General features: G+C 41.9%; 11 protein-coding genes across 13 annotated transcripts; 10 read left to right on the forward strand and 1 right to left on the reverse strand.

Moving 5' to 3' along the window:
- The first annotated feature begins 38438 nt into the window (after window positions 1–38438).
- angpt1 (angiopoietin 1) lies at window positions 38439–90107 on the forward strand. The gene is made up of 9 exons (XM_083981647.1): window positions 38439–39294; window positions 60429–60584; window positions 61219–61340; window positions 62563–62795; window positions 70280–70407; window positions 71780–71881; window positions 74859–75025; window positions 85753–85883; window positions 89733–90107. Exons 1-9 carry the CDS (start codon window positions 38860–38862, stop codon window positions 89894–89896), a joined length of 1638 nt encoding a protein of 545 aa, XP_083837773.1. The 5' UTR covers window positions 38439–38859; the 3' UTR covers window positions 89897–90107.
- Window positions 90108–102328: 12221 nt separating this feature from the next.
- On the forward strand, window positions 102329–105273 carry abrab (actin binding Rho activating protein b). Its single transcript, XM_083981721.1, has 2 exons — window positions 102329–103252; window positions 104200–105273. The coding sequence occupies exons 1-2, from the start codon at window positions 102489–102491 to the stop codon at window positions 104681–104683; spliced, it is 1248 nt and encodes a 415-aa protein (XP_083837847.1). The 5' UTR covers window positions 102329–102488; the 3' UTR covers window positions 104684–105273.
- A 3753-nt stretch (window positions 105274–109026) lies between these two features.
- Window positions 109027–110903, forward strand: LOC310993183 (zymogen granule membrane protein 16-like; the record flags this gene model as incomplete). Its single annotated transcript, XM_083981498.1, has 6 exons — window positions 109027–109079; window positions 109193–109224; window positions 109339–109391; window positions 109704–109830; window positions 110151–110439; window positions 110889–110903. Exons 3-6 carry the CDS (start codon window positions 109340–109342, stop codon window positions 110901–110903), a joined length of 483 nt encoding a protein of 160 aa, XP_083837624.1. The 5' UTR covers window positions 109027–109079; window positions 109193–109224; window position 109339.
- Window positions 110904–115594: 4691 nt separating this feature from the next.
- On the forward strand, window positions 115595–119160 carry LOC310993184 (actin-binding Rho-activating protein-like; the record flags this gene model as incomplete). Its single annotated transcript, XM_083981499.1, has 3 exons — window positions 115595–115720; window positions 116893–117641; window positions 118589–119160. 3 exons carry the CDS (start codon window positions 115595–115597, stop codon window positions 119070–119072), a joined length of 1359 nt encoding a protein of 452 aa, XP_083837625.1. The 3' UTR covers window positions 119073–119160.
- Window positions 119161–123431: 4271 nt separating this feature from the next.
- Window positions 123432–131556, forward strand: LOC310993185 (zymogen granule membrane protein 16-like; the record flags this gene model as incomplete). Its single annotated transcript, XM_083981500.1, has 6 exons — window positions 123432–123489; window positions 123612–123647; window positions 123748–123800; window positions 123905–124031; window positions 129944–130244; window positions 131368–131556. The coding sequence occupies exons 3-6, from the start codon at window positions 123749–123751 to the stop codon at window positions 131554–131556; spliced, it is 669 nt and encodes a 222-aa protein (XP_083837626.1). The 5' UTR covers window positions 123432–123489; window positions 123612–123647; window position 123748.
- A 1558-nt stretch (window positions 131557–133114) lies between these two features.
- On the forward strand, window positions 133115–134943 carry LOC310993186 (zymogen granule membrane protein 16-like; the record flags this gene model as incomplete). The annotated part of the gene is made up of 3 exons (XM_083981501.1): window positions 133115–133166; window positions 133864–133990; window positions 134619–134943. The coding sequence occupies 3 exons, from the start codon at window positions 133115–133117 to the stop codon at window positions 134941–134943; spliced, it is 504 nt and encodes a 167-aa protein (XP_083837627.1).
- A 2293-nt stretch (window positions 134944–137236) lies between these two features.
- On the forward strand, window positions 137237–138282 carry LOC310993187 (zymogen granule membrane protein 16-like; the record flags this gene model as incomplete). Its single annotated transcript, XM_083981502.1, has 3 exons — window positions 137237–137288; window positions 137553–137679; window positions 137967–138282. 3 exons carry the CDS (start codon window positions 137237–137239, stop codon window positions 138280–138282), a joined length of 495 nt encoding a protein of 164 aa, XP_083837628.1.
- A 3542-nt stretch (window positions 138283–141824) lies between these two features.
- On the forward strand, window positions 141825–142770 carry LOC310993188 (zymogen granule membrane protein 16-like; the record flags this gene model as incomplete). Its single annotated transcript, XM_083981503.1, has 3 exons — window positions 141825–141876; window positions 142084–142210; window positions 142452–142770. The coding sequence occupies 3 exons, from the start codon at window positions 141825–141827 to the stop codon at window positions 142768–142770; spliced, it is 498 nt and encodes a 165-aa protein (XP_083837629.1).
- Window positions 142771–150493: 7723 nt separating this feature from the next.
- Window positions 150494–249898, forward strand: samd12 (sterile alpha motif domain containing 12; the record flags this gene model as incomplete). The annotated part of the gene is made up of 5 exons (XM_083981727.1): window positions 150494–150601; window positions 170189–170397; window positions 179720–179849; window positions 193090–193230; window positions 249867–249898. The coding sequence occupies exons 1-5, from the start codon at window positions 150589–150591 to the stop codon at window positions 249896–249898; spliced, it is 525 nt and encodes a 174-aa protein (XP_083837853.1). The 5' UTR covers window positions 150494–150588.
- A 35409-nt stretch (window positions 249899–285307) lies between these two features.
- ext1b (exostosin glycosyltransferase 1b) lies at window positions 285308–403769 on the forward strand. Its single transcript, XM_083982007.1, has 11 exons — window positions 285308–287903; window positions 365287–365380; window positions 369515–369622; window positions 372039–372158; window positions 378398–378530; window positions 381507–381625; window positions 386208–386303; window positions 393711–393800; window positions 395839–395999; window positions 397383–397554; window positions 399298–403769. Exons 1-11 carry the CDS (start codon window positions 286960–286962, stop codon window positions 399481–399483), a joined length of 2223 nt encoding a protein of 740 aa, XP_083838133.1. The 5' UTR covers window positions 285308–286959; the 3' UTR covers window positions 399484–403769.
- Window positions 403770–408683: 4914 nt separating this feature from the next.
- On the reverse strand, window positions 408684–451018 carry med30 (mediator complex subunit 30). Of its 3 annotated transcripts, none has more exons than XM_083981933.1 (5): window positions 450955–451018; window positions 449077–449367; window positions 445787–445945; window positions 439980–440087; window positions 408684–409551 (listed from the first exon to the last, which is right to left on the reverse strand). In XM_083981933.1, exons 2-5 carry the CDS (start codon window positions 449269–449271, stop codon window positions 409456–409458), a joined length of 558 nt encoding a protein of 185 aa, XP_083838059.1. In that variant the 5' UTR covers window positions 449272–449367; window positions 450955–451018; the 3' UTR covers window positions 408684–409455. The 3 variants fall into 3 exon arrangements, with proteins under 3 accessions (XP_083838059.1, XP_083838060.1, XP_083838061.1); XM_083981934.1 differs by lacking the exon at window positions 408684–409551 and adding an exon at window positions 412325–412434; XM_083981935.1 differs by lacking the exon at window positions 408684–409551 and adding an exon at window positions 415346–416031.
- Window positions 451019–458094: the final 7076 nt, after the last annotated feature.

Genomic DNA, 458094 nt, shown 5'->3' on the forward strand with positions numbered 1-458094 from the left:
AGTCTGTCTATCTGCTGCTTATTTATATGGAAATGATTTCAAGAGAAGGACACGGCTTGTGGAAGCTCATCAAACCCAGCACAGCCAGTTGTAGTGAGAGATGTCTGTGCTATCGAATCGACCTCATCATTGTTCACTCTGGCTAAATATTACTTTTAGTGAAGTAAATAAAAGGACAAAAGGAGAGAACTTTGTGAGCACAGAAAATGAAGAAGGAGAGGAGAAGAAAGCAAAGCAGATGAGAGGAAAGGAGAATTAGGATGAGGGTTTTTACATAAAACATAGGAATAAAGGACGGCACGGGAGTTCATCTGGCGGTTAGAATTGATTTGGAGATGGACATGTGGAACCTTTAACTCACCCCACAGCCAGACTTCACCACCTTTCCTTCAAATCAAACATGACAGGCTCAACAGCCGTTACTGGAAAAATAAGTGACGCAAGGAAAGAAACAGAAAAGGTACACAGTGAAAAAGGACTTTGTCCAAAGACTCAGCTGTCCGCGTGTTTCCGTACCAGAAAGAAAATTATATGAGTGCACAAGTGTGACACTGACCTTTAGAGATAGACACTTTACGAGGAGATGAGTGAAACAAAGGAGAAAAGAGAAGAAGAAAAGAACTCATGTGAGGATACTCTTGTGTGTGCTGAGCTCTCGCTGTCAGAACTTGTCTCAGTTGGACGACCTCCAGCTCACACAGGCCTGTGGGCTGCAGCGCTCTGCTGTATCTGCGTAGGCCCAGTTTCCTCTTTCTCATGGAAACAACAGACACCATGGGAATTTCCTTGGACAGCAAACATCTTCTATTTAACCTACACAGTGAGCGAGATGGATTTCATTTTCTGAGAAAATCAAACCCTTTCATAGGTATTTGTGGAATTTCATTCTCTCTGCGATTCCCGCTCAGCTTCTCTGTCTTCTTATTGTTCGGGAGATTTTGCCGACATGTATGGTTTACAATGATTGCTATTCTGTGTTGTTTCGTTTCAGGTTTTCACATCCGCACTGTCAGACTGTGTTTGCCTGATTTTCACTTCTCATCCCTCTGCTATCTGAAAGCCAGGCGGGAGAAAATTTTCATCTTTGTATTTCAAACATTCATTTATTGAACCCAGATTTGTCTCTTATCTTGAAATGCAAATTATTCATTCAAGTTTTATAGCAGCATGAGGTCCTGTCACTTCAGCATGCGTCATATCTGTAATGAAGCTAAAATCTTTGATGTTCTGTATAAGAGGCAGACAACAAAAAAGATCCACTTCAGGGACCATAACAAACTCAGCAAACACTCTTCTGACAAGAAAACTAATTGACAAGGCTACGACAAAGAAGTACAAGCTGTAAATTTACCTCAAGCAAACCTCTTGCTAGGTGCAGCATCAGGTTTGACAAATACTGCATTGCTTTCCTGCAGATATCAAAAACGAGTGTTTTCACTCACTTGAACTCATCAAGTAAGTGTCTTTCAGAGAGCCACTCTGAATGGGTTGTTTAACTCCTCTGCAGTGTTGAACTTAAAAGTAATGTCAACTCAAGTCACTCTTGGTCTCTGTTACCTTTTTAATGACCTGAATAATAGAAACTACTACGAACAAATATGAAAAGCAATGCTGCATTGCAGAGATGTACTGAAGCATATTTCCTTGTATAAAATGCACAGAGAAGAGACTGTAAGGTAAAGAAACTCTAAAGAAAGGATCATGGTCTGGTCTATCAGCAGCATAAGAGTTTCTGGGTTTTCATCAGCACTGGTCATTGTGCATGGGAAAAGGCTGAAAGAAACTAGGTCACTGTTGGGTTATAATTTACAAAATGAAGTCTAGACTATTCCTCCGTTACTTTGAAGAAACCCACCTCCTCTGCTACCCACCAAATCTGTGAACCAGAATACTTTGATCTCTGCCAGTCAACAAGTTGGGATAGCAGAAGTCCATGTGCCAGTGTGTGTGTGTGTGTGTGTGTGTGTTCGTGTGCATATCATGTGTGTGTCTGATGGTGGGTAAGCCTCAGCTCTCTCTCATGTGGCCGTCTGCCCCTGACCCCGGCCTGTCTGTCCTAAAAAACCCATCAGACACAAGACGGAGCGCGGCACAAGAGGCGCTCAGTTGCAGCCCGTCTGAAAGCCCCATGCTCGGCACAGGCATCGTATCAAAGCCTGGAGAGCCCACGCTCCAAGCAAAGTTAACTTGGCTGCATCTGAGCTCAAATATTTGAACAGCGCTCGGTGCCACTGGCAGAGCATCACAGGATCATACGTCCGAAACTAAAATGTTAGAAGCAGAGTCGAGGGGTGGAGAGGGGGTCTCAGTGTTGCTAATGTTTATCCACAGGACTTCAGTAGGCTATATTCCAAAAATTATTAAGGTGGCTTGGTAAAGTTTTAAGTTAAATAATAGTTTTTGATTGATAGGTCTGTTTAGATGACGGTGACACATTTTTTCATAACAGTTTGCACCATATTAAAAACATCTGCCTCCTACTACTGTCCTGCTCAGTAACTGGGCTATACAGTATACTCAACTGAATTATGACCTTAATCTGACAATTGAACAGCTTTACCACCATATAAAGAATTAATAGAAAAAAAAGTGCTAGCTGGTGCAGGAACGGCCACATCTAACCTAAGCTAAGATTTAGACTAAATTTGCTTGTTAAATAGCCTACTCTCTGATAACTAAATGATCTCTTATTTGTAATTGCTAACCATACATATTGATTAACTTTGGTAATGTCATTAGTTATATCACAACGAAATCGAAACCCAATTATGATGATGGAGAAAAGCTGTAGCTAACGAGCAACCTAGCAAAGAAGCAGTGACTGATCTCAAGTTTTGAATTTAGTGAAATGAATAGGCTACATTATGATAAGCCACATTTAAATCATACACTTTAAATCATACACAGCAGTTAACTGCAATTATTAATTTATCATATTGGGTTCTCTGTGACAATATTTGGTGTAAAAAAAAAAACCTGAAAACTGAAAGCCTGAAAACTTTAAGCCCTGCTTAACATATTTGTTAACATTTTCTTGCTTTACTATTTCTCCAAGCTCCAAAAACATACAGTACTGTACATCAATTTCACGACTGCCACCTTAACGCTTACTGAGCTGGGGGTGAATGCTTTATGTTTCTAACTGAAATCTTAGGCCCATAGGGCAAGTGTATGCTGAAGCAACTTGCACTAACTTTCACTCACCCATTCAGCTATCAGGTTTCATGTTTGGCATTTGTAAAACCCATAACAGAAGGGGCCATGGCCTCAGTACAGCAGAGTGTAACATTAGACTATTGTGCCCCTTCTTTAAAATAGTAAAATGGCCCATTTTATTGACAGTCACGTTGCTGGGGGTGGGTATAATTTTATCCTCTCTCCTGTTGTGCCACAAGAAAAACAGGTAAATAAAATACAACTCTCCTTCAACCATCTTTTCACCCACTCACCTTCCTCGATGCTCCCTTGGGAACATCAAACACACAAAAGCTTTTCATATGCAGATGCTTTTAAGCGTTATTCTGCATTTTAATATGATTTATGTTTGTCCTTCTGTAACTCTAAATGCAAATTCAACAACACCTGATACACACCATGTTTTGATATCAAGATAAAGCAGCAGACTTTCCATTTGTTGTCAACATATTGTGCATGTATTAACATCACTGTCTGTTTGGACAGAGATGTAAGGCATGTTTTTATGTAGAATACTCTAGTGCCATCTAGTGGTTAAGAGGTACAAATGATTAAATTGTCTCACTTGAACACACACTCACGCAATGCACACTAACACAACCTCTTTCCTCCCTGTTTGCTCCTACTCAGTCTGGTTTGTGTCCCACAATACACCAGGGGATAGTTTGGGACATTTTAGGCCTTGGTTTCCCTGCTTATGGAAGAACAGGCAGGACACAGGCAATCTAAACACCAAACCTACCTCTTTGTGGTGCAACTCCACATGACTTTGAGACATAAAGAAATCCCTTCGGGGTGAGGTAAAAAAGCAGTTTTCTTCAATTCTGCTGAGATATGAAGAGGAAATTGGCACTGTGAGTGTGCATGTGTGTGTGAGGGAGTGTATTTCGACGTGTACTGCCAAGACCTAAGATAAATCATTACTGGACTTAACAGAGACAACCCAATCCTCTGTCTCTACTCTGACCCTGGCACAGCAGATTGTCTTTAGACACAGACACTGCATTTAAGAGTCCGTTAGTGTCTGTCGACCTTGGGTTAATTTTGTCTCTGCTCAAAGTACAGAAAACCTAAAAACCCTGGGAAATACCCATTCCATTTCAAAATTATGTGCACTTCAGAAAGTCTCACATGGTTATTTATTGAAAGACAGAACAGTTTCAATTGACACAATAATCAAAAGCAATTAAACTAATCCACTTAAAAACATTGAATTATATGGTGAGTAGTTTTAGTGCACCTCTGACTTAGAATACAGAAATCGACTTTTCCTTGTTTTGGCTCTGTACCCCAACATCTTGGTTTTCAAGTAAAAACAAAGCAAGTGCTGTCTTTAAAGCAGCTTCAGCCAGTATTTTTACACTACACTGATTAAATCAGCTTTAAGCCCATTGCTTTAGTTGTTTTTGGGCCTGCACCTTCTCTGTTTTGTTTTACTCTTTAGTCTCTAGCAACTTCACTCACAACTAGCTGGTGAGCACAGAGAGACAGTGCTTCAGTAAAGTTAGGGTGTTCACATCCATATTGAGTGAACTGTGTAAGATTTGAGGGAATGTATAAAAACAGCTGCAGTCTTGTCAGATGTGGATGTACCATGGAAAATAGAGCAGATAATCAAAAATTTTGAACTTCAAGTCATTTTTCAATTTAAAATTATGTGGGCTCTTTGGTGAAATGTAAAATAAAATAAAATAAGGAACATCATAACTTCTTTTACATGAAATACTTTAATGTTTAATGTTTAATTTAATGTTTTAAAACTGTTGATATTCAATCATCTATTGATTTGGCCTATCGAAGTTGATGAGCTTTCAGGACATTCTTCACTTTTACCTCACAGTGATAGGCTAGTCTACTTGCCAACAATGAGTACCCGGAAATGTTGAGTACCCCAAAGTTTTATGTTAGAAATAGATAGTATGGGTCCCCAGCATTCAGAAACTGCAGGATGCTAACTTGTATGTAGTGAACAATTAGCATAATTGACATAATTAGCATACATTAGCATAATTGCTATGGGCAATATTTTAACAACTGCTTGGCTGATCTGGGCAATATTAGTGTGCTTTTAGGGGTTACTGATGATGCTGAATCCATTTCTGACATTTTCAAAATTCAAAATGGCTGTCTAAACTGAAAGTGACCAGATTTTGAAATCCATCAAAATCGGCCCACTGGCGGTTAAAATCTGGTCACTTCCGGTTTAGACAGCCATTTTGAATTTTGAAAATGTCAGAAATGGATTCAGCATCATCAATTACCCCTAAAACCACTCCAATATTGCCCAGATCAGCCAAGTCAATTTTGTTGAAATATTGCCCATAGGCTATAGGCAATTATGCTAATTTATGCTAATTATGTCGATTATGCTAATTGTCCAATATATATAAGTTAGCATCCGGCAGTTTCTGAATACTGGGACCCATACTATATTTCTAACATAAAACTTTGGGGTACTCAACATTTCCGGGTTCACAATGGGGCCCTATGGGTAGTAGACTATGAAGTCAGATCTGGGGTTATATTTATGTAACATAACTTAAGTGTTTGGGGTGATGAGTGAGATGCTGGTTTTGGTAACTTGTAAAGAAGCATGCTGAACATAATGTAGCATGCTAGCCAGTAGGCCTATTTGATAAAACAAGTTGATGTATCAGCCAATGCTAAACTGAAATATTGTGTTTGTATTTTTTATTAATTCAATCACTCAGCTCATACTCGCTACAGATGATGACATTCCCTGCATAACTTTATAGGAAGATCAGCAGTTTTATTCTTTTTTTGCTGCTAGCTTAGCTTTTTGATCAATTATAAATGTATTAACTTCTGTAACCAAAAATACTATTATCAGTAGTATTTGTTGTGACTGATATTGCCCTGCTGTAATGTTTTAAAACTGTTGATATTCAATCATCTATTGATACAGGCCTATAATTTACTTGTTTATCTATTTACACGAATAAATGTTTAAAGGTGTACAGAAATGGCCGTTTGTCCTGTTTGTCGCGCCGAGTTGTCACGAGCTGCAACACGAGTTTACCCGAGTGAGGAAAACGAATTTGATTGGTCGTTATCGAGCGGGCGGGATATTCAAAGCTTGGGGCGAGCCCGAGCTCCATGTGTGTGTGCGTGTCTCAGACGTTTGAATGACGGATTACGGATCCAATACCAGTGGCTGGTGAATCGTGTACAGGCTGACGTATAATCCGTGCGCCTGCATTATCCAATGCGGAAAAAAAAATACACACTTTCATCCCGGATTTACTCAAAAATAGAATTTTGCACAAAGTTTGGCCTACAACGTCTGAAAGATGAGTTATCACATTAATTTTATGACCCAAAGTGGGCTCAAATTCAATTTTCTTTTCTGTACACCTTTAATGTGGCCCTTGAACTTAGTTGATTTTGTCACATATATGAATTAAATGCTTAGCCTACTCATTTATTTAACATTTTAATTACATTAAAATGATTAAACCCCTTGAAATCAAGAGGGCTTCGCGACCCCCCCTGGATCTTTGGCGCCCCCCAGGTTGGGAACCACTGATGTAGACGCTTCCTCTAATAAACAACAAGAACTGTACGCTGCCCTCCAGAGTGGCTAGTTTATACACACAGGTACATTTCATGTGATACAAGGCTTGTGCACAGTATATGGATGCATCTGGGCACAAGAACTGGAAGCATAATGAAGCATAAATCCCTCAACAATGCAACAATTTCCCATAATACCCAACACAAAGAAAACCACACATATATATATATACATATACACACACTTCCTCCACAGATGCACACACTCACTTGCACAAAAAAGTTAAACCCCCTAATAGCCCCACATTTACAACACACACCCAAGAGCTTAGCCCCCTAGGCTGCTGAGTGATGAGCCCTCTTCCAGACAGTGTGTCTGGGATTTACCTCCCTAAGCTATGACACAGTTCAGAACTGTGTATGTGTGTGTGTGATCATAAACCCACTTTATCACTGAAACACACAGGGTCCACTCAACCATTACACCATCCTTCAAAATATTGTGATTTTAAGCAGATTCTTACTGAACTTAGCGAGATGAAACATTGATTACGATGTCCATTTACCTATGTCAGGTTGACAAGATTCATGGAGTGACACGGGGTGTGTTTGTTGAAAAAGCAAACTGTGGTGTGGTGTGCAGTGTTATTTCATAGTGACAAGCTCTTTTACATACGTTTTTTTTCTTTCTGTCCAACAGGTGGCACTCATGCTTCACTCTGCCTTATATCCTTTTTTGTGTTGTTGAGAAATCTCCAAGAAACACTTGACCTACATTTACAGCAATTTGTCATGTGAAGAATCTAATTAAAATCAAACCACTCAAGCAGAAAAAAAAAACAGAAAAGATATCTATCATATTATAAAAATGAAATGTTATTCTAGGTTTGTGTTAGATTTCTCAGTTTGTTTTTGTATTCTTCTTGGCCGTATCTTATTCATTCATGGTTTCAAACTTGCTAAGAGTTTATGTGTTTACTTTTCACACACAACGATGTCGGAGGCAATATGATGCAGATGCAGATGGAGAGTGGAGCTACTGTTCGTTACTTGAATGAATAATTTCTCCAGCACAGGACTGCTGTCTAATATTCCCCTGTGTCAAGCCATATCCTACCTGTAATCTCTTCCACAGCTCAGATAAATCAATATATCACTGCCTGGCCTCTGAATGTTGCATTTACTATTCCCACTGCAGCAGTTTAAAATTCACCTCTACCATCCCTTTTTCATGATATATATGGAATTCCCAAACAGACAATATAGAGACAAAGAGAAAAGAGAGGAAAAAAGGTGAGGCAAGATCGAAGATTTATCGACTTGACTATTTTTACGGCTCGTGCAGCGTTGAAGGTTCAGCTGAAGGATGAAGATCATAATAACCCAGTTCCAGCAAAAATGGAGAGAAATCATCTTTCTGTTATTGTGATTTTCTCCCTCAGAAGTTATTCCCCTCACTAAGAGCAGCACTTTTTTTGTCGCTTTGTGTAGATAAAATCGGTCCAATAAATACTTTCCATCCTCCTTAGACCCCTAACCCCAGGGCAGTGGCTATCAGAGGCCTTCCTGACCCATCTGCCCTAAGGGTTTGCTGGACCATGGCTGGGATACACACACTCCTTTGATCATTGCTACACAGCACTCAGACACTGTTAACTTCAGATTAGATTCCCGGCCATTTGCATAATGCCTCCTTCAGTCATTTGCAGAACAGACAGTGACTCAGAGGTGATGTAGACGCCAGGCTGCACAGTAACCATACGATCTTTTAAAAAGCATGAAGGACAGTGGTGGGGCCAATTTGAAAAACAATTTAATTTTTTTTTTTTAAATGTTTACTTGTGTTCATGTTTTCTCCTAAAACTTTAGAGTGGCTATACCACAGCGATCTTGTGTTGCTGTGTTTTCATTTCTGTGTAATGATTTCCATTTCTTACCGCAGCTGTCAACAGTAATTGACATGTAATGGTCAAGAAAAGAGGGGAAAATGAAACATTGATTCTTGATGTGTGAGGAAGTGTGATAAATTACGCTGGAGGCAATTTGACAGCAGGCAGCTTTCCATGCTGAGAAAACTGTAGCCTGAAGGAAAAGAGTCTCAAGGAAGGGAAAACTTCTCACTAAACACAAATATGCATATTCCTCAAAACTATGGAGTATATTAAAACTCAAGTAAAACTACTGACAAAACAATCAAGGACAAGAATTTCACCAATAAGGCCAGCTTTGCACGAGGTGATTGAATTGCAGTTTTCTTGAGCGTCTTAAAACTTATTTTTATTGTGTGACCTCCTATGCCTTTTTCTTCTAATTCCATTGTATTTTTAATTTGTCTGTCCTTTTATGGTTTTTACTTAGGCTATTCTTTTATATTTTATTTACTAATTTTTATTATGTGTTTCCTAACCATTTTGTGCTCTATTTCCTCTATGAAGCACTTTGGTAAACTTCTACATTTAGAAGATGTGCTATATAAATATATAATAAGTGTATTGGATTGGAAACTAATAATTTCACAATGAATTGTTAAAAGGTACAACAATGATCCAACTCATGTCTCTGTCTACCCTGACTAATCAAGCTACACGCTTGTAAAGCACGGTTCAAAGCAGTCTCTGTCCACTCTGTTGCCCTGTGCACCACACTATTATCAGTTGTCTGGTCTGTTTCCTACGACATCCCATCTGAGACACACACACACACACACACACACACACACACACACACACACACACACACACACACACACACACACACACACACACACACACACACACACACACACACACAGGACCCTATGACCTCCTCTCGGTCGCGTGCCTGCAAACTGATGAATTAGAGGGCCTGGACACAGCAGGCTTCACTTACCTCTGACGTTCACTCTGGTTGTGGTGCCTACATTCACCACTGTTAATGCACACCCACTCCCACAGCCGCACCCTCACACTCACACACGCAGACAGGCCAGTGAAACTTAAGTCTGATACTCTGCATCCATTACATCATTTGAAACAGAAATTCCTAATTTTCTCTGTTCCTCTAATCCTCTAATGAGTAATTTGTGCAGGGAGGGACCAGTGTTTCTAATCAGGCTCAGGATCATCGTCATGCAACATATGGATGTGACCCACTATAGTTGACCTATAGCACTCTCTCCTCTTGTTGCTTTCACAGACAGTTTCTCATCGAAAACCACTGAATTATGAAAAGTATATAACTATGTATTGAACTTATATCAGTGACACACTCACAGCGGACAATTTAAAAATAAAAGATTGTTGAGTGATGAGTTAATTCTGTCAGTGCTGGCAGAGGCCACATCCAGGGATAGAGGCCGGCTATTAAGGTCATGTCCAGAATAGAGGTCTCTGCAATTTGTTAGGCTATGTTGAGTTCGCTACGTCCTGAGCAGCTAGGCTATATAATGAAATAATTTATAAACATAAACTCCGGTTGGTGCTGCAAATATTGTGCAACGCTGTGATAATGGGCTCCAAGGGGGTGGATCGGACTACACGCAGGAGTAGCTCACAGTCGGCCATATTGGAACGGGCAACTCGCACAGATACTTGCATTAGTTCAGGTGGGTGATCCTGTCATCTGCACTAAAAAAAAAACGATTCATAACTCTGAAAAATAAATCAGTAGCCTATGTAGCTATTACTTTAACTTTTTGCATAATGTTACTTTTACAAAAAAAGTACATGATTCAAATTATCCGTGATTTTAAGTATGCTGCATCATAACTGCATAAACGTTCATAAAAAATCAAACCGTTTGGAAATCGGACAAAAACTGAGCAAGTTGTGGTCATTATAGCAGATCATGCACCATATAGGCTTAATAATGCTCTGAGGGAGAGAGTGGCCAGTCCCAAGACGGCCGCCGTGTGGCTACGCCATGTCATTGGGCAGCAGTGGCGGGTGAGTCATTTTATCGCTTCTTATATGTATGATGGGCATATATTTTGAATTGTGTCTATGTTATGCCGGATTTTGTTAATAAAAATTGAGATTGAGAAAAAAAAAAAAAAAATGTATGATGGGCTCTATGCACAGCTCCACTACTTCCTGGATTTAATGCTGCTCTTTTGTTTCCTGTTTTACACTTTGGACAACTGATTAATCCAGGTGTGTTTGACCATTGTGACTACTCAGACACACCTGGTTTAATCCGTTTGTGGAGCTGCAACGGTTTTGTGTCGCGTGATATTGTGTGGAGTGAATGATCTTGCCCGTACTACAAAATCTTTCTCACCGCGGTGGTCATTGTGACAACAAACCATGGAGCAACAAACCGGACAGGTAGCTAAATGCACCTACGGCACCCACCGAGGCGTGAAGACTTTACTGCTTCCTGCGTATTTTAGCCTGAAGGTGAAGTCCCACGACGATGTCGCCGAATGCCGCGTCGCTTCAGCACCAGACGTCGGTCACGCTGCGTTTGCTAGCTAAGTTAATTAGCTAAAACGAACTCTAGCTAAGCTAACTAGCTACAACTGTGTTTTGTTTACACTGCAAGATGAAAATGAAAAACTTGTCCTCAAAGCTCAACTTTGTCGAGGGAGAGCGTGAAGAGATGAAGAAAAACAGACAAGAGAAGGTGATTCAAATGAGAGAGGAAGAGCGGGGTAAGTGTAACGTAACAAATTACATTTTGGATTTCCTTTATTGCGCAATTTATTGAGCAATGAAGCTCAACCAAAGTTGCAACTCTAATAATTAAAAAAAGACAAAAGAAGTATACAATATTGTTTTGTCAACAAATGACTTTGCATATTAGCTTGCTCCATTTTAGGTGGAATTTGCATTTCAATAAGAAACCAATTATACCAAGAATTTGTAGCCTGCACTGTCAAATAGTGGAGCAACTATTTTGGTAATCCTTGCAGAAGTAACATGAAAATATTGATGCTACTCTATATGTTTGTGCTATGAAGCTGTAGTGTTATTAGCTAACAGCTAGCCTGGCTAGGGTAAAACCATAGACTGTGTAAACAATCCACCATAATGTTTCAAGGTCACCAAGTCTTTAAGGAAAGTTTGTGAACTGTGAAGCCAGGTTAGCTGCTCTCCCCGGTTTCCAGTCGCAAGTTGGCTGCCATCTGTAGTCATCGTAGGACAAAGATGTGTAGGCCTAAGTGCGTGGTATCAATCTTTTCATCCAGTTCTTAATAAGAAAGCAAATTAATAACAATGTTTAATTATTATGAAGCCCATGTGTGTTCCAGTTTCTCAATCTCCTTTAGAAACCTGTCAACAAGTAGGTAAATACAATTTAAAGGTACAATTCTGCTTTTCCAGTTTCTTTATCCTTTAAAACAAAAGTAACTGTATACATTTTCCTTTGCTTCGTAATGGATTTATCAGCTATGTGTATTTAACATGTAGACTCGATCTCAAGAGTTGAGGTTGGTGTGGTTCGGTGGTATTTCTGGGTGCAGTGTTTTATTGCAGCTATGTTTCCATTGGTGATGACAGATATGGAGTAAATGATTGAATGAGTATGAAACCTCCAGCTTCACCTCGCTCTCTCTCAAATACCCACAGACACACAACAAACTTGTCAATGTTAATTTGACACAAGTGCAAAAAATCTGCAATATGCCAGTGTTTCTGTTGCTTCTCACCCACCAGAGTTGATTTAATGTGGTTGCTAGTTTTGGGCTGCTGCCTCAGACCCTCATCAGTTCTATGGGTGAACAAACAACCTTCCAATCAGCACTTGAAGTAATTGTCTCTAAAAAATCAACACTTATTAAAACCAGAAAACTTGCTTTGCGCAGACCGTCTTACACCTACTTAACACAGCACATTGCAAATCATTACCAGCTGATTATGAGCTGTTGAAATAACTCAGTAATATTTTCCAAGACACTTAAGCATTGTTCAAAGAATCCTAAATCATAGACGGCAAGTCTCCCGGCCCCTGTGAATGTATGCTCGGTAGAAACGTTTTCCTTCCCCAGAGGACAACGTAGATGACAGAAATGTTACTTTGTCCTTCCTGTCCTTATTGGGACACTGTGCAGCATTTTGTACAGGTGCTGCTATGTAGATTGAGCCCTTACAAAGTCAAGTGGTGGTGGAGCGCCTGTAAAAGACACCACTAATCCCTCTATCTGCTTCTGCATTCCTGTCACTGGGCTGAAAGTGAAGTTTAACGTTGAATGTGATTGCTAAGATAAAGCAATCAAGAGTGAACTGAGTTGTGAGTGTGTCTGAGTGTAAATTCATAGTTTTTCTATCAAAATGTGTTTGTATCCATTTTATATGGACCATATGTCCCACATCGCTTGGCAAAATTTGAAATCTACTCCTATTGCTGAATCAAGGACCAAAAATAATACTTTTAAGAGTGTTATTATGTGCCTGCAGACAGAATAGGAGGCAATGGGAATACAAGTTGGCCAAAATATATGTGACTTTTCCCTTGTTTGCCTGAACAGAAGCGAATATTCATTGACACACATTAAGGAATGTTTCAATTTGAGCAAAGAATGAACTCTCATACATGGGTTTTATTCATCTGATGCTCTTTTTAATATGCAGAGATGAGAGGAGAAAGGAGTGAGACTGGAGGGGTATACCAGAATAAAACTGACGTTGACCTGCTGACTTCTAAGACCAGTCAGAGGGTGAGCCGCCACACAAAATACAGGTATGTAATGTAAAAAGTATGTAGCCTATATGTAAAGTATGTAATGTAGCTAATGTTGGTGTAATCAGTGCATTGGACAAATTGGACAAACCTTCCAGTGCTCAAATGTGTGTGAGTAACATCCACCTTGTAAATATTCTACTTACTTTTACTTTCTGTCTGATTAAATCTTATTTTTAACAAAAGCTTATTTGTCATAAGTTTGGCCAAAAAAAACTCAGAATGCTAAGAGTCGGAAAATAAATGAATGAGAAATGACATAAGCTGTATGATCAGAAATAGGCCCAAAAAAACTTTACTCATTGTGCCACCAGAATTTCGTTGCAGTTGAACACTCACTATTGTCTTTTGATGTACCGGTAGATATTTTAGCCTTCATACTGGCCTTCTGTGGCTAATGTGTTGCTAATACGACATTCTCAGTGACTCATTGTAACATAGTTGTTACGTGTTTTACCATTGTTACACTTGTGGACTGACTCGGCCTTTGTTTACTTCCTAATGGGACTTGATGTGGATCTTTAAATGGTGAAACTTAGTTTGTATCACGTGGGACGTTAACACTAATTTGACAGTTAATCAAGATCTGTGAGTCCAGTTTTTTTGTTACACGACTAATTCAGTTTTACCTTTAGTCTAACTTTTATATATGCAGGGCTTAAAGTATTCCGGCCCGTGCCGGATCTCCGGCGTTTGAAAATTTCAGAAAAAAAAAAAAAAAAACACACACACACACAATATTTGGCTGCACACAGAGAAGTTCATGGCTGGAGAAGACAGAGGACAAAGCTAAATGTGTCGTATGCAAGACAACCCTGGCCTGCCTGCGCGTACTGTATGAGCCTGGTGACGTGACTCAGTCACTCGCTGGAGGCAGTGATACGCCAAGTAGCGTCGGGTCTCTTGCCGCTGTTGACGTCGGCACAAACGAACCTGGTGGTACGAGCGGACGTAACGGCGCGCGTTCGATTTCGTTTTTTTTTTTTTTTTTCTCCGTGCATGTCCGCAGCGCAACGCTGCACGGACGTGCCCCCCCCCCCATAACAGAGGAAACGGGCCCTTGAATGGCTGGTCCAGACCCCTAGATTACAATTGTAAGGCAACAAAGCTATAGGACCCTCAGTCAATACTCAATGTGCTTCTTTTTTTCTTTTTTTTTCTTTTTTTAAAATCTGAAACAAATTTTCCCTTCATGTTCTTCTCAGAGTACACCAGAATGCTTCAATGTGTTAAAATCACATTATTTTTTTTTCTGGGGGGGAATGACCATTGTTGTGAGGTCAGACACACCTGGATTTATCAGTTTGTCTGTATGTAATAATGAAGCGGGCTTGAGCTCAGGAAGTAGTGGAAAAAGGATAAAGCCCATTGTCATTAGATCTATTTTTTGACATTTCCACTTTTTATTTTATTTATTTATTTTTTTACACATAGTTTTCATACATTTCATGCATATATTGATGTTTTAGAGGTCTTGTAATGTCATGGTAACTTGTTGCCAAGTCATGGGAAAGTCATGGAAATTTGTTGGTTAAAATGTGTATGAACCCTGTGTACATCACCAAGCACAATGCCAAAAAGTTGTTTTCTAAATTGCCTATAATGTGTAGGCTATGCGTCGGATCCACTGCACCCCCGCTCCTTGGAAAAAAGTTCAGGCTCAGGATTTTTTTTTACTTTAAGGGGCCGTGTCCACCAGACGCGTTTTCAGCGCTCTGGGCGTCTATTTTACATTCAAACCCTATTGAGCTCGGCGCTCACAGTGCTCAGCGCCCTCGGCGGTAAAACGCCCTGGGCGCTTGCTTCTTTTTGTCGCGGCGCTCAGAGCGCTTCGAGTTGAAATCTGTTCAACTTTTAGAACAGCGCTACGCTCGTCAATGTCACTTTTCCCCGCACTGACCAATCAGAATCAAGAAGGGGCGGGACATACGTTACCGACAGCAACACAACCGGAGACGTGGCTCGGTTTATATCATGACCCACACTTGTATTGAAGGTAGGCCGACCTCAGGGTCCATGTCAAAAGCTGCCGCTAATGCTATTGTGTATTTCTGACACTCGTTGTAGTGTTTACATTAAACAAGGCAGGAACACGGAAGTGTCAGAGGACTCGTTTTGTAACCTAGCAACAGCGGCATTCTGACGAGGGCGGACGAGGGAGAGAGAGAGCGCTAAGCGCTGGGAAAGCAGCGCTGAGAGCGCTGTCAGAGCTAAAAACGCGTCTGGTGGACACAGCCCCTAAGCCCTGTATATGACATCTAATCTTTTAGTGATTTGCAATCAGCATCTCTGATTTATTCAGTTTCATCTAGTACTGTTTGCATGCACCACTAGGTAAATTTTCTAAGGTTAAAGCAGAAGTGAGTGGTCCGGTCGTTTTCGCTAATGCTGCGTTCCAGGCAGGCTTTTGAAATCGTAAATTACAGCTTCAAGTCACAACTTACGACTTTGTAGCGTTTCAGGCAACCCACTCGTGTTTTTCCGACCTGTTTTACCGGTGAAAGTCACTATAACGGCCACTCGTAACTTCCGACCGGTGAACTCGTACCAGATCGAACTGGTACCACTTCACGGTCGGAAAAATACGAGTTTCCTTGAACGCACCATAACAGTCCTCGTCGCTACGTCACCACATTCACGGCGTTCCTTGGCTGCACACACAGCCCTGCATGCCGTTCTCTCTCCTCATTGGATAAAAACTGTAGGATACGATAAATGTTTTCTCTTCGGCTCAGAGCAGAGCAGAGGGACTGAGAGACCCGTGTTTCAGTCCAAACACTCTATGTAAGTGATTGCTGTCGGAAGATATAACTATTTAAGACTTATATTAACACAAATATATCACTCACTTCTGCTTTAACTTCTGCCCTCGAACTGTCCTGGCAGTGTGGTTAGTTTGCTACTTAACTGTGGAAATGCACACAAAGGGGAGTCAGAAGACAGATGATGTACATGTGTACTAGCGTGTATGAGTATGACTTCAGTAGAAACAGACCCACCAAACAGAAGGTGATGGGTGACAAAGAGCAGGACTACAGCCATGTATACCCCCTGGTGCTGACCAGCATATGGCTGATATCCTTTTTATGTTCAGTCTTTTATCTTTTATTATATAACTGTAGACAGGGGTTGCAAGATCTGGGGGCATACAGGGGACATGTCCTCGATGGTAGTTAAGGACTCTGTTTGATTATCCCCATGGGGATAAAAACAACTTTTTTAAATTTACTATAGTGGATACATGCTGATTCAGAATGGGACTGGACTTTTAAAGATTTATTGCACATTTCAGTTATACTTGAAGACAATATAGATGTAAATATGTGAAACCAAAAACATGGACCTGTGTAAGACAGCAGGTGAAATAATGTGAACTACTTTTGCCAGATTCAAGGCACAAGTCAGTCATCCTTCAATCATTTGATGAATAGATAGAACAGGGTCTATGCTGAGTAGGTCATGAATTTATTCATTCTCATACAATCTCCATATCTAAAATAAACTCAATAGAAATGAAACCAAAGTTTTCAGAAAATAACTCCTAGAAGAATGACGCACAGTCATTGCGGCGTCACAATATACCTGTATGCTCTTTTACAGGTGTGCAGTCTATTTTTCAGCACCCTCTATGTGCTCATTGTGTGGAGGCTTGAATTCAAGTTCACAGGGGCAAACAGAGGTGAAATTGCTGCAGCTTCAGATTGGCTGCCAGCGCTGAGTGAAGGGATTAGAAAGGTTTATGCTTGGATGAAAGCTGATTTTTTCAGTCTAATAAAAAAACTCAATTTCCAATGCAAAAAAAAAAGGACGGTGAATTATTCTGTTGAATATTATTTGCACTCGAGGCCCTTAAAGTCACTCGCTCCACCGGCTTTGAATTACGGAAAACACTACTTAAAGTTCTATCATTGCAAGCGATCAGATTTGAAAGAAAACCGACTCTAATGAAAACGTAATTTGCAGCTGTCCTCAGTGCTAACAGTGTGACTCACAATGACAATATTTAAAAACATGAAGCCAGAATTTAAAAATGGCCTTCAAAGGGGTGACAAATCACCTACAAGATCTAAGATAGCACACTTTTTCCTCTTTTCCCCTTCGAAATGTCTGGAACTCATTTCTGTCCGTTTTCAGATAAGGACATGAGTAGCACTTTTTCGTGACACTCTGCAGAACGCAGGTTTGAGCCGGTCACACAAAGGGTCCATTCACCTACCAGGGCAGAAATATCCTTTCACCACAGATGCCATCTCTCCAGCCATGTATGGGACACTCAGGAGAGACGTGGCAGTAATAAGCTTGGAAACTTTTTGGCAGCTCACGGCCAGACATAGCTCAGGTATGTGTGGTCAAGAGAAGAGGGAATAAAACAAAACACTGGAGTGAAATGAAGCAGCTCTCTGGACTAAACCGCTAAATTGAGGTCAGATTTATTAAGCCCCACTCAAGGGAGAGCATTGGTTTTCAGATTAATCACATTTACTCATGGTTACATGCGTAGACACACACCACGTTGGCAGAGTCGTGAGACTGGTCTGTGATTAGAGTGGAAATCTTTAGCTAAACCACTTTTCATCGATCACACCGACACCGACCGAGCTTACTGGCACGAGCCCAGCGATTTCTGTCACATTAGAGATGTCAAGTAGACAGTTGTGTGCATCCCGATGCCAAATCAAATACATCATATCATAGGTGGAGTGTGGCATGGTGCTGCGGGCTCCTATCAAGGCTTGTGCAGCAAATTGACCATAATGCCAAGCAGCTGTGAATGTGATTGTATAATTGCAGATAAACAGAGACGTCTCACATGTCTGGATGTCCCAAAGCAACGCACACGGAAGGGCGGTCAACACAATGTGACTTCCTAGATAAATTAGGATAAATTGGTCATTGAAGTCTATTATTTGGGAAACACAAAGGAAGCCCAGCTTAATGAAACATGATGGCTGATAGTGTGTTTTCTATTTACTTTATTTTTATTGAAACCACTGAGAAATGACCTCCAAGTCCCACAGGTGCAGTTTAAACTGATGAGGATGTTGCAGAGGGGGTTCACCGGTCTCAGTTTTACACAAGGCATTAAAGCGGCACTATATCAATATTTGAGAATCAATTAATCTGCAGTGGTCGGATCAGAGCGGATAGGCGTCTGGTATCCGGTTAGTCCCGACCTGCTGGAATAGGTTCCATGTGCTGCACTGAACAGCTGTCAGTGGCCGGTAAAAATAGAGGGTGTAAGAGAATGTAAGGACACTCATGGCCCTCTGTCCTGACACCTTTCAGCAGATATGAAACCAAATTAATTGAGCAGTTCTTCCATGGGCACTTCCAGTGGAAGTGTGTTTATAATCTCCTGACACCTCACTGCCATGAGGCCTAGGGGATGGAGCTGTTCAGGCTGAGCTACTTTCCCATAATGTCAAATGTTACTTTATCTCATCAGACAGCAAAGTGAACATGTAGACATTTGCACACGCATTATGCACAGTTACTGTGATCTGTTATTTTATTACATGATAGAATAATGTGACTGCTTTTTCCACCAAGGGGTAATGTAAGGCTGTACAGTTCGAACTGTTTGTAATGCCGGGTTGTCGGTGGTTATCTTGTTTGCTGAGGTGTAAAAAGGAGGTCTGTCATCAACAATAGATGAAAGTTTCGACTCCCACCTACTGCAAATTTGTCTTATTTACATGTTGTGTCGTCTTAAGCAGATCGACTGACCCAGTGGTACATTAAGCAAACCTGTATTCTTGTTGGAGTTGCAGGTTCACTCTGATGATAGGACCTCCAAACTGTAGCTGCTGATAATCAGTAATGTAGGCTAACTCATGTTTTTTGATCTTGAATTCTTAATATATGGTATTTATTTTCATAATTAAATAATGCATAATTGATCGCATTTACAAGGTTACTCGCCCAAATATGTCACTCACAGAGGTCATTCTGCACAATGTGTACTTGTGATACTTGCATTTACATGGCTTGTAGCTAAATTTGTAATGTCATATTTCTAGTGTGTTGCTTCCACTTGCAGATGATCTGAATATGTTTTCCAACCACGACAGAAGAAAATGGGAGCAACAAATCAAGCTGAAAGGTCTCTTATCTGAGACATGTATTTTGCTTTTGAGATAAAGTTTGCTCACTCTATAATCACAGTGTGTGCCCACAGCGCCGCGCAGGCTGCACATTATCACCACAGCAAAGACCAAATAGCTTGGCGGCGATGCCAGCGTTATGTCACAGTTCTCGGTTTGCAGGCAGATGCTGGACTGCATCTGGTCGTTTATCCGGCTCCAAGGTGACAGGAAGACTGTGGTGATTTCACAAGAGAGTGCCAGTCGCCACACACACACCACACGACCATAAGCTGCACGCACTTTTAGGGAACTTAGGTACAGCTGCACTCACAGATAACCAGTCAAACACAAATATGAGCACGGCGATGGAAACTGAGCTTAATTCAATGTCAATTTGTAGCAAACTCCATCTCATTTACATTTCATATACTATAATGATAAATATGATAAAATCTATTTTCTCGTAATTTCTAAAATCATGGTACATGCTAACAAATGAATCCTGTTCATCTATTATCATTAGTTTATTTTTGTTGGTAAAAAATGTGCTTTATGTCGTTGGCTTCCACTTGCCACAAATGTCTGTATAGTGACAGAGTTGTTCAGTGCACCACAGTATTATATCTGTGGCTCCGCTAATGTTCACCCGATAGTTTTCATGGCTCATGTAGCTTCAGAATAAGTCTCTATGGGCTATGTAGGCTTGCCTTTGAGCAGTTGGCAAAATCTTTCTCTACTTTTAATGTTTTCCTCTTATACCACAAAATTGGCTGTGGAAGACTGAACGTCATTCTGCTGTTTGCAGACTAAATGGCTGTCTGGTGCCAAAAGCACTAGTTTTGGCTACATTAGTACAACATTTACAAACAGAAGAAAAAATCCTGTTAAATTTTGTCTTGGAAACATTCACACTCACTTTGAAATTTTGGATTATTGTTGTTATTGTTTTTACTGTTCTTGCTAAAATACAGGAGCAGCACACAATATTTAACTTATCTCTTCATCCACCCTCATGAATGACACTTCTAGAGTAGATCCAAGGTTAAACTGTCCGTGACATGATGAACAAGTTAGCCGTGTCTTTGCTGTTATTAATCACTGGCTCTCTGCTGAAATCCAAGCCTCCGGGTTAAAGTGGGGCAGACTCATTTAACAAAGATAAAGATTTACTCCCGCTCCTTAATGTGATTCAACATTAGCTTACTTTAGACTTTGTCCTTGGCAGGAACCTTCTCTGTTTATCATCTGCAAGAAGAACATGATGCCAATTTCTTCCCAATAACTCGACAGCTTTGACCCTTTGGACGTCTTGAGAATTCGTCACACTTTCTTACTCAAGTTAAGTATCCACATCAAAAAATATTCATTAGTTATCATCAGAAACTTTCTGAAGTGTATAGACTTTTTTCCCCCTTGTAAACACATGCGTAGCACTGGTCGATTGGATTTCACAGCTTTGTTTTTAGATGTATTTTCTTCTCTCACAATCACCATGGGGGCCAATTCTTGGCGTTTCCTGTGAAGCAGCATGAGAGCTCATCCTCGAACCGGCAGCCTCCTGCAGAGCAAATGTGTTTGCGTACTTTGTGCGGCGTGGGTTAGAGGGACACATATCAAAAATAACACGCACATTAATAATTTGCTGCCCTTTCATGCTGCAATTTTTCTTTGCCCTGGAGCAGAGCTACTGAGACTCAACTAGTGCCCAACATTTTCTTCATCCTATTATTTATATCTTCAGAACCTTGGGGGGGCTTTGAGAAACAACCATGACCTCATGGAAAGTCTTGTTTGCATTTGCTTGGGCAGTTATAAACCTGGAGGATTTGCAATCGTCCTTACCAAACTCCATTGTTACTTTGCTTGTTTAAAGGCTGATGTCAACAGTCATGGCTACGGTAGACATAACTATGATAGAGGACAAAACAGAGTTATGCAAGATAACGAGGAATCTCAGAGACTTTGGCATAACTTAGTTTTGACAACCTTAGCGGTTTAGCTATATTTAGCAAACTTCGTGCTGTGTCACAACGTAACAACTAACCAAATCAGAATGAATGAGAGGGCCACCCACACACTAATTACCTATGCAATTAAAATGACACCGTCGTATTTAAAATGCGAAGAAAACAGTGTGGAAATCGTGAAAGAAAGATATAGCATTTAGATACTTCACATGTAATCATGATTTATTCTCATACTTCCATTGCACTTTGTTGCATTTTATCTTTGATCACTCTTCTGTGTTTACTTTATTTTTTCGTAGCATTTCAGTACCTGCTTTTTCCGGTACCATGAGTACCAGATACACAACTTCACTATTGGTATTGGTATTGGTATCAACTAGTGAAAATCTGGTATCGTGACAAGCCTACTGCAGATATATGGCTCTTTTCAGTACAGTACATGCAGGAGTTCCATTCACTAAAGTAAAAGATGCAATAACATACAGTAAAATAGTCAATATTAGAATTATGTCCTCTGTCCTTTCATGGTGAACACACTCACACATACACTGAACCACCTGGCCAAGGCTCTTCTGGTATGATTTATAGGCCTGTGACCCTTGGCTACCCTTTATTACAGATTGGACAGTGGTTGCTTTTTCCAGCACTCTGCTCCCTTCAGGCTCTTAATCTATTTGCCCTTCACCTTTACAAACAAGGATGTCTGTTTGGACTGCACCAAATTGTCTCCTTTTCTGAATTATTTTCCCCATATTTTTATACAGACATTTCAGAATTGTGATTTTGCACAGATATACCACTTGTTGAACTACTGTGACAACAGACCTAAACAGACATTAAGCTGTAGTTGCTACTTTCCGTGAGTCCATATGATGTATATTTTATCATTAGGTAGTGTATGCAAGGCTTTACATGGTGGTGTACTCACCAATTTGTTGGGGCTACACTGGGCACCAGCAAGCAGCAATGAGTCTGTGGTGCCCACAGCCTTTGTATCGTATAATTGAGGCTTTAATGGTTGGGATTTAAATCCAACACACGATCGCACATGCACCAATGCTTAATTAATGTCTTGAGTTGTCTATTCATTCTATATCAATGGACTCTCCTCTATAGGCTGAGATTGAATCAGGAATGGTTGCAACTCTGATTCAACGAATAGATTTATTTGGGATATTAATGTGACCTTATGATGTTGACATAAAAATAGCATTTGGCTCACTTCTCAACCTCACCCATAACATAGGCAGAGAGGGTGGTACTGGAAATAAGTAAAACTTTAATTGGAATCGTATATTACCTATCTGTGGAATACAGATGTGAACTGTGATCTGTCTGCAGTTTTATTTTAATGGGTCCAACCTGTTGTAAATGAGACTGTATGTCTCCTATATAAAGGGGATTTCTTTCTTATATATTACCTCAACTATAGTATAATATTGCATGGACTATAATAAATCAAAGTTTGAATAGGAGTAGTAGGAGGGAAAGACTGTGTACTGCTCAGCATTGGTCGACACAGTATGAATTTGAGGCATGGAGAGATGATTTTCCAATAAAGGAAACACATTGTGTAAGACTTCAGTCAACCCTTTGTGTCTAATGAGTGAAAAACTATAAAACCCCAAAGGGAATAATGAGCAAAACCACAAAAAATTACGACGCTTTTATTGTCTTACATGAAATGTCACAGAACAGAAAGAATGAAATATGTCAATATGATCAAACAGGGTTGAAAGTTGGACCTATGCTGCAGTCACAGGGAAAGGTGAACAGTCATTGTTGGTTATGGCTACATAATATAACAAGAATTACAACAAGCAGATCTACATAGAAAACCCCCTCTGCACAGAATTTCCATGGCACATGCTGGAGTCAGAATTACAAATTCCAAGCGTGATCTAACATAGCTTTTACACAATCCCTTCCAGAGAGAGCTTTTCACCTCTTTCTGTGAAATGAATGTTTAGCCTTTAGTCATTTTAGATGTTTTTGTAACTTGCACAATACTAAGTGATGCGAGCCAATTTCCCACAAACTAACTTAAATTTTTGAGTGAAAAGCTGTATTCCGCACTTGCGAGGCCAAAATGGAGAAAGCAAGGGTCTGTCAGGCTTTTGTCTTTTTTTATTTTTTATTTTATTTTATTCGGTTTCACTCTTCTTAAATCACAGTGATGACCCCATAATTCTTCAGACGTCAAGAGGTCTATTGCAACTATATCTCTGCCCTGTCTCCCCCCAAAGGTACACACTGACAAGACAATGAGTCACTTGTTAAAAATTGCATTTTTAGACGCTGTTGACAGCCTGCTCTGCAATTTAATTATTATTATTTCATGTCAAAGTCCCTAGATGGACATCATATTACTGGGGTCAAAAGCATGTTCTGTATCAAAGGTAGGAAGGACGGGGTGATTTATGATATTACAAGATGTTCGTATGCTAACGTTGCCAAAGAGCAGGGTCATCAACTTCTCAAGTTGGCCCACCCTGCTGCAGTGTAAAGAGAACTGTAGTCATCACCAGCAACACTGGGATTTACACCTATCCTCCTCCTCATCCTCTTCTGTTTGGACATCCAGCACAGCAAGGTGTTTGCCGGAGGAAAGGCATTTGATGGGCCAATGCTTTAATAAGCCATGGAGTCCATCATTCCAGGCCAATCTCCATACGTGGAGAGCTTTTCTGGCAACACGAGCGCAACATATGAAGGTGTTTAGCACAAAATGTCTCTCTCACCATGGCAGGAGAAGCAGTTGGGAGGAAGAAATAAGACCCTAAAGAAAAAAAAGAACTAGCATGTTAAAAACAGCAGGGGTGGGTGTAGTGTTGAAAGGCTGGCTGGTTTCCAGTGTCCTGTGTGGTGTCGCGTGATAGACAAACCACGGATGATATAAAAGGTTCTGCCCCACACATTCGTTGTTAATTATCTGTGCGGAGGGTGCGGGCGGATACATATATATTCTATCATATTCTATGTTCTCAGATGGATCCCAGAAAGCTTGAAATATAGCATCATTAAGAAGACTTATGACAAATGTTGTGTGGCCAAATATCGTGATGCTTCAATGTATAAGAATATTCATCTATGTTTCACAATGTTCTTTAAAAAAAAAAAAGGTGTCATCATAGTGATAGACTTTCCAATTCCCTCTGTTCTTACTAAACATGGTAACAAATATAGAAAGTTAAAATCATTAAAAAAAAATAGGTTATCCCAGGCTTTGGTTTTATGAATAATCATTCGGCAGATGCATTTTTGACATGCCAAAGCAAAATAAGATAATTTTTGCTTCTTATAAAGTTAGGTTTTTGTAAATGATGTTCAGTATTATCAGTACTTTTTGGAAGGATACTCGTTGAACCTTCGACCTTTCAGACAGCAATTCAGTGGGATGACAACTTTAAGTACAACTTGATGCATCAATGTCGGTAACCTCTTCTATTCTCAGAAAATATTACTCAAGTTCCTTCTGTTGATTAATTTAAAAAGATAAATCATTACTGACTTTTGCCACAAAGGCAATTCTACATCTTTAAAAAAGACAACTGTGGAATTTACTTTGAGAGCAGGACCGCTTAAGAGTTGTTTTTCCCATCTACACCCAACAACCTGGGGCGTGGTAGGTCAGAGGCCTCAAACAAAACATCTTCATAACCACATTTTCAGTGCTGCATATAAAATCCTATGTGGTCTCATACTTTCTGTGGAAACGGACTAATGTTCCACACATCAACCCGTTGGCCTCTGACCAGCGGCTCTGAAAATGTTGTCCAGATAAGAGCACTCTGAAGTCAGAACTGTGACAGTAAGACATCAGCACACCGCAATCACGAATACGAAGCCAAAAAAACGTCACGCTTACTCACACTTAAGAGACTATACTCTGATATTTGATTTAAGCCTTTAAAACATCCTTCTATTCCAATATTAATTGGTACTGTGCAGAAAAGTCCATGGGGATTCAACAGTTCCTATGTTTCCTTCATTAAAGAAAACTTCAACACTCACAAAAGAAACGTATTTGTTCACTTGCCAAGAGTTTCTCCAAATATCCGGCACATAACCTCCCTTGTCAAACTAGAAAGATGCCGTCATTACATTTTGGCTTTTGTCGAGTGTTGATTAATGCATGTGCTGGTAGGTGGATTTTGTGACCCTTCGTCAGAGCCAGATGAGCTGTTTTCACCTGGTTCTAGTCTGTGGTACGCTAAGCTCAGCTGCCAGTGGTAACTTGTTCTGCTCGTCTTCTCAACTAAGAATCAGCAGGAAAATAAATAAGACTTGAAAATAAATGGCCCCCATCTGGTTACTATTTTGTTTAGTAGATTATGAGTGGTATTCTATGAAAATAATTTCAGGATGATGCAGTTTGAACATGTAAAAACAATGGAATGATTAGGCTAACTGAAATCAAGTTTTAAAAGCTTGTCTCCAGTGTTGTCCCCCCCGGGGCTGTTGCACTGTCAGCTGTTTTTATAACTTGTCCTTTTCTCAGTGCAAAGCATGCAGTGGCTCTCACTGGGACACTGTGGGGGTATCGGGGAATATGCCACAGCTGTCTGCCCATCTGTGAAAAGTGGGAAGCACTGTGCACCTCCAGGCCCCTGTTCTGTCAACTGTTAGCCTACTAGGAGCAACAAACAGAGCCAGAGAGAACAGCGAGTTGGTCAAACCCTGGTGTCACAGGGGTCATGTACCATGTGGTGGTGCTTTTGCTCCCCATTTGCTAAATTAGTTTCCATTTATTTTTACTTGGTAATAGCGGCTTTAGTCCGTGACAAGTTCATAGACACATACTCACAATGGCGCTAAGGAGCCTCATTGGTGTGTCCTGGAGGCGAAGCAAGAAGGCCAGTCATTGATTGTGTTTAGTGTTGGCCCCCTGACCCATACAACAAAGTGACATGATGTAAACCATTGTGTGCTTCTGGCTTTATTTGATGTGACAGACCTCTGGTAAACGTATACAAAGCACGGCCGCGTTTATACCACTGCCCCACCTTCCAACTAATTTCCTGACATGAAATCGATAAGGTCAAATTGTCAGCGCAGTGTGACTGCAAATTACTCTGATTTAAGGGAATCAATTTATCAATCATGGCAGCTTAATGAGAGCATTTGTTTCTGATGAGCAGCCAAGGAATTCACCTCCAAGAAGCAACGCACGTGCTCCTCCATGAAAAGTGTGGAGCTGCGGTGGGGAGAGGGGGAGTTGGGTGAAGATCTGGTTTGTAGCACAGTCGATGTTTTTGACAGATCACTGAAACACACCGGCCCCAAACCACCAGGTGAATAACTGCCCGTTTGCTCTGAAAGATGTTAGACACGCTCTTTTGCTATTGGAGCTTCAATAGGCAGCTAATAGCACTGCTTTCTGTGAGGTGTTTAAGGTCCACAGTACACGATGTCACTCGCTCCCCTGACCTCATTGTGTTTCTAATGGTTGAGGCAAGCGTCGCCAGACACTGACGCAATGATGCCTCACAGCCCATTTCCATATTCAGAGAAACTAGAAAAGCATTGCCGCTTCTCTAGGTGTAAATTCTCATTTTACATTTGGCTTGTGTGTTTTCTCTGTTTGCCCCCCCCCCTGTCTTTGTAATTTAAGCTATAAATGTCTCCAGTTATCAGCTGCTCTTGTCAGGCACACCAAGAGGTGCTATCAACAATAGTGATATGTGTTATTTATTTATCCATATCACTTTGACGTTATACACAATCCCACGCACTTGCTAAATCTCAGAGAAGTACTGCATAAGATCAACTGTGTGGCAAGAGACAAAAATGTATTGCTTTGGCTCAATGACATTTAACTTTATGAGTGTGCATAGGGATGTGGTCATATCTGTTGGGTGCTGTTTTCCATATGGTTGTCATAAAAACATGATCTTATAAGCTCAAAACATATCCTTTCAGAGTGTTATAAATCAAATTTTGGCACAGTAGCAGGTTTGGCACCAGTCAGCAGAAAATCACTGTGGCGCTATCACATCTTAAATGGGTGGTCACCATCTGATATTTGTGCAAGGAAAAAGATAACCACCCTAAATGGTAAAAGCATGTAATATCCCACTATCATTTGGGTTCAATGTTTTCATGTCGAATCATGAATCAAGAGCTACGCTGAATGTCATTTTAGAGGCAGATCGGGCTGTAGATATCAATTGGTGACTCACATGTCTCAACCAGACTTAATGAAAGTTTGACATTGTAATAGATTTTTCATGACAGTCGCTAGGTTCATTTGAGATGTCGAAAGATATTTATCACTTATCTGCTTTTTCCTTCAGATTAGCTGCAGAGAACTTGTGTCATAGTCACAATACAGTCTGGCGACATAAACAGAAAAAAAAGAAAAAGAAAAAAACCTTTGTGTTACATTTAGGGGTCATCAGTGTGGTGAAAGGCAATGACAAAACAAAAGCAAAAGTCCTAATTCATTCAAATTACAGCGGGAATGCATGGCTTGATGTGAAAATGAGGGAAAAGGTCAAAACATGGAATTATTCCACTGACAACAAACCTTTTTTTTTTTTTTCAACCAGTCTCCTTAGGTGTGGTGACATTTCTTCATGATGTGAACCAACACAAACACAGAAACATGATGAGACTTCCACAAATGAAAATTATGGAAATATACATTACATATAAAAATATTTTCATATTGCATTCATCAAACGTAGTGTAACTTAAACTCCGGGAACAAGCCTGACTTGATGACAGTACATTGTGCAGTAGGTTACCTGGCTAGTCGATGACACAAATGCTTTACTTTTGATGTAAAATTAACTCAGTGGCTTAAAGACACAACCTTGATGGCAGATTTCTATTATGAAATGAGATTTGCAGAACATAAAAACCAAGCCACACCACTATTGCATTTCATGAAAGTATAAGGAAACAAAACTTTTGTTTACTTTGAAGGTATAGACGTCACTGTATAATTGATCAAGTTAACTGATTAATCAGTTAGCCTGTCAACCCAACCCTGAGTTGTATGACCATCAACAAGCTGCTGATAAATGTGAAGGCTGCAGAGATGGAAAATATAAAGGAGTCACTTTGTGTTGTCATCAGGTGATTCAAATGTAGAGGATGAAATTGAAAACAGACCATTTTGTGGGTGTGTGAAAGAACGAGAGAGGGTGGGAGAAATCGCTCGAGACAGAAAAAGATCAATCCAAAGAAATGCTTTTTCAGACCAACTGTTCTGTTCTCTGTAAGCCACCACCTCAGCAGTGACACACTTGAAACACATAGAAACATGCAAATTAAAAAGTTAAATTGCGAATGAGTAAACATGGCCATGACATAAAATTCAAAGATGCACAGAGTCTGCAACATGTTTTTTTGTTTTGTCTTTGGAAAAAGCTGGAATTATGCTGGCTGCCAGTAATGGCTTTATTAGAAACACAATGTTTTGATCATAGACAGTAATTGATTTTGACAGTGGGAGCGAATTAAACTTTCTCTTGTATCATATCATTTTTCAAAAGGGTGCATTGCATTAGACAACACTTCGCTTAAGTTTTTCCTCTTTAAGATGATTGTAGTTCATCAATGCAGAGGAATTATAAATTGAATGATCAACTGTTATCTGGAAATGAGGAAAATAAATTGAAAACATATAATAACTAGTGAAAACAATCCAGATTTTTTTTCTAGGAAATTTGTCAGCATTCAACTTTGCATAGTGAAGTGTATGTGTACAGTATTGTATAGGACTTCACTGGGGAATATATCTGAGTGTCATCTTAAAAATGAAGGAATACGATGCCATTCCTATGCAAAATGCAACAGAGGGGAACCAGAAAATATGATTGGTCCCAGAATTGGGCCCTGAGGCATGCCGTCTGTTGTAGGAGCTAACTTCTGAATGTTGCATCACCAAAAACAGATGAAGGCAGATGGTAAACAGATTCAGATGCTTCTGGTTTTGTCTGAGAACATGAAGGATAGATTAGATTTAACATGATTGGTCCCATGGGTCTCTGGGGACCATGTGCAGTTCATCTCTCTCTCAAATATTTATGTCTTCTGCACATTAAACATGACAACTTCTTTGTCAGGTTTATGTGCTACTTTCTCTTACACTAGCCAAGTTATTTGTTTCGTATTGCTAACAAAATGTATTTTTGATGCAGCATCAGTTTTCATTACTTCATTGTCCGAAGTATGTTCTCTTCTGTGAGCTGAGGACTTGCTTTGCGTTTGTGACTCACAAAATTATGCTAGGTAACATAAATTTTCCACCATACATGTTCATTTCCTTAAGCATTATTCAAACAGTTGGTGATTGATTTCACAGACCTTCAGCAGTGTTTAGTCTCAGTTTGAAGGAACCTTAACCTTTTTCTTCTGAAATTTAATAAATCAAGCACGTATTCCATTTTCTATTTACTGTAAGTAAGTTGCATTAAGTTTTTATCACTTCATCACACGTAGATAACGCAAGTTTGAAGATGGATGTTGCATCAAGAATAGTATCACAACTATCCATCTTTTCTCAAGAGTTCTCATATTGTACACCTCCTGACACGGCAAAGACTTCTAAAAGACATTCTTTGGCTCTTTACAAGCTAACCTTCAGTCCATTAAAGGATTACCATTGTGACAGAATCGACAAAACCCTGCTCCGTCTGGTGTCGGCTGCATCATACTTCATAATATTCACAAACAGAGCTGTGAGGAGGTGTCGGTGGGGTGGATAAGGAAAGGCACAGAACAACCCTTGTTCACTGGACTTCTTATCAGATCCCTAACCCTCCATCCTTCATACAGTACGTTAGGAGTCAGGTTTGGGGAGTGGGCTCTGAGGTGAAGCTGGAGGTTTAAGCAGCACCTTCCCCATTCATCTCTGCCTGATAGATTGCCATGCATCATCCTAAAAGAAAGGGAGAGAGACATATACCCAAAAGACTTTGAAACACAGGAAGTGGATGTGTGCAAATTGTGTGTGACATCCATTTTCAGCGCCGCTTTACTGCCTATATGTGTGATGTCATTGAATGTGATAGGCGACGTGCAACTGAATAGACCAAAGGCGGCGAGTCTGTATTTATTGCTCTCACATGTATGATCTCACTCAAGTGCAACACACACACACCTACACACTGGCTCAGTATGTGTTGTGTTGATTCCACAGGCAGGTTAAGTCAAGAAAATAACCATGCGCTGATGTCATGCCCTTTTCCCATGTTAGGATGGGGCTGACTGGCCCCATTAGCACAGAAGAAAATACAACATGACAAATGGCAGCAAGCTGGCTGAGCATTAAGATGAAGAGAGCAAACAAGGCTTGCCAGCAGTGAAATTAGCAGAGTAAGTAAGAAGATATAGCTCAGCTTACCGCGTCTCCTCTGATGTATGACACTGGACAATGTAGCCTATCTGAAGCCAACAAAAGGCGTCTCCATCAGTGTCTTCATGATTGATGTCAAACAGTGGTCCAAGTAGCAAGGCTAAATTGGTTATCGCTAATTAAAGCTACGTTTATGCCTCATACCCGTAGCAGATCAAGTTGCATTGTTTCATAATGTTATGGAGCGCTGACAACACACCAAGGCCGCGCAATAGCCGTGGAAACCAGTTGGAGAGTTTTGCTCAGACTGACAGCGAAGCATGTTTCTGTTTATGACCAGTATCTGATCTTGTAACCTTACTCATATCGTGAAGGGAACACGGTGATATCAGCAGACATCAGCTTGTATCAGGTGTCAGCTTGCTGTTGTCCAAAATGCTAAACTTCACTTTATCTGATGTGGCAGAAGAGGATGGAGAACATACAGAGAGAATATTAGCTAAAGGCGGAGGAATGTCATGGGTGACAGTCCTTTTACTTACTAATGTTGGAAACAGACCCTGAGAAAGACTGGAAATCCCAACACCAAACAACTTATTTCCACAACACTGCAAATACAAAGGACGACACACTTTGACGTATTTTGTACAGTTAATACAAAGACCTCAAATTCACAGACATGCATACATACATTATACATTTTGAACCCGCTTTCCGAGTACAGGTAAGGTTAAAATGTCCTGTGCCCTGACATTGAAAGAACTGTATTTATATGTAACCAGAGAGCAGAGGTAACTAGGCAGTTTGGACAGCAGAGCCTTTATAAATAAAGCAAAGCACATAGTGTCTTGCTTCTGTTTGTTAAGGTGGACTGTACCTTTTTTTGTGTCGTGCAGATGCATTACGGTCACTTGTAGGCCAGCTTAGGCAAACTTGGATCAGAACACAAACCTAAAAATCATTAAACATTGCAAATACACACACACCTCTCAAAAGTCAATAGCAGTGACAGAAAGTCTTGGTCCAACATGTTTTGATCAACCCATGACCCATTTCCTGACTTCCATCGACTGCGATAATGTACCTCCTGTCCAATATTTGATTCCTGTGCTTTGTGTATGGATGGGTGTGGTTCTGTACGCACATGTGAGAAAAGACTACTTTTCTTCTTAAGTTGCATTGTTAAGTTCTTAAGTCTTTTCCGTCCAGGTTGTCAGTCCAACGACGCTGATCAATATGAGAAACCTCTGGTGCCTCTATTGCAAAGTTTAACAAATGATAGTATCTGCATTGTGTCTCCTTTTGACTGTATGTTATTTTTGCACGGCTCAGTGCTTTTTGTGTCCTGCTGCAGACCCTACATTGTTCAGTGTTTACACAGCTCTCTAGTGAAAGGACAGAGAGTAGCATACCCACAGTGCCACTGCAGATACCCAGAGTCTGGCCAAACCGTTGTCTGACCTTTGCAACAACCAGGCGTTGCAGCATCAAAGGTCGTTCTTTGTCTCTGCATTTGTTTTCACATGCGGTTGGTCAACCTTATGATTGCGAATTGAAAACATGGCTCAAGTGACATCATGTAAACTTGACTGTGTCAAATTTGAGCTCAGTGTGTAGAAAATTATAGCTCTGTACACAATGGAGACACAAACTAAACTAAAATACACAATGCGTGGAAAGTCATGATGGGACTTTGGAAGAAGGAGGGTAAGAAACATTTACAGGAGTTAGAGGAGTACATAACAATATACAGACAACTTAGACATACACAAATCAAGTTCAACTTGAAATTGATTTTGCTGTAATGATAAATAGGTGAAACATGGAGGAAAAACAGACTACACCACAAATGCTTGTATAAATGGACCCACAGGTCTCATTTCTCTTTTTGCTTTTTTTTCTCTCTTCTATTGTTTTGTCATTTTTTGTTTTGTAGTGCAACCATCATGCCATACCCTCAACTGTTGCACCAGCAGGAGAGCTGATACCGTGACCACGGATGCCCCCCTTTTGGTTCCTCCTGTGCTTGTTCCCTTTGTGTTGAGAGAAAGAAGTGAGTATTAAAAAAAGAAAAAACGCCCCTTGGGTTAAGAACTGAAATCAAAGATATAACATCATAATGACAGACAGAAACCTCCTCACTTTTCCGTTCACCTAGCTCTGAACTTTGCCTTGTGAGTCGAGGATGGGAGGGATTGAGGTGGGATAGGGTTTGGGCATGGCTGCTTTGACAGCAGATAGAGGCCATGCCTGTGGTGAGTACGGACTAGAAGCCTGAGTGGAAAAATGAAGAATGACAGCCACCTTGTGCTAATGGCTTCGTGGTGTCACTCTTCCAACGGTCTCACCCTGATGACATCATTGCTCCAGCCAGGCATGTGTCACAATGGGTTGTTTAGGAAATCCATCAAATCATCTGCCTCTGCAGCAGAAATTAGCCTCATGGTGGGCGTTGATAGCAATGAAACACATTATTTCTCATATTTAGAAGCCTCACAAACTCCATCTGGATGAAAAAACTACTTTGAAAGAATCTCTTATCAGCAGATTTTCTTTTTGTACAAACTAAACTGGGGCTGTATTGTAAATAGTTTGAGCCAAAAGAAAGTAACAAGATTAAATGTCTACAGCAGCGGTGTCAAAGTCAGTTTAGTTCAGGGGCCACATGCAGCGCAATTTGATCTCAACTGTGTAAAATAATAGCATAAAAACCTGTGAAAAATGAGAAGTCTATACATTTTCCCTTTATTTTAGTGCAAGTACATTATTAAAATGTTAACAGTTAATGAACTATCCTTTTTACAAAACTTTATCAACAAACTGAAATTTCTTCTTCTTCATGCATTTTTAACAATATTATGCCTTTTCTGTCTCCTATGTAATTTTCGCACTTGGCAAATTCATCCTGCCGGCCGGATTGGACCCACTGGCAGGCCGGTTTTGGCCTGTGTGCCGTACGTTTGGCCAACAGCCTTAGTAGCACTTGCGACGTACCAACATGCTGATGTTTAGCAGATGTAAGGTTTACCATGTCGGTTTAGCACAAAATCAGCTAATTGGCAGTAACAGCTAACGGAGTTTATTTAAAGTGTTGCACAAAATAATATTTTGACGCATCAGTAATCCATCCAGCGGTTCGTGATAATTCGCTCTGAAACAAAGTGGGGGACTGACAAAACAACTCAACCCGACAAAACGACTCAACCCAACAAACCGACATTGCCATGGTAAAAAAAAAAAAACACCAACACAAAGAATCCTATTTCACTAATCTATTTTCCTCATTGGGGAAATGTTTTCTGGAATTAAGGATTTAACTCCATTCTCCACAGTGCTGCGAAGCAAAACTTATTTTTGCTGTTCCTGCGCTTAACCCTATATCCAGCTGAGTACCTACTTTTCCTCCTAATCCTTTTATGTTTGTCTCTATGAGGAAAACCGTTGGAGGTTGAGCCTCAGTATTATTTTCCAGAAGGATTTCTGTAAGCAGACTTGAAAACTTGAGCCTATTACTCTGTAGGCTTACTACAAAGTTGTTGAAGCAGCTTCAGATTGTAAGCCACTGGTGTAACTCTTAACTCCTTTACACATGCACTCCAGCACATCCACTCATAGAGCCCTTTACAAAACCAAGATCCACTCAAAGTGCACACACATGTACGATTCCTTCGCTGTCACCTCTGAACCGCTGTGTGTGAAAAGTGAAGTCATCACTCAGCCAAATGCTAACGAGGCTATTGTGCATGAGATTAACGTCCCGTCAGACCAGGCTGTGGATCTTTCAGACGGGGCTCAGAATATGACGGGTCCACCCCAAATCTCAAAACAGGAGAATAATACACCAAAGTGACCTGTAAGAGCTTTTTCAAACAGACCTCTCCTCTGGTGTGGATACTGGCTCTGGTTCAGCATTACCATGACACTGTGTTTAAGTGTGTGTGTGTGTGTGTGTGTGACTCTAATCACCATCACCATGACAAACTGTGAAGCTTTAGAGTGAAAGAAACGATGCCATCAGTGTTTTGGCAGGGTTATGCAACCATCTAATCAAATTCAAATTTTCCTAGTTGAAAGAAGCTGGTAAACACTGAGAGTGCCGAAGCTATTCAAGCACATCTGAATGAGTTGCTGAGGTTCGTCTTTATAGTCAGACGGAACGCGTTTCCCTTTCACATCCAGTGACAACTGCATTTATTAACTCACCATGTGTTTTGTTTTCTGGTCCAAAAAAGAAGATCAAATAGATGTCACACAGTGAAATTTAAAAAATCAAATGCAAGGGTAATGTTTTGGTTTCAGAGCCCAGAGAGACGGTTTAACCAATGACTTTGAACCAACACAATACAATAAGACATGTATACATGATGATAGAATTGGTTGCCATGCTCTGTAAAGATAGAATCGTGAGATTAAAATTGATTAATCAACTGTCATGAAAAATAATCAGTTAATTGCTTCAGGCATTTTTTCAGCAAAATATAACCAAACAAGCTTTCTCCAGCCTCTCTGGGGAATTTCTGATTTTCTTGGCAAGTACAGTATCATTTGGTTCAGAGTGCTGATTCACCAAAACAAGACGTTTGAATGTTTCACCCTGAGCTCCAGGAGACTGTGATGAGAACATGAGAACATGAATAATAATCAGCAGTCCACTTAGTATTGAAAATAATCCCTCTCTTTATATCGCAGATATACAATGTAAATGGCCACTGATTGAATTGCATTTCAGAATCACATTTCACTGTTTAAAGCCCAATAGCAATGGTAAATAATGTCATACTAGCTTCTTTACCAAGAAGAACACTTTCTCATTTATGAAAATATAAACATTTTTTCAGCCCCGAGTCTGTTGTACGATCAGGTCAGAGGTCATGTGGTGTTTAACGGTCATCTTCTGAACAAGCCTTTTAGATTACGCCACTGTCTTTATTTAGCATATGCACAGTCCCCTTAACCAAAAGGATGATCGCATCGGTCACAGCAGGAAGGACAGAAAAAGCTGCAAAAAAACCCCTTTGATCCTCTCGTGTTCCCACATCATGCATTCAATTTTACATCACATGCGGAAGGCAGCGTCATTCGGATTGATGTCCAGTCATACAAAACGTCCTCCCAAACTTTTCACAAACCAAACATAAGCCAGATTCCCATGAAGGTCCCACTGCCTCGAGGCCTCTCACAACTGACGTGACCCGCACTGAGCTTGACTGTCACCAGCTAAACGAATATTATATTTTACTTAAGTGGGCGCACATTGGGGACGTATATGTGACAGGAAGCACAGAACACCAACCCCTCTTCCCCAGGGGTAAAAAAAAAAGATTCAGCTGCCAAAATCAGTTTTTCATTTTCTCAATAGTTTTACATTCCAGTAAGAATTCAGATCTGATATTAGAGCTTGTGTCCAACCCCCCCACAAGTTCTGCTGCTTGTCCCAGCGTTGGCTGGACTAGAGCAAAATATGTGTAAATGTAGATTTTGATGTTGCAAAACAGAGGGTTTTGACAAATTTCCCTGGAAAGCATACTGTATACACAAATTGGTAACAAACACTAACTTTATTGTGCCCAGTACACCACAGTACAGCAGATACAGTATCACTGCGGTGAACAGATGTATTGGTGGATTTACTATTTGAAATTGTTATTTTTCGAAAGCAGCCCGTCTGATTTAACACAGAGGTAGCCAACGAAGACTGTGGTAGATTTTATCAGCTGAAGCTAGCTCGCAGTAATTAGCTCTGAGTTAGTTTTAAAACATGAATCATTCGCAGACGACTAAACACAACGCCTCCTCTTGTGATTTCTTTGCCGTGTGAATGTTTTTTTTCTTTTGGTGCATAGCTGTTCATATAAGTGATGTGTAGTTTTAATTTTGCACACTCAAGGTTGCCCAGAGGTAGCAATTATCTCCCACTTAGTTTCCTTTGGACACAGTAACTGGCGCCCAGATTTCAGGACACTAAAGACAAGCGCTGTAGCAGATATTTGCTCATGCTTTGTGTCTTGGCCAGTCTGGGTTATTCAAGGGGTTTGTTATCTTGGGTCTCCTTCTTGCATTCTCCCACACAGAGAGCCCAACTTTTTGTAGCCCCCTGCTATCACTGAATATACACACACTCTATCAAACACGCACACTACTAATACTCACATGCATGATCACAGAGAAATATACAGTACAGCATGTAAGCATGAGCAGGCAGATGGAGGCAGTAAACCCTTGCGCAAACATTCATCACATGCAAATAAAAGCACAAACATGCACGTGCACTGTCGCACAGATTTGGATGTTTGGGACTCAAGAAGAATGTTGAAGTCCGGCCAGAATTCGGACAGCTGCGTCTCCCTGATTCAGAGATTTTAATGGACTGTCCATAACAAGGACTCGGCCTTTGACCCGGGGCCTTTCAGCGCTGTGTTTCCTCACTCTGCTCCTTCCTCTGGCCCGATGATGAAGAGACATTCCATCTTCCAACGCTGACTCTTGGATTTCACTTTTGTTTTCTGAGAGTGAGTGTGATAGACTGTACTGTATATACAATGAATGAAGATAGTGACAGTGCATGTGATGTAGATGTAGTGGGTGGATGAAAGACAGAAAATAAATCATGTACTCCGAGGTTTATTGCAGTCTCACTTCTCAAATCGGTGCTATTGTTCTTGGGCTGCAGTGATGGAAAATTACTATTAATGTAATTCAGTCCCAGCCAATATTCATGTTTAAAAACCTTAGAATGAGAAATACCTAAGGGACACCTGTGGTAACACTGAGAACAGCTTAATACAAGCCCAAGAGTTCAGCTAGAAATTACACATTTATCATTTCACTAGCTCATATATTTGTTCAGTCTCAATGAAATTATAATGTCTTCTTTGTACATCGACCCATGACCCCCTGTAAAACATTACCTCTACAAAATCCCCATGATCAGCTGTCCGTCCCCTCTAGATTATGTCATTATATTATTCATATAACACATTATGCATAAAATGTCCAGTGCTGAACTGTCAAATCAAACATACAGTATTGTAATTTAGCATGATGTTGGACACTCCCCCCACTGACAATGCAGACAACTACATATAAAGGTGATGAATGTAAATACATTAAATGGCTGTAATAGAACAATTGATATCAGATCAGAGAATATGAAGGGTTAAAATTTTAAGGCAGCACCAAAAATACAATGAACAAAAGAGACTGCCTCTATAAAGATCTCACCAGTAATAATGATGGGTCTGTATTGTCAAGAGAGTGAGAAGAAGAAGCTGAGAATTAGATTATAAAATAGCCTGGAGATGTACATCCCCTGCCTGCATGCAATAAAGCACCTGTCAGTGTATAGTGGAAGAAGGAGAGAAGTATCTCAGGGGCAGATAAATTAAACGCATACGTTTAGACAAGTTTTCTGTGTCAACACACACACAGGCAAGAAGGCAGGTCAACCACATGAGCCTGCAGTCAAGAGAAGCCTGTAAACCGATCCTCACAGTCTAAGCACATCCTCTGTGCTGGGGTCCCCTCTCTGCCAGGATCACACACAGGCGCGCACACACACACAAACACACACTCGTCCGTGCACATGCATTCCTCTCCAGGCTCAGCAAGGGGCAGGCGCAGAGTGTGCTCCAAGCTTGGAACGGCTCTTCAGAGTGAGCGTCTCTCTCACTCTCCCCAGTTGTGAAGTCAGACAGCAGAGGAGGAAAGGAAGGCAGAGAGACCGAGGGAGGTCTGACGACACCATCCCAGCTTGCCCGCGGCACCGATTTTAAATGCACAGACTGATAAATGCAAGCACACAGCCTGGTCACATCTGGCTTTGATTTTAACTGGAGGCACATCAAGATTTATATCCACACTGTCATTCTGCAGGAGATGTGTGCCAGGACAAAAACTTAAAGGAGCTTAGCACGTGTAAGTGTCCATGGCAAAAGTGTCGGCAGTAGCTTTCAATGCTGGAGGTCCAGTGTAAGGATGGATGACACATGTTCTGGGCTAACGGTGTTCTTCACCGTTTTCTAAATTGGACTTCAAAGGGAACATCCAGCCAAGTGAAGAAGAAGAAGCAGCTAAAGACGTAAGAACTTAATTCACCTGCACCACTTTTGAAATGATGCTGTGGTACAACTTTGGCCACCACTTGCTCTCGCTGGCAGCGCTTCTGGTGATTGTGAGCTGCGGAGGAGGGGAGCAAAGGAGAGGGACGGATAGCAGCACCAGCAGCACAGGTGGCAGCGGCAGCAGCAGCAGCAGTGGAGGAAGTGGAAGTGGAAGTAGCAGTAGTAGTAGTAGTAGTAGTAGTAATAATAACTACAGCAACAGACGCTTTCACAAGATCCAGCACGGCCAGTGCACCTACACATTCATCCTACCTGAGGGAGATGGAGCCGGAGGAGGCGCCTGCAGGGAGGCGAAAGCCGGTAGCCCGCAGTACAACGCCAACTCTCTCCAGAGGGATGCTCCACCACCTGAGCCAGAGTTTCCCAGCCAGAAGATCCAGCAGCTCGAGCACATTATGGAGAATTATACCCAGTGGCTTCAGAAGGTAAGGAGCAGGTCATGGGATATGAAAATAAATGTCATACAAAAACTTTCATGACTTGAACAAGGAGGATTGGTTCCTCGCCTTGCTGGAAGGGTGGACTGGGAATTTTCCTGTGTTAATGAGATCCATGTAGAAAGAGGTGTCATTTAATTTATCCGTAACATCTCTACATTATGCCGTGTCTATTCCTTTTGAAGTGGTCGCACTGTAGTGCATAGTTTATTGAGATATTTATGTTTCTGCGGGTGTGTGGTCTCTGCAGAGCGTCTGTTTGTGGCTTCACTAGATAACTTGTTTTGGTTTCTGGATGAGGCTCTCAGACCAAAACCGGGCAGTGTTTGCTGTTTTCTCGTAGTCAACGCGTTGTTTGCCAAAGTATCTGTCAGTAGGAGAGTTGACGCGCTTTAGGATGTGAGCAATATGTTAGCAACTCCAAAATAAAATATCAGGGCGATTTTTTCACATGAACAGCATTGAGGGAAAAAACGGATCTGTGTTCTTAAATGAACTCAAAACACATGGCGTTCAATTTGACAAAATTGCTTTATCAGACAGTGAAAAATATGGAGTTGATAATGTAGAAGCCAGCTATCATCACAATTTATACTAACTCTTCTATGTTGTTATGCGACTGTGTACATTATCTGAGCTGAACTTTTTGTTCTGGATGTCAAACAGCTGTCTGATTTTTCTAGCCTCCATAGACATAGAGCACATTGTGTCTCAGCAACCGTCCACCAACCCAAACTATTTTTTCTTACTTTTCTTTCTTATTTTTTCCTGAGTAAATTACCCTATAAAGTAAATTCCACAGATGTCCAGTTGAGTTGCACAGAGCGTCGGTCATAGAGCAGAGGTAGTTACATGTCAGTCACCCTCTGTTCTCCAGTGGGCTGTCTCTTTAATGGCAGGAAGTCAGAAAGAGCCCCCAGAGACACTCAGAGAAGGAAAAGACAGAGAAAGAGAATGCTCCCTTTATTTATTCAAGTCAAGGATGTGTGAGCATAACTGCGAAATCTAGACTCACATGAAAGAAAAAACCATAACCTGTTTGATTTCTCAAAAACACAATCCTCATTATATCTGTGCTGATAGGATGTTTGATTATTTCTGCATGGCAAAATTCCAATATATTTATAGAGCCATGATGTTTACTATGTTCAAATATGGTTCTACTGTAATGTTAATGAGTTGTGAATTCGGAGGCCATCGCTGATATGGTTTGGCAGCTACCCTGCTTTTTTAAGCTTTGAGACTATGTGTCTCCAAAGGGAGAGAGACTATCTCCCTGAAATGAATACATGAATCAAATAAACAAACTTCCAAATTCGTCCGAACGGGCTCTCCTGCTCCTTGACTTCCCACAATATTGCCCTTCTCAAAAAAGATCAGCAGGTCCACTCTGTGATTAATTACTTAAAGCTAATGGTTTATTTTTCGTCTACAGAACAAGGTGGCGTAACGTGAAGCGACTGCATGCACAGATAACACCTGATGGGTTTGATGGATTACAGTGGAACCAGAGGGAGGGGGGAATTAAATCAACCTGAACTTCATCAATACCCCGAGTCTATTCATTAGCAATAAGCGTGTCTGGCCCACTCCGCTGTGGCCTGGTTTTGATTTACTCTCAGAAAGTCAACTTTTCACTCCTCAGGTTGGAGGAAATAGTCATTCCTCATCAATTAACCAGACGCTGGTCAAAGTATGTTACGACGAGTTGTTGATTGAGTTTGGAATTAGGGAAGTGTTGTGTTGGCAGCTACTCCGCCCTCCTGCAAATTCAAGTCCTCTTCCTAAACCATACTCTTCCTAAACCATATATCTCCAAATCTAAGTGAAATATTGTATGTGAGGGATTTTTGAGATTACGGAACAGAATCTGTATAACATCAGTTTATCATTGGACTGTATATCACTGACTTTATCTCAGTTTAGCTGAGGAATTTTGTGTACATGGTGTATGTCAGGGGTTAAGGATCAGTGAGGTGCTGCAAATTTTAAGTAGGTGTCTGGATTAAGTTTTATAAAGCTGGAGAGATTCTTTCCCTACAAAAAAGTCAATTTTATTGATGATATTTTACTTTTTTTACCGTTCAAATCGGAAAAACCTGGGTTTCTGTACAGCTCCCAAAAGCGATCTGTGTGTCAAGCAAGGCCAGGGGGTGAAATAACAGGAGCTTTATCTTTGCTCAGTAGACCTCATCTGTCTGTGATAGTACAAGTGATACTATAAAAACACAACAGCAGCATTGGTGGACTGAAGGTTTGACTAATGAGACCTCTAGAACAACTTTCTCTTCAGATGTAAAAGTGGGAGCAAGTTAAAACGTCTGCCATCACCACTAATACTATCATGCGTCTTTTCTGACACTGCAGGACCACAGGTATTTTTCCTTTTCAAATCCCAAATTCCAATATCAACCAAGGAATATCATATAAAAAAGATTAAAGGATTATATTTTGAAGTATGTGACGGATAGAATTAGATTAACTTCCCTACATGCTTGTAATTAAAAAAGTATTAGATTTTGGAGAAACATAAGCAAAATGTAGGCAACATACAGCATAACAAAGAAATTGGTGCAGGCATTTCAGGGGACGCTTAAACACACAGTGGTAATTCAGGCTAATTACACTGCATGGGGGGGACATCAGGATGCAGTTAACATTTTTCATTGGACAGAAGATTAAGTGTCCCAGCCAGTCTATCTATCTTAATCACACCAGCGTTTTTACTGCTTGTCTAAGAGAAAGCTTGCCCTGATGTTGCTCCAGCCAGCCCTGATGAAAGAGAAGGACGGAGGAGACCGTTCTAGATAGCACCCCCGTGTCTGAGTGCCCAGTCCAGTGTGGGGGGTGGACAGTCAAAGAGTGATGCAGCAAACAGCTGTTGGGGAAGCATTTTAAGTCTGAGATCTTTCCTTCCTCAAACCAGGGTAGAGTATATGGACCCTGATAACATTCCTGACCAGTCAAAGGTTGCTTGTGTTTGTCCAAGGATTACTTCCCTGGCCTGCCTGCAAGGCCGAAGAACCTCCGACAACTTTGGCTCTGATCTCAGAGAAAATGAAGCAGGAAACAAGATATTTCACACATTGAAAGGATAATTACAATAAACTTAATTTGCACAGCACCTTTTATTAAATATTGCTTGTACTGAGTTTTGCAGAATTAAGGGTAAGAAAGCCAACAGCTATAAAATATAAATCAATAAATTAAGAAAACGGCCCACGAAACAGCAAGCAATAAATCACATTAGTAAAACAATATCATGGAAATATGGTTCATAGGAAAGTACTGACAACACTGTGAAATTTTTAGCTGTCACAGACAGAAGTGGAGAAGTCTCAACCTTGAAATCAATCAAAATCGCTGGCCTTACAGTGAACCGTGAGAGTTGGGTTCCATCGAAATGCTGACAGTGGAAAAAATTTAGGACCAAATTCCATTCATTGCTACAACAACCCAATTTTTACAAACCAACCAATCAGAAATGGACATGAAGTGACACAGGAGATGCTGGTGAGTTACAGCGTTACGGCCAAAATCACGTTCATCACAAGTCTACTGAGAAAAATTGCTTCCCCTAAACACTTCTAAATCTAAAACCAGTTTTCAACACATTTCTGTCAGTTAAAAAAAACACTACCCTTCTGGTAGGGAGTGAACTGGTGAACAGTTTGTTGTAGCATGTTCTTGTTTTCAGTAGCAGTTATTCTAGCTGCTGGCTGTTGGTGGGCTGCATCTCTGGTTGGAAATATGAGAGTGGTGATTTGTTGGTTAAGAAAAAGAAAAGGCTGCACACATCTCACTGCATGTCCTGAGAACATCCTCTCTACTTTTCTAATATTTCAAGGACAATGAAATATTGGCACAGTCAGGAGTCCAGTGAGCCAAATTTTGTTTCTTGTTCTCGGGAGTGAAAGTAATAGATCTTCTCGTGTCCCTCCTGGTGGAGACAGTAGAAAGTGGTTGAGAGCAGTGTTTCCTGAGAAGGATAGCCTGTGCCAAACTAAGCTGTTGCACAAAGGGACTGGGAAAAAACTATCATCGTCTTATCCCTGTGAAATTCCCATCATTCTGCCTCTCGACGAACATGACTATGCTGCATAAACAGCGGTTTAAAAGGATATAGTTGACATGTTGGCAGCAGCTTGTTTCCCTTCTATACTGGGAGTTCATACGAGAAAGGGTGAATATGTTTCTCTACTTAATGCTATGAGAGGGCCACACAGCATGCCTGGGGATCCAAGGAGAAACCTATCTATTTTAGGGGTGACTTCCTCTATGAGAGTTTATTTTCACTCATAATGTGGGCCAAGACTAACAATCGGATGATGCAGGAAAAACTGGGAGATGCTCTGAGGAATAAAAAGCTCTTCCTTCCTGACCCCAAAACTTGTAAAAAGGAAACCATGGAAATTGCTTAAGGACGTTACAATAACAGCTTCCAGAAAAGTTGTTGGTTGCACTTGTGATATGACTGAAAGTGAAAGGGGAAGCAGTGTTTTCTGCTTAGCATGCCATGGGAATAGGGGGAAACATTACAGCCATACCACAGCATTTCCTCGAGGACATGAAAACAGAGCCCAACATTGTTAATGTTGATGGCTAAAGGGGCATTTAGTACTTTTGTCACGCTCGATGTGGCAAGCCACTTTGTTTTGAGTCCCACCCCGCACTTTTTTCTTCTCAGAAATCATATTTCAGTGCAACCGGAGGCCCCAGACGTGCTGGAAGTTTGATACAGGGCAGACGGGTATTGTACAACTAGGTATACCTCTGTAAAGCTCAATGAATGAAGCAGTAAATTTGATGGTCATTTTTCTATGCGTCTTGAACCTGTCTAGTTTACCGTATAGCAGCTATAAAGCAAGCATATGTTTCCTTTTTTCATCACTCATTTCAGTGGATCACTCTCTGGTGGGCACTTCATCTGGGATTTATTTTGTTTTAATTACGGGGTTAGACGTTTGGCACGATTTATGGCATCCCCGATGAAAACGGCGTTGCTAACTTGTAGCTTGGCACCTACTGATGCATCTGTGGAATAAATTGAGAGTTTCCTCTTTTATGTTTGTGTTTCCATACACCCATGAGTATATTCACTCCAGTAATGGCGCTAATTTTTCTTCATTTGGTCACTGGGGGTATTATGAATGTGATTGCCCTGCAGTATAATTCAGGTATGGAAGGGATCTTGTTAAGCCTGCAATCATTTTTGGGGGGAAACATTAGAGACACAAAACAGGCTACAGATAAATAAATAAAAAACGGACCATGACACAGAGAAACATTAGCATCAATTTGGAGTGTTGTCTAAAGCCACCTGATGAATGTGATTCCAGTGTTTGCTCCTCTTTTAACTCGTGTCTGGTCTCCAACAGCTCTAGAAGGAAAGACCTGACTCTTCAGCTGCTAAACGCTCCAATATGTTCACCGGCACTAGCTAGATGATACATATTTCTTTGACACTTTACTTGAAGGTATCGTCATAAGAGTGACATGACACTGTCATAAGAGTGACATGACACCATCATGATTCATCATCATCATCATCATCACGTTATCATTAAGTGTCATTGGGTTTTTGTAGGGTTAGGGTTAGGTTTTTTAGGGTTAGAGTTAGGTTTTTTTAGGGTTAGGGTTAACCAAATGACACTTAATGATAACGTTATGACATTGGCATAATGTTTATGACACGTTCATGATGGTGTCATGTCACTCTTATGACAGTGTCATGTCACTCTTATGACAATACCTTCAAGTACCATATTTCTGTCTGATCTATCAGAGCTCAGCTGCCTGTTGAGATTAAACCAACACTGATACACTGAGACTGAAAACCAAGCTTCCCCTTGAAACCAAAACAGTGAGCTGAAAGACACAGAAATGCTCAGTATAGTCGAGGGGAACTGCAGAGCTGACTGATAATTATCTGTGAGTTCATTACTACAGGCGAACCCTTTCACACACACGTGGTCATTTGATCTATTGTGTCAGCTTTAAGGAATTATGATTGTGACTGCTCTGGAGTGTTGTTTTAATGTATGGAGTGAAATTTAGAAAACATGTCTTATAAACTATGAAAAAGCTTCTTTTTTTAAAGGATTGAGTATAAATAATATTATTTTAGGCAGGCAAATGGAAGCCATTAGTACTGAGTGTGTAAGTTGTGGTCAGAAGAGTTGCCAAAAGCACAAGGTTCAAGGCTGTATCTCTGCCACTGCTAAGGTTGAGTGATTATGAGCCAAATATGAGATAGTAACAGCTCAGATAGAACGAAACATTAGACATTATAGTCAATCTGAGTGTACAATTAGTGGGCAAGTAATGTGGTGTTATCACAGCCTGCAGCAAATCACCACTGTGTTTGAACTGAACTTCAGTCACAGAGCCGGCTGTTATCTTTGTTATATTTTTGTTTTATAATGACTCTTGATAAACAGAGCCGATGATAATATTACTCACTCGTATCTGTTGCTATTTATTTTCCTCCAGACTTCAGGTTCATTTAGGTTGTGAGCTGTAAATCAAGGTTTGATGGAGTTCGGGGGAAGTGAATCGGCGTGAAGAAGAAGAAGAGAAAAAAAAGGTTGAGAATTTGAGCTGCTTGCAGTACCACAGGACGTCTACACAGTTTGAATTTACAGTAATGTGTCAGTAATGTTTTTTTTTTACTTCCAGGAAAAGATAACACTGAGAAACAAGCATGTTTTGTATTGTTGATTCTGGCAGCAAGCAAGAGAGTGAGAAATCAGTTTAATGCTCTCACTAAATGATTCATTTTATGTCCTTCCAATTTTAAAATTTGCTGTAAATACCCTTGCATTCATCCTACAGTTAATTCTGTTAAGTCTGTGAGGTGCGTAGAAACAAATCTTGAAGTCTCTCCACATGTTGCCTTTGAGGACCGACTCTCCCCGCAGCATCTCGTTGACTCTCCCCTACAGATGTTGCATTCTGAGTGGGCGTCTTTGTCTCCAGCCTTCCAGAGGTTGCAGAGGACACAACAGTTGCACCTTTTTTTTTTTTTTTTGGCAGTTTAGCCTTGATGAAGCACTGCTGCGATTTCAGATCTAAGCAACAAAAAGAATCACAATGGGCTGCTCGACTCTGGAGAAGAATAAGCCGTAGAATCTGTCAGGGCTGTGGATGACGGGAAGCAAGTAAACGTGAAAGGAGAGAAAGGAGGGAGATAAGGACAGAGTGCAAGATACTGGGTGAAAGATAAACAGTTTCACTCCCTCACAGTGTGGGCTAGATAGATCGTCAAATGACTAATGGTTGGCTCCGTTGTTTTTGTTTTGTTCTGTGGCGCTGGGATAGGAGCCACTTGTTCTTAAAGCTTTCATCACATCCAGGAATTACCTCACTTATTTATTTAATCTTTTTGTCGCTCTGTGTGGGTGAGGGAGGAGAGTTTCTGGGTTACCATAGTGTCATGCATTAACTTACAATTTCAGACCCACACATGTTGATGGTAGACAGGCTGGAGCTATGCAATACGCTGCTGATTACAGCCTGTGTCTGATTTCTGCGGCTGGTTTGGACACTTGGGCGTGTTAGGCTCTCCGTTTATTGGTTAAGACCTGGGATTGGTGCAAAACCGAGATGCAGGCTCTCACACACTCACATATACACCCGCAAATCTGCATACAGTCTGTGTTTTGAAAACAGAAACACGCTCGTAACCCTGTCCAGAGCAGTGTGTTTGCCTCGTCTGGGACCCGAGCCAGGCTTCTCACATTCCCCACAATACCAGGGCCAGAGCTGGCACAGAGAGGTTAGCCTCTGACATTTCTGCTCTGTTTAAAAATAACACCTTCAAAACATAGTACAGTACCAGTCAGACGTCCTCACAAAGTGTTTCATGTTGTCGACCTTTCACCACATTTCTTTTCCATTTTTCTCTTGTAGCTCGTTGCACTTTTGGTGACACCTCAGTCAGTGATGTCAGAGCAGGTGATTATCTGATGGAAAACACCTGTTGGGCTGTGTCTGTGCAGCGTGCTCTGATGGACGGTCAGTCCACGGATCCACCACTGCCACTTCCTTCTCCCTTTCCTTTATAATGATCTGTACATTAGGTCATGGCCTTGACTTTTCCAATTTAAAATGAGAACAACATTATTCATACAATGATACTTTTTCTTTCATTGGAGTTCACTGTTTTATCTCGCTAGAAAAAAGAACAAGTCTGGCTAATTTAAAAGAGGCCACAGATATCCATACATAAGAGTTATAATTACTGTTACAGATCATTTATATTCATGAAATCACCCTTTTGAATTTTAACATACTGACACCTTTAAAAGAAGTAAGTTAAACCTGCATCAAATGATCTTCAGGCCACTCAAAGCACAGAAACAAGCTGAAAAACACAATGTTGAGAAATTATCTGACTGGCAAATGTGCTAGCTTGTTTGCATATCCAGCAGACATACAACAGCATTAGTATTCACTTGAGTTGTGTGTCTGGCCACCTGTTGAATGAAAGGCTATTATTCACTCTATTTGGAGCTCAGCTTTGGTCTCCATCCACTCCTGAAGGAAGTATCTGGTTCTATACTAAGAGCTGCTAAATACACTACTATGTTCAGGTTAGCTTTTTTTGTCTGCCATTTGGTGCTGAATTAGATGTGTGTATTTCTGGAGCTTTGTGGCTGGAAGCTGCAGCTTGCTGGGGCCTAAAATCGTGCAACAAGTGCAGCGGGTGTGAACCAGAACAGTAAAAGAACAGTAAAACAAGGAGCTGAAAGACACTGAAATGTTCCCTGATGCTAAGGAGAACTGGAAGTTCATCGTGTGGGTTTGTTAGTATGGGCCACCAAACACTAGTGTCCTGATCAGTTGTTTAGTAAGTAATAGCTGCTAGCTAGAGGGTCAACATCCAAATACAATAATGTATTGTAATAGGATATTGTCAGATAATATATTGAATTTTGTTTTAACACTGTTTCATGTCTTCTCTCATCATATATTTATAAGGTAGAGCCTTTAATAGCAGTGTTTGGCATTTATGCCAGGAGCACACTGCATCCAAAAAGTCCAAACTTGGCAAGTGATCATGTAATCAATTGTAGTCTGTGACCTTGACTACCCTCAAATCAGACTAACGAACAGACACGCGAGTGTGGACCCTCCACGAAGTCATGAAAGTAATTCTTAACTTAAACTCAAGTTTTATTACCACTGTAGGTTTGAAAGCTGGCTGTTAAATTTGGCTCTTGTTTTTTTTCCACCATTTGGGGATGGAAATATTGAATCCTAAGTACAAGTATTCCCTTCCAAAAGTAAGAGCGTATCACAGTAACAGGCAGACTCACTCCAAAATGTGCTGCTGTATGGTGACTTAACAGGAACTTTCCCATAAATCTGTCATTGATCGCACAGATGAATGTGCGTTTTGCTGTGGGTTTACAACTAAAATACAAATGGTTACAAATGGCTCTTGATGTTTATTTAAATTGACATGTTTGCAGCAGTCTTGAGATGGAGAAGCTAATCCTCCAGAGACCCGCGTGTGTATATTTCTGCATGTGTGAGCGCACGGATGAATGTGTGTCACACTTAGGTCCAGTGCTGCATATATGTGTTTGTGCATGACACTGTTTAAATCACACACATGAGTCTGTGTTTGGATGAGACGACCTTCAGCTTAACTGATGGCCTGTAAAGGATCAAATGCGAGGTTCCTTCTCAGGGTCCACAAGGTGAAGTTGAAGTTCGGACAAAAAGAGAGCCTGTCACATTTTGTCAGTGGCTTTCAAACAGCACTTCCATTATGAGCAGAGATGAATACATCCTAGTGATGCATTGTGTCTGTACTGTCTTCTCTGCACAGTGCAGGACATAACATAACAGTTAACAGTCAATAGTGAGGCCATCTGTGGCTGAGAGTGGAAGCTTTTTAGATGTTGGCAATTTCAAGCAATTTTCCTATGTATAATTGTATACAGGTGCGTTTTCTCCATCAGATTAGATTACTTTATGACTGAATAACTCACAAAAAAAAGCTCATTCTCCTCTATACGCCTCTATGCTTTTCTGTTATATCACATGATCTTCATCAGCAGATGCAGTCTGCTCACTCACCTTCAAAGTATAGATTTCCTCTTTTTATTTTTTAAGTTATGTTGGCTCAAAAGTTGAATTATAAACTTCATCCTCGATCTTGGAAATGGCCTTTACAATACAAAATAAATGAATTAATAAAAATCTCACCAAGGGCCGTTTAGTAACCAGAACTTTCACCTTTGCCAAGAATTACAGGATGGACTACAGGATGAGATTTCAAGGTATTTTGCTTTTGCGTAGTTGTGGCAAGACGACTGACTACTGATCGGAACTCATAATGTGAAGGCCAGGAATTATGCATACTATACACTGCGTATGTTCCAACCTCTTTTTAATAGCCGTCCTCTTTCCTTTGGACTCACTTAACATTTTTCCCAATAAAAATCATCCAAAATAAGTCGCGATGACAAACTGAATTGATAAATTCCCTTGTTTGTTTCAACTAAATATAGATTCATGACTCACAACTATATTTATCTTGCCGCTCTTTAAAACAGGGCTGGATCACAGACGATGCAGATGCAGAAACATGAACATTATCAGCTTTTTCATCCATCATCGGCTGGAGGTCAGACAGCAGCAAATGTTTCTAATGTTGCAGCATGGCAGTGATACAAATAGTGGCTACGGACGAGCTGCACATTATCATTAACAGCAGCATCTATTTCCCCTCCCTCTCCAACAGCCGTGATGAGGTCAGGTCAGACTCAAGCAGTTCCATGTGGAGAAGTTAGTTGAGCTACTGCACCTCGTCTTCCTGCTCATCTCTCTCTTGTTTAGATTGAATGTCAATGTCGGCTCAGCATCACTTAAGGAAAATTTAGGCACATGTAGAAAACACACACACACAAACTATACTGCTTTTAAAGTACCACCATCAGAACTTAAAAGTGCTTCCAGCAGCCTCTCATGTGATAGGCTATATCGCCCAGTGTGTGTTAGCCACTAGCAAAAGCAACAGCGGGAGAGAAGAAAATGAGTCATGAGTATTATAATCTGGATGTGATGAGCGTCAGCCCATCTTTGGTGATTGAAGCAAAGGAAAGCAGAGATTGTAAGAGAGAAGGGGCGGGACGGGGGGAGCAAAACACAGGGAGATAGAGAGATATGGAAAAGGGAGGCAGAAAGAGAAAGTGAGGGAAACCGAAAGGCTGTGGTTGCAACCCTGGACGACTGTGGGGATGGTTTATAAACCGAGGAGTCCTCGCTTAATGTGATATGTGGGATGTTGGAGTGAAAGATAAACATGAATGTGACGTTGAAGGAAACAACCCCTGTCATTAAACACCCATCCATTTTGATTAGAAGAGACGCTCGGCTTGATAGATAGAGGTGCTGGCACTCAAACTGGAACGCTGCATCCATTTTTTTTTTTTATTATTGCCCGGCTGGGAGGTTCAACATACAACAGTACGTCTGGTAATGTCTCTGTCACGCCTGAGGTTAAAGCAAAACATGTCGTTTTGCATCTATTTCCACTGGGTTTTTTGGCATAGGGATCTCCTGCTGTGATGTGCAGAGGGTCCACTGGAATCCTGTCTCAAATATTTGAACGTAAACGCCTAGTCTGTGGGATGGTGGGTTTGTGGAATCTGTGTGTGCGTAAAAGGGGGCAGACTGACATGGGATGTAGGACTGACACAAAAGAAGCCATCATCATCATCACACACACACACACACATTCCTGTCTGGATGTGTCCCAGAGGAAAGATTCAGCATTGGGCACAATATCTGCAGACCGCCCCTCTGCTGGTACTCACTGTTTAAGACCGCTGGATGAATGACCAGGTCTGAGTTTGTTTGGTTGTTTGGTTTTCGTTACGCATTCCCATGTCTTGGGTGAATGCAAGTACTTCCTCTCCCATACGTCCAGATACGCATAATTAATTGGGGTAATTTCGAGGGGCCATTTTGACATTAGAGAGCAGGACTGAAACTGGAGGATTTGTGAAAATATACATTCAAGCATAAGCTCTACTCCACAGTATTTGTTTTCATTTAACATGGAAAGAAGCCACGTGACGTCTCTGATAGTGATCACTGCGTAGGCTTGAGGTATGAGAGACATGAAAGAAATATATAATAACTTAGCACTGTGTTCCAGCCAAGAATGTCTGGGAGGAGGTCAGATGGGTACTATTAGTAGTTTAACTGGACATCACCGTATCCAAGGGCTACAATAAACAGTGTACGATGTCCAGTGAGTGTTACAAAATAATATAAAAATGATGGAATTATATATTATCTTAATTCTGTTTTCAATCACACATTGAAGAAATGGGAAATGGATGATGACTAGGATGAAGTACTCCCCTTATATCAGGGCTGGAGCTGTGTGATTAATCACCAATTTTCTTGAACCCAACTTCAAAGTTCATGTGTATCTAGAAAACCCCACTGATACTGTGATAATACTTCTTTAGTACCTCATATTGGTTTAATCATTACATTCAAAAGTGGTATTTGATAACTGATAAATGTTTTTGTTAAACTTGTGGTGATAATGACAAAGTGATGATGGGTTGAGTATGATTAAAAGTGAAAATATCAGATGTCATCCAAGTTGATCATGTTGACAGTCATCAGTTTATGCTTGCAACCTGAAATGCTTGTTTTGGAGACACTGTTAGCCCTTGACTTTTATCTAGCTAGAACAGACAGGACTGGAAAATTACATTTGAAGGCGAATGGTTGTGCCAATTGCTGCTAACCTTATAAATATTAGGGTTATGAGGGTTACCCTAACCCATAAAACAATCTAGTGCCAAATTACTTAAAAACATGATGCAGGTTTAGTAGATTGTGGCTAATAATTTAAATTTTTGGCTTAATTTGGCTATGTCACAAAAGTGCTCATACATCAAATCTTAAACTGACTATCCGACTAAAAGCTTTGATTTAACCTTGCACTGGGAGGTTGGGTGAACATTTGTTTTACGGGAGTCAACGTGACAATAATGGACTTTGGCTTAAACTCTTTATGATAAATTTTCATGCTTTTATTTATTTTTTATCAATTCTCCACAGAGATCTTAAACGACTTTTGCCCCTTATGCAATAAGGGATTTGAATTATATGTGCTACAGCTGGAATATAGTCGTACAGGAGAGCCAAATCTTCTTTGTCTAGACCAACTTGGAGAATTCATTTCCGGAAGGAATTTTCTATCGTGAAAATAAGCATCTGTCCGACACCACTGCACCAAAATCAACAAAAGTAAAGCAAACATTACTGTTGGATGTGCGCACTTGACAATGCTAAAGAACCTACTGTAAGTTCAAGGCAAAACATTTTGTCCATATCCTTTTTTTTATTGATACAGAGAGAAAGTTCATGCTTTTCATAACACTAAGTAAATTGGCTTTTATCTTACATACAGACATGCAGAAGACTTTCTCCGATTCATCTTGCACTGGGCCTCATAGTTAATCATGCGAGGTATGTCTTGTAGACATAACACTGTCAGAGCTCTTGATTTAAAAAGTACTCTCAAGCTACAAGGCACATTCACTGTGTAGTTCCTGGTAGTGATGGTACGTTGGTCTTTATGTGAGAGAAAGCTAAAAGTAGATCAGGAATATGAAGCAAGTGTCTAGGGAGGAAAAATGACGGTAATAACAGTAAAAGCAGATTGGCGTAACAATGTTTTGAAATATGTCATTTATTTTCCCAAAGGAAACCGCAGCAACATCTCCAGTATTTCTTCATTTCAGATATTTGACGTCATAAATAATTTTTTATTTCTTAATATTGACTCAAGTGAAGCCACAATTCTGCCACTCTGAGTTTGAATAACAGGATTTAGCATTACATTCTTAATAATTTACTCACTCTTTGTTGAATTTTAATCCTCTGCGGATTTCTATTGTTGCAATGTGAAGTAAATTAGCCGTATACGAAGCTCATTAGTCATTTGAAAGGTTCAACACGTCAAAATTCAAGATCACATTTTCCACTCGGTTTTTACAGTCGGTGGTTTATTTGAATTCTCAACACTGAATAATGATTATATAGTTTGTACATATTTGACAAAACGACTGGAAAATCAATTTGGCTAAAAGCATTCGCCCTCCAGTTAGAAATTATGATTTGTTTTTTCAAAGAAACAATCAACCAGGCTTGAAAACCCTGCCATGAGTCAAATATTCTCACATTCTTTTATTTTCTGCCCTGTTGACAAACCATTGTGACAGAAACCTTTGAAGTATGGATAATGGTTTGCTATTTAACCTGCCAAATGATTTTGGGCAATTCAAACTAAGCACCATGATTTATTTAGCGATTTAAACAGAGGATCAGTTGGTTTGTTTTCACGATGTGAACACATTCTTCATTATGTCCTTGGAAATGTGCAACCAAAACGCCGTCGACATCAACACAATAGCATCTTGACAGAAAGACAAAGGGAGAAAGAAAGAGCAATGAAAGATGCAAAGGAGAACAAAAATGAGCCCAAGAACGGCGGATTCTGGCACTAGCGTGGTTGTTTTTCGGATGGCAGCAGTCTTCCTGGCTTAAGGGAGTCCTGGAAATCAACAGTTTGGACAGAGAAACAGAGATGAGGCAGGGGGCTGGACCACCCACCTCATTGCAAAGCCCTGCTCAACCGAATATGATGGAAATTGATCACTAACTAGACTGATCGCAAAGTGGAAGCTCTCCCGTCCTGCACGGTATATAAGCTGGTTGCACTGATGACAATGGCAGATTTATAACTCAAAAATTTTCAGATGTAATTTTTGAAACAATGCGTTCTTGATTGCAGACAGAGGCAGGCAAAAAGCTGGCTTCTCGTTTCTAGCTGGCAGCAGCAGATTTTTCCGTTGGATACAAAAGCGGGCACTCGTTAACGTAAGTTGGTCTTCCTGCCAGATGGTCTGGTTGAGAACACTGACCATCAGACCTTTTATTATCACTAGCTGACTTCTTTGTCTTTATTGGAGTGACGAACGGAATATATGGAGAGAAAATATTTTGAGTCTGAGGACGGAACAATGAGTTTTGCAAAAATTCATGGCACTGAAGTGATTCAGGTGAAGTTAGCTTAAACTTTGTTAGTTTCAAATCAGCCTCCACACGGTGAAAAATACAGGACCATGAATGTTAAGTTGTTTTTTTTTACATAAACTAACCCTACAAACAATTTTGACCTAATCACTTGAGGATCTAAACCTACCTTGGCCATATAGCCTAATGCTAGTTAGCTGTATGCTAATATTGCATCGCAAGTTGATAATCACATTGTTAGTCATTAAATGGTAATAAATGGAAGTAGTAAATTATACTAACTATAAATTAATTTATTTCCACACAAACCACCTCAGTGTGTCAGGTAATCTGATGCTCAACAGGCATGGTGTACCCAATCAGTTTAGCTATGGTATGACAAGAAAACCATAGCACGGGGAGGCTGTTCATTGATTGGTCAATTGATCCAAGCCCCTGTGTCAGAGTCAAGTTTAAGATGCTGTTTTGCCCAGCACAGCATGGGGAATGTCTTTTTCTTATTTCTTTATTTTTCGTCTGCCCTGTTGTCGAATCAATCTCTCTACTGACCTTCAATGAGGTGAAAAGAAATGTGGCAGCAATTGAATAAACACATGGATGTTGACCACCAGGGCAAAAGGTGACAGAGGTCAGCTGTGAGTTCAGACTGAGTTGTTACTCACCTAATCTTGACAGAGTTTAAGACGAAGGAAGGAGTCTTATAACTGTTTCAAGGTGGAATTAAAAACAAACACTGGCTTGTTTGTTTTTTTTGCTGACAAGCTTTCTAAGACACTTACACACGTTCCATCTATCTATAGCATATAATGCTGGAGTGTGACAGTGCAGTAAGGCAGGGTAACACCTCCCAAAGCCCTGCTAAAGTGAAATATAGGCCCAGGTTTCAAAGAGGGGTGTCAGATTCACCTTTTTGTCAGTGGGCGATAAGAAGGTGTAAGTGTATTTGTTGGCATTGGTCCCAAGGTGGCCTGTGATATACAAGGAGGTCCTGATTCGGGGGGGTGGGTAACAGCCCCTGTGCTCTTGTCCATTAAAGTGGTCTGAAATGGATCCAGGCCTGAGCGTAAGGGATGCATCCCAGAAGCCAGACCTCCCCAGTAACACCATCACCATCACCTCCCACCACACACACACACACACTCACGTACAAAGCCGGAGATAAGCAGAGATGTGACAGAGCTCGAGCAGTAAGTGCTTTATACAGTCCAGGCCCAGCGTTTTCTAACTCTGACAGTGTCTCTCAGGACTGTCACGGCTGCTGTTTAGAAAAAGATCAAGACCCCCTTTTGGAATGGAAGTTGCACTGAATGGGAAATGTCAGAAAAGTCGTAAACATTTGCAGTAATCTGTAACAATGATAGTGGGGAGTACCATGTTGAGGGATTATCCTGTTCTTGGTTCTCAAGCGATGCCAATTTAGCGGCCACACTGTGATCATTTACAGAATATGTATGTTGGGGATTTCATGCCTCTTTGACTCTAACGCTCTCCATTAAAAATGGACACATGCAGCGTAGTTCATTCAGTAACCTAAACAGCTGTCCCTCTACATGATGAACAGTCCATTTACTCTTAAAATCTTCATCCTGCGACATACTTTATGACGTACAGCTTGCATCCCAGACAGCCCAAAGCATCTAGTTTAGTGATTAACAGTCAATTGTACCTCATAAACTGTCTAAATGGACCAGTCTGTGAATGTAGAGATGCAGTGAATGGCTCTCCATAGCTGGGATGTCAGAGAGAATCATAGGTTAAGTCACAGGCAGTCCACATTAAGCCAGTCTGTGCCAAACACAGCACCTTAAACCCTTAATGCCCCTGTATAAAGTTGCTCTGAGGAAAATATAAACTTGTGTTTATGTGACTCACTTAGAAAACAGTGGTTTTCTCTAACCAGGGGCTAGATGTAGCAGTTTCTAAAAGCAGAACTTAAGTTTTATTTGACCTCCTGGAATGTTTCTCAAGAATCACGACAAAACAGATTTATTTTTAATTTGATCAAATTAGGGTTTCATTGGAATTCCTCTTTGTTTTGAAAGTGAAATGTTCACACAGAGAGAAACTGACAGAGGTTGTAAAAGTTTTCAACTGAACTTTAAAATCAGACTGTATCACTTCTACTTTTACAACTGAAAATTTAAAATTCACGATAAAACTCAACTTCTGCAGTGCACCCGCTAGGTTTGCAGCTAAAGCCGTACTTGGTCTGGTATTGCCAGGGCTTATGGTGGATAATCTTAGCTGACCCTAGGTAAACATTGCTGTATAAGGGACATGACTGAGTGAGTCTAATGACTTTATAACACCTCTCCATTTCTGCTGCCTTTACAGTCGTAGTATTTAGCTTTATATGTCAGTTTCACCTGGGGCTGCTTTTAAGCGAACGTTTCATTGTCTTGCTTTAAAAATGCTTTGTAAGCAAATGTGAATCAATTATCTCTAAAACATCGTTTTGAGTTTACAAAGTTACCATAGATACTCGAATGGTTACACCTGAATCTGTGGTTAAAGGCATCCTCCATTTTGTTCTTAGTTAAACCCAATGTTGGTGGGCTTCATGTTGGAGTTTACCAAACCGTAAAGTTTACTGGCCTCACAACCTGTTTCTTGTCAGTTCCCATCTGTGAAAAGAATTTATGAGCATCAGCATAAATTACCTCTTGTCATTTCATTGGCTGTATGACTCTGAACTGAAATTAATTGGTACCAGTTTCACCTTAACTATAAATGGTTACAAGTTACATAACGTTACAACATCAGTTGCTGACATTACATTAAAGCAGAAGTAAGCGATCCGGTCGTTTTGGCTAATGCTGCGTTCCAGGCAGGCTTTTGAAACCGTAAGTTACAGCTTCAAGTCACGACTTACGACTTTGTAGCGTTCCAGGCAACCCACAACTCGTGTTTCTCCGACCTGTTTTACTTGTGAAAGTGCACTATAACGGCCACTCGTAACTTCCGACCCGTGAACTCGCACCAGATCAATCTGGTACGACTTCACAGGTCGGAAAAACACGAGTTACGGGCTGCCCTGAACGCACCATAACTTCTTGTCAGCCGACGGAGTTAGCAGCCCCCGCCCTCGTCATGGATCTATTGGTTCTCGTCCCTACGTCACCACATTCACGCGCATCCCTTGGCTGCACACACAGCCCTTCATGCCGTTCTCTCTCCTCATTGGATAAAAATTGTAGGATACAAGAAAAGTTTTCTCCTCGGCTCAGAGCAGAGCAGAGGGACTGAGAGACCCGTGTTTCGGTCCAAACACTCTATGTAAGTGATTGCTGTCGGAAGATATAACTATTTAAGACTTATATTAACACAAAAATATCGCTTACTTCTGCTTTAACCATTGCATTCATATTCTGCACTTAAATTATAATCCCAGTCCCTCTTCCAAATGGCACAAATTTGCATTTCAGTTCTGGCAATGGTGGCAAATATTTGCTTTTGTATCTGACATTAGTTCCTACTGGTTGTCACTGACGGGAAAAGCACAGCATTTAACCAGCGTCAAGGTTCGAAACCATCTAAATAGCCCAACACCCACATAGAGCTATTTTATGACTTCCCAAGTAGTGATTTTACATGATCGGGCTTGTTTGTGTAATCTTGTTCCTCCTTGGTACTTTCCATTTATGACCCCCACCAGATCCAGCCCTGAGTCAGCCACATTCCCTTAGAGACAAACGAAATGAGGTGATTGCTGAGCTTAGGTTTCCTTTGGACATCTGTCCCTTCAGGGGCCTTTTCTCGCAAGGTGACTTCCACTGTGCAAAGCCTGTGGATGTCCTCAAACAGTGGACACAATAACCTCAGCAGATGAGCAAACTGCAGCGCAAAGCCAGTGATGTAAGACGCTCAAAGCAGTGAGGTTTACATTGAGGTTTTGAGCTCAGGCCTAAAAGGATGTAAAAACAACACACCCCATTCGCAGATTTCAAAGATTTTTACATTTCTGGATGGACTGAAAACCATTTCCAAACACAGTCATATTCTATGGTTCATTATCAGGCAGAGTAATCCATCATTACTTGAGCTTTGTGGATTCCAGACTCCTTGTTTTCTTTCCAATTCCTGGGGCCAGACCATTGGAGGTTATGTGGAAAGTGACACTTATATCAGCCTTATGTAGTTCACAGTTAAGGGAAGCTGTATTATGTCTGAAATCCAGCCTGAAAAAATGTTACATTTTGCTTTAGTGCTGTTGCCAAGAAAGGATATTACATTGAAAAGTTAATTCCTCTTGGCAGACCTGTGCAAATAGCTGAGAACAGAATAGCAGAGAGATCCATCTCTGTTCTCTTTTATTCTCCATCAGTCTTGGACTGATTGACTGACTGGACTGAATTCATGTAATATTCATAGAAGCAGTGTGTGTATGTTTTTTGTTTTTTTCTGCAAATTAATGGACATGTATAAAATGATCAAGATGTTATCCAAAATACAGGTAGGAATGTTTTCTGTTATAAAACATGGCTCCAAAACCAATATACATATCAACTATAGTAGAGTATAAATGGTTTGTCCTGTGGCATTTTATCTCAGATCTAATCATTAGATCAAAAGTGAACTGGAAACACTCCAGCATTCATCTGTTCAGATTGGGAAATAGTGGAAAGCCCAGTGAAACTGAAGGTCGTACCAACACTTTGCTGACTTCAGCACAAAGTATGCCGAGCATAGAAGCCATGCTAGCCTGGTCTGTCTGGAGTGTTGATTATTTTGTGTGATGTCTGTCCATATGCACATTCATGGAAACCAAATAACAGTTCAAATCTATGCTACACTGTCCCTTAGACTGAGCCGTGGAGATCTCTGATTATATCACCAGACATCAGGACTAACTTGATAATACTGTAGTCTCGAGAATATCTTGTGAAGTGTTGCTCTGGTCTGCAAAGTCCATTGATTTTTATTGTTATTTTTTTCCAATTTACAATCAAATTTATCAAAGAGTCTCACAGTACAGTACTGTACAAACGCTGTGGACCTGGGGAATATGAAATCAAAAATCTGCAAACTAAAAAAGAAGTTATACTGGCAAAATGTCTTACACAACAGAGAGGGAATCTAACGTCGTATTTCCTTGAACATATGGTACTGATACACGGTGCAAGAGGTTAGAGTGTAAATTGGGAATCTAAAGCATTTCTGTAGCGTAGTGAGTGTGGTGTGTGTGGTGGAGCTCAGTTTCTCAGTGTGTGTAGCCAACAGCTGCAGAATGGGAACCGTTGCTAAGGTTACCAGCACATGTGATGTTGTTCTGTTTGACACAGATTTGTCTTGGCTGATACGTTCACGAGAGATGGCTGCTATAGCCCGATGATGGGCCAAAGCAAAAACCCAGAAAACATCTTTTATAGATCAAGTGTTTGAGAATCTCCCCACTGGCCGATTATTAAATCATCCCAGTGTGTGTTCACACTGCGAACCACCAGATGAACAAGTGGACACTTTAAACCTCATCAAGTTGTGTTTACTGCATTTGCAAAACAACCACACAGCAAAAGCCCTCCTGTATCGAACACAGTAATCACTGGAGGCAACAGATGATGTAAGATCCAGGAAGCCGCAAGGAAACAAAGTACAACAAAATAAACAGGAGTTAGTTGGTTTACTTAAACCTACCAACCGTAGTCCTAGTCTAAATTACCATTTCACTAGACGGACAATGAAGGAATCTGACATCTCTGCACAGATGGTCTATATATTGTAGTTAATCCATTTCAAGAATCTCATCCAACCCCAACCTCTATCTCCATCTTGTCATTTGTTTGCGTTTGGAGATAAGGATGAAAGAGCTCTTTCCAGACGAGCTTCAGTGAATATCTGTTCATCTCTGCCTTTTCCATCCCAAGTTAACCACCTACATCTGGTTGCAGCTGTATTGACCCAAACCCGTTCTATACATGCATGCATGCCACTCAAAATGATTCATTTTTGTGTGATTTCTCTCTTTGATATATAGTGAGATACATACCTCAGGAAACAATGAGTCTAAACTGTTTTGTACAATCTTCTTTTTGTTTTCGGTGCAGATTGAAAACTACATTAAAGAGAGCATGAAGACGGAGATGGCTCAACTGCAGCAGAGCGCCGTCCACAACCACACGGCGGCCATGTTGGAAATGGGCACCAACCTGCTGTCACAGACGGCCGAACAGACGCGCAAGCTGACCGACGTCGAGACACAGGTAATAGACACAAACACACTCATGCTAATGCTCCTGAACACACTTAGGCTAACTTTTTTTCATTCACACACATACGAACACTGAAGAGAGGATCCATCTAACGCTTCATTAACTCAAGACCTTCGACTCTCACACTGTCCCAGAAAGGTTACAACAGAGAAGTACCTACAGTGAATACTGAAGCCATATAAATGCCACCTCCTTTGTCTGAGCTTCAGCTCTTGTTGCCTTTAGTGTTTAAACAGAGGAGTGTGAGGAGGAGGTGGTGATGGAAAGTTGCAAAGTTTAGTGGTCAGTAGATTTTGCTAAAGCACAGAGAGGAAAACAGTTTGCTAAGTTAAAAAAAGATAATCATAACAAAGATGAATATCTCCTAAGTATTACCATGTGTTGGGTGAACACTTGACAAAAAGAAAACAAAGTTGATGGTTTATACTGTATGCACCTCGAACGTGCAGTGTGTTTTTTCCTCCTGTGTCTAGAAATCCTTAAATACAACTCTGTGTGTTTGGGTTTTCCTCTGGGGTTTTGTTGCAGATGTGCTGCTCGGTATTAGCTGCAGCTAACGTAGAAGCGTAATATCATCTCTATTATTATTGTATTCTTTACGTCTGTGTATTTCTTGTCATGGGAGGTCCTGAATCAGACGTCGAGGCTCGAGATCCAGCTGCTGGAAAATTCTCTCTCCACCAACAAGCTGGAGAAACAGTTAATGGTCCAGACCAATGAGATCAGCAAACTGCATGACAAGAACAGGTAAACAGACAACACTTCGCGCAAACAACCCCCCCCACACACACACACACACACTCTCACACACACATACTCGTGCTGGCTCCCATCCATACTGCAGCACACTGAAAAAAGATATTCTGATGACGATGTATCATCATTATTTCTTGTGCAAAAACTACCGCCGCTCTCCGTGGGATTGCATAAATGAAGTAAAAAAAAAAGCTCGCTACCAGCTCTCATTGACTACTGCATAGTTTGTCCATTTTCCAAAACAATTTTCACTTGTATAAACAACATGATAGAGGCTTGTATTTTCTACGATGCTCAGTAAATCAGTCACAAATCCATGAGGCTATGCTTTGCATGTTGGACCACTGAGCAGTTGTTGCAAAATCAAGGAGTTAAAAATGTGGCTTTTGGATTCATTTCCATGTCTCCAAAGCTTGTTCTTTGCAGTGATTGGTCCGGTGGGATTGTTGTAGATGATCTAGTGTTTGAAAGTGATTGGCCCACATTTCTCGTTGCAGCATCCATAGAGACTCTTTGCAGTCACTTTGACAAAAAAAGAAAGCAGAGTCTCTTGTGATTTGGACTTTTCAGTTTTTCTTTTAGGTTGATGGCGTATAGATTTCTGAGAGCAATTTCCCTAAGCTCAAGCAATTATGACATTATTCCATCTTGTGCATGTCCTCTTTTCTTTTTCCTTTACCAAATCTATAATCGAGGGAAAGATATGATTAGTTAATGAATTTGATGTCAGCCCGTATCATCTTTCGGGCATTAGATCGTATAATGGGCGAGCGCAGATGCTGTAAGGGCTTATTCATTTAGCCCACATGAGTCTGTTAAGTGCATGATGAAGGGTATGTTTATACTCGGTACCACATAGCAACCAAACCTACAGACATCAGTGTTTGTGTTTCTGTCGTGTGGAAAGTTCCTGAATCCTGACTGTCTTTACTCGCGTGTCAATCAGAAAGAAGCAGTAGGAACTAAATCTCAAAGGTGGAGGAATTTTATTAATTCAGCTTCAGTTGTTTGTTACATAATTGGAAAATAATTTATATTCACAAGAATTACAAAACAATAGTTCATCTATATAAATCCTGTGAAAACAAATCTCATCCTGGCAGATTTGGATGCCCCGAAGGAAGATAATAATTAACAACTTCTCCATGTCTTCTGTGATTAACTTTTCTTGACCTTTTTTTCCTATCACCCCCCCCACCGCACCCCACCCCAGCCTCCTGGAACAGAAGATGTTAGAGATGGAGGTGCGACACCATGATGAGCTGGAGACGCTGAAGCAGGAGAAGGGAAGCCTTCAGACCCTGGTGGGGAGGCAGAGCGGGGTTATCAGAGAGCTGGAAGCCCAGCTGAGCCGAACCACAGGAAACAGCACGGCGCTGCAGAGACAGCAGCAGGAGATGATGGACACCGTCCACAACCTGCTCAACCTCTGCTCCAAAGACGGAGGTAAGCTAACGGGAATCTAGATCTTATATGTCGAGAGGTTTGGAACTTTTTCTTTCGATTTTTTTTTTTTTTTTTACTTTATTTTTTTATGAAGTCATTTATTTTACAGTATAAAAAGAAGGGGAAAAAAGGCACAGATGGAAAAAGTAAAATATGCTGGGGGAAGATGAATCATAATGACAACATGTGTACATTTTAAGAGATAGAGCTAGGTCCAGGGTTTAGAGACATTTAAGTCCTTTTTGTTCTGTTTGCCCTTTCCTTCATATCAACACAGGGCAAAAGCCTTCTCATTTAGGTTAGGAGAGAGTAAATAGAGTAGGACATAAGGGACAGTGTACTCAAACAAAAACAAAACAAAACACAATTAGTCATATTAGTAATTATTAACTGTGTCCTGTTGGTTTGGAACTTTTTCAAACATCCCGAGTGCAACCACGGTCCTATTGGTCTTATTTAATAGCAATTTTGGCAGCCGTTGGGTGAAAAAGGATGGAGATGTAGAACGTCATAACATATTAGAAATGTAAGTAAATGTTTAACCAAATGGAGAATTCCGATAGCTCTGTTAAGCCACTGAGACTGGATCCAGCAGCTCGAAGCTGGACCAATCAGTGAAATACCAAGAGCGGTTGAGATGATGACAACAACAAGACAAGCAAAGCTGTGTTTTGAAGTTGAGCAAAGAGCCAAGAAACCATGGACAACAATCAGCATGATTCACTCACTGGAAGACTCCTGAAACTTCTCACCTCAAAGTTATCCCGTATTTTATTACAGTGTTGTAGTCGAGGTGTGATTTGATATTTGCAAAATAGCAACAACATTTTAAGCCACACTAGCAGCGCGGCTCTGGGGACGGTTTATTGATTTCTCAGTCTGTCAGTCGTTCAAAAAACTATTGGATGAACTATCATTACATTGTTTTACATTACATTCATAATCTTTGACTTACTTGCACCACCAGGAGGTTGACATTTTGGGGGTTTTGTTTTGTTTTGTTTTGTCAATTGGCATGAAATTGGCCCTCTAGAGAGTGAAACATAATAATTTGTTTTAAAAACAAACTTGATGATTTATGATTAAGTGCGAATTGGCTTATTTTCGTGGGCTAACATGCAAATTGAGATGGTTAACATGACTTCAACTTGTCAGCATGGTACATGTGCACTCCCAAGTACAGCCGCTGCCGTAATCCTGATGATTTTTCCTTGAAGCAGATGTTCGTCATGCCGATGGCTCGGTCCATCCGGGAGAATGAAGGTTTATGTTTATGTTTCACTGGAGGAGAGCACTTGTCAGTCATGTCTCAGTCACTCATAGACTGATCCCAAAGTCGTTCAGCCCCACTAGCGATAACTCACATCCAAGAGAAATGCCTTGTTGACCCTTGCCAGACCACAATGTGCAAAGGAAAGTTTGCGGATTGGCTGCGCGAAGCTTGAACCATGAGGCAGCACTCAACTTGTTTTGGAATACTTACTTCCCCTGGTCAGATGTTACAGCTACAACGTCTTTGATTTTACGATCATCATGAAATTATGATGACACCACTTCTCCAAACCTTACCCCACGCTGAGCGAAGGCAGAGATGCACCGGCTATTAAATTCTGCATCACTGCGAGCAGCACGTAGAAAGAAACATAGTTCTTATCGTAACATGCCGTGCCCCTGTTAAAAGAGGCTTGGTGCCTCATAAAGCAGCGTGGTGCTCTTTTCTTGCAGCAATCGCTTTTCACGCTTTAATTTTATAAAGTCTGTGCATACGGCTTCACTCAAAAGTCAAGCAGGGCTCTGGTTATAAAGTAATAGGCTTATTCTTATTCCTCTGAGTCTCCATCTTCTGTTAACAAGAGACCAGGGGTTTCCCTTTTGGCTCAGCATTTTGACCCGGCAGCAATGCAACCTTTCTTGTACGGTCAAACGCACTGAACTCATTTACCCCCATCTCACGAAAAAATGCAAAACGCACTTGATCCTTAAATGCCAGTGGTCACAGGAGATTTGACATGAATTTCTGTGTTCTCGGGGGTTGGAACCTCATTTCCATTTGTGGATTTGGTGCAGAGACGCCTCGAGACCCCACAGTGCTCCTTGAGGTTTCCCATCAGACAGGAAACAACAAGGCCACGGAGGGATGTAGGAGTCACGCACATGATTAACACATACTTTGCATTCATCAGCCTTCTGCCTTTAGTAATCTAATAGTAATTAGTAATGTTCCATGCAATAAATGTCACGGATGGCCTTTACGCGCTCTCCATCTGTTTAGTCTGGAGTTGTGTTAATTACCAGACATCTTTAGAGACATCTCGGCCTGACTGCTCTTTATGCATCATCTCGACAGTCATCGTGCTGAGATTCAAGTCGGGGCCCTGATTCAACATGTTTGGGTCGCCTTTTTTTTTTTAACCGCCACGGATAATGTGTCAAGTTTGATTTAATTCCCTGTAAATTAGCCTTTAATTTGGCACCATGTCTGCCAGTTTTAGTGTCGCAAAGGTCAGCAGAGCAGGGTAGCTCAGCTCATACCCCCTTTCGGTAATTAGGAGCTGCCTTAACGAGAAGCGATAGAAATGGAACGTGACCGCTGCTGCTCTGTGGTTGGTCTTTTCCTCTTCCATGGTTGTGTTGAAGGTTGAGGCGGGTGCGCAGGTCAGAGGTCTCGCCTCTCCTCACCCCAGCACGAATAAGTCAAACTGTAATGGCTCCTGGGGGACGCCTTGTCCGAAGGAAGTGAAGGAGTAGGTAGATCTCAGTGATCATCTGACGCGCTGCCCCTGTTGTTTCGACAGCATTTGAGACACTGAAGCAGAAAAGCTCTCCTTCTTTTCCTCTCTGTTCAGGGGGGGGGGGGGGGGGGTTGTTTGTTTGGGAAACGGATTAGTGTTTTCATTTGAGGAAAGGGTTAGCGTTTCATGCCATGGAGTGGCGTCTGCATGTGTTAGGCTTTGTTTTGAAAGCTGATCCAGGGCATTTCCTTTTAAAGCATTGACTCAAATCATCTTTGACTTTGCTTTGGGCAAGATGACAGATACTTAGAAAAGGGAGTTCTAACACTAAATCTCTAAAAACGTATTATTATTATTTTCCGTGTCTCCATGTATGGCTTTTCCTACAATTGGGGTCTCCAGTGTGTTTTCAGCCACTGCGGCGTGAACCGAGGGTCGGGAAGATATTTTTTGATGTGGCCAGATGCAGAAGTGGAGCTCTTGTTTAGCTTGTAATCATTACCTAAACCTCATTAGAGTGCAATGAGCCACGTACTGTTATTAACGGTAATTGACCTCAGCTCTGGAACGCTATGTAAAACATTTTCTGGCTGCTAAATATGATTTTTGTTTTACAGTGTTGTATTATCCCACTAAATGAATGACATTCATCATTTTTACAGCTGCTCACAGAGTGGGATTAAGAGTTAAGGTTGGAGTATGTACAGTACAATGTAGCAGGCCGCACTCTATTAAACAAAAATTTACAATCCAGATTAGATATTTAAGTGCCTCACATGATTATTTTCATGCATCACCGACCAGGAGAATGAACCGACACCTATTGTTGCAAAATATGCGCAATTATTTGCTAGTCACCTCCTAAAAGTGTGGATACTTATCACCTTTATTTTCACAGAGGGACTCGAACCATCCAATTATTTGCGTTTGCACACATGGTCTGCAGAAACTGTTAAATGGAGCAGTATGTTGTAGAGGCTTTTAATAAGGCAGTAGATACCAATTGTGGTCATCAGAGATGGTCAGTTATTTCACCTGGTGTTATAAGTCTGAATCAATCCATGGACACTGCAGGGCTGCAGTGTGTCGGACAACTAGAGTGAAAATCTCCCTCAAGAGTTTATACTGTATTACTGTACGTCAAACCAGTGGAGGCCACAGTGAGGAACTGCTATCAGGAAGTGACAAGCTAGTTGGTTAGCATGCTAACTTTAATAAAAAAATAAAAAAAAAAGGCGAAAGTAAACACAGTGGTTTCCACTGCTGGAGACAGCTATTGGTTTGAAATTACAGTGTTTCTTCTAGACTGGTAATTGAACAGCAGGTCTTTAATGCTGTTGGCGATGTAGCAAAAGGAAAACCTTTGCCACAATTCAGGAAGTCTAATGTCCTTTTTATTTCATGGAAGGTGGGAGGTTGGGATGTGTGGGTTGAATGTATACAAAGCACAGGACCTTGACCCCAGAGTCCAGGTTTAACCAGATAAAAATTACTAAAATATTTCATTTGTAACTATAGGGGAGGATTGTCGTGAGTGCATGTTGACTTTTTCAGTGTTTATCTTAAGGCTTTAGCTAAGTCCAAAAAGAGCTGCTTAAACTTAAAGCAGATATCAGCTTCACGGCCGTTTCGGCTAATGCTGCGTTCAAGGCAGGCTTTTGAAACCGTAAGTTACAGCTTCAAGTCACAACTACGACTTGGTAGCGTTCCAGGTAACCCGTAGCTCGTGTTTTTACCATCCTGTTGTCTGTGAAAGTTCCCTATAACGGCCACTCGTAACTTCCGACCCGTGAACTCGTACCAGATCGAACTGGTATGACTTCACAGGAAGGAAAAACACAAAGTACGAGTTTCTTTGAACGCACCATGAGTTAGCAGCCCCCGCCCTTGTCAGGCATCAATTGGTCCTCGTGCTACGTCACCACATTCACGCGCATCCCTTGGCTGCACACACAGCCCTTCATGCCGTTCTCTCTCCTCATTGGATAACACTTGTATCCCACAAGGAAAATTTTCTCCTCGGGTTACAGCAGAGCAGAGTGACGGAGAGACTCGTGTTTAGGCTGAAATACTTCATGTAAGTGATTGCTGACGGAAAATAGGACTATTTAGGACTTATATTAACAAAAACATTCCACTGATATCTGCTTTAACCATAAAAACATACATCACACATGAGTTGCAAGGAGCTCAACAACTAAAATACATGAACAGGCTTTTTTTACAGTTAACATTTATACTTCCTTTTTAAAAAATCTATTCATACAATTTGGTAATGTAGGCAGTGTCTTTTCTTTACATAGCTGCATATGGGAAAAAGTAGTATATACAATAATGAAAGATTTATCTTCCACTAACTCATGAAGCTCACCCTGAAGTTTTCACACAACCAAAATCCTCTTCATAAGCTCAGCAAGGGCCCCACATCATTGCTGTTATGTAAGATATATTGTGGGAATGAACTGGCATAATTTTACAGTACTTTGCATCCTTCATATAAGAATACACCAGAGAAATTAATTGGTTCGTGTATGAATCATTTCAACTCTCTGCGGTATTTAAAGACTGATTATAGTCACATGGGAGCTGTGATGTCCATGGCAGTCCATTTAGCTCCATTATTCACTCTCCGTAGCTCCACTATTTTGGCTCATTTGGCAAGGGTACTGATTTATGCAAACACCCAAGCCCTGCTGGTCTTTTCACATGAACCCCCTACTGAATACGAGTCCCCACTGAACCACAAAATATTTTTCTGTAAATAAATATTGGGACATAAATAATATTTGTAGAGCTGGGCAGCAAGCTGTTCAAGGGGAGCCGCTCCTACACTGGAGCAGCGTCCTGTCCCTCAGAAGACGGTCCTCTTCCACCAGTCTCAAAGAAGATTGTGAAATAATTGTACACACTGTTGCGGATCGAATACCAGAAAGCTCCCCCCCTGGCAGTGATCTCTCTGGCCTTTCAAACGTCCCCCGCTGTATGTCAGCTTGGGGTAAATTACCACCTGACAGGGCCACCCTTTGTAGCATTAGAGTCTGGTGCGCGAGGGCCCACTCCGTCAACCCGTCGCAGCAGGAGATTCTTGTCGCTGACACTCAATACTTTGTCAAAACGCTCCAATAGTACACCCAAATAAGCGCCCTGCTTCCACGGGGGAAGTTCTCCGCTTAGGAGGAGGGATCAGAGCAAAAGGCTAAAGTTTGCTGACACATTTCACTGACATCTTCTTCGACTTAACAACTCCAACAATACAAACAATGGTGTGAAAACTGAGATGAACCCCTCACATGACAGGAGAAAGGGAGGAAGAAAGAGAGGAGAGAGAAAAAAGGGAAAATCGGAAGGAATTTCCATCAATACAACAAGGGCTTGGAAGGTAAATATAAACCACTTGTTATAACAGGAACTTGAAATTTATAGCTTGTAGTATTTTGTCCTTAGCCCCTTGCTTGGTTTCAAAATAGTGCCGCCATAATTATCTGCAGATGGAAATGGATGCAGCTGGTCCGTCAAGACTGAGGCCTTCTCTCGGAGTGAGAAATCACCCAGTCGATGAACTGCCTGTCTCTTGTTAATACACTGGTCGCCCTCAGATTTTATCAGGCGGTTACAAGATACTCACAGTGAGACTTCACCGACCAGCTTCTGCCTCGGACTCCTTTTATGTTTTCTCCTCTGAGATGTGCAGATGTGAAACATGATAAATTGACCTGTTGCGGGGTTTCTTGCGATTTGTAATTTCATAAAACATTATAGAACTTTTCCATACTTGTCTGACATGAGAGGCTGCAGGAGAGGTCACATGTTTTAAGGTATCTTATCCTTGGCACAGTGTTTATTTGAACCGTTCTTTTATGTTTTCACTTTATATTGTGGCACCAACACCTGAGCAATTTTTATAACATCTTTAAAAAATGGAGACTGCAGCAATCTTCCCTGACATTATCTCTTTCTACAAAAACTCAAATAATTTGAATAGTTACAACTATGATCATTTCATGAACATTTGGCATTTCTAATTCTAATGATGAAATGATTGGTACCACTCTGGTGAGCATTTATCACTATGTTCGGGTCAAGATTCAGGAGATGATGAGCTTAGCCTTTGCTTAGCATACTGTATGAGACTGGAGGCAGGGGGAAACAACTAGTCTAGTCCAATAAAAATTTAGAAAAAACAACTCCCCATTTGAGACTCAAGTAAAACCACAGCCTTTTGGTGTTCGATGTGAACTGGTAAAACAACAAGATGTGTGATTTGGTGATATAAGGTAAACAGATATGTTAAACCTTGTATACAGTATAGCCAGGCCAGGTGTTTCCTCCTGCTTCCATTCTATATGCTAAACTCAGCAAACACCTCCTGCATCTTGCTCCATATGTAATACACATACTCACAGGAGAAGCATCAATCATTGTAAGTTAAGCTAAGCTAATAACAACCTGAGTGAAGCTCCAAACCTGACATGAGAGCATTTTCTCAATTCACTTGTGGCAAAAAAGTGAGTGAATGTGCTTATTTCCTATTTCTCATTCTCTTACTTAAAACTAACATCTGTTGTACGGCGAAGACCTTAAACCATTTCAGTCTGCTGGAGAAAAGAGCATGTGTTTCCAATGACTTGGAAACACATTATGCTTATTTTGATATCAACCATAAGTACGTCTCCTATGTTAAATTGGAGATCCACTATTCCATAGAGAAAAGTAGTCTGACACTGTGCTCGTTTCTTTCTTGTCTATCCACAGTTGTTCCTAACAGCACAAAAGCTGCAGAAGAAGAGAAAAAGTTCCGCGACTGTGCCGACCTCTACCAGGCTGGCTTCCATAGGAATGCCATCTACACCATCCAGATCAATGCCCAGGAGACCAAAAAGGTGAGAAACTGTGAAATCAGGATGTGAAAATATCAATCTCATTTTATTTGAGCTAAGGTCAAACTCAGCTTTATTGGTGTGAGCTAAAAACCCTGAGCCTCCACAGGACATCAGCCCCTGATGAGTGTGAGTGACGGGTGCTAGCTGGTGTAGGAATATTGAAAGCTGAAAATACACTTGGCAGTGGAAACAGAGATGTGAAACAGGACACTGAGCTGATCAGGATGGTGACAATGGTTCAAGTGCGTGTGGATATGTGTCTGTTCGTACCCTCTACACTATGTTCTTGATTGTTTGGAGTGATGATTTAAGATGTTAAGGAGGTTGGCAAAAGGTTTGTGTGTGTTGTGTGTGTGTGTGTGTTATGTCTCTCTAACTCAAGCATGGTGCTGCTGATTTTGTTTAAACTATAATTTGGATTTCCTTATTCAATTCAAATTGTTTTTTTCCAAAGCAGATGAAGCAGTTTGTGGGCATACACTGAAACGTGTAACGAACGACTGAAACGATAGTGATTATTGTGTGGACAGCTTCTTCTTAGAGCTCTTTGTACACATACATCCTGTCGCTGTCCTTCAGTATTAGAAAGATCGTCTGTGCTGTCTGTTCAGAAAGTATCAGTTTGCGAAGTAGATACTGTATGAGTAACATGGTAACATTCATACTGACTCCCACTACATGTTTTTACGCATTATTATGGTAAATGCTGAGTGTGTTCGGTGCATTCCCTTTGTGCGCTCTTTTTTTGTGGTACATGTATGCAATGAATGATGAGCTAGTCTCAGGGAAAATGATTCTGTCAGAGGTACTTCCTTAATTATACCCAGGCTGTGTTCATGTGTGTTCAGCTGTGTGGGCTGGCTGAGGTGAGAGACCTTCTCCGCTCCACCCTGGGGTCTCCTCCTCAAAACAAAGAGCAACGCTGCAGACGGAGCACCGGCCCTGCCTTATCAGCTTACACACACTGAGGTCCAAGGTTAAGGGCCACATTATACCCAGGTGTCTGCTGGTATGTGTCCGGCTCGGACCTCCACTTTGATCCCCCAGAAACAAGGCCCTCTGATGAGGAACATCTCTGGGGACTTGGTGAGGGATAAGGAGACGCTGATTATGTTTGAGGAGAACACAGATACATCGCATTCCCAAAGATGATTCATCATGAAAGCTGGGAAAAGGAGTGTCTGGAACCGAATCACTGTCCAGATGACCTCTCATTGTTTTCCAATGCCACCGAGAGTTGCTCTGAATATTGAATTCAATACTTTTGTTCTTAAATTACATCTATTATATTATATTACTGTACCAAAACCTGTATGCCCTTCATAAATGTATGTTTTTCCCACCCTCCCTCTTTTTCTTTTCCATCATGTAGGTGTATTGCAACATGGAGACAGCCGGTGGCGGATGGACGGTCATCCAGCGCAGAGAAGACGGCAGCGTGGACTTCCAGAAAACATGGAAAGAGTACAAGACGGTGAGACATGACATGATGACACGATGAATACTCGAGACACAGACACTCTCCCAGCGTCCAGACACTTTTCCTCATCCATTAGCAATACATTACGAAATCGCGCAGTGAGTAAAACATCCTGTTTCAAAAATACGCTTCTGCAAGTGGGTTATGACAAACAGCGTGCAATCTTTGGCCTTTGAGCATGTTGAAAACAGGAACGCTGGATCCGCTGATCCAAGACCCTTTGGAACGCTTCGGCCAGATGTCATTCCTCCAGCCGCAAATTACTCCCCTGCCGTTTTTTGCATTAGCAATATTGTCCACGGTGAGACAATATTTGCTCCGAAGCATCTGTGACATGCTGTTATTCTTTTCTCCTTTCCAACAGGAAATTATTACCTAAATCTGAAAACAACACATTTGTTTAGTCTCTTTCTCCTGGTGCCCGGTGTTTTCATCTGCTTGTCATCAAGGAAAAAGTCTATGCATATTTGCATTAAGGGTGTTAACATTTCCAAGCTTTGCTGTGTTTGGACGGTAAATTGGGTTTATTATCGTAGCGGTTGCATTGCTGGTGTTTGCGGTGTCACAGTCACCTGTGTATACCTTCCTCCAGCATTCACAGTTTATTGTTTAATGGACTTCAGTGTTCATTCAATCCCCTGTAATATGCTTTCTGTTTAATTATTTTCCCCCTCTGCTCTTGATGGATGTCATGTTTGTGGGATATTACAACTTCCACAGTGAAACTAATTAAAGACAGAACTAACATAATTAATTACAGCCTCATTTCAATGAGGAATCTCCATATCGCCCGTTTTAAAGGAATAATTGTGCAGGTTTTGGGATGAAAAATCAATTTAACCAACCTATCATGAATAGATAATGAAATTAATGAAAGCAAATAGAAGAATAGAGAAGAAAATTCAAGAGGCACAGGTGCACCGACACTCACAGACCCTGCAGTGCTGATCTAACATCACAGTGTTTCTGTTGGTCTCTTTGAAAAGACCTGAGGAGTTCGAAGCCGTTTTATTGTGTTATTAAATTCCTCATTCTTGGTCTCTGGAGCCTTGTGCTCACAGATCTAACACACGTGGAGGATCCGTAAATCTGTCAGTCAAAACTTAGATGCTGTCTCTTTGTGGGTCCACAGAGAGAGTTTTGGCAACAGGGATGTGGTGCACATTTAAAAACAAGATCTAAAGGCCAGCTCATGTTTGTAATTACATTAATAGGAAACCACACAGCCTTTCATCTTATTGAAATTGTCCCCTAACATTGCTCTTGAAGTAAGCAAAGTATGTTGTTCATCTAATTTAGTTAATTAGTTAATTTACATTAACCAGTTGGCTGAGTTCATCAACACTTTCACATCAATTGAAAACTAGTTTCTGGCAACAAGTGAAGAAGCGGAAATAGTTAATTCAGAGAAATGGAAAGGCAGCTGAAATACTTTAAAATGTAAATAATGAAAACCAGTTCAAATATTTAATAATGCAAGGAATTAATATTTTTCCTCGAAGAAATCTTTGCCAAAAATGTAATCAACAGTTGAAAGGGCAGCAAAGCCCAGTTTCTGCTACTCGACCAACTGAAACATTGTGTATTTGATTGTAATGGACCAGTATCCATTGTTATATAGTTGATAACATCCATCTTATAAACAGCTCATGAGAACATGATGTGTGGTGAAGTAGGAATACGTCAGACAGTAAAAGATGGGAACCACTGTATTGGAGAATCGGGTTCTCATGGTAATTCCAGTTTATCTCTGTATTTGTGCAACAGTTTCCGAGATTTACTGTGATCTGTGTTTACGACGACTCTGAAAAACCAAGGGCCCGGTCCAACAATGTGACTAAACGTTTCCTCGTCTTCTCCGAACAGAGTGATGTAGATCAGGTTTGCGTGTCGAGAATCGCGAAAGCACCGGAACTATATAAAGGAAAACTGTCAACATAGCTCGACTCCAAACCTTCGCTCCAGCCAGAGCTCTGGAGATAAACCGCGGTCACAGTAGGAGGCATTGGACTGAGCTGAAAGCCAGTCAGAAGGGAACATCTCATCAGTGAGTGAGATCAATTGTAGAGAAAGGGGGTGGGAGGGGTTGGGGGGTAGAGAAAGCTGTAATGGGCCCCAGTAACTTTCTCTTCCACCCACTCAGCAGGACATGCCTAAGGCCCGAGGAATGCCCCATATTTACTTTCCCTCCCCATTCCACATCACCACACACGCTCAGCACAAACACAGACTTCTCTCTGACTCTGCCTCCACCCTCCCTCCTTCTCAGTCTTTAATGGAGCGGTCCAGACCATCCTGTCAGAGCTGTAATGTCATCCTGCTTCGTGATATTCCCCCATCTGCAATCTGCCGCTCTTGCTGCTGTCAGAAGCATTTTGCCTGTGACCGGCAGCCACTCTGATCAAATACAACTTTTTGCAGTTGTTTGAAGTAGTGTCCCTGCATGCAGTATATATTTTGAGAAAGTAGAATCTAAGTAATAATGACTTTAGCATGTGTGACTTCAGAGGCAGAGGTGGAAAAAGGTGTGTGTCTCTTTCAGCTGGTCCCAATTTACATCCATGTGGACGATAAAGCCAAAAGCGTGCTTATAAAAACCAGCATAAAATATGTTAATATACAATGTGAGTAATGTTTTTGGCTTTAGCGCTGCGGTCTGGACAAATAGGAGGCGGGGGGGATGCTATGACAGGACAGAAACATTTCTCCTGGTGGATAAACAGCCACATTTTTATTTATTATCCTGAACCATTTGTTCTCATCTTATTTCAGATTGACACAAAAATAAATTAGTAAATAAATTAGAAAATTCCTTCACATCGATTCCGCAATCCTCTAGCGTCGAGATTTTATCACTCTTGGAACCAAGAGGAGATGGCAATGAATAATCATCTGGTTTATGATTTACAAAAAAAAGGATTTTCGGCGGTTCTTCCATGCTGATTATTGTGTTTCTTCTCTGTCCCTGCAGGGCTTTGGGAGCGTGTCTGCAGAGCACTGGCTGGGGAACGAGTATGTATACCAGTTGACCAGCCAGAGGCAGTACGCTCTCCGCGTCGAGCTGACAGACTGGGACGGACACCAGGCCTTCTCACTGTACGACCGCTTCCAGATCGGCAGTGAGAAACAAAACTACAGGTAATGATACTCACATATTTTTTCTTTTTGCTTCTTATTTCTGATCTTTTTTCAGTGTTCTGTTTTTAGGCCAAGGAGGATACGGCCAGTAAAAAGAGAAAAAAAAAATTCTTTCTCCATTACAGCTTTTCATTGTAGCTGGTAAACTTAGATCAAAAACATCCTGGGGACTGGATCTGTTGTTCCAGAATCAAATTGCTGCGTATTTGAACCACATGTTAAAGTGATCTTGATTTCAGTATAAAATAATGAATAAAATACTGACTCTGCAAATAAGTGAAAAAATTACTTTTGGCCATATTAGCCAAAGACGGCTTTAAATCTGTATGTATCTTGGCTCAGCGTGAATAACTCAACAGCCCGTGGACAGATTTACTACCTACATTCAGGATCTCCAGAGGATGCATCCCAATGACTTTGGTAATCTCTTGTTCATTCAACACCACCGCGTACAGTAACTGAGATTAATCAGAAATTAACTGAATGAATTCTCCATTGTATGTGATACAACCATTCACACACCGCTGAGTAATCATAACTCGTGGTCATCTTTGATCTAGAGCCTAAAAATATCTAGAAGCTCTAGGAAACTAAGAAGAATAACCCCCAACTGTATTGTTTGTCTAGTGCTGATTAGCTAGCCTGTTAAACTAGCACATTAAACATTCTGTCTCTCAAACATCACCAAGCAAACACATCACTGTGATCATGTGATTATAATGATTGCATAGTGAAGGCAGCACATTAGCAGAGCAGCAGAAGGAAATACTTGAGTATTGTAATAGTATGACCTCTTGTGACCTCGATCACTTCAGATCAGAAGCTTGTCAAAGTGTGTCGTCACTAATGGAAGGAAGGAGGGATGAAGGGAGGACAAAAGAAAAAAAAATACTACAATGGAAGAACAAAATGTCCAAAAGATTATAAACATGGCAGGAACTGTGAGCTCTCCAGACACTTAAATCATGTCGATTCAGTTATGTAAGTGTGGTGAGACTTTTCTCATTGCGAATTCTTTCCAACCCAAATGTATCTCCTGTCATCGTCTACTCGTTGCAAACTTTCCCTTTGATTGACGCTTTGTCCTTGCATGTTGTGGGGGCGAAGGTTTCTGTTTTCTTTTGAGGGGGTTAATGATAACAGGCCTCAAACTATGGCAGATGCTTGGCCCTCTCAGATGTGGAAAACTACTGCAAATTCCACCGATTTCCAAGCATTTGCTGGCTTAGGAGCAGAAGGTCTGACATCTCCAATTCTGCTGTTTTCACTAGACCGTCGGCTCTCTCTGATAAGAGGTCCCTTTCCGTTGCGAAATGTCTCGTGCTTGGCTCCGAGTGACGAGATAAGGAGCAGGATTTTGTAGCTTAGAAGCCTTTACCTCAATCCTTCCATTTCTTGCACCCAAGCTCCAGAGAATACAGCAGAATACAGGTTTGAAGAGTTTCCCTGGAGCTGGGAGGCCGTTAAGCCTGTTGCCATTTCTAATTTTAAGAATTGTCTTGCGATGACAGGGGTTTCATTTTACAAGGTTTTCCGTCTTGAGGGGTATGAACCTGGAGTGGGCTTTGTGGTTTATCCCTAAGGACTTAAGAAATGGATTTCAATCAAGTGGAAGATCTTTTTTGTTTTTTTGTTTTGACGTTGGAAGTCTTCGATCAAACTCCATCTGTTGTTACCCTTAGTCTTAATTTCTGGCTGTGGTCTGACTTATTATTCTTGAGTATAACCAACCTTTTTGAAACTTCCACACACACAGTCATACTTGCTTTTTTGTCATCAATGCCATGTGCCTCGCACATACTTGCAACATCCCACACTTAACCTTTTGTTCTTTTGAATTGGGGAAGAAATAATTGTTTTCCTTCCGCTGAAAGAACCAAAGGGCATCCCTGGCCATCCTAGCCTGTTTTGGATGCAGGCTCTCTCTGTTTAGCAGTCAATTCGACATGCTGAACTCTATAAATAGATTTGTTCTTGAAAAATAGTTGCGGTATGATAATCACGCATTGCTCCTCTGAATCCCGGGCCAAAACAAACCAGATGGCCTGGCCTCAAACACACCGACGCAGCCACATTCTCTGTTCTTTCTGCTTTGGCACCTCCTGCCATTTAAATGTCAAACAATCTGTGACAAGTTGTGCAGATTGCATTTATTGCCCTGAAACACAAGAGGTAGTTGTAAGCGATATGGCTCGATTTTGAGTTAGTTTTGGATTGTTTTCTGTCATCCATGGTGGTTTACTGGAATATAGTCTGCGTCAGCAAAAGTCAGACAAACATTTACAAAGACCTCATATGGTATAGTCAATCTGCTTCTTGCTGTGTGCGCGTGCGTGCATGCGTGTGTTTCTGTTTCACACATACACATCGTAAGACGAAAGAAAGCACATAAACAAAGCCACGGACAGACAAGCGGACCACTTAGACACCAGGGAGAACAACTGAATAGTCCAGCACTGAGCATGACTCACCGTTTATCATCGACAATACCGAGTGAAGCCAGGAAATGTTTGCCTTGCCGCCAGCTTCATGGTTTCATCTGCCTACACTGTAAAAAACGGAAATGACTCCACTTGTAGAGAGGGAGGGTGTGCAATTATTTCTCTATGACATATAGGGTCCTAATCCTTTAAGATTATGTACATGGAATAAACGTCATATTTATTACCAGCAAGCTTAAACTCTTGAGCTGCCATCAATTTTAATAGGTGACATCTAATTCTTTTCGGCTTTGTCCACCATAAAAACGCTGTTCTATCAATACATAATTTAAAATCAGGTGATTAGAATAGTTTGAGAAATATTTTCAAAATAAAGTGGCATATCTGTTCCTGGATAGGTTCCATTTGGTTGATATTTTCATTAAAATTGTAAGAATGAAAACCCATTGAGACTATTTATACTCTCAAATTGCTTTTTTAGTGTCTGGCAATGATGCAGTGGTAGTTAAGGATAGGAATATTCCAGGGGTTATTATAGGTATGTTTGTACTCAGTGTCCCAGGAAACCCATTTAAGCATCAAATTTAACAGCACTGGAAGAATCATTATTTTTCTCAGTCAACACCATTAGACTGTGTTGAGCGCTGTTTTCATGGAGGCCATCCTGCCCTGGGAGAGTTAAGCTCCATGAATCATAACTGATGGCTGGAGGTGACAAAAGATAACAGCTTGTTAATACAGTACTGCCGAGTCCAGCGCTGTTAAATCCGGGGGCTTGGGGCTCCAAGGTTTTACTGAAGATGGGATCTGTCACTGTAAAAAAAATATTCAATGTGAAGTAATTTGTTGATTAATTCATAGCTTATCAATAAAAAAATATTCAAAAACAATTGCACTCAACTTTTCATACTTGATAAAAGGTTATATAGTTGTTGATGCTTCTTAAATCTGAAGGGCTACTAGTCGTCTTTTGGGGGGTAAAGTTGGGTTGACCTAGTTCTCACTGAACCACGACCTCAAATTACGTGAAATTAGCGTTTTGTCATTGTGACCGAGGGCGTCGTAATTGCAGAGGTTACTGTCCCCTATCATCATAGATAATTTGGCTGCTGTGGTACGGCAGAATTGCAGAAATGAAAACAATGAAATCAAATGTAATTTAATGACCTGCAAATATTGTTCTAACAATGGCCATCAGATCAACACTTTTAGGTAATCACCCTCATTTTCAAAGGGAAGAACAAAGCAAAGTGCTGAGTCAGAGATAAAATTACGGCACAGAAAGGGTTGCAATTGCATGTTACACAAAACTAAATTATGTAACAAGAAAACAGTTCCATAAACTGAACTCCAAGAACAGTTGAATTGAGGGCAGATGGACTTGGTTGGAGAAACTTGAAGATCACGAACCTCCGATCCCAGGGGCGTCTTCAGTTCTGCCTCTTGGATCAGAGGTGAAAACCGTTTTAAAGTTATTTAAGCATTTAGATGTTTAGATTTTATACACTGTGCAACTTTTGGTACCAAGGGCCCGGCCATGTCAGTATAGTGAACTTATTCTCTCCAGAAATAAGAATATTAAGTTTCATGCAACCACCTCCGCGGAGTGGAACATGGGTCACTGAGTGTCTGGGCGTGTTTAATGCATCCTAGAACACTAATGCACATGTGAAGATGCATTAAAGTACCCTGGGCACCTGAGAGAACCATCATTTCCAAAGTCATCCACAATGTAAACATTCACTCAGCTGAATATATGCACAGACACAAGTTGAGGTTTTCAGAGGAAAGCATTTCGTACGTACGTTCAAAGCCTCCCGGCTGCAAAAAAAAAAAAACGGTGTTTATTTTTGAACGAGCCATTACATATTTATTCAATATCCCTCCTTGTTCGCACAGCCAAGTTCTTAAATACAGTGATTTCTCCATACTGTGTGGTAATGGGCCGAGTTCCCCACGGGATCAGACAGATCTAGTTTAGATGTTTTTCATGTGGGGATTTAGGAAAGAAATTGGCAGAGGTTTGGGTTCCAAAACACGGTGACTTCTCTCCTTTCCAAGACTCACACTGAGATAATCTCAGATATCTCAAGTTATGTCGACTTGAACTGCATCCATGCAAGCTTCAGGTTCCACAGTTTACAATTAAAAACAAATAATAATAATCAAAATAATAATACATTTCTGATTGCGCACGAAAACATTCCCAACACGAGGTCCACCAAGCTGTCAGCCATAATGCGCTGTATTCATCAGTGGATGGATGGAGGTCTGCTCTGTTGTCACGGAGACAGATCTGTTGACTAAAAATGGCAAGGGTGCGATCATATCAACTACTGAACTCGCAGATGACAGATCAGTCTCTGTGACAACAAAACAAACCGCTGTAAGCAAGCCTTCAGTTCAAATGAAATGTTTCTTGTCAGTTTGGTTGAAGATGAATATTCATGACACACAACAGATTTCCTATAGTTTTCTAAGAAGAGTAGCGCTAACTTAACCAGAGAAATTCTGAAGAGTTACTTATCTAATCTTCATTTCACCTCCTAACAATTTCATCCTTATTTATCATACTTTATCATATCAACTATCACAACACATCTTAACAATTCAACAGTTGTGACACTTTTTTCCCCTTCTCATATTCCACTTTCCCCATTGGTTTCCCTGACATTGTTTATGGTCTTGTCTGCTTGAGTCGCTACAATTGAGTAGAATCACGTGGCCAGTGCTCAGTAGAAAACCTGTTCTGGTTAAACAGTCCATCAATATGCGATAATTCTCAGTAATTTACAGGTCAGAGTGAAACGGCGTCTGGGTCCGGCTGAGGGTTGTGGTCCACCTATTAGTGACCTCTGGTGTATCCTCAGTGGAACTATATGTATATGACACCCAGTGGCAAGAGGGCAACCGAGCAGGCCGCAGTCAGCCAGACACCACTGTGGCCTCGCAGTAGGAAGCGAACCACTGGTCAGGGTGATTAACCTCTGCAATGGGCCAATCAGACTGCAGTTCGGGGGACTAATGACTGCCAGGTGTGTAAAGCATGCACTGGACTCTCAGCTGACTGGGTAGTTGCCTTCATGTAGGGAGATGAAAGAAAACAAGCAGGCTAAGCTCGGAGTGTCAGTGAAAAGATGAAAAGTGACATTTTAGAGGAAATTGCTGCAGCCACTTTCATTTTAGAGTTTTAAGAAGGTTTTGTGCACATTACTGTGATCATTCACAGAAGAGTCACTTAAATTTGATAAAAGAGAGACCACTAACAGGCCGGCATGTTAGCAGATCTATGGCCCCACGCCAGTCTGAACCTGCTGAGCTGTAATCCAACACATCTGTCCTCTGTGTGGGCAGGAGGGGACACATTTTTGAAGAGGACCAACTTTAAGGAAGTCCTCTGGCTGCAGCCGAAAATCTCCTGATAGAATCTAAATGGCAGGCAAGATAAGGGGTGTTTGAATCCTCTAAATCCCAAAGAAAGGTGCTTCAGTGCTTCCTTACTTATCTCTGCAAGCATAGGGAGCACACGGATGGGAGATAATGCTATCCCACAATCCCCTGCAACAGCAACATGGCTAAGTGCAGTGGGATTTTTGGATTTTCTCAGAAATGCAGTCGTCTTTTCCTTTTTTTCCTCATGAATTCTCCTTCACATCCGTCCTTGACCCCATGACATTTTCCATCAACAGCATCAACAAGAGGGAAAGTAACTAGGGAAAGACGTTTGTTGACTCTTGGACCACAGCTTCTATGAAGGCTTCTCTCTCCACATGAAGGCAACTTCAGGGCAGGTGCATTTTTACAAACACAAAGGCTAATTTGTAATTGCTAGCCTTATCATTGTTCTTTCGCAGTAATGCTAAGCCAGTGTTTTATGTGTAACACGTGTAACATGTGTAACATATCAAAAAGCTAACCAGTGGAATGAAGATTTTTAACTCAAAAGGGTTCATTGCTCTGGTAAGATCAGCATATACAGTATAACTGTGAAAAGATGTTTTTTACGATTCTGTGATATAATGTCATTGTAACCTAGTTTTACTTGGAAATGGTTTCAGATAAACACGTCCAAGTCATCTGATTCCTCACCTGACCCCGCAACAAGTCATTTCCCACGTACACAGTTTGCAGCTGTAATGCTCCAGAGCATAGACTCATTACGACTGAAACTGAATCTGTATCAAAGCTTTAAGGCGTCAGTTCACCCAAACGACAAAAAAGAAATATTTTTCTATTCACCCCCAGTGGTCTTTAGTCATGCAAATAGTTTTGGTTTTATTTGCGCTGGTTTTTCATTGCATCTCCACAGGAGACATTTGCAGCCACCACAACACAACAAAGAGTGGAACATCATTCGTGGAGCCTGACACATTTAATAATCACTCTTCTCTAGGAGCAACATCCCAGTTACTCAAGATTAGCGTCAGACTCATGAACAGTTTTCATTGGAAACAGTTTTATCCACATGAGTGTTCTGTCTATTCATTTGTTTGTCCTGGATATCTCTATTATTAGTGTTGAACTATTGACTACTGATTGAAATTTGCCTCACTTCTCGTGTAGTTGTATATTCCAGTAAAAGAGTGGCAGCTGGGGAGCTAAGCTAGTTTACTCAGCTGGCTAACATTGGAACTGTTACTAGTCATTATTGCTACATTATGCAACAGGTTCAATAGCTAGTCCTGTTAATGTAATTGTTGACTGGGGTGCTATTGTGATTTCACTACCTCTGAAATCCAAGTAAAACCTGCAGGTATTTGCAAGATAAAATACCATAAAAGGAAAAACATCTGTGTTGTCAGTGAGTTCACTCTTTGTAAGATGACATGCATTGTTACTACTTTGAATTTGTAAATACATTTAAAGATCACAAACATGCCAGATGGATGTCAGAGGAATGAGATGACACTCCCCAGAGGGGTCATTGAGTAAAACCTAATTATTTCCCTCAGCTCAATATTTTGGTTCCTAATGAGCCTTGACCAATCGCACCACTAAATGACTTTAACAGGAACAATCAGATTAGCATGCACTGCCTGTGAAGTTCCTCATCCGTCTGACCAGATGTCTGTCCCCTGATACATTTCATTAGCATGAATTACAAGACGCCTCCACTCTGTCAGGCTCTGTGTCTCTCTCTCTCTCTCTCTCTCTCTCTCTCTCTCTCTCTCATTCTTAGAAACGGTTCTCAGGAAGAGCATCTCTTCCTCTTGAGTTCATTACTTGGCCCATCTTCGGATTACCCCACTTATCATTTGAGAGCATAATGGACCCTGACAGGAAAAAGTGCAGATGTCAGTCGGGTCCGGGATTATAGGTCTGGTAAATAGGCAGCGCAGGCCGTAAACACAGCCGCAGACTATTTAAAGCAGCCTGTCACAAGTGTCATGCTGAAAATCTCACTTGATGATGTGCCTTGGCGGCCTGTCAGTGCGACTGTGAACGTAAGAGCTTTGGAAAACAGAGTAAATGTGCTGCAAGGTCTGGTCTTTATCAGAGCAGTGGCAGACCTCATCTTTGACATCGCATGTTCTCGTCCTCTGAATCAGGAGTTAGCTGATGGAAGTCATGTTGCCCGTAAGTGATGCAGCGTCTTGGCATTAGGGGTTTACTTTGAACTGCAAGATATTACAAAAAACAACAGTTGTGTAGGAGACACCGGATAAAAACGTCAGCATGTGTCACAGATGACATACTGTACACTGTTTACACACACACACAAAAGTGCTTATAATATACTCACAGGCCCTTATCCAAACCTGCCATGTCCACTAGTCATTTGGTGCCACTGATTAGACACATGACTCACCCTCACATTGTCGGATTACACACACTGGTTTAGTGGGTTTAGTGAATTCCCCACAGAAAACTCTGCAGTCACACTTTTTACTCAGCCATTTACACAGCTGTCCAAATACAGGAGTCTTTGGCGTGAAACAACTCTCTTTCCTGGGCAGTCTGCTGTCTCCCTGTTTGAGACGTTCAACCTGACGCCTCGCAGCCACAGGCTTCACAAAGTGTGGAGGCTGGAGGTGCACGACGTCTCCTTGACGCATCAAATGTTGTTTTTGTATTTGTTACTTTCTCATCGGAAAAAACCCAAACCGGGTGCAAGGTTCACCTACACGCCCATGGTCCCCTGTTGTTGAGGAATGGACTCAGGATATTAGTTTGTCTGCAAGTGAACTGTACGTAATAATAAGAGACCTCATTGGCAGCCTGCTGCGGTCCGGCTCTCTGGATGTGCAATCTCCTCTGCTGGGAGAAAATGAAACTGAGGGAACGTGAAAGAAGCAAAGAAAAAAGAAGGACGGGGGAAAACAAATAAGGGGACGGTGTGTTAGAGCTGTCAGAGGGATGTGACAGCAGTGAGTTCACAGCGCGACACACCCTGGAGAAAACTGCATCCCAGTTCATATTAACTTTCAATTTGAGATTTGAGCACTGAATGTGTGAAGGAATTCGGTTCGGGATTGACTCGTCGTCATCAGCCCTGGGTGGACGACGTGTCGTGTCTTTTAATAATCTATGGAATGAAACCGGCATTAACTTCAGATGGATAATTATATATCAAATGATGGATCTGAGCAGCTGCTGACGTGATTATAGCATCAGTCCATTCACTTTTCTCTGACTGCATCCGCTGTGCCACATGTTTCATATCTGATATACATTTTAAGGATAACACTTTGTGACTTTCTATCATCAGTAACTACATACAGAGAATGATGAGTTTTATTTCTTTCAGTTCCCAATGCCTGAACAGACAATAGCAATAGCACCACCTACAGAAACTCAAACTTTATGAACAAAAAGTAAAGAAAGGACAGCATTCTTTCTCTTTAACTTCATTTTTCTGCAAGAATTATGTACTGAATTTCATAGAAAGCCATGCGCACAATACAAAACTGTTTCCCTTCCCTTTTTTCCCTTATTTATGCACTGATGCAAAAACAACAGAGCCATTGGATTCACACGTTCAGTCACCTGATGAACAATCACATTGAACCCTGCAACTCAATGATTCCCTCCTCACAATGTAATGTAATAATAAGTTTAGTTTTTTTTTATAATAAGACAGAGTGACTGTGTAAAATGAATAAATTACATTAAAAGAGTAATAAATTCAGTTTGATAATGATGGCTTGTTTCGCAGTGAAATTGTAGGAGAGGAAAGTTGGTGGATTATTTTACTGATAATCAGATTAAGTTAAGTTTAGGGAGGTATGACAAGCAGAGTCCAGTGTCTTTGGAAAAGTCCAAGTTCGATGGGCTTCACTTTATTCCAGATGACACAATGAAGGAAATTAATATGTTGTAAACAAGCACACAATGAATACTCATTTAGCAGCAGATACAGAATGCATTTAAAATGATTTATGACGAATTGCAACATGAGTTTGAGACATTATCTCATTTCTGTAGTATCAGCTCTCAAGTAACTTTAAGTGTCTGTAGATCAATATAATTTGATTTAGTTGAACTCCCACACACTCCCTTGTAAAGTTTTTTTTCATGTACATCATTATCACTATTAGCTGATGCTTTGGCTGAGCCGCCCTGACTAGAACACACATATTGTATGTGCTCATGCTATGTAGATTTAAAAAAAAAAAAAAAAAAAAAAAACATTTAGATAGGGTCTGACATAAAATATGTCTGTTCTGGGAGCAGAAAAATGCGGTATTGTATATGTTTTCATGGAGGAAATGTAACGTCATGAAAAGAGGAAGAGCATTAGGGTCTGTTTACTTAAACACATGAAGAGAAGACAAGGAGACATACTGCTTACTTGGGGACCAAAGACCCACTGAGAGCTTGTGCTACCTGCACAGCTGTGGACGGATGATCTGTCCAACAGGCTGCCTATTGTGTGGAGTGTGTTATGAGTGAGTATTTAATGATTTAGTCTGTTGTCGTGGTATAAATTAACACTCTGCGGCCGTGCAGATGGAAATGTGATTCCCAGACATTCTTTATGCTACATGCTCTCTCTCTCTCTCTTTCTCCTACCATCTGTAACTCCCTCTCTTTCCTTCTTTACCTTCTATTCAGTCGGACCAGTTAAAGTTGTTCCAGGTGTTCTATACGTACTCAATCGCAACAAAAACATAAATATCCCTCAGGAGACATTTCTTGCAGCATGTTATGTCTTCTTGCTGTCTTTATTGCTTACACTGCTCACACCACCAGTACCCCCCACCCCCTCCCTTTTTTTCCCCTCCCCTGCCCTGATGTGTTTCCATGTCCTGACTCCTTCCTCTTCCTCCTCCTGATGTCTTTCAGACTGTTCCTGAAAAGCCACAGTGGGACCGCGGGCAGACAGAGCAGTCTAGTAATCCACGGAGCAGACTTCAGCACCAAGGACATGGACAATGACAACTGCCTGTGCAAGTGCGCCCTCATGCTAACAGGAGGTAAGTGCAGGATTAACAGTGTGTTGCAGTACAGTCAGGACGTACATCATATCACCATTACCTCCTGGTTTAAGAATAAGTTCCACAACTTGAGTCTTACTCTTGCTGTTTGGCTATAAAAACAGCAATAATGAATCAGCAGTCAGCTTTTCATCCATAATGTTTAAGGTTCCTCAAACCTAAAGAGTGCCCTCGTGAACAACTGTGCTTCCTTCCCTGCTGGAGGTGCATGATTGGCTGTCCTGTTGCATCGTGTCAGAGACTATATTTGGCCTTTGTCACCTCTCCCCTGTAGTACAGTTGGCCACTTTCTGAATCTGTGTCAAAGTGTCACGTAGGCTAACTTTAGTTTTTCCATGTCGAAAGTTCAGCTAACCTGGGTTAGGTTTGTCAAAACCTGGGTTAGGTTTATTGAAACCGGGTTTAGATTTGTTAAAAAAAAAGGGATTCGGTTTTTTAAACCTGTACTACGTCTTTTTGTTTCTCGCCTCATCTGACTTCTGTCGAACAACGTTATCACAATCCCAAATCACTATGATTTACTTTATGTGTACAATGTTATTATGACCAACTGGAAAATGGCTAAAGCTACAAAAAGCTTGACAAATGATTTGTCTTTACATCACTATGGAGACAATACAGTTTCTTTTGCAAGAAAACAGAGCTGTGGCGTAGCCATTCCAGCTGCTTTTCCCAAAGCAGTTGTCTCTGATTGACTTTATGACCAAACCCTACAAAGTTCACGGCCCAATCATTAGTTCAGGTCGTTATGATCAGAACCTGCTCTTGCAATGGGCTTAAGTGGCCACTTATCCATCTCTCTTCACCTATTAGGCCATACTCTGCATCCCCATCCCCAGTTGCACTGTGGTTGGAAACGAACATAATATAAAAATCCCTGGGCGCGGCACCAAGTGTCAGAGAGATTTAAAATGACTCTGCTTCTCCTGCCGTGTAAGTGGAACCCAGCGACCTTCCCTGTCGCCTCATGGCAGCTCTGTTGCTGCCGAGTCCTGACCTGGTACTAATCAAGCATTTCTGAAAGCAGATTTAGGATCAGCGTTACCTCTTAGGTCATTGTGAATGCGGCGGGGTTAAGGGGAACTGGCGTCTGATCACTGATCAACACTGCGGCTCTTCTTGATTCATAGCCTGCCTACGGTCGTCCACTAAGGAGAAGCATGACAACATGAAGCCTGAGTCAAGGCTGGTCCGAACCCAGCGCTATGCTAGTTAAAATATGTACAGCATATCATCTGATTTATTTCCTACATTTATAAGATCAGGGCTGACATGAGGTGATGTAAGTGTCTGGGATATACAAGAAGAAAATATTTCTCTGCTACATTTATGAGGACAACCACAGCATGCTGAGTTAAGAACACAGAGGAGGATATAAATGCAGACACGCACAGATAATGTATATATTTACCAAGCACCAGAACATACAGAAGGGATAAAGCACTCACGGGAGGAGGTAGGGGGGATCCCTTTATCTGTTTTTCTTCTCTCTTTTTTTCGGCAGAAGGCATCCCCTCTGCTTTTACAAGTCATTAAAAATCTCTAGTCTGGAAAGAGAGAGGACACTGATCATAAAGCGCAAACGATTGCTGCTGTGCACACTAAATATTTATGTCTGTGACGGCGGTTGTCTGGTCTGTGGTTTATCAACAAGAAAGACGTGGTTGGTCAGGACACATTTGCTGTCTTCAACAGTTAAATCAAATGAAAGGTCGGTTTGCTGGTTTCGCAACACACACTTTGTGAAATAACTATCAAGAAAAAGGCGCTGTAAATGTCCAGAAACAAAGGTCACAGGATCCCATCAGAGTATCAGCTGAACTCCTGCAAGCTTTTTTATATGGGAATTATGATTAGTGTTGTGAACTACTGACTGTGTACTGCAGCTTCTTTAACAATAAAGTGACTCGCTGACATCGCTTGACATGATTTTCTATTTAAAGCTGCTTTAATGGTTATTTTTGGACACACGATTGACATAACCTTTTAAGCTGATATGGTAAAGATGTAGCTACGTAGCCTCAGCTCAAGGCAGGCTGCTCCACCATCGCCATCCTGGGAGTGTTTTATTCCCTGTAGAGTTGAGACTTTGGTGAATAAAGCACCCCTTTAGTTATGCTGAACTTGAAGCCTTAATAAAATGTAAACAGATGAGTTATATAAAACTTGTCGCCCATACAGTAACAGGCGAATAACTGTTCAAGAAAACATGTTTTTACTTTTGTTTGTTGTATCGAGGCTGTAAATGTATTAATAGCTACTGTAAAGTTGGTCCTTTTAACATGAGAGTCTATGGGGAGTGACTCACTGTTGGAGACACCCTCAAGTGGCCATTTGAGGAACTGCACTGCCATTTGTGCTTCAGGTTGCCACCAAATATCTTAAGCTGCTCAAAGCCACACTATGTCTACCAGATCTCCTCATTTTGAAACATAGTTTCTGTAGAATTGTTTTGGAAGGAAACCGATGAATGTTGTGGGAATAAACCAAACCAAGGTGTGAACCGAGCTGCGCTGAGTGTGAGCCCTTCAACCAAAACTATGAGATGCTAAAGCAGCCCTTACAGCTGAAGGAAACTGCATCATTTCCTCTGAGCTTCCTCACTTTGGGCAACCAGTTTCATATTACCCACAATCCCTCATTTCATTGGTAATTTAGAAATGTTCACCATTGGTCAGGTGCAGCATCTCCTGTGAAAGCTCTCCAGCCCCGAGGACCGTTCCTCCTTGAATTTCATGTAAAAATTAAAGCAGAGCAAGTGCGATTTCATATTCAGTCCCCACTGGCATCAGCTTTCTGCCATTACAGGCAGTTGTGGAAATGTAAGGAGCTGTCCGCCAGTTTCCGTGTTGTACTGTATGTGTGTGTGTGTGTGTGTGTGTGTGTGTCTTTTGATGAGGCAGCAATCAAATGTGAAATTTATATGAGTGTGATCCATGCCAGCAGCAAGGGCAGAACATTGGCCCTGATTGCTGACAGGCCCGGTGAAATGTCATACTCTAGTCCACATTGGTATTCAGGTCTGTCAGAGGAGTGAGGAGAAGCGCTGCCATTTGTCACTGTGTGACTGACACATGCCATGCCTCGCATTCGTTCTATATCTGACTGTATCAGTGAGGTTGTGTTTACCAGAGCAGATATAAAGCTTTAACGACACATTACCCGGATTGAACAAATTTCATGTCCACTCAGTGTGTGTGCGTCTCATATTGAAATATCAGTGCTGCCTCTCAAAAGGTAGAGACAGTGGATTTAATGTGAAGGTGTTAAACCATTCAGAGCCTTGTAAACAAGCTGTGACATTTCAAAACCAATTCTGAAAGAGACAGGAAGCCAAGTTTGAAGTGTGTTTTAAAATATTTATGAGAGGAAAAAAAAAAGAGAAAAGAACCCCTGTCCCCTGAATCCAAGCACATCTCAGTCTCTAAATAACAGATGCACTTCAGGGAAATCTTGAAATGGGAGGAGAATAAAAGTTTCCCATGCCATCCTGCACTCTGATGTTCCACTGGAGCCGATTCATACGCGCTCTTTGCTTTAAATAGCAAGAGGTACAAAACGTGTTCGGCAACAGGTACTGGCATGCCGGTGAACCCGGTGACAGTAACACATTGAGCAGATAGCAGTGAGATGGTGTCTGAAGCGTTGCCATGGACCAGTGGGAGAGGCCATGGGAACATTTTAACCTTTTTACCAAGGACAAAGTTCATGATTCAGGTGACTTCATCAATGCCTTGATTTTAAGTTGCTTTAGTGACATACAGCTCACACAATCTCACCTCAAGTCTGTACTAAAGCAACACTGTTGTGTTTCTTTGTCCACTTCAGGTTGGTGGTTTGACGCCTGCGGCCCGTCCAACCTTAACGGCATGTACTTCACCCAAGGACAACACATAGGGAAGCTGAACGGTATCAAGTGGCACTACTTCAAGGGCCCCAGCTACTCGCTACGAGCCACGGCCATGATGATCCGCCCACTGGACTTCTCTTAGTCGTTTGACCCCATGAACGTTGGACTTCCAAGCGGCTACGTAGCACATTTACGGGACGCTTCCCATTTCACCCTCTTGTCTCATCTCATTTTCGCTGGCCGCTGGGAGTCATCCAGTAAATTTTTTTTATTCGGCCTGGTTCTTCCCCAGAGCAGCTGATCCTGCTGCGCTACTGTTGCTTCATAACCTTTCCCCTCATTGAACTGAGAAGCAGCTGTGGGGGGTTGTGGAGGGGGGCGGCGGGGGAAGGGGTGTTGTTTGCCTGAACTGATTTCTCTTCCAAAACAAGATTCACACAATTCAAGTGTGACAACTCATACCTGGACTTTGTGCACATTTTGATGAAGTATGATGTCAAATCACGATTCCTCCATTTTTTCCAGGGGACCTGAGTTGAAATAATAACATGGAGGACGTGAACTCTTCTGAATGCAAAGCAGCTACCACAGAGCAGCAGTGACTCTTGACCCTGCAGGACAGAACATATCTGAATGCTTCAAGGAGACGAATGAGACTTCTGGCTTGTTTTTTTTGTTGTTTTCGATTTTTGTATTAAAATGTTGCCTGCAGATTACGGCTCATAAATATTGCAACTGTGTTATATTTTGTGTTTTTAGTACTATTTTTGTTATTCCAACTGTATACAATAGCCAAAGTGAGATAAAAGTGTCTTTTGTACTGTACAGTGTAAACTGAATTTCTATCTGCATCATGTATCAAACACACGTTGAGTTTTTTAAGTGACCTTGAAGTCAAGCGATGACGTGCAGTCGGTAATAGTTACGAGGGTCACTCGCAGTGTTTGCTGGCACGTTACACACTCGTCGTCTTGACAGAGCGTGATTATTTTTAGAGTTCAAGATGTGAGGTTATTATTGGATTAGATTCTGGACTCGGATCCTTTTGCTTTTATTATTGGCTGAGAAACATCTAATACCTGCCAAGGTTCAGATTGTGAGTGATCACCTTACCTCTGCGGAACAGGAAAAACAAGGACATTAATTCAGTAGAATTTAATTAGCAATATGTTACATTTAAAGCTGTGTGTGCATGGGGGGGGGGGGGGGGGGGGGTGAGAAAATGCACGTTTGCATACACAGTACAAGTAAAGAGTGGTATCAGAAAGCAGTATACTCCTGAGTGTAATGATGATGCACTACGTCGTGACCTTTGTATAATCACACACATGTAAATGCTTATATTAAGCTGGTGTCACTCACACTACAACTCACCAGGGAGGAGGTTGAAGTTTTGAACTGTGTCTCATTTCTAACTGCAGATGACTTTGTAAAAACCCCCTGAAGTCTGAAGTGGTCCTGTCTCAGTCTGACCTCTGACCCTGAGACAAACAGCGGATCATTAAGACAAGTTACATCCAAAATATTTTTCACACACGTGTTATTACATTACATGGTATCATACTCCAGCCAGTTCTGTTTCTCATCCATGCAACTTTGAAGAGAAAAAGGAGCTGGAGTTGGATATGAAGCATGAAATGAATGATCCATGTGAATACCTATTTCATAACCTCCAGCTTAAAACAACAGAAACTTCTGTGGGGTATTTAGTAAAGGTACGTGTGGCGAGAAGATGAAGTGTATCTGGAACTTGTATAACTACAATTGACATGTTTATTAGCATACTAAAATTGTATAATTTAACGTGTGTACGTAAATCAGCTTTCCTGAGGAAAGCTATTCATTTATTTCTGTTTGTCCTCTGCCAGAAGTACAATGGTGTTTTGAAGTTGAGCATAAAACATAGGAGTTAAGATAATAACCCTGGAGAAATGTGCCTTTGACAATTCTGCTTTTACCTCATTCAAGTCTAGATTTGCAGATTTATTTAAACATCTTTTTTGTAACGTGGTCAGTGTTGTGTTGCTAGATTAAATAAAGGAGCATGTGATGCACTAATGTTTTCAATCTGCGTTCAGGCTGCACTTTTTCAGCCAAATCGATGCGATGATAGACGTGGGCGTTAAGTCAGCGCTCCAGAATTTGTTAAATCTTTCTTTAAGCAGACACACTATAGCTTCAAAAACAAACGTCCTTTCATGATAACATCTTCAACATCAGACTAAATCTTCCTGCACAGATGCTGCACTGTACCGCGTGTCGTACAAAGCGAGCTTATTGGCACAGAAAGATGTGAGATAAATCACGTAGATAAACAGACATGCTCTCTTCCGTCTTTTCCATGGCCGAAACCAGATGGTGCAAAGATTAGAACTCCCTCTCTTGCCCGTTCGATGGAGTGACTATTGTCTCTCCGGTGGCGACTCTCTTTGCTTGTTCGCTGGTGGCAATGACAGATTGCCAAAGTGTCAAGGGATGCTGTCGGGACTTGTAGTGTCTCTTCATAGCTGGCATTCCTGGGCCTAATCAAAGGTTAAACAAATTACCACAGCCTGCAAACCGCTGTGTGTCCTTCAGCGCCTGCACTGACCCGACACCCTCGCTGGAATGTGTTCTATAGAGAGTCTGAGGCAGCGGAGGGTGAAGTGGGTCTGCACAAGCTGGCAAACACCTATGTGGGTCTTAGGCTTTGTCCTTTGTTGGTTGTAAGGACAGGAGGTACTGAGAGCCACTTCCAAACTCCGGGGAAGTTTTGTCTCCAGTGGACATTCCTGTCATCTCAACATACGGTACGCACATAAGCACATGCACAGTTGCACACACACTCAAACGCACACACCACAAGCTCCTTGACATCCACAGCGACGTATCCCCGCCGAAAATGGATCCTTTCCTGTTCACTGAGGAAGAGCTGAAGGCTGCTGAGCCGATGAGGCTCCCTCTGGGAGGTGGGAGGCCCGAGCTGCACGCAGACGGACAGTGTTGGACCTCGACCAAATCAGATATAAGAGACTACAGTACCTGCTGTATGAACACTCAGGGCGCTTGAATCCCCCATAGAGACCACCTGCTCACGTGGAAATGAATAAAATTATAGAGAAGACCGAGAGAAAGGAAGAAGTAAAAATAGAACACGTCTCATTTCGTATATCAGATATAAACATACTGTAAATCGTGCAGAAAGAAATGTGCACCATCACAAACCGTTACTATTTGATATCTGACAATATTGAACTTGAAGTGAGTAGAAAAGTCAGAGAGACGCAGAGAGGATCTCCTGTGGTGATCAGTGTAACACCAGAGCCAGGAGATGACGGGGAGGATGAGGAGTATCAAGATGGATGGAGTGAACTTTAACAGCTCACAGTATAAACTACCAAAATACCAGCTGTTGACTGTGCTTTGCAGTTGACAGCTATGCTAAATTTGGCAGAATAATCGTCATATCAAAGGAGTGAAATGATAGATTTTCTTTGCATGGACATTTGTTTAATCACACTTAAGATTTTCTGACATTAACTTCCAGTTGCATTGTTGTAGCTGTATCTATTCCATAATGATTATTCCACTAATTAGGTGTTATCAAAAAGCAATTCATCACTGATTAAAAAAGGGAGTACGTGTGAGCTTCATTTGAAATAGAAACTTCCTAATGTTCAAGTAAAAAACATCTCAAACTATAGGCTTCTTGTAGAAGAGCATGAGAAGAGCTGTAAACGGATCAGTAAAATCCTGCACACACTTCTGGTGTGTTGGACTGAAGTCTGGATTTTATGGACCAGTCAGTGCAGAAGTCCACGTACATCCGTTTACCCTTGGTTATGAACCAGATCCGGATGTAGGCAGGTTATGTAAATGTGAGGACTTCTGTGATCTTCAGCCAGGAGGATTTATACTATTTATAAGACGTTTATATTTGACACCTTGGAGGTTGTCCACTTGGCCTCTCCACTGGTTAAACTTTGATTGGTTGAAATCTTTTTTTTTTTTTATCCTTTCCGATCCATAAAAGTCTGACTGCACAACCACGACAGGCAGATCTAAATAAAACCCTAAATCAGGAGATACACACATTTTATTTGAATCTGGTTTCACTTGCTATTGAAGTGGGTATAATATAATACAGCAGAAGTTGCTACAGTGAGTTGCAGTGAGGTAACTGTCACGGAAAGTTTTCCTTTGCTTATTCATGAATTCTTCTTATACTCTGTAGCCTTTTTCAGTTTCTTGACCTTCCCTTAACTAAAGTCCATGGTATCAAATCTTGTTTTATTTGCAATCATCTTTGAATTTTATGTTTATCTTTAACTGTCTCCAGTAAAGGCCTCAAAGGTCAAACGTTATCTTCAACTTCTTGAATATGAGTTGAACTTGCTGCATAGCTCTACAATTACATGCATAGTTAGGATAGAAAAAAGCCCCATGTTTTGGCTTTGTGTGACACTGACATCATTTTGCCTGTGTTAAAATTAATGACGCAGTCTTTAATGTTTTTATGTTGCGGGGCAATCACCAAGAGCAGCAACCGAGGGAACCACAGAACTGGCCCAGAATCAACCACCGATGAGGCAGGGTGTTTTAAAAAGCTGCCACCACGCAAAGAATGGTGCTAAAAGGGCAGCGGGGAATGACCCCATAAATTAATCAAGTACAAGTCACCCTGAAATCATTATATATTTAATGCTGACATCAGTGTGAGCGCTTCCAAGTTTTTCTGCTTCTCACTGCAGTAAACCTGTGATCCCTGCAGGCTTATTAATACTTGAGACTGCAAACTAGCAGAATCTCTGTTTTTCTTCAAATGAACTTTTATTAATTTCCAAATACGCAACTTATCTGAATGCTGATTTCTCAAGACTCGCCAGCTTTTATCCATCATCTTCACTTCTTTAATAAAGATGGCTGCCATTGATTGTCAAATGAACACATATTTTATGACAAGAAAACACTTCAGGTTATTTAGTTTGCAATCATAAAGCAATCTTGAACTTGTCCGATGCTGGTTTTGAGGAGAAAGTCCTGTGGTTTAGCAAACGGAGTAGAATATGAATGTAAACGTGAGCTGAGGTGAGGGAGTCCCTCATCTAGAGACGCTCAAAGGGAGCTTGATATGATTGATGGTCTGTGGGAGTCAGAATGACACTTGGTGTACACATAGGGTGTGAAGCAAAGAAAAGGCTGCAGGCCCCAGCAGGAGCCGTTCAAACTGATAATAACGTGAAGGCTGTTTCATTCGCATGGATTACCTCAGAGCTTAAAAGTATCAGCTGCAAATTTGGATTTTCAGTAAAGGTTGAATCAGCTGATATGGATCCCAGAGAGAATATTAATCACATTTAGACATCCTGGGAAGTTAGCTCAAAAGACCATTTTCCAAAAAAAATCATGCAGTAAAGTGTTATTTCATTTGTCGTTTCCTTTGGCATTTTATTGTGTTATAAATTAGCCAACAAAAAAAACATGGGAAACCAGTATAGATGTCAGAGAGCATGATATGTTGGATAAAGAAACAGCGAATGAATGCACACGTCCTATTTTGGGCTTTTGATTTCAGAGCTCAATGTCCATAACTTTATAAAAGTTAATGTTACAAGTGAGAAGTGTGTGGCCAGTTATTGCTCCAGAGGCTGCTGCGGTCAGAAGTAATGAAGTGTGATCGCTGACTGATGCAGTGCGGGCCAAAAGTAACATGTTTTTATAAGGTCTCTGGTAACAAGGCCGCGTCTCAAAAACAAATAGCCTATATGCTTGACTAATACATTCAATATCTCTAAAATACAGAAGATCCAGCATGTAAGTTCACCGATATTTTTATTTAAAAATTCACCAAGAACTGATTTTCTCAAATAGTATTCATTTCTAATGCTTCTCATTTTGCATGGAAACTGAAAATTAAGTCTATCCATCAAAAATTGAAAAAAAGATTATTGCTTGCATGCAAAATTAACTACCACAACAAAAAACTAATTTGTGCTCAATTGACTGTTAGCTATACATTTACACATCAAGCAGCATACAGTATGTGAGACATCACAATTTCTCACTGTATTTATTGCAATTACACAATACAATAAATAAACCTTTTTAAACTTCCTGCCAAACAAATGAGTGCCCTGCATTTTGTGCTTACGTACCAAATATTAGCACACAAATACCACCAAACTAACACAGTGGGCATGTTAAACATGTTTATACTTTTAGCATGCCAATGATAGCATTTAGCTGAAAGCATCAGTGCAGCCTCACAGAGCGGCCAGCGTCGCTGTAGACTCTTAATGCCATTTGAAGCCATTAGCGGTTATCAGTGACACTCACAGTACAAACACATCTAACATTAAACAGTGCAGTTTAAAGTTTCTACAACTCTAAACACTTGCCACTTGAAAGAGCTCCTGATTTTATCTTCTATCATATTCTTTCCTCTTTTGCTTCCATTGCTCTCCATCATGTAAAACGCTGTCATGCAACCTGTCACATAAATCCAGACCGAGGCCCTTTAACCCTCTCTCAGCCTCTGATGAGTTGGTCTGGCTCCAGCAGAGCTCGTCCTGTCTGTCCCTCTGCAGGGGGCCAGGTCGTCTCTCAGCGTCCTGGCCAGCCCTCACTGACCCTTCTCTGCACCTCACTTTAATTTACTGTCTTTCCCATCTTTATTTATCAGGGCCAAGTGGCACAGCCAAACAATAACATAGAGCCTCTTCGGAAGGAAGTATTAGTGGATTACATAGTGGTTTACTTTCCATAGGCCAGGACACATTTGTGCGGCTCGCCTCCTTGTTGAGGTCAGACTTGGGGAAAGGCAACAACCCTCAGCAGATGCAGCAAAAGTGCAGTTCAATGTAGTTATTTGGATGCTTTGTCAACAGCAATGTGTTTGACAGTCTGAGATGTTATTGTTAATTTGTCCGGAAAAGAAAACACATTAAATCAACCAAACTCCACAGAGAAGAAGTGAAAAAAACATCCTCTGAATCCTGGTTGCAGCTGTTTTATTTAGACTTTTTACCATTCTTACAAATAAACTCCCTGCTGCAGCCTAGATCAGAGTTTTGAGCATCTTCTCCTAAGGATTTTGATCCACTCATTCCAAGTATGTAGAGGAAACTTCGACCAAAGCACAACAAGAATCAGCATCACGCACGAGAGGTCAGCGAAACAGCTTGAGGGTTCGTCACCAGATGCATTCCTGGGCAATTAATGCACAATAATAAGGATGGCCAAAATAAACAAACTCGGAACAAGCAGTGAAAGGTAAACAAAGCAGCAGCAACGGTGCAGATGTCGATAAGCAGCACCAGGAAACACAGGTGCACTCTCTCTGGACTCAGACCTCCACTCGACCACCCGGTTTATTTGCCCCAAATCAACAGAGCAGCCTGCAAATGAGGAAATGTTGCAGCAAACATGCCTTTAACTACTGAAGCCAAATGAAAACCATCTGAAGACGCTGTTCCACTGTTTGCAAAGTCAAATTCAGATGAGTGGATCATTAATTAAATTTTAATGAGCATTTAGTGGCAGATTTTGGATTTATTTTCTAATTTTGTGCTTAATGTTATTATCAGAGAATGCATGCTATAATCCAAAAGCAAAAAAGAGCTCAAATTAATTGCCATCATATCAACAATACTAACTTGTATGATGTGCAATTTATTGTGCACAAACAGTAGAAATGCTTCCATGTTTATGTGGCGTTACCTGATTTAATATATTAATCATCAAGAGCTGCTGAGATCATAATTGCACCAAACTAGACGGCTACTGCTTCAGCACTGAATTCATAGCGACCTCTGGTGGTCAAGAGACACTCTTACATTTACTGTAAAATATCCAGGTTGAATTTAAAAAGAAACAGCTTTTTATTGGTTCAGTCTGTCAGGCTGTTCAGCTATTTAACAATTTAATTAGCTCCTAATTTTTATTTAATGAAACTCTAAAGCTGTGCGTTTTATTGTTTAAAGGCAGGATGGATGATCTTCCTGCAGGTCTCAGCAGATCTGCTGTCACATAAAAAGACGAGCAGCCTCAGAGGTAAAAACCCAGCTATGCTTGAAAAAGGTAGCACTATGGCGCTGAACTAGAAAAGTCTGTCATGGATGTGATGGAAAGACTGCATGTCCCTAATGTGACTCCATATTCATGCAAATAAAAAGAAAGTAACCAGGAGAAGCCCTGAGGCGTTAAAAGGAAAGATGAACAGTGAGAAAGCAAGCATGAAGGAACAAACCCGAACGTTAACATTACAAGTAAACACATAGCTCACTGGTGATTCATAGCCAGAGCTGTGTGGAGTTATTTATCCTATGGCATGATGATGAATCCCACTCTGCCACCATGTTAGATTTTATCCAACACTATTTACAAACAGTGAGCAAAAGGAGTCAGTAGAAAAGAAATGTGCCATCAAAACTCACAATAGAATAAAACATATGACTTAAAAGGATAGTCCACCCAAAATTCAAATTGCACTCATTATCTACTCACCCTCATGTCAACTAAGGGCTGGGAGAAGTTTCAGAGTTATCCGTGGCTTCTCTGAGTTACAGGGGGTCTCGGCGTAGCAGGGAATGTTGCAAATGGATACCACTTTTCTTCATAACAAAAAGACACACCAAAAAACATCCAAATACCTCCATGCTCTTTTTGTTACGAAGAATGGTATCCATTTGCAACCGTTATATGGACATGCACTGCTACCCCCTGTAACTCAGAGAAGGCACGGATAACTCTGAAACTTCTCCCAGCCCTTAGTCGACATGAGGGTGAGTAGATAATGAGTGCAATTTGAATTTTGGGTGAACTATCCCCTTAAAGTCATCTGTCCACCCAAAATTCATTACAGACGAGCCCTATGGAGGTATTTGGATGTTTTTTGGTGTGTCTTTTTGGACAAAGAAAAGTGAGCTCCGTTCGCAACCGTCATATGGACATGCAGTGCTGCGCCAAGCCCCGCTGTAACTCCCAGAAGGCACGGAGGACTCTGAAACTTCTCCCAGCCCTTAGTTGACATGAGGAAATTTGAATTTTGGGTGAATTATCCCTTTAAGTCTGTGATGGTTCGGAGCTCAGGTCTTATGGGGACACTGGGATCAGGCCTCAATCCAGTCCCTCTGTCTTTACCTCCTGCAGTATGTGGCTGGTTTGGCTCAGGAGCTGAAGGACAGGAACAGGAAATGACTAACACCTGAGTAAACTGTAACAAGTCTCTGTTGTCTTCCTCCAATCGGCCAGTCTGGTTTGTTTTGGGTGTGTTTGTTTGATTTGTTTCAACTTTCCTCATGTGTGATTTCCCTTTGGACCAGTTTGAGACAGAGTGGATGTTACATAACGTCAACAATGAGCAGGAAAACACTGTGAGGAAACATACAGTGTCTCATGAGGTGATTTTTTAAAACAGGGAGACGTTGCAACTTCTGAAAGGAGAAGTAACACAGTTGTCTTCTTACCAGTAACAAAAATGAATTCATGAGCAGTGGAACTCACTGTGGCTTACTGTAACTCAACACAGTCAAGGATTTCGTAGCTACAGGGTTATTAGTAGGGCTGGGACGATATGCTTTTCTCCCGATTTGATTATTCTACGATTTTTTGGATGGCGATTCGATTTAAATTGCGATTCTACGATATTGCCGATTCTCTCGATTTTTAGTCTGCATTTTTAACATTTATCTGCACACTCCATTATAAACTGAACTTAAACCCTTTTCAAAACCTGTACTCTCTGTATGTAAAAAAAAAAAAAAAAAAGGCCAACAAATGCACATTGCACAATATTAAAAAAATTCAAAAACAAACAAAAAAAGAAAAAATCAAAAAAAAAAATCGTCCAAAAAGATATCGCGATATTTATGTGAATCGATTTTTTTTCTCCCATACCTAGTTATTAGTGATGGTAGCATTATTATGTTGTAAAATGTGACAAACATTTTTTATTTTTTACTTTTTTTTTATCTTTTTTTAATTGTTCATATAGACACAACAAATGCAGCTAAAGAAGGCACATAAATATAATGTATATGAGAGCTATGTACAATGACCAACAATCACTAATAGAAAATAATAATAACAATAACAATAACAATAACCATAACCATAACAATAATAATAATAATAATAATAATAATAATAATAATAATAATAATAATAATAATAATAAATAGTATAAGAAAACATACCTGTTCCATCCTTCAGCTACAATATTATGTTTCAGGAAGTTACCAATGTCCCAAAGCCTATCAAGTTTGTTCCTTGTGAGACAACTTTAATTGGGTCAGGTTTTAGGGTTAAAAAGCATGTGTGGCCCACATCCAACCCATAACAGTAAAGAGACAAAATAATAAGTCAACACACTACTTACCATAAATCACTCAGTGTTGATCTGAAACGAAAAGGAAACTCTTTTTTCTTTTCTTTTCTTTTTTTATGTTTGGCGGGAGCAAATACTTGACACTGAAATCTAATTCTCCAAATTTTTTCCATTTTTTTCTGCTGTCATCTTTTAGAGCACAAAGACACTGGCATAGCAAGCACATGCTTGACAACAAAAACATTCCTGTCACATAACGAGAAAAAAAACATTGTTAATGTTTATTTTAGTTTAGTTTTTTAGTTTTTCATTTGAAAGTTTTCTCTTGTTTGTGTGTTTTTCTCTTAAATATAGTTTAATTAAATTTTTTATTTTTTATAATAAGGCTACTTCTTCTCACCAAAATTGTATGGTTCAGGTTAGGAGGGTTAGCGTTAGGCCCACCGTTTGGGAACCACTGCTACATTTTAAAACCTATAGACAATATAATAAAAGTCTCACATTCATCTTTAAACTAATAAAAGGTTGAAAAATTAGGAAAACTATTTTCTAATAAATCGCCCAATTATTGTTTTAAAACATGGAAACTGTCTGACATGCTAAGAGACCTTTTTTCATAGCATGTCAGCAGCAAGGATTTCCTTGTAAACAAAACAGGAAATTAGCAGAATTTTCTTATTCTGATGTCAGTGACTGTAAACAAAACAACACAACGCCTTGGTTGCCATCCACACTGTCATATTTTCAATCCTGTAAACTGAAACTGTAATAAGGCAGCTTGTCCTTGTGGGGGAGCACTAAGCCTCCACTCACACCACAACATGAAGCTGTGTTTGTCACCGGGCTGAGAATCTGTCCTGTGCTGATGCTCTATGAGTCACTTCCACTCTCTATGACTGACTACCAACAGCTGCAACTTAACGTCTGTGCCAAGTTCTATATATAAACATCCACCCACCTGCATGCGTGGATACTGAAAATCAACACACATAAAATGACATTCTGTATGTTCACATAAAACGCAGCTCTTAAAACAGCAGTAAACATGTCTGTTCACACTGAATAAAGTGGATATGAATGGTTGTAAATGGCTGTGTGTTGTTCAGAGAGAGGGTGAAGTGTGATCTGACCACCAGCTGTAGCTACTGCAAGACTAAACCCCTTCATGCGTAAGCAGGAGATCCACGTTTCCTCCAGGTGTCACGTTCTTCTTTAGTCAGAAGTTGTGTTTCTCTTCTCACCTCAGATTAAATGTCACCTTGTTTCTGTGATACTCAGTTTCTGTCTCGGCTGTAGCTCCTTTAATTTTGAAAGTTTTGCTGTGAACTCACACTGCTCATCTGTTTTGTGTGTTTTTGAGATCATTAAAATTTTTGGAATTGATCATGAAACAGCAGATTATGTTACTTCAGTTTGGTTCCTTTGTACTTGTGCTTTAGTCTTGTATGGAGGATTTAAATAACACAATTAGTGAAGTATTTACAAGAAGAGTTTTGATTGTGTATGATATGCCAGGTAAGAGGAAGGATATCTGTGTTGTGTGTGTTCCAACTTTTGAGCAACTCTTTTTTCCTTCTCTGAAATGTTGCGTGCATTCATTTGTTTCCTCATCAGCAGCCTCCCTTGTCTCCAGGAAAACAATCAAAGCTGTCGAACCTGTCATGGTTGACCAGTATGGAATGTGACTTGAAGGACATTTACTGAAGAACAGCAATGGCGTGCTGCACTTGCACTTGAGTACTTACTGAGTATTTCCATTTCTGAGTATTTTAATGTTTATATTCCTTTTTTTCCCCCCTCCGCTGCCTTACATCTGTAGTTACTTTTCAAAATAAGAGTTAACAGTATGACCGATTATGAGCATATAATACAAAGTCAGTCTTTTTGCATACATACAAACTACCGGTACCCAAAAGGAGGTTGTTAAAATTTCCAAATGTTAATTACACAAAATGTTTATAGAGTTTATCTGATGTTTTCATTAATAGTTTTATCAGTGTAATACAAGTGCTTTAAAAGATTTGAGGGAAAATCCGTCCAAATATCCCATGGTATGTCATTGATGGTCTTTGCATGTATCTGCACACTCACTGATTAAACTTAGCACTCACAGATCCGCTGCCCCGTCTACCTCCGGTCTCAACTCCACAATCTGTGATGAAACATGAGTGTGTAGGGGTGACCAGTGTCAGGGAAAGACGATCAGGTCCGTGGCCTGGCATGACTCGAATTCTTTCCACCGTCATGTTGGGGTTTGCTCTCCTCATTTTAGAGCTGTAGCTGCGAGTGTGAGGGTAGACAGCAGCCGAGGGAAAAGTTACAATAATATAATAGACAGAAATCCAAGCAGGGAAGGGATTTGTTTATTGTAGCAAACCTGACAGCTCACTTAGTTGTTCCTAAATTTAAACATTGATACAGATTAATTATGTCTGACAAACAGAGCATCAAGGCGTCCCAGAGGAAGCCATCCACCAACAAGAACATCAAGAAGCTCCGTACAATCAGCATGGTGTGCGGCCTGACAAGCAGCTGGCAGAAGTGGGTGACGGAGAATGAGACAAAGCAGGCAAGCGAACCCAGTGGGTGGGCTCCACCTATACCAAGATTACCAACAGAGGAACCTAAAAAGACATGGGTCCCCAAGAAAAATTCTACCTCTCAAAGTAACAAAACTAATTCTGAAGAGGTTCAAAGAACACCAACTCTTCAAAAGAAGGCCGAAGAGGTTACGACCCCAACTGAGCCACCGGTGGAGTCCTGTATCAAAACAAAGCAGGTGGTGAAGACGGTGACCAGCGGCGTTCAGGAGAAAAGTGCAGGCATCGAACTTCTGACTGAGAAGATCAAGGGAGAGGCTGTGCCATCGGGAGAGGAGATTGACAGGCTACTGAAGAAGAAAAGCTCCCCCACCCGCCACAGGAAGTGCTCCAACATGGTATCATCGCTGACCAAAAGCTGGAAGCAGGTGGAGAATGAACACAAGCACGGAGAAGAAGGTGGAAAACCAGGAGAAGCTCACAGCAGTGGTAAAGATGAAGAGGAGCATGGACACCCTGAGACAGAGAAGGAAAGACTGGACATAGAGGATGGTCAAACACAGACAGCAAGTGTTTTAAAAGACACAGAGCAAAGAGACAGTGAAGATGAGTCTGAATCAGCAGTGAAGATTAAAAGACCTCAAGTCCCAATGTAAGTTTAAAATATATTATACGATATTCAGCACTTGTAAATGAAGTGGTCCAGTAAGATAACTTTAAAATTGTATCCATACTCTGAATGAAAATCTATCTGCTATTAAGTGGCCTTGAATATTCCACAACCATCCTCGTTGTTTGGGCACTACTTTCTGCTGGCGGTCACATAATTCAATAGGCTGGCCTTTATAGATATCAAATTACAGTTGTGTGAAAAAACATCCAAGTGTAGAACAGGTTAAAGGGACAGAGGCCTTCATTACTCGTGTTAACATGGGCATCAAAGAAAAGTACAGTAGTATTAGCATGCTATTCCTGCAGTTTATCCCAGCTTACGTGACACTGGATATTGTATCTGTAACTCAAGCAGTAGAAAGTCACAAGCCATTTGTCTTGTATTACTGCAGCAATACTAGTCAGCAGAGGAGGTACAAGCTCAACTCCTGGGCCACAAACAGAGTAACACTGTGATGTATCATTGTATTTGACCTTAATAGGTGATAGATGACCAAAACTTGATGTGAGGCAATATCAACATTAATTTGAGGTACAACACTGATGGCAGCTGATATTGGTATAACGTTTGGTCTTAAGTTGTGCTGTTTAGCAAACAAAATCCAATATCATCCAAATATCTCAAGTCAGCGCAATGAGCAATAGCCAAGAGACACAACATCTGCTACAGTAAATGTCTCTTAAATGTCACAATGCGAATAGGTCAGGGTTGGGTTTTGACATCAACCCAATTTCCATTTCCAAATCCATTTTAATGCATGAACGACATTAGAGTTGTTAGAGTCCCATGTCTTTCAGACATTACATTGATGCCCAGTGTCAGCTGGGTTTCTCCCTGCAATTTTACCATTTTCTTGAAATCCAGTAACCCCAGTTTATTCGTAGGTTGTGCAGATAAGGCTGAAACCTTGTTTTTGTTCCTTCCAGATGCAAAAAGGAAGCTGAAGATGCCAACAAGATCAATGCTCTCTCCAAGAAATACAGCGCCGTGGGAAACCTCAAGAGTCGCTGGCAGAACTGGGCCTCGGAGCACACCGTTAACCAGAAACTTAACCCCTTCAGTGAATACTTTGACTATGATTACTCCATGTCTCTTCGCCTCCAAAAGGGTCAGGACGGTTACGGACGCCCCAAGGATGGTACCAAGACGGCTGAGAGAGCCAAACGTGCCGAGCAACACATCCACCGTGAGATCTCCGACATGTGTTACGTGATCAGGATAATGGCCGATCCGGACCCAGATGGAAAGACCCGTGTCACGTTCGGGCAGCTGTTTGACAGATATGTCAGGATTTCTGATAAGGTGGTAGGGATTCTGATGAGAGCCCGGAAACACGGGAAGGTGGCGTTCGAAGGGGAGATGCTGTGGCAGGGCCAGGATGATGGAGTGATCATTACTCTGCTGGTGTGATATTAACACCTGGGTCAATTATGTACTGGAAATCCTCTTACACCTAATTGACTAGCACTGTGGAACTTGTGAAATAACCTCAGGCATTATCGGGCAGCACTAAGTGGAGGATTTAAAATGCAATTTCGCCTGGGTCTATTCAGCGGACACTTACAGAACAATAAGGGATACAAAGACTACAAAGCCGGGCAGATGTGTTCATGTGGATATCACAAAGAATTTTTTTACAGCTATTTTTTTAGATACTTGAAAAGTCTTCCTGTCAGAGATGTGGATGTCTAAGTTGTAGCTCTCATGGCCATGTTTTGAGAAATCAGAAAAGACTTTGAAGTTTTAATTCACCAGCTCTGGAGGCTCTGCAGAGATAATGTCCCAGCTTTTTGGCTACTTATACTTCCATTAAGAGTAGGGTGCAGATTTTCATACATGCCTCTTTTGCACTTTCTTTATGGCTTATGCTAATGAGATATTTAAGGATGTGTTAATGTACCACATAACAAGTCAGCTTTGCAGTATACTGTAGCACAGTAATTCAAACACGCATTGGATTTCATTGCCTGAATTCCTGCAGCTCAGCATTCATTACACTGTACCGGGCACAATGCAGGGGAACAGAGCACACCACAGCACTTTTACACCTCATGGCCTGTTAGACAGAGGCTCTTATAATTAATGTAAAGGATGACTCATGTGATGGTCTCGGGATGAAAAAAATAAAGTCCTTTTAACAGTCAGTTATTGAATTTTTGAACAATGCACTGGAGTTTGTAAAATTACACAGAACACAACTGATGTTAGGAGTGTGGACAATATGTATGGAAAAAACAAAGTCAAGTTGAAAGCTGAAGGCTAAGCTGTATTTATACTGCATTCTGTGTTTTATCAAGCGTTGTTTTAGTATTATTTGAGGGTAAATATATTATAGATACTAATATGGAGCTTCGGCAAACAGATGCATATCTGCATATCCAGCATTGTCTCGTCTCAATTGGTTTGCTAGGATCTGCAAAGAGCCTGGAGAGGATGATAGTAACATCAAAGAGAAGTAGGACAGGACCATGCCAGCTGCCACTAACCTTAGTTGAGCAAAAATGCCAGGCCGAGCCCTGAGACAGCGACCTATTACATTGCACCGACCGTCGTCTCTTGCTTTGAGCCCAACACTGAGGTGGATGCCAGAAAGCTTGTGGCATCTTAGTATCTCCTCCATGTTCACATTGAAGTGATGGAAAGGACCTTTATCTTCAAGGTTAATTTTATTGTCGTTTGCATGCTTGCTCATGCTTATGCATGAAACGAAATTCTACCCAGGACCAGCACTGTGCAATAAAGGTGAGTTATGAATATAGTACTATATACTATATATTCTATACTACTGTATACTAGATACCACATATACCATATACTATACTATACTATATAGCCTAATATCTACTATGTATACTATACTTCTACTATATACTGGCTATTTTTATTAAATCTTTTTAGAAAATTTTCCAATTTTGCACTGTTGCCTTCCTATATAGGAAAAGTGCAAAATTAATTTATGCATAGTTGCACTTGAATTGTTTAGACTACCTATGCAATTATCTGGAAGAGGTTCAGGGGAAGTTTTAACACGTGATAGGGTAGGTGTAGTTCCTGTATGATTTACTTATCATTTGCAGAAGAGAGCTCTGAGGGAATCCTCCTTCAAGAACTAGTTTCCAGAAAGTTTCCATTCGCAGACACTGATGCATGACCTGAACTGAGATGTGGCGTGTGCAGATGAAACCTTTTGCCAGTCACACATTGTGTTAAGTTGAGATCACAAGCAGCAAGACAAGAAAAGTACAATGGCTATCATTTCCTGCCAGAAACATGACCACATGAAGCAGTCATACGAGAAGTGATCATGCATTTGCTTCCTTGTGGACAGATTCTTGCAGGACTGGAATCTGAGCAAGTATGACTTTCCTGTTGGCGGAGCACCCATGTCAGATTGCACAGATAATGTCTGCATATTTAAGATTTTTTTAGAAGTGGGAAGTTCACGCAATTTAGTACTGCATACTTTCCTTTAAGACAAAAGTAGGTTGGTAAAAGCAAAAGCAAAACTTTTACACACGTTTATTTTAAATGTAATAAGGTTTAGTAAAAGTACAATAAAAGCAGTAAAATTTGATTAAGTAGGACAAGATAAACATGTTGATTCTTGCTAATCCTATATCAGACAGATTCATCATCAACCTGATCACGGATATAATTGCATCCGCATTGACGCACTGTTGTTGTTGTTGTTGTTGTTGTTGTTTTTTCATGCAAACCCATCCACTACATGAATACAGACTGTGTCGCATAGCGTAGTGCCACTTGATGCAGAAGCTTCTTCAACTCTCATGCACACTTAGCTTGTGAGTATTATTTTGGGATTTCCATTGATTTTATTTGCTGCCGGCTGTCTGAGCCTCAGTTTGTTGCATCTAATCCAAGATAGGGCAAGAAGGAGAAATTACTTAAAGTTGGATTTATAAAAGGAAAAAAATACTGGTTATTTATACTTTAATCTTTTCTATCTTGTTTACTGAAGGTGTATTTCCATCACAGCAGAAACTACTGCAAATCAGACAGGTGAGAATTAATCATTTCACTTCTACGAACAGTCAACAACAATGGTTCACAACTGAGATGCAGAGTTATACTATCAAATCATTTTCTTCTTTTTTTGTTTTTTATAGAATGTTGTTTGCTGCTGTCTTTGCTCTTCTTGTGGCCTCTGCTGTAGTTTCCCGTGAGTATCTATTCGCAATATAATTTAACGCAACATGTTGCTGTTGTTGTTGATATATATTATAAAATATTATGAATAATATGATGTTTTCTTGCAGGTAATGGCACATTTCAAATCAGAAGTATCAATGCTATGTGGCCTCTTTAACAAATGCCTTGGAGTTTATATTCTCTGTTTGCAATACGCTGTAGTTGTGTTCACTGGCTTCTGATACTACTCCTTCTCCCCACCAGTGGGCAGTGGAGGTGGTCAGCCATAAAACCTCAATGAAGACATCAGAGGGATCACAGCTGTGAGGGTATGGGACACCTACGGCAGCTATATCAGAGGGTGAATATCAAATACTATTATTTAATACAGTGATTGACTGATGATGATCTGTATGCATCCTCTGTTTTTATTTAATTCAACATTATGAGCATCAAACAATGGAAATCTCCTCTTACATCAAGTAGCTGTCTACTTTCATTCAGTTTCCAGGTTCGCTATGGCACCTTGTGGTCTCCTGTTGTTGGAAACATACAGTATATAATGGTGAACCCCATTTGATGGAGCTGTTTGAAGGCAAAGCCATCGTCCAGGTTTCTGGGAAGTATTCTCACTACCTGCAGTCAGTGGTGTTCATCACTAACAGAGGCCGATCGCTGCAGGCAGGCCAGCCCCGAGGCCACTCCTTCAACATGTACCCCACCAACAGCCAGCCTGAGCTGCTCCTCATCAGTGGCCGGGTCAGTGGATACATCACCTCTATGGGAGGACACTGGGGGATTGTACCAAACGACAACACTGAGTACTGAGAAAGAGAGTTAGTGGCCAACATTTGTCTTTTATTGAGGTTACTGGATATCCAGATAATATCTAATGACATAGGACTCTAAAACAATAAAACTTAGATTGAATCACGGGTTCATCAATTGTTGCAATTGTTTTTCTATTTGAATTATGTATGCAATATTTTGTTATTGTACTTATCTTCTTGTCCTCATGAGGCCAGACAACTTAAAGTGAGAGGTTGGTCTTTACTTTTGTTGAAGATCACTGGGTTTTGAAGTGGCTTCAAAATCTTACTGGAGTTTATAAAAGAAACATGTGGGTTTTGATTCGTTTTTATCCGTTACAATGATGCTCCCTTATAGCAGTTATACATTTTAGTAACTCATTAGTAAGATGGAACAGTAATAATCATTCACCAGATCATGACAGCCAGCATTAATATATGAAAAGCGTATTACAGTAGCCTGTTTATGATGTTGTGTTGTTTCTTATCATTACAGTATGTGGAACTTCCCCTTTTGTTCAATTTTATTCACATCATATGCTTACTCAGTTGGCCTTAGCTTTCATTTTCTCTTTCATCCGCGAACAACCCATTATACCACATGCTTTTCTGATAACTGAATGGAGTTGTCTTATTTGAGAAAAGGAAATCACTATGTTTTTGTGTTTCTTTTGTCAACCAGGAAGAAGAATTGTATCCTTGTGTGACAAAGGCCATTGAGCATGTGCTCAGGAATGTGACAAAACTACTATAAAAGCATGTGTTTGTCCAGGTAGGTACACTTGGCTGTGAGAAGGCAAAGCTCCACACTCAGATACTGAAGCTCTGACAACATTAAAGCACACTCAGTAAGTATCAGCTTATTTCTAACCTGACTTTGTGGATGGTCATGTCTAATTTATGGAAAAACACCTGATACTGAACATTCAAATCTCATTCTCATTTCTTATTTCATCAACAGGTCTCTTGATCATCTTGTAAGGAATTAGACAGGTAAAAATTTTGATTTTCAACATCCACTGTGCTCACCAATAACTTAATGATTGCTGGGTATAAATAATAATTCCTGATCCAACAAATCTCCTTCACTATGAATTTCTTTCACAGAATGCATTACGTTGTCCTCTTCACTCTGCTCACAGCCTGTGTGCTGGTTAATGGTACAGTAAATTTCATTAATTTCACTAGAATTCTGTATGTAAAGTGTACACATGAAAAGTAGCATGTTTTTGCTAAGTTAAGTTAAGGATCTTTATTAACTCTGTAAACATCCCATGCAATTATTTCATTGTATAAAATCGAAAAGAAAAAAAATAGATTAATAATAATAATAATAATAATAATAATAATAATAATAATAATAATAATAATAATAATAATAATAATAATAATAATAATAATAATAATAATAATAATAATAATGATGTTTTTTCCCCCCTATTTTGTTAAGTTTACATGTTTTATCTTTCCAGGTCAGTCTCAGTATTACTCCTACTCCCCAGCCGTGGGGTCAGGAAGTGGCACCTCCTACAGTCTGACAGGAGAGGGCCGTATCACAGCTGTACGGGTGTGGGAGATCTCCAACAACTACATCTATGGGTTAATATCAAATATGTTTTATCTGGTTTTGCTGTTTTTATTATTGGACACATCTGGATAATAATAATAATAATAATAATAAATCAACTATAGGACTGTGTTATTTTGTTTTTATTGTTGGGCAAATTATACTGCATTACAATGGTCAAGGCTGGTGTCATTTTATATTTTTCTTATTGACGCCAAATCAAGAGGCACGATCAACAGTGTCAACAATGAGTAATGCATCCTTTGCTGTCATCTGTTGTGGTGTAATAAGTGTCATACACATTACACATAACTCCTTGATTGTGATCCATTTGTCTGTTTTTCTTCCACAGTATCCAGTTCCGTTATGGCTACATCTGGTCTCGTGTCATTGGCTCCATATCTGGTCAGCCCCAAGAGATCAAGTTGTTTGACGGCGAAGCCATCATCCAGATTTCTGGGAAGTATAACACCTATGTGCAGTCAGTGGTGTTCGTCACTAACAGAGGCCGCTCACTGCAGGCAGGCCAGCCCTCAGGCCACTCCTTCAACATGTACCCCACCAACAGCCAGGCTGAGCTGCGCTTCATCAGTGGCCGAGTCAGTGGATTCATCAGATCTATGGGAGCACACTGGGGGATTGTACCAAACAACAACACTGAGTTAATGGGCCATTAATAGACTTGATAGAATCACAGTCATTATCTGTGGTAACATTTACATGAATACATTTCATTGTACACATTATTAATAGTGTCTGATGTTAGAAGTTTTTCAGTTTGTTATTGAATGATGCTGGTGAACTGTAACATTCGCAATTTGTGAAACACACAAACTACTGAATAAAGTCAAATTAAATGTTCATTGTCACTTGTTGATTCATTATGTGTTAGTAAAAGACAAATAGACAAGTAACCAACCGGTAATAAAAAAAATACAGGATATGCACCTAGTGTAGCTGAAGGTGACATCTCGCTCCCTTCATTAGGTAGGTATAGTCTCTTTGGAATTCATAATGTAATGACGTTAAAGCCTTTAATTTTATATGCAAAAGTCTCTTGTTTCTGCTGATGTCTCTGTGTGACCTACAGTACAACAGCAAATGAGCCCATCGGTGTGAAGATAAGCTATTTCTAAATAGTGTAACTGGGAGGCAGGGGTCGGGTTCATCCATGGATGAAACGATTTACGACACTCAGACCTGGAGACGGCACGCGCAACAGGGCTCAAGACCGTCCCGTCTCCCGGGGACGTAAAAATACAGGTCTATTTGGGAATTATTAACAACCGGGTCACAGTCGGGACGAAGATTATTACATTTATTTTTTTATTTTTTGGCACTGAAAATGCACATATCGTTTTTTAAACAGGCTACTTTTCCAAAGTAATTTGCCTAAAACTGCTGACATGGAGACTCGACATGCAAGCCAGATAAGCGTCTTTACGACAATACGCGCTAGAGCTAATGGGAGATCAGATGCAGTCTTCATTCCGGCAAAACTCTACCGCTTTTGTCCACAGGGGTCACCAAATTCAACACAAAACGTAGCCAGTTTGTTTGTCAATCAATCAATCAATCAATCAATCAATCAATCAATCAATCAATCAATCAATCAAACAATCAATCAATCAATCAATCAATCAATCAATCAATCAATCAATCAATCAACTTTATTTATATAGCACATTTAAAAACCATAGGGGAAGCCAAAGTGCTTTACATTAGGACATACGATAAAAGACATAAGCACATAAACACAAAATCACCCAAACAAACAAACGGACCAGCTCACTGCAGGTGCTTTTGTGACAGATAAAAATTAAAATTAAGGTGAGTTAAAAGCAAGGGAGCAAAAGTGTGTTTTTAAAAGAGATTTAAAGGTCCCATATTATGCTGTTTTTCAACTATTTCACATGGTTCTAAGTTGTCCAACCATATAGTATTCCTAGTGTATTGTCCCCAAATCAATCTGCAGATCTACATCTCAGTAATCTAAAAGTGGCTCTCCAGAGCTCTCCTGAGAACGAGTCATTTCTGTGTCTGCACCTTGAAATGCAAATAAGATGTGTAAACCACGTCCACTCCACAGCCGTCACGGGGAGAGGGTGTGGTTTTCACTACAGGTACATGTGCCAGTGTTGACATTGGGACAGGGGTCTGGCATTGATTTCCGAAAAAAAAAATTAAAAAAATTCTGAGACTGGCATCTTGTCTGAAAAATGTAGGCTAAATGTTCCTTCTTTCTTTTTTTTTCTTTTTTTACTGTGGCAGAAGGAGAAACATGGAGAGACTCCTACTACCATCAGAAAGTTCTGTGTGAAACTGTCAAATAAAAAAACAAGTGAAACTGAGGAGCGCAGTACAAACTGTGCACTGTTGTATGGACTGATGAGAAGTTACCGGATAATATTGACGCGGTTTTGCGCTGGGAGAGGAGACTTCCTCGTTCATATGTCTCTCATTCTGTGATGAGGAGTCGGACCGCTGCGCTGATGAGAAGCGGTATCAGTCCAATATTCTCTGATCCGCGATTTCATTTAATGACAGGCGGCTGTTTTTCAGTCAATGATTTAAAATGATCATCTGGCCGCCGCAGTACTACGGACCGCTCCTCCCGTAGGCCGACTGCTTCATGTCAAATGACGGACGGCGGACGGGGGGAGAGAGAGAGAGAGCGTGTAGCGCTGTACCGGAAAAGTGTCAGTGGGCGGAGCTCACGTTATAAGGAAGTACCGGGAGGTGGAGTCACCTGAGTTCAGCGCATCCTGACGTCAAGTCTGCCAGCACTTTCAATTCGCCCGTTTGGAGACACGATCTCAAAAAAGTGTAGAAATCAATTAAGGAAGTGAACGGACTGTTTTCACCTCCAGGCGTCATAGAAAGGCCACGGGAACACATAGGACCACTACAAAACCTGTAGAAAGTGGATTTTGCATAATATGGGCCCTTTAAAATTGATTCCGTAATACACAGGGAGCCAGTGTAGGGACGCCAGGATGGGAGTGATGTGCTCACGCCTGCGGGTCTGGGTTAGCAGGCGTGCAGCAGAGTTCTGCACAAGCTGCAGCCGGGCGAGGGGCGCCTGGCTGATCCCTATGTACAGAGATTTGCAGTAGCCTAATCAAGACGATTTGTAATAAAAGCATGGATTAATTTTTCCAAGTCAGGTCTTGATAAAATAGGTTTCACCTTCGCTATTTGACGTAACTGATAAAAACTTTTCTGTACTACACCACTGATCTGTTGAGTCAAACTTGACCCCCAGATTAGTGACGCAGTCTTTGAAATACAGTGACAGAGGGCCAAGGTCAACGTTGGGGGGAGAATAACAACTTGGTCCAAACATCATTATTTCAGTTTTATTCTCATTGAGACTCAGAAAATTAAGTGAGAGCCAGGCTTTGATGTCGTTAAGACAGTCAATGAATGGTTGGACTGTGTGAGCATCGCTTTGTGCCAGTGGAACATAGATCTGGCAATCATCAGCATAAAAATGGAATAAAATACTATGTTTTCTAAAAACAGAACCAAGGGGGAGTAAATAAAGAGCAAATAAAAGAGGGCCGAGAATTGAGCCCTGGGGGACCCCATGTGGAAGAGGAGCTGTTGAAGACACAAAGTTGTCAATTTTTACACAAAAGCTTCTGTCCGTTAAGTATGACCGGAACCAGTCAAGGGCGACACCCTTAAAGGGATAGTTCGGGTTTTTTGATATGAATCTATATGGCATCCCCATCATCAGTTACGTGCTGTGACGGTGACTTTCCCTGGACTGTGTCCCGTGAGCGGAGTTCCGGCCTGGTTCGGTGCTGACGAATGTAGTCCGGCTAGTTGGCTGGGGTCACGAAAATAAAGCGTTTTTCTTCTCAAAACAATATGCATTCAAAAGAGTGATACATTTGCATCACAAAACCGTTGTCCACGAAAAAGTCTGACCTCGCAATCGATTGGCGCTATTTTCTCTCCCTCCGTATCACTGCGCGCTGCCGCCTGTAGACGGCTGTGCGCGTTTCTATCAGCTGTTTCACGGAGTTTATTGCTCGGATAGTTCACATAAACATTTCTGATTATGACACAAGTGATGAAGCCATCCCTTGTTTTAGCACAGAGCTAAAGGGAGAGCTTTATGAACCTGATGTGATGCTGAACTTCGTCAGATGGAGTTAGGTAAAGAGGTGGGTGATCGTTGCAGCGCAGTTCATGGTGGAAGATCAGACCTACAAACATACACAGACAGACAGCGTGCATCACCTGCACCGGACGGTGCTGCTGGAAAAAAAAGAAAGAAAAAAAAAAAGAACGGCACTACTCTCCAGCCAGCTGACGTGCAGCTCACCTGCGGCTCACCTGCAGCGGTCAGAGGAGCCTCAGATCTTCCATAACGGACTGCGCTGCATTACTGATCATCACCCTGTCCGTCACAGCTACAGCTGTGGTCTAACTTCAGCTTGTCACTTCCCTGTCCCTCCTCTCTCTGTCTGCTCGTTTTAACTCCATCTGACGAAGTTCAGCATCACATCAGGTTCATAAAGCTCTCCCTTTGGCTCTGTGCTAAAACAAGGGATGGCTTCATCACTTGTGTCATAATCAGAAATGTTTATGTGAACTATCCGAGCAATAAACTCCGTGAAACAGCTGATAGAAACGCGCACAGCCGTCTACAGGCGGCAGCGCGCAGTGATACGGAGGGAGAGAAAATAGCGCCAAGCGATTGCGAGGTCAGACTTTTTCGTGGACAACGGTTTTGTGATGCAAATGTATCACTCTTTTGAATGCATATTGTTTTGAGAAGAAAAACGCTTTATTTTCGTGACCCCAGCCAACTAGCCGGACTACATTCGTCAGCACCGAAACCAGGCCGGAACTCCGCTCACGGGACACAGTCCGGGGAAAGTCACCGTCACAGCACGTAACTGATGATGGGGATGCCATATAGATTCATATCAAAAAACCCGAACTATCCCTTTAACGCCCATGCAGTGCTCGAGGCGAGAGATTAAAATGCTGTGGTCAACAGTGTCAAATGCAGCAGACAAATCTAAAAGCACTAGGACAACAGACTTTCCAGAGTCTGTTGACAAAAGTATATCATTTGACACCTTCAAAAGTGCTGACTCTGTGCTATGGAGGGCTTTGAACCCTGATTGGAATAGCTCAGTGATACCATTTTCTTCTAAGAATGGTAATAACTGGTTGTAGACAACCTTCTCTAAAATTGTAGAAATGTATGAAAGATTGGAGAAAGGCCTGAAGTTGGAACTGAGGGAGGGGTCAAGGCCTGTTTTTTTAAGTAGAGGGCGTACTACTGCATGTTTAAAAACCCCAGGTACTGTACCAGAGGAGAGACTTTCATTAATAATCTCAAGAATGCTCGGTCCAATTGTCATAAGTACCTCTTTAAACAGACGAGGGGGGATGGCATCTGCAGGGGAACCAGATGGCTTCATATGACTAACTGTGTCCTTTAAAATGGAGAGGGACACCGGCTCAAACTGAGAAAATACAGATGTGCAGGGCAAAGGAATCGAAGGGTCATAGGAGGGCTGAGAGATACAGGCTCTTGTAGACACAATTTTATCAGTGAAGAAGTGGAGGAATCTTTCACAGATTTCAGTGGATGTATCAAAACCAATAAACTTGGGAGTATCAAGGACAGTATTTATGGTTTTGAACAGAGCACTGGGATTGTTACAATTAGAAGCAATTATTTCTGAGCGATATTTATTTTTCTCAACTTTTACGGTCCTTTGATAGCACAGCAGGCTCTCTTTAAAAATACCATAGGAAACATGCAACATGTCCTTTTTCCACCTGCGCTCCGCTCTCCTGCACTCTTGTCTGGCAGCACGAGTGACGTCATTCAGCCAGGGCTCGGGCGCAGATTTGGTGCGCCGGCTCTTCAAGGGAGCAATCATGTCCAGTGTTTGTAAACAAGTAGAATGAAAACTCGTTGCCAGCTCCTCGGTGTTCGAGCACATGGAGGCTGTTTTGCTGTGAGCTCACACTGCTCATCTGTTTTGTGTGTTTTTGAGATCATTAAAATTTTTGGAATTGATCATGAAACAGCAGATTATGTTACTTCAGTTTGGTTCCTTTGTACTTGTGCTTTAGTCTTGTATGGAGGATTTAAATAACACAATTAGTGAAGTATTTACAAGAAGAGTTTTGATTGTGTATGATATGCCAGGTAAGAGGAAGGATATCTGTGTTGTGTGTGTTCCAACTTTTGAGCAACTCTTTTTTCCTTCTCTGAAATGTTGCGTGCATTCATTTGTTTTCTCATCAGCAGCCTCCCTTGTCTCCAGGAAAACAATCAAAGCTGTCAAACCTGTCATGGTTGACCATGTGGAATGTGACTTGAAGGACATTTACTGAAGAACAGCAATGGCGTGCTGCACTTGCACTTGAGTACTTACTGAGTATTTCCATTTCTGAGTATTTTAATGTTTATATTTCTTTTTTTTCCCCTTCCACTGCCTTACATCTGTAGTTACTTTTCAAAATAAGAGTTAACAGTATGACCGATTATGAGCATATAATATAAAGTCAGTCTTTTTGCATACATACAAACTACCGGTACCCAAAAGGAGGTTGTTAAAATTTCCAAATGTTAATTACACAAAATGTTTATAGAGTTTATCTGATGTTTTCATTAATAGTTTTATCAGTGTAATACAAGTGCTTTAAAAGATTTGAGGGAAAATCCGTCCAAATATCCCATGGTATGTCATTGATGGTCTTTGCATGTACAGTATCTGCACACTCACTGATTAAACTTAGCACTCACAGATCCGCTGCCCCGTCTACCTCCGGTCTCAACTCCACAATCTGTGATGAAACATGAGTGTGTAGGGGTGACCAGTGTCAGGGAAAGACGATCAGGTCCGTGGCCTGGCATGACTCGAATTCTTTCCACCGTCATGTTGGGGTTTGCTCTCCTCATTTTAGAGCTGTAGCTGCGAGTGTGAGGGTAGACAGCAGCCGAGGGAAAAGTTACAATAATATAATAGGTATAGAAATCCAAGCAGGGAAGGGATTTGTTTATTGTAGCAAACCTGACAGCTCACTTGACAAAACCTTCACCTGACAAACAGAGCATCAAGGCGTCCCAGAGGAAGCCATCCACCAACAAGAACATCAAGAAGCTCCGTACAATCAGCATGGTGTGCGGCCTGACAAGCAGCTGGCAGAAGTGGGTGACGGAGAATGAGACAAAGCAGGCAAGCGAACCCAGTGGGTGGGCTCCACCTATACCAAGATTACCAACAGAGGAACCTAAAAAGACATGGGTCCCCAAGAAAAATTCTACCTCTCAAAGTAACAAAACTAATTCTGAAGAAGTTCAAAGAACACCAACTCTTCAAAAGAAGGCCGAAGAGGTTACGACCCCAACTGAGCCACCGGTGGAGTTCTGTATCAAAACAAAGCAGGCGGTGAAGACGGTGACCAGCAGCGTTCAGGAGAAAAGTGCAGGCATCGAACTTCTGACTGAGAAGATCAAGGGAGAGGCTGTGCCATCGGGAGAGGAGATTGACAGGCTACTGAAGAAGAAAAGCTCCCCCACCCGCCACAGGAAGTGCTCCAACATGGTATCATCGCTGACCAAAAGCTGGAAGCAGGTGGAGAATGAACACAAGCACAGAGAAGAAGGTGGAAAACCAGGAGAAGCTCACAGCAGTGGTAAAGATGAAGAGGAGCATGGATACCCTGAGACAGAGAAGGAAAGACTGGACATAGAGGATGGTCAAACACAGACAGCAAGTGTTTTAAAAGACACAGAGCAAAGAGACAGTGAAGATGAGTCTGAATCAGCAGTGAAGATTAAAAGACCTCAAGTCCCAATGTAAGTTTAAAATATATTATACGATATTCAGCACTTGTAAATGAAGTGGTCCAGTAAGATAACTTTAAAATTGTATCCATACTCTGAATGAAAATCTATCTGCTATTAAGTGGCCTTGAATATTCCACAACCATCCTCGTTGTTTGGGCACTACTTTCTGCTGGCGGTCACATAATTCAATAGGCTGGCCTTTATAGATATCAAATTACAGTTGTGTGAAAAAACATCCAAGTGTAGAACAGGTTAAAGGGACAGAGGCCTTCATTACTCGTGTTAACATGGGCATCAAAGAAAAGTACAGTAGTATTAGCATGCTATTCCTGAAGTTTGCCCCAGCTTAAGTGACACTGGATATTGTATCTGTAACTCAAGCAGTAGAAAGTCACTAGCCATTTGTCTTGTATTACTGCAGCAATACTAGACAGCAGAGGAGGTACAAGCTCAACTCCTGGGCCACAAACAGAGTAACACTGTGATGTATCATTGTATTTGACCTTAATAGGTGATAAATGACCAAAACTTGATGTGAGGCAATATCAACATTAATTTGAGGTACAACACTGATGGCAGCTGATATTGGTATAACGTTTGGTCTTAAGTTGTGCTGTTTAGCAAACAAAATCCAATATCATCCAAATATCTCAAGTCAGCGCAATGAGCAATAGCCATGAGACACAACATCTGCTACAGTAAATGTCTCTTAAATGTCACAATGCGAATAGGTCAGGGTTGGGTTTTGACATCAACCCAATTTCCATTTCCAAATCCATTTTAATGCATGAACGACATTAGAGTTGTTAGAGTCCCATGTCTTTCAGACATTACATTGATGCCCAGTGTCAGCTGGGTTTCTCCCTGCAATTTTACCATTTTCTTGAAATCCAGTAACCCCAGTTTATTCGTAGGTTGTGCAGATAAGGCTGAAACCTTGTTTTTGTTCCTTCCAGATGCAAAAAGGAAGCTGAAGATGCCAACAAGATCAATGCTCTCTCCAAGAAATACAGCGCCGTGGGAAACCTCAAGAGTCGCTGGCAGAACTGGGCCTCAGAGCACACCGTTAACCAGAAACTTAACCCCTTCAGTGAATACTTTGACTATGATTACTCCATGTCTCTTCGCCTCCAAAAGGGTCAGGACGGTTACGGTCGCCCCAAGGATGGTACCAAGACGGCTGAGAGAGCCAAACGTGCCGAGCAACACATCCACCGTGAGATCTCCGACATGTGTTACGTGATCAGGATAATGGCCGATCCGGACCCAGATGGAAAGACCCGTGTCACGTTCGGGCAGCTGTTTGACAGATATGTCAGGATTTCTGATAAGGTGGTAGGGATTCTGATGAGAGCCCGGAAACACGGGAAGGTGGCGTTCGAAGGGGAGATGCTGTGGCAGGGCCAGGATGATGGAGTGATCATTACTCTGCTGGTGTGATATTAACACCTGGGTCAATTATGTACTGGAAATCCTCTTACACCTAATTGACTAGCACTGTGGAACTTGTGAAATAACCTCAGGCATTATCGGGCAGCAAGTGTGTTCATGTGGATATCACAAAGAATGTTTTTACTGCTATTTTTTTAGATACTTGAAAAGTCTTCCTGTCAGAGATGTGGATGTCTAAGTTGTAGCTCTCATGGCCATGTTTTGAGAAATCAGAAAAGACTTTGAAGTTTTAATTCACCAGCTCTGGAGGCTCTGCAGAGATAATGTCCCAGCTTTTTGGCTACTTATACTTCCATTAAGAGTAGGGTGCAGATTTTCATACATGCCTCTTTTGCACTTTCTTTATGGCTTATGCTAATGAGATATTTAAGGATGTGTTAATGTACCACATAACAAGCAGCTTTGCAGTATACTGTAGCACAGTAATTCAAACACGCATTGGATTTCATTGCCTGAATTCCTGCAGCTCAGCATTCATTACACTGTACCGGGCACAATGCAGGGGAACAGAGCACACCACAGCACTTTTACACCTCATGGCCTGTTAGACAGAGGCTCTTATAATTAATGTAAAGGATGACTCATGTGATGGTCTCGGGATGAAAAAAATAAAGTCCTTTTAACAGTCAGTTATTGAATTTTTGAACAATGCACTGGAGTTTGTAAAATTACACAGAACACAACTGATGTTAGGAGTGTGGACAATATGTATGGAAAAAACGTTAATTCAAGTTGAAAGCTGAAGGCTAAGCTGTATTTATACTGCGTTCTGTGTTTTATTAAGCGTTGTTTTAGTATTGGTTGAGGGTAAATATATTATGAATACTAATATAGAGCTTCAGCAAACAGATGCATATCTGCATATCCAGCATTGTCTCAAAAATTGGTTTGCTAGGATCTGCAAAGAGCCTGGAGAGGATGATAGTAACATCAAAGAGAAGTAGGACAGGACCATGCCAGCTGCCACTAACCTTAGTTGAGCAAAATGCCAGGCCGAGCCCTGAGACAGCGACCTATTACATTGCACCGACCCTCGTCTCTTGCTTTGAGCCCAACACTGAGGTGGATGCCAGAAAGCTTGTGGCATCTTAGTATCTCCTTCGTGTTCACATTGAAGTGATGGAGAGGACCTTTATCTTCAAGGTTAATTTTATTGTCGTTTGCATGCTTGCTCATGCTTATGCATGAAACGAAATTCTACCCAGGACCAGCACTGTGCAATAAAGGTGAGTTATGAATATAGTACTATATACTATATATTCTATACTATACTAGATACCACATATACCATATACTATACTATACTATATAGCCTAATATCTACTATGTATACTATACTTCTACTATATACTGGCTATTTTTATTAAATCTTTTTAGAAAACTTTCCAATTTTGCACTGTTGCCTTCCTATATAGGAAAAGTGCAAAATTAATTTATGCATAGTTGCACTTGAATTGTTTAGACTACCTATGCAATTATCTGGAAGAGGTTCAGGGGAAGTTTTAACACGTGATAGGGTAGGTGTAGTTCCTGTATGATTTACTTATCATTTACAGAAGAGAGCTCTGAGGGATTCCTCCTTCAAGAACTAGTTTCCAGAAAGTTTCCATTGGCAGACACTGATGCATGACCTGAACTGACATGTGGTATGTGCAGATGAAACCTTTTGCCAGTCACATATTGTGTTAAGTTGAGATCACAAGCTACAATACAAGAAAAGTACAATGGCTATCATTTCCTGCCAGAAACATGACCACATGAAGCTATACGAGAAGTGATCATGCATTTGCTTCCTTGTGGACAGATTCTTGCAGGACTGGAATCTGAGCAAGTATGACTTTCCTGTTGGCGGAGCACCCATGTCAGATTGCACAGATAATGTCTGCATATTTAAGATTTTTTTTAGAAGTGGGAAGTTCACACAATTTAGCACTGCATACTTTCCTTTAAGACAAAAGTAGGTTGGTTAAAGCAAAAGCAAAACTTTACCCATGTTTATTTTGATTGTAATAAGAAGGTTTTGTGAAAGCCTTGTTGTCAAACTAGCCTTGTTGGCTAACTCTGGCCCACTGACAGTTTTCTTTTAACTCTGTTGATTAGTGGTGCACTGTCCCTATGAAATAAACTAATAAATGAAAATGAAATGAAAAGGTACAATAAAAGCATAGTAAAATTTGATTAAGTAGAAAGTAGGACAAGATAAACATGTTGATTCTTGCTGATTCAAACACTTTACAATTCTAACACGATATCTTTTCATATCAGACAGATTCATCATCAACCTGATAACTAATATATTTAGTTACTGCATCCGCATTGATGCACTGTTTTTGTTGTTGTTTTTTCATGCAAACCCATCCACTACATGAATACAGACTGTGTCGCATAGCGTAGTGCCACTTGATGGAGAAGCTTCTTCAACTCTCATGCACACTTAGTTTGTGAGTATTATTTTGGGATTTTCCATTGATTTTATTTGCTGCCGGCTGTCTGAGCCTCAGTTTGTCACATCTAATCCAAGATAGGGCAAGAGGGAGAAATGTTGTTGTTGTTGTTATATATTATAAAATATTATGAATAATATGATGTTTTCTTGCAGGTAACGGCACATTTCAAATCAGAAGTATCAATGCTATGTGGCCTCTTTAACAAATGCCTTGGAGTTTATATTCTCTGTTTGCAACGCCATACAACCTCAATGAAGACAGAAGGATCACAGCTGTGAGGGTATGGGACACCTATCATAGGGTGAATATCAAATAGTACTACTATTTAATACATTGATTGACTGTATGTATCATCTGTTTTTATTTAATTCAACATCATGAGCATCAAACAATGGAAATCTCTTACATCAAGTAGCTGTCTACTTTCCACATCATTCATCAGTTTCCAGGTTCGCTATGGCACCTTGTGGTCTCCTGTTGTTGGAAACATACAGTATATAATGGTAAACCCCATTTGATGGAGCTGTTTGAAGGCAAAGCCATCGTCCAGGTTTCTGGGAAGTATTCTCACTACCTGCAGTCAGTGGTGTTCATCACTAACAGAGGCCGATCGCTGCAGGCACATGTTGAAGGCCACTCCTTCAACATGTACCCCACCAACAGCCAGGCTGAGCTGTGCTTCATCAGTGGCTGGGTCAGTGGATACATCACCTCTATGGGAGCACACTGGGGGATTGTACCAAACGACAACACTGAGTACTGAGAAAGAGAGCAGGAGTTCAAAGTTAGTGGCCAACTTTTGACTTTTATTGAGGTTATTGGATATCCAGATAATATCCAATGACATACGACTCTAAAACAATAAAACTTAGATTGAATCACGGGTTCATCAATTGTTGCAATTGTTTTTCTATGTATACAGTATTTTGTTATTATACGTATCTTCTTGTCCTCATGAGGCCAGACAACTTTAAGCAGAAGTAAGCAGAATATTTGTGTTAATATAAGTCTTAATATAAATAGTTATATCTTCCGACGGCAATCACTTATATAGAGTGTTTGGTCTGAAACACGGGTCTGTCAGTCACTCTGCTCTGCTGTAAGCCGAGGAGAAAACTTTCCTTGTATCCTACAACCTTTATCCAATGAGGAGAGAGAATGGCATAAAGAGGCGGTCCTCTCTGTGTGTGCAGCCAAGGGATGCGCGTGAATGTGGTGACGTAGGGACGAGGGCGGGGACTGCTAACTCCATCCGCTGACAGGAAGTTACCCAAAACGACCGGATCGCTTACTTCTGCTTTAAAGTGAGTGGTTGGGCTTTACTTCTGTTGAAGATCACTGGGTTTTGAAGTGGCTTCAAAATCTTACTGGAGTTTATGCGAGAAACTTGTGGGTTTTGATTCGTTTTTATCCGTTACAATGATGCTCCCTTATTCCAGTTATACATTTTAGTAACTCATTAGTAAGATGTAACAGTAATAATCATTCACCGGATCATGACAGCCAGCATTAATATATGAAAAGCATATTACAGCCTGTTTATGATGTTGTGTTGTTTCTTATCATTATGTGGAACTTCCCCTTTTATCTTATTTATTTATTTATTTATTTATTTACATCATATGCATTACTTAGTATTCACAGTTGGCCTTAGCTTTCATTTTCTCTTTCATCCCTGCACCTCAAACAACCCATTATACCACATGCTTTTCTGATAACTGAATGGAGTTGTCTTATTTGAGAATAGGAAATCACTATGTTTTTGTGTGTTTCTTTGAAACAACCAGGAAGAAGAATTGTATCTTTGTGTGACAAAGGCCATTGAGCATGTGCTCAGGAATGTGACAAAGCTACTATAAAAGCATGTGTTTGTCCAGGTAGGTACACTTGGCTGTGAGAAGGCAAAGCTCCACACTCAGATACTGAAGCTCTGACAACATTAAAGCACACTCAACTCTGTAAGTATCATCTTATTTCTATCCTGACTTTATGGACGGTCATGTCTAATTTATGGAGAAACACCTGATGTTACTACTGCTGAACATTCAAATCTCATTCTCATTTCTTATGTCATCAAAAGGTCTCTTGATCATCTCATAAGGAATAAATTAGACAGGTAAACATTTTTGATTTTCAACATCCACTGTGCTCAACAATAACTTAATTTTGCTGGGTATAATCCAACATATCTCTCTCACTATGAATTTCTTTGACAGAATGCACTACGTTGTCCTCTTCACTCTGCTCACAGCCTGTGTGCTGGTTAATGGTAAATGTCATTAATTTCACTAGTTTATCTATAATTCTGTATGTAAAGTGTTATGGATAAGGTTAAGTTAATGATCTTTACTACTACTACTTTTATCTTTCCAGGTCAGTCTCAGTATTACTCCTACTCCCCAGCCGTGGGGTCAGGAAGTGGCACCTCCTACAGTCTGACAGGAGAGGGCCGTATCACAGCTGTACGGGTGTGGGAGCGCTACAACAGCTACATCTATGGGTTAATATCAAATATGTTTTATCTGGTTTTGCTGTTTTTATTATTGGACACATTTGGATAATAATAATAACAATAACAATAATAATAATAATCATAATCATAATCATAATAATGACAAGTGTCATACACATTACACATAACTCCTTAATTGTGATCCATTTGTCTGTTTTTCTTCCACAGTATCCAGTTCCGTTATGGCTACATCTGGTCTCGTATCATTGGCTCTGTATCTGGTCAACCCCACGAGATCAAGTTGTTTGACGGCGAAGCCATCATCCAGATTTCTGGGAAGTATGCTTCCTATGTGCAGTCAGTGGTGTTCGTCACTAACAGAGGCCGTTCACTGCAAGTTGGCCAGCCCTCAGGCCACTCCTTCAACATGTACCCCACCAACAGCCAGGCTGAGCTGCGCTTCATCAGTGGCCGAGTCAGTGGATACATCAGATCTATGGGAGCACACTGGGGGATTGTACCAAACAACAACACTGAGTTAATGGGCCATTAATAGACTTGATAGAATCACAGTCATCAATATATTATCTGTGGTAACATTTCCATGAATAAATGTCTGAACAATTGTACACATTATTAATAGTGTCTGATGTTAGCTCTAAGTTTTTCAGTTTGTTATTGAATGATGCGGGTGAACTGTAACATTCCCAATTTGTAAAACACACAAAGTACTGAATAAAGTCAAATTAAATGTTCATTTTCACTTGTTGATTCATTATGTGTTAGTAAAAGACAAATAGACAACCGGTAAAAAAACACAGGATATGCACCTAGTGTGTAGCTGAAGGTGACATCTCGCTCCCTTCATTAGGTAGGTATAGTCTCTTTGGAATTCATAATGTAATGACGTTAAAGCCTTTAATTTTATATGCAAAAGTCTCTTGTTTCTGCTGATGTCTCTGTGTGACCTACAGTACAACAGCAAATGAGCCCATCGGTGTGAAGATAAGCTATTTCTAAATAGTGTAACTGGGAGGCAGGGGTCGGGTTCATCCATGGATGAAATGATTTACGACACTCAGACCTGGAGACGGCACGCGCGACAGGGCTCAAGACTGTCCTGTCTCCCGGGGACGTCAAAATATGTACAGGTCCAGTGGCGTGCACAGGGGGGGGGGGCAGGGGGGGCGGTCGCCCCCCCCCTCGTGGCCCAATTGTTGAAAAACGCGTGCTAAAGTGCCCCCTGGGAGCCAAAACGCGCGTTAAAGTGCCCTCTTGGAAGCCAAAACACGTGCTAAAGTGTCCTCATGGGGGGCAAAACGTGTGTTAAAGTGCCCTCTAGGAGCTAAAACGTGTGCTCAAGTGCCCTCATGGGGGCCAAAACGTGTGCTAAAGTGCCCTCTAGGAGCCAAAACGTGTGCTAAAGTGCCCTCTAGGAGCCAAAACGTGTGCTAAAGAGCCCTCTAGGAGCCACAATGCGTGCTAAAGTGCCCTCTAGGAGCTGAAACGCGTGCTTAAATGCCCTCTTGGGAGCCAAAACGCGTGCTAAAGTGCCCTCATGGTAGCCAAAACGTGTGCTAAAGTGCCCTCATGGTAGCCAAAACGTGTGCTAAAGTGCCCTCTTGGGAGCCAAAACACGTGTTAAAGTGCCCCCTTGGAAGCCAAAATGCGTGCTAAAGTGCTCTCTAGGAGCCAAAACGTGTGCTAAAGTGCCCTCTTGGGGGCCAAAACACGTGTTAAAACAGGCCAAATCGACGTTTTTTTAGTCTTAAGGTATCGATATTAAAACAGGCCAAATCGATGTTAAAAAAGGCCAACATTTTTTCGCCGCCGACCTGTGGTCGCCGGCCAAACGCACCATGTCACTACAGTCTCACTCTTGTCATTTTCTGAAACTTGGCAGCCCTGAAAGTGCCCTCTAGGAGCCACATCTAGGAGCCAAAACATGTGCTAAAGTGGCCTCTTGGGAGCTAAAACACGTGTTAAAGTGCCTTCAGGGAAGCCAAAACGTGTGCTAAAGTGCCCAGTGGCGAGGACGCGCTATTAGGTGCCCCTTTTTTTCCTTTTCGCCCCTGCCCTTCAAAAAGTCTGTGCACGCCACTGTACAGGTCTATTTGGGAATTAATAACAACCAGGTCACAGTCGGGACGAAGATTATTACATTTATTTTTTTATTTTTTGGCACTGAAAATGCACATATCGTTTTTTAAACAGGCTACTTTTCCAAAGTAATTTGCCTAAAACTGCTGACATGGAGACTCGACATGCAAGCCAGATAAGCGTCTTTACGACAATACGCGCTAGAGCTAATGGGAGATCAGATGCAGTCTTCATTCCGGCAAAACTCTACCGCTTTTGTCCACAGGGGTCACCAAATTCAACACAAAACGAAAGTTCTTTGTAGGGGCTTTACTGTAATAAAAGTAAAAAGTAGCCAGTTTGTTTGTCACATTTGATAGGTAATTTATTGTTTAACATTTAGGGAGATATTTATTGTCTATGAGTTGTGGCAGGTATCTGTCATTCATGGACTTCCTGTTTTATTTTTGACATCAGTATTCATTCCTGTGTAGTTTTATCACTTCCTGTCAAGTCCCATTGTTCTGTTCCCAGTAATCACCACACCTGTTTCCCATTCTTGGGCGGACTGTCATTGTTACCTTTGTGTATTTTGCTCTCTCGCGTTTCTTCCGAGCGTTGCCAGTAAGTGTACGACTTGGTTTTGCTTCATTGGTTTTTCTGATTTTTGCTTCAACCTCTTTGGATTTGTTTGCCTGGTATCAGACTCCATCCTTGTATGGCCCTGCCTGTTTACCAAGTAAAGATTTTTGGAATTTCAAACTGTACTGTGTGTGTGTGTGTCCCCACTCTGCTACTGAGTCACCTACTTGTCCCATGTGAATATAATCTGGCCATGACTGACAGCAGAGAGTGGCCTAACTCAGTACCTAACTGTAAACAACAACAGTCTTCTTCTTATTTCAGTAGGGTAAGGTCGACCTCACTGCCCCCACACCAACCTCACGGCTGTGCCATTGACATCCTCCGAGGTGCCACTCTCCCACTCGCTGTACTGGCTGTCCGCCCCAGAGATTTAGGCTATGGAGGAGTACAGTAAATCCAAGGGGCCTTGTGCTGTTAATGATGCTGAAAGGGCGATTGAATCTTGGCATTAACCTTTTGTTTTATTGTGTAACATCACATATAAAAACAGTAAAAATAGATCTTATCTGTACTCATTCCACACACTAAAAACTGTTAGGTTAAAAAATAACCCAATTTTAACCCAACTGCGGGGTCGAATAAGGACCAACTACGTTTTGGGTTATTTCAACCCAAGGAATTGGGTTATTCTTTTTGACCCAATTCAAACCAAAAGTTGGGTTATACTAACCCTACAACATTGGGTTAATTTTAACCCAACTATTGGGTTGAGCAAGCACTTAACTCATTGAGTGCCAACCACGTAATTTCTCGTTTTTCGTTCCCATGCGTTGAGTGCCAAAAACGAGATTTCTCGTTACTGTTATTGTTGTGTCCCCCCCATGGTGGATTTGTGAATAGAACAACAATTGTTGTATATATTTATCTTACACGAGCCCTTAATGCAAGTGTCAGAAGAGCGACAGGCACAAACAGAGCATCTTTCATAAAAGACGCTGTATCTCCTTTTCTAGAAAAAAAGCAGGGATTTTGGTGAAACCCAGCCATGTTTAGCTTGAGTTTTCTCAGGAATGGAGGCACATAGAAACAAATGGTTTGTGGCCATTTGCAGCATAAAGTTTCACCTTTCAAATGAGCCACAGTATGTGTTGGTGGCAATAATATAGAATACACTGTGGTACAATCCCCTCACAAGGCGCTTTCTAAATAAAATGTATTATTATTATTATTATTACTGTGGCTGTACAAAAATTGTCAAAAATGGTCTAAATTGCCGGTACACTTGACTAAAACTTTGGAAAGGAGCGCGGCACTCAATGAGTTACTAATACGCAACCCAATCCATTTCAATCACATAATTAGTAGTTAATATTCTCAGTTGGCCTAAGCTTTCTTTTTCTCTTTCATTACCACAAGTCAATCAACCCATAAAACCACATATTTTTCTGATCACTCAAACACATCAGGGTGTTTACTTTGGCAAATGAAAATCACCATGTGTTTGTGTGTTTCTTTGAATCTATGTCAACCAGGAAGAATAACTGCATCTATGTGTGGCTATAGTGCCATTAAGCATGTGCTCAAGAATTTGACAACGATACTATAAAAGCATATGTCTGTCCAGGTAGGTACACTGCGCTGAGAGGAGGCAAAGCTACACACACAGATGTTGAACATCTGACAACATTAAAGCACACTCAGTAAGTATCAGCTTATTTCTATCCTGACTTTGTGGATGGTCATGTCTAATTTATAAAATATATATATATATTGCTACTAATGAACTTAACCATTTCATTCTCATTTTTTAATTTCATCTTCAACAGGTCTCTTGATCATCTTGCAAGGAATAAATTAGACAGGTAGAAATTCTGATTATTTCATCCACTGTGCTCAATAATAACTCAGTAGTTGCTGGGTATATAACTTATAATTATAATTTCCGATCTAACAAATCTTTCTCATCATACATTTCTTTCACAGAATGCATTACGTTGTCATGTTTAATTTATGAATAAACACCTGGATAAACTGAATCATTTCATTTTCATTTTTTAAATTTCATCATCAACAGGTCTCTTGATCATCTTGCAAGGAATAAATTAGACAGGTAAAAATTCTGATTATTTCAAAATTCACTGTGCTCGATAATAATAGGTAAATAATAATTTATAATCTAACAAATCTCCCTCATTGTGAATTTCTTTCACAGAATGCACTACGCTGTACTCTTCACGCTGCTTACAGCCTGTGTGCTGGCTAATGGTAAATTTCATTATCACACAAGTCACACTTTAACTGTAATATGTAAAGTGGACATATGAAAATTCGCTGTCTAACCCTAACCCTAACCCCCTAACCTTAAATAGTTAAATTAAGGATCTTTACTAACTTTGTGAACGCCCCATGCAATATTTCAATTTTGTGTCAGACAAACAAAATCGAACGGAATAAGATGAAATCAAATTAAATAATAATAACAATAAAAACAACAACAATAATAATAATAAAATAAAAGTTTGTTTCCTATTTTCTTAATTATTATTTTTTTTTATCTTCCCAGCCCAGTCTCAGTATTACTCCTACTCCCCAGCTGTGGGGTCTGGCAGTGGCCGCTCCTACACTCTGACAGGAGAGGGCCGTATCACAGCTGTACGGGTGTGGGAGCGCTACAACAGCTACATCAACGGGTGAATATCAAATATGTTTTATCTGGTTTTGCAGTTTCATTATGTACATATTGGATAATAATAATAATAATAATAATAATAATAATAATAATAATAATAATAATAATAATAATAATAATAATAATAATAATAATACATTTTATTTATAAGTGCTTTTACAAATGCTCAAAGACACTTTACACTTAAAAAATCATAAAATAGAGCAATTCATAATATAATCATATATAATATAATAAACCAATTAAATGATATTATATTTTCATTGTCAGGCAAATGATATGACAAAGGTCAAGCCTGGTGTTGTTTTAAAATGTTTTTCTTATTGTCGCTAAATCAAGAGGCAACAATACATAGTAGAGCTTTTGCTACTATTGTCAGTTGTGGATTTAATATGGAAAAGTGTCATACATGTTACACATAACTACTATATATAATTTAGTTTTGGCATTTTTCATTGTGTACTGGACACATCTGGATAGTGATAATAAATAAACTAATGACTTGGAGTATTTGTTGTGGGGCAAATACTTAAGCCAAGGCTTGTTTTCTTGCTGTTAACAAATAGAGATTAGAAATAGAGAGTGATACCTATTTTTCCTCTCACAGCTTCCAGTTCCGTTATGGCTTCATCTGGTCTCCTGTTGCTGGATACACATATGGTCGACCCCAAGAGATGGAGTTGTTTGACGGTGAAGCCTTCATCCAGATTTCTGGGAAGTATGCTCACTACCTGCAGTCCGTGGTGTTCGTCACTAATAGAGGCAGATCGCTGCGGGCGGGCCAGCCCTACGGCCACTCCTTCAACATGTACCCCAACAACAGCCAGACTGAGCTGCGCTTCATCAGTGGCCGAGTCAGTGGACACTTCAGACCAGCCATCACCTCCATCGGAGCACATTGGGGGATTGTACCAAACAACAACACTGAGTTAGTGGGCCATTAATAGACTTGATTGAATCACAGTCATCAATGTATGCTCTGTAGTAGCATTTCCTTAAATGTCTGAATCATTGTACACATAATTAATAGTGTTTGATATTAGCTCTTGGTTTTTCAGTTTGTTCTTTTTGTATCCTTCCTGATCATATTTTCTTATGATGCTGGTGAACTGTAACATTCCCAATATGTAAAACATACAAACTATTGAATAAAGTCTAATTAAATGATCATTGTGACTTGTTGATTCGTTATGTGTCAGTAAAAAGACAAACTGATAATTAACCATCTGGTACAAAAACACAGGATGGTAATTTTCATACGGTAGAGTAGTTGAATGTGATATCTTGCTCCCTACATTAGTTTTAAGGTTGGTAGGCTGCGGGGCGGCAGTGGCTCAGGTGGTAGAGCAGGTCGTCCAATGATCAGAGGGTTGGCGGTTTGAATCCCGCTCTGTCCCAGTCGCTGTCGTAGTGTCCTTGGGCAAGACACCTTACCCACCTTGCCTCGTGTGAATGTGTATGAATGATCATGGTGGTTGTCGGAGGGGCCGTTTGGCGCGGAATGGCAGCCACACTCAGTATTCATTCCTGTGCTGTTTCATCACTTCCTGCCAGTACAAGCACCCATTCTTTGCCATACGGTCATTGTTAGCAATCAATCAATCAATTTGTTTATTTCGGGCATGTCAATTTAAATCATCATCATCACACTTCATCTTAGTTCAAATAATACAATACACATGGCCGAAAGGGAAAGCGGGAGAAGCAAAAGCTTATCTAGTCCCGCCCCCATTACCCACAGAAGATAGTTAGGATACCCTTCTGTACTTTTCTCACTCGTGTTATTTCCTAGTGTTGACAACAAGTGTACGACTTGATTTTGCTTCATCGGTTTTTCAGATTTCTGCACTGACCCCTTTGGATTTGTTTGCCTGGTATCAGACTACTTCCCTGTGTATTACCCTGCCTGTTTACTGAGTAAAGATTTGGGGGATTTGAAACTGTACTCTGTGTGTGTCCCCACTCTGCTACTGAGTCACGTTGTAATTGTCTCAGGCCCTGTGAATATAATGGCCATGACTGACTCAGCAGAGAGGGACCCTCTTTGCGCTGCCTCACAAGGCAGACGCCTGCAAGAGACGAGCAAACTCTCACAAGATTGTTCAGGGTCTCCAGGAACAACAAGAGACCTTCAGATTCTCCATGGCAGAGAAGCTTCAGCTGCACCCCAGCTGCACAGGAATCTGTAGAGCTTCCCCCACCTGTACTGCCTCGGGCTAACCCACCTGCCCACTACAAACCTCAGTCTCCCCTCATCAAAACGTATGATGGCTAACCTGATACCTGCCAGTCTCTTCTGACTTTATGCTCACTAACTTTTAAAATGTAACCATGTTTCTCCCCTACTGAGTGTTTCAGGGTGGCTTTCAGTCAGTCAGTCAGTAAGACCATCTCACAGGGAGGGCAAGAGGAACACAGGTCCCCTCGGTGTCATTCGCTGGAGGCTTTTTCTAAAGCTCTGGGGAAGATTTTTCTCCTAACCTCCGGACGAAAAGCTGCTCGGTCCTTGCTGACTCTGAGACAGGGCAAGAACTGGGTTTTTTGACTTAATTTGTTGTACATTTCAGGATATCAGACCTCCATCCAGATCTGCCTGCCCTGACAACAACTAAGGGTGCGGCACCCTCAACCAGTCACAAGGAGTCCATGCTGGTCCAGACCAGTCCCAGCCTGGTCAGATGCATGCAAACATGAACTGATGAAGCCTCTTGGATGAGAGGTGAAACGTCTTCCTAGACAAATAATCAAGTCCAGTTGCGTTTGATTTAAATTTCCTTGAGACACTCTGGGAGACTTTACAGTGCAAACAACAATAACTAACATCTGAAATGGACTTCCAGTGTCAGTGCTCATGCTTGTGGAACAATCTCCCATTTATCTTCATATTGAGAATGTGTTGTCTTTTTGCTTTTGTAAGATTATTTCTTTCATGTTGAAATTTTATATACTACATGTTGTGGAACGCCTGGATGAATGGTGCTGTCTATGGTGCTGAAAGGGTGATTGAATCTTAGCATTAACCTTTTTGTTTTATTGTGTAACATAACAACAGAAAACACACATTGCACATGCTACATTTGATTTGACATCCAGCATTTCATATTTCGTATTATTATGTGGAACATCAGAAAAAATGTGGAAAATGTATCGCTGCATCAGCTTGTTTTTGCAGACATCATGGTTGCAATCCATTTCAATCACACAATGTGCATTAGTTAATATTCTCAGTTGGCCTAAGCTTGCATTATCTCTTTTATCACCACACCTGGATCAACCCATGATACCACATTTTTTTCCGATCACTCAAACGTGTCGGTAGTCTACTTTGAGAAAAGGGAGGCACCAAGTTTTTGTGTATTATTGAGGCTATGTCAACCAAGAAGAAGAATCACATCTATGTGCTCAGGAATGTGACAAAGCTACTATAAAAGCATGTGTCTGTCCAAGTAGGAACACTTTGCTGAGAGGAGGCAAAGCTACACACACAGATGTTGAAGCTCTGACAACATTAAAGCACACTCAGTAAGTATCATCTTATTCATATCCTGAATATTTGGATGGTCATGTTTAATTTATGGATAAACACCTGAATAAACTTAACCATTTAATTTTCATTGTTTTAAACTTCATCATCAACAGGTCTCTTGATCATCTTGCAAGGAATAAATTAGACAGGTAAAAATTCAAATTATTTCAAAATTCACTGTGCTCGATAATAATAGGTAAATAATAATTCATGATCTAACAAATCTCCCTCATTGTGAATTTCTTTCACAGAATGCACTACGTTGTCCTCTTCACGCTGCTTACAGCCTGTGTGCTGGCTAATGGTAAATTTCATTATCACACAAGTCACACTTTAACTGTAATATGTAAAGTGGACATATGAAAATTCGCTGTCTAACCCTAACCCTAACCCCCTAACCTTAAAGGGACAACGAGGAGTTTCTATTCGGTTATAAAAAAGTCTCACGTTAATGTGGATGAATCTCCGCTACTCACACTTGTTAATGGCTCCATTTTCGCTAAATATATCGATCTGTCTCTATCGTTATTTTGTTATTATTAGTGGTGGCGGAAATGCTGGTCGAGCCGACCAGCGTTTCCTTCATGGCGAGTTATGAGAATAACGCCGCAGAATCGCCGTTTATGGTCGGAACTACGATGGTATGTGAACCTCTTTGAACCTCTGACTTTAATTTTTGATGAATGAAAACATGAGTCCGTCTTGCGCCGGGTCAAAGAAATGTACGGTGCGCGCGGAGGCTCATAAATGTAGTGTGAAAACGCTTCGCTTTTCCAAAACTCCTCGTTGTCCCTTTAAATAGTTAAATTAAGGATCTTTACTAACTTTGTGAACGCCCCATGCAATATTTCAATTTTGTGTCAGACAAACAAAATCGAATGGAATAAGATGAAATCAAATTAAATAATAATAATAATAACAATAAAAACAACAACAATAATAATAATAAAATAAAAGGTTGTTTCCTATTTTCTTAATTTTTTTTTTTTTTATCTTCCCAGCCCAGTCTCAGTATTACTCCTACTCCCCAGCTGTGGGGTCTGGCAGTGGCCGCTCCTACACTCTGACAGGAGAGGGCCGTATCACAGCTGTACGGGTGTGGGAGCGCTACAACAGCTACATCAACGGGTGAATATCAAATATGTTTTTTCTGGTTTTGCAGTTTCATTATGTACATATTGGATAATAATAATAATAATAATAATAATAATAATAATAATAATAATAATAATAATAATAATAATAATAATAATAATAATAATAATAATAATACATTTTATTTATAAGTGCTTTTGTGCTTTTACAAATGCTCAAAGACACTTTACACTTAAAAAATCATAAAATAGAGCAATTCATAATATAATCATATATAATATAATAAACCAATTAAATGATATTATATTTTCATTGTCAGGCAAATGATATGACAAAGGTCAAGCCTGGTGTTGTTTTAAAATGTTTTTCTTATTGTCGCTAAATCAAGAGGCAACAATACATACTGTAGTAGAGCTTTTGCTACTATTGTCAGTTGTGGATTTAATATGGAAAAGTGTCATACATGTTACACATAACTACTATATATAATTTAGTTTTGGCATTTTTCATTGTGTACTGGACACATCTGGATAGTGATAATAAATAAACTAATGACTTGGAGTATTTGTTGTGGGGCAAATACTTAAGCCAAGGCTTGTTTTCTTGCTGTTAACAAATAGAGATTAGAAATAGAGAGTGATACCTATTTTTCCTCTCACAGCTTCCAGTTCCGTTATGGCTTCGTCTGGTCTCCTGTTGCTGGATACACATATGGTCGACCCCAAGAGATGGAGTTCTTTGACGGTGAAGCCATCATCCAGATTTCTGGGAAGTATGCTCACTACCTGCAGTCTGTGGTGTTCGTCACTAACAGAGGCAGATCGCTGCGGGCGGGCCAGCCCTACGGCCACTCCTTCAACATGTACCCCAACAACAGCCAGACTGAGCTGCGCTTCGTCAGTGGCCGGTTCCATGGAGCCATCACCTCCATTGGAGCACATTGGGGGACTGTACCAGACAGCAACACCGAGTTAACTGGCCATTAATTGGCCTTAAATTAAAACTTTCTAAACATAAAAATCTGATTAGTCAACAATGTATGCTCTGTAGTAGAGTATCTCCATAAATGCCTGAAATCATCAGGTATGAATAGTGTCTGATATTGGCTCTTGGTTTTTCAGTGTGTTGTTCATGTATCCTAATCTTATTTCCTCATGATGCTGTTAAACTGTAACCATGTTGAGAACTGTAAATTTGTAAAATAAATATGAAACATTACAGTGGTGTCCTTCAGTCTCATTGAATGATTTACGGGCTAAAGAAGCTGTTGAAAGCCCCACAATGCACCCTATAACTCCAGGTGGTCACATCTGAGTTGACGACTGTTCTGGTGACTGTAGTTGAGAAATGATTCATTTGTTCCTGAGCTACCGCATCACTTACATACTAAGCAAAGACCGCTGTCAAAGTAGGTAAAGAATAAGTAGAGTTTCCACACACATCTGCACAGGCGTAATAATGCAAGCCAAGCTTGACCTGTACTGTAGGCCTACTTGTCTGCTACAAGCCATATAGTTATTATGGCAATCTCCCATCAAAAAGCCCAAGACTGTCCATAATGCGCATGCAAACCTCCTGCAAAAACGCCATTGTAAATGACAAAGGTGCAAAGTAGCATGGCCTGGTACTCAAACAAGCTTCCCAAGACAGGAGCATGCTGTGGCCAACAGAGGGCAGAGCACATCGTTAAACTTTAATTGGTCAAGCACTGCTTTGTCTTCCTTGTCCTGACCGTGCACCACTAGCACGTACACAGCTCACAGCAATCAGCAAACATCTGTGAGCTTAATGTTGGAGTTACTACACTGGTTGGCCGAGTTTTTGGCTTTTTTGATTGGTTGCTGCAGCTTACGATAAGGACTGTTTCTGAGGAATTTAGCCACAAAATAATTTCCTCAAATAATGGCCGCTCTTTACCTCAGCTGCAAAAGGTAACACCCTTTATCTAATGCAGGTTGGATTGGAGTCAGACCTTCCCTCTGCTTTATGTCTATAATTGAACAAAGCAATGCTTAATTATAATGCCTAATTTTGATCTCTTCTCCTTTCCCCCCATTAAAGTTACACCTCATTCAAACTCACCACTTCTTTTAACTGTTTCAAATAAAAACCCCACTAAGTCTTTTTTTGCTGTGCGGATGTGTTGCAGCTTGCATGTTTACTGTTAAAAACGTATATGAGGATTTGAATATGGGCTTTCTGTTTAATTTGCATATTGAGCATTAGTTAGAACTGGAATCTTCCAGAGAGGAGAATTTTCACCAAATATTTGTGCATTCCAGTGGTTTTCTAGCAGCTGTATCCTTATTTAGGACACTGTTATTTCACATGTTTCCCATATCCTTGTATGAATCACACAGCTAATAATGACACTGAAAGAAAGTTCCTCCAAGAAAACTTTTCTTAACCTTTTTAAAACTCCTGTAAACCAGGTCTGTCATTTCACCTGGAAAAAATATGATGCACCATGATTATACAATAGGTTGCCTACTGGGTAATCAAATACAAACAAATAAGTCTACCTATCTATTCAAGTATTTGACACCAATGTTTAGAATTACAGGAATTAAACACTGCCAGTCACTGCTAGGTATTTAATTACCTGTTCAAAAATGTTTCTGATTTTTCATCTCTCAATTTCCCTCAGAGAATTAGAACCTACATCCTGTTACTGCCAGGTTGAATGCTTCAGCTGGTACAAAGTCACATACCTCTGTCTTTGCAGTCATGTCATCATGGCACATTTTTTCTGATTAATCAAAGACATAGTGATGTTTATCAAGAGATGACAGGAATGCACCTATTTTTTGTTTCTCTGCATGCCTATCAACAAGGAAGAAGATCTGCATCAATGAACGGGAAAGACTGTTTAAAAGAAGCGTATTAATGAGCTGCAGCTGTATAAAATCAAAAGTGTCTGTACAGGACAACACAGTGCACTGAGAGGCTGAAGCTTCACAAGACTGCAGCACACTTGGACACTGCACATGTGTAAGTATCTGCTATCTTTTAAATCCCATTCTGTTTATTGATGTAATTTAATAAGAAATATGTTGATTGTCACATTTCTATCTAATAATATGTTTTAAAAATTCAGCAAAACTAAATATCTGGTGTTACATATACTGACTGAATATTTTTTTCATTTCATCACCTACAGGTGTCTCTTGACCATCTTGCAAGGAATAATCATAATAATAACAGGTAAAAACTGTGTTCTATAATAACTCAATAATTGATAAGTGAAAAAAAGCAGTCCTGATTACTTTCTTTCACAGAATGCACTACGTCTTCATCTTCACTCTACTCACAGCCTTTGTGCTGACTGATGGTAAGATTCATAATTTCTTACAGTTTAATAGTGTGTTGTAGTTTGAACACTCCAGTTTTGATGCATAATAATCTTGTGCATGTATGTTGTCACCTAGACATAAGAATATTATACTAAAAAAACACCATATAGATAATCCATTTAAATACAGTCGTGTTCTTTACCAGATGAAATGAAACAAAATAAATAAGATGATATAAATGGAAATAAAAATCAAAGATTGTTTCTTGTTTTCTTAAGTTTGCCTTTCTTTTGTCTTGCCAGGCGTGTCTCAGTATTACTCCTACTCCCCATCCGTGGGGTCTGGGAGTGGACGCTCTTACACTCTGACAGGAGAGGGCCGTATCACAGCCGTGCGTGTCTGGGAGGCCTACAACTACTACATCAACGGGTCAGTATCTGATATATAAATTAGTTTTGGCATTTTTCATTATGTACATATATAGGACACATAATGATAATAAATAAACTAATGACTTGGTGTATTTGCTGTGGGGCAAATACTTAAGCCAAGGCTTGTTTTCTTGCCGTTAACAAATAGAGGCCACAACTGACAGTAAATAGTACTGTAGATCTGTTGGGATTATTGTCAGTTGTGCATTAATATGGACAAGTGTCATAAACACATTACACACAACTCCCTCATTGTGATACATTTGTCTATTTTTCCTCTCACAGCTTCCAGTTCCGTTATGGCTTCGTCTGGTCTCCTGTTGCTGGATACTCAAATGGTCGACCCCAAGAGATGGAGTTGTTTGACGGCGAAGCCTTCATCCAGATTTCTGGGAAGTATGCTCACTACCTGCGGTCCGTGGTGTTCGTCACTAACAGAGGCAGATCGCTGCGGGCGGGCCAGCCCTACGGCCACTCCTTCAACATGTACCCCGCCAACAGCCAGGCTGAGCTGCGCATCATCAGTGGCCGAGTCCATGGAGCCATCACCTCCATCGGAGCACACTGGGGGACTGTACCAAACAACAACACTAAGTACTGAGGAGGAGAGCAGGACTTCAGAGTTAGTGGCCAACATTTGGCCTTTAAAAAAGTTTTCAAACTTTCTAAACATAAAAATCTTTAGTAGTATTTCCATAAATCTCTGAAATCATCAGGTATACAGTAGTACATTTGTACACATACAGTAAAAGATACTTTCTGATATAGCCGTTGATTTTTCTCTGTGCTGCTGTTGGTGAGTTGTCAATTTTGGTTGTAATGTATGGTGCCGTCAATTGATTTAAAATATTTAATTGCAATGTACTGCATGAGTGTCCATAATTAATCGTAATTATACATATTATACATATTAATTGCATTTTGTACCTCTTGTACCTCGTACTTTAAACATGTTTATTGGACAAATATGCTCGGCTTGCTCGCTTTACACAAATGCAACCTTATCAGACCAAAAACAATCACAAATGTTGTCCATTAATCACATGATTTTATCACTTTAACTTTGACTTATTTCTTTATCATGCCAGTAAACTGTAACAGTTCCAATATACTGTAAAGAACATACAAATTATTGAATAAAGTTAAACTGAATGCCCATTGTTACTTGTTGATTCATTATGTTTCGGTTAAAACAAGGAAAGTAAAGGACAGTAGTGCATTTTAATAGAATAGTGCATAAATAATTTGCATTGACATTTTGCTCCCTACTTTAGTTAAAGGGATATTTCAACATTTTGGCAAATTCGTCTATCGCTATAATCCCTATAGTTTTAGGAGTAGCCTACAGTAGGTTTATTACTTTCAATTGTCGGTACAAGCTGTTTTTAGATCGGCGGGGCAGAGACGTGAGCTGCTCAGCTAACACAACGGAAGCACACGGTATTTCCACGTTTCCCTCATCAAACTAGATACATGATCCAACAACTCTAAAACACTCTTGTGGACAAGTTGTGACCTGCACATTCGCAGTTGTTGGATTGTGTATTTGATGAGTTTGATGAGGGAAAGGCGAAAATACCGTGCGCCGTGCAGAGCTCATGTCTCTGCTCCGCCGATCTAAAAATAGCTTGCACCGACAATTAAAGGTAATGAACCTACTTTAGGGATTATAGGCGAATATGCCAAAATGTTGAAATATCCCTTTGAGAGAGTTTGTGGGTAATGTGTAGCTAATTGTTCACATTTGTGTGTTTATTTCTGTGTGGGAGATATTCACTGTCTGTATGAAGGTAATTTAGTCAGTGGAGATAAAACCAACACTGAGTTTTCTTACGGCCTTGTCTCAGTCAGCAGCATGAACATCCTGTAGCTAGCTGTCATACAATGTAATGGCTCAGTCTGCACTACAGGAATACTGTCATGCTCACTGAGTTTAGACATGTTCTGGACTCTATTCACTTCCTGTTTTATTTTGTTAAGCTCTGTTTCATCCTGGTTTCACTTCCACTTCCTGTTAAGTTTCCCGCCAGTTCTCAGCCACACCTGTTTGCCATCACTTGTCATCCACTCAGTACTTATACATCTTCTAGCATTCCATACCTACATTGGCAGATTGTCAAGGTTCCTCGGTTCTGAGCTCTCTCGCATTCTTCAAGCGTATACCTGTGTTTGACTTCTTGTCTGTATTTTGGACCCTGCTCTTGCCTTGCCCTGTTTGATACTTTCGCCTGTGGTTTTTGGACTGTTTTTTTTTTTTTTTAAGTATATTTTTTGGCTTTTTCGCCTTTATTTGATAGCACAGTGAGATAGACAGGAAAGGGGGAGGCAGAGAGAGGGGGAATGACACGCAGGAAAGGTCCGCCCGGCGCGGGACCCGAACCAGGGACGCCTGCGATGAGGATTGTAGCCTCTACATGGGGCGGCCGCTTTAACCACTGCGCCACGCACCGCCCCTTTTTGGACTGTTTTTGATTCTGCCGTTGTCGAGCCCGTACCATAGACTGTATAAAGAATGGACGTAGCACCCGTGACGTCACCCATTGGTTTGGGGGAGTCTGTTTTGTGCCGCTACTACGGGGGTTTGAACCGCGCCATGTTGGATTCTACTTGCCATATTTGGAGCGGTGCGGCCGTTAGCCGGCCGAGGGCCCGCCCACTGGCCTCGAAGCAGCGGTCTCCGGACCTGTCACTCAACGTTTCCGCGCCCTAATTGGCCAGAACTTTAAACCTAATAACAGTAAAACGGTAGAGTTTAAAAGAAATTCACCCCCCTCAGAGTGTGTGCGGGGGTAGAAACTATCAGTTGAGACCAAAAAACGTAATGGTACCAGGCTTTGATCATGTTTATTGAGGATGTAAAGTCGGCTTTTTTAACATGGGGGTCTATGGAGAATGCTCCCTTCTGGTACCAGCCCCCAGAGGAAGCCGGGGGGATTGCAGTTTTTTGAACGCGGAAGTGAGCTTCACTTCTCAGACCGACAACTGCCCCCTTGGCCCGTACCTGTACTTTACCCGTGGATTGCCTTTCTGTGAATGACCTCTGCTAGTCCTGTAATAAAGTGTGTGTTTGATCTCTGCACTTTGTTACAAATACAGTACAATCATTATAGGTAGAGCAGGAGAAAAAATGGAAATGGAAAAATGGTTTGGGCAGACTACAGTTTGAAAACACACAATTGAAAAGTCCAAGCCCCTTTCTCTCCAAAGCCATGCCTCCAGAGCACAGGAACGTGCAATGCTTGTCCTTTTCTGCTATATTGAGGCGACTGTGTCGTTAAATTTAGCAAGCTGGCATAAGCTCTGGCTCAAGCGTTGTCTTTTCTATACAGTAAATCTTTAAAGAGGGGTATGCGCAGAGGGGGGAGGGAGGGGCAGATTGCAGTTTGATAGACACATCACAATCCAATGAGCTCGTTGGTGGTGTTCAAAATTATTTGATGTTGTTTTTACAGGATTGTCCGTTTTTTTTTGGTTGCAATTGGGGTGTGAAGAGGATTTAAAGCAGTACAGTAAAAAATGCTTCAGAATAAATCTCCTCCCTGACCTTTTAGGACATACATCCTGACAAAGGTCCTGACGCTGGTTCGCATTCCTTCTCCAACCACCTTACAATACAGTATACAGTACATCTCATCATACCACATTTTTTCTGCTCGCTTACATGCAAAGTAATGTTTACTGTCATTCATAAACCCCTTCATCCATTTTAGCCAGCAAGAATATCTGCATTTTTGTATAGGTGAAAAACTTTAAGCCTCTACATCACAGTAGTATAAAATCATAGGTGTCTGTAAAGATCGACACAAAGCACTGAGAGAAACTGAAGCTGCACAAGGCTGCAGCACACTCGGATACTCAACCTGTAAGTATCTGCTTGTCTGATCCCCTGCTGTTTATTAGTGTAATCCACTGAGAAATATGTTGACTGTCACATTTTTATCTAAGAATATGTTAAAAAAAAAAACTTCAGCAAAACAAAATATCAAGTTGTTACAGATAAGTCATCTTTTGTTTCATCACCTACAGGTGTCTCTAAACCGTCTTGCAGGGACTAAATTAAACAGGTGAAACGTCCGTCTTCAATAATAACTCAATAATTGATAAGTGAAAAAAAAAACCTGGTTCATGACTTTCTTTCACAGAATGCACTACGTCGTGCTCTTCACTCTTCTCACAGCCTTTGTGCTGGCTGATGGTAAGTTTCATCATGTGTTACAGTTAAATGTGCTGTAGTTTTTGAATACTTAAGTTTTGATGCATGTGTGCATATGTTGTCAACAATACGTGAATTCAGTTAAATGATCTGGATTTTACTAGCTGAAATTAATCAAAATAATGTAGGTGAATTAAAATAAAGTAAATGACTGTCTCCTGTTTGCTATTTGTTTTTAAATCTCTCCAGCCCAGTCTCAGTATTACCAATACTCCCCATCTGTGGGGTCAGGAAGTGGCACTGCTTATACTCTGACAGGAGAGGGCCCTATCACAGCTGTACGGGTGTGGGAGCACTACAGCAACTACATCCTAGGGTGAATATCATATATATTTTATCTAGTTTTGCAGTTCTCATTATATTGGCCATGTCTGTATAATGACAATAAATAAACTAATGACTTTTATTTGCTGTGGGACAAGTAAAGTAAAGTCAGAAGGGACGTATGAGGGACTAACTTAAAAAACATATTTACAGCAGTTTTTATGAATTAAAGTTGTTGAAACACTACTGTAACTCCCTTATTGTGATACAGTTGTCTGTTTCTCGTTCCTTAGCTTCCAGTTCCGCTTTGGCGTTATCTGGGCTCCTCTTGCTGGCCGCATGTCTGGTGACACCAAGGAGATAGAACTGTATGACGGTGAAGCCATCATCCAGATTTCTGGGAAGTATGCTACCTATGTGCAGTCAGTGGTGTTTGTCACTAACAGAGGCAGATTGCTGCAGGCAGGTCAGCCTGCAGGCCACTCCTTCAACATGTACCCCACCAACAGCCAGGCTGAGCTGCGCATGATCAGTGGCCGGTTCAATTCAGCCGGTATCACCTCCTTTGGAGCACACTGGGGAATTTTACCAAGCAACTTCACTCAGAGCTGAGGAGGAGAGCAGGAATTAATGGTTGGTGGCCAATATCTGGTCTAAAAGAAAAGTTTTCATACTTTCTAAACATCAAAGTCTCTCTCTCTCTGTGTACAGTAGGCTACTTCTGTATTTCCATAATCTGCATGCCCAGTTTGTTCCAATAGAGTTGTTGTCAATCCAGATGTAAACAGTGAGAGAGTTGAAGTTATTATCAATTGGCCTCTAATAAAAGAACAAACATATGGTACCACCATACACATAATTTGTCGTTTCTGATAGCACCTCTTGTTTTGTTTTTTTCTTTGTGCTTCTGGTGGTAAATTGTCATTTTTTGTCATGATGTGTCTTTATCTTATTTGCTTACCAGCTCAGTAAACTGTATCTAACATTATCATCAAGTAAAATGTCAAGCATCACTTGTTGATCCTTTCCTTTTTTTAATTAATTAATTTATTATTATTATTATTATTATTATTTATCGTTATTTTTGGGAGAGGAGGGGGGTGATAGGAAAGCGACACAAAGAGAGGGGGGATGACATGCAGGTGGAATTGAACCAGGGTTGCTGCAGCGAGGACGACTAATGGCCTCTCCATATGGGGCACCAGCTCTGCAGTGAGCTAAACTGTTGAATTGTTGATTCTTAATGTGTTATAAGGAAGAATGTCTGAAGAAACACAAAAATTACCAGTTTTGCTTCCTACTGTGTTTGATCTTTGGGCTTTGATTTTTAATATCTCCCCTTTCCCAGAATGAATGTTCCTAAGTAAAACCCTTGTGGGTACACTTACTGATCTCTCATGGACACTGATGAAGTCTAACACTCCTTCCAAAACAGGACAGTTTATTGCAATACAATATGAGGAGAGGGCTTTTTTAAATCACACATTTAAAGTGGAGGTGAAGCAGCCAGCCAATTTAACATAATTCATTAAATGGATTTCCAGTGTGCTTAAACTTAGACAAACTAACACATGAAACACAAGCATTTAGGAGAAAATGCGAGTTGAAAATTGCATTTTTTAGCTAGTGCGCCGCCATCTTGTCGTTCGACTGTCCGTGACGTCACGGTGTTGGTTGCCTCCGCTGGCTGACAGCCACAGACAGTGAAAGTGAAGGACATAGCTACAGACAGAGACGGTAAAACATGAAACTGTGGAGGCACTGGATTAGAACAGACACAGAGGAGACCTCTACTGTGTTGCTCCTTCTGTGAACTAGTTTTACAGTGTTAAAAACTAGAAAAAAACCCTCTTTTTTTCATTAACTGCCGCTAAGGAGCCGCAGCAGCAGCGGAGCTGTTATCAAGACTCCTCTGCTGATCTGGTGTGATCATTTCTTACAGCATGTTTACATCCAGTCTGGATGTGGTCCAGAGGAAAATTCTGATCAACTCTGAAAGTTGATCATTCACCGGATCAACCAACAACAACCTGACTTTACTCCGACAGTTTTCAGTTTAGCTGCCTCAGCCCGTCCTCCCCCGACCGGCCCACGTTCACACCGTGATAAGCATCAGTCACCGCGGGGAGAGAGAGGCTGGACCCTCCGCTAGTCCGCTCACACACCGAGGGATCACCCCCCCCACACACACACACACACACACACACACACACACACCCCCCCACACAGCAGCAGCGATCTGATGACAATGGTATTAACTGTAATAGCGCCCATCAATAAGAAGGGAAGATCTCTGATCTCATCCTCCACACACCCAGCCCTCAGCAGAAGACTATTCAAACAATAAATATGTCTTACCTTTACAACAGGTGTCCAACACAGTCAGCAGCAGCAGTCATCCAGCTCCAACAGTTTAATAATCCACCGATATTCCCGTTTACATGGCGTTCCTCGCAGCCATAGACTGTAAAAGCTCGCAGCCAGCGCGGTGTTTCATTCATTTGCATTGTGTGAAAAAAAAAAAAAAAAATTAGCGGCGGCAACAGCCGTGTTTCTGATCAACCGGACCTGTGTTGTCCGGTTCCACCGCGTTGTTTAACTTACTCCCAGTGCAACGTTACTCCCACACGGACACGGTCCGCGCGGCTCGGACGCGGTGTGTCGGACTGTCTGGACCTCTGGACCGGTGGTCTGGACTCGGTACCAGCAGCAGAGAGGCTTCACTGTCTCTTCTGTCAGCCTCTCCCCTCTCCTGTCAAGAGCTGAAGCTAAAGCTAACGCTAACGTTAGCTAAAACTTTTTTTTTCACACAATGCAAATGAATGAAGCACCACGCTGGCTGCGAGGAACGCAATGTAAACGGGAATATCGGTGGATTATTAAACTGTTGGAGCTGGATGACTGCTGCTGCTGCTGACTGTTTTGGACACCTGTTGTAAAGGTAAGACTTATTGTTTGAATACCGGTAGTCTTCTGCTGAGGGCTGGGTGTGTGGAGGATGAGATCAGAGATCTTCCCTTCTTATTGATGGGCGCTATTACAGTTAATACCATTGTCATCAGATCGCTGCTGCTGTGTGGGGGGGTGTGTGTGTGTGTGTGTGTGTGTGTGTGTGTGTGGGGGGGGTGATCCCTCGGTGTGTGAGCGGACTAGCGGAGGGTCCAGCCTCTCTCTCCCCGCGGTGACTGATGCTTATCACGGTGTGAACGTGGGCCGGTCGGGGGAGGACGGGCTGAGGCAGCTAAACTGAAAACTGTCGGAGTAAAGTCAGGTTGTTGTTGGTTGATCCGGTGAATGATCAACTTTCAGAGTTGATCAGAATTTTCCTCTGGACCACATCCAGACTGGATGTAAACATGCTGTAAGAAATGATCACACCAGATCAGCAGAGGAGTCTTGATAACAGCTCCGCTGCTGCTGCGGCTCCTTAGCGGCAGTTAATGAAAAAAAGAGGGTTTTTTTCTAGTTTTTAACACTGTAAAACTAGTTCACAGAAGGAGCAACACAGTAGAGGTCTCCTCTGTGTCTGTTCTAATCCAGTGCCTCCACAGTTTCATGTTTTACCGTCTCTGTCTGTAGCTATGTCCTTCACTTTCACTGTCTGTGGCTGTCAGCCAGCGGAGGCAACCAACACCGTGACGTCACGGACAGTCGAACGACAAGATGGCGGCGCACTAGCTAAAAAATGCAATTTTCAACTCGCATTTTCTCCTAAATGCTTGTGTTTCATGTGTTAGTTTGTCTAAGTTTAAGCACACTGGAAATCCATTTAATGAATTATGTTAAATTGGCTGGCTGCTTCACCTCCACTTTAAGCAACCACAAAGTACCAGAGTGCATTCTGTCGTTACAGCTTCCATCACCTGACCGTATTCTGTACATATTTATATTTTTCATATTTACATGTACATATTTAAAATAACTAACGAACTACATATTCACATTATGTAGCCTCATTCAAGTGTGATTTTAGTACATTTTGAGTAGACTTTTGTTGTTTTGACCAAGCAATCACGACCACACCTACTCGGCGCTCCTTGAAATGTAGTAAGCCCATCTTCCACATGTTGTGTCCCAAATCACTAGCTAACAGGTCTGACAAATCCAACTAATTGAGCATTTTCATTAGAACTCCTAATGCTGTGTTCACATGGAGTCCGGTAAACGGCAAATGCCGCTGGACAGAACGGTAAAAACAAACAAACTGTCGGACGGCACGGCACGACGGCAAGATGTGTCACCATGTTGCTATGGCAACGTCAACACACTCGTACTCACACGTCACGTTCGGTTGAGTTTACCGTCGCGGCAGACGGCAAAAGTTAAAATATTTGAACTCGGAACGGCATTGCCGTTTGCGTCGACAGTATTTTTTGCCGGCCTCCCCCAAGTTTTACCATCGTTCTCTCGTCCACTAACACGGAGTCCGGCATGCCGTCTGCCGTTTACCGGACTCCATGTGAACGCAGCATTAGTCTGGTATATGTGGAGTTCCCACTCAGCTACGTCAACCTGAATTGGGAATTCCAACTCGCAAACTCATCAGTTACTGTCGGGTGTGACTTCATTCCAGCTGTGCATTCTGGAATCTGAGGTAAATGGAACTTGGCACTGCGACTAGACACAGGTTGTCAATCAGAGTGTGAAACACAACAGGAGGTGCCCGAGGTTATGACAGAGCATGCAATGCTGTAATTTTCTACATTGTACTGCACATAGGCCACATCATGCCCTCAGCCTTATGTATCCAACCAGAAAACACATACTAGAATTACTATTACCATTGTCTGCATTACTGACAGATTTTTTAATCTCTTAGTCAATAGTTAAATTAGAATATAAATGACACTCTCATAGCAAACAGGCATAATGAGAAGATTATCTTTGCGGTAAGACTGGAGGCATGGGGAAACAAAAAGCCTGTTTACAAGTTGTGGGTTCCTGGAGCGTTGTATGTTTATAGTAAGTAGCCTACCAGTAGCCTACTTCTTGGCATGACCCCATTACTGATTGTTGATAGTCAGCGCCAGAGTCAGTCACTGGTAGGCTGACTTGTTTCCTCAACCTACCAACAACAGTAAACTCTAAATTACCCACTGTGAGCCGTGCAGTGGCGAATCCTAGTTGGGCAGACAGGTTCACCCACACAGGGCCCACATGCCCTTTGCCTTTTGGGGCCCAAATGGCCCAAAGTGGGCATGTTTTCTGGGTTCAGAGCCAAAAACACCTCAGACATTCTGAACATATCTGAAAACTAAATAACAAATCCGGAACAGGCCAGAAAAACACCACAACATGACCAACACCTGTGCGTGAGCTGGCACTGTTAGAATCCACGCTACATACAAGAAATGGACTGAAAAACACAGACAGACTTCCTCATACTGTTGTTTTCCCTAAAATCAGTGACAACAATCAGAAATACAGTGACACACAGGTAAGGCAGAGTGTAGCAGATCCATAGATAGCAGGCCCACTGTAACACTTGGTTTTGTTTATCTGATTCCCACTTGCAATACCTGTAACACTGGTCTCACTGTGGAGATACGCTGACATCACACTTTTACTTTACTAACCTTAATGACCTGTGTTGTTGGGTTTTATTTATGACTTATTTTGTCTCTACATTCTGTCCCCAACAAAGACAGATGTCTCATAATAAAGAGGAAATTGTGCATGCTCAATTAACACAGTGAATAAGAAATAACACACTGCTGTTTTCCTCCTTTCCTAAGACAGAAGGGTGTGCCATGTTAAAACTGTTCCATTTAATTAGCGCAACAAAGAGGATTTACAGGGCTTCACTGTAGCTGTCACTTCATAGCTGCGATAATTATGGCACACAGATTTAGACAAAGTCACTGTAAGAATAAGCAACCGCTTTACTGCCAGCCCTGCCAGCTGAGTTCTGATTCTGATGCACAAAGATCTTATTTATGTCAAGGAGAGCCTGATTGTACTTAGTCTCTGCAAAACAGGAATATACAACATGTTGAACTCACTTTTTCCCGAGGTCACCTGGTGGTGGTGTGGTATATTGATGTGTTGATGAAAAGAAGGGATCACCGCTAACAGTGGTTTTCTAACTTTGCCCAGACCCTGATCCTGATCTTGTGACCTATGACCTATGTTAGCACAACTGGTTTCTGTGCATTTAAAGCAAAATCAGTTTTTTGAAACAAATTACAATAATTTACTTTCTTGCATGGATGGATGCCATTCTTATGCCTCTCTGTCCATACAGAACGAAGCAGCAGACAGTTAGCTTGGCAATAAGCTTAAGGAGCTCCTCTTAGACTAGTTTTATCAAATCCTATAAAAAAATTAACCATTTATAGTAGGCTATATGAAATTTTGAACTGAAAAATATTACATCTGATCACATTGGCCTCAACCTCAACCTTTGACCTTTCATCACCAGTCAGTCAGTTTGTCCCTGAGTTCAAGTGATTGTAGCTAATTCTAAGATATCCCCTTTGAACAATAAAAAAGGAACACATATTGCCTATAGCCTACAGTAACATATTTTGCATGGGCTTATGTGCTGGCAGGTTGTGGTGACTTCTTGTACTCTTTTGAGCACCATGTGGTTGCCTGTCAGACAACCAACTGAGATTGCAGGACAATCACTGGGCCTGTTCAAGAAGTTGCTTAAAGGATAATTACCGTTTTTTACAATCTGGACTTTATTTCTAGCATAAAATGCAATCATTTACTCACCCATTGGTGTCATTACAAGTCGTTATTTCTTCAGTGACATATTCCTTTAAGTAAAACACAATGTGATGTTTTGCAAGTATTAGCTATTTACAGAGGGATTACACTTCTGTCTGAGGACAGAAGCAGCATCTGACCTGGATGATGTCATCTCCGAGCCCTACCCGAGCGCTGCCTGGCTCATTCTGATAATAATTATTCTGCTTCGGCATTCGGGTCCATTTTTAGCACAACTACAGTAGCCAGAGTTTAGTGAGTCCGGGTTGCGGAGAGGAAGCCTGTGGAAACTGAACTTCGTCCAGCTGGTCAGAAACACGTAGAAATTTATCCCGCTAAAGAGATATTGGAGAGATTTAAGTTAAACATAGATTATTCTTGTACTTTCTGTAATGTTGACAAAGAAACAATATTTAATCTGTTTAATCATTGTCATCATTCAAAGAAGTTTTGGAATGATATGCAGGACTTTGTAAATGGAAAAATTACTAATACTATGGCCTACAATTTACTGTGTTTGATGTAATGCTGTATTTTGTTTTCGGTGGGATGGAGAGCAACACTACATAATACAACTTCTAATTATTCTTGGAAAGTTTCATATTCACAAATCAAAATGGTCTGGATCGAAACCCTGCTTTCTTCGTTTCATTGTTGAACTCCAGCAGTATGGCACCCTACTTGAACTGATTAACAACAACAAAACTGAGACGACTCTCAACCTGTTAAAAACTATGCATTTAATTTGACTCTTGAAAGGACCGGCAATGATGTTAAATGCATTTCTGTCATGTGTTTGTTTAACCTCATGTTTACAAATAAAAATTGTGGAAAAAAAAAAGTGGGCGGCGTTCAGAGATGATATCATCCAGGTCAGAGGTGAGGTCAACCTACAGACCCCGGATGTTGATAACAGGTAGCCTCACCCCGGACTCAGAGGCCTCCGACGGAGGGGATTAGCACAAGCATGTCATAACAAAATATTGGTGAAATGAACAAGTTTCGCGGCAGATAACGTGTTATTTAGAGACTGCATTGCGGTACCCGATAGACTCTATGGATACGCGGCTCTCGGCTGGATCTAATTAACGACTCCATGGCACCAAAGTTATCAGGGTGAGTAGGCCTAAATGATCGTATTTTATGCTAGAAATAAGGTCCAGATTGTAAAAAACGATAATTATCATTTATTGGCTTCCTATAGGCCATCATAAAAACAGAACTGATCAAATAGGCTAGTTGTTTCGAGAAATTTTGTTTTGTTTTCGCTGTCGTCTATCTGCAAGGAAGAAACTGCTTGACAAATCTACGACACCGATGTGGATAAGTGAACTTTTGTATTCCCAGTGTTTCATTGTCGTATAATGTGTTTGCATAGGCTACTACAGCACTTTGTTGCACCCTGCATTACCCATGCAGATGTGTGTGGGCTTTATTATGTAGTTTTGCACCTGAGCAGGTTAATGGGGGTGGTTGGGTGGGTAGGGGGGAGGGGTGGGCTTCTTCTCCTCAACTGCCTTCCCAATTGTCGCCTCAGAAAGCGCCAAAGCCTACACTTCCCAGGATCCTTTGAGGCGCGGCAGCAGCTGTGCGCTCCGGCTTGCCCGCAGCAAAGTGGTGATAACACGCCAAACAAGGTACAATGAGAGACCGTTGAGTTTTTTCATTTCGCCTGCTCCCTTTTGCGAGTGATGCCCAAATCTGTGGAGTAGCACAATGGCTGTAGAAGGTAAGGCGCTCCACCCTGCGCTGTCCACGGTGTCATTTCCGTCTCTTTATTTGTTTCGCTTTAGCAGAATGATTAAAAAAAAAAAGACTAGTAGCGACGAGTTTCAGTTACCATGATGATGGAGCTGTGTGGTGCTGCCTGGCTCAGCCCAGACGCAGCCGGGTCAACTGAGGGAGCCTGTGGCTGGCTGATGTTGCAGCCTCTTCGCTCTCTCTCTGCATTACGTCCGCTGCCCTGGTCATCCCACCCCCCCTTGTTCTCCCCCCTGCACATTAGACATGATAACCCGCTGGTGTTCACTGTGCTGCTTCATGCTCACAAACCATAAAGACTCGTGTTAACGCGCAGCCTCTTTCTGTGACTGTGCGCGCGCCCCGGTCGTGAGCTCTGCGACTGGTGGAGACGATGCTGGTTAACAGGTCTGCGACCGCGGAGCGTCCACGTCTCTTTGCATAACCACCTCCGGTGTTGCCGGGTAGCTACTACTGTGTGTGTGTGTGTGTCCTCTGGAGGATACGGGAGCCGCGCAGCGCTGAGATTCAGATCGGGGATTAATCCGTTGAGAAAATTGTTATTATTGTTATTGTCTCCCTGGATTCTGGTTTGTGTTGTTGTGGTGCAACAGAGCGCCGTGTGTGCGCTCGTCCTGCTCCACAACACCAGTCTGGTTTGAGACTGCTCATCTGGCAGCAGGTGGTGTGACATGTGGACCGGGGAAGAAGAAGTCACCCGCTCCTCCCCGTGATTGGCACTGAACAGTTAGTTAAGGTGCTCCCACCGGAGATTAGTGGCGAGGAAAGTGACAAGAGACGAGCCGGTGACACCGGGATGCTCGGCCAATCTCCTCACCTTATCGGGGGCATCTTGTGGATCCAGAATCCAATGAGAGGTATGTTGAAGGGAGGTTGGGGGGGCTGCAAGTGGAGGGGGGTGAAGAGGAGGAGGAGGAGGAGGAGGAGGTGTCACATGCATGCAGTGGGACTGTAGCTGTCTCTGTCAAAGGCTCTTTCAGCCTGCCTTTTTTCTTCCCCTGTCCGTTTGCCCATGCAGGTGTGACTGGTATGAGACTGGCACTCCTACATTCCTGTACCCATAGATCAGGTTATTCATCCCTGACAGTCATTATACAGCTCATTTTATGCAAACACCAGCGTCCACATATGTTGTGCTGCAGCTTGACCTGAGCCGGTCTCCCCTGTTCCTCCTCTGAGATTTATATGTGTGTGTTTGGATGTTGAACTTGTACCAGTCAAATATTAACATTTTATGGCAGAGATTTATCAGAATGAGGATCTGCATGCAGACCATTACTGTTGTTCCGCAGAATACTTCTCATATTTTCCCACATTAAGGGCCAGGAATAGACACATGTGAATCCACCAGCGTTTGTTTTGTTTTTTTCCCCCATGACCTCTTGTGTTTTTCTAGGCTGTTCAGCTGACTTTTGAAATCAATGATCATAGAAATCTTTTTTGTTCTTTAATTCAAGTAAATATTTTACTCATGGAGCACCAGAAAGACTCACATGCCCACAAGAAATGTGTTGCAAGTTGCACCTTTTCTCGCTCTGATGTCGTATCACCTTGATGTCCTGACCTACAGGTGTAAAGAAATTGCCAAATGTTTCAAAGCTTGATATATGTCTTTAATGATTTACAGTGAGAGCAGCAGCAGCAGCAGCAGCAGCAGCTATAGCACTGCCGTCCCCTCCAGCATATCCCCTCGAACAGTCTCATTCATGCATCTCTTGAGATTCATCTTTCAAAGCGAAAGTTGCCTGCAGATGCACACTTTGTTCCAGAGCTGAATACTTTATCTGATATCTGGTTTTATTCCATCTCATCCTCCTTTTCCTCATCCCATCCAGGACGAATGCCTCTTCTTTTAAACAAAATAGTATAATAACTTTATCCCCTCTGTAACCACTAAAATCCAAACTTATGCCACTACTTATCATTGCCATCTAACTGCTTTACATAGGCTCATATTCAGAGCTTACAGAGTTATCACTGCTCTCAGCTGTTACTGTAGGATGCCAGAGATAGTGTAATGCACTTAGAGCACAACCTCTGAAAGCAGAGCATTTCTTTCTGTTCTTTTTTTGTTTTTGTATCTCACTGCCGCATAAATGCAAAACCGTCGGTACTATTTGAGCAGTTCTATAGGGCAGCTCTGTGCATTCAGTGGTGATTCACCGACTTGTGTCACCGCAAGAGATGAATTATGAGTCAGGTCTCTATTCACTGAAGCTGCAATAACTAATATGTTTGCCAGAATTAGTGTTAAAAAAACCTAAAACAAAAAAAGCTGCATCTCTAAATTCACAAGGTCAGATTTTGCATGAGCAGCAATAAAACACCCTATAGTGCAGTCAGTGTGGCTTTGATATAATACTTTGTCCTTGAAGACAGTGGTGACAGTTCTCAGCCAGTGAGAAAAGTAGAATTAACCCACTTGACTTGCGTATCTATTTTCTTTTATGCTTGTACATTGCTGCACTTCAGAGGGAAATATTATATTACTCACCGCTTTATACTGTCCTGTTCTTTGACAGCGATAGTTTCTGGATTGGATTTTTCATAAAAACCATTGCTTATACAGCATACTAACCCTGGTGCCTTAAGAAAATGCACTGTCTAGTCAGGGTGCGCTGTCACATTTCAGATTTATAAGATATATTATTCCTTTCCCATTCATCACTTCACAGCCTCACAGATTTATCTTGTGACCCTTTGTGTGGGACCCTGACACCCCAGCTCTACCTGAAGGTCCATCTCCACCTGCTAAAACCACACAAGACTTACACAATGATGCCTTAGCATTAACAGTCTAATACAATTCATTTTGATAATGCGTCGCTCACATGGACCATTTTTTTCTACAGATGAATCCATTTTACTTTTAATGCTTAAAATATACTTTGCTTTGAAAGCAAATCTTAGTCCTCATGGCGTATTACTGCTTTTATTGCTGTGGCTGTGGACAATCAAATAATCTTTGTGTCCAGTAAAGCACGCGAAACATTATTGAGAATCATCCTGTCTTTGTTGTATTTCTTTCCTCGTCCCACTAAGACGATCCTCACTGACTGGAGATAAAGCTCCAGCTGGACGGAGGACTCTGATCTCCATTTCTAAATTTGCCACAGTTGGCTAAAAAGCCCAGTGATCTAATTAGAACAGTTTTCGCTTATTTTCTCTGTGGTAAAAGCAAAAAGCTGTCCCCGCGGACGGACACGGCTCACTGCAGCATCACACTGCTTTTTAATATCAAAGAGATGTGACGTTGGAGAAAAATCGCAACTCTGCAGTGTCACTGTTTTCTGTTCCAGTGCTCCACCAACCCCTATAAGGGAGAATATAGGTCAGCACTTTAATAATTTACAACACATGAGAAGACAATAAGCTCTTTGAGAACCCAGCACTTTGAAGAGTGTTTTTCCCCCCAAAACCCCACAATACAAGCTCTATTTTGAAAGACATTTTTACTTAATAAGCTCTATGTGTTTGCCAAAGTCTGTCTCTGTGCAAATAATCCTCAATTTTGTAGTGCAGTACTCTGTCCTGGTGATACTTTAAAATAAGCTGGTAAGGACTCTGAAGTGAGGTTTGAAATGGTGTGAACATTCATAACAAGTCTGTTTCAAGGAGCATTTCCATAATCTGGGAGCATCTTTTTTTGTGTTTGTAAAACTGAATACACCTTCCAAGAGAGGAGGGATGATGTATTTGTGTGTAAGGGATTGTGTGGCTTTGCTTTACACAGCTTTTGTACCTGCTGAAGATGTAAGACAAGAGGAAAGAGACTTGAGGATAGTTGCACCATGATGTTGGACAGAGAGTCTCGGTTGCTTCATGAACAGTAGGTGTTCACAGTCCCCAGAGAACGACTAATCTCAGATAAAAAGACACATTCACCTCACTTTTGATCGTACTAATTATGCCCTGCATTCGTACATCATCACTGACAAAGATTTAGATCACTGTGCCGCGAGTCCTCAGCACGGCCGGAGACATCGTCGTCACAAGTCCCGTTGCCTCGTTAACAGCTGACATGGACAAAGCCACAGCTTAATGACTGGTGGTATATTTAGCCTTTACCATACTGACTGTGGAGCTGCATTAGGCTAGAGGAGAACTGGTTCTGAACGGCCTCTCTGGAAGGCTGAGTGAAAAATCCCAGAGATATTGTATTGTTTAAACTTCAGACAGTCTATGGTTGTTCATGTTTAATTGTTTATTAAGGATCCCCATTAGCTGGTACCTTAGTAGCCAGCTAGTCTTCCTGGTGAGAAGTGGTGTACAGAATAAAAAGAGAACTTGAGGGGGGAAGCTCAAATCTTTTATCGCCTGCAGACAGATTGTCGTGTCAGAAAGTTACAGACGTGGTTGGACACATACCTAATCCAATGTCAGAAATGTGCCCTGAGAGGTGTAAGCATAACACAACAACAGTTGTTGTACACCAGGGGTCATTTCTGTGCCACTGTAGGCAGGCTTTGATAAAGACTACATGGCCTGAGGGCGGCTGTGGGCAGCAATCGCTTCATGTAGACACAAACAAACATGTGATTAGAAGCATGGACTGAATGTAGATACACATGCACTCAGAAAAGAGCCAAAGACTGGGGCTGCTGTCCAGCCACAGCAGTGTTTACCCCTGTGGCTGAGGTTGTTCATTCACTCCTTCTTTCTTGCCTCTGTGCATCCGGCCTCCTTGATATGTCCTGCCCTGCTCGGCTTGCCTGTGCACCCATTCAGAAAACTCATTCCACATCCATCCGCGGGATCTAGCCCAGGAATAGCATTAGCAAAATAAACATGTGTACTCCAGTTGGTGGAATAGGATTACATCTTTGTCAAGTTAATCAGGAGTCGCTGTGGTGAAGGAGCATCCTCCCAACCTTACTCAGCAGGAATGGGATTTAGATGACAGAAGATGTTGCAAATGTCACAGGAGAGCAGTGTTGTGTAATCATCCCTTGGGTGGACCTACAGTCATCTTTGATGTACCACACTAAAGTGCTGCTGCCTGGAATTTAGAATGAGAGCTAAGCAGAAAATATAAATAGAAAATCTAAATAGAAGTAGCAGGCACAGGCTTGTCCTTTAGCCATATGAACGTTCACCTCTAAGACTTTTCCCCCCATTAAAAGACTTGCAGAGAGACTCTTGCAGGATTGATATACAGTCATCTGTAAGTACCTGGATGAATCTGCCTAACAAATGCCAAGGGTTTACTCATTACAATTCTATGGGCTCTCTCTCTGGACTGAGTACTCTCAGCTTGTGCAGCTTGCATCACTCTGTCTCGCTGTCAGCTTGAGAGAAAAGCATCCGAGGGAAGGTGATCCAGCTGGGCTCGCTGCTCTGGCGGATACACCTGACAGACACTTTGTTCTCATGCAACATTGGCTTGTTTTTTTTCTTCTTTTCACCCAGACTGTGTGGGAATGGACTCTCATAACCCAAAGCCACTTGCACATGCAACATACCCTCAAAATTGACACAACGGCAACAAATAAAAACCAACAAAAAAGGCACAATGATATACAGTTTATCTTATAATGTTTGTAAGCTTATTTCCCTATTGTATGTATTATTGTTTGCTATGGTGCTGTATCATTGAAGCAAACCTAGAACAATAGGTGTTTTCATTTGCACTAGCCATGGCAGTTAAAAGCACAATTGTTGATTAATAAAAGCTCCATTGTGTTCAACTAAATGCAGATATTTAGTTTTATTTATTTGTGCCTGTAGCTTCTTCATTTTAAAATGTATTGTTGTCCATGAAGTACTGTAGCTACTCAATTGACTGAAAAAAGGCAGCAGTCTTGATAAACTACTACTACTGTTTTTGTGCAAATATTGACAAAATCTGTTGCAGCTGAATGAGTTTTTGGTAGTTTTGATACTCATTTTGTGAATTTTGTGTGTCACTCAGTCTAGTCTTGAGTGGAGCATTTTCCCCTGTTTTTCTGGTATTTTCAAGACCATATCATTCATTGAGAAAATGATCTGGAAATTGATCGAGAACGGAATTGTGTACAAAATATCTAACATTTTAACATCATGGACTTGTCAGATGTTGTGTGTTGACTTGTTAAAATAGAAGATCTATCACTCTCTGAGCCACAGCAGACAAAGCAAGGAGCTAACTAGCTTAACTTACCACTTGGCCATATTATGTGGACAAACAAGCTAAAACATGTGGTGTTAGTTGGATTTTGTTACCTTTTGACTTGAGCCAAGTGAACTGTTTCCCTGTTTCTGATCATTATGCTCAGCTAAGCTAACTGGCTTTCGGTTTTAGCTTCTTATTTAACAAACGGATACGATGAATGAATCAATCAAATAAATAGGATCCCACCCGTTCTAATTTTTTGCCTTATTAAACAGAGAACAACAGTAATCCTAATAGTGCACCATATTATAATTGAAAACAGAATTATAATGTGGATGTTTCTAAACTGAGTGCAGCTCTAAAACACCACAGTCTTGTCAACTTGTTTTCCGATTCATGTCACACCTGCGCTAAGACTTCTTCCTCACTGTGTTGAAGTGTCACCTGTAGCCTCGGGATGCTTGTGCTCAATCGACTTGAATCCTGTGACACGCTGTCTGCCATCTTTGCACTTGACACACTGTGTCACATTGACAGCAGCGGAAGAGGGAATATAGGTGTAGATTTCCACATTCAGATGTGATGTTTATGCAGATGAGGGAAGACGTAATGGGTAGAAGACTGCAGCTTTGTGTTGCTTTGGCAAATTCACTGTGGCATCTGGCCTCAGTTTAGGAGTTGTTTTTTTTAATGCACTGCAACATTAACCTGGTTGACGTCGCCAGTTCTTGTCTGTGTGACCAAGCAGGGCAGAACAAAACCTTCTGTAAACAGCAGCTTTAGCGACCTTCATGAAGTATGAACATCAGACAAATTAAACCCAAGGGAAGAGATATATATTGCTGAATGTTCCAGTTATTCGTCGCTCTTTCTACCACAAAGCACTTCCACGCTTTTGTGCGCCTCTCTTCTCTCTATCAAATGTCAACCTTTGTGCCTTTTGTGAATACTCTGCAACATTTGGCACCCTGTTGTGTTGAGTACAGAAACTTGGCAGCATGTCAGCAATGGTCCCTGATGACCATGAAGTTCTCTAGGCTCCGTTCTGCTGACTGATTGAAGCTACAGATCTGAGACAGTTTGTGTTACAGTGGGCACAGATGGAGGGAGTCAATGTCAGGTGAAGACTGTCATTATCGTGGAGCAGTGCTGCAGAGGTGATTCTGTGACGTCTTTAAAGGTGCAATAGGAGTTGGGCTCTAATAGAAAATGTGTTTATATGCTGTATTACAGGGTGTTGAAGTGGAGACTATTCTAGTAGTCTCCACTCCACTCCGCTAGGCTAAGCCAGGATGGAATAATTGATATAAATCAGATACTAATAGGTGTCATCCTTCACTTAAAGCACTGTGGCCTGAAAGCAGCTGGATAGCAGTCTGGAATAACTTAAAGGAGAGGGCCGAAATCAGTCAAACTATTCACCGTCTTTCTTACAATGCAAGTCTTCTGTGGGGTGATGGGAAGAAAAGTAGACTAGAAAATTTCCTTGCAGAAATTTTGAGAATGCCCCAGAATGAGATCTCTGTCAATGTGGCAATCAAACCCATGACATTAAGATCAAGAGTCACATATTTCACAGACAGAGCTGATCAGACAGACACACGATCATCTCTCTCTGAACACTGACATTCAGGAGCTGTCAACCTGCGTGTGTGTGAGCATGTGTCGCAATGTGCCGCCAGGTGTAGGTGTGTGAGAAAGCCTCCCTGCCCTCTGACATGTTAGGTCAGAGAGAGAGGGATGCAGTAGGAAACAGTGACAACGCATCGCACACCAACGTCTCAGTCAGAGACAGAGTTGTGAATCTACAAGAGAACTTTTAAGTTGAAATGACGAATACAAAATCTGTTCTCCTGATATCGTCTGGTACCAAGAGTGGAACCGAAAATGTCAAGTGGTTTTTGCTGGAGGATGAAATTTGAAAATGAGGTCTGTCCCTGGGACGCATGAAGACTTTTTTGTCAGAGATGCAGAACATAATTTATTTCCAATAGAATAAAGAAATTAATGTACATATTGCACAGTGGGTATTTGACATAAATATCTTCATATATCCAGTGGATGTATATATTTCATGATAATATACTGTATCTCCTTACAGACATGAAGATACATGGATAGATAAAACTGATTAGGTGAGTGAGGACATACTGTACTGAAACATATCTCGTGACAGGCAGTCATCATGTCCTCCACTCTATCAGCTGACGTTATCATATGACGTGAGAGGGTATATACAGTATCTATACTGTCCTGTTTTTGTGTGTTGGTGTGTAGAGTATATGACTAATGACTAAGTCCTTTTCTGGAGCAGACCTGCTCCACCACCCTGATCAGGTTTGTTCCAGGAAAGGACTTTTACTTACTTATAGGTCACACACACACTACACACCAACACACAAAAACAAGACAGTATAGTCTCACCCATGTCATTCATTTGATCGTGTCAGATAATAGCGAATGATTAGCATGATGGTTGCGTTTCATGAGGCATGTTTCAGTGTTTAACTTATAATCATACACTGTAAGATGATAATCAGAAACATTTACCACGCACCCACACTTCATGGTGCGGCAGTGCATTCTGTACATGTCACCTTTTTCCCAGTGAGACTTTCCAGTGTAATATATATTTTAACCCGCTTGATTTTTACTGAAATTCATTTTAACTCTACCTGTCAAACCCCGGCTTACAACTTGAATATCTTTACTGTATCTTTACATTAAGTTACTCATGTGTGTGTGTCTGTGTGTATGTCAGGTCCTGTTTGACAGAGACTTCATATACATGTATGGGAGAAAGGGAACAGAAATAAAGCAGCGATATCAGAGGAGTCTCTAATTGATTAATTGGTCTCAGCTGTGGCTCTGGCCTGAAGTTCAGAGGTTGCCACGGTATTCTGAAGGATTACCACGACAGACGTCAGGAAGAGTCAGATAAAAAAGCAGGGGAAGAGGGTGATTTTCTGCCTTGGTGATGGCCCTCCTCACCTTTGTCCCTATATTGTGACAAAACACTAGCAAGAAGGAGACCGTGAGTGGCCAGAGACCTTCCTGAACATCTTGGTATGTTTTTGGTTTCTAATTTTGAAACCCTCGTGAGCTAGAAGAAAGAGGCACCTGTGCTATTCTTGTGAAATTTTGTATTGGAGTTAATGGGCGGCTGGATGGAACTGGCCTCACTCAGAGGCTCATCGTTCAAATTCTGTAAGTCTCTTGGCTTTTTTGAGCACATTGTGTGAAAGATGATAAGTTTGTCTACAAATGTGGCAAGGATTGTGTCTGTAGAGTGGAATTTGTGGCTAGGAGCAGTGTGTAAAGAGAAGAAAATTGGACGACTTCTATAGCTGATGATGTCACCCACTCCAGCCTGAACATTCTGTGCAATACACACCCATTATGATCTCAATGTCTCCAAAAATGATCATGATAATTTAACAGTAATTGATTAAAAAACAAATTATAAAATAATAAAACCTCTCAAAGCACCATTAATATACCATAAATGTATCCAGGCTAAAAATAAGCTGTGAAAAGTACTGGCACATTGCTGTTGTCTGTATGAAAACTACTACCTCATGTAGCCTAACTGTTGTTGCTATTTGGTTGCAGCAGGAAATGGATTCAATACGTATACAGCATACTGCCTTACTTACTAAAGATTACTCGGTGAAATCAGAAACTTTTCCCCTTTGTCTCTAATAGTTCCTGCCACGGTGGCCAAATAGAGGAAGTTTGAGTCTCTTATCAAATATTAATAGATGTGTTGGTCTAAATGAAGAGCATCTATTTTAGTCGTCCTTTTACTGTGTGCCTTTTGAAGCAGAGCACGTTAACAACTTTATGCCAGGGATACATGCTTCACAGCGAGATCCAAAGTGAGCAGCAGTTATATTTAGCTCGTATGTGTTTGTGCTGTAAAAGTGGGTCATTTCGCTCCGTCTTTTTCTTTCCAGCTCTGTCTCACTGACTCATTTTATCTGTCTTTCTTATTCTCACTTTCTATCGCTTTCTATAACTTTTTCCCCCCTCTCATCCCCTCTCCCTTCGTCCTCTCTTGCCCTTTTTTTTTAACCCTCCCTCATGCTCTCTGCAGCTGAGGAGCGTTCAGAGCGGAGCACATCTGCGCCTGCTTGACACAGGACCAACCAATCATAGCTGATTGAGCCCCGGGCTTGTAGAGGGCAGTCTGTGAAGTTTGAACACAGTTAACTTTTGATAGGATGTCAGGGTGAATTAAGAGCCCCACAGAGAGTCTAGCTGGCCGGCTAGTTCATTACATGACTTCACTTTGATACTTTGCCATGCAGTCAGCCCTCATTGTCTCAACAGCACAGCAGACATATGAACACAGGCCGCCTTAATGACTGAATATGAGGAAAAAATTAACTATGCAGTTATACCAAATGAAGACGGCTTTTAAGTGAACACTTCCTTACATGTTTCATGTTAATCATATGCTGGTCCTGATGTTTCACTGTTCTTTACTGGACCAGTAATTGCACTTGCATCCCAGAGTCTCTTATCCCAGTCAGCTCAGACTAGTAAGATTATTGTGTTGGCATTGTATGCATTAATGAATGTAGTAAAGCCTCTAAGCCTAAGAGGACCCTGACAAGAATTCCTCCAGATGTCAAGTCTTGTTAGTAATGGGTCACGACCAGGCTAAGCTTATGCAACAGGCTTGAATTTAACCATTGTTTCAGTAAGGCACTAAGCCTGCACATAGTGGAGTAAATGGTTAAATATAAGCACATTAAAATTGATGGAAAGTTAGCTAAAGCGCTAATAATCCGTTTGAACCCATCCTGCTAATGAGGCGCGCAGTGGCAACAGATTCATTCAGATTTACGCTCTTAAATCCAGAGACAACAACAGAGCTGACCCACTGAATGTTCTGTTTAGTAGGTGTCACCTGAGATCACCTGAGCGTCTTCAATCAGATTGCGGAGACGGCTCATGAATTTTAATCGTTGTGGGAGAAAACCATAAGCAGCGGGTCTATTAATGACTCATGGATCAGTCGGGGTAGCACAGTGATGCCCTACTTATTTCAGCGTTTGAAGCAGAAACACCTAAACCATGTGCAGTAGGAGGAGGAATACCTAGCTGGCTTACATAACCATGTGCTCTCGTTCCTCTGAAAACAGCAACATCCATTCTGTCTGACACCTACTGTAAAAAAAAAAAAAAAGTCTAACTGAGCTTCTATATATGATGTTGTAAAAATAATGACAGTTACATTTCACATAACCTTTCTCACAGAGCAGAACATAACATGACACGGTGAAATCTACCCTTTGTTTTTGCAGCTCCACTTAGACTCAAGTGCTTTTCTATCTCTAAGGCTTTTGCTGAGACGCCCTTAGCAACATGATTAACTCTTCATTGCTCCAATGGAGCTGCTCATTGGCCGGTAATAGAAGGCTGAAAATAAAGGGACCAACTTTAAAGCTGCAACGACATATCAAAATGGCATTTGTGACACAGACATTCCTGATATTACAAAATGAGATAAAATTATGCGAACAATACTTTTTTAAATGGCTATTTCAAGGAGGGGAAAGGGTAGAAAAGAAAGAAGACAGATTTCCCCTGTGTGGTCTCTGAAGACAAGCAGCCTAAATGGTGTAAAAGTGAAAACACCATTTCATTTTAATCATCAACTTTATGAGAGAAATATAATTAAACAAGATTTACCTGTATTATTAGCCTATAGTTTTATTGCTGGGAATCACAAACATAGATTTGATACACAGCATTAATGATGTGAGGTTTTTGCTGTTTAACATACAATTTGTAGTTTTTCTGCCACTAGGGGTCTCCACATCAAAATAACAACACAAGACAAAGGTTGGTGACATCATGGAGCAGCATGGAGTCGTTGACTGTTGTCATCACTGCAGTCAGCTTCACCCACTATGAACACTTTCATTGTGTCTCTGGAGGTTTTTACAGGAGCTGAATTTTTCAGTTTGATATGAATCGGTGTCTACCTGATGTTTGATCCAAGATCTAAAAAGTCTACTGCTTCCTGTCCTGAACAGCTCAACAAAATGCAACACAATTTTAGATATTTTGGTGCAGAAAAGATCCTTTTACTTTTTTTAATGATCATATCAAAGAGTGCGTTCTTTAGTAAATTCATTATTGGATTCAAAGACCCCTTTAAAGACCTTTTGTTGTGACAGGCTTTGAGAAAAAGTTAAAACAAGAAAGAGGAGATCGTCCATACATGCACATCTCCTATGTCTCTTGAATTTAATCTCACTGAGCAGCAAGCCCTTCCTACAGGCTCCTGTCCAAAACATCCTTGACTCCAGGCGATGTGCTCCTCTCGCTGTCTCTTTCTACCCTTCAAAGATATTCTAATTAGTACTTTAGTAAGCGTGTAACAAGGATCTGACTGTGTCTTCTGTCCCTCACTGATGGAGATACTCTTTCCAAGGTCCTCAGGGTAGACAGCTGAGCAGGCGCAGTCTCCTCACATATTCACACACTCTTCTCACATTTGTTCTAATTTGGAGAGCAGTGGATGGACTTAGTTGACAGTTTGATTTGTGACATTTTACTGCTTTCTTGGAGCAGACTGGGTGAGAATCAGCAATGCATGCAGTGTTAGTGAGGCTTTTTTTATTGCACTTACTTCATGCAGCTTTGTCTGTGTGTGTACATGCTGAGTTGTGTGTGCAGCATTGTGGATGCATACAGTACAGATCTGTGCATGTGTCTACGCTCGTGCTTGCACGACAGATGGAGGGAGCTGATCAGCTCTGTGAAAGATGCGTACCAATTCATATATTCATCCCTGCACTTCTTGGTTATTTTGGAGTTGCAGCCATGTGACAAGGGCTGATTTCTGATGCAGCTCCAAGCCACTGTTAACATAAAAAAGAGTAACAGCTGCGTGGATGACTGAAATGTCATTATGCAAAGATCCTGCTAGTTTAGGTGCCAGACCTCCTCTTCAAAATCCCCAAGAGCTTCTGTTGGCACTGTTTGGTTCGGGAATGAATGTGCCCACGTCCGTCTTGTCCTGTGTACATGACTCTTAGTGGATGGTGATTAGCCTCATCTTTTCTTTGCTGAATGTCCCGGAAGCAGGTAAAAGAGCTAAGGCCCGATGGCTGCACATGGTTCGCAGTCATCTGGCCTGCATGGCTCGCTCTGCCCTCTCTCTCTCTCTCTCTCTCTCACACACTTTTGTTTCTGGGTCATCCAGTCGATTCTACTCACAAACAATTCATTCTGCTCCACTTTGAGAATCAGCCAAAGAGAAGGAGATCACTATGAGCCTGAGCGCCCACACAGAGCAAACTTCACTTTTGATTATGGACCCACTGCTGGTTTCACTTTGAACCAGCTTGTGCTATGAAACAGGCTCTGGAGTCAGCACAGAATAACAGAGATTCTCCCATTGCCCCAGTTTGAAACATACATATTCCTTTAGCTGGTTTCTGCTCCAGGGGCAGTTTTTATTAGGCGACAAGGAGACATGTCAGCACTAATACTTTTATACACATAATTTCCAGCTGTCTATTAACTCTATTGGATGTTAGATCATAGACATGTTAGTCATAGACATAGATCCACTCTGTCATTCAGTCATGTGACTTGAAACATTATGTCAGACTGCAACAAAGCTACACCACCAATACAGTAGAGCATTAAATCTCTTATGCCCCTTTCTCACTGTCCAAAAAAAACAATTTAAACCCACTAACAATATGGCTTCTGGTGGCAGTGGGAAAGGGTCACCTACCTGTGACGACACGTGCCAAATGCAATCCACGTGACGCAGGTTTTAATCAGCTCACCTCCGATCGGCTTGCAGTGGGAACGTTACACCTGTGTCAACCCGCTAATTTACGTGATGATGTATAGCATTACATGCACTGGCACTGGCAAGACAGTGAGATAAGAGAGCTTCTCATGATCTGTGGGGAAGAGGAAGTTCAGCGCCAGGTCACAGGGACCGTGCAAGACACCACAGACGCTGTTTTCTGTTGCACTGGTGGAATGGCCATGCAGCTCACCAGCTGGAGATCATACCCGGGTTTTTTGGCCAGTGGGAAAGGAGCCAAATGCGATTGTGAGCGGGTTGGCCTGGGTTTGAAAAACCTGTGTCGACCTGCTAAGTTTAGTGGGAAAGCGGCATTAAAGTCCATCAATATTAGACTACTGATCTGATATTGTATTAATGTTATTATTTTCCTTGGCATTTCATATGATCAGTGTTGAATCAATTAACATCAATCAATCACAAAGCAATGTGGAATGTGTAGGGTGAGGGTGTAGGGTAGGATGATTAAAAAAAACAGCCTTACTTCCGGTTTGTCAGGATTATGATGAACATGAGTCATGACAGACACAGCAGATTCACTGTTATTATGGGTGTGTGGGTAATAGCTGAGGTGGTGGCAGTTGATAAGTGAGATACTGTACATGGTCTTATAATGAGAAGGTTGTTGTTTGGATCCACAAACCAGCAGAATAAATCTTGAATGGATCAAGTGCTCAGCTGCCAACTTCCACTGAGGTGCCTTTAATGAGAATATCATGGTCAAATGCTTTCAAAATTGCAGAAGCTGCATTTTCTAATTGGTCTTACAGTATATAACGAAGTAGTGTGTCTCAACATACAGTCATAATTGAAGCGTCATGGTGTTACACTGTCCAACAAAATCACATAGTCCAGATATTAGGCAACATGCTTCTTTGACATGCATCAGGAAAATTAGAATTGTTGTTTAAATTTAATCTGTTTTATCTTTTTAATCTTATAAAATGTTTGACTTACATCACAGAATCTGACAAAAATAATCAGCTTTATTTTTTTTGTTCAGTTCTGTGAGTGTTCAGTGGCCAACAGATCAAACAGGTTCCTTTTGAAAAAGAGAGCATTGAAAATGTCAGCAAAAAAACAAACAAATAAATAAAAATACAAAGGGCATCAGCTCCCTATTCAGCATTCTGCTGGTGAGAGCTCACAAAGTTAAGATTCAGAGATTGGTAACAGAGACGTTGAGGGTTTTTCTTTTCTTCAGCAGCACTCTGGTCCTCCACTCCCTGTGTGTGATGATAAAAGACAAATGTGATTAAGCTGAATATCCTGATTACCTGCTCCTCCACATGCAGACGTGCACAGTGTTTCCTGTCAGCTGGTATTTTTCAAATTCAATTGGTCGGTAATGGCCTTTTGTTTGGAAGCATGTAGACTAATTAAGAGAGACAGAGTTATGTAAAACTAATCCAATTCTCTATGAATCTTCATCTCAATAATAGGAATGCATTTGTCTGTGCAGGGAGGGACGGCGCTATTCTTTAACATTTCCACGTGTGCCCCATTCATTTTCTCCCCTCATTTCCTCCCTGTTCTCATTGAGAAAAAAAAGCAGCGTAGTGAAATGAAGTTGACATCCTCATCTATCTCTCTTCCCCCCACGATGCCTCCATGGCGCATGTCAGAGAGGAGGGAGGAATGAATGTAATGGTGCTATTTATAGTAACTGTTGCCGTTTAAAAAAGAAAAAAAAGAAAAATCTCCATCTCCAAGCCCCCCCGTCGACCCACCCCTTTTTTCCCCTGTAAAGGATAGAGAGCAATGCAACTGTCCTTCCTCTGTGTTGCCACCTCTTCCCTAACCCCGCTCGTCATCATGTCATCCCTCCATCCCTCTATCCCTCTATCCCTTTAGTCTGTTTTGTACCATTTTTGCACCGCTCTTAGCAAAGGATGTATAATTCATTTCTCCTCCAGAGTGGTTGCACACCAGTCATGAATTGAGTCAGGGTGGGGAGACGAAGGTGGGGGGCGAGGGGAATGAGCTGAGAGGAGGGGAGAGAGTGAGAGGGTGAGAGAGAGAGAGAGAGAGAGAGAGAGAGTGGTATAAAGAGGCAGTGAGAGGGAGCAATGCTTCGTGCTACGCATCTCAAGTTGGCTTTGTTTAAAACAAAGGCCGCTCATGTGTTTTCTCTGTGTGATTTGAATTGGGCACGTCAGGGATCAGAGCGGGCCAGGTCTGCAGCTCGGCCATGTCTGGGATAATTCTTCGCGATAGCAAAACTGTGGTCCATCCTTGTACAATTTAATCTTGTTAGACAGCCTTGATATGTTAAATACCTCCAGGGTTCCATCACTTCTGTACACCCTTTCCACCTCTCAATGAAAAGAGAACAAGTATGAAAAGTGATGTTCGGTGGTCACAGAAATATTCAGATATTTAATCAGGTAAGACACATAGCCACTCACCCAGAGTCTGGCTCTAGACGAGGTTTCTGCCTCTTAAAGTACGCTTTTTTAAAGTTATGTAAATAATAACACAAAGAAAATCTCATATATTTCAAAAGTGCCTTGAGATAGTATTGGTGCAGAAGCTTTACGTCCCCCATGGCTGGTCCTATACTTCAGCGTTAGATTTTCTCTACTAATGCATCTGTTCACAAGAAGCATTTCACTGTTATACCTGTCAAGGTGAAGCTAGTTTTTCAGTAACTACACCACATACACTATTTTTTATTATTGGAGAGCTGTATCTCTTTGATCTTTCAACAGAATTAAATTGAAACCTTCTGAGAAGATCAGAGGGGAAATCTTTCTTTGATGGAACTGCTCGCAACTCTGACCCAACAGGCTCGCCTGTTTCACCGCTTATTATTAAAATCTTGATCTAAAAAAAGTAACTGTCTGTCAAATACACACAGCTGAATACAAAAATGCAGTGCTTGCCTTTGAAAGTATAAAGTTCAAGTAGCCCAGAAGTGTACATATAGTATGGGACTCTCTGGCCTTTTGACAATTAGTTACAGTGAAATTAGAAGCTGATGAATCCCATCATCACCAGTTTGAACTCTTCAAACAAATACATAAATAAAGTAATCAAGGAAAACAAAGTGGGGCAAGCCCAAGAAATGCAAATGTCACTGACTGACTGAGTGATCAAGTTACACCATTGCTTAGCCATCCAAGTGTTGGAGGTACCCTTATTGTTTGCTGCTTATTTTTAGTGATTTCGTGCAAACAAGCAGAGCCGCCAACCTACAGTATAAGCTTTGTTTGTTAGCTACTTTCTTCAGAAGAGAATCCCCAGTATTGCCACAGAAGAGTGAGGTTGGGCTTCCTGCAAAACATGATTGAGCTTCTCTCTCTCTCTCTCTGTCTGTCACAAGTAAATATACAGCTAAAATTTCTGCACAGCCGTTGTCTTAAATTTATGTATTTAGTGATTTTTTTTGTCAGGAGACATCATGGTTGTAAAATCGGGATTTTCGCAGCAGAGCGGCAGCTTGGAAATGACTTGACAGGTGGTTGACATGTAGTCCTAATGGGCTTAATGTCTTAATGTATACGTCTGCACGGAGAGTCGGAGAGAGGCAGGCATATAAAAGGCTGAAAATGGCTGACTTAAGACAGAATGCAAATAGCCTATGACCAGGTTTTGACCTTGTCATGTTAAAACCGAGGCTGAAACCTTTGCAATGTAACATCTGCGAAGAGTGTGTGGTTTAAGGTCACAGAAGAGGATGTGTCTTCGTTCACTGAATCACATCGAGTTCCCACTGTTTTCCACGTGTACAGCATGTTGTTGTCATTGATGCTGGAGGACAGGACCTCCCTAAAGTAGCTGTCACACTCCTGACGCTGTTATATATCGGGTGATGGCACAGATGTTGTACCTGGTGTTGGTGGTGTTTCGATTTGTTCTGAACAGCGTCATAGTTGTTGTAATTGCTTGGTGACAGCGGCTTGAAATAAGCCTCTAATTGGCTGTTTTCCTGAGCTCGCCGCTTCACCAGTAAAAGACATTGACATCAGGGACGTTCAAACACATTCATGTGAGTCACTGCCAGTGCCTACATTACATGAGCATGTGTTTCTATCCTGCTCAGCTTCAATCACAGTGCTCTGTCACAGGCCACTAATGCTGTGTCTTCATCCGTACATGATGTGAGGATGTGCTTTTCTTTTAGATCCTATCTCTGTTTTTGTTCTAGTCTGACTGCACTTGAAAACACAACAGAGTGCAGCCTTTGAAAAACGCTGCTCTGACCTGGAATCAGCAGCTGCAGGAGAAACCAAAGCAGCCTTCAGGTGTGATGCCATTCCACATAAATGAGCCAGCGGTGTGTTTTTGAACAAATGGACAGATTGCATGATGACAAATGGCTCAATTTAGTGACACCTCACAGCTCACTGCGAGGCGAGCTGTCACCTCTGTGCCTGCATCACTTCCTGATGAGACTAAAATAGTGTCTTAGACCGACTCTTCTTGGAAAAACAAAACTAAAAATAATCGCTTCATGGAGGGGAATGGCTTTGTCGTGTGGAGTTAAAAAAACTGATGCCAGCTTTGCCTGCTTCCCTTGGTACAGTGTCATTTGGTTCAGTAAATTCTAAGCCTGTCATTTTGAATTCTTGAAAGGTTTTACATACAGACTCATACTTGTTAACATATTGATCTCTCATCAAGACCCAGGCAGTCTCGCCATTGCCAAAAAGGTGTTTTTTACAGGCTGATGATGTGTAACCTGGTGATGCAGTCCTGCAGGTTCTCCTCCTTTGAGTTCATGAAGGTCACGGAAAGCTCCGGCACAGTTAGAAAGGTGTTGAGTCTTTTGTGTTGTGAAAGTTTAAACTTGCTCAAACTAAATGCAAATTAAACACCAGTGAAATCTACAGTATGCAAACACACTGTATTTGATTTGACACACAGCGTGTCTCTCTTCCATACTGCATACTGAATCTGAGTTTTGAATTATTTATGAGTTGACAAAATACTCTCTTGATTTTTGTTTGAGTCCTTCAGGGACGTCATTGTCTCGCATGGGAGAAACATCTCACCCCAGTGGATGGTGATGAGACGGCTCCAGAAATATCTTGGATAGTCAAAAATAGGAGGAAGTAATGTCAAATGTCAGTTTCTCAGTAATATCTACACCAATTTTACACTGAGCCAGGGTGTGTTGTTTATATGACTACTGATCCTTAATATATTGAGCCACCAAACAACACCAGGAAATAATGAGTTCTCAGGAATGTTTTTCTTTATTACACATTGTGCTGGTATGTAGTGGTGAATCCAGACACAGCTTTCTTCATGGCACCTCACCCAGAATGTGTCATGATTTGCTGCCACCTGGTGGACACTTTTTAGTAGAGCAGTGAGTGTGAAGAACTGGTGATTGAACATGCATTGCTCAAATATAGAAATTTCATCAGTGGTACATGCAACACGAAATTACAAAGCATGTTAAATAAGAAATGATTTACAAGGGGAACATTAATCAGATGATATAGAGCTATTCTGGAGGCCACATCTGCTAAAAAGCTTTATTTTTTTTTGAAGCATTTGCACATATAAATAAACATAAATGCATCCTGAGTGGTTAGAATTTGATGTAAATTTGTAATTGATACTTACTAAATACTAATTTATTACTCCTCGCCGCCTTCTTTCCAACACAGCTGTTCACTGCAACCTGAGCCAGAATGGCATCGACCACCAGATGTGCCCGGAGGACGTGACATCACAGCTGGAGGAAGAGGAGGAGTCTGTGGACGCGGGGGCTGTGCTGCTGGACGACGACAGCCCCACCTACCAGGATGTCAGCCCCCCCATGTACCAGCGCCGCTCCCCACCGCACCGCTCGGTCTCCGAGTCTGAGCTGACACGGGTAAGAGCTGGTCCACAAGCCTCCTGCACAGTAGATGTGTTGGCATTTAGATCAACCTCATGCTTGCACAGTTCACACTGATCACATATGAGTCACATTTTTTATCGATTATATTAGCATCCTCTATATATTTCAGATTAGATTCAAAAAATTATAATCCTGGTGGAAAATGGATCCCATGAAACATATCCAACTCAGTCTCCCTCTGCCATAGTGTCTGTTGTGATACTTTGGGACACTAAATGAAGAACTGAATCTAATAACACTGAATGCTGTGAGTTGTACAGGAAGGTTAAATAGTTAAACAGACACTAGTTAACTAGATGTCATTTTTAAACTGTGTAGCAGGTTACCCAAAACTAGCTTATGACTTATATTAGTATCTGTCTAATTTGAGCAATATAAACCACAAGTCTCAAGACAAACAGTGAACAACCTTTTGGAATAACCTGTTTTTAGTATCTGCGGTCTGGATTTTCAATCTTTTTGGGGGGCCACAAGGGGGCAGCAGAACAGGCTGTAATCAATAATGAAAATATACTTATGGTGAACAGTTAGTGTCCTGTTTCTGACCAACTGACAACTTTAAGTTCCTATCAGCTCTACGTTTTGTCCACAGAGAATCTGCCTGTTTCAGACCTTAAATGCTGCTTTATGTTTGTACTCTGTCTGTCATCTGTTGCTGGTTAGTTTCACTCTGGACAAGTTGCAAACATTCAAACTCATACAGTCACACCCATGAGCAGTTCAGAGTGGCTGCTCAACCTGATATGCTTGTCCGCAGAAGGAGAACATGCCAACTCCACAGGTCTGCAGTTCAAACCCAGAGCCTTCTTGCGTCTTACTTAGGGTGACCATATTTTGATTACCAAAAAAAGAAAACACTCGCCTCTACCTTGAGAAACTTAAATGACACTTAAATGACACTTGAAGTTTACACAAAGATGCCTCCTATATACATACAGAATAAGTATGCTTCTTCTGTACAAATAGAAAATTCAGCTGTAGGCTACAACAAAATATCTGTCTAGAATTAGAATTCCCAGTGTTTATCAACGGTAGAAAAATAAAAAATAAAATAAAATGAAATAAGCCCTCTGGAATGAAGTAATGATAGAAACACTATTGTATTGGAAAAGCAACCTATAAGAAAAGTCTGTCCGATCTTGAACCTGTTAAAACTCAGACTTTGTGCGCGATCTATACCAAGTGAGCATCAACAGGGCCCGGACAGGACGTGAAAAGTGGACACCCTAGTCTTACTGCCACATGTTCATATGTTAGCATGCTAACTAGGTTGGCTGTTAAACCTTAACAGGAAAGTAAGAAAAGCATTTGTCATTGCTAGAATGGTAGCATGTTGAACTTAACGTTTGGCTATGAACTCTTTGTCGTGTTTAAAAGTTGTAAAATGCTTTGGTGGTTTCATCACATTCATAACTACCTTAATGAGCACTCATTTGATTGTGTTTATGGTCAAATTATGATATGTCTACAAAAACATCCTTGCACTGCTTTTCTCTTTCAAAACAAATCAACCACCCACTTAAAAACCATAATCCCCTAAGTTGTTGTGCACATCTTGCTCTTGAGTTTCAAGAGAGAGTTTAACAGGAAATAAACAAGGAAAGACGAGCTGTTGTTTCGGGCTGCGACTCAAATCTTTCTCAGCGTTTCTGATAATAGATCAAAGGCGCCATCAACGGCAACACAGAATAAATTTCTCACTTCCTCTCCAGAAATAGACCCATGGTTGGGACAGTAGGAGGAGACGGGAGTGATGGCTCCTGACGCACACACTCTGGTATGCTCTCTGTAAAAATCTGTGGTAATCAGCTGTCAATCAATGCAAGATGGAAGCACTATGAGTCAGACGCAGTCCTCTGTGGAAAACCCTGGATCCTCATCTTTAAAAAAAAAGAGCAAACCAGCTCCGAGTTCAATTAGTGCACTGCAGACGCACACATTTACAATACAATCAGACAATTACAGATAGTGGAGCTGCTCTGTTCTGTCTGGATTGTGCAGAACCTATAAGTTATGTGGTGATTGTGAGGTGGCATTATCTGTAACATGCCATCAGTGCTGTGTGGTTTCTGTGGTGTCAGTATTATTCTGTTTGAAGCAGAATCTAAGTCTGAATTGTAATGGAAACCTGTAGGAGGTAGCGTATTGGCTTTCAGCCTCAGTGTTGTGTGTCAGGTGGATCGCTGTTGAGAGTGAGATTTTCTCTCTATGGAGAGAAACTCAATAGATCAAGTGCATAAAGACTATAATTGCATGGAACAGCAAACTATTCTCTCGTCCAATACAACCACAGGCCAGGTGATATTTATGAATGATATGAGGATCTGAGCTTAATTAAGTATTGAAAGATATGGAAGTCACAGTGTAGTTGCCCTAATGTGATCGTATATATACTGTACATGTATGGCTGGGTGAAAGGGAATGAGGGTGCAATTTGGATAGAACTTAAAAATGAATCCATCAGATTTGATTGAATCGATCGAAAAAACTCTGTACACATCATTTGTACCTGTGCCATTTTCTAAATCATGCAGCAGCTTGTTTTACTGTTTATTGTATACGCCTGAGGGTAAAAGTGTTCAAACTAAATTACAAAGACAAAAGAAAAGATTAATTTATCTTCCACATTGAGACTCTTATTAAATTATATTTCACCGGTTGGCATGAAATGAACCAGTGTCTGTGAAATGGCAACAGCCACGTAGATGACATGTGGGCTGATAATCGATCTCAGTGCCAGTACAACGGCTGAATTACTCTGAGAGACATGTTAATCTCCAAAACTGTACAAATAAAATGCATAGAGTTGTCAAAGTTTAAATGAAATTAGGAGTTATCTGGTGAACTAAAGTCTTAATGCTTAAATTTTGTTGTAAATTTCCCCAGCTTCCCGGTGGGAAACTCAACATCTCGGCAGGATTGCTGACTGAGATAGAGATCTGGTTTTCATTTCCAGCGCAAGTTCCCATTTCAATGAGCCCTCAATTATCTCTTAATAAATGTGAAGATTTAATAAAAACCCAGACCTTGGTGACAACCGGTGGGAAAGATTCACTGTAGGTCATTTCAGTTCATCACGTCAGCAGTTAGTGTTCATTTTTAAAATATTGAATTAAAGCTGACTCCTGCGCCTGGCTGGATTTGTAATTGAGCCAAGGCTTAGCCATAGATTAAACATGAGGCATAAAACAGCCATTTAGACTCAGTGGATGACTCTAACATCCGTGGCAAATCAGCTCATCTCCGTCACAATCAATATCGAGTCCAAGGTGAATATATTTTGTTTGGTGTTAACACGCCCTGCAATGCTTTATGGACCCTGCCGAATCCCAAGGTCGGGGACTGTGAAGAGGTCTCGTCTACTTTCTTTGATGTGCCTGAGCAAAGTTGGCACGGCCTGTAAATCCAATTTCAAACAGAGGCTCCTTATGAAGGCTTATTAATTTATCCACCATAGTGTGTTATTCTCTGTCAGCCATCCACAGCTCTCTGGACTGCACTCCACCCCGACCATACGCACACACACACACACACACACACACACACACACACACACACACACACACACACACACACACACACACACACACAGACATATCGCGGTTTCATCCCCACTCCTGTATGTAACAGATTAATTAATACAGGGAATTTTCATCTCCTGCCAGCTCTGGCTGAGAGAAATGGAGCGAGGCAGAGAGAAAAGAAAGTGAGGGAGAGCATGCCAGAGCTGTTAATTAGCTGTGCAGTGGAGATAGGGCAGACGACACAGGGCTCCGTGTCTCAAACAGCCATTCACTCAGTCAATATGACACTAATGGCAGTGGCCCTCCCCCTCTCACTGCTTTTCTGCCCAGTCACAATCAAAAGTGGCAGTGGTAGTGATTAGTTGTGACACTAGAGGGCGCTACGTAACAGTGAATGTCACTGGTGTTAACATAAACAAGTTCAATATAGGAGGAAAAAAAAAACACAGTCTAATGCAACCTTGGATTTTCTCTGGTTCTCTTAAAATTAATAGGAAAAAAGGGCCTGAATCAGGATTGAATTTTGATGCAATGCTTTACATTTGCATATTGACAAGTCAAAACTTAACAGTACACACGGTGGTTAAACTATGTTTTAGCTTCTGTTGTTTAACATTTGTAAAAAAAAAAAAAAAAAAAAAGCTTCCATTAAAAAAAAAAAATATTGCAGTCAAATACAGCAGGTCTAGTTATCATGCTCTGTTGTTGTTCAGAGTGATGCTGTTGAACTGCACAGCATCATACAGAGAGGTGTTTCTGTTATTTAACCTATGCTGACGGATGTAAACCTGTCAGTGTTATGCAATACAGTACCTGCTGTGTTAGACTGCATTAGTGTTAGCTCAGTGGGCCTGATAAACCCATGAGTGTGTGAACATTTAACCTGTTTAATCCAACAGTTACAGCAGTGTCTGGAAAAAAAAATCCAATTGTATTTCAGCAAATATTGATATGAGATGTGGGTTGTGTCACTTTTTAACTTTGTCAAATTACCTGAGCAGTTTATTTCCTGGATGCACAAACTTACTGTTATGTTATGTCTTTTTTAACAGTATAGAAAACATTATTGATACAAACTGTCTGAGAAAAAGTGGATTAAATCGGTAGTAAATAGAAGGTTTTTAACATGCTATAAATCACTGCAAGCAGATATAACATTAGAATTGTTTGTTGAAGCGGATAAATCATAATCACAGTGTTGAAAATTGCATGTGATTTATTTTGGAGGCGATTAATATAAAGTGTTGTTACCTATCACTCTGTGGCTTCAATAGTCTCATACTGATGGGTTTTACGGTTGAACTCTGATGGACGGCTCGACAAACCACTGTTCATTTCCAGTTTGAAATGGATGAAAGGTCACCATTTTCACCGTTTTAACCCTAACCCTGAGCTTTGCGGTCGTTGAGGTTGGAGGACTTGTTGCATTTTCTTGCATCCTCTTGTTTGTTTGTTTTTCAGGAGTTTATTATTTGGAAACCTTTTCCTTTTTTCCAGCTTGTTTATTAGATTTCCTGAAAAATAATATTTCATTTGGCTGATGTGGTCGGAAAATGACGAACGAGGAATTTGTTAAAAATAGCCGCTAATTAAAAGTTCACAATGTTACTTTTAATACCAGGCTGTAACATGCTCACCTGTCATGTCTTAGATAACAGTTATATTAAACCTCTAGTCTTAGAAATAGAATGAACGTATTTATATATATGTAGGAAATGAACTTATCCCCCATTTTTTCCAGTGCACTCTACATTGTGACATCTCCTATTGTTGTCTCCTTTTTTTCTAAGCTGGTTGTACAATGAAATGGGATTGTTTTTGATTTGAACAGAGCCATGTTTTATCCAACAAACAATATTCCCCCTAATGAAGGCTGCTCGACAGCCGTAATGGTTCTGCAAAAAAGCTGCAGCTCTTCTGCTGTCAGATAGCTATTGAATATTTTGCCCTTGTACACATTTGCACATTAAATGAACTCTGCCCACTTCTATTGCCTTGGGGAATATACGGAGTTCAATTGCAGTTTTGGGTTGTTTTTTTTTTCTTTTCTGGGACATAATCAAAACTCTGAAAAACTCTGAAATCTATTTGGCATTATGAGGTCTTTGTGGCCAGTTTAATTCCAAGTACAGTCGATTATTGACAAAACAATGTCATTATATGTGCTAATTGCTGCCGCAGTTAACATTTTTAATTGAGTGTGGAGCCACTTGACCCGACAATCAGCCTAACAGAATGAAAATCATAACACGAGGGGGTTGCAGTTCTGCTCAGAAACGACATGCTGTACGCTACGCCGCTGCCAAACTCACTCTCTCGGACACATGGCTTTGTGTCTGGAATGCTTTTCAGTGCTTTTAATCCCCAGCTCCTTTTCCTTTCCAACACCGTCTTCACAAAAGAGGCCACGTTATTGCCTCTTGATTAATTTAGCTCGGCACATTCATATTGGATCTTTAAATGCTTATCAGTGTTGGTGCAATTACATGCTTCATTATGTATGTAATAGTTTTCCACTGTGGCCGTTAATGTGCGCATGTTTATTTCAGACTCTGGTTCACGTTGTGTGTGTGTGTGTGTGTGTGTGTTTTTCCCCCCAAAGGCTTTATTCTTTGTCTTTTAATTTTTGAGGTTGTCCTTGCTCTGTTGCTAAGGTAACGTGAAGAATACTGACTGGGAGCTGTACTGGGCTTTCAAATATCAATTAAAGCCAAGGACAGCGCAGCACTGACTGTATGTTGGCACATATGGCAAATGGATAAATGTGTGTGGGTGTGATTGTGCTGCATGTGTGTGTATACATTGCATTCATTTTTTTATTTTTTTCCAGTGTAGGTGTTGGCATGCCTGGGCTGCACATGTGGGTGTGTGTATGTACTGTAGTGTATGTGTGCGCATGTGTGTGTATGTGTGCCGGTTCCCAGATGTATTCCTCTTAGAAATAAAGCAGGCTTCTCCTCTCACCCCTGCGCTGTCACTCCAATCTCTAATTGGCCCACAGTCTCTTGAACACAGCTCTTTGAGCATGATTGTACTCCTGTTTTCTTCTCTCAGCTGTTTTCCCGCTCCACCCTTTGGCTCTGCAGCCTGGCAGGCGGGCGGGAAGGCACCAGCTCACCTATTGTACCGGCCTCCAGGAACACTGCTATGGGCTAAATCAGTGCAGAATGTAAAACACAGATGGCCATTGACTCACAAATGGGTTCATGGAAAATGAGGGAGTCTCCTGTGTGGAACTCAGCCGAGTCCACTCTGTAGCTGTAGCTTTTTTTTCTATAATCTCCTTCTTTATTCCTCTGTCTCATCCGTCAATCCAGCCACCCTTCACACTCCCAGAATCCTCCACTCTCCTCTCTCTCTCTCCTACTGCTTCTACTCTCCTAGACTGTCCTATCTCACATGCCCTCGGTGCACACACTCCTCCCCCTCTTCTCTCCACTCTGTCCCTCACTCTTTCTCCATGTCGCCCCAGGCTCCTAGTCGGGGTTAATTAGCATTGAGTCGAACTGTGTTTAATGGTTAATGTGGTTTCTTCCTGCTACGACACACTCCCTCCCCTCCGTGTGGGTTTAGCATCTATCCACGCAGGCTGCCAAGCAAACTGCATCATGACCAGTGGCCTCACCTACCGTCCACCTGCCTATACCTGCTTGCTGTGACTGTCCGTCACCTCGCCTACCTGCAAGTCAAACAGAGCCCCTCCCCAATTCCTCTGTCTCTCTAAGATGCTAGATATAGAGTGAGTGGGAAGGAGCGGTGGAAAGGCATGGAGAAGGAGAGAGTGAGGTAGTACCATATAATAAGAAACAGGTGAGAGGGAGACAGAGGGAGATGGGCGAGATGAGAGCCACAATATGTGGGAAGAGGAAGTGAGAAAGACAATGTGATAGATCTGACAGGAACAGAGCGAGATTGAATACGGGGGAGAGATGAGAGATGGGGGAGGGAGGGAGGGAGGGAGGGAGCGAGAAGGCAAACAGAGGAAATGCTGCCAGTACCTGTTATTCTGCCTTCTTTGGGGTGGGAGAAGAGAGGGGCTTCTATTGCTATGCCACACCACACCGCAGCCGGAGAGCAGGCTGAAGTGGAGGGGAGTGGATGTGAAATTTTAATCACCTCTCTCTGTGTTTGTAATTTTAGTAGCCCCTCAATCAAAACCCAAAAGCACTGCCAGCACTTTCAAGAGCGTCCCTTTGGTAGCCCATCGGCCTGCCTGCTGTTGAAGTATTTAAACCAGAATGGCATCTTTCGCCCAGAGTACAGTGCAATACACACGTGTGCATGTGAGTGGAGGTGTGTGCTGCTCCATGCATTCTAATGGAACCAGCTTGTTGGATGTGGTTCGGTTGAGAGAGCGTCACTCCCCACAGATTACTGTCGATTAGATTGAGATTAGATTACAACTACATTAGCAGAGTTTTAACAGATCAAAGTTTGGATCAGCCGCCTTGTGTATCGTTAATATCTGTCCCTCTACTGCCATCTGCAGAGAGCAGTAATGCAGACAGGTGTGGCTCTGTGGATGGACTGTAGTGGGGTTATTTGGTCCGTCACTGTGGTCCAGATTTATAATGACTGTTGCAGAGATTACTATGAAATTCTGCACAGACATTCTTGAAGATTAAATCCTGGTGACCTTAAAGTCAACTGAGTTTTTTTTTGGCGGTACCATGAGGATGATGTTTCTGATTTATACCAGCAAGACTAAAACTTAACTAAGATTTACTCCAAAAAGTAAAAATTGTCATTACCATCACAATGTTGGCTGACAATATCAACATTAGGATAAAAACTATGTTAAAAGAAAATTATTTTTTTTCAAGATTTCAAAGGTCAAAAGTGTCAGCAATTGAAGAATCACCTATAAAAATGTCAGCAGGTCCCATAGTTGTTTTGTACTACTTTAAAATGATTGTGGAAAAAAAGGTACTGGTAGTGATGAGCTGTTACAAGTGTCTATCTGCTAATAAGTGGACTTTGCTGATACATTTGTCAAATCTTAAGTATATTTACAATGCATTTTAGGGAGATAAACTAACTGTAAACAAAACCTGATTCATTCATACTGAAGGCTTCCTGTGATACTTTAATGCGGGGCAGACACTGGGTAGATTAAAAACCCCAAATTGTCGCCCTGACAAATTTTAGAACTGGGCCAAGTTTTCACATATTGTCCACATCTTTCCAGCCATCTGGTTCTGGGTCCATACTTGTCTTTTGTCCTCCTCCCTTTTCCACTCAGAGCTGAATTCTAGGGAGTAACAGCCTCTCTCTTCTTGTCAGAGGGATTTGAGAATGTGGGTCAGGGGTTCAATGTTTACATTTCTTATCGGAGACTGTGACCGATTGTAATCAATGGAACCGCAAAGTGCGAGCTTGGGGTTAACTCTGCATTCAGGGATTAATACAGTTGTACACCAGAGTGTCTCTTTATTGACCCTCCTGGAGTTATATGTCTTCTTTTTACTTTAAAAGATGAATACTTTATTGATCCATGAGGGAAAATGTCACACAGCAGCAAGTAAATATTTTATGACGGATTCAGCTCCATAAATATGTCACATGATTGCACGAAGGCCAATCAGTGGCAAACAACAGGCAACAGTATTTTATTAGACAGTTACTGCCGCTTGTAAATCAAACTGTGAGAGTGGTCTTGCAGCCACAATGTTTTGACTAATAGATGCACATAAAGGCTCTGCAAACAGAACCGGCAGTGGTTTCTAAAATGTATCTGTCATTGTGTGTGTGTGTGTGTGTGTGTTCAACAGCCGGGGTATGTGAAGCTGTCCAAGCCAGTGGCCCTCTGGACCCAACAGGACGTGTGCAAGTGGCTGAAGAAACACTGTCCCAATCAGCACCAGATCTACAGCGACTCCTTCAAACAGCACGATATCACAGGTACTGTTTGGCACCCTGCTCCTACCTGTGCTGTGTGTAATGGATTCTGCAGTGCAACACAATCTGACCTGCACTGTTACAGCCCAGCAGACCTGTTTTTGGTTCTGTAGCTGCTGTGAGGTGAGGTGATCACAGGGTGATGCTTATTTTATTTCTTTAAATTGCTTATATACATTTTTCCAACGCTACTCACGATGAAGTGTCTGTGATACCAAGTCGAGATATTTGCTTCATCATGAGTCATTTTAGAAGAGTTTCTGTTGGTGCCATTGGTGCAGCATCAACAACTTTTTTTTCAGTTTACAGTGAACGTTTAGAGCAGCACAGCAGCACATTTGCCATCTCTTGTCTTGGTCTCATTCATAACATCCCAGGTGCAGCGTCGTGCACCCACTGTCTGCCCCCTGCAGTCGTGCCACCCGGCCTACCCGTCTGTCCATCGCCTCCCTCCCCACCGTGGGCATCGCCACTGACAACAGTTGCCACTGTCAATCACTTCTCTAACGAGGCTCCTCAAGGTCACCCCAGCGCTAATGACACTCTGGTCCGCATAGCAACAGACGACCATTAATTGCCGTGCACTCTTCCTCTCGGAGCACGACCGATCACATTAATATGTTTATTTGTTGCTGCCGAGGACCTCCTCGACTCGGTGACTGGCTGGCAGAATGAATTGCTTGGCGGCCCTGATGAGTGAATGATTATAATGACTCATGGTCCCATTTTACCCTTTGATGCTCTTTGACTGATGTTTGCATGGTGGGTTTTGAGATTTAGCATCCTATGTTTAATGGCCTGAAAATATGAATCTTGCTGCTCTGCAGTTCAAGTTGCACACATATCTCATCAGCGGCACAGAGGTCCAGGAGATAATCCACAGTTCATTGCACGCTCACTGAACCCCTGCTACATTGTGGACCTATTTTCGAGTCGAGCCACTTTGGAAGATTTGATTTTTGTTTTTCTTTTCATTCATGGTACAGAACAAGTTGCTGCTGTGTGAAACACGAGCTGTATCTTATTTTCCCATTGCCATTTATTAAACTGAGTCTTATGTGCAGAATTAAAAAGGACTTGCAGAGGCTGCAACTGAAGACACTTCTCTTATCGTATCTCTGCAGTGTTTGTTATCGCATAAAAGAGATATCAAGTCAAGTGCGGTCATCCAGTCATTCATGTGGTAGAAATTTCTCTTGAGGTCCATATCTAATTAAAGAGAATTAATCTAACTTTAAGATTAAATGCCTCAGTGTTCCTGACAAGCGTAATGCATTCAGTTATAGTCTGTAAATAAATTACATTTTCTCTTATTAGTCTTTCGGTGATTAAAACATTAGAACTCAGCTTCCTAATGGTGTATTAACTTAATGACCTGTGTTTGTTATGAAGGTGTGATGTTTTTTTTTTGTTTTTTTCCCCACGGGTTCAGACAAGAGACGAAAGGGTTAACCAAATGATGCATGCACACTCATGCGCATACTGTACCCAGCACACATGCTTTTCTACAGGCACAATTAGGAGATAATGACATGCACAAAACCTGCAAGTAATTCAGTTTGTCTTCGCATCGAGCATTAATTAACAGAACCCAATTAAAACAGGCCAAGCCACACCAATTGGGCTCACAAGGCAATTTGCATCCCAATCAATCTTTGAAATATTATGCAGATATATTTTTTTTCTGTTCCTGCACCGTATTAGAATAAACAAGCAGGGGAACAAATGATGAATGGAATATTGTTGTGGAACACAATCAAGCGTAGACAAACAAACAGTGAGAGAATGAATACATTTATACATGCATGCAAACATGCATCTGAGGATATCTATTTGTTCAGCGTGCTTGTCGTACATCAGCTGTGACTTAAATTGGAGAGGTATGTATGTGTGTCCACATCTGTGTGCATGAATGGGTTTGATTTTTTTTTTTTTTTTGTTTCCTCGCACTGGAGCCTTCAGAGTGTTGTCCGACTGCTCGTTTCCATCCATAACAGAATATTCAACCCTCTTTTCGGCTGCCAGCAGTACTCAATTTCACTTGTCTTGGCAATGCAGTCATCCCTTCATAAAGTAGCAAATCAATAAACGGTCTCTATTCCAGATCATAATTCAAACAGGCGTTTGTGTCCTCCCTCCTTTGACATAAAACAGTGGTGAGGGAAATGCATTTTTACTGCGTATCAGGGCTGGTGCAACGTTTTAACGTGGACTGACTTCAGTATGCAGCAGCTGCCTCCCTGCTAGGGCTCCTATAACCTCAGCCAAAGAAATCAATGTTTCCCATCCTCCCTCCAGCATCTACTGCCAAGAAACCCTTTCCTTCTCTCAATCTTCACCTCCCACCCCCAACAGAGACAACGCAGAGTTTGACTTTAACACCCAGTTGTCATTAAAAATGCATTAAAGCATATTAAGGCATAATTAGATATTAGTCCCTAATCCGTTGTAATTACAAGGACAAAGCTCTTTTGGTGAGAGAATAGCTTGGCGCGATAAATGAGTTAAACACACAATTTCCGATACCTTAGATGTAATCAGCACGAAAGGTGGTGATGACAAAGGTAATCAAAAGCAAGAGGGTGGAAAAAATTGAGGAAAAAAGGGGTGAGTCACTATCAAGTTATATTTTAGAGTCAGAGAAGAGCATTACATCACACTGTGGAAATTCAGAGCCTCTCTGAAGACGTATAACGGCAGAATTAGATGCAGCTGTAGAGGTTGGCTGCAGGGACCAGTTTAGGAAATTTTGTGTGGTGTGTGTGTCTGTGTGTGTGTGTGTGTAGTGGGTTGGGTGGGGGGCACAGTGTTAAAAAGAAAAAAATGTATGATGACTCACACTGATTATTGCCAGTAGATAGATACCTATGTTGTCCGTAGCTACAGATATCCCACTGGACCCATTTTGAGAAAACTCGGGTTTAGACTCGTGCTGTAGGTACAGTATAGAAGGGGCCCCACCCCTCCAGTTTTGGAACAAGATACCCAGAATGCAGCTCTCTAAGGTGTTGTGTGTCATGCTGTGGCCATTTGATCGATTTCCAAACAAGAAATGTCAACAGACAACCCATCCAGGGCCTCCTGTGCCACCCCTCCGCTCCACCCCTGCCTGGCTAGGTAACCAGTCATCCAGCCAACCAGCTGGCTAATTTGGAAACACTGTTGGTCTGATAAAAACAGAGACAGCTGTGCAGCGTGAATTGGGAACTGAAAGTGCATGGAAACTACTCCCATCCCGCATCAGTTAGTCTGCTTTTTTTTCTCAAGCAAGAACTCTCAGATAGATGAATAACCAGCTTCATAATATCCACTGATGTATGGTGTCATATGGCCTTATCCTGAATAATTAATAGCCTATAATATCAGTGGTTTAATGAAGGGTGGCCTGTATCCAGCAGCTCACACTACCACCTCAGTTCTTGCAAAGGTCTGTTTGCCACCACCACTCTCACTCCATCCACCCTGCCCCCGCTGGGTAATGGTCGCCGGATCCATCATCCCACCACTTGGAAACTTAGAGCAGCCCGAGTAGCTCCAGCCGTGATCTCCACGTCCTCTGGAAGGTCTCACACTGGGCATAAAATGTATATTTGATGAGCCGCAGAAAAGGATGAAAGGTGACAAATGATAGTTTAAAAAACCAAAACGAAGCCGCCCAGCAACACGCCTAAACAGCACTTGAGTGATGAGACAATGAATTCTGCGGGCACCAGAGTGCTGTCATAAAAGTGCTGCCGCGTAATAGAGGAACAGGCATATAGTAAACGAGTCAAAGGGACAAACATGGCTCCATATCAGCTCTCCTGCCACATAATGGCTCCACTGGTGGCCATTGTTTTGTGTTATTTCCGAAAGGGGAAATTTAAACAACTCGACGATGATGAGTCGTTTGGGGAACAATTTGATCCAGAGACAGAGGGAACTGTGGTTAATGACGCCACTGGCAAGGTGATTATATGACAATGTGTTACTGTATATAAAATTAATTACCGTTCTTCCATTTGGATGTTTTTGAAATGTTGTCCTTGTTTTCCATATGGAGAGTTTGGACATTGGTCCTTAAAGATTGTGAATGGCACACAGTAGAACAGTAAAGACATGCGCTTATGACTCTGTATATAGAATAGCATCCATAATGGCAATGTTAATGAAGAAATTAAGATACTGTATTTTCATATTTTATGATATTTAACTACTGCCTGGCCTGCCTGTGTAATCACACGAAGAAAGAAGAAAAGTCTGGACCTGCCAAGACGAGACAAATGACTCTTGATATTCACGTCATTACAGGCCGTGTCCCCAGTGAGCCTGCTGTAATGATGATGGCAAGGAAATTAGAGATTTAGTCAAAGTCAACCTGTCTCATCTCCATTGTCAAGTCCTTTGATTACCGTCTCAGTCATGATGCTCGTCTCCCACTCTTTCACCAGTATGATTCACCACTGGCCATTAGAACTGAGACTGGCTACGACCAGGCAGTGAAGTCTGTAGGTGTGTGTGACGTTAACATTATTATTATTTTTTTGTAGTTGACATTGGGGTGCTGCTGATTGTGTATCTTTTAAAGCAAAGCATGACATAAATGTGTCCAAATGACATTAGTGTTTATTGGGCTTATCTAAACGCTGGTATACTGAATTATGTGATGACATTGGGGTTAAACAATTATGTAAAACCAATACTGTGCATGTGAAATTACTAATAATGTCAGTTGATAGAACTGGCTTGGACCCAGGGACTTAGGTTGACATGGACTTTTTATGGAGGCGCATTATAACTATATAATATGCTTATTGTATGCAAACTGAAAGGCAACTTTTATCTGCAGTGTTTTTCACGAGGTAAAGAAAAGCGTCAGAACAAAAACACAGTACAAAGGAAAAGATCTGAAATATATCAAGCACAGGGGAACAGCAGTTTTTATTGAACATGAATAATGTGATCACATTGTCCCAACATGATTCAGTTGAAAGTTTCTCAGCTGTCTCACGTGTATATTACCAGTCTGCCTCTCTGTGTGTGTGTGCATTAGATCGTTGCAGTCCCCTCCACCTATGACAGATATTAGCTACTGTGGTCACAGTCAGTAGTTCCTCCATAATTACCATGGAAATCCATAGTCGTTTAACTGAGGACGGCTAGTTAGCTCCACGGTAAACAGTCCAGTGTTTTCCGTGGTAGCTACGCACAGATGCGACAGCGTTAGAGTCCCAGTGAGATGTCTACAGGTTGTTGGCTGTGACTAACTAACGGAGGTGTGGTACAGTATAATGACCAGCAAACTGAAATAGATCAGTAGTGGTGAAATCAGCATGAGGCTACTGCTGCTGTGACAAGTGGAGGATTGAGGCGGCTTATTATCTGTGTGGGTGTGTATTTGTGTGTTATTTCCCTCTATGGCTGCCTGGACTAGCTTCATTACTTAGACTGAACCATACCCTCTATAGATAACTGCCCTCGTCTCCTCTGGTCTGGAATAACATTAGCACTGGATCACAGGTGCTGCGTGGCGGCAGTCGCCATTTAGCTGCATGGCTACGAGCAACTGGGACAATCAGTCACATTTACTTTAAGGACTTCAAGCTGTGGCGTATCACAGTAAACACCACTGAGGGATGTGCCCTGTGCTGCTATTTGCTATGTTCTGTCTTCATCAGCTATAGTTGGATCCAGCGCTGTTACCCTCGCGTTCATTCTTGAAAGGGGTGGTGGGGTGGGGGGGTCCTGTTGCATATGGCAGCAGGAAATACACTCACTATCCAGCACTCAACACTTGCTTTACTTGTTATTCTGTACTTGACAGGGTGTAGTGCAGGTTTGGAGTGCAGTTCGCCAGATGCAGCTCAGTGACATTTATCCCCACAAGACACACATATGGGCACACAGCTGTGTGGGAGATTTGAGAAATATGTGTGACTAGTATGGAAGATTTACCTGAGGAGGAGTAGTCGTAAAATACATTCTTCCTCCGTATCGTTGGCTTCCAGCAGAGCTGCCAAAACATGTTGGGGCTGAAAAGAACCCATTTAGAAGTTGGAGGGAGTGGAGGGTTAATTCTCTGCCTTTGTGCTCAAGTTTTTTACCCATGGCCACCCCACACACAGTGAAAGTTCACATACAGTAGTTCCACCTGCAAAACCAAGTCGACTCCTGCATGATTTGTGCGATATCCATACTTCCATGTCAGTTAGGTCTGCATACAGTGTGTGTGTGTGTGTGTGTGTCTTCTGCGTATGTATGTGTGTACAGATGCACTTTATGCTCCCATTCATCAAAGCTGTGGTTGCTTGTGCCAGACTATAGCTGGAGATTAATCTGCCTCAGCCTAACACTGCTGCTCACCCACCACTCATTAATCTAATTCCCAGGGACAATGTGTTTGTGTGCACATCAGTGCGTTTCTGTAAAGCACACGTGTATAACATGCGTGTCCATATTGGGCTTGTGTGTAAAAATGCATTCAGTACAATATAGCTTGTCATACATTATTTAGTACAGCAACAATAGAAACCCCCGTCTAAAAGTACAGACTTGCAGATATGAAACGTAGAGAAACATGGAGGAAGCTCAATATTGTATGTGAAGTGGAGAAATATTCAGCAAACAGCGAGAGCAGGAGAAGCTCATCTTCCTGGTATTTTGGATCCACTCACCCCACTTACAGAAAGAGGGGAGGAAATTATTTACCTCACTCCAGGAGGGCAGATAAGTATGGTAGTCAACAAGCTGAGTGGGGGAGCAGAGAGATAGGGAGAGAGAGGAGGACACAGGAGAGGAATGGTGTAATCTGGGATGTTCAGGGGGACAAACACACAGAAAGGTAGCTTGGTTTGTTCTAGGTCAGACAGAAGATTATTACCCGCTTATTTCTTTAATTTACATTTTCAATTTGTGCATTTTTATGCTCTGGAAAAGTTAACACATGTGGACAAAAAAGCAGATGCAATGAATTCTGATGGAAACTTATTTTCTAATATAGCTACCTTGATGTTGTGGTAGCTGCCTCCGCTTCCGTTTCAGTTACATATATTCCACCTTAAAACCTCACAATAATGCATAAAATGTACAGCCACATAACTGCCAAAATTTTGGAGCATGTCACTGCTTTCATCCCTCACCACAGTTTAAGTCTGAATGATGAAGAAAAGGAAATAAAATAGTTATTACTTGGACAGATGCTGCAGTCATGATCTGATTTGTGATTTTAGTGCAAGTGGTATTTTTGCATTTCACTCTGAAATAGAGATATATGAATGCATACAAATTATGGTGACCATGTGACTTGCTGCAGTCAAAAAATAAACATGTTCCCTCTACAGTATGTCTGGAGAATATCACATTTGATCATGTGATCAAAAAAGTTGCAGATTGCAACTTTTACATTTCCTGTAATATTTCAATTGGTTGTTCAGTCCCAACATAGTTCCAGATCATGTTGTTAATAAGAGGAAGCATCAAAAACACTTACAGTAGCACAGACTTGCTGTTACTTGCTTGTCACTAAGGCCTCAGCAAATAACATTGAGATTGTAAACAAACATCACAGTCTGCAGCCGCATCGACCTCCCTGTTTGGCAAAAGAAGAAGAAGAAGAATTAAGCATTAAAAGAATTATCACAATTTACTCTTTTCCTGCTTTTTCCTCCTCACTTGTATTTGCTGTAGATCTGCCCACAGCGCCAGATTGAAGAGCTATGGCAGCTCCCAAATGGACACAGGGTGCACAGTTCACCCATGTCCACGCAGAGGAAATTGCATGCGGCTCGCTGCTGAGAGCTTATTAGCTTCCTGAAAGAGAACAATCTTCTACTTGAATCTCAGTTTGTCTTTGTATTAGGGGTGTCACGATTCTCCAAATCCTCGATTCGATTTGATTTTCGATTTTAGGGTCACGATTCGATTCGATTCTCGATTTTTTTTCTTTTTCTTACAGCACAGATGCCTATGCTATTTTCAGACTAGTCTAGTCTACGATCATTGGTTTTATTCATCAAATTTTGTACAGCAAATCTTATTTCAAAAGATGGGATACATATAAGTGATGCAATTTCCATAATGTATCACATTAGGCACTAATGGTCACATTTAAATAATGTCTTTACAATATAAAGGTAACATGCCCCCAAAAATCATGATCCAGGGGCCAAAATTGCCCCCAAGGTTTTGAAACAAATATATTTATATCTGTACATTATCATAATTTTATTTTCATTAATTTACCGTCGTGTCTCATTATTCTCCTGATGTCGGCTTAATGTAATGTAAACGAGATTGCGCTGATACGCGAGAGTCATGTGACAGTGGGGCGGTGCTGCAGCTGCTGTGCTGCCATGGACCTGATGATCAGGTCCTGATCAGACTGGTGGTGGCCCACAGTCAATCAGTCCCAGATCCTCCACCGTCAACAGATCCCCCGAAAGCCCCCGCAAATAATACATCGACAAAAAGTGGCAAGTTGCACCTTTTCGTCGGCTTATTATTTGCGGGTTTTGATAGTTTTCATTCATCCATGTTCGTCGATCCTCTCTTTGACTTCGATGCTCGAGATCGTGACGTAATTTCGATCGATTTCGATAAAAAATCGAAATCGTGACACCCCTACTTTGTATAAATAAAATCTTTGTTGGCATCAGCACTAAACTTATCGTCCAAGATAGTTCCAAAATATTTAGACTGCTGGACTGTAATTGCAGGCTCCACTTTAAATGATAGGAGCTAGAGAATTATGTCATCTTGTCACGCCTTGGTGAACTGTTCACACTTCGGTTGTTGATGGAAACACTGATTCCCATTTATTGTGTATAAGTATCAGTAATTTGTTTAAATATTTGTGGTGAAAGGAAAAGAAAGGATCATACCAGTCACTCCTCTGGTAAAACAAACTTTTATTAAGCACAGATAGAGTTGAAAAAGGCCACTCATTATAGCACTTGATACTTGGGTTGGGTGGTATCCAAATATTGATACTGTTAAACCTCCTCCACATTACCGCAGTATATGGCCAATTAAAAATCATGTACAGAAGAATACTGAAACAATAACAAAACATGTACATTAACAACAAATGTTTTTTTTCTCTCTTTTTTTAATGATGGTAATGAAACTAATACCATTGCTATTATAAGACACAGTGGTATACCTTATTACTGTATTACCGCCCAACCCTATACCTGATACTCACATTAAGTTTCCTGCTACGGACTGAGGAGATGACCACACTGAGTGTGTGCAGTAAATGTTTTTGTCCAGGCGTTGATGATTTTCTGCTGTGTCCTATTTGTGTCATTTTCATTGATCTCCCAAATGAGGCTGTGCTCTATCATAGTACTGCAAGTGTGTAGAATTAACCATGCAGCAAAATACCAAGCTGACGTTGTGTGCTGTGCCTGATTCACTATTTTTCACACTTTGACTCATTTTTTCATCAGCGTTTCTCCCTCACTTACCTCATTTCTTTTCTCCTCTTGATCAATTTCCCTCTGTCCGGTCCTCCTCCTCCTCCTCCTCCTTCTCTCCTCATGGCCACGCTACACTGCTCGGTGTATTAATTGTGGTTTGAAATTCCCAGCTGAGGCTTGGTGGGATTGTCAATGCCATTGACTCAGAACTGCGGGGCAGGAGAGTGAAAGCTTGGACTCCTTACAGAAGCTGTTCCACCCTGCCGAGCGGAAGGAGCAGCACGTTGGCACCCATTGCCGAGAACTGGCAGTTTGTTCGGAGTCAGATATCAGGCCTAATTTATTAAAATCTCAATGGCGACTATGGTGAATTAAACATTCATGCTAAATGGTTTTCATACTTCTTAATCGTAACCGGAAGGTTTCATGAACCCTCATCTGGTTGATTTCATTAATTAAAGACCCCACGAGCAAACCTAGAGCTGTCTACAGCAGTGGAAACAACCTTAGTGTTAGTTCCTGTCTCCATCACGCCTTACCCGCTAACCAGCTTCTGTATCATGGAAGTTGGCAGGTATGGGAAACAGATTTGGTCCAAAGTGCTGACTTCAAACTTTCTGTCACTTTTTGCCTGATATTGAGCATATTTTATGTGTTTTATTGTCCAGCAAGTTGATACAGCATGCCAAAATAAAAGATATGTTTGGTCATATACGTAGGTGATGATGTGCAAAAAAAAAGAAAAAAGATACAAACATTGATCCTCCTAAGCGGGCACTGTTTCTGTTGTTTGAGGAAAAACATTAGTAATTCAGTTGGCTGTGGGTTCGGGTGGCACCAGTTCCGACCTGGTGCTGGGAGCTTCGTTCCTCCCAGAGAGGAAATGAAGAGACCAACAGACGTGTCTGTTTTGTAGCCTCTTCACACCTTGGGGTCACATTTCAGAGTCAGTTGGTGTAAAAGATTAAAATTTGTGGGAAAATTTGGAAAAACATATGGTGTCCACCATACTGACTGCAGTGATTCCCAACATCCCTTTAGATGTGTTCTCTAAGCTTCTGGCCTCTGAGTGTTTGACTGACATTTGAGAGAGGATTATTTAGAGACTTGCTGTCAACCCACTGGTGCATGTCACAACCCAAATGTTGATAGAAGATGTATTTTCCCCAAGAAGCCCACATAGCTTTGGTTATATTTAGTTATTTAAGACATCTGTTACAATGTTCAGCGTTGTGGAGACCCACTGTGCTGTCAAGATTGTGTTTCACTCAGAAAGCTGAAGCCTGCAAGCAAGCTAGGCTAACTAGATTTGGACGCTTTATTAGCCTAGCGTGGGATTCCCACTGGTTTTTGGTTAATTTAAATTCTCAAGTACTCACCTGCTCAGTCGGTAGCAGCTCCAGCGCTGAGTGTTTAGTTCTTCACAGCAACACATTGGTCCATGGTTTGAATCACGTCATTGAGTAACTTACTCGTGAAGTCACAGAGTAGCTAAACAAGGCCAAAAAAAAAAAAAAAAACACGACACTGAGCTAATGACACATGTCAGTTTGTCCAGAAAATGACGTATTGTTTCTTTTTGGAGTCTCTGAGACACCAGATGTAAAACATGGTTAAGAAAATAAACACTTGAGATTTCCATGTGTTTCACATGTGTCACTGGTTTTGACAGCTCTTTTCACACAGCGCTGCCCTTGCCCTTGCTAATTTACATTTCTGTTAGTTCGAGACAGAAGTTCAAACATCTGTGCAGGAAAGCATACTTTACCTTAATTTATCTGTGCATCTTTTTTTCACGCAAACAAAGGTTATTTTTTAGATTCACAATTTCATTTAACACATTTAGGGCTGCATTCATGTTTATTGAGCTTATCTAAACGCTGGCTGCAACTTGATTTTACTCAAAAAAACTAACAAACAAAAAACAAAAGATACTGTATGCGCTGTGGTATTATTAACACACTATGCCAATTAGCAGAGACTTATGTATTCACACATTTTCTACAACGGGCACTGTTCTTTACCACTATGTGTTAGCCTGAGACACTTGGTGCTGCTTTAGAGTTAATTTATGTGAGCCCACGGTTAAAACTAAAAGCAATTCACTTCAATCAGTGCAGTGTTTAGAAAGGGTTTAAGACCTAGGTCTACTGGGTTTTAATAAGGTCAGACAAAAGCAAAAAATTATATCCAAAGTTTAAAAACAGATAGATGTTAGCAATTATGATTAAAACTAATGTCAACAAAGCACACAGAGTGAAAGAAACTTTCTTTGTGTCAACATGTGAACGTATCAATACGTAATCCCAGTTGTTATTATTTGTAATACATTAACAAGGATGCTATACAGTATGAGTATCTGTTTATCTACTGGTTATTGAGCTGTATGCTGTTATTTAAGATAGACATCACTGAAGCAGAGACAGATTGAACCTCTGTTTCCATGCCAATCTATCTTTGGTTACACTATGAGGTGCCAAGTGATGGTTGGTCAATATTTATAGACTCATGACAGCATGCTTTATGTGCATGTTGGTTTTCCTCTGTCAATTCTGTAACGTCCCCCATCATCTCCCCAACTTTCCGCCCTCTTGCCCGCCTTTTTAATTCATCAGTCCACTTTATCTTTCCTCCCCACTAATCTTTGTCTTTCCCTCTTCCTATTTAATAAGCTTCCCTCGCTTCTTAGCTGTTACAGTATGAATCTACATAACTCCTCGTCGCTTCTGTAATGCGTACTCTGAGCGCCATTTTGTATCAAAGCATCTTAACTGTGTTTGGCATTTTACCCCCATCTGGCTATAGTGCCGAGCAAAGAGTTTCTTTTGTCAAGGCAAGAGAAAACCTGCCTAACACAGTCAACGTTATAACACTAGCACTTAAGGGTACTTAGCTTCCCCAACTGCTCCCTTTTGTGCTGTGGTAGGAAAGTGGTAGTGTGGGGCTCGGCATGTCCTAACGACTTAAAATAGATCACCCAAACAAGTGAAGAGACTAGAAATTATGAAGCCTTTGTCTTTGTTGTTATATTTCTAAAAGAGGTTTTACACACAGTAAGAGCAAGAACACCCATTTAATTCATGTAAATTTAATGTCACTCTCGCAACAGTAATGAAAAAACCTTAATATTTGTTCATTTTAATGATCTGATAGTAAACCGACACAGATTAGGTGATAAAAGGAGGAAAAACAGAGTGAGAATGATGTGACAAGCTACCTCGTCTCAGCTGTCAGCCAATCAGGAGCAAAGGCAGCCATCAGGGTCCAACCCAGTGCCTACTAATTATCCTAAATTATCATCCTATCTGCTTACCATCCCGGCGTTACAAAGGCACTCATAACAAGCATTAATAATTACACCATACTCTTGTTTTATCAGCAGCCGAAATCCCCTTCATAGGAACTGAATGAATGATTAAATTATGGATTTCACACAAGGATTTGCAATTAACGAAAGAGCTGTGTGTGTTGCTCAAGGGACATACAGTAGGCCTACTGATATTCCTCTGAAACATGCTGTGTTTTCTGAACACATCATAGTAACCTACTTGGTGGTCACATCATATCAAAATTGTTTGATTTTATGTCAAAAAAAATGCTGTTACCTGGAAAAGCTTAGGGATATCTCTCTTTGTGACCAACATAAAATGTAGAATTTATGCAGCTATAATCTTCTGACAGTTTGTTTGGGGTGTGTGTCTCCTCACCCTGCTCTTCCACTCACATAAATGCTTTATCTGTACCCTTTTAGAATATCTCCAGCAGTGAGTGTTGAATTCCCACTGGCCTTTCGCTCTGTCTGTCCCTTAACCTTCACCCTGGTTTTCTCTTTTTTTTCCATACAGGGCGGGCTCTGATGAGATTGACAGACAGAAAGCTGGAAAGAATGGGTATCATGCAGGAAGCCCAGAGGCAGCACATCCTACAGCAGGTCCTGCAGCTTCGTGTCCGGGAGGAAGTCAGGACCCTTCAGCTTCTCACACAAGGTGAACTTTTCAGCGTTGAAACTCGGCCCACTCACATTGTGCACACATTTCACCCTAATACATTGAGTCACACCCAGTGTAAATTTTACTCACATAAGCCTCACAACACTCCAGGTTTGCTGAGCACATACTGTAGCCGTATCTCTCCAGGGTAAGATTATTCACACCGAGGCTGACATCTCACATTCTGATAAATATTCAAATCATTTACTGTCAAGTATTTATGCACATGCCATCTGTAGTCACGGCCATCACTGCATGTTTTAGAGCCTGCAGCCTGGTAAACATGATGACTTCTTCATGTTGAAGGCCACATTTACTTCTCAATGCCGTATAGAGCTATCATGTTAGAGTAGCCTACATAATTAATTGGTGCAGCTTTAACATCTGGATGCAGTGGAGTTTACAAAGGTTGAAATAAATGTTGAAATCTATTAATTGTAAATAATCATTGCAACTTTACTTGTGAATGTCACATGTGTCCTTTTGACTTTGAACCATGGCACGTAGCTGTTTTTGCAGTAAGGGGGTCAGGAAAGCTATTGTAGCTGTTAATTCTAGCTATCTTAGCTTATTAGCTGCACTGGATCATCAACCTTCAATTAATCTCAGAGTGAAAATGTCCCTGCAAAAAGTTTGTGAAAAAAAGTTAGTGATCTTCCTGCTTTCTGCCTCAGAGACCGACTCATGCTTTAAAGCTGACAAGTGCGCTAACAGACCGTTAGCATGCTTCGTTGATAACATCTTATCAACTGAAATGGTGTCCTAGAGTGAACAAAATGCCAGGTGGAAGTAAACAGTACTGTAGAGAGAAAGCGAAGGGGGCTGCAGAGCAAATTGATGGTGAGGCTACAACAGTTCAGCAGCTATCTCTACAAGCAGTCACCAAACATCCAGCCTCTCCAATCTTGTGTTCAAGCAACGGTCAGTTTTGGTGCAACTGCTGCTTAAAAGGCAGTCTCTCTCTCTCTCTCTTTTTTTTTTTTTTTTTTTAAGTTATGTTTACCTCCAATATGTTATTCACCAAAAGTATTCTATGAGCTACAGTAAACATGAATGCATTTCTTCCCTGCTGATATTTAGAAAAACAAATTTGAAGCCTACACCATTTCATTTTTTTAACTGGTTCATTGCAACTATGTGCTTGCAATATCAGTGGAATAGTGTGAAACCAGCACTGTATAGCCGGTGTGCCTGGAAATCTATGTGTAGCGGTGTGTTTTTATTTGCATCCTCATGCAAAACAATGCACCACACTGCAACTAGTGGTCAGAAAACTCCCCAGGCTACTTTTAAAATTGACAGCTTTGCTTACCTGCACAGGTTGAGCGGTGAAAAGCTGCAGGAACAAAATTGGTTCACATCACATTTTATGATGACTGTTGAGTCTTCCTACTGTATTCAAGGGGCTTACCTCAACCACACGTGTGGCCATTATTAATTCACCACGGTGCACGCATGAGGATAATCAGTGCTGATGTGCTGACAGAAAAACAAATACCTTCACTTGTAGTTCAAGCAATATGTTGACGCTATTAATAGTCTCAAACATGGACACACAGTCAGTTTAATTATAAGCAGATATTAATACTTTAGCACGGTTGGGACAAAGATCTGCACTGACATACTATAGAGTTCTCTGAATTCACAATGCCTCATTAAGACATGATTTTCCAGCAAAAATGAGCTTGGAAAGTCTTATTACTGTATATATAATACTTACGTACTGTATATGTATTGATACCACTCTAATAACTATAAAAAATAAGTATAATATTGCAAAATTAAGTCTTAATTGTGATGGAAGTAATACCAATAATTTTACTGTAATTTATATGTTTGATTATAGAATTTTCTTATTACTATCAAGTACAGAAATTATAAATCCAAACTGCAATAATACAAAATGAAACATGCTGTATATTCAGACAAGATACAACACAGTCCCAAAACTGGTTAACATCTTGCCCCTATTTAATTTGGCCTTTCACCAAGGCAAACACAAACATGTTACAGCTTCATTCAGCTTTTCATTATTCATATGGTATATGTAATCTATTATTTGCATTTCATGTTACCACATGCACACAGTCTTTATTAGCATTTCCACATGTCATCTCTTGGCACTTGGCAGTTTCCCTGCTTTAACCTCATTTATTTGCTTTCTACACCATACACTTCTCACTTTTGCACAATGCATCAACTTGTTTCATAACAACAACAAGGCACTGTTATTTTCCATCCTCTGCCTGGCTTGCTCCTCACGCCGTGATTCTCAGCTTCTCTCATCTCTTCCTCATCAATTCCAGCAGCAGCTCCTCCATCATCTCACTGCATCACCACCTCTTCCGCTATCAACACACTCCCAAGCGGGGCTGTGCCGCAGTGGCCGAGAACTAAATTCTAGAAATCTTTTGTCACTCCTTGAAATTCTTGGAAAACGTTTTGTGAGTGCAATAAAGCAGCTTCTATCACCTGCCACTGTTTTGGTCCCTTAGCAAGTGGAAAATAGAGAGTGCAAGGCAGAGAGTTTAGCTGAGTGGTGACACTTTGCCAAAGGCTACTCTCAGCCTCCCAACCCCTTTTCTTCCTGGATTTGTCACATCATCTTCTCCTCTTCTATTCTCCTCTGTATTGATGATATGGGAAGCGACAGCCACCAGCCCCAGCAGTGACCGGCCACTGGCCTCAGCAGGGCGCAGCCTGTTAGTGGAGCCTCTGTGGGCCTCAGGACAGAGACACAGAAGAGAGTGAAATATTGTAGATGAGAATCATGAGAAAATTTGTGATGTTATAAGTCAGGGTAGGAATAATTAACATACATTTTTCTTTGATAGTTATGATTACCGGTATTGTTATTTTTATTATAATAATTGTTTAGTTTTTTTATGAACAGTATCTCTGAAACTAATGCATGTGATTAAAGGGTGAGAAAGTAGAGTAAGGAGGAGGAGAAGGAAACAAGTATTTTAAGTCTGCTAAGCTGTCGCTCCTGGATATGTTTTTGGCAGGAAGAAAAACATTGGAAGGTGAAGAAATGGTGGAGTATTTCTAGGCCTAGGGCGCGCCTCCGCGAGCTTCAGCTATAGGGGAATACAGCTGTAACCAATAGCAAGCTGAAAGAGAGAAAGAGGAAGCGAAATAGAGAGAGTGAGAAGGAAAAAAGAAGTGAGAAGTTGGTCGTGAGTGGTGATGAGATGATGAAGAGAAGAAAAGGAGAGAGGAGGAGGAATGGTGAGAAGAGCAAGGAGACATTAGGTGTGGGGAAGGTAGGATGAGAAGGAAAAGGAGAGAGGTGGTGATAAGATAGAGAAAAGGTAGAATGGAGGGTGTGAGAAAGAGAGGAAGTGAGAAAAGGAAACCCACCCTCTCAGATCTGATTAAATACAAATGCAAATCTATATCTATGAAATATTTATATTTCCATTATCTATATATGTGACCGGATCGATACATTTATAAATAAAGGCTGAATTTAAAGCACTGAGAGGTGGTGAGAATGTGACAAGACTGTTACTGAGAGAATAAGTGATGTGGAAACATGGTTTGTGCTGTACGCATTCTATATTTAGCAAGACAGTAGATACAGTACACACCTCTGAATTACTGCACACCTCTCCTGATTGTTACAGGTCTAACGTTGAAGAAACACTCGCTGAGCTCAGACCAGGGCTTCAAACAAAAAAAAAAAAATAGCAACAAAAAATGACACGACAAAAACGTAGTCAACATCAACACAACTGAACAGATTGTTGTAAGTCATCAAATCAGCTAGCATTAACACCCAGAAGCAACTTAGTCTGGTTATTAGGGTGGGAGTTCCCAAGAATAAAAAGACAGCTAATTAAAGTAGCAGAAGACTGGAAAATAAGTAGATAGTCCTTGTAAAATATGATGAAAATACACTTGTACTGTGTGTATACTATGGCCTGTCTAGGATAAAGACCTTGTGTCTCCTGCAGTTAAAGTAGAAGCCCCGACACCGCTTTAAATTTACTGTATTTAGGTCTGTGAGAACGAGAAGATCACAGAGAGAAGGCCACCATCTTTATAGAGTGGGAAAGTGTGAGAGAGAGAGAGAGAGACATCCACTATCTATAAAGAGCGAGGTTGCAGAGCACCAGAGCGAGCAAGGTACACAATAGGAGGAAAAGGCGAGAGAGAGCGAGGTGTTGTAATTACTGCAGTGCACCCAGACAGAATTAGCTAGACGGACAGTGATTAACCTTTAAGGCTTGCTGGGCCATGGGAGGGAAATAATTAGATTTCCCCTCTCTCCCCTATCCTCTCTCATTCTGTCTCTCTCTCTCTCTTTGCCATGGGGACGATGGAGAGCGGAGACTCATTGCTTACAGTCAACAGAGGCCGAATGAGGCACTCAAAATAGAAAGTGATACCCAAACAACGGCCTCAGAGTGTCAAGTGTGCAGACTGGTACAGGACTTACATTTGGGAGCAAGACTGGTCCGATGCCAGATTCAGACTACATGACATTAGTCCGTGTATACAAGCGATGATACATCTCCTAGGTCTCACGATGTCCTTACACAAAGACAGTTGTAGGTATTGTGTTACCTTCTTTTTTTTTTTTTTTACCATGCACAACAACTTCCACAATGTGTTGGATGCTGTCGACTCGGGAGGAGGAAGAATGACGACGTTGTCTGTGTCAACGTACCTGAAACATCCCCCTGATGATGACACTGTGCAAGTTGTTAAAGCCAATGAGTTATGATTTGTTGGGTACCGACATGTCATGGCTTGGCAATCATCTAATTTGATACAAGTCTGACACATGTTGTCAGACTCAGCATAATGTGATTTCGGTTGGCGTGGTAACAGGACTGGTTTCACTCCAGGCTCAGAGGATGATGGTTAGCCAGATTTGAAAGGGAAAATCAGATCATCTTCAAAGTCTCAAAGTCTGGGGCAAACTGCTAATGATATTCTATGGATTCTATGGACAAGAAACCTCTTGAAGGCACTAGGCCAACAGAACAGGTGTATCTGGATGTGAGGATATTATTAGTGGACATAAGTGAAGAAGTGATGCCTATGCTTTTACTCCTAGACACAAAATCTAACCAAAAAGACAATGTCTGAATCCCGGTCCAGCAGTCTGATCTTTATCAGGTCAAAGCACTGTGGTAAATCATGAACTGTGATGTTGTACTTCTTTGTACAATGAAAAAGTGGACAATGTACAGTAGTGCAAGAAAAATAGAGGGTTTTTTTTTTTGGTTTGTTCAGTGTAGGGAACTAGAAAATTGTTGGACAAGGCTGCCCCCGGAGCTGAAGTTGGAAAGCTGTACAAAGTATGTTAACACATACTGAAAGAGTTAGAGAGCATAAATGTTGTAAGTAAACAGTGCGTGTTTACACAGTCTTATGTAAAATCATAGAATATTTTGCACAACAGCAACTCATGAGCTGTGAAAGTGAAATGGATACATGCGGTACATGTCCCTCATAATAAACTGGCATTCAACTTGGCTAGTTTTGTTACAAATTCCTCCAGGATTTAGAAGAATTAAATTTGTTCATGCAGGTTTTTGGGGTGTGGGCGGTTTGACATGACAGAGAGGAAGAAGCAGCTTGGGTCTAATGAAAATAAATGGAACATACCCCTGAGGCCAAGTTTGTTTTGTGCATGTTACTTTTCATTATCTGTGCTACAAAAGACAGCTACAATATATTCATGTTGTATTTTCATGCACATATGCATCCAGTTTAGAACTCTTTTTTTATTATTAACCCCCCTTCATACATATATAAATGTCATTGCTGTCAGGTGAAAACACTCTCCTCCTAAATGGCATGAAATGAAAAATGGAATCAAATATGAATCTGTTCTCTCTACATTGGTGCAATCTGGCTTTACATCCTCAACTTTTCAATTTCCAGTGTAATACGACGGAGGCAGCCTTGCGTGCTGCTTCATTACCGTCCATATATCTAACTGACATCTAAAAAAGTCCCTTCCTTCACCTTCTTAAAATATGAGAATCAGCAGAAAGATACTGTCTTCAAATGAAAAACGAACCCACAGGTCGTCTGTGCAGGAGGTTGTTATTATGGCCACTAGATGTCACCTTAAAACAAAACGTATACGTTTTGTTTTAAGGTGACATGGTAGTAATTATGACAGGGACAATTGACGTAGAAAATCCAAGGGTTAGAGTTTAATATCCAAGGTGCATTTCAACCAAAAAAGTATACCTGTAACTTTTAGTTCTTTACTTACTTTTCTCCTTTTCTCTTGGAACTAAATGGGATGGTCTGTCATTTGTTGACTTTTGGGACTCCATCTCCAACCACAATGAAAAAATAGTCTCAAAACAAAATAGTCTCACTGCAGCTGTGCATTTTTAAACATGTTAGGTGAAATGCAATGCAGTAAGTATTCGACCAATCAGCACTTCAAGCCACACACCTCCAAAATTTCATGAACCATTGCAAAAATATTACCCCTGACCCCAACAGTTACCTCACAACTTACTGTAATTTAGACTCTGGTTCATGCACTTTAAACTCACATGCTCCTCAAAAAAAAAAGATCCTGGGGGAAGTTCCTGCAATGAACCAATTACTATTATGGTAACCATGACAACACAGATTGTCAAAGATTAAGGCTTTAGGTTTAGGCACTTAGGTACTTTTAGTGACATTTAATTTTGTAACCACGGCAATGATGGGTATGTCGGTACAGTGATGTAATCATTATGGTAACCTTGACAACTGAGTGCCAGTGTACTGTTCCCTATAACAGGATACGAGTCTTATGGGTCGCATCAGAGGACTGAAAAGCGACCTCTAAGGTTGCAAACTTCAACTTCTGTACCTGCTTGGTTGTTTAGCTGAAAGGATTTGTGAGCAGATCCGGAGTCGTATGATTCTCCTTTGTAACAATGTGGACATCACGTGATTTAAAAAAAAAAAACGAAGCCTTGTTTTTGGTCTGATTTGTCAAGTACATCTGTCCTATTGCCAGCTTCAGTCAGGAGGAAATGAAAAGAAAAGATAAAATCAACAGAGAAAAAAAAACTTTTATAAAATGTCAACACATTTAAAGAAAAGGAGCAGGAGAATATGAAAAGTACATAGAAGAAAACCAATAACGCAGAGTTTTATGAGGTAGAGGTGTTGTTGGACTGACAGCTCATCAATTCAGTGGTTTCCTTGTAAACATCTTCGTCTGAGACCAAGGCGCCTGTTGTACGGTTTATATTTAGCCTTAATATTTGTATCCATAGAAACAAACAAAGCTCTCTCTCGCACTTGAGACAAAACATAGAGGTCAGGGTGGAAAAAGAAAATGTCTGCCCCTCATCCAGCAAATGACATATTAACCCCTAGTGACATCTTAAAGAGTCACATCCCGGCCAAGTAGAGAACAGGGAATAAAATGTTGATCAGGTCATTCAAATAGTTGTTTCAATAGTGTGTCAAAGCCTCTAGTGACTGCACTGAATTTCCTTGAATTAACACTAATACAAAGATTGAACACTGTAAGTCATCACGTTTTTCTCCCCACCTCAAAATAAATAAATAAATAAATAATAAAACTCCTCTTCTTCTTCTGTATTCAATTTCATGCTTATACCCATTTCAGAATTTTCAATAGCGGCCCTATGCCAGTAAATATGCTATTACTGGCTTGTGAAATCATCACTCTTAAAAGAAACTTGAATTTCACAGCTGACAGAGCTCTATGAAAGTGGTTTTCTGAGTACATAGTGCTAATCTGTGAATGTAGACACAGGCTCGCTGTTTATGCTTCATTTGCTGTAACAGAGTCTCATTTAAAGCAGAAGATGAAGACAACTTTGAAAGAAATTAGACATAGATGCTTCACAGTTTCACTTCCCTTCAATTTGTCCGTGTGTTCTTGTTATTGTCCATCGGAATTAGATCATTTGTTGTTGAGTTAATTTGCTCTGTCTGACATTTGGCCTTGCTGTGTTTGCACCGAAGAGGTAGAGGTTCTCAATCACAGCAGATATACAGGGAGTAAATGAGTTCTCCTCGTAGTGTGGGTGTGAGTCTGGATTTAAAATGTACTTTTAGATAACAAGATCTGCTGTCACTTCTCTGAGCCTGGATCTCAGACGCAATAGTTTTAATTTCTTGTCGTTCCAGGGTGAGGAAGTTCAGTGACAGCTTTTGTAGACAACTGTGGCCTCAGGGCAGTAAATGAAGGAAGCTTTCCCGTTGCGCTTTAGTAGACCTTGGTTCCCTCGCTCCAGACACCTTAATGAATTATCTCTGTCTTTGCTTCATTGCTTCATAGAGGAAATCTCCTTCAGTCACAGATCTTCACTGAGCAGGATGTCCTCCGTGGTTCTTCACTAGTTCAACATGTAAAAGTTTGCTGACATGAAGGTCTTGGAACTGACTGTAGAGAAATTTTACTAAGCTAAGCACAAAAAAAGGCCAGAACTGCACACTGGTGGGTTCCATGTTTTTCTCCAGGTAGCAGATTAACACTTCATTTTACAGTCTAATGACTGTGGGATAACAAGCAGCCTAATCAATACCTGTTAATGCTAACAGGCTTTGAGAGAGAACCGTGCTTGCCTCAGAGGTAAAAAGCCCACCCTTTTAGCATGTGCAGGATTTGTTGAAGCATCTCATCATGTTTGCTTAAAAGAGCCTTTCAACCCTTAAGTTTTTTTTTTTTTTTTTATCTAATAGCTAGTCTGTACACAAACTTTAGATTTAAGTCGAAAACACAAATATTTGATTTGGGATAAGGGCTTGGACACCTGGTTTTGGGCCAGACTGTTGGCAAGGGCAGCAGCACTGGCAGAAACCTGGTTCTTATCCAATCTATCCATTTTATTTGCACCTCTGAATGTGGCCTTTTAATAGATGTGAAAATCTATCCCATCAGATCTCATTTTGCCTTTAATGCTTAAACTTCCAGAGCAAATACTGCACTTGTGCTTCTCTCCGAAGTCTCTTATTAGCTTCAAATACGGATGTACTGCACATTTTCTTTTCGAGGGAACCGAGGTGATTAAATAAAAAAAGAGAGAGTTATTAGACACAGCTGATAAATATTGATGACAATCTACGTTATATTCGCCTAGAAAATTTCTGTTACAAATGCAATGTCACCCAAGGAACTCGAATGATGTCTTATTACAGAGCAAGAATCCAGCTTTGCAGTGAAATCTGAGGTTTTAGTTGAAACTGAAAGCAACAACACCATAAACACAAAACCACAACAACAACCAACCTTTGTTGCTTGAAGAAGTTAGGGTTAGGATTAGAACGGCACTTCTAACGCCGCTGACATTGTTTCACCACGTAAGAATAAAAAAGCAATCACATTAACAATGAACCATGACGCCTCCCGAGGGCATTCACTGACAACAAGAGACACAATTCCAACTGTGACACTTTTAAAACCTGTATTTTAACACACTGTATCTCAGCCGTCACTCAATCGAACAATAACGTTGAATCCAATCGCTTTGTCCACGTGGGACTGACGTGGCCAAGGTCTTTAGTGATGAGGGAGGCCAACAGGACACAGAAAGAAACTGTGTCCCGCTGGCCATCATGAGTGAAGTGAGTATCGTTACTCTTAAGTCTTTATTGAATCTGTTCACTCTGAAGACTTAAGGGGCTCAGGGTGACTACTGTCCTTCCTATGGGCTTTTCAGTGAATCAGATCTCTTGCTCCAGTGTGTGGGGAGCTGAGAGCTCTCATTATCCGAGTTCTCTCCTCAGGATCCTGCCCTCTGTGGAGGCACTTCCTCCTTAAGCCTCCCTTGACTCCATCAATCCACCCTCCCCTCTATCTCCTTCTTTTCTTTCTCTCCCTCTTCTTTTTTCTTGCTGCAAGCAAAGGTCAGATTAATTCTTTTTCATAATTTCCTGTCAGTGAGATTCTTCCCTCTGAGACTTCGTCCACGGCTCAGTGTCTGAAAGATGTGATTAAGGTGAAGACAAAGTGAATACCTCTGTCTGACAAACTGGATAATGTTTTTTTCCTTATCCATATAGATATTGAAGGTGTATGGTATTATCACATTTTCTAAAGTCTCCCAGCTTCATTTGCAGTCTCCTTAGAATATGAATTCAGTGCGGATGCTTTGGGTGACACTCCACATTAGGAGCTAATATGAGCTCATACTCAACAAAAGAAATGTCATTTAGGAGCAAATGGCTTCACTGCTCAGATGACATGGTGTGCCCTACCCTCACTCATTAACGCCGTGGGTCTCTGAGGGTCTCAAAAGCCTAAACGCAGACATCCACAATGCGTACCTCAGATGGTAATAATGTTATGAGATACAGAGAGTAATTAGATCCCCAGTTGTGAAAGCGAAAGCTCCTTTCATTAAGGAATGAATTGAAACTGCCGCCCCTCCCTCCACCCCGCGCAAAAAAATACTTTTTTTATAACCTCAAGCTATAATTCTCCTTGACATGCAGTGAAGACTCCCCGCTCAGGGCCCCCAATTACAGACTTTCGCCTCACTCCAAACGCTTCACACTGGACTGCCAGTGTCGGCCATTTTCATTTCTTTCTTTTTTTTCTGCAGTAAAGAGAACAGAGAGGGAGCTGAGCTGCGTCAAGGTTAGGCGAAAGCACATTTCATCTAGTTTTACCCAGGGAGAAGCAAAGGGTGCGAGAATACAACAAGCCCACTCCTACCTCCAACTCTGGCTCTCAAGGACACGAGAGCAGGACGCAGCCGAGTATGAACAACATGTGCAGATCTCTTAATGAAGCTGGAGGAAACGAGGGCACCAGCAGAATTCACAAATGATGTAAGGGGAACAGAAGATGGAGAGAAAAATGGAAAGGAATAAAGAGAGATAATCAAAAAAGACGAACAAAGAGGCAGGGAGAGAAATGGAGAAGATGTGCAGGTGGGATAGCCTGAGGCACTCCTGTCATACATGACATGTTTTGTGTGTGTGTGTCTGTGTGTGTACATATACTCAGTGTTCTGGCCTCTGACCCATTGCGGAGGAAAAACAGATTGCTTTGACAGGTCCACTGACATCACATGAGATGTTCTGCTCTTTTGCCAGAGTCTCCGGAGAGTCCTTGGCCACCAGATGTCCAGTAAGGTTTCAAGCATTACCGTAGCTTGTGCCCTATAATGTGATGGCTGTAAAGGGAAATTGGCAGAGAGCTTAGACATCAATACACCATTTGTATAGACGCGAACCTGCGCTGCAAAAGGCCAGGTCTCGGCAGAGTCTGGATGCCGACAGTCATGTAAACTTAATGGAGTTCATGATTCCTGCAGAAGTGAACTCTGTAAATGGTGTGTTGGTGTGAAATCACAAGCTGAACTCTATATAACAAAAATGACCCCGCTGGTCGATGAAACCCGAACGCTCAGTAGTTTGCTCTTTTATGCCTTTTTAAACCAGAAGCGGCGGGTTAGGTTTCACTGCGCAGGGCCGCATTCATTAGTTTATAGTGAAATGAGAAGCCATTAAAAAGTCATTCTATCGGTCGCCGGGCAGCACGGCTGGTTCCACTCTGTCTGCTGCTCTCTCCAGCCTCCCTGACCACCTCCGGACATCCAGGAGCCCAGACAGCGTGGACACACCAGACTCCTGAGCGCACGCCTTCAGCTTCCCAGCACTCGCTCATGATCTTACCAACCTGGATCAATAGCCATAGGATACTTACTGTACTCTGAGACTGGCCATTAGCCCATAAACATGCCCGAGCACTGGCACCAGATTTACTCTACATATGTGTAATGGAGAAGAGAACAATGGCACTCAAGAAGTAGTTTTGCCAGTTGTTCTTTGCGACCATTATGCAGTTTTGAGCTAACATTATGGAACGCCTATCAGTTAAGGCATTATCTGTGCAGACAACGTGATGAGGAAAGAAATGCTTTATTTGAGAATACTTTTTATACGATAAATCCAAAGTGTTTAATGTTTCCAAATTCTTCGATTGCCATCAGATTACGTCGCCACACAATCAAACTTAAAGAACATGAAAACAAATGAGAGAACCTTTTCTAACATTGTCACTCATCTTAAGTGTGATTTCTGAAGGACTTTTTCATAGTGATATTGTATAGAGGTGAATCAGCTTATATAGTATCTATACACTGCAGAAAAATAATGGGCAAATTCCAAGTTTAGCATTCATACAACTGCAGCTGAAGCAAGATATAAGAGCTTCCCGTTTATGTACTAACATTTCATCAGGTATATGAACTTTACATTTGCCAAAATAAATCAGAAACAAATAGATTTCACCCCCAACAAATGTATTTTGAGGCCCTCTGTCCAAAGAAGTAGTATTTGCCCCCCTGTGCTTCACTGATTTGCTTTAGTTTATCTGTCATGTAAATACTACTCTCAGAAATATTTATGAATTACAGTAATTACACTGAAAATATTTATAATAATGACTCAACAAGTTTTCTATAGCCTACAAGCTTCAGTTAAAAGTTCAATATTCAGATGTTCAACTGTTATTCCCCTGCATGTGTTTGGTGAGGGCATCAAGCAGATACAACCAACTCAAGTCAGGAACAAGAGTGACAGATATAAAAAGAAAGAATATTTTTTCACAAAACTAAAGAACTCTCAGCATCATGGGTGCATAAAGACAAGCATAAAGGAGTGCAGGACTAAAAAGGAAGAGGGATACCAAGGACATTTTGAGGGAAATGGGGTGCAACGAGTAGGTACATAAAAGGAAATGATGTATATTACACCGGCGTGGGATCATGGTTTGTGTATGGAGGATTTATGGCGGCGTACTTTGCAGCAGCACAGCACCACACCTGATCATCCATTATTATTGTAACATCTCTCACTTCGGGGGCAGACATGATTGATGGGGAGCTGTTAATGACTTTGGGTTGAAATTGTTATTACCACAAAAGTGACACGCAGTATTTAAAAAGGTGGCATTTGCAATTGAGCACCGGCTGAAAAAGAACACAGTCATTTGTCAACTGATTACTGTTGAAAGTGGCTCAAGGTGTCACGGAAAGTTATCATTGAACATTTCACAGCTGGAATAGAAGCATGTAAGCAAATAAGTGACCTGTAGCCTCCATTTGTATCTCGCTTAATGCTTAAACAAATCTTCCATCTAAAGTACATATGAATATGAATGAATTGGACCAAAGCGTCTAAGTGCTTTCTCCCCTTATTAGTTTCCATAAGGTCAAATTACAAGTGAAACAGCTCATTGCTGTTGCACCAGTGGAGTGCTTTTATTCTGATTGTGTTCTTGTACAGTCTAATAGCCCTCCCCTCTAACAATCACCAAAAAAGCATACATGGCAGTGACTCACTGTAAAACACAATTTGGAGGAAAGAAAAAAAAAATTAAAATCAAAAGCAAGCCTTGCATAAGAAAAGCTGATCAACCCACCCCACATCACTTGTAATTGGTGCCATTAGTCTTTTTATGCTTGATTGCTTGCCAAAATGTCAGCCTATCTATTTCCCTTGTGTCGCATTTTTCTCCCCCCCTCCCAAACTATCAGTAATTAAAAGTGACTGTCTGCTTGTCTCGGTGCCAAGCGGGAGAATTGGAAACATAAAAACTTGAAACTGTTTTTTAATCAGTCGTTTTTTAACCCATGGTGAACATTGTGGTAAGCGGTGCTTGTCATTGTAATGCGCAGGTACTCACTCTGGCGCATTGCACAAATGCTGTGTCCGCTGTGCTGCTGGCTTATATTATGAAACCAATTAAACGTGACAGAGAAATAACACTGTCCTGGATGACTCATGCTCAACATTTTATTGACCCTGGTGGAAAATTAGCCATTGAGCAAAGTACACAGAGTGGTCTGAAACAAAATATACAGCAGTATACATGACAAATTGAAATTAACAGATGGAAAGAGCGGATAATTGAATAAGTAAAGGCAATGTTATTTGTTGTCGGCCAATGGGTTTTTGATGTATTAGGATAGTGACTGTTATTTTTAGAAGATTGACGGTTTACTTTGGCTGCCGCTGAAAACATTCTAGCCCTAAGGCTTCTGCTGATCCTGGTCTAGACCTTGTAACACTTAACAACACCTAGCACGGATCATTTTTAGTCATGCTAGCAGCGTGGAGCTCTAGGGAGTGGAGTGTCAGTCGGTCGAGAACTAATGGATTGATTGCCGTGACATTTCATATAGACATGCGTGTTCTCCAGAGGATGAATTGCAGTCCCATCCAGTGCCATGATCAGGTCAGGGTTTTAATTTGCGCAATACCTTGGCTTATGACCAGATTCCCCCAAAGCTACGGACATTTCAGTCATTGTCAAGTGCATTTTGTGTTCTTTGCTAATTGGCAAATGTTGTCTAAGCAACTAAACTGGTGAACATTGTGAGTATTGTATGCTAAACATCAACATGTCACTGAAAACATGTTGGCATTTAACTCAAGGTAACAATGTGTTTATTAAGTAGCTATAGCCTCACAGAGTTTTATAGCCTAACTCATGAAGCTTTGGGTGTTTCCATCTTGTTCCAGCTATAACGTTGTTCAATACAGTAGGGGAAGTAGGCACCCAATAAGTTTAAAATCCAATCCACCAATAAAATAATCTAAGACCAAGAGCACTCAGCATCCTGTGTGTTGCCTCCAGCTGTGATGGAATATTTACATCTGCCAAAATTTCAAACAAGCACTTAATTCTCTTCATTAGACCAGAGAGATCTCTTCGCCGTCAGGTTTCACAGGGACCACTCGAACTTCAAGTCCAACTTTTCAAGGCACAGTTTATTGACTCATGCTAGAGTATGGTAAGAAATAACCAAACAAACATGTGTACTCTGATCCGGCCCAAGGGATTTAATGATGTTGAAGCCCCCTTCATCTTGTTTGTTGTTCTTAGAGATGCAAAGGCTGCAAGCTACTTCAGAAGTCTCTACCTGTCAGTAAGTCAGACAGGTACATTTGAGATGAAATATATAAGAGTAAAATTAGTATTTTACCTTTTGATTGATTTTGTAGTGTATTAGCCTAAACTGCAAGGTGCCTTAGCTAAGCTGCATCAGCATACTGTAGCAAAGAATTCATTGACCCCATGATTGTTCCCTGATTTTTGAAAAGACCTTTTCAACCCAAATGTATTTGAAACAGCAGCAGTTTAAGCTTTGGGTTTAAAACAGAATTAATTGTAACTGAGCTTTGCTTTTTATCCACAACACCACCACAGGACCTCAAGCTTCAGAGGCTTTTTAACTTTATTTTAATTACTTAATAAATATTTAGAGGGAAGGGTTGCCGGAGGGATGAAATATAAATGAGGCTTTTTTTTTTTTTTTTTTGAAATAGCTCATGATATAATTCTCTGCACATACCCATATTTATCCTCTGTGTTGATGATACTTGTGAGTGTCCCTGTGTGTGTTTCCAGGTAGATGCAGTAGTTTGTGCTTTAAGTACAGAAGAATTTCTTAAATGACACACGCATGCACACTATCAGTTTTCCCGCTGACTGTCTTCTGAACAGGTAGCGCTTTCTTTTAATGTTCACATGCCACTTACGTGTTTCGTGCGTGCCACAGCAAAGGAGTTTTAGGCTGACTTGGCCTCTATTAAAGATTTAGCTTGTTCACAGAGGGGAGTTATTAGAGGCAGGGGCCCCTGCTCCTCAGAAAGAAGTTTCACATCAGGAGCAGTTTGTTGCTTTGTCAGAAGATTAAAGCCAGTTTGTTGAAAGGTCTTTTTGTTATTCCACATGATTGATCTTTTTCCACCCCGGCCCCCACCCCCGCCACTCTTTCATATGCCAGCTATGAATGCCAAGCTGGTCTCCTTGTCTCTCCTTCTCTCGCTTGATTTTTCTTTTTCGCAGTTTCTGTCTGTTTTATCTATTTGCATGTCAGTGTTTCATGTCTTTCATTGTCTCGCCACTTTTTGTCCCTGTGTTCCTCCTACATCGCTGTTTCAATATTACAAGAGCAGCAGCCGCTCAAGGATCTGTGCTTTCTCGTGAAACTGTTTTTTTTCTTCCTGTTTCATGTTTACTTTATTCCCTTCATCTTTTCCTCTCTCTGTCTTATTGTCTGTCTCATTGTCTCTATCTATATGTCCTCCATGTGCAGTGCTGCAGTGATACTGGTGGTCAGCAATCCTTTGCCCCTGCCAGTCACTGTGCTTGAGGGACATTGCTGATATAATTATAGCTTTTGATTATCCTCCAGACTGACCCCAGGATGGCCTGGCCCCGATGCAGCACCAGTCTGCCAGCCGCTACTACTGCTGCAGCTAATGAGGGACGCCTAGTGTTTCCCACTGCCGGCTGCTCCTTGATTTATTGTTTCACTCAGTTCATACCTGCGGCTACATTCCTGTACATTAGGAAACATTAAATAATGAAGTTAACTCTGCGACTGATGTAGCTATCCTGTGGTCTTTTGCACACAAACATGCTGATGCTAAATAGCAGGGTGCATGAAACAGTGATGTAGTGGGAGGTGTAATAATCCCTCATGTGGAAACTGGCTTTTACTGCAGCATCACATACGGCATCACACTACATAACTTTGACGTGACATTAAAGCCTGACATGTAGCACATTGTGAGAATAAAAATCCTAACATCGTTACACTATTAGAGTTTCAGTTAATGATAAGATGCACAGATGGTAAGATACACCTCAGAGGATGGGTAGATTGGGAGGGGCGAGGGGGGGGGGGGGGGGGGGGTAGCTTTGAGGACTGTCAATTTTCTTTTTAAATAAATTGTCCTCTTCTCCTACACCAGAACATATTGTGATAGTCTCCGAAAGGAAGCCAAGTAAATGGGTCCAAAGCCCTCCCCTAGTCCAGTGCACTAATATATTGCTCTTAATCAAAGCACTTTACATTGGAATGATTGACTTGAGGTGTCAAACCGGTGGAGCATTAAGTTGTCAGTGCAGGAAAACCGGGAACAATTTATGTTCTTACCAATGGAGAGAAGTATTGATATGCAGATCTTAGTCGGTTTGTTCCTTTTCCACAGCCTCATGTATACTGCAGCTTCTTCTGAATCATGTTTGTGTGCATGTGTGTTTATAGCATTATACAGTATCATCTCTTCAAGACATAAATAGGAGTGAATATGGCAAACTTTTAATATTTACATATTGTTTAATCTTTTTCAGACAGAGTTGACTACTGGTGCATGTCTCATACTGTACACACCGTCTCATTTCTGGTTCTCCCGTGTCGTACACTCATACTGTATTTGTAGCTTATTGCATTGTGTGTCAGTTTCACAGGGTAATCTTGTCTCAAGTCAAACCATTGCAAACTTACATGGCAATAGCTGCTGTTAGCAAGTTAGCTAGAATTCATGTTTCTTTGCAAATAATCACACCGATGATCTCTATCCAACAACAGTGTAACTGTACTTAATTCATCATTGTGACAATCACAGCAGCTGCAGCTTCCTGGGCCAGTTTGAAAATAGCTTGGTAGTCCCTGCACCTTCCAAGATGGCGACCACTGAGCATGTAGAAGAGTTTGTAGCTACAGAGTTTCACACTCATCTTTTTTTGTCATGGGTGCACCATCTGGGTTGACCTACTTGTAGTGAACTGCACGTTGACGCAATCGCTCCTGTCTGCACATACAGCTGAGCACATGTGTATTATTATTCTTCACATTCCCTACAGAAAACAGATGCAAAAATCTCCACGGCTGCTATGCTTTACAGTACACTATATACTCTCCTCCACTTCGTCTTACAGGAGGCACTATTTGGAAGATCAAATCAAACAGTGTCCCGGTGTCTGGATGACAGGTTACAGAGGGATTGGAGGTCAAATTGACTTCCTCAGACAAGAAAGAGTAATTTAAAATTGATTTAAGTCACCATAGCCGTGCACAAACACTCTGCAGACCAGGGCACACACACACACACACACACAGCACTGGAGAAACCCATTCATATTTACATACCCAGTGACTCTTTAATGAACCGACATCTAATGATACAGCCACCTGTGACAGTTTTATCGCAGTTGTAATTTACAAGTTAAACATGGTCACTGCTTTTAGTTCTGTGGCTCTGCACAAGTGTGTGTGTGTGTGTGTGCGCGCGTTTGTGAATTGAACCCAGCATTACCGTATGGACGGCTTTGTGGAGACACACCAGCTTCCCTCTTTGTTCATCTGTCATGTACACAAGCTCTTTGTAATTAAAGCAGCTCGTAGCCAGTGTGCTGATTATGGGAGGGGTGGAGGGGGTTTATAACCTTGGCAGATCAAAGGAACCTCTGTGACCTCTGATATTCAGTCGGATGTACACATACTCCCAGATCCATAAACACACGCGCGCGCACACACACACACACACACACACACACACACACACACACACACACACACACACACACACACACACACACACACACACACACACACACACACACACACACACACACACACACACACACACACACACACACACACACACACACACACACACACACACACACACACACACACACACTCTCTCACTCCCTGTGCTTGGTGTCCAAAGCGTAATTACGCAGATGGATAGAAAGTAAACACTTTAATTTGAATTCCTCCTTTCACCCTCTGTGTTTCACTAATAATTCCATTTACAGTAATTTGTTCCGCCTCAGGCAATGACTCATAACAAAGGCATTTGGATGTAAAACAAATGTACAACACACATTCACGTACACACACACACACACACACACACACACACACACACACACACACACACACACACACACACACACACACACACACACACACACACACACACACACACACTCACATCCTTCCTCTCTGTCCCCTTACTTGATTCTTTACACATTTTTACTTCCCCTCCTTCCACTTTTCTCAGCTTCATCTCCACCACCAGCTTTCCTACACTATCAATGTTACAGCTTTTGGCTGCAGAAAGTGTAGAATTATGGCATGTCAGTGTTTTAAGTGCTGCCACTATAAAATGGGCACAGGGAAACCATAAGAAGTGGAACGGGCCAGGCAGGCTATGCTCAGCTATGCCAGCCATTTACTACCCTGGCACGGCAATATCATGATACAGTGCACACTAGGGGCACATGACACCAAATCTACCCGGCAGATATTTATGAGGGATATATTATTTTTCATTATACACACATTAAATCATCAGTTGAAATATTAGTTGAGTTTTCACTCTACTTTTTTCCATTAGTGTGATTCCACCCTAGAGCTGAAATCACTCACAAGAACTCCTGTTTTCTTTTTCTTTTTTCCTCTCTCTTTTTTTTTTGCTTTAGATTTTTATTTGCCCATTACCACAGTGCCATGGAAGTACTTCACTTTTGAGTGCCTCTAATTCTGCCTCTGTCTGTTTGACTCTAACAGACACATTACAGATTGCTACTTAACCACTTCTCAGTGCTGCTCTTCTGAGGATGTAACCGCTGTCTGATCTTTGCGGGGACGATCTGGTTCGTGTGTCTGACTCCAGCAGTAATACTTGAGAGGGCACTAAGGGCAGGAACAATGTCTGCATCATCAAAGTATCTGTAATCAAAGAAAAAAATATTATGGCTTTTATCCAGTAGTTACCACATCACACACATTTTAGCTTCCTGGTTCCCACAGCAGGATGTGTCATAGCCCTTTTTATGGGAATTAACAGCTCAGGTTGAGTAATTCTCTTCTGGTCTGATTGTACAAATATCTCCTGACAACCGTTTGACCTTGGGAAAGTTTGATATTGATCACTGTGTCAGATGCCCTGTCTGCTAAATGCTGTACACAAACTTTTTTTTGCCTACGGCAACAGCACACACACAAACAAAACCCTGTTGTGGAGTTAAAGGTTGCTCCACAGCAACGTTACCTTGTTCCCCTGTCACACATGAGCAGCATTAAACGTGTTGGAACGAAGGTAACTGACATGTGGGAGTGAGTGAGTCAGTGACTGTTTGCTCTGTTGAACACATTGTTGATCTGTGCATACTCATTTGGACGATGGGCCCACAGGACTGTGCGTACAGTTTCCCAGAATAAGGATGACAATCTTGGATCGCTGGCCTGGTTTCTATCTTACAGTAGCATCTTATTCATGCAGTGATACCATGGCTCTCGGGGGGGGGGGGAGTAATAATTTACATTTAGTCTAAATTTAGATGTAGTTTAAATGTCCCTTAAGTATTTTCAGCTAAATAAATGCCAGTGGTGCTCTATGTACTTGAAGAGCTTTTACTTATAGATGAGACATTTTCCATTTTCCATGGGTCACCCCTATTGTCGAAACCACTTGGAGATGTAAAAACAAACCTTTATGACCAACATGTTACTAAACAGTAGCTTACTTCACCATTCAGCAGGCACAAAGCAACATTAGCATTAGCTGAGAATTTATCAGCTGCAAACTTTACCCTGTTTTGGCCATATAGGTATCTGTGTCCATCTCAGTGAAATATTGAGCTTTTTAGCAGCTCTCCTGTATGTTCACCAGCTAATCTGTGATTATTGTCTGACTTTGGTGATGGGCAGCTAGTATAAACTACAGAGATTTTATTATTTTAAAGTAGTGTCATTTAATCAAAATTTACTGTATAGAAGAATTGTTCAAAATAGCTTAAAATTTGGATTTTCTCCTTCAAAGAATGGCTCGCCTTCAAAAGCTTTTAAGGTGGATAAGAAGTCTCACCTTAGATGAAGTAAAACCTCTTTTTAATCACCTTTAAAAAAAAAAGAAGCATGTCATATTTTCACTTGGTGATGTTCTCATTGTTGCCAGCACAGTGAGCTGTTACCCCGTTAATAGTCTGCGCATTATGTACAAAGAAGTTTCAAAATATAACGTGATAATGGGAAAAGCGCCAGACCCTTATCTACTCTTTAAGGACTACTGAATATCTTTTATTTCTGAACAACTGAATTAATGTAAAAGTTTAGAGGAATATCATCTAAATGGAAACATCTCAGGATTTACGTCATCATGTTGCCTCTGGTTTGCTTCTGTTGTGGTGCATCTTCTCCCTCTGAGTGAATTTTATGTTCCTGACAGTTGGCTGTGAATTTATGTAAAATACTTAGATTTAATGACATTCACATCTGATAAACAAGGACTCTACGTTCCACCATATTTTACATCACCACTTCTATTCTTAGACACTTCAAACACCCCAGCTAAGTCCCATCTAGTCGTAGGCTTCATTTTCCCACTTGTGTGTGTGTGTCTTCTGGGAATGTGCTTCGAACAGACGGTGGAAAAGCAAGGCTGCTGTAATTAAGGTATTGGACTGAGGAGCTGGTTATGATTCTCTCAGTCATAATTTGCTAGGTTATTAAAAGGTGAGACTTGGAGGCAGGTTTATTGTAATTCAAAATTAAAATGTGCAGTGTCAGTACATCTAATGATGGTGGCTGCATGGGATATCATCATCATTGCCCTGCTGTGCACATGCAGCATAAAGAGGATGCTGAATTTGAGTATGGATTGAAACGCATCTCTAAAACAGTATGTATCAATTTTATTATTGGTAATAAAAGAGTGAAGGAAGCTGTGGATGTGTAACATCCCATTAACATATTAGTCGCTAAAGCATTCAAGGATAAGGAAGTAGAAGCCCTCATGAATATCAGCTGCAAGAATCAATTTGAGGAGCTGTTGTGATTGCTGACAGCCTGAATACACTCTTATTGATACCTAACAAAAAAAGCATAAATGTTATGCTGTTTATTATTTAGTTTTCATTTGGATGTGTGAATTGATCGATCAGTAAATTATTGTTTCAACTGCATTTTGAGCTCTCAATTTGATTACATCTATACTTAATGGATATTTCTCATGAAGCTCTCAGAATTTGAGAGTATCACCCCTTTTTTCCAATTTGGATACAGTGTCAGAGACGATTTACAGACAAAGGCATTTTTTCGGAAGGTTCTTTTTTTCTCATTATTGATGAGTTTAACAGTTTTCAGTGCTCTTTCCCAGAAAGGGAACACAATAGTGTGACAAATAACACAACATGGAGGCACATCTTTCACACAACACAAAGAAAGATTATAGTCATCTGCTGTTATTATGTTCTGCTCTGGATGCTATCCATCCTTGTTTACGATCACACATGGGAACACCGGGCAAATGTCAGACAGATGCTTCAAAGTTCATCACAATGGAGCATTTTATGACAGGATGATGCTGTCGTTTATACACACATGTACGCACACAGCCCCGTGTCCAAAGAAGACCTCAGAGTCCAACCTTTCATAGAGGCCATAAGGATGCACGAGCTAGATTTTCCATACAGGCAGGCCCTTTGTAAATTAGCCTGCTGTCAATTGAAACCCAAGGTCCATCAACAAGTGACCTTTTCAGATATCTGGCCTCTGTCGGAATGGAGGTATGCAGCTGCATAGTTTAATTCTGACTAGCAGCCAACAACACTGACTTATTCATCAACTCCATATTTACAGCCCAGGCTGTATACAGAGAAGGCACTTAAAGCCAATCTGTCTGACTCTCCCATCTTTGCACAACATGTTTCACCCTCTGCAAAAAGAAGATGAGATGACGTGTCAGACTCTTCTCCACAGACTTTCATAATCCCTTTTTCTGTGCTTTCTGTCACTCGCTGTCTTATTCCTTTCCTGTACTTGTGAACGTTTCCCCCCCGTTAATCCTATTTCCTGATATGGCCCTGTGTCTCTGACCAGCTCGCCCGGGCTTCAGCAGAAGAATTAAGGGCCGAGCAGTTTGCTTTCCAGCCAAGTGTAAATGAACAGAGAGAGGGAGTGGAGAGAAGTCGGGGGGGGGGGGGGGGGGGGGACTGAGAGAAGGAAAGAGAACCACTGGCAAACAGACAAAGAAAGTGAGATTGGAAGGTGTGGAGAGACTGATTAAAGTGGTCACAGCGCTGACATTATTGTCTCTGAATTTACCACTGCATGCTTCATAACCTTCACACATTGAACATCTTTTTTTTGACTTTGTTGTCTGTTGATCTCTGCCACTACTGTCTTCTCCTCTTTCTATGTCATGTTGCCATCATGAGGTCTAATGCACTGCTTCAATCTGTTATGTGATAACAGGTCTATAATAGGGAGGAGGAAGGTTGTCTGGTGTGTCTAGTGCAACAAAGGACCGGTATAGGTAATTTGTCAAATGTTTACATTTCTTGGAGAGGCAACCTCTTTTAGTGATGTGACTGATTTGATCTCTCTCAGAGGGAATGGCAACAGTGGTGTGACATTGTTATTGCTCCACAAAATCACTTAAGGGGGAGGTCAGGTGGGCGGCAAGGTTAGTGGTCTGACTTTGATACCGAGAGCAAACCACGTTCCAGCTCCTCATCAGCAAAATTGCTTTGCTTTGCAATCACCAGTCTTTTGCTTATTCACTTTCTTGCTGACAGCTAAATGAGGAAAAACAACATGCCTGTGCAGTTAAGTTGCCGCTACATCCAGCAGACATTTAGCTTAGCATATAGACTGCAAATACTAGGGAGAGACAGCAAGACCGACTCCATCTTAATATTAGGAAATCCGACTGCCAACATCTTTTTCAAAGAAGATAAAACAACAAACTGTGGAATTAAGTGTCCAGGGATTTCCTGTTGTGTTGCTAGCCTCAAAGGTTTAGTGCAAATTAAACAAACATATTTGTTAACTTAACCTGTTTTGCACCAACTGATGCCAGCTAATTCCAGTCTAGCTAAGCTAAACTAACTGACCGCCATATCAAGCTTGATCCATGCTAGTCTCGGTTAATTTCTTCCAGAGCTTTCTATAGTGAAAGCTTGGTCATCAAGATCTCAACCAACATTGTTACCTAAACTTAACCACACTGCAGGTGAGAGAGCAAGAAATGCTCATAATGATTTTTGTAACAGATTTGTCTTTTGTAAATTGAACTGCACATTTTGTTGTGGGACGAGAACTCAGCTAATGCTTTTGTGTTTGTGTGATGTAGCACAAATTGGTAAATGTGTTTCCTGTATATCCTCCAGACGTGTGCACATATATCCATTCATTTTCTTGTGTTAAAAATGTTCCATCTGATGTGTGAGAGATTGGAGCATGCAGGACTTGTTTTTCTGCCATAGTGTGGTGGGTGAGACAGCACAAAAAAAAAAAAGTGAGGGAGACAGATGAAGAGCAAGGAGGGGACAGACAGATGTGTGAGAGAGAGACCTAGAGAGACTACTTACACTGCAACAGGCTCGAGGGAAATCTAGCCAGGCAATATCCAAACTGAGTCACTCGGCTCCTGCCACCTTAGCCCCACACAATTACAATACTATCTGACAAAGATATTGAGCGCAGATCCCTTGCTATTTCTGTAGATGCGTGTACCCAGCTAGAGCCTGATTTTATATAAAAGTACCAAAAATGGCATTAGCAGTGACTTATTGAAAAGAGAGGCCATGCAGCCAGGCAGAGTGAGCAAACACAGTAAGAATATGTTGACTCTCCTGAGTCCAGCAGAGACAACACAGAGGGTGAGTGAAGTGCTCACTGCCATGTCCAAGGTGGAGGACGTGTTTTTGTAAAGGTCACCTTTTCCTCCACACCACCTCTAAATGGCTGAATGGTGGCCTTATACAGGGTGGAGTTGTAGAGAGATGTAGCCTACATAAATGGGGGCTGGGTGAGAAAACAGAGAAAGCACCCTGACAAATTGTTTTCTTGTCCAGCAATGAGAAAGGATGATTCAGGTTTAAGTCTAATGACCTGAATATGCATGAGGAAAAATGTTGTTTCAGGAGATTTTGTTCATTTATACCTCAGCCCACAGAGCGAACGCTCTTTTCTGCTGATGACGATACACTGACTCCCATATACACAATTACCAATTTGGCCCACTAGTCAAGCACTGAACACCAAGGTACCTTGGGAGATTTTTTTTTTCATTTGCATCCTTTAATGATTATCACAAAATGGCACACAACTTATTACACTGAGAAAAACAAAGAAGACTAGAAAAAGCTTAAGGAAAGATATTGTAAAAGGATTTTCTTTTTTAAATTTGTATTTTTGTGGTGATTTGGACACTTCTCTTTGCTGCTGTGATTTTCATAATGTCGTAAATCCCCTGTTTCAGAAACATTAAAAACGAGTTTGCAAAATAAATCTTACACTTTTAACAAGATATATACAACTTGAATTGTTAAAGTTGAGGTGTCTTTTCCCAGATTAAAGAACAAAAAACAATCAAGTCTTTGCGATAGCAAGCAGCATGAAATATGTACTGTAGTATCTAGCTTCGTTTTTGGGAGAAAAGTGTTTTTGGGTGAGAACTAATGGAAAAGAAAAAAACATTTTGTAACTGTACTGATTGTTCTGTTTGGTTGTTAAAGTTAGTGCTCCATATTCAATCAAAACTGAGAAATGCAGGCAAAATCATTTTTACTTGGGGCCCTCTCCTGCATCAGTCATGTCAGGATGGAGTTCAGTTTCCCCATTTTACTGATGACAAAAACCAATGAGACATTGTTGCAATTTGAAAGAAAAAATACTTATGGTAAATGTAGCATGTTATCTCACCTGCTGCATAATCATGAAGTTTTTCTCTTGGAGATGAAGTATCCATGGGTGGTAGGAGTACTTTTGTGCTAAGGCAACTGGGAGGAAGATGAATCAGGCTGGGGAGGATGCCTGCAGAATTTAGGTGGTGTCAGCATTGCTGGTGACAGAAAGTACGAACACAGTGCTCCATATAGGAACTTCAGACTTTCTGAGACATGGCATTCATCTGAGATGCTCTGTCTTTTACTGTTTAGCCTGTGGTTTTGATGGTGGTGTTTTTAACCCTTTGGTTTAAGGAGAAGGAAGTTGTTATCAACACAGGCCTGAAGCTGGCGTGAGCAAAACATGTTGCTCTTTCAGTTACATTTGCATTCAGATCAGTCTTCACACACTTTCTATGAACCTGTTTTTTCTCTTGATTAAACCTTTTGAACGTAGCCTTTTCTAAATATAACCCTCTTTGAAACCAACCCGATACTTTGAAAAACAACCCTTTTTCTTTCCTGTGAATCATATCAATTACCTTGTTCTTTTGACATGGCTCTCATTTTAATGAATGTCCACAGCCCATGTTAAATTAACAACTCTTACTATTCTGTCATGTATCTCCTGAGGGCTCCTTGAAGATGTGCGGACCACTTTATCATTGCAATCAAGCACCGACGGATATCAGCACAGAGAATGTTTTATACTTCTCTCACCGTTTCTAATTGAAATTCACTTAAATTTCCAAGGAAAATAGTGTAAAGCTGTGCTAGGTGGCAATTTGCAATGTAGCTATAGTTCAAGTGGTACTTCCTTTTCTCTCCATTTTCAGACCTAAGAAAACATTACCAATCACAGCAGGTCTTTCCGGAGAGAGAGAGAGCCTTCCTAATTTGTGTTCTTCTGCATGTACATGTAACAATATGAGTGAAACATTTCAGAGATGGAGATAACTTTTTAGTAGACTACTGTAGCAGAAGGCTAGAGTATAAGCAACATTTAACGTAGCCACTCATCACCTGCTTTCAATAGTAAATCTACCTCTTCAACCAACCACTGACAACACGTTAAGGAGCCCTGGTTTTTACAGACTCGCAGTGCAAAAAGAAAACTGTCCCTTTCATATTGTCAAATATATTGTTATATACTGTATGCCATCTCTGTAGCTCAATCTATTTCCCTTTAACCCTCATCTTTCGCCACGTCTATTCCTATGCTGAATTATAAAAGTGCCAACTCACTGTTTGCTAAGTTCTGTTCCGTTACTTACCACATAAACGGTTAACAGTGATAACAGATGTACTATTTTGTTAAGTCATTAAACAATAATTATTAACAAAAAGGACTTCCTGGCCAACGACCATAATGCTAAAAGGTTCACTGATGCTAGCTAATTACGCAAACAACAGCCCTATGAATTAATTAAAAAACCCTGTTTAACCTGTTTTGAATCTTGTAAACGCCATCTGAAACTATACTCTACTCTATATCCTGTTGTATAACTGTGAAGCTAAAGCTGCAAGTCTGAGGCAAAAAGTGAGTACCATAATGACAGACAGCAACATTAGTGCAGACTAATCCTGTTCTATAACTCTTGGACTGTTTCTCTTATATATCTTAAAGGTTTTATAAAAATAAGTCACCACTGAGTTAATGATGTGGTCACATGGCCTTGGCAATGTAGCCTAACGCTATAGGTTACTGCTGGAGGTAGAATTCTAATAAACAACACTATTTAATCCGTCTGTTCTTCTTTTGAAATGAACTGATTTCACAAATCAAAGAGTAATACCTTCATAAATTCCCTGATAACAAATACTTTTAATGTAGAAAGCAGAGGGCTGAGTCAACAGAGAAAAAAAAACAACACTTGAAAGGAAATGCAGTGCCAAACACCCAGGTGCCTCAGAAGTTACAGCGTGCATAATAATGTTTTTTTTTTATTTCATTCATTCCTGCAATGAACAGGGTCACATGGAGAAAGGCAACTGTAAGGATTCATTGTTTTGCTCAAGGGCACTTCAGCAGAGTGAATGCCTACAAACACATGCTCCTGAACCTTGGTGGTGCAATTGAAGTGTGTTATTCATGCTTGCTACATGACCTTCCTTCCCACCTCCACTGGACACAGTGTATTTCAAAGTGATTTGCGACATCTCCTTCCACTTCAAATGATTCTTTTATGCTATCCACCACTTACTGTAAATCATAGGCAGTAGAGTCACTTTGATATCTAAATCTATGAAATACTGTAAATCTATCTCTGATATAGTCTATAAAAGTGTTTATGTTACCTAATACAGTAACTGTGTAAAAAAAAAAAAAAAAAAAAGCATTTGTAAAGATTTCTTTACCTTATTCCTGGAAAAATATTTTGATTAATAGCCAGGACAGAGTCACAATTATATACAGCATGATATTAAAATGGCAGAAAATAGTTACTTAACTTTTATTTGCCGTTATCTTTCCTTGGTTTTAAGAGGGCAATAAAATTTGAGCTGAGCCACTCATTAACATGGATATTATAACAGACCTTTACAGTCTTCCTAATACCATCTCAAAGAGACGATAAGAATCTCGACAAAATCGAAAAACGTGAGCACACTGACTATAAAAATAATATATGGTTTTGGGGCAATGGCATCAACAACAGCACTGGAACTTCATGTTCTTGTGGAGATAATATTCACCATGAGGGCCTTATAGCAACACTGGAAGCCTCAGATCAACCCTTTTCCCACTCAATGAATTCATAATGTAAGCCTACTGCATGATCAGTAAATGGAATGTGCAAATGTAAGACTAATATATGATTTAAGGCAAGGATGTTATATACATTCACAATCAATAATTTACAAATGTAGATGCAGCGGCAAAGTACTTCATTTGAATATATCCTTGTTTTAATCTCCCTCAGAGAACTGACTGCACAATTAGCGTAATTATACTAATGGAAAATAGTCTATTATTGTTTTAAATAACCTTTAAGCACAAATGCATGTGGATAGAAAAGGCTTAGGCTACATATTAGTTGAAGTGTAAGTGCAGATGTTTTGCTTGATGACCTTTTCAGGAAGGATGGATAACTAATTGATGAAAACCTCACTGTGTAGTAGAGTACTTACTACTTAGTCATGCATTTAAAAATGTTGCTTACTGAGAAGTTAAAAAAAGGGCACATCCATGAGGTATCAAAATGGCGAATGGCAAAAATGCAAAATATATTCATTAATGGATTTTTGTAAGTGATTAATGGAAGCTGGGTTTTGATGCTGTAGTGTGTGAAGGCACAAATTGCCATTTTAACTGTTTCACACATTGTTGAATAGCTTAATTGCCAACAGTGCATACGTGCATAGGAGATACCTCTAGTACGAAGTGTGCTAACCCGACACCTCTAAATTAAAGGATAAAATTAATATTAATTTCCTTCCATAATTCCATAATACCAGCCTCTGGTGTAGGGTTAAGCATCAAAACTTGTATCATGGTTTGGGTTAAAGAAATATCTATCTATAACATTATTATATGGCTGAGCAATGACTACATATGCCCTATCACCACCACCACCACCACTGCAACTTCACACACCGTCATCTTCACTCCTCCCGTCCACCCACTGCTCTGTACACCCATCTGCCTTCATGAGCCCCATCAGAGACGGCAGGCAGCCTCAGGTGGGCAGGTCGATTGGGGGAGGGGGCGGGGGGGGGGGCAACTTCCTCTGGCCTCTGAGAAACTCGGTGAAAGCGGGGAGCTCAGCTTGTGTTTAAGTGAAAGTCCTGTTAACCCCCATTACCCTCTGCAATGCTGTAGTAGAGGATTAGCAGAATACAAATAGCCCCTTTTGCTCCCCCCTGTCCTCCACGCTGCAACTCTTACACCATCCACTATACGAGAGTTGCTGACGATGAGAAAGAGTGAAATATGATTTGGGGGCCAAGCAGGTGTTTACTGCATGCTAAACAGTGTCCTGCTGCTCATTATGCCGGTCTTAATGGTGAGAATACATTAGTGAACGATGTGAAGTTTTAAATTGGCAGGAGGGCGATGGAGAAGCACGCTATCGTAATGCTGCTACTGCTTGGTGCCATGTGACCTTGACTTGCAGAAGCTCAGATCATGGTGTGCAACAAGGGAAATGCCAGAGGGTTTGGAGGCTAATTAATAATTGATAATTCAATGCTTCTTTGTATTGCATTTGGTAGTGTGAAATCAAAAGGCATGCAAATCAGCTGGAGCCGGTCGACTCCGAGCCAAAATCTGCCCACACTGCTAAACCTTCAGAAACATTTGGAGATATTGTTGATTTCAGTGGATAAAAATGCAGTGGGCTCTGCTTTGTCATAGGAAAATATTTACTGCATACTGTATGAAAAGCCACCTTTCATCTGCACTGTCGTCATTAGAGCGAGGGATTTGAGTATGATCTGGTGGCGTATTCTTTCTTTCTTATCTTTTTTTCACATTCATTGATTCATCCTTGAAGGGACATTGTGTAACTTCTGTTATCTACTCACGAAAATCGATTATTTCGTTCAAAAGTATGTCTTTCATTAATCAGTAATCACCCCCATCAACAAACTGAAGTGTTCCGGTAAGCTCTGAATTTGCCATTCATATCATATATACATCGAGCGGTTAATTTGCTTGCGATATACTGTACAACCACAACGCTAGATGGGAGTAATTCCCACACAATGTACCTTTTTAATGTGGAAAAGTGTAAAAAAGAAAAAAAAAAATCTTCATCACAATTTCCCAGAGTTCAAAGTGATGTTTTCAAATTGTTTGTTTAGTCCAACCACTTAAGGCTTATTTGCACTATGTGCAAAAATAATAATGGCGTGCCTTCATGCTTAACACATTAGAACAATGATTAGCTCTTAACCTTCACCCTGAACATGGAAGTAGAGTGAAAACCACTGAAAGGGGTTAACTGTTTTTTCCATCCATACACCCGCCCTCTCCTCCTTTTCTCTCCATCTCTACCTTCCTCAACGTGCCTCTCCTTGTCCTCTGCCAAACATTTCTCTGTTTTTTTCCCTCCTCCACTTTCCTCTCTCATTCTCATCACTCACTCTGCCTCCATTGATCCTCCCATTTTCCATCGTCTCCTTCTCTCTGTCCCTCTCTGTCTTTCTCTCCTTCGCAGTTGCTCGGGACAATATACAGTGAACCAATATGAGATTTCTTGGTTGATGGAGAGCCACAGCCACTCTATCACGCTGTGTGTGTGTGTGTGTGTGTGTGTGTGTGTGTGTGTGTGTGTGTGTGTGTGTGTGTGTGTGTGTGTGTGTGTGTGTGTGTGTGTGTGTGTGTGTGTGTGTGTGTGTGTGTGTGTGTGTGTGTGTGTGTGTGTGTGTGTGTGTGTGTGTGTGTGTGTGTGTGTGTGTGTGTGTGTGTGTTACAGAACTCTTGTCTCGGCTACTGTGTATATGCTATTCTGTCAATGTATTTATTTGTTTATAAGTGTGAGTGTGTGCATCTATATCCATGTGTGTGTGTGTAAGTGTGTGTTTGCCACAGTGCAGCTCTAGAGGCATGTTGCTGTCAGTCTAATTCTATTTCTATGGGAGACAGAGATGCTGGAGATAGCAATGTTGTGTGAGCGACTGTACTGCCCGGGCTTGTGTTTCAGTGGAGCATCAATTAAAGTGAACTGGCTCCTGGGAGAGGAGTGGTGGCCATACGCCATGCTGCAGACACACACTCTATTCCCTTAGACAGATCGAATGGTTCCACGCTATACAACACTGCCTGACAGCACACAGCCTGTTGGAACACAAACACACACACACACAAACACTGACTTCCTTGCACACATCTCAGAATCAACTCTGATTGCAGTTGTATTTTGGAAGAGGGTTTACATCATTACTTGAAACTCTAGGTATACACCCATATATGCTCCTGCTGAAAATTACATTTTATAGAAAATGGCTACCCCCGCAATGTGCATGACTGCACCTTCGGAGCAGAAATTGATAAACTTTGTCATTGTTCGCTTCACAGCATCCATATTGTTGCTACCTCAAGTCGAATGTGAGCACATATTTTTATGGTTATTAATCATAGTGGCATCTCATTTTTACCGGCTTATTCCTCAGAGAGTGTGCAGAATGTCACTGTCGTACAATATCAGCTCAGCACCGCCCAGGGAATAAATGTACTTAGGCTGAGAGCTTGTATGACTCTTCCATGGCAGCAGCACTGAGTCTATTTCTCTCCTGAGGTCATGAACTAAATCTAAATGTTTACAGCTGTGCACAGAGACAAAAGTGGAGTAAGTCTCAGCAGGCTGCAATTTTGACCCAGGTTTAGAGGGTTTTCTTTAAAGGGAAAGTAATCACCAGCCATTGTTTCAATTTATGGACTTAATAATGGAATTACACACATTTCTGAGCCTGGATTTGTACTCTCAAGTAATAGAGCAGCTGACTTACAGTACTGTAGACAACATTAATAAAGCATCTAAAATCAATTTTCACAATAAAAGTGGACCAACTGTATATTTGTAATATGAAAGGGGGCACTGGTAGTGATGAATCTACAGATACGCATTACCAATCGTTGCAGTTCTGCTTTGAATTTGTCTTGATTTGTCTGTCTGGTCCATATTCTCTTTTTGCTTCACATTCCCTGCTCTCATTACATAATTTATGGAAGCAACAGGCAGCTGTTTTTTTGTTTTTTTGTTTTTTTAGCAAAAAATGTTCTAAAGACCCTCTGTTTAATAATTACTCAGCTCCAAACAGAAGAAAAACAACATCTAGCTGTTGTGTATGTAGGAGCTACAGAGTCAGATTTTTCCCTCAGTAGTGAAACCTCAGAAATTTGTTAGGGGCCAAATTCTGGGATAGCCCATGGTTTAGCCTATGTTGGGCCTGTTGAGCCCACATTCCCTTTGCCCTTTTGGTTCCCTTTATTGGCTTTATGTGGGCAACCGTGTGGTCACAGGGTGCCCATACTTAATGGGTAAGCCCGGGTTCCTTTATTAAGTAGCTGTTCTTGAGCTTTTGATCATCATCTTCATATCCAGATGGAGTTTCCTCATCTGTCATTTCAATTATAGGTGTTTTCTTCACATACAAGAAGGACTTCTCACCTATATTCTCTCTCCTAGCTTTCGAGTGATTGGTGATTCAATGGTCCCCATCTGCTCATCAGATCTATTTGTCATCAGTTCAACAGCACTCGCAGGCTTGCAGCTGTAAATAAAACAAGGGTGGCGACGGCAATGCAGTGTATGTTTGCTGAAAAGCCAAGACAAAAATTCAAAGCGCTGTTCAATCAAGCAAGGTGCCATGTAATTGCTTCGCAGGTTGCAACTAAGCAGAAAACGCGACAGTGTTGATACGCAGCAGTGTTTGTCTGAAGAGAGTTTCAGGTGAACATAGAATCATTCACAGTTTGTCTAGTTTACTTTTGCACGCTGCTGCACAGTGAAGAAGTTGCTAATTTAGCTTTTTCCTCCCCATCCCCTCTGCTGAGCTGTCATGTAAAACAAACTAAAAACCCACAGCTTTTTCCCCTCAGCACACACTGAGTATTCCCCCAATCCACTTGTTTACTCATGATGGTGTGCTACAAGTAAACCCAGAGAAGGGCTCCATCAGTATCTCATGAAAAGACAGAGTTTACTCAAGTCAGCGCTTCTTAATCTTGACGTGTGACGAATGACACTCATTTCCTCTTCCTTTTCTTTTCCCCTGCAAGTGCTGCAACGTTTTGATGATGTAAACACCTTAGTTTACAGTGTCTGTTTCCAAAGTGCCTGAAGTGGTGGCTTCTGTAATTGCGCACGTGATTATGTGTGTTTTAAAGACTGTGCTTGCCTTCGCAAAAAAGAAAAAAAAACATACAGAAATTTTCGTCCATTATGTTAAAAGTGTTGGCAGCTGGTTTTGCAACTGATGTGGAGAGAGGCGTGCTGTAAATGATCCTTAAACGGTCGCCCATGCAGGCTTGTGATCGCATCTACACCTTGATTAAGATCTTTAGGGCTGTGACAGTAATTACCTGCCAGATACTCGTCTTAAACACACCGCAGACCCCAGGGAAGGTAGGGGAAAGCTTGAGGAGGAAACGAGGCAACCGAGAAAGAGAGGGAGAGGAAATAGGATTGTGACATAGTAGCTGGAGTGTGGATAGAAACAAGCGCCCTGGGAAATTGGAAGGAATTATTTTAATTTTTAAATTGAATGTTTATTGAAGGGAGAAATGAGTAAGTACAAACACAATTTGTGGGAAGTTAAGAGCAGGATTGAGGAGGGAGGAGAGTGATAATGGCAACGATGCTCCTGACCAGCAAGTTTCCTCTGATAATCTACATTTTAGGAGTTATTGGAGTTTTATTTGTCAGGGCAGTTACACTTGTTTAATTTGTGTCTTAGAAAAAGCCCCACAGCTGCTCCAAAAAAACACAGAAACACACCAAACTTCATTCCTAAAACAACCTCTTCTCATGTGTGCACACACCATATCAGCTGCCTGTGCTCACGAGCCGAAAACCAGGTCAACATATCTGCATTCTTGACTCCAGACAAAATGTCTAGCTATCCAGACACAATTTTGAACAACAAAAGGAAGTGCTTGCTATAGCAACGGACAAAGCTTCAAAGCGAGTAAGCATTTGGGTCACTCTGCAATATAAAGCTGTATTAATTATAAATGTCAACTGCTTTTGACAAAGTGTAAAATGAAATAATAAGAGTGACATTGCACCGGAGGAATGACACCGACTGTGTGTGTGTGTGTGTGTGTGTGTGTGTGTGTGTGTGTGTGTGTCCAGGTGCGTGTCTGCAGCACTAACAAATGTCAGCCTGTCACTTCTCAGGATTAACAATGGATCTTCACATCTCCATTTTCCCCCAGTATTCTATCTATACCTCCTCTTCCATTGTTAGGCATTGTCAGGCATTGTAACTCCCATCTTTTCGCCTCCTACAAATTAAGGCCTGCATTCAGCCATCAATCACACTCGTGCAGTCTTCAATGGAACAAGGAGATAAGTTGGCGAGGGCTGTAAAGCTTATTTGTCCATCAACTCCCTCTAACTGACTGAATCACAGTTAGCTCGCCAGCCTCGACGGCCTTGTGCTGTGTATGTTGAATCTGGACGTTATTTGGTTTGATTATTGTTCTGGTTATTTGGTTGTCAGCAGAGAGAGAGAGAGAGAGAAAGAGGTTGTTGTTTTTTTGGCGCACTACCTGCTTTGCTCACGACCACTGATCCATGAAGACAAACTCATTTTCTCCTCAGCCGGTAATGAAGAATGAAATCCTTTTTGTTTAACGGCGCTGGGTTTAGCACACAATTGTCTTTACTTCTGTCTGCGCTTTAGAGCAGGTCAAGTAGATTTTGCTTAAGTGCCTCGTGCTCTCTCGGTTAGACAGATGATTCATTTAAAGAGGCATTCAAGCATACACTGTTAGCTTGCTGCCTTTGATACACTCCCTCATGGCTCCCAGACACACACACACACACACACACACACACATACTTGTGTTTTCAAGAGCCTATTAACACACCAAACATACAAACACGCATACATTCACAGGGGTGGCTGCGTGAATGTATATGCATAGGGACACAATTGCCACTATTTTCCTGTTCCCTCTTATTAGCATTGCAAATCACAATGGGTAATTATATTTCTGCTTTTTGAATCAATTCATAATTTCTCAACCAGCAATTAAAATTCTCCAGTTAATTCATTCTGTTTACCCACCTCTTTTTATCCAAGTGGAATTTTTCAGACGGCAGTAACATTTATTTATTTTTTATAATTTTGGATTTACATTTATGCATAACAGCTCTGCAGCAAGGTACTCAATATTTCCAGTTTTCATCCTAACAGAGAGAAACACAAAGCTGCACTATTTAAGAATCTTATTTTAATAGTCCAGTATGTGTAATTTGCTTGTAGTTGTTAAGCCAAACAAAACTGTCAGCAACTCTGTTGTTTTTCTTAAATGTAGAAAGTATTTTAGTGTCTTTTGGGTCATTGTTTTGGGCTAATGCATACAGCTTGTTTCTAGGAGCAGGTAACAGTCTTCAGCAACTTTACACTACCTGTCTGCCAGGTAACCTGTCTGTAAGATACGAACTAACTGCTGAACACTGTGAGGAATTTAGCAGCTAAACAACAGAATATGTCCAACAGGTGTAGGTGGACATCTACATAAGAGAGAGTTACAATTACACTTACAGAGACTGATCTCCTGTGAAAAATGAGCCTATAGGTCGTTTGTGCAGCAGCTTATTATGACCTATAATTGTGTTTTGTTGCTAGGTGACATCTAGTGGCCGTAGTTATTATGGCAGGAGCAAAGAAAAAAGTGTCATGATGTAAGGAGGAGGTTGTGTGATGGATAAATGGGTCAATAAAACACAGGAGAGCAGTGTTTGATTCCTAAGGTCCGGTAACTGTGCTGCAGTAGGTCCAAACAGACATTCATATCAGTGGGTTGGAAACAATAGAAAAGATTAATGGTATAGTGTTACTATGCTTTAGTTTGTTTGGTTGAATCAACTTCTTAACGTGATTGTCAGTGTTGTGTTTGTAGCTAGTTCCCCCTCCAAACAAAACACTTAATTTAAACAGCAGGCTAATAAAATAATATGACCAATTTATCTGCAACCTGTTTCACTTCTAATTCTTCATACTCTAACACTTCTGGCCACTGTAATTTAGTTATCTGTCTGCTCAGGTTTAGCAATTAAGTAGCCTCAGGTTTTCTGAGACCATCTCATTTGTCGAGAGAGCGATTATCATATATTGGGTGCTTCAGAAAAAAAAATTGATTTGCATTGCTGTCAGTACTTCAGTCAGCTTTCCCCAGACTCACCCTTACACTTGGAGAAGCAGAAAAGCCAGGGTTGTTAACAGAAGGATATATAATAGCCCTTCATTAGAGTACTGGCTCATATCCAGCGTACCTGAATTACATCTGAACCAATTCATATAGCCGACTCTTCTGCAACCCCGGGTCAAATAGCACTCGTAAATTATTCAGTGTTGATTTTAACTGACATGGAGAGTAGGCTACTAGATGGTTCGGTGGATTTAACTGCAACCAGACAAAAACATGCACAAAGTTTTTTTTTCTTCTTCTGTTGTATAATTTTATATCCTAACCATCTGGCACGCACGTTTACTCAACCAATTTTCAAATACTACTGTATACTGAGTTTGCCGTCTTGCTCTAATGCTTTGTATGCCTTCCACTTTGCCTCAGTCCTCTAATACTTTGTTCCAGCTATACTTTTCTTTCACGCCGCCAACTCGCCACCCTCCCTTCCCATTTGTAGTGCTGCTTGGCGCTCCTTCTTTGTGCTGATTGTTTTTCTTTCCAAAACCGTCCTCTCTTTTTTTCCTCCTCCCGCTTGGCAAATTATTTGTGCCCATAACAGGTGAACTCACTATATGACTGCAAGGGCTTGTACCTGACATTTCACTACAATAACAATCACAGCCAAGACAAAAAGTGCTGTTTGTGTTAACACTGTTTACTTTGCCTCTTAATGTGGTGAAATAAAGAGGGTTGGGTAACTGCCGAGGCACAGAGTCATCATTTGTTCAAGCGTTTGCACAAGAAAGCTTTCTGCAACATCTGATGCTTCCCGCACTGTTAAAGGGGTCAGTCCTAATCCCTCAGCACTTCCTGTGGCACTCGTCTCCTCCCTCCCAATTGGCCGGGATGCACGTAGGAGGCAACGCTGCCATCCAGTAACATGGCAGATGTCCCTCACTGTGTGATTGCTCAGTGTCAAGTAGGCGGTAAAAACAGGTGACACATTTATTTGCAGGGCGTTGCGTTATTTGCAAAGAAGCCTTCGGCGATTAGTCATCATTTGTGCAAATGTTCCCTCTCCTCACTTTCACTTCCCAAAGAGACCGTTTTCATTTGAAATAATAAAAATGAAAAAAAAAAACTGTAGCCACACGTTGCGTTCAAGTGCTTTGGCATAGCGGTCAATTTCACTCCTACACCAGTAGACTGCGCCGTGCAACTTGACAGCAGTTATCTATTTACATAAAAATCCTACCTGTCTGCTGGAGGACAGATGGATGTGATATCTATGTGACTGGTTCTTCAGTGTAACAACAGGAAGAATAATGTGAAGCACTTCAGTCCTTTCTCTGTGCAGTGTCCTCATGCCACACTCACTGCTCGCCACAGTAATCTGTCTTCCAGTCCTGCAGAGCGCAACTTCTGCAGCCTCCTACTAACCCTATTTAAAAGGGAATCTCTCTACATTTATTAGGTCAAATGTGTTTTTTAGGGCATCAGATCATGAAGCACATGTGAACATGAACTGAAAACTCCTTCAACCTACCTACCTGCCACTTCTGCAGCAGCACACACACAGCAAACTGTATATGTATGTCTATATACATATACAGTCCAGTTATTTTCCCTAATGATAAACATCACTGGATCTGTGACACACCTTAAACAAGAGTAGCAGAGTTGTAGGGATAGGGAATGTTACAGTATGAGCTTTTTCACAATAAGCAGAAAAAATCTGCATACTAATTAATTAACATTTTTTATGTTCAATGTAAAAACATGGCAACAAGTAACAAAATCTTGTGTTAATATTTGGCTTAATATTTTATCTGGACAAATAAGCAGGGAGTCACGTAGCAGTCCATATCTGAAATGATGAAATATATGTTGTCTCATCGACTTATCGCCTGTTGCCAGTTTCCTGGCCTTTGCACAGAAAGATTATTTTACAGTTCCAAACACTTCTACAGTATTATAATAAATTGTCAACTTTTTGTGTAAGAGGAGGCCAAGAAAATGGTAACAAAAAAATGTAATGGTTGGTTGTTGTCTTACACTGGGCAAAAGCAGTCAGTGGGTGCTTCAACAGGTTTTCAATATGGGCCGTGATTCAAAGACTAATGTTGATGAGCCTTTGAATCACTGCACCAAAACATTTCACTTTGACTCTCCTCTGTGCAGCTTAACATGTCTGACACTTTGAAACCTGAGGAAAGGATGATGAATTAAGATTCAGGAATAACTGCTCTCACATTGAGAAAAAAAAACAGAAGAGTGCTTGATTACAAGAGGCAATATTGAGGCTCTTCAAGTATCAGGCAATCCAAACAGATCGCATCTCAAGTGTGTCAGATGTTGGAAAACAACCTCCAAATGGATACATTTCTGCAGTTCTTTCAGCTGGCAGCATTCACCGACTGTGTGTCTAATGCATCTGGCAAACAACGCCGATGCTTGCCAGCAGTGAGGCAGATACACTATCTGCTTCACATTAACCTCCCACTGTGTTCCCAATGCCTGTTGACCCAGACGTATTATGAACCTACAGGTAGGTTCATAATGTGTGTTAACGAGAGATGAGGGCATCATGCAAAGACATACACCAGAGAGCAGCGTTATCCTGTCTCGCAGTAGGAGCGCTATTGTCGCTTGCGGTGTAATGTGCATATAATTTGAACACACATGCACGCACACACATACTGTTCTTACTACTGTGCTCTGACTGGAGGGCATGCTGGGACACGCCACCCTGTAGCAGCAGCCGCCGCAGATATGAGAGTATCGATAGCTAATGAATGTATATAGTGGATTCCCCCCAGGTAACACTTCACCACAATCTTCGCCATTTCTCCGCAGATCTGCAGCACATATGATGATTAATATTCATCATATGGCTCCTCCATTGCCTGCAGATGCCCCCTCTGTATCCACAGGGACCTACACACCCTGACTCTAACATTAAATCCATTTACACACAGTCGGCTTGATGCGACGCGTACTCGACTGGCTGTGTGTGCTGTGCTAAGGTTAAGGTGTCTAGCTCAAGGGCGATGTGGTGTAGCGGTGGCAGGTACGGTCCCGCTGGGAATCCAGGAGCCTCGTCGTGTATTCAGACCCCCAGCTGGTAAATACACGTTTAATGCTACCGAGTCAGCAGGGGCAGGCGGCGCGCACGGAATACACGATCACTTCAGGTGATTTACTTTGAAGCAGCGAAGGTACGAGGGACTAGTGGGAAGATTTCCAGCGTCAGCACATGGAGGCTGTGCTCAGCTTTTACACTGTGTGAAAGCCAACACAGAAGACCTGTCAGGTGGTAACTGTTAGCATCAGATTTTGCAGCTGATTTTTTGGCAGATTTTGTATAAGAAACCAGGAAATTTGCTGAACACACTATTTTGTCATTGTTTACCTACTTATTGTTGAGTTGATATCATATTTTCACACTGTCCAGTCACAGCTATCAGATATGTGTCATTTTGCAGAGTTTAATATTACAGAAATCAGTGACATTGATTATAATAAGGCCTAAGGCTAAGGTTGTGGCCTATGTGTATGATATCTATATCACAACATCGGAAAAAAACATTAGAACTTTTCGTTGTTGAGTACATCAACGCAGATTTCACTAAAATTGGAAAACTAATAATATTGACTTTATTGCCCTTATTTCACTGCCACTTTATTGTAAACATCTGGTTTTGATGTCAGTTTCATTTTTTTTTTTTAAACTCACCATGACCCTTGAACACGAGTCGACCAGGTTCGTCCAGTGCAAATGTTGTGCGCTGCTGCAGCTTCATCGCGCTCAGTCACTTCAATAATTAAATAAATCCATACTTACATACATACCTTTCGATCAAAATATGATGAATATAGCTTGGGGGGCTGGGGCTCCACCCCCTCGGGCCAGGGTCAGGCTCGGGCCCAGATTCTAGGCCCGTGCAGGTCACTATTTCTGCCCAACAGTAGACTAGGACTAACACTATCACATATTGAAATGACTAAAATTTGACCAAAACTAATAAGCATTTTAGTCCAAAAGACTAAGACTAAATCACAACACTGCTGGAGTCACTCTGAGCGTCTGTGGCTGTTTGGTCCTCAGTCTGTTTTTTTTTAATGAAAAGTGCTGTTTTCCAACCAACAGTGAAGTTTGTTGTGGAAAAACCAAATTAGCCAAAAGATGCTCAAGTTCCACTGACAGCAAAGAGGGAATAAAGTCAGGTGACCATTTTAAATGGCTATCCTAATTTCACCACCAACAACAAGTCATGTGGCAGCCACAAAACATCATGTGTATTGAGTAAGGGAAATTACCCACCCCACATTCATTCTGTTGCCATCATTATCTGTATCTGGGTTTCCGTTATCCGGTAATTACCGGACTATGACCGGTAAAATCTGCCAAAGTCCGGTATTTTTTAACCCCTCCGGTCAAAATGTCCAGTGAAAATATTCCCTCTATACACAATTAGAATTTTATGAAAATAGGCAATTTCCACATGTAAACTTTTTCTTTTCTCACGCGGTACTTAACTTCACATTTGTTTAATTTATTCTGACAAAGTTGCACCGCGCAGTACAACAATAGCGGGAGAGGTCAGACATGTCAAAACAAGCAAATCTTAAAAACTATTTTCTGAAACCAAACGGGTCTAAGGAGAAGGATTATGATGAGTTTTTATTGCATCTATTTTTCAAACAAATGTAGCAAACGGACATTATTTGATTCAAAGTTGGCAGTCTGTTGTGTTATTATGATGGTATGAGCCAGTCCAGATGTGTTTTTTGTTTGCAAACGGTATTATCTGAGAATAGGTAGGCCTTCAGCTATAGCCTATGTGCCAGTTATGCAGGGAAGTCCCTGTGAAGGAAGCTGAGACGATACGATAGGAGAAAAAAAAACCTGTACCACCTGTAACTCACCTGCAGCTGACCGAGCTGTCAGAGGAGCTCTGCTGTCCCTCTCTCTTCAGCCTGTTTGACTGCATTTTGTATGTTGTATGTTGAGTTCAACATGTGAAGAAGTCCTGATCAGCTGAGCCAGAGCTCAGTGAATGTGGCTGCACTGCTTTAGTAGTATGTGTTGATTTATAACATCAGCAAGAAAAAAAGAAAAAGGAAAATAAAAACATTGTCGATCGTCATCCTCTCAATCGCCAATAGAGGGTTGGGTTGGCTATCGGCACAAGCCTATAATCACAGACGCACAGATCAGTTACTGTTATTAACCGATTAACGAGCGTCAGTTATCGAAAATATATTCAGAATGTGCATCCCTATTTTCAATGAAAAAGATTATAAATTTACATGCCTTGATATCATTCTTATATAGCCTGCATATCATTTATCATTTTAAGCTGAAAACCTGACAGTCACGTGTACGGTGCCATTTTTTTCTAGCAGAAACCATGATCTGTATTGCGTTCTCCTCCCACACAAATTGAATGTAACAGGTTCACTCCTATTCCCTGGGGGTTGCTTGAATCAATGCAGTATATGGATAAGCCAACACAGATGTAACTAAGGTGGCTTGGTGGTGGGGTTGTGGAAGGAGTGGGGCGAGGGGGGTGGATACCTCCAAAGGTATTTTGCATAAAAATAAACCAACAGAGCACACTGAACATCACAGACATTGGATTTATCTCACCCTCGCATCAGGGGAAAAAATGCAGATTCAGGTCCTCAGCTTTCTAGCTTTCTGAGATGCGTTTGCATTGCTTGTAATAACATCTAGAGACCAATATTTGTGCATCGATGGGTTTAAAATCTTAGTCTTGATTCATGTTCTTATAATCACATGATTCTGTAGTGTTAGTGTTCCTGCTTTCTGTAAGAAATGTCTCAAAATTGAGTGTTTTTGATGGATCTCAACATGAATCACAATGTGTGGTGTAAAGGTGCGCCTACATTTTCTGCTTTCTGATTACCAGAAAAGGAAAAAAAAAGAAAGAAAAAGTTTGCAATCAATCTCAAAGAAAGTGATCCTTCTCACAGCGCCCACACAGCCAACACACTCGGAAATGTGCCTGACCACATGCAGCTACAGAGTGCTGAGAGCTCTTCTACACTTAAAGTCACACTCACAACACTTAAACAGCCACTACTGGCTTGCATTGCACAAGCCAAACTAATTGTTTATAGAATTGATTTCTTATTTAATTAACAGACAAGCAAATTAGTTTAAACTTGAAATCCAAGAGCCACTCAAGGGGAATCAGAGTGTTTCCAAAAGTTTGTAGTAGAGAGGAAAATGAAATTTTCTTCATGGTGATCGGTTATGTCGCTGAGAGGAAGACTGCATCGCACTTCACCCTGATTTATCTGCTGTGAATACACAACGTCTCCCCAAAGAGAATGATAAGAGCTTTTTTTCTTCTTCAATGCATCTCTTACATTGGTTAGATTGAGAATAGAATATATGTTTCTAATAGTGTACCTTTGGTAACAACATCCAGATGCTGGAAGCTGCTTCTTTAAGTTGTCACTGTATGAAAGAGGATAATGATGCCATCAGTGGCAATGGTGCCTTCAGGGACAGAGTAGATGTGCATGAGTCAGATTAAATGGAAATTGAGAAAAACACAAAGGAACTGTCTTGGGTTTTGTTTTTCAGGACTTTGCTTATGATAATTCCACACAAGTGAGTTTTATTGTTTCATAAAAGTGACACAATGCTTTCAACTGTAAATGTTTGCAGTCACATTAAATAAAGATGGTTACAACTACAATTTCTTTTTTCACCCTCGCCTCAAATTAACCCAGGTGAGTCTATTCAAAGGCTGTCTCAACACCCACCTGAATACTGTAGTGATTAATATTATTTAGCTCATAAGTTTAAAAAGAGACACTTATTAGCTGCCTGTCCAACTGAAATGAAGAAGTTTTGGCATCACTCCGTTCGTTGTCTATTCTTAGAGCTTTTCTTTATAAGAAGGCAACACCCTCATTTCTCACTTCTCTTGAAATATTCTTCAGACTTTACAAAAAAAACACAGTCAGCTTCTGGGGCTTGTACAACTGGTCCGACCGGCCTTCATTGCAGGGTGTATACTGCACTGTGATGAATAAAACAGCTTATTTTGGCCTGTCAAACTTCACCCTTCTCCACACTTCAATGTGTGCATGGGGCTCCAAAGCAAGACACATATTCTGTATCTAAAGAGTTTTGATTTCTGTGTGGTTCTTTTTAGCCTTTCATTGAGCAGAAGTGCAAAGGTGTAGGGAATACACCAGCTTCTCAAATGTAAGATGCAGTTGTTAGCATGTCCTGCTAACTATCCTGTTTATCACCTCTAAGATCATCAGCTGCAACAGAGCTGAATTCATTACATAACATCCAAGCAAATACAGTACTTGCTAGCCTCTGTGACTTCGGCGTAGTGTGGTTCCTTACTTAGCACCTCTTTGTCACGCTTTTAGAAAACATGGATAAAAGAGCAGCCAGTTACTTTGAAAGAAAGAAAAATGACTTTACCACTAACCCAGAACATTAAAAAAAAACTACAACTACCATGAAAAAACACTCAATACATCAGCGTGGATCATGACTCTCTTTCATCCATATCTTCAAAATTTACCAACACTTACCAAGTATTTTCTCTTCAGCTTTCTAGCTGTAATCTCTGTGGTCTTAATTTTGTACACCGTCAGTCCTCTTTGTCCTGTTGTTATTATAGACATGTCTGAACTAGCCGTGAACCCTCAACGCGCTCATGGAGACGCCTCTTCAGTCGAGCTGTGACATTTAGCCCTCGAACATCTAGGGATTATGGGAAAGCGTATTTGTTAGAAGCTCCTCAAAAAAAAAAGACTTGTTCTTAACACATGAGGCAAGCTGTGTGGCACACTGTTGAGAAAGGTTTTGCTCCAAGACTTAGCTATTTGTCAAAGAAGTTAAAAATGTCACTGGGATTTTGAATAAGGAACCCAGATGTTCAGGCTCACTATAAACCCTCTCCTTATCAATGCTGATCTTTTGTTTAACCTTACTTATCATCTACTTTTCAACAGTTTTTACACAAATAAAAGGTCACATCCAGAGCATTGTTTCAACCAACTTAATGAGCAAGCGTTAGCTTGATTAGTTAGCCAACCACAGAAAACCAACAGATGTCATTTTAGCAGAATAAAAGTTGCAGTTGCCTGCAAGAAATAGAAAGCCGGAGTTGTTTACCTCTGTCTGAAATCATGCTGTAGGTGGAGCGACAATGAGTAGCAACCACCCTCTCACCACAGAGCTTCCTCAATACGATCCCATAATGAACAGCACAGTGGTCGGTGTTTCTGATGGCACTGTGTAAGATCAACGCTGCTCACCAACAGATCTCAGATTTCCTCCGTATTGGGAGACACACCTTGGGGGTGCGGGGGCACTGAGACAGACGGGCAAGTGAAAAACGCTGAGTGAAACACATTGCGATCCTTTCCTTACTGTGAGCCCCACTTCCCCAAGCCCACCGACTACATCACGGCTGTCCTCCCTGTTGTTGAGTCATCACATTTCTGCGGAAAATGAGATTCGCTGTGCCACGAAGACTGATGATCCCCTTTAACCTCAGCTACTGAGGCACTTTTCCACATCCAAAATAGCAACCAAGCGTTTCTCCCTTTACTCTTTGAAGGCCTCTCATATCTTATGTTTAAGTGGTGTTGACTTTGAACATGCCCTGTTCAAGCCTTGATAGGCTGCCGTATCAGCTGAGCGACTTGAGGAAGATTCAAGTGCGCTCAAAGAACACTCAACAGGCGTATCCCAAGGGCGAATTGGGTAGTGGTGTGGTAACAGACTTGTTTTCATCACTTTAGCAGTATGTCATTGGCTTAGGAGGTTGCCCTAGAGTCGGGAGTGTCGTGGTCATGCCAATTTCACTTATGCCGGGCAGCTTCAGTTACATGGAGAATATCCAAGTAACGACATATCTAAATATGATAACACGACTGCAATAAGTAGGTTAAATGTGCACTGTGACACTGAGAACCCAGGGGCCACGTGTATAAATTTTAAATTTGCTCAAGAGACATGTATACGTCATTACAAAGGCATAGGGATGCCTTCGGCTACTTTTTTATAATGAGCCACATTTTAATGTAGTGGAAATTACATTTTTAAATATATCAAAAATAAATGACAAATGTATGCGGGTATATATTGTGTTGTCACTGATGAGTACTTTGTTTGATGGTGGTACGGAAATTGTACTGCAGTTTACACCAAGATCTATTGTATTCCAATTAAAGACACACTTATGGATTTAATTAATTACATTTGTTTAATCAATTATGCTTTTATTTTTGTTAACATTGGAGGCATCTTTTTTACTTTGTGTTTATGTATTTAATTGTGAGGCACATTGGAGAGTCAGCTTAGTGCATTAAACAATTATAAAACCTAATAGTGACTGAGATGTTGGTGCTGATGATTTACAGGTTCACACTGCACATGATGAGTTAATGATGAAAATACTGGAGCTAAAATAGCCACAGCTCCCAGATGTAACCGTGACCGCTCTGACTTTGTTTGAAGAATCTGCCAATACAATAACGACAGAGCTACTTGTCTACTTTTCTTTTTATTGACAAGGATAAAAACTGGTGGCGCAGATAAGCAAACAGTTGATTATGGCCAGGGCAGTGTGTGTGGCTGACTGTGGCAGAAATGTGACTTTTGCGTAGTTCCATTCAGACAGGATTTGTACAGATTACAGTGATGAGTTTGACAAAGTTCATCTCAGCAACTTTCACCATGTATCCTATATGGATGTGCATGTATACACACTATGCTGTACAAAAGTTTGAAGCACTTCAGATGTGCATCCGTCATGCAAAACCCTCAGGGAAGATTGCGATCGGTCCCACATTCATTCTGCAGCATGACAGCCGGAGTCATAAAGTAGTATCTTCAGTGTCAAGAAGAACAAGGAGTCCTGTAACAGACGCTCCGGTCCCCACAGAACCCTGATCTCAACATTATGGAGTCAGTCTGGGATTACATGAGGGGAGAGGGAAGACACTCAAACACAGAGACTAAATCCACAGAAGAACTGTGGCAAATTCTCCAAGATGTTCGCAACAACCTACCATGAAAAACTGTATGCAAGCAAACCGGGGTGAATTGTAGGCTCACTTTATGTGTACCATGGTCAGACTTAAACTTCACAGAAATGCATTCGGAAGTATTACACAATGGAATATTTCATCAATTTCTTAATTAATGTTTTTTTCGACTATTTTTGCATCTTTTTGATTAATTCCTCCCGTTGAGTCAAAGGGCAGCAGAGGTTCATGTAGCTGAACAAATGAGATTAAAACAGGAACATAACCAGTAGCAAGGTTTCTGCCAGTAAACACAGAGGCTGTTTATTTGTGTGTGTGTTTTTTTTCTTAGAGGCTATATGAGTTTCTTAGGGAATTGGAGATTAAGAGAAAGAGATATGAAGAGGGAGAAAATATCACAGCTGAGACATAGGGCGGAGAAAGTGAGCGAGAGAGAGGGAGACAGACAGAGAGAGAGAGAGAGAGAGGAAGACTCTCATAGAGAGACACATTAAAGAAAAGAAAAAAACTATTCTCTGGGAACACAATGCCGGATGGCGTGCTCCAGCTAAATAAATTATCACGGGGGCTATTTTTAAGCTGAAGTGTAAATGCAGTAATCCTTGGAGCAGGAGCTGCGAAGAGCCAACACAGAGAAGCCACATGAGGGAATACAGCTCTGCCTTTATCTTTCCCTCCTGCTCGCCCGGCTCTCTGTCTTTCTCTCCTCCTCTCTCTCTCTTTATCCCTCTCTCCGCATCTCCACCCTATCCCAGCACCTCTATCTTTTCTCGCTTTATCCGTTTCCCGTTTCTCTCTCTCCCTCTCTCTCGTTTTTCCTTTCTTTTTCTCCCTTGCCTTTCATATGGTAAAAGCCTCCTTTCTGTGTCAAAGTATTTTGCTTATCACTGAGCCCTCTATGGGGACTCCACTGAGTTCTATTGTAATAAACAATAACAGGCCTTTGAACAAGACAGGGAGGGGAAACATGTAAGTGGCACGCAAAGAAGAGGCAGTCAGAGAATATTAGGCCACAGCGGGTCATTCTGCAACCTGCAAACAAATCTCTCATAGCCGATGTGTAATGTAGAGGCCTGATTTTTTTTTTTCTCACACTGCAGGAGGAGAATGTTGTCAAGCTCAGGGAAAGTTTCTCTAGGAAGCCGTATAGCTCCTTGGTTGGCAGTATTGTGCTGTTTTGCCATAGGAAGGGAGACCCTCCTCTGCTGCTGTTTAATGGCACATAATGGGGTGTCGTTAATCACCGGCACAGGCCGAGGTTTCACAAGGTTAATGACGGCGTAGCCAAGCTCTCAACTGTGTCCCATTCCTAAGGTATTTATCAGTGTCAGCAAGAACCTGAGAGCTGAGTGCAGTTCATGGTTCTCTCTCTCTCTCTCTCTCTCTCTCTCTCTCTCTCTCTCTCTCTCTCTCTCTCTCTCTCTCTCTCTCTCTCTCTCTCTCTCTCTCTCCCTCTCCCTATCTTTCTTCATATCCACCTTTTCTTCCTCTACTCTCAACCCCCCCTCACTCCTTTGCGTACTCGGTGTATACTGTATAGTAATAATACACACGAGAAAACAGAAATAAACCAGGTCTTAAAAGTGCAGCCTAGGGTTCAGCATTATATGATAAAATCTCCTATCTTCTCTGTGATATATGGGCGGCTGCGTCTCAGGAGGCCAAGCGGGTCGTTGACTAATCCTGAGGTCGCTGGTTCGATCCCCGGCTCCTCCAGTCCACAGATCGAAGTGTCCTTAGGCAAAATACTGAACACTGAATGTATCATCGGTATTTATGATTGTTTGTGTATGGTAGAGAAGAAGCACTTTGAGTGGACAATATGACTAGAAAAGTATAGTCCATTTGCCATTTAATGTTATTTTGCGATATACTTAGTCCCTGATTATGTTCTCAATGGCACATAATAAATAAATACATCTATACATACATTAATGTATAAGAGTGAAAAAACTTTAAGCATATTCTGTGTCTGAGAAAAACACAAATATATTTAGTTTACAATAACATAAAACGGTGCTGATGGCCTCTATGTCAGTTGACTTATCGATTAATCAACTAAATGTTTAAGCTCTAGAGCTATCAATACTTATTATGATGCAGTAAATGATCTGGAAACACAGTGGAGAAAGGACAGATCTTATTGGCTTTAAAAGCAAATGGAGTTGGCACATAGTCAAGATGCTTCAGCTCTCATCACCTGACATAAGTAATGACTCGAACAAACTCCATCGGCTGATGAGGGCAGCAAGATACAGTATGAGTGAAATCGATGAAAAAAAAAAAAACATAGTAATGAGACTTACACTAAGAATTATTTTTAGTCAAACTGCTAATTCCAAGGTCAGTAATGGACCATGAATGAACGTGAACAAAGATCAAGCTGCTTCATTACAATAATGCAGTAATCTCAACTAGAAACATCGAAGAAGAGATGTGGCAACATCTTTAATATATTCCACTTATATACATTGTCTGTTGCAAAAGCAGCTGCATTGAAATGGTCTGAAGGTAACAAACGCCACCAGAACCAGAACCGGTACCAGAACCTCTACTGCCTTGTTTATTTAATCTGAACAAAGCCAGAAATGTGAAAACAACACGCTGCAGGTTTTTTTTCATAATGAACTCAGTAGTTTCCACAGTCTTCTCATCAGCGAGGATGCAAATAAGCACATTTCCTTGTTCCTTTAATTGTGAGATCTCAGTTGGTATATCTACAGTAGGCAACAGGCTGCTCAGTTTTGCTGTATTCAGTCAAAAGGTTTTAGCTTGAGTATCAAACGCAACATCATATTTATTCCTCATGATTCATCCTGATGAAATCCTCTAACCCCAGTCATGTTTTCAAACCAGCAACCACCCATGATGTTGTGTAAGCCTCGGGCTAATCGCACCACTAATGTCATCAAAGCAGAACTTGGGGGATTGCGCTTTCCTGTTTAACACCATGATTCATCTAAAGGCATTGCATCAATCAAGGGAGGCGAACACAGAGAGCGGAGCTGAGCTGTACAGGAAAATCCCCCAGTGGGGTTTAGAGAGTATCAGTGGGGAGAGGAGGTGAAGAGATGTGTCTGAAGATCTGAATGGGTGTGACGGATGTGCAGAAGGGCTTCTGGTGAGGTCAGTGGAGGAGCCCGTAGTTCTGGTGGTGATGAATGGAGGGATGGAGGAGGGCTGCATCCATCTCAACACGACACCTGACTGCAGCGGAGAGAAGAGCTGTTTTTAAATATTGACAGCAACAAGACGATTGGCTCGCAGGGGCCACGGCAAAATCTGATTGGTTTAACAGAAAGAGCGTCCACCCTCTGTTGAGTTGGGAAGCAGGCGGAGAGAAGGGAAGAGAGAGAGAGAGTGAATAAAATTTTCAACAAGCTCCATATCTACACCGAGGTGCTCACACACAGCCATGCTTGCTACGACAAAAACATGCACATAAATATAGATACATGCAGACATCAGCATACATGCACTGAAATAAATGAAGGGCTTGTTTCCACTGTTCCACTTTTTGCTCCTTTGCATCGCCATCTTTAAGCCCTGAAGGCCGTGACAGCTCTGTGTCAGGAGAGATATCCTGCATGATAGAGCAGCGCAGTAAAGAAATGGCACTGAGCTCAGTTTGACAGTCCCCTGCTGAGCAACTAAAGGAAGCTGAAGCATGGAGGCAAAATTTGTGTGTGTGTGAGTCAGTGTACGTGTTGGCAGGTGGCACTGGAAAAGGCACAGTGGCAAACAAATCCAACTTGACACAAGTTCGAATACCAAAATACAAGCACTTTTGAGAACTACCATCCCTCTGTCTCTTGCTCTGCATAAAATAGACTTATTTACTTAACCACACTGGGTACTGCTGATGAGGAGCTCTACTTTAAAGAGATAGATAGAGAAAGGAGGAGGAGGAGGAGGGGTGGGGGTAGGGAGGGGGCTTCCCATCAGTTGTTTATGTTGTTGAAATCAGGGCAGGAAAAGAAGCAGGCATGCTCGCTGAGAGTCACAGAATAAGATGACCTATTTTGAACGCACACTGGGAGACGAGGCTCTCTAAACCTTATCTGAGTGCCACAGAGGCTCAGAACTCCACATATATGAATATAATATATATATAACCACACGTATGTAGCCGTAGCTTGTCCCTCCACTCGTTTGAACTTTCACTTGGATTAATCATCCAAGCCGGTGGCAGTTGTGATATAGCTAGAGTCAATGACCTCTCACTTTCAACAGCCGTACCTTCTGGCGGAAGCCCTTGAGTCAGACAAACAGTAGACTTAACATAAATCAATATATAAATCAATAAGAAGCATTCTTGTGTAAGTGCAGAGAGTTCACCTCGTGGCCCTCTTCATTATGGTATGTCGGTAAGGTCGTTGTAGCTCGGACCACATCTATGTTTAATGTACTTTTGTTCTGGAGTTTGAGGCAAATTATTGAACTCTGTGCGAGAACATGTGATGAAGTGTCAGACTTTTATCTCCTGAACCTCACCAGCGACTCCAGAAAGGTGTTGGTTTCTCTCATAACTGCTTTTCTTGCTGGTTCTAATTTTAAAGGGATAGTTCAAAATGTTAGCAAATTCGCCCACTGCCATAATCCCTGTACTGTAGTCATTACCTTTTAATTGTTGGTGCATGTTGTTTTGAGATCCGCGGGGCAGAGACCCGAGCTGCTCAGTGAACACAATGGAGGTGAATGGTACATTGTCCCCCATCCCTCAAAACTCATCAAATATACAGTCCAACAACTCCAAAACACGAAGTGAGAAGTTGTGACCTGCACATTTACCATTTATGAAATAATCATGTAACATTACAAGACGGAGTTGTTTTCGAGGCAAATGCAGCCGGAACTACATTCTAGACATGGCTGCTGGGCGGAGTGATTTCAAAAGTGCAAGTAGTTCTGAGTATTTGCTGTGTGTGTAATAATGTTACATATTTATACATGTGGTAAATGTGCAGGTCACAACTTCTCCACAAGAGTGTTTTGGAGTTGTAGAAATGTATATTTTATTAGTTTTGAGGGACAGGGGTCAGTGTGCCATTACCTCAATTGTGTTACTATAGCTGAGCAGCTCAAAATGTTTAACTATCCCTTTAAGCTTTTATTTAGCCTAAATATGTTTTATGATGGTAGGTACGGTGCTGCAGTGGTTAGCACTGTTGCCTGTTAAATCCCAGGTCAGAGGTAACTGTGTGGAGTTTGCATTGTTCCTCCCTGTGTCTGTATGGGGTCTCTCTGGGTTCTCCAGCTTCCTCCTACAGTCCAAAGGTCTGAATGTGAAAGTGAATGTGAGCCATGCGGTTGTTTTGTCTCTATGTGTTGCCCCTGGAATAGACTGGCGACCTGTCCAGGTGAAGCCCACGATGACCTTGTACATACTGTACTGGTGGAATAGCTGATGGATGTCTGACTGGGCTGTATTTGTGTTTGTACATCCAGTATTGATTGGAATTATGTCCATTTATATGTCCTTCCCCTAACTGTGCTATACCGTTGTTGCCTTGTGTAGTCATTGCAGGCAGCCTTGCACTGACAGTCTAGCCCGGTATTTTTGCAGAATTAACCAATTACAGCATTGATTGACAGTAAGTTAAACACAACTGTGCCACCCTCAAGGATATTCAACGTTCCAATGTGTCAATGTGAATGAACCATTCAATTTTTTTCTTCTTCACTTTTGTCTTGTGGAATCTTATGACTTTTATCCCTCCAGGCCTCTGAAAATCCCTCACATGAAACAATCAGAAAAGAAAAAAAAATCAATCTCTCTTTGAACTGCTGACAGCTCATGTCCACACCGAGGCCATAACCTCTGATAAGAGGTCACACGCTTCATTTGAAAGGGTCACCAGCCCAGAAGTTCTCGAACCGCTGCTCTAAAGGAGCGTTGGCTGAGCTGCGTTTTGTTCAAAGGTGCAGTTAAGAGGGTTTTTGGCACAAGAAGCAGCTAACAGCTATTTTCTATTTTAAAAGATACAGTGGAGTTATAGCATTTTCAGCAATGTCACAGCCAAACTGAATGAGCTTCTCTTTTCTTTTTCATGGTATCAAGGATGGCTGCATGTGCATGTTAGTTCATGTACATCTGCACAAGTTTCCCTGTTAAACCGTTGGGCCACAGTGTATCACATAGCATTCAGGTAAAAGCAACCACTGGCGTGTTTGTTTGGCAACAAATGCATCTGATAAAGAAATAAGATCAAGCCGGAGGATAGGCAGACATGCCATAGAGACTACCAGCTCAAACCCCTGTTGGCCACCGGATCTTTGGCGTCTTAACCAGCTCCATCAGTGTCATTCATGTGGCCGGTCCTGGCAGATAAATTCAAGGATGAATTTCTTTTCCCATCTGACTATGGAGCCAATAACTGGTCTGGCTTTTTTCTGAGATGGAGACTCGGCTGTGGCAGTGATGACCGTTTACAGAACCTTTAATCATCTGTTGGTAGTGCTTGTGAAATCTTGCATTGACACTGCCAACTAACACTTAGAGACAGGATTCGCAATGGGGGTTTTCCTTACAGGGTTGTTTGAAGGACTCACTACCACACAGAGAAGACTCATTATTTTCCAGCCACATACTAATTAGATAACTGAACAGATCAGGCTGTCCCACTATTCATTTTTCTCTCTCATATCACACACAATCACTCAAACTCAGTGTTTCTACCAGTGTCTTTTGAAAAAAGGCTCAGTAATTCCATAAAAGAGTGGTTGTAAATGGGACATTTGTTGGACTATTTTCATTGATTTCCATGGATTAATATACGTTGGCGCACTAATCAGTCAGTCAATAAGTCAGTGGCGCTGCACAGACTTGTTAGTAGGATCAATTTACTGCTGCTTTTTCATGTCTTTCTTGGGTTTTGTTAACAAAAAAGAAAAAAGATAGAAGATCAGCAGCCTTATCCTTTAAAACCACATCTCAAGGTTTCCCCAACAACAGGGAAGCACCAGCAGGTAAAGCCTGGATACAGCCTACAGAACAAATACTCCAAAGCCAAAATGGACGGGATCAGTCGGTGCATATGTCCTCATTCACGTTTTCAGTGTGAGACACGGCGCACGGCAGAGAGAGCCTGCACAGTGAGGTGTGCTCTGATTAAACAAGCGAGACAGGTCTCATTACAAATGAACGGGTGAGAGCCGTAAAGAAAGAGAGGCAAAAAGACATGAGATGAAGCCAGGAGAGAGAAAGAGAGAGAGAAAGAGATTTTGATGATCCAGACATTTGACTACCTGTCTCTGAAAAGCTGCTCGTCTGTTAATACGACCATATCACATTCATCATTTGTACTGCCAGCACAAGAGAGAGTGTGCTGCTGCAGGCTGCAGGAGCTGGATCTGTCTGTGTGTACGTGTGATGTGCGTGCAAGCAGCCATGTGTAAACCAATGGGTGTGAGATCGAATCCGTGTGTGAATTACACTGCTGAGCAGTGCATTAATAATAGATCAACTCTCCCTTTGTTTGGGACGTAAACGTGATGAGTGGGCTTTGTAATTGGTTGGTTTAATAACTGGAGACTAACTGAGTGCTCCCTCACTCACACACACACATAGATACACACACACATGCAATTACACACCACAGAAACATGTCGAAATTATAATTCTCTGTCAGATGCGAGAGCACACACTCTCCACACTCATGTCAGGGAGGCATTCACATGCTGGTCTGGTTAATTTAGGTTTGGCAGATTATAGTAATTATGTTAAAGAAAAGATTTTCCAGAGTAATTTGCCCTTTTCTGTCCTTGAAGACTGAAGCAGCAGGGTTGAAGCATCACACGCTATTTTACCAGTTTGCGAAATATGTCCTCATAAAGGTTGAGAAAGCCTCCAGGGTTTTATTGTTTTGCATGTTTTTATGACAACAGTAATCTCTTTGATCATCTGAAAATGTCTCCCTATCGATGTAACCTCAACCAGAACAGCAAACAAATCCCATGCATTAAAATGCATGGCGTGTGTGTCTGTGTGTGTGTGTGTGTGTGTGTGTGTGTGTGTGTGTGTGTCTGTGTGTGTGTGTGTGTGTGTGTGTGTGTGTGAGTGTGTACATGCAGCCAAGAGAAGCATAGTGATGCCAACACAAATTGGAAATATGGAGTGTGTCACTGAACTGCACCTTTAGACCTGTGCTCCATTTACCACTAGCTCAGAATAATGTGTTAACATGAATGTGTGCGAGTGTGTACAAGTGTGCGTGTGTTTGTGTATATGTGTGTGTACGGTGTCAATGTAAACAACCCATGAAATTAAGATTCTGAGCGGGTTTTCTCTGTGATTGTGTGATTTGTAAAATAAGGTGGCTGTTGTTTGCATGTGCTTGTGTGACAATGCAAACTATCCTTGAAATGAAGTGGTAGACCAGAGAGGAGGAGAGGGTGATGGGGGGTGGGGGTGGAGGGGTGGAGGGGGGATTTGAAGAATCTTTCGAACATGGTGACAGCTTGTCAAGGCCCTCCTACGACTGTAATGAATTTCAGCCTTTTGTGCTGTGTGGTCCCACAGCACAGATAAGCCCTGGCACTAATACAGTTAACTAGGAGAGTGCGTGTGCACGCGTGTATGTGTGTGTGTGTGTGTGGGCTGACACGGTGTTTACATGCTGTGTTTGTCAATAATTATAATGAATATTACATGGTTGAATTTGCATGACTGTTGGTGCGTGTACGGGTAATAATAGCCCTGCTGGGCTAAAATGTAACTCAGTACATTTATTTAGCTGCTGTACAACAGTGAGGTACTTTTTATAAGTTTAAATTCAAGTTTTCCCATTTCATGCTACTAATGAACAGGTTTTTGGAGGTAATCATGATCATGCAACAAAGGTGGGGAGCTGGAAACAGGAAATTAGGCGGCCTCCTGTGTTTATTAGGGTGACACGGTGGTGCAGTGGTTAGCATGTTCTTCCTCCCACAGTCCAAAGGCATGCACATTAGTTTAAATGGAAGCACTAAAGGTGTGAGCTTGTGAGGTCATCATCAGTCCTGTGACAGACTGGCGATGTGTCCAGGTGACAGACAATGAAGCTTGACAATGAAGCTCCCCTAAGCTTAGCTATGTAGTCGTTCACCCAATGTTTCCCTAGTCGGATCTATAACCAAACTTCTAACTTGCATGTGTCATCTCATTTAAAATAAAAAACATGTTGAGCAAGTTCATGAAATATACAAGAAACCAGTTTTTGCCTGTGACCTTATGAAAACGTGTTGTTTCAAAATGTCTGTAGGTTTTTAAATTTAAATTGATGAATTTAGGATTAAATGGGATTAATTTCACAAGTATGCCTTTACAATTTACACTATATTCTACAAAACTGCATCTGGAGATTTTTCCTGTTAAACTTCTTTTACTTTAAAACACTAACATGAATCCTCAGCTCTGTGTCAGTGTTGGCTCTTTGGCTGGAGTCTCAGATCCCACAAGTGAAAATAAAAATATATAAAAATCACAAATCTGTTTCCTTGCACTGAGCTCTGCATCCCCCCCCCCCCCCCCCCCCCCACACACACACACACACACACACACACACACACACACACACACACAAGCTGTTGTCAGAGTCGAGGCTGGCATGTATCTTTGTGTCTTGTCATCACATGCGCCGACTGAGTTCTAAATGTCACTTGTCTCTCTCTGCTTCATCTGCCTGACTCATCCTCCTTGTCTTCACTCTGCATTTGAAATGCTTCTCTGTGTGTGTGTGTGTGTGTGTGTGTGTGTGTGACACTGACATGTGCTGGTGGTGTGCATGTGTTTGATGGACACACTGCTGCTCTCCCACCTCCTTTTGTACGATGCCTGCACGCACAATGATGCCCACTGCATTGATTTTCTTGTGCCATTTTATAATTATGTCTCCCTTCTTTTTATTCGCCCCCCCTCTCTCTCTTTCTCTCCCTCTTTCTCTCTTTTATCCTGTCTCTCTTATCTCCCTCCTCTCTCGTCTATTTTTCTAATTCCATCCCCCTGATCCATTTTTATGCCTCACTGTGCCCATGCTTGTTATCTCGGCCCCTTCTCTTTTTTTTGCTGTTTGATCTCAACTTCTTAATTTCCTCTCGGTTTCGTTTTACCCCCCACCCCCCCAACACCCCCTTTCCCCACTCTTCCTATGATAGTCGTCATCGTTTCTCTTTTTGCTCTTCTGTTTTCATCTTATTTTTCTCTTTCTTGCCATTTGTGATTTTTCTCAACCTCTTCCCTCTTTCCAGCGAGAGTGCTTTTCTCTCCGTCTTACACCGCGACCATCTTCTCTCTTATTCTTACATGAACTTTTTTAAACCTTCTGTCTTCTTTTTTTTTTTTTTTTTTTACAGCCTCTCTGGAGTGCACTCCATCCTCACCATAGCCTGACGGAGCAGGATACCCAGTCACAGAAGGACGCAGACCGCCGCCACCTTGCCAACGTCCACCCAGTATGTGATTCTCAGACTCTCTCCCTGGAACCAATCACGGCTCTCTCCGCTTCACACCTTTTTGGTTTCTGTCCTCGACTTCTCCAAAAGACAAATTTGGAAAAATACCCATGCCTTCTTTTCTTCCCAGCCACTCCTCAGCGGCTCCCACGAGTTCTGACTCGCTGTTTCCTCACAGTCCAAACAATTCCTCACAGCTTCCTGGAGTCTGACCAAAAGTTTCCATTACAGACATCCCATCTCCAGTCATTTCTGACCTTTGCAGCCAAACCTCCACCAGACTTCTAACTCCTCCACTCTTCTCATACAGTACATCTGTCTTGCTCCCTCTCTCTCAACTGAACAACACCCTACAGCCAACCCCCCCCCCCACACACACACACACACACACACACACGCCCCCAGACCCACTCTTAACCGCCATCTACCCAGAATCCACTGTTGGCTGGGTTTCCTGAAAGCATTTAAACACAGTTATACCATTGCCTTGCGGTTGGACCATATTTTTTATGTGTGTGCTGTTTTGCTTTTCGGGAACTGCTGATCCCAAAATCATCAACCCCCCCCCACTATTACAGTAAAGAGTGACATCTACAGTATTATCCACAGTCTGTGGCATGTTAGCGCCTTCATCATAGCACTTTAATGTGTATTTTCTCCCGTGAGTACCCTTGTGGTGCTGCTGAGCCAACGTCTGCCCTACAGAGGACTTTTGGTAATGGCAGATTAAAAAAAGTATGTCCACAAGACTGGTCCTGTACACCTCTCCCTCCTTCAACCCTCCTCCTTATCTCTTCACAAACTTAAACTGCAACAAATGCGAGAGGGTGACGCATTTCACAAAACCATGCGTGTGTAGTTTTGTGCTTTTTCTCGCCCTCATTCTGTGCATAGATCCTGTAAAACAGTGTTCGACAGCCCGGTGAAGTCCCGTATCTCTTCCCCTCTCCATATTGTGGATCGCTCCCCTAACGTAGACGGTAAACCCAAGAGAACTTCACTGTGAAAAGAGTTAGCAGGGGAATAAACACTTGAACGTAGGCATCACATTAGGGACAGTTAAGTTGGCTCCCGAAATACACAATCTTGTTGTGAAAAGCAATCTGAAGGCGACGGAGCAGAACTTGGAGAAAAGAAAGAAAGAAAAACAAAGGATGGCAGAGGGGGGGACGCATTCCATGTGTCCCCGAAAGCGCTGTGCTAGTAGGTAAACTGATTTGGCAACCCAGAAGAGGGTGGCTGAAAGAGAGAAAAAAGAAGACGAAGAAGAAGGAGCAGGAGCAGGCAAAGGAAAAGGGCTCAGTGAAGCAGGGGATGCTATAACTTGAAATTCTTTACAGCTAATGAGGAGAGCAAAAGAAGAAAAGACATCACAGATAACAAAAGAGAAGCCTTCTTCATTTCCTCACCTCCGTATCTCCAACTCTTTATTGCTTTGTCTGCTTTCCATCTCACTGCTTGAAACTATTTTTAGATGCAATATATTGAAACGTGTGTAGAAAGGAGACGTGCTGTGTGCAAAAAAAGCTCATCATGGAAGTGTTGTATGTTGGTCTGTTATAGGAAGACACCACTGTATCCTATTTATCTCTGATGAGGAAACTCAAACCTCTGCTGTCAATGTGAATAATGGCCAGTCACTGTTGATATTATAGGTATATTAACTGCACTTAAAAGCACATGTGTCTGTCACTTCGATCATTGTCCTCATCTCCACTACTGTATGTCAATCAGTGTAAATACATTATAAAAATCCTGTAGCCAGTATAATGACCTCTGCTGATTCCAGTGTGCTGGAGTGATATTTATCAAAAGCTCGTATCCACGCCAGTGTAGCATGAGCTGTTGTCAAGGTAACAACATCTTTCCTTTCCTGGAAGGGAGCTGTCAATCAGAGGGGCATAAAATAGCTGCTGTGGTCGGCGGAGAGGAAATTTTAAAAAAGAAAAAAAAAATGGGGAGGGGTAGCCGGGGTCAGCGACAGCCCCTGAGAGCCATTGCGTTGTAATGGAATTCCATTTGTACACGGGTTCCTCTGTGTCCAGCCATTCATTGTTTGGATAGCGACCGTCGCCTAATGCGGCAAAAAGGACCTGCAAGCTGATTGAATAGTATTGATCAGTTCTTCAGGACATACAGTCAGTCCTCCCAGATTACAAAAGCCTCAAGCGGTGTGTGTGTGTGTGTATGTATGTGTATGTGTGACAGTCACATAGGAATGGAGTTGTTCTGGCTAAAACACAAGTGGCTATTTCACGGCCGGGTGGAGATGCCATGTCCATGTCTGTCAAGGCCACAGGAGGAAGACGAGGACTGAAGCGTCTGATAGGTTCAGAATTTCTTCAGTTTCAGATTGGAAAGTGTCAAAAACTAAACTGGGAGAAATAGTTTTGCAGTGGTAAAAGTGTGAAACGCTGTATAATTTGACTGTAATCTGGATTTTTGGACTTAAATCATTTAGCCTGTAGCCATAACCTGTAGCCTGTTGGAATTAAACAAATAGTTAAACATTATGGAAGATGTATTTCGTAATTTACTTGTGAAGAGTTAAATAAGAAGATTAAACCCATTCTCATATCTACCTGCCAAATGTGAATCTACAGCTAGCTGCCTATTGGAGTAGCTTAGCATAACATAGAGGGAAGCTCTGTCCCAAGGCAATTTAAATAAAACTATTTTAATTGTGCTCAAATGCTTTTGAACATATTTGTAAAGTTAGAATTCAAAAAGATATTTATTAGCTAACCCTTGCCTAGAGATATAAGCCCTTTCACATAGGACGCAGTGTGCGCAGGCTGGGCACAGTTTATTACCATTCTTTGTGTAGCTTATGTGTTTTGCGTGGTGCAGGCGCAGCACACAATGCTTGTGCACGCCACGCTTGCACGTTGCGCGGGGGTTGAGCCAGGCTCAACCTGAGTGCAGCGCTCTGTGACACACTTCTGCTTCAGTACCGCAAAAGAGCGCACATAGAGCGCATATAGAGCACATATAGAGTCTTATGTGAAAAGGCCTAAAATTGATGCCATTCCCGTATTTGTCCATGCAACTTCAGTCTGTCTAGTTAGTTGCTAGCTGCTAATTTAACCTAGCATAAAGACAAACATAACAAAATAAACCAACAATTAATTAGCCTAGCAGATGCTAGACGGCTGTTTTAGTTGTGCCGCAGAGTCATTTCCCCCCCTTTTCCACACTTTGTTTCTATGTTAGGCTAAGTTAATCGACCACTGCGGTAGCTTCATATTTAGCAGACAAATATGACGATGGTGACATTGACTGAATTACATCTCAGTTAAACTCTACATTTAGCTTGGATGTAGTCAGAAACATTACAATTTGCACATAAGAACCTGACATCAAACCAACGTCCATGCGTTCCCAAAACCTGGTGGGCAAAGAACACAAGGCTGCCGTCTTGTGTCTAACAGTATATGAACCACTTGCATTGAATTTCATCATATTTTGTGATGGTAGCCCTGTAAAGAGAGTACTCTGTATTCTGACTTAATTGTAATTCTGGACTTCAATGTGGCTATAAAGGATTATTGAAAGTGTTTGTGTCAAAATATATTCCTTTGTTCTCAAAGCGTCTTTGAAATTAATTCAGAACATTTCAGCACCGACAGTCTCTAAACTGTGAGTCGAGACATGAAGTAGCTTGCAGGCTCCCTCCACCACATAACAAATGTACAGTAGCAGTGTGTTTTAGTTATCCATATCCTAGGCTGCAGCACTGTAATAACCCTGAGTGTAAAGAAATATTGATTCTTTTGTTGTTGCTCTCCAGAGTGTATGCTCCATACTTGCAGGGAGGGAAGCGAGGGAATACATTCTCCTCCAGAGGCATGAAGGGAAACTTCCCACAGTGTTTCTGGCACAGATATCCAGGTAAAACCAGCTTGACATTTGACAGCTGTGCCAAGGTGTCCGAGGACTTGCCTGAACTAGCTCAGCCCATAGTCTCTCGGTACCTGTAAGAGGTTTGGCACGCACTCATAGACACTGATACACAGTGCACTGTTACACAAGTAAATGCCAGACTAAACCTCACACAACGTTATTGCACAACTTTTTCACAAGCTGGCACGCAAGTAAAAATGCACACGATCCCAGACCTCCTGTATAAAACACACATACACAGACCCAGACTAACAAAATACGCACAGAGAACTCGCAACAAATTAGCAGTAAACACAGTTACAGCCTTTAACTCACTTTGCATAAGTTATGCATAAACACATGTAATAAGTAGCAGACAAACTGAGCAACTGCTCAAACACAATCTGAACAAAATACAAACAAATCAAATATTTTTTTCTCCCATGTTGACAGCATGTTTCAATTTAGTTTGTAACCAACAGGCATGCAGAGCAAGTCTCTTATCCCAGTCTATCTACATACAGTATAAGGTGCCTAATGATGGATATTAATGATGATATTGATATCACAATGAGTATAATAAACAGATTAATCTTCATGTATAGTGTGTTCTGTGTTTATTCTGTGTGCGTGTGTGTGTGTGAGTGACCGGCCAATTAGGATGTTACAGCTTGTCCTAAATCTGCTCGCACAGTGCATTTCTGTGTGTGTGTGTGTGCGTGCGTGCGTGCGTGTGTGTGTGCGTTAACATGGACTTACACGCAGCAGATGTAGCCTGAGTTTGCAGAAAAGATTTCCTGACAGATGTTGTGGCTGGAGCGGGATGACGTTGGCAGGTGGGGCAGCACCAGGCACCAGGCCTCTGGACCTCTGCAGGAAACACTATGGATCACAGCTGCAAGTAACTCCGAGTAGGTCTACTTTCACTTTTTTTTTCTTTTAAATATCTGCCACTTGTACATATATACATATACTGTACATGTACAGTATCTACAATGATATGCATGATCTATATTCCTTTTCAGCAGTGGCAACAGCAGCAAAAGCATTTTCCTCTACCCTGGACAGAAAATATTCATGAGTCTTCATAAATAATACCTTAACATGTTTTTCTTTATGATGTTTGCTTATTTACTCATAAACGTTTGATATTTTAGTGAAAAAATTAGTAGCTTTAGGAACTTTAAATAACACAAACATTACGGTACACTGTAGGCACCACTTTCTAATAAGAAATAGTTTTTTTTCTTATAACAGTTAAAGGTTAAAGACTTAAACATTATTGATGATTTTTTAATTACTGATGTTTAATAATTTAATCATTCAAAGTGCAGTGGATAGTCAAAATGTCCCTTTAAAGCAGGACTCAGTATTGCACTGAAGAAGAAGGCTGATTTAAGAATAAAACACAGCTGTAAGATGTGTTATTTGGTCATATCATCCACATCTTTGGATTTTTTGTGACGTTTTAGGACAGGACAGTGATAGATACACAGGAAAGTTAGGGAGATTGAGGGACTGACAGGTTGTAAAGGGCTGCGGTACATATTCAAAACCCATGACCTCTGGTGAGCCAACAGTGTGCCTCTGGTTTGTTTTTTGATGTTATTTTGAAGGTAAAGTTCTGTTTACTAGTGTATATTTCATGTGTTGATACCCTCCACTGTGCATTTCAACAGCTGTGTGAGGCATGTATAACACAAAGTGAAGTGAGATGATGTAAATAAATCATTATTAGCGCTTTATAGATCCGTTACTAAGACACAAACAAGTGCATCCAGCCCAATCCATCCATTCATTATGCACGCAAGAGGCAGATAGATTCTATTCAAAAGTATTTTTCACATGTTGCCAGTGCACAACACATTATTTTCATATGTGGCTTATTACAGGTGTAAATTTTTTATTTGAAAGTATAGACTTTTGGGAGTGGACAACATACACAGATTTTATTACCTGCAACAGAAGAAAGGGACAAAAAAGAGCAGGTGGCATACATAAGAAACATTGTCTTAATTTTGAGAAACTAATTTATACCAAGGTATCACCATAAATCCCACAATGATATTGATCTCTGGATGAATTGAAATTGATGCCCTACAAATGCTACACACGCTGTAGTATTTATTTAATTTTTTTTACATGGGGCTGTACTGCAGTGGTGAGGGGCGGGGTGAAGAGTAGGAGGTAGATAACAGGCGTGAGGGATGAAGAGAAAGGGAGATATGACAGAAAATCGCTAGCGCTCAGTCCCCTGCCTGCCTCTCCTGAGACCTGCAACACACACCCTCAGCACTCTGGTCTCTCACCACCTGCCTGGATGAAATCTCAACAGTTTTTATCCTTGTGTGTGTGAGTGTGTGTGTCTGAAATTTCCCTTCACAGTTTTTTTTTCACTCTTCCTTGTCTTTCTTCTCTCATTCTCTCCCGATTTTACTGCTCTAATTCTATCCATTACTCATTCTGTGTCAATCTGAGACTCTTATCTGAAGCATGTGCTCTATCATCCGTACGTTTCTCTCTTCTCTCTTTCTCTATCTCTTTGGAGTTATTGTATTACTTCACACTTTTCAACTGTGTCTATTTCTATATCCTTGTTTTCTTTGTCACCGTGGATACTCCTACACCTCTTTCCTTTATTTCTCTCTCTTTCTAAACACATAAATTCTCTCTCTCTCTCTCTCTCTCTTTATTGATGTAGCCTCCCCTCCTTGTGTCTCTGCATCATGCTCAGCTCCTCGGCTCTCTGCGCATGCATTCCCATCTTCCTCCGTCACACATTCATGTCGGAGCACAAGCAGGCGACTGTATGAATTAAACATCTTAGACAGCGTGCACGCTGAGCCCCTTTGGAGTGTCATGATGAGCACTGGTGCCCAGATAGGGGGCTCTGGCCACACACCGTTAACTGTTTGTCAGGGTCTACGTGCGCGTTGCTCAGCACTTGACACAGCATCACACTGAGCGGCGAGGGTTATCACATCTGTTTCCCTTCATGTTTTATTGTCAGAGGGGGAGTCGGGGGGTCGGGGAGAGAAGTCTTCTCATGTGCTGAAGCTTTACTACTTTAAAAACAACAACAGCAACAAAGTTTTTCTTCTCACACTCTTTCTCATGCTTTCCTTGACTCTCCTCATGTCTTATCTCTCCCCTCTCCCCTCTCCTCTTATCTTGTTTGACTTCTCAGTACATGTTGTTTTCAGCCAGTGGTTTGTACCAAGCCTCCCTCCCTCCCCCTTCTCCTCCTCCTCCCTCACTCTACTCAACCTGTTTTAATCACTTGCTTACATTTTTCTACTTTTTCCTTCTATTTTCTTCATCGGTTTGCTTTTTGTATTTCAGCAGTTTCCATCGCCCTCCTCCACTTTATCCTGTGTTGACTGGCCCTGTCAATATGACCCGATATGAAAACCTTTCAGCGCATTCGACGCTGCTTATTTTGGCAAGGATCATCTGATCTCTGCGCTTCATTATCTCTCTGTCTGCAGAAAATGTACAAAACCCTGTGCTCACATTAAGTGGGCATCAAGAGATTCCCTTCACCAGCCAAAGAGGTTAAGCCTTCTTATCAACCTTCCCTTCGCAGGTGATCGAGTATAGATCAGGCCGACATCCACCCAGTCGTGAACTCCCCCGGTGCTCGCTCTCCGCTGCCTGGCCATGCTCTCATCACCAACAGCCACTTTTCATGGGGTTTTATCTTGCCAGCTTTGTCACGACCAGTGTCAGTGCTGCAGAGGATAAGTCGCACTTCTGTTACACAGATTTACTGTGGCAACCTTTCACAGTTTAAGGGGTCTTTTTCAGGTCAAACTGGAAGACTGCAAAGTCTATTCCAACTGGACGACCACAGTGTGTGGAGGGGGAAATGATTGGTCAGAAAAATGGGACTGTTCCCTTTGAAAACCTTTACGTTCAGTTCAGCTTCCTCCTAAAGCTGCAGTTCGTTCATTGAATTTAGTTGTTTTTTCTAACCTAGGCTTGTGTGATGTGGTCATACTACAGTATATAGACAGTGCCATTACCTGCAGTAGACCAGTCAGTTTAGAGAGCACTTTTATTTTGAACTACATTTTTTTCAACTGCTTAACTACCATATTCCCATATGTGCACTTACACACCTGCGTACTATATTATGCCACTTTCTGTTTCACTCACCTGACCTGCAGCTGTGGTATAATGCAGTGAAAATATGCTACAAGAAGCTCACTTTTAGACTGATATTGGATTGTTTCATTGTACGTTATAACTCTGCCATGTGACGCCTGCATGACTAACCCCTTATGTAAAACAAAGTAAAGAAAGAAAACTATCTGTTTAAGGGACAAGTGGTGCTTGTACACAAAAGCTGCATAAATCGGTTTTTAATATTATGTCAAGTGAGCACATGATCTGTCTGTGTAAAGTCTTTACAGCTTCTGCTTTAAGGAGCATTTCAGTGTATTTTAGTGTCTTGTTTTTGGTTTTATGGCCTGCAGCTTAAACTGTTGTAGTTGTGTATTAGTTTATTGCTCTCACTGTTTGTTTTTCAACAGTTACGGTAATGAACTCAGTGCACTGCCTGCTTCGAACCAAACGGCAAAGTTAGCGACCAGCTAGTGGAGCATTTTACGATACGATATGATATGATATGATATGATATGATACGATACGATACGATTCAACACACAGGACAACAGGACAGGAGAGAGCAAAGACGTCTCACAGACAGCACGATATCAGTGGACAGCACAGCAGCATAACAAAAGTAGTAAACACCAAGCTTGTACATTAGTGGTTGCATGTAGCATCAACATTGAGCTCCCTAAAGAGCCAGACATTTCTCTCAGAAGTTGGTGGAGGCAAAATCAAAACTATAAAGCAGAGCAGAAATTGGATGCGTAACCAGGCAACTGTTGGCTACATGTTTTCCATATGCCATGTATAAATGTGTTTGCTGAGATTGTGTAATTTTCTAGAAGAAAGAAGAGTTTGAGCAGAACGGGGCAATGACTCAAAAATAAAAAACAGTGCCTTTATCAGAAAGGAGTATGTGCAACGGTAGCATTCATCATTCAACTCTTCTGGTCTGTGACACTGAGGAATAAAGACATCAGACTCAGCAAAACTTGTCAGTAGGATCGGTTTATTGTTGATTGGAGTCTTTCCATGTAATTTGTTGCTAACAAGTAAAATAATAATACTCAGTGTTATTCACATCAGAGCAATCGATTAAAATTTCACAATGCTGTAAAGCTTGATGTCTTTGATATATTTCCATGGTGCATAGCCAGAGCAGGCACTAACATGGTGTTTTATTCATCCTCACAGCTATTATTCCTTCTGTAATTCTCCACTTCTTCCCTGTTCTCCTTGCCTCTTCTATCTCATGTAACCTCTCAGCCTTGTGATTGTAATCTTTCTCCCCGTCCTACAACTGATGTATTCAAATAAGAAATGTCTCTCCTCCCTTGAGTCTGCTGGGAAATGTTTTCTGGCCCTGCCTCCCGTGGCGGCGGTGCAGTCACACAGTTGAGCGGGCGACGGCGGGGATGCTACAAGTCCTCAGACGCCCGCTGCCCGGTGACTTTTCCCAGCGCCTCGCACAGCTGTGTGCTCCGTCGTTCAACATCAAGGGGAAGCCGGGGTTATTACCACTATGTTTATGTGTCAGGCTGAGTCAATTATACCTCTGACAGGAGATGGTTGGGGAGAAAAAAAAGAAAGAGAGAGTGCATGCACACGGTAAACCTTTCTTCCCTGAGGCGGTGTGTGTGTGTGTGTGTGAGTGAGAACCTGAATTGGTGCTTCTTAGGTTTTTCTTTTTCGAATGTGTCTGTGCAAATGCACTCCACAGGTATAGGGAGAGAGAAAAAATATAAATCTCCACCCTCAGTTCAGCGCCTGTGTTCAGCAGTGATGGAACAGGCCAGAGCCCCTGCTGCGGAGCCAGAACCTGGGGGCCTCCAGCCAGCAGGCGCCACTGAGGATGGAGGGCTGCTGTGAGCCTGCTCGTTAAACAGCCCTGCACCCGACCCTAATGATATCTGCGGGCGCGCTCCCTCTTTCCCTCCACCTCTCTCGCACTGTATCTCTTCCTCACTCCCACCTCTCACCTCTTTTTCGCTTTCACTCTCCCTCTGGCCTTCCTCCCTCTCCTGCTTTGCTTTCTCTCCTCTTTCTTTCTCAATCGCCATCTGCCTCTCTCTCTTCCTCCTCCTCCTTTTCTTTCTCTCACTCCTCTTTGGGTGAGGAAGTCAGACTCGTACGGTTGAGGGGACAGAGGCTCTGTCACACTCGCCTTCTAATGAGCAGTTGCTCTACGTGCCGCCAGCTCTGACAGAGCCAAAATGGCCGACACATTTCACACTGCTGGGCCTTGATCTGTCGGGTTTGTGAGTGACTGCCTTGATGGCTTCACTGTGGAATGATACTAAAAAAAAAAGAAAAAAAAGAAAGAAAGAAAAACAAAAAAAGCACAAAAACACAGAACAAAAGAAATGATGTAACATGCTGCCTTTGGTGAGAAATCATCTATTCTTGTTTTCACTGTTGCACAGAACTGGGACAGTGAAACGTGTGGTGGTGCTGGTTTCCTAAGGGGTTTAAAGTACGGGCGTGTTTGATGGCCTCCTCACTTTCATCCACTGTGTGTATGAGTCACTACTCATTTAGAGCCTTTTCATTCCCCATTTCCCCCCCACCTGGACAGGAGGTATTTGATGTCAGGGTATTTCCACTGGTGAATGATTAACGTCAGTGTCCTATATTGCTCCCTTACCAGAATTGTTATTGAGACAGAAGCTGTTTGTTTGTCAGGGTCATATTTGTCCTACAGGTTGATGATCAATAGAAAAGAGGAACGTTTATGGTCAGCAACCTCAGCTCACGTAACCCAGGACATGAAGTAAATGTTAATCCACTGCCTAGGACGTTCATTTAGTCTCGGGTCCCTCTGTTCTCTGTTCTTAAAGAAAACGGAAGCGTTTCACAATATGTTTATGCCAATTTCATTACAGCTTCAGGTAATAAATGGGTGGTTAGAACAAACAGAAACTCTCCTCCTACCTGGTTGTGCAACTACCGTATGTGGGTTTTGGTTTAAGGTGGAATCTTCTAATCAAAATCTCACATTTCCTTGGCCGATCAGCTCCCAACGGTATTATGAAAATGTGATTACTCATCAGGCTGTTGTTTCATTTTGGGTTTGTTTTGACGAGTCAGGCATCTCTTTTGTGATCAGACTACATAAAAGCTGATATGGTCACTACCACTGATCGTGGTATTTTGAAATCCTGTGGTGACTTTGCCATCGAAACTAGATGACATGTTGAACATGAGCCAATTGGAGCAGGAGGGGGCTCTGCCTGTTTACCCAGTTCATACTGACTGGTGTCATCGAGTATTTTGTTATATTTTCAAACTTGCTAAAACATGTATTAAAAAAAAGTCACCTCACCTGAAAAAGTACACACTTGGTCACAATGTATGTGTGTGGGTGATGTAGAAGTATAAATTTGTGTGGAAAGGTAAGCACTAGATGTGCATGATTGTGTGTGAGCGTGTGTGCGTGACCTCCTCCAGTCATGCACTGGCACAAACTGGCATCAGTTGCTCACAGTCGAGAAGCTGCGGTCGGAGATGACATCCTGTCCACACCTCTGAGGATGAACTCTCGCCAAACAAACACAGCGAGACACATTGAGTTTCCTCACTACCATCCTGCACAATAACCCATGATGACAAGTATTCTTCTATTTCTAAGAACCAGCAATGTGGAGCATTTGCAGCTGATTGGCTTGGATGAGATTTGCATAATGTGTGGGCTGAAATAACGCTGAACAATAACCGTTTCAATATGAATGGGCAGTTTAAGATCTATGGCAACAAAACAGTGAATAAACAGCAATTCAAGGAACAAAAGTCACTCTCAGCTCTTATCCCTCCACCACAGCTCAGTGTCTTGATTGTCTCGTTGGCCTACATTCTCCCTCGAACATTACACTCTCACATTTATCTCCAAATCGGCCTCTTAATCTCAGCCATTATGATCTTGCATTACCATAATAAATAGTCCACCAAAATTAAAGATGACATCACTTTCTGTCGCAGCAGCAATTACTTGAACGCTCCACTCTGCCTCGTCTGCCTTCAGACGTGTCAAGCGGGGCTGACTGATTTATTGATTGAGGCTGTGTGCCTGTGCTGTGTTGCTCAGGGGGAGCAGGATTATGTGGCAGCAGTGTGATGTTGTTGACAACTCCTGTCACCTTTACAGCTCCAACATGCCAAGATTTGGGCACGTTCACACCCCGAGTGTGTCTAAATGTGTGTATTGAGGAGGACGAAGATGTGGGGTGAGGGGTGGGTAGGTGGGCAAGCGAGTTTGAGAGGTCAATTGAGGAGTTTTTGGGCGTAAGATAGAGGGGAGATTGTGTGTGTGTGTGTGTGTGTGTGTGTGTGCGTGCGTGTGTCTCTTTGAGTGTGTGTCTCATCGGGGGGTGGGGGGTGGTTGGATGGTGGGGAGGACGGGGGGTCTGTTGGGCCAGCTGGCAGCCTCTGGCTCCAGTGTGCCCTGTGGGTATCCGGTTTGGCGCAAATCCTCTGTACTGCGACAGCTGGGACCTGGGTGCCAACCAAGACAGAACACACACACACACAAGAGGAGGACACAGAGGATTGGACGGAAGGCAAAACATGGGATGTAGTTTTGGACAACCTGTCACAGAGTGGAAGCTGTGTAGTTGTGTGCATTGTTAAATTAGGCAGGAAGTAGCTGTAGCTGAGACACAGCTTTTAAAGGGTCAATTCACCCTGAAAAAGTATTTTTGTCACTTAATCTTTAAATACCTATTATTAAAACAGATCAAATGATGGTGTGAAATGTTTGCAGTGCACTTGAGGGGTCGTCCATTTCTTCCCCCCAGCCTATGTATCTCCTAGTTCATTGTTTCGGTTTTGACTCACCCAGCTTTGTTTTGTTCAACTGGCCACTGACACCTCTCAATCCCAACAATTAGCAACTGCTGTAGTAGTTGTAGGCATGTAACCATTGTCTTTGAAGTTGGTGGATTAAAGGCACCTCTCTGAGAGGCCCATAGCTCATAAAAAGTTAAAAATAAAGAACATAAACAACAACTTTTTTTTTTTTTAAGTTAAAAAAAAGTTCAACTAGAATACTGTTTCCAAGAGTCCATAATATCAGTTCTTGCTGACCACAAACCAACAAACCTCTGGGACCCCTAACCTTTCTAAAATGACTTCATATCTCTCCTAAATTGTAATGTAGCAATTGAAGTCAGTGACACACGAAAGAACTGTGCGTCTGTAGCTCATACGGTCGCAGAGAAATGGAGCTTCGCAGTCAACATGAAATTTAGAAGCACATACAGTCCCACATGTCGGAAGAGTTAACACAAAAATTAGACCAAAATGTTTTTGCGTGACTGGATACCAAACATTTTTTTGCTGTAATAAGTGGGATCTGTGACAGTTTTTTTTAAAGGTTTGCACTTCTACAATTACCAGACATTTCATGTCTATTAAAAACTTGAATCAGCCAGTATTTCTAATTTTTCATGCCAGAGTTTAACCAGCTGTTGAATTTCTGTCAGTGTGTGGTGGAATAAGTACACAGATAAGAGGAGAAATTAATGCAGCAATTCGCTTTGGTAAAAGGACAATTTTTTTTTTTATTATAGGGATGGAAAAAGTATTCATTATTAAGTATGCTTAAAGGGGGAAGGCAGAGATTAATGTTTAATGTAATGTTCTTGCATTTCATGGCTACAAAGCTTTGCATTTCAGTTCATTTAACACCAAATGATCAAAATCAAAACTCCATTATCACATTGCTGTCTTCATGTAAACGCTTTTCTCATCTAGGTAATTATCACAGACTCATACATGGAAGGTATTGTATGGCGCCCTATAGGTTCCAGCAGGTACACAGGTTGCTTGTTCCACCAGGGAGCAGGAAACGAGGACATGGCTTTTGGGAAGCAGGAGGCTGAAGTCACCGTGGTCGGAGGCAGCTGCGAGACGCTCAGGGAGAGAGGGAGGTTAATGGGACTAAATCATGGAACCGCAGAGGTGAGGTGGAGCCTTTTAGTTTTTTATGCTGACTGTCCAACTCGCCTCATTTGTCAGTGTACTCTGTAATGCCGTGGTTAAAAAAAAAAAAACCTTGGGAGGATCTCTTCTACTTTTCCCACTCTGTTACGTATTTGTTATTAGTTGCACAGCGTTGACTGTATAGTATTGAAACCTTCTATTCAGGAGTTTGCTCATTGTGTTAATATTTCACAATCTGACATTTTTACACATCAAAGTCTGTTTATACTTTGTGGGGGGTACTACTGAATACGTAAAAAGTCTTGTGGCTCCAGAGAGGGATAGATGTGCAAAATCTGATAAATTGCCTGAAGTGATGTAACTGGCAACATTGGCTCCAAAATAAAAAAAAATAATGCTGGTGCTTTTGAAAGAAATGAGCTTATTAGATTTCTGCACCCCAGCTCCTCATCTCTGCTTGAGGCTACATTAGCTGCAACTAGTGGTGGTTGTGTTGCATTGTGGGACTTTTAGTCACCAGAAGAAGAGTCAATTGTAATATAATGCAGATTTGTTGACATAGCTCTTAAGAGTTTGTCAGTGAAGTAACACGTTCCACAGTTTCTATAAACTGAGTGAAATAAGAAGGAAAAAAACAGAAGAAAAACAGGAGGGAACAAATAGTGACCATGTATACAGTTAGATAAGTGCAGACCTCTGATCCTTCTCCCCATCCATCCAGTGTGAGAGACATTACCACCATCACATCTCTCAGCTTAGAAAAATGTGACTCACCAGGCAACCGAGCACATTGTAGCACAATATGCGTTATCACTCTGATATGTTTTGACAGCTCAGAGTCCCTCAATATTAAACTCCGCTGAATAGAGAATGAAAACAGCTGGGGCACAAGGTTAGATCAACATTTCAGGCCTTCCCCTCTTGATGATACATACTCACACTCAACAGCATTCATGCATTCAAAATGGCATTCATTTTTCACACGCCCACCCACGCATTCACTTTGAGTAGCCCTCATACGTTGTGACAACACTTGTGCAAATGCACCATTGCATATCAAGCCTGGGAAAAAAAAAACATGGTGAAACAATAACACAACAAACAGCCTGGAACAGAGTAAATGTGCAATGACATAAGTCCAGTATGGGTGAAATGAATTTATTTCAAGCGCCAGAGAGAATAAATCCAGTTTAGACCAAGCCAGGAAAAAGAGACTGAGCAGAGCGGGTCAGCTGGTTGACGGACGGCTGTAGTATTGATTGAGTGGCTTATAGATACAGATATGAAGCCGGGCAGGCAGTGAGAGAGGCAGCATTATTAATGAACCAGCCTCTTTATGTTTTCCATTGAGCTGTAATGCACTGAGAAAGGTGAGGGCCCTCCCACCCTTCACACACACAGAGATCCTCAATGGGAATATAAAGCCGACATGATGCATACAACACCTATCATAACTGCTTGTGCCCTCCCTTATCTACCTCCCTGGGACAGCAGCACTTTGTTAGGGCTCACTTTGATTAATTGCTGATACAACGAACCGCTCTATTTACTGCATGTAGGTCAGGCTGTACCTGCTTAACCATTAGGTGGCAAAACCTTGATGCGCCCAAAATATGCAGAAGTTTACTTTTAGTTTACTTAACTGTGAGACGCAGCGGGGTGATGTTGAAGCTGGCGCCTGACCGGGTCCAAAAATATTTATTTGCTCCAGAAAAGGAGAAACATGACTCTTGTTTTCCATTTAAGTGAAAAGATGTGAAGACTTCTACCCAGTTTTTAGTCTTTATTAACCATCTGTTGCTCTGACAGTGAGTCGTCAACACAATTTAGTCTGGATAAGTAACAGGACAGCTATTGAACAGAGCTCCATGAAATTGTGTACAGACTTTTATGTTTCCTAGAGAGTGTAGTGTACTGACTCTGAGTTTTACTTCACCTCGAACACAAGGTCAACATTTGGGTTTTATTTAGTGAAGTATCACAATGTTTTGCTAATGGATTGTTATGAAATGTTCTGCAGGCATTCGTTGTGCCCAGAGGATGAACCTTAATGACTTTCAGAGTTGATCGGTACACATTGCAGGCATTCATGATCTCCAGAGGGTGAATCCTACTGGCTTTGGTGGTCCCCTGAAGACATTGAATGACTACAACGGTTAGACTGATTACTATTCATCTTCCCCATAGGATGGACTTTGCTGATACTCTGACTTTTCAAAACACCTTTAATTTATCCAGTAGTTTGGTTTATGACCAAATACCTGCAGAAATAATCTCTCCCCAGTCACCTTTTGCTGTACATTAGTGCAGATCAACAAAGGTTTGCACTCTAACATGCAGACGTGGTAAAACGTGACCACCAATGTTACTGGGGTCCACGTTAACATTTCATGGCTATGAATGTTATGAGCCTCAGTTTGCGACATGGTTGTCTTTGGAAACTGCTCTTGTGCCTTTAAATTACAGACTGTGTCTTTATTAGGGTTACTTAGGTTGTGAACGAGCAATGTCAGATGTAAGGAATCTCTATAAAAATGTGGTTGTTAAAAAGTCCATTATCTGCTATTTGAATGTTACTGGCTTCACAAAAATGCCTTATCAACTGGATTTTAAATGTCCCAGCTGCTGAAGTGGAATTTGGTTTTGGCAGAAATAATGGCATGATGATGACTGCACTGCTGTTTTAAACTGGAATCTATGTTACTTAACCCTGGTGCGACAAAAAAAAATTAATTATACCAGACACTGACCCCATTACTGGATAATTTTAGCTTAGTTTACATTTCATTTTCCCAAATTCACCTTAATAAGCTTTTTGTTTGTGTTCCCATGGATGACACTGAGTGTAATTTAGAGTAAAGGGTTGTTAAACTGCTACAAATACACAGTAAGTTGTTCCTCTCAGTGCAGAGCCTGCACTTTATTAGTCCACCGTCAGTCAGCTGTAATATGTTTTTGTTTGTTTTCCCTCATTTAGTGCAAGCACAGTCTCAAATTCATTTCCCCCAGTGGAATCCCCCCTCCTGCCTCAGGCGTACACACTCACACACTACGAACTTTCAAACAATGATCCATTTCTTCTCCTCTCTGTCTGTTCTTACCTTGTGTTTTTTCCATACTGACATGCAGTTGTGAAAAGCAGGATTCTACAATGGGAGTGAGTAACCCTGGTTTCTCCACCTTCACCTGCAGATACTACACTTTGCATACTTTTCTCCAATTTACTCTCAGCGGAGGTTGAAAAAAAGAAAAAGGAATTTGTCCCAAATTTCACACAATAAAAGTCCCTGACACAGGGGGCGTGCGCTGCGAGATGTGTAAAAACCCCTAATGACCTTAATTTGAATCTGCTGAGTGAACTGACAAGATTTGGGTTAAAGCCGTGTCCTCTTCACATTGCTTCAAATGTGACAATTTGTCAAGGATTAATCAGTTGGGAAGTTTCCTTGAAATGTGAGTTTTCAGGGCCGTTGGTAGGTGGAATGTATTACAGAAATACTTGCCAAGCTGCTCAGACAAGCTCGAACTCAGAGCCGAGGAAAGAAAGGTGGTGGTGGTGGTGGTGGTGGTGGTGGTGGTGGGTGGGTGGGGGGTCAGTGAGAGGAAATAGAAAAAAGATAGAGATGGAGAACTGACTGCAGACTTGTACTGGCACATGTACCGCAGACAAAGTTACATGTCTAATATTAAAGGCAGGGAAACTGAGACACGCACACAGAAATGAATGCAGTGTGAGTGTCTCTCTAAGAAAAGGCCTTTATACACTTTGAGGTTTTTTTATTTGATTTTATATATATAAATTACCTGTTCACCCAGAACAAACCAGCTCTCCACCACCTCCTCTGTTTCTCTCACCTTTGCTCATCTCCCATGTCCGTCAAACAGGCAAATATTGACCCACTCACTCCTCCATCTCCACAGAATCTCTCAGTGCACGGGTAGTAAACCAAACCCAGTCCTCCAGTGTTTTATCTCCTCATCTCTCCTCCTCCTCCTTCTCCTAACATCATCATCCTATCACTCCTATAACATCTTGTTGTGCTCCTTTTTATTTTATTTTATTTTCTTACAAACAGGTTTTCATGGTGTTGAACATGTCTCTGCTGTTCAGGGCAACAGTGCTTTTCTTGATGTTCTTTTTGTACTGTATGTGTTTTTATGTATGCAACATGTTCCCTGTCTCCGCAACAAATTTCTCCCTGGTGGAGACCAATAAACTAACCTAACCTAACCTAACCTAACCTTTTCCAATAAACTGTTTGCATAACTTGTTTGAAAATTTCTAATGCTCTGGGGTAACGGCGCCAGTGCCAATGTTAGGAACACGAATAACAAGTTTATTAAAAAGGCTGGTCCTCTAATAGCTCTGAGTCCTGATTCATTACAAAAGGTTTTGGAGCAAAGAGGGAGAATTTGACCAACATCCTTCAGTCTCCTTTTAGCAATATAGCTGTAGTAATACTAGTAGAAAATGTAAGGTTGTTTTTGCCCACAGAATTATATGTGATACCACTTTGCGTTTCACTCCACCCTGCCTCTTATTGTTCATGCTTTCAGATGCATAATTTATAGTCAGGCCCTGTTATTTATTAGGTGATGTCTTGATGTCTCTCTTTCTTTTCAATTAAGTAGCCAGGTGGGCTCCCGATCAAGAAGAGAAACACACATTTCAGGACCGCTGAGTTGTATCATCAGAACAGGCATGGCCTGGGATTTTTTCAGCCTCCTTTCATATTTAAGAGTGTGTCTGTGTAATCTAAGAGTAATATTCTCAGCTGTCATTCCCACTGTAGGCTGAAAATCACAAGAATTTTCATTACACAAGCGGGTAATTTGGCACTAGCGCTGTGTCTTCTCTCACCGATGTAGCCCTGACAAGTGTTGGCAATACTGCCCTAACCACTGTAACCTGCCCTTTAACTGTTGTGTCCTTACTTATTCTTTTTATTTTTATTTTATTGTTGTTTTTCTTTCACACACAAAGTTGCATTTGAAAGCTAGTAATGTCTGTCCTAGTGTGTTATTGTACTCAATGTCTGTTGTGTAAGTGTGTCTGTGGGCCCCCTACTATAAGCTTTAAGTAGCTTCCTTGGGGTGACCCCATTTTCACACACCATAGCTAATGAAATATGCTTGTAAGATGTGCGTGTGTGAAAATAAAATCAATCAAGACATATCAAAGGCAGTGTAAAGCTCAAGCGGGAGCCTCCTTAGAAAGTGTGTGTTTTGAACACATTCAACAATACCGTGATAATAATGATAACTGTTATGATATGAAATTTTCATGTTATATCTCAACGTGAGAGTAAGATAACTTGTTCACGAGCCTCTCTCTCCTCTCTCCTCTCTCCTCGCCCGTGTGATCTGTTCTTCTGTGTACACTGATCTCAGCCCAGATGTTCAGACCAGACTGGTGGGAGACAAATTCTCTCCAACTTCACTGCTGCTCTTTCTACCGCTGCTCGCTATCTGTTGGTTTTTCTCACTCGCCCTCCTCTCCACTCTGTTTTCATTTGGCGTTTTGATAAAAGGCAACACCAAAAGTTCAGGTTTGGATGAGTCCCAATTTCACAGAGGTTTATGGTGGACTTTGGCAGGGTGATTTACAGTGGGAACATCTCTCCCGCAACCCTCTTTATCCTGCCACAGAAGAAGAAACAGCTGGAGGTTACAAATCAGGATGTGTAGTCTTAGCAGAGCTGATATTGGACGAGATTCACAGGAAATTTGGTGTAAGAGTGAATTATCTGCGTGTCTGTGTTTCTCTGGGCTCTGATACACGTCTCTTGCACAGACGCTAGAAGCCAGTGGGCCGTTCAACTTCTTGAGGGTACTTTCCGTGAGTACGTCTGGCACCACTGACCCAAGTCATCTCTTATCAGTAGCTGTTGAATTGGCAGTAGGGGCAGTTAGGGAGAAAGAGCTCTTCAGCCAAGAGAGAATCTGTGATTTCACCTATTTCATGTAGTTTCTCCTCATTTTCCCTCCTACTCTCTTATTCTTCTCTCTTATTCTATCAGTTGGCGTTAACTCCACGTGTTGGTTTGAAAAGCACAGCCACTGGCTGACTTTCTAATGTCTGAGAATGGCTACATGACATCATGCTAAAACACTGAGGCTATAACATGCCCCAGGTCAAAACCATCAGCCTCTGAGGCAGTTTATGATCCCTGTAGAGGAAATTAAACTCCAGAAAAGAGATTCTAATGCTACTTTTAACCATAACATCCTCACAGCTCCTATAAGTGGATAAATAGGAAGTCTCTGGGCTTTCATTTATTATTATTATAATTATTTATTATTTAATTCTACTACAGTAAGTGTAATTTTTCAGCAAGTGTGCAACTTTTACTCTTTGGTCTTGGTAATGCTAGGTTTGTGGGGAGAAAACTTAGTTAGCCAGACATTCTAGTGGTTGCTGCTTTTGCCAGAACAGGTAAACATGTTGTTCGATCCACCCTCCATCCTCCTGTGTATTTGTATTTGGAAAAGCTTCAAGAGAAAGACACCATCTTCCAAACACAACAGCACCGTCCATAAAACTTCAACATGTGGAATAAGCCTGGTTCCCGGCTATGGTTGCTAATTAAAGGTAGCCTAATGCTGTTCAGAGGAGGGTGTTTCACGTTTGAAACAGGTCACCAGTCATTCATACCAGAAACAAACAAGTCTACCATCTTTCAGACACTCAGAGATACATGTCAGGGACTCAACTTCTTTGATTTGACGATTTGTTTTCAGTCACACTGCTGAACCCCGTCCAACACCGTTTCAAAATGACTCTTCAATTGTTGTTTTGATCAAAGTGACAAGCTGCAGATCTTAGCGTACAAACTCATAATTCATTGTTTCGAGTGCAGGGGCTGTTAGCGAGTGTGCTCTTGATGATATCGCTCCTTGTCATGTACATGTGGCATGTAACTCCTTTGAGTAGAAGTTGATCCACTGCAGCATCAAACAGGGTTTGTTTCGACTTGGCCTATTTGGCAAACACGCCACAGTTATGTAAGTACTAATGGTTTCAACGTGTGCATTTTGTCTGTGATGTGTGTCATTGTTCTGCACATTGCCTTAAATTCAATTAATTGGCTGACTCCTTGTCCTTGCGAGAGTTTGTGCCTTTAAGTGCGAGTGTGTGTTTGTGTGTTTGTGCCTGCCTTTCCGCTTTGATTTAATTTTACTGCAGTGTGGCCATTTTGCTCAGGCGGTGTAGAATCTACCTTCTCTGAAAGCTTTCACACTTGTATAACCAAAACAAATAAACAAAATATAGACTGCTTTTTTTCTTCTTTTTTTTATAAACCCGACTTCTGAATTTGTCATACAATGGAAAACAGAAACAGCCTCCTCCTTCCTTCCTCCACCACCACATCACACAGCAGACTGACTGTATGATCTTCACATGCATCAGTGATTGTCTCTGAAAATAACCCATGCACTCTTCTTTAGCTTTCCAGACAGGTTCTTTTTTTTCTTTTTTCTTTTTGTACAAAACATATTGCTTTGTCAAATGTGAAACCAAACAATGGCAATATCCTACAGAACGTTAAATATAAAGTATGTAATCAGCTTTGCTTTTTCCTTTGAACAGTCATAGTCCAGTATGAATTGCTGTAATCAAAAGTCTTGAGCTGCTTGACTGGATAATGGACTACAATTTACAAAACAGGTCATTTAGTTTTTTGAGGACTGCATAGCATTTCACATTTCAGAATATTACTACACAGAAATCAGTTTGTTGATGTCAGATCTGAAGGCCCTGCGTGAGACAGAGTGGATGATGAAAGTGGGTGAATGGAGTCTGGAGATCTGGGCTTTGACAATACCATTATGTTGCAAAAGAAAAATTAACTAATGAGTATGGGAAAATGCATCTGTTGATGAGGACCATGTGATCTGATCAAAAGCCCCAAAACAGTTACTCAAATGTGGTGGTCATTGGGTTTTCTCAAACATCACTGAGCAATTTAATCACTAAGCATTTTTCCCTCATTGGAAATAAAGCCAATTTTGATTTCTACAGTCAATATAAAAGATAAACTGATTATTATTTGCACCATACCCTGCAAAAACAAACAAAGAAACAAAAAAAAACGTGTAAACTTTGTGCATGTTCTCTGTTGTACGATCATCCGGTCTGTGACATGGCTGCTCATGCTGTTACAGCTGGACCGTGCTGCCATCTGGCACACATCTCAAAGAAGAATGTAGTGTAAAAGCTTTTTCCAGCTATAAACCTGATGCAGGACAGAGTGCTATAGAATACATTCACATTTTATATTACTTCATCCTGTTATATTGGCCAATTTTGCAATTATGTAAATTTTCCCTCCCCTGACTGCATTGTATACATGTTGGTACAGCATGTTTATTCTGGTGGCAGTGTGATTCTCCAATTTTGCTGTGTTTAGCATATATGTCTTGGTAAACGTCCACCGCCTCTTACTTCCAGCTGTTTTTCCTCTCCTCCACAGAAAATTACCCAATAACACAGCATTATACATTTGGCACAGACCAATTACTTCTTTGGATCTGGTTTCACTGGTTTCATCTTGTTGTGCAACAACAAGGACAACTTTGTTGTTTTCACCTTCAGCACAGTAGATACTGTAACTGTAGCGTGTGTTTTTTTGTTTTTTTTTAAACGGTCAAGATTTTGCAGTCACATGTAGCCTACCTAAAACACTTTTTCGTGTAATATTCTGCCATTTTTTTCTCAGTATATACAGTACCAACAAATCCTCCCAATTAGTGTTGGATCAGAAAGCTTTTCAGTCTAACACCTTTATCATCGAGAAGACATTTCTTTGTGCTTTAGAGAAAGGTTTTAGACATCATGATGTGCTGGGTGAAGATGACCTCCTCATTAAGGCTGGGGGACATTCATTGTCAGGTGATGAACTTAAAGTTGTCAGTTTGGGGAGTTTGCCAAAGCTGACTGTTTGACTGATGATGTTGTTTTTCCTTTGGAGGACAGTTCCAGTTAAACAAGTGGCTTTGTAGATAAGCCTTACAGTTTAACTTTATATTCCAAAACGTGTGGCATAATCTGATGAAGGACATGTTTTGATCTGTCCTCTCACCTTGTTTTATGTCCTCAATGTGATCCACAGTTTCATCTTTTGATAATGCTAATACGCTGGACAGTGAATCTCTCTCTGTCAGCGTTATGAACACGTCCCTCAGGATTAACAGTGGAGCCATGAAGTATAATGAAGAGAAACCAACATCTCAGTTGACATGACAGCGGCCATTAGAGCTTTGTGGGAAAGCAGCAATTTTCCAAACCTTGTAAATGTTTGGTGGGTGGAGTGTGTTGTGTGTGTTTGTGGAGGAGGGGGCGTATCACAGTGATTGGAAAATGTTGCTCTTATCACTGTGTTGGTTTGCCCAAGGCAATGTAGCATGTGGCATTAATGCAGATGCGTCACCACAGTCACTCAGAGCTTGGTGAGTAATGAGGAACTCCCTAACTGTTTAACGGCATGCAAGCCGATTTCATCAAACTTGATTTACAACCCTCTGCTCCTTCTTCCCTTCCCACACTCTCCCCTTATTTTTTCCGCCACACCTTAGTCACTGTCTTTCTGATCCTTTTCTTTCTCCTGCCATCTAAACAAATTAGAGAGCAAATGAGGGGGGAGGAGTGATATGGGTGATGAGGCATGCCAGAATGTCAACAGATGACAAGCAGCGCAGATGGGTGGGGGGGGGGGGTTAGGGGGGCAGAGAGAGAGAGGGAGGGAGGGAGGGAGGGAGAGAGGGAGAGAGAGAAAATGTGATGAAAAGGGAAAAGTATTCCCTGAAAACCTACACTTGAAAAGAAATGATTAATGAAGCCAGATGTTTGGCTTCTTTTAGCATGAATCATCGCATTCCCCATGACAAAGCAAAAACTGCCCCCCCACTCATTTCCCCAAACATAGATGCAGCAGGAAAATAATCTCCAAGACTGGAGACAATGGAGATGTATCCAGTGCTCTTTTTTTTCTGGCTTTAAAAAACTGTCTCCTTGCCAGGTCAGGACAGTAAATCGACTAAATGTTTCAAGCTTTCGTTTGGTGCTGACATCACTTTATTCCAGTCAATACCTCTCCAAAAAGAAAAGAAAATCAACACAAGGTCTCTTGAACTGATAAACCCGAGTGGAACCATTTCAAAGTGCTTGTTTGCCTGACCAAGCTAATTATGGCACCAGGGCAATCAAATGTGTATGAATCTGCAGTGCCTTAGCGACGATGCGAGAACACAACAGATTCTTCAGAGGCACATTTACCAGCCGCAGAAGGCTGACGTCTCTTAACAAATCAATGCAACTCAGCTTGTGTGCCAGCAATGGCAGCTCGGCATCCTTGATTGATTGAGCATATTGCAGCAGAACGAATTGTGGAGAAGAACGAGATAAAGCACAGGAAGGAAATGAGCTTTTTCATTGCCACAGTTTGTAAATTTTTGTTTAGTGCTCGACAGCGTGTTTGTGTGCATGTGTATGGTGTGGGTTAGGTTAAAACAGAGAAAGTAATTACCAGTAAGATGTTTTAAGTTATCCAGCTCTCCATCTCAAGACCTAGATGTGCAGGTATGCAGTTAAAACTAACAACATTAGCCCTCAAGTGTATATAGCCTACTCAGTTATCTATGAATTAAAGACATTACTTTGCAATACAGACTCATTGTATAACCCCCAATCTGTCCTTAAGACACAGCACTGCTCAGAGAGAATATGTTAACCTCTTGTCTTGTAAAAGCAACAATGGTTGAATCTCAACAATGTGTGCCTGGCAAGAAAACCACATTTGGTTTTTAAAGAAAACTTACAAATCGGCCCTTTAATCTTCACCCAACCACTTAAGTAAAAAGAGTTGAGGTTTGAGGTTGCCGAAAAGGGTTGACTGACAGATATTGTAGATGACCACAGGTATTTCTTTCGGTCTTTGTACAGATATATGTTTAGCCTAGCTTTACATGTTGTATGTATAATTTTGAATATTTTACAGAGTCAGGCTCTTTGTTTCTCCCTGTTTAATATCTTAATGTGATGTTAGGCTGATCATATCACAAGACACAACCAAAATTTGTTCTCACTATTTTTATTAGCAGCAGCCCATGTGACATCCAGACCTAGTGCACAGAAGCACACAGCTTGAAGTCTTTATGCTAAGCTAGGCTGAACACAAGATCAAGTCAATACACAGAAATGAACTTTAACAAAAAGTAGTATTTTCCAAAGTATGAAACTATCCATTTAAGGATATGGAATAATTCTCATCTTACTACTATAGGGAAGGAAGGAAATGTCATGTTTCTCTATTAGACGCTTGGTTCCTCTGTTAAGTCTGGTTGGTTAAGTTGTAATACGGTCCTCACAGGGTGTATTTAGCTAATAACCCATGAGTAAAATGGGTCAGCCATAAAACATTGGCAGAGACTGTTGTTAACTTCTAATGTCAGAAAGCTTGCTCGGTGGAAGTGGAACTCCAGCACCCCAACGCAACCTCCAGCAGTAATAAAACATAAGAGAACCTAATGCACATAGCCAGAAGGCAGCTGGGCTGAAGTCGTCTCTGCGACTTAGTGTTGAGCCCTTGCCAACAGAGAAGGCCATCCATAATTAACCCTGCACTGTCAAGTCAAGGCAGCAGTCATAACATGTCCTCACATGTCATTCTAACCTTTTTGCCTGCATCGCTTTCTCTGCCGTCAACTCATCACCCACATCTGTCGTTCCCTGCATAAGGAAGGCTGTAAGAGAGGGCGAGGGAAAAGGCTTTGATCTGCCGTGTTTCCTTCACAGCATCTCTCTCACAGGCTTTGGACAGCAAATCTTACCCCGAACAGAGGGAGAAAATGTGTTTCTAGTTTGCTTTTGTTGAGAGTGATTTCTGTGATTTATTCCCTGTTAGCAGGGAGTGATTGAGCTATTTGGCTACGGGGTAATCATTGCTATCAACATCTGTTGTTCTCAGCGAAAAAACAAAATATATTGTTTCATTTTCTCCTTACTTCTCCATGTTCCTCTCTGTCCTTTCTAAATCTTAATAAATCCGTGTATGAATAAAGATTTCATTAATTCCGGAGATGGGGGAAATGAGCAATTAAAATGTGTGAATCAAAGCAGAGAAAGGAGAGAGGTATAGGGAGTGCAATTGACTGAGTCGAAGGGTCATAGAGGCTAAGTCAGAGAGAAAGAGAGAACAAGAAAAAGAGCAAAAGACAGTGATTAAAAAGTGAAAGAGAGAGCGTGATTTCCCTCTCTTTGACTAGAAACCGAAATAAGAGCCAATCAAATGTGTGAGGGAAAGGAAAGTGAGAAAAATTAAAGAAGAAGAGAGTCGAATCAGGGACATGAGACATACTGTATAGACAGAAAGAGAGAGAGGGAGAGAGAAGGTGAAATTTAAAGATTTGTTTGCCTCAAACTGGAAATTGCAATATGGAAAAACAAAGTCTAGAAGTAAAGAAAAAAGGAATCACAAAGACAGAACAAAAATGTAAATGTTATCCCACTAGCAGTAGCAGTCTCTTGTTCCAACACTTTAGTCCAGGCTGAAATATCTCAAGAGGTATTAGATGACTTACTATAGGTGCATATAAGGCCCATTGATGTCTGCACTTCCACCTCGACGTTAAGTCCCAGGGAGATCATGTGATTCAGGGTAGTGGATTCCAGCTTTGTTGGAAATCATCTTCATACGCTTTCGTCGGTTGGGTTTTGTGGTTTTAATAATAATTGTAACATTGGTTGTTATTTGGGTTTTTACAGGACAGTTCACACGGTAGTTGTAGTGATAGTAATTAGTAGACACTATTTGGACTCTGACAGATGTTCGCCTTGGGCTGAAAAAGGAATTAGCATCAGATGGACTAAACTTTGTTCCTCTGGTATTTTTTGTCAGGTCAAAATTTTAGTTTGTTTAATTCACTGGTCCATCACCAAATACCTGCAGAACTTCATATTGCCACCAGCTTTTATTTTGCTTCGTGTTTAGTGCTAATTAGCAAATGTCATCCGGTAAACATCAGTGTGTTGGCATTCTCCTTGTGAGCACATCGGCGTGTTGACGTTAGCTCTAAGCCTTGCAGGGCCGCTAGCACCTGTACCCGTGGACTCCAAGCCACAGGTACAAAAAAATGGAACCGCTGGTGTTAAAATATCTCGCAACTCTTGTGCCAATAATTTCTCCCAAGTATTCAACAGCACATATTGGGGGAAGACAGAGGTTGGTACAGCGAAATCTGGGTTAGAGTTCAAAGGGCTGAGGAGAGCAGGCACTGCTCTGATCTTTAGCAGGGGAGTTAAAACATTAACATTCACCCTGCACAGCCCGGCTTTACCCCTGCATCTTCTCAAAGACAGGGAGGAGGCTCATACAGTATACACAGAGGAGATACATGGAGTATATGCAGCATATATATTTGTAAATATGTCGAAATATGTGTGCTTTTAAAAAGAGAATATAGTTCATCTATGTTTGACATCATATGAAGAAGGATGCCCAGAAAAAGAGACCCATATATGGTATATACATACTCATATCCACTCACTGGCTCTATGAGTGGAATTACTGGAGTCCATTAATCATTCCATATGAGTGGCTTGCATGGGTAATTGTAAATTAAGTGGATTACTGTGCAGCATAGTCCCTGTGGGAATTAAAGAACCTCTGAATGGATGCAAAATCTTACTGTACTGCAGCCAGCAGGTCCCACAGCAGCATCAGCACTTTCTGAAGTAATGATATCAGAATGAGCTCCTTTTAAATGATACTGATTTAATATCAGCGCGGTAGATTTAATGATACTGACACTCATTATGTTCCGGCTCCCTGAAGTGGGGCCGATGTTTCAAGTGATTGGCACATTCAGCCGCGAGTGTGCTTATATGAGGAGGTGTTTAATAGGACAAGCTTTGGACCTTTTCATAAGCAGGAACGCTTTAATTCCGTTCAGGCAAGACGGAGGCTTTGTCTTCTGCCGCAAAGTTGGAAAATAAGTAAGGACCAAGTACTGTATATGTAAAGTTGCTCTTTCTGGGCTTTGCATAAGACGAAACGACAACATGCATTCTTTTTTTTACCCCCTCCTGGCTTCAGTGGCCTTATACCATCCAAATCCTCCAAATCAAAATCCACCCTGACTGAATTGCGGCGGAATACAAATGAGAAAGAAGTGGCAGGGATTTCTGTTTTAATGAGGACAAAAGCCTATCACCACATCTAACCTGAAACGCTTCATTTGATGCTGCCTGCCAGTCGGCGCTTCCCTGAAGAATTCCGGGGTTAAAATTGTAGAGTTTCAGTGCAGTTTGCTCAGGGCCCTGGCAACAAATGATGGCCTCCCTCCCACACCCCCGAACATTTAAACCCAGCTCAGTTTGCCCAAAGCAATCTCAGCTCGGGAGTCGAAAGGTCATTTTAAATAAATAAAGAATGGGAGATCACTAGGCATCCCACACACGGAGTGAGCAGCACTTTGAAAGGATAGCCAAGGCTACACCATTTAGCATTCAGTAGCCCGCAGCAATCCATGAGGCTGGCAGTCTGAGAACAGAAAGTCCAAGTCCAGATTGACTCCCACTCATTTGCTACGGCAACATCAGTCACAATGCTCTTTTAGCTAAACTTCTGGCCTCTTTGTCACTGCACTGTTGGCTGCTGTCAGCAATCAGAGGAGAAATCAATATGCAATCAATTGTTTCCCTCAAGTTTTCATTACTCTGTTCAGTTAAGTTGAATTTATTAGTCATATAGGAAATCTGTCCTGGACATGTCATACATACTGGCTGCTACACACACACGCACACACAATGGTGGACGATGGGGCAGTTCATACAGTTTAAGTTAAAGTGCATTACAACACAATGTCCACAAACATCAATACAAAAAAGCCAACAACACATTAATCACAATATACTGCCCTCAATGTTGATACTGTTTTGATTTCAGTAGACCTACCGCAAGTGGGATGAAAGAGTTCCTGTATCTATTGAGGTAACGTTTTTTATTCTTAACTGGAACTCCATAGCGTCTGCCAGATGGGAGAAGCTCGTATTCACCGTGTAAGACATGAGAGGGGTCGTGTTGATTTGCTCATCTGATAATGATTTTATCAAAAAGCATCTGGAGGGTTGGTTATTATTTCACCCCCATCACTTACATTGCAGAATGAACCAGTCTGCTTATTTGAGATTTAAACTTCACTGATAAATTACCAAACCAAGCTGAAGTTCCTTAACATAAAACGCTCTCTATAACAGCATGGTAGAATACCATCAGTACTGTCTGTTCGACCCCAAACAACTTCGCCAAAAGTAGAGACGTTGCTGTATCCTGGAACAAATAGTATTTATACGACTCTACCTGGGCAATCTGTGCATTGTGGACCATTAGTGGAAGTGGTCTCCCAGATGCTCTGGATCAAAAATAATTTCTTTCATTTTTTCTGTGTTAACAATAAGGGGATGATCCTCACACCACTGAACAAACCTTTTAACCTCCCAGCTAGAGATGAGACCCAAAAATGGCAGTGTCATCTGAAAACTTAATGATATGCATTTTAGGGTTACTGCTTATGCAATTATTCACTCACACAGCCTTGGGACACCTGTGTTGTTCCATTTGAGCTCAGACAACGTCTGGTTCACTCGGACCCGCTGGGTCTGTTGGTTAAGAACGAGTGATACCACCTGATGATATATGGGTTTACAGACATCTCTCTGAGTTTACTAAGGAGGACGTGTGGCTGCAATGTGTTAAAGGCAGAGCTGAAGTCTATGAATAACAGTCTGGCATAAGCCTTTGGATTCTCCAGATATTGCAAAATAGGGTGAGGTAAGTATTGCATCCTCAGTGCCACGGTTGTCTTTATAGGCAAACTGATAGGGATCCAACTGTCCATGTGTGTTTGACTTCAACTCACCCACCATCAATTTTTCCAGACACTTAGCTACAATGGAGGTCAGCGCTACTGGTCTATAGTCATTGTTTTCTTTGGGAACCGTTTTCTTTGGAAGAGGAGTGATGATTGCTGTTTTCCAAAGAGATGGAACTGTGTGTGTGTATCAACTGACCGTTGCAAGACAGGGGCCCAGGCTGGGGTAGGTTCCTCAGCACAAGTCTTCAAAAGGAAGGCTTTAGCGTAGCTTTAGCTTTTGTCTGTAGCTTTAGTTCTTTTGAACAACCTTGTAACTTCGATGGAGTCCATATTTATTTTTGAAACATTGTCATCAATGATTATAGAACTGATAACATTGCTGCTTTCTGATGAAAAATCGTGAGAGTCAAACCTAATGTGAAAGTTATTCAAATGATCTGCCATAATCTTATCATCTGTCGAATTCAGTGGTGTCCTTGTTGCAGACATGTTTGCAATGGATTTTGTGGTAGCCCACATTTTTTTTGTATCATTTGCCTGATAGTCCTTCTCAATACATTCCTTGTATTGTCTTTTTGCTGTACTGAGTTTCTGGTTCAGTTCCTTTTGTGCCGATCTCAGTAGCACCTGGTCCTTGTTCCTGAAGGCAAGCCTCTCGCTTTTAATGCAATCCTTGATGTCCTTAGTGATGTAGGGCTTGTTGTTGGGGTAAAGTTTTATTGTTTTTTCGGGTATCACGGCCTCCACACAGAAGGTAATATATGATGTAATGACTGTGTGTCTGTTCAAATCGGGCTGGTGAAATACATTCCAGTCAGTGCTCAAAAAGCACCCCTTTAGAGCTTCAATGCATTTAACAGTTTTTACAAGAGGTTTGCTGCTTTTCAGGACAAAGCAATTGATGGGAATGAGCTGAACAGTATTGTGATCTCAATTAGACAGTGGTGGCCTGGCTCTGGATGTATAAGCATTTTGGATATTTCCATAACATTTGTCCAAAATTCTGTTCTTCCTAGTGTCACATTTGACATATTGTTCAAACCCAGGAAAGGATGTTTCTAGTTTACAGCGATTAAGGTCAGCCAAAACGAGTCTATGTTTATCTTTCTATTTCTCCTATTTCCCCCTATCTATAGGCCCCACCCCAAACACACCTTCAGATGACCTGAAGAAGACCCATAGGTGGTCGAAATGTTGTCAATTAATAAAAAATGATTGGGAGCTTTATTTAGCAGTGTGCTGACATTTTTTCTTTATCTTTCTATTTCTCTCAACTTTTTTTTTTTTTTTTTTTTACCCTCCCTAAGTTTGCAGGAATAAGCACAGGGGAAATAGAAACACAGGTGACAAGACAAAAGATTGCACATGAATACTTGAAAACCTGTGTGTTATTGTCTGAATCTTGCAAATAAAAGCGGTATTGTTGGGGAGGATGAGCACACTCCCCGTGAGACCGTGTAGACAAGATTACACACTACATCAGCGGAAGTCTATTCTCAGGTTTTAGGAGCCACTTCACGAGCCTTTAAAAAGTAAACTCAGCTGGATGTGCGATTCGTTCTTCACAACCCGTCCACACAAACACACACACGACAGAGGAGAGTCTCAAGTGCGTACACAAGCCAGGTGCATGAATCCAAACACATAATGCGAAACCCCTGAGATACTGTAGTTTTTGGGCATGAGTGCTTATGCACACACACACACACACACACACACACACACACACACACACACATGCCCTTTGTCATTGCAGGAGCCCAGCTTGTTACATCATCCAGAGGGGAGTTTATCAGCGACTGATCAGCAGCAGCCTGAAGACTCTCAAAGGCTGTTTTGTCTTCCTCTTGCCTGAAACTCCCTCAGCCCACAGATTACCTTCCAGCCGTGGGTATTTGTTTACCACGGCCTGAATTTGCAAGTTTTTATCATGGCTGCCTGCAGTCACTGAGGGCACGCCGCAGCAAGAGAGTCACAGCATGGATTGAATGTTCCTTTAATCAGAGTATATGGACGTATAAAAATTATTGCATTATATCATACCGGGTATGCTTTTATAATATAATCTACAGTAAATGTTCGTCAAGGTCATCATAATCAGTGCAGAACACGCCCATTCATTCATTTGGCATTTGGCAAGCACTCAAATTCAATATCTCATGATTGCCACCTTATAGCAATATCTGTTTTTATTCTCTGGTTCCCCTCCAAGGCTTGATCTGACTAAAATACTTCATCAATAATAACTGAGACAATACAAAGTCTGTTCTTTGTTGAAAACCAGGACATGTGAAATAAAGGAAGTATGCTTGACTTTGAGTTCACATCAGGGTCAGAAACTAAAAGAGATTTGCTGCTTCAGAGAACAGATGGAAACAAAAACAAGTGGCACATAAAAATGTTGGAGGGTTGTTTTACATGTGCATTGTGCCTCACATGTATTATTATCACATTCGAGTCACGGAGATAGGCATTGGATTTCCTAAAGAATAAAGGCAGAGGGAGTCTTTTAACAGTTCTGAGGTTATTTTCAGAATCCTCAAAGACGCTTCCAAGTATGGATGAAAAAAAAAAATCCTTGTTTTGTTTGTCGCCCAACAAGAAAAAAAACAACAACTTTTAACCAGTTCCTCAACTTGCCCCTGTGTGTACTAATTCAGATGGTTGTAAATAACAGGACATTTTAATTATTATTAAGGTATGGGGTAAAAAAAATGATATGGCATAGTGGTGATGTGATATTTTGTTGGCCAGTATTGTGAGTCTGGTACTGATCTTTTATTATATAAACTGCGAATACAGTTTTTTTGTTTAGACTATTCGAGTAGTTTTTATGACTGTGTTGGTAAGTCTGTATGCTTGACCATTACATTTTACAAGAATAAAAATGATTGAGACAAGCTGAGAATGTAACATAATGTGCCATTGCCTAAAAGCGCCATCCATCACAATGTGTTATTGCAATACTCAGGATATTGCAATATGTTTAAAATGACAATAATATTGTATATATTGTGAATTTAAGTATAACGATGATGCCTCTGGTGATCCCCAGCTCCATGCCCAGCTCTAATGAAAAGATATCTACATGTGTGTTAATGTAAAGTGAGTCTGAGAATATTTTTGTTTTGGTTTATGTTCATTTGAATGATGGAAAAGAGGTTCAGCTTTGCTCTGTGATTCAAATATAACACTAAAACATGAGAGGCACAAAGCGACGCATTGATTTAGATCGTCTTGCAAACTCTTCACACACTGGTGGCACTGGGAGATATTTGTTCAAAAACTTTGTACTTGAGCATGGCGAAGTCCATCCCAGCCTGTGTGTCGGTTTATATCAAAGGAAACTAATGATCTAACACTTGTGAGCGTTGCTCTTGGACAGAACACTTGCCCCCCCTCCCGTATGTAGAATTTGCCACTTCCTGTATTTTTCTTCCTCCATTAGTGGAGTAATTTCCTGCTCCTACATGCTGACAGCATGATTTCATTGAGGCAAAATGGGAGAATGTACAGCAAATGGCTGCTCTTCTCTAATTCAAACCCACAGTTTGATTTTCACAGATTTTTTTTTTCTTCGCTCACAAGTCCAGCTTTTATGGTTTCACAGCCGGTCAGGTTTACTCGTCTTCTCATATCCCTGACCTGCTGCAGGCCCGAGAAGGAGAGAGAGAGAGACCAAAGTGTGATTGAAGAGGGGAATTTTTCTGGGGTGGAAACATTAGAAGTGTACACAAGGAAAGGATGAAGGAGAGGAGTGAGGCAAAGCTTGCTGGAACGACTCCCAGTCCTCACCACTGTGATGCAGAGACCACACAGCTACAAAATGTTCCAAAACAGTCGGGATACAGGGGGATAAACTCGGTTCGGGGGAAATGGGGTTGTACGGCGGCTTTTGGTGGTGTAGCAGCAAACTCTGCAGCCTGCGCTCGAGCTACTGTGTCTCACCTTCTCACCTTCAATTAAGAGAAATGTTTAATGATGTGGACAACCTGCAATACATTAAGGAGACGCAGGCACTTTTCAAGAGTACAAGTCTATTCAAATGACATCATCTTCTCTGGTTAACACAATCTTGGTTTCAAGTGTCATTAAGGAGCCCGACATTATTCCTGTTAGAGTTGCAAGCAATTAAGAGAAAAGTCCCTCAGGCATAAACAAAAAGCAACGCTGTCGAAATCGAAGCGGTGGTGCTGTGTGCCAGTTGTCTGACTTCTCTATAAGAGTGCATGTTTAGATTTGTTTTGGAGGGAGTTCAATGTACATAATAAGGCTGTGAGAACCGGTCACGGCACGGCAAACATGCCACAACTCAGTCACACGAAAGATGATTCAGGATTTGGATGTTTCCTTTGCTCACTCTGCAACATGTTCCCATATGGATTGCCTAACACTGGATGAAGCAGGACAACCACGAAGACAGGAGCAGCCCTCTGGAACGCCACCCAGGCCTCTTCATCACCGCCATATTCCGACGATGAGCGCTGGCCAACCGCAGGATCCTGGCTGGTCTCCCAGCCAGCCCCACTAATTAGTCCCCCTCTTCTGAGCTAATTGGCCGATAAAAAATTAGGATGGCCTCTTCACCCAGCCTGAGTGTTGTGCCACCAAATGGCAGTGGGGAGGATTATGCAGGCTTATGAGGCATGGTGACACTCAGCGAGAACCACTCCTCTGCTATTAATTTCCTTGTCAAGCGTGTCGCCTCTGCTGTGCCACGTTGGTTTGTTAGTGGATGCAGGGAAACTTTAGCAGGGGGGGGATGACTTCCAACAACTTCTTCTCATTAAAGGCCGTCATGTCCTGACTGCTTCCCTGTGTTAATTCTTGGGACAAGTTGACGGTTACATGCAAATCTCACAGGCTTTATCTTATACTTCAGACCGTCTGTGCTCTCTCAGGACTGCATCTTAGTGAGTCTGGGTTTCCATGAGAACCAGACTGTGGATCAAATTAGAGGAGGACGATGTTTGAAAGAAAAAAAAAGAAAAACTTGGGAGACCTTGTGGTCTGGTGGTTGAGACACAACAAAACACCATGAGACCGCAACATTCTTGATTTGATTTTGATACCAGCCGTGGACCTTTGTAGCACGTCATACCTCCCCTCTCTCCCTCTCCTCCGCTCCTCATTTCCTGTCTGCCTCGACAGCTGTTCAATAAAGATGAGAAAGAGGAAAAATGTGATATAAAGGAAAGTAAAAAACTGGGGTTTGGATCTTTCTCAACTGTGAAAAAAAGATCTTAATACCACAGAGCAATAAAAAATAATGAAAACAGATGCATAAATAGTGTTTTTGTCTGAAAATAAAACAATTTGAATGACAACTTTGCATCAGTGTACAATAACTCAATTTGCTGAATTATTTTGGCCTATGCTGTTTAGCGACAGGTGGTATACCATTGCCTACTTTGCTTTAGTTTTTCCAAATTAAGTAACTTTCTTTGTGTAGAACAGATCAGTTTATGATACTGTCAGAGATTAAACCACTCAGCAGTGTATAAAGCTGAAAATAAGATTCACTCTTTAAATTTTAAATTCTGCTTTAATGCAGGAGAATATGTGTATTCCGAATAAAAACGAGCTGGAACATTAAATATAATGAGTGTTTTCACTTTTGAGTCTCTCAGCACATTTTTGCTGTTTCACCGCAAATCTGCTTTTGAATGCAAAATGGCTTTTACAGGACAACGTGTGGCCTGAGCTGTTTTCTTGTTGTGAAAGTTTTAACTTGAGCAAAGGAAATCTCAGTCAGTGCTTCTTCCTTCCTGCACCGCTGGAGTATTTAATCCTGGTAGTATGAGAGCAAACACTGTGTGTGTGTAGAAGCCCACTCAGCCTGAACACACAACTGTGTCAATCGGCGTGTGTGTGTGTGTGTGTGTGTGTGTGTGTGTGTGTGTGTGTGTGTGTGTGTGTGTGTGTGTGTGTGGAGGGTGCTCTGCTCTCCGGCACATCTTCAAACAACTTCTCCTGGCTTTAACAATTAGATAATTTGCACATGCGGAGGACTCCGCCGGTTATGAATGGGTGCATCCCCGCAAGTCCCGCCTCTTCCGTTCCCACGGACGGACCAATCAGCGGCGGCGGTGCGCATCGATGGGACGTCACGTCAGCTGCCGTCGTGTCGGGATTGGAATGTTACCGACTAACAATCGGAACAACTGAGCACTCGGTAATTGGACACTAGGATCAAGGAATCCCGTTTCTTTTTTTGCAGCGTTTTCTCCGGCGCCGACTCGCTCCGAGCTCCGCGTCCGTTCGCCTCGTGTCGACCGGCCAACTTCACCCGCTGCCTGGCTCCTTCTCTCTCTCTCTCTCTCTCCCTCCTCTTCTCTCTCCAGCCGGGGAGGGTTTTTTTTATATTGTAGCAGCGGAGCGTCTGTGTGGAGGTTGTAATAAATAAGAAGAGAAATGCAGGGATTCGTCAGGTTACAGTTGCACTGCTGAGCTGAGCTGAGCTGAGCTGCCCTCCCTGCGCTACGACGCTTCCCCTCCGGTTCCCTTGCCTCTCTCCACACGGGACCATGGAGTGAGAAGAGCGGAGGGGGATAGGACGAATTCGCCCCGCAGGCATTTGGATCCGAGCGCGGCGCGGCCACACCGACTGGGCATTTCTCACACACACACACTCCCTGGTCAATGTGTTACCGAGTTTAACATCCAAAACCGGGGTGTACCTTTCCGAGCGAAGGGGAGCCTCTGGGAGCTCTGCCGCTGTTCAGCTTCTCTCCTTTTTTTTTTTGAGGGGGGGAGAGAGAGTTCCCCAGACGGCTGTCGGACAGTTTTCCATTTGAATAAGCCCCCAACACACAAGCCGGGCTGAATGAGGCTGAGCAGGAGCGCAGGGGAAGAGAGCTGCTACTGCTGCCGCCGCCGCCGCCGCTGCTGCTGCTGCTGCTTATGACTGTGTCCGACGGGGTCCGGGCAGCACTGGTGTTTTTAGGTGCTGTGCGATATGGTGAAACTCTACAGAAGAGGAAGAACGGGACACTACTTTTAAAAATCGCCCACATGCACTGGATCAATTGCTGGATTTGGGAACCGAATACGCAGAAGGGGGGTTGGGGATCCGTGGAGGCTGCCGGCGGAGGATGGAGCGGTGCAGCCGGGGTTGGTGAGAGCCTAACTTCGGGCCACTTTACATTTCTTATTCCTAAACAACTCGCCCCAGTTCCCAGGACACATGCAGGCCAAAAAACGCTACCTGATCCTGCTCTCAGCCGGTGCATGTCTGGTGCTTCTCTTCTACCTCGGAGGAGTTCAACTTCCAGCGGCGAGCAGGAGCCGGCATGACCGCAGCAGGAATGGGTACCGGCCTGACCAGCCCTGGCCTCACTTCTCGGACCCTTTACACCCTTTCGTGCCCTGGGATCAGACGGACACCGAGGAGTACAACCTGCACATATCTCCGAGGCAGAAGAGGGACGTCAACACGAGTGTTTACAAAGGCAAACGGTGCCGCATGGATTCATGCTTTGATTTCTCCCAGTGTCAGAAGAACGGATTCAAAGTTTATGTTTACCCGCAGCAGAAGGGGGAGAAGATCTCCGAGAGTTATCAGAATATTTTATCCACCATCGAGGGCTCCAGGTTCTACACCTCGGACCCCGGACAGGCGTGTCTGTTCGTCCTGAGTCTGGACACTCTGGACCGGGACCAGCTGTCCCCGCAATACGTCCACAACCTGAAGACCAAGGTCCAGAACCTGCCGCTGTGGAATGACGGCAGGAACCACCTCATATTTAACTTGTATTCGGGGACGTGGCCGGACTATACGGAAGACTTGGGCTTTGACATCGGTCAAGCCATGTTGGCCAAAGCCAGCATCAGCACCGAGAACTTCAGGCCCAACTTCGACGTGTCCATCCCCCTCTTCTCCAAGGAGCACCCGAGGACCGGCGGAGAGAGGGGGTACCTCAAGTACAACTCCATCCCGCCTTTTAGAAAGTACATGCTGGTGTTCAAGGGGAAGCGCTACCTGACCGGTATCGGCTCGGACACCAGGAATGCCTTATATCACGTCCACAACGCGGAGGATGTGGTGCTGCTCACCACCTGCAAGCACGGGAAAGACTGGCAGAAGCACAAGGACGCGCGCTGTGACAAGGACAACGCAGAGTATGACAAGTAAGTGACAAGTTACTGAGGGAGAAGGGGGAGGAAAAAAGTTGTTGTGCTCAGTGTTGATGTTCCGTGCGTAATGCGTGCGTAAAGAGCTGTCATCCACATGGAGCGATCCAGGCGCATCCTGTAGTTCTCACTGTGTGTGCGCACGTACTGTATGTGTGTGTGTGTGTTTAGTCAAATTAACTTCCACTAAGTACTTCCTAACGGAAAAGGTATTATCTATAGTGACACATTGATTCCTGCTTTTGCGCATGAATCAGAGTTGAGTCACCTGTTTAGCTTTGGTTTATGGTAAACTCTTGATTTTGAGTGATGTCAAAGAAAATGAGGAAACATAACTGATTAACTGTGATTGATCACAGGCCCTGTAATGATCTCCAACTGCAGGTCACAGCCGACCAGCTCTTTTTATGCTCCACTGTGGCTGCTTTTTACTCTCCACTCCACCTCCTCGCTTCCTCTCAAGCATGACATAAAAGATCTCCAGTTAGTCTATTAGCTTCCAGGGCAGCCCCCCTCTCCATTCCCTCCCCTACTTTCCTATGAAGGAATTCAGCCCCACCACCACCACCTCCTCCTCCAGTGCCACATCTTTCATGGGAGCACTGCTGCAGCCTCTCACCAGGATATGCATGGGCATGTTTGATTTGCACCCTATGTTTAGTGCAAATTAAGTGAAAGTCGACTGTGGGATTTTTTTTCTTTTCTCCCTTCTCTGCTTTTTTTGGCTCTGAAATTAGCACCAGTGGCACTGTGACCTTGTCGTGGCAAAATTGCTACTTCCCACACTCTGAGGTGTAGCTGGCGTCGACCGAGGTGTGTAACAAGTTTGGTGGAAGTATGAAACGATTTAGTGTGACTAAATCAGCCATAATGGGTTAATTATCACCTTAATTTCCAAGTGCTATGTGCCATCCTTTCTACTTAGCCCCCAGGGACAGTTGATTACCTCTAATTTTGGAGGTCTTCAGTTTTGTCAAGGTGGTAATTAATGATTCCCCTTGGGATCAGCAGCTGTACTTGAATGTTTGGTATGTTTTTAATAAGGGGGGCGGCGTCATCTGATGTTTAGATAGCTGCATGACGAGGTGAACTCTGCTGCCAGGTTCACTCGTCTGTGAGTGACATCGGTTTGATCTGCATATATCAACCTGTGGATTCTCTGCCTTCGTGGAGCCTGGAGAAACTGCAGGCATGTGATAACAGCACTTGTCTACATTGTTCCTAGAGGGTGTGTGTGTGCGTGTGCGTGTATGTGTGTACACATTCACTCTGCATGTCAAGGTTAAGGGAAAGGACAGATGGGGAGCATATGGAAAGTTAACCTTACACATATTTCCATTCAGTCAGGGAGAAAGGCAAGAGAGAGCAAGGTGTAGCTGCGTGTGTGTGTTTATAGAGGGGGGGTAAGAAGAAGATGAAGAACTTTTTTAACCAAACATATGTTGTGTTGAGAGAGGAAGTGACTCTCCTTGAACTTGGGATGAACTCAGAAACCTCCAACTGCTCACAGACGAACTGTAATGCCAGAAAAACGGAGCTCTAAGAAAACTTCACAAGCATGCACTTGTCTGTCCATTCGTCATCCTTTTTCCCTTCTCTTTGTCTAACACACACACACACACACACACACGCTCACTCACTCTCTCTGTCTCTGCCTCCCTGGATGCCTTGGGCCTGGTGTCACCTGGGGAGATAATGTCATCCATTATCTGACATTCCAGTCATCTCTGGACGGCCCACCTCTGCTCCGCTCACGGCTCTCATTCCCAACGGATCCAGCCTTGCTTTTTTCCCCCCAGAAGCACCCTCTGCCTGCGGAACATCTCGGCGCCGTAATCAGCTGATTGACACGGCCGATCGCGGTGGAGTTCTGGGGAAAATCGGGAGCGCTCTCTCTCTGACCCACTCTTTCCACTGTGGTGTGTTTCACGGTTGATTTATTCTGATCAATACCGCCGCCTGTTAGTCATTTCACTCCCAGCATCGATAACTACATTTGATTTCTGTCCCCACTAAAACTCAATAAATCCAATTTTATTTTTTACACAACACTTATATAGTATTTAGTGTGGGGTTTGCTTCTGGTTGCCGCTCTGCACGTCTCGGTGATTTTCACACCTCTTTCTGCCCTAGATTTAACTTTTTCTTGTGACTTCAGAATTGATTTAGCTGGTTATAGCCTGTTTAGGATGCAGGCCCACTTTAATGTCTGTCAACACAGTGGAACCAATACATTTGAAGCATTTCTTCTTTCTGTTGTGATTCGGCAACCTGTTTAAATTTAATCAACCTGATGCCTTTCATTTTAATCTAATTTAAACCCCTTTGGGTGCCGGCCCCGTGCTTTACAAAAACCCTGACTTGGCTCTCTCAGGTAAAGGGATCTATATGCAGCAGGCCGGTCGGAGGCTGAGTGGGGTGGAGGAGTGGGGGGGCCAGGCGGTGCCTTACGGGGACGCTGTGGTGCAGACTCAGGAATGCACACACGTGTCAGAGCAGCTGTTAGCGGTAGAGGAGGGAGCACTGCCAAGGCAGGCCGACTGGCTGCACAGTGTATGTACATACCTGGATGCTGTTTGAATGGAGGTCAATGCAGAAAGAGAGGGAGGGAGGGATGCACTGAAACAGCCTGTACATGTTAGAATACGTGTAGAATAAATATGCACCACAAACACACGCACACACAGCCCTACACGCATATACATGTGTATGTATGTGTATGTGTATATATACACACTGCCATGTCTGGTGCTACATCCAGACTTATCCTTGCCTCCTGACCTCTGACCTTGTTGGCTTCCAGAGGAATGCTGCTCCACTGAGGAATGCAGCAGCAGGAGGCCAAACTGGAAGCCGGTATATGGGCACCTGAATGGACTCCAACCCACACACACACACACACACACACACACACACACACACACACACACACACACACACACACACACACACACACACACACACACACACACACACACACACACACACACACACACACACACACACACACACACACACACACACACACACACACACAAATGCACCACACTCTCCACACATTAATTCAATTGATTTTCTTAGCTGCAATAGCTTTCAATTGGAGTCACTCTGGTCCACTTCCATGGCCAAACGCTGATGAAAGGGCCCATTCACTGCTACATTATCCACTCAGTTTTCAGGGCTGCTGACAATGATCCTGGGAGAGGACAGTGAAAGGCTATTATGGCCTCGCCAATTGAAAAATTTCACATAAGGTGGGATTTTTGCCGTAATGCCGCTCCGTGTGGTGACTAAACCACCTCTACCGACATTCACTTAACTGGAAATGTGATATATATATTTTTTCCTTCCCCCTGCTCTGTTTCAGTTGTGGGAACCCCATTTCTCGTTCCCTTTAAAAGGGAAGTCCCTTTTATGGTCTGCCACTTCCTGTTTTGGTGACAATCACTTCACACAAGGTTTTTTTTTCACTGCATTATTTTTGTTATAAAGATCTAATCATCATTAGTTCCTGTTTGTCTCTCTATACAGTGAATTACTGACTTCATCTGTTTAACCCAACTTTAAACCCACTCTGTAAATGCTCTGTACTCCGTTTGCAAGCAGCTTAGCCTGCAGATAAAAGTACAGTCTGATCTAATATCACAAGTCAACTGCTCCAGCACATCATTATGACTATTGAGTGTTCCATTAAAGTCCGACTGCACACGCTCCTTTTATTTGCTCTTTGTTAAGGTTTTTTTCTCTGGCTAACAGCAGCGTCATCATCCCCCCCATTTAATACTTAACCAGCTTTCTCGTATTGACTTTGTACTTTAGCTGCTTCACTGGCAGCTGCCGCTCAAGGTCACCCGGGGGATTTGAAAACTGAAAGAGAGAGGGAGGGTAATGAAGAGAAGTGGAGGGAGTGAGTTGAGAGAATGAGAAAGTCAGGAAGAGATACAGAAAATGTGTCTGCCTTCGAGCAGGCCTGAAAGTGAGACTGTGCGTGAGGAGGAGGAGGAGGAGGAAGAAGAAGAAGAAGAAGAGGAGGAGGAGGAGGGGGTGGAGGAGGAAGAAGAATAAGAGCAAGTGGGTGTGAGATTGAGTGATAATAGCGCGAGGTGTATGTTGGGAGAGTGCTGCGTGAGGTGGGATGGAAGAAATGGAGAGTCCAGAAAATTGCGCGTGTAGTGGGATTTTTTCCCATTAGGAGTCAATGACAGTAACATCAACCAAGCGCTGCAGCATTTTCATTTTCACAACTGTGTCATCAGCACAAATTTTCCCACTTGAGAAAATCCTCTCAAAAGCATGAGCAGAGAGAGAGAAAGAGAGAGGGAGGAAAGAGGAAACAGGCCAACTCAAACCCCCTGTTTGCATGTTTCCCTCTCTCTGCTTTACCTCCTCTTACCTTTGCTCCACTTGTGTTGGTCCCTATACTTTTCTCTCCCCTCCTCTTTCTCTCTCTCTCTCTCTCTCTCTCTCTCTCTCTCTCTCTCTCTCTCTCTCTCTCTCTCTCTCTCTCCTACATGGAAACACTGATGTGATTTGGCTCGAGATGGCTTCCTGCCACATTTCCATCTCCCTCGTTTTTTTTTCTCCCTCTCTTTCTTTTTTTCATGACGACGTGCTAGTTGACATTTTGTTGATTCGACGCCACAAAAATGAGAGGCAGTCGTCGATCTGGGCCAAGTGAAGAAAACCCAGCAACACTTCCTCTCCACCTTATCTCAGTAAAACACTATTATGAGTGGGAATAGCAGCATTCACCTGGATGTCGGAGGACTCCTGTTGGAGATTGTGGAGTTAAAGCCCCAGTCTTGTAGCTACCTCGCTGTTTGGCAAGAGAGGGTGTCGCACTCCCTGGGTTGCCATTGTTTGTTTTTCTGTAGTCAGATTAATAAGTCATGAATTTTTCATGATTGCCTGTTCCCTCTTAGATAAAGTACCGAGCTCATGATGGAGAATGTTAATGATGTGGAGGATAATTAGTTTGAATGCGGTGCGGCTTAATTAGGACTCTTTGATATTTCACTGTGTACGTATGTGTAAGATTTGCAGATTTAAGCCCATAACTACATAAAAATCTCTGTTTGTTAGTTCATCTTATCAGGTCGTCGATCCGCCGCTCGTCTTCTTTGACTTTCAGCGTCTCTGCTCCTCTCTCTTTTTTTTTTAAAATCGACCATCATGTGACGGTAGTCGACGTGGCTTCATCAGCGTCTCTCACGACCCCTGGCATCATTTATCGTAATTTTCTTCAGATGGTGATTCATCAGCAGTTTGCAATATGTTATTTCCTCTTAACTTGAAGTCAGTGTTTTTATTCTTGAACTTTTCACACAACAATTTTCTGTATTTTACTAGAAAAATGATTCATAATTAGAATTGATCTGAGATGCTGTGTCATCCATATGTCAGAGGGCACTGGGTTTTCTTTGCTGTTTGTAATTGGACTATGTTTTAGAAAACAACACCCTCCAGGCCTGCAACCAACTGTCATTACGATCATTGATTAACATATTGATTATATCCTTGATGAATTTAAATGCCTCAAGTGGCGCTTTTTGACACTTTGCCTTTTTTTAAAATATATTTTTGGGCTTTTATGCCTTTAATTGAGAGGGCAGGTGTAGAGAGACAGGAAATGGGGAGACAGAGAGAAAGGGAATGCATGCTGCAAAGGGCCACCAGTATTGAACTGGGGCCACTGTGGCGAGGACTATATCCTCTGCGTATGAGACGCCTGCTATACCCACTGAGCTTTATGACGCAGCACACTCTGCCTTGTTTTGTCTAACATTCCCATTTGAGAAGCTAAAACTGTGACTCTTTGTTTAATGGGAAGTTGCTCCAATGATCAAATGATCAATCATCAAAACCGTTGGTGTTTAACTTCATGTGAGTCACTGTGTAACTGTGAATCACTTCAGCTCTACTAATCTCAGATCTGCGTTCCAAGTTTGTGTTGCTACTTGTTTTCGTCTGTGTGAGTTGTGGCTGCTCATCCATCCGTGTCGGTGTGCGTCTGTGCACGAGCGTGCATCCCCCCCTGCGTCTTTGTCTTCCTAACGTGGGCGTGTGAACGCTAGAGCGCGCGCGTGTGTGTGTTTGTGCACAAGCGAGTGCACGCAGGATGACTGGGGTCACGACCTCGCTGTCTGTCCCCTTGCTGAGTGACGAAGGCAAAGCCCCGCTCACTGACCCACATTCATTGAGGGATTACCAGCGCAGCCAAGCCGCCCCGGCCTCAGAGGTGGTGGCGGTGGCAGTGGAGGGGTGGGAAGCCATAGAGGGAAAGAATTGGGGAGAGGAGGGGGGTGGACATGAACACGGTTCTCACACACACACACACACACACACACACACACTAAACACTACATATCGGATCAGACAGCGAAGCCCAAGTGGAGCATCCTGCGCCCCCTCCCAGGCCAGCTGCTGGCTATAGTTGTTGGAGGGAGATTGATCAGCTGGGAGGGCTCCCCCAAAATGAAAATCAATGAGAGTATTAGCACAGCAGTGGGCGAACCCCTGGAATGGTTTCCTCTGTTAAAAGCTGCTCACTTCCACTCCGGAGAAAAAGAAAAAAAAAGCAAAGAAAAAGAAACTGGTCCAAAGGTTTATTGTGCTCCAGTAACGGTAATTGAAAGAACGAGGAATAACAAGGCATCAGAAAAACCGTCCGTTTTCCAGGACTGTTGGGAAATGTTCAAGGGGAATGAATTAATAAGAGACACAGGCACAGTGGGAAAAGTTGTACACCACACCACCACTGCCACCACTCCCCCTCTTCCTCTCTCCTTTTCTCTCTGTCACTCTGGAGGCTTCCTCATCCCTAACTAGTGCTGATACAGTGATGTAAAAAGTTTTTTTTTCCCGGCAGACAGGCAGTGAGTCTGTGACAGCGAGGAGGAAGGAAGCTGATTGGGTCCTCGTGAACGTAATTAAAGCAGACGGGCGTGCGTGTGAGTGGCTGAGGCGAAGAGAAGTGATGATCAGGACGGACACGTGATTGGCTTCTCATTAAGTTCTCTGCTGAGGAAGGGATGAAAGGAAAGATCTGGCTGCTGTTTGCAGGTTTACTGAGCACAACGAGCTCCAAGTTCTGACATCTGTCTTTTTTTTTTCTTTCCTTTTTTTTGGAAGAAGAGAAGATGAACTATTAAAAAAATGTCTCACGTCTCAGCTTTCTCTGAGCACCAAGAGGCATGCTGGGACGGGGCAACGCTGCTCTGAGCGCACATTCCCGTCTCTGTCATTCCAGCGTTCCCACGTTCAGCTGGTTTGCCATTGGCCCCTTGTTTTCTATTAACTGAAAAATGTGTTTGCCACTTAAATACACAAAGTAAAGCCCAATGCAAATTCAGGAAACTGTCCACATTGTGATTTAAACCGGGACTATTAACTGTGAGGCTGCTCTTGACACTTTGGATCCTCTGACTGGATGACAATTTGTGTCTCATAGTGACAAAACCCACAGGGAATTATTTCCACTGTTGTCCCCAAAGAGCATTTTAGCATCACTGAACACATTATTAACATTTGAAAGCTTCGGCTTCACTGTTTCAAAACATCTTCACTTCTAATCTGAGCAGTTTCAGTGCCTATAATGGCAAAAAATATCACCTATTCTACATAATATTAAACAGTGCTATTTAATGCCTTGTTAGCAGAAATTCCACTTTTTAAGAAACCTTAAATAGAGAAAATGATCATGAATGAAGAGACTCGACCATTCAGTGTAATTTCTGATTTGACTTCCCTGCTCATCTCTCCTATTTGCTTGTACGCCTGGTCAAGTGGATGTAAGGGTTTTCACTGTGAGTGAATTAGGCTGCACTTATATGGCTGTTATCTGTTCACTGCTGAACTATGGAGCATCGAGTGAGTTGGTGTACGAGAGGTCAGCGTGTGTGTGAGTGTTTGTGTGTGTGTGTGTGTGTGGAGAGAGGAAGAGGAGATTGCTGCTGGTTCCAGAGCTCCAAGGGATTTGTCCCTCTTCCTGAATGACTCTGTCGTCCCCGGGCTGTGGAGCACCTGACCGGAGAGATCTCATCAGTGAGGGGCAAGCGGGCAGAAACTCTGGCCCATATCTGCTGTGGACGAAGACGCCAGTCGGTGTGTGTACAGGAAGGAAAAAACATTTCCCTCCAAACACAAACTGATTAGAACGTGGTCCATCGGCGTTGTCAGCGATTGTCACAGATCTCAACTTCAGTCAGCTTGTGGCTCCCTCGGGGCACTGCAGCAGCTCTGGGTGAGGGGGGTGGGGGTGGGGGGGGGGGGGGCTGAAGAAGGTGGGGAGTTGCGGGGAGCAGCTAGTTATTACGGCCCTGCAGAATGACAGCTTTTATGGCCCCGAGAGGCCGTTCAGCAAACACCTACCGACGGCACATCAATGGGACGGCAGATCGTTGACGTCAGCTTGCATGCTGCCCCCCCCCCACCGCTCCCCTCCTCCCTCTCTTCTCACCATCACAAGAGCGAAAACAAACACTTAACCCCTCTGCTGGTATTCATATTCAAATAGTAATTGGCAAAAGGGGGAAATCTGAGTAAGGGCAAAGAGGAGGAGGAGGAGGCGGCGGTGGTGGGTGGGTGCTGGTAGTAGAGTGATGGGGTAGGGGGGGGGGGGGGTTGAAGAGGGCAATAGCTTAAAAAAGCATTATGTCACTGAAGAATGTGTGCATGGCTCAATGTTTAAGGGGCCACGACTTGGAGGAGAGAAAGAGGGTTTTGTTGGCGCAGATCTGGCGGCCTGGCAGGCTGACGGAAGGGCCCTCTCCCTCCCGTCTGGTTCCTCGGGCTTTACAGCCTCGGTTTGACTTCCACTCTTGGGGTGTAAAAAGTTGTGGCTGCCCTCAGGCTCTCCAAAGAGCTCCCATTGTGTTAAAGTTTACTCTCTTTCCAGAGGCAACGCTTGTGCCTTGTTGACATCGCAGCCTCACCATATGGTCCCCTTTTTACTCCCCTCGTGTTTCACCCCCTCCCCTCTCCATAGACTCTCCCATCGCTACTGCTGCTGCTGTGTTGTCGCATCTCTCGCCTGTTTTGCTTTTTCCAGGCTGAGCGACAACTGGGAAACAATGGCTGCTCTCACGGCTCCAACCATCGACAACCAGGGCCCCGGTTTGGCAGATTCCACGACACTTCACGGATCAGTAGCATAGCCAAAACTAATGGAGGAGGAGGAGGAGGAGGAGGAGGCGGTGGGGTGGGAGAGGGTTGCACGGGAAGAAGGCATCTGGTCTCACCAAGGAGAGTCTCAGTTTGCCCGGGAGCGTGGGTGTATGATTGACCAGAGAAGGAAATGGAAAGAATCATTTTTGGTCTATCGTTGTTTTTTCCCACTTTCGCTGCCAGTTTGGCGCAGTGTTTATTCATGAGCCTGACGGGGGCCTCCTTTTCAAGATAAAGTAGAAGGAGTGCACGCTTGTTTTTCGGGAGGCGATGTAGGACAAAGTGCAGCTGCTGGTGGTAACGCAGGATATTTCAAATGAACACCCACACTCTTCTTCTTCACATCTCACAATTTCTTCTCTTCTCCTCTCCTTTGCACTCGTTCTTCCTGTCTCACACTCCCACAGCCTGAAAAGCCCAATTATACAACTATTTCTTCATGCATGTGGAAAGTAAGAAAAAAAGAAAAAAAACTTGCCGGCATGACTTCTCATGACTGTGGCCCTCTGCATCAAAGAGCATCTGTACGATTTCATTACATCATGGATGGAAACATTTGAAGAATAATGGCATTTCCAGCCATTGAGTCATTTCCACAGAGATTCTGTTACAAGATCTGGTGGCACTTTGCACTGGTTGGTCTAAAGGCAGATCCATATTCTAATAAGCTGTATTTCACTACTCCCCACCCCCCACCCCACTTGTTTCTTCTTCCTGCTGCTCTGTCGGCGAGGCGTAGGAGACTTTCCCTGTTTCGCTGGCTTAACTTTTCGCCTGCTGTATCCTGACTGGTGGTGTCTATCCAGCCGCGTCCCTGCCCTCAAAGCAAAAAAGCAAAAGAACATGAGGGAGAAAGAGCTCAAGTGGGGAAAAGCCAGTGATCCCATTGAGAATCTGAAGCAGCGAGAAAAGAAAAGGAAAGAAGAAAGACGAGGTGGCGGCGGTTGGGGTAGGAGGGGTGGGAGAAAAAAGGAAGACGTGTAGCAGAGAGAGCAGCCGAGCATTCTGCTTTGTTTAGCAGCTCGACGGCGTGTATTTTCTTTGCTGGGGTGAATTGAAGTGTTTATTTCCCCAGAAACTTGTGACACAGCAGCACTTTGTTTTCAAAGTGTCTGCATCTTGTTTGCCTTTTGCAGCTCTGCTCGCTAGACAGAACGTTCCCGGGCTGTCTGAAAAAGTGAGACAGGTGAGACGTGCGAGGAGAAGGTTCAGACGCTTCAAGCTTACGTAATGCGTGGATCCCTGCGGTGAGACGCATCCCAGCAGCTACCTCTGTGAAGATGCTTGTTGTCACGTCGCTGATGACAGAAATGCTGAGTCTGTGGCTGCAGCGGCGGCACAGATTTTCCTTTAGCTAAGTGGGCTGTGAGAGGTAAAAATCAGAGAAGTCGACATGATTAACACTATGTGTCCATTATGAGCCACACGACCGAGGTGCACTTGACTTGAACTCCCCGTTGCTCTGGAAGAGATGTCGAGTGGCCATCAGTTAAAGACTTCCTGTATCAAACCACCCCAACCCCCCGCTGTGCACATTCACAGAAGTGGCAACAGGGAAGGGAAGCGATTAAAGGTTGGGTACGCTCCAAAAAAAAAAACATCTATATGCAGACGGCAGATCACAAGCGGAACTGCATACTGTTTAGATTATATCAAGAAACAAAGCATAATTTGAGTCGCGGCCAGCTCTTCCCCCGCGTTAAGAGGATACACGATGATAAAGATGCCAAGACACAATCTCTCATTGGCTTCGCAACTAGAAAAAATGACACTAATTGCGTTTTTGTCGGAGCAGCCCAGAAGTCTGCAGAGGTGGACGGCGCGGTCTCTGCCCCTGCACCACCTGGATGCCCAGACTGTCACAGTGTGAAATAACATTTCTGTACATGTCATGTATGTAATGTGTATGTGTGGCCTGCGAGTCTGGGAGAGAGCTTAATTAGAGGATTTCCCGTGCTCCAGTTAAAACGGGGTTGATGGTACTTTTGGCAGATTCTCTCATTTTGGACCGAACCGCCTGCCTTTCATCAAAATCTGCTGGCTGGCACCGTTAAAAATGCTAATTATTTAAACCAGGCGAGATGGTTCAATTAATTTGAAATCGGCTCCAGAGTCCAAAAGACCCGTTTTCCTCATTACAGGTCTGCGTGTTTGTCTGAGTATGTGTGTAAGTGTGTAAAGACTTTGGTGCACTTGGAATCAGCTGCAGTGTTTTCCTCCTGTGTGATTCGCTCTCCAGTATCAACGCTTCTATATCGAGGTGATGGGTCATATGCTCCCAGGGTTCCCCCTAGACACAGATGTGTGTCTGCCTGAGTGTGTAAGAAGAGGCACTTCTATTTTCTATAGTGGGCCCAGTCTGGAGTTTGCGGAGTATCAGGTGACTTGGGATTATTTGCCCACAGCGACATAGTTTACTATCTATAAACACCTCCCTTATATTCTACAGGGACGCCCACTTTCCAGGAGCTTAAGGAAAGCATGAGCTAATAATGTCTGAATATACCTGCTATTTATTGTGTGTCTGGCAGTCGTCACCCTCCTGTTTTAGTGTGAGTGTTTTATCTTCGGCCTGGACTGCGGAGGGGTGCTCTTCAGTCTGCAAAGTGTTTGCACTGTAGCCGACGAGGGGACAGACAGAAATCCAGACAAGTATGTGTTACGTTTACTCTGCAGTCTGAGCTGTGTGTGTGTGTGTATGTGTGTGTGAGTGTGTGTGTGTGTGTGTGTGTGTGTGTTAAATTGTGCGTCTGCATATGCATATGTGCGTGGCTATGCATGCTGCCAGGCCTGCGTGTGTTCCCTCTAGCAAAGTAGTGCTGATTCAGTGGTGTGTCCTTCCAGCCCAACTTTTTTCCTGCTTTCCTCAGTGAATGTTTTTTTTTTTAGGCCTTCAGGCAACATTCCCGCCCAGCCCTCTTCCTCCCCTTCCACACACATACACACATATGCACGTGCACATACTCACCTCCCATCCCTCCCGCATACTCAGCAGCATCTTGTTTGGCCGAAACCCGGCGCTAACTCTAACTGTGGCCACTCATGTGGAACCCCCAGAAGCTACAAAACATGAATAATGTATCACCAAGAGTTAGTTTTTATTCATGCCTTTTTTTTGCTCCTCAAATTAGTAGCATGACCACATATACACATGCAGCCGTACAGTGTAGCACGGATCCCTCATCCTCCTTGTGAGGGAACAGGCGGCTCCTGGATTTCACTAATATTTCCAACTAAGCAGCACCGAGGCATCTAACATCCCCGTACTTTCACTCTTTGACGTGGAGAAAATAAAATTTCATTTGAATTTCATCCAGGATCAGAGAGTGACCTTAAAGGCCTGTTTTTTTTTCATTTTTCACTGAGTGAATTTACTGAGTTCACATGGTCTGAGGAGCAGAGGAGATTCATTATTCAATAAATTGCATTTAATGTGGAGTATGAGGCGAGACCAAATGAGCCTCAAAGCCGGCGGCATCTCTGGATGCTGATAAGCTTTTTAGAGGACGACACAGGGGATGTTTTTTGGGAACGGGAACAGACGGACTACATCTCTCAAAAAATAGATGCGTTGCATTGCATTTCCCAGCTGCCGTATCTTTTGGGATGGCTGAGGCGAGTAGATCTAAGAGCTCTGTCATTGCTAAGTTTGCTGCAGCTTCATCATCACTGCCAGATTTGCTGTGCATTTTCCATTTTAAACCTCCCTAAATAAATCAGGAAATCTCCAGCTTTAGACAAAAAAGAAAATCTCAAATCTTCTTTTCTCATTATATACAGCATATCATATGAACCTATCTTTCCATAGTTTAATCACTTTCCCTTTCTTTAATATTATTGAAAATTGTGTCTCTCTGCATCAGCTCTTCTGTCACATTGTTTCTGCTGCACATTTTTCAACCATTGTGAATGTATTTAATCCAACAGTGTATAGCAGACACCAGCACTGTTAAGCTAAATTTGTACTGAGTTTGACCCCGGATCAAGCACACCCTCGCATCTCACTTATCTAATTTCATGTAATATGCCCAGTCCCTCAGAGAGGATTATGGGTGTTGTGTGCAGACGTCTTACAAACATGTCTGAGCTGCTGTGACGGCTGCACGCTTTGGGCGCGCTGCCCTCCGAGTGTCCGCAGAAAGCTTCCCGGAGAGAAAAGGCCGCAATCATCTTTATTACACGTTGGACATTTGAGGCGTAGCCACACTGGAAAAAAGCTTCTGCACCTTCTCATTTAACCACTTGTGTGTGACTCCAACTTTTTCTTCTCTCGACTCACAAGCTAAAGTCTCATTCGTGGTGTTTTGTTCAGTTTTCTGATGTGTTACACAAACATCCTGACAAAAAAAAATCATTGCTAGTTTAGCATGGTAATGTTAGCCATTTGGCATTGCCATTTTGGCCTTCACATCCCTCCACACAGATAAGTGTGGCTAGCTAACTTGAGAGAATGAATATAGTATTAATGTCAGACACTATCTGTTCATAAAATATGTCCTTCCTTGAGTGGAGACATTATCGACCTCTCGTCCTCTGCTCTCAGTACATCAGTTGTAATTCCTGGAGCATTAGCAGAGCCAAGTTAGCGTTAGCTTCACTTTCTGAGCTAATCAGAGCACAAAGGCAGGATTAACATCTGCTAGTCCTGTTATCCGCTAATCATTTCAAAGCTGCCCACATCACCTGTCCACTCCAGTGCATTACACCCTTCATCAGTTCACATGTTGCAAATTCAAGGTGCACTATATGCATTGCTTTTATTGCTATACATATTTTATACGCTGCACTTTCATATGCATTGGCCTCTTTTAGACATATAGGCTATGGAGTATGCACTTATCATTTGCTTGTGTCATGTTGCATAACTTTAATTTGAAAGTTTCTTCCCTGAGAGAAATGTCAGCTTTTATTTTGAAACCTAAGTTTCTACCATCAGTTCCTGAGCAACGGTTGTTGTTGTCCTCCTCCTCCTCAGGTCAGACTTGTGCACAACTGCGCTGTCTAGTTAATGATTGTCAGATAGCATTACCCAACATAACCTTATCAAGGCCATATGTGTCAGGCTGTCACTCCTTATCAGCATGTTACTACGCATGGATGAAGGCACACGTGAATACGGATAAAATAAACAGCTGATGGAGTGAGCTGGACGAAGAGAGGAGAATGAATAAGCCTGTGTTGTGCCAGGCACAGCTGGACTGAAATATGAAGGGCCACCCACCACAGTCTGGAGGTGTGTTGTTCACAGCTCCTCGCTGGATCTCTTCTTCTTCTTCTTCTTTGACGTTTCTCATTACTCCGGGGTAATTCATGCTCTTATTTACTGCCGTGATGATGTGCAGATCTTTAATGACACAATGCAGCGGGGATCTACGAGCCTGCATGCCAAATCGCTTGTCTCTTTGCGGTGTTTGCTGTGTGTGTGTGCTCACTGAACCGTGTGAATGTGAATGATCCTTTTAACTGTATGCGAGACTCCCTGTCTGTTTAGAATAGAGATCAAATCACATTTAGTCCCCCGTTGTCAGGAGGCAGTTCCCATGCAATCAGCTCTTCCTTCGTATCCCTGTGCGTTATCCATCCGCAAAGTTTCATCATGGCAAACAAGCTGCTGCCACAGAGTAAAATGGGACGTGAATACATTATATTAATGGTTCAGCTAATAGCCAGTTGGAGGCGGGAGCACATCAACCATTTAGAAATCAATATGGTGATAAGTAAGTTAATATATCAGTGGTTGCTGAGAGCACAGATGTGTGTTAATGCTAGCCTAGCTGTTGATCTGTTGTCGCAAGCAAGAGACGTGTTATTCAATAAAATGATTAATAAAAAGAATATTTTTTTTAAATCAATATTATGCATTCTTACCTCCCTCCTTCAAGCTGAGGCCAAATTAATCTGCAACTTCTTCACAAATTAGATGATAAATTCAATTTTCATGGACAACACGAGGAGGACAAAACAGGACGTTTGGAGTCTTGGGAGACTGTGATGATGGACGCTGCAGAGAGAGAAAAGGTTGAGCAGTTGTTGGCTGCAGTGTTGCTGTCTTTTGCATTGTTGCTTTTTTCTTTCTCCGTGGGTGGATTTGAAAATAACCACCTGTTATGAAATATTATTTATCGGCCTGTCGTGGTGCCCGTCTTTGATATGATGAAAGCTTCTTAATCCCTACAGATACAGGCCTTTGGTCGAAAAAGCTATGATAATGAATATTAGAATTTGACTACTGATTTTGTCACATGTTTTAAACTCTTCATTAAACACTTAAACATTTCCTTCTGAACAGGCAGAGGCAAGGTTTCCTTTCCATCTTGCTTGTTTTCTTCCCAACACTGTGACTTGCTCTACTGATTAATTCAGCAAATTAATGATGCACAGGTTCAATCAAATAGATACGTATCACCTATTGGAAATATGGATCAAGTGAGCGGTGGCACCTGCAAAAATAAGTGTTTTGCACGCATCATAAACCACCAAGTCTCAATATTTGCATCTTACTTACATGACAGAAGTTCCTGTATCCCGTTGTCTCTTTGACATTTTATCAACATCTTTGTGTAGTGACTTTTCCTGCCTTGGGCTGTTTGTATTCTTCCAGTTTCACACCAGTCAAATTATCTCAACATGCTGTGAATTCTCTGGAGACTCATAAGCTCAATCGGGCATCACTCTATAACTCAGACTGGTAAAGTCCATTTAATGTCTAGCTGCTCTCTCACATATAGCTCCTACAGGTAAACGTCCAGCTTTGGTCAGTGTTGCAGTGCATGTGTGAAAGCATTACAAGTGTCCCATAATGCTCTCCATGCTGTATCAGTGATTTGTCTCTGTGGACTTACAGCAATAGCCACAAATATCCCAACTAAAAATAGCTCCCAGCTTCACAAACCCAGATCATTTGAATTTTCCTCTCTGTGAAGTCCACTAGACGTGTGACACCGGCTGTCGTGTGTCTTTTTCCAGTCGCTGTGATGATGAGGGCGTGGTTCAGGTTCCTCCACACACGGCTGAATGGATCAGCTTTGCGGAGATGTGAATGGGAGATGTAAAGTGGCCAGTCCTTTGCGAACAATAGGTGTTGTGGCTGTTGGCAGGAAGGTGAACAGGCTTAAATCACGGGACGACAGAGGCAGCTGGCCAAAGAAAAAGCCGCTGATGCTCTTTTCTCCGGCTGTTTGCAGAACTTTCTCACGCAAATCCTGTGGTCAAGTGTAGGAAAATAAACACGTCTTAACCCCGGCACAGATTAATTCCTGTTATTGGTTTCCACACAGGACCCGAGTCTTCAGCTGGAATCACATGCTTGTGTGTGCTTTTAGTTTAGAGTTGTGCTAGTTTTGGTATCCATATCGTGCAAGAATGACCTGGTGGCACTGTGTTTATGCTGCTATTTGCTCACACTGAAAACACCAAATTTGTTTTCTTTGCGGGCATAATGCCAGCGGAGCTCTCCCGCTCCCCTATCCTCCCCTGTATCAACCTCATTCCACCTTTAACTGGAGCTTGACTTGTCGGACGCACTTGGTCAGGGCGCAATTATGTAACGGAAAAGGAAAGTGCGTCAAGGCCGGAGATAGCTGAATGGCTCTGATGGTCCTGCCGCGGCCTGATGGAAGAACATTTGTGGCAGTAATTTAGCACATGGGTGCTTCCGCTCCAGGGGTTATTGTATCCGTCACGCTCGGCTGCGACCACGCCGATCCCCGCTTGTGTTTTCAGGCCAACCGGCTCCCCCGTAAACTCACTGGCCTCCAACAATAGACCGCAAAATGAGACTCACCAGACAGAGTTGGAAGGCAGACAGGGAGAGAGAGAGAAAGAGAGTATAGGAGATTGTAGAAAGGAGTGATTAACAGGGTGAGAAAGCGAGTCGAGGCGAAAGAGAGGAATAAATTGCGGGGAGAGCGACGGACTACACTGCACTGCACTCACACAAAACTACACACTGTGATCCAGTGCCCTGGACACAACCAAAAGCATGACTATCTCTACATCTGCATCAGCACGTATATAAACAGAAGTATAGTTTTGGAGTAGAATCAATATATTGAAGCTTGGAGAGAATGAAATGAGAGCGATGTAATTGGCAGAGCGAGAAAAAAAAGCTAGAGAGAAAGAAACGGTGTGCTGGGATGGCAGATTGTGTCAGGACGGAGCGCGGCAGACCACAGGAGACCTCTGAGAGCAACACAAACACAGAGCATGTGTGTTACCGAGCCCAACCAGACCACAGAGGCTCAGTCAGCTCCTGACCAAAACATAGAGACAGGCAGACTCTGTGAGTGTGCGTAAATATGTATGTATATATACGCGTGTGTGACACTGTTTATTTAAAACCACAACATAGCGCAGGCAAACAGCTGCTTTAGCCAGTGCGGTCAGCTCCAACCTCCACTCTGCCCAGACCTCATTTAACATCATATTTTCAGTCCCCCGAGTGTTTTTCTGACTCGGACCAGACACCTCTGCTCTGCCCATATTAATTAAGGATTTCTCAGTAGAGCACTGTTGATGTAAAGGCCATGATATATGAGCGGCGTCATGGGGTAATGAAGAACAGTGCTACCGCCTGCAGCTAGAGCAGAGGCAAAGGATAGGACATAATGTAGGTGGAGGCCATAAGGAACTTAAGGACCAAGATGTTGGCTGTAATTGATGTTATAAAAATCTGGCTGCATCATCTTAAAGGCCCCATATGCACTCTCTGTTTTATTTGACATTATCAGCAAGAAGATAAAACCACAGATATCTACCAAAGACCATCCCAGTGTAGTTTTACACAAGAAGTCAGTCAGCCAATCAGAAGAGAGGAGGCTCTGGAGCCTGAGCTGAGTATATAGTAGAGAATATAGTAGGCTTTAGAAAAAAAAATCAGATAAAACCAAATCCTACACTGTCGGATGATGGGTGCATTGTGGGAGGAGTTTATGAATTTATGAATATTGCTGTGTGTTGTGGACCTGGTGTTTTGAAACAAGACCTGCTTGCTGTCAGGAAAGACATTGAAATCTATCTCTATGCAACAGGGAACCTTTAAAATGTCACTTGTGTATTACAGCCTTTAGATATGATCTGTCTGAGTTCAGTTTTATATGCTTCTTTTGAGCAAATAGTCTCAGCCACATTTGTGTTTTGCATTTAGCAACAAAGAAAGCCAAAGATGAGACCATTCTGATTGATAAATGTTTTTAAATCATGATTTTACATGCAACACAACTCGAGCATGTGAAGAGACAACAAGCTGCTTAATTGAGCTGATGTTCAAAAGTAGACGTGCAGTGGAGATAAGAGATAGGACGCCCGCCTCTGTGCTGATGATCTTCTCAGCGTTTCTCTAACCACACTGAGGCAGTTAGCAAATAACATTAAGTTTCAGCGTTGTTTATCTCACTCCAGTGTCACTCAACTCGCCCACTCTCTCTGCAGCTGACTTGTTTTCTCACCAGGCAGAGACTCTGCTACATCCCCGTCATCTAAATATCCACAATGTTAAACATCATTATAACGTTACAACGAAAATTTCCATCTGTAATCCCAGCGATTACTGCAGGCAACCAGAGCTGCTCGCTCACAGTCTGGATTGTGGCACAAATTTGACACAGTTGTGAGCTGCGGCGGGGGGTGGGGGGGTGGGGGGACACTTCATCTGAGCTCCTATGATGATTCCTGGGATCCTGAATGAAGTTTCTGTGGTGAAAAGGTGCCTTAACCTAAAAAATAAATTGGTGACTTGGGGTCAGACGTTCCTCTTGGAAATGTGGAAAGAGAGTGTAGAGCTGCTCTGCTTTTTAACAAAATATATTTGAATATTTGAAGGCGAATCCTGAAATTGGCAGGCAGGCTGGGATCCACCCCAAGGAGAAAATCCCATACATCTGAAAATGGCAACAATTCATAGGTGAAAGATGAACTGTTATGCAGCATCATCCACCTGGAAATGTTTTGGGTTGTAACCAAATGGTTGGAAGAAAATCCCGTCATAATTATAATGAGTATGAGATAATTTCAACGACAGGAGGGAAATATTCATTTAACTAACATAATGACATTACTTCCAAGTCTGTTCCATTCAGTTGTAATTGTCCTATAATGGAAAATTGATTTCACGCAGGGTCAGGGTCAGCACACAGAAATACACAAAACCCACTCATAACTCAACATAGAAAGTATACAGAAATGTCAATATGTCCATAGTACAGAATGGAAAGAAAATGAACAGTGAAAACTACAGGTTCTTTAATTGCAATGATGATAAATGAGTCCGGGGCCATGCCCAGCTCCCAGTCTTTTCTTATTAATCACAATGGTAAACAAAATCACAATTTATTTATCTAAACCAACCCAAGCTGCTGGTTTCCAGTCTCTTATCTTTCCATTAACCTCCCAGCTTCCTGTGAAGGCAGAGTTGGACGTCCCGGCTGAACCCAGCAGTGCCAGGGAAAATAAAATCAGCTCGGTGTCTGGAGGGCGAGGGAGGGGGGAAACCCGAGGTGTGGACTTTGCCCTGATTGTTTAGCATTTCAAAGGATGTCCGCTGAGAAAGGAAATGAAGGGTGTGGAGGGATGGCAGGGCCGGAGCGCGAGACCGTGGAGCAGGCTGGTACAGACGGTGGCTGCGACATCAAGAGCCCTGACCCCCGTCCCCAAGTTAGAGCTTTCTCATATCGATTAGTTATGCCATGTCACCGCTTTTGTTCCCTGCTTGTCCGGGAATCTCTCGTACAGTGCTTCCTGCCAAAATCCCCCAGAGACCACAGACAAGTCCGCATCCCCCCTCTGTCTGTCCCTCATTGAGGGAAAGCTTTTTAGCCAGCGGCTGCCAAGAAAGAAATGACTTGAGGCTGGTGGGGCTGAAAGAAAAGGAGTTGAAAAATGAGAATGTGTGCTGCCACCACCACCCGGCTCTTGTTCTTCTTCCTCTTCTTCTCTCTCTCCAGCTCACACATACACACACACACACACACACACACACACACACACACACACACACACACACACACACACATACAATCCTTTTTGGCTTAGTAACCGCCCCGGCTTTACCCAGTTCCAACCCATTTCGCCGGCCCGTCACTCACTGTGCCGAAAAATCCGACTTTCTCTTCAGTCAGGGATCAAAGCTCAAAGCTCAGCCCAGCCGACGTATGAGAAGTCACATTCTCAGGCTTTTGGCTGATCCGCGGGGACCTTCCTCGCCGCCTGCTAGCAGGAGTTAAAAAAAAAAGAAAAAAAAGAAGCTGCAGTTGCTGCTGTTTGTCCAGGAGAAAACACGTCTCTTTGCCTTTTTTCCTTTTCTTCCCTGACCCCGACCCAGCCCTTCAGGTTTCCATGTAAATCATGACTCACACACAGACACACCTTTCTGGTTCAAAGTGAATGGACAGCCAAGTGTGGCTGCGTGTGTGGTTGTGTGTCAGTCCAGAGGGGATTACTCTTCATAGGATCACACATGTTGAAGGTAGGGATGAGCTGAACTTACCTTGACCTCTTTGGCAGCAGAGGAAGGGGAACTTAGTGGCCTGTAAAGAAAAGACAGCGTATCTCGGTCAGCGGTGATCTAATGGGAGGAGTGATGAATACAGAGAGTTTGTTATGATCCATGAGGAGATGACTCCTTTTTTCTTGTTCCACAGCCTCTGTTGAGTCCAAAGCAGATGACATTTATCAAAGGGAGGACAGCTGGAGTTGAGTTTCCAAGGTTAAGAACAGGAAAGGAGAGCATTAAAAAATCATGGATTTGTATTTTTTGACATTTTTTCCAAAATTGCCCATATTTTTTATTCCACAATTTTCTTTGTGCCCTTTTTTTCCCCCTTAAATGTCTCACCGCTTTTCCATCAAACTGTCAGGTGAGTTTCAAGGAAACTTTTAAATGTCACAAAAAAGAAAAATGAAATGAAATTCAGGTGTGCTCCCATCAGCTCGGTGGAAAAGGATAAACCGTCTCCCTGAATACAGAATCAGAAAAGAGGCGTATTTCTCATGTTATCTCCTGACAGAAAGTGTAAAAACTTTGAAACTTCATGCATCACAAAGCAGCAATAATTGGATGGGTGCCCAAAAAAAGTTTTGGGATTTATCAGAGAAGGGAAAAGACGGAGCATGATTATTAACAAAAAAAGAAAAGACTTTGGTGAAAATGCACTGGGGTGGATGTTCCGATGTGGTTTTGTTTTTGGAACACACAAGCGCTCGCATTTGTGTTATCCATTTAAAGCTCCATTTCAAAAATCAATTTGTTAAATGGTTATCAGGTTCAGTTATCGATCGGGCTGCAAGAGGCTGTGGGCTCGCTATAATAATGCAGCCAGTGGCTTCCTGACCCCGCATGCAGGAGATGAGCAATGGTTGTGGTATTTTAGCTCTTTTTAATGTCTGTGTGTGTGTGTGTGTGTGCGCACACGGCGCTGCGTGTTTACGCCGCCTTGGTGACAGATTGTCCTTTTTGCTGAGTATCATTTTTTTTGAATAAAACGGTTTAAGTTTCCTAGATCCTTAAGCCGCGGGGAAATATCTCTCTCTCTCTGTCACTCTCTCTCCTTCTCTCTCCCTCTCTTTCTCTGTGTTTTTAATCTTATTTTTCTCTTCCACAGCATGACATCCAGAAATAGACCTGGACAAAACAGTCTGCTTTCTAACTGCATGACTCAGAGACAGAGGGAGAAGGGAAAGCAAGACTGAAGAGAGATAGAGATTAGGATGGAAGGAGAGAGGGAGATGAAGAGAAAGAGAGAGAGAGGCAAAGAGAAAACGTGAGGGAAGGACTAGCAGAAGAAAACAAACACATCTTGCTCCTCACAATACACTCAATATTCTCAATAACCTCTTGTGAAGCATAACAAACCCAGACCTTTACTACCACAACATCCTCAACTCACCATCAAGGTAGAGTTTATTATCCAATTACCGGCGCATTGTTGGAGAGCGAGCGGCTAAACATCCTCGCCATTCAATTCAGAAACAGCCGAGCCAATATTTTCTCATTAAGCTCCTCGCCAGCAGTGAGTCATGGGCTGGGTATTCTGCATGGCTCTCCGGCAGATATGTTATGAACAACGGCGGCGATTCATATTTGGATGTAGGAATTTGTTCTACCTCTGTGTGTGCGCTCGGATGATCGGCCGCTTGTCAGCGTGTATTTTCATGTTCTGCCGTTGTTCGTCCTTTTTTTGTACGTCTTAAAGCAGATATCAGCTTCACGGCCGTTTCGGCTAATGCTGCGTTCAAGGCAGGCTTTTGAAACCGTAAGTTACAGCTTCAAGTCACAACTACGACTTGGTAGCGTTCCAGGTAACCCGTAGCTCGTGTTTTTACCATCCTGTTGTCTGTGAAAGTTCCCTATAACGGCCACTCGTAACTTCCGACCCGTGAACTCGTACCAGATCGAACTGGTATGACTTCACAGGAAGGAAAAACACAAAGTACGAGTTTCTTTGAACGCACCATGAGTTAGCAGCCCCCGCCCTTGTCAGGCATCAATTGGTCCTCGTGCTACGTCACCACATTCACGCGCATCCCTTGGCTGCACACACAGCCCTTCATGCCGTTCTCTCTCCTCATTGGATAACACTTGTATCCCACAAGGAAAATTTTCTCCTCGGGTTACAGCAGAGCAGAGTGACGGAGAGACTCGTGTTTAGGCTGAAATACTTCATGTAAGTGATTGCTGACGGAAAATAGGACTATTTAGGACTTATATTAACAAAAACATTCCACTGATATCTGCTTTAATTCATGTGCTGCTTTAGTGTCGGGTGAGTGGGCGTTTTAAGATGGAGAGAAGCTCTGTATTTAAACAATGCCAAGGCCTGTGTGTAGGTGAGGCGTGTTCCTTCAGGTACAGACGGAGAGATCTGAGAAATGTGATCCATTAAGTGGAGTTTGAGTAATAGAGACGCGAGTTTCAGAGCTTATCAGATACCAAGACACTGCAGCAGTTTTATGATGCCTCAAGCTCCGGGGAGATACCACAGCAGCAGCGGCGGCTATTGTTATGTCGCAAGGATTATAATTTAAAGAGAAATCCAGGATTTACAGGAAAGTAACAAGGGATTTATTCTTGCATACACTTTATTTCCTAATGTGGGCCTGGTTCAACGTCCTGTTGGTCACTCTGTGTTTCCGGAGCCTGTTCACGATGCTCAGTAGCTCTGCTGCTTCTCTTCCTGTTCCCTCAAAGATCTGTGCCGATAGCACAGTTAGCTGTTGATTGACTGTTGTGCATCAAAGGCGACCAAAGTTTGAAACTACACAACAGCACTTGTCGCAAATGTAGCAGATCCACTTTTCACAACTCATTTGCAAGTACCGCTGAAACGAGTCGACATCACCCAGAGTTTAATCTGTTTATCCACCACATTAGCAACTTCCTGTATCGTCAAACAACGAGGTCCAGAAGAACTGGGACTGTGGACTTAAATAAAGACAGTATTTGACAATGATTAAAATAAAAAATCATTGTCTTGGTTATGGATGTAATTATAGTTCAAATAGATTAGGATCCCTCTCTGTGTTAAACTCTACAGAGCTACACAAACTAACCTAACCTGTATCCATGACTTGCAGCCTGTATTAAAAGCAAAGCATCTCCCTCTAACGTGAGCCGGCACAGTGGCAGCACTCTGGCTACAGGACGTTGTAGCTCTGGACACCTTGAGGACGGCCCACAGAAAAAACATTCGGGGGCCTAAATAAATCACCTCAGCGTTTTGTTTTCCCAGGTTGATCCTGTTTCACTAAGCCCCATTTTAAACGGCGAGTGATGAAGGCAGCAGAATCCACAAGGGATTTTTTAGCCAGTGATGGATTGATTCCCCCGCGGATCCCTAATGTATTTGTCCATCCTGGTAACCTTTACTTAAAAGTGTGTATGTGTGTGCACCGTTGTTCATCCCTTTTAAATTGAGTGTGTGTGTGAGCGTGCATACAAGTTTGAAGAACACGTGAACATATAAATGAAAATACGTGATCGCCTGACTTGTATTTGTGCTTTTTTTTTCTACGTGGGCGTGTTTGCCTGTGCGCAAGTACGTGTGTGTGTGTGTGTGTGCGCGCGCGCGCGTGTGTGTTTGTTGCATGCACACTGGGGCGGCGAGGCCATATGGTGCACACAGCAGACAATCCGTTCCAGCAGCTTCCTCGGAAACAACAGAGAGCGAACAGGTCTATCTTCAGGGAGGGAGCCAGAGAGCATTCCCACGGAGGCTCATTAGGGAGTCTGGCGATGAGGAAGAGGAGGAGGAGGATGAGGATGTGCGAGGAAGAGGCGACAAAGGCAGGTGGTGGTGGTGGTGGTGGTGGAGGGCTAGAACAGAATGTATAGGTATCTGGCAGTGAGAAAGCAGAGACAGAGGAAAATAGATCTCTGGGGATAATCAATTGATGCTGGAGGCTGCTGCACCGAGGAGCGTCAGGGTGGTGTTGGTGGAGGGGGGAGAGGGTAACGCGTGGTAAAAGCTCACCCTTTACCCTCACCGCTTTACATTTCTTACATATTTAACCGGCTTCCTCCATCCCTGCCCTGTTTATTACCCACTTTTACCTCCTTTCCTCTGGTTTCTATAAAATATTCCACTCACCAGCTCCATCCATCTTCTTCTCCTGCTGCCCTCTTCCTCTTCCCCTCTCTCCCACCCTCTCTCTCTCTTTTTTTTTTTGTTTTGAAGCCATTTGATTTGACGGCTTGTTCAGCGCTGTGGGGTACCCTTCCAGATTTCTCTGCTCACCGCTAGATCTCTGAGCGTCTTACAAGCTGCTGGCCTGGTTCTCCTTAAAGAGAGTTGGGGAGGGGATCAAACAAAAAGCCCTGGAGCATGGCCGCCGCTGCAGTAAGAGTGAGAAAGGGGAGAAAATCCACAGAGGTGAGGTGGTAATGATGAGTAGGGTTAGTAGTTAGGAAGATGGTGGCGCCTCCTCGGGCCCCCCGCTGCTCATCGACAGACGTGGTTGGACGGTGTGGTTTATGTGGATGTTATTGTTTGTGGCGTCTCCATCAAAAGTGTAAGGAGAGCAGGGAAACTTCAGGTCGCTGCGGTTAGTGGTTCACTTCCTGCTAATTTGGCACAACCAGACCTGGAGCACGTCGAGCTCACAGGGGTCGAGATGAAATGCGGCGTTCCTTTTCTAGGTAATTATAGGTTTCTCTTGGTCCTGTGATCCCTACTGTGAGTCCTACTCAGTGGATTGAAGTGCGACCAATTATGTCTCCATAATATCAGTGTTTGAATTTCTTCACAATTGAGATAATCACGGTTCCCACTAGGGGTGACCTTGAATAGTCGACTATTCGACGATTCGTTTCGGAGAGGTCTGATTCTGTTTATGAAAAAAAAGATTTCTGAATATATAGGGGTGTTCCCTGATGCTGAACATCTGATTTTACATAGAGTTTTCTTATAATATAGTTTAGCCTATTTTGATACAAACATCACAGTGAGTGCTCCAGCGCATCCGTCTCTCTCTTGTGCGCACACTGTCCCTCTCTAAATTCAGGCCTAAAGTTTTATTCACAGTATTAAACTAAGGGACCTGTTCTCTGTCTATTGATTGCGCAACACCCACCGACCCACACACAAAGAAACAAGAAACAAAAAAAAAAAAAAAGAAATGAAATGAAATTCCTTAGTCCTTAGTTCCCACTGCCTGCACCTACCATATACGCACACTTCAAATTTCCACCTATACAACTCAAACTTGATTACTTACAGGTCTCTTGTTGGATGAAGAGACCTTCACTAACTCAAAGGAAAAAAAGCAACACAGTCATCTGCACATTGTGGTTGTAATCGAATAAGTCGCCTAGTAACATGACAAACAAAACAGGAAAACCTTCTCTGCCGGGATCCGTGATGAGCCAGTGACCTTCTCTTTGGTTTGATTAACTAATAAATGCATTCATGGCCCTGCTAAAGCTTTGGTCTGCTGAGCAAAGGTCACCGAGGGAGTGAAACTGTGTGAAGCTGTGTCTGAAATCACTTCTATACAACAGAAACTAGTTTATTCTATAATGAGGAATGAATTAAGATTGTTCACAATGTGAGGCAAAGGCAGTATCATCATAGTTGCGGTATCTCTGGTGTATTTTCAACCCTGTTAGTGTTAATGTCTTCATGGTTAATTCCTCTCTCTCTCCTCCTCTGTAAAACCACACAACCCCCAGCAAAATGCATTTGTTCTTTCATGTCCACTTAAGTGTGTGCAGTACAATAAAGGAGGAGGTTGTGTGAAGAAGCCTTTACATGTAATGCTACGAGGGACTCACTGCTCTGCCGCCACCACTACTGCTGCTGTTAGCCATCCCCCCTGTAGACCTGAACAGCACGAGGCCAGATGCCTTATAAGTGTGCTTTGGGTTTCTTGGTGTGTATCTAGCTGGCTAGACTCAGAAAAGCTTGTGTGTATGTGTTTGTGCTTTGTGATTGTGTATTTGTCTGCTTCAGAAGGCCTGGTGGAGTGAAAGGGGTTGTGTATGTGTTTGTGTGAGAGAGTGAGATACCGACCGCATCTCTACAAAACAGAGAGAAGCCACACACACATGCGCACACACGCACACACTAATCCTCTAGAGGAAAAGTGGCCAGCGCGGCGCAGTGGGGGGAGACGTGTGGTCAGTATCCTGGAAGGAAACATCCTGCTCTCTGCTTCCTCCGTCTCCCCCCCTCTATGTTTCCCTCTCTCTCTCCCTCCCTCCTCGTGCCGAGCAGAGACGAGGCGAAGGCAGACTCACGTTTCCCATGGAGGATATTCGTCACAGGAAAAAATGCCACGGTTCACTCAGTTCAGCTGTCCACACGCCACCACCACCGCGTCCTCCGTGCAGCGTATAAACGAGGGCTGTGTAAGATTAACGACCTCGGCGATCACTTATTTGTCCAGTCAATGGGAAAACGGGCACAGGACAAGAATAGAATCAACCTCCCTCCGCACAGCTGAATAGAGCGTCTCACACAGATGTGAATGGAAGGTGTGAGACGGGCAATCACGGTGAAACAATAGGTGATGTTTTTGCCAGGAGGAAGACAAAAAAAAAAGAAAAAAGACACAAAAAAAGAAAAGAAAAGAAAAGCATATCCCACATGAAATATAAAAACAGGTGATAGCTGGTTGTGTGGCCCCAACAAACTATTTGGCTGAATGAGTTGAATTTGCAACGGCTTTCCTATAAAGGAAGCTGAAAATTTTGGGTTTCAGATTGATTGTTTTTTTGGGTGTTAAAAGCATGGGAGAGGAGGTAGCACATAACAGGGCTGCAATCTTTTTCTTTTCTTTTCTATCTTTGCTTTGAGTTTGAGTGATTTTATTTTCAATTGAATAATGAAAGAATAAAAAACATCCCTGCAGCACAGAGTTATTGACCTCTGTCAAAATCCCACCAGCATAAAAAACACAGTTTTGTAAATTCAGGCAACAGTTTGAAACCCTCAACAGAGCACATTTATACTACACTCATCTGTATCACCTGATGTGTAATGGTCTTTAATTCTGCATTCATTGTTTTAACATAAAGCTGAATTTAACTGGGTATTTTTTAATTGACTTAAAGTTGCACTTGGCAACAATACCTAGAAATAGTGTTAATGATGTTAAATGAGTAAGTTGTAGTTGCAAACCCACAGAACATTAAAACCCCATTTAGCCATATATTTCAAGTCTCTTAGTTTATTATATCAAGATATATAATTTTCCACCTATCAAAATACCTGCTAATACTGTGCTGCTGTTTGCCTTGGTAGCCTAAAGGGTATAATCAGTATTCATACAAGGGTCAAATGACTCTCCAGGAGAGGCAGGTAGGGCACACACCGTTACGGCGTGTACACAATGAGCTGCGGCCCCATAATAACTTTTAAAAACACTCAATCACTGATCGAAGCGTCTCACATGGGGGTTGCAGTGATGAGATGTCTTCTGTTCTCAGTAAAGTAAGGTGAACTCGACTGGAAATGGGTTTAATAAAAACCTGATGATGCTAATTCTGGTGGGAAATTAATGTCATACTGTCACAGTTTTGTTTTATGCAACTGACAAAGGTCAATCTCAAGTTAGCTGCTTGCAGGTGAACAAGCCAAAGATGCCTCAAACTAAAAGAAACCAAAATCATTTAGAAAAAATAGATTGAATATGTTAATGCAGAGATGCTGTGTTACATCTTAAATGTGGAAATAATAGATATGTCTCGGTGTCAGTGGGAAATCTAAGATTCTGGTTAGTGCTTTTGTGACAACAGCTGGCAGACATAATCTGCAGAACAGCGTCTCTGCTGCGATTGCAAGTGCTAATTTTATTATGTGTTCGTGTCACCTGTCTTCCAGCAACAAGGAGACCACACAAAATGAGCTTTAAAAAGTATTCTACTGTAAAATAGGACACAGCGGTTTAGGGAAGAAAAAGCAGGTGACCTAACAACTTCATGCTGCATTAAAACTCTGTGTAGCTGAGAAAAGGTGCTAATGCTGCTACAGACAGCGATGTGATTCCCACTGGGGCCACATAGGCTAAAAAAAGTACACTGTACTGTGAGGCACTTAAGATAAAAGCTCCCTAAATTTGGTATCTGAGACCTGAGGAGCGTTGGAGCAGAGCTGGAGAATATACAGGAGATGGACGGATGTAAATTAGAGGGGGAAAAATGGGGAGTTTTCCTCGGAAGCCAGTGTGTTGATTACGTTTGTTTTTGTATTCTCATCTGTGATAATGATGTGTTTGCGCGTCGGCCTCTTTGTGTATACAAGAAGAGTGAGTGTGTGTGTACAGCAGCAAAGCTTTGCATGTAAACCAGTGTGCGCGTCACATTTGTCAGTGTTTATTCTCATGCCTGCTGACAGGCACCAGCTCTCAAACAGTCCAACAAGGGATTGACTCTGAAATACCCCTTTGATCACCCCATGTTCCCCCTCTGAACTCTCTCTCTCTCTCTCTCTGCCTCCCTCCATCCTTTCTCTCCTTCAATCCTGCCCTTTCATCACATTGATATTTAAAGCCATCATCCGCTCTCCCCTTCGCTGGCTGTCGCTCTTTGTTTTTATAAGTTAGTGTGTGTGTGTGTGTGTGTGTGTGTGCGCAATGGCGTGTGCATGCGTTACTGTCTGTGCATGTGTGTCTGTGTGTGAGCTGAGGCCTATATCGGTGCTGACAGGTAGCGTTGGCAAGTCCAAATGTGTTGCCATGCTCGAGTGTCTAATGCAGAGGCTGACAGCGCAGTGACTCTAGAAGCACCTTTGTGTGTGTGTGTGTGTGTGTGTGTGTGTGTGTGTGTGTGTGTGTGTGTGTGTGTGTGTGTGTGTGTGTGTGTGTGTGTGTGTGTGTGTGTGTGTGTGTGTGTGTGTGTGTGTGTGTGTGTGTGTGTGTGTGTGTGTGTGTGTGTGTGTGTGTGTGTGTGTGTGTGTGTGTGTGTGTGTGTGTGTGTGTGTGTGTGTGTGTGTGTGTGTGCGTGTGTGCGTGTGTGTATGAGAGAATTTCATACGATTTTTTTATTAACTTAAACTCAGTTTGACCTTTGTGCTTTTTTTATGTGTCTTTGCTCTCCCTTGTTCCGTGTGACTCTCGTGCTGCCTTCACAGACATCCAGAAAATGGTCTTAAAGTGAATTGTTGCTTTTTTATTTCTCCTGCCAAGTCCCCGAAGGTCCCTTTTTAAAAGCCCCACTCCAAACTCAGTGTACGCTATCAGATTTCAAACCCTGCACGCTGAGCCATGCCCTAAGTGTTGGAGCAGTGGTGCACTGTAAGCCCAAACCTCAAATTTTTGATTTTTTTTTTAATTGGCACCCATGCAGAGTAGGTTATGTTTAAGAAAAGGACACACTTTTATAAAATCAAATCCAGTTTTTGATTCTACTCACATATCAGCATACTTAATTATGTAATGTGATCGTTGTCATTGTAACTGGCTGCAATTAGGCTGTACCTACTCTGGAGTCCAATTAAATGCTGTGTCCCTCTATGTCTTACTGTCGCTCTTTCACTATAAAAGCACTCTGTAAAACCCAGGGCAGCTTTTATTGTGAAGCAATCCCAGGAAACTCAAGAAACAGCTTGCGGCCGTCGGTCAAAAAAAAAAAAACTGTCTGCAAAACAGCACGAGATTGCAGTTGCAGTTTTATTTTTGAACGGCCACTTTATTTAAACCCTGAGTGTGTTTGGCTGCACCACAGACAAACTCGTGCCTTGCTCTCCTGTTATTGAACCACACTCATTGTTACCACGGTGACCACGTACAGTGAAAGGCGATGCTAAACTAGAACGCACACTCTCACCACCGACAACGGGGGCCTTGAACGTCGCCGCTGGACTTTTGGAACATCTCATTTTCGAACAAAGCAATGAAACAAACCACAAACTGTTTTCACAATTAAGTTTCCATTAGAGGAGCAAATTAAATCAAGCGCACCTTAAGCAGTTCAGCCCATTTTCAAGCACATCCCTTTTTTTTTTTCACCCCGCGCGCTGCTGTGCTTGTGCGACTGTGGTCTGACCTTGTTTGAAAGCCTGCGACTCACTGTGGGCCATTGTCAGTCTAATCCCACCCAGCTTTATTTGTGGGAGCATGTGTATGGCCTCCATCTAGGCTTAACATGACTTAATGCCGCTGAGAGCCAAGCCACTTCTCTGCCTTTGATCCGCGGTGGGAGCAACTGCACAGTTAAGACACTCAAAGACCACACTGTCGTCTTCGGGAAGTCTCTCTCTCTCTCTCTCTTTCTCTCATTTTCTCCCCTTCTCTCTCTCTCTCTCTCTCTCTCTCTGAGGCGACAATCGTCTGCTTTAATTCACCAGTTAGTGAAAACCAGCCTGTCTGGATCTCCTCACTCTTGTTTTTGTTTCCGTTTTCTTTCTTTCTTTCTTTCTTTTTTGCACAGTGACGTAGCCGCACAGAAAGCTTTCACATGCTGCTAATACCATGTCTCAATGTCTGAGTGCGCTGAACCAGCTCGGCTAATGCTATGTGGTCGGCCGCTTTTCATGACATAAGCAGACAGTGACAGAGAGATCTATAATTTTCTCCCTCTCACGCTCTTTTTTGAGACTTCCTCTCCGTTTCCATTCTGTCGACAGAAATGGGAGCCAGGGGCGATGAGGGAATACCCTGTGTTTATCCCCTGCTCTGACAAAGATGGTGCTGCTGTATTTACCAATTCCTCTGTGAATCTGTGTACGTGTGTGTGTGTGTGTGTATGTTTCTGTTCCTCAAAGAGCTGAATCCACTCTTTTTTTTTTCCTTTCATAATCAGCCAGACCACTGCCATTTTTTTTTCTCCTCCTCTATACACGACACACTTCTCATGACGGATCCACACAAGCACAGGCACAGGCTTCTCAATTCACACACACAAACCCATACATTCGTCTCCAGCTGCTGCCTATACTTACTGAGTATAACGTTACAGCCGGGGTCTTTCACTCTCCGTGTGTCTCTGATGGAAATGCCAGAGTTAGAGAAGTGGTGGAACTAGAAAGGAAGCACTGTCATCATCTCAAATTACCCCCCTTTGCCTCCCTCTATACTCGGCACCCTGACACGCTTTCTCTATTTCCATCTGCATTCCTCTTTAATTTCATCCCTCCCCATCTCTCATCTCGGCTCTCCCCTCCTCGCTGTCACTCCGGCTCGAACACACACACACATATATAAATATATACAGTATATTTCCTCCATCTATTTGCCTCATTGCTTTCTCTGCATTTTTTCCCACTCACACGACACGTGCATATTGTTTACCACATTTCTGTTTTGTTCTGTTTCTTGTTTCTCCGTCACATCCATAGTATATCCCCTCTCTCCACCTTGTTGCAGCACTCGTCTCTTTACTTGCTCATATCTCCACAGACCTGGCATGCCGGGCATAAAGGCCCTTTTCAGTCTGATTACTTCGGCCGTTCTCCAGAGTTTGTTACCCCCCCCCAAACCCCTTCTCTCGGTCACGCTGCCCGGCTTAGCCCTCCAAACCGATTAGTCATTCAGTGTTTTACCGCTACATGTTTATTTTTAAAAGTGCTTCCAAGTTGCCTTTACGTCGTCTGCGCTCCCGGCCATTTCTTCGCCCCATGCCAGGCGGCTGAGGGTTAGCACAGGCCAGATGATGTAATGACGGCGATTTTTCCAGCGCGCCTCCTACCTCAGGAGCCAGTCACACGGAAACGGGTTATGGGTGAAGAGAATATACACAGACAGACACACACGCACACACACACATATAGGCCTATGTGTGCGAAGGGGCCACCGACACACTTCCAAGTTCCACATTAACGCGCTCTGATGGGGTAATGATGTTATGTATAGCTACCAGATGACGGCCATAAATGTCTGCTGCATGAGTAACACACATCTACACACACACACACACACATATATATGTAGCGCTGAGCTTGTTTTACGACGCTTTTATCCTTGAATACACAGAGAGTCGGTCAGATGTTGTTCATCTGTAACCCGTATGTGTGTGCGAGTGTGTGTGTGTTTGTATGTTTATGCCCCTGCTGGAACAGGCGGATCAGTGTGTGTTGACATGTGCAGTCAGCCCTCAGCTTGTGTGTTTACCCACGACCACAGAGCATGACTCCGGCCATCGGAGGCTGCAGTGTGCGTGTGTGTGGAGCTGGACGCAGACGCACAACAGGGGCTGAGTTTTGCCCTGTGTGTGTGTGTGTGTGTGTATGCTGGGAGGTCATTAGATCAGAGGGATGGCAGGTGGTTGCCGCCTACTTTAGCCTCGTTCACCCCGCCACCCCCCCCTGTCTCTGCATACAGACGAGGCCTTCCCTCTTTTTTTTCGGTGGCCCGGGGTCAGAGGTCGGGCCAGGAAAAGGCTGCTGGCTCGGAGCCAGAGACATTCCAGCATTCCTCTGCAGGCTAAATCAGAGCCAACACGGCCTCTCCCTGGAGATCAATGGGCCGCAATGTTATTTAAATACAAGGTGACCACGGGGGAGGAGGGGATGGAGGGAGGGGGGGGGGAGGTCACAACAGCCGCACTGCTGACAGAAGACACCTCGTCTGCAAAGAAAAAAAAAAAAAAACTCTTTTTCATCTCGCTCCAGATGACATCCTTCATCACAGAGTCTTTCTCAACTCTCTCTCTCTCGACTTGACAAGTTATTAAATGATTTACATCCTCACGAAATACTGAGAATTAACCCCACCCCCCCCCCCCCCCCCCCCCCCCCCCTCAACGCATCGAATACTTTCAGTCCCAGCTGGGTTGTAACAGCAGTCAGTGAGTCATCGGCTGTGATCCAGTCCCAACGAGGCAAAATCTCCACTAAATTCTTCCTCTTGCATCTTTTGTCAGAGCCTAACTGCAGAGCCGACCTTTAACCCCTCCCCCCGCACGTATTATTCCTCAAATGACCTCAACACCCCCCCCCCCAAAAAATGAAGATGGCAGGTTTTTATGTGAGAGACCAGAGCCAGGTGCCATGACAGCAACATGACGGCACCTCCAGGGGTTGAAGTGAGCAGTCCTCCAGGACGGAGCTGAACCACAGGGACGCAAAAAAAAAAAAAGCAAAGCTGCAGGAAAACAGCTTGTAATTCACACTGTATGTGTTAAATTCAGCGCTGCAGTCAGGTGCTGCTTACATGGTGTCACATACTAAGTAGTGATGATTTCCTCGTTTCGCTTCTCTATTTGTGGTTATTGTTGTGGTGGTTTCACAGGCCTCGTCTTTTATTTTTAATCTGAGAAAGTGCGCACATGTGTGTTCCTATACTCCCCTCTGATCTGCTGTTTTAAATTTGTTTCACTGTGGCAGGTATCACTGCTCACAGTAACCATCCAGTTAAAACCACTGCTGCTGTTGCTGAAACTTTAATGCACTTCCAGTCATGTGATTGTTATTACAAGAGAGATTTAATGGGCCGAGCAGAGCCGTAATGATTGAAAGTGGATCTGAGCTGAATCCGTCGGCCAAAGAATGTACAAAATTTTGACTTTCGTTCTTGAATAAACACAATAAAACATTAGGAATGACTCCTTTGAAGTATTATATTGTTTCTCCTAGGACAGGTTATTTCAGGTCCCCTGTCTGAAAGAGGAACATTTCAAAGATTTAGCTCCCGTTTCAGTTGAATTTTGGTTTCATACACGTGGTTACGCAAACTGTAGTGATCCTGGAGCTCTTCAGGAGGGAGGGAAGAACACGAAGGTATGTGTATTTGTCCCGTGTCCTCAGTGTGTGTGTGTGTGTGTGTGTGTGTGTGTGGAGGGCAAAGCAGGAGAGCTGAATGATTTATAAAGATTGATGGCTTGCTAAAAAGCAGCAGTACACCAGTGGAGCAGAATGTCACTTGGTCTTGGACGATCCCGCAGAGACGACTGTTGAGGTTCAGCCAGCAAATTTGCATCATAGCGCGACGTATACATGAGGACATGATCTTCTATCCGTCATCCAGCAGATGTATCATGACGGAAAACAGCAAAAAAATTTGTTTCAATTTCAGTCAAATTGAACCCTGATATATCTTTGGCATCAAAATGTTTCTCTCAAACTGAGTATTGACGACTTTATGTGGTAAGAACGATGCTACTTTTGATATTACTGATTTAAATAGACATTTTAAACTGCAGGTTATATAATAATCCTGTCATGTGATTCACAGCTGCACATTCGACCTTGATACTGTCAGCTGCTGTTTTCAGGGCCAAGAGGGAACTCAATTTTAACAAAAATAAATAAAAGGGGCTTGACTACAAATCGTTAATTTTAGATATCAATATTAGCTTAATCAATCAAGTAATTACTCATCTGAAAATATATTGGTAATTATTTAGACATACATTGATCATTAATGTAACATTTCAAGCTAAAATTCTAAATATTGTTAATTATCAGCTTTAAGAAAAAGATGATGAGGAGGAGGAGATGAGGACCTTTGACTTAAGGAAATTGAGATGAGATTTATAAATTGAGATCATTTTTACGTGAAAACTTTTTCTTGAATAATCTAGAATATTTCAGATCCCAGTATGTTTCACACCAGTCTTAGAGATAAACCGTATGCAGGTCAAACTGAGATCTGTACTTTTACATCATAAATACAGATGGTGAAGCTGAAGGCATCCAACCAAGACAGGACATATGTTCGTCCTGCAGTCCTGCCTTCTGCTCTGTTAACAATGTTCTTTTGGACGAGTTGACCTGTGATTTAAGGCGGTATGACTTTGCACTCTCTGACTGTTGACCCTGCATTTATTCAAACTTTTCATCCATCCTCAGTAGAGAAACCTTTCCCCTCACAATAAACGAGACGATCATCATCATCAGCGGCCTTGATGGAGCTGCCGTGATTAGCGATATTAACAATCAGAATAATTCATCTCAATTCAAAAGAACAACTGAACCTCCGCGTCGCGTACGAGCGTGATTATTTTGACCTACAGCGGGGAACTTGATATTTCACTCTTACTGATACATTAACGTTCCCACAATTAGTAATTGTGGAAACTGGTCATGATCAGACGCAATTAATTTCACAGCCTTAGGCGAGCGCCGAGACTGATGCAGTTTGATGAGAGGGTAAAAAATTGGAAGAGAAAGCGCAAGAGTTTCTCGCCAGACATCAGAGGCTGCGAGATAGAGAGTCAGAAGAGAAGAGGCTAGTGATGTGTGCCTTGGTTCCTGTCCATTTGATTTTCTGCTGGCAGGCGTTTGCTTGCATTTTTATTTTCATTTTCTTTATGGATTTGTGTATCTGTTGGCAGTGCAGAGTTTGGCCTAATGCTGGATATGATAGCGTTCATCATGGTCTGTGAGGTCGGAGGAGGAGGAGGAGGAGGAGGAGGAGGGGGCGGCCGGTGGCTGATGGCTCGGTGAGGCGGCTCACGTCGGAGGGAGTTAATGCACAGGCACATGCAGGGAATGAATTAAGTGCAACAGACAGCCTCTTATAAACCGGGCGTGTAGAGCGTCTAATTTGATGGCTGGAGGAAAGGGAGGTGAGAGGGGGGAGTTCGAGGAGACAGAGGTGGTGAGAAGGACTGAAGGTCGTCCTGTCAGGTGAGACCACACCAGGCTGTAATGGAGCTCTTTTAGCAGTCAGACGTCGGACGGTCTCAAACAATTTTCCGAATCTCGTCTCTCTCAACAACGTGCACGTGGAAAACACATACACAAGCGCTGGCACCTGGGGAAATGAAGATGGATGATGAGCACCTTGCTAAGCAGGGCTGCAAGAAGCTAAGGAGATAATGTCGGCGCACACAAACACACATACACACACCGATGACAGCCTTTTTACAGCCACCTACTTAGTTTACGCAGATTATGTGAGGCACAAACACGTTTAACAACCCGCACGCTTGCCTTATCTTCCTTGTCATGTAAAATATATGCATTTAGCTTGGTATCATTGTTTTTCGTGGTTGCATTAAGCCATTTGGCTCATTACAGCCGGAAGCTTTAAGTGTTGTGGCGTCCTGTAGAGGAAGACAGCACTGATATAAAAATCTTATTAGACAGGCAGCAGCAAAGTGGCTGGTAGAGCACACAGCCCCATAAACAGGAAGAGCTAATGTACTCCTCTCATTAACATTGACTGAAGCTTTTGCACTGGTGTTCGTGAGCAGACACACACACACACACACACACACACACACACACACACTAGACCAGTACTCTATTTGAGGCCAATATTGGTAAGTCTGATAATGTTTTATCAGCCAATATTTGGTTTTTAGAATAGTTGCTTAATAGGTTTTTTAAAAGAATCCTCTAATTAAAACAACAACTTTTACTAGTGAATTTAATTTATCAGGAATTGAACAGTAATGACTATAAATATGAGTTGCGATAACTGAAATACTGCCATTGGCTCATTTCTTTGTCAGTGTTTTAACTATGAGAAACCATGAAGACATGATAGCAGCTTTTTATGAACATACACATCTTGTTACCTTGCATTAAAATAATCTCAGTCAGCTCCAATGCGGTGAGGTGTGTAGATTTTAATAGGTACAGACATAAGAATCAGAAGCCAAACACACATACAAAAAAAAAAAAACATGCCATAGAAACCGTTTCATATCAAACATTAATGTTGTACTTCACACTGCGCGATTTGATATGTCGCCTCAGCAAACCATAAATGCAGTAAGCTAAAATTGGCCTGTGTGTCATTAACATATACTCGCTTGTGTCATGTGCAACACATACGCTTAGAAATGCAGTGGTCAAGTCACATGTGTACACACACACACACACACACACACACACACACACACACACACACACACACACACACACACACACACACACACACACACACACACACACATATAAGGGAAGTGATGCAGTTATTAATCACGTCAGGGGCTTGTTGTACTGACTGAGCTCCTCAGAGAGAAATGCTTTATTAATATCAGCCCTCAAGCCCCTTGGGTAGCCTGGGTGCACACACACATGCTACACAGCAGAAAACTGTACAGCACATGTATGTGTGGGCACAGACATTATACATTGAAAAGGAACACACACATACAGTACACTCACATGCTCCATACTGCTCTTCGTCTCTTTATCTCATATGCGCATTGATCTTGACCTGGTGAGTATACTCCCACTCGTTCATGCATAGAAGATGTTTGCATCAATAATCAACTTACACACACACACACACATAGGAGTACATGCTAAGGTGTGAGGGCTGTGAGCGTCTGTTGACTTATTTATTTATTCACCCGCTGCCTCTATCCAGGTCAGGTCATCTCCAGCAGCTTAGAGCAGTCGTGGCTCCTCTTTGAAAACAACAGCCTCACTTCTCGCCCTCTGCATGGACTGAAGAGTGACAGCCTAACAGCAAACTAACACACACACACACAGAGTCAGGTGCTCATGGTGGTGACGGGACGTTGGTGCTGTTGAGGCAGGGTAACATTGCGTAGCTTTGATTTCCTCTGATTCCCGTCTCATCGGGGCGGAGGCGTTCTTCTCTCCCGTGACGTCGACTGTTTGTCTGCCGCTGCTGTTTGATGTTTTTATAGCAACTCTCCCCATGGAACTCACTAACTGACCCCGCAGGATGCCGGCAACACACGAAAACACACACACACACACACACACACACACACACAGACACACAGACGTGGGGACGCGCTTTTAGCTTTTAATGAAGTGAAAAGGAAGTGTTTGATTGGGAGGAAAAAAAAACCCCACAGGAAGTGCCAAACTTAACTTCCTGTTTGCCTGGACTATTGTTTTCCTAAGTAGCACGAGAAGCCTGGTGAGGATGTGTACATAGCATACACATACACAAACCCACATCCACACACACAAACCCACACATCCACACTCACTCACACACACACACACACACACACACACACACACACACACACACAGGCTAGACCTAGTAAGATTAAGATCAGCCTCTCCCTGCCAAGCTCCTACTCACAAATAAATAGATGTAAAGTACACAATAATTAAGTGTCAGACTTGATACTGCATTCAAAAGGCCTCGGCCCAATTTGCAATTTTAAACAGACTTAGATGCCGGCTCTGTTTCCTTCAAGCCAATGCCAGTGTTCTTTTCTAATGGTAATTGGCCATCCGAGCATTTCTTTGTTGCGTGGACAGAATTTCTTATGGAGAAGTTTCTGTTCACTTTGTCAGGGTTTTCTCAGGGCTCCTCTTGGCTGTTGTTGATCCTTAAAGGCATCCCAGCACACACACACGGTGCGCATGCACACACACACACACACATATTGCAACAGTAAAAGAGACAATAGGTGGTGAGGCCTATGTTGCTATCTACAGAACACAGGGTTTTTCGTGGTGGTAGGCTAATATTTAACTGATAATAACATCAGATCGATGTTGTTTTTAACACAGTTGAACAATGTGTTGGTCGGTTTGATTAAGCCTGCATGTGCCACAGTGGCAGATTTCATTATTATTCTTTGGAACCACTATAAGCTACTTTTTCCCCTTCTTTTACTATTTCTGGCTAAGTAATCATTATTTAAGCTAACAGTTTCTGCCGTTGGCTTGTTATCGAGTATTGTTAGGCTATTTCAATCTGTAGAGCACTTTCCAAGCTAGCAAATTTTTGACTCTATCTCAATCAGGAGACAACTTTTAGCTATTCTAACTGTTCCTCCATTACATCTCGCACTGAATTTTTAGTCATTTCCACTATATACCCTTAACTTTTAGCTGAGGCATTTCCTCTATATTTTAGCAAACTTTCCATTACTTTTATTTGGCCATAGTCATCACTCTTAACTGACTACTTTAACTTATTTCTTGTTTTCTGATCAATTTTCTAACATAGGCAATGGTGTATTTTAATGTTATAGTTGACTCAACCTGTGCATAGTCTAGTTATATTTTTTTCCTCCAAATTATTTGAGCTACCGTACAGTTTTTCTACTTATCCTTCCTCTCCTGCTTCAGTTGCACGTCAGCCTACTTACCTACTCTGAGGGTGAGGTGGTATCTTGCCTTCGAGGGCGACACCGCAGAGACGCTAATAATGTTTCTCTTTTTTTTTGCCTTAACACGTAGCGTAGGGGGAATAATTTTCCCTGTATTATTTATTGCCTCGCCTGTCACAAGAACTGGCAGACATGCGGTGTGTTTTGACTTCCCCACAAGTGTTACAGTATCTCGCACTGGAGGAAGCTGCGGTTTTCAAAAAGATCACGTGACACCGGGGTTTGATCTGCCGCCCAACAACCACCTCTGTGTGGAGGAAATGTAGCGAAAGGCCACAGGTCAAGAGGGACCAGAAGCTGGATGTGTGGTACAACATTTCTGGATTCAATTAAGTGCTGCGGTGTTCCAGTCTGCCTTACAAGATAAGGGGACAAGAAGAAAGCAGTGGACCCTCTGATGCTATAATTTCACCATAACCTAACCGTTTAGACATAATGGGAGGTAAATCTGCCCCCAGAATCTTTAGCGCTAACAGGAGAGGAGGGGGGGGGGGGTTGAAGTGGAAGACTAGTTAATTAGCAGCCTCGTTATCCACGCCGGCGCAGATCTCTGTAGTGGAAGTCTGTGTAAAAGCAAACAACACAATGAACAAAGCTCAAAACACAAGGCTGTGTTTCATTAACAAACCATTAGAGTTGAGAGGCTTCAACAGAAGTTATAGCACCACAGATTTACAGCAAGAGCCCGAGAGAGTAACCTCAGCTTTCCAACATTAAATGTAAAAGTCTTAAATGTTGATATGCACCCTGCAGCGTACTATTATCATAGACTGTCAGGGAGCTGCTTTGGTGCTTCATTGGCTCATGGAAACCTTTAGGCTAAAATGCAATGGGAGCAATAATGGACGTACATAATTTGACATTTCTTTGATGCGCTCCAAGCAGGGGACTTGAGGCGTCAGCAGCACTGACTCTGACTACTGTACATAATATAGTCTAGCTGTTTGATGTTTTTGTATGTTAATGACAAATCCAATGTCCCATGGTCGATCATAAAGGCTGCATCAGTTATTGAGGCCAGCTTGAAAACTAACTATGTTATGTCCTTAAATATGTCCTTGTGTTAATACACTTTTTTATAATCTGACTGCTCAGTCCGCTGATGAAAACCTGGTTGTGTCTCTTAGTATTCTTATTTTTCTATTGTTTAGGGAACATTTCTCATAGAAAAACATACTTATCGAGTTTTTTTTTTTTTTGGTCAAATCATTGCCAGACATACTCTACAACCTGGTGGGTGAACTGAATAATCATTTTTCCAGTCTCATCTTATTAAAATTCTTTGGTCATGATAATTTCATGCTGCTTTGAAAAAAGTTAATTAATCTGAATCTAATCTAATTATATAGTATCTCAGCGATAAAAGGAAAATATTAGTCTGATCTGATAAAAACTGTATGTTTTTCTGCAGTAACTAACTAAACATGAGGATTTCTCTACCAGGCCATTTGTTCACATTGATATCTGGACCATAGCAGGTCCACAGTCGTCTCTGTTCGTTCTTCTAGTTTAGGAGTGCATTGCTCTGGTCGAAACTTTACTGGAAAACATCACTGGTATGTTGTGGATGATTTCCTCTATCTCTCCTCTCTCTCATTCTGCAGCCCACGCAGACTTTCCTCTGCGGTTTGACACCTGAGTGTGTGCAGTTTTCATGTGTTACATTATCTAAAGAAACCGGTGGGTGGAAGGAAGCAGTGCAGCAGCATCAGCTCTTGAACAGGCAATTCACACACACACGCACACACAGACGCACGCGCACGCAGGCACACACACACACACACACACTTGCTTCATGCCGAGAAGAAGACAAAATGTCAGGGCTGGTTCTGGGAGACAACTGCTGGTGCTGCTGTCGGCATGGAGACTGCTGTGGTGTAGGGTTGCAGCAGAAGACCGCCGCGCTTAAATTCACTTAAAATGTCAAAACACCTGAGGGGGGTGAGGGTTTGTGCCTGGACCTGACAACTATCAACCTTTCTCTGCCTCACACACTATGACAAAAACTGGTTGGAAACCTCAGTGATAACTGTGTAACCTTTTCAGTAAGCACTTTGCCCTTTATTTGTTTTCAAATCATATTCTTTTCTGTTTTTGCTTTCGACCAACATGAATTTAGGCAGTGCATATTCCCCCATTGGGACTATTTAGGTGGTTTGCCAGAGAATAGTGCGAGTAGTGCACTTCTGTACCTCCGTCCAGCACTGCACTTGCCAACCACAGAGCCTAATAAACACGGCACGTGCATATTTTAAAAGAGCAGGACCATTAAGGGTCCCATTACGGCTCCTCCAGGCTTTGTTCCTTCTAATATATTCCCTGCATGTTAATTGACAGAACCTAGCTTGATATTTAGCGGCCATGAATTTCCTACAATGTGCTTGGTGGCGTGGCATTTAACAAAGCCTTGAAGGAGACGTGGACGGGGCCGCTCCATCGTTCAGCGTTCGGTGCAGCTGTTCCCCATGCCGCAAAGATTTATGGGAGGCCTAAACCAGGAGACCGCTCCCGTTCTGTTTAATTCTGTGACAGTGGAAATAATGTGTGGTTTGTTCCAAGGTTTGGTGCTTTGTTGTTGTTAGGAGATGTTTGGAAGTGTATGATTGTCAGACATTGCCCAGTGCTGCTGTGCTTTGTCCATTCATTCATCCATCTGGTATGTGCAGTTACTTCTTCCTTATATGACATTAAAATGAATATATGTCCACTGAGCAGGATAATCTGAGGATGACACTCCACTTTTCTCAAACTTTACACACATAGTGATTAATGATGTCATCTAAAGAATAATTTGCATCTTGATCAGTGATGAAAATAATTCGGTTGCAGCCTGTTAACACACCCAGCAGTGATGTCACAGTGAACTGGTTAAACTTAAACCACTGGAGGACAATGAAAACTACATTTAGAGCCAATGTAATAGTGGACACTTAGATGTTTTTGCTTCATCAAATCAGTGTGTAGGTCAAAACCAAAATATATTTAATTGCAGGTTTGTTAAACTGAAAACATCCTCCTCACACATCAGGCTGAAATCTCCCACATTTTTGGCATTTTTGCTCAACGACTGAGATAAACGATTCATCGTTGAAGCTGCCGCTCGATAAATCACCACAGCATCTCCTCCACTGTCCCTCCACAGTTTCTCGGCAGGCTCCCTGCTCTTTCTCTCTTACTGTAAAAAAAAAATGCACCGCCAGCATTCGATGTAATGTTTGCTTGCTTACCACATCACCCACAGCTCTTGCATATACAGAAAGCCCCCCTCCCCGCCTCCCTCCCCCCTAAAACCAACACACAAAAAAGGTTAAACACACTTCCGCCATGCAGTATAAACCAAAAAGAAAAAAAATGCTGCATCTTGTCTCTGTGCCTGCAGCCTGTCATCTGATGGGTTTGCTCTGAGCCACATGAGGCCACGTTAGCCTCCTCAGCAAGCTGACTCTCTCTCTTTCTTCCTGTTTTAACCGCAGGAAATTTTCTCGTCGCCGCAGGCTCTGCGAACGGCTGACTGAATGTCTCACTGAACGACTGCCTGGCTGACTTAAAAGGGACTTTCAGACCTTAGGCTGCTGCTAAGTGTCCTCAACTTACAGTAATTGGTAGGCTCAGGGCTCTTCATAAAGAAAAAAAAAAAAGGTTGCTGTTGCCAACACCATCTCCCAAAAAGACATTTAAGAATATTTACAGTACGGAGCGATTGGTCCCTGGAAAGACTTTGGGAGAGAGTGTGAGAGCATTAGAGTTGAAGCCCTAATACGTCCCTGAAGAGGTTTCAGTGTTAAAGATGCTGTGTGTGAAATGTATAAAGTCTATAATGTATTACCATAATTATTACCATAATCGCTGTAAACAAAGTGGACTCTAGCTGCAAATATATTAGTTTCTGTTCTGCTTTTCACATCATCACAGGATTCAGTTTCTACAGGAAATCTGTCTGAGTCCTTCATGACAAAAAAAGGTTTCACTCTTTCTATTTTTTTTTATGTTATGCTCGGTTCTATTAATTTCTCTGCAGCCATGTGTTAACTGTTGGAATCCAGCCTATATTCACTGTTATCAAAAGCTGCTCTAATCTCTTATCTTGTAGGCTAATCAACGTGTGCTTATTTAGTGTGATCGCTCTAAAACCACAGTTTACATGCAGCTCGTTTGTTATCAGGTTGTTCCCTCCTTCATTTATGCAGCTGTTTTCAAAGCATTTATTGATGTCCATCAATTTGGTACCCAGGACTACTGTTCAAAGTGCCAATGACTTTAATTACGAATTCCCTGATGTTTCCTGTTGTCTTGCAAACCTTATAAAGCCCATCATCTTCCAGCTGTACCTGTGTTTGCCAATGAATCAAGAGCAATTATGAGATAACAAAGATTAGCATGTTAGCATCGTCACTGTGTTTAAATGAATGTGTTTGAATTAATTTGAACACCACTAATTCAGCCTTGTTGTGAAATACATTGGTCCTGTCGGTGATGCCTCTGGTGCAGGTGATACAGTCTTGTTGTCATAGTGATGTACTGTTGCCCATGAATCTTCAATCCAGTGGAAAAAAATCCAAAATATGTTCACCTCTTATCCTCTCAGGTGGTTTAATCTCATTATTACTTGTTTAGCTCCGGTTGCTATTTGCCTCTAATTTGTGTTAGTGATGAGAACAGGACCCCTAGGTTACCGAGGGCAACCAGGTATGCAATAGATCAGAGTGACTGGATTGAATTGAAACCACAGTTTGTCAGTCTGTCCTGTGTTCAAGTCGATAGTTTGAATTTCCTCACCATGCAGCCACGGGCACTGTGCAGCATTTCCCTGCCCTGAATGTAAATAAATCCAAGTAATTCAAGATAAATCTGTGTGTTTGTTGACAAGGTTTTTTTCTTAATCCTTTAACCAGTAAATGGAAACAGGTTTCTGATTCTGACACCAGGTTACTGCTGGAAGCTGAGAATAATGCGATTGCAGTGCTCGGGGCGAGTCACAGTTTCCTCTTTGCATCAGGAAGGGACGGGCCATAGGAAAAAATGAGGATTTAATTCCAGAAAACACAAACTTTCCGCATTTTATTTTGTTATTACTTATCATGTATTATTGTGTGGGTACCATCTGTGGACTTTGAACTTATCTGTTCAGCCCATGCTGTATCTCCCAACCAGTCCACTCTCAGTCCACCCAAGCCTCTGGGTTTTTTTTTTTTTTTTTTTGATGTGCATTTCCCCAAGGAGGGGGCAGTGAGAGGAGAGGAGTAAATGTGCACCTTTGGAAGTCTGCAGACAGGAAAGGGAGGGAAATAAAATAACTCAAGGTGCAGCGAAGGGTCACATCTGCCATGTGGAGCAGTGGTAAGAGGGCCCACCTGCTGCTTTCACTGCTTCTAATTGGGGTTTCCACCACTTCCCAGGTGCCCACTGGGGCTGTTTCTGTCTGTCTGGTACAAGTGGTAAGGGAGCAGAGAATAGGAGGCTGGAGAGCATCAAGAGGAGAGAGGCTAAAAGTGGAGAGGTCCAGTAAGAGATTAGATGATGAAATGAGAGGATGAAATGAGTGCAAGAGGAAAAGGAGCAAAAAAGTAAAGCAGAGATGAGTAGATGATAAAAACAAGTGGAAGATTGAGGCAATCCAAAAAAAAGAAGGGCTTTCTGTGAGTAAGAGAGTGAGAAGCAGCAGAGAAGAGGGTGTTTTTACCCAGAGGAGAGCACGGTAGATTTGTTAAGGCATACTCCCAGCATCAACCTGTTTGAGCCGAACAAGAGGGAGCAGCTTAACTCGCTGTAGGAGAGGTTACAAGTGCTGAACTCACACACTAATCAAGCTTTCTCCTTGTGTTTTCTCCCTCTCTCTGCCTGCCTGCCTGCGCCGGCCGTCATCCACACCCATCAACACCGTCTAGGTAAGAAAACTTTATTTTTTTTCCTCTTCTCCTTTCCTCTGAGTGTGTGTATGTGTGTGATTGTGACTGTGTGGGAGCTTGGGTGGGGCGTGAGAACTGGCAGCGTGGCAGGGTGGTGGTGAACGTGCCCGGCATATCAACGATGCAACGGGTTTCAAGAGACAAACGGCTTCTCCAACATGTAGCACACATGTGTAAATAAGAGGCGAGGGTTCCTGTCAAAGGGCCGCGCTGCGTGGTGGACCTCATTCAGCCCAACCGAATAAAGGGACGCTCCGGCCGGCCGTCGTCTGCCAAGAAGAGAGATTATCGGCTCAGACGTGAAGAAGACAGAAGAGACAGAGACAGAGGAGAAAAAGAAAAACAGAATCAAAAGGCAAAATTGTGTCCGTTTGCCGTCAGCCACATTGAAGTTTGAGTTCTGCCTGCCTCCTTATTGTGCATGCTGGAACTGTTTATGAGCATGTCTTTTTCCACAAGACACGCTAAACCAACTTCTGTGGTGTGCTACTGACGGTGCGTCACACTGTAGCTCTGGTTTGGTTTTCTCTGCAGCGAAGAAAGGCTTCTGAGTTCACATGGCTTAATCACAAAAATGTGACAGATATGTATAGAAAAAGTGTCGTCACTGCTTCCTCTCATAATACCCCTGCGAGCTGAAACCGTCCGTCACTCTAGTAGCTGTGTGCTCACTGACAGTTGACTGTCTGAGCCGGCTGCTGCTGGTTCACTGGGTCATTTTCTTTTTTTCTGCTCCTGCTGCTGCGGGGGAATTAAAAATTCAAGGCGATATTAAAGCTTTAAAGCTTATTTTTTTTTGGAGAGGGTGGGGCGGCTGGGAGATCTCTGCTGTGAACTTTAAATTGATGAACGTGTCAGGCTGCAGAAATGCTCCCGAGGCTTGCTGGGAAATCCCAAACCTGAGTGTGTGTGTGTGTGTGCTTGTGTGGTTGTTTGTTTAAGGTAGCAATAAGGAAGTATATATTTGCATGCACGGTGTTGCAAATTAGCAACCTTCATAGCTCACAGAGGAAACAACAGGGTCTTCAATTAACATACAGATTTGCTTACATGCCCACACAATGGTAATAATATATACTGGATTACTGCATATTATACTCATGCATGGTTAACTGACTCCCACCTGCAGCAGCTCAGACATACAGTACATTTACATATAAACTGACTGCAAAGGGCAGCAGCCCTCCTGCCTGGAGTTAATATTTCAGACGTGTCGCCATAACCGATCAAAACACTTCCCTCCCTCCGTTCCCTTCATCCCACCACCCTGTCCTTCATCCAAAACACTACCTGCCAGCGCCGGTTCCCTCCCCTCGCCTCTCCTCTCTCCTGTGTGGGGTCTGCCGGTGTTTATACCAGCCGGTGGGAGGGTGTTTGGTCTGCTCTCTGCGGACTGTTTGCAGACAAACAAAGCGCCGAAGGCCGCCCGGCTCTCCCACGCCGTTTTGCTCGGGGAAAAAAAGAGGATGCGGTCACGGAGTTCACTGTTTTGACTGGAGCCGGTCGTCTTGACCCCGTCGAAGGGAAGGACAAGCATGTGCGTGCGCCTGTGTTTGTTTCTTTAGCCTGTTAGTAGAGGTTAATTCTCAAAGTTATTGCTTTTTTTTTTTGTTACACGACCAGCGTCTTCCACAGATGGTTCTTCCGCAGGAGACTCGGCGGTCTGCTCTGACCTGCGGGGCAGTGGCCGCACGACAGACGGTGACAGTAGGCGTCAGTAGGCTGATCGCAGCGGCCTCGCTAGCTTCTTCACTTGGTTTCTAAAGCAGGGTAAACAGTGAAGAACACAGCAACCGCTAAGGACAAATCAGCCAAATACAGTCTTATGCAGTTCTTTGAATTTTTCACCTCTAATAAGTTGTGACAAAATGGGATTTAAAACACACATTTCACAAGTAGAAACACTGATTATGAAGAAAGAGAAAACCTCCCTCGGAAAGTATGACTGTATATCAATAATGAATGTTCATGCAGACATATTTATGAGTTCATCAGATTTAAAAACTGATTATCATAAAATGTTTTCATATTTTCAAGTCATTTTCAATCATTAGCTCCGACATGTCATGTGTCCATTTAATAACACCTACACCGTCTCCTTTCCTTCATTGCATTGAATGATGAACTTTTCCCTCATTCTTTACTTCCCCCCTTCACACTCTTCCTGCCCCCTCTCCCCCCTCGGTCCCTCCTTCCCCGTTCAATAAACTCCCGACTTCATTTGCCTCAGTGTTGCAGCAGCAGCAGGCTGTTTGGCAGACCTGACGGCCCTGTCGCGCCGCGCTGATGGCTGAATGCAGCGACACAGCACACACTGCCTGCATTGTGCCTTTGATGAGGCCCTACATCTTAGTCACTCGAGAGCCTGCGTGTTGTGTGTGTGTGTGTGTCTGTGTTTGATGGCGAGGTTCATGCCCGTGTGCCCACATCACACACTTCAACACGTACAGATGCAAACACACCATATTGTGCTCGCTTCAGCACCTTAGCCGTCACATTTGCCCCCTCCGGCGGCTGACACGGGGGGTGTGGAGATATTTATTAATGTCCGTCGTGATAACACGGTGAATGATAAACAGGAGGGGTCAGGGTGTGATCGATACGCAGGCACTATATGCTGAAATGCGTCCGTTTGTCTCTCCATCCATCCCTCCCTCCTTCTCTCACTCCTTCCCTCTCCTGCTCACTCTCCATCTCTCACTGTAAAGCTTTAAATCTCTGGCCACTCTCCACCTCCTCTGCCTGCCAAGTCTCAACAGAATAACTCTTCTTGCCCCGTTTAATGGTTTAACTACTTTAAAGAAAAGGGCCAGGCTTTCTATTGTCAGTCACTCTTTAATCATATTAAGTGCTGGGCAAGAACGACAGCTTCATTTTTTGATGCACACTAAAACAAGCTTCATATCTCAAGTGCTCAAGTGCCCACTCATCATCTTGTGTCCTCTTATATCAGAGATGCCATTCATGGCCTAGTTTTTGCCTCTAATTTCACTCCTTCTGCTGCAATGCATGACTGTGTTGTACATGCTTCTCTTATTGTCTCGTTTCACTTCGTATTGCTCTCTTTTTTTTTGCTTCTACACACACATGCACACACACACATCACACACACACACACACACACACACACACACACACACACACACACACACACACACACACACACACACACACACACACACACACACACACACACACACACACACACACAGAAAGCCTTCTTCCCACCTGATTGCTTTCCCATTTTTCTTGCAGAGAGATTTATGGTTAGGGGAATGTTGGAGACAGGCTATTACCATGTCCTGTTTGAACTCATCAGTCAGACAAAGTGGTCGAGGTGGTAGCGGCGACATTCGCGGGGCCTTTACCACGACACACTCCCTCCTACACGCCTCCCTTGCTCTCGTCCATGTTAACCCTGCTCCAGTGGCTGCTCCTTCTCCCACACTGCCTTGTTTTTCATCAGCATTAGGCGGCGGCTCCGTCCTCACCGAGCCCACTTAACGTTTTTTTTTTTTTTTTTTTTTTCTTTCCTCACTCCCCATGTAAATGGAGGCTGGATGTGAAGCAGCATCTCCCTGCAGAGAATCAGATGTTTACTCCACAAATCAGAGTCACTGTAGTTGCACACACACACCGAGTGTACAGTGGGGAAAAAATGTGCAGGATTTTGTTTGGGTGACCTTGATGCTAAGATATTGTGGCATTTTTATTTAGTGACAGTACCTTTTGGCAGACACTGTGGCAGAGTCCAGCAGGATATTAAGCCTTTTAGTGATTTCTTTTTTATGCTGCCTTAGTAACTTTTTCAAGCTTTTTTTTTTCATTCATTCAAAAATCCATTCACAAAACTGATAATTGGGCAGCGAACAACAAATATGCCCGGTTGCAGCTTTCTTTAGAAGTTGCTGTTGAACAAAACATGACATTTTAAAAATATGAACGGGAACTCTGAGAAACCATAATATCTATTTATAGACTGAAGGATTGAGGAGTTAACTGTGAAAACAATCTGCAGATAAGTATACAGTATGCAGCGTAGGACTTTTATCTATAAATATATATATTTTAATCTTGGGCTCCCTGAGTGGAAATGAGCCTGTCAATGTTAGTGCTACACTCTACTGAATAATGAATATGCAGGACCACATATGGAGAACTATGTAGAGACACAATGACAGGAACACCTGCACAATTTAATTAAATGCAATAAAAAAAAGGCATGCAATATAAAAAACTACATTTGTGAGGCTTAGATTGTTCAATTTCTGTTGAGACAGTCAGACAGGCGTGATTTTATTTCTTTTTAGTCTAGAGGAATATAAATGAATCCGAGACTATGACAAGGCCTCTGCTTCTGCACTTATACCTCCCTTTATTTTCCTGGTCTTTCCGTCGCCCCCTTTCTTTTCTCTTTTCTTTGTTACAGCTTTATGTAAAACACCTTTAGCGTTTGTGTCGGCTCTCTTCCTTAGCTCTCACAGCTCTGCCCTTCATCCTTCTGTTGTGCGGCGCTGTGTAAACAAGAAAATGATGCTTAAATTGTCGCTGCCACTGCAATAATGCTCATAGAGGTGTGAATGAAAAGTAAAGCGTCACTGCCACTTCCTGCTGCAGCCACTGTAATAGAAGCAGCTTTTTTTTATGGCTTGTTATTGTATAGGAAATGAAGGTGGCCGAACCCCCCGGAAAACTTTGTCTAAACTTCCTCAGTGGACTCTTCCATCGCTGAGGGATGAGGGCTGTCAGCTCCTTTCAGCTGGATGTGGATGTCTCTTCCTTCCCACTGTACCACACACACACACACACACACACACACACATACACACTCTCTCCCAGTGTACTGTCGGGCCACCCTGTCCCGTTCCTATAAATTTAATTAGAAGTGAGTGTGCTTTGGTTTGAGATGTATAGAGAGGAGACAGCAGTCAGCGGCGCTTGCTGTATTGTGCAGGGTAGCTGGGGGATATCTCGCCCGCGCCGGCTCGGCCAACACAAGTAATGAAGCCCACACAGCTCAGTGGATCACGCTGGCATTGTTAGAGCCCATATATTTCTTTCTGGCCCGTGTGCAGTTCACAATAGGTGGCGGGTTTTCCTGCCCGTTCTGTCACAAGAATGTTAATATTGTTTCCTGAGCTTACACGGTCGGCCCAGCGCTGGCAAGGCCTCGGTCTTGGCCGGCGGTCGGTTATCGCCGCGGGTCCGCCTGAGCCGAAGCCACGGCATCCGTTTCACCTCGGCACGCCTGCCACCAAGCCTGAATTCCACACTTATCTACAGGCAGCAGAATGGGTCTCAAGGGACAGGGAAGAGTGAGGGATTTACTCCCTGACGCTCCTAAGCCAGCCCCCCCCTCCCGACCTACGCACAGATGTGTTCAAGAAGTGCGGCATTAGCCGGTGGAGTAGCCATGTATGTTCTTGAGTATGTATCAAAGCCTCCCAGAAAGCCTCTTTTCCTGCCTCGTCCTCTTTCTCCCCCCTCGTCTTTTCTCTCCCTCTGACACTCCTCAGTTCGCAGTGCGTTGGAGCAAGGCTGTTGATAGGGGTGTGTGCCCACTGATAAAGTAAACACTCTAGAGGGGCTTACGGAGAAAACACTGCTGAATAATATTCTCCACATTGTGCGGCATGGAGCTAGCTCCGGCACAACCCGAACTGTCAGCTGGTGGACGTAAACAGATAACCGCACCAATCCCAGTGTCACATTGACTGTTAAATAGCCGAGTGTGGCGAAGGGATATCAGGGTGTCCTGCTTAGCAGCCGTGGCACGACTGAAGGCTTGTTTTGCTTCAGTCAACACGAGCACCGCTTTGTCATCCCTCAGGAGGGCTCATCTGAGAATCAGGCCTTCCTGACAAGTCACATTGAAAGAGATAGTGGAAGAAGGGTGGTGAGTGATGCCAGATTGGCTTTTTCACTGCTGCTCCAAAAAGCTTGATAAGTACAGCAGAGGGATATAGTGAGGGCTGTTAACAGCAGCGGTGCAGGTGTCATTCATTCGAGCCAGGGCCACTCTTCTCTCAGAGTGACTCTCCAAATCAGTGTCATAGCTCTAATCTGGTCTGGCTTTGTTTGATACCTAACTGTTTCAAGTGTGGTGGTAATCTGTGTGTAATATAGCCCGACTGAAAGTTTTCAGCTCGACACACAAAACAAGAAAAGAAAAGGCTCCTTTTTGGAGTCTGGCTTATCGTTTTCTGTTGGTGCAATACGAACAACAACTCTATTGCTTCCCTTTGTTTATTCTGGCTTTTTTAGACTAGTGTGAACTATATTGCTATTCAGACCAAACAATTACACACAGAGACCACTGAAAAAGTGCTACATGATCCACTTCCAAGCAAATTGCAGTGTAGCCGAGTGCACAAAACAAAAAGTCATACTGTGCGTGTAGTGATCCTTCGAACTGTCGAGGGCCCGTACAGTGCCGTCGACCATAAGTCGAGTGAAAAGAGGTGGAAACAGGGATGTGTTGGTGTTGGCGTCGGTTCCTCAATAAAAAAAGAAAATACCAGCCACACAACAACTCTCCAATCACCCTGTTATTATGGTACAAGATTCCTGATTTTCAATTTTGTTTCCACCCTCCGTCTGTAATTATTTTTCATAATTGAGGTCCAGTTGCAGTCTTGACAAATAGCGCTATTAGCAGCAGCGCACGGATCCAACCTGATCTCTCGTGCAGCATGACTTGCTTTCAATCAGTAGAATGAACTGTTTTAATATTCTTCCCCGGCTCCGTGTTGTGCTGATGATGCAGGGTAACGGCCACCAAGCTGTCCAGCGGATGAGTTACCGGCCAGAAGACGCGACTTCATCTTCAACTCTCAGTTCACGCGTGCTAAAGCCAGTGTGAGCGTAAAAACCAACCACAGCTAAAAGGCAACAGTTTATCATTTTGTTTCTTTTTGCTCCGACCAATTATACTGCACCACAGGTGGGAAAGTGACCTCACCACCAGGAAAGTATTTTCAATCACATTCTCTTCCTCATTGATAATCAGGTCACAGATCATGAGGTTTATTGTTTTATTTTTTTTACCTAAATACAAAATGCATAGCTGCAGCTCTTAATCACATCCCAGCTGCCAGTGCAAGTCCCTCTGGAGGGAGTAGAATGGATTGAGATACGTGGCACAAATGTCTATAGGATGCATTGAACAAATGTCGAATAGGTCCCCACAGGACCCCCTATTGAGCTTGTGTCTCGCTGCCTGGGATTGTGTGCGTGTTATATGTGCGTTAATGTGTTTTTTCCCCCTCTTTTTTTTTTTCGTTCTCCACTTTGTTGCTTATTTCCTCACTCTGTCTGTCTCCTTGACCGCCGTGCCCCGCTCTTCCCGGCCACAAAAGCGTTCATTCGCCCCTACTCAGCCGTTTCCCAGCGGAGGTCTGCGGGCTGAGGAATCCCCTTCAGAGTGGGCCTTTATCTGGAGCCGTGCCAGCGGTAGGAGGAGGCCTGATTTAAAAAGGACCCTCTGTAGACCCGCTGTCAAGCACAGAGAGAGGCAGACCTGATGGATATCTGAGCTTCTCAGAGAGGCTGGCACAGGGAGGCCCGGGCCGGCCAACAAAAACTGCTGGCCTCTATCGCTCTCTCCCACTCTTGTTCATTCATTTCCGCTCACAGCTCGTCTGATTCCATCTCCCTCGCTCATCTGTTTCCTGTTTTGTCTTTCTCGCGGCCGCGGTGTGCCGTTCCCGCACCGAGCGCCAAATTATCTCACTTGTTTACTTTGATGCTCGGGCAGCAATGCAAAACTCACACTTCACTCTGTTTCAACTTTTTAATATTGAAGGTTGTTGTAGTTTTACAAGGTTGAGTGGTATGACAAGGATGAATTGAAGAGCTTTGTTAATAATGGGTTTCTGCTTTGAATCGTGGTCAGATCCGCTACTCACCGAGTCTCACACATGCAGTTGAAGGTTATGTGAACTCTCAAGTGTCTTGGGTTTTTTCTTTGATGCAGCAGATAAGAATATTTTTCCACCGGGGATGTTATAGTGTGCTGTAGCTGCAGTAAAAACATTAGTAATACAATAACATTCTTGATGACTACAATATACTCATTGAGGTCTGCATGGTTTTGCTTTGACCCAGATTCACCGTTGCCTTGTTAAAAATCATGAAAGACACCTCGAGAAAACATTTCTGTCTATTTTTTTTCCCTTTTTCTTTTTTTTTTTCCTTGCTGTTTCAAGCTCTGAAGAAATGACAGGCATCCCTTCTATTTTAATGTGCATCGCATGAGTGTTGGCTGAGTGATGAGCCAATTAAGTCTAGCTGCCGAGGTAGTCTGATTACTGGAGCTTACCGCGACGAAACGGCCTAATTCGGCTGTAATGAGCATGGCTGAGGAGGCTGGCATTACTCACTTTAAAACCCTCCTTCAAAGATGAGCTCATTCTGTGTACTGTTTTAGGAGAACCTGGGATTTTACAGATATCTGCCAAGTCCATACAAAGTCATTGTTCATCACCCAAAAGTCGATGTTATTGTCATAACACGGTGAATCATGAATCAGGCAGCACCCACTGCGTCATGTTGAAAGTACGTCTGGAAAAGCTGACTAGAGCTGTGACTGCACAGACGTGGAATCAGGACTCGCTGGTCACGGACACTCTCTGTGCTCACAAAGTCCACACGAGCCTGGGCTGGTTTATTTGATAGGTTTTAACTGTCTTCAGTCTGGTACATGAACCAAATATATCAAATGAGCCAATTGTGAAACCAAAGGAAGCTTTGATTAATAATACGTATTTAAAAACCTTTAACATAAAGGCACAGACTGATAAATGAGCGCTGCATTTTTATTTTTATTCTCATGCTGCAAGTTCTCAGTTAGGTAAATAGATTACTAGATGTAATGACTGTGAGAATCAAAGGGCAAACTTCTCTGTTTAACCTGTGGGGGCTTCTTAACACTGATTTTATCTTCTGCTTATGGTCTTACTGCTAGTTTTTAAACCCTCAAGTGTCACTGATGTTGCACAATATCTTCTCATTACATTTAAGCTGCATTTAAGTCGATTAAGGAATTAATTAATTTCCAAATAGAATTACCATGTAATGGAATTACCATGTAATCTATTTTATGCACTGGAATTTGCGATAATCGCGTCCCTTGTTGCTTTGTTACCTCAAATGAACTACGCATTAACTGCTTAAGCTCTGTGTTAAAGAATAGTAGATTCACTTTATTGGAAAATGATATTAAGACGACTTTTTTTTCACTATGGCAGCATTTTTAAGACTCTGCTTGTTATTCATTATATTCAGCGTGGATACTCTGGGCTGTCTGTAAAAAAAGAGAAAAGAAAAAAAGCGTCTCATTTCACTTTTTTTTTATTTTTATGCCGTGGTGCTTTGCAATAAACTCGAGGCTGAGCAACACCCAATCAGCGTCGGCCAATATTCTGTACAGCTCCTCAGGTATCCATACACAAGAGCACACACAGCAGCGTACAAATATTGAAACACAGATTAATTTCCTCTGCCATACTCCATGGTGCCAGTAAGATGATACCTCCCTGCCCGTCCGGAGAGACCCCTTCATCCTATAAAAGACAGCCGACAGATGGAGCTTTTGACAGAGTTAGCGCTCCACCAGCACCCCATGACTGATATCAACTGAAGCATTGCCTTGCCCGAGGAGCTCGACTTATTAGAGGTGAATCAGCGCAGCTCAATCACAGGTTAAAAGTTTCCCCCTTTGGATCTTAAGCAGAGAAGAGGCCCACTAGCATTAATCACAGTCTGTCTTCAAGGCCTTTATTGGAGAGATTGTGGAGAAGACCTCTAAGCCTCTTGAAGCAGAGGAGGAAAGCGAGGCCTTGTAGGCACCCTTGGGTGTTTTCATACACCCTAATTAGTCCTGTATTTGCCTGAAATGTTCCTCGGCTTTTCTCCTCAACCTGGTCCCTGTGCTGCTCAATCTCCTTCTGCATATTTACTATATCGCTCGCTCTCTCTCATGTATCAGTGTCCCAAAGGGAGGCAGATTTTCAACACAAATAGTAATAGAGAACACATTTGTGATCTCAGCTCCTATAGCGAAAGAAAAGGCATTGACACCAGGCGATGCCATCAGCAAATAGCTAATGTAAGTGTACCTACAGCTTAACAAGGCTTTAATGTCACTTATCTGCTTCTGAGCAAACATTACCCCGAGCACAGAGGAAAGGGTAATGTTGCAACAAAGGCAGACCGTTGAGAAAATTAAGCACTCAGTCGTAAAAAAAGAAAAAGAAAAGAAAGAACCAGCCAGGCTTTAAATCTGAGAGTGTTAACTCTGCTTAAATGAATAAACCTTACATATATTTTAATGTAAGAAAAACCACAGCAGAGGAACTTGCTTTACTGCTTCTTTCACTGAGGGATAAATCCACCCAGAGACACTTAAGAAGAATACTTTAACATTTTTGAATACATTTTATTAGCAAGTTCGACGAGCGAATTGATATGACTTTCGCATATGCTAATGCTACATCCACACATCTCTTTGCTATGTTCATGCCTGCCGTTCAGTGTTGAAGCACAGAAAATGGAGACGTTGTGGTTGAATGGATGGAGATCGTTTCTGATACGAAGCTCATCGTTTCATTGTTTTCATTTGAAAGAGCTGTTTTAAATAAAAATGTATGTGAAGAATGTATTTATATAGGTTAAAGAAAGAGCTAGCCTGGTTCTAAACAAAAGTAGCTAAATCTACCTACACGCACCTTTAATTCACACATTATTGATATTTATCTAATTTGCACAAAAACAAAACTGTCACCTTTGTCCCACTGGAAGCTAATAGGCACTGGCAGAAAGCCTAAGTAGCTTCATATTTAGGACTGTAGTTACAGGCAGGAAAAGGATTGCAATTTTTTTTTCTAAATCTCTAACTCGACTAAACCTTAACAAAATGTGAATGAACCTATTTTAAGAAATGTTTAAGTACCTCTTGAAATACTGCCTGATTTTTGCTGTCATTTGTTGTTGTTTTTTCCTGCTAATGCCTTGGCACATCAAAAAGGAGCCTAATGAGTGAGAATGGTTTCTCTCTCATACCTCAGGTTTCTTCAAAGATGGAGCTTTTATCTTCCTAGCCTCATGTGTTATGATCACCAGAGTGTACATTATGCTTATGTCAGACAACTTACAGAAACAAAACTAGCAGCCATTAGCCGTACAGTGGGCTGCCATTAACGCTACATTAATTTGGTTCTTCATAGCAGGCCATTGTTAGCTTATGGGTGCAGAGCAGAGTGGAGAAGCATATTTCTCCCTGCGGCATCTAAATATAAATCAGTGTGACCTTTTTATTTCCCCAGATGTTCCACTGCAAAGTAGATTGCATCAGCTTTCAAACAGAGCGCTACGGCTTTATTTTCTCTCATCTTGTCTGGTAAATTGCTCTTTTCTCATTTCAAAACCAAGTGTGGGTGATTTGTTCCACTGCGCTGGTTTTCTAGCAAAGGCAAAAAAACATGACTTTTCTGTTTTGTTGGTGTTTTTTAAAAATTTTATTCTGATTTGAAAGCACAAATGATCCTGCTGTAATTTCTGAAGAACACTGGTTTTTGTTCAACCAGATTTCCTCTTGTTGTTGTCTTGATTACCCTCAGGAGAAAATCTGTTGTACTCCTCTACCGAGAACTTCTCATTATCATGTAATATGCAGTTTATTGGTGCATTTCTTGCCCCCACAAGACCTGCTTTTCTTTCTGACTTCTCAGGAAACTTATTCCATGCAACACTTGGTAACACTTTATTTTTATTGACTACGATTTCCTTATAATTTCCACAGATGTTTTCCCAGAAAGAACTATGTAGTTTATTGCAATCTCTGAGGAAAATAGGAATTTTCATTTAAATCCAAGTAAGCAACAATTAATTAAAGGAAAGTCTATTCCTCCATATATGCACAACTGTATTTTGTCTTTAGTTGTAATACTTTCCCTTCACTTTTCATTTAGCAGCCTTATTGTCAAATTGTTTAGTTTATGGCGTAAAGAGTAAATGTTTTATCCACAAAACTGTGGGATGTTAGCATGTTTGTTTGTGTGTTAGTATTCTCATTGTGGCAATTCTAGCATAAGCATTTAGCTTTTTATCTAGCAGCCTGTGTCATTGTCTAACATTTTTGTTTATGGTCAAAAAATCTGAATATCAATACCATTAACATTAGCTGTACCTTACATTTAGTGCTAATTAGTAAGCATTAGCCTGGTAGCACGATTAATGAATTAATTTAACTTTTCATCTAGCAGCATCACTTTCTAATATTTTGTAACCTTGTTCTTTTCTAGTGTTTAATTCTGTGTCCTGCTTTACCCCATACACCCACCTGCACACATGCTGCTCATTTTCATTAAGAGCCTCTATCATGCTGTATTGTAGCCACTCTCCCTGTACCTACAAGGACGCGTGTAGTCTTTACCAAAATACTGTATGCAGTTCATTAACAAGCAGCGGGGCACCCAAGGCCTGCATATCTTTGAATATTCTCTGTGAGCATATTGCATGTGCCTCTACAGATAACTGTTCACACTCACTGTCAAAAACATGAAAGAGCACCATTTGCTTGTATATATATTGACACTTGTGACCCACACTGTGTAAAACATGTTGCTGTGTCTTGCGCAGCAAAAACTTGACAGAGGCAGCACGCTTCAAAGCAAGTGGCTCCATTGTGGCTCAGCGTAATATGAGGGATGATGAAGGCCTTAAGGTTGGAGAGGGGAGAGTGTTGCTTGTCACACACACACACACACACAGACATACTCTCGTCTGTGTGCGTTTGTTTTTTAATGCTGCAAGACCACAGCCCCAACCAGGCTAATTATCAAGCCTGAGGAAAGTGTAGTCGAGCCCATATGAAATCTGACATCATCTACTACTGTACTGTCTCAACCTCCAGAGCAAACAAACCCACCCTCTCACACACACATGCATATACACTTCTGCAGTATATACACACTTGCTGCACAAGCTGGTTGGTCCAGGGGGCTCGTCTCTAAGCTGCCAGTAGGAGGGGGCGTGTAGATCCTGTGAGCGCTAATTAAATGTGTTTAACCCAAGGTCATTCGCAGAGCCGATTGAAAGAGACGGACGAGACTCAGAGAGAAGAGTCCAGACTCGTAACAGCACAGAGAATCATGGGAGAGAGACCGAGGGAGAGGGAAAGATACAAAACAAGCCAAAGAAGCAGATTGAGAGTGAACAGGGGGGCGAAGAAAAAGGCTTAAGCATGTTGTAAATGTTTTATTGGGCTCCTTTGAACTACTCCAACTGAAGGCACGTGTGTGTGCAAGTCTCAGGAGGACACTATGCCTCCCCCACAGATGACCCAGTTAACATTGAGGAGAGGAGGTGAGCCAGAGAGATCTGGCTTGGATAGATGACCAGACAGATACTTCCTTGGATTGCACGCCGAGTGTTTTTCCAGTCCAAATATCCAAATTTTCTTCCTCTAAATGGCCAAAATTCATATTGTAAAAGCTGAATTACTGATCATTCCCCTCACTTCTAATTACCTCTACATAGAGTGTCCTATTCTTGACACTCCATATGTTTGAGTTCACTTTAAAGTTTGAATCTGCATGTCAATGTGTTTCTAGGTTTCATCATTATCAGTTAATCTGCTGGTTAATTTCTCTCCACTCATAAATTAATCTTTTAGTCTGAATAAAATAATGGAAAATAGTCTACCACAATCTCCTATAGCCCCAGGTGTTAATTTCAATTAGCTTTTTTCCCCCAGACAAAGACAAAGAAAAGAAGAAAATCTCCTCAATTTTAAAAGCCAGAACAAGAGAAAGATTATATTTTTGCAGGAAAATTATTAGAATGATTAATTGTACAATCAAAGTCAATCAACTAATTGTTTCAATATCAGATATTTTCTGTTTCTGCTGTTTGAAAAGAATGAAAACTGCAATAGGGTAAATACACTGTCTGGGTATTGTATAAAGTGGCCAAGGTGGAGTTGGATACATTGAACCCCATCTGAAGAATTCTTAAATGTCAATAATTAACATTTTTGCATTAACAATAGCTCAACGCAGCTGCATTTAATGTAGCCATCACTTATTAAATACATTTCAGTAAATAGCTGCTAAAGATCAAAATAGATTTTTTTAAGCAAGTGGTGGAGACCAAATCAGCGCAAAAAGGATTGACTCTAATAATGTTGCTTTGTGTTAGCAGGGTAGGAAAATAGTTGATGTTTCCTGAACTGTACCATGAACCGGACATGGTGACAGTGTGATCATTTTGTGTTTATACCTTGTTTGTCTGCGGCCTGGTGGCCCTAAATAATCAGTGTTTAAATACTGTAGACTTTTAAAAGAATAGAGAGGGAGAAAGAGATGGGGGGAAAAAAATAGAGAAAGAGAGATTGTCAATCATGTTATGGAGGAGAAAATGATGAGAAGAGAGGCAGGAGTTGTTGTGATAACAGATTAAATCAGCTGGAGCCGCCTGGTTTGTGTTTAGCTGTAATTGCGCAGTGCAGTTGCCGGGGTAAAAACCGAGCACTGCGTCCTAGCTAGCGGTATTCAACCATGATGCTATTGTTATGATTAGCACTACCATTAGCATTTATAGCTCTCGCAATTGGACTCTCAGTCGGAGGTAAATCCATTACCGAGGGATTAAATGGTGTCCCAGCTCCTAAAATTGTTTTTATCTGCTGTGTGTGTGTGGGACAGAGAAACGAGTTTGTGTGTAACAGAGAGATTGTGTTATTTACTGAATGAATGGCCTCCAATGTTTTAAACTAATACAAACAATCCCATATGTCCCGTATGTGTGTGTGTGCACATTAACAAAATTGTTGCCTGAGCTCAGTGTGTATAACATGTATTAACCCGTAGCCTGGCTCTGTGTGTGTGTGTGTTCGTGTGTGCGTTTCCAACTCGTTTGCCAGACGGAGGTCCATTTGTCGCGGATGGTTAATGCAGCAGCAGTGGTGGGATTGTTATGACTTTCAGGAAGTAGATAGTGTGCCATTGCCAGAGCGGGTGACTAACAACACAAAGCTGCTGCTCCGACGTCCCATTGGAGAGAATTACATGCTCGGATTGGAGATGACATTCTCTCTCCGAGTCAGATCAAAGAGGCCAGATTATTCTCCTCCTCTGTCTTTGGCCGAAGGAGAAAGACGACCATTGTTGAAATCAAAAGAAGAAAGAGACGCCTCAGTGTGTGTGTGTGTTTGTGTGTGCAAAATAAGGTGTTCCCTCTTTGTGTGTGAACAAAAAGAAGTGCCCTTGCTCGCCTTATCATCTACTAAACATGCAAGTTGAGGAAATCATGCTGTAATTGGCGCTAATAATCCCCCCTCTGCCCGGCGCTCTCCTCCCTCGTCTCTGCACCTTGGTATTTTGTACCCATTTGTCCTTTCTCTCTCTCTCTCTGTCCGGCTCTCTCTCCCTCCCTCTCTCGCCTCACCTTACCTTTTAACGTTTCTGTCTTTGAAATGAAGAGGCAGGAATGCTCCGTAACCAAAGTCACGGTCCTGTGGCAACAATATCCCTCTGTTACAGGTACAAGAGGAGAAGGCTGACTCTCTGTCTCTCCCTCTCTCTCTGCTCTGCTGCACTGCAGAAATGCCTGGGAGCGTTGCCTCTCGCTGGGATAGAGGATGAGGGGGGAAGAGAGAGAAAGAGGCCCCTTACACCTTGCATTAAGATTTGTCTGGTTCCCAGATTGTATCCAGATACGATTAATCTGGCATTCCATTTGTTCCTGGCATTAAAGATGCAGTATCCACATTCAGAGAGGGGGTTGCTCTTTCCCTTGCGAGACACTTGTGAATGCCATGTGTAATCTGAGATATGGAGGCAAGAGTGACAACAGGATTTTCTTCTTTGCTCCTCTTTTAGATCTTTTAGGGTTTTTTTATTTTTGGACACAGAGTATCTATTCATGGCCGTCAAAAAGTTTCACATCTATTTCATTTTTTTATTTTTTTGTTGATGCCGTTCACCTCTGTTGTCCTCATCACATCCCCAGCGAGACACCGAGACCGACAGGCACATATAAAGGCAGCCACAGAGGAAAATACTCCAGTAGTGAGAGAGGCAGATATAGAGAGAGATCCACAGAGACGTGCGGAAGAAGCAGATAGAGAAGACGGCATTTGGAGAATGTGAAGTAACGTCCCACAGCTCCAACGTAATCTGGCATACATCGAATATATTGAAACAACTCTTTATGTTCAATCTGGCCTCATTCATGTTATATTAGAGACGAGGGCTCTCTGCGAGGAAACTGCTCTCACTGAGAGGACGGGGACGTCGGGGCGCATTTGAAAAGCTGTTGCTTGAGGTAGTAACAACATATCTATCTTTTTCACAGGAACCACATCTCTAAAAGTTAGTGACCATACAGCAACAGGTTTGCACTGCATACCCCGAGCTATCGCAATTATCAGTGGATGGCGATTTGATCAGAATACAGTCTGCAGCTGTCTCCGCCACTGACATGTGTTGACCTCTTAGCACAGCGAGAAGAACCACAGGAGTTCTGTAAACTGGTGAGAAGAGGATGTAAACAAAAATCTTCGAAGATAAAAGGAGTTTCATTAAGTGATCTTTCATATTCATGTGTCAAAATAAAACAAGGCTCATAATGAATGAGTTAAAATTGCATTTTGTTTAATTTTTTTTTTGCCATTGAACAGTGTAACAGCGTTTGGCTGCCTCTCAAGCCTTCTGTCTGTAGGCAGGTCATTTTCTTAGTAGCCACTAGCTGCCTGGCTGAGTCACTGCAGCAGTGACTCTGCTCCTCCTCCAGACTCATGTTTCTCTGACAGACTTCGGTTCTTTTTCCCTCCGAGCTCATCATGTGTGACAGACGTTAACTCTTGGCTGTTTAACAGATTCTATCCCCCCGGTTCACTTCCACAGCAGAGACGTGCCGTTTCTGCAGCAAAGACGCCGTGAACTCGTTTTTTTTTTTTTCGCTCGTCATGAATTAGTTTCTGCTCTGGCAGCAGAACACGTTCTACCAGCCTTTAGGTTAAACTGGGATAACCAAACACTTTTAGGACAGACTTAAGACTCAAGACTTGCTATTGTCTGACTTTGCAACATTAACAAACAACCTATAACTCCCTAAAACTTACAGAATGTCTAATGTGACGGAAATATATTGAAATATATATTGTCTTGACCTCCTCTTTCTCTCTCTCATCTAATTTCCTAGATTGTATTTATGCCAGTGTGGTTGGTATTCTCCTCTCTATGTTCATTCAGCTGTGACACTGTGCCTCAAGTCTCATAATGGCAGAGAAAAAGTCTGAATATGCAGTGAGTTTTGTCATTGCATCTGCTTAATTAAAACGTAATTGCAATGCGTGTCCTTAACAGTTAATTTCCTATTGTCAATTCTGGGCCCACGCACCAGTAACTCCTGCCTATATGGAACGTACAGTGAATGCGACCTTTCGTTTCATTTGAAATGAAGATCAGTCGTCTTCCTTGAACTTGTTGACATAGTGGCAAAGAAATCCCCCCCTGTCCCTGGTGCAGAGCCGTGACAACAGACAACAGACATGTCACGGCTTTTGCGGTGCATGCAGATATGAGATGAGCTCAAGGATAACAGCCACCTAATGTGCATCTCTCCCTCTCTGTGGTGTTCTTGTATGGGGATCTGAGCGAAGCCTCTCTGGGCAGAGGAGTCACACTTCTGGTGTGTGTTCTTCCACCCTCAACAAGCTTTTAGCACACACGGCGTGTTTGCATACTGAGGACCAGTTTATCAGTAACAGGAAATCTACCCTCTGATACGTCAGAGCATGTTGCTAGGATACTATTTATTCAATCTAACCCCCAGCAAACACTTTGGCAACCAACACTAAAACTGAGACTCATTTTCACACACAGATACTGTGCATATTACACACTTATTACACACACACACACACACAAACAGAACGGGAAAGACAGAGAATACAGGCGGCTCATTTTCCTTATCTGTTACGGCTTCAGAGTTCAGCTCGCTCAGAGTCGAACCTCTCTCCACTAAGGTCATCTCTAACATTCATCTCTAATAATTCACTTCCTCTCCTTTCCTTTCTTCTCTTTACGTCTTTTCCCCTCTCTCTCTCTTTTTTTTCTTATTCTCACGCCTACGCCTGCTTTTAATCTTTGCAGACTTTTAATGGCTGTAGGTCCGGTCGTCTCGCAGATGGCAATCATCAGTGTTTAATTGAGGTTTGCAAGTGAGTGGATGAGAGAATTTTCAGAGAGGATTTAAAGTAGCACCTTGAATAACTTTCTTTCACTCCCTCTCTTTTTTTTAAAGGGGTTTCCACAAAAGCCATAAATTGGCTTTTGGCCTAGTTCCATCTCTTGCTCTATTCCCTCGTATGCTTCTATAATGTAGGCTGCAAATATTATTCTTGCTGCAGATATTATTCTTTTGCCAAATCTGTCAGACAGAAGGGATTTAGTGTTAGGTTTCAGCATAGATGAGGCTTTTTTTTTGTTCTTGGAAATGGTGTACAACAGCTCCAATAGTTTTTCTTCGTGCCTCGGAGAGATGAGCCCATTTCTCTCCCGATGCACAAGGCTTATTAGTTTTCTCTGTCAGGCCTCTTCTCTCTGCTGCTAGTTTCTCTCTGTTGGAGCAGGGCCTCTGCTCTCAAACCGCAGCTCATGATTGTCTCTGCAAAACTATAAAGTGATTTCTCAGACTTATCACATTATGTGCTGTCCTGAAATAAGCATTATCTCCAACAGTGGGTCTTTATTCGAGTTACTCTGCAGCCTTGGCTGGCGGGGGCCGCTTCTCCAACAGGAAAGTCGAGTTGTTTATGAGCTTATAACCGTGATTAATTTTCTTAAATATAAGGGCTTTACTCAGAATGCTAAGTGGCTGTGGTTGATGGCTCAGGATCAGCTTGTTGGAAAAGAGCCCTCAGTGTACGTGCTTCCCATCGCATGTCTCTGTGCAATGACCTTGCGGCCAAAACGCACCGCCGTCCACGTCGCCCTGCCGGTCTTTGGGGCTTTCGCTGCAGCCGATGATTTGAACGCAGAGGGACACGTCTCCCTTTTTTCTTGGGTGTTTCCTGTTCTGCTCGCTCTCGTCATGTCTTCTCTTCTCATTTCGTCTTCGCAGCTCTACTTGGCCGTCACATCTCGGCTTGTAAATTCAGCTTTTCCTGTTAAATCTCCTCTCGCACTCTCCCCGCTTCTCCTCCTCTCCCACGTTGTTCAAGCCGTAGTTCCCACAAGCCCCAGGGCCACAGCTGTAGCTCGTCTGTGTCTCCCTCTGACCTCCCCATGTAGCACTGGAGAACAGCTGTTCCCTGTACATACACACACACACACACACACACACACCAACCAGCCAAGTGTAGCGCTCTGGGGGAGGCCTGCAGTAGGGGCAGTAGGTTTGCACTTTGGGTTCATCATCACAGTTCGCACACACACACAAACACACACAGACATATGTGGTCTGACATGAACATGAACTCTCGGCACTTTGCACTGAGATGCACAGACATAAGCTGTCGCGCATATTAATCACAAAATAAAGGTTTATATATATAAATATACATACACACCCACTCACACATAGCCTACACTTACACATTTCCTCCAACATAACCCCTGCTTTGCATACACATCTTCTCCAGACGCAGACACACAGACAGCACAGCTCCCCCCAGACATCCCAAATCTAGCCACCAAGACCCTGGGACCACTGAAGGGCTTAGCCCTGTCTTTTGTTCCTCAGGGTGGGGACCACTGAGACCTTTGACCTCTGTGCCTTGACCCCACCCAGCTTTGGAGCCTAAGTTCAGTCATATGAGAACAGGTTAGCCTAACAGAGGTGTGTCATATGACTGAGACGTAATGGTTGTTGTAACCCAAAGGGGATTTTTGTTGTGGTGACATAACAGATGCACAGGAATGTAGACAGACAACATACACCCACACACACACACACACACACACACACGCACACACACACACACACACACACTCACACTTCTTTTTACCTTAGTTATATTTTGTTTTTTGTTTTTTCAATTAATATTTTATGTATTTTACCTTTTTATATGACAACCAAACAAGAGAATGAATACATGATTAAACATATGCAGAGTTTAATTATTGCTGAACCTCAACACTCATTTCAAATGTGTCCATGAGTATGGAAAACATTTCTGTGGAAGCATCACCAGGTTCATTGTATTCACAGATAAGAAGCTTTCTGATTCATTTGTATGATTTGTTATTTTTACAGCTGCTTTGTTTTTTATTTAAATATGAACAATGGTTCCTGTATATATGAGGTTTTAACTCAGATATCACACATATTTAGCCTATACATTATATTATATGCTAATGTGCTGCCAGTGCTAACACGCTAATGTTTGGCAGGATTAATGTTTGCCATGTTAGCATGCTAACCAGGGTGGTCAAAGTTCATGCAGTAATAATGCATAAAGTAGCATCTGTCTATTGTCAAAGATTTGCATGCTAACATTTACTATCTGGAATTCTGTGCCATTTGCACTAGTGTTGAAAATAAAATATTAGCGCTGAATTATTAGTCGGCAATAATTGCACCCGATCACTGTTTCCCACCATGTTTATATTTTTGTCGATAAAACTGCAGCACAATAGCAGCGGCTCCAACGACACTGATTCTACAGCCATGCACACAATCAAACATGGGGTCAGGGGTCAACACTGACAACAGCTACATGGCAACACACACACAGATAAGCAGACAAATAAGGGACGCGCACACAGATGCACACATAGAGCGCGTAGCCTTTTGCTGGTTGGGGAGTGCAGGCTGAATGTGAATGCAGACCTCCAGCTGACATCTATCCATGATTAATGAGAGAGTCAGGGTGAAGTTTTGGCTCCTTAATGAATACAGTTTGAGAAGTTGAAAAGCCTATCAATATTTGACATGTCTCTTGAATATGTTTGCATAATTGATGCAGGAATCTAAATTGAATCATAATTGCATCATTGTGGATGTTTCGTCCTCTTTCTCTCCCTCATTATTTTCCTTGTCCTTTGTATCCCACTCCCCATGATATTTCTCTCAGGACCAAATATGCCCCCTTTCACTATAATTTTCTCACACACAAGCGTTACACACATGCACACGCACTCAGATGGGTGCCGACAGACAATCAATGTGATCTCAGGGTGTGACTGACACATGGTACTGATGAACCCACTAGGTAGCGTATCACTTTGCTTGCCTCTCTGCTTGTGATTGATAGCTGTACCTCCTTCTCTTCCTCCCCTTCTCCCTTTCCCTCTCTCTTTCTCTTACTCTCCCTACTCTTACAAACACACACACACATGCACAGTCACACACACACACACACACACACACACACACATATATACCCAGGGCACTGGCTGTTTCAGACATCACGCTGCTCTCTAGTGTCGTGCAGGGCTGACATGCTCCGCGTTTGATGTTGATGTCGATGTCAAACTCACTCTGACGTTATTGTGAATGTGTTCATCTGTGTGTTTTTGTGTGTGTGAGAGAGAGAGAATAAACAAGGATTATGACTGAGATATTGTAACTATACACAGTTTATGTAAATTCAGAGAAAGCAAAGTATAGTTATTACATTGTTGGGGGAAAAAAACAATAGAGACAATAGAAAAAACTCGTCCTACTGTCGCTCATGAAGCTGGAAGCCAGTTGCAGCAATGAAGAGAACACAGGGAAGAGGAGCTCTTCTTTCTTTTCTTTTTTTCTGTGGCCTGATCAGGTTTTTGCATACTCCCTCACTGAGGTCATGTGTTGGTGAAAGCTGTGTTTTGGAAACAAAGATGGAAAAAAAAAAGAACTTTTAACCCTGTTAAAATGTCTTAGATTCTATTGGAGCTGTAATCAGTTGCACAAGTATTTATCTATTTATTTATCAAGTATTTATTTATTAACCACTGAAGTCAAAATAAACAAATTATTGATAAATAAATGATCCAGATGATAAGAAAAAAGAAAAGAATAGTTGAATAGTTAGACTTCGTAGCTTTTACAGGAGCTTTCAACTTCTTCTTAACGTTGTCATCAGCAAACAGAAGTAGCTCAGTTGTCATGGAGATGGTTTGATGAAAATGTGGTCACATGATCAGAAGAGATTGGTGTCCAAGTAAATGTAACCACCTGTCACTGATAAAGACCATGAGATGAGGTTGAAAGTAAAAAAGTACACTTTTTTAATGTGATGTATCTCTTCACATTACATATGATTGAATAAAATTGTGTTTACACATCTACAGGAATATTTTTTACCGTGCACAGGACAAGAAGAGAACTAAGCTGTAATAAAACTTATGAAAATATGATTTTATTGATGTATCTGACACATGATGATTCTTGATTCGGGAATATGTGAAATCTCCACATCGGCACCTGCCTGCCACTAAAAATGCAATTATTACATCAAGAGCCACAGAGGCGCTTATATCTGTCCCCGTAAAGCTTCAATACACCAGTCACCACTGTGTCTCTTTAAAATGACTCCAAGTTTACATCATCTCCTCTGGGAACAGCTAAAGTCTTCTTGACCTCAGTGACCCTGAAGTCTTTGTTTAACAAAAAAGGGCCAATCTTGACTGATGACACTGCATCTCTCCATCCGACTCCAGCTCAGCCATCCATTTGCGGTGATGGCTGTGGCTCTGCTTTGGGTCGGATCAGAGCATCCTCTGATTGGTGGTGTTGTGCTGAGGGACTCAGGTGGCTCCAGGACCGGTTTATATTTTCATTTGTAGGAGTCTTCAGAGGGAATATATTAGACTGTGTTTGCAGACCAGAAATTAGACGCGATTAAGTTTCTACTCACCTATTGGAGGAGAGTCGTAGCCGGTGTTTGGCGGCAGATGGGACCCAGATAATGGTCGCCAGTGCTGTGAAAATAACCGCGTGAGTGTGTGTGTGTAGTATATGTATATTTAAATGTATGCAGGATTGAGAGTGTCTGAGTGTGTGTGTGTTGCTTTGTGTTTTTGTGTATGAGTGTGTGTTGTATTTAGACAATTCAAGGTTTTGGAGAGTGATTTGTCGTGAAAGTGCCTGCAGTGACCGTAATGTGGATGGAACGAATTGAAGCATTCCTCTCTCTCACTCCGTGTGTGTGTGTGTGTGTGTGTGTGTGTGTGTGTGTGTGTGTGTGTGTGTGTGTGTGTGTGTGTGTGTGTGTGTGTGTGTGTGTGTGTGTGTGTGTGTGTGTGTGTGTGTGTGTGTGTGTGTGTGTGTGTGTGTGTGTGTGTGTGTGTGTGTGTGTGTGTGTGTGTGTGTGTGTGTGATAAAAGGACATCTCGGTGAGGGGTAACTCCGGCCTCCTCCTCTGCACTCCGCGTTTCAGTGGCTCTGATGGCAAAATGTGTCAGTGTTTAGAAAGAGGCCGCCGCAGAGCATGTGCTGACATGTCTAAATCTGAGACTGTCTCACACATATGGATCAACACACACACACACACACACACACACAGGGACACACAAACTAATGTGCACAGTGAGGCTTCCCGAGGGCCATCTGGAAGTGCAGAGCAAGGCACAGCTGGTCTCCAGTGAACATTCATGGGCTCTGGACCCCTCATCTGCAAGATCACACAGTGAGGCGCCAATCACTGACTCTGACTCTTCGCTGTGTGTGTGTGTGTGTGTGTGTCTGCATGTGTGTGTTCGTGCGCGCAAGTGTGAAGTGTGATTGTTGGTGTAGAGGTGCAGCCATCTAGCTGCCAATGGAAAACAAATTCCCCAAATATTCTTGGATACGTGTGTGGAATAGGTGTTGCCTAGTTTGAAATCACTCCCCTTCCATCCTCTGGAGAGTTGAGTGTGTGTGTGTGTGTGTGTGTGTGTGTGCGTGCGTGTGTGTGTATATGTGTGTGTGCAGTTGGGGACTCTGACTACTGCGCAGACACTAAATGTAACTGAAAAATTGCCTCCATCTGTTGGCAGTGGAAAAAATCCGAGAGGACAAATTGAAAAGATTGCAAGGATAAAGCCGTCATAGTGAATTAGTATCGTGGCAGGAAGACTTCTTGTTATCGGGGTATTTGTAAAATATTCAGGCTTACGTGTGTGTGTGTGTGTGTGTGGGTGTGGGTGTGGCGGGGGTTGGGGTGGGGTGATGGGGTTCATGGGGTGGTGGGGGTGAGGTAGCATGACTTGTAGCTAGAGGGAAAGAATGGGCTGCTGCTGACTTGAACCGATTCAGAAGTTTGCGCAAGTGTGAGCCTGCATGTATATGAGGCCTATCGCTTTTATTATTTTATTTTTTTATATTCCGTCGTATGAATTCCACACCCACCACCTGCAGCTGTAGCTACTTACTTACTGCCCAGCTCTCATCTGAATGGTAATATATAGACCGACTACCACTATGCAAACTAGCGTGACATCTTAGGAATTCCTGACACCCCAGTTTGCTTTGGCATTCAAGCTGCAACACTTGAGTCACTGGGACTTTCCAGGCAAAATCGGACAAGTGCGGCTCATTTATTGGCAGCGTGGAGAGACTTAATGTACATTAGCTGTGAAGGGTATAGCATCACAGCATAGAGAGACCCTGCATCAAGTTGTAGCAACATGTTATCTCTGTGCAACAGGGCTGGGATAAGTAGTTTTTTAATTTAAAAGTGTTTTGATAGAGGGAGAGACATCACCAAGGAGCTATCAATCAGAGATTCCCCTTAAGAAATAGTTCTTGACACGGCAGAAAGAGCTGTCATATTAAGTAATTCTTCAGATCTTACACCCCGATATATAAATATAACAATATAGTGGAGCGCATCAGTACATAGAGTAAAAAGATATAGGTACTCATTGGAAAAAGGGCACATTGTAGGATGAAAAAGGATATCCAAGGCACTCTAGTGTCAATTAAAAAACCTCTATTATAGGGCTAATGCATAGCAAAGTAAAAAAAAAAAAAAAAAAAAAAGCACACGTTGCAGCAAGGACTGCCTTCATCAGGGTGACTGCCGAAGGCTGCCGTCATCTCATCAATCAAGCTCCATTCACACAGATCAATGTTGTTATCTTCATCGATGAAACTGCTCCTCCTCGCGAACTCGTGCAGATGATGTGGACCAGCATTTGGATGCGTTCTCAGTTTGTTCAGCTTCCTCCTGCTGCTGCTGCTGCTGCAGCAGGTAGCACCTGTGTCAACAGCAGGCCACTTGTAATGCAGCCTCATCCGGCTAATAATGTTACGGGTTATATTACAGTCTGGATGTGTTTGCTTTATTAATTTATTGTTTGATGGCATTAGGCTGCGGTCTGACTTATTTGTTTTCTATGGTTTGGTGAAATTAAGTCTATACTTTGTGTTTTTGTTTTTCTATTTTATCAATCAAATACAATCTGACAATGAAAATAGAAAACCAAAGATGTATTCTACTCATTGGTCTATAGCTCCCTGTTTTAAAACCCTTACCCTTTGAGGGACAAGGACATGTGTTTTCTCTATAAACACTGTAGTTCAGTTGTGTTTAAATATACTCTGCTGTATGTGGACACTTGGATCCAATTCAGATTACAGCTCAAGTAGTGCTGCTGGCTCCTATGGGACTGTTACTGCTGTGCTGTCTTTTTTTTGCTGCCACATATTCTTACTTACAACTCCTAAATGTTGCCAGCGCTGCCAGTCAAAGCAGCCGCCATGACTTAATTTTCCTAACATGCATTCCCTTGTGTTACATGTTGAGCTCCGTGCTATTGGACTATGTCACTCTTTGTTCTGTAATTTACAGTCCTGTAAGTGAGTGTAATCAGATTGGGCCCCGTGTGTGGACGGACCTCAGGGTCGTCACGGGTTTGACCACAGAAAGCCTGTTTGTTTGGCTAGACAGACCTCTGGGTCGTTCCATCCTCGAATGCTAATTGGAACTAGCATAAGCTGGCTAATGAGCGCTAATTAGGCTAATGAATTAGCTGCAGAGTTTACAGCAGGCGTTAGGGCAGAGGAGGAGGAGGAGGAAGATGGGACGGAACGGACAGGCACACATCTGGATTCACACATACAGATGCTGACATGTGCTTCTCCGCTCAGCTGCGGGGTAAATAAGCAGAGAGGGTGAACGTACGGGGGCACACGAAGACATACATTCCAGTCACGCACTGCTAATTCTTCTCTCAAGCTCGTGTTTGTCACTGTACGCATGTGCAGACACATTATCATCCTCAAAACACACACGCACAGGAACATATGTGAAAGCAGCCTCACCAAACACGCTCTATCTCCGTTAGTCAGGAGCCAAAGATGGCTTCTTTTTTACCCACAAGCTCACTTAGCCTGCACATCTGTCGTAGTCTCACGGGAACACACACAACAATATGCTTCAACTTAGACACTTGTGTTTACGGCGAGTACGAAGCTCCTGTTTAATTACTGCTAGAGTCTGTCCTTACTCTGCTTGGGAGTTATTTACTAGACAAACGAGCACATCTGTGGCATGACATCCATAATTGGGAATAACTTTTCTTTTTTTTTTATCTTTGATGTATAGCTACCGCTTCATCCCGAGGTGCTCTGTCTTTCTCATGTGCAGAAGGATGGAGTGAGTGGACAGACACCGGAGCTTTCTTTTTTTCATTGTAAATTAATCATTGGAAGGGTTGAAGGGTTGGGTTTGAAGTTTTTACCAGAGGGTGTTTTTTTTGTCTGCAGTGAAACCACATTAACACAGAGACACAAACCCCACTACAATACACTTCCCTGGATTCAGTTTCAGCCATCCACAGACCTCCAGACACCCATTCTTTCATTCTCTCACAGACTCACACACTTTGGAAGACAAAGAAATTAGCGAGAGAGTGGCACAGGGAGACGGGAGAGAGGTCCGGGAGGCTAATATAACAACAGTCTCAATAAGCAGTAAATTGGATCTCTTTCTGTCTGCGCCCTGGAAGACACTCAAGCTGAATGTGGTTTTGTGTTTTCACCCTGGAGCTCCATGTCCAGGGGATGGGCAGGTACAAGGCATCTGCCGGGTGCCTGTGTGGCACCAGAAAAACCAGGGGGCACAGCGGCGGCATGCCGCCAAACTGCATACCTTTGGGAATCTGGGCTTCCATAACAAATAACTTTTTTTTAAGTTTAGTATACTTTTGTTTCCACTCTATTTTACTTTTATCCCACAACATTTCATAACATATTGTACAAAAACTTTGTGTTTATCTGCTCAAGTTTCAGCGTACAACATTAGCGCCCCAAGCTGCAGCTCACTGACTAGTATTACTTCTAAACCAAGGGCCATATTATTGGCAAACCACAGAGAAATAGGTTACATTTAGAAAAGCACTGTAAAGAAATAGCTCCCTGTGTTTATGTGCTCCTATATTAACTTTTAGTATTTAGCCTCATCCTGTTTTTTATATAGTTTTGTAATTTGGAAATGTGGTCACCTAGGATTGCGTAACATTTCCTGAACACATTGGTTTGAATAAAATTTAAAATAGTGTTTAATTATACGACGTAGCTACTTTACTTTCATGTTCCTACAGTAGCTTCAGATCCTTGCAACAGTTGGTAGATCAAAATCAAAGTTTGTTGCCCTCAAACTGCCCTCGTTAACTTTATAAAATCATAAGCTTCGTAAGCTCTTCAGTCAGCCCAAAATAAAACATACGATTTGATCTATAAATAATCTACATGCAATGTGTTGTTTGTTCGTTTTTTTTTAAGTACTTTACTACTGGCTCATAGTGACAGATGCTAGCAACAGTTGCTAGATGAGATGATAAGAAACAAATTGCTTTTGTTTACTTCTTTTTGAAATCATAAGCCTTTGTATTTTGTATTAATTGACCCTGTTCATGAAAACCCATCATAAACTTCATAAGATTGCTGTGGTAAAACTTTTCATTGAAGTGTAGGCTAGCATCAGTAGGAGGGTCAACAGAGTAGGACTGCAGTGGTTTCCAACATTTTTTGGCTCGATCGTGACCCCACTTTGACATCACAAATTTCTGGCGACCCCGTGATCGTGGCCGTCAATCAAGATGCGCCAGCACAGATATTCCTTTAAGCTGCATTTTATTTGAACTCAATTTATATTAGAGAAAGTGAAAGTATAGAATACAGTTTTTAAGACTGTGTGTGGTGTTTTAAATCTGAATTTTAAAAAGAATATTACTTAGAAAAAAAAAAAGGAAAAAAAAAGATCAATTACTAGACATTTCAGGCGACCCCATTTGAATTCCAGGCGACCTCATGGGGTCCCGACCCCATGGTTGAATAACACTACTGTCATGTTTCGTTTATATTAGCACTGATAATGAAGGATGTGATAAGGGAGCAGTTAGCGTGGCTGATGGATACGAGGGCGGAGACGGCGTCTGATTCGACAAAAGTTTTTTTGAGCAACTAGCAACATTAGCGAGACAGTGTTTATTAAAAAAATTCCACTTTCAACCCCCTCCATCCCCCACCCCACCCCGGATGAAGTGCCAATCCCATGTAATTAAGTTGCTGCAAATGAAGGCACTTAATGACAGGTTGTCACGGTAACAGTGTAGGATGTTGCCATTGGGGCTGGCAGAGATGTGTTTCTTAACTGCTTCACAGTTGTCGGATATGCTGACGCATGGACCCAAACGCATCCTCACACTTTTGTATGCGAACAAACAAACACCGGGGCGCTCAGGCGGAGGTCATTTCCTGTGCTTTATTGGGTGAAGTCTTTTTTTATTCTGTCTGCTTTTTATTTTCTGCATGCCAACTCGCCTCCGCTACTGTTTTGTGTGTCCTTCCAGCAGGCTACTTCACCTTTGTCACAAACTCGCTCTCGTTTTCCCCCACCTGACTTCATTGTGCTGTCCGTCTCACACAATCACACACTTGTTTATACAATGGAGAGTCGCGCACTCTCGAGCGCGGTGTATGAAAAATATAAATATAAATACACAATCGCGCCCAGCAGGCCCTGAGCGCAACAGTGGCTTTCCCCTCTGCCGGCTCAAGGTCAGGGGGACAAAGAGAGCTGTTGTTCGACAAACAACAAAAGAGAGGAGAAGGAGGTACTGTAGAGAAGAGGAGAAAGATAACGAAAGCAGGCTGTGGCCTCTGAACTCTCCCAACTAGCAGGAGGTTGGAGGGAGCAGGGGAGAAGAAGTGGAAGTGGGTTTACACAGCAGGACGTCCTTGTGGAGGCCTCCTCCTGCGACCTCCTCGCCTCATTCAAACCTCTGAACCACCTACACTCTGTCGTAAAAAGGAAAATTACCTCTGCTAAGCACGATCCCAGTCATAATCAGGTTAAGGTGCACAGCAGGCGGATCATGTGGGGAGGTTGCATCCGGCAGAGTCGGCAGAAAGCTGCGATTAGCTCAGGGGACTTGGTTGAAATTTCACATACTGGTTATGAAACATTGAAAAAAAACTTAGAAGAGAGGAGAAGAAGTTCTTCTTATGACAGGTGAGGTCAAACAGGGAAGATCGTAGTGGTGAAATAAAACATGCTACAGGGCTTCTGCATGTTAAATCCACATTTTATTATTCACTGCTTTCAGATGCTGGTCTGTTTTGCGTGCTGTTACACGCACACACACACATGCACAAGCAGACAGCGTCCATGCAGACAGCTGGTGTGGAAATATGGGCCAAGATAGCTTCTTCGTCTCCATCGACAGGTGACAGAACGTCAATGTGAGGGCGTGCAGCTGTCGCTTGTTCGCGCCGCGTGTGTGTCTGCGGGTCTGTCTGTGTGTGTGTGTGTGTGTGTGTGTGTGTGTGTGTGTGTGTGTGTGTGTGTGTGTGTGTGCGTGTTTTGTGTCTGCATACGCGATAACTGTGTTATGTGCTGCACAGAGCGTTATGCATGTAGGTGTGAACGAGGGTGGGGATTTTTTTTATCACAGGCTGTCATGTCCCTGCACTTCATTAGAGCTTGGCTAAAGGAGAGACAAGGCAGCATCTCGCCGGCAACATCAGCAATCACCACCGTGTGTGTGTGTAGTGTGTGTGTGTGTGTGTGTGTGTAGTGTTTGTGTATAGTGTTTGGCTTCCATCTTCACCCTGCCAGCTCAGTCTATATTCACAGGCACAGGCACGCACAGAAGGCAGCATCAGCAAATCACTGTCACACTTCTGTACAAACCACAGTGCGTTCGCAGCATCACCAGTAGAGCTGTGTGTGTGTGTGTGTGTGTGTGTGTGTGTGTGTGTGTGTGTGTGTGTGTGTGTGTGTGTGTGTGTGTGTGTGTGTGTGTGTGTGTGTGTGTGTGTGTGTGTGTGTGTGTGTGTGTGTGTGTGTGTGTGTGTGTGTGTGTGTGTGTGTGTGTGTGTGTGTGTGTGTGTGTGTGTGTCTCCTGTAACCTTCACCTTGTATAGACTACGGCTAAATGAGAAATGATTTTCTGCCTCACCAGTCTCTTAACCCTCAACCTGGACAACCCTCAGGGCTCATTATTTCTATTTTATATGTTCCACAAAAACACGAGAAAGTCACTGGTGTCATTATTATTATTACAAATCAAATTTAAGAAATAACACAATATGCAGTATGCATATCTAAAATGTGCTTGAATGTATATTTTATTTTTACATTATCTTATAGGGACTCTGGTGCTTTTTCCCATTTCCTTTTTCCTTTCTTCTATTTTAAACACATTTCCTGAGCTGTTGTTGTTGAAACGTTGTGATCAATGATCACTTTGAGAGAGCAGGGTGGATATTTAAAAAACCAGAACATCTATTAATTGGACAAAAAGACAACAAGCTTCGCCATTGACTGGTGTGTTACTGTGTCTGTGGGTGATATATATTAGATCTCTGTGTGTATGAGAAATATCCACATGACGCAGTGTCCACATTCAGAGAAACAAGGAAAAGGAATAAAGATGGAGCAGGAAGGGTGCATCAAACAGTGCAAACACACACACACATATACACACACACAGTGATGCCACTACTGGTGCACTACTGCTAGTGTGCACAATCTGTCAAAACACAGAAAAGCAGCATGCATGCAAACATGAACACAGACTGATACACAGACACACACACAGTTCTTCTATTCCTGTCTGTCTCCGTTGTCCACACACACACACACACACACACACACACACACACACACACACACACACACACACACACACACACACACACACACACACACACACACACACCAGAGAGAGAGAGAGCCAGCTGTGTGGTGGAAGCAGGTGTCACTCTCAGCTCATTACCCCTGGCAGGGTTGATCACTCTGTTTGGAGAGCAATAAGACACACCTCACTGGAGAGATAGAGGGATGAGGGGGCAGCAGGAGGGAGGGGGAGAGGAAGAGGAGGGGGTCATCATCCCTCTGCTTTAAGAGATAGAGGGATGGAGAAAGGCAGCGAGCGGAGAAGAGGGGGTGTGCAAAGGAGCGTGTGGTTTGTGAGATAGGAGAGAGAGACGGAGAGAGGGTGGATGGTAAAATCCAGAGTGGCTGCTCAGTGAGAAAAGATTTTAAAATATTTATTACAAATAAACTGTTTACTGTTAATCCAACAGTCAGGAAACGTTGTTCCCCTTGAAATTCTTCAGGTTAAATTTCATCATTATTTCTCTTTTTGCTCTCTTCTTAAATGTGTGGAGCTTCCACCTCCTTTCCCTGACTGTGTTTGTGTCATTCAATATGTGTGAGTGCTGTTGATGTAAATGTGCGTGTGAAATATTGTGACATAATTCCTCTTGCCATGTTTAGTATTTGTTCAGCCAAGAGACGGCATCAACAATTATGTTATTATAGCTCATTACTGCAAGTAGCAGTGATGCATGTGCTGTATGTGTCCTTCCAATTACATGCAGTTTTCTAATGGTGCTGCTCTGATTTATGTCCGTGAACTCATCATGTGTGTGTCTGTGTTTTGTGTCTCTGCAGATACGACTACAAGGAGATGCTCCACAACTCCACCTTCTGTTTGGTGCCCCGCGGCAGACGACTGGGCTCCTTTCGCTTCCTTGAGGCGCTGCAGGTAAACAACTGACACGCACGCGCACACACACGCACACACACACACACTCTTTCCCAGTATGACAGAGCATTGTGTGCTGTACATTTACGCCTACCAGCTAAATTACTAGGAAGAAAAAGAGGCACTTCCCACACTCAACCTCCCACTTTGCATTTGTTTTAATAGTGTTACCTCCAGAATTAAAGGATCACCAAGTCATTGCCACCTTAATAGTGTAATTAAAAACAAACAAGACCTTCGCCGGGGAAGATTAGCTGCTTCCTCCTGCATCTAAACTGTGTTTTATGTTTGTGACACTGGAATGAAATTTCCAGAGAAAGTGTTAAACTGTCACTTGACTTTGTGAAAATTGTCGACAGTGAGGTGATCAGAGCAGCAGGGAAATAGAGGATCTGTGAGGAAAACACTGGGTTTTGTCTGGTTTAACAAGTTAATTTGCTTATAAACAGTTTCAAGTGCCTCATCTCAATGTTTCTATTCATGTTAAACACCATAAAAAGTTTTCACAGCACAAACTCAGGTAACATCAGGTAGGAAATGGTCACAGTTCACACATTTATATCATCAACAAGGGAGAATAAAGGTCTATGTCACATCACTGCATTTAGAATGGCTAAATTGCACATAAAAAATCAATTTGTTTTTAAAGCCATCATCAGTGGATTTGTTGGTGGAGGTGATGTTGTAAACTTTTGCAAGTTCTTTGTGTCAAGAGTTCACAAAAGTTGAATTTGTCGTTGTTAACCATCATTACAGTGGAGAGCCCAAATGAGTCCAAATCAGAGAAACCTGTCACAAACACTTTGCTGCATTGCAACATCCATCCTCCGCTAACTGTCCAATTAGCACCTTGGCTAATGAGTTGCCAACCAGGTATTGGCAAGCATTTGTGTTTGTATCTGTTGAATGACTTGATGTACTGTAACAATTCAAAAAATTAAACCACAGAGTGTGCAAACAGAAAATACTTGACCAACTGGAACCCATATTATGTTATGAATCACAGCTAATTACCAGCTAACGGGTTCAACCAACTCATCTAACGCATGGTGCGGCCCAGTAGAGCTCTGAAGTCTCATCTTCAGAGTTTCCAGTCAGCTACATCATCCAGAATTCTGTTAATCACTTAACTGAAAACTGTTTATCATTCAGCCACTTATTCTTGTTTTTCTGTTATTACTTTCATCACACCCACAGTATTGTGCTATTCTACCTGTAGACATTTTGTTATGCCGCTTTTGCTAATAGATTCATAAGTTATTCTACTAATCAATAAGGTGTCAAGCGAAAGATATAACACAAGTGCCATCCAGGTTGAGTAACAGAACATGAATGTTAGCATTTAGCAGGTTGCTTAGCATTACTGATATTTTTATGTGTCCTCCAATTACAAAATAACAATCGAAAAGTGAGGCTTTGTGTTTCCAAATAACAAATGGTTGTATTGTAATCGATGAGATTAAGGTTTGAAGATGGCGCTGATACTGTAGCATGGCATCTCACGCTATGACCTTAATAACCTGTGAAGTAAATTCCACCCATCTGGAGTCATTTTCTAATACTGGATCTGCATTTACGGCCACTTAACTCACACCTCTTCAAATCTACACACTTCACATCTCTTTTTTTCCATCCATTTCCATGACTGCACCACTCTCTTCTGCATTACTACTGCACTGTCCTTTACCTCTCCTTACCGTCCGCAGAGTGCACCCACATAAGTGCGCTTATCTCACTATCAGCTGCCACACACACACACACACATACACATATAACAGCACACCTCACTCAGGAGGGAAATATGTCCTCTCCTCTCCTTTCTCCATTTGTCTGACTCACTCCATCCATCGACTCGCACCATGTACAGGAAGACGGAGGGAGAGTATTTACAGGCTTTGGTCTTCGCATGAGAAAGCAATTCCTGATAGAGGTCAGCTCTGTGTGTGTGTGCGTGTGTGTGGTTGTTTGTGTGCTTGTATATATCTGTATGCATTGGACCGTGTGTGTGTGTGTGGAGGACAGCAGCAGAGCCCCAGGGGCCAGTTCTGGTTTAGCTGACACCTTTATGACCTGGGAGTGACAGGGCCGTCATTACATCAAACTCCCACCATGAACACACACATACACCAGCTGTTCCTTCCACATCTCCTCTCATCCCTCCATCCCTCCGCCACTCCATCGCCAAAGGTCACATTCATCCACACGTCCGCCCCTTTTTTTATTTTTTCAATATCTATTTATCCACTTTCTTCTGCTTTTTCATCTCTTTTACCCCTCCCCTCCCCTCCCCCTCCTCCTCTTTTTTATCATTTCCGCTGCTAATTAACTCCCCTGCACCTGAAGTCACCATTTTAACACTGCTGTGCCAACAGGTGCAGCGTAAAGCATGCTCACTTAACATCCACTTAAAACAATGCACGTTTGAATGATTGTAGTTGTTTACTTCTATTTTCAGACTGGTAAATGATTCAAGCATTTTTTTAAATGTATTTTTTTAATTAAATGAACACAAACAGAATCAGAAATGGAGCCATTAATCATGTAATCAAGAAATTATTTTTGTGAATGTTTTAGCTCTTGTCATTCTCAAGTGTTACGGCTGAGCGAATAGATGTTTTCTGTGCGTCAGCAGCTCAGACTCACAACAAATAGCTGCATTTTTTTTTTTTGCATCCGTATCTGTCATCATTTCCACTTACTTACCACGACTATATTTAGCCAGGTTGTGGGTTCAAACTTATCTGTTTATGTGATTACTGAGCTGCTGCATCTTTAGGCTCATGTTTGATCTATCTAAGCAATATGCATGTTTAGGTCAAATTAGAGCTGTGCATTTGTGGTATTTTCTCAAATATTACAGCAGCACCATTTCATGTTTTTTTTGTATTAACAATGGATCAAATTACTTTTTGTAATATAAAAGAAGAAACCTCATGCAGAGAATTAATAACCCAGCTGAGTTCCCCTCGGCTACGTGCATGGTGCTGCCTCTTTTCGCTCATTGTTTTCGGCTTTAAGTCCGGTAACTTCAATGCTTTGGGTTCACTCTCCCTCTCATCGCCGACCACGTTCCCAGCTGTTTTCAGCCGGAAAGCTTTTTAAAAAGTGACAGAACGCACCACACCACAGACAGGCGCCGTTAGTGACTAGCTGGTGGGCACTTAGCAGCTAAAGAGCCCTTGAGTTGGCGGCTGAAAAACAAAGCTAAAAAAGAGAGTGAATATTGGACTTGAATTCATCAGGTGGATAGGAACACAGCTCCTAATGGAAGCTAATGCTGCTCTGTAACTGATAGATGTATAGTGCTCACTAAGACATTGGAAACATTGATTTTTTAAGGTGAATTACAACTTGTGTTTTTGCCCTGCAGTGGCAAATAAAGGATCAGACAGATATAGCGCGAAGTACATGTTACAATTTTACTATTTTTATTTACAGGTGGAAATTTGTCATAATAAAACTGTTTATCATATAACCCATATTATTGTTATGTACATATTTTTAATCTGGTTTACTTGGTTGAGCTCATAACATGTTCTCATGACAACAGCCAGGCTTTGAGTGGATCTATACATACATCCATGTTGTAAATGTATTTTGAATGCTATTGACAAGGTATGTTGTATACAGAAGTTATATAATGAGTATATACAATAGTATGATTCTGATAAATTCAACCTGTGACCCTTTGTTGCCCCTTTCTCTCTCTCTCTTTCACTGTGGCTAGAATAAAGACAAAATGCCCTTTTGCGAATAACTGATAAATTTGACCAAACTGCTTTTCCCACTTCTTGTTAAAATTGAGCCCTTGGTGAGACTTTTTACTCAGAAACACCATCAACCTTGTAGCTGATAAAGTTGGGAGTCTATAAGGAGGCGAGTTTATTAAAAAAAAAAAAAAAGTGATAAGCCTCTTCTGCTCCACATCGAACTAAAGAAGCTTGAAGTGAAAGAAAATCTGATTTCTGCCGAATGGGGAATTCAGGTGTGAACACAAAGGGTCGCAGACAGGCCCAGACTGATCAATCATGATCCAGTGAAGTCGCTGTAACTTTATATGAAAAGAGCTTTAATGACGAGGATCGATGTGCGGCTAAGCAGTGATGACTTGATCTGTGTGTGTGTGTGTCTCAGGCTGCCTGTGTGCCGGTGATGCTGAGTAACGGCTGGGAGCTGCCTTTCTCCGAGATCATCGACTGGAACACGGCCGCAGTCATCGGCGACGAGAGGCTTCTGCTGCAGGTAACGGCCCCAAGACGCACACGTAACACGCTCAGTGTATCATCTGCAAACCTGATCCCCCGACAGAGAACCAGCAGTGAACCCGCAGCTGCAACGAAGCCTCTCCCTGACTGTTAAAATCTGCAACACAAACTCTTTCCTCACTTTTTTTATTTTTTATTTCTTATTATCCCCCCTCCAAAAAAAAGTCCTGGTCTGTTTTTGTTTTGTTTTCCAGTGGCATGGTTGTCAAGCAAACACAATTCAGGCAGCATACTAAGTCCCTGACTGCTTGAAAATGCCACTCAAATCTGCACATTGTTATATAGAGGGCAAATAAGTGGAATGGGCAAATGGATTTGGCTGAAATTGCTTCAACTTCATGGGGGAAAAGTAATTATATGCCCATTAAATCTTAATTTGAGTGAAGTGTGTAATAATATTGTTTGACATTGAGTTTTATAGCTGAGGAGCTTCCATCTCAGGCCTGAGGCATCCTGGATCTATCTCTGCATTTATGTGTTTTAACAACACAGCGGGCCAAGATACATACCGTAGCACATTATTAGGAACACTGATGCCGACACTGGGTCGGGTTCAACCTCAGTTCCTTGTCACATCATGGATAGCACAACTGCATCACATTGTTTCTCCACTTTCCTGCAGTGTCTGCTTTATGAGGCAGTGCATTATCACACAGGAAGTAGCCAGTAGAAGATGGTAATAAAGACCTGCAGATGGCAACAGCAACAACTCTACTCAGAGAGGCTGTGGCAGTCAAACCACGATTGATTGGTAAAACTATACCCACATTAGTGCAGCAGCACCAGCAGCAGCAGCAGCAGCAGCAGCCTGAACTGGTGAAACAAAGCAGGTTGGGTCCATGGATTCCGAATTTAACCATCTGCTGGTTAACCCTCAGCAAAAGAAATTCAGTTTTTGGGTGAAGCTGTCCACAATTTTTTTGCTCGTGTCTGATAAAAGTGTGATTTTCTGGCCACCATGGCTGTAGAGAGTGGTTATCTGAGTTACCACGGCTCTTTCTGTCAGCACCGACTAGTCTGAGTCAACTCCAGAGAGTGCTGTGTTTTCAATTACTCGCCCTTTACCAAGACAAATAAAACTAACACCAGCACTGAACTACAAAAGCACTCACAAAAAACGTCTGCTGCAGCATTCAAGCTTTTCTTCCCTGATACAGCTTGATGACTGTTATTTCTTTTTAATTCCTGCTCTTATGTGCTTCCTTCCCGTTGTTGTCTTCTCTAAACTCTCCTCTGGGACTCAAACATTTGAGAATAGGATCTTTTGCGATTTGCTAAACAACACTGCTTCTAGATATGTTGACTTAAGACTTGACATTTCTGATATCGTTCTCCCGCTACCAGAAGCAGAACGGCTAACTTATCATACAGTAGCACAATGACTGTAAATTAACAGGAAATCGCTTGCACCTACCTCATCTTATATTACATCTATTATTCATCTGTAGAAAAACTATATTACAGTACATAAAGGAAAATGTTTTATCTGACAGACTTTTACTTTACTCTTCTCTGCCGTGTCTTTTTATTAAGCTGAGTTCATCACTGCTTTGCTTCAGCTTCTCAATTCAGACATAAAGGTGCTACAGTATTGATCCTCTCACCAATCTCACAGCGAGGAAGTGAATTCGCACATTCTCAAAATAATGTCAGACTATTGCTTAGGAGAATTAACTATTTACCTGGTTTGAACTCTGACATTACTCAAGACTTGAAGGCCCTGAGGTTCATTTCTTGACCTTGAAAATGGAAATTTGAAAAGTCTTAATAAACTTTCCAACTAAAAATCATGTGCTAGTGTGGTCAGATGATCACAACATGTGATTATGAAATGTGGTGAACTGTTGGATTTTTTTGTTTCTGTTGTTGTTTTTGATCAGCAACATCCAGGAACAAATCAATAACTGAATAAGACAGCACCGGGTAGAGCTGAAATGGAAACTGACCTTTTATTTTACAAGGACTCCTGTGAGCAAAGTGTTCAAATGCCAAATCGCTGTAATGTTTCAGCGTCAGAAAACCTGAAATTAATGCAAATGACTTGCTTTTTATTTATGAAAACTTCAAAATTGACCTGCCTGCAAGGACGTAGAGCTTGTATTGGGAATTACTTTGCGTTTTAGACTTGGATTTCAACTAAATTACCCCAAAACTGTTGTGTCTACTCGTCTAAAAAACAATCAAAAAAAAAAAAAAGGATCTGCTTCAGCCTTCAGTTCACACGGCCTCCACATTGTAGCGGGCTTTATCCGTTGATGGGAGCTTCCTGAGTGTATCCTTTGGACCAATTTCAATCTTCCTGTCACCACATTTAAGGTCCCAGATCAATCATTAGGAGGCAGTTCCCGTGTTTACTGCTGACTGACTGTTTGACTGTTTGTTGTTTGTTGCAGATTCCCACCACGGTGCACTCCATCCACCAGGATAAGATCCTGTCCCTCCGACAGCAGACTCAGTTCCTCTGGGAGGCCTACTTCTCCTCTGTGGAAAAGATAGTGCTGACCACGCTGGAGGTGAGGACTCGAGACACACATGCAGAGATTTACACACACACACACACACACACACACACACATACACACACACACATACACACACATACAGACACACACTCCGCCCGCCCTTTTGGCCTCTTTGCCTTCCTCTCTCCTACTCCTCCATCATCAATCTTTCTCTCTGAGGGCTGCGGTGTCACAGCAGACTCTGCAATCTTCTTCTTTATTCGCAGGTGTCACTGTGGTCTCTCTGGTACAAGGCTAAAAGGAAAATAGAAGGGTGGAAAGTGTTGTTTACAGAGAGTGGAGCTGAAGTTTCGGCACATGTTTGCTGAGAATTTCTCACAGGCTGCATTTTGGGGCTTTTTTTCAAAGCAGCGACGAATATGAGACGGTTCGTTTCCGATAACATCCTCTATCTGTGTCACGTGGGTTTCAGGCTCTTTTTCTCCAATTGGAGAAGGGAACGAGATCACAGATTATCACAGATTATTTTACTCCATAGTCACTTAAAATAAATATTGGAGCCATTTTTCAGATCAAGACAAAATTAGCTTTATTCGTGAGCTGCTTCTGTCTTAGCAACAAACGCTCGCAATAACTCACATCATCTCTCATCTCTTTGTTTGGAGGTTTGGATTTTGGAGGGACTTCTATGAGAAGCCATGAATGAAACATGTAAACTGAAAAAAAAACAAGTGTTTCTTTGCTTAATAACGCAGTTAGTGTCATTAGCATCAAAGTGTTGAGAGGGAAAACAGAGAGTATCATTAGACTGGACTGGGTCGATCTGATATTATTAATAATAATAATAACTTTGATTTTATGTAGCGCCTTTCAAGATACCCAAGGACACTTTACAATAACACAACAGAAAACAGCGACAGACACAAACAATCAAATTGCAGGTAAAAGCCTGCAAGAACAAGTGCCTTTTCAACATAGAATAAAAACCCTGTGGATCAAAACAAGGGGACAAAATGAGACACAAATTCTTACCAAATGCAGTATCTTCTGTAGAGAGGATCTTTGTTGTTGAACCTGGACTCTCCACGGTTTACAATTTAGTATCACAGTTAGTGTGAGTGATAATAGTAGTTGTAGTAGAAGTGCATTTTCTCATGTTTTCAGTTAGAGTTGAAGACATCTGAAGAGATCTGTATTGAGTCTGTATTGTGCTACTCCTCTGTAGCCGTGACCTTGGAGTGGGAGTGGGCTGCAGGAAGTTTGTAGTTGTCCTTCAAGGAGAAGAGCCACTGCGACTATCGTCACTTACAATGGACTCCAAATGCGACCTTGTCAAAACAGTATTGTGCTTTAGTCCATCTCTCAGTTCAAAACAGTGTCTTTCAGAAGCCATGCGCGGCTGAAGGCAGTGGTATGCCTGAAGACAACTACTACTGTAGTTCATGCACTGTTGTTCAACAATGTCTAAAGGGAGAGGAGTATTAGCGGTTCAAAGGCAAAGCGCAGAGCCTACAATCACAAAGAGAGGCCAAGGCGCAGCGATGGGTGAAATGAGGATAACAGAAAACATTTCCAGGCAGTTGCAACACGTTGCGTTTGTTTGCATGGATGGATTATTAAGCAAGCCTACCGGGCACAAGGTCAGCGGGGTCGAGGGGTCAGCTTCGGGCCAGAGGCTCTGTGTGGAGCGACTGTTAATATAACTTGTTTGAAATTCATGAAGCGCAGTTAAATTAGTTGAAATTACTTCAAAGAGATGCAAAACAACCAGAGAGTGATGTGAAACAACCAAATGAAGACAAACAAGATGCAAAATATCAAGTCATCCACTGGCTACTAGTCTGATCTGTGCAGGGTCACAAGTTGTCTATCATAGGACTGATATATTAGACACCTCACACACTCATATTTACACCTACAGGCAATTAGAGTTGCCAATTAATCTGATGGACATGTCTTTGAGAACAGGGAGAACATGCAAACTACCCAACAACCAAAAAGCCCCCAGGCCTGGGAATCAAACCCAGATTCGTCTTCCTCTCTCCACAGAGACACAGAGGTCATTTTGTGTGTCTCTCAGTTTGGGAGTCGTATCGTGTATATACCGTATATGTAGACTGGGGCCCTTGTTTGTTTGTGCAGTTTGAGAAGTGCCAGAATAAGTTGTGAGGAATGAAAATATATAGTCTGAGAGATAAACAATGGATGGAGTGTTTGGTAGAAGTGGATGGTCACTGGATGGTTGGACTGCATCCAGCTGCACTTGTCAGAGGACAAAAGCACAAACTTTTTTTTTTTTTTTTTTAGCCTCCACTCACTCAGGCCTGCAGGGCCGGGAGAGCTTCACACTCAGAGGACACTTAAAGTTCAGAGTCCTCCCTCCTTCCTCCGACCTCTTATTGTCATGTGCATCCACTTTAACAAAGTTTAGTGACTGGGGGAAAATAAATAAATAAATAAATAAATAAATAAATAAAAAGCAATTCATCCATCCAATCTCCATCCCTCATTATTCAGTTTAAACAAGTAGTTTATAGATGCAGGGATAACACCTGCACCTGGCTTCATGCTGTGGTTACAAATGTCTTCTTCTTCTCTCTGCCTCCACTCTCATCCAGCTATCCCATCACGCAGTCCATTTCCTCTCGTACTGCACGGCCAAGCCCGGGAGCACAGATTCTCCTCAATGCTACACTCTTAGTTACGGTATAACCTCCCAAACATTACATCTGCATTTGGACTTTTAGACACACACACAATCGCACCTACACACTGAGTGCACGCAATGGGTCGTGGCTTCAGTGTCTAGAGTCTGTCTGATTTTAGCTATAGCTCTACATCTCTGCTCTGTTATCTAGCCCTGTCTCTCTCTCACACACACACACACACGCACACACACTCACAGTCAGAGACACATCTCCATATGCCAAGGTGTGTCAGCCCAGATACACATGGCACCACCCAGGCATAACCTTGCTGACATGTTGTCACTCGGCACTAAAGAGCAAGGTGACACGGCGAAAGCCTGTGACTCAGTGTGCGCGTGTGTGAGTGTGAGTGTGCACATTGAATACAGCGAGGGGCTAAACGCTTAATCCTGACTGACTGTCCTGTAAAAAGAGCGAGGGGATCGGAAGAGTGGTGGGAGAAAGGGTGAAGAGGAGAAGGGGTGACATATGTAAATGGTGTTGCTGTGGCAGCCCCCAAGATAACGAGCGACATGGTTTATTCATCCTGTCGAGCTCCTACCCCCCCAACACACACACACACACACACACACCACCCTCTTAACTGCAGATCTGTAATGATACACAGACACACACACTCCGATATCTTGACAGATTGAATCTCTTCGCACACATTCACAAACACACTAATGACTTCCCACATCCACTCCAAACTCTGAGTGTGTATGTCTGTGTGTGTGCATGTGCCTAAGTGAGTGTGTGTATGTGAGTGGCGAGACGGCGAGCAAAGCTGGAAACCAACCAGTCCACCCTATCATGCGGCATTTCCTGTCAGGAACCAGAAGCGTTTCGACCAATCACAAGGTCAATATAGCCGGATCTGCGGCGCTGGTACACCTATTAAACTCACCTATTAAAGCCAAGTTCACAGTGTGCTCCCAGAGAAGCAGGATTTATCTATCATGCTCTAATTGGTTGATTGTGGCTGTTCTGAGGTGAGATTGAGTCGTCCATCATGTCCCGACTGAGGGCTGCCGACGGGGGAGGAGCTGCAGCCAAGCGAGCAAAATTGCCCCTCATAAGGTGTAAAGGGCTCGGGGTTTTTAAGGTGGCAGGCAGCGGTTTTTATAGAGAAGCTAACGGATTTCTAGTTAATCTGTTCGGCCGAGGCAAATGGTTATCAAGTACCTTCAGGGACAAAGCTTGGAAAAGTACAAAAAAAAAAAAAAAAAAAAAAACTCACCATCCCTGTTTTGCCTGTCTGTTTCCTCACATCCTCTTTACATGTGTCAGAATTATTACAGTGCTTATTATTACCCTTTCACAATGGAACCAGCTATTAGCTGCCCACCCACCGCCCACCTACTCCTTTTGTACGTATCCGTCCTTTGAGTCACCAAGCCAACAACAACCTCCCGCTTCAACCGCCGCCATAAAACACAACCGCAAAAACCTGTGTCTGTTTTTACTGAAGCAATTTCGCATGGCTCAAGGGCACGACGACAATATCTCTTTCCCCTGCACTGCCTGCTCAGCAGAGGCCGGTGGCGAGCTGCAGTCAAGGGGGGGAAAAAACACATAGTTCCTGAACGTCTGAGCCGAGTTTGACTGACTTCTCTATTTGGGCAGAGAAAGGATGGAGGCAGAGCTGATGGACTGGTGTTAAGATCCAGCTGATGACTTTGTCTGTTTGGATTTACTTCCCTTTTCTTTGTGTGAGTTACTGACTTTTGACTTGGTGTGTGTGTGTGTGTGTGTGTGTGTGTGCGTGCGTGCGTGCGTGCGTGTGTGTGTGTGTGTGTGTGTGTGTGTGTGTGTGTGTGTGTGTTTTGTTATTATTATTTCTTCACAGAAAAGACCTGACTTTGGTTTGTCTGCAGAGGAAGCATTACACAATAACTTAGATTTCTTTCAGCTCTGCTTTTTGTGCCACAGCGATTCACTCCTGACACGATCAATAGCTGCCACTGAGGTGGTAACAAAGCAAACATTTGGAAAGCTCAGCTAGCGTCTAACTTTCACCCAGCGCCTGCAGACTCGCTCTTATAACAGCTCCTCACCTGCTCTAAATCACCGGCTGAGTTTTGAATAGTGCACTGAATATTATTCCGAACTGAAATGGGGGTTATTGCAAGTTGGAACATTAGCCGTGTTGGTATTCATTCACATTTATGACTTCTTCTCTATCTGCTTCTTTGCCGTTTCCGTGCGAAAACTCATTTCGGCGTATGAAAATGTTTTATAGGTGTGATTAGGAGGCTCATTGATCAAATCCTTTATCAACACAAATAATTCTGGTTTTTATGAGTCCTCTGTGATCGGAGGGAGACGGTAAATGTTGTCTAAAGGTGGTTTTTGTGTTTGTTTGAAGTCGTGATGGCTCTGGGAGGGGAGAGGCTGACAAATGGCAGGCGGGTGGTGGTGGTGTTGGAGGGTCTGGGGAGGCTGAGCTGTAATTAAAAGTTTGCTCCTGGCAGCAGTGAGTGTCCAACAGGAAGTCGGTGGTTGTCAGAGAAACACAGATCTTTTCAAGGCCTCTTTGAAGAGCCTCATAAGTTAGATCAAATCCTCCTTCCAGTTTGTCAGCTTCAGTCTGATCCGCTGCCTCCCTCACTGAAGCGCTGATTAATCATTATCTCAGACGTCTTTCATGTGACTCAGCAACACTTGTGACTTTCGGAGAAGTTTGTTACGTTCAATAAAGCTTCTAAAATGAAACCAAATGAATATTAAATGAAGCTCCGTGGATCTTATTAACGACCATGCAAGTGTAAGATGGGCCTCACCTGTGAGTGAGGCTGTAACTCAGAGATGCTGTCTGCTGCTGTAAGATCCAGTGGAGCAAAAAGTCATGTCTCTGCCTTATTTTCGCTTTGATTTTCACTATCATTTTTTTCCTTTTTAAGTCCTACAATTTTATGGAATTAAATCACTGGAAAACCCTTTCAAAATAAATGTAGGAAAGACTTTTATTAGTCAGATGGTGTCAGGGTTTGTCTCAGAAAAAAGGACAAAAACCTTAGACCAGTGGTTCAACACAATGAAGCCCCAAAACTAAAAATAGAAGAATAAATAAGACAGTTATTAAAATGATTAAACAATACAGAGCTACTGTAGTTAAGACAGTTGTGGTTTGAGTTTATTTTAATACTTTCCATAATTAGTTTCCCAATTTCTCAGAACATCCCATTAATAACAGATTAAAACAAATGAGCAACTGGGGGGTGAAATGTATTTCAAAGCTGCCCTGTGGAGATTTTTTATGAACAAAAGTCACATTCAGTGTCAATTCACCAAAACAAATTGTGTGTATTGAGGTCTAAAGTTGTTCCTTAATTGCGATGCTGCTTTTTAAAAACATTTTTTTCATTTTAAATCCTGAATTGTTATGATTGCTTTTCACTTCTTTCCAGCCTCTATTTTTGCATTTCTTCTTTTTCTCTCGACATATTACTGCCCTCTGTAGATCTGCTGAATAACATCCAATCGCTGGTGCAGATGTTGGTCATGCAGAGGTCAAAAACACACAGGGGGACCTCAAAAAATTATATCTAATCAGTCAGATGATCTTATTTATGATGAATTTCTTGTGTTTCCTTGCAGATCATCCAGGACCGTGTGCTGGAGCACGGCTCCCGGAGCAGCCTGATGTGGAACAGCCACCCTGGGGGCCTCTTCGCTCTGCCGCAGTACTCTGGATACCTGGGAGACTTCCCTTTCTACTACGCCACACTGGGTCAGTAACACACACACACATAGACACACACATAGACACACGCACGTAGACAGTACACGCAGCAGCAGCAGAGACAGGACATTACCTCTACAAAGTGCTGCTGATATCGTTCGTCTGCACACCTGTGATCCATAAGGGTTGATCAGAGAAGTAGAAGTTTCTCCAAAGGTTTCCTGGTCGTCCGTCAGGCAGGCTGACACCAGATACTCACTCAGTGGCGTATTTTGTGGAAGAAAACAGTTTCTGCGGCTGCGACTGCGGATGTGGACCTTGTCTGAGCAGCGGAGTTATGGCCTTCACCCCTGATCTACTGCCCTCTCTCCCAATGACTGTATCCAGCAGCAATTGCGGACGAGGATTGGGCCTTTGACGGATGTTTGTATTAGTCCTGCTGACACACCAACCCGTCCATCATTGGGTTTTGAGTCAGCAAGCGCCGCTGTGACGCTGCCTCGGCCGCCACCGCCGCCGCTGTTGCCGCTGCGTCGGGGGCCAATTCCTCCTCCGCCACGGTTCAGCAGCGCCGAGTTCTCCCTCACCACATATCTGTGACCCAGGAGCCTCTACATCCCTCACGCCTTCACTCCATCATCATCCAGCACCACCACAAACATCCACACACACACGCACTTACACACACACACACACACACACAGATGGCAATGGTACAGACGCACAAATTCACTTGATGGAGCACCCGGGGTGGAGAGCTGATATTAAAATGGATGGGCACAGTGACAGGCATGGATTACAACGCCGGCGAGTTTATTTGTTTGTCAACGAGGAAGCAATTAAACATGGACGGGGGTTTTAGGAGACAAGGTGGCTTGTCACTGATGGGTAAATGAGTAAAATCAAAGAAGAGTTTGTTTCCAAGTGACACTTCTTCTTGTTCTCCAAGAGCGAATAACAAGACACACACACACACGTACACACAGCGACACATACACACACACTCATCATGCATATTAACGCTCAGACACACGCAGCAGGAGCAGGGTTTGTTTTTGTTGCTTCAGTAAAATGGAAGTTTGATGTCGAAGCCAAACAGTGTCTGTGCCGAGAATAATAAAAGTCCCATAACACTGTAGATTTTTAGGTCCGCTCATAAAATCGAATGTAAACCAATACAACAGACATAACATCTTGTCTTTACAGAGATAATAATGTTGACAACATCAGAGAGTTATTAATTTAACTATGTATTTATAACTATAAATGCTGTGGCTATAAACTGAATGGCCTTATATATCATGTGGAAATATATTTGAAACACCTCTCAGTACAACACAGTGCAGTAAAAGCACCAATGACCTTAATCATAAACATGTAGATTAATTAATACAGTTTTAAAAACGGAATATTATAAACTTCATTAAAGGTAGAAAATGTGGTGGAGCTGTTCTATTGGATTACATTAAACTGTATTTGTGAACCTAATAAACTTCAACATAACAGCAACCATAAATAGCGCTACATTTTTAACTCTAGAAGTTATTTCAAATAATGACTGTAAGTAATAACATGCAATAAAACTACATTGAATGGCAATAAAACTGCAATTTCTCACTGTGTACTGTATCTGCATACAGTAATACATGGCCTAAAGTGCTGTACTGTATGTCTGGGTATGTCTTTCCTAAACTTTGAACATTAACATGCTGCTGTGTCACTGCACACTCCTCTGGGACTCTGAACCTGCAGGGATGTGTTTCCATCCGGCCACAGGAGGTCAGACACTGATCAGGTCAGGTGATGACACTGCCTCGTGGTCGATGTTCCCGCTCGGGGGTGGAGGGCACAGATCTTTGCAGGCCAGTTAATTTCTTCGCCAAGACATAAGACCAAAACGCACTCAGAAAAGTGCAGTTTTGTAAGTGTAGCCTACTACGAGAAAAAGTCTTCCCATAAAGTTTGCAGCACTGCTGTTCAAACCAGTTCCCAACCTGGTTTTGAAATATATATATATGTATATACATAATATATGCTGCAGCTTTAAGATTCCTCTAAACTGGAACTAAAGGGACGAGCCCCAACCATAAAAACAGCCCTGCACTATAGGCGGCGGCCTGGAGGTGCAGAATTAGAGACATTTAGCTGTTGAGATGTGTAATGTGCTGATACGGGATTGGATTAAAAGAAAAAACAACACACAGAGAATCATGAGCTGAAGGCAGAAAACAGCACGCACATCCAAGATTCAGAGCTACGCTCGCACGACAGTAACTCAGCTCCAGGTTTTGTTCAATGTTTCATGAAAATCTGTTTATGAGCTTGTTACAAATTTACATCCCAGGTGTTTAAAAACTCTGCAGACTCTTTTACTTTTTTCACTACAAATCTTAAAGTTTACCAAGTTTTTAAGACTGCGTGCATTCCTCCTCATAAAAATTGCTCAGTGGCGGAAAAGGAGGCTTCTCTAATGCTATCTCCTCCGCCGCCATGCTTTGTTGGTTTGGGTTTGATTAGATTTAAATTAGGAAAAAGTTGGACGTCCTCTATGATCCGTCTTGCTCAATATCTTATTTCCTGCTCATTTTCAGCTTCAATTACTCTGTTCCAACATCAAGTCAGACTGAATTTAAAGTCACATCAGCAGTAAGTCGTCTGTTGGTTGGGTTGGAGACACAGATGAAGAGTTTCCAAAATGAAATATTCAGTGATCAAGAGATCTGGCGTTTTCAAAACACATTAACGTTGTTGAATAGTTTAAGGCCGGCTTGAATCGTACATCCCTGACATGTAAATCATCTGTATTTTTGAGCCGCTGACAGACTCATCTTTCACTGAAAATAGATGCGAAGTGTTTGGAAATGAGTGCCTTCAGTTCTCGTCGGCCTTTATTCTCTTCAAAGAGCCCGAGATTACACTGACGGCTGACAGTCGGCTCGCCGTGCTGCTGCAGCCGGCGTTGTTCCCCGGATTTGTTAAAAGTGTTTTAATGAGTGTTGTCTTTTGTCTGTTGTTGTGTTTCAGGAATTAAACCGTACCCCAAGTTCACAGCAGTCATCCATGCCGTATCCCCGCTGGTGTCCCAGTCCCAGCCCATCCTCAAGCTCCTGGCAGCTGTGGCCAAGTCCCAGTACTGTGCACAGGTAAATGATCCGTCTATGTGTGTGCGTGTGTGTGTCTTTGCTGCAACATCCCCACAATCCTCCACTGATCTGAACCTCGTGACTCCCAGTGAGTTGCACCACATTATGTGGCTCATACGGCTGTTTTGCGATCACATTTTCCGACCGGAGCAACAACAGAGCTCATCCTCCATCCTGTGTGTGCATGCGGGTGTGTTAACTGCGGTGGATTGAATTAGAGCGGCAGTTTGTAGCGCTGCTACATCTGTCTCCATGGCAGCGAAACCCCCTTAAGCACAGCTGGAGACGGCATGTATTGATTCCCCTGCTTGCTCCTTACCAGTGCGGGAAATGAAATGGAATTTCCTCCCCAATGGCTTTTTTTATGTGAGTGTGTGCGTGGGTGTGTGTGTGCGTGGGTGTGTATGCGTGTGCCTCTGTTTGTTTGTTTGTTTGGCCAGCAGTGTATGAGTAAGCGAAGTTGTGTTGCGTGTAGGAGTGATGCATTTCCGTGTGAGTGCCGTGTAGGAACGTCCGATTCTGTGATTGTGTGTTGGGGCCAATCGTGTGTGTATGTGTGTAAGTGTGTAATTGTTTTGGCAGCAGAATATACAGTTTGATTCTGTGTGTTTTATGTAAGCAGGGTGCTTGCATGTGTGTGAATGTGTGTCCATGTGAGCGCTTCATGTGTGGACTCGCTGTGTGTATCATATGTCATGTGTCAGTATCATGGTACCAAAAATAGTCTTTGTTCAGCACCTTATTTTGAAGAATTAAACATTTTTTTAAACAAAAGAGGCCAGATTTCTCAGTTAACACGTCATTCGAGCCTACACTTCCTATAATGCAAATCTGTGTGTTGTGATAAATGCACATGTTTCAAACGAAACTATAAAAGCTTCTTCAGAAACATTATGTTAATCTATATATTTGTTTTCAAAATATAAAACATCAAAATATTCACCAAACTATCTCCACTGAAGATCCACTTCCTCAATGTGGTGTTGTTGCAACCCAGCTCACAGTTCAGGGAAAGGGAATCAACATAAAATCGGATGTACTGTACTGTAGTTGGTAAAGCAATTTATTTAGTAGTATTGAGGGAATCTAACTAAACAATGGTACGATCGATAGTGAAAAGGCAACAAAAGGAGTGAACAAGGTGAAACGGATGCTTGAATGAATCAAAAACAGAGTAAAACCAAACAATGGTTCAAACTTATAGGGAGTTAGTACATCATGTGTCTGACCTAAAACTGACAATAAATAAATAATACAAATAGAAGCGTCCTTGTTCCCAGTGAATGTGAAATGTTGCACAATCACTGTCCTGAATGTAGTCCAGTCCTCAAAAGAATGACTACCTCCATTTACAATCACAAACCACCACAGTTTCAGTTCTTTCAGTTCACACTCGATCAAAAATAAGTGAAGAAAAAAAAGGTTATTACAGTACGGTGGCCCAGAGGGCTCAACACACAAACATGCTACACAAATTTAGGAAACAGTTTCATTAATCACCAGGAACTCACAACACAACACAACAGAAGTGTTTCTGGGGACGCAATAAAGTGATGGACCTGGCTAAAGACTCATTTTAATGCTAACAGCACATAGCGATAATATGTTAATCATGTGATATTGACGTTGATTTATACCAAACAAACTCACCTTATTTTCAAGCGGCACACGTGTCCTCTAATGGATTTAGTTGTTTTCTGAATACCTCTGGGCCACCGTAGATTTTTCAATTTGTCAGTACAAACTAATTTCAGTGGATACAAAATGTTGAAGTTCAGTGAAACTCAACCACTTGTCCTATTATCAGCTCCCTTGAAATCTCATAGCAGCAGGTTGGATGAGGAAACTCTTATTTCTTACACGGGAGCTTCTGTGTTTGCAAGTTTCAGGCTGTGAATGCAAAATGGGGAGGCAGGTGTGAAAACAGGCGTGGTGTTTTCTTCCGCTCTCAGCAAACTGAAAAGAGGTGAAGCGCCGTTGGAGGGTGGATGGGATGAGGACAGGGATATAAATAAATGAATGGAAGTTAGAGTGAGAGAACACAGGAGGGTGGAGGAGGCTAAATTGGACACGCAAAGCTTTTGATGCGCGTTCTGACTCGGTGGACCTCCTGCTGCGCGTGTGTGCGCTCGCCTGTGAACGCTGTGCACGAAAGGAAGCATCTCTTCCACTGGCGCTCACATACACAATCCACACTTCTCTTCTTCACTTTTCTTCTTTGCACATGCACAGGCGTACATACACAATGCTGCCATCAGCCCCCGGAGGAGGGCTGCTGAGCTGACGGAGATGCCATCTGTCTCTCTAATCAAACAGGAATAGGAGCCTGTAATAGTGGATTAACGCGCTCCTCAGCCGCCGTTGTGTGTTCAGACATCCAGACTGTGTACCTGTCCTTATCTCACCACGACAAACACTCCGATTCAACCTCGCGAACAATGCGTGTTTGGCGTTTTTATCTGTGTTCATATGGCGTGGAGGTAAATTTGCAATTCATCAAACACCTCTTTGTGTTTTCCGTCTATTTTCTTTTCTTCTACGAGTCACATATCTTCATCTTCTTGTCTGGTTCACCTGCACAGACACACACACACACACACACACACACACCTGTTGTAGTCACACGATGACACCTTAACACAGACATCCAGCTGCCTCCACCTCACAGCTTGGCAGGTCTAGTCAGGGTGCAGAGAGCACGGAGGAGAACCGCTGAGTGTGACGTAATGAATGTCAGAACAATATTGACCCCGGCAGGCAGGGGGAAGTTCTCGCAGCTGGGAGCACGGAGCCTCTCTGCACACTGGAACTAGGGATGGATTCATTTACTGACTTGTTTAACCCTCCTGCTGTCCTCCTGGGTCAAGGAAGGAAGGGCGAAAGGAAGGAAGTTAGGAAGTTAGGAAGGAAGGAAGGAAGGAAGGAAGGACGAAGGGAAAGAAAGAAGGAAGGAAGGACAAAGGTAAAGAAGGAAGGAAGGAAGGACAAAGGTAAAGAAGGAAGGAAGGAGGGATAAAGGGATAGAAGGAAAGAAGGAAGGAAGGAAGGATAAAGGGATAGAAGGAAGGAAAGAAGGAAGGACAAAGGGAAAGAAGAAAGGAAGGAAGCACAAAGGGATAGAAGGAAGGACGAAGGGAAAGAAAGAAGGAAGGAAGGCAGAAAGGACAAAGGGAAAGAAGGAAGGAAGGAAAGAAGGAAGGAAGGAAGGACGAAGGGAAAGAAAGAAGGAAGGAAGGACAAAGGTAAAGAAGGAAGGAAGGAGGGATAAAGGGATAGAAGGAAAGAAGGAAGGAAGGAAGGATAAAGGGATAGAAGGAAGGAAAGAAGGAAGGACAAAGGGAAAGAAGCAAGGAAGGAAGGACAAAGGGATAGAAGGAAGGATGAAGGGAAAGAAAGAAGGAAGGAAGGCAGAAAGGACAAAGGGAAAGAAGGAAGGAAGGAAGGAAGGAAGGTAGGAAGGAAGGAAGGAAGGAAGGAAGGAAGGAAGGAAGGAAGGAAGGAAGGAAGGAAGGACAAAGGGAATGATGGGAGGAAAGAAGGAAGGGAAAAGGGAAGGAAAGATAGATGGAGGGAGGGAACAGATTGATTCAAAAAAGAAGGAAGAAATAAGGATGAAGGAAGGAAGATGGAGGGAGGGAACAGACCAGGTCAACTGGATCAAAAGAGGAAGGAAGAAGAAGTAAGGACGAAGGGAAGGAAGGAAGCAAGGGAAAAGGGATTGTGGAAAGAAGGAAGGATGTGAACAGATTGGGTCAATTGGAGGGTTAAGGACGTGTCAGCAGGGCAGAGGTCAGCTGACACACTGGATGTTGACGCGTCCTCTCAGTTTACTGTTTAATCCATTGAGAAAACACTTTAAATTCAAAGCGTTCCTCTCGTCGACTCAGCACGCGAGAGTTACAATGAGTAGCGAAAAAGCAACCGTGTCACTTAAACTACATAAAATATGATATGCGTGAGAAGAGCGGGCCGTGTAAATGTGTGTAAGGTCGGGCAGGAGTCATGTCGTGTGTGTGTATATGTGTGTGTTTCTCGTCAAACATTAATGAGGTCTGCTGTCGCCGCACAGTCAATGGGGAAGGTTAACTTCGTGTGACACTTCCATGTCGGCTGACCTGCAGGTCGCTGAGCAGCAGAGTGAGTCACATTAAACATGATACGTCTGTGGCCGGAAAACGTGTAACTTCTTAATGTAAAACATGAGATGGAGTGAGGAGATAATATGAGCTGGAGAAATGTGTTGTAGAAATATAACTACCTGACAAAGTGGCTGCCGGTCGGGCGGTTATGGGCTGAGTTGTACAAACCATTCTGGAAACATAATTGGAAATATTTTATCACCTCCGTTGCCCTTCTGGCTCTTTAACGTTCAATCAGTCTGTAATAAGGTGACATTTGCCGGCCGCGGGGTGCGTAAATGTCACATGTTCAGTGGGGTGATTCAGCAACAAGCCGCGTGTAGTGTTTGTGGTGTGTCTGCCAGTTGTTTTTTTGCTCAGAGGGGAAATCAAATTAGATGCAGCACAGGTACTTGGTGCTGGTAATAAGAGCCTTGTGTGTGTGTCTTCTCTCTGTCTTTCAGATCATTGTCCTGTGGAACTGTGACAAGCCTCTCCCCGCAAAGCACCGCTGGCCTCAGACCTCAGTGCCCGTCATCGTCATCGAGGGAGAGAACAAGGTGAGCTGAGACACACAAACACACATACACACACAGTGTAACACTCTCCTCTCTAAGGTGCGATCACTATCATTTCTAATTACATAGCTCATCTTATGCATATTCTCAAACTGTAAATATAGTGTATCTTGGCACATTTTATTCAGTCTGAGAGTTTCGGCGAGTTAATGAGTTTCGATTTGTGCTGCACTGATTCCATTAAAGGACAGTTTGTGCGGTTTTAATTAAAGCTCAGTAATGGGAATAATATACACTGGGAAGAAAGTGTGGCTGAAAGGCTAATGCACACTGTTAGGAAAGATAAGGACGCAATAATGGGCGAGTGCATATGCTAGCTGTTATTTATTTTAATGTATTTACCGCTGTTTATTCCTTATGTTAGCCATGACTAAATATCTAATTAAGTGGGAGAAGTGTCAAAAAATCTCTCTGGAGAAATAAATTACAGTAGAGTTGTAATATACAATAATAATATGCAGAACAAATATGCCCCGCAGACAACTTACAGCATTTATTTAATTACATTTAAGGTTTAGTTTTTCTCTTTAATGGAACTGTTTTAAAGTGTTGCTATAGCGGCTTAGACAATGTTAACATTACATGCTGTTTGCTTACAAGTCCAGAATAAACATTCAGAGTCAAACTCCATCCCTTCACTCACCAAAGCCGTTTCGAGCTGTGTGGAAAACCAGTCTCCGTGTTTTAACTCCTTCATTTCTTTTCTTCTGCTGAGGTTAGCATGCTAACCAGTTAGCTATGGCGGGATTGGGCTATCTCATCATCACTTTCCGATACCGAGTCACTGTAGCATCCAGGCTAAAGAGCATGCTCACAGGATGTAGCCTATTATAGCTACAGTAGGACTGTCCATAGAAATATATACATAGACGCCGCATTGGCTGTGGAGCGACGTGCCTACAGCGCCGCCATATTGGAACAGGACTGACAGAGGCATGATCAAAAAACCCCAAAGAATTAATGTGATAAATCTTTTAAAATAACGTATTTGGTTTATTTCTAAACTCCTGTAAATTGTAAGAAGAAGAAAAAAAAACTTATCAAAGTGTGGGTGAATGTGTGAATATGGAAAAAAAGATACAAGTTATGTCAGTTTTCTCAGCATGTCAGCAGCTGAGAGATGTTTAGTTTCTTCCTCTGCCTGTATGACTGGTTCTGGAAATATTTCCTGTTTTTGTTTTTGTCAGTCAACCTTCAGTCAGACACAAACCACAATCCTGAGCTCAGTTTATTATAAAGTTCATATTAGACTTTTACACTCTGTGGAGGGGTTGACTTCCCTTCTCCTTGTACAGGTCAAAGGTCAGACATGCTGGGTGACACTCACCCACTAAACACTGACCTGAGCTCAGTTAGTCATTCTCCAAGTTCACAGTTGAGGTTTAGTTTTAGGAGGAGGAGGAGGAGGAGGAGGAAACAGGATCTGGTTGCTCATCTGTATTCCCAGACAACAGACTCATCCTGTGCTGTCGTCTCCCGCTCTCCCGTTCTCGCGCTCGTGAGGACTTAACTTCACCTGCCAATCACAGGAAGTGGTTTTCACATCAGTGTCAGTCACCCGGCGGTAGGCAGGGTTTATGGTTTACCTCTCCCTGTGGCTCTGAGTGGTTTCTCCCAAGCTGTCAATCACAGCGGGAGGGATCTGTGTGTGTGTGTGTGTGTGTGTGTGTGTGTGTGTGTGTGTGTGTGTGTGTGTGTGTGTGTGTGTGTGTGTGCGTGTGTCCATGAAGAAAGAGAACAGAACAGAACAGGCATAGTGTGTGTGTGTGTGTGCGTGCATGTGTGTGCCAGGCAGCCTGTGGTTTGTTGTGGTTGTGGCGGGCTCTATGTTTACCGTGGCGAGCCAAGCTGTGTTCCTCCACCCCACAGAGGGAGAGAGAGGGAGAGGAAATGTTTTTCATCCCTCTGCCTTTTTCCCTTCCACTTTATTCCTTATCTCCTCTTTCTCTTTCATCCTGTTCCTCACTCACAGATCTTCTCTTTATCATTTCTCTTTCTTTCATCATCTCGTCCCTTCTCTTTATCACTGTATCCCCGTGAGTTCCCACAATGCACCTCCTTCCCCCCTTTTTTTCTCTCTCTGTGCCTCTTTCTTCTTTTTTTTCTTTTTTACAATTATTTAGATTTGCTCATATTTTATCTCTTCAGTCAGCAGTCGATATCTTATTTTCTGAGAATATATTTTTCTTTTCCTGAAGTCACATACAAAGCCAGGAATAAAATATCTCAGAGAATTCCTTTATTTATTGTTGAGGTAAAATTTCACAGTGAAAATGACAAAAAAAATCTGTAAATTTTTAAGAGGTTCAGAGATGTTGCAGTTAGAGCCATGACTGTCCTTCACTATATGTCGTCTTAGCTTCGCTGTATTTGTCATTTACTTAATAGTACAGTGTACAGTAAATGTGATTAAATGCAATTTACCTTGACTTTTCTCTCACTTTTTAAAAATAATACATATCAACTTCAATCTGAAAAGAAAAACTGACCTCCTTCGGTGTTTTTTTTTCCATTTTCAAAGCCATTTTCTAATCAATCTTTTGAACTACACCATACACATCAACACTGTCTTTTTCTATAGAGATAATTTCTCTGCACAATGAAGCTCCATTTGTTTTAATTTTTTTTATATTAAAATCACATGACATATTCCTACACTGTACATAATTTATTGACATTCAGTAATCACACACTTACTGCTATTGTATATAGTCAGTAGAGCCCTGAAAGAGTATTATTAATCTGCCACTAAAAAATAGTCACAACAAATACACTGTTCACTTCCACTGACCCAATTTTTCTAAGATGAAACCATTTACATGAAAGCTATTTCTAAAAGATTTGCATCTTCGGGAGGAACAAACGAGCTCGGGGCTCAGCGACACAGACGTGGTGGCGTTGTTAGCTTTGGTATTTTCACAGGATTTGTTGACAATACAGAAAAAACACAGATCTCATCCTCCAACCAAAACCCCTATTTCCCCCCCTTCTGTCCTTCCCTCTGTCGCGTCGTCCTCTCCGTGTCTCTGGCTCTAGGGCCAAAAAGCAGCTTTATGACTGTTGGTTTAAGCCGTGTTAGAATCCCAGCAGCAGCAGCGCCTAATGTGGTTTACACACCCTGGTGGTCCTCCTCTGTCCTCGCTCCTCGTGTCTCCTCCTGGCTGCTGCCGCTGCTGCCACTGTCCTTCAGAGAGGAGGTGAAGTGCTGGAGGCAGATTCCTGCACGACGAGCTCACATTCCTGGAGAGCAGCGCGAAGCCCCGGGCTAATACGTCGCACTTCTAACATTACAAACCATCTGAGGGAGGGGGGTTCAAACACCGGCCCCTCTCATCCTCTTCCACGTTTTTTTTGCTTCTGTCTTTCTGTCACTTTCACCTGTCTTCTTCTCCCCCCTCCTGTTGTTTCTCAGTATTTTACATGTTCTGGTAGAAGAAAACATGGAGCGTTGTTTTGTTTCTCTCGTCGTGCCCACAGGATGTTGGAGCTTCAGTGATGAGAGCGAGAGTACTGTTGTCTCTCCTCTCTCATTTCTCTCCCTCCTTCTCTTCATCCGTAAACACTGTCACTGTCACTCCCTCACATCAGCTCTTTCACCCTGTTGGAATATGAGCCAAAGTCAAAATATTCGGCCAACGCTGTTTTCAGAAACTGGACCGACAACTGACATCAGCCTCATCAGCTCTGTCAGGACTGTGCTCATGAAGAGGGAGCAGTTTCCCAGTTTAAGCAGCTAAAGCTTTGGTTGTTGTTTTTTTGTGTGTGTCCTCTGATTGGCTGATTGATCTATTGATCTGATCACCTGCAGTGATTTCCCTGCAGTAGGTTTAAGTTTACAGAGCATTCAGATCACCGTTACCTGCAGGACTGAGAGTTATCCACCTATCAGTCCGTCCACTCATTCATCAGTCTACCGATCCATCCTTCCATCAATTAATCCTTTCGTTAGTCTGTAAAACATCTCAACATCTACTCAACAACCAAAAATGTTCATGGTTCCCTGACGACGATTCGCCCTGAACCTCTGGTCATCCTCCAAAGTTTCACCATTGTGGATTTTAATGAAATGTCTTGAAAACTAATGAACAGATTTCTTTGACTTCTGTTCCACACAGAATGACAATGTGGTCCTTCTGCATCTCAGAGTTTATTTGTTAGCACATCGTCCTCGGATGTTATTTGAATTAAAGCCCTTTAAACAGGATGGAAATGTTTATTCAGCCCCTAATCACTATTTGTGGTCATTAAATCACTATGTCCATGTGAGTTCAGTTTTTCTTCGTTTATGTTTCTAAATTGGTCTGAAATAAATTAGAAAAAATCTGTCATTTTAGATGAGATGAGATGAAATGTATTGATTTCATCAAGAGACTTTCAAAATGGCAGAAATTATGAAAATGTTTTCCGCAACAAGCCGAACAGATTTTTGTGGAAACAATTAAGAAAATTAATAAGTGTGAATTAGTTGAAGTTATTTCTGAATCAGTCATTTAATAAATGCAACAATCACCGATTAGAAAAAAAAAAAAACAATAATAAAACTCTGCCAGCAACTTTTTCTGATGTGCCGATTTGCTGCTTTTCTCCATTTTATTTAGCTGTGAATCTCAAAGTTCATCAGCAGATTTATTAGAGCCAGTTTCATTCATGGACTCGTGTTGTGAATGCGAACAAAGGGAGTCGAATCACCTCCAATCATTACGACGTTTAATGAATTACTGACACTGTCAGTAACTCTAATGGACTGATGCAGCCTGTGGTTCTGGCAGAAAGTCACTGCTCCTCTAATAAACCAGATTCAATGCCTCCTTTCTTATCATTGTAAACTGTGACTCTTTGAGCTCCTGACTGTCGGCCATATAAAAGGTGCAATTTGAAAAACATCACCTTGGCCTCAGGGAATCTGTGACAGACGGGGTTTTTTTTTTTCTTTTTTTTACCATTCTATGACATTTTGCACAGTTAACGGTTTATTGGTAATAAATGTAATCATTAGTTGCGGCCCTGGGACGGATAACAGGCTTTACACAGCTTATCAGTGCAGCCACGTAGACTTTCTTGTATTTTCCTCGGTGTTGTGCTGCTGCCCTGAGCCGTAGGAGTGATGAAGACCTGTGGAGAGTGAGGTCACCCTGCTGGAGCGCAGCAGGCAGACAATGCCAGGTGTTTACAGAGAAAAGAGGTCAACACTGACTATTCTTAAATGTAAATGTAACGACTTTTCAGTGCAGGTGGTGTTTTAAAAGAACAACTATTCTCACAGAGGCCTGACCTTCAGAGCTGTGCTGAATAACAGAGTAACAGGGGTTTCAAGGCGTGTGTGCATGTATGGTATTGTGTATCTGGATGTTTTGTGCTGTTACACCCATTAAAGCTATGTTTTCATTAGATGTTTCTCGTTTGTGTGGGAGGTTGTTCGAGTTCGAGCGCACATCCAGTTTACAACACAGACACACACATACACACTCCGTCAACAAGAAGCTGCTGTTCTCTCATCCGAGCGCCGCAACAGACCAAAGACTTCCCATCTAAATATCCTCAAGACGTTGATCTTTCCATCTTTCCACCCACCAGGCCCTGGCCAGCCACCATCACTCTTTCTGCTTCCAGTAAATATTCAAGGACTGTCATGTGTTTTACAGTTTGGTTTTCATCCACCATTAAATATACTTATTCTGTTTTCAACAGTGGAGGAGGAAAAAAAAAACTGAAAAGTAAATTTGTGCCATATGTAGGACACATGACTCAGAGTGTATGTGTCTGTCTGCATTTATGTGTTTGTATTGATCTGGGGGAGACAGACAACTCTGCAGCAGTAATGGAAACCTGCATCAGCATTCTATCACTGTTGAAAACAACGGGGAGCAGCATGCAGTAAAGAGGAGGATATTGGCTTTTCTCCTCTTCTCTGTGTGCTGCTGTTTGTTGATGTCGTGCCGTGTCTCCCCTGAATCGCAATGAATTTGGGAGGAACCATTAAAAATGCATATAGTAGATAACTGGAAGCAGAGGGAGTTTTTATTCCATAGTTTATCTTGAGGTGAAGCTCTCGATCCAACGGTAGAGCCACTCCCCGGCCTGTGAGCTTTGGGTGGCGAGGATCCACCTTTTCATACAGTATTAACAATAGATATGACACGTTTATAAGAAAGAGTTCATGTGTAGCAACATATTGACTCCCCCTGTGCAGCCCACCTCAGCTCTACTCATAGACAGTAAATAAAGATGGATGTAGCCTCTCTGACAGGTTTTTTTAAGAGAGGGCTGTACTACCGTCACCATCTTGGCTGTTCCTAACGCTGCCGAACTTCTGGCTGGTCCAAAAATGGGAGGAGCCAAGACTTAGGTTACATACTGACTGTCAGTGGCCCCAGAATTATGCAGAACTTTGACAAAATTTAAACGAGTGAGTTATATAAAATGTAACCAATCACACAAGAAAATAAATATAGAGCAGAGACAAAAAAAAAACGTTGTACCAGGCTGTAAATGTTTGTTTTGTTTGTTTCTTTTGCAATGGATTTGGTCTTTTAGTTTGGGAGTGACTCACTTTTGGAGCCAGCCTCTAGTGGACATTGAAAGCGGTGCAGTTTTTTATGCTTCAGTATTGGTTTCTTGTTTCAGCTTTGCAGGTTACCGCTTGGCTATACTGAATTTTTTAGCATCTTTCAGCCCAAGATAGCTAAAACCAAGTGTATACCATTACCTGAGCATCAAACAACTGAGAGCTCAGGTTAGCAGCTAGCCTGTTGACAAAGTGGAGCATATAACAGCCGAAAAGCTCATTAAAAGTTGTTGTAGAGGGAATTTAGGACCAGAAACATGACTAAATGAATCCAAATTGAAGTTTTTGTCACTCTGAGTTTGCATGTGTTTAAATAGCCTATCAACATACTGTAGAGGAACACATGTCAGTGTTGCATCTACAGCATGTTGCATGTTTAAAACCTTTTATATACAGTCTATGGTTTAAACACATGCAATTGCAAACAAGCTCAGCAATAATGAACTCAACCTAGACAATTGACTTGGTTGTTAAGAATGCAGCCATCCACTGATGTTAGGCACAATATCTTATAAATGAAAAAGAAACTTGCATGAAATGTTTCCATGGAAACATTAATATCAAGTTCAATCAAGTCCAATGGAAGCTGTCATCTGTGTGAATCAACACCTCCGCACTGTTGCTTTGGAAAACATGCAGCTTGTTGAAAACGGGGACACGTCTAAAACTTCACTCTGAAACAAAGACTCAACTTTGTTCCAGCCATTGTTAATGTCCCCATCCAAACAGATGATCATGACTTCATGCTGGTTAAAGAGGTTGTAACCCTTTGTGTTCTGGTTGTTATTCTTATCCCCCTCTTTGCTCTGTGTCTCCCCCTGCAGGTGATGAGCAGTCGCTTCTTGCCCTACGAGACCATAGTGACCGATGCTGTCCTCAGCCTGGACGAAGACACCGTGCTGTCCACCACAGAGGTATCTTTAATGTGATAAACTAGAGTAGAACAGAAACATATTCTCTCTCTCTGTGTCTTTGTGTCTCTGGCGTCTGGTCCTCTTGAGACAAAACAAAGTTGCAAACTTTCTGTCTGTACCGAATTCAACCCTCTGATTGCATTTTCTCTTCTTCTTTTTTTTAATCTTTCCTTTTCTTTGTCCCTGGTGTTTTCAAGTTATCGCTCTGCAGCTCAATTCTTAAATCTCTTAAAGCTACTCTAACTTTCACTCCCAGAGCCTTTCTGCTCTCCCTCTCCGCATCTGCCTTCATTTCTCCGCCTTCATTTCATTCTCTCTCCCTCTCTCCCTTTCTTTCCATTTTCTACTTCACACTTCTGGCGCATGTAATCGCACTGTACCTCTCCAATCCCCCATTCGAGAACAGCACTGTTATGGGCATTTTTGTTCCACATGCTGCCGGGACTATTGCTGTTTTTTTTTTTTTTTTCTGGGGACACGTTTTTTGGCGCGGCACCATGGGAAGCCAGATGCTGCTTTGAACAGTGCAGAATTAGATCTCATAAAGGCTGTTTGTATGGAGGATCAAGATGGCAAGGCAGAGCTGGCAGTGAAGGGAAGATCCAGCCCCCCCTCCCAAAAAAAAAACCAAATTGACCCGTCTTTCTCCCATGAAGACATTTTGGTTCATGAACAAAAAGAATCCCTGAAGTTTTAGAAGCGAGGCAACATCAATGATGGAGCAAGTAAAGAAAAAATTAAGAGTAAAACACAACGACAGATCTCTGAACAGACTCCCTGTCATATAAAAGTGCTTGAAAAGTGACTTAAGTGGAAATGTTGGCCTCTCACTAAGAACAAAATCTTTGTTTGGTCCTTCTCTTCTCTCGGCTTTGTTCACCTTTCAAGTCAAGATAGTGAGCGAGAGGATTGTCCTTCACAATAAAAGTTCTCCTGAAAGAAGTTTTAGCACTTCTTGAACAGTCATTCCTTTGAAAATAAGTGAATATGACACCAATATCCTGTAGACTTATAACAACAACGCACCATCAAAAGAAAATCTCTTCCTGCAACTGTAATATAATTGAACCATCTTTCTTTTTTTACTTGAAGGGAAAAAAACGACAGCCTCTGAGCTCTTCTTTTTCCTTTGGGATTTCAAAATAATGTTGTTTATGTTTTATGGTGCTATTTGACTTGTGTATGCATTAATATAAGCATCCTCTCTCAATACAGGACAATGCTGTAAATTGTGATGTAATGCAGAGTGGAGTCACTGAGGCCTCTGTGATGTTTTCATCTAATTATTTGATTGAATGCTTTGATCGCTGCCACAGAAGTTTGCTGCAGGCAGCTGCTTAGGAAAGACTGCTTTGTGTTTGATGAGGTTTCGCCTCTGCTGTATTTTCACTAAAGTGTGTTTGAGTGCGCAGTTCCTTTGTTAGTTCTCCCTATAGTTGCTCTCTTCTTCCCCCCCTCTCTCTCTTTTCTTACACAACATGTACTATAAATAACTCAGAAAGCTCACATCTCAACGATACTAATCATAGCGAAATTTCATTTCTCAACGTTTTGTCTTCAAGAGTTATCTCTTGCCAGTTTCATCATTGTTTTGTTTTACAATTTTGGGGATTATTTTAAAGCAAATATTATGCAGTATGAGCTATAAGCTCAATTATTGCAGTGGTTGCCAGGTTGGGAAATCCCTCCGGCTGGTCCATCCTTTATTATGTATTTGGCAATAGTGCAGTTGTGAAAAATGGAAATCTATTAATGAAAGAATACATAATGGGTTCAGGTGAAATAGCTAAACGATATAATATGTGATTCATATACAGAACAGCCAGCTAAATGGTGAAAAGTCACGGATAAGTGGTTGAAATAAAAGCTTATTTTAATTGACAGCGATGAAAGGGTCCTTGAGCTAATCTGATGACATGCTTTTGGTAACTGCACCATCAAGCGGTACTCAACACGCATCTACGTAATAAATTAATAAATGTCCCAAACACCATGTTTTGCATCATGATGTGTAAACTTCACATCTTTCTCTGCCCAGGTGGACTTTGCCTTCACTGTCTGGCAGAGTTTCCCAGAGCGCATCGTTGGTTATCCGGCCCGCAGCCACTTCTGGGACAGCAACAAGGAGCGCTGGGGCTACACATCCAAATGGACAAATGATTACTCGATGGTGCTGACCGGGGCCGCCATCTACCACAGGTACGATAGTTAATCACCTTACCTCTTTTTTTTTCCTCCGTGTGAAGCACCTTTGACTGTTTTGCTCTGCGCTGCTCTTTTCTTTCATGCTCCTTGCCTCTGCTCTGTTCCCTCTCTGTTATACGGGGATCACAGCTCCACTCCGCTCTGCTCTCCAGTGTTCACTCGTCTTTCTTTTGATACAAAACTTTGATGCAGTGATCTGTAGATTTTGAAAGTAGGTGTGATGTTCAGTGTAGCACAGCCTCGGGAAACAGTGGGTATGTTTTATCCCCAAAAAATGTCAATTTGTCTGCTGCACGACGTTCCCGCGTTTAGTTAAACTACAGCCCTGTCAGCTCTAATATGGCTTCACTCAGCTGTGATGGGAGCAGTCCATTAATCTGAAGTCAGCCAATCACTGGAGCCCAACGCTTAATCACTTTCAATAAGTCCATCATTCAATCCATCCAGGGACATGGAGAATTAGCCGGTTGCTGCACCCAGAGTTTAGACCGAGGGCTTCAACCTGGAACGTAAAGGTGTCTAACATTTGTGAGCATTAAATATGTTGGGGGTTTTTTTGGTGACATATTCTTGAATGAGCAAATCACTATATTTTAGTTATTTTGCTAATTTATTTTTAAAGGGGGATTATTGATTACTCCATAAAATGTCAGAAAATACTTAAAATGTCTTGTATCCTCTGATAAGCAGTTCAAAACCCACACATGTTCAGTTAAATATTACAAGTTTAAAAAAATAGCAGATCATTGTATTTTAGAAATTGGAAATAGGAAACAAACTAATATGACATATTTAATTGCTTTAACTATTTGGGACAGGTAAATGACATTGTGGTTTAATGTCTGCACTAGTAGAGAGTAGGAGAGGGAATTAAATTTGAATTGAACAAAATTAACTTCCATCACAGTCTTGTAAATGTATCAACAAACCTCACCCAGGAAATTATGTTGCAATATGCTTTAACCTTTTGAGTTTTAGCTTTGGTTCTGGCTTCTGTGCCACATCATCATCACCTTTGTGAAGACATATTTCATAAAGAGGAACTATGCCAGATTTTTACCTTAATTAAACAGCTTCGGAGTAATTGTGATGGTTAAATGACTTGTTACGGGGAGAATGAAGGCTCTCTGCCTTCCACCTGCCGTCTCTTGGCTGAAAACCAACCTGGCAAGATCAGCGCCTCTGATCCCTCTACGACACAAACACGCCCCATAACCCGAAATCTCTTGTTTATGACAGATAAGATTACACAAATATACACATCGTAAAACGTATGTGAACTCCATGGATTGTCTTCCCGTCAGCTACGTTGAAAAGAAATGCTCTACACTGTCTTCTCTTTTCTTATTCTGACTCATAGTGGTACCTTTTTTCCAGGTATTACCATCACCTGTACACTAATTACTTACCCACAAGTCTGAAGAGTATGGTGGACCAGCTGGCCAACTGTGAGGACATCCTGATGAACTTTCTGGTCTCGGCTGTCACCAAGCTGCCGCCCATCAAGGTCACACAGAAGAAACAGTATAAGGAGACTATGATGGGACAGGTAAGAGCACTGAAACTCTTCTCACACCTCATTTTGGTGGATATTTTTTAAGACTGATGATTAAAAGAACTAGTTATCCAAAGCCCCAGCTCCCAGTTGAGTGATTTGGTGCATTAAATAACCAAACTTTTATTGATTTGAACAAAATAGCCATTTTACAACCTTGAATACAAAACACTCATGTTATATAATCCTCTTTTGATTTTGTTCTGCCTTGTACAGTACTGTATAAGTCGTGATTCATGCTGAAGCCAGTGTTGTTTTCTTCCCTGAGTGTGTGTCATGGCCTTTCAGCTGGAGAGAACCCTTGCTGCTTTATGAACAGCATGAATTATTCCCTTAAAAGTCTTTTGTGCGACCCATGGGTAAATAGGACAAGTCACTAACAGCGTAGAGCCAAAAACAGAGAAAAGAAAGAGTCGTGTCAGTCTTAAAGCATTACGTAATCATTTTTCAGTCTGGATCCAGCCTCCCAAACATAGAAGATGATCCAGCTGATGATTTATTGAGAAACGTTAATGTCGGCGGCCAGCCACTAATGGTTTTCTCTTGTCACAGTAGATGACTGTATATCATGACTGAATGAAACAATGCAGATTATTGTCATTGTCAGTTTTTTTTGTGTAATATTACGTCTCCTTCCTGCCACTGACATAAAGTAGTGTTTGTTTTATTCTGGTGTCTACACCCACATCCCAACAGGATTAGAGCTCTACACTTTCCCTGACCCCACCAGTCACGTTTCAGATATTTAATTAATAAGCGGATCATGACTCATGAGTGGTGTTGTAGTGATAGTGATGTTAATTGAAAGATATTGCTACTTATTCACTGTTTTTAGATAACTATTTATGATTTTACCTAACTTTTTCAACTATTCATCATCATTTTCAGTTAACTGTTTTTCATTACTTTCAGACAATTATTTCAACCCCATTAATTTGAGCTATTTCAGCTATTTATCAACTACTTCTTCAATACTTTAAAGAGGAACTATGCAAGATTTGAACCTTAATAAAACAGCTTTGGCATAATTGTTAAATGAGTTGGTACGAGGAGAATGGAAGCTCTCTTCCTTCCACCTAGCGTCTCTTGGCCGAAAACCAACCTTGTAAGATCAGCGCCTCCGACCCGGTGTCCCATCTCTTGTTAATGTTTCACACCCGGTATCACTCCACAGGTTGCCTTCTTGCCGGCTTCATTGAAAACAAATGCGCATGACTTAGCAGTGAGTTTTTTTTTGACAGTGAAAATATGCACTCTGAAACTGTAGGGGGAGCCCTGTAGAGAAAAAAAACGGACCAAAACAGCGAAAAAAGCAACCGACTTGCATAGTTCCCCTTTAAGATAACAGTTCCAAATATTACTCCACTGCTCACTCGCCAACAAGATTTCATGCATTCTGAACTGCAACTTGTAGTTTTCAGGGGTTGCTTGCAACAGACTCGGCAACTTGAAAAATAGGTTACTGTGAAAATGCATTTAAAGATCAGCAACACACTTAGTAGTAATCGTATGTGGATTTTCAACTCAATCCTAAATCTTTTTCATCTTTCTCACTTTTTTAGTTACTCAACAAACTTTCCATGTACCCCCCCACCCTAACGACTACAGAAAACCCTCTTATAAACATTATGGTTTGAGAATCAGTGATGTTTAGAAATTATTATTTATAGCAGTGACCACAAGACTAAACCTGTGCTTTTGTCTTTTCTTCTTCTTCCGGTTCTTCGTTCCCATCAGTCTTCGAGGGCTTCTCGCTGGGCTGATCCGGACCACTTTGCCCAGCGACAGACCTGCATGAACAAATTCGCCAGCTGGTTTGGCGCCATGCCACTGGTCCACTCCCAGATGAGACTGGACCCGGTCCTGTTCAAGGACCAGGTTTCCATCCTTCGCAAGAAATACAGGGACATCGAGAGGCTCTGACAGGACCGGCGCCCCCTCGGGGGAGAACCCACGCAGGGGGAGGCGCGAGAGACTGACTCAGTGGAGAGTAGAAGGAGTAGTCGGACTACAGCAGGATGGACGGGGAGCGACACAGCTCTGTCTTCCACTCAGCACATTGCCAATGATCACAGCGCCGCTGCTGCCAGGACTTGACGCGGGAAGGGATGAATAGGTAACAAGCAGATGGCGTTTGGATTTGAACAACACAAACAAAAAACGCAAACACAGACAGGACAAAGAGGAGTACACAAACTGATGGACAAGCCAAACAGTACTGTATGTTTCGCAATTGTGCAAACACGCAGCACACACTACTGACGACGAGAACTCTTGAATAGAATATTTTTTTGTACAACATGAACAAAGGACGACATTGACTTTCCTGCTCTTTCGGCACATGTACAGGACGGTAGAAGAGGGAAGGTGTCCACAATCGCAAAACCTGGCAAACCCCAACGCACCGCAAAATCCTACCGGTCGCCCCTAGCAACTCTCAGTCCGCATCAGGATATATAATACTGGACTCACAACCAAAATGCTTTGCTTTACAGCCCAGCAAATCCTGTTCTTTAGTTGGTTTCATTTCATTGTACAGATCAGCTCTTGTCAACCCGTTTGAATCGGAGCATCATCATCTTTTTTTTTTTTCTTTCGTAAGACAGAAAAGGTTAACAGCAGTTTCCAACCTGTTATTACAAGGTTTTCATAGAAAAAGAAGCCATTATCTCCTTATACTCTCAGCCATCGACACACATCCTTGAGCCTCAAGTCTGAAAACATCACATCTGTCCTATCCTCGGCTCATTCCTTGATGTGCTGATATGGCTTTTTTAATGGTCTATTTGCTTCACTGTTATCACTACGATAAGTTAGAAAAACATCTCGTTTCATATCCCATTTTCCTCTCATGCCCACCATGGCATTTGTACTTTTTCTTATCTTTTTTTTTTTCCTCACTTGCTTTCATCGTGTTTTCTTTTACCCCTTCACAACTCTCTACTTTCACTCTTCCGTGTGTATGTGTGTGTGTATGTCTTGTGTGTGTGTGTGTGTCGTGTGTACAGAGCCTTGAAAAGTTGGCTCATCCAACCATAAGCTCAAGCGGAGTACATTTTCCCTTCGTCGGAATGAGTGAAATGAACATTTCTGGATGAAATGGAGCAGAACGCTGCATTCTAACCCAAACTCGTTTCACCCATCTTTTTTTCCTTTAACTTCCTGCACGGACTCAGAGCACTATCCTTACAGGGAGAAAATTTCAGACTATATAGCAGGTCTTTAGTGACCGGCATCATTTCACAGGAGTGTCGCAGAGAGATTTTTTTTCATCAGTGCCATACTGACATCAGGGTCTGCCTTTAAAATTGTTTATTGCACATCACGTTGCCTACATCAGTCTGAAATGCCTGACACTCTCGCGTTGAAATATTCTAGTCATCAGTCCGATGTGGCTCTCCTGCCACCATTACTTCTCTCTTTTTTTTTCCCTCTCTCTCTCTCGCTTTCACTCTCTGTCTCTTTCTCTCTCCCCCCTGTGACATATCAGAGAACCTCAGCGCCATTAAATTGACAGAAGGTTTTATCCTCCATTTGTCAGGCAGAGATACGTTTGGGCTTCAATTAGGTAAACCTATTTCATTTGGAGTGCTGTTTTATTCCCGGGGGACAAGCTGTTGATGAAACACTCTAACATTATGGACCATTGTGTTGTGAAAGCAGCGACCCACAAACATGACCTGCTGGCTAATGCTAGCCTTGGGAGGACAGCCCCCACCCACCTTCTCTCTCCTCCCTCCCTCCCCGACACACCCTCCCCTGCGGTCCTGCTTGTCCTTTTTACTCATCAACAGCTGCTCGTATCGTTGTCGTAGCCACATAAAGCCGCCTGGCATTTTGCACCTTAAATTACCTTGTTGGTATCTGACAAACCCAGATCAAAATGCTAAAGCAGGCTCTCTCTCAACCTTTTTAATTGATCGCTCAAAAGAGAGAGGCTGTCGGAGAAAATGGCTGGCTCGTGGCGAAAGCTGCTGCGCGCCATCATCAGGTTCTAGGCCGAGAGCACAGACAGTCCACACACACACACACAGACACACACACATACAAACACACACATTTAGTCTGCAGACACTTGAATGAAAGCAGCGTGCTTTTAGTGGCCTTTCTGTCAGGCAGGCGTTCAGCTTAATGTCTCAGCCAAAGCTTTTCAATGTGTGTGTGTTAATCAGTAGCTGTCATCAACATCCATCAGTATCAGTGTCACACATTCAATGACATTTTTTTTAAACCTTTTCATTTGTTTATGTTTTGTTCTACAAAGACTTTATGTAAAATGTATTGTAAAGCCTTCACAGTGTCAACAATGGGGATGTTCATGCTTAAAAGTGTTGTATCCAAAGCTACAGGTCATATCAAACCAAGCAGAACTATCATGTTTTTCTTTTGTCCTCACATCATTGTTTTGAATATAATGTTCATATTTACATTCTAGGACTTGAAGTTTGGATCATAACTATTTTTGTTTTGGCCAGGAGAGATTTATTATCAGTTTTATGATCACAACAAAAAACGTTTTCGATCATCTGCAGTTATGTGATTATGGGAAAAAAAAACATACTTCTCACTTGATCTGCATCTGGTCCCCATTTCATCCTCACAGAACCATGTTGTTTGAATCCATATCAAGTCTATTATGTCAGATTGTTTGAATCACTGTTGTTGATTATCTCAAGAGAACCACGTCCCCCAGCTTTGCAAAAAAAAAAAAAAACTAAACAAAAAAATGAATTAAAAAAAACAGCAAAAGAAAGAAAAGTAAAAACACCACCCATTTCAAATCCCTGCAGCTGTCAGCATTGTACATAGACATATATTTATTTTTTTGGGAAACAAAAAGACTGTGTACGATTTGAGATGACGTGGCGAGTACGTGAAACTGATCCTGCATCGCTGAGGGGAGTTAATGGTATTTATTCATTTTATTTTTGACACACTGTGCACATTAATCCACAGATGCCAATATACAAGCTCATATTATGTTTTTCAATGTGCAGTGGTTTTTCCAGGGAAACGTCCATCACATTCGCTCCACTTTCTCATACGAGACTCCCCCAAGACACACACACACACAGACAGACAGAGAGAGAGAGAGGAAGAGAGATAGAAAGAGAGAGGGACTATTTTCAGCTTCGTTGTAGTGCAGTCTCAACTCCTGAAAAGATTGCATACACCAGTGATCTAGAATTGGATTGGGCCGCACCATCTTGGCTCTCCACGGGAGTCAAATTGCAAAGTCCCAATAAAGACTACGCCAACTGAAACATGGAAAATAATAAGCAGCTGGGTCCCCTGTACCAGATGGAAACATTTTCAGATTCGGCTCCTAACATCTTCCCCCCGATGCATTACAATAATGGGTCTGGGGCTCTGACACAGTTGTGTTTAAATTGCCTCTTTCACAGCCGTGCGTTCCAGGTCAGATAAACTTGGCGACAACAACCTGTCCCATCTTTCAGTTGGCGTGCAGTACAGTGTATCATCATCATCATCATCATCAGAGTGTGATGGATGTGAGTGAGGCCACAGGGAAAACCTCTGCACCCACTTGGAAAAAACAAAAGCAAACGCCTGTCATTTGATCCGGAGGAATATTATGCAAGTTGCGCTTCACACACACACACACACACACACAGATGGAAGAAGGTTTACCCAAAATGTGCCAGGCAGTTGGTGTTTATAGCGACGGCGGCGGCATGTGTTCTGGAAACTAGTCTGTTCTTGTTTTGTGCCTTTTATCAACATTTGAGTTCTTGACATGCCGAGCACGGTCTGTCCCGGGCGGCTTTCCAGTAGACGGGCAGCAATAGCACCATGTGCAGCGGCCCCACGAACGGGCCCTGCCTTCATACACTGGATGAGACACAGCATTCCATACTTTTTATCACAAACAACCCCCACGCCCCCCTCCTCCCGGTTTTCATCTTTGTGTTTGGACACTGTTGCTAGGGCGACCACGCATGACCACTTCCTGTTTGGGGATTATTTATCAAGCGATATCAAGCTGCATCGCGTTTAACCAATCGGCACTACTACAGTACAGTAGTACTGTTGATCTGTAAGGACTCGGTCAAGCCCAGCTGTCCTGATGCCTTCTCCTCCCTCCTACCTTGTAATTAACAGAAGACTTTTATAGAGGTCACAAATGAAATAGATAAATGCCAATTTTGTAAGAATGATTTATAAAAAAAAAATAAACTCATATTTGATGATAAGTGGATATCTGTGTGTGCTTTTTTAACAGGCTGTTTACTATGGAAAACCTTGTTTTCAATGGAAAATCTTGCTGAATTAGTTTCCAGTGAGGGTAACATCCTCATCAACTTTGTTTAGATTCATAATTCTGTTTAATTACACTACACTCAGAGCCCACCCGAGCCTTGATTTTTGAGACAAATAACTAATCATTGTCTGAGGGTTGAAATAATCAACAGACACTGATGATATTATCTGTTACCACAAAAATGTCATCCTTAAAAAAAAACAAGCTTTTTAGTTTCTGACAAACTAATGTAGTGACACTGAATTAAGACCGAAGTCTTAATTCAACTTCTTATTTCCTAACTCAGACCTGAGAGAGAATAGCTGCTAAATAACTAATTAAATACATAAACAGAGCAAGCTAATATAATTTGTGGTGTTCAAAAATATGCGGATATGATTCAGATTTTTTTTCTCCATTTTATAATATCTAATTACATCAAGAATAACTTCTCTCATATTACAGAAAAACAGTTTACATTATAAATTGACACCGTTTTGCTACAGATACTGAAACTTTAACGTACTTTTGAGTCAGAACTGGTTCAAGACGCATTTGGAAACCATTCAAACTACATGACACAGTAGAGCAGAAGCACAGATTTGGTTGTGGTTTAATGACTTTTATCTGAAATCTAGGGTTGCAGATAGCAATGTTATCCAAATCTCGATATGGCCAAGAGCAATATCCAAATTACAGAGGAAGTAACTGGACAACAGCTTCTATTCCCAAGACGTAAAGGTTCATGTTTGTTTGATTCAAGACCCAACAGAGACCATCAATCAAACATTAACTTTGTATTAATTTAAAGTGATAATAAAGCAGAAATGACAACTTTTTCTATTTGGGTCAACCTTTTGCCTGTGACCTTTCACCTCTGAAAATTAAAAAGCTGATTCAGACTTTTAACGTCTACATTATAAGACACTTTGTCTGAAGAGTCTTAGTTTTGTTTTGTTTTGTTTTTTTCCTGCACAAACAAACACACTGACAACGTGATGAGAGGCTGCACAGTGTTTGTGTTCGCTCCTTTTGTGCTGCTGCTCACGCTGTCAACATTAGAGCGGACCCCTGCACATTTGTATTCGCTTCATCATTTGCGACAGCGTGTGCATGGACAAGTACTCAGGCCCTGACCTCGGCCTCCGCTGAATGAGAACACACTCCAATTGTACAGTAATAATAGTCCCACAATGCTGCGTTGCCCTCGGAGATATAATAACCACCCCTGTATTAGACCACTGAGGAGGGGTTTATTAGTCACTACTCACAGCATTGATTTTTTTTTTCTCCCTTCTACACGCTGAAAGCCTCCTCACTGCTCCAACGATGCATCTGTCCTTTTCTGTCTCCCTGAGGACAATGGCCTCATAACACATCTTAGATATGACCCCAGCTTTGCTCTGAATTATTAAATGCACCCGTATCAGACACTGATATTCTCGTGCATATCTGTGACCTGACAGCGAGGACACATACCAGCGTATCTGTGCACACATGTACTCAGATTTTAGCTCGTATTTCATGTTTGTGTGGAATGAGAATGCCTCTTTCTCTCTTTCTCTTTTGCCTTTTCCAACTCAAACAGCAGCTCAACCCAGTTGAATTTGTTTGGCTTGTTGAAGGATGAGAGAATAAAGAAAAAGATCTGTATTCACCAAGTATCTCAAAGTAGAAAATCTGTAAATGGTCAAAAAACTACTTTCATCAACTTTCATCAGCATTTCAACAATCTTCCCAAGCTAAAGAACGGCCTCTATGATAAGAAAAACTCCTGATTCCCAAGAAAGTTGTCAGAAGATGGTGATCAGGTAGAAAAAATCCAGTTTTGGCAAAAAAAAAAAAAAAAAAAAAGTATCTTATTCTCTTCTTCTGACTGACCTTGTGATGGATGCAAAGTGAGGTGGATGCTCTCGCAAGTCGTAATCTCTTCACAACCTCACAGCGCCCAGAGAGAAACTCGGACAAGGCAGCTCTCTGCCTCGGCCACGTGAGCTTCCTCCCTACCTGAGCAAATCCATCTCCAGAGATAGTTCTGTGCCAGAAGGTGAGTCCAGGTATAGTACAGTAAGTAGGTGCAGCTCCATCACTATCTAACTGTACTAACTCTGTGAGAAACTGCAGCTTTGAAACAGCTATGATTTGGATCATGTGTCGCAGCCACGTCTGCGGTAATAAATCAAACTTTGATCACTCAAACAACCCCTCAGATAACTGTCAGATTTATTTACTCCCAAACCGCTCAGCGTGAAGCTATGTGGAAAAGCAAAGCTGCGCTCATGCAGATCAGGTGTTTATTTATTTAATCATCTATCCGAAATTACACACAGATGAGTGACGACAGTTAAGAGCCATGTTGTTACTGTGTAGCTGGAGACAGGACAAATCAGCCAGGCCGCTGTGTCAGATGATATCAGCTTACTACAGATATACTGATATCTGTGCAAATGTCAGCTACAAGGAAGAGCAGCACAGAAATGCCACAGTAGGTTTGAGGTCATTCAGAAACTTTGACAAGTTATTTCTTGAAAAAAAAGTGAACAAAAGACAGTTTGTTCATGTTTTGTATATATGTTAAAAAGACACAAAGAAATATAGCAGTATATTTCTGGTTTGGCTTTCTCTTCCGACATGCAGTGCACTGCTCACAAAAAGTTAGGGATAATGGGCTTTCCCATGAAATTTCACCTAAAATGCATCATAACCTTTACAAGTGAACTTAATTTGACCTTCTCTAAACTTTTGAATGCACATGTCCAACTGTTCAGTGTTTTAGTATTTATAACGTAGCATGTTCTCTAACAAGGTGAGTGTCTGATCCATGAATCCACCACTAAATGTTCTGCTTCAATGCGAGTTTGTGTTGAAACAGTGCTCTTCATCGTGCTGTTCACATTGTGACGTCAAGAGACCAAGACAACAACAACCTAACAATCCATCAACGGTACCTGGACATGTCGAAGCTTCAGACGATGGGATGTTGTCAGAGGGAAGTGTCCACTGAGCTCTGAGTGTCACAGAGAGTCCATCAGCTGGTTGAACAGAGACTGGAAGAGTCACAGAAAGACAGAGAAGTGGACGTCCATGACAACTTATTCAGACATTGACATGTTTTATTGTGGTATACTCACCACTATTGTTAGCTTTTGCTTCAATATATTGTTGGAGATGAAGAAATTGCCATACTTCTACTTTAAATGACCTACTTTCATGGTATAATATCACATTTTCTATACATTTTACCTGAAAGTTGAATATCCCTACTTTTTTGTGAGTATAGTCAAAGTAATTTCCCACATACAGTATAAGGACATGGCAGTGAACAGAAGGTGTAGTTCAAAGTTGAACTGGAGAGCTCATGTTTTCAGTGGAGATGTGCCCACCGTCTTGTTTACAACAGATGTAAGACGTGGTGGCACCATAGGTCGAGTAAAAACTGAAACCCACACCTGAATCCAGTTACTTACTGTACTATTTTAAGTTGTTCAGTACACTGTAGGCTATATACATTGGTGTATACTTTCAGCCTATTACAAATTCATTCATCAACACCGTCATGAAATCTAAGATATTATACATATAAGGAGTATTCCAGGTATCTGTTAGAAATATTTCCCATTAAACTGAGAGGAAAAGTGGACTTTTAGTATAAGAAATTTAAAAAATACATCACAAAGTGTCATAAAAGGGGGGCTCCTACCAGGTGGATCCAGAAGAATACATCCAATGACAGGCACCTGAGAGGATGATCAGATGCCCAAACCTCTTGAGCTCCCACAGATGCCTGAGCTCCCTATCCTTCCCTCCTTCCTTCTCCCCTCTTTTAGCTTCTCCCCAAACTCCATGACTGTAGGTGAGGGTTCAAACATAAATCAGCTGCTGAATAGACAGGTTTGCCTTCCGGCTCCACTCCCTCTTCACCTCAGCAGTCTGTTACGACCACATTACTGCTGACGCTGCCTCCGACTCGGACAAGGCAGCTCTCTGCCTCGGCCACGTGAGCTTCCTCCCTACCTGAGCAAATCCATCTCCAGAGATAGTTCTGTGCCAGAAGGTGAGTCCAGGTATAGTACAGTAAGTAGGTGCAGCTCCATCACTATCTAACTGTACTAACTCTGTGATCTTCTCCACCACAGTGCTTGCATTTCATATATTTACGGCTAGTCTACAATGTCGAGACATGGCATACTAGTAGGTTGTCGCCCTTGCCTGCCACCCAGGTTACACTTGCCTCTAAAACCCTGCAGGTGGTGGACCCATGTGATATTTCTGGGATGTGTCTAACAAGGGTCACCAGATGCTCTCCAGTGAGCTCCCCTCCTGGCTTCAGGAGGCTCACTAGAACAGTTTCAGTTTTGCAGTTTCCCTCTAAAGTTTGGTTTCTGTTGTAGTTACTCCGATTCAAGCTGTATAAATGGACACTTTACTAAATTTAAGAGCTACCTTTTTACCTTTTTACCAACCTTTTTATGCCACTCTTGTTGGTTAACAAACATTTTGGTATTTGGTGCGACTCGTAGTTTCACCAGTTGGCCGAAATTAATTAATTATTCTGGTTTATGTATAAAATGTATGTATAATGTAAGTAACACAAGCATGTGTGTCCATTATTAAACACTTGAAAATGATCCCTTAAAGGTACAGTTTGAACAATAGAAAGATGCGTGATTACTTTGTGGTTAATCATGATTAACTATGGACACTCATGCGATTGATTGTAATTAAATATTTTAATCGATTGACAGCCTTTATAAATTTATCATCCGAGATGTTGTAAACTACATATTATTTGTTCATGTTCATGTTTAATTGAGATTTCAAGGTAAAAAAAAAAAAACTCAGAGGTAGGAAGAGTGTGTTGAGTCCTGGGGTTTAACTGTTGAGTTTTAGCTGAAACGCTTCATAAATACTCAACTAAAACACTGATGTAGGAAAAATTGAAACACAACAGCAATGACTTTTAAAAAAATCACAGCAGAATTTATAATTCAGCAACACATTATGATAATATGTCAAACCCAATCAGAGTGAAACATTAACCGGTTTACATCAAATTAAAAAAGAAAAAAATCAGATCATTATAGCAAGAATAAGACTTGAATAAAATTTGCCACAGTGTTCGTCTTTCTTATTATAGTTCAGAGGCCATAAAAAACTTTTTTTTTCTCTTTAATTTAGGACTTCAGATGATTCTAATACGATGTAACAGATATACAGGATATGAGGATTAAATATAATACAGCAATGCATCTCTATTGTGCTAGTACCTACAAATAGATAAAACATATATCAGCTCTTCAGATTAATTCAGTCATAAGGTTGATTGAAGTGTAGAATATCGAGGTAGACAGAATATTTTCTGCCGTCGCCCACATCTCCTCTTGTCGTCTTCGTCGTCTGTCTCCGTCTATTGTTTCATGTCTTTCTCCACAATGGGCTGATATTGCCAAAGTCCCAATTTCTTCTGTAAAGTGCAGCAGCCTCAGCCAGTCGGTGCTACCCTGTCTAACGTCCAGTTATCCAGACCATGTCTTCCTTTCTGTTACTTATAGTCAATGTGTGCATCTGAATGTATGTTTTACATGATCGTGTGTGTGTGTGTGTGTGTGTGTGTGTGTGTGTGTGTGTGTGGCTCAGCTCCTGACAGCCAGCATAGAGTTGATCTCCCAGATGAGGTTGCGGAGTTGGTCCATGATTTGCTTCAGCTGCTGGTTCTTCTGCTTCAGCTTCTGCAAGACAAAAAAAAAAGAGGGGGAAAAAAGTTAAATAAAAACAGAAAACAACTACAACAACAAAGCGTGCCATGGCTACATCACCAACTAAACATTTCAAGAAACAATCAAACTATTATAATTTTCCCATGGAGTCACATTCAAGCAGCTGCTTCACTGCGCTACCAAAGTTAATTCTTTCCCATCAGCACAGGATATAACTCACACTCACTGCACAACTATAAATCCTGATGAGATATAATTCACCTAACAAAACTACTGAGGAAAAAAACTGACTCCAGATGTAATCTCTGCTTTAATGAACAAGCGGGTTGTGTTTTTACATTAACAAAGTTATTGGACAAATATAATTTTCGACCAGATGATGGGAACAGATTAAAAGCAGAGTGAGCACCAGACTTTACAAAAAGAGAAGGACATGGATGTATTTACCACATTTCAAAGCTGATGAGACAAATTCACCTTTGAAGACTAAATGTAGATATAGATAGATGGTGATCTTATATACAGCTGTAAAGCCCAAGTTTATCTACACGTCTTATCAAATTTATCTCAATCTTTAGTTTGTCTTTTGTAATTTGTTTTTAAGAGGGGAAAGCCCAACACAGACTTGTTTAAAGGGACCAGTGTGTAGGATTAAGAGGGAAACTATAAGCAAAAATGAAATATAATATTCAGAATTACGTTTGTAATCACCAGAAACTATGAATCATTGTGTTTCTTTGGCTTACAACAACCCCTTCATATCTTATGCATTTCCATGAAATCCTGGTCAGTGGTCCTTTAACCATTAGCGATGTTATTTATCAGCCTGGGAGGAATTTCGTGCTAATATGCTTCTTCTGCATCAGTCAGTGATTTGCTTCATTTTCTTCACATCATCTGTGAAACCATGAGTCATCATCAGTCTGAGTGTCAAACCCAGAGTGTGTGTGTGTGTGTGTGTGTGTGTGCGTGTGTGTGTGTGTGTGTGTGACCTGTTTTTAAAGATTTACATCTTCAGTAGGAATAAAGGGACAGAACCACATGGTTGGTTTTGGTCTTTTCATGAGATTTGTCGACAGACCCACAGAGTGACACCTGCTTTGTCGTTACACTTCAAACGGGACGAGGATTAATACGTTGAAACGCCTCATTTGACTTCAGGTATTTCCTCCTAAAAACACACAATAGGCGGACGGTTTCTCACTCGAATGTTGACCTCTCTCCAAATACTTCTGGGCTTCAGTCGACTTCATCAGCGGCGGCCTCTGCTAATCGCTGAACTAACACATCTGGCCTGCTGCAGCGGGCTTACAGGTGAATCACACAGGAGCAAACAGCCAGTCAGTCACCGAGGGCTTTGTCCGCTGATTACCTCTGAATGTGCCACCAAGATCTCTAAGTCAACAGCTGCCATGGGCTGAAGCAGCTCACAAATAATAATGGCTCCTGTGCTTCTGCTGCTGCTGCTGAGGTTGTTGTTGGAGAGTCGGGATTAAAACAGATACAGCTGCCAAGTGTGTGCTGCCTTTGATCAGGTAAGTCAGGCAAAACATCTACATTGGGAGGTTTAGGGGGCAAATTTAGCAACAGCCGTACATCACAGCCTCTTACTCAGCTGCTTTTCTTCTGAGAAATAGCCAGAGAAAGAGAGAGAGGAGAGAGATGGGGGGGAGGGAGAGGAGCTCCTTCAGTCAGGAGCTACTGTATCTGCAGTGCAGTGAAATCTATTAAGATTAAATCCATCTCACTCTCTCGGTAACACTCCTTTAGCCATGACTAATTACCAGCCATTTTTGCGGCGCAGATAACACCTTGAGCAATCGATTTCACACAGCTCTCTTAATATCAACTGTTTAGCTGATTGTCCTTGAAGATATTTCCAGAGTGGAACATTTGGAGGCTTTCCAGTCTCTCCCTCTCTCTCTCCAGGGGGGGTGTTGCACTGCCACTCAAGCTCTCTCGCTCTTTTTCCTATCTCGCTCTTTCACTTTGATTCTGAGACTGTGTGTGTGTGTGTGTATATTACATGGGATATGTCTCATTACTCTGACAAGCAAGTCTCTCCTCACTCATCATTTATTCCGTATTAATGAGACGATACTTTGAGCCTTTTATAATTTCAGTCTTTTTAAACAATGAACACAAAACTGATTCTTTCTTTTTTTTAAATGAAACATTTTTTTTCAAATGAAGCTATAAGAAAGAGCTGCAGCCTTAGATGCTCATTTCATCTCAGTTTTTATAGTGTACAACATCCAGATTTGTTACTTTCAAGTCTCCAGATATGAAATTCCATATTTTCCAGGACAGAAGACGAGAGACTATACGGAGGCAGCGCAGCCTTCACGCCACGTTCATTATGAACAGCTCGCTGGCATATATCTCGATATATGAATAACACCACTGCTATTATCACAGAAATTATGCTGCAAGCTGCAGAGAGATATGATTTCATTCATAACCTCATAATTAGCACAACTCTAATCCTTCACACCTATAATGTGATGTTTTTTTGGGGAAAAAGGAGGGTTTATACACAGAGAGAACAAAGCAGGAAGGAACCATCTTCTATTCTGTCTGGATTGTGTAGCTTTCACACACAAACACAAACACACCACACAGAGAGAGAGACCTCTTGAGGAATAGGAGCTGATCCACTCCCTTATTTCTTGGCCTGCCACTCAACAGCCAGCCCCTGCAATAATGTTTTGATGTCTTTTCAATCCGCAGTAGGCCTCAGCTGACATGCTCCGACACGGCATCGGCCGCGGCAGGGTGGCCAGTCAACAACTCATGAAAGCAAACAAAGAAGCGCTGTCTGAGATCCGGTCTCCGAAGGGGGGGGCCTCCTGGAGACTGGCAGGCTGCCTACCTGCTTCATATAACCTGGAAATGCTGGCAGACGCCGGCGCATTGGCGGCGGTGATGGTGGTGGAGGAGAAAGAGAGAGAGAGAGAGAGTGGAAAAGCACAGCGACCTGAGATGGAGCGGAAATGGAGATTGACACACACAGAGGAGATGTAGTGAGATGCTGTGAGCTAAAAATGTGTGTGAGAGCCTGAGTCTTGGAAAGTGTGTAGCTGCACAAGTGTGTGTTTTTGTGTATAGGGTCATGACGTGACAGGAAGATGTCTGTGTGCTTCGTTATGAGTGTGCGTGTGTGTGTGTGTGTGTATCAGTGTGTGTGTTAGAGATGCACTGATTTGATCCATAAAATATGCATCAGCCCAGATGCTGATCTGATTAAACAGCACTGGTGTCGGCCCAGAGCGACCGAGCCACACTTTCTGTTTCCACTCGTTTCATTTGCTGCGATGATGAGCCGACGATGCTGCTGGTAGGAGCTGCAACTAACGACTAAAGTCTCATTGATGATTCATCTATTGATTACTTTATAATAATCAATAATCATCTTGTCCATGGATATACTGTAAATCTGCAAAAAAAAATGTCTATGGGCTCTATGCAAAGCTCCACTACTTCCTGAACGTAAGGCAGCTCTTTTATTTCCTGTCTTACATTATTGGACAAACTGATTAATCCAGGTGTGTCTGAGTAGTCACAATGGTCAGACACACCTGGATTAATTAGGTTGTCCAATAATGTAAGACAGGAAATAAAGGAGCTGCCTTAAGTTCAGGAAGTAGTGGAGCTGTGCATACTATAGAGCCCATTACAGTTATTTTGACATTTTTGACTTAAAGTGTATTGAAATGATGCGTTACAGTGGTAAAGTGTGTATCATGAAGGCAGCTGCCATGGGTTTGAATCCGACCTGTGGCCCCTTGTTTCATGTCACCCCCAGTCTCTTCCTCCCCCTGTCCCTCAGTGCCTAAAAAATAACTTTAATGTGTGTTGAATAGAATAAAGTGTGTTTGAGTCAGTGAGCGTTTAAAAAGCACATTTCAGAATAACTTAACAATAACCCAGTTCACCTGCATGTGTTTGAAAATAAATGCATTGCCAAGTAGATCTGTTTTGGAGTAAATTAGGTAGGAGGATGTAAAAAAAAAAAACACTAACAATAAACAACATAAAAATGCAGCAGTAAGATTTATTACTGTGATTGTCACTGGCTGAGATTTACTCAACAGTTTTTCAGATTTGTACATTCTTGCTTGTTTTAGAAGGTCTTGAATGTTTCATATTTTGAGGTTGTAGCCAACAAGGCCAAAGTTTCAGCAGCTACAGTTTCAAAAACAAAGAAAAACCAACAAGAGATGTTTTCTTAAGCAGGTCCAGAAAAGAGTTCGGCCCAGGTCGAGAGGTTTGGTACAGAGAGATAAAGAAACATGTGATTATGATCAGTGGAGCCTTCACCTGCAGCCTGGACAGACGGAGCAGCATTGACTCTGATCATCACTTAATACAGCAGCTCAGCGCTGTATTTATAAACAGCTCTACAATTATAGTATCATACAGTATAGAAGATCAGGACAAGTTCTCAGCTGATAGTGATACCCATGATATAAGATCTGCACACAGGGTCAGAGCAGTGAATTCCCCGTCTGTGTATTAATGTTTACTGTATTAACGTCTGTGTGTGCAATCTGAGAGCTGGAGGACTGGGTCATGTAGATTCATGTAAACAGGTCATGTAGATCACAGTGATCTTTCAGGTGCCCTCAGTCACAGCACAGCTGGGCAGAGGACAGGGACAGAGGACAGGGACAGGGACAAGGACAGGGGTCGGGGCCAGAATCCAGGCCTCATAAACAGAAGATCACATGGACCGGTAAGTAGTTTGTTGGTTGGACAGCAGTTTGGAAACCTGTCATCTCAAGAGATTAAACACTGTTGGCAGCAGGGGCAAGAGGAGGGGGAGGGGGAGGGGGAGGGGGAGGAGGGGTTGGTGTAACAAAAAAAAAAGAAATCTGATTCCAGCGCCTGTAACTTCAGCTAAGCCTGACGGACGTGTCACAGAAGCCGTCTCTCTCTGCTGTGACTGAGTCATATCCAAGGAAAACACTTTTTTTCCCCCAAGTTGCTGGTGTAAATAGAGTCATGTGCACTTTGACCTACATTTATTTTGACATCAGAACAAGCAACTTTACTGGAAACATCCAAACACAGAAGAAGGAGATTTTATACAGTACAAATATAAGCCATTTACAAGTAGAGCAGAAGCTGAAAATGAATCTGCTGACCTCCCTTTAATTGAATCCAACAGAAAACCCTCATATCTGCAAGATTATGGTTTCACAAATTGAAGATTTGTCACTTTTCAATATTTGTTTGGAGAATGCAAGACACCTGAGGACGTCGTCCCCTTTGGCTTTTAGAAATTAACTTTTTTATAGCTATATTTTACAGACTTAGAGATGAATGGGAAAAAGAATTCATAAATTATTAACCAATACTGAAAAATAAGCTCCGAAAAGAATCGTGGAGAGCCTAAAAGTCCTTACACACCGGGGACGTGACTAATAAAAGACACAAAATTGTGAAATATTCAACGGCGAATATTGAATAAGCATTCATACTGGCAGTGACGTGGATATGCAACAGATGACAATTACAAACCAAAGTTATGCTTTGAGTCAAGGCAAGGCAAGGCAAGGCAAGGCCATTTTATTTGTATAGCCCATTTTTACAAACAGTTTGTCTCAAAGGGCTTTACATGGCATCATAACAACATCCTCTTCCCTTTGACCCTCACACCGACTGAGGAAAAACTCCATAGAAAACCCAAAACTGGACAACACAACATGGTGTTGTGTGGGGTTGTGACGTATCTCCTTTCACGCAACATGATTGGTTGATGCGTTTAGTCGCCGGGCGAAAGCTCAGAAAAATCGACCCCACTCCAAAAAAAATTATGTCGCATTTTTGCTGCGTAACATTCGATGTCTGTGTGAAAGACTGGTGATGAAAACCAGAGTTTGAAAAACAATATTGACCTGTAAATTACCCACACGAAAAAATACGTTCCCAGTGTGTGACAGTAACTCACTGACCTAAGACTGCTTTCGTTTTCCCGGTTTAAGTATTGTTTAAATTCCTGTTAAACTAAATCCTCTTTTTTAGGGATTTGTGTAATTTACTCATATTCACCTCTACACTTCAGATGTCTCAGTTTGTTGCGCAGCCAATTTCTCACTTTTACCATAAAGGCACCTTCTCACTGAGTAAAATCCTCTGTGGTCTAACTCATTAGTATCTGCAGCTTTTAGCCTGACACTTGTTCACCATCAGCTTTGTGCTGATGAAATGACTAAATCTTGTCCAGGGTTGCGTGGCGTATATCTGAGAGATGGTCCGATGCACAAATGAAGGACAGTGGCTCCATCATTAGCTGAAGCCTTTTAAAAAAAAAAAAGCCTGGGAAATGGACGGAGAGCTCTTTGCAACCAGCACAGATGATGTTTGCTTAAATGACATGGGTGAAGTGCTGTTACTGCCGTCTCCTCTGCTTCTCCCTGTCCGCCTTCCTCCGACTCCCTTCATCATGCTCCCTTTCTCCACTACTCATCCAAATCAGATCAAAGAGGGCTGTCCTCAGTCGAAAGGGTGAAAGACAGAAGTGAAGGGGGAAAAAAAACTGAATATTTCATCGAAATCACTTTATTGAAATTCTACTCCATTGAAACTTTGCCTCCAGAGAAGCTCTAACTACTGTATCTTTGTATGTCGTGTCAAGACGGATCCTGGCTCGGGCCTCAGACAGACGTCCCCTGACCTGAGATCCATCAGTCACAAAACATTCATGCATTCACGTCTTTGTGCGCCCAATGGGGGATTGCTCAATGATCAATTAAAAGTGAATAGATTTTCTGTAACTTCAAAAATCTGTCGCTGCTAGACGTTTGTTCGGTGACACATTGGATGCGACGACTCAATGCAACATCATAATCTGTAAATACTTGGGATTTGTGGAATGTGGGCCATCAAACAACAGGACGTCTCCAGGCGTGTCAAGCTTGATAATTGGCATCTCTATATTAATTAATTCTGTTGCTTTATCTCCACATTAAAGACGTTTGGGGAGGGTTTTTTTTTTTTATCCATTAGACATTATAGAAAAATCAAGCTAATCTTGTAATTATATTATCTTATGAATAAGATGAGGTATTCATCTTCTTTTTAGTCATTTAACCCATTTCATCAACGATTAAAAACATGGCCACCACGCTCTCCGAGCACATTAAGAAAGCCAGCGTTGCTTTTTCATGAGGGGCTTTAAGATAATGGCGAGGAAGAAAACAACTTAGATTAAAATATTCACTCACACACACATACACAGGCAGGAGGAGAGAGGGGGAATATAGTGGAGTAAAAACGTGCCTTCACTCAGGATTCCTCTGCTAATCCGCCCTGACGGTGGCGACTCAAATCGCAGCTTTGACTCCGACGGATCTGGCTGGGAATTACAAGTGTAAGTGTCTGTGAGTGAGGAGAAGGGATTAGAGAGGAGAGGAGAGGAAAGGAAAGGAGAGGAATGGAGAGGAGAGTGGAAGATAGGAAAGGAAAGGAAAGGAAAGGAAAGGAAAGGAAAGGAAAGGAAAGGAAAGGAAAGGAAAGGAAAGGAAAGGAAAGGAAAGGAAAGGAAAGGAAAGGAAAGGAAAGAAGAGTGAAAGATAAGAGGTAAAGGAAAGGAAAGAAGAGTGAAAGATAAGAGGTAAAGGAAAGGAAAGGAAAACTACAGATCTTACAGATGTGACTGCACCTCTGGTATTTCCCCTCCTGTATCATCACTGGTGACACGTGAGCCGGTGAAAACCTCCATGTGCATCTCCTCCACACTCAGCACTCTCTGCTCCACATTAACATGCCTCCCATTAGCCAAGTGAAAAAAAAAAAAAAAACAGAGCTGACTTTTCACACGGTTTACAGAAGCAAAACCCCAGTCACCGCCCTCAGACAGTTAAGATTGTGTCTTGGCAGGAGCACAAGCCAAATTTAATTAAACTCTATGATTTATGGTGAGTGTGACAAAAAGAAGAGGAGCTTCTTCAACTATGAGGAAAGGTGCTTTTCCAGAAACCAGTAATCCCCCTAAATTATGCAAAAATGACAAATGTCCTCAAGGAAAAACGCAACTCCTTATTAGGCAGAAGAATTAGGACAAACCGAAAACTCATGGGGCCAATATATTTAGTAAGGAGTGTGTCAACTGTAAAAGCTGTGAAGACTTCATCATCAGTTTAATACTGAAACCACTGACGGTGCTGTATCCTCCTGCTGCTCTGCATGTGGATCGCTTCTCACCCTCCGCAGTAAGTGTGCGTATTTCTTTAATTTCATGGGCTGCAGTGTGGTCGTAGGGGTTCGCAGCGGTGATATGTGCCAGTACCACATCAAAGAAGCAGGAGTGAACCAATAATAATAATAAGCAGCGTAGATGGATTGTTTGTGGGACAAAAATCTTACCTGCAGCAAAAACTGCACCAATATCTACATAGCTACAGCATCTGACGGAGGAATACTCAGACCCATCATCCACTACACTGCCTCATTAACTTTTATTAACCAATCTGTATTCTGCATTCATAAAAAGTATCAAGTCTAAACATGAAATTTGTGATCATCATGCCTCATGTATTTCGTGAAGGCGGCGGGAGATGAGTGTTATTCAGCATGACTGCTTGAAAAATGATTGAAGTATCAGCTACTACTCACTCACAAAAAAAAAAACAGAGTCACGGTTCACTTTTTTTCTTTTATCACCACAATATTAAAATCCCAACAACTTCTTTTATTCAAATATGTCAGAACATTTATATCATAATCATCTAATAGACTTAAATCGGATGTATTTTGTTGTAATTTGTCATATAAAAAGACACTATGTTGTAGGTCAACTGTGTGTTTATTATATTTTTTTTTTTACGGTTATGGCTTTTTCCTACAACTGATAAATTCTCCTCTCATCCTTTCAAGAAGAATAAAATGAAAGAAAAAAACTATGAATGTGAAGATTTATTTATTTTCAAAGAGATTGAAAGTGTTGATCTCAGGCTACTTTCTGAAAAGCCTGGGTTCAAGAGCACAGCCTCTTTCACAACTGCTCATTGTATTGTTATTGCTGCCTTTCATGTATCCAACACAACATACTGTATCTGTACAATGGGACGGTGATACCCTTTTATATATAAAGGCTCTCTGATCGTCAGCTCAGTATTCTTAACACACCCTGCGTCACACACACACACACACACCTACACAACTTATTTGGACTAAAGGTACTGTAGAGGTCCTGGATGTGAAAACATGTTGCTAAATTGGTAAAGTCAGGTCAGTCAGCTACAGGATGAAATCTCATCTCCACACAATACCACCTTCACATTATGAAGTATAAGTAAGCTCTAATATAAAATAGTTGATTATACTGTATATGCTCCTGCGCTGTATGACTGATCTTGGTTTACCACGATTTGACACCGGCAACAAACACAAGAGCAAATGCACAGATAATGTATCTGTTCTTCCTGTGTAATATCTGCTACAGTTACTTCTTTGTACATTTAAAACGATTAAGTAAGAGCCCACAGCGCTCAAAATGGGATTTTTGGAGCTGATGATGAAATTATAAATGATAAAAATAGAAAAGTAGAAAAAGGCCAAAAGCCTATAATGAATAATTGCACGCCTTCTTTTCACAAGCCCCCGTCAGTCCTACAGTGTATAGGAGCAAACCTACGTATAGAAATGAGAAAATCACAAACTGAATGAACACTAACATTATTTTTCTCTGGCGGATCAACCATAGCAAGGACATTGTTTCTAAACTGAATCCAGACAGTTTGCAGTTCGCCTGCAAAGTTTGAATCGCTATTGATATGTACTGTATGAGAGTCAGGCTCTATCATTAAGTGTGATTTTAACAGTGGTCAAGATGAATAAATGAGTTAAATGGTGTAAAAACGCTCCACCAAAGTGAAATGTCACTTAATGGGAAACGCACAGGAAACCTGTTAAAAGCACATGTGGGTTGGGGGTAAGTAAGCTGCTTACTGTGCCCTGTCTGGGGAACTCTGTGACGCTGAGTGGGACCTGGTTTACCATCTGACAGTATACCCACGGGGGGTGGGGGGCAGGCAGCTTTAATTTGCCTGACATCAGTTTAAAAAAAAAAGTCTTAATTGACTTTATAAACTTTATGGCTTTTTCTCAACGGGAAGGTTTAAGTGCCCGTGTGTTCTGTGTTTGGCATGGGCTTTCCCAAGGGAACGAAGCCCTTTAAAGGGATTTTGAAGGCAGATAAAAGCCTTCTCTTCGAGTCGTGGCAGAAATACAATAGCCATGTTGTCATCCTTGCATACACCTACCGACGGGGTTCTTTCAATACGTCCTCAGCAACTGAGGTGGAAAGCCTGCAGTGTCAGCCGACTGTTGCAGAAGGGTTGCAATCGATTTAGCCTTTTTAGAAGTATCTGAGGCTAGGCGCCCCCCTTGCTCTCTCCTAAGCACTTGAGTCTCTGCCAGGTAGCCCCATCGATTGGGCTTTCCTTTGTGATTTGGTTCCCAGTGATAATAAATGAGGGACAAGAAGGTTGGAGCGCTGTTCCTTTAAAACCAATGATGGGCAGCCATGCAGGTGACTTCACCATCAGCAAAATTGCACATGGGAGCAAAATCTAAGGAGTACAGCTGTGTTTACTGTGTAGGGACCAAGTGACTTTTTTTTTTCCACACACAGGCCTTTTTTATATTTTTCTTTTCCACAGCATAAGTCACATGTTAATTACATTTTTTTGCAGACCAAAGCACATGAAATAAGCTCTCGTGCCTTCATGCATGCAGTATCTAAGTTCAGACTAAGTTCAGGGTAGCTGAAGGGTTAATTTGTACGCACAGCAGATTAGCAACAGCAGCTTGAGAACTGATAAGCAGAATGAAATTCAAATCACAACCTTCTGGGTTTCCACATGTACTGGCTGCATATGTATGATCCAGGCAAACAGACACACAGCCGCAGGCTATGGGCGCCAACAAATATAAGATATCAGAGGTCAATACCATATCAATATTTGAGTTAAAAGAAAAAAGTCATAATCTGTCAATATTTTTCTTTTTAAATTACCACTTGTAACACGTTTCCTTATCTCACAAAAAATAAAACAGATTTCTTTGCAATTATTAACAGAGTTGTAGTAAATTATTAGACAGTTGAATAATACATTTATTGTATTATGGGTTAATTCTGAAACACTAAACCTCCCCAGAAATAAAATCATTATAAAAAAACAAAGGTAGCATTGTATACTGTGCACTATTAAGCTTTAGTGAGGCATCATTAAATACTTGAATCATCATTACAAACCAGTTATTTAGGTAAAGCTAGTCGTTCATAAGATCATTTACAAAGTGTCAGTAAATAATTAACTAACCATTTGAATGTACATTTGTTTCCACTTGTGAAATGTGTGTAAAGTGATGCTATATACACTACTTAACTAACAAGTACTACCTACCCGCATTAATCATGAATTACACTTTAATGAGTGTTTATTAAACATCCATTAACACAATTACTAACCATTAGTACATGATCATTGTATGTACTGTAAAACATTTTTACCTGCTTATATAACATACAATACTAAGTATCAATGTAGGAATAATGCCTTATAAATGATGAATTATGTATTTAAAAATGCTTAACTAATATTTAAAGCAGATATCAGCTTCACGGCCGTTTCGGCTAATGCTGCATTCAAGGCAGGCTTTTGAAACCGTAAGTTACAGCTTCAAGTCACAACTACGACTTGGTAGCGTTCCAGGTAACCCGTAGCTCGTGTTTTTACCATCCTGTTGTCTGTGAAAGTTCCCTATAACGGCCACTCGTAACTTCCGACCCGTGAACTCGTACCAGATCGAACCGGTATGACTTCACAGGAAGGAAAAACACAAAGTACGAGTTTCTTTGAACGCACCATGAGTTAGCAGCCCCCGCCCTTGTCAGGCATCAATTGGTCCTCGTGCTACGTCACCACATTCACGCGCATCCCTTGGCTGCACACACAGCCCTTCATGCCGTTCTCTCTCCTCATTGGATAACACTTGTATCCCACAAGGAAAATTTTCTCCTCGGGTTACAGCAGAGCAGAGTGACGGAGAGACTCGTGTTTAGGCTGAAATACTTCATGTAAGTGATTGCTGATGGAAAATAGGACTATTTAGGACTTATATTAACAAAAACATTCCACTGATATCTGCTTTAATAGTGTGTATTTACTGATAAAAAGTGTTACCAAAAAAACATACAAGGAGATAACTTTAAAGCTTGAATGAAGAAAAGAGCGGGGAAATAAGTGATTGAAAAGCAGATCTTCTTTTCCTGTGGAAAACTTCATAAAAAATAAAATAAAAAACCTGATATAAAATTCCGAAAACGCAGTTATATTACAGTTTCTATGTGCGTATCCCTCAGGTCGACATATGTGACGACTGCATACGCTGAAATCTGCCAATAATATCGGGCTGTGGAAAGATCAACGAGGATCCAGCTGCAGATTGAACTCTATATCAGTCAGCATTAAACATGGTCAAACGGCTGAGGTTTCCCCACTCACGCTGTTTAATTAGAGGGTCTTTCCTTTCTGACATATGTGCTGCTAACTAGCTAGCTCGTGGCGGGGACTACAGAGGAAGAAGGTAAAGCTGAGTTTCAAAGTAGCTGTGGCGGCTGCTTGGAGAGCTGATCTGCGAGCTGGAGCAGATGATAGGTAGGGATGACTGTGCGTGTGTGTGTTGCGTGCACTTGCGCATGCGTGTGAGCGCCGAGAGCTTGAAGGCAGCATTTGCAGAGTGATACCCCGCCGGCTCAATCTCAGAGCAGACAGGACATCTTTCTTTCATCTCTCTCAGATGTCTGTCAGGAGCTTGTATCATCTGAGGCCGAGCTCAACACATCCTCTCACACTCTAAGTAAACAAGATACTTCAAGGGTTTGTAAATGGGCAGTGGAGGGCTCCTATGAGGTTGGAGGGAAAAAAAAAAAAAACATATTTTATTCAGATTTTCTTCAGGTGCCAGCAACAGTTCTTCAGATGTCAAAAACACTTGTGACTCAGTGATGTGTTAAATTGGTACAATCACTCACACGCATTTAAAATCAGCTCCCCTATGGCACCCCTCCAATGAAGTAATATTGGTTCTAATTACCTCTATCGTTATTAGAGTGAAGACAGCGCTGAGGGGGGGGAGAGAGGAGAAAGAGACGTGCAGGCAGATTTCTGCAAAGATAAAAGAAAGGTAATTCCAATTTAAAGGCTCCAAAGCACTCAGCTTTTTTTCTTCTTTTTTTTTTTAATCGAATGCTTTTCAACCTGAAGTAAGTCTTGAGGTTGAAAGCAGAACAAGCACGTCGCTTGTGCCTCGCCCTCGTCAAAACTTTAATAGACTCTTCAGATACACACGAGGCAGTTTCTCGAGTTCAAATGTAAACATGTCTGCCGGCACCTGAGCAAGCAGCTTTTTCCCTTTACTAAATAAAAAGGGAGAATGAAAAGTGATGACAGGGTTTGAAACAAAAAACAAAAAGAAACTACAGCTGGTTTCCAGGTGATGTAACGTGCCCTTTGGCAGTCACAGCGCAGATCCTCAATCAGCTCTTGACAACAAGCTCTGACTACAGCTAAATCTGAAAACAAATGCACCTTATCAGACCATTCACATCCCTTAAGCTGCACACCGCAGAGGTTGCCAGTGTCTACTCCCCGTTTCCATGGGTCTCACATTACCTGCAGTATTTTTGCTGAATCCTAAACCCACTTGATCTAAACTGAGCACCTTAACCACTCACTATAGCCCAACCTATAGGCTGTAAAACCTGTTCACGACCCTGTCCGGCCATTCCTGTGACCAATCCCATTTCTAACATCAGCCATGTTAGCCATGATTCGCTTTCAGATGAAGGGGTAACATCGCCCTTCAAACAAAGACCGTTCAGGCCCACACTACAAAACCTAAGGGGTATACGACCAATGCCCCAGAAGAAAAGCTCTTGAAAAATCCCTAAGACGCTGTTTCTCACATTCACTAATGTTACGTTGTCGTTGCCAATTTCCACAACAGTCCTGTATTTTTACGTTATTTTAATGTCTGATGCAGGAGACAAAGTTTAACTTAAAGGGGAACTATGCACCTATCATTTTTCACTGTTTTGGTCTTTTTTTTTTCTCTACGGAGCTCCCCCTACAGTTTCAGAGTGCACATTTTCATGGTTGTTAAAACTCACAGCTAACCCCCACCGGGTCGGAGGCTCTGGTTTTCGGCCAAGAGGCGCTAAGGTGGAAGGCAGAGAGCCTTCATTCTCCCTGTAACAAGTCATTTAACCATCACAATTACACTGAAGATGTTTAATTAAGGTGCAAATTGTACTCTGTCTGTTCCCCTTTTAGTCCAGCAGCAGCAAATTAGTTGAACTTTTTTACAGTTTGCACCTGATAGCCTGTTAAAACCTATTAGGGCGTATAGTGGTGTCTCATTTTATACGGGAATATTTCTACCCAACTAAGACTAAGGCCCACCACCTACTCCTACCTCTGCCCCTTGCTACAGATTGGCAACAGGTAGAAGTCTGGTTCTGGGATCTTTTCTCTGAAGCACTGACCTCCGACAGATCGTAAATCCCAACCTGTGTGTTTGAACGCTAGCCGTAACTTCAAATAAAAAGTGACAGCCCTGTGGCTTTAAAGTAGCTTGAGGAATTTGTGAATACAGCGACTGAAACACACATTTCTGCAGACGGCAGAGAGTCATACCACTAGTCTGGAGTTCTACACACTAGATGAAGTTTTAAGTGTTAAAATTTTCAGAAGCTCAATAAAAACGTCTGCATCGTAACTGTAGATCAGTGATGACATTTCAAAGCCAGGGTGCTCCATTGTTTTTGCTGCTGCGCTGCTCTCACCAGGCAGGAGGAAGCTCCTCATTTCATCAGACACAGAATGGTAGTAGCAGAATATTTTCCTTTGACTGGTGTGGAGTTACTTAAAACTGAATGGAGACAGCTAAACAAGAGGCAAAATACACATAGGAATAACTAATGGTGAAGATTTTCCACAGTAGACAAAGGAGAATGCAGAGGTGGCATTGTTTTCACCGGACTAACAAGTTAACATGACGTAAGACTTTGCAACGTGCTTGTTAAAACTGACACGTACAATAAGTTTTGGTGAGCATCATTGAATTTTAACAAAACAGTGTTTGCTTGCTTACACTGAAAAACTTGGCAGCGAGCGCCGATGGAGGTAGCACATACCTGGAAAAGACTTGGAGAGAAGCCAAAGACCCCGACCGCCTCCACAGAGACTTAGACTGGAGAGTGTTGTAGGGAGAGCGATTGTTTCAGGCACTCAGCTACACAAACCCCACCACTTCTACATCTACTGCACCACATTTTACCACCATGTCCTCCTCGGGGCAAACCACCTAACGTTTCAGCCACGATCCCTCACACAGAATCGGGCGAGAAAAATCAGAGAGACTGAAGACAGAAAAGTTTGTTCACCTCACCTGCTATGATAATTTCGACTCTGACGAGTTGAAGCATCGATCAAAAAGCCTCAAAGGCTTCCTCTGGAGGGGATCATTATTTAGGAATCTATTTAAAATCCAAATCAGAGACTGAGGAAGGGCTTCTTCTTGGGAAGCTGAACTCTCTCCTCAAACTCCAGGTTGACTGATTTGGATTTCTTTCAAAGGCCGATATAATAATAATAGTTTTGAGCAATAAAAAGCAACCTGACAATTAATCAATCAATACCCCGCAAAAAAACGGTTGACTGCTCAGTCAGAGTAACGCAACACAATAACTCCTATTGTCCCCAAATCCTGTTGGAAAGACCCTGACGACGCAGGTAGCTCAGCTGTAGAAACCTCCACCTCCACAATACAGGAGGCAGTTTATTTTGTATTTAGTTTAGCGTGCAGTGTGAATGCCGAGCTGTGTTTGAATATAAATCATCTCTGGTGCACAGCAGTGTTACCGTTACCTTCTGGGTGGGGTGAGGGCGCACAGCCATGGGCCATTGTCAGAGCCAAAACTTCTGCAGATAACGACAGTTTGTCAAACGTATAGCCGCCGCCGACTCTGTTTACCTCTACCTCAAACCTCTTTATATTCAGGGTTGATCCAGCACAGTGTCCTGCACCTTGCATTCATTGTAAAAAATAAAGAGCTGTTCCAACGTAAAATCTTCCAGTAACAAATTCCCTAGCTGTTGTTAATTGTGAATTTACTCACTCATTTACTACTCTGTTCAAGTTATTCTCTCAATTAAAAAATCTTAGTTGGCTCAATTTGGTTTATTTGCTTGCCCAACCAATTGGCACAATGTGGACATTTTTAAATTTTCAATTATTTCTTTAGTTGTTTATTTCAGGCTTTTTGTGCCTTTATCATAGGGAAAGTGTGAGAGAGAGTAAGAGCTAATGAGACGCAGCAAACCACCACCAAACATTTAGGTTTTTACACATTGAGCACATGTACATTGATCAGCCATAACATGTTGCGACTTATCAGTGTATTTTGAGTGAAGCCATGGGAAATAACTGAATCTATAAAATTAAGTTTGAAATAACTTATTTCTATATGCACCAATCAAGACAAGAATAAAGAGTCAACTGTTTTAAAGCAGAAGTAAGCGATCCGGTCGTTTTGGCTAATGCTGCGTTCCAGGTAGGCTTTTGAAACCGTAAATTACAGCTTCAAGTCACAACTTACGACTTTGTAGCGTTCCAGGCAACCCACTCGTGTTTTTCCAACCTGTTTTACCTGTGAAAGTCACTATAACGGCCACTCGTAACTTCCGACCCGTGAACTCGTACCAGATCGAACTGGTATGACTTCACAGGTCGGAAAAACACGAGTTGCCTTGAACGCACCATAACGTCTTGTCAGCCGATGGAGTTAGCAGCCCCAGAGCGATAGATATAACAGCCCCCGTCCTCGTCCCTACGTCACCACAGTCAGGCGCATCCCTTGGCTGCACACACAGCCCTGCATGCCGTTCTCTCTCCTCATTGGATAAAACTTGTAGGATATGAGAAAAGTTTTCTCCTCGGCTCAGAGCAGAGCAGAGTGACTGAGAGACCCGTGTTTCGGTCCAAACACTCTATGTAAGTGATTGCTGTCGGAAGATATAACTATTTAAGACTTATATTAACACAAAAATATCGCTTACTTCTGCTTTAATGTTATGAATGTGTATATGCCACATTGTATTTCGCTATATACTTGAGTATGTGATACATAAACCTTTGAATCCTTTCAGTTATGTACAAGTGGAGGACAAGTAGTGTCTTTAACACTGCTGGACAGTAAGCAGTACGTTTCTTTCTCTTATTGGTGTGAACCTGTCATTTATGCCCCCGGTGGATGTCTGCTGACCTGAGAGTGTCGTGGGGCCTCGGCTGCTTGAAAACTAAATTAAAAACATCTCTCTTTACAGGAACCTTTGGTCTTTTACTTGAACCTACCCCTGTTTGATGTCTAAGCAAGTCTGCGCCCCATATTTCTTTTCCTCTTAAAAGCAGTCGCAAAAGCATCAGAAAATATAAAGCTGGCTTTGATGTACCTTTTACTTATGTTACACAAGCGACCTACCTACCTAGACCAAAACAGGCAAATTATCTGCACAATTCAACAAAAAAAAGAAAAAAGAAAACAGCCTTTTTCCAACTTACATCACGCCTTTCTCTCACGTAAACAATAGTCCAGAGCAGCACAGCACAGTTAGACAATAGTTAACAAATAAAAAGCACCACTAATTGCTTACATAGCCCTTAAACACTAGAACACAAAGCAGAAATAATTAGGGTTGCACTTGACACTAAATGCAACAAAATGCGAGGAAAACATGTATTCTAGTAAAAAAAAAAAAAAAAAGAAGAAAAAAGGCAGCTCTGATTCCTCCTCTGCGAGAGCTTTGCGGCTACATCGGCCTTCTGACCCCGGCAAAACAATTAAAAAGCCCTCGGCATACAGCAGCCTCTAATGGGCCACATATGAGGCTGCTAACAAGACAGAGGTACGGGCACCTGCTGTGCACAGCCTACTAATTCTGGAGCTCGAACATAGTCGCTGAGGATGGGAAGTGAGCGACAGAAAGGGAAAGAGGGGATGGAGGATAGGGAGAGGGAGAGGGAGGAAGGTATGGGGATGAAGGGAGGCAGGAAGGGAGAGGGAGAGGGAGTGGAGCACAGCAGGGGGGTAACTGTGGCTGTGGGGGTGGAAAGAAAACAAGAAAGAAGGAGGGATCTGGGGAGCGATGGAGCAAAGCAAAAAGGAGATGGAAAGAAACAGAGAGATAGAGCATCTGCCAACAGAGCTGCATCCACTCTCTCTCTCGCTCTTATTACAGTTAGGAGGTTGCGTTTGTTTATCATCGGGCCTCGGCAGACTCCCCGCCTGCTCTTCAGATAAAACTAACCGCCAGTGCCACTGGAATTCATTATACACGCCGAGCCGGCAGCGAGCTCGCTCAGGTCCTGGAGAGGAGAGGAGAAGAAGAAGAAGAAGAAGAAGAAGAAGAGTGGATGGCTTTTTACTATTTGAAATTACAAACATCCTCCTTGCTTTTAATTTCTCCCTTTCTCATTTGAATAAAGGGGACAGACGTGGTAATTAACGGGGTATTAAAAAAGCAAGGCAGTGTGCAGTGAGGGAGGAAGAAGAGGAGGAGGAGGAGGAGGGAGAGGAGAAGTAGCAGCAGCAGCAGAGTGGGAGAGATAGTAACTAAAGGAGGGAGGGAAGAGAGAGAGAGAGAGGAGCTGTGGAGAATTAATAACAGGCCAGATCTCTCCAAGGCCTCCTTAATGGGCTGTGACAGGAATTTATTCACACTTAGGCTGGTATTAAATCAAACGCAAGGCGAGTGGCAGGCTGCAGCAGAGGGGTGGGGCAGGAGGAGGCGGAGGGGGGAGGAGGGGGGCAGGTGCAGCAGAGAGGACAGTGGGAGTCTGCCATGTCGTACAGGTTGGGCATTACACCACCCATTCCCACCCCCACACACACACACACACACACCGGGGTGGAGGGTCGTTTCCAAGGCCTTGTGGGATATAGGTAGAAGGATGGAGAGAGAGACGGAGCGGGCGAAGGGGTTACTGTGTAGTATGAAGAGAACAAACGATGAGTGATGTGGCAGCCAGCGACAGGACAAGCCCGTCCCACGTCCCCACGCCCGCAGATGGAATGATTATCAAGTGGTCCGAAGAGCCGCCATGAATCATCCTTCCTCCGTCCGTCCTGCAAAATGCACCGTCACTCAGCCGCCACCACACAGTCAGCCAGTCAATCAGTCAGCCAATCAGTCAGTCAGAGAGAGAGAGAGAGAGAGAGAGAGAGAGAGAGAGAGAGGGGAGGGGGCTGATTCCCACCGACTTGGACGGCGCTTGCTACAAGACAGCTGGCGAAAATGGAAGCGGCTCAAAAACACAAAGCTCCGACCAAATTAGCGCTTAGCGGAGAAAATTCTGCCGGCGAATTTATTTGTCATATTCTTTGTTTTCCTTCATTAATTGGCGTGTGACCAGTAATGCAGGATATTCATTAGGGCAGTAATTTGTGGTCACTTGGGTGCCACAGAATTTGGTCTATTTTTTTTTCTTCTTCTTTTTTTTTTCATTGGAGCAGTCGTGTGGACGACCGGGGGCTGGGGGGGGGTGGCGGGTTTGCACATTGATATGCACAATCACATTCTACAGCACCAGAGGTCTGCCGCACAGAGATTGAGCAATCGCAATCCATTAGGCACCAATGAATTATGCCTAATGCATCTTAAACATTTATGCAAACACTGTTGACTTTCACACATGCTCACATAAACTTCCCTTCTTCATACACACACACACACACTTGCATTTGCATAAACTGCATAACCTCATTACATACTACATGCGTTGGAGCGAACATAGACTACTGCCTGAAACATGGAGTTAAAGGCACAAAATCACATTTACATTCAGGAGCACGTACACTTGTGAAATACGCACATTCAAACACACTTAAATTCAAATCCATACTGTCACACACAGCATGCTTCCTGGTAAAGACACTTGTGGAGAGTGATGGGAGTAATGCCCCCCCCCCTGTCTCCCCCTCTCCCCCTTTTTCCTTTTCCTCCTCCTCTCCAATGGCGGGCAGATTGCATCACCATCCGTCAGCCAGACTCCGACAAACAGCAATTACCCCAATCGACAGATAACGAGAGCGAGGCTATCACTCACAGCCAGGACGCCCCATAAAGCAGCCAGACATTACCATGGAGGAGTCATTTATCTGCCTCTCCTCTAGTCATCCCCCCTTCTACTACCACTCCACCCATCTCTGATCTTTACTCCGACTACCTGTTTGACACCATCTGCTCTGGGTGTGTGGGCTTCAGGCTTCAGCTGCAGGTGTAGGATATGGGTCGGGGGGTTATGGGGAAGAGGCAGTGGATGGATTTGTGCTGCATGAAGCGTGGCGCCTTAAACACACGCTACAGCTTTGACTCTACTCGCAGGATGAAAACTGTATTTATGATGCAGCGAGGAGGAGGAGGCCGTAGAGTTTCCTCGAATTAATACGTGAAAAGGAAAGATAAATGCTGTATTTTCTCCGTCAGTTTGAGGTTCGACTGGTGATCTAATAATGACGTCCCCGCTGTGCCCTTTTCTTCTGCGGTGCTTTCACTGCACCACAAACTTCTTCATCGCAGTGTTCCCCGATCCCTGACATTCGGATGAAAACGCACATTAATCCATGTTCTCTTGTGACAATTCCCTGAGAATTGGGCTTGATCGGAAACCTGACTAATGAGCGGTCTAAGTGAGAAGCCGATTCTCAGTTGACAAAATAGAAACTGCAGCATTTTTTTTTTTTTTTTTTTAATTGTTAGATTTGTTTCGAAAACTTAGTACATAAAACTTAATACATAAAACTTATAATGGTTGACGTGGTTGTGGTTTTTAAATTAGAGCCTTCTCTCAGAGTGCAATGGATCAGTTTCAGGTTTAGATGAAGAGGTTACCTTGGGGTCTTTTAACATTTCCTGATTAAATGATTAATGGGGAAACCATTTGGCAGATTAATCTATAACGAAAATAATCCCTTGTTACAGCCCTAATGGCAACAGGAAGATCCCCAATTACTGTCCTGCAATCAATAGTGCACTTCCACAACAAGTTAAGAGTCTCAACTGGCTGATTTCACTGGTTCTAATGAGAGTCTTGGTGACATTTTCAAAGGTTATTCTTCTATTAAGGAGATATTAACCCTGAAAGACATGCATGTTTTTAATCAGGTTTGCCTTAATAGAGGACTCAGGATATCAGTCTCAGCTGTGGTGGGTTTTGCCGGTTCCACCAAACTCGACAATAGAGGCTGACGATTTCACTATTAGTCCATTAGTATGGGATCTGGATGGGATATAGGTCTTTAGATATGCAGTTTAAAGGGATAATTCAACATTTTGAACAAATTGGCCCATTGCCATAATCCCTATAGTCATAGCAGTAGGTTCGTTACCTTTGATTGTCAGTGCAAGCTGTTATTAGAACGGCGGAGCAGAGCCGCGAGCTGCTCAGAGCTACACTACGGAGGCTAATGGGATTTCTTGGTTTCCCTCATCAAACTCATCAAATACACAATCCAACAACTCCAAAACGCTCTCATGGACAAGTTGAGACCTGCACATTCACCACGCTATGAGATAATAACAGAACATTACCAGACAGAGTTGTTTTTGAGCGTTTTGGAGTTGTTGGATTGTGTATTTGATGAGTTTGATGAGGGAAACCAAGAAATCCCATTAGCCTCAGAGCGTAGCTCTGAGCAGCTCGCAGCTCTGTTCCGCTGTTCTAATAACAGTTTACACCGACAATTAAAGGTAATGAACCTACTCCTAAAACTATAGGGATTATGGCAATGGGCCAATTTGCCAAAATGTTGAACTATCCCTTTAATTTGAATAAATCAAATTTTCTTTATTTTAAACATAATAGTCTTCGTTCTGTTGTCTCCTCTGTGTCTGCTCTGACTGGCACAGGACATGTGTGGAGTGAGGACAGGGTTTTGTCAATGAATTCTGATCTCAGTAAACAACAACTGCCACCAATGTTGATGGCTCTCACCACAAGACCTGTGGGAAACATCGTATGATATGTTACATTTTAGGTATTAATACCTTATCTTATTCTCAGGACAGGTTTATTCTCAGGACAGGTTTTTTTTTTTTTTTTTGCCATGGGACTGGGACGGGACAGGGAAAACTTCAGTGGGAGCGGGATGGGAGTTCACTGGAGTAAAAATCTAGGCGCAGTGACTGAGTGGGAGTGGGATTAAGTGATAAACATCAGTACCAGGCTTCTCCACGTCCTGCAGCCGACGTCACAGAACCAACGTCAGTATTTTCCTGCAGTCTGTATAACAGAAAGCAGGGCCCGGGACGGGGCTGCCGAGTCGACAGGGATTAGGGTCGGGATTGGGCAGGCGCTTGTATTTAGGGGCTAGCCAACATTGCTACTTTGCATTATTCAATCTTATGAGCACAGAACACACACACACACACACTTCAGCAGCTCTCTCCAGATCACTCTCCTCTGTCAAACGGTGACAAGCGTGGTGTCTGTTCCAAGGTTATTTCCCTCTGAACGGAGAGAACGAAAATCCCCATCCTTGGATTTAGAATCCTATTACTCCTCCGTCTTATCACTCTGCCTATCGCCCCTTCCCCATGAAGATGCATTATATCATTGTTCATTATTTACAGGAGTGAGTGAATTTAAATTTTGATAGAAGTCGTCTTCTCAGAAGAAGAAAAAAAAACGACTTTCAGGCTTTTCTAAGGGGAAATATGAGGCTAGCAATCGTGGAGCAGTGTGACATATCAGCTGGAGAGTTTGCAGCATGCTTGGACTTATCTTTTCACTTATGCATCAATCTTTTCTCTCCCAGCATCCTGTTACAGAAGGCATCCTATTTTCCCTGCTGCAGCTGAATTTCATCAGTCATCTGTTATTCCTTTTGAAGACCCTATCTGAATGGGAACGGCTTAACTCTGACAATCCACAGCTGTCTACACATCTTTCAATCCATTCTTTCATCAATCTTTTACCTGTCTCTTCTTTCCTGTACATCAAGAGGCCCCTCGCTCGCTCGCTCATGCACTCACTTGCTCTTCTCGCTGCTTCTGCTGCTGTTATGCACAATTTCATTTGTTTCAAAGACAACACACGAAATGTTGAATGTTGTTGTTTTTTTTTCCTATTATTATTTGCATCTTACTACCTGTTTGTTCCTCTGAGCGTTTGTTCCCTCCTTCGTCCTTTACCCTCCACTTCACACGTCTGCCGTCCCTGACAACACGGCTATCTGTCTGGTCATCCATCCATCCTCAAACACCTTTCCTACCTCAAGAGCCCATTTCTCTTACCCTTCACTCAACAGACGGCTTTCTTTTCATCTCACTTCTTCTCTATCACAATTTTTTCATCTTTCACTCAATCTTTTTTTTTTTTTTATCGTAGCATCTCTCTGCCATTTAGCTCTTTTTTCTGCCTCCCTTTTTCCTTGCCACCACACCCTCCTCCTCCTCCTCCTCCCAGTCATCCCCCCTCTCATCCAGTCCTATCCTATCTGGCTGGAGCGACTGCAGCAGATGTAGCCAGGACACAAACATCTGCTTCCCCTGTCCTGCTGCATCTCTACTCTGCTGATCAGACTAACCGCTTTAACTCCCCAAAGCTTGCTGTCCTTACTGCTGCCTTAATGTGCAGCTGGGCAGCCCGGGCAAAAATCACAGCTAAATATGTTGCAAACACATGAGGCATACACTGCAAATCCCAGAGCCAGATTGGAAATGTGCGTTTCTAATAGGTTCAGGGTTTTAGCCTATGGGTCAAGCTCGGAGGATTTAACAATATGAAGCATCGCTCGTAATTTCCTCAATAAAAAAAAAAAAAACGACAAAATGTCAAGTGACAACAAAACTAGGAGCCAATCACATGAGGGAAACAAAGCTGATCATATGGCAGAGCGGACCATTCTCCAAATTAGGCACACGGGGCTTGTTTGAGTTGGCTCAACACACCACATGCTAATATTTTTCCTATCCAAAGTCAGATAGTTAGAGAGAGAGCTCAACGCTCACAGACTCCCCACTTGTCAGCAGAGGTAACACGACAATGAGCAACAAGAAGCAATAATTTGGCTACAAAACAGACCACCCAACACTCATTCATGTCTGGATATGTGTACCTTTGAGAGTGACTACTGTACATACAGGTGAAGGTCAGGCATCAAGAAACACAACTATGTAAGTGATGGTGAACAAAAACTGAAAAAGCTCCATCAAGGAAGAGTGAAATCATTACTTAAGTTTCCATCATAAAATATTGATTAACTGATTTAAAGAAAAATACATCACGGTACGCTAGAAGGATGATAATACAAAATGTAGAAGACATGGACACTGGATGAGAGAGGTCAAGTACCAAGTCCATTTATATGATAAAGGGGTCGATTCAGAAATTCTTTGTTGCCTGGCAGCCTTTTCTTAAAGGGACTACGAGGAGTTTCGGAAAGCTAAGTGTTTTCACACTACATTTCCCATGAGCCTCCGCGTGCACGGTGAAATTCTTGGACCGGCGCAAGACAGACAAAAGCGAAAGCATTTGCCAAGAATGTTTTCATTAATCAGATCGAAAGTCGGAGGTTCGAAGACATTCAGATACCGTCGTAGTTCCGACCATAAACGATGCCAACTAGCCACCCACCGGCGTTATTCCCATGACCCGCCGGGCAGTGTCCAGGAAACCTCAACTAGGTTAAATAATAATATTAAAATAACTACAAAGACAAAACGATATATTTAAGTGTGGGTAACGTAGATTCATCCACATTAATATGAGACTCTTTTATAACCAAAAGCAAACTCCTCGGGGTCTCTTTAACTCATTTTGAAACTGTAAATGCAGATAAAAATTAATCTTTAGTGTGTAATTATGTGAGTGTATATGTGTGTATGTGCATGCATGTAATGTAATTATTACATAACCTTCTGGCTATAGTGCTCTGGTGTGAGGGATAGGGAGGGGCGATGGAGAAAAATGTCGGTATAATTAATGTTTACATGTTCATTTTTCACAGTAATAAAAAAAAAACTGAAAGATAAATGGTATCATCCAAACAGAATTGATCTCAGCCCATCTTAAAACATGAAGGATGCTTCCAAAAGCGAAATGGTAATGGAAGTACGACTCATTATTTTTTAATAAGTCCTCTTATTACATCATGGCTAATCAGAGAGACAAAGATAAAGAAGCTCAGTCCAGCTGCAGAAACATTTTATGCACTGAAACCATTGAGACATGACTGGAAATCAATATCAATACACCAGTGTAGTGGATTTCATCTGTTCAGAGTATGACATATGTTGCTCTTAAATAAATTAAGCACAACTTTCTAGTGCATAATGACTGTTTTTGTATATCCATTGCATAATAAGGTCTCGGCACCATATGAATTAGAGACCGCAGAACGTGAGGAGAGCCTCCCCTGAGCAAATCACTGTAGCCTGTCCCCTCCGTCTCTATATGCGAGCATCATTTGACAGGACTCAATTTGCATGCTAATGCTCTCCATAGGGGGAAGGTCACATCATAAACAAGGTTATTTATCACTTCTATACACAGGTCTCTAATAGGACAAAATTACTCACTTTATATGTTCTGTCAGCCACGAAGAAAACTGATAAAAAAGTATTTCTGCTTTTTGTACTGTAAGTGCTAAAAACAAATCTCAGTATTTCAGCCCAGTATTGGAATAAGCACACGGTTTATTTATCTATCAAAGTATCAGCAGGCTTTTACCATACTCTGCGTGGCTTTGTGTGAAAAGGGGGATGCTCTTTGTTTTGGACCGGGCTGAGTGCAGCTGAGCGCAGGGTTCACTGCAATGTTTTACTGTAGTGTTAACATTTAAAAGCAGCCAGGGGAGCTGTGCTGAGCTCTTAAAAATAACCAATTCTCATCTCTGCTGCCGACACTCCTGACCTTGGACCATTATCATTGCAGCACACACTGAAACGGCTTGGCATGCACAATCTGTACGGTGCCAGCACAAAGCACATACAAAGGGAAGAAACAGCAAAAAGAGGGCTTCAGCCTGCGATGCGCACACACACACACACACACACACAGAAAGCATGTGTGAGAGCAAACGCAAACATAATCTTGTCTCTCTGAAGGAAGAACAAAAGCTCTTTCTCTCATTCTCACTCAATACACACACACACATACGTATATATATATACACACAAACACAACAAATCCATGACAGACGAGGCGAACTTAAAAGGCCACCTGAATAATGCATGTGTTTTACCTGAACCTTTTCCACGCCATGTCCACAACTACTGTACTGGGGTGAGATATGCAAACTGCTGGGAGGTGTGCTGCGCGTGGCTGCTGGCTGTTTACCTCACCTGCGTCTCTGTGGGATCGAGGTTTCATCGACCCAGGGGCTGATATTTGCACACGGTGTGTTTTCGTGTCGTTTAGATGGAGCCCCGTTTCCCAGGACGAGATTAAACTTAATCCAGGACATAAAAAAATAATCTATGATGGCAAATGCCAAAAAAATAAAATAAAAATCAAGGGGCAGGATTTGTGAGTGTTAAAGCAGCCTGTGTTGTGTCCCAGCGGTCGGTGCAGAAATGCTTTGCAAGACTGGGACATAAAATAATAAGTAAACAGCTGTGTGTCTGCTATAAATATTTTATTATTGCACCTAATGGGCTTTTAATTTGACATAACTGATGCAGGAAGTGGAGACACATTGGAATACCCTCATGTTACAAGAAAGAGAAACGAGAGAAATATAAAAAGTAATTATCACTCTATATTGGTGGATATTGTTGTTATTTTGTTGTTATTTTGATGGGATTTTATATTGTATTATTTCAGTTTTCAATACTATTATTACAATATTTCTATTTTTATTCTACTTTTCATTGGATGGGGCATCATTTGTCACTGTTTTCTCTTTGTTTCAAGGGATAGTTCAACATTTTGGCAAATTGGCCCATTGCCATAATCCCATATCTCATAATTAGGAGTAGGTTTGTTACCTTTGATTGTCGGTGCAAGCTTTTTTTAGAACGGCGGAGCAGAGCCACAAGCTGCTCAGAGCTACGCTACAGAGGCTAATGGGATTTCTTGGTTTCCCTCATCAAACTGATCAAATACACAATCCAACAACTCCAAAACGCTCTGGTGGACAAGTTGTGACCTGCACATTCACCACGCTATGAGATAATAACAGAACGTTACCAGACAGAGTTGTTTTCCAGGAAAATGCAGAGACTGCTTGCCGGAAAACTGCCGCCAACGGGAATGCACATGGCGCGGTTTTGCATGAATTTACTTTGAAAACAACTCTGTCTCATAACGTTCCATTATTATCTCATAGCGTGGTGAATGTGCAGGTCACAACTTGTCCACCAGAGCGTTTTGGAGTTGTTGGATTGTGTATTTGATGAGTTTGATGAGGGAAACCAAGAAATCCCATGAGCCTCCGTAGCGTAGCTCTGAGCAGCTTGCGGTTCTGCTCCGCCGTTCTAAAAATAGCTTGCACCGACAAATAAAGGTAACAAACCTACTGCTATGACTATAGGGATTACGGCAATGGGCCAATTTGCCAAAATGTTGAACTATCCCTTTAAGTAGCTTGATTTATTTTTTTCTGTACAGCACTTTGTAACATTGTTTTTTTTTTTTTTTTAAAGGTGCTACATACATTTTTATTTTTATTTATAATTATTATATTATTATATTGGAGACCTAATTTTAAATGGTAGGATCCTCCATTCCCACACTGGAGTCAAATTGTTTGCACATGCACGAGGGACTCACAGGAAATGATGCGTGTAATCCAGACTTACTGTTTGTTTATGTATCTCAGAGATAACAGGCGTTGTGGAGCCGTGTTGAGTTGAGTGTACTACTGACACAAAAGAAAGTTTCCTGACTGCTGCTGCTGCTGCTGCTGCTGCTGCTGCTGCTGCTGCTGCTGCTGCTACTTCACATTAAAAGCATTCAGAACATGTGTTGGCTTTTATTGTGAAGCAGCCACAGGAAATACAAAACATCTGACAACAACTGTTCATGAAAAATGTAGTAAAAAATTGTTTAAGAAATAATACATTTGAGGATTTTTTCTCTTTTTTGTCACCAGGACAAGCACAGGCATCGTCACAGGAAACCAGGACTTAAGTTTAAAAATGAAATATTACACTCAAACACTTCCAACTTCTTGCAATGTGGGGATAAGTTTCTCTTCCAGCCTCATCACAGCACAACTGCTATTAAATTTTCATCGTCGGTTGTACTTTAATACATCTGAGAAACCATCTTCCTGTGCATCTTCACACTCGGATGTACCTCGCTTTGTCTGCAGCATTAAACCGAGCCGTGACTCAGGCTCAAGTCTTTCCGTAACAAACTTTAAGACTTTGACTGACACCGTGGCGTGTGAGTCGGGAGAAAAGCTCTCTGCTCTGCACTTCAGAGTGTCATAAAACAGCCCTTCTATCAGAGCCGGGCAAAAACATATCTGACAGTGAATAAATTTGAAAAAGCTCTCAGGTATGTTTGATGTCTGACACTTGAAACCCATTCCAAAAAGTGAAAAACCTCACTCACGAGACGAAAAAAGAGGGCAAAAAAAATCCAAGTCATCTCTTCATTGTGTGAAAAACACCGCAGGCTACTATCTCACTCCAATCAGCTTATCTTTTCTATTTGGAAAACATCTCTATTCATTAACTCACTTGTACAAATATCTTCTTATATGGGCTGTCAAAAGATTAAAATATTTATTGCAATTAATCACATTAATGTCCACAATTCATGGCAAATGAATCACATTTTGTTAGAAATATATCTTAAAAGGATATTTTCCAATAAGGAAGGCTTCACTCCATTTGGCATTAAAAAAAAAAAAAGCTCCAATAATAACATGACCGCTCCAATACAAGTGAAAACTGTAAGAGGAGACGGTTTAGCTTGTGACTGCAGCTGATTCATTTCCAGCAGATGATTCAAACTATGTGTCGATATAATAAAATATTATATACCCATATAATAAAACATGCATTAATCATGCATCAAATAAATAGCGTCATTAAAAGGAATGTGTATTAATGTGCTATTTTTCGCTGTACCTTTGACAGCCCTACTTTTAATCCATACTAGCAACACAGAGTCTTTCATTCCTGCCAGTTTGGCAGGAAACAGACCCAGTGAATTGAGAGTTTCACCCTCAGGCTTCAAGTTTAGTTCTATTTTCAGCCCCAAAATGTCCAGTCCAACAGCCTATCAACGCTGCCATCACACCGATCTCACACTTCATCTTATCCACATTTCTGAAACAAGACACCCAGATATTTGAACTCCTCTGCTTGAGGCAGCAACCTGACAAGACTAATCCACAGTTTTCTGGTACGAGTACCGTAACTGCAGATTTTGAGGCGTTGACTTTTATCCAAACAACTAGACGCTCTCGCTTCAAGCTGCCCTGGTGTGTGCACTGACTGGAAGTCGTGGCTCAACGAAGTCGACATGAGCTGCATCAGGGAGCCTGAGGACACACTACAAACTTTTGCATTATCTAGATCACGGACGTGGTTTTTTTCGCTGATAGGACCAGATGGTTTCAGCTCTCCTCAGCTCCACGATACCGTCAACAAAACCGGTCCTGAGTCCTCCTGTCCCCCAAAAAAATGCAACAATCCATAGTCAGATGATCGTCCTGTATTTCCTAGGCTATAGCTGATATGTCAGCAGCAGCGATACCATCTCAGCAGGCCAGATCCGTCTGTCCCTGCTTGGCTCCGTCTGCGAGACAGACGAGCGAAAGTCATCCAACTCTGCCTCCAGCGCAGACAGCATGTCAGTCAGGTTCACAAGTTTGTCAAATTCCTCAGATTCCCTGGGTCACAAACACAGTCTGCAGACTAGATACTTAATCTTGCGTGGGAGCAGAGTACAGCACAGGCTACACAACTACAGAATGTGATACAGTGGCTGCTATGATCCACTACATGTATCTAGTCCCCAGATAAAAAAAAGGTGGGATTGATGCTGCGGGGAAATGCTATTAAACTCAATCAGCACCCAGACGATAAAGTTTATCAAGTGCAGCCTCTTTAATTTTTTGTTTTGTGCAAACCTCCTGCTTACAGCCTGTTTACTTTCCAAATAAAAGGAGTCTGGGCTTTTAAAGCTTCAGGTTAAAAATGATGAATAAAATTAAAAATCTGTAATGAATTTCAGGCCTAATTATTACTTATTCTTATCTTAAAGAGGATACTGGATCCAGTGTTTTCCCCGAAGCTCAGGTGATGTAATATGATTTCTAATGTCTGGAGGCGTCACAGCTGGCCGGGACTGAAAAAAAATCTGTGACCGTCATGGTCGTTTTCCTGTTCAGGTGCAGAACAACATACCTTGTTGACCTCCAGGATTTCTCTCCTCTCCTCAGCGGCGAGGCGGCTCTGGCCGGCTGAGCGGTCCTCGTGTTTGGAGCTGTCATCCTCCACGAAGGGGATCAGTTGCTGCAAGAGACGACAGAAAACACCATTTAGGCTTCGTTAGTTCAGTTAATCACATCCAGACTGTTAACTGTGTGTTTTATAAGAGGAAAAGTTTCCTTCACTCTCAAATAGTTCCAGCAGATATATATTCATAATCTTGTAAGGTCTCATTCTGCAGTGCTGCACTTTCTACACGTGTCTTTATCCTCTTATTCTATCGATGGTCTAACGATACTAAAAGCTCTCTCGTGTATTGTATTCACGTTTGTCAGTGGGAGAGCCTTAACGCCCGCTGAGTACAGTCACAGGTATGTATTATGTGCATATTGGCAATCTCGACCTATGAGTGCTAAGCCACACTCAAGATATCCCTGTGCTGTCTCGTAATCTTGTTCCCATGAAGTGGTGAAAATGGGGATTCTGTGTAAGCTCTCGAACACAGCCTGAGTCTCACTCTTCTCTCCTCACCGTCGAGAGAGACAGGGCAGAGAGAGAGAGAGGGAGAGTGGGAGATTAATTCATTTTTAAACGCTCTGTGTGCTTGACCTTGTCTGCTTGACACTACAGTGAGGCTGGCTGACGTGCACGAGCCTCAGGGCGACGCTCTGCTTTCCTGAGGGTCACTGCCTGCTGCTTTGCATCACACTGCCCCCTAGTGGTCACCCCAAGGAGGAGGAGGAGGAGGAGGAGGAGGAGGAGGAGGGGGAGCTGGCTGGGGAGGCTTGCTGCAGTCACCCATCAAGTAACGTCTTGAGCGTCTTGAGAACATACTGTTCCTCCTCTCGTAGTGTAAACGTAGTCAAAATGTAGTCGCTGCTATTCTACAGCAGTTCCAGGAAACACATAACATCAGTTACGTTGACATTAAGTCAATATTATGGTTTCGCACTCTCTCAGAATCTACGGACCAATTTCCCTGAACAGTTTTAAGACTTATGATGCCAGGTTTTATGGGGTTTCGGGCCACAAAGATAAAGATACAGCAGTTTGTTAAAGTGGAGGCGAGAAGGTTTTGTTGCAAGGAGAAAATGAACATTTCAAAAAAAAAAAAAAAAAAAAAAAAAAACTTACCATCTCCAAAGCTTCCTTTTCAAAACAAAAACCACCATACCAGACAAGATCACAAACATAGATTAGATAGGAGACTCTCAAAACAACCAGAAGCCAATAAAAACGGCTATACAGTAGGAAAATACACCTTGCTCCAATAATGACTTGGCACAACGCTAATCGAAAATTGTGCAAAGTCTTGGAGGTTATTCTGCAGCGTCTGACCCGAGGTTGCGCAGCTGGACCGGAGGCCCCCGCGGACACCAGACGATGACTCAAGAGAGCTGCTTCATCTGGAAGCAATGACCGACTGGTGTATACGAAGACGGTTAAGAGCTGGCCAACATCAAGACTAACACGAAAGAGGTTGGAAAAAAAATAAATAAATAAGGGAATAAACAAAAGCAGGCAGACAAACAAATGACATGAGAGGGAAAGATTGCAGGGAGGTGGAGAAAGGCAGAGAGGAGGGGAACGAATGAGGTAGAAAGAGGTGAAAGGGAAAAAACAAAAGAGAGAATAAATAAAGGAGAGGATGCAAAAAACACAACTAAAGAGACGAAGGAATGGAGATGTACAAATTTGGAAAACTTTCTGTGCTCCCGTCGGTTTCCAGGAGGAGCTCAGCGCCAAACTGTAAACGCCAAGTGTTGGAGGGAGAAAAGACGGCAAATGATATATGCAGGATATTATACGAGCTTTGTCTCTGGCTCGAGAAAACTTTAAAGAAGAGAAAAGAAGCGAGTTTTTTAATTAGATAAATTCAGACCAAAGCCGATGACATATCGAATTTTAAAGGTAGTGAGCTGATTTTGGCAGCTTGTGGGGGGAAAAAAAGAAAATGTGCTGAGTAGGGTGGGGAAAGATGGATGGAGAGGGTATTACGTGTGTGTGTGTACGTGTATGTGTGTGTGTGTGTGTGTGGGTGGATGCACATGAAACCAAGCAGCACGTGTGTGTAAGCGTGTGTGTGTCTGTGTGAGTCATAACCCCTGCCTCTTCCACAGAAAGATGGATGTGGTTTCCTGCCTGACAGAGAAAAATGGCCTAATGAAGTTTTCCAGGTTGCCTCGCTGAGACAAAAGGAAAAAGGGTAGAGAAAGACAAAACCGAAAAGACAACGAAATAACACGGGGGAAAAAACAGAGTGGTGAATGTGTGAGGTAAAGAGGGAAATGAAACGGTGGGGCTGTTCACTTCAGGAAATGACAAGAGGGAAAGGAAGACTTGGACGGAGAAGAAGCAGAAGAAGTGGAAAGAAAGCTGGAGAGAAAAAGGAAGGAAACGAAGCCAAGGTGAACACATAGATTGAATCAGAGAGAGAGAGGAATTGAAAATAAAGGGGAGAGCCAATATCAAGCTGCAATAACAGAGGGAAAGAGGAGGAAAAGGTGGAGAAAAAAAGAAGGATAGGAGGAAGAAGAGAAGCAAGAGAGTGTGAAAGAGTCTGAGGAGGAAAAGGGAGCTGCAACTGGGCTGCAACAAACGACAGCTGGAAAGACAAAAGGGGGAAGCGCTGACGTGTGCATTCGGTCCAGCTGTTCAATAAACGGGTCTGTTGCTAATTAGGCTGCGATGAGGTCACGCTGCCCGAGTCATTGATTCCACTTCCTGTTTTTTTGGGCTTGGCCAATAGCGCGCGGCTGTCAGACGGGGCACCTGAATTCTCCGGGATGATAAATGGCGGGCGCGTCGGGGGCCAAAATCAACAACCTCCTCAGCCCCTGGATAAACACGGACGGTGGAGCTCGAGCTGAGCTATTAGGCCGGTCAGCGCTGGACTCTCTCTCTCTCTCTCCACCACCAAGGGGAGATAAACAAACAAACATTTAAATAAGGTGGAAAAGAAGAGAGGAGGAGGAGAGAGAAACAGCTGGATGGTGTGTAACGACTCGATGAGGATTTACGCCATTACAGCGAAGGAAAGAATGTCAAAGTGAAGAACCTCACAGGCTTCTTGATTTAGGGGGCAGACAGACGAGAGTCGTCCTCAACAGATCATCGCCGAGCAACTGTATTACTCAATGCGGAAAATGTACACGGTGGCAGCCATCACAAATGTGTTCCAATTTAAGACTGGTCTCCACCCACATCCTCCTTTATCCTCAGTAGGAGTCTGGTGAGAGAGATTAGCTGCAAGCCAATCTGTAGAAATTGGGAAGGGACTGCCGCAGTCATAAATCCAATCAAACAGTGGTGGATAGCCTAGCTGTAGCCCTGCATGGAGCCGCCGCACACACAGTGAGCCATCATGTGTGTGTGTTGATGATGAAGTGCCTTTGTGACATGCTACAGCGCGCCACATGCATGTCTATGGGGCGAGACAGGGCCACAGTTGTGCACATGCACGTGTATTTTTTTTTGTGTGTGTCTGTGCAGGCGAGGCGAGGCGAGGCGCAGCGAGGATGGAGCTGAGGTGCCGTTGTTCCTGAAAGTGGATGGTGACCGTAACTGGCGGTAAAGAGACTCTGGAGACTCACCTGAAGCGACCAATGAATCTGCTACAGGGCGAAGGAAAGACAGACCTAGAGGGGAGGATGGAGGGGAGGATGGGAGGGGGTTTGGTGAGATAAGAGCCCCCGAGGGTAAAGATGTGCATGTATGTGTGTGACTGCATGTGTGTGTGTGTGTGTATGTGTGAGCAAGGAGGAGGTGTGGCAGTAACAATGGCCTACTTCCTTTAAACTAACAACATCCTAATTTAGCAGGCAGCTTGTGAGAGAAGCTCGGCTCGGCTCTGAAGCTGCGGCTGAGAGCACACAAAAAAAAAAACCCATGACAAGCACTTTGAGTTTGATGCGTTGACATTAGCATCAATCAGTCTTGTCAAATGGCTCCATCACCCCGATAGTTACGACCAACCACACCCTCTGAAATGTACCTTGTAATACAACTTGCTTTAAAGGGATACAGTAGTTCACCCAAAATTCAAATTTCGACTAAGGGCTGGGAGAAGTCTCAGAGTCCTCCGTGCTTTCTCGGAGTTACAGCGGGGCTCGGCGCAGCACTGCATGTCCATATGACGGTTGCGAATGGAGCTCACTTTTCTTCGTCCAAAAAGACACACCAAAAAAACATCCAAATACCTCCATAGTGCTCGTCTGTAATGTCCCTCTTGTATTGAAGCCCCAACATGAGAAATTGTTCCGAAAAAAATGTCTATGTTTTAAGCTTGTTTGTAGCGGAAGCTCCCAGTGTTGCTCTGCCGGAATCTTGCACGATTTGCGGAGCCGTGAACTGGGTGTCAATGCAAATCGCGCTAGATTTGGACGGACCAGGAAGAGCAGTGCTGGGAGCTTCCACTACAAACAAGCTTAAAATATATACTTATTTAATTTTTCTCGGAACAATTTCTCATGTTGGGGCTTCAATACAAGAGAGACATTACAGACGAGCACTATGGAGGTATTTGGATGTTTTTTTGGTGTGTCTTTTTGGACGAAGAAAAGTGAGCTCCGTTCGCAACCGTCATATGGACATGCAGTGCTGCACCGAGCCCTGCTGTAACTCCGAGAAGGCACAGAGGACTCTGAGACTTCTCCCAGCCGACATGAGGGTGAGTAGATAATGAGTGAAATTTGAATTTTGGGTGAACTATCCCTTTAAGGTAACATAATGTCTCAAATGAGCAACTGATAATGAGACAATGTCTGGACACTATAATAAATATGGTAAAACTTCAAGTTGATTTGCATTTTGTCAGTCAGAAAGAATGAATCGCTGTATTTTATCTTTATCTGCATCAGCGTACACAGAGCGCTGCGGGGGGAAAACGGCCCCGACAGGCTGTAAACTGTACAAACTGAGCCTTGTCTCTCAGAACCCACCGAGCCACAAAACTAAGTGTGATGGAAGCAGGAAGCGGGAGCCGGGAAACTCAAGAGTGAAAGAGCCCAAATCTGATGTTTTGGTGTCACAGATGATCAACAGAGACATTAAAACTTTGGTTCTTGCAAGTAAAACAGAAAAAAAAAGATAGAGAGACTTGTGTCAGCTGATAATGGAGTTGAGAGTGCAGCAGTCGTGTTTGTGAGTTGAACTGACACACTCAACAGCGGAGTAAAAATGACATCCCTCATGTTTGTGGGTTAGTCGTAACTGAGGAAAACAAAAATGCTGAGTGTTTATAAAAATTAAATGTTTTATGCAAGAAAAAGCACAAGCACCCCCACCCCCAGCTGATTTTTACTAATCACACTGATGATTTCCTGCAATGACATAATGCAAATAAAATTCCTTATGCAATGAAGGGTTGCGTTCAGCACCATCTTGGCTCATATTAACTCCACAGGTGTCCCATTCAGCATCAACGTGGCTTTCAGAGCGGCTGATTCTCTAATCTCAGGGTGTGTGTGTGTATGTGTGAGTGTGTGATCAAACCTGAAAGCTCAGTTTGTATGTGGAGGCAGGGAGAAGCAGCGCGTAGTAGGACACCGACTGAATTAATTTCACCTGATAAGGATTTAAAGGGCAACACACACACAGGTGTAAAGATGCATCAAACCACCGTTGTGTTTTACGTAACATCAACCAGAGCTGCTCAATCAATCAGCTGATTGACAGAAAATCGTCATAACATGAGTCTCCTCTCACCCAGAAAAGACATTGACCAGACACCAAAAGTGTAAAAAAAACAGAATCAATCTCAGTTCTCGGTGTCCATGTCTCACCTCTGGAGGTATGGGGTCCAGCCCGGCGCAGTTTTCGTTGCATTTGTCGTAGACAAGACGCAGCTTGCGGAAAAGCACAGACAGCATTCGCAGGTGCTCCTGGAGTTTCCCCAGCCGGTCCTGGTGGGTGTTGGGGTGGTAAGTGACTCCGTTAGGCAGCTGAGAAGCAACCACAGAGGGAAACATCGGGGTGAGTAAAAGTACAAAGTACAGCAATTTTGTAAGAACTAAAAAAAATAATAATAATAAAAACAACCATCGATCTCCACTGCCCAAAGCTCTGGTACAGTGATAAGAATTAGGACTGAAATCTTAAAAATGCCATGTTTGTGACCATGCAACAATATGATAACTGGACATGATGACCATATTTTACTGTTACAATTTAATTTAAAAGGTGAGCTGCTTCAGCTGCTGCACTTTCAACGTTTTCTCTCGCTCTGCATCGCTGGATTTCAACTACATTGTGTGTTAAAGAGTAACAAGACGTGTTTTTTTATAGAGAGGATCGACAAGCCTCTGGGGCAGCGCTGTCTGATTATAAACATCCTACATAACATGAAACAAGCCTGCCTTCAGGGCAAACAAAGGGAAGACAGAGAAACAGAGGGGAGACAGACAGACAGACAAACAGAGAGGGAGGGAGGGAGGGAAGGAGGGAGGGAGGCAAGAGCAGATAAATGAAGAATTTTTATGAGTATAAAGAAGACAACCTGTGATCTTACAAAAAAAAAAGCGAGAGAACAAGTCACAACAATGCTGTTTGTGCATTCTGTGGCTGAGGAGCGTTTGTTTGTTTGTTTGGCCCCCGTCTCCGGCTGTGTTTTTAACAAGGTGTGTCTCAGAGGGACAGGAACACATCCAGGATAAACTCACGCTGACCTCCAGCTGAACTACATGTGAACTGCACATCAATAATAAAAAAGGAGCAATATCCTCAATAAAAAAACACTCAAGAAAATCCATTAGCTCAACTAATTCAACAACTGTCTGCCACCACTTGATTGCAGTGAATTAATGTACCATGTAAAAAAAATAACACACATATTTGAGCTACCAGTATGACCCATTAAGACAGTGCAGTGACTTCAGACAGCACACTGCGTGTTAAACAGCCTCTGAACAAAAAACATTTGTTCCACCAAACGAAGGAAAAGGTTGTTGCTTTTTAAGTCATTGATCAAGTAACACTATTAAAACACCAACACAAAATCTTATTAATAAGTGATTAAAAAGAAAATAATTTAGTAGAATTTTAATTAAAATAGCTACAGGCCAACACAGTCCCTCACACCTCTCCGTAAGTTCCTATACCATTTACTTTTACACCATTTAAAGAAGCTGACAAAATGATTTACCTGCCATAATAAAACAGAACAGAGCTTAGAATTAACACTCAACGCAAAGTCTATCTGTGGCACTAGTGGTCACAACCTTTTATCTTAAAAGAAAAACTTCTTCTCTGTTCTGACAACATACACAAAGATTAACACCATTATTGCATTTAAACATGGGAAATCATTGGACAGCCAAGAGCATAGACCCCTTTCTTAGATTTCTTACTATACATGACATAACAGTTGAGAAATATATATCAATGATCATACTAACATCTTTTGACACAACAAATGATACTGTTGTTAAACATTTTGATGTGTGTTTCTTTGGTGGTAGGCCTCAACTTTGAGCAAGAACTATCATCGTTTTCACCAGATCTGGAATATTTCAGAGCTATTTTGTCTCTGATGGTGAGAAAATTAGATTTGCTCTGGTATTATTGAGCCTCAATGAATTTTTTATCAGGCCTTAAAGGTCAATTTATAGTTCAGCTTCATCATGCAGAAACAGGCCTTCTTCGTGGCAGATATATTGTCCCGACTCATTCATAGCAGAAAAGCACAGAAGTGAGTGATAATATTAACAATGGCTCTGCTCTGGTAACATCTCCCCGTCCCACTCTTCAACATCAGGACCAGAAAAACTGAAGCAGCTCAGTGGAGTTCAAGCATCATTAATTCCATTATCCATACCTGTGCTTCTCCTGCTGTGACATGTGGAGTGAAAAAAAGCCCACCACCATACTGACAGGATACAGGATAAATAACACCCAACCTTTTTTCCTACTTCACCAATAACTTTAGTTTCTTTGCTTAAAAAGTGCTAAAAAGACTTTGCATGATTTACGGACAGAATATATTGATGAAGTCTAAACTCTCTACTGTCCCTATAGGCGTCTCATATTCCCTGGTTTTGTCCAGCTATTCCAGAAATTAGGTCAAAATCAAGGCAGTGATTAAACGTTTGGCTGATTACTCAGTGGTCTCTGTTTCCATTTAGGATTCAGGCTCCTGGCACTGTCTTGTTTTTAAATCCTGCATCAGAAAAACATTTTAACAAATGTTGACAGATGTTTTGTCATTTCCATAATAGTGCTTTGTCACGTTACCATCAAACCTATTATTACTATTTCTGCATTTTTCTGTATAGTTTTAAGTTGTGTGCACCCCATGACTTTATATCATTATATCTGCTTTTTTATCTTTTCTGTTACATAAATACAGCACAAAATTGCAGTTTTTACTTTTCTTAAGTGGTTGTTCTTATGGCTTTAACATTTGGGTAAGTGTGTTAGGGTTACGGGAAAAACTTGAAAAGAAGGAGAGGAAAACAGAGAAGCAGAGGGCAGCTGTAACTATATGCAGCTCTGGAAAAAATTAAGAGACCACTCCCAAAATTATCAGTTTCTCTGGTTTTACTATTTATAGGTATGTGTTTGAGTAAAATTAAATTCATTTTTTGTTTGTTTTATTCTATCAACTACCGACAACATTTCTCCCAAAATTGAAATAAAAATATTGTAATTTAGAGCTTTTATTGGCTGAAAATGACTAAACTAGTCTAAATAACAAAAAATATCAAGTCTTTTCAGACCTTGAATAATAATAATGCAAAGAAAACATGTTCATATTTATTCCTAAACAACACAGCAAGAATATTTTAACTCAGGAAGAGTTTGTAAATCAGTTTTTGTGGGATAAAGTCAATGTTTAATCCCAGCAGTGGTTTTTATAATCTTCCTAAAACCAGATGTGGTTCAGGTAATGTCCTACAGTAATCAATGTCTCATTAAGTAGAATGAGTTGTGTTTGTGTTGGTATTTAGAAAAGAAAAGAAAAGAATGACAGTCATACATGTAGAGATGCTTTTAAGAAACATTTGTGAAAGTGGTCTCTTATTTTTTTCCAGAGCTGTATATGTCATGTGGACAAGAGAGACAGCGTGAGACGGACCTGCATGTTCCTGAGGAGCTGGAAGATCTCCATGGTCCTGAGGACAATGTCTTGGACCGTCTCCTGGCCGATGCGACACAACGAGGCTGTGTTGACGTCGCGCGCCGCCTGGGCCTGCTGCTGCTGTTGCTGCTGCTGCTGCTGCGCCGGCGGCGGCTGCCCGCCAAAGGGCGACACGAGCGGAGGGGTTGTCATGGAGACTATAGGTGGAAGATGGTGGAGGAGAAGGTGTATAGGTCCAGATGAAGTTGAACCTGTCAAGCTATTCCACACCAGCACACCCTTACATGCCTGGAGGAAGCAGCAGGAGAGGAACATGTGAAGAGAAATCGTTACAAGGAGTTGACAGTTAATGAGACACAGATAATCATTAAAGAAGGTAATAGGTAATTATCTGATAATAGGTAATCTATTACTTGTTTGGTCAATAAACAGTGAAATATTAACATGATTTCCCAGAGGCCAGTGTCTTCAAATTAACTTTCTACATTTGAATTTTCACACTGAAGGAGCTGAAACAACTGTGTTTGGCTTTTATTGATGATAGAATAGCTATACAGTGGGGGAAATAAGTATTTGATCCCCTGCTCTTATTTCACTTGATCAAATGTACATTAATCTATAACCTTTTTATATGATTATATTATTTCTGGATGTTTTCTTTGATATTATGTCTCTTTCTGTTGAAATAAACTTACCATAAAAACTATAGACCATCCATAATAGTGTGAGGGAGCAAATTTACAAAATCAGTAGTAGGGGATCAAATACTTATTTTCCCCACTGTTGTAGTTGGATCATTTCTCTTTAAATGACTAATCGATAGCTTCTACTCTCCAGTACGTGCTCTGTGAAAAGTGCCCTAAAATAAAATGGTGGACTCAATAATGTATAATAACAAGGATATTATTGGCATATATTTACCTACCACTGTGATTCTGTTAATGAAACTTTGGTTCATTTAGTTTTGTTCTCACCACCGGACACCAGACAACTCTGGAGCCAACTGGCACGTTTTATCAGTGATCATTTTTACCCCAGTTTAATTTATGCTGAAAAAATGTTCTGTTTGGCTACACTGAATTTGATAGGAAATAAAATCCCCAGTTTTACTTGATTAATTTGTTAATTAGGCCTATCTGTCTGCATATGTTAAACAATACATCTCCTCTATATGTGATTGTGAAAATAAAAAGCCTGTTAAAACATATGATCTTTGTAAGCTTTACAAAATAGCCATTGAATAAGTATTTCTTTTCTTCTTTCTTTGTCTTGTTGTGTGTTTTTATGATTGTATGTTTGTGTATTAATGTTGTAGGCTATACACTTATCCTTCTTTGTATTCATCCTCCTGTGCTGTTGTCAATAAAACAACAACAAAAAAACATTTACCTTCAGTGATGTAGTATTGTTAATAAAGTATAATAAGGATCTCCACCAGCTTCACATCTGAACTAATACAGAACAAGTGTGAAAAGCTAAAGGAGGTGTTAACACTGATAAAGTCACTGTGCTAACGCTTTTAGCCTTAAATATAAGTTGTCTGTCGGGGCTTTAGAGAGAAGTCAACGCTTCTCTAGACCAGGACAGGTGTGCTGTGTTTCTGTGGACTTTAAATAAACCTATAAAAAAGCATTCAGTCAAATGACGGATCAATTAGCCGACGTGTAAAAGTGCAGTGGTTGTCACCCAAAGCTAAAGTGGACAGTCACAGTCAGTCACACACACACACACACACACCAAACCACACGACACTTCAGCTTCAACTCGGCTCGTTTTTGTGAGTGTCCTCTGATTATTCCGCCACCACGTTGAAGTTACCACCGCGGCGATTCTTCATATCTATTTAACATGACATAAAACAGCATGTAAAGTTACCTGTGTGGAGATAATTGATCTATTTTGTTGACATGTCAAGTCCCCCCTTTGCTCTGCTCCCTGGGTCTCGGTTGGAACTATCGCGAGAGTTTGGTCTGACGGCACCGCGAGGCGTTGCGGTAAGTAACGAAGTAGAGGCGCCACTGATTTTTCTGTAATTCAATTGGATAGTTGTTACCAACGAGATATATTTAAATCTTAACAAGTACCGGATATGTTTTATATCACATTGCATATTCAATTTCATGTATTCACTTTTTTTTTACTCTGACTCGCTTCCTCCAAATGTTTCGAAAGGTAATAATGTTACGGTAAAAATGCGCACCGTAAATTTCTTCAGGCTTCTTGGACTTGCAGCGCCATATGCTGGTCCAGACTTATTTAACAGCCAACTCACACACATCTGACTTCATCAGCCCTCGAGCCAATTTACGCCACATGATTGCTCCTCATGGGTCATTATGTGTGTGTGTGTGTGTGTGTGTGTGTGTGTGTGTGTGTGTGTGTCTGTTGTCTTCCTCTATATTAAATGAAATCACCCACCCATCCGTTACTTGCACTGTACAGCTGTGCTTGACTTATTTTGTGAGCCATCAGAATTCATATTGATTCGAAATGCAAGAGGTGTCAGAAATAGACAGTGGGCTATACAAGGGCTGCCTTTTCAGCATCTGCGTGCTCTGCCATGCAGCAGAATTACTGCTTTGACTTACAGAGACTACAAATAAGACTGCAGTGAAGTTAGTTTGAAGTTGGATATTTGACAGACATTCGCTCACTCACTCGCTTCTCAATATATTAAAAATCCATATAAAATATAAGATGTGTTCAAATGCAATAAAAACAGGTGTGTCTCATAGAGGAGGCTTAGCCCTACCATCCTGTGTTGATTTTGAGCCAACAGGTCACATGACCTGAGAGTTATTGAGCTATAATGCTCATATTTAAAGTATAAAATAAATCAAAAATCCATATAAAATATTACATTTGTTTAAATGCAATAAAAACAGATGTGTCTCATAGAGGAGGCTTAGCCCTACCATCCTGTGTTGATTTTGAGCCAACAGGTCACATGACCTAGGAGTTATTGATCTATAATGATCATATTTACAGTATAAACCTACATTAAAAATTCATATAAAATAGTAAATGTGTTTAAATGCAATAAAAACAGGTGTGTCTCATAGAGGAGGCTTAGCCCTACCATCCTGTGTTGATTTTGAGCCAACAGGTCACATGACCTAGGAGTTATTGATCTATAATGCTCATATTTACAGTATAAAATACATTAAAAATTAATATAAAATATTAAATGTGTTTAAATACAATAAAAACAGGTGTGTCTCATAGAAGAGGCTTAGCTCTACCATCCTGTGTTGATTTTGAGCCAACAGGTCACATGACCTGGGAGTTATTGAGCAATAATGCTCATATTTACAGTATAAACCTACATTAAAAATTCATATAAAATATTAAATGTGTTTAAATACAATAAAAACAGGTGTGTCTCATAGAGGAGGCTTAGCTCTACCATCCTGTGTTGATTTTGAGCCAACGGGTCACATGACCTGGGAGTTATTGAGCTTTAATGCTCATATTTACTGTATAAAATATATTAAAAATTCATATAAAATAGTAAATGTGTTTAAATGCAATAAAAACAGGTGTGTCTCATAGAGGAGGCTTAGCCCTACCATCCTGTGTTGATTTTGAGCCAACAGGTCACATGACCTAGGAGTTATTGAGCTATAATGCTCATATTTACTGTATAAAATAAATCAAAAATCCATATAAAATATTACATTTGTTTAAATGCAATAAAAACAGGTATGTGTCTCATAGAGGAGGCTTAGCCCTACCATCCTGTGTTGATTTTGAGCCAACAGGTCACATGACCTGAGAGTTATTGAGCTATAATGCTCATTTTTACTGTATAAAATACATAAAGAATTCATATAAAATATTACATTCGTTTAAATGCAATAAAAACAGGTGTGTCTCATAGAGGAGGCTTAGCTCTACCATCCTGTGTTGATTTTGAGCCAACAGGTCACATGACCTGGGAGTTATTGAGCTATAATGCTCATATTTACAGTATAAAATACATTAAAAATTCATATAAAATATTAAATGTGTTTAAATACAATAAAAACAGGTGTGTCTCATAGAGGAGGCTTAGCTCTACCATCCTGTGTTGATTTTGAGCCAACGGGTCACATGACCTGGGAGTTATTGAGCTTTAATGCTCATATTTACTGTATAAAATATATTAAAAATTCATATAAAATAGTAAATGTGTTTAAATGCAATAAAAACAGGTGAGTCTCATAGAGGAGGCTTAGCCCTACCATCCTGTGTTGATTTTGAGCCAACAGGTCACATGACCTAGGAGTTATTGATCTATAATGCTCATATTTACAGTATAAAATACATTAAAAATTCATATAAAATATTAAATGTGTTTAAATACAATAAAAACAGATGTGTCTCATAGAGGAGGCTTAGCTCTACCATCCTGTGTTGATTTTGAGTCAACAGGTCACATGCCCTGGGAGTTATTGAGCTATAATGCTCATATTTACTGTATAAAATAAATCAAAAATCCATATAAAATATTACATTTGTTTAAATGCAATAAAAACAGGTGTGTGTCATAGAGGAGGCTTAGCCCTACCATCCTGTGTTGATTTTGAGCCAACAGGTCACATGACCTGGGAGTTATTGAGCTATAATGCTCATATTTACAGTATAAAATACATTAAAAATTCATATAAAATATTAAATGTGTTTAAATACAATAAAAACAGGTGTGTCTCATAGAGGAGGCTTAGCTCTACCATCCTGTGTTGATTTTGAGCCAACAGGTCACATGACCTGGGAGTTATTGAGCTATAATGCTCATATTTACTGTATAAAATATATAAAATATTCATATAAAATAGTAAATGTGTTAATAAAAACAGGAGGCTTAGCTCTACCATCCTGTGTTGATTTTGAGCCAACAGGTCACATAACCTGGGAGTTATTGAGCTATAATGCTCATATTTACTGTATAAAATATATTAAAAATTCATATAAAATAGTAACTGTGTTTAAATGCAATAAAACAGGTGCCATTCTGTGTTGATTTTGAGCCAACAGGTCACATTAATTTTTTATATATTTTATACAGTAAATATGGGTGTTAAAGCTCAATAACTCCCAGGTCATGTGACCTGTTGGCTCAAAATCAACACAGGATGGTAGGGCTAAGCCTCCTCTATGAGACACACCTGTTTTTATTGCATTTAAACACATTTACTATTTTATATGAATTTTTAATGTATTTTATACAGTAAATATGAGCATTAGAGCTCAATAACTCCCAGGACATGTGACCTGTTGACTCAAAATCAACACAGGATGGTAGAGCTAAGCCTCCTATATGACACGCACCTGTTTTTATTGCATTTAAACGAATGTAATATTTTATATGAATTCTTTATGTATTTTATACAGTAAAAATGAGCATTATAGCTCAATAACTCTCAGGTCATGTGACCTGTTGGCTCAAAATCAACACAGGATGGTAGAGCTAAGCCTCCTCTATGAGACACACCTGTTTTTATTGCATTTAAACACATTTACTATTTTATATGAATTTTTAATATATTTTATACAGTAAATATGAGCATTATAGCTCAATAACTCCCAGGTCATGTGACCTGTTGGCTCAAAATCAACACAGGATGGTAGAGCTAAGCCTCCTCTATGAGACACACCTGTTTTTATTGTATTTAAACACATTTAATATTTTATATGAATTTTTAATGTATTTTATACTGTAAATATGAGCATTATAGATCAATAACTCCTAGGTCATGTGACCTGTTGGCTCAAAATCAACACAGGATGGTAGAGCTAAGCCTCCTCTATGAGACACACCTGTTTTTATTGCATTTAAACGAATGTAATATTTTATATGAATTCTTTATGTATTTTATACAGTAAAAATGAGCATTATAGCTCAATAACTCTCAGGTCATGTGACCTGTTGGCTCAAAATCAACACAGGATGGTAGAGCTAAGCCTCCTCTATGAGACACACCTGTTTTTATTGTATTTAAACACATTTACTATTTTATATGAATTTTTAATATATTTTATACAGTAAATATGAGCATTAAAGCTCAATAACTCCCAGGTCATGTGACCCGTTGGCTCAAAATCAACACAGGATGGTAGAGCTAAGCCTCCTCTATGAGACACACCTGTTTTTATTGTATTTAAACACATTTAATATTTTATATGAATTTTTAATGTATTTTATACTGTAAATATGAGCATTATAGATCAATAACTCCTAGGTCATGTGACCTGTTGGCTCAAAATCAACACAGGATGGTAGAGCTAAGCCTCCTCTATGAGACACACCTGTTTTTATTGCATTTAAACGAATGTAATATTTTATATGAATTCTTACCTATTTTATACAGTAAAAATGAGCATTATAGCTCAATAACTCTCAGGTCATGTGACCTGTTGGCTCAAAATCAACACAGGATGGTAGGGCTAAGCCTCCTCTATGAGACACACCTGTTTTTATTGCATTTAAACACATTTACTATTTTATATGAATTTTTAATATATTTTATACAGTAAATATGAGCATTATAGCTCAATAACTCCCAGGTCATGTGACCTGTTGGCTCAAAATCAACACAGGATGGTAGAGCTAAGCCTCCTCTATGAGACACACCTGTTTTTATTGTATTTAAACACATTTAATATTTTATATGAATTTGTAATGTATTTTATACTGTAAATATGAGCATTATAGCTCAATAACTCCTAGGTCATGTGACCTGTTGGCTCAAAATCAACACAGGATGGTAGAGCTAAGCCTCCTCTATGAGACACACCTGTTTTTATTGCATTTAAACAAATGTAATATTTTATATGGATTTTTGATTTATTTTATACTGTAAATATGAGCATTATAGCTCAATTACTCCCAGGTCATGTGACCTGTTGGCTCAAAATCAACACAGGATGGTAGGGCTAAGCCTCCTCTATGAGACACATCTGTTTTTATTGCATTTAAACAAATGTAATATTTTATATGGATTTTTGATTTATTTTATACTGTAAATATGAGCATTATAGCTCAATAACTCTCAGGTCATGTGACCTGTTGGCTCAAAATCAACACAGGATGGTAGGGCTAAGCCTCCTCTATGAGACACACCTGTTTTTATTGCATTTGAACACATCTTATATTTTATATGGATTTTTAATATATTGAGAAGCGAGTGAGTGAGCGAATGTCTGTCAAATATCCAACTTCAAACTAACTTCACTGCAGTCAAATAAGAGCTTTATTGAAAAAGGAAAGACTGTGCCTTCAGGCTTGAGTGGGGCTGAAAAAGTAGATTAGGATGCTTATTACTTAATTTACATGATTCATTCAAAATTGGGGGGTTACAGGCAGGATTTCAATTTCCTTTTATCTGGAACACATTTTGTGTAATAATAACCTGAAGTCATTCCTTTTCACTTATTCTCTTTCCCTTAAAAAAAAAAAAACACAAAAAAACACCTTATCTGCAACATGCAACACTGATATGAGGAACAGACTCAAGTTCACTCGACTGCCCACAACTTCTTAATTGCAGGAGGAGCGCTGCTTGGGTTGCCAGCATGAATGAGTGTTACTCTTACAATCCCCATCTGTTGTGCCGCCGGACCAATTGAGGCATGCCATTTTGGAAATGAGTTCCTCCATAATCATCCAGCCTGTCTTCTTCTTGGTGTGGTTAATTGGGATGAGGGAGTAGCGATGGTGAGTGGGTGGAGTCAGGTAGTGAGATGAATATACTCCCTGTGCTCTTCAGCTGAAATGTGCATTTGAAATGATAAGAAAACATTTTGATGCATCCATGGATGGAAAAGGTTGGAAAAGACAAAGGCCCTTGGCTGCTTGAGAGTCCATCTATCATCACTGATCAAACAGAACAGAGAAACAGGAGATTGTATTGATCACATCAAGGCAACTATCTAACCAACCATCACTCAGGTAAACATCTGCATAATGTAGCCGAGCAGAGGTCCTGTAAAAGACTATGTTGAGCTCACTCAAAAGTATCAAGAAACATAAGTCAAACCAAATCAATGCCAAGAAATAAAACAACAATTAATATAGCCTAAGGGTTAAATAAAAACCTTAACAATAATCAAAATAAACAAGGGTGTACAGATCAGCTAAAAGACGAACATCTGGAAGTAAAGCGTGATGTTATTAAAGAGTTAAAGTGCCCTACGGATAACAGTGACTGATCCAATCACCTGATAAGAGGCCACATTAAAAGAAAGTAGTGAAGTAATGTAAAGGGATTAAAAAACAAAACAATAAGAGCTTTATAAATGAATAAAACCCACAGAGATAGGGACACTCAACGGTAACACTGATGTGTGTTTGAACTATCTCAGGTAATGAATCTTAAAGCAGGATAATGGAGTTGCAGCTGAGGCAGCAGGTAGGAAATGTCACCATAATCCAGAACCATGTTAATGTAATTGAACCATATTGAGACAAAATGTTGTCGTAAATATCAAAGATATTCATCACGAGGCAGTGTAAACACAAGTGTTATCATTTAGTCTTTATGCGGTTACACAAACTTACTGGAAAGCATCGGGATGAAAATTCAAATGAAATATTGCACAGATATAGGCCGTGGAGTTGTCTCATGCAGCGTACTGACTGTGAGTCCTGTGCTGCTGCTGCTTCCGCTGCATTTAATTGAGTGACACCAGGTTCAAAGTACTGCATCATCTCATTAAAGCTGCGGGGGCTCGAACCTTGAACATGAGGGGGCGAGACTATAGACAGTGGGGGGATTGTGGTGGTTGATGGAGTGGCAGAGAGGAAAGACCAGAGAGAGAGAGGGAGAACAAGGTAACGGAAAGGGAGATGGACAGAACAGCCCTTGTGAGGAAACACAAACCGTGTAATGATTATTAGCTGTGGGGGTATCAGGCCTAAAAAGGATTATCTAGCCACCTAGTGCATTACTCATGCTTTAATTAAATATGCACTGATCTGGTCCCTGAAGGGCTGAAGTTCAGATGGAGAAAGAGAGAAAGAGAGACGGGGGCTGG

Source organism: Trachurus trachurus, assembly GCF_905171665.1.
Source record: "Trachurus trachurus genome assembly, chromosome: 11".
NCBI classification, from domain to species: Eukaryota; Metazoa; Chordata; class Actinopteri; order Carangiformes; family Carangidae; genus Trachurus; species Trachurus trachurus.

Coding starts and splice junctions, on each gene's coding strand:
- abrab (XM_083981721.1), top strand. CDS start 102,489: ATGTCTGACAAACAGAGCATCAAGGCGTCCCAGAGGAAGCCATCCACC. Junction 103,253..104,199: donor AAAAGACCTCAAGTCCCAAT/GTAAGTTTAAAA, acceptor TGTTCCTTCCAG/ATGCAAAAAGGAAGCTGAAG.
- angpt1 (XM_083981647.1), top strand. CDS start 38,860: ATGATGCTGTGGTACAACTTTGGCCACCACTTGCTCTCGCTGGCAGCG. Junction 60,585..61,218: donor TGACCGACGTCGAGACACAG/GTAATAGACACA, acceptor TTGTCATGGGAG/GTCCTGAATCAGACGTCGAG. Junction 85,884..89,732: donor CGCCCTCATGCTAACAGGAG/GTAAGTGCAGGA, acceptor TGTCCACTTCAG/GTTGGTGGTTTGACGCCTGC.
- med30 (XM_083981933.1), bottom strand. CDS start 449,271: ATGACAACCCCTCCGCTCGTGTCGCCCTTTGGCGGGCAGCCGCCGCCG. Junction 445,946..449,076: donor AGCTCCTCAGGAACATGCAG/GTCCGTCTCACG, acceptor GTTGCTTCTCAG/CTGCCTAACGGAGTCACTTA. Junction 409,552..439,979: donor AAATCCTGGAGGTCAACAAG/GTATGTTGTTCT, acceptor TTTGTCTTGCAG/AAGCTGAAGCAGAAGAACCA.
- ext1b (XM_083982007.1), top strand. CDS start 286,960: ATGCAGGCCAAAAAACGCTACCTGATCCTGCTCTCAGCCGGTGCATGT. Junction 393,801..395,838: donor CCGTGCTGTCCACCACAGAG/GTATCTTTAATG, acceptor TTCTCTGCCCAG/GTGGACTTTGCCTTCACTGT. Junction 396,000..397,382: donor GGGGCCGCCATCTACCACAG/GTACGATAGTTA, acceptor CCTTTTTTCCAG/GTATTACCATCACCTGTACA.